The following is a 576,110-nucleotide window of genomic DNA, read 5'->3' as shown; positions in this document are numbered from 1 at the left end:
AAGAAAATTCTCCCTCTCTCTTTCTCTTTATTTAATCATCTATTGGCAAGAATTTTCAGATGTGTGATGAACACTCAAAGCCTGAGTCAAAGATTAGAAAAGGTGGGTCCAAAGAGAGTTGTCTGGCTTGAAATGAGCTGCACTTACTGCGATCTGTGCTCACAGCAAAGGTATTCTGCAAAGAAACAGAGCTGAAGGACTGTTCCTCTTGTACCAAAGTATCAAATGACACTTTTCAGGGCATTGCTGCTGTGCTGCATTCTGTAAAGAAACTAGATCAGAAATAGAGATGACACAGCTCAAAAAGGTAACTTGTCGTTCCCTCCACACAGTCAATAGATTCAGAGCAGGAATAATGCCAGATTAAAGCAAAGCAAATACTTGCAGTACAATATTTTATTCACCAGAAAATTCCTCACCTTTTTTATAGATCATTTTGGCTGATACAGCAATTCTTTCGCTACAAAGTTTTATTTGAGTGTTTTCAGAAGCACTACTCAATATGAGCTCAGGAGGACAGGAGACTTTCTTAAAAAAAAACAAAAAAACAAAAAAACAGATACGAACAGAGAATTCCTTTTTCTGTACATTTCCTAGATCTTTGTAGATTTTTTGTCTGATATGGGAGGATAAACAGATGGATTTCTAAATGACAGAAATATCCTCAACACAAAATCTCAGACCCCAGAGCTTTGCATACAACTCCTTCCTTTTTCAGCTCATTGGCCATAACCCTTAATGCACAACCCTGAAACACTGCAGGGAATTTAGATCTGAATTTTAAATGAAAGGAAGGTCCATCTGTTGAATATAGGCTTTTATTTACCAAAAGAACCCAAACTCAAACTCGTTGTGTTGAACTTTGGCCATATATTCAACAAGATATGATTTCAAATGCAAGTAGGCATGGCTTCTTAATAAAAAAATAATAATAAAAAAAATCCATATCTTTCTACCTCTTAAACAGAATTTCTTTGTTTTTCTAGGGTTTGTCCTCTTTCCTGCTCAAAGAGCAGGCATTTAGCTGATAAATGAAAGACTTCTTCTGGGTACAGTTCATCTTGGAAACCCTCACGCTATTAACAATTCTAATTAGAGTTTGAAAGGGAATCCAAAATGTTCTAGGAATTAATTTTTTAATTCCTAGAAAATAAATTTCCTAGGCTTAAGCCTTTCAGGAGTGTTAAGTTCTTTAGACTGAGCAGGGTCTGTCCAGTTTGCCTACTTGGAGATATACATTCACACTTCACCAGAGGAAAGCCAAACTAGAATTCAGGAGGACTCAACAGAAAATCCCACACACTGAGCTATCTTTATAAATACCTAAGGCACTAATTTGTAGTTTACCCCAGAATACAAACAGGGGAATGCATTGATTTATCCATAGATGGTTATGGGAAAAATACTTTTCCACAGTTCTGATTACTTTGAGATAATATAGATTAATCCTAGCTTCTACAAAGCCGGTTTCACTGTCAGAGACTGTCAATAAAGTAGCTAAGATTAAGGGCCTTGCTCTGGATTTTAGCAGCACTTTAAAACAACAAGCATAAATGCTTCACTAATATTTAAGATGGGATTCATTGATGTGGCCATGCTATTTAATACCCATAACCCGTAACCATCTTTTAAAAAATACCCATAATAAGCTTACTAGCTGCAGAGGATCCTGTACAACCCCATAAAGAACCCTAACATGAAAACTCAATCAGAAGAAGCTAGTTTCTGTTCATTCATGGTGTTATTTCATGACGAAGATGGTCAACTATTTAAACAATCTATGTACAGCCTTTTTTATTTTTTTTTAATATATATTTTTTTAATTTGCCTTCAAGGAGTAGAGCATAAAAACTGGCACTTGGTTTGGTGTCTTTCAATATGATTGAAATATTGAGCTCCTCAATGCTCATACTTACGTCTGTTTTTACACTTTTATTGTCAGTTACAGTCATTGAAACAATGCAGGTTTTGAAAAGTGCTGTGGAAAGTAGTAGATGGCAGAGCAGCCACATCCGTAGCTTGCTGCACAAATGCAGTATCTATTATTATCTATTAATATAGTCCATTTAAACTAAACCATTGAATAAATCAATATATTATATAATAAAATGGATAATATAATTATCTATTAAATACTGCATCAAGTAAGGAATCTACATCTTTACCATATTGGTGTTACTGTTGCAGTTTGATCTTTCTGGTAAAGAAGGAGGAATTGCATCTTTCCTGAGACAAAGAGCCCACCTATATGGAGAAGCCACCATAGGAAGCTCTGTTGTTTTGGACATGGAAAGAAAAAACAGCCTGCAGTACCTGAGTCAGCAAGACTTAGCAGAGACAAGGATTGGAAACTTGCAAAAATTTTTGAGATTTTAGCCGAGAATTTCTGTGCAAATTTCTTCTTGGGTTTTAATTTCCGAGACTTTCATTCTGAAGTGCTGTGTACCTGGCTTCCAGGCAAAACAAATAAAGCCAAAGAGCTGACCAGAACTATACCCTGAAAATAATCTGTTCATGAAAGCTGTCCTGGACTATTGAATTCAGCAAGCTCTGTGATAGTAATTGTAAGATTTCACAGTTATACTAAAAACAGCTGAAAACCCTTCAGTTATGTGTTGATAGCCAACAAAAGCTCTTTGATGTAAACCACTGGATTAAAACTGTTTGCCCTCACTATTTTGTGTTGTGAATCCCAAGCACAAATACAGGCTGGGTGGAGAATGGATTGAAGGCAGTGCTGAGGAGAAGGACCTGGGGGTGTTGGTCAACGAGAAGCTCAACATGAGCCAGCAATGTGCACTTGCAGCCCAGAAAGCCAACCATGTCCTGGGCTGCATCAAAAGCAGCGCGGCAGGATGAGGGAGGGGATTGTCCCCCTCTGTTCTACTTATATTGCATTTTTTTTCTACATCATCATGCCCTCACCGAGTCCTTTTACAATTCTATCATTATATTCATTTACGCAGGTGATGCAGAGCACAGTGCAAAGTTCACGTAGCTGTCAAAATCCTGACTCTGGTATTTACTGACTTTCATGCTTCTTCTAGACAATGCTACAATTACCTTAATGTCATTTTTGTCACTTAATACTGTTGCTAACCCTCATAATTGTTAAGGGACTGCACAGTGCAATTTAGCATAATTAAGACAATTATAGTTAAGCACCATGCACCAACAGTTGGTAGCCAAAGCTTTTGCCCAGTGTAAGGAAAACCAAAGGCTCCATCTACTGCAGTACAGTCCTCAGGCACCCCCAAGATTTTGGTTGGAGGTTATCAGAAAGGTGCTCATGGGGAAGACTCCTGCTTTGTCAGGGTACAGCAGATCTTCTTTTTGCCAAGTGGATGCTGTTGTTGAAGGAAGAGCAGGAATTGAGCCTATTTCCATCACCCCATTGGTAAGCACTTGAGAACTTGACCTCCAAGGCTGTTATCTGAACCGGGCTTGAGATTTCACCAATGGAATATACTTAACACTTTTCCTCCACATTTTACATCCATCTGAAATGTATTTAGCTAACTTTAGAGGTACCTTGCATGTAAAACCTTGAACCACAATTGTAAACTCTCCAGTTTCCCTTATTCATACAATATTTGATTTGGATGACATGTTTTTTACAATATTTATTTTCTGGCCCATTTTGAGACTCTTATGTTAATGCCACAAGAACTTCAGTCTCCTGTATAATATTTCAGACATGGAGAAAAAAAAAATGAAGTGAAAAAAAAAAAAAAAAAAAAAGGAAAAACCAACCGTCTGCATCCACTTAAACTACATTACAATAAAGCTCAGTAAAGATCTGATCAGCAGGTTTTTTTAGCCTGCTCCGATTTAATATGAAAGAAATTAGTGGAAAACCTAAAGGCTGAAAGGAAATTTTTTGCCACTGTTCAAAACAGGACATGAAACCTTTAACATAATATTTACACACATTATGTTAAATACTTTCTGCAAAGTTAAAATTTAGCACTGCTGGCTTCAGACAGACTGGGAAAGACATTTGTTTACACTTGATAAATCTGATTTTGAGAAGAAAAAGTTTTATTCTTTCTGTTCTTTCTGTGTATGCGCTAGCACTGACAGAACGATTGTGATTTAAAAGTATGTAAATATGTCCATTAAAGACTTCTAAACACTTACAAGACAAGAAACAATTTGTATTACACTGGGTAGTGTTTTCTTCTTGGCCTTCACAGCTCTTATGATTTATTATCTCTGCTGGCCCACAAAGCTTTTGAGATTCTGAACGCATCACAGCATGACCCGAGTGTAGCCTTTTTCATGATCGTTGCTTATAGACTTGTTCACATAGTTTCCAACAAAATATTTTATTACTTGGGGAGCAAGGTGTTTGCCAAGAAATACTAAATGGTCAGAAGTGACATTTTCACCAGAAAGAATTGACCATTTTGACCTAGGGAAGATTCAGGGTGCAGGATATAGTTTCATTTCAAAATCAGAATGAGATTTTTTTCTGGAGAGCAATCCATGCTCATTCACCAAGATTTGGAAGACAGAAGACCAGTCTTCTGCTCAGTCTGACCCAGAACAAGGACGTGGCATTATAATCCCAGAACTCTAAACTCTGAAAGTATGAAAGGCCAGTATGATTTCAGCTTCATGAAGCATGAGGACATTTTGAAAAATTAAGAGGTCTTCTCTAAAATAAGAAAACAGCTTCCCAGTGAGCTGTAATTAAATTTGTGCCCAATCCCATAAACGCACACTGTTTATTAAGGATGTTACTAAGTTGTGCCATCGCTCCCAGGCAGAGGTGAGAAAGAAGTCTTAACTCACCATCTAGTTCTTTCATCTGAGATTTATCATCTAGCCAGCTGACTCTGACCATTAGCACATCAAAGATCTCAAAACCTCCCTCATGAAAAAGCAAAATGTTTTTAAGAGCCTGGTATTTCAAAGATCATATATTTGTAGATTTTAAGATCTTATGGAAACTTTGCAGTCACCTTCTCTGACATCTGCAGACCATAGCCCAGAGGAGACTGCCCAGCAATTCCTAAATCAGTTCCAATAAATTGTGGTTGACTCAGGGCATCTTTCTCGGAAAGACATTCATTCTGATTTAAAGACTATAAGCAATAGAGAATCCACCACATTCCTTGGCAAGCTAAGGCAAGTAAAAAAAAAAGAAAAAAAAAAAAATCACCAGCAGAAATGGGACTTTTGGCTGGACTCACATTTAACCTGTATCTTAAATATTCACAAAAGATCAAATCATTATATATTCACAAAGCTCACTTACACCTCCCCAAAATCATAAACACCTAATGATAAGTCACACAAGAAATTAAGTGAAGTATTCCTAGTTTTAAAAGATTTTTTTTTCAAGTCAGAGTTCAGTGCACAAATATCCCCACAGGGAGCAGGAGACTTTTCATCCAAGTCACATTCATTTATTCTTTTTGGAGGCTAAAATCTAAAGTTCAGAGGTAGCCTCTATTTAAAATACAAGAGCAAATCATGGCATAAAAAGTCTGCTCCTTTAGCCTTGCCACTCATGTAGGTCTTCTCCTGATGCCAGTAAGAGTGAGTTGTGAGTTACAGTGACTCCATGAGTCAGAAATTGCTTGTATGGCAGGCCTTTCAACCGAAAACAGAAGATATTTTATCTTACCATGGCCCCAGTTTTGGCCAATTGCTTTGCTATACTGACAGGCAAAGCAGAAGTCCTCAGTTAGCCCTGTGAAAAGCAGACAGCCAAAACATAAACAAAGTTTCTGTTTATTCTGAAGTCAGAAAATAATTCCAAGAGAACAATAAATGTGAGATCACATGTACTATTTACTTATCCTAAAGAACACTGTTATTCCCAAATCAGGCTAGGTACTTCTCACTTCTGGTCAATTCCTTTCACAAATGCATCTCATCAGCTTCAGCTAATACATCATTGAAGCTTGACAATAATCACTGACTTTCTTTCTAAAGATAATCCATGTTTAAAGGCTCTGTTATATAATATGTAATAAGCCAAGAATATCTTGCAACACTTGGAAAGGTAGGGTAGTAATGTTCTGCCAGATTTCTCTCAGCATTTAAACACCATTTTTTACATGCCAAAAGTTCCTTCAATTACTAATGACTTGTGAGTTTTAAGATGCGTAATTTATATCTGAGAACAATTAGGGAAGGCAGATTAGAAAAACTTGTCTGTGTTTTGGGACATATTACCACGAGAAACGTCACTGAATGAAAAAAAAAAAAAAAAAAAAAAAAAAAGGATTGAAATTCAAACATGTTTCCCTGGGGAAAAAGGTCGGTGTCAAACCAGAGCCAGTTTTCTTCTGAAGAAAATTCTGGAGGAGAAAGAAAGATGTTTCAGAGCCATCTCCCGAACGGATGGGTGAGTGAGTGCTTGCGGTCTTGAAGAAGCAAGACCGCAATTAGTCTTGAAAAGACAAATGTGAGCGCAAAGAAAGGGTTTATGGTTTGGTGGAACAGAACATCCCAGACACAGGGAAAAGACATAAAGCTGAAAATATGGAAGAAAAAATAAATGGAAGGAGATCTAAAATGTTCATTGGAGAAAGAAGGGGAGTTTAGAGTCTCAAGCAGGATATTAAATGTGGAACCAGAGCATCACTGAGCTGGAGTCAAAACATTGTCTTCCATTGTTCACAAGCTGAGCAAATATAGCCTGCTTAGACCGAGCGAGTAGAGAACAAGAGTCGAGAAAAGAGATTCATCAAGAGGAGGCCTGCCAGGTCAAAGCAGAAAAAATATCTGCTGTAGTGACAAAGGGCCTGTTTGGGGCCAGTAGTCAGGCATAGCCGGGAGTTGCTGTTGCAGCCACAGCCCAGGTTGGGCCGAGCCCAAAGACACAGCACAGAGGGCAGTGTGCATGCTGACAAGCAGGTCAGCAGCAAGGACTTGGCTGGGGGACTAGAGCAAGCACTGGCCTGGTGGGGAGTCACATTACATCATTTCTGCAAAATCTCTGGGTGCAAAGGACGAACATTCATCCATCCAGACCTTCAGGTCATCACATGGGTGGGAACTTCAGTAGAATTCCTCCTTCTATTAGAAAAGTATCCATTAATTAGTTCTTAGTTTTGCCCTCACCTCACAAACACAGCCATTTTCACTAAAGCAAAGATATGACTCCAAATTTCTAAATTCTTCCAAGTGTGCATTTAATAACACTGCTGTTCACTCATTGCCTAGACAAACTGTTTTAACACCTTCCTCTACTACATATTTAATTTACACATCCAGAACAGAACAAAACTTTTAACTACAGAGGGGGAAAGACATGCAAAGGTCAGTCCATCAAATCTGACTCTGTGGTATAATTCTTCCATAAACAATGTTCTTCCATTAAACAATGCAGAACTGATTTCCAAAAGCTCAGTGTAGCCAAACCAAACAAAACCAAACCAAACCAAAAACAAACAAACAAACTACAACACACACACACACAAAACCACACAACAGATGCAAGATGCATATGAGCTTATAACCTATAAAACGTGCCTGTCACCATTCTGATCAATTAAATAAGCTTTGCCATTCTGGACTGATTATAATGACAAGCCTGAATATGCTTCATAAACACAAATATATATAGCTTTTTGACTAGCTAATAATTTATTACCACTATCTCAGTACCTCAGAATGGGAAAATTAGGTTTATTAAGCATTAGGCATTATTAGCCACCCAATAAGCCTGGAAGAATTATTGGGACAGAGCCCAGATACCTTATTTTTCTACTACAAGATCCACAGCTACAAAGAGAAGTGTCTTTGGTACATGGGCATTTCCAAATCCATCTGAAGTCAACTCATTTATATGGCATGGCTTATCTATGAATTAAGTTGTTTTTGGTGTTTTGCTGGGAACTGAACACATATTGCAAACACTGCTCATGGTTCACTTGACCTGTATGTCTGTGCAAGTGACAGAAGGAAACAGTGGCAGGGAGAAAACAACAGGAAGAGCACCTATAAAATAAAAACACCAAGAAGGGGCAGAAATACTTGAGAAGAAACATGGCATTGTGCACATGAACTCTGACTGCTGATTCATTGCTTCAGGTCTCTGTGAAGAGACCATAAGTAAAGATGGTTGCATTCAAGAAATACCTGTAGCCAATTTCTCCTTCCAGTGAAAACAATCTTGCACACCAAGAATTCTGGCTACAGGGAAGGCAAATGCTAGTATCAGCAGAGAAATCAAGTATCCCAGGGGAGAAAGGCCGAGCTGATATCTGTAATCAAACTGGAACAAATAATGAAGGTACTCACAGAACTCAGCAAATGCCAAAAAATAATTAAAACAAGATCTATACAATTACTGGAGCTCTCTAAAAAGGAACCAAGTCAAAATTCTGTAGCTTCCCAGAAAAGACAGCAACATGACCAGGACTTTGGGGGCAGCATGAAGTGTGTCTGAGCAGACTGAAAAACCCTGTTAGAGCAAATAAAGTTTGGACTGACATGAAAAAGAATTCCTCTAACAATTCCTCTAGCACAGTATACTTTTTTTTTTTTTTTAACAAAATCCAATATTATAAATTTAAGAGAAAGCTGTAAAAAAAAAAAAAAAAAAAAAAAAAAAGAAGCCCTGTAAAGTGAGATGTCTTCCCCTTCTCTGCTGTCATAGATCATAGATTCTGGTTCTCAGGTTTTCAGGTTTTTAGGGATTTCCAGATTGCACATTATAATGGATTAATATAATGATGACCAATAGGATATGATGGATCACAAATATTCCCATAAAAAAGGGGACGTTGTTTTCAACTGGAATTTACTAATACAATGCAACTGAAACAAGGACTCAAAGAGCTGAAAAAAAAAGGGGGGGGGGGTGAGAGGGGAGAAAAACAAGCTTGAAAAATAAAGCAGATGTAGGCAAAAGACTTCCACTAAAAGAGTACTGGTGGTTCTTTCTCCTTCAGCTTCTATTTGGGAATATCAAATAGAAGAGAAGGTATGTGTCAGGTAAAGATTTTGTGAAAGCATCTCAGTTAATCTGAAATTCCAGAAGACTTGTTGGGGGTTTTATGTGCCAGTTCAGATAGATTATCCTGAGCATCTCACTTTGAATGTCATACACAACACAAGCACTGTAAAGGCGGTGTGTTTATTTAGACTGTTCATCTAAATCTGTTTGAGATCTGCCACTGGTCTGAACTAGCCAGACAACAGGTTAGAGCTGGATGGAAAAGGAGAGGGAAAATGACCTTAAGTAATAGGCAAAAAGCCCAAGCTGACTCTCAGCTTACATGAGTTTGGATTCACAGAAAGGCTTATGAGGCGTAAAAGACTAACGTGCTCATAACTCAGATATACCTCTTAAATCAGATAAGAAAGGCCCAGGATGCCTCAAGGCAAGGAATAAGATGCTGTGGTGCTCCAGCTTTCCGGTCAACAGACCCTCTGCAGAAGAAGGGCCCACTGTAGTGAGGATGCTGGAAGCTGGTGTCTCTGAGCCCTGATGGACTGCTCTGTCCCTGGCATGTCTGAAGCAAGAGGACTCTAACTTGGCTCATGGCATTTCTGAGCTAACAGGGAAACAATGAAACTCAATTTGTTTGAGAGAGAGAGAAGGAGAGAGGAGGAAAGTTGGCAAAAACACAAAATTTGGGAAACGGACCAGATAGAAGTTATTGTTATGAAATTTCTTTGTTTTGTGGCCAATACTGTTATATATTTCCAGCTGGCCAGACAAAGCATCATGTGTCTTCAGTGTCTTCTCTTTTACCCAAGAAGCTGGACAGAGGAAAACGAAACCTGAGGAAGAAGCTGAGTTGAACAAGCAGCAGTGACCAGTTCAGCACGGAGCACGGAAACCTTATCCTGGGGAACCTCACAGGATTCCTGTTCTTGTTTAGAAATGTAAGACACCCTATCTGTTGTATTGTGTTGGTCTTAAAAGTGGAAAATGCCCCCAAACAAGGGGAAAATGTACCAGAAGAAGACCTGCAGCAATTTGAAGTGACAGCATTTTACCCCAGGAATGAGCTTGTCCCATCTGGGAGGTATTGGATGATTTAGCCTGCCACTGTCAGCCTTCTACTTTAAACCCAAATAATAACATGGAGTATTTAAAAACCTTTGAGCAGAATTTGCTCTTTTCACTGCTGTTCTCTGATGAAAAAGCGAGTGGGCTGTCAATAACAGACTGAGCACAAAGAAACATGAGTCAGTTAAAAAAGATACTTGTTATGAAACCCAGTGGGAGGGAGAAATCTCCTCTTACAGAAAGAAAACGGAGGCTCTCGAGCAGAGTCAGCTCTCCAAACACTTTCTGACGTGCAGTTTTCTGTGGATTTTTTGGCTTATACAGGGCTTTGACTTTACATATAAATTGTGGAGAAAATGTTATACAGACCTTGGCACTGCCAAGAGCTCCTTTCAGGTAAAGTAATAAGCTCTCCTCGGGAAATTTATTTACCCTGCAGTAAATCAAATTCTACTCCAAGCCCTTTCTGTTCGTATATTAACACTGTCCTCATGCTGTAAGCAGTAGCATGTGTGCTCCCTGAAAGAAATTCAGAAACGCAGGTACACTAATGGTGGAGATGCCCCCTGAGCCTTTTAAACTTTGAATTGAGAGTGCTTTGCTGGTTTATTAGATTTTGTAAATCTGGAAATCCCACACTTGCCTCTATACCAACAATCTGATCGTGTATTAGTAAGGTTCAATAGCAGTTCATCTGGTTACGTGCATCAAACCTCCCAAAAAGGACTGGGAACAGCATATTCCATTCCTTTGAATAGAAAAGCACTCCAAAAAGAGAGTAAAATATATCAGGGCACTTTCCACAGTGCAGTGTAAACTCATGCCCTTCATAAATTCTCATATGTGGTTCTTTAAAAGAAACACAGAAGTCTGGATCTTATATGAACCTTCTACATAGCAAAACAGAAAAAAAAAAAGCTCATTTCTGCTGAAGAAGGTATTTTTATTTTATAAGAAGTTTCCCTCACATTCAAACAGAGAACTTTTAGAAGAGGTATTTTGCCTGGTGTCGGCAGAGCTATGAGGAAGAACAGGCCGAATAAAGTGTGGAAGGTGGCTCTGAATGCAGTAGGATAACCCAAAAATATGTCACAGGACTACTTCAGGCTTCTTCTACCAGAACCTGAGATTATCATTTCAGAGACCAAAATCGTTTCAACTTGAAAAAAATTACATCCATGAATGACCTGGAGTCTAGCCCAGACAGCAGATTTTGCAGGAACAACAGAGATCTTTTAGAGACACATGGAAAGACTGTTCCCACATGTTGAAAAGGTAATTAGGCAAGGGAAACAAACAAACAACAACAACAACAACAAAAAGTTTGAATGAGATTTGGCCAGATGAGTGGGAGCTACAATGGCCTCATAGGAAAAAATTAAAATATTAAAAAGCAAACCCCATTAAAGATAATCAAATCTCTAAATTACAGTGGAAGTGTGCTGTGGTATTGAGATGAACAGCCAGGAGCAGCAGTGCCAGTCTACAAGGGCTGGAAATGCCCAGCCACAGAAAGCACTGAAGGCCGTAGGTACAGAAAGCCTTTGCAACACACCTGGAGAGAAGGCAAGGAGATATTCTGGGAGAGGACTGGTCTGGAAAGGAACTGAACTGTAAGCAAGGGAGCAGACTCCAGTTTTATTACTGCTGCATCCAGAATAATGCTTTCTGAAAAATAAATACTTGACTGAAATGTGCTTCTCCTAAGGAGAATCAGCTTCCTGGACCCCACTTGGGCTAGCTGTATAGACCAGAATGCAGTGACATTTATTGGAATTAGTTGTACCTGAAGGCTACAACAGCTGCCAGCACCACACAGGCTACACAGACTAAGGAAAATTACACTTGGTGCCCAAAAGAGTCTATAAGATTAACAGGAATTAGAGATTTGTAGAAAAAGATTCACAGGACTGAGTTAAGACCATATACAGAAAGGTCAGCAAAACCAGAATCCTGCTCTCAGCCCAGTGCTTGGTTCAATTCTGCCTCTCCAAGCTTTCTCAAGAGCATATTTCCAAATCCACACCAATGAAAATCTGTGGCTCACTGTTTAAGGTAAACATGCTGTTTGCAGAAGCCTTTGCATTTCACACATTAGATTGAGTGTAAAAGGATCATCACCGAGAAACTCATAAACACAAGCGCATTTGGAACACAGCTCTGTAATCACTCATGTTTCACTCTTTATATTGCTTCATTAGAGACTCATGCTTAACTGTTCCATTTCAAAAAATGACGAAATCAAGCCTTCATGATGGGAAATTTGCACCGAAATGCAGTCTGAGTTCCTGAACCATGTCTCTAAGCTGAAGACAATTTGATAGATGGTGCACTGACCACACAGGCAGGTTCAAAAGAAATCAGTTCAGAGTTCTGGAGAATTTTGAAAGTATTTTTGATCAATGGTGTTTGGAAGTCTCAAGAACATTAATTCCATAGCCAGTTTGCCAAAATGTCTACCTTAGACACAATTTATGAGCGTACATGTCAAGATATATTTAGAATCCTTTGAGACTTCCAAGTACATGAACAACACACGTATCATTACTACCTTTTTTTAACTAGCATCATATAAATCAAGTGAGAGAGCCAGGCTTTCTCAACTAAGGAAAACCACTGAACTTAAAATAACAAAGGTAGTACTTATTTATTAATGTACAATGTCCAAAATTCCTATTAAATTCTGTCAAGAACAGTTTAATGCAGCTCACTCTCAGGAATTGAAATTAACACATGCTTACTTAGAGGTTAAATCCAGCACTTTGCTATATCTGTATTTTTCATTTATAAACTGAAGGTTAGGAAGTCCGTGGCTTCTAAACTGAAAAGGTGTGAAAATACCAAAGAAAAAATAAATGGAAACACCATCTGAATTTGCCTATTGTCTTTTCACTCAGATATTTATAAAGTGCTCCGTGTCAAGGTACCATAAGGTGTTAATTTATAAAGTATTTAAGGCTGGTAATAAATCAGAGCCTTTTCTTCATGCTTTCTGAGATGGCAATTGTGAATCAGAAGGTTTTGGAGTTTCTTGACAGCCAGTTAATGCTTTTTGATGGGGAGTGTTGTCAGTAGTCTAAAATATTACTCATTCTGGATGGTGAATAATGGTAACTGAGGACTCAGCAATGAAAGATTAGCATTACCATTTTCTTCATTTCTCTCACCGAAAAGATTGGCAGTAATACAAAAAGTCAGAAGGATCATGAGATAGCACTTTTGTATTCTGTATGAAAATCAAGATCAAGTGAGCTTTTGCCCTGCTGGTTGTTAGGAGATTTCTGGCCTCCCTGAGTACTCCTTAGGACATTTGTGTTATGCTTTTGTCAAAGGCTTGGGACAAGCAGTGGTATTGTAAGGTAGCTATTTTGATTGTATTCCTCAGCATGCTGAGACCATCTAGAATGGACACAAACTATGATAGGGTTGGCATCTTTTTCTTTTTTCTTTTCTTTTTTTTTTTTTTTTCACAAATACCTTATAGAGTTGCCAGGAGTTTTTCTGCACCAATTATGACTTAGAGAGGGGGAGTAATCTTGACTGTTGCTGTTCCTTGGATAGTCACCCAACCAACACAACTGTTACCCAAGAGTTTTTATAAGAACAACATGAAAGGGCTTGTCATTTCCTTGTCTGATTATAATACCCTGAATGATAAGGACCAGTGTGTAGCTCTATAAAACCCTAACTTCATTCAAATTGGTTTCCTTGAGACTGACTCACTGTCATTTCTCTAAACTGTTGCAGCTGAATCCTGGTGCAATTCTTCATAACAATAACTGCATTTGCTTTTGCTGTCAAGAAGACTCATTTGAACTTTTTTTTTTGAACACACGCATATTACCCTTGGCAAGATGCAAAAGTCAATTTTCTTGAATAAAATTGTTCTTAAGTGCTCTCACTCTAGTTCTTTCACTCTTAAAGGGCAGTTTAATATAACTTTTTCCTGGACAGTGAAAAAAACTACTGTGAATATGTATCCTGGGTGTTAATAACAAGTTTAGAGAGCGTTTTTCAGAAAACAAACAAACAAATCTAAAAATCTACTCAATCTACATACCAAATTATTTAAGTAAGCATTGTTATTGAATGCAGCATGGACAGAAAGGAAGACTAACAAGATGGTATTATTTTATATAATTGATGATATTATTTGGAGCAGGGCACCCAAAATAGACCTGGTAAAAGCAGAGCCATAGCTCTGCCTTCTTTCGAACCAGTAGCTGGTCACACTGAGAACATTTTGGTCACCATAGCAGACCTCAGAGAGATGCAGGAGATATCCTGTCATGCAATGTAGTTCTGATATGACAGTATGTCCGTTAATGAGCATCGATTGTTCCTGGTGATCTCCTTTGTTTTGGTACAACAGCCTTTGGCTTTCCCAGGGGTTTATCTGCTTCTGGTACTTAACAGGGAGACCACTATTTCCAAGCCTTCAGGTGCAACTCCATCCACATCAAACAATTCTATAACAAAGAATCCTTTCCTGCTTACTACATCCCATGTAGTTTCTTGAGCATCTATTTCAAGTGGAAAATTCTGAAGTTTTGTTCTCTTTCCCAGATGCTTTTTTGAACTCTCACCTCTCAAATGTCTGCACTCCACCTTCTGTCTTTCGTTCAACCTCTCATACACTCCTTGGCATTCAGATCTCTTACTCTTCTCATTTTCTACATTGCTCAATGTCTCAAACCCTTATTTAAGCATGAAAATCTCATTCCAATCATTACACAGTTGTGGTGGATCAATTCGAAAAGACCAAAGGCACTGGATGTTTGTCAGCAGAGGAAAGACGTGAGCAAACGGGCAGCACAGCAAACCTTTGTACTGTCTACAGCACACAGAAGAGATGCATTGCAGATGCCCAAGTAAGAGAAAAATATTGGTAATAATGACATTGCACCTTCTATGAAGGCCATAAAGGGTCTTTGTACAATGTACAGTATGAATAATGTTAACCTCCTTTGCTAAATTACTTCTGCACAGTTTTAAACTGACTCTTGCTTTAGCACTTCTTCCATATTTAGTATCACAATGGGTTTGCAAAACTTGAAGCTTCACATTCAAATGGGGCCCCTGGGGTCTGTGATATCTCAGAACAAGAATTCAAGCATGAGAAAACACCATGAGCAAGACCTTTCTGCTCCCCCAAAATCATTGACCTATCAGGTATGGCATATTTAGTGGCATATTTACTTTTGCTGTAAACTTTACATGAAGTCTTAGAACAGTCTGGACTTTGAAGGACCTCTTAGGAAAAAGAGACAGTTCTAAAAGTGTCACCTTGTACGTGTCAAATGATGCAAAGCCTGTATGGCTTTATTGCCATATGTATGGGCCTGTTAGGGCTTTATTGAGAGAGAGAAAAAGAGAAAGAAAAATTTGATAAAGGAGGAGATTACACATGACTTTTGAGTTTGCAAAATAAATTTGATTTGGCAAGCTGGAGCAGCAGAGCTCGTGCTCTCTGAATTGGAGGTTAGTTTCAGTTAATGGAAAATTTTAGTTCTGAAAGAACAAAAAATATGTTAATACACTGTAAGTCAGTAAAGACATCTCACAGCTGAGAACTGGCAACAGGCAAAGTCATTCCCCTCTAAAATGTTACCTGAGGGAATTTAAAATAATTTTAAATTTTATACCGCTATGACTTTATTTCATCTTAAAAGAAAGAGAAATTACATCCATATATAAATGTTTCTTCTCCTGTGTTGAAGTGATTATATATATTTTTTTTCCTAGAAATACTGCATAGAAAATGATAACTCTCTGCAAAGAGACACTAAGGTTTGACCATCACTGAACAAATCATTCTAAAGAAAGTTTACAGCTTTCCCCCAAAGATTTAAGGGCTGTCAGGAAAACTCAAATGGAAAGCAAGGCGGTGGTAAGAATTTTTCACTTAAGTTTCCTACCAGGTTGTCTTCCAATGGGCACAGGCACTTAGTTCTCTGCAAGGGAGGGCTTTGCTTGGAGCTGATCATTGTGAAATACTCCAGAGGTGCATGGCAGTTCCTGTCTCCTCTCACTGGCTTTATGGTCATGTCATCAATGGTGCTAGAGATTTTCCAGGCCATGCAGAAGGACATGCCTTGGCTCACCAGCGCATATATTCCAGTTGCATTTCGGTTGGCCATTTCCATGACAGTCAATATTCACACTTCCAAAGAGAAGCAAGAACATTGGGGCTAGGCCAGGATAACCTATAAGAAGTACAGAATAGTGGATTATTCCCTTCTCCAAAGGTGGAGAATAATACAAGAAAGGTGATGATCAGCCACCGTCTTCAGCTTTGGTCCTGTGTCTTCTAAAGAAATAGAAGGAGCTGGAATATGATTTGGAGACCTCATGTTTTCAAGGAGGGGGGAAAGGAAGAGCCACAACATGGCAGACTGCTGTGTGGATCTCCTTGGAGTAATAAATGTTTTTCACATGGATTCCAGGGCTACTGCAGTGACAGCCATGTCTGTGGCCTCTCCCGTGACTGACCAAGAAGGTGGAAGGTCTGTAGAGTCCCCTTGGATTCTCTGCTCCTGTTTCTCCCTGTGCACTTTTCCCACATTGTAGAAGGCTGCAGCTCTCCATCTGATGTAAAGACATAACAAGTCTGCTGGCTGCTCTGAGGAGACTTCCTCAACAGCCTTCTCCCTAAAGCTATCAACCAGCATCCAGATAGCAGAGTAGTTTTCACATTCCTGTGGGGCTCACAGTGATTTCACTGTTCTTATCCACTGCAAATCACACTTTGATCCATAAAGGCTTGTCTGTCTTGTCTATCTTTTAGGAACATTGCTCTGAAAGTAATTATGGTTATGTTTGCAAAGAAGCAGCCACAGGTGTTGCTGCTGGGAATGAGTGAATCCTCTGTTAAAAGTTTTAATAGAAACTAATACTAAGAAATGCTTACATTAAAGTTCAACATTAAACATAGTACAGGAGGTAGAAAGACCAATTAAACACACTGAAAAGTGAAGGGAAATGTGGGGGTGGAAGAAAAGTGGAGATATTTTGCTGTTCCCTGACTGTTGCCCTTGAGAAAGTCATTCCATCCGGAATTTCACCAATGCCATATCCTTTGTAAGGTCTCAAAACCAACATTTAAATATATTTTTAAGGATAACCATGTCTGAAAGTTAAAGCCCTTTGGGACAGAATAAAAGAAGGACTTCAAAGTAACAAAACGCTAAATCTGGCAATTTGTTTTTAATGGAAGTAAAAACCTGCACAGTTTTATATTTTAAAGTGCAATAAGAGAGAAAATGTCACAAGTAGAGTTCAATTTCTACCCGTGGAATTGTGCCCCGATTTAACAAATTCCAGCTTAAATGCTTCCACCACAACTGAAAAATGTTTTATTGACCTCAAGCTCATTGTACAGCAGAGGCCCAACAGTATTGCTAGGACTGGGATCAAAGAATCATATTTTCAGAACAGCAGACTAGCTTGATGTGCACAATATCCAGCTGGCTAATGGTTTGTAATCCAGCAAGTGCTAGAACCCCCCCTTTTTTTTTTTTTTTTTTTTTTTTTTTTTTTTTTTTTTGTGGGCTTTTGTTCAGGATGGGCTTCTCCATGTTGCATCAGAATGTATTTTGTTTTCAGAGAAATGTCTGGTCCCTCCTCCATTACAGAGCATTGCTGCACATGGACCTGATTTGCCTTAAATCAGACTTCAGCCATACAGGATAACCAGCCTGAACGCTGGCATTCAGCTACACTTACCAGAGTGACCTCTGCTGTTATGGCTTTCCTTTAGTCATGAAAAAGTCACTGCTTTTCTGTGTATTAAACTGCATGAAATCAGTGGATTTATTATTATTATTATTATTATTGCTAGTTAAATCATGAACAAAATCTATTCTACCCACATAGTTAAAAATAAGTATCTTTTTTTTTTTTTTTTTTTTTTTGGTTATTATTATTTTCTTACGAGTTCAGCTTTCATGTAACTGAGTACCTGGTTTTAATACTCTGGACATGGGACAGAATTCTGAATGCTGCCACCAAACTGATGCATGTCCCAAGACATTTGTCAAGATCTGCCTCAAAAGGTAAAACTGATGCAGTAAATATCATTGTCTATGTGCTGGGTTATTTTCAGATTTGCACAGTGGGAAACTGCTGTCTTGGATAATACAATGTCTGCAAGTTATTAAATTTTGACCATTGAACCTACTGGTACTTAACAGGGATGTTAAGATTAATGTTTATGATGTGTTTTGGAGATGAAAGCCACATCAAAATGTGATTTATGATTTGGCTGCTCAGCCAGCAGGGCTAAATGGTGGGAGCAGCCTGAAACTGCAGTCAGGGCAAAGACTAATCGGCTTCGCCCAGCCCCTGGCACTGGGTCTCCTTAGTGTGAAATTGTAGAGTAGTGGGGGGACCTAGCCAGGATGAAGGATACTGAGCTGTTTGTTTCCAGACTGGCTTATCTGGCTAAAATATATACACACATATATATACATGTATATATATATATATATATATATATATCTTATATCAGCTAAAATGCAGTGTTCAGGCAAAGATAGCACATTTTGCAAGGACAAAAGCACAGTTCAGAGTCCCTGCCTGAGTACCCGAGGAGACCAGATATTGTCAAATCACTTTGTACAGATCAGGTGGACTAAAGGGGTATTGAAACTCAAATGTGGATAATGGAAACCCCATTAATGAACACTGGGGCTTCACAGACCAATTCAGAATACAACCACTGATCATTTAGAAACCCAGAAGACTGACATACAGAGTAAGGAACTGCCTAGAGCAGTTCCTTAGGAGGTGTTAAATACATACACATGTGTTTGAACTCCTCTCCCTATGAGTTGAGTCTGGGTGATCTCTTCTGACTTAGGAGTCAACCAACTCTGGGTAAGCACTAAAATGAGTATCTCTAAGAAAAAAACTCAGCAGTCCGCCCATGGCAGAGGTTATGTTTTATTTTATGAAATTTATTTTTTTCACCAAAATTCTTAGCTCTTCTCCAGAGTTGTCAAGATACAGACTAGCCTGGCTGACAGAGAAAAAGAGATCATGGATTCTCTGTTCTGTTGAACCTGTGTTGCAATAGAGCAAGAGTTATATGGTCAAGAAGTAAGGTCTGCAGTCAAATCTTCCCTGTGCCATTGGAGTGCCCTTGTCTGTACACTACTGACCACCTTCTCTACTTCTTCTCTTACATTTTTCAACCCATTAATAGCTTTGGCCAAACCATCCACTTGACATATGACTTATTAGCTGCAGAAGACTAAAGCTGTTCAGACTAAAGCCAAGACAACAAAACTGACTGAATGGCCCAATACTGTTGCGTTAACGTAATCCTAACAATTCAACGCACTTCGAAAACAAACAGCAAAATAAATTTTGCTGTCATCTAGTTTCTTTTGTCTAGATCTCCTGAAGTCATGAGGCAAAAGATCCATCTATACAGTCTTCCTGCTCAGGAAACAGCTCATTAAGTCTTTAATTGAAGAGAGAACTCTCTTTTATTTTTATTGGAGAAAGGAGCAGAGGAAGGACCAGGCATATTCCCATATGTTATTTACAAATACCCCCATTTTTTTTGGTGCTCATAACAATTAGCATTTCTGTGCCAGAGACAATTTACTAGTCTCTGTCTGTGCTGAGTTTGGCTGTGTCTCAGCTGCAGGCAGGGTGAGCTCTGCAGCATTTTGCCATGCTGGGTTGCCTAATTATCCATATTACCCTCATCTGGAAACCAGGGCAGATGGTCAGACAAGTGTGCACCCATGTCTCTTCCTAATGCATAGTTAGGATGTAATAAGTGCAGCCCAAGACCCGGCAGCTGGGAAAGGTTCCCACATTTTGGGTGTATCCATTCAATTTCTGGAGGATTTTGGTGAGAAGTTTGGCATAAACTAAATAAGCACAACATAGCAACGCTACACTCATGATTGATGTAGAGTATGACGCCTCTCAAGATGTTTCCCTCTTTTCTGCAGTGTCCCAGATATCTTAGCCAAGCAGATGTTCACCATTATTTTGAGCCATGGAAAAATGTAGGATTCACACTAAAAGAAAAAACACAGAACGTGGAAGACATCTGAGCTATTCTCTGTTTGCTTTGTCTTATAAGTCATTGGGAATTTGTGTGCGGTGATTTTTTGTTTTGTTTTGTTTCTTTCTGAGTCAGAGCTGGAATGTGGACACATTCTGGTGGGACCTCACTGTTCAGCACCTTCAACCACTCGGGTAGGTGAGGCCTGCATCCTTCTCTCACTTTCTTGTTTGTATGTAAAAAAGCAACACATTTTTGTGAAGCATTCAGAGGAAGAAATAAGAGATCTTTTTGATAATATCCCACTCAGATTCTTGCTTTAGCATGTTCCTGTGCCCAGTGTCTGTAGGAGGAAAAACCTAACAGCCCTCAAGATGGCATGGCTGCCAGCTCCATTGTCTTTCTGGGGATAATGTTTCTCCTGTAATTATAACCCAAGTTCACTTTCAGCCATGAATCTTTCAATTTCTGTGAAATTTCAGGACTTGTTTCTACCTTGTATAAAATACACTCCTTGAAGTTTTCCATGAAAACTGCTGGTGATAAAAATCCCCTATTGTCTGTTGTTGGCACAGAAGAAAGGCTGCTGGAACATGGCATGTAGCCATTCACTCCCACCTTTCCTTCCCAACATTGTCCATTATTAGCAGAGTCATCACTGACCCAAATAAATGCATTGTTCCTTGAGGCAGCGAGAATAATTTTATTCTGAACTGATAAAGCTTCTCCCTGACTATTTACCACTTGGACGCCGTTACAGAAAGATGGTCCCCATCTGACTTGGCAGTTCTTATTGGAATAACCCCAGATCTTCTCTATACTCCAAGCAATTTGACCCATTTCTTTCTCTTCAGCAGCACATTTACCCATGAAGCACCAAAGAACAGAAAGCTTACCAGAGAAGGAAAGTCCAAACAACTCTCCAAGGGCTCGCCATTCTTCCACCTCATCAGGAGCTGTAGTATTTAGATAGGGTAAGATTTATTCAGCAACTAGCTAGCCTGTTTACAGTACATTTCAAAGCAAACACAGCTGCTGGAAATGCTGCCATTTCAGATTCTCGTGTGAAAGGCAGTGCTTATTGCACGTGGCTCCTCCTTCCAGTTCAAGCCAAGCCAAGCACTGCTGCTCAGCCTGTGCTGCTCTTCTACAGGATCAGGTAAAGACAAGATCAAGTACTCATTGGCTTGGCTGCCCATCAGCTTTCCCCTGGGACCAAGGGATGCTGCGATTGCTGAGGAGAAGCCAGCTCTGTGGCACTGCCAATGTCTGGCTCCTTCCAGCTTTGCCAGGCCTGTGAATGCTGCTGCTTGGTACATTTTGTGCAGCTTCAGGAAACGGCAGTTCTGCTGAAGGTCAGGCTTTGTGAAACAGACACTTTTCTTTTCCCTTTTCTGGGGATTTTTTTTTTTCACTCCCTCCTCACCCCACACTTACCCTGGGCCTCATCCAAGAACAACCCTCGTGCCATTCTCTCCCACCAAAGGCACAAAGAACTTCTTTTACCGACCCACTGGCTATTCAGGATACAAAGAAGTTAAACTAACAATGTGGTAGTGCAACAGCCCATTGAAGGCAGGTCTGGATGAGTCACAGAAATACAGTGTAGGAAGGGATTTAAGAGGCCACCTTCCCCTCTCCCCCAAGGCAGCAATAAGTATTTTCTCCTACACCATTTTCCAGTGTCTCTGCTATTTCTGTTCCTTTGGAGTACAGCAAGGTCTGGGTTTCTTCCCTGGAATGATAACTATTGCCAGGATTTATCACTCCTTGGAACAAGTTTGCCCAGTCCTTGTGCTTATTAAAAGAATATACCACCTTTAGCTGTGGAGTTTAAGCTGAGAAAAAAAAAATGCTATCAGAAAAATAGCATTTTAAGTACACATTTAATCTTTTCTTTTTGGACAGAGGTGAATAATCTGCTCTGAAAGTATTTCTGTTTATAAGACGTTGGTTGCCTACCAGATGTGCTCAGGGCAGAGAGAGTGAATGCTAAATGTTCTGTGCTGTTAGTGGCATCATTTCCAGTTACCTGCTGTGGTATGCAGAGATTTAGAAAGAAAGTTTGAAAATCTAGAAAGAAATCTGGAATTAGTGCATTCAAGTCCTTAAAAAATGTGAATGATAGTACCACACTTAGGTTTGTACTCAGCCATGGTTGGAAGTGGCATCACCTCAGCATTACTGCCCTGACAACACCCATCAGAGATTTCTGCCCCTGCAGCCAGTTGTAAAAGAGATGTCCACCTGGTAATCCTAATTTTGTAAGGGAATTTGTCCTTCACTGAGTCCAGTCACCTTTTGTCACAGATCCAAATCATGCATATTATCCTCTTCTGCCACTCGTGCCCCATTTGCACTGTCTTCACCTTTTATCTATTTTATTCCAACTAGAGCACTGTTCTCATTGCTCTACTGAGTAGGAAAGGTCTTCTACCATCTTTTGGACTAAATATGAGTATAGAACATAACACCAGCCCTTCACACATCTCAGAGGATCTACAGCTTCTGCAGCTCCTAAGGTCACAGTGAATAAACAGCCCCAGGAGTGTGGCATCCCAGATGTGTGGGTACGACAGTCTCTGGTGATATGGTAGGACCAGAACCATGGTCCCCACTAGTGTGAGAGCTCACAGGTTTTGAAGGAAATCTCTGCTGGGTGCAGGTGCTGCAGAAGTGCCTAATGGTAATGCTCTTTCACTCCTACAACACGTGCACAATGCCCAGGAAGCTCTGCTCTTTATGGGAAGGTGAAGCACTACCATGGGTAGCAACCTACAAGAACACACAGCACACATAAAAATGCCAAAAGCTGTTTGTGTCCTGCATCTGAGAACACAGAGACCACTGGGGACCTACAAGGAGTTTTCTTTCATGTGGTACCACCTGGTATCACACGGAGGCTAGCTGAGGGAAGGGTTTCCTTGCTAATGGAGAAATAACATTTCAAAAAAGAGACTGTAAAATTAAAGCCTACTACTGATCTGAGGGAGTTTTAGGTTTGCAGCTGTGCAGTTCTTGTTCTGCATCCACCCACAGGCACCGATCACAGCCCATGGGTTCCTCAGCTGTTCCTACAGCACTTGACATTGTCCAGGATAAGCCCAACACAGTCCCTTGCTATGTGCAACCCTGTTACTCACCAGTGAGACACGGCTAAATAAAAGGGCACCTACTGTATTCTGTCTCTCTGCCAATACCATTAAAAAATATCACTACCGTTATTTTCAATGGGATCAAAATGATTTTCACATCAAGGTCTCGGGAACAAAGGAAGCTTGTCATCTACAGGGTAAATATTAACCACCTTTTGACTATTAGCAACCTAATTAAATGCTTATATGGAATACTTCCTGTGTATGTAAAACCAGGACATTAATTCTGTTGGGTATAATCTGTGGGTACTGTAATTACTGTAAAAGAAGACAAAAGGGAAAGCCAAAACTAACAAGCAAACAAACAAAAACCACCAAAGCAACCAGCCCTTTCATATTTTCATTTTAAAGATGTAATTTTGATGCTGAAAAAATTAAAGAAGCAGAATGGGCTTAGTTCAGCCTAAAAAGTTTCATAACATTAGGTGCAGATCATTGTTGGCTGATAGCAGTAAAATTATTACAGTGTTTTTAATGATTTTCTTTAGGGAGGGGGCTTAAAGCAAAAACTGGTTTGCCTTTTTTTTCTTACTTTTTTCTTTTTTTAATCATAGTCATTATTCTAAACATTTGTGGAATTGACCTGGAAAAGCTTCAGCCATGGCTTATTTCAAGCAGAAACTGAACTGAAAAATGTGTTGGTTCCTCTCTCTGGGCTTTGCTAAGTTATTTTGTAATAAAGCTGCATGGAAGCAAAAGCACTGAACTTCAGCTTTCTGGAGGAGCTTGGAAATGCTAGGCATGCTTCTGCACAAATCAGAGCAAACTCCCAAATTTTTTAAGATTATCACAAATACAGATTTTCTAGTTCACCAAAATATTTCAATTTTAAAATAAAATCATTTGATTTTAATTTTTAGAGGCCACTTGTATGCAAGTTAAAAAAATACAAAAAATATATCAAAAGAAAAAGTCAGTAGGTTCCATTTCCAATTTTCCAAATCAAATGTTTTAATTCTTTTGTAATATTTCAATAATTTTCTTCTGATATGCAAGTAACTGACCATCCTTTTAGAAATGTGTTCATTTTGAGACCTATCTTAGCCAAGTTTTATCTCATGCAAATTTCTCTGACCAAATCTTTTATAACAAAAGCTAAGTTAATTATGCACATGTAAATTGTTTTCCATAGAAAATGCTTTCTTATTTTTTATGAATGCTGAAGAGTTGTGTGAGTAATTAACAACACAGATGAAGATCCATTTTGATTAGATATGGCATTAGATGCACTGAATTAGCCTCAGGAAGTTAACAGGACCAACAGGACAGAAGTTAACAGGACTCTTTTCCAACATAAAACTAGCACGTGCCAACTACTTTATCGAGCTGGAACATAAGACTGCAGACACATAAGATCTGATCTCAGCTCCCACCCCTGCCATAAATGTGACAGGTGACTTTTTGGACATATGTGTGTTACAAATGTGCACAGCCTGTCAGAACAAACCAAGCTTAAATGCATGAATAATAACAAAAATATGAATTCATCAGTGTTCTTCTGAGAAGGGCTTTGAGCATACCTACAATGCAAGCAGCTCACTGCAGAGTATAACCTCCAATTCAGTATTCACGTATGAGGAACACTAACAGCCTGAATGAGTTTTATGTTTGTTAAAGCTGCTTACTGACCTGGTAATCAAAAGAGAATATTATCCAGGAAATCGTAGACCCAAATAATGATGCTTTTCTCAGTATCTCTCAGTCCAGAATATTTTTTCTTTTTTACAATAAGCTCCTGATTCTAACTTGCAATAAAAACATCTGCAAGCTTCCAGTGGGTTTAGTCAGCTCAGACTGATACAACAAAAGCAGGGGAAGTGAAATCCTGGCATGATCTACATAAGACTCCTTTTAATATACGTTTTCCATACACAGGCTTATATTACAGAACAGCTAATCAATGGAAACATTGTGCTGGCATCTGTGGGTAAAATCTAGACCTTGATGTTGACACCTTTCAAATATTTATAGTGGTTATTGTATCAACGCCTTAGTGATCTTGCAGCCAAGTTACACACACGTGTCCACGTTTTCATAAAGCAGTCTCTAACAGACAGCGTCTTTTTTCTGCGGACTGAAGCATGGATCAGATTTATAAAACTAATATATTTCTGCAAGTGTTCACTTCAATTACATAATTGATAGGCATGAAAAAGATGGATATGCACTATATTTGGTGCGTGATATTTGGTTGTCAGTGTTGAAAGCATGGGTCCTGATTCCACATAAATATATCCAATGGCAACGAGAGGACTTTTAGGATGGCTGAGGTCTTAGTCCTCTCTAAGTGTTCTCCCTCACGTGAAATACATCAGAGCAAACATAGGCTGTGTCTAGAGCACAGAGCAACCCCTCTAAGGTAGCAATATTCTGGGAAATCTCTCCATGGTGACAACATGGCTTGTCCTTATCTAGGCTTAGTTTAATTTTTCCTCCCTAAAAATGTGTCTGGCTGCAATTTGACTATGCCTCTGTCCATAAGAACAGAGGACCATTGGTCTCAGTTCTTTCTCTGTGTTCTCTCTCTATTATTACATATGGACTGAAACTGAGTCATCTCTTGACCTTTTTATTCAGACTTCTTCCTAAGAACTTGCTTCATAAATCTCTCATTACACATTATTTTATTTGGCCATGAAGTAAATTTTGATGCAATGAAATCTTTTTTTTTTTCCCTGACCTCTGTCCTGTCTGATAACTTCTTTACTAAAGTTCAGATGCCAGAAACAGACAGAGTATTCCAATATCTGCCTTATTAAAGCTTTTTATGGAGGTAAAGTCACTCAATCACACTGCTCCTCTGATTGCCCAGAAGAACCTTGGAGTTTACACGCCTCTTACAGTGGTGCACAGAAGAAATGCCTTTCATCTTGACATGCACTTAGTAGGGATAAAATTTTACACAGGACAGTCTGTCTCCATGTGTAGTGTTATAGAGATACCATGCCATGAGAAATTATTAGAAGCAGCATTCTTAATAGCTTGTAGTTGTAGTTAAATCATTGGTGATGTCTCAGTGACACTGTGAGTAAAGGCTTGTCAGTGTTTCCATTATATTTGTCTGTGTTTCGGAATGTTTCAGATTACATTAAGAAGAAAAATGCAGCATTTTGTTTGCCAGACAGGATGTAAATGGCTTTGCAATTTTCAGTAATGTTCTAACCCATACTGAGTGTAAGAAGAAGCATAATGTTCCCACACATGGGGTTAGCGTACTGTGATGAGGACAGTTTTATGGCCTTCTTTATTTCTTTGAAATGTGATGAGAAAGAATGAGGATTTTATTTCTGTTATTTAAATGTTGCTTGATCAGCAGTCTGACTCCTGTGTTTGTGCACATCTCCTGGGAATCACAGAGGACTCCAGCAGGCAGGTGCCCAGCTCTTCAGGAAAACATTAGCATACAAAATATTTAACAATGGCACATTTTCTCCCAACTGTTTGTCAGACATTTGAATAAAACGTTTGATTATACCACAAGCTGCCAAAATGTCATTTAAATAAATTGCTTGGGGAGAAGAAGAGTGGAAAGATGCAAGTCATAAACGTACCTAAACTGTTGAAGGAAAAGAATGTGACAATCTTCTTTTTTTTTTTTAATTTTTTTTTTTTTTCATTGCTGTAACAAAGAACAGTGTTCCATGCTTTTTTCTCCAATTCTACTAGATTTAGATGGAAGAAAAAATGTCTTCTACGGCTAGAGAGTTAATTTGTAAGCTTTTATAGGTACAAAGCTGTACCTTTTTTCTTTATGTCCTTACCACATGCTGTGACTTAGTTTGCTATTTTTCGATTAGTTCATGTATGTGTCTGTATGTATAAAAGAGCAATATTATATGAGGTATACTGCCACATTTTAGGCACATTTTCAGTATTAGATTCACAGAAATTCAGAGCACAGAGCTACAAACAGTTCTTGATGGTTGGAGAACTGCGAAAATGTGCCTTAGAGAGAAATTTCAGGCATTTGCTCTTCTAAAGCGCTCAAAAACATCAAGCGGAGATATGATTTCAGTGTCAAAAAGACTATACTTTTTCTTCAAAGACAGTATATATCAGATATCAAAAGATTTCTTAAAATAGCACAAAAAAGACTGAATTAAAGACAAAGACATCCTAATGAGAAGTATGGCACGACTGTCTAGCAGAGTGGGAAAGTTTGAGGAAAAAAGTTGCCAAAGGAAACGGTGGGTTCCCATCTCCTGAAGTGTCTGTCAGATGCTGATGGCCTCATACAAACAATTCTACACACAGCATTTGGCTGTGTGTAGAAGTTAGTGGCTCAGTCATATCAAAGTGCAGAGGAGGAACAATAACTTCTTGCCTTAAAATATGCAACAGCAAGGCTGATTAATCAGTCTCTCCTCTCTGCCCTCCTTTCACAGCTTTCCCCAAATGCCCCATGAAATGAACGATGCTGTTTACCGCCCTCTGTGCTGATATCTATTATTAATTTATTTTTATTATGCCGTTGGCCACAAATTGCTTCCAGCTAAGGGCCCTTGTTTTGACACCCTGGAGCAAAAACCCCTTCAACCGTGGTATTTCTCATTGGACATAATGGGACTTCACAGAGATTCAGGATCTCTGAGAAGCAAAATCCAGGCAGACATGAGTGTTTAGGAAAGCAAGCAAACAGAAAGAGGAGTATAATCATCATGCACATTTACACTCTTATAATACACTTCCATAAACACAGTTAATGGAAGAATTTGCATCCTGTGTTCTTTAACCCTAAGGACTATTTGCTGTAATTTAATGGAACCCGCTTCCCTGCCGCATGCAGAACAGGGGAACTCCAAACCCTCTCTGATTCTGTTTGTTTTCAGCATCGTCTGCTTCACAATATCAGTTGTAACCTAGGAGGCGCAGGCACAAAACCCTTTGTGTGGGATTTTCAGAAGCCTCTGTTCTGAACTCTGCGGCTACTGAAGTCAGCAGAAGTTTTACAGGAACTGAGCTAAAAATCCTGTTATTCACATCTACCATAAAACAGACCCTAATCGGAGCATACCTTCCAATAACTTGTCTAAGCTACCGAGCTTAGGATCAGAAGTGGCAGCCTGCTACAGCAAACTGGTTAATATTTGCCAGAGCTTGGCTTTGTGGATAGTCATATATTGTTATTGTAGACTTTCATTTCTGGTTTTCATTTTCAGCATTTTCCCTCTTTCAAATCTGTTACCTTTTATTGCCTCTATTTTGAGATTTTAGTATTTTGGATATTCTGAAGCATATTTTTAGGATATTATTCAACTCTGTTAAGTAGATACATGTTTCCAACTATGTTTAACAGTGAAGTGCTGCATTTTTTTATTCTGTTCTGATAGTACAATCTATAAAGGTTTGGCTTTCTAAGCAATATGCTTCATTTAAAACTTTTTTAACACATAGTGAAATAAAAGTAAAACTACATATGTGTCATTAAAATAAACAAAGCAGAAAGAAAGAAAGAAAGAAAGAAAGAAAGAAAGAAAGAAAGAAAGAAAGAAAGAAACAGAGAAATGATAAGTTGCCTTTCTCAGTGAGAAAACCATATATATATTATTATGTCTTCTTTCCAATGATGATTTTTAAAGGAAATTCCCTTGACTGACACTAAAAATGAAGTTTTAATACAATTTTTTCTCTTGTCCTGTGTCATCAGTTTTTGTTTGTTTGTTTGTTTTATCTTACTTTTCATTTATTTATGATGGCCCCAAATCTTTCATTTGCCATTGTTACTCCAGGATGCATGAGAACTTTGTGATGAATTTCTGAGTTTGTAGAGGACTTTTGTGGGTCACAGACTGCCTCAGGCTGATGGGACGGAGGGTCTGGAAGTGTCATCATTGATGCTCTCACTGTGAGTCTATTCCAGTGCTGAAGCCTCTGGAAAAAAAGTAGTTTAGACATATCAAACAAGGTGGTCATGATGGGTCCTTCCAAGTTTAATTTCAGCAATGCTCAGTATGTCACAACAACCTATAAATGCTTTTCTGAGGGAAAATGTGGGGATTTTACTTTGACATTTTTGTACAGCCAACGCTATTTTCAACTACCTTTAGCACCTTTATGTTTTCAGCATTTGAAGAGAAAGATATTAAGCCTACTGTGTGTAACTTCTCATCCTACTGAGAAGTCTGTTAGTCACTTTATGGAAATACCTAGTGTACTAGAGCACTGTCTGCAGGATAAAGCAAGCTATTTACATCCAGATGCAGGGAAAAAAAAAAAAAAAAAGATCAGTCCTATTTTGTTGAGAACTGTCTTCATGGAGATGCTCAGAAGCTGCCCACCCCCTCTCATAGCCAACATGGAGATGGACACTTCCAAAAGAATACAACCCCTCAAAAGTTTTGAATCACGTGTCTCTGCATGGTGTAGAGAAGATGCCCAAGGCAAGGGCAAGGTGCCTCTGGAAAGCCAGGTAGGATAAATCCGAGCTAAAATGTGTGAAGCAAGATCCAGGTGCCCAGTGATGCTCCATGTCAGACACGGGGCAGCACTCTGGGAAGGCGATCAGCTTCTCTCAGCAATGTGCTTGAGTTTGAATTCAAGTTCTCCATGAGCTCCTGTGGACAGGTTTGTAAAAAGGGAAAGGGTCATATCTCACTCAGCATGACAAATGCATTCTCAGAAAGCACCTGCCTTTGGAAAATTGATGAATTCCTGCAGGTCTCTCAAGGTAGGAGCTACTAAAGATGACACATGAGAAGTAAAAATAAGATGGGAGGGCACCCTGTGAAACCCCATTAACAGCTCCCTTACAAGCTTCTGCTGTGCTGGTCTCAACCCACGGAAGAGAGATTTTCCGATGATATGAATCACAATGACACAACAAACAAATTAAATCAGCAAAGTCCCGTTTCATTTGCAGGGCTCAGTTTTCATTATTTCCCATTGCAAAGGAAGCGCAAGACTAAAACATCTGGTCCTGTCGATGGGCTTCCAGCCAAAGCTTCAACGTCTGCCACTGAGCTGAAACAACAGCAGCCTAATCTCAGTATTGTCTTTAGCTTTTTCAAATGCCCATCCTCCACAACGAGACAGTGGAAAGAAATCTTCCCTCGGTGTTTTATTTCAGACGTAGCACATTAAGCTGCAACCACACACCGGCAAAAGACCCTTTCCTTCCAAAATCCTGCCACTTCCTAAGTGCAATAAAGTTTCAGACAAGGGGGCTCGTTGGGGCTGAGCAGCTCATTTTTCTCAGAAGATATTTTTTACCAAGGTCAGTTTAGCAGGAAGTGGTACCTTGTTTCTGAACAGCTGGGAAATGCTCCCAGGGAATGTGGGAGAGCAGCAAGAAGCACAGAGGTCTCAGCAAAAATGAAGGAGTTTTATGTCTGATAGCTAGATAAGATCCAGGCAGAAATACAATTCAGACCAGATCTGAACAGGATTCTGACACTTGAGTAACTACACAGTGCCTGAACCCAGGTAGCCTCGTAAATATATACGACTTTACACTTCTGCAGTGTCCCACATGTCACTAGTGTGTATTGTAATTGACTTCAGCACGTCTAAGACCAGTAGTCCATAGTGTAAAGTTAGGAGATGAAAAAGCTGGATGGTGCCCTGAAAAAAAAATACCCAGGCTCTTTTTTTTAACAACAATATCCAAAAAAGCTGTAAAAGCTTCCTGTTCCTAGCTAAGTGACTTCTGACTATTTCAGGAGAGGAGAAAATTTTCACAAGAGGCAGATTACCTGTGTATATCGAGTCACCTCTAGTAACTTCTCCTAGAGCCTGTATCAGATGCAGGATACTTTCTAATACCAATATCTATGTTTCCAGATGATAACAATGTCTGAAACAGTGTCTGTTCATTGAGAAAGATCAATAAAATATTGCCTTGCAAAGATGGAGAGAATGAGGTGAGCTGATGTGATTGGTCCTGAGCCCTGCTTGTGGCCTTAGCAGCAGCCACCAGATATTGCCAGAAAACACACGTCAGAGCTCCCTTGGCTATTTGGGCTGAAATCTCTGCAGTTAATTTTGTAGAGAGCACAAGGTGATCAAAAGCAACACGTAGCAGTGAGAAATGACTTTTCCCTTTAAAAAATAAAAATAAAAAAATACCAGGTAACCGTAATTTAAGCTCCGGTGGCAATTACCTTTCTGTGCCCTCTGAGCGTTACTGCAGCCAAGAAGGAAATTTGTTTTGTTGCTGAGAGGATGAGTGACATCCTGGTTTCAGCACTCTCTTTCAAACAGCTATTACTGCTCCGGATGCTGGGAAATAGTTCTTAAGGTAAATGTGCCACAGCACCTGTGGAAATCTCACCCTTTCTGTATACACAAGCAAGATGTTTTTGGGCAGACACGTGAAAATATGCTACTTCCCCTTTCCTTTCTTCCCCCTCAGTGGGCAAATGAAGCTGAACACCTCCACAGACTCAACTTAGCTCATCTTAAAGCAGGAGAATTCCAGACAACTCATTCCATTTTTATTTCCTCCTCTCTCCCTCTCTCTTTATTGCTCACAGAATAGGAAATACACCAAATAGGCCAAAAACACATTAGGAGCCTCTTTGTTTGTCTTTGGACAACAATACTTAATAAGTTAAGCTTAGCCTATAGAAAAGTGGTCCCAGACGGCCATGTCTGTTCTAAATAAGCCACTTTTACGAGGCCAGGATGTCTAAAAGAAACACACTTCATAAAAGGGGAAAATGTGCAAGCCAGAAAAAGTCCAGAAAAAGAAAATCTCTCTTACAAAACTACTAGTGTTCAGGCTCTGTGTAAACACGACTATCAAAGACATACTTGGGTTTTGTTGGGATTTTTTTTTTTCATGTCTAGAAAGGCAATATTTTATTCAGATATTTATACATATGTTTCCATTCTTCCAAAAAGGAAAAACCTCAAAGGTTCCCTTCATTGGATGTGGAAACATACTTGATAAAGAGATGTTTGAGATCCTTAGCAGTGGGATATGCACTTACTATTAATAAATTAGCTTACTAAAATTGTATCATTTTTTTTCCAGAGAGAAAGGTCTCAAGGGTGTACTTATTAGTTTCCTGCTTCCAAGGGGGGAACACATCCCCATTAATCTATGCAGACCTCCAACCTAGATCTCATGGATTTATAACATGGAGATTTAATCTGTTTTCCCTGCCCTTTGGCTTTTAGAGACTTCCCAGTCTATTCTGAAACTGTCATTTAAAAAGCAAGCAAACAGATAAACTGTAAAGGTTTGTTGGCAACAGTGGATAGTGCACTCAATGAAGCACAAATAGGCAAAAAAAACATATTAATTTGTTTCAAATCTTACTTAAAGTAACCGTGAGCAACAGAACTACCGGTGTCTGCTTTCCCTTAAGTTTGAGTCTTGGAGTTATTTTCTCAAGAGCTGAAATAAGATGAAGTCTCACCGGTGCTTATTCATTAGTTTTTCCCCATAATATGTACGTAAAACCTGTTATCTAGAATGAGATAGTTCAGGCTCATGTTGCACTCTGTTCCTCTGTTGCATCTTGTACATGGACATGATTTGCATGACACGGGGAATTTTGTTTCTATTCTTTCTAGTTCTAGTCTGGTCTAGCTTGAGTCTAGCCTAAAGATTGAACAGTCTGAAATGACCACACTCTCAGAGAGCCCTTGATGATCCCTAAACTCTTGTTTCTTCACTAAAATAAAAGAAAAGGAGAGTATATTATTGTCCATTGACAGAATGACCAGAGATTGCACAAATTCCTTTTATTTTGATCAGGAATACCATTTCTAGGGGGAAAAGAAAGGTTCGGGTTTCTTAAATGTATGGTTCACAAATTGCCCCAGCTTATCTATAATATAACGTTCCTCAACTCTATTCATTCTCCTAATCAGCAAAGGTGAACCTCATGCTTATTCATCACAAAATGCCTGAAGTTTAGATAAGCTGATTTAACAAGCATTTGATTATTCAGAGCTTATCAACAGACTCAGGTGTTGCCAACCTGTGTTGCAGCTTCTAATTTTTAGGCATCATGTGCTTAGGTGCCATGGATTTCCCATATCACGTAAAAGGAAAATTAGGTACTTAGGGACAGACTTCACAGAAGCCAACAAGCTGAGAAGCCAACAAGACATCTGAATGAGCCATCAAAAATACTAAAAGAAGGACAAGGCTTCATCATCTTTCAAAAGGTAGATGTCTCTCTCTCTATTTGTTCTATAAACCCTCTTCTATAATGAAGTAGTGAACTCAGGCCAGCTCTCTGAAGCGTGTCAAGAGAGAGAGGGGCCAGGCAAAAATATCACAGCTATGTTTTTTCTCAAGATGGACTATTTCAGTTTTTGGCTGTGAAGTTGTGTTTAGGTATAGAGCTACTGTACACTTAAAAAGCTACCAGGAACAAGGAGCAAAACAAAGCTTTCCATTCTGAAAGGAATTCTTCTGTTTAGTCTGGAGCTAACTTTGTTTTAGCAGGGGTACAGCAGAAATAGTGTTGGTTTCTTTTCCATGACAAAATTAATATGCTTTCATTTCAGGTCAAACTGGGACAATTTTCCTTTTTAATTTCCACTTCAGGCAGCAAATTGAAAAATCAATTCTCATCATATGTCTAATTGTGCTGTCTCTGTTCTTTTATCCAGCACTCCAGAACACCGCACAAAATCTGGGGTATAGAAGTAGAAACCAGACAGTGGAAAATCTGCTACCTAATAGCTTATGTTGAGAGGACTAGTGCTAGGATGCAAAGCTTAACTGAGCCTTGCACATCCTGCCATGTGCTGGGACATGAGCTGCCCTTGTTCCACCACAGCTCTCAGCAAAGACTATTGCCAGAGGAGCCTCGTGAGATCACAGACCCCTGATTTCCACATGCTACTCCCTGCACAGCAGTGCAGAGATTTTTTTTTTTTTCCGAAGGGTGAGAATGTACTGAAGACCCCTCCTGCAATAAATCCACTGTTCCGTGCCTTGTTTCCAACATGTCTAGAGGCATGGTCTCACTTTTGTTTCCAATGTTTCAGAGGTCTCTGAGTAAAATCATCAGGTGAGGCTACAAAGTGAGGGCACTATTGATACAACACAATTATGATGGAGAGATACTGGGCAAATAGACTTAAACACCAGGATATGACAAATGTTGAGTGCGCAAATCACCTGGTCAGATTATTTCACCATGTTATGTTGAGTGTAATTATCAATTAAATGCTGGATCATTGATTGCCAAGCAGTGTTTAGCTTCATATCTTCTTGAGGTATCTCTTTTCATGAGAGCATTTGAACGTTTTCAGTTGGCAGCAGAAACAAGACAGTTGCATTAAGTTAAAACCTCAGATTAAATCTGGTCTCCGGGGCAAAGGCAGAGTGATTAGTACTTCTGTTTATAAGCAGAGTTGCTCTAATCTTTTCCTTATAAATTTCCTCCTCCATCTGTTATCCATCAGGGAAGTGAAGTTTTAAGAAATACTGCAGATGGCTTTGAGGCACTCTACTTCTTTCACTAAGCAATGTTTTGGCCTGCAAGATGTGTATCTTGGAGATGGAACGTAATTTGCAGAAATTACACCTTTTCTAACCTCTCCTGTTTTCCACCCAAGAACCTGTGCTGAAGTCCTGTGCAAGGCATTTTTCACTGCCTCTTCTCTGTAGAAAATGGGCTCCATTGTGTTGAAAGATGCAATGTGCAGTACCTGTGCCAAAGGATTAAACTTTCATCATCTGGGTTTGATACTTAGATTCATGAGAGGAAATGAGTGCTAAGCATCTACTGCATGCCAGGATATATTGAAAGATCCCTTTAGCAGTCCATGCCAGTATTTTAAAACAGGGCACGTTAGGGTCTCTTGCACTATAGAATATCTTCTTAGAGCAAAGGTTCCTCGACACTCTTGCCTTTTTAGAGAAATTCAGCAATTCTCTGCAATTAAACAAAATAGCAGTGGAAAGGAGAAAGAAGAAAAACAATCAAGGGAAGAGAGACAATGAGGTGATAAAAAGCAAAACAACAAGAATGCATTTGCAATGCATTTTGTCACTAAGAAAGGACAGGGTAGCTTTGGGCTGCCCACACATGCACATGCAACACAGATATCAGATCACAAACAGAACCATAAATAGTACCAGAAAATTATTCAACTGAGAGTTCTGGGGCAAGAAACTGGACTGAAAAAAGCCAATGGTCTTTTGACATTGACTTTGGTGAACTTCAAACCAGAGTTCACAAAACCTTAGGGTTAAGGTTTGTTACAGTTAATTCCAGTCTTGGAAAAAAATCCAGACTAAACCAGGTACTGTTTCCTTTATCACACATCTTCCCACGGTATGTTTCTTTACTCATTTCCCAGATTTTGGGCAAAGTCCTATAAAATCCATTAAATTCTGTGCCCTTTGATAAAGAGCTATGCAATCAGACTCAGACTCTAGCAGAGAGGAGCCTGTAGGACTAAGGTGATGGGTGTTGTGATGTCCGGGAAAATAACAAGCAATTCAAATACACTGAGGCAAAAAGCACCCAAAAAACTCATAAACACCTCAAGGAAGAGATCCTGATGATCTGCTGCAATAAACAGACACTAATCCAACAGTTTTTCAAGGTGACCCGTGCATTGTGCAAATATTTTTCAGAGTTGTGTTTTTTCTGTGCTCTGCACCCTGTCAAAATAAAGCCAAGTACTTGTTTTCATCATCATCATCAAAAAAAAACAAAACAAAAACAAAAACAAACAAACCAAACCAAACCAAAACAAAACAAACTTCTGGGGCATACCCTGAGAGGTTAGTTACTGCTTGCTTCTCTCTGTCACAGATTGTCATGACACTGTACATGTGTGATGTGGTCAGACTCTTCTTTATTAAACTTAAACCATTCAGTTGAAAACAAATCTCTGAAACATGTAACTTATACACAATTTTGTATTTTCCGTGTTACATATAAGCCCAATAAAATAAAAGGTTCTTTTATTACACATCTATTTTTAGAAGCCTACTGTGTAATTGAATCTGGTTTGCAGAGAACAGGCATTTTCTCAGAAAGGATTCATATACAAATTTTGCTTTAAGTATTCTGTTGCTTGGAGAAAAGAAAAACGTTTTTGTGATTAAGACATGGAACTAAGTACAGGGAAGCCAGGCAAAGTTCTTGCTCCTGTCCTAATTTTTCTAAGCCACTCTAGGCAAATCTTGTCACTCCTCTCTGTTTCAGTTCTGAATTTGTAGGATGAAGACTACAGTCATTCCTTGCTTCTCTTGAGTGTGCCTGTGCATATAAAAATGTATTAAAGCTTTTGTTTAGACAAAGAAAACACTCATTTTTTATTTGTGGAGGCCTCAGTAAAATGGAGTTATCTTGGCTAGGCTGCTAAGTGTCTCTACAATGCAAATATAAATTACACATATGAGCCATTAGCACTCCAATTTTTCATAAAGTGAGATTCATTTCACCAGCTAAAAGCTGGAAGTCTAATCTAAGCTGGCCATCTAGACTCCAGTGATACGCAACGGAGACAGGCATCTCCAGAGGGTAATTTTTCCCACTGACAGTAGACACCTGGCACTCCACTCCACCACCAAAACATCGGCATTTGCGTCACTTGAGATGCTCTTGCACTGCCCAGCTGGTCTCCAGCTGCCACCCCAGAAAGGCACAGGCCTCCAGGACGTCCCTTGTCTCCTTCACCAGTCCTATGTGGTCGTCTCAGCTCTGCAAAAGCTCCTTCACTGAAGTAACCAAATAATTTCACCAGGCTGGGATTCAGTTCATGGATTAAGACACCTAACTTAGGTGTTTAATGTAGGCATCCATGTGTGAATCAACATCTCAGGCCAGGCAGAGCTGCTGCTGGCACAGCCGAAAGGGCACAGCAAGTGATTCAGCTCCCCTGGCGCAGATGCCTACATCTGCTAGCTGAATAGACTCTGTAAACTCCTCCAGCTACAGAGACCTAAGATCATCTAATATTTTGGATTCAAAAGACTTTTTGCCCCTTTTTCATCAGAGAAGAGTTTACTTAAGAAATTAAATTATTTATTTAAGAAATTATGGGCAGTCATTGGCAAGCAAGCTTTTTTTTTTTCTTTTTTTCTCTATTAAACAATGAGCTAACGCAGAAAAATGACATAATTCCTAATGTGTAAAACTTTTAACACAAAGAATATACAGAGCAAACAGATACCTAACAATTACAGAAAAATGCTAGAAACACCACTGGTTTTTTGAGTAAGAGAAAAGAAGCCCTTAGTGATAATTCCTCATAACAGAAACATCTGTCTCACTGGTATTCAGGAATTAAATTCATATTCCTCTTTCAAACTTGTACTTATTTGGTAACATGGCAACCTTAATGGAAAATAGCATTTATATGTCTGGCAATTTAGCTATGATGTTAATGATAGTGAATGGGACGGGGAGAGGGTTGAAACAGAAGAAGCAGCATCTGACAAGTTTTAAGAAGCACGATATAAAAGGCAGCCTCCGAAGCCATCTGCCAAAGTGTCGAGGTGATGGATTTTTAAATGTAAATAGATTTTTTTACACTCCATTTAGACTATAGAGCATGTGAGAGCAATACTGCAGGCACAAAAAACAGAGACAACTGAAACACATATCACCCTCTGTCACCAACCTCGCTATATTTGCTCATTTATTTATGTGTAAACAGGCTGAAGGCACCATCAGATGAGCACCAACCTTGCAGAAACCATCCTGAATGTGACCCATTTTCACTGGATAGTCTTAAGATACCTTGATGGAAATTTACCTCCTGAAGTAGCACTGACCAAAACTCTTATAGAGGATCTAGTGGGGTTTTCCATATCTGTTTGAAGGAAATCTTTCTATTATGTTTCTCCCACATCAGCTTAAGATCACATGTAGCGTTCAAGGAAGTTTTTCTGAGCTCTTTGTTAAAAGGTGGGTCCAAGGTCAAAGCCTGAAGAGCAGGATACAGCTGTTCCCAACCCTGTGTGATGACCTTGGCCTCATTTACCCTCTCCCTTTTAGTGAAATGCATTTTTGTGTTTCTGTTCAGAAAGGTATTTAACTGTGCCTTGTCATGGTAAGTGAGTAGGTGAGTGAACACGAGTCTCAAATTACAGGCAAAGGTAATTTTACAGGTAAATTACAGCAAAAGGTAATTGTAAAGTGTTTCAAAGAGCAAAAAGAAAGCTTTCTATTTTGAGGTAATTCACTAACCTGACTTCAGCTTTCCATTGTATTATGATGAAGAGCCGAACAAATTCTCATTCTTATATCACTTTCTTTGTGAAGAAAACCACAACTTCTTTGATATCTGTTCAGTGGAAGAATTCACTTGTGATACTGGAATTTGAGGAAGAAAAAATCTATAAAGTCTACCACTATTTGTACAGATACAGCTTGAACTTGGAGTGTGAACGGGCAAGTTATGAAGCAATGTTCACTGCGATACAGGCCTCTGGTGAAATTCACAGTGCAAAGCAAAGTGCATCATCAAAATACTGTAACCTACTGATAACCCAGGTTGTTCACAATTCTCTCTCTTGGTGTGTTCAGCCCAGAGCAGAGCAGGCCAAGGGGAGGCCTCATGGCGTCCTGCAGAAGGGGAGCAGAGGGGCAGGCGCTGAGCTCTGCTCTCTGGGGACAGTGACAGGACCCGAGGGAATGGCATGGAGCTGGGACAGGGGAGGGTAAGGCTGGGTGCTAGGGAAATGTTCTGCACCCAGAGGTGGTCAGGCACTGGGACAGGCTCCCCAGGGCAGTGGTCATGGCACTGAGCCTGCCAGAGTTCAAGAAGTGTGTGGACAACGCTCTTAGACATATGGTCTGATTGTTGGGCAGTCTTGTGTGGTGCCAGGAGTTGGACTTAATGATCCTTGTGGGTCCCTTTCAACTCAGAATATTTTGTGATTCTATCATTCTATGATTCACCAGTGTGAATCACCTGAGACTTCTCTGACACCTGTTGTGCTGTGTCCGCCATAATATTGCTGACTTTTGGTCTTCAGCAATGTAATGGTAGCAATGGACAGCTCAGGAAAGGCACCAAAACCTACCAAGAAAGTGGAGTAGTAAGGCTGTAAACTCCTTCGGACATCCAGCCTATCGTAGCGACATTTCTAGGACACCTGAGCTAGTCTAAAGCCACCCTATGTGCATATACTTGTGTCTTGATGAAGGCAGTTCAAAAAAACTGCTGTTTTGTAGTGAATCCCCAGAGACTTGAATTCATGATTTTCACCCACTGCAGAAATGCAAATTATTAAAGGCCACTCCATAACAATTAAAGGTGCTGATGATTCAAAGACCAGCCTTGAATGAAATGAGACATGCCCTGCCCTCCCCATTCCTGTGGATTTTGAATAACTCTGCCATTTTAGTTAACTGGGGCTACTTCTACCAGCCAAAACAAATACTGCATTCAAAAAACCTGGTCTTGACTATCAGTGTTACGTTTTCCCCTTCTGGTAGATAAGTAGAAGTAGGAAAACAGATTGTGGCTTCTGCATCCCCTGGTCCCCCCACACAATGGGAATGTGATTACAGCCCTACCATGCCCTCGAGGGCAGTATAAAAAGCCTCTTTTTACTTTGTCTTACAGGGTAGGACATCATTACTCTGTGAAATATAATAGCTCAACACTTACACCTGAAACACAATCTAATCCTTTCTCTTCATTCTTGCTGGAGCTACCACGGCTCCCCTGTTCCATTATGTAGGATATTACTTTCCCTGTCTGAGAGCAGGAGAGAAGACATCAGCTGTTATCTTTCAGCTGATAAAGATCTTCATTCACGCCTGACGGATTGCAATTTAAGAAAGAAAGAAAAAAAACATCCTCCCTTGGGCTCTGTGAATGGCAGTGCAATAACATAGTGTTAATAGCTCCCAGTCTAGATAACGCCATTACTTCTGACAGTAGGAAACTGGGTTTGATAGTTGCTGAGATGTTTTGATCACCTGTCAGAGAAACATTATGTCTAAGTTTTGCTTCAGTAAAAATATGTCATTAGCATTTGCACCACGTTCCTTGCCTAGCTTAAGAGCTGGCACCCTGTACAAGCACAGGCTTTGGGCATAAATCCACATTGTAAAGATGAAGGGCTATGGACCCTGAAGAAATCCCACTATATTTAACAGTGATTCCCAAGATATTTTTTTCCTCTTCTTGCTCCAGAACTTCTCTTGGAAAATCTTTTGCATGTGAGGCTGCTGTGTCTTATTTCCCCTCATGTTGTTGCAGTTAAGAGCATTTGTTCAAGACCTTTTTAGACCTAACCCCAAAATTGACAGCCTTATTTGAGGGGGAAGAAAAATCCCAGAGGAACTATGGTAAAAGTTAAGTCTACAAATCTGTACTTGAGGACTATTGATATTTTAGGAGTTAAGAATTTTCAGAGTCTCTGATTCAATGATTCTAAGCTGTAAGAACTTGAATTGTATCCTATCTGTCACAGCAAGGGATCTAAGGCATTCTTCCATCCTCCTCAACCCTGAACTACTTAGCTCTAAGCTTCCCATCAAGAGCAGTGTCCTGAGGTTGTGGGAAGTTGAGGAAATTGTGGATATTGACAGATGTGCCTATTAAAACCATCTCAGATGTGATAGAATTGACTGTTTCTGTAGAAAAATCATCCTGGACAAATATTTTGTATATTGTGATCTGGATTTCTGTGTGCTTTATTAGTTGCAAATAAAGCACAAAGTTTATCTTGTATAATCAGATAGTTTGGAGGATGAGATGGGGCTTTGGAGACCTCACCTTGACCTCCAACCACCATCAGAAGGTCCAAAACCAGACCACCTCCTGACCAGCAACCTTTTAGCAGTGCTTTATAAATACTCAGCCATAACACATCACTTCCAAGTATAATCACAAATGTCAAAAGAGTTTGGATTTAACACCAGAAGGAGAGGAGGAACATCACAGGGACATCTTCTGTGAGTGTTGCCCATTCCCACTATGAAAAAATGAGCTTCACCCACAAAGATTTATTCAGCTGCAGTGGAGCCAAAGGGCATGCACAGATGTTTATGAGCCACAGGAAGCCAAGCTAAGCCTTTTTTGTAAAGCTATAATACATTTGCAAGCTGCAGTACCAGACAGGACTCCTGGTTCCATTCTTAGAGGTACAGCTGAGCAATATCAGGCCCCCGGCTGTTGCTGTCACCAAGGATGATGCTTCATGCCAGCAGACCCTTTGCTGAGGGTGTGTTGGGTGCCACCATGAGATCTGTGTGGGTGACACTACCAGCTGAGCAACCCTGTGTTCTCCTGTTCTGATGCTGGACACAAGGCACATCCACTTCTCTTGTTGAGCTGCCTGGATAAAAGTACCCTGAGAGTTTGGGTTTGCTGTCACCGCAGCACTCTGCAAAGCTGGTGGCACCCATGAGGGCTGCAGCAGTTGTGGTAGTGCCACTTCACAGTCCACATTTGAGAGCAGTTTTAAAAGCAAGCAAAATAAAGATGCTCTGTCCCAATGCAGAAGGATGGAACAGGCAGATTTAGTGCAAACAAGCCGAGGGCTGAGCTTTGTTCACTTTGCCTGTCATGGATCTATTTGTGCATGCATATGTGCAAACCAGTACAGACAGGTATGCTCATGTATATCTTCTCATGCTCTGTGGACACTGTCATGCACAAGGATAAACCATTGTACAGTAAATCAGAGCTGGCATGTGACTCTCAGCTGCATCAGAAACAGCAGCCTGTACTGTTTACAGCTCCTCTACCCACGAGAGGGAGCTGGCAATCCTCTGGCCAACTTTGACAGCCACAAGGCTGCTAACAGAGGCTCGAGTCTGGCTTTTTTTCCCCCCTAATTCAGAAATATCTGACACATTTTTCATAAAGCTGGGGAAGAGCAGACAATGTGAGGCAGGTGAAAGAAAAACAGTTAGGAAAGAAACTATAATTGAATTTTTACACATGATCTGGAGTTTGAAAATAAGCTTCTTATTCTTGTTTTGACTTATTATAAATTTTAGTTTTTGCCCAGTTCCTTGAGTTCCTAGACCATTCTGATTTTGCAGGGTGACTCTGGATCAAAGTCTTGCATTAATTTCAACCCACTGCATGGACAGTATTTAAAGACAGTTAGCATCCTGTAGTAATCTGTGCTTCAGCCTGACTCCAAGAAATAGCACAAACTGCAGCTGGTAACACATAAGCCATGCTGTAGCTGCTGTTGCCATGCAGGAGCCCCAGCAAAGACAGACATGAAAAACAGAGCCCTTTACTTAAGCCTGGAAGCACATGTGTCTGTTAATGGGGATGAAATCAGATAAAACTCAACCCATGGCTCACTAAGTCCAGCACTATGTGCCACAGGGGACATAGCTCTGACAGTCAGGAGCAAGCTGGTAGCCGTCTGGGCTGCTCTGGCCCCATCTCTGAAGATGCACTCAAAGGCAAGGATAAACTCAAGCTGAAATGCAAGCACTAGGTAAATGGTCAGTGTTCCTTCTCCCTGGGCTGAAAGAGCATCATTTCAATCCATTTACAGGGCTCTGCATCACCCTGGGACTCCTCTAAACCATGATATTGCACAGCAGTTTGTTTCAGGGTGAAATTTACTGTGCAAAACAGAAGCTGGTGATGTTCAGAGCAGTGTCCTGCAGAATGTGTACACACCTTGCCCACCAGCGTGCTTCCTGCAGATAAGATACATTGCCTCGCTCCCCTTCCCCACTGTCTTCCTCTATGCTGATACTCTTCACACCAGTTTTCAGTCCAAGGAACAGTACTGCACAATCCGAGTTAGGAAAATGATGAAAGGACTGAGCAAACCCTACCAGCAGAGCAGCTTGCTGCAACCCATGTCCTCATGGAGATGCAACTGCTAGAACAGGGTTAGGAAATCATGTGCTAGGACTAGGAATCAGGAGTGAAAAATGCTTAAAAAAACAAACAAACTAACAAACAAACAAACAAACAAAAAAACACCAGAGAGATCTGAAAAGGCTCAAGAAGCATCGGCATAGCAAGAGTGATGTGGAAATATCCCACAGGTGGAAGATTTCTGCTCTTTGTGCCTGTACCTGTTTCCTTTTTGTAGATACACAAAGCCTTTCACAAGGTTGATTGCCCCCATGCCATTCAGTAGTAGTTTGGCCACTGGAACATGGAAAAAAGCTTTTATCCATTTCTTTCTCAAGCAAAATCCCCAGAGCTGCTGGGGCTGAGAGAGGCAAACAGCATCAGCCTTTAAACACAAAATATACTCAATTTTGAGATGAGAAGGGCATCTGGTGATATTTTTGTACAAAAGGATACACTCTCACCAGTTCTGCATATAGACATCAATCAAAATAAAAAGAGAATAACCCCAAATAAAAATTTTGTCCTTATAAGACTTGACGAATGGTAGAACACAGTAAAGCATATTTCCACTGCATATGCTCCCTTGACCTGTCATGAATCATTGTAACAGAAAAGGTATTGTAGTTGTGGCAGCAGTGTAGCAGATTGCCATTTAAATTCCCCAGTAGACAAATAACTCTGTGATTTAGTGCTCCCCTAGCAGCAGACCACTGTAAATAACACCTAAAATGCTCAGGAACTCCCATGATGTCTCTCTTAGGCCCTACACCAGAGCTTGCTGAAGTCAGGAGGGTTTCCTCATCGATTCATCCAGGCTTTGATTCAGGTCTTTCAAACAGATGTTCATCACAGTAAATCTGCTGGTATCAGTGGAAGTGTTTGGGGGTAAATCTGCTGTATAAAAATAAATAAATAATTGTATCAGGGCTTTTATTTACTCTGTACTTTGCAAGGAAACAGTGGACTACAACTGAATTATTCTAAGATATGCTTTATTTTCAAAGCCATACCAGAGCCTAATTTAAATGGTGTTTTCTGACACATTTCTGGTAATTGCTGAGGCTGTATTACCATTCAGGTGAGGCTGGAAATCCAGTGAGAGCAGCATGCAGAAATTAGTTCCTCTGTTCCCAATCCATCAGGTAGGCATTTTCAACTCAGGGACACTAGTCCCATCTCTTCCTTCCTCGTTTATTTTGGAGACCAAATAAATAGCTACTACCCAGAGGAGAGAGCCTACAGGCTTTGGAAATGAAAATGGTCCCCGCGAGGGCCTTCACAGTCAAAACCAAGTCTACTGCAGACTGAAATATGAAATGTAATCTGAAAACTGTCTTTACCCCTGAGGCAAAAGGCCTATATTTCATGAAAAGAAATTTTATTTTCACTGTGAAAGCAAGTTACAGATGGGAGCACATTCACACAAATGTGTTTATTCAATGAAATCTTCACTCACAGTAAGGTGTATTTTCCACTTTCAGCCAAGCATAGCAGTAGCAGAGCAGAGCCAAAGCACTCTGAATTGTCTTGCAAACAGTTATGACTTTGTCAAGGAGCTTATATTAATGAAATTCCAGTATTCCAGTAAAGCTAGGGAGTTTTCTACATTTAACAAAGCTGTTTTGCCTGTTCCCTCATTATTTAGGGATTTCTGAGCATTTCTGCTTATTCTTAAGTTGTAAAATATCTCTTTCAGGTAACTAGCTCAACTAAATTTTATTTTATTTTTTTTTCCTGAGTGCTTATTTTGTGCTTGTTCTTTAGTGTGTCTGCTGGGGCCACTGAGACCTCTCACATCAATTTCAAATGAATTCCCATTGATTTAACTACTCCTCCAAGTGTTTACTCAACAAGATAATAACTATCTTGCCAAAAAATTGTCTGAGCAACATTTACAGTCAAGGCACAAGGGAAAACAAAACCATTGCTTGTTAAAAAGTCTTCCCAGATTCTACCCTCTCACCTGTCCCTCTATATATGTCTTTTCCTGCCTTGGGAATGTGGGAAATACCAAAGCTGAATTACAGCACTTCTATAGCAATCTATGTAGGGAGCTCTGCTTGGAGCTGCTTCCTTGGAAGCTGAACAAAAAGAATAAAATACTTGAATGTAGTCAGAGCACTCTAAAAAGGGGTGACCTGTATTAGCCTACAGATCAAGCTGAAATTGCAGGACATACTGTGAGTTCTCATTTTGATGAAATCCCAGATGGTTTTCAAAAAAAAAGACAGTGTTTATGTAGAATTTACAGAGTGTTTGAATGTTTCAGCTGGAGGGGAATCATCTCCATTGCTCTAAGAGCACTGTATTCATTTTCATACAGTAAGTTGGAAAATAATCTTCTTCACAACCAGAAAATTGTTGCTTGTCTCTGTCTGGTTATGAGAATAGTTTGTCAGCACGTCTATAACAAGGTTGCACGATGAATCATGGACAAAATATAAAGGGTCTCTTAAATCCCAACAAACAGGATAAAACTTAATTGCTACTTTTATGAACTGACCAACAGACAGTTTATATCCCCAAAATACTCAATATGGCACAAAGATATTGACAAACGAGATTTTACCAATTACGATAAATTCTACCTAACCAGTAGTTGTGGTTTAAAACTCAACATTGCAAATAAAATTTGAGTATTTTATCTTGGTTATTTTAGCAAGCCAGGCACAAATCCAGAATCAATAGAAAAGTTTGCATCCCCAAGAGCAAAAGGATGTGGATAATTAAAAGTCATCGAGGTCTTCCCCTGGCACCAGCTGCCCAGGAAATAACAGTGACACAGAAGTGGATATGAAGCATATTGAGTGGCTTCCAGCCATGGACCAAAACACAGAGATAACACCACTTACCCTCCTGTTAAAGCAGTGTGGGATCAAGGTGGAGACAACTTGAACTCATAGACCTTGGCAAGAGCTTGAAACCACTGTGGTTTCAAGCAACAGTGTACGTTAAGGAGAAGTTGATGGGCCCCTCACTCCCTTCACTGCAGAGTTTGCAGTTTCCACAGGTTACAGAGTGGCTTAGTGAACCAGATTCCATTTGTGAGAGACAACATCAAAGTCTGTGGTCTAGATCAACTCAGATGTCCTGGTACACCTACCCTCCTGGTGTTAAGGTCCCAGAGTCTATCCTCTGGGTATTGTTTCATCCCACATGCCTAATGGGGACATTCTGTTCAAGAGACCAGACTACATCTTAAGTGGAAAAATAAAACAAAACAAAACAAAATAGTGGATGTGAGGACCTCTGCAGCAACCCATTGGAGATACTTATCCAGTCCATTTGTGCCAAGCTGTTTGAGACAGCCTTGTAGAAGCTCAGTTAAGAGTTTTGACCCTTTACAGTCAGTTACAGACACTGTTATGAGCAAGCCTTAGGTCTGTCTCTCTCCTTAGCAGTTTCTACTGTTAGAGGTTGTCTTTTGGTTATATTTCTGACTGCTGTGAATCTGGTTCTTAGGTGCCTACAGGTCCACATGCATCACTTAAGAGAATCCACCCAGACAGGCCAGGAGTCTGACCTCCCTAAAGCAACAAAAGCATCTGCTTTCAATATTAAAAACTATACTTACGCTATTTATAGCATAACATAAATATAGCGTACATATTCTTTAATATGCTATTTAAAATTAACACCTTATTGGGGTGCTATAAAGTAACGTTAACTTTCTGTGGATCTAACACACCACCCATGCCACCGCGTTGCTCTTTGTAGGTGAATGTAGTGATGGCACAGGGTGGCCGGACACTTTGGTTGTGTGCATGCATCCAGGTCACAATCATTAGCTATTAACTGGTTACTTTCCAGGGCACTATTTGTTTAAGTCCCAGCTTTAGAAAAGTCTAACTGATGGGGGAAGGCTAGGCCTGGGACAGTGCAATGAGAAAGGAAATGTAAAAGCAAATTTTCCTGGGGAGGAATAGCATGGGGCTTAGGTGATGTTATTTGAATTGGCTTTTTTCTTTAACAAATAAGCCTCAAAGGGAATGCCTTTCAGCTTTCTAATGAATGCTCAATTGGCTTCAAACTACAAGGGATCCCACCCAACCCTGGTCTATTTGCACTGTTTTCTGATGGCATACATGCTTTTTGTATTTTTGTATTTCTGTATGCTGGCCGTATAACCCACCTTTGAAACATCATAACTTCTATAATTTCTTTTTATTTTTAGCCTGACCTAGCTTGCTTTTAAAACCAGATGTGTCTTTTCACCAGAGGTGAGGCTTTTCAGCCAGGCAACATTATGTAAACATGTATTGTAACATCCCCAAACCTGCAATGAGTCAACAAAAGATCAAACAGACCAAAGCACTTTCATGGTAGCCATCAAAGTCACTCAGACTTTCGCAGCAAAAACTGCCAGCTTGCATCTTTTTTTTTTTTTTTCCAAAAGCAAAGATAAGGCTATTTATCTTTCTTTCAGTTACAAATAAACAAGGAAAAGAAGTACAGTAGTTTAAAATGATATCTTAATCAGCTCTCTTCATCTAGGAGTTTATATTTCAAGCCTTTACCTGCATTTCAGACTGAAGTCAAAACGTCAAACTTTCCTCCTTTATCTTCTCAACTCAACTCAAGAGAAGATACGTATCTTACAAAATGAAAGAAATGTTTTCCTTGAAACGTTTCAATAGGCCTTGATTTTGTAAAACAAGCCACTTCCCTGGCAGGTGCTTTGGTTTGGGGCAATTAAAGTAATTGCCACAAAAGGAATGACAAATGTTACAGTTGCTGGAGAAAGAGGAGAAGGAGCAAGTGAGTTGTGTGGAAGTGCACAGTGTGTCTGGGCAGGAGATGAGGTGTTTTGTTTGTTTGTTTGTTTGATTGATTGATTGATATTGACTTATTTAAAGTACTTTTTAATTATTTAATCTATTTTGGTCCTAAGCATATATCTCTTAGCTGTGTTCTCCTAAATCACCTCTAATAACTGGATCAATTGTAGGTGTGCAGAGAAGAACTAAAAGTGCAGTCAGAGCAGTAGAAAACAAGGTTGCTGAGGAAAGAGTGCAGAAATAGGGTTTGTTTGGTCTTTTACACAAGAAAAAAGAAATGAGGCAGTGTAGACTTACAAAGTAGTTGCTGAAGAGAAAAGGACAAACATCTTTTGTGGTCCATTGGTGATACAAGTACTTGGCTTCAACATACCTAAGAACTTTAGTTTTGATATTGAGGAGGCTTTCTGTTGGAATGATCAACTTTGTGCTAAAAAATCTTGTCTGGGAATCTGTGAAACCTCCACCACTGGAGGATTTCTTAAACATTTGAAGCAGGAACAGCTTGAGTGTCCAATTGATCCTGCCTTAGAGGAATGGACTGTATGATAAAACACTCTGAGATCTCCTCCAACACTATTTCTCAAGATCTTATTTTATTTCCTCAAAAAGCTTTGGATTAAGACAGGATTCATGGATCAGAATTTGAATTGATTCAAAGTTTGGGGTTGTTCATTCCTTAGCCAAAATTTGGGTCTGCACTGCTTCCTCTCTTCTCATCTACCCTCTCAGCTCATGCAGTATACAGTGAAATATGAAATCCAAGTAAGGTGCCAGCATCTGGAGCACACGAGACTCCTCTCTGGCAGCTATTCCCTTCCTACTAACACCATGTTCTTGCAGAGGTTTTTCACCTGCTACTCTCTAATCCCACTTATGCTTAACCTGAACACTGCCTTCCATCGCTCTTCTCTGTTCAAGTAGTACTTCAGGGACAAGAACCGAGTATCTCAATGTATGAGTACAACAGCTAACCCATTTTGGATACTATGCCTTGAAATGATGTCACGGACAGACTTAAACAGATGTGGGTTTGCGAGCTAATGGGGAGTGATTCTCTGTGTTGCAAAAAGTCACTGGGCCACCAGACATCTGTATTTTCCAACACACTTCTGATTGTTCCACCCAGAATGCATGGCCTTTGAGGACTTTAATGTGTTTCTTCAGCATTTCTAGCCATTTCATAGCTTGAACACGAATGGAGGTCTGGTCAGAGCTGTTGCCCTGGAGAACAAGGCCAAAGGTTGAGGAGAAGAGGAGACAGCCTGCTCGGGTGCTGCCCTGGGCCCACAGCTGATCCACCCACTTGCAGGAAGTAAATCTGAAATATTTTTATCTTTAATGCCAAGAAATTAAAATCTGATTATAGCCACCTAAGGAGTAAAGCTTTCTCACTTACCTTCTCTGTTCTCCATCTGGACCGTCTTCCCCAGCTCCTCCTGTAACACCTGGAGGTTGCTGTCCTTTTTTCCTGTTCATGCTGGGGTCTCCATACATCCAGACAGCCCTGGTAGACCTTCTCTGCTCCCCTTCTGCACACCAACAAAACCAAGCCTTGAGCAGAAAGGAATGGCTGTCTTGTGTCTCCTTGTTGGTAAGGTTGCCTGCAAAATTAAGGAGGAGGGGAGGGAGGAACAGTTCACTACTGTAAATGGCTTCTTTCTCCTCCTGCTTAACACCTCTGACTATATTTATTTTATTTTATTTTATTTTATTTTATTTTATTTTATTTTAATTTTATTTTATTTTATTTTATTTTTGTAAGTTCACATTTAAATTACTTGCTTCTCTACAGAGAACTTCACTCATGCCAGGATCGGTGCCATCCTCCTGGATGTGGAGGTGCTCAGAAGTCACACAACAAAGCCTAGTGCCTGTCCCGTGGAGAAGGGGCAGGAATTAATCATTCTGCATGCATGTAATTGTGGCATCTGGGTGTAAATCCACTGACATCTTTGAAATTTGATCTGAGATTATTTTGGATTCCTACATTTCAGTTTCAAAACTATGTCACAGGCTCCCACTCTGTGCTCTCCTCCCACAAGGAGTGTTCCCCACAGCAGGACTTTGCAGATCACTCCATTGCAGGTACATTTTTTTCTCAACTATCCTGCAGGAAATAAAATGCAATGCTGCATTTTATGTAAAATAAATGATAAACTCAACAAGAACATTTAGCAAGGCCCACCATAGTCACACCATACAGGGACACTAGAAGCTTGAAGGGCTTTGTGTACTTGCACAGGTGATCAGGTTTGTTCTGATCCTGCTGGAGCTGCAACTTTGGGCTCCTGCTGGGGCTGCTTCTGCTTTGGGCTCCTGCCGGGGCTGTAACTTTGGAGGACAAACCTAAGGTCACTTAGAGCTGCAGTTTTCTGTAATCCTCAGGATCTTAACTACTGTTAACATGGAAACTACTCAAGTGCTGCTGCTCCCCTCCCCATCACCCACCCCCGCTCCACCCCCCCGTCTTTGCTATGTGCATTTGGATGCTTCAATTTTACCACTTCCTTACAAATTCCTCTCTTTCCACTCCTTTCTTCCTGGTCCAGTTTGCTATTCCTTTCACCTTCCCATGTTTCACTTCTCTGTTGTTTCTGTATCTAAAATATCCCACCAGTGGATCTGCTTACATCTCTACTTCACTTTAAGTCTCTGCTAACACGTTATTCCTTTCAAAGCGTCTCCACAAAGAGAAACTAATAACGGTCCAAAAGTGCACCACAAAGTCGTTCACCTTGCAGCAGCTTTTGTGCATTCTCTCCTCTTTGAGTTCAGCCCTTCACAGCGTGGGCTGCCTTCCCCCTCTGCCAGTCCTGCCCAATGCCAAAAAAAAATGCACAAATAATTAGGGGAAGCGATTTGGTCTGGAGAATGGGGTATTCACCTTGCTCTGTTTTCAGCCCTGCCATTAAGATGCTAAATGACCTTGAATAACTTTTTTAACCTTGTCTGTACCAATCTGTCTCATCCTCTGACTTTTCTCAACAAAACACGTAAGCTCCTAGGATCCTGCTATGTGCTGTTAAAGCCTTTCAACAAAAGGGCCTTATCCCCTGCAAATACCCACATCTAACCTAGTCACTTTAGTTTCCTAGGTAGACAGAGGGGCACAAAGGGTAGATTTTGCTTAAGATTCATCTAAGCAACTGCAGACCTGACCTTCAGAATGAAATTAATTGGACCATTAGAATGCTTGCATGTTGAAATTGGTCCCCTAAATATTAGCCCATTGTAATTCCTTGGTTAATTTAGCTGAAATATCCAAATTATTTTGGTAGATAGCAATTTTTACTAAATAAACTCTTCATTTTAAGAGACATAGAAAGATCACCTCTTTTTCATACAATAAGTATGACCCAGCAGAGCTTTTTAAGAAGTTCCTTTGTAAGAAGATTCTTGAACTTTTCCTTTCTGAGGAAGTTTTATCATGTTTCATGCTCCTGAAGAGCTATAGCAGTGAGTGGGGTCTGCAGGCATGTAGGTACTAAGAAGCCAGCACACTGGACCCACATCAGGGATACCATGTTGGTTGCATGGAAACAGAAAGCACAGAGCTCCTGTACAGCTTGAGAACTGCATCAGTACCTAAACATAGGTGTAACACCATGAAAATACCATGTGAGAAGTGCATCCTTTCTACCTTAAATGAGAACACAGAATTTCCATGAAATGGCATGTGATGAGGAGCTCATGGGAAGGAATATTCTGTTTTTCTACCCAAAGGAAGGAGTTTTGAGAAGAACAGGCCTTTTGCAAGGCAACGAGATGGAAAAGTCATGTCACTCTACAAATATGCAGAAATGGAAGAGCTGAATAACTGACTAGCATGAACATTACACCTATCACTGCTAATCAATGTCACCTCATACAGCTGAAATGGTGCTAGAGTATTGGAGTGTCTTTGAATAAGACTAAATAACAGAATGAACTTTTTGGAAGAAAAAAAAAAAAAGGTTTTGCCAAAACCTATTACATATATGCTACAAAGGGGTGTCTGTGAGCAACTGGGAGGGAAACAATAACAATAAACTGGAGGAATAGCTTTCATAGGATAATAAATGAATTGCAAATAGCACACATGTCAGAAACTAACTCAAAAACAGAAAACTGTTCCAAAACAGAAATAAAATGAGATTGTGACTGGGACATTGGGACAAACAGCCTCTTCATCCTTGGAAAAGGAGAGTCTCTTTCCTGAGTAAAGGATTAATTAAAAAATATATATATATATTCATATATTATATATTATATATATATATATTTATATATATATATCTTTGGAGTTCAAATCCCTTTTTACAAGCCAAAGAAAGAAAGAAAGAAAGAAAGTTAGTTTATGCTCATTTAACTACTCCAAAATCCCAAGCACCTAGAGAGGTTACTAGAGCCCCATAGACTAAGGGGTTACCTGGCCTGCAATGCTCTGATATGGAGACCTTCTTACAGCACCCCCAAATCCGAGTTAGTCATAACCAGGAGAATGGATTTAGTCCTAGAAGAAAACTTTCCCAAGGAAGAAATTTTAGGGAATTCATTCAGCTTATTGGCCACAGAGTTATTGAAAATGCCTCTGCCAGCAGTATGAGGCTGGAGAAGTCATTGTGGAGAATGGAAAATAGACATGGATGCAGATCCTGTGAAGGAGACAGAGTTAGTGCTTTTGTGTGAGTCTCTTCCTCCCAGTGCTCCTCAGGAAGGGCTGGTAAAATGTGAAAGCTTGATTATTTCAGCCTGTGCAAGTTTGATACTCCAGAGAAATATTGGTGTGGCTTGTAATTGTGAAAACTGGAATTTGCTCGGACAGAACATTATTTAGTTTGAATCCGCCCCTGTATTCAGCAGCTGGAGATGTAAAGAAGTTGAGATACAACTAAACAACTAAACTAGTCGACTGCAAAGAAAACTTTATCCATCCCCACATCCCTCCAGTCCTGTGTCACTGCATTAACCTGTAGATCACTGCTAAGGAAAAGGGGAATTGCCTGTTTTTAATAATTCTGCTGAGAGCACTGCAGTGAAGCTATGTAATGAGAACACCTGGTAACTGAGGACGAAGTGAAGTCTAAAAATCTCATTTTGAATGGGCCATCAGCCCAAATACCATTTTCATTTATTATCAGGCTGGATGGGACTTTAGCCGGCCCTGGAAAAGAAAATTGTATCTTAAAAAGAGCCCCTTGAGCCATCCTGATCAAGACACAGAGCCATCATAGTAATGTAATGAAAAACATAGAATCTTCTTTCCCACTTCTTTCCAGGAAGTATGTCTGATGTTTCAAGCTCTGTCTCTTTGGTCATAACATCGTGCAAGAGGATAGAAAACTAAGGCTTTGTGCAGCTGCACCCCAGGAGCAGCCCCAGATGAATCCAAGCAGTGATTCTCCAGTCTTCCTTGAGGTACAGCGGGGATAACCTGCATCTTCAGAGGGTTGCATTGGCATATCCTTGACGAGGATCAGCAACAGTCTTAGAATTGCTTAAGAGTCCTGCTACTTATGGCAAAGCCTTTTAAAACTAAATAGGGTTAAAAAGAAGAAACATTCCTTACAAATTAGCAAAACAACACAACCTCATAGAGAGTGGGAGCCTTTCTAGAGGAAGCCTAAAATTTGGTGTCGAAGACATAATTCGCTATTAAACCCAGAAGGATTTAACTGCTGGCTATAATGTAATCAGGTTGCCCTGCTTGGGTTAGTAGATAAAGTTCTGCTGCAAGGCCAGTGCTTGCAGTTGACGGCTGTAAGATTACTGCTTATTTCCTTCCTTTTGGACAAAGAGCATTTCTGATGTGGTGAGTGAAGGAGAGGGATGCCTGAGAAACACAAGCAAGAGGGTAGCTTTTCAGTGAAGATCCATTTAGACAATTTGGTATCTATTACATGCTAAAGTCAGACAGTGTCTGCATGCAAATGTATGGAAGTAGTGGAGGGGAGCCTCACAGAGTGAGAGGTCCTCTTTCATCATTAGCATTTGCAAAGTAAGTGGCATAAATTCAGCATCTGATGACTGGAAACACACGGGACATGCCCTGCATGTCACCAAGCTCTCAGACCTCTGTGCTAGCACCATCTGCTGCTATCATGTTCAGGTGCTCTGCTCACCAAGCTGAGCTTAAGGATTTATTACCATTGTGGAAAGGGTCTGCAATCTCACATCAGTAGGACACGGCTGTCTGCTGCTGCACACAAGGGAAACTTTTGTCCATTAATTCTTTGTCCTTTTTGGAAAATGGCTGGGCTTAGGGGGAGGTCATAAGGATGTTCTCAGATGCCTTAAGTTCTTTGTCATGCTGTCTATGGCTGGAAAGCAAGGAAAACAGAAGGAGGGTGCAACCAAGGAAATGACCGTGCATGGTAAGGGACAGAGGGCATATTCCAGAGAGAGGAGCCAGTTGTCCTTGCCTTCAGACGATGCCAGGAAAACAAGCCACAGAGCGCTCACAGAGCACGACAGGAGCAATTGTCTATATAAAACCAATTCTGCCATGCTCCTTGAGCATTTTATGTGCGAGTGTACCCAGAGAAGGGACAGGAAGAGAGAGGAAGGCAGTGGATGGCTTTACACCAGGGCAGGGGCTGTTAAGCCACCTCCAGATGGCACCGGCTCCATGTGATGCTTTATCTGTCTCGCAAAGAAAGCGGATCTGTCACTCAACTCATTTAGGCAGGGTTTCTTTTCACTTTTCTGGAAGTGTTTGACTGTACCTGGCTGTTTTCTTACTGTTACCCATGAGATAAAGATTTTTATCAGTTGCAGTGGAATAGCCAGAACTCCTTTATTTCGTTTCTGTTGAAACAGGAGGCCAGTGATGATGGGAAGAGCTGGCAGCCTGTGCAGGCTGACATGAGAAATAGTTTGCTGAGCCCTGCCGTTGAGATAAGGACAAAGGGCCAGGACCAGCTCTGGGGGAAGCGTGAGTTGCTTGCACAAGGGCCCGCAGCGCAGCGAGAGATGGAACAGCAGAGGGATCAAGGTGGGAAGATATTTCTGAAGTAGAGATTGTGGAAATAGCATCTAAAAGACAAAGCAGATACGGCAGGGAGTGTAAGTGACAGCACCTTCTGGCTTACAAGATTTTGCATAGAAAGGAAGGAAGAGAGAGAAAATCTGCAGGAGAAAACCAAGTGGGCAAAATCTTCCCACCACTCTCATGTAGCCATATTATCACTCTGGAAAAAATAAAATAAAAAATAAAAATAAATAAAATTGGGTGCAGTTTTAAAACAGGCAATCATTTGCCTGAAATTACACAGAAGAGCTGTACTTACTTTCCCTGCTGAAGTACTTTCTTTGGCTTGATGTGTCAGTAAGCAGTCAGGACAAGACTGCTCAGAAGAACAGTAGGAAGCTTTGCAATGTGTGATTACAGAAAGGAGTTAGCAGGGACATCCAAATGTCTTTGGTGACAGACCTAATATTAATTCCTTTCAGCCTAGCAGATAGAATTGGAATACACTGTTAGTAAGCATTACACGCCACACCATAATTACAGTATATCCCTCTTACAGTACTGACCTACAATAAATATTGCTGTAACGCAGCAGCCCCTGCCTGGCCTTCTCGTGCACAACTACATGAGACAATATGCTTCCCACAAGCCTTCTGACATGCCAGACAAATGGTTTTTCCAGAGAAAAGACAGAAAAGGAAATTCGATGAAGGCTGGGGCAGGAGAGGCAAGAGGAAGGAAAGGGAATGGGGAGTGAGAAAATGGCAAGCAGACAGGCATTGGCTGTACAGAGATTAGCAGGGCTTTTTTTGCAGCACATGGTAGCGTTTGGCCACTTGAGGGGCCAGCACAGGGTTCTCCCACAGCCACCATCACTGCTGCATGTGGTCATAAATCTCCCTCCTTGGAGGTATTTAGAAGTCCTTGGGACATGGTCCTGGGCAACCTGCTTTAGGTGGCCCTGTTCAAGCAGGGGGTTGGACTTGATGGCCTCCACAGACCTCTTCCCACCTCAGCTATCCTGTGATTTTGTGATAACAGCAGCAGATGAACAAGATAAGGAACTGGTATTACTGTGTTTACAGGATGATTTCCAACTAAACTGCAAGAGTAGATTTTTATTTTATTTTATTTTTACATCTCAAAATATTCCTTGAAAGCAGTTCCTCAGCAGGAGCTGAAGGAAAATAAATTGGTTATGGTTTAACGGACTAGTCCCAGAGAGCCTTTCATAAAATAATTATAATAAATGAGAAATGTTGTAAGAATGGCTAAAATGGGAATTTACACAAGGTATGGTGCTTTTTATTTGCATATGGCCTCAATGATTATGTGCAAGATTTGGCCCTCCCCATAATAAATGCCACATTATGGTTAGAGAAATATGATGCCTTTGTTTTGGCAGAAAATAAATCTCTTAAGGTAATCAAAAATCTAAGTAACCTATTCTAAAAATATCCTCTCCAATACTGCCCGTGCCAGACAAAACAGGAGAAAATATTTGCCTTTGACAGGGATATTGATCTATAAAATGTTTCTTTTTTCCTCTTTCCTTTGCCCGCTTGGTTTTCTTCCAAGTTCCCCTCTCCTGGGGCTTTCAATGGAGCAAGGGGTACTTAGGGGAAGGAACATCTTGAAACGTGACTTTGCCAGCTACCCCCTGATTTTTATTCACACTGAGGCCCTGTGCACTGTTCTGGCAATTCAGAAAGGGATTGCTTTCATTTTTAGCTCTCTAGACTCTCCCCAGCATGTATAAGGACCTTTATATGAACAAGGACTTAATACACACATTATTGCAAAGTTGCTTTGGATGCCCTCTCCCCTGTGTAGAAATAAATGGAAGTGAACCTGGAAAAAATGTTTCACTTCCTATGAAAGTCAATCCACCTAGAAAGGAATCCTCATAAAGAGCAACACTGCTGCAGGCAGGGATTTCTCTGAATAAAGTAAGTGTCTAGGTGCTCAGGAGGTGGATTTCCTATTCATCGGTGTACACTAGTGGCTTTATAATGCTACGGTGACGCAAAGCACCTACACTAGCCTAAAAATACAACACTAGGATCACTAAAACAGCAGCACAAAGCAGCTGGGCTAGACCAGTGTGTCTGACACTTGCTATACTGAATGTGGAAGTTAATTTAGAGAATCTGTGACCTTACACTGGCTACCACTCACCTCTCACATGTCTTCAAGTTGGGGTGAGAAGAAATTGCACCACTAAACTCCTTCAAAACCATGATATTATTTCATGCCTACTTTTCGTCAAAGGTCAAGCAGTGTAAAAATAATGTTGAGAGTTTCTGGCTGAACACATGATTACAAAACATGAGATTTGGGGTGGAGAGAGGTTGTTGTTTAGCAGAAATAACAAATCGCTGGGGGGATGGCATTTCCAAACAACAAATACTCCACCTGTTGCTTTTACCTGGCACCTTCTCACACCAGAAGAGTGATGAATTGAAGCTTTTATACAGTTAACTGCTGTTCCCAAGGCTCTATTTCCTCATTAGCAAGTGTTTTTCTTTCAGGCAGAATACGGTGCTTTGTTGTGTGTGTTTGGCTAGCCATGGTTATGCCTGGTCAAAGGAAGGTGGAGACACAACTCGTCCCTCATGTGAGTATCTTTTAACAGCTCTCAAAGGCTGCTAGTGGGCAACTGTCCCTTCTGCTCCCACACAGGCTGGTCTTCAGGCTGGTCTGCCCAGGCTGATTTCCTGAGACAAACCATCATAACCTCCTGTTAAGCATAAGCAGACATTTTTTGAGGGACAAAAACTGATAGGAAAGAGTTTAAATATTGAATTCACTTGCACAGACTTATAATTTCTCTGTCTGTAAGGATGAACAACACAGAGGCTTACTCTGAACTCAATCAATCATTCCAAAGCACAGTCAATAAAACCAGTGTATAATAGCTGCTGCTAACCACAACCATGTATCAAATCAACCATCATGGTTTCTAGGAAAGAGGATGTAAGGAAATCTTACGGTTATTGGACCATTCTTTTTCCTGGAATACTATACTTCTAAAATAGCAGCTTAACAAAACACCACCAAGATCAAGGAATATTTGCTGTCAAAGACCAAAGGAAGCACTGGGTTCATAAACTGAGGGGCCTTTGAAAGCCTGAAGGAGCACTGAAAATAGCCTTTCAGCTTCTCTTTCGCTCCTTTCTGGTCTCTTTTTTAGCTGCAGTTATTTGTAGCTATTTGCAGATATAAATCCTTCTTTTGAATGCATTCTCCTAACTCTCAATTCATACTTTCATGTAGAATAGACTTAATATTTGTTCAAGACCCATGACATAAGCTGGCATTCTGAAATTTGAACATATATACCCATATCTTTGTGCACACATGTAAGTACACGGAGGGTAGCCAGCTGCTCTGCTAGCAGTTCCAGGCTAAGGATTTCAGCCTTAGTATTCAAATAAGTCCTTCAGGTCTTCAAATTCTGTGACAAGGCTTACATTTTCCAGAAAACTTAGAGAAATGCTACCATGTGCCAGGGTCTTCCTTCCCTGCAGCCCTCAGAGATGACAGATAAGCTCCCCAGTTGTTAGTACTTTCATATTTTTTGGAGCCAGGAAAATATTAAGGCAATCATATCTCATCTATAACCTGTTATGACATTCTGGACAATTCTTCTTGGTTTTTATCCATTCCATAATTTTCATGACAGTTTAATGAAAAGATGAGTTATCTGCACCCTATAACCTGTCATCCCAACACAAGACCAAGCCAGGGATCCAGGACCACACTGCTACCAGTCAGCTGGAGTCGCAGCATTCAGAACTGTGATGATTTACTTTTTTACTGTGATACATTGAGTAAAACAAGCACTTCTATCTCCTCCTTGAAATCTGGAAGCAGTCTAAGCTGATGACAACACATCAGCCTAATTGTTGTCATTGGCATTTAGTGGACTGTTGCACACTGTGACAGCACCAGCTGCCAAACAGCCTTGAAATGTAGGACCCAGCCCCAGCTGGTCACACCTAGACCTGAGATCACTGATTATCTGAATCTTGCTGAGTTCCCACGATGCTTTGACAAGAAAAGAAATATTAGAAATTCTTCATGTGATGAAAATGGGAAGCCATCATGGCTGCTCATGAAAACTACTCATGAAAAAAAGATCTGGGAACTCATTAATAAAAAATTGTTATGTGATTATATATTGTCAATAACAACACTCAAACATGTTTCCTTCCTGGGAAAAAACCCTGTGTGCCTTAGCTTTGTGCAGCATACATCCAGTAAGCCACTTAAATTTCTTTGAAGAAGTAAAAGGAAATAATATCCCTCCTGAGAAGAGCATGAGATCTTTCCTTGAGACACCATCGTTATTCCCTAAACTGTGTGTGCAAGTCAAATAACTTGCCACTTCCATTGCAAAGGCAGGAAAGGATGGGATGAAAGAATCACTCACTGCAGGGAAACAAGAACTTTTGCACAACTTGGTTGAGTTCCCTCTTTCACTGCCTTCCCCTGCCAGATCCTCTTAAGAGAGAAAAAATAATAATGTCGTGAGACGGTCTATTACTGGCAGTTCATTACACTAATTTGAATGGGAATCTCGCTTTCAGTTTAAAACTGGAGATGTTTTTGCCATTCATGAATGATATTGTATTCGTTATGAAAACACCATGCTGTGGGAACATGTCATTTCAGTAACAACCCACCTTTCAACTACACCATTGGTCCCTTTCCAATAATAATTAGAATCATTCTCTAATTTTGTTTTAAAATACAGGAAATGTTCTCAGAGTATGCAGAAGCTCCCTCATGCTGTGCCACTCTCAACTTCATGCTAAATGTTAGAAGCAAGATGGTTCAGACAGTACAGTGGGACAGAACTGTAATGGAGGGTGATCTTCATGTCTCCAGAATCAGCACCAATAAACCAGTGATTCTCATTAGATGTTGTGTTAGTTTCTACTTTTATTGCTGTGGCAATGTAGCAATGTTTCTCTATAAATTTGAAGAAACATAACTGTGTTTAAAACTCTTCTTCCAGTAATTTACCGGTTTATAATAGTTTGTAATTCGTAATTGTAAAATCATACATTTTTTCCCCCCTGGAGATACTAGTGTCATGTACATATACACACAGAAGCGCATACTGTTGCATGATTTGTCTTTGAATGGAAATTTCCCATAAATATAAAGTAAACCATTCCACACAAGTGAATACAGTACAAGCACAATTACATCAATGTGTTTCTTACATATTTTGGCAAATTACTAGGATCTGGTTATCAAATTTATGATGTTCTGCTCCTGTAATAAATAATCTGTGAACCCATTAAAGCTGTGTTTCTCATATGTCATTAACTACGATAGACCAAGCACATGTGGAAGCATAATCTCCTTCCTAAAGCCAGATACCATATATCAAACTTAGGATTTTCTATGTGGCCTTTTGTAGTATTCTTGGAACCCAGGGAATTCAAATGTTTGCTATATATTTGAGACCTATAAAAGACTGGGTTCATTTCTCCAAATACCAAATAAGTTTTCCCCTCAAAAGATTCAACTTCGTCATTCAGTCTGCTGCCATCACATCCAAACCTTAATCTGCTAATTACAAGCAAAAAATAAACTCTCCGTTTTTAACTTGCAAGAAATTACATCTAGACAAAACATTTCCTGCTAATAACAGAAGTTCTGACAACTTAAACTCAGAAATATTGGACTAGTTTTACTCTCCTCTTCCCTTACACTTACCTATTTTTACAGCCACTAGCAGATAGTTTTATTGTCTTAGCACCCTACAGAAATTAATCTCCAGCCAATCCTAAACCTTCTGGCACCAGAATAATTCTGTCCTCTCCATTAAAAAATAAAACCACCTTGAGATTGAAAAACACAATGGATGGACACGTTAAATGATTTACTCGTGGTTGCACTGGAGCACTGCGATCAAAGCATCTTGCACAAGTGCCAGTGCAGCACCGAAAACCACCCCTCCTTTAAGTAATAAATACTAATGCTTTTGCAAATACTAGTGAATTCGACCTGAAAACAATGGTGCTCTTCCTGCCAGCAGCACCACCTCCCGCTGCAAAGGCAGCAAATTGCAGTTTGAATAAAAGCTGGTCAGCACTGTATTACTGCTCAGCAGTAAAAGTTGCATTCAGCCTTCCAAATATACGTCTCTTCCTCTCGCCCACATTCAGTTCAGAATTTTCATTTGTGAGAGCTGTTCTGTTTCTGACAAAGCTCAGAGAAGAAACGTTAGTGATATTACAGCCATCCAGCATAATGTTTAGTAAATAATTCTTTGTTGCATCCCTCCAACTGTTTTCTTCAGAGGGAAACAAACATTCTTACAAATACAACAGATGACATATGAAATGATAAAAGTGCCTATTGGGCAAATGAAAGATCTCCTTTATTCTCCAAAACATGAAGCTTTACAAGTTTAATGTGGAGCGCTGTACTATGCCAGATACGTTTGGAAACCATCCCAACTATCACTTTGAAATCCTGCCTATTTAAAAGTTTTGGCAACTTTAATCACAGGCACAAAAGCTTCAGCAAAATTGCTGTTTTAATGAGGCCAGTTCTGCCAGGAAGTGACAAAGCAACCAATGCCATCTGTTTGCATCTACCCACATTTACTCTATTAATATGAGCCAAACTTAGAGTTGTAAGTATTGTTTTACTGGTATCATTATCTGGCCTAAAAATAAGCTATTGGTCTTATTCATTTCTGAAGTAACTCTACTGAAATCAGCACTGTTACACCAGATATAAGTTTGACCCAATGCTTTTTTGGCCAGAAAAGAAAATTGGAAAAATTCAGCTCCATATGTTATGAATGCAAGCAAACCTTGGCTAAACAGATGAGTGTGTTTTTTTTTTTCATATATGCATTACAAGCTGAGAACTAACTACCCTTGTGGGTCACGGTGACTGTATCCTGAATCTCTGTGGAGTTAAAATGCTTGGAATAAATATAAGTTAAAAATATGTTTCTATGTTACTGTGCTACTATTGAGTTTCTATTCAATGATCCAACATGCAGTAGCCAAATAAATCCATCTGGCTTCTTTTCTACGCAAGCCTTAGGTCCCTCAAGATATTTTTCTGCATATTTTCCATAGTTATAAAACTTTTGGACATGCATTGATAAAACATGAATATGGGCATTTGTGGGTTCCTTATACTTCAATTGAAGACTTAAAACCACAAATTGATTTGACACTCCAAAGAAGCACACTGCTGAGAAATGTCTGCTCACATTTCATGATGTCTCTGTCTACACATTAAGAATGGAGTAACTGCGGTTGAGCGTAAACTGCAGGAACCTGGAGCACTTCTTCATCTGTAATTCTGAGTACGAGCTCCAGCTACAGCCCAGCTTCCATATAGGGTGTACAAGAAGTATAAATCTCCACTGCCCACCTCCTTATCCCTCCCTCCCCCATGTTTGCCCTCTTTTTCCTAACCTCTGGGAAGAAGACCCTGGCACATGGATTGAAAGTAAGCCAAAGCCAGATCCAGCGAGATCCCTGTTGTGCTTGTGTGAGACAGCACTTGTCCTGCAGTCTAAGGTAGTTTAGAATGCTTCAAAACAACTTGCAGAAGATATAAGGCAAACAGCTGTGCCAGCCTATGTCAAGTTGGTGAATATTGCATATGTTAAGCAACAGAGTGGTCCCATTCACAATGCTGCTTGTCAGCGCCAGCTTCCAAATGAGGAGATAACTGAAAGAGAAAGATTCATTTAAAGAATGATGATCTGTCTGGAAAAAAATGGTGAAGGTTTTCAGGTAGGGATGATGTGAGCTTTTGAGGAACACAGACCATTATATTCCTTGGTTGGCTGCACAGCCATCTTTCCTGATGGAATATTTAGGCCTAGACACAGGAATTTATATCAAAGGGAGATGGACAGGCAATGTCTAAATGTTGTTAAACAAGTGCTAACATAAAATAGATATAATCAAAGCAAAAAAAGAGGAACTGTAAGCTTTTCCATACCTTTAGAATCTGAAACAGGCCATTTCAAGCGGATGGAGAAGGAAATTCTCCTGGTTTCCCACTTGCTTCCCACATTTATGAATTAGCTGTGTGCAATCACTACTCTCCAGCTCTATTAAATGTAGTTTAATACAAGAGGTTAGTTTCATTGTCTGACATTCTCTTGCAACAGGGATAATTTTTCTCTGGTCCTTGGGCCTTCATGACTTTATTTCATATTCGTTAAAAAAAAGAAAACTGCTTATGATCATCTATATCCTCTTGGTTAATGGCACAATTTATTTTGTTTTGGGCAGCTTATGTTATGATCTCTGAGATTATATTGGATTTAGGGATTTCAGTCCAGTCTTTAGTGGCTCATATATATCACAAATCTAATGCATATCACAGGACACGGGCTAAAAAAAAGTGTGTAACATGGCGTTTCTGTAAAAGCCCAGAGTGCTGGACCACACTGGCAGGATAATCTGTCATCACTAAGAATTATTATATTCATAAGTCTATACCACACAAACAGAATCCTCTGACCTAAATGAAATTACTCTGGTTTCACAGCAGTACCACTTAGATTGCATTACAGTCCTTTATCTGTGGCTGTCCTCTGGCTATAAATGACGGGATACTCTGGTGCCTTATGTAGCTATACTGCCCATTTACTTTCCACATTAGAACAACAGGCATAAAGAACTTTGTTTTGTAAAGATCTGCTGCAGCTTGATTGAGCCCTTCAGCCTCCTCTTTGGCAAATACTCTATTCTGGTTTTGATCCAAAGTTTTGAATGTATCAGATTTTTTTTTGAACACCGTTCCTTTTATCTTGCATGCCAATTCTTAATCATGAGGATGTAACTAGGCTATGACACGAACAAACATTTCCAGCATTTTCTGCCCCTTTAATGCCAAAGTTCACAGTGGTTTATGGATTTTAACTTACTCTCCACACTTGACGTTGTATTTAAGATATCATCATGTAACATTCTGACTTTGAAGACTGTTATAGGGTTTAATGTTGGTTTCTCTTAAACACAATGAATCACAGTTCTCAAAGGTTACCTCAAGCATCATTTAGGGATGACCCCAAGAGAATATACCCCATGGCACTCCTGGAGAGAAGTGCCAAGGCTGCTGTGTCTGCTCCAGCTCTGCCCGTGGCTCCTGCACCAGCCACAGGGGAAAAACGGTGCAGGCTTAGAGTAACCTTGAAAGAACAATTCTTCCTAACCCACGAAGCCAAGGCATTGGATTAAGCTCTGAAAAAGACGCATTGCAAATAACTTCGGAGAATTAGATGTAACTTTAGTTCCATATTATTTTGTCAGTGCAAGAAGTGAAGACACAAAAAGGGACTTCAAACTAGGACCCACTTAATTCTAAAACAGCTGCTAAATAGCATCTGATATTTGATTTCTGAAGCTATCCCCAGCCCCATGGCCCTGTTAAGCAAGTGCCACAGCGTGACCACCTCTCCAGCACCGTCTCCTCGGTGCAGAGCTGGAAGGCCGCAGCGGTGAACCCGCGACACGCTGCAGGCCATGCTCCAGCTGTCTTCCAACAAACCAAACCACGGCAGCTCCAGAAGTTCACAGTAGCAGCACTAATTTCTACCAGCTGAGGACTTTGAGCTGTTATCTCTTGTTTAGACTTCAGAACAGACCTCCGGGCTGTGCCGCCTGAGACTCCCGTAAACAGAGCGGCCGCGCAGCCGCTTCTGACACCGCTGAGAAGTTTCACGGTTTCCCAACGAGCCCCGGGTTTTCGCATGGTTTGCTTGGCCCTGGAGAGCACGGTGTGGCTCGTACTGTGATAGCGTGCTGCTCTGGTGACAAAGTGACATTTAATGCCTGGATCATTGCTGCTGCGGGTGCGGGGAATGGAACACCTACCACATGGGCACTGCTGAAACGAAGCCGGCCCCGTGTGCCAGCTTTGCGAAAAAGAGCACTTTGTTTCTGCTTAGCCTTGGCAAGCTTTTAACCCTGGCTAATTTAACATTAAAGCTACACTAGCTGTCTCAGATCCATATTGTTAAAGCCAGCTGGATATGCCAAAAACTACAAAGAGAGCGAGCGTTTTGCCTAAACAAATAATACTGACTGTCACTTTGTATCAGGACTTAATCCTGTTAATGAGCCACAGGTGGGGCAATTTCCCTGATTGAATGCATTTTTCAGAGACCATTACCATTCACTGTGCTGCTTGCTGATAGCCATACGGTATGTACTGTAATCCTGACATCGCTCTTAGTCAGCAGTTCATTATTTAGAGTGCCTTTTACCTTCGCGTCCAGTCAGCCCTGTTATCTCTAGCCCAGCCACCAGGAAATGCTGCTCCAGTTTATTGTGAGCAGTATTCAGATTTGCAGATTTGTATTTCTCATTGTCTAAAGCATCTGTGGGAGATTTCAGATGGCTTCACAGTGGGTCTACTCTGCAGTGCTGAATGTGGGAAATTTCACAGGATTAAATTAGCAGCAATGAAGACGAGATAAATTCTTTGGTTACTCTACTTCAGGTCCTAAACTCTCATTTTGTGCTACACCGAAACAGGAACATGTACTGGAGAAGTTTAACAACTGATTAGATGTGAAAGTCTGTGCTGAAATGCTATTTATGTTAGTAGTAAAATAATTCAGTTCATTTGTTAATTTTTCAAGTATATTGCTTTAATTCTTGTAAAATCCCAGTGTGTTTTCATGGATGTAGAAGAAATGAGAGAAAGTTTTCATTGCTTCTGAAACCAAATGGCTGAATTCATATTTCTATATATACAGAAATTCTTTAATATTTGTTTGGATGTTGCTGGAAGGAAAATCCCATACAACCAAGTGAACAGACATCCTCTCTGTCTCAGAAAAGCTCTCTCCCACAGCCCCATGGAAAATGGGCAAAAAGCTGGTATTTACCCTGCTTAGGTGCAGCAGGCTGGTGAGCTAGTCCTTTGGCCAACCTTTTTCTTTTTTGCATGACATCCTGACTGTCTTAGCTACACTTGCTCTTCCAAGAAGAAAAAGATGGGAGAGGAGCAGCCAGGATACCTGTTTCACTGTCCGGTGAATAAGAATACACTACTTCAGGTAAAACGTTTTGGGTTAATGATTTTCCTTTTTTGCTTCACAAGTGGAAAATATGAATAGCCCACATATTTTTCAGTGAAAATCAGCTGCCTTGGAAAGCTTCATTCTTTTCACTGAAAGCCAGCTCTGCTGCTGAAAACCAGTGAAATCAGAATCAGTACAGGGATGGGACCTGCAGCCTGAACTTCCCTAGGCTGTGTTGCAGATCACCACTGCAAATGATTTTTTGTTTTTAATTTTGCTGCTCCTTTTTAAACTAAATGCAAGCCAAAAATGGCTATTTTGGGTTAAATGAATGAGCACGTCTTTGAGTACAGGAACTAATAACAGGCTGGCCTCCATCAGACGGTTATCTCATGCTTTGTTTGTTTTTACCTGAATTAGATTAGTGCTGCAGTGTGATTTCACCCTTATTAGACACCAGAAAGGCTACACAATGTAGCACTGAGCTCAAGGAAAAGTTCAGACAGAGTTCAGAGCTAATTAGACATCCCAGGCTCCTCACAGCAAGGAAACCTCAAGGTGGAGTGGATTTGTGTGTGCCTGATATGACTGAACTGCACAGGCACGGATTTTTACTGTCACAAGCCCATGGGGCTTCTGTGGTACCCAAACACTACTGCTGGCCTTCGCTCAGTGGCGAAAAAATAAGAGCTCTCTCTGCCCTAACAGTTTGCATGAAATGGTTACTGGAAAATCACTGAGAACTCTGTTAAAAGTATCAGTTACCTGTAACGTAATAATTTGTGACAGAACACCAAAACTGGGCACAACCAGGACCCCAAGAAAGGATGCACAGAGGTGCTACCACTTTGTATAACTTTTTATTTTTGACTTTTCTAAATCATTTCTAATGTTACTGTGGATTGTGATTTTTGTGTTTGTTTTTTGTTTGTTTGTCTGTTTGTTTTTCTTGATTTTTAGGCTAAATAATCAGCCCCAGATTTTGAAGATATATTTTGTATTACCAAAACAATAATATCAGAGTTACGGAAAAGAAATCAGATGCAACCCCTACCAGTCCTTAAGTAAATGTTTGTATTTGTTGTCCTCCCAGTTATGAGAATCTGGGTGCCAGAAGGTTGTCTATTTATGAAATACCTGCCAAAACATGTGCATGTATCTCTGCAGTACGAGGAGGTTGGCTGCTCTATTTTAAAAATGATCCCTGGCAGCAAATAGTTATATTTCAGGCACCTCTGCCCCAAAAGCTTCACAAAGAATAGAACTGTGCAGGTGGCCAGCCTCACGTATCACTCTTGTCCCACTCGGTTGCACTTGTCTGCTGATGGTTTTTGCTGGAGCAAATTCACCACTGGATGCTGGGCCCCTCCATGGCAAAATCTGGCCTGTGCCCCTTGAATTGGCTTTAGCTGAGCAATGTTAATACAGTGTTTCAGGATCTGCTTATTATTGCTTAAAGGAAAAGGTAAGACGTTGTATTCCTTAAATAGTCACAATTTTCACTGCCTTGGGGTATAGAGAATGTGGATTAAATAGCACGCAAAATGGGGGAAAATACATGGTACAGCAGTATCTCATTAAAAGGGATCTGTGCAGTAATATGACATTATACGTAGTGTATCCGATCCGCTCGATACTGATGAATGGTAATTCAGGTAAAACAAAACATTGATTAGCGTACTATGACAAAGCTGTAAAGCTTTCTGCATAAAATTCAGTTTTTTTACTCTTGAGCTAATTAATTTTTTTGAAACAGGCTGCATTTGTAAATTTTGGAAACTAAATGAAGCACGGCAGGGATTCCAGTTTATTGCCTAACAAAAACTATTACTCTTTTAACAGTTCTGACAAGCACAATTGAGTCTTACAAGATCTATTCCTTTCTCTCCAGCCCTGTTTTCCCCCTCAAACACTCTGTTGCCATATTAACAATCAATTTAGAAGCTTTGCAGTTACCTCAACAGCACATTGTAGGGAGTTGATTTTCTGATTTCTCTCTCTCTCAATTTATTCTCAAGAAAACTATGTATGATTTAACTTCTGTAAATGACACAAAAGCTTTCAATTTGTGTGTACATTATACAGCACAGATATCTGTGTGTACATTATTACAGCACAGATATCTGTGATGTTCATTTTATAGCTTAGAATCACAGAATCATTAAGGTTGGAAAATAACTCCAAGATCATCTGCTCCAACCATCTCCCTACCACCAATATCACACTAAGTATGTCCCTAAGCACCACATCCAACTTTTCCTTAAACAGCACCAGGGATGGTGACTCTGCCACCCCCCTGGGCAACCCATTCCAATGCTTGACTACTCTTTCTGAGAATAAATTTCCAAATTTCCAACCTAAGCCTCCCCTGATGCAACTTGAGGCCATTCCCTCTTGTCCTAAAAGCTTCCATCTTTAGTGGTAGTATTTGTAGCTCCATCATCAAAACTTGAGAATAGTTTTAACAGAATAATAGTTTAAAACAAAGATTGTCCCCAGTAAAGAGTGCTCAAGTTGTAGCTCATTAAATTTCTTGCACATATGAAAAATATTTATGAAGTCCTCCCTTGATCTAAATGACCAAGCTAGAATGCATGGAGTAGATTTCCCTGCCAAAGTGGGGGAAATAATTCCCCCCAGCAATTTATAATAGGCTGCAGGAAAGTCACATTCACTACTACGGGATCAGGAGTGCAAGGCACTGCCATACAAGGACCCCAGAGATGTTTCAACACACTGGCATGTAAGTAAGACTTTGAACTTCCTATTCCTGTGTCTTGTCTGGTGTGCAAAAAGGCTTCAGGAGACTGACGCCTTTGCATTATTAGCTGGCTGTGATTTATGGTGTGAAGGAGAGTGGCTGCGGCTGGGGTGCAGCTTGCTCAGTTTCCTGATTGGAGCTGAACTGGATATATGCATCAACTTCCCTCTAAATCTGTAACTACATCATCATATTTACAAAAGAAAGTGAAGATACAGACCTACCATGTCCACATGTATCCATGACAGGGTACCAGTTGTTGAGCCTCTGCATCTGCACAGACATCTCTGCCTGAACTGTGTACCGCAAAATGGGAATCGGTGGGCTCTTTGACAAAGAAACTACTTTTTTTAGGGAGACAGCATTGTACTACGCATATTGTATGTGTCACAGATTGTGAGAATACCGGCTAGCTTAAAGGAAAAACCCTTACTAGATGTAAAAGCTGCTTTACATTTCATTCACACATTTTCCACAAGAACTATTGAAAACCCTGACAAAGTGATATATGAGCAAATAAAATGTGAGTTTACAGCATACAGACTCACACTGTTTCTGGTACATTTTTTCTCAAAACTAACTGTGCCAACTGTTTCTCTTACAATTTTTCTCAAAACCCACTGTGCCAACCAAATGTCATTGATATGTGACTTTCCATACCGATATATAGTATTGCAAGTTTTCAAAATACTAGACTAAGGCTGTTAAGCACATTGCTTTAAACTTGCACAAAAAAACAGGGGATATGAAGGAAGCAGACAATTGGCAGAACTGGCCTTTCCACCACATATGTCAGTAAGACCTATAGCTTGGGAAAATGATGCTTGCTGGAGTATAGCACTAATGTATTTACCATATGCTGTGCTAGAAGCTTTTTACATTCATTCTAATAATCTGCAAACTTGGTAATTCACACACACAAGCTGGAGCTCTTTTTTTTTTTTTTTTTTTATGTTTCAGTAAAGATTTACTGTATGGTCTTGTAGCATTACAAGGCTGTGTTGGTTTTATCCAGCACACTGTATAGACTCTGCTGGTATGCTGTGAAATGCTGTCAGAAATAACAATAACTGTACAATTCCTCTACTTAATGAGTGTTACTGGCCTTGCTTCTTATCCCTTAAACTATTTATTCCTTAGTTAGTAAAGCTGCATAATTTGTAAAAGTCCTGCTAGTTATTCCTATGAACTACAGAGATATTCATAGAAGGGGAAATAAATACATAGAGGGTTGGAAATGCTCATTTCATACCTCAGATTGAACAAAAGAGGAAAGATAACCCAAGTCTGGGTATCTGTTCCTAAAGGTATGATACCAAACAACAAAACAGCAGAAGTGTCAACAAGGGGCATTCAACCAGTTCTCCTTTAGGACTTCCATAGTATGTCCTTGTTTTAAACACTTCCCAGGACCAGTCAACCACAAATGGGTAACAACGGAAAGGAGAAAGTGCACAAACATCTGAGTATGCACAGGGAGAAAAGCTGTGTGAGAATTAGGTTTTTTGCAACCTAGAATTAGGTTGTTTGCAGTGAAAGCATAACCCAACGCTCCGGGCTGCTCTCCTTCCACCTCCCTTTATCTCCCTCCTAGACTGCTACTTCTCTTCTTCACCACCCCCAATTTACAAAGCTCACATATTACAGACAGCCACGGGCACAACAGCTAACCCATGCAGAGCTGAACCCCTCCTGGGTCAGATCCTGTTTGCAAATATAGGTCAAAAACCTAATTGAGACTGGACCGTGTAATCCCAAATGGCCCATCTGTTCCTTACTCCCATTTCACAAAGCCTTGCTTGTCATCACCCTCTGTGACTCCCAGAGCTCTGGCCTGCCTATTTGAAAATCGGTTGTGCTCAGAGAAGCTGGAGATGGCTGAAATGTTTTTTCACCATATTCTGCACAGCCAAGTGCATAAAGACACATGTACTCAGACCATCTCCAAAATCAGCTTCTGTTTGGCTCAACACTGAGCTGGGCAAGGACGTCAAACGTGGCTAAAACGTGTGCTTGGTTAAGGCAGGGGCCAGAAAAAGCCTTTAGGAATGTCTAGTGGGACTGATTTTCCTTTTTCTCTTTTTGTGTTGTTTCCTCCTGGTTCCTTAACACCCTGACAGACAGCCCTTGATCTTGCTGTAGAGGCTGGCCTGATAGGAAACGTGTTGTACACCTTTTCTTTTAAAGGTTCTGTGTTGGTAAGCAGAAAATAGCGTTTTCATGGCGTGATTCTCTAGAGTGCCAAAATTAAAGTGGATTCTCTTGGCATTGTTAGTCTTCTGCAGATATATAGATATATATACTTTTTTCTTTTCTGTTTTTCTTTTTTATGCAGACCTTCACAGCACTGTTGATTGAATGTCCAGGTTCACAGTATTTTAGGGTGGACTGGGATATAGAAGAGACTCCTTCTAGGCTTTGCTGGTTTCTAAATAGCTCTAGGGCAGCAAGGTCGGGGGCTGCTGCTTACTATAGGTAGGGCTATTAGGAACCTTTTCCATACCCTGTGTGGAATAAGAAAGTGACCCTGTTTTCAGATGTAGAATAGAGACAGTTTTCTTATTTTGCTGGTGGTAAAGTGTGAATAATGTCGTAACACATCCTATTTGCTGACTCCTAACCCTGAAAAGCCTGTAACACATATGATCATGTCCCTCCTCACCTTGTCCCAAGGAAGTTACTTCCCTATCTCTTCCAAGCAGCTGGCACTCCCATCCCTGGCACTACTATGAGACCAGGCCAAATGCTTACTGTCTCTTCAAGGGACAAAGTATCCTGGCTGTAGACATAACTGGGGGAAAAGCTGACCAGAGCTCATGGGGCACACCAGCCAAGGAGCTTTGAGGCAGGAAATCATTAACCTTCTCCATGAAGGCATTCAACTGGCCAATCCTTTTGTTATGAAGGGCACAGCACTGGTGCATGTTGTTGCAACTCAGGCAGTTTTCCTCGCAAAGTGTTGTTGCAGTCAAGGATGCTAGTGCTTCATGTAATTTAGGGACTGGATAGTGATAAAGCTTGCTGGAACTAATGGGATAACCAACAATCCTGAAGGTGTAATGTGGAAGAATCCCAAAAGCACAAAGCACACACATGAGAAGTAACCTTCTTCAGAAGGATGCTTCTATCCTCACAGAAGAGACTTGTAGAAAGAGTCTGACACAATACATGTAGCACATCTGACCGTCAGAAGCAGCACATGCTCCCAAGAGGCGCATAAAACCAATCTGCAGACTTAAGTATATCAGCACTTTTGACACAGAGATCACAGAAGGAGAGAATTACCAAATGCCCTTTCCTCAGGTCATGAGCAGGTTAAATTCTAGAAGAAAAATAGGACTATCATGGATAAGCCAAAAGTGCTGCATCTTGATCAGTTACAGCATTCTTTCCTGACTGGCAGAACATGAAAGTTCAAAAATAAGAGGTAGCAATTTCGCATTTTAATTGGCACAATTGTAGAAAATGCTACTTGGCAAGTATCAGGTATTATGTCTAACAGACTAAGCATTTGTCTACCACAGACTTCCTTTGTATTACAAAGCAATAAATAGACATGATGTTACCTTAAATGGTATAAATGTCACCTTGTGGAAAAGATAAGTGATGGCTGAAATGAAGTTGAACTTGGCAAAGATAATGCAAACAAGAGGATACCCTAAGCATCACCGATGACTCCACTGCATGAATAGCATGATTCTGACTTGTAATAAAATCTCGTGCTATTGTTCATATGTGCATAAAATGCCCTTGCAGTGAAATATATACACTCACATGTTCTGTCCCACAAAATTGTGCAAAAGAGAAATTAGTGCCATCCATAGGTTAAAGCCAGAAAGTTCTGCAGACAGAACTCATGCCTCACTCAGTCTCTGTGTTTTTCAAACAGAACTTTGTGTTTTTCAAAGCTATGCACCACAGCATTACCACTGGCATCTTTCCTCTGAGGTCTTGAATACCCACTGTGAAGGTGCAGTGACCCTATCCCAAGACTAGCACATAGCCAAAGTACTCTGTTGCATTTCCCAGTACCAAGTCTAACTAATTTCTTCCTTCAGACCACTCATGCTAATTCCACCAGCATGACTAATCTCAGCTTCCATTATTATTACCTTTCATGTATTTGTGGAATAGTGTATCTAAATTACTGTAATAACTTTCAGTGTAGTTCATTCAAGTCCCTCTCTTCTGTTTCATCTTCAGATACTTTTCTGGTATTTTATCTCAAGACTCATACATCTCTTTGTCTCCTTTCTTTTCATTATATGTATCATTTCTATTTAAATCCCGAATTGTTAAGGCCAAAGCAGTACAGGTTTTACGCCATTTACCCAAGAGTGGTGACTACATAAATTTGTTTAGAGGTAGGTTAGCACCCTCTGGTGTATCATTAGTGTACTGCAAATTTTCTTTAAGATTAAAGAAAGCTAAATTATCACCAAAGCGAGAAAAAATCACTGAAGAGGGATGCCTAAGAGATGAATACAGAGAAAATGCTGAACTAAGTATTTTTCAACTATTTTTTGTGTGCATGCAAATAGTAAAGGCATTGAACTTGGCAAAGAGATTATTGACGGCTTTTTTTTTCCTTTTTTTTTTTTTTCTAGAAATTATTTTGTATGATATGAAAATCACTTAGATATAAGTTTCATAATTTTCACACCATAAAGTCATTAATTTGTGGACTTGAATTTTCATTTTACCTGAAATGACATGCAGGAGTGTCACTCAGAGGCATTTCTGTTCAATATGTACAGATTTTATGTGACTTATTTTTGACTCAAATGATATTCTGTTTTCTCATCAAAATACATTTCAAAGCTGCAAAATCTCCAAAGATGAGTGGTATGTTGTTTTTTTGTTTGTTTGATTGTTTTGTTTTGTTTTTCCTTCAGGATTGAACTGTGGCTTCAAATAGATTAGGTAGTGCCTATTAAGTAGAAGACATTATCAGATACTAGGAAGTAGTTCAAAGCAGAAGAAAATTTATATACTCATTTTTATATCATATATCTTTGATGAGATGTTCCAAGTCCTCTTCTCAACCTACAGACACAAAACATGCTCTACCTAAGCAAAGCTTTTACCACAGAAAAGAAGTGGTGAAGATTACAAGAGTCATCAAGATCATTACTGAACTGTGTGCAAATCCTTCTGGTTAGCAGCAATATGGAAATCATTCTGCTCTGTGGGTGTACTTATGTTTGTGGTGTACTTTATGTTTGACAGCACGCATTTTTTATTATCATTAATTTTGTCAAACTACTGTCTCTGAAAGCATATATGATTCTTTCCTATATGATTCTTTCCAGTGACTCTTCAGTCAAGTCTTATTTATAAAGACAACTTTGTAACTTTATCAACTTCAAATTCTGTCTTCCTTTACAACCATACAAATTACAGCAAACAAACAAAGAAACAAACAAAAACTTCTGTCTTTGGGTGAACTAGCATTCTGCTTCAGCAAAACAAACAAAAAAAACCACCTTTATAAACCACTTTCTATTTTAACCTTTATTTTAGGTCAAGCAAAACATTTTAACCCAAAAGAAGTTGTATCATTTACTTAGTGGACTTGATCTCAAAAAACAGCTTGTAGCTTAACTATTTTTAAAATAGACCGGGAAAAGTTAGGGCCAAAACAAAACAAAGGTGCTCATTTGATTAGTCATTCATACCAAAATTTTGCCAGATATACACAGTAATGATGGGAATTTCAATGGAAGTTATTCTCAAAAGAAAAAGGAGGCATTCTGGCACCCTCGGTTCAGAGCATCAAGTTGCTATTCTTGTGTGTAAGTAAAGGCAGTCACTGGCACAATACATCTGTTCATACCAGTTCCCCCATTTCATTGCATTTTGGGAAGATGTTATTGCTACCTAACTCAAATGGTAAACTGCTTGGAGTGTGGCATAGTGTTTTGAGCTTGGCAGAGCCTGCTAGGAGGTAATATCCCTCAACCATACACTATTAATCAGTGCAAACTGGTGATGTGTTGAATAAGAACACAAATTTGGATTTCTGGAATCAAATGTTCATAAATTATTATTTTTTTTTCAGGAGTTGGGCATATATATACAAGCACAACTACTTAAAAACAGTGTTCTGCTGCAGTTCACTGCATTCACAGCAAGATGTATTCATTAAATATAAAAGCAAAAAATTGTCTTAACACAGTTAATAAAGGCTGTTTATTTTTACAATATATTTTAAACCAAAATTTCTTTAAAAAGCCAGAGCTTTTTGTACTCTTGCTTAATGCTACTGTAGATGGTAATCAGCAAGACCAGCAATGTTTTAAATACATTATTCAAACTGGATAGTTAGCTCTTTTATGTCAGTTTTATATTTTATAGAAATTACAAATACTTTGATATCCAGTGACTGTATACAGTTTTTCCAGATGCTTATCAAACAAAACAAATCGCAGATGTTTGCTTATCTTTCTGATGTATGTCCTCCAAAATTAGCTGATCCTATAATAAAAATACAAATAGAAATATTTTTAATAAGTTTAAAGGAAAACTTTATTCATGTAAATTATTTTGGGAACTTAGTCAAGGAAAGGGGAAAGTAAAAAATAGCAAAATTTAAAAATACAAAACATACATTTTCATGAGAACTTTTATACAGCTTTTTATGAATCTAAATATGCTCCTTTTTATGTAAATAATATAACCAGATTTCTCCTTTTGTAGAAGAATATGCTACACAAGCAAATGTCCAAAGTAAATATTATTGTTCTGCATCTGAACCACAATTAGCTAGTAAACATATAACTCAAAGAAGACCAATACTAAAGTTCCATATAGCTGCTTTTATTCTAAAAATGTAAACTACATTTATTAATGTAGTTTTATACTCCATTATTTACAGAACCTATCAGGCTCATGCATTATTTCAGATGCAGTATTCCAGATTTAAACAATTACGAGGTAAACTTTCACTGTCTATGGGTATTCATAATTTGAATATGAGTGAATTTCTTGAAACATTGTTATTTTGGTTTCGTGATATTTCCTTATATCTACAGAACAGCTTGTCTATGCACTCAAAATTGCTTGGCATGTGTTATTCCTGGAATAGAAAGGTCACGTTTACAAATTTAGACTAAAAAATTCTTTACAGAAGAATTAATGTGAATAAGTTTTCACTTGTTATGTAAACTTTGCAATACAAATAATTGATCTGCCCAAATTAATCTTCTACACACACATCTCTTAAGCCGGTATCTATGTAACTACTTTTGCTAGCTTTGTGCTGCAACAATTATTACCCTAGAGTAATTCATTTTTTACAGTAACATTCAGATATTGATTCCCATTGACGATCTGTTTTGCTGTGACTACGGAGTCACTGCACTTCTACCACTAATGCTTTTCTTTTTTCTGCTCTTTACTTGAGACTTGCTGCAAGATTAGATTTTCCAAATAATTTAGAAATTGTATTTTTATAGAAAATAATTAAGGAAATCATCAAATTTAAACCTCTTAAAATAGTATTGAGGTATGAAGCAAGAACATATTTTCACAGCAGATACTCTATTTTAACAAAGGGCTAAGGCTGATCATAAATATAAATTTTCTTCATATTTTGCCGATAGCCTACTTCCAATTTTCGAATATAATTTTAGTCTTGCGTAATTTATTTCTTATTTACTGTTATCCCACCGTATTTATTACTAAAGTACTTATTTACTGTTCTCCAGGAAATCAGTAATAAACATACGTTATGCTGATATTTTTCAGGAAAAACTGTTAAATGTTGTTATATGATAAAATATACTTGCCTAAGTGTTGTCTTTGTAGAATTCCAGAGATGGTGATAGGATGTCTTGTTACAGATGATTGTGGGGAAGGTGATGTAAGTGGATACAATGGAGGCGTTCTGAAATCAGAAGCAGTCCATGATCCCCTTCTACTGCATTGTGATCCAGATGGTGATATAAGCGAATATCCATTATGTGGTAGGCTTACAGGTGTGGATCTATCAATGAAATTAATTCATGGATAAGATTTGATGTTCCTTTCTCAGAACAACAGACATCAAAACCTTTTAATTTCATATTGCTAACATTTTAATTAAAAATACCATACTTTCTTGTGTTCTATAGATTCCTTATCTGATTTTTAGTTATATAGTTTATATAACTAAATACATATATATATATAGTATGGTTATATATATATACTTATTGTAAGTAGCAGGACAAAACAAGAATCAGTGATGGAAAAGAAGAAATATTATGTTATATAAATATTAAATTTATGCTAGAGAATTATACTGGGATTAATAACTATAGACTACAATAGTACTTTTTACTGACTGAAAACCATTTTAAGTTGTTGTGTTTTGTTTTTTTTTTTTGATGGTAACAATACTTACAAACAGATATTTTCAATATTTAGATGCAAAACTTGAAAAATTGTGACACACAGCATAAGGATGTTCAAGTTCTTCAGAGAACAGCTGTTATGTAGATACCATGCTGTCATTTTTGACTTTCAGAAGAGTTACAGAGAAGCTGTTCCACTTCCTTAGTATAAAATTACTGCTCTTTGTATAGAACTATCATGACTGAGTATGTCCACAGTTACAAAAACAGATTACCTCTGCACATTTTTAAGAAAGTAATTTCAAAATATAACCTTCCAACAATAAACAAATTCATATAGGTGACAGCTAACTTGCACAGTAACATTTCTTCAGACATAGAATATAGCCTTTAAATGTGCAGATTCATAAAGACCAGGCAAGAGTCCAAATTCAGTATCTCATGAGAGACTATAACATCTTTAAAAGGTTTTTAATTACCTTGTAGATCCTGCTTTATTTTGACTTGATGTTATTCCAGATGACTGAGAACTTCTGTAGGATACACTACCTGTCAGAATTACATTTTTGAAAACAGGACCAAAATTAATTACATACTTTATTTAAGAGATCACTTTGGAAAAAAAAAGGATTAATATCTGGCACAAATTCATGATCAGTTTATTCAAGAATGAAAAAGGGTGCAAAAATACAACAGAAAATGAAAGATAAGGAATTGGTTGACTAAATGAAGTCAACATGTCACTTCAGAAATGATCAAAATAGCCCTAAAAATAATTCCGTTTTGGAAGGGATGTAGCACAAACAAGGCATTACTGACGCATGCTTTGTCTTCTTGCTGGAAGAAGCTCCAGCAGAAGTGAAAACTATCAGAACTACTCAGCAGCACTCCAGTGATGGTAAAGGTGAAAAACTGTCTTTAGTCTCAATAGATTAATTCCTACATAGAATTTAGCTATCACAAAGATATCATATTGCACCATTCCTTAAAATCTTTTCCAAGTTTAACACAGGTATGTTGGTTTCCTTACCCTACTCTCACTGATTAGATTAATACAATAGTTTTGAAGTATTTCAATTCCTCAGCTATTGTTTTTGCCCCATTAATCTCCTATAAAGAAATCTTCCTTACTTTACCATTGCATCATTGTTTCTACTTGCCCTTACCTTTGCAAGTATGCTTCGATTCATGAAGTTTATCCACTGAAAAACTTTCCGGGTTGATTCTGAAATGTGCTGAGCACATAACTGTCTTATAATTTTACTATCTAATTAAATATCTATTTATATTTAGACACACATGCAAAAATTATGTAGACTCTGAATATCTTGTTAATTAATAAATTAGTAATTTAATAGGCAAACATGCATTTAGGAAGGATCTGAACATATAAATGAGATGCAATATAGAAAAAGTCATTTTCACTCCTTCATTACAATTATATTACAACTGCATTGCAATTTTAATTATTATCCTTGTTTCAGGTCTTTTATACCATGAGAAAATATGAGTGCAAGAAGTTCCGTATGTGGCTCTTAACTACTGGAGCCAGCTGTAAGAGTGCCTAGAATACTACAGAAGCACACTGAATGTAAAACTGAGAATAGGAGGGACACATAAATGGTAGACCTGCAAAGCACTAGAAATTCAGGGAAACTCCTCACAAATAAACAATGCCCAAAGAAATTGCACTACTTTCAATAGGCTGCCATTCATGTCTTATTTACCCAAGAGCTGCCCAAGTGTTACCCAAGATCTTCAACAGACAAGGAACAAAAGGCAGTACAGGCAGATAAAACGTCTTCCACCCTAATATAGTGATATCATGCCTAAAAAATAAATCACCTCACCTGAAGAAATTCTACTGTAATTCAAATTAATTTCCTTACTTTTGTTACAAGATATTTTTCTAGTTTCCTAGAAAATTTAGTTTCCTCTCTTTTCCTCAAGAGATTTTTAACATGATTTTATGGACAATATTAACCTCTGGTAACTATAAACCGGTATAATCACGAAGGCTAGTGGAGGGCCAACACATACTGCAAGCATGTATGTTCTCTTCAACCATACACAACAAAGTATTTTCTTTGCAAATGTTGACTATGGTTGCTCAGCAAATATCATTTTGGTTACCAGAAATTATTCACAGAACTGGGTAGGCAAGTATGGGGAAGACTTACTTCTTTCTTCATTTTTAACTATTTCCCATCTGCTTGATTGATGTCTATATGGTAAATTCTTTACACCTCAATATAATTCAAGTTTGCTCAATAAATTGCTAATGTATGGATTTTAATTTTTTAGTCTTCTTAAAGAAATACAATTTTTTCCAGTTACAAACTTTAGTCTTACATACCCATACGTCCATCTTGAGGAGGAGTTATTAGTGATAATCTTATTGGACCAGTCCCTGTCTCAGGCTAAATGAATAGTATAGCATTAATTATAGCGTACATTGATTATTAAGGTATTTTAAGCAACAGCTGTACAGTTTTCAGGACTATAAACTTGAAGATTTTTGTCATTCTCTACAACCAGGTTTGTTCATGGCACTAAAATGCCATGAAATAAAACCTCAGAATTAAGTTACTGTAATAAATTATAAGTAATTAAGATAGTAATACACTTGTTAATGCCCCTGTGCAAAGCCTGCTGCATGATCACCTGGTCAAGCAATGAACAAAATGTTTATGAAAGGTTAAAAAAAAATGACTGTCATAGTACACGCCTGAAAAACACTTTTATCCATCATAAATGGAATTTCGGGAATGCTTGGAAAGCCAGAGTGCCAAGCGTGCCAAGTGATTCACCACTTTAACTTCAGATACTTCAAATGGGAGCATCTACATCTAATCTGATCACCTTAAATGCATTTTATAGTCAAGGAGAGAACAACGAATGAATATACTTTAAAATGAGATAAGTAATTATAGTATATAATATATAATATATAATTATATAAATATAGTTATAAGGATCATAATAATTCATAGGTTACACCTAAATTCATAGTTATAATTGATATAACTTATCCATAGGTTATAAATCAAATCCTGGGATGCTAGCTTAGATTTCCACTGGAGCCATCTACATGAGGTCTGGTCTTACAAACATTCCCAGTCTTTAACATATTATAAATTGAATTTAATCCCAAATCTATTTCATCGAATCATAAAATTATTTGGGTTGGAAGAGACCTTAAAGACCATGAAATTCCAACCCCTCTGTCATAGGCAGGGACACATTCCACTAGACCCAGTTTATCTATTAGTAACATTTCTCTTGAAAACAGTTACAACACTTTTATAATGAAAGTGAGGTTTCAAGAATTTGTCATTTAATTTACCAACAGACCTTTAAAACTGTATAAGCTGTCTGGACATAGTCCTGGACAGCTGGGTCTAGGTGGCTCTGCTTGAGCATGGGGGTTGGACAAGATAACCTCAAGAGGTCCTTTACAACCTCAACTATTCTGTGATTCTGTGATATGGCACGTGGAGAATAGAATTCTAGAAAATGGTGTTTTTTTCTATTTTGTTCCATTCTGGGGGTTATTTGACTTCTATTAAACATCAACCATAATTGAAATTAGCATGGACATAAGAATTGGTTTGAATTGGAGGTAGAGGGGAAATGGTGGTCTTCTTTTACAGTATTAAAAGGATTGGAGAAACCAAAACCATGTAAATACATATTTAATACATACATATATACAAAAAAACCCTTACCTTCCTCATTGGTGAAGGTAAAGGATCAATCTCCATTGGCTCCATTCTTACAATAAAGGTCAAAATAAGTATGACATTGTAATTAAAAATAACAAATTCTTTATAACGACTAACATTGTGTTATATTGTTATGTTATATTTGACTAATAATACAAGAACATAGTATCTAACACATAACACACATAAGTATATAGGACATGTTCCAAAACCCTCTATGGGTAAGAAAAATACATTATTTGATTCTTTGAGCTTTGATTTAGACATTTACAAAAAACTTTTTTTTTATGATTAACATTATTCTTATATTTAAATCTACATATAAATATATAAGTATATAAATATTTGTCACTTGTCTACACAATATGGGCATTCTATTTTTTTAAAATTAATTAGTCACAGCAAAAGAAGTCTTGTAGCTTGAGCAAGCTGCATATTTAATTTATTTAACATTTTACGAGCGTTGAATGTCTTAATGGAGGTCATCCCATCTAACTTTAGACAGCTACATTGTAAACATAGCTGTCTGTACAAGCCATTTAGATTTCCCCTACAGTTAACGGGAAGAGTTACTCACCAATCAATCTATCTATCCAGAAAATCTTTAAAATAAGGTGCATCATGTCTCAGATTTTTTTTCTAGAGAGTACCAAGGCAATCTATACAACTAGCTGTTATGCACACTAGAGTAGATATCCCCACTTCTTTTATGCTGACAGAGTTTACAGAAACAAACAAACAAAAAATCATTTTAAACTCACTATAAAAGAAGTGGCTTTGTGTATAAGGTGTTAGTGTGTTGTCATTGTTAAGATTTTCATTGAAAATCAATGGATTTCCACCTACGTTTCAGAAGTTGAAGGATGACTAGGTTGAAGAGAACATGAAGAGTAGCCATTCGGTCTTCTTGAAGGAACTAAAGTTATTAATAAATTTAATATTAGAACATTGCTATATCCAATGATACGTATTCCATAGTTAGTATCTTAAAACAGCATTTCTTACTGGAAAGTGGGTTTCTACTTGTACTGGAAAATGGCAGTGGAGTAGTTTGTTGAGGAGTTTTCATACTAAAAGTGAAAGGAAAAAAAAACGGATGTGAATTGAAAGCTCTTTTGGTTAATTCATTTTTCTAACTGGTCAATATCCAACTGGTCAATATCTAACTGGTACTTTATCCATTAATAGGTACATAGTAGCATAACACTCTTTGCCATGAAGCAAAATAAGCAATACATTTGAGAAGCTATTAAATTAATCTTCTCTGTGTTATAATGTCTGTATCAGTCACTGCATGCCCAACAATATCACTTTTAGATGACATGGCTTTTCATGGAACAAGACTGTATGGAACAACATGGCGATTTTATGGAACAACAGACACTAAAACATAACTATTTACTACAGTTGTGATAAAAATCTTTACCTTGATGTATATATATTCCCATCTTTTAAAAATCTAGTTTTCAAAGGGAATGTTGGCACATTTATGCTATTCACCAACAGCTATGTAAAATGGAGATTTTCTCAATAACCATAAATAAGAAGAACCTGCCTACTGGCTATGCACGGAGAACCCCTAGGTCACACTGTCTTGATAGAATTTTGTGAAAATCTGAAATTCAGTAAGAATTCTGTTGTTGATATAACCAAGGTGCTGTTTATGTGAGATGCAAACAATGAAAAGGAGACAGTAGATAGAATCATATTTAGACTATGAAAATCCACCATATACCTAGTTACTTTGAACTGTGCTTCTCTCAGTTATATTACACCAAAGCACCATAAGAGAGCATAATGCAGTACTATTTGCATGTCATAGTCAAAAGAAAGCCTAAGAAAGAAAAAATATTTTGCAATTAAATTGCTGGTTTTGTGAACTGTCTTGTCAAGGAGATCTCAGGATCCTTATTCACTGGTATACATAAAAGTGACATTATGGAGAGGGGCTCCTCTGAAGAAGATGGATCTACAGGGAGTACAACATTGTAACTAAACACCAAGAACTCTAAAGCAAACCAAGCCTGTCAAGTACTTTTCCAGTAGTTTTTGAAGTTTTTTTAAAGTAACTACTGATTTGAAAGGATTCCTTCCTGACAGGCTTGATTAATGTGAAGAAAATGAACCTGATGACAGAAATCATTGCTCATTCACCTCTGCAAAAATATTATTCTTCTATTTATACAACATGATATATAAGAGAAAGGCAAACAAAGCAATTTTTTATCGTTTAACAATGAAATCTACTGTAGTCTGATTAAAAAGAATATTTGTCATTTACTTTCACTGCATTAAACCTCTTACCATTGTATCTGATGCATTTGTTGTGTTGCTTTCCTGAGAGATTCCTCCAGCTTTATTCTCTGTGACATAAAGATTTAAACAAGCTCTCTTTGTATGATATACAACTTCATTTTCATAAAACCAGCATTCTAAAGTGTTGAAAGGTTGTATTTTATTGCTTTTAATCCTAGGTATAATTGCTATTCCAGACTTATTAGGTACAATGGGGTAAGATTGGAGCTGTTATATGGATATATTACCCAGCCAGTCTGAAAACGATAAGCTGCTTTTTAGCAGCTACAGACTTAGTTTGATTATCTTTTCTTAAGAAGTGTAATACTGGATAAATTAATACCAAGAAAAATGCTTAAAATAGTTTGCTTCTATTTTTCTTTCTCTCTTCCATATCTGATATGCTATGCTCACTAAGCCACTTTCAATAATTTACTAGCAGTCCTGGCTAACCAGGGAGGTCCCAGTTGACTGTAGGTTGACAAACATGACTCCAATCTGCAAGAGGGGCAGGAAGGAGGATCCAGAGAATTACAGGCCTGTCAGTCTGACCTTGGTCCCACAGCAGATGATGGAGCAGATCATCTTGTGTGCCATATGATGGCACATAAAAGTGATCAGAAGCAGCCAGCATGTGTTTATGAAAGGCAGGTCATTCCTGACTAACCAGATCTATGACAAGATGGCCTGCTTAGTATCACAGAATCACAGAATCACAGAATTTCTAGGTTGGAAGAGACCTCAAGATCATCGAGTCCAACCTCTAACCTAACACTAACAGTCCCCACTAAACCATATCCCTAAGCTCTACATCTAAACGTCTTTTGAAGACTTCCAGGGATGGTGACTCCACCACCTCCCTGGGCAGCCCGTTCCAGTGCCTCACAACCCTTTCAGTAAAGAAATTCTTCCTAACATCTAACCTAAAACTCCCCTGGCGTAACTTTAGCCCATTCCCCCTCGTCCTGTCACCAGGCACATGGGAGAACAGGCCAACCCCCACCTCTCTACAGCCTCCTTTAATGTACTTATACATAGCAATAAGGTCACCCCTGAGCCTCCTCTTCTCTAGGCTGAACAAGCCCAGCTCCTTCAGCCGCTCCTCATAGGACTTGCTCTCCAGGCCCCTCACCAGCTTCGTCGCCCTTCTTTGGACCCGCTCAAGCACCTCGATGTCCTTCTTGTAGCGAGGGGCCCAAAACTGAACACAGTACTCGAGGTGCGGCCTCACCAGAGCCGAGTACAGGGGGACGATCACCTCCCTAGCCCTGCTGGTCACAGTGTTTCTGATACAAGCCAGGATGCCGTTGGCCTTCTTGGCCACCTGAGCACACTGCTGGCTCATATTCAGCCGACTGTCCACCATCACTCCCAGGTCCTTCTCTGCCTGGCAGCTCTCCAACCATTCCTCTCCCAGCCTGTAGTTCTGCTTGGGGTTATTGCGCCCCAGGTGCAGGACCCGGCACTTGGCCTTGTTGAACTTCATACAGTTGACCTCAGCCCATCGGTGCAGCCTATCCAGATCCTCCTGCAGAGCCTTCCTACCCTCGAGCAGATCGACACACGCACCTAGCTTGGTGTCATCTGCGAACTTACTGAGGGTGCACTCAATGCCGTCATCCAGATCATTGATGAAGATGTTAAAGAGGACCGGCCCCAGCACCGAGCCCTGGGGGACGCCACTAGTGACTGGCCTCCAACTGGACTTGGCTCCATTTACCACAACTCTTTGGGCCCGGCTATCCAGCCAGTTTCTAACCCAACGAAGTGTGCGCCAGTCCAAGCCAAGAGCAGCCAGTTTCTTGAGGAGAATGCTGTGGGAGACGGTGTCAAAAGCCTTGCTGAAGTCAAGGTAGACCACATCCACAGCCTTTCCCTCGTCCACCCAGCGCGTCACTTTGTCGTAGAAGGAGATCAGGTTCGTCAAGCAGGACCTGCCTTCCATAAACCCATGCTGGCTGGGCCTGATTGCCTGCTTGCCCTTCAAGTGCCGCATGATGACTCCCAAGAGGATCTGCTCCATGAGCTTCCCTGGTACTGAGGTCAAACTGACCGGCCTGTAGTTCCCCGGGTCTGCCCTCCGGCCCTTCTTGTAGATGGGCGTCACATTTGCTAGTCGCCAGTCAGCTGGGACCTCCCCCGATAGCCAGGACTGCTGATAAATGATGGATAGGGGCTTGGCCAGCTCCTCTGAATAGTAGAGGAGGTAAAGGCTGCAGATGTTGTTTACTGCAATTATAGTAAAACATATGACACTGCTTCCTACAGTATTCTTCTGGTGAATGTGGCTGCTCAGAGCTTGGACAAGTATACAGTTGACCGGGGGAAGAACTGACTGGATGGCCGGGCCAAAGAGTCACGGTGAATGGAGCTCAACTCAGTTGGTGACCGTGGGTACCAGTGGCATTCCCCAGGGCTCATTCTTGGGGTCAGTTTTGTTTAACATTTTTATCAATGATCTGGATGAGAGAATTGAGTGCAACCTCCAAGTGTGCACATGGTACCAAGGTAAGCAGGAGTGTTGATCTGCCTGAGGATAAAAAAGCTGCAAACAATGCTAAACAATCTTAGAAACATCAAAGATACATAAGTTTTAGTGCATTTTGTACTATCATCTGGAAAATATACTAATAACATTATTTCTAAAACACCAAATACTGTAATGTCCATATTTCCCGTTACAGATCCAAAATGTATTCAGTTCTTGGCAGTATCTATTTGTAGTAAGATTATGTGAAGAGTATTTCCTATTATTTTATAAACACAGCCAAAAAATAATTCAATTAAAGAATGTTACCAGCTTGGAAAATTAAAGAGTCCAAAGAATATCAGGCTAACTCCCTAGTATGTGTATTTTTTTACAGTTATGCATTACATGATCATACACAATTTTTATGCAGGATGGAAAAATTTATTCAATAGCCTCCATACTGCATTTGCATTTTATCCTCAATTTCCTGTGTGACTTCAGATCTCTGCTACTTCACACTATTATATTTTGATTTGAAGACAAGTTATACATTTTCTTGTTAACTTTTCATGCCTTCACAATATTTTTTTTAAATTCTTTTAAAATATTTCCTTCTTTATAAGATCACACTGTTTGTGGGAGATATTATGTGCTTTTGCAGGTGTGAAACTGCACAACAGATCAAAGACAAAAATCTAACACATGTAGGATAAGTTTGGTTTGTATATATATATTCTTTTTTCTAATGAAAGTTAGGTTTGATTAAGAGAATGACCAGTACAGATGTCAGGAAGAATGTACTTTACGATACCAGTCTCTAGGACTGCATCATTTCAATAACAAAATGCCTTAAAGAAGGTGAACAGCTATGTGCTTTTTAGTATTTCTCAGTTCTTACAGAACATGGGGGCTAGTCTTGTCAGGAATACAGACATCAAGTATCCACACCACATGCCATCATCTGCACCCCAGTATTTCTGAAACTCACAGAAACAGCAACAAAGCTTTTATCAAGGTCATCAGAGCTGTTGGCTGACAGTGAAAATAATGACAGACTAGAAATAAGGAAAGGAACCACAAACAAGATAGGCAAGCATGAGAACCCCCTTTTGTGAATTGCCTTATGCAGTACTCTGCCTTTCCCAGAGGCTAAGGCCCACGGAGAGGGGGTGGCAGGAAGAATCACTTGTGTCAAAGGGGAGACTTCTGCTTCCTTAGTTTCCCAGGAGTCATTGCCATTTACCAGACTGTTAATGCTGTAAATCATTCTTGCTCCATCCTTTTCCCACTCACCTCATCTCAAAGCCAGTGTCAGGAAGCCTCAATGGTTATAAACCTGAGTGTGAGCATCTATTCCCACTCTGCCATCCCAAATGCCTCTGCCTGATGTGATCTACCCTTCTCTAGCCACTTCAGACTCCCCATCAGTAGCCTTGAAAGAGGGAGCATTGCTAACTGAAACTCACAGAAAGGGGATGGGTATATGATCACAAAAGGAAATTCTTCAACCCTTGCTCACCTCACCCTCACTGTCAAACCATTTCTCCACCAAAACAGCCTCACCAATACTAGCCATTGCTTCAGATAGAATGTTTAAGACAATCAGCCTCTTCTCACCCAGAAACGATGAAAGTAGTTTTAAAATAATAAAATGAAAAGGAAAAACAAGAAAAGCACCTCAAACAGTGTGCCATTGAAATAAAAACCAGCCAAACTTTCAGCTCTCTCTACCCTGGCACCTGAACATCTTCTCTAGGTCAAGCAATCTTCTTTGGTGCTTTACAACCACTGGTGAATGAGTATCTTAACAGCAATTAACTGAGAAAGTAATCATCAAAAAGCATTAAAAAATCTTCAAAAATTCCTTGGAGATATCATTTTAATTTATGCACAGTTTTAATTTATGCACAAATCTAGTAAGAGCTTTATTTTATTTTGTCTGTAGGTCTGAGCTTTACCGTCTGGAGTCAGTGTAATAGGTTATAGGGGACCATAAACTCAGGATTCCTCCATAACCTGTCATTGAAAACAGGACTGGATCTTGAAAGAACCACCCACTCCACAGTACACCAGGACTGATCTCAAAACAAAATCATGAAACAAGGGGAGAATGGACCACATAGCACTTAAGTTTACAAGCTCTTCTGTCCATGGGAATCATATCATCTGCTCTTCTCACACACAAAATGGCCAGTTGTCCAGCTATGAGTTTGCCTCTATCATTTCATACTTAGGGTCCCTACTGATGTGTACTATGTATGCACCAGTACTATCAAATAGCTTTTAGTAAGATAGCTGGCCATGCTTAGAAATAAATGAAACAGCCACCTATTTTCATAAATATTTGGAATTTGCTGAAAAATTAAAAAAAAAAAAAAATTGGATTTCTTTCCAACCTGCAAAGCAAGAGACGTAGACACAAATTCAGTACCTGTTCCTGAGGCTGATAAATTCTATTTCTCTCTCCATTAAACTACCCTTGACTCAGGGTCTTTAATCTCCTTTCATACTGTTCAAGCTTTTCATTTAGTTTGTCAGCCCTAGACTTCTTTTTCTTTAGGCTTATCATCTTTGTACCAATCTCTCCCTGTCTCTTTCACTTTCTCCTCCATACATTGAGTTAGTTTCTTCCTTCCTGATCTTTTGACTCCTCATTTATTTCAGTCACCCAACTAGCAGCCATGTATTTAAACTATTATTAACAAAGTTCTCACATATTTTAAACAATTAAAAACTGATATTTATAATGACAGAAAGGTGACAACCCTGATAAATAATTATAAGTATTCCAATAAACGATAAATGTATTTTCTAAAACTTAACAAAAGTAATAAGGCAAACATAGCCAACAAAAAAATAAAATATAAAAATTAGTTTTACCTTTTTTCTGTGGTATGCTAATAAATGTTCACGATTTTTTTCTTGAAATTCTGAAATCTAAAAGTAAAATGGTTAGTTATATAGTTATGGAGAGCTTTATCTAATTACATTCATGTAAATCAAACAAAACTAACAAGTAGTTGAGAAGAACTACTTCACAGCACACATTTTTCTATACTTCAATAAGTATTTAACATTTCCTTTATATAACTCTTTAAATCATCTTCCAAAAAAGCATTCCAAGTCTAAGTTATTATCACTGACACGGAAAGTCTTATAAATATTAATTAATTTAGTATAACCTACTGGTAGATTTATTTCACTGAATTTGTATTTTAACACTGTTCAATATTAAGGTAAAGAAATTGGAAAGGCAGTTTACCTGAAGCGTTTCTTAGTCACTAATGTTAAGGAAATACACAAAATTAATGGCAACATAAAAAGTAATGTATCTTTCTGGCAATTATAACTTGCCTTGTAAAAATATCTTGTTAATTAAAAAACTAATTGTTAGACGCACTGTCTGATGGTGTGTAAGCACTTCTTGTTGTATCCAAATGAGGATCATAAACTATGACAGGTTAAAAGTTAAAAGAAAAAAGGTAAGCAAGACAAGAGTTTGATGAACAAGTTACAATAGGCAGAAACTTACTAATAAATCTTTCTTCTGACCTCTTAGGAGTAAGAAAAATGCCAGAAAATTTGTAGGTCCAAAGACAACCAAAACTAAATACTCGGAGAAGATAAACTTACAGTGGAATAGCTAACTGAAATGGTTACTTCTGGTTCACTGTAGAAGAGTCTGGGAGATTTCCATTCAATACTCATCAAAAGATCAGAAGTGTCTTCAGAAGAAATGATAGAAGAAACAGCCAAAAAGGAACAATAAGAATTCCCAACATCCTGTCGTTCCAAAATTCCTAATTCCTAGAAGCTAATAAATAGGCAAGTAAAACACCGGTTTAACACAGCTGAAGGAGATCATCAGAGAATTTCCACAAATACCCAGACTGGGATCTGTGCTGTTCAGCATGTTTATACATGACCTCCAGAAGAAGGTGACTAGCAAAGCTATTATTAATATTATAATAGCAAAGTTTGCTGATGATATTACGTTAATCATGTTAATGAAATTAAGTTCATGCAGTAAAGAAATTCAGAGCAATTTTATGAGACTGAATGGCTGAGTGACTGCAGTTCAGTCTAGATAGTGTGAAGTGATATACAGAGCAGAAAAAAAATATCTACATTTATTCATAAAGTAATGGTCTGTGTGCTGGCCCCTACCAGCTAGAAATGGGTCCTTGGGTATATAAAAGAACGATCTCTGAAAATATCAGTTCAGTGCTCAGTATCTGTCAAAAAAGCAAACCAGATCTTAGGAGTGGTTAAAAAAGGAATAGAATAGACAACACCATTATTTCACTGTAAATATGTGTGATGACACTGTATTCTGAGTCTTCTTAACACCTCAGAAAATATATGGTACATCTGGAAACAGTTCAGATTAATCAGAGGTATTTAATAGCATCATTACAAAGAATGACTGCATGGATTATGAGTTTTCATGTCTGCAAAAGAGACAGCTGAAGAAGGGATGTGTTAGCAGTCTAAAACGAATGAACAGCACAGATAGAGTACATATGAATAGTTGCTTTTTCCTCTTCCATGGGATGCAAGAAATCAAACAAAACTAACAAGTAGCGAGCTAAAACCTGAAAAAATGAAATATCGTCACAAAGTGTAACCTGTGAACCTCCTTTCCATATTAGGTGATAAATATTCAGAAAACAGCTTGACTATCAAATGGAGAAAAATATCCATCAAAAGCTTCTGAATGCAATGGCATCACCCTACCTTGACAAATCCCTTTGCCACAAACAGTTAAACAGTAGGATCCTGTTCTGAAGACTTATCACTGCATGACAGTCTTGCTCTCATATGCTTTCTTAAGCACCAGCTGCTGTGATAAAAATACTCTTAGATAAACCTTTGTCCTAATGCAGAACAAGCTTTTTCTTAAAGTCCTTTAATGCTGGTGGAAGTTCTGGTCATTTCTTAATGTTTTCCAGATTTTACAGGTTTTCCCTGTTTCCTAAAGGTTAACTCAAGCTACAGAAAACCTTAGACTTTTGGTATCATGTCCTACTTTTTCTTTCTCTGGCACATTACAGAAATTTATATTCAGGTGTGATTGGCGAGATAGCTGTCTGAATTTGTTCAGTTTGCATAATAACTGCTCATCTTTGTAAATGTTGCTAAAAAGTGTGTGTCTGAAAGGATCCAGGAAGGCATCTCATTTACCTTTGTGTCAGCTATGGATCTTCAGAAGATGATTGCTGAGGAAAGGGACCATGCTCAACTTTGAAGTCAGAATAGAGCAAATATGAACCCTACAGTCACTATTGCCAATGAGGAGATTCTTAAGATGAAGGGAAGAGGTGATCTTTGTTAATTTTCTACTGGATCAGCAAGCTCATCACAAGATCAATCAAGCACCAGCACAAAGGAGGTGAAAACAAATGGAAGCTGCAGGTCAGCTGAGGAAGGATGTACTACTTACAGTTCAGCCTAGAGTGGTTGAGGCTGCCACTGAAATGTTCAATAAGAGGGACAAGGATGAGAAGCAGTCTCAAAGCCAAGCTGAAGAGACAGAGAAAATGAGTATACAGTGGGAGTTTCTATGTATTTGTTTAACCCAGAGAATTACTAAAGTTCATGGACTGGAAACTAAGAATGAAAGGAATCTGTCCAGAGTTTAATGAAGGCAGGGAGAAAATTTACCTTGAAATCTTTTATTGTAGATCAGGGTTTGTTTTCACATTTTGGGAACTCTATTTTCATTATTTTTAATAAAACCTAGCTCTTGAGATCAGGAATCTGTTTACTCTCTATTTCCTTTTTTTTTTTTTTTTTTTTTGAGAGAGAGAGAAAAAAAAGGGGGGAAAGGGGAAAAAAAAGTGTGTGGGGGGAGCATACATCTTAGGGCTTTAGCCAGTTCAGGTTTTCACTGTGTAACTTTTCATTGCCATAATTACTGTACATTATTTGGGCCTGTTTAAGATTCTGGCAGATCTAATTTTTCATTTCACGGCATTGAAAGTGATTCTACATCACTGAAATAACCAGAACTAGTGGTCCTCAGAGAGAGCTTGAAAACATAAGCAGAGAACATGATGAATAATTTATGCTTCCAAAGAAGTTTGAAACTGTGAAATTAAAGAAGCGAAGACAGTAACAATCATACATTCATTTTCAAACATTCATTCACATGTTCTTCCCCACTTACATAAAAATCAGGAAAAGTTTCTGATTATTTTATATAGTAAAAATGTTTTAAGAGTGATTCACCTGTGTTATTTCTTTTGAATATTTCTTGCATAATGTATCTATTCCCATGAACAGTGACTGAATATCAGGACTTGTCTAGCAGGAAAAGAAAGTATACCAAGGTTAGTACTTTTTTTTTGCAAGCTATATTAAACAAAGCATTTTGTGAAGTGTTCCTTAAATTGAATGATGTACATGAATCAAAAATTGACAGATCAGGAGTAGGACAATATGGAAACTAAAAACAGTTCAGTTTTATTTCCTGTATTAAATATCTGGAAAGCTTTGTGCTTTTGTTTAACTATATTAGACACAAATACTTTTATTGTTAGAAAGACAGTAACAATTTGCAGAAGACATTCAAGATGTTGTGCTGCCCTGGAGGAAACACTGCCTTCACACCAACAGCCAGGTTCCTGCAGCCCCTTTCTGGGCTTTTTGGCTCTCTCCATCGCCAGCTACATACCTTACCATTGGTATATTGTAATAAATATATATTTTTTATTTGTGCCAAGAGAGAAATGCTACAAAATGCAAAGTGAGTTTGAAATTGATAGTGACATTTGGACATCCATTCACATCTGTAAAACAATGTAGTTAGTTAAATGTTGCTTTAACCCAGAATAGGTCTGACTCAACGTAGTCATAAGAAAAAACAAACAAATTACTCCCTTAACATATTTATGCTGGTTATAGTAATAAGTTAAAATGTTACAGAGTGATAATCAGTGATCACATTTCAATATTCTTCATGGGAGAACTTTATTAGATTTCTACTGTAACAAAATGAGGAAAATGAGGAATCTAAAAAGGCAAAAACAATCCCAACATACTTAGATGATGAGGCAGGACTGTACAAGAAAATAGACACCCTTCATGTAAGGAACAACCTTTCAAAAGCCAATAAAAAAATAGAACCGAAACTGTTGCAGGCAAAATGCAATTTAATTCTAGAAGTTCTAAAGAATCCTAGAAAGATTAAAAATTTGAAAAATGAAAGAAAGGTGAAGTAAAGAAGAAGCTGACTACCTATGAAGGAAACTGCAGTTCTTCTAAGCTACCAAGAAATCAGAAAGATAAGCTCTAGTATTTAAATAAATAAATAAATAAATTACATTGAAATTAAAAAGAATTAGGATTTGCCCTATTTAGAAACAAAAAATGTAGAGAGACAATACTTTTATTTACTCTAGAAGTAGTATAATACTGGTGTAAAGTCAAATAACCATGGCTATGTAACAGCTTCATTTCCCAAACCTATTTTTAATGTGTACTTTTATTCTATAATTTTGATAACAAAAGTTGATTCTCACATATATCAAAAATAATTATGTGAGGGGCTAAATTAATAACCCACATTTGCAGCAGATTTATATCTTTTGTTCCTCACATTTTGATATCAGCTACTTCTATGTCATGTACGGCAATGAAGCTGAGCAGCAACGGCACACACTGTCGGGTACTCTAGCACTGTATGTGTGGCTGCCAAATGCCCTCCTGCTTACTGTTGAGCTGATCTTTCATTTCTCTCACCATGAGAACTAGACCTTCCTTGCTTTGCCCAGCTACCAATTTTCATAGGACTCACGGGATAAATTTAATTGTATTTGAAACGTCCTCTGCTCTTTGAATTTAGTTGACATTAGCCAAAGCTGCCAAAAGTTTCCAGAAGGGTGAACTGGCTGGCTAAGAGAAAAGCAGACAGACCAATAGCGCACTCTAAACTATCTATGGCATAAGAGTAAAGAGAATACAAGACAAAATTTTAGCGTCTTTAAAATGTGCTCATAGGAGACAGCTCTAGAAAGTTATTCAGAGTCCTAACAAAGCAACGACCTTGGTTTTGAGTCCCTATTAGATCCTGAAGGAAATAAAAACCCAGTGAGCTTCATTGCTGATTTATAAACTCTTTAAAATAAAGGATGGTAGAAAACTGTTTAGATTTTATTTGCATGGAGGAGTAGCAGATGTTAACATGATATTCTGAAATAATGAGCAGTGAGATTCTGATTTATCAGAACTCTGAACCATCCTCTGGGAAACAGCAAGTGGGGACCATGAAATAAAGAAGGAAAATATAAAGGTGATGCATTAACGTAAAGATGAGAATATTTAATGTGTAGATGTTGATTACCCCAATATACAATTTAATAAGGAGTTGTAACACATTTGCAGGACCTCCTACTCATTGAGAATTCTGCCATAGCATTAAGCTCATAAAGGTTACCAGGTATATTTCCACTCAGGTTCCTGAATTATAGAGCCATATGACTTTTTTTCTATGCATCTTTAATTAACATTCCAATCATTTTATCTGTTCTTAATCAAGGCTAAGTAATCATCATTAATGTCTTTTTTAAAGAATATGATAATTTGCTTCCTTCCAGCCCTCCAGAGCAATGGCAGGTTCTAATAAAACATCTAATCTTTTTGTTAGTATCACAACCATTGCAATTTTAAATTCCTTCAGTATTTTTGAACTAAATTATCAAGCTTTCTTAATATGTTGCAATTTAAGACTGATCTAACCTAGAAGTTAGCTTTGTTTTGAGCAAGGGGCTAGACAAGACAACCCCCAGAGGCTCCTGACAACCTAAATTCTGTTTCTGTCAACCCTGTGACTGAAATTGATAATGAAACTTACACTGGAGTAGGTTGATACTGAAAGATAATTAAAATGCCTCCTTTAGAGGTTCTATGAAGGTTTTTTCATTTGTTTTATTTGATTGCAGTGTTCATTGTTCCTTTTTATTACATTAGCATTTTACTGTTTTGCTGTAATGTTTTACTTCTATATAGAATTGTCTTCTTCACCATCTCAGTTCTGAAAGATTGTGTTTACAGATGTGAAATACAGTGTAACAGTATTTTAATTTTCTTTATGTACAGCATGTAGATGTAGTCTATATATTTACATGTACACCAACTCAGTTTTGAACACAACTAAAGGAATCATGCCCTTCTCTAAGGTCACCTCTTCAGGAATAGTCCCGAATTATCCTCCAGTTCATATGCATGATTGCCTTACAGCCTTGTACGTTTTAGGTGTACTGAATGCTCTGAGTACTTCTCTTCTACCCTTGTACAGATGACTTGTCTCTTAGGCAGGTGTCAGTTTAGGAAAATATAACTGTTTTCAAAGCCCACATATGGAATCAGATAAGGAGAAGATGGTTCCTGGGAGAAATTAGAAAATTAAATCTTTCTAATGATTTCTTAAGAAAGACAACTAAAAGGTATTCGTTCTCTAGTAAATAACAAGAATTTCTATAAATACCACAGATCATCTCTCAATTACATGGCCATGAGGAAAACAAGGAAAAGAGAAAATTTAGAAAAAAGCCCAACACACGTGAAAACATTGATGGGCCCCCATGCAGATGTTTGCTTCAGTCCATTACATTACAGTCCTTTTTCTCTGATGTACAAACAACATTTTCCACATTTTGACAGTAGTTACTCATGTTACACAAAAGCCATTATATTCTTGAAAAGGTCAGAGTGATTTACTGACCAACAGAGTAAGAGGGTGTAAAGAGAGTGTAAGCTTTCCTTTGAAAACCTGTAAAGCTAAAAACTATAATGAAAAGTATCTAAGTCTACCGAACTATCATCAATAAATTCCAGTCACAGTCGGCAAACAAATGGGAAGTATTTTGTAATGCAAATAATTTAGCTGTTAAGCAAACCACAGATTAATATAACACAATAGTACTAAAGCTTCATTTACCTCTTTTGAAAGGAATATTGTACGACAAGCAGTTCTGCAGATCAAACACTCATCTTTTTTGCCTGTAAGGTAAAGACACAGTTAAAATGTACATCAATCAGAATAGCTATTGAATACATTTTTAATAGAATATGATGCCTAGAATTTGAAACCTTTGTTTGGAGCTTACTGAAGGAATATGAAGGTGATATAAGAAATGCAAATAAACATGAATAAAGAATTTGATTCTACAACAACTAGTGCACAGTTGCACAGGAAAAATGTGTGTGAATGTCATCTGGTCTTAATCCTGCAAATAAGTATTCATGTAAATGATTTAATGAATATCATTAGTGTCACTGAGTGCAGGTGACTCTTAGTTCCTTTGATTTAAATAGGACTACTTGCCTGGTTTAATTAAATGCATGCTTAAGAGCACTAATGAGTTAGAGCCAACCAGATATATGACTTTTTAGTTTGGGACTGTCTTGCTCTCTCGACAAAATATATGAAACTTTAACTTCAAAGAATTAATAATCTTACCTTGTGATTTTTTCCAGTGAAAAATTAATCACCTCACTTTTTAAAACTTCATCATTTTTAAAATCTCTTTGATTATTTGCAAATATATTAGCAACTATGTCTCGTAAATGCATATGGCTGAAATAAATCTGATAATTTTATTATATGCTCTCTTTCTAAGAGTTTTAAAGATCAATGTTCATAAACATCTTTAAAGAGGAAATATATTTCATTATCATTATTATTGAGTTTACAGAAAAAAATAGTTTCTTGGGGACTTTTTTTGCTAAAGGATATTAACAACCAAAAGGAAAACAGTGGTTCATGCTCTAGTAGTCTACAGATTGCATTTAGAGGTGGCTTTTTATGATCCTCTTTCGTCTATAGCAGAAGTGCAAAACCTTTTAGTCAAAAGATTTGTTTTTAATTCTGAAATAACAGAGGTATCACTTTTTCAGTGTGCAGTTACCAAAAGCAGGGCATTTAACATGATCTCAAAGGGAAAAGCATGAATGCTTGCCTGCTATTTTTTTTTTCTTTTGAAAAGGAACTGCTGTATTCCCCTATGTTTTTTCCACATATTTGCATGTAAGAAAATCACAGAAGTCCCGGAATATGGCTCAGGTATTGCATAAAACACATAAAAGCATCAAAACATCGCATAAAATCCTTCTAACACCAGATTTTCTCTGGTGTTTCAGTAGCAATACTGATATTTAAAATGTCTTCAGACTAGTAGCAAAATCTGTCCTCAAAATATAAATCCTATGTTTTGCAAATTGCTCGTTCACTTTTTTTATTTTGTTTTTACAATGCAGATGTCAATCATAAGCATCAGGACTCAACTTTTATAAAGCTTCCAGTTTTCAGCATCCAAGGTTTGTTCTCAAGATCAGGCTGCTCCAGCCATATTCATCTGGAAGCATTCACAGGTTGCTCATACTACTTAAAAGAAGAACAATTGAAAAGGTTTATCCATAACATTAGGTCAACAAAACGAAAGGCCTTTCTTTTTTTCCATAGTGAGTTGGAAGTGCTAATGGCCAAGGCGTGCCAGCGCTGCCTGAGGAGCCGAAGCAGGGCGCCCCGCCTGTGGCAGCCATTACCTTTCTGGAAGCAGAGCTCACAGATAACATGGCCGCAGCTGGTGAAGAGGAACCTTGGGGTGGCCTTGCGGGGCTCGCAGAAGCAGGCGTTGCAAAAGACTCGGACGGCCATGCAGCAGAGGGGCAGGAGGGGCTGGTCGGGAGCGGGTGGCTGAAGCAGACGCTGTCCCTTCTTGTCGCCCTGGGTCGAGGCCTATGGGCCTGCCTCTGCCGCGTCCCTTCCGGCTTGAGGCGCCGCAGGGCCCTGAGGTGAGGGGTGGCAGCACCCCTTCCACACCCAGCGTGGGACCTGGAGGAGGCACGATTTGACCCTCACTCCAAAAAAAAACACCAGGATTTTTGTGACCTTTTGCTACCAAACTGGAGAGGGTGCCCGTGCAGGGGATCCACTCTGTGAGGTTTCCTTCTCTTCCCCACACAGGTGCCCAAACTGCGCCAAGCACCAGGGCTGCTGGTGGCGCTTCGCCATGAGGCGGTTGTGTAACAGGCACTGCCGCTGGGACATGTGGAAAACAGTGATGTTTCTTTCCTCTTTTCTTCTTTTTTCCCTCTTTTCCTGATTTGGAAAAGTTATTAATGTAACGGAGGTTTGCTGTTGCTTCTTTTGGTGGAGAACAGAGGGCAAATAGAAGCATTTGGATTTTCATTTTTTTCAGATAACAAGGATTGCAAATTTCCCTTGAAAATTTAAGGGAAAATTCCCCTACTGACCTACTTAAGATAGCTCTTAGCATGACAGAGCTGCAGACTGCATTGGAGGAGCCTCTGATTTTAAACTTGAAGAAGACTACTGCCCCCAAAATGCTTCCCAAAAGAGCTCTGTTTCAACTTTTATGTTTGTATTGGGTCTAATTGTATTGGGTAGATCTAATTAAAAAATCTCGAAGGAGACCGAAAACATTTCACCAAATCAGAGATATTTAATAATAACAATTCTAGATAAAGAATAAAGCACTATCAAGGTATATTCAAGGCTCAACGTTGCAGTGCTGGTTTGAGTTTATACCTAATTAATTCTGAGGTATAATCAGCTCCTTTATAATTTCTGACATGGTGCTTGCCCATGGTTTAAAATCTTAAGTGCATCTTAAGTGAGATGATTTAAGTTTATAATTGGGATATAGTTAGGAACCTTATACTAGGTATCAGCTAGGTTGGACCAAAATGTCATAGCAATAATAGCAAACTTTCTTCTCGGACTTAGCGTACCATATGGTTTAACTTGTCTTTCCTTCTTTCCCACCACTAAAGATTTTATTACAATATATATTTTAAGAGAGTGTTCTATAAAAATGAATTTAATAACACTTATTTAGTGGTCATTTCAACTCACTGTCATTTCTCAAGTCTGAGAATTTTAAATATAAGACACACCCCAGTGAATAGCTTTACAAGATTTTCTTTTGATTGATTTGGTCCATGGAGTATTGCTTTTTGTCTCTACTTTTGTCAACTGTAGGGATTCTCACATACTCACAACTGTATTCACATTTCCGTACTGTAAAAATAAATGTAGTTAAAGGACAATGTCATTTCATTGCTAATGAAAACAAAAGGTGAGGAAAAAAAAAAAAAAAAAAGGCATTTCCTTTAAAACAATAATTTCTCCAGACATATTTCAGTTTGCACTATCTTTTAGACCAGCGAAGGGTCTGGAAAGACAAATAGGAAGACAAAATGCAGTAAAGGGCAATCACAGTGCTCTCTGGAAGACCTTTTTCAAGAATTTCTGTTTATGTGTTAACCAAGTTGTTAGATGGATCATTTTATAATAACCTTCACCTCATTCTTGCACTGCTGCTGCTTTGTCACGCTAATTATCTGAATTTTTAAACGCTTTTTTTTTTACTTGTAACTGCATGACGCTGTAGCTCCTTAGCTAGTTGTACATAAACTAGCTAAATTAAGACATAAAAATATATTCAACCAAGCTGCAATGTGACACGGAAATACATAATTAAGACAAAAACTGCTAAGTTCCTGAGACAGTCATGTTACAGTTACTGAATAATTAAAATAAAAATAATTCTCCAACATAGAATGAGACTGCAGAATTTAGTATATGTACAACTTAAACATAGTATACAGGAACAAATTCAGTGTTTACCATGAAAGCTCTAATTTGGTCTGTGTTGGCATTCTTCATAAAGATTATAATTTATATAAACAACTGCAAAAGGTCAGATCCCAACTCTATAGCTTAATGTTTAGGGCTTATCTGGGAACAAAGAGTAACTAAAATTCCAAATTGTTTGTCTGGGTCTCCGTCTCTTCCATGGTAATTGTTGCATCTTCTGATCATAACAGTAAATATAGGCTCCACTGTCATGTAAAACTTTGAATATTTTAAAAGAAAATAGTCACAATTATATTAGAAGAAAACTTAGTGTGCATACAGTGCAATATGCAACTCTCACCAAATTAAGTGCCACAGGGGATATAGTTTTTTCTCTATCTGAATTTTTTTTCTCTATCTGAAATTTTTTTACTATCTGAATCCCACTCAGGCTGAAACACTGACCTGTTCAAGCTAGTACAGAAAAAGATTACAAAGCAAGTAGAAAACTTTAAAACATTAGGATTTTATTTTAAAGATTTCTATTTTAAATTTAACAATCCTGAGTTAAAGTTAATTGCTGCCTTAGTCATTGAGTCTTCTAGATTTAGCTTTACATCTACAGAGAAAAAGAAACTAATAAAAGATGGAATTCAACGATTAAAATTTAAGGAGAGGCCAGAGACTGAAACCAGAGTTAGAGTGACAAATAGAGTAGAAAATGAGAGAAGCTTGAGAGTTTTATACAACATATTTTCTCATAGGTACAGGGTTTCTTTGAATTTTATATATTAGATAATGAGGAAATTTCCAATCTGTGCATTTACTTCATAAGACTTAAACAAGCTTCTTAGCTATAAAGAAATCTTTGAGAGATTTGATTTGCCAGATTCCAATGGAGATAAGGATAAATGTTTGTGCCACAGCCCACCACAAAATATTGCTGTTGGTCTGTTCACTTATATTCCGAAATTTTTCTTCACGTTCCTGAAGAAAAAAAAAAATAATAAAAAAAAAAGATAAAGAAAAAGCATATTTAGTACTTACCAGCATCTGCATGTTTCGTGCTGCTATCGTGTTAACTAGACATGCATCCCTCTTCTGCATGGTAGTAAGCAAGCACTTTTCTCATATTGATAAAAATGAAAGTTTGTTCTTCCATAAGGAGGAATTTACAAACCAAAACAGAGAAGCAGACAAATTGCTGTCCGGAAGCAGAAATGCAAGCAAGTTTCCCTTGTTGCCAAATATATATATATATTGGCAACAAATATATATATATTAAATATATCCCACTAGTACATGCTTAAGACTTTTCAGGCTTACAGTCACTTGCACATTGCAGTCAAGAACCTTTTGGCAGCCAAATGTCATTTTCTAGGGAACTAGCAGATAGATTTCAAACACAGTCTGAGTGCCTGTGTATGTGTAAAAAAGTGAAGACAATGGGTTTACTCTTGTTTGAAGGAGGGCTTTATTTCTAAGTGCATGAGGATATATAAATACACACTCAGTCATTTCCTTATGCACTCCAGTAAAATTTGTGCACACAGACCAGCATGGAAACAACAACTGGCAACATCACCAGCAATGGTACCTGCCACCTGCTCCACTGCTGTTATTGGCTCTGGCCAAGAAAACTATATTTGGAAATTCCAGCTTTAAAATAACACCTGTTGCTATAACCATGAGTTCATGGTAATTACTTTTTATGTTGTTTCCTTTTACAGCTTAAAAATATTTTGTAAGGTAACGTGGGCTGTTTTGGTTAAATACTAATAGCTTTTTATTAGTTAGTTAAAAATAATACTGCAATTAAATAATAAACCTCAGATTACTTTATAAATCAATAAGCCTCTGTACTTTTTTTTTTTCTATTAGGGAACATACATACTCTTTCATAGTTTTGTTCTTTGGAAACGTGTTGAATTTGCTCCATTAGATGTTCTAGTCTAAAGTTAACTTCATTCACTTTGTCTTTGGCTTGAATAACTGTTTCATCCAGAAAATGTTCTCCAACTCTAATGTCCAAATGGATACGCTGAGAACAGAAAAAATATTCTTATTACTGTGTCTTCTGTTTCCAAAATTCCTTACAAAAAAAAAAAAAAAAAAAAAAAAAAAAATCAGATCATTTCCCTTAAGCTCATTACAGAAAAAGAGCTTTAAATGCTTTTGTAAATCATTCCTAAAGTTAGAACCAGATAGAATATTTGAAGTGTTTCTTAATTTCATTTTAAAATTAATTATACAAATTTAAAAACTTCACTAACTTTAAGGCATTGTTTTATACTAGTGTTTTTTTAACTACCGTGAAAATGTTTTACTGTTCTCTGCCCAAATTGGTTATAAAAAAAGAGCACTATTAGAACTGCTTGTTATATTTCACATTCCATCCTAACATTGCAGAAATAACATTCTTCAATGAAGAATGCAGGAAGCTGCAGGAACCTTTTAATAGATGTGCTTGTAGGTATTCCACTTACAGTTAGGAATAGAAAACGAAGGAGACCAGCCAAATTATTATTTGCAGTTTATCATTGGTGTTAAAGCAGAACAGTCCATAAAGTATCTTCTTTGTTTCTCCACACATGGTATATCAGGTATGAAATAGTTCCCAATATCCTATAAGCAACTGATATTGCTATAGCAGAAGTGACCCAAACCCTCCAGGTGACAGTCCCATAGAAATAAAAGAGGTGAATACAACCTGCAGCATCATGAAACTTAGGCATAAATTGAAAATTTTGCAAAAACTAAAAGGAGAAAGTTACCCCAGAAGCCAATTTGTACCTAAGAGAAAATAAATTGTAGTCTAGCAGATAATCTACAGAAATCATAGATTTTGATACTACACAATAGAAGTTTGGTGTATTCAGATGTCAACCACAAATGGCAACCACATCTCCTTTCAGGTCTCTTAGAGTTAGCTAACTGAACATCCAGAAATCCCTCTCACAACGTTATAGGAGCCTGTGAGTAAAGTTTGGTTTGAAACAGTTCAGATAACCACCTGGTTCTTATAGAAGGCTACATCAAGACTACTTCAGTTAGCTAAAGAATGTTTTTCCTTTTCTAATGTTAAATCCTGCAGTATAGATATAAAGAATAATATTTTCCTTTTTTATTTTTATATTCTTAAGACAAACTCTTTTTAATGTTCATGCTATTAATCTTCTCCTTCCCTGCACCTGTTCACTTTTTAAAGAGGAAGGCCAGAACTGTATACGGTGCATGTATCATATAAAATGATATTAGTTCATCTCCATTTATACCAGATCAAAATCTCCTCCTGTATCCCCAGAATCATACTGATGGTCCGTAGTTAACTCTGAGCAACCAATACTTTACCTCCCTTATCCTGTCTAGTTGATGAGCTCCACACTATATTATTATTATTATTATTATTATTATTATTATTATTATTATTATTATTATTATTATTATTATTATTACTGGATGCTAAGTGATTTTGCAAAGTATATGATTAAATTTCCACTTATTTCCATTAAAAAGTTAATAATAACACCTAATTATTCCAGTGTAACTCTTCTTCTTCAGTAATGTTAACATCTCTTGGTTCTGTGTCATCTACATGTTTCTAAAGCAAACATCTAGGATAAAATTTGTCCTGTCTAGCTTAACACATTTACACATTTACAAAATGTTTATATTATCTAACAGTTTTTTGCAACCAACAGTTAAAAAAAAAACAACGCTAAAGAGCTGTCAAACTACCTTTTGAGAATAGGTATATAGATAAATTTTTCAACAGTGTTTATGAAATGGCTTGCCAAAATAGATTAGAGTCACGATAATGATGATAACTCCGATCAGATCAGATTTAACTACTAGAGAACTCTGATCAAATAACTCTGATGCCCCTCTTTTCAAAATCTGCATGAAGAAAATTTTTATTGGTTGTAGACAATATTGAGAATGGTAATATGTTCTTAATATGAATATCTTGCAAACATTTGTATGCTAAATTTTCTGAAAGACCTAGATCTAAGGTATTGAAGCCATGCAATACTATTACGATGTCACTGTTTTGTGACAGCATTTGTGGTAGTCAGTCTCACATACCTATCTTTCTGAACCAAACAGATGTTCTTATTGATCAGAACTATTTCACACTCTAAGCACCATGCAAACATTAAATCAATCTGTAGTTAAGTCTTGCCTCTTGAATCTTAACTTGTTACATAGCAGAACAGTCTTTTTATCTCTTCATCTTCATAAGTTTATATTTATCATCTTTAATCACTAGGAAATGTTGCATTTTCTGCTAGAAGTTAAATTTCTAATATATTTTGTAAACTCTGTAGTGTTTATACAATTAATACTATTACAACAAAGAATATTTAAGAAATACACCTACCAGTTTACTTCCTGCAAATGCCACAAGTCTCGTGGAGTTAGACTGTAAACAGATAATATGCTCCCCAGATAGATAGGATGTAAAAGAAAATGTTGCTTTTGGCCCATACAGTTTTGACAATATTACCTGCAATTTAGATGTGTTATATGTTGGATATATACATTAAAGATATTGATAAAATAATCAAATGCAGTACTGTGAATTGGATGTAAACAGTAATAAATTAACCTCCTGAAAACATTAAATTTTTCTGAATTTCAGAAGAGATTTAGAGAATGACAAACAATTTTATCTCACAGTAAACATTGAAATGCTGTGAATTTCTGCAAAGTACAAAATCCAATGGCCTCTAAAGCATTAAAAGTTTGAAAGCTAAGACCTTGTCTAGGCACAGAATAAGTTGGTCTTTGTTGAAAAAGCTCAGGACCTCATGCTGCAGTTGCTATGCCTGCCTAATGGCTGCATGCAGCCTCACAGTATCTAGTCTTTTGCATTTTGTTTTATCATTAGCCTTCCTTTCTGCTGCTCAAATACTTTCTGAACCATTTTGCTTTATTAGCGAATTTTCATTGTTTTTAAATATAATATGTTTTCTCAGTTGTGGCTTACTAGTCTTAATGGCATAGTTTCCCAATTCCAGTAATAATGCAAACATTGTTCACACAAATAATTATCAAACATTCCATTTCTATTTATTTTCAAGCATGCCATTTCTATTTATTTTGATATCAACCACAAGGTGCTTATACATTTCAACAAGAAAATACTGAATTAGCAGATTAGTAGATTGATTGCAGTTTCATTTTCTCCCCAAAAGCATCAATATATTTAGAGTTTAGACTGCCAGTGTTGAAAGTCAATACATAAATTGTACAGAAATATTCATAAAGAGTATTTACCTCATCAGAAGGAGTTCTAACAGTCACAAACATCCCCAAACCAGGAGCAGATTCAAGAAAAACTTGTTTATGTATATCCCATCTCTGTACTTTGTAATTCCCTGAATAAAAACATAGATAAAAATCTGATAAATAAAACATAGTTTAATATTAAAGGTCCTTATTTTTTTCTTTCCACAAAAATATAAATGTTTTAAAATAAAACAATATATGTATTTCATTATGTATAATTTAAATTACTCAGAAGGCATTTTATAACAGTGTGAAATGCAATGAATTTTTACTACACTAGAATACTACAAAAATGATTGATTAACAAGTAATACTTTTTGATTACTCCTAATGTTCTTGCAAGATAAGCATCCAGAGGGCATGCTGAGACCACCAAAAGAGTAAGTGTTCAAATTAAGAGTAAGTGTTCAAATTAAGTAAGGGTAAGTATTCAAATTACATTTTTTGGATTCTTTCATATTTATCACATTACTAGTAAAAAAGATGATTATATATTATATATATTTATGATATCCCTGATGGGATGGAACTTTAGTACATCTTGAATTGCTTCTTTCCAGATCACTGTTAATCAAAATATTGTGGTATGAATGAGTCATAATATATAGAAGCACATGTTGAAACAGCAATCCCACTGCTGTAGAATTAGAAGACAATATTTTTCTTTGTTCAGAGAGTTAAGCACTCTGGAAACTTTTTTTTTTTTTTTTTTTTTTTGTGTAATGCAATCACGGAATATGTGAATACAAGATGGCTAGTCACTGCTGCAGGGACTTATTTGCGGTGTGCCCTCTTTTTTATCAACATGGTCTTACCATATTCATCAATCACAGATTTTCCTGTTAAATTACAAGCTATCTTTACGATTGCATAAGAGGTATATAAGATATATATAAGATTGCATCTTTATATAGCAATGACAGGTACCTACCAGTTACCAACGTGTCACTGGGAACGTCTTCAATTATACATTTCTCTTCTCTTTCTGCACTATGAAAATACAAAGCAATCGAAGATGAAATCCAAAAGTTCATAAGAAATCCTATTAATTGGCTTTTCATTATTTTTATGTATCCTAGTAGTACTGCTTTTTGAAAATAACTATTTACAAATGTATGTAGTCCTGTGGTTGTTCCTTGTTTGCTGCTTATCAGTGTGGTTTTGAGAGAGGAAAAAAACTGTGAGAAAAGGCAGCTGGTGGTTACACATTTATAAATAACTACAGTATGTTCTGTAGAATGAGATAACAAGGAAAAGATAACTTGTAAAATCTTTCTTCTTTCCCAGCATCTAGATTAAAATTTCATTTTATACATAGAGTAGTATGAAACTAGAAATTACTTCTCAGGTACTTGAGAATGGTGCTCTAGATCACTGTAAGCAACCACATTGGCTATCTCTTTCCATAACCTACCTGCTAAAATTTCCACTTACATTGAACTTAATATCTTATATTTCCTATTTATCCAGGGTGATTATGGGTGATAAAGCTTCACTCCTCTGTTGTGACAGTTAAAAGAAATCTTGTAATTTGCAACCTAAATCATTGGACATAGGCATATGCCTGTACAGAAACCATAGGGACTACATAAAAAGGCTGAAAGAAATATGAAGAAATTAAAGAGGGAGGGGGGAGAAACCGATCTGAAACACTAACCTAAATACCTAACATTTCAGGTAGGTAACTCATAATGAGTCATTTCATATTTGCAAAAGAAGCACTGCTTTGTGTTTATTGCAATTCGCTGCACCTGCTATCTATGAAGCTGCCTCAATAAAAAACATCTTTTTCTAGCACTGATCAAGGGTCAAAACCAGCTGGGCCACCCAGCTGGGAAGCAGATGCCTTGCAGAAAAGGACCTGGGTGTCCTAGAAGGCTAACGGTATCAGGGGCTGCATTAGGCAACTTGTTGCTTCAGGAGAGGTAGTCCTTCCCCTCTGTTCAGTACTGTTGAGTCCACACTTGGCATACTGTGTCCAGTTCTGGGCTCCCAGTACCAGAAAGGCATGGAGCCCCTGGAGAGTCCCTTCCCTCCAAGAAAGGGCCACAAAGATGATGAAGGGACTGGAGCACCTCTTCTACAAAGAGAGGCTGAGAGACCTGGGACTGCTCACCCTAGAGAAGGACTGGGGTGAATTTATCAAAGTCTATAAATACCTGAAGGAAAGGTGCAGAGGATGGAGTCAGGCTGTTTTCATGGTGCCCAGTCAAGAGGCACAATGGGCACAAAGTGAAACACAAGGGTTCCATCAGCACATCAGGAAACATTGCTTTACTGTGTGTGTAACAGAGCACAGGCACATGTTGTCCAGAGAGGCTGTGGAGTCTTCTTCCTTGAAGACCTGCAAAAGCCACCTGGATATGGCCCTGGGCAACCTGTTGGGGTGTTGGACCAGTGACCTACAGAGGTCCCTTCGGACCTAAACCAGTCAGTCATTCTGTGTGATTTTGTGGTTATCAGTTCAGTATATTTTATAGCATGAAGGATCTTCACAGAAGTTCTGGCACAAGTATTAGTTCACCTCTGGCAAAATACTATGTCCCTGGACTGATAAAGAGACTGTCAAAAAAGAGAAGCCTCATTTCCTTAAACATTAATGCTTTTTCTTTCACTCCATATGGTTAAGGTTGGAAGGATACAAATCACATCTCATGGCCATTGAAGCCTGAAGAGTCTCAAGGGTGATATTAGGACTCCATTACTACTTTAGCATTTATCCATCAGATCTAATTTTAGATTACTCAGAATCTCATTTCATAATTGGACTCTTAGTCTTCCAGCACAGGGAGATCTTGACTGACATTCACCTGTATAAATTCTCATGCCTTTCCATATCTGCAAGAAGTATATGTTTGGCTGCAAACCATGAACTACTTGAGGAACCACCCTTTCAGCTTTTTATTTATTTCTTCAGGTCTCCAAAAAAGCATGTTCCAATGACAGAAGACAAGCAAGATGTAGAAGGGGATGTCACTTTATTCTTCACTATGTCCAGGCACAGCTGGGACAGACACATTACTTCTATATTTCTGTCTAGCAAATACTAAGATAGTAGGGCTGCTGGATTTCAAACAAACAAAAATAAATCAGTCTCCAAGCGATCAGGATGCCATGCAACATACGGAGAGCATTTTGTCTCAGGCATTCAGAGTACCTGTAATTTATCACGGACCAAACTTCTACATATTACATTCCGTTAAGCAGGATTTAGCTGATTTCAGAATTGCTGCTTCAGGTGTTAGACTTATTTTCTGAGCATATTATATATTATCATGGAATAGTCTATATTACCTTTATTATATTGTATCAGGTCTGATATTTCCACAGTATTTCAATTACCTGGGACTGAGAGTATCCTGAACTGGTTTTGTCTTTGATTCCAGCAAGTACTCTCAGAACTTTTGCTCACACACCAGTTATATCCTGCTGGGTACAGTTCTAACTCTATGATCAGAAAGGCTGGCGTGCAGATTCCCTCCTGTTCTAGAAATTAGGTACACATTAGTTTCAGTTATCATGCTTACGTTAGGCAGTGTGGGTATTGAAACTTGGATATTGGAGCTAGGTATTCAATGAACCCAAGACTGTCTCTCTCCAGAATGATCTTTAATAGAGGACCCTGTGCCATTTTGACATTCATCTGCAACATTTCTCAGCAGGCTTTGTGGATGCAGTTTGTTCAGTTAGCTCACTCATCCCCTCTGATACATTCCCCCCTCCATCTCCTCAACAGTAGGAAGATATATGTACATGGCAAACTTCAACAGGGCTTCAAACTGCAGTTAATTAGTCTGTTTGACACATACACACACACACACACACACACACACACACACCAATCCCTCTGGACTATCTGGTAGTACTAAATATCTGCCCTCTCCTTTAGTCCACCTAACATTTATACCATGGTACCTAGGAGAACTTTTCAGTACCATGGATCACATCAATCTCTCTTGTACCCTCACTTATCTACAAAACTACCCTAATATTTCCCAGTCAGTCAGCTCCAAAGTGCTACTCTAGATGTATGCAGAGAAGCAACATCCCATAAAAAAGTATAAATGTAGACACAGCTTCAGCTGACATTCCTACTTACTGGTAGGAAGAGCTTTCATGTGTTCACAGCTAACTGTTCTTAAATTCCTTAAAGTCCTGGATAAGTTGTTCTCAGTAACGGGTTACCATATTCCACTAAGGGAATTGAATTTGGCATTCATGATTTTTGTAGGACCATGGTTTAAGTCAGTTGTTTTGCTGCTACGCTTACCTTTAGCTTACCTTTAGCTGTGTCTTTCTTTGCTGCAAAAATGACCATCCTGACATGAAAACTGATTATTCCTGCATAATATTCTCGTTGAAAATAAAATGTATTTCTAAATCCATTCTGTTTCCTTCCAAAGTGTTTTATGACATTAGTTTAACCCAGAAATTAATTTATATATTTCTTTCCCTAAATTCCATGTATTTGGTACCGTAGTATCTTGGCTGCCAGCCATCTGTAACAATAGATGTGAGGGAAGAGTAAGGAAGAACTGATCTGTCAGATCTGTCTGTCAGACAGAACTTTCTTTGCTGTCCCAGAACTGTCAAGACAAATCCAAGACTGTGCTGAAAGTAGAAGTTATAAAGGCCTACCCATAGCCAAACATGGATCACATACCTCATTAATCAGTTTAATAAAGGTATATTATGAGAAATGTGCTCCATCATCAGAATGTGCTTCACTAGAACTCACTGTACCCACAGTTTTGCCAAGAAATGTCTGTCCCTGGTATTTGCAAAGTGAATATCTGAAACTATACTTTTGGCCTTCTCCAAATACTACAGTACCACAGGGGCATCCAGACAGGATTACATATTTACCAGTGACTTCTGAAGTCACTTCTTACATTAAAAAAGCTTATCCACATAACTAAACGGATAGGAAACTTTTGTTTGAAGGAACCTGCAATGAATATTCATATCTAAACATTAAATTAGAAAGTTATTTATCACTAACTGGACTTTACTGAAATGTGTTGACCTTTTACACATTCACTTCCCTTTCAACTCCATCTTCTCCTCGGGAAACATTTGGCTTCAGGAATATGAGGGACTCTGCTTTCAAATCATATCCTATAGGGCTAACATCCTACATTTGAGTCATATAGACGATTACAGGTGCAGTTATTTTTCTGTTGGGCTTAGTCATTCAGTTATTCTGAAAATGTGAACAAGCAAAACTTCATTGTTTAGGGAAGGTCTTGGAAGGTTCTTTCAAGGATACCTTGCACTTCAGCAAATCTTTGTGGAATTGTTTTCACTAATTCATAATTTAGAGTTGCATCTGAATTCTGCCCAAAACCCTTTTTGAGTTTAGTCCTATGAGCAGCTGATGAATCAATTTGAATTTAGTTTCAGTCCTCAGAGAGCATTTAAGTATATGCAGTAATAAGTTTAAAAGAAAAGAAAGCATTAAGTGAGGAAAAAATAATATAAAAAGGAGACAGAAAAAAAATGGAAAAGGTGTAGAAATTGACTAAACACAAAACATGGAAATAATATTGTAATAACACTATTTCTATTACAGAATGGACACGGGAACATCAAGAAAAGAAAGTATAATAAAAAGAATACTGAAATAATTTTGAAAAACATGCAACAGGGGGAATCTGAAGAATGTAAGATGTAGAAATTCCTATACTTAGCTCTAACAACTGTGCATTCATCAGTATCACAAGACCAACTTAGTTTAGCCTGATAAAGTTTCACGTTTCTTTGGGTCTTTGCAAGATTTATCTCCTGTAAAAATATAGAGAGAACTTTCCATGTGTTTCTACTCTACAGAGAATACAGTGTGTTCCTTTAAGTACGTAATAAAGATTGCAATATTTGATATATTCCAAAATGAACCTACACATATGCAACCCAACGTCTCCTGTTGAATATCTTTCCTTTGTGTTTGTAGAATTGCAGTGTGCTGTAAAAGTTTTCTGAGTTGATTATAAATATTGCCTACTGAACAGTCTTAATACAAAATTCTTTTCCAGTTAGTAGCCACAACTCTTTAAAAGCCACATGTTACATTCATTTTATAACAGTTATTTGAGCATTAAAACTTGCCATCTGGAGCAGTTTCTGACATACTGTGTTTTGTTAGATTTGTGTATACCTCAGTCTTAGATAATATTAAAACGTCATTAAGTTTTCTCTGTGCAAAGGCTAGGATGACCCAAATAACAGAAAATGCATTTAAAGGAACATGAAGACATTTACTGCACATATAAAGAGAATTATATAATTTATGTTATGGTCAACAGTGATAACTTTTTAACAGTTATTTTTCAGACAACTCTCTCATGGGCGACGCTCACCAACTATCAGTCAGGTCTTAAATCTCAGTTAACATTTTTAATTAAGTTCAGGACTTTTGTACTAGTATCCAAACTTCTGGGATTTTTTTAATAATTTTATTGTTAAGTGTCCTCATGATATGTATTCTTCTCATGTTTGAGAGGAGAAAAAAAAAGACATTTTCATGTATTCATAAGTCTCAAGACAAGTTTACTCAGTCATATTATTCATTTAGCCATACTGCAAACATCTGGTCACTCTGATTTATGTAAATAGTTTCTGAAGAAAGGCAAGTAAAACATGTTTAGAAAGACGACAAAAATGCCAATAAATTATAATAAACATAATTTAGAGAAAAAAAATTAATTTCTAGGTATAAATAGTTGTAAATCAACAAATTACATCATTTAAGAATGTTACCAGTTTAGATTTTGTGATAGAAAGATTTTTACATGTATGAAGCGTAATCTTTCCAAATGTCTTCTTTTCTGCCACTAGAGGGTACTCCAAGAACTTACAGTATATTTATAACAAAGATTTATTTGGGTTTTCTGGTCTGTAAATGGTCAAGAACTGTTGTCATACTAAACCTTAAAAATTTAACCCCCAAAGAAACTTGATATTAAACAACAACTTTCAAAACCAGTCTAATATCTTTTCCGCAAAATAGTGCAGCATACCTGAATTATAAGGAACATTGAATGACATGTATTTTAGATTTAGTTAAACTTATCCTACTTTTAAATTATCTAAATTGTTATCTTTTATTTATTTCAGACACAATTATCTGGTTCGCATCCTGTTTCTTCATCCAGATTTGGACAAGGAGTCCCATTATTGGCAGGGTGAAGAAGTACAAAACGAGTTCTGATCTTGGTCCCTGGTTTTCTGCAAGGACCTCTACAGAGACCCCAGGAAGACCATTGGGAAACCTCACAGTCCAGTGGTGTTTCTGCAATATACACAATAAAAAGGTAACTACATAAATTTGTGCTAAAGGCAAATATATAGTTGGCAAAGCATTAAGGAATGATGATCAAGTAGTGTCCTTTCTTATACAAAAATACATCTGATATTAATAAAATCCATATGTCATCTTATAAATGAAAAGTCTGCTTTCAGCTCCTAAACCCAGGGACATTGGTACTATTATTGTTGCAGTCTAAAGACTGTCTGAGGTACTACATCAGTAGTGCAGCAGATTATTTATTGTATTGAAAAGATTTTAAAGTAATTGCATTCAAAAGATTACATTCCTAAAAACATGTACTGTCAATTTTATAACTCATTTGCCATTGCATAGCTTACTAAAAACGCTAGGATTAAAGGTTTTATCTGGTTTATTTATGTATACATGTATTTCTTTGGCAATGTATATTGTTCCTGTAGTTGTTCATATCAAATTCCATTGAACTCTAATTCCAATTTGCTTCAGAAGTAACAAAAGTCACACTTTCTAATCAGTAAATCTTCTCAATATTTTTTGGTATGTAAGCTACAATTCCCTTTACCAATAAAGATATTCTGTAAATACAAGCCTTCTAATACTAAATGTGTTTTCAATACAGTTTTAATTTAATTTAATACTGGAACTAAATAAATCAGAAATTCTAAAGTACTTTTCATATTGCGTACTTTCATTGAAGCTATCTGTCTTAAAAATATAGGTGCTTATTCATTAACCGGTTAAATAAAAATATTGCTTGTCACAGGAAATTGCATTAAATCTGTGTATTACAGCAGTTGTGGATAAAATAGCTGTGCACAAGACCACCTTCACGATTTACTGTATCAAATGTGTGACTTCTGGTATAAATTTCTGGCATTACAATGGAACCCAGTACTTCTGAACCCAATACCCATGCTTCTAGCAGGAACAAGTGACACGGTTTGATCTCTGATGATTAAATTTGTCCTTTTGCTTCAGGAATATATTTTTGAATAGACTGGTTTACTGGTTAATATACTATAAATTAAATCCTACATCCTCATTTTATTTTTTTTTAAATACTGTACTTTAAATGAATTGTTTTAGATTTAAATGCTAAAAAGGGCCAAATGTTCCTTTCAAATGTTGTGGGAAAGACATGACTGAAAATGTGATTTGAAGCGCTCACTTTGAATATGTCTTGTTTACTAATAGTAATACATTTAAGCATAAGTTGATGGAGACACTTATTGAAGTATAATTCATGTGTGGAGAATTAGCTTTATTTTTGTGATTATAAGGTGACTTTAGGACAAAGCTAGAGGCATTCAATCTTTAAAATTATTCTGGAGAAGCTCTTCTTGGAACATAGCAGATATTCTAGAAATACATTGGGGATGTAGCACATTGCTGCCCTTTTAATGGTATTTGGGATGTCAGTCTTCTTATTCTTAACCATTCCTCTTACAATTTATTAAAAATCACTAGAAGGCTATAAAGAGAATACCTAAGGTAGACACTAACTGGTATCTTTCCCTTGGAACAGATATAGTATTTTTTTTGTTTTGGAGATTAGAAAATAACCCTTCAGACTGACTTGAGTCAGATATTTAAACGTCACCTCTACCTAAATGAGTTTTTGGGGTAAATTTTTAAGAAAAGAAAAAAGAAAGAACAGTGTTTTTGTTGTCAGGATGTCTGCTGCTATCACAAATATCTCCAAGCCAATTGAATTATTTCAATTCTTATTTCACATAGCTACTAAGCCCTCTGACCCAGAGACAACAGTACTAGTTCTTTTTTTCCATCATCATGCAAGAATTTAAGCGGGAGTACTTACTTCAAAGTTGCAAAGAATTTGTGAAACTTTGTCTCTGATCAAATATTGTTTATTGCTCATAAAATGCACTGACCTATAGTGATACTAAGGCTTGAGTAACCCTCACTGTGGATACAACCCAACCCTTTGAACTACAGCTCAAATATGAAATCCATTCCTTATTTTTTCAGGGATTCTCTTTTATGTCAACTGGCTTGTTTTATTTCCCATATGTAAGTCTGGAAACTATTGCAATGCAGATAGAATATTCTGCCTAATCACCTATTTCATCCACATCCCCTGCCAGATTTCCACATATTTTCTGAATGAATAGAAATAACAGAATTGAGCATATCAAAGTGCCAATCACTTACCTGAGATGGTGTCTAATATTTCATTACTTTTAGCTGGCTGATTAAGATGAGGTATAGGAAGACCCAGCTGGTTTTTCTTTAATTTCACCATTGTTACTTGAGCAATAGGCGGCAAAATTTTGAGTTTGGGATAATAAAATGAATTTGCTGGGTGACTTGGGGAGGAACAAGTGATCTGTGAAATAAACAGGAAACCTTAAAGAAACTACATCATACTAGTAAGAAATAACTGGAAAATCATGTTTACACATCATGTTGATTCTTTTTGGCAAGCAAATTGCATTAAAATGGTTTCTTTGAATCCCAGTTCTCCAGACTACTGCCGGTAGTCCCAGACTTTTTGCCCAAAATGCTTTGGGATTGGGCACAATGAATTGTGCCATCCTTGGATGGAGGACTAGAACGGGAGGTACTGAAAACAGAGATATGTTTGGAATGGTTTGATGGGAAGCAGTGGATATTATTACAAGACAAAATACAAGATTATTAAATAGTAGTATTAGGTATGCTGTAGCAGCTGTTATGTGGGTATAGGAGGCCAGATGGATTGTTTTCTAGTTTCTCTGTTCTTTTTCTCACTGCTCATTAGAACAGCATTTGGCTTTAGAAGAACTGACCTTAAGGAAAGGACTGACTGAATGTTTATAGTATTCAAAACCTTTGAGTCAAGATGCTCTGTTTCCCACCACCCATAAATGACAAAAGCAAAAAGCAAGAAAAAAAAAAAGACTGGAAGTGGGGTCACTGCAGTAGCAATGAAGAATGTCTCTGCTTTCCATTAGCTCCTTTCCCTCAAATGTAGCAGTTTCAGGTTTCAGCAATACTTTCTACTGAAAACTCCTCCCCAAATCACTTACAATTCTCAACTTAGAACTGTCCTGTTTAGACACTTTTAGTCATGCCAAGCCTTTTTGGAATCTTTTTATTTTCCTATCTTTAAGAATTATTAAAAACCATGTTAAAATGCTCATATTTTACATAAATAACTTTACATGTAAGCCAAATAACAAGGTGTAGAAAATGAACAAGATCAGTAGGGTTATCAGCTATTAATAAATCCATGTAGAGAGAGCATTAGCACTCTCAAATACAGAAATCAACTTCACAAGAGAATCCATTGACTAATTAAATGATAGTTATCCTTTAAAGGGAGGACTCAAAATAGTACAGTATACTAAACTATGTATATACACCTACCTCTGTAACTGTATCCTGTGGAATAGTGGCAAAATTTGGGGAGGAAAATGTGAAACCACTGTCTGTTCCAGCATCATATGGAAATAGATCTACTGATACTTCTTCCACCCAGTGGTCTCCTTCACAGAGATTTAGGCTGTCAATACCCACGAACCAGTCGGGGCTTGGCACAATTCGTACAACGAATGAAACCTAATGAAACAAAACAACCCATCAGGATTGCATCACTTATATTCCAGTCCCTGTTATTGTAATTGCAACTTAACATTTTTGAAGGAAATGGTCTTTTATACACCTCTGCTTTATAGAACCCATACAGTGCTCCCTGCAATTAGACATGCTCTTATAGTAACATTTTTGCATTATCTTATTCTTACCAATGAGAACTCAAACATTTCGTTTTATGTAACCATTAAAAAAACTTTAAATATTAGTATGTGCATATGTACTTACTAAGGGATGTCTTGAACGCACTTCTAATTCAGTGGAAGTTTGTCCTGTACCACTGGAAATGGCAGGAGCAGAGAAGATTCCATGTACACTCTGAATTTTCTCTCCAGCTTCTTCTATTTCTTTCATTAATACCCATGCTTCACCCTTTTCAGCAAAATCACGTACACCATTGCTGGCATATTCATTTTTTTTCCACATGCTGTAGTCAGAACTATGAGTAACACCTATTTGAGTGAATACATTGCATGACATAAAAGTCTGTTTTAGATTGCCCCTATTTCTTCAGTTTCTCTGTTTTATTTCTGAGGTTAAAAAAAGAAAAATTGTGTATAAAAATGAGTGAACACTAAAACATTTGACTTATCACTGTTTATTTCAGCTGTAACCAATTGAAAACAGAAGTCAATTGAAAACAGTTGTAGATTTTTGAAAGCACTGTGGATACTTCAATTTCTGCATTTCATTCTTAATAACTTTGGCTCTTTTCTTTCTTTTAACATTAGTTATATTAAAATTTACTATTGAGAGGAAAAAATAAATAAATAAAAATCACAGTGGTCAAGAGATTTATCTGATCTTAAAACTATACATACTTCACTTACCTAGCATTGATGACCACTGTGCTGGGGGCCTATAAAGTGGATACTGCTTAGGGAAAGCAGTCTGGCTCCATTTCCCTGTGAAGATTATGCTGTACTTTGCAAGTTCCTCTGCTGTGCAAATAGAATCATCACGCACAGGCAGGCTGCTGGCATAACCTAGAATTGTTACAAGCAATGTCCAGATAATTTTGCTGGAGCAGTAGACAAACATCAAGTTTTCCATTCCCTTCCACGTGAAAAGGAAAAAAAAAAAAAAAGTCAGACGTATTAGTCACTCTAAACTCAAAACTGAAAAGAGTTACCTAATAAAATGTAACAGAGCATAAGATATAACAAAAAGAAAACATATATCCCAAACACTAAAATTGTTATGCTTCTAAGAACATTATTATAATGCTTTTGGATTTGATATTTCCAGGCTATATACTACAAATCCGTAATTCTACCTGGGACAAGTGTTTCTAATGAAAATAAAAATATCTTAACCTCGTTCATAGTACTACCTCAGAAAAATCTGTTTCTGATTTTCTTCTGAAATCTTATTAGAGTCACATCTTGAATTAATTAGAGTAGCAACTGTTTCTGTGGAAAACATTAGTGGTATATTTATTCTTCTAAAGATTAAATTGCAGGTTACTTTGCCAAAAGAAATGATTTATTTTAAATTTGTGTCCTACAAAGACTGTTTTATGGCATAACATTTAAAATCAAATACATTTCAAATATATATAAATTACTTTGCTGTCATAACTTGTGCATTAAAAAATACATCGCAATTGCTTCAGATTGTTAAAGCTACAGAGTTATTAAAAACCAATATTTTTTAAAAGTTGCTGTCATAAGCTGTGCAAATTTTGTTTTAAAATTAATATGATAATTGCATCAGGCTGTTGAACTCAAGCAATTGTTTAAAATAACAGCCTTAAAAATTTACTTTTAAATGCTTTTTTCCTTTGAGAGAACTATGCAAACATAACTAAAACACTAATAATATATTATTTTGTAAAAAGAGCAGTGAATACTCACTAAATATTTCCTCTGGAGCACTGGTAGGGGGAGAGCACCTGCTTTTGCTGGCAGCTGAGTTGGTCTGCAAGAGAAGACAGTAGGAGTCTTGCTATTTATGCCTGAAGAGGGTCCCTTTGGTCCAACAATTATTGTAATCTTTAGACTTTCCAGGTTTGCAAAAAGCATGCCATCTTCTTACTTGCAATCTTTTTGGATGGACTATCAGAGGTTTCCTGTGTGTCAGCTGGTTCAGGTTCCTATCAGAAGCTTGTAATGCCGAATAGACGAAATGCTTTTAAAAAAATACCTTGGATTCTTACTAATAGTTCGGGTTTTCTGGTGACTTTACAGTTCTCTGTTCTTATTAATGCCTCTAAGCTATACAAATGAACTGATTCCAATGCTGGAATAGTTCTAGTGAATACACTTTAAATGAGAAGCATGTTTTCTTGTAAGTTTTATTGTCTGACAGATGCTCCTTCCAAACATTTACAGAGAGCTTGCTCACTCTCACACACCATATGTATGTGTTCAAATAAAAGGGGTGAGGCAGCTAAAAAAGTCAAGAGGAAAAAAAAGTTGCATTTCATAATTGCACATACTCACACAGACTGTCTCCTGCAAATATGAATTAATTTAAAGTAGTACAGTGTATATTTTTGTGTTCTACGGTACCGTATGCTGGATGATGAAAGGGCTCTGTAACATTGTGGTTTCTTTGGAAAGAGTGGTTTTGGGAAGCTCTGAAATTTTTCTTAGCTGTCTTCAGAGTAAAAACCCCCAAATAAAAATCTCATTATTAAAGTTAAATCATACATCTTCTGTAACACAGTACATATACTTAACTCACTAAAATTATTTAAATTGTCTATGAAGAATTATGCTTAATACAGTGACCCAATTAAGAAATAATATTTAATATTTATTTTAAATCATTTTCCCTACAACCTTTTTAAAACGCCTGTAGGAAAAATAAGGGCTTTGTGCCATGCTTATAAGGTTAACAAATGCTACTGTGGCTGATCAGCAGAGGAAGTTCAAAAGTTTACAATGAACCATGAAGAAAGTCTTGCACAGAGTCTTCTTTTGAAATTGAGAGGAATGTCACTGAAGTACTTCCACAGATATCTAATAAGATGGTACAGCATATGGAAAAAAAAATGTTATTTTTCAGATGAGAATCCCAGGCCATCATAGCTTACGTGACATAAGCTATTGTCCACCAGGAGGGTGTTACCAACAAAGTAGTTTGAGCCTTGTGGCACTTTAAACGGAAATTTCTCCTTCCCTTCTGCCTCCTACCCATGGTAAATCAGCAAGAAAAGCCAAGATACAAATAAGTTGTGATGTCTAAAATGACGTTCATTTCCCTATTGTCCTGGCAAAATGGAATCTATTGAAAGTTTCAATATACATGGATTGAGCACCCGTAATCAACAATTCATGTATGTCTGGATAGATTTTGGGAACACTGTAGCAGATTAACTATTTAGACATGGTTGTACCCTCTATTTCCAAGGTTTCTTCCTCTGTCCTGTATTCTTCCCAGTGAAAACATCCATGTTTCCCATAATTTACTTCTGTTCCAGGAGCCAGATTCCCCTAAGAAAATGGGCAAAGAGACTCTGTGGATATTTTTACACCATTTTTTTGAGTGTTTGTTGTAGGATGTTACGTGAATTACATCCACCTCACACCCTCCTATGCACAGAATTCCAGATCCACAGGTTCCTTAGAGAATAGTCTACATACATCAGAAGTGGGTGATGTCTCCAGCTCATGCAGCCTTCTAGAGGCTATAAAAAAATTCCCATAAGTATTAGAATATGTTGCAGATAGAACTGTTAATATAAAATTGTGTACTACTATCTTTAAACTTCAGTTGGTTCTGTGGTTATCTTTATCATCAAATTACTGATCCAGCTAAATTCACATATTGAAACATGCTGTGACACTTCCAGGAGAACACTTAAACTGAGTACATAGCAATTAATTCTGCATCCAACACAGAATTATTTAGGAGATCAGACTCTTCCTCTCAAATAGAAATTACTGCCAAAAGGCACATCACCAGACTAGACCATTCTAGTTCCGTGACTACATGTTATGAATGGCTCCAGGAATAGGACAATACATGCAGGCAGAATAATTTGGCTCAGATATTATAAGGAAAACTTACTAAATGATGAAAGACTTAATCTTCGGAAGTCATGAACTTGGAAAGTCATTTGAGGTTTCTAAGTATGGATTACACAAAGAAATATCAAAAACGAGAAAAGTTTAGTTGATTCTCTCTTAGAATAGTACCTCATGAGGCTTTGTACTGAGCATCTGAGATGTCTTCCAGATTTACAATTTTGGGTAATCAGTTAATCCTTCTTCTAGAGTACCATTACTCCCATTTTTTGAGGTTATCAGACTCTTCAACTTAAATATACAGTTAATGGAAAACAACTGAGCCTAGATATTTTACTTTTCTACCTTACTACTTTGCTAATTAGGGACTTTGAAGTTTGAAAAACTGGAGAAGGATTCTTTCCTCAAAGTATGCAGGTAGATGGAAACTGGATTATAGTCCTTAGGCTCGCTCTCAGATCCTGGTCCAGAACGGAAATTTGCTTTGTTAACATTCCTACAGCGGACCATTCCTTATTTACAATAAGTGCTCTGCACTTATAGAGTTCTATAGAGGAATAGAGTTCTCAGGAGGAATAAAATCTTCAGAACCTACAAACTTATTCTTGTCTTTTTTGGTTTACACAGTGAAATTGTTGTACAAAATACAGCAAATTTAGATGTTATTTAATTATCTTCCCTTCCCCCTCTCATCACCTGCCACTCTCATCGCTGAAGGAGGGGAAAAAAGAAAAAGACACCTAATAATGTCAGAAAATACTGACTCCCAATCTTATTTCTTTTAATGGAAACCCTGCTAAGCATAATCAGTCTCTGACATTGTGAAGGACAGAATATCAAATTTAGTATCTCATAGTTGGGGAAAAAAAAAAAAAAGAAAAAAAAAAGAAAAAAAGAAAACTTTCCCCCCAAAAACAAACAGATTTCCACTCAATGAATTACATTCATGGCTGGGAAGCCACAGATGCCAAATTTCTGTGGGCCAGTAGTTGGAGAAAAAAATTGCTGTGGCATCAGAATCTTTGCTTGCATTCCTTCTTTGGTGTGCATGTCCCATTAAAAACAGATGAAAACTCAAGAAAAACTGGGGGGAAAAACTTCCATTTAGAAACCATTTTGCATATATATAGAATTGGATTTTTTTTTTCTTTCACAGCAATATATACATATTTTTTAAAGTCTGTGTGTTTTTTTTACACCTATTTTCCATCCATGTGCATACCTCTATGGTCCCTGAATGCTTAAGGCAGACAAAGCTTATTTTACTTAAACATCAGTGCTGAACTGCTCCTTGTATTTAATTTTGTTTGTGTCTGTGTGCAACTCTTGCTGTTTCTTGTCAATAAGAAAACAGTCTTACAGTTTCTGCAGGCTTTACTAAGATTCAGAGGGTGAAAGATTGAAAGTATAAAACAAAAATGTTGTGTGTGTGCTTTTTAAATAATGGTCATAACTGTTTCTAGAGTGTCCTGTATTTTTGGTAATCTAAAATAACAAAACAAGGAAAAAAAAAGCTCTGCTTAAAGATAGAGCAGTACATTTAGTATCATGTTGATTCTTGCATCATTTACACTATATGAAAACATTTATATGAACATGTTTAGGCTATTACACAGGAATATAGTGCATTAAAAGGGTGTAAATTCCATTTTGATTAGCCACAGAATAATTTAGTGCTTTCGCTGGTACGCAATGAGATTGGCATGATTAGTTAAGACTTTTCAATTAACCTGTAAGGTTAAGAAAAAGAAGATTGGACTAAAATGACTAATCTGAAGTTAGCTCGCCCACCTTTATTCAGAACAGAAGCTCCAGAAATTTTGTTTCTCTATTCCTAAAATATTATCTTACATTAAAACCTTACTAAAAAAAAATCCATTTTGCTGGTAAGTAGTACAACTTTGATATGTGAAGGCTGTTTAATATGCTTCTGAATAGCTAGCATCTCTTTGTGTACCAAGAAAAACATAACATTGTATTACTTAAGAAGGATTAAACACCCATACTTTCTCTCCTGCAGTTACCATGGATACATATTATGGGCACTCAAAAATGCCAAAAGGTTTATGTTCAGTCAAAACCCTCTAAATTGTAAAATCTGAATATCAGAGTGGTAAGCAGCAGAATATTGTACCATGAAAATGTTATGGTGTCAATTTGGAAGACTTTATAAAATACAATGCAGAGCATTCCTAATACTGGATGTTGCAATGGTAGTTAAGGCAACTTTGAATTTCAACTTATCTTTTGGGATAGGGATTTAGTTTGCAGACTAAGGCATGTAAAATATGCGTATGCATATGATCTTGATATGTGAATTACCACTTTGTATAATGGAGGTATAATCATTATAGTCACTATAATCTAGAAAACTGTTCAGCTCACCCTTTAATTCATACCTGTATTTGACCAAATGAATAGCCAATGAGTAGCTCTCTTGTCTCCACTAACTGTATTATTAGGCTCTCTGTTGGCCAGACACCTAGCCCACATAAGTAACTGATTCAGGTATCTTTATCTGTTACTGAATCTAAAACCAGGTGCACTTCATTAAATGTTCCCACTGATGTCTATAATCAAGGTTCAACCCTCTGGTAGTTCAACCTGCTGCACCCTGTATTTTAAGTTTACAGATCCCCATTTCAAGGGTGTTGGGTTTTGTTTTTTTGTTGCTTCTTGGTTTGCTTTGTTTTTTAATTAAGGGCTCATTGAGAATTCAGACCAAGATAAGGAAAAATTCCAGCTTTATTGACCATGGTGACACTGCTCAGTAAGAAACAGCTCCAGCATTCATCTATCATCTATATTTAAGTCACTTTTAGTACTGAAAAGCCTAATTTGCCTTTTTTCCATCCTCCAAAATTCTACAGATCTGGGCAGAAAAACAGCTTCTTTGACCTGTTCATCAGGCTGGTATTCTGAGCTGTGGGATGAGGGCCAGCTTTCAGAGCCCTGTGCTAATCTGCAGAGTGCCTGCAGCAGCAGCATTAGCTGATTGGACTGTCCAGTATACATGACTTAGCAGAACTCTGAAACAAGCTGAATATTTAGAAGACGCTAACCTTGTAGATCTGACTCAGACACTTGTGGGAATCCCTGCTTTTAAATTTACTTTTGATATTTGCAAGAAAACCTCTAAGTCAAACAAAAAATTCCTTTGAAGAGAATCTAATATACAGCGTACTACAGCTTCATTGCAGTACCAGACAGGTTATTTTTGTGGTATTGTGCAAACACACACAATATAAAAGTGTCTTAATATATTACTTCATTCCATTATTCATTTTTTACATTGGGTGTACAGCCTGTACGATACGTGTTGACTTTCTAAAACCAGCTTGATGCTTCTTTTGCCCTGTAGAAATGCCATGTTTCTCTGGCAGCACTGTAGAAGACCACCAAATTAAATTTTGGAAGTAGTCACTATCAAGGCAACTCTTCACCATCAGTTGTGTCGATTCCTCTTGTGTTTTTGTTGATGTTGTTTGTTTGTTTGACTGTTTGTTTTTAAAGGCCTTAAATATACTAATATACTTCAATGATACCTGTGGAGTTTTAAGAGTTGCATTTTTAAGTCATGTGAATAATATTAAAAATGAATTGGTTTTTCATGAAATGTCGTTCATATATCAGATTCTGCACATAACTCATTCAGTAAAAGGTCCATTATTTGTGACCATCACAACAGTCAACCAGTGGAACAGTTGGCCAAGAGATGCAGTGCAGTCTGCCTCCTTGGAAGTTTTAGGATGAGACCGGATAAACACTAAGTAATCTGATCTGAGCTCAAAGCTGACCCTGCTTTGAGTTGGAGGTTGCACTAAAGACCTCATGAGGTCCCTTATAACTTCAAGTATCCTATGGTCCTATGATATTGTTTCTGATCTTATTCCAGCACTTCAGGCACAACACTTTCACTTATCTAATACTTTCATAGGTTCTCTACACATCTGTGGCTTCTTTCATATGTAATACTGGGTATGTAATAGCAAAAGAAAGGCTTGTAAAGGAGGGTGACCTAGGGCTGATTTCAGTGGAAGACAGAATACGTCTGTGGCATTTGATGGAATACAATGCAGAATTCCTTGATTTAGCACCAACCGATCTCTGTCTGAAACAAGAGAAAGGTAAATGCGCAGGTGATCATGAAGGTAATTCATTGACTGAGAGACAGGATCTATTAGTTCAGAAACAGTTCCATGCTAACACAGTCTTATTTTGAGTTCTGAGAAAAGCTCTATGCAGCTATCTCTGCACATTGATCAATGACAGTAACTTACATAGAAATGTTCATCTGCTTGTTCAGAATCTCTGCATGGAACACAAATAACACTGCAGAGTACTAAAAGCATGCCCACTGAGTTTATTATAGGAAACCTCACATATTTTGTAATCCCTCACAGAATAAGCAATATTGCAAAGCATTTTTTACAGCATTTTATAAACACGTTATGAAGTCAACCCCTATCAACTGGATTCTCTTAATTAACAACACTACCAACATTTTGTTGAAGGAGTCAAATACATCCTCATTTAAAACATTTGCAATTGTGAATTTATAATAAAGGCATGATGCTGCATATATAAATAATTGTTTTATAACTTGTTTATAAATATGACCAAATGTACGGGAAGAAGCTTTCAACAAAACTAACAGCTTTGACAGCAGAAAAAAATATAGATTTTAAGGCATATATAAGAGCACAAAAAACCTTAAGGGTAGTAAAGGACAGCACAAACAAAACTATTGTGTAGACTTTTGTTTCTGACCACAGGCTAGACTCCTTGTCCAAAACAAGGATCTTGCTATTATCCAGAAATAATGAATTAAATAAACGGCTCTATTCACTCTTTGATTCTCAGCAAAAGTAAGGGAAACATGAAAACTAAGATTTATTTATTTTTCTAAATGATTATTTCAGCCAGTATTGTGGAAAGTGAAATTCATTTTTTAGAAAGTTTATTATTTTGAAATTGAAGAAAACTACTCTTTATATAATGGGTTATATAATTCCTTGTAATTTTTACTGCAATTTCAGACCCCTGCATTATTAATAATCATAAGTGCCTGAATGTGAATTTTATTTATCAGTTATTACAATGAAAAAGTGACCTCAACAAAGATAATGTAAGTTTTCTCCATTATATTCTGCATTAACTACAAATAAAGGATAAATTGATATCAATTTATATTTTGGGAAGCTGTGCTGCTCATTTACTTCTTTTACTTCTAAAACTAAATCAGTGTAAAGTATTGTTCTAGGAAGCACTGTATTGCTAGAAATGCTTGAATGGATTTTTAATTCTAAAGCACTGGTATAAATATGAATAAGTATCAACAGAAATACCCTATGATTATGCCAGCATGAATATAATAAGAATCTGACCTATTATTTTAAAATATGTAAAACTCATATTGTAATTTCTTTTGTCAATAGAAAAGCCATTGGCCAGACAACATTTTAATTAACCACCCTGAATTCTGTTTGTGGATTCCATTAAGAAAGGATATTATTCTTCACTTCTTGTCCTAACCTGTTCTTCAAAGCTACAACGCAGTTTACTGAATATATTGTCACTTACAGGTACTGGGAAACTGTCCTAGCAGCTGTCTGGATGTCATTTTTATAATTATGAATTGAATGCATTATTAGAAGCAAATATATATATATATTACATGAAAGTGCTACAGGTTAATAAAACTGAGAGGTAAATAAGCGTAGAACTGGGTAAAGACTTCGGTGATAATTTACATTCTTCCCTTTCTCACCTTTAGTTTGCTATATGGACAGTAATTGACCTATATGACCATAATAATATGACGCATTCCTAGCTGTCTCTAAAATTACTATAATAGAAAAAGGCAAACCAGTTAAAATTGGAAATTTAAAAGTGTTGATAATGAATGCTCAGAAAAGCAGTGCAAACTGAACACTAATCTTGGATGTATATAGAAGGTAAAATCATGTTCTTTAGTGATTGTTTTGACTCAGCAAACCTATGTGGTAAGTACAAGAATGTATTCCTAAATTTTTAATGGACAATACTTAATATTTAATGAATCTATTTAATCAAAAATATTTAATCAATTTATTTCATGGAATCCTAGAAACACAAGTTGGAAGGGACCGCTGGCTGTCTTTTGTCCAACCTCTTACTCAAAGCTGGGCTGTACCCAGCTAGGTCAAGCCAGTTTTGTCTGTCTGAGTCTTTAAAGGACCAAGGGTGAAAATTTCCACCACCTGGCTAACCAGCTGTAATGTTGTTCCTTATGAAGCAGTTCTTTCTCCTGAGCAATCTGAATTTCCCAAGGTACAACCTGTGGCCATTGTCCCTTACTACCTCATCTGGCATTATCAGTAAGAATTTGGGCATTGTTTTTCTTTGATGGGAAGAACCCTTCAAATTTTTGTAGGCTACAAGATTGCCCTTAACTTCCTCTTCACTAGACTAAACAAGCTCGGTTTAGTCTGAGCTCACTCAGCTCTCCTCATACATCGTGTAGTCTGACTTGTCTTGATAGGCCTCTGTTAGACCCTTTCATGTCTCTCAGCATCCTTCTTGATTTGGGAATCTCAGAACTGAATACAGTAATCTGTGTGACCTTCCAATGTTTAGTACAGCATGTAACAACATCCCTCAGTCTGCTGGCCTTGCAAGTCCTGTTGTAGCCCAGTGTGCATTTTGCTTTATTCATGATGAGAAAGAGCTGCTTGCTCTCATTCAGCTTGGGGTCCAAAATAATACCCAGGTTCTTTTCAACAGTGCTTCCATTCAGCCTGTTGGTTCCCATCCTGAGCTGATGCACAAGTTATTTTGCCCCAGGGGCAGAACTGTGGACTCCTTGTTGAACTTTTTGATGTTGATCTTCTCAAGATTATGAAGGTCTACCTGGAGAGCAGATTTGCTGTTTGTCTTGCCAGTTACCCCACTGATTTAGTATTGTCATCAAATTTGCCAAAAATACACTGTTTCCTCAAATACTGTGTGTTTATAGTATTCTGTAGTATGATATAAAGAAAAAGAATTTTACCTTTTTCCAGATGTGGATCCTCTGCCTTTTTCAGAAGTTCTAAAGTCTTTCTCTAGGACTTTTCCTTTTAACAAGCTTTCAGTAGTCACTACCAATACTCTGTTTAACACCTTTCTTTCATGCTTGTATCTCCTACTTTTCATGTTCAATGTTTCAGAAGCTACATCAGCATTTGCCTTCCCTGCTGTTCTAATTCAGACACAGATGTCTTTATCTTAATAGTGATTTTGACAGTTCTCTTGGCTAAGTTACTTTTGGCAAATTAGATTGTGTAAGCAGCCTTTCTCTTTTACTACTTGTGAATAAAAATAGTCAGAGATACTGAGATGCCGACAGTGAAAGATTTTACAGAAGCATATATCTGCCAAATTTTGGATCATCCCCAGTGACAGTATCAATATTTTCCCTTTAATTGTTATTCTAGTGTTATAAAAACTGATATAAATACATACAGTCATGTCCTTGAAACTGCAGGTGAGAGGATGTTTTCTTATTCTTAGCATAAGCTACCTTTGCAATGCTTACAATGGTGACAGTATTGCCTGACCTGCCTTTTCCCCACCAAAATAAAATAAAATAAATTTGTATTTCTGAAGACAACAGTTCATAAAATCTATGGTGAATTACATAGTCATTTATGAAGATAAGTCTAGACATATTACACACAAACCCCAAACCATTATCACAGAAATTGCATAATTTCACAGTATCGAATTATTTACACGCTTTCTTTGTTGGATCTTTCAAAAAAGTCCTATCAAATATGTCAAATCAGACAATAAGTATTATAATTTTTGCTAACCATTACTTTCTAACACCAATCCCTTGTCATCTCATCTAGCTGCTGTAATACAACAGATAGTAACAAGCAAAGTATGGTGCAACTTTAATTCTTTTATAAGAATTGTACAGTTTGAATGTAGGTTGTAGTGCTTCTACAAAGGCTGTGACATCTAGATTCAGTTCATGTTCAGTAACACTGTCAGTTATCCCAAAACACAAAGGGACGGGTTTAAAAAAGAAAGGTTGTGTATAATGCTTTATGCACAGTTCACAGATCAATGCTTTTTTGTTGATAATTTCATCCAGTAACTTTGGCATTCATTTTACTGGACCATGCGTATTGTCTGAGGATGCAGGACAGCAGAGAAGTTGGCCAATCTATGGGGGCTCATAAATCCTTGAATTTGTAATGTCAAACCACAGATTTTATAAATTAATTATCTGATAAACAGAATGTAAAAAACACTTTGTGGTGTGGATTATAAGATAGCTGCTTTTTTGGAGAACTTAAATGTTTGATTTTAGCATCTACAGATGGAAAAACATGCAAAGACTGAAGAAGAAAGAAAACAGTATTAGAGTATGCTCTTAGATTTCTTGTACTAACCAGAGCCTAGCTGTCATCACAGATTAGATCAACTTCAAGATTTTGAACAGCAAGCTTATTTTTCCATGGTATCTAGTCCATTATAGTAGCTATTCGTCTCCTGCTACCAGCAGGCCTGGCCAAATAAATTACCCCAGGGATAATTTACTAATATTTCTATAGTCTTTTCCAAATAAGGAAGAGGGGGCCTCCATCTCAGAAAGCTTATATCTAAACATTTGCGTTTATGAGGTTATGTTGTGATTCTGAGGAAGTCTGAGCCTTGAGGTAGTACTAACCAATCTTATCTGCAGAGTGAGCATGCCCTAAGACACTAAAGTGGTTCTAATCTTTGTGTTTTCTTTGAGCACAGACAACCCCTTAAAACCAAGCAAATGCAGATCAAGTCTGCAGATGATGCAGACTAAATAAAAGTTTTGAAAACAAGCCTTCCCCCTGTTTTCTATTTCCTTTCAGAACGAGTCTCTCCTTCCAGATGCTCTGGAGTCCAGCAATTCGCGCTGCCTTCATGGGTTGCAGCAGCCTTCACACAGTCTCCCTCTGGGTCTCTAGGAATGTATCCTCTCCTTGACCTCTGAGGCTTGGCTGTAGATCTGCTCCTTTGCTACAAGCAAGCCATGTGCTTTCTCAGGAGCCTTCCAGTCTGCATGCAGACACTGTAATCTCCTCGCCCATCCCCTGTCCACCTGACCCAGGCTACCACAGCCAGGAAAAAGCAAGAGGCAGCCCTTCTCACTGCTGCTCTGTCACACCCTTTGAAAATAAAGCAGAAAATGGAGGCTAAACAGTGAACAAAACACCATCTTGGCATCTGTCATGAAGATAAGTGGCAGAAATAGGAGGTACTCTGCAGTCCCTGCAAGGGTTTTCCCAGCTTCTGGATTCAGAAGTGCACCCTGGCCATTTGCCTACCTCAATAAGACCTGGGTGAGGCCTCGACTCATCAGCTCTCCTTACGCCCTGGTTTCTGGGGAGAGAAGATCCAGATACATGAGCCAGAATGGTTCAGGTGTATGCTCATATTGCTGAGTCTGGATTACAATAGCATAGTCCAGAATGAGGGCAATATGCATATATTTATATCAGGCAGAATACAGAAAAGAGTTAATGGGTAGATGTTACAAAGATAATTAAAATGTGTCCACCTCTTTGTCTCACCCCTGCAGTAACTCTCAAAAACATTAAATAATTATCTGCTCAGCTTCTACTAGTGCTAACTGTTGTCATGGCATCTGAGTGTCTCCTAATATTTAAAAACAAAAACAAACAAACAAACAAAAAACCACTGTGCAGATATATTTGTGCAGATGAAAAACAAAGCATAATATCAGAAAGTTTCTACTGCAGGAATAATCAGTGAAACAGAAGTCTGCTACAGAATGTAGATTTTTGTAGGAAGGTGACATACTGTGAATTGAAGTTCTCACCTGAAGCAAGGACAGCCTCTGGGATTTACCCCTGCTGGATATTAGGAGAGAAAATAGACAAGAATTAAATAAACCCCTTTGGAAATGTGAATGCGAATGCAAAAAAACACCATGAGGGTGGTTTTTTTGAACTCTTCAGCAGGATTCTTTGGCTACATCAGATTTCAAAAACTGTTCATCAATTAGGGTAATATGTATAATGCTAATAGTGTAACTGGAAATAAGTTATAAGCACAATATTAAGAAGTACAATAATACTAAAAGGATGGCTGAGGATACTACGTGTATAGTACCGAGAGAAAAGGGTCATATAGTTTTTAAAAATCTATCACCTTTGTTTTATCCATCAGACAAAGAGCCTCTGAAGAGACACATCACAAAACCTTCAGACAGTAACATCTGGAAAATCTCTAGAAGTAGCTTGCTTTTCTAGAGTGATACAAGACTGCCTTGAGTTATCCATAGTATTTTATACAAGTCATCAAGACTGTAAATTTACACTCAGAGACAAAGATAGAGAAAGGATGTGAATTAAGACAGATTTTCACCAAGGAACTTGGCAAAAAAAAATAAAAAGAAATTCTGGAAACCCAATATAATTACCTCATAACTGAGGTCCTAGGGGAAAAAAATAAAATAAATCCAGATACATAGAAGTAGTTTTGATCTAAAATCCATGCAGATTTTTCTTTTTGAGGTACTAACCTCTGACCCTATTCAATTCATTCACTTGTTTTCAGTATCTGTTGTTTATATCCTGTGTGGTTTTTTTTTCACTCTGATGTAATATTTCAGGGTATGAAAAGGCTTTTAGAGGAATGATGTACCTTCTCTTATTTCCAGCATTCTTTCACTGATCTCTCTTGAGTAATGCTCAAGTGTATTTATTTCTTCAGTGTAACCAAAACATGAGAAAAAAAAAAAGGGAGGAAATCTAGACAGCATAGAAAATCTCAGACATACCTGGATGTCACATGGACAGGTGTTTTCTTATATGTACAATGATAAAAGAAGTTATTTTCATATTTTGAAAAAAAAAAAAAAAATGGAACATTTAGGTTAGGAATATCAGTTCACAGAGCGCCTCTCAAATGTTCATCATATAGAGAGAAAGAGAATATGTAAGAGTGAAAAAATAATTAATTTAAAAGAATGAAACAGTAGCTAGTGGATTTAGCAAATCCAGGGGATTTTTACCTGTCTGATCATATTTGTTCTTTAAATTTTTTCTCTCTTTTAATTTCCTTTATTAGATGAAAGTGCATTTTATGTCATAAAAGCCTTTCATTTTTTGTCTATATACTTAGATATATTAAAATAAGATATTTCTTCTTTCATTTTCTCATCAGGTGGAAAATTTATGAAAATGAGAAAGTAGTTCAGTGGATGGAAAATTAGTATTTTCTCTCATAAACTTGGCCAAGAAAGATTTGGAATATTTACTAAAAAACTCCCAGAATGCAGCACTATTTCAAAGTTGGACTGGAGCTGAGTATTTGTTTTCTTATTTGGCTAACATTCCATAAATCAAGTATACCCCTTCTCAAGTTAGTTTTAACTGTTTCTACCCAGCTTTTCAGTGAGCTACTACAAAACAATCTCACCATACCTTTTAGATGACCAAACACACTTGCTAATACAAGCTTTTCAGGTCAGGACATCAATATTCTCCAGCTTTGCAGAGAGAAATTCAATTACTTAATATCATTGTTAGGTGGCTTTGGTTCTAATAATCACAGAGAAAGTGTATGTCAATATTTTACCTTGGGTGTAATCTTCTGAAGCAAATTTTCTGATCATTCCCATTCACCATGCTTTCATTCATACTATGGACTAGTCTTGGAGCCCCATGCAAACTGAATTTTGGAATGGAAGTAATCAGAAGGTGAGCTTTGGGAAGCATTCAGTCCACAGGATAAGACTAAAACTAGCCCAGAATTAAAGCCCCCTAAAACATGTGAATGCTAGACCCTTAGTACTGACTATTTCATTTTATTAATCTACTTCTATTGGTCTCTGCTACTTGCCAATGTGGACATAATTTCCAACTGAACTTAGACCTCACAAGATGCAGAACCTAATTCTAAAGCACTTTAGGCACTAAAAAAGTCTTAAAAATAAATATAGGAGTTAAGGATGTGATCTTATTTGGGACAAGAAAATGTCATTAATTGGTTATCTGCATCTTTAAACGCTTAATCATCTTTTGAAATCCAAACCTCACATTTCTGTGCTGCATTTCCAATTTCTTAAAATGGGGATAAGTAATATTACTGAGTTTGACAGAATCTGATGAGATTAAATATATTAAAAACTGAGCTGCTCAAATCGTTGAATAAGAGGGTTGTATAAGTCTGTAACACAGATTGCTTTCATATCACAGATCAAGGTTAAACAAAGGCTAAAGCTCTGCATGCATGATTTGCAAATGCAGTTATGCTAATAGCATGATGATCTTAATTAGATGATCAGCTGCATATCTGACTTTTGATAATAAGTCCTAATGTGACTTGCTAATCAATGTCAGATATGGGAATAGAATGTAGAATTTCTGACTTGTGAATCCATGCACTAATTGCTAAACCAGACTGCCTCCCTAATGTTATCCTTCACTTCAAAATGTTTTATCTTCTGCTTGTACTCATGTGTTATTTGAACAGCTCTTTGTACATTCAGACTGTTAAGACCAGAAGAATCCACTGCAATTATTTTATCCGACTTCTAAATAACATGGACCAAAGAATTTCTTTCTATCTCATATTGGGACATTGCTTTTTTTTTTTTTTTACTTTTTTTTTTCTTTTTACTATAAATTAGTGTTGTCAGTCTTAATTTTTGATTGTGCTAAAGAATATTTTTTTCAAAGGCATCCAATTTTGATTTCAAGATTCTAAATTATGATCAATTTGTCACTTTCTATGAGAACTGTCAATTATTAATTACCCTCAATGTAGTGAGATGCTCAAAAATAAGGTCAAGTTCATCCTGCTCTTAAAAGTTGCATTTAATTGCAAGTTTAAATATTTCTGGCTTCTGCTTGCAGCCATAGTTATGTCTTGCCTTTAACTGCTAGATGAAAGATTTCTATGTATCAGATCACAGAGTGCTGTATAAAGAGGACTATGAAAGAAAATTAATCACTATAATCACATTGCTTAATCCACTGTGGGAAGTAGCTCAGATAGCTAAAAAAGAACCACAGTAGAATATAATTATTTTAGCTTCAGTTGCCTTTTTTTTTTTCTTAGCCAAATAGTCATATAGACAAATTTTAAAAAGAAACTATTACAATAAATAAATAAATAAATAAATAAATGTATTTTTAAGTGAAACTGAAAGATTCAGCTGTATTCATTGTGCTCTCAAATGGACGATCCTTGGATTCTATACCTGAAGAGCAGGGGAGGAAAAAAAGAAAACAAACCGTTTTTTTCTTCCTGAAAGCCCAGGGTGTAGTTGTCAGCTGTTCCATTGGGTTTTGTCAACACATCAGAAAATCATCTTAGCAACTGGGATTCCCATTAATTAGCTCATTGGAATAAATACAGCTGTCAAAGAAAAATAGGGTATTGTGGAATTTCCACACACAATAAATCATTACCCCTCCAATGGACAAATGTTAGAATTAATCAAACTGAAGAAATACATGAAGCTGACATGACAGGAAAATAACAAATGTTATGATAACGCACTGAAGCTAAGCTTTCTTTGTATAAAATTATTAAATGAAATGTAGCAAAATTTTATACCAACGTGTTGGATGTGTATAAAATTGCTACCAGTTTAAAAAATCATATAAAACCAAAGAGTAAAAACTTAACGTACAGAAAAAATGGAAGAAGGTATTTTTTCTTCTGAATGCAGAATGCCACATACAATGGTATATGTACAATAGTTTATACAATAACAACAACAAAATATATGAAAAAGCTGTTATACCTGTATTTAACTTCATTTCTACCAACTGAAATGTTAATAGATTCTGGCCTAATTGTTACATGATGTGTTATTCTTCATCTTATGCACAAATTTACTGAAGGGAGGGGGAAATCAGCAAGATGTTTCTCATTTAAAAAGTGCATATTTGCTGCTGCAGCTGCAGCTTTGGCTTCATTTCATAGTTTGAGCTCTCAAAGGGCATAGAAAGGAACAGTAACAGCCACTATGGCCCCAAACTTATCACCTCCTAAATAGAAAATGGAAAATTTAGACAGGAAGAGAATTAAACATGTTTTCTCCACTAGTAAAGAACTTTCAGAAGAGAAAACGTATGCTTTAAGTTACATAGTTAAGCCATTGTTAATGGACCAAATTCAACAAAAGAAAAAACCAACAAACTTCACTAATTTTGAAAATGTTCAGTTTTCTCTTTCTCCTGTTGTACTGTGCTTTTCTGACCAGTCTTCTTTTCACTGAGAAAGCTCGAATGAGTCTGTCATACAGAATTACAAGCAGAATTTCAGCTCCCACTGAGAAAAAACTCAGCCATTTAATTCTTTTGAAAATATACGCATCTATACCAACAGATTCCGTTTGTATAACAGCAATATCCACACTATAAATTATGGAATAATATCAGAACATTCATTTTCCATGACCTTTCAACTCCTCACCTCTGCTCTGATCATGAATCCATTCCTCCTGGGATTAATGGAACAGCATCAGTCAGAAATCCACCAAAAGTGGGAGTTCAATGAGACTGAACAAAAAGTTGATTTGAAAAGTGCAAATAACTGAGAAAAAAAAAAAAAAAAAAAAAAAAAAAAAAAAAAAAAAAAAAAAAAAAAAAAAAAAAAAACTTTAGGGAAGTTCTGAAAATAAGTGGAGGGAAAGTTTCTGCCTTTCTTTTCTCAAATGCAAGATTCCCTTTGTAGCATTTTTTCCTAATTAAAACACATGAAAGAAAATAAATTTTAAAAGCTTGTCAAAACAAAATACTACAAACACTGGGGTGGAAAATGGAAAAGAATGAACTGCAGATAAACAGCCTTAATCACAGCTCTTAACTGTATACTGGCACGTGTTCAGTGTTACAAGGTTAGTTTACCAATTTGAATGGAATGCGATGAAATCACATATTAAATAATAAATAAAGAACTAGAAAAATAAATTCATAAGACTTAGGAAAAAAATAATAAATAATAAATAATAAAAGGTCAAGAAGTTTTATTTAGGTAGACTAAAATCACAGTTTTTCCTATGTTAAAATATCTTGTAATTCCACTGATTAATATTCTAGGGAAGAAACATCTCTGTCAAAGTTTCATTATGCTATACTGTGAAAACATCCACATGTATCTTACTAAGTTTGCAGTCCACCTTCAGCCAAACCAGAGAAGATCTGAGTTATGTTCCTAATATTTACAAGGTTAGAAATAAAGCATATTTTAAAATGTGTATGTCTGCACACATGAAATGAGATGGCTAATTTTAAAATGCTACCTTCTAGAAAATCCTTCCAGGGGCAAAAACATTTCTGTAGGAATTAAACAGAATGATTTCATATATAATTAAAACTCTGAAATAATTGCTTATTTACCAAATTTGACCTTGGTACTTAGTGGTAACAAAAGATGTAATATCTCCTTTGTCCATCCATTATAAACACACATCAAACATTACGGAGGGAGCATCTGGTTTTAAGAGGCACTTACTTTGGAATGACAGACTCAGACATGTAATGAACTGAAGTGATACATTTTCATTTCTATTACTGGCCTTCACAATTATCATCAGTATCTCTATAGTGTGGTTTTCCTATTCTGCCAAACAAACCATATTTCTGTTAATTATATGGCTAAATTAGTCATTCCAAACTTAATACCTCCTAAAGCCATCAGCAGATGTTCCCTTTATAATCGTTGATGTCATTCTGTAAATGATTGAAAAGGAGACGTTAAATGGAGTGCTATGAGTAAATGCTAACTTTGGCCTTCCTCTTATCTAACTTTAGCTGTCTAACAGCGTAGCATCTGGCCTGCCTCAGTCAAACTGACTGTCTCCATAGACAGTGGTACTTCCAAAAGTACAAAGAACCTCATCCTATTAAAAAAAGAAAAAAAAAAAAAAAGAAACTCATCCTATTAAAAAAAAAAAAAATCCTAAAAATACATAGAAGAAACTCTAAGCTGCCTACAGAGGCAGCCTGATTGTTGAGTCTAGGCTAAGCTGCTACATTTGAAACAGCAAACAGATGAGATTGATGTTGTCCTTTACTTAAATATGGTAGCAAGCTGCAAGATTCAGATCTTAGCTTCTGCTGGTCTTGTGTTATGTTTCATTGAGATCAGAAACTTGTCCACTGTTGTCAGGAGAAAAAGGATATGAAAAGAATGTTGCTGTCATCTACTTCCACAGAATGGCCTCCCAGTCAAGTACCACAGTCACATGAAGTCAGGGAGAAATATTCTCTGGCTGATGACAATTATTTTAAAGTCAAAATCAACCACAATAAAGTAATCTTGCTTATGAGATCAATATGAATATTTAATGCAATACATTTAAATCATGGGGGGCACAGATAGACCAGAAAGGCAATAGAAAGAAAACGGATTTTGCTGGCCTTTCAGTTGCATCTTTAAGTATATCGTGTTTCTTTTTCTATTTACTTCCTTGCTGCTCTATCAATCTGTACCACAATTTACTATGGAATGAATCTGCAGGAGAAAAAAAAAATTACTGTTTTCCCTCTAAATAGCTATCAGCATGTCCTTTCTCTATAAATCCTAGTGAGATCCCTGGTGGTGGCATAACTGTTAACAAATACAGAAAGTGATATGGAATAGCTCCATTTCCCCAGCATATTAAAACTACAGTTGTCAGCATTTAATGTCTCTGATATCCTTAACCCCCTACAAGTTGTAGAATTAGCTAAAGCTTTGCCTCCAGGTATCCCATCAGGATGCTCCAATACAGAGATTTACATTCAGTGTAACTCTCTAGGAGTAAAATATCTTTTTTGACATACTTAATGCGTCATAATAACTGCAAATTTATTGTATCAGGCATTAACCATTTTCTCCTTCATACATGCCTGGAGCAAGGAGGCAACATCACTATTACCATAAGTATGCAACACTGAATGAACAAATATGTAGAAGCCTTACTGCATGCTTCAATCATTTACATTATTTTTAAATGATATAATTTTAAAATATGTTCTTTTTAGAGTCATAAATGAGAATGGAACAGATGGTTAGAACTTAATTTAGAGTAATTTGTCTATTAAAATACACTGCATTGCCAGTGAGTCTTCATTATAACAGTAACTCATTACAAGGGAGTTGTAATTTATTGGGTAGACTGCAAGGTATTGGACCTTTAGGAAAAGTTTACAATCTTAGAGGACTCACTAGGAGAAGTGAATGCAGATGAGTATTTTAATATAAGATTTTTGAGTGGAAAAAAAAAAAAAAAAGAAGGAAGGAAGGAAGGAAGGAAGGAAGGAAGGAAGGAAAGGAAGGAAGGAAGGAAGGAAGGAAGGAAGGAAGGAAGGAAGGAAGAAAAAGAGAGAGAGAAAGAGAGAGAGAGAGAGAGAGAGAGAGAGAGAGAGAAAGAAAGAAAGAAAGAAAGAAAGAAAGAAAGAAAGAAAAAGAAAGAAAGAAAGAAAGAAAGAAAGAAAGAAAGAAAGAAAGAAAGAAAGAAAGAAAGAAAGAAAGAAAGAAAGAAAGAAAGAAAGAAAGAAAGAAAGAAAGAAAGAAAGAAAGAAAGAAAGAAAGAAAGAAAGAAAGAAAGAAAGAAAGAAAGAAAGAAAGAAAGAAAGAAAGAAAGAAAGAAAGAAAGAAAGAAAGAAAGAAGGATTTGAGCTAAGATTCTAGATAAGATTCTTGAGCTAAGGTCCTTTCAGACTTCCCATCATTCCTAGACAAAAAAAATATTCACATAAAAAACAACAACAAAACTTTCTTTATATAGTTTTATCAATGAATCTCTTAGTTTACACTGACTTTAGCTATTTGTCATGTACAAAATTACTCTTTCTCATTACAGCAACAAATACATTTGTATAAGTAATTACTTAGAAGTATTTTGAATAAGAAGATGATACATATTGGAATTCATTGATGTATTGTTCTCTGTGTTAGAAGTTTATTTTAAAGTTGTTGTGTTGTGTTTTGTTGTTGTTGTTGTTGTTTTTAATGCAAAATCTCAATAACACTTTGAATGTTTTCAGTCTATGCTTGCATCAATTTTATGTTAATTATCTATCTTCAGGGGAAAGGAATGAGCAACAAAGAACACATGGGATATAATAATTTAGGCTAATCCAAGCTAAAGATTATATAAGGGACTTTTAAGGGACATAGAATATAGAAAGCATATGTTTCTTTTAGAGAAGTGCTGATATAGTCAAACTAACATCAAGTGAAATAAATGTTTTGTGTTTTCATATACCTTCCACATGTCTAAATTATTTTTTTTTATTCCAGAAAGAAGATTCTTGTGTAATTGTGATGAGAATACTGAAAATTTTTCTTTAATATATAGCAGTTATTCAAAAAATTGTCAGTAAACAGTTACGAACAAAATGATGAATAATAATACTAAAGCAATTATGAAACATGCATTACCTAACTTTATACATATTCATATAAATATATGTATGTATATATGTATGCATCTGTATAACTCCTTTTTTGGAAATGCAGTGTTCATGTTGGTTGTGGACTAGCAGCAATAAGAGAACACTGGCAAAATATTAAAAAACTGCACTATTATGAAAATCTTGTAAATATTTAATTGTGATGAAACATTAGAATAACTGATGTGGAATGGTGCTAGGGCCACAAGACAAGTTCACAGCCCACCCACAAGTCTGAGGAGATGCAAAACCATAACTCTCAATTCTGAATGAAGACCATAATCCTACGTTCCTGGCTAGTTTGGTATTCTCCATCTGTCTTGTTAATACATGCTACTCCATGAAACAACGCAAGAGTCAATGGGACTAAAACAAGTATGGTTATATATATACTGGTTAGTGAATAATACTGATGCACCATAATATCTGCAAATTTAATGTATCAAGTATTAGCCATCTTCTCCTTCATACGTGCCTGGAGCAAGGAGGAAACAGAAACTTGGGACAGAAGAGTCCTGAACTCTGGTCTGCTCCCAACATCACTTAAGCATTTTTTCCACAGCTGTATAATGCCTTAGAAACATTCACATCTCCAAAGGCAATTTCTGATTGAGATATTTTAGAACTACGCTACTGATGAAGACCTGCTGTGAGAGGTCTAATTTTCTACTCTTATATGAATGTGTTTTATTTGATGTAAACAAGATATTCTGCTTTCCAAAATGACTGCATAAATTAAAGCTTTGCTCTGTTTAGAACACATGCAAATATGACTGGCAATATGGGAGGAAAAAAAAAAAAAAAGAGAGAGAGAGAGAGAGAGAGAAGAAGAAGAAAAGAAATAAAAATCCATCCTACAAGGCTAGGTTTGTTTTAAAACAAGACACTAACTAAACTTTACATAATACTAGTTTCAGCTGATAACAAGAGCCTCATCTTCTGGATTGTATAAAACCAGACAAAGCATTAGAGAATGGAATGAACAAGATAACATTCTATGATTTCGCCTTCTCAGATTGCTCTGAAGCTTGCCAAATATGCATCTTCCCAAGCCTGTGCCAAAACCTGAATAAGTGTCTAATGTTCCTCATGGCTTACATCTCATTTACAAACCATATTTTATAAATATTAGTAGATATGTTTTATCTTTTGACAAATATCCAACCAATTACCAAAGTGTAAGACATAAGTGATGACATTTGGTACTACAATAAGAGAAATCATTTGCAAATTTTGTATGTAGTATTGACTCTTAATTTCTAAGCAGAAATGAGCAAATAAAAACATGCAAACCCCAGACACTAGAACTTGATTAACTATGAAAAATAGTCAATTTCTGACTGTTAGGAATAAAATTTCAAGTCATTCCTTGATATGTGCAAACTGTTTTAAGATAAGACCTAACTTTTGAAAACGTATGAAAATTAAGAGTCAGAAATCTACTCATATATCCCATTTTGGAGTTAACTCCTAGCTGCTCACCAAAGCACTCTGACTTTTGAGAGATGCAGCAGTTGTTTCCTATTTTTCTGTTGGACATATAAAAGCAAATATCCCTCACAATGAAATTATATTTCTCCCTGTTGATTACAAAGGGAGTTTAGAGTGAGTAGCTAAAGCTTTACTATCTAACTTCTGAGCTTCTACATTTCTGTGAAAGTAATTCCATCCAAGACTTTTTTTTTTTTTTAATTTGATTATGTTATGTCTTCCTTGCAGTATGTCTACATGCTATCTTTAAATGACCCATTTTGTTGTGGCATTAAGTCTGATGTAAGCTAATTCCCTCTACCAGGAATTGTCATGCTAGTTCTGTCACTTGCACACAGGACTCTGACTTCCTGCATGGTGATGCCTGTATGTGTTCCATGCATATATATGTGTGTGTGTGTGTATATGTTTAAATATATATATTCTGGTATCACATATGCTTCTACAGATACTCAAGGGCTAAATTCAAGTAACAAGTAATCTTGCAATAAGCTGAAGTGTTCAATTTGCATAGCAGACAATAAGCCCTAGCTGTAGCAATCCTTATATTCTCCAAGATTTCACCTATAAAAATCCTTTTTATGCTATCAATATCAAGGTGGGACACAGATTTTGTCTAATAGTCTCACCAGGTATCATTGCATTGTGGTAATTAATGCATCTTCTTTCTTGAGAAAATTCTTCTACGTCAAAGATCATTTGGATGAATTTTCTACATTTCAATTGAGTACTTTCAATGATCTATTTAGTTCCTGTGTTTTACCACATCAGAGTTCACTTTCTAGAAGAAGGTTCTCTATTTAAGGAGAAACAATCGGCATAAAGGTTATTAGACTACTTCCAGAAAAAATAAAACTATTATCGATAACATTCAATAGGTTTCATGAAAAATATATTCTGTGAAACAAACCCAATATCATTCTAAATCTGGTCAAAAATTAAATTGTCAAAAATATCTCGTCAAAAATTAAACTGTGTTAATTTTGAATGCATTTAGACTTATTTCAGATATACACCTGTCTTCAATTAGTGTCTTCGAGGCACACTGAGATCCTCAGATGAGAAAGATTATTTCATAAGCACAAAAATACTTTGACACTATATCAGAATTTGCAGAATTCCCAAAAGAAAACTATAATTCTCTGGCAGCCAAAAATATGTTGTTGGATTTATTACACTGTCTGCAATGAAAGTCTTGGCAGTGTGGCTTTAGGGAGGGGTTCAAGAATGGCCTTCATTTGCCCTGATGCTGAACCCAACCACTGGAAGTCTACAGGGCTACGCATATTCATGCTGAATGCCAGGATCCACACTCTGCAAGGGTAACCCCCTGGACAAGGTGGACTTAGAATCAAAAAATAACTTCAGGATGAACAATGAAAGGATTAGTACCAGTCATTAATGCTAAAAAAAGTAATGCTATGAATGCACATAAAACCAAAGCTATTTGTTTACCCATTAAATATTCCTCCCCTAAAAACATAGCATCTTATGTATTCCTGTTTTCCAAAGGTATCTAGAAATAAATCCAAATACAGACAGATTCTGAAGGATGGAAATGGAAATTCTTCTTGTTTGGCTTCCCTGGAAGATTCAGTGTGTCAGGGTTATTAATTATGGAGTGCTCAGCACCTTTCCAATGGATATTGGAAAGGCAGGGCTTCGTTTAGTTCCAGGTTTACAAGTAAATGTAAACGAAGTGCTCTGTTCTTTCTTCTAAAGAGTATACAGAGTAACAATAATACAGAACAGTATGTTTTCTGTAAGCAATAATAGATTTTTATAAGTTAATGGAAGTTCACTTTTCTGGATCTTACTGGTTAAAATGGTGGCTCTGGAGGATTTAATGAAACGTTGTGTGTAAATATTCAGAAAAGTTTTATAAACAGGAAACTTTTCACTTAGCCAAAGCAGAGATTTTTTTATATTATTATTTGAATAATGAATATACAATATGATCTACTTTCAAAATCTCTTTGAAAATGGTCAGGCTAACATCTCATAGTAATCATTTGAATGTATGACCAAAAAAGCACTTAGTTATTCAAGTATTACTTTCCCAGTGCTAAGCAATTCCAAAGTTACATTTTTCTTATCAATCTGCTCTACAGTTCATATCTTAAAACATTCAGCTTACTAAAGCTTTCCTTTACAGAGACAGACATCAAGATTCATAGCAGCATATAATTGTGTAATGCAAAGGTGAATGTTTGTTTGGTCTACAGCTTAAATTAACAACTCCACCTCAGATTTTAGTTATGATATAATGGCTGTCAGGGTGCAGCAGGGGCTAGAAGTCTCTACAGGCTGGATGTCGAGAGAAATGGGGGCTCTTCGTGGGGGACCCCAGTACACAACACATGTCATTGACAGAGAGCAGGGAAGACTTGGGGTGACAGCTGGAGCATCTCCTAGCCCACCGCACTGGGACAGAGATAAAGCCAGGCCAGGCAAAACATCAGGTCCTTCCCAGCTCAGTGGTATCCATAGTGGGGAGGTCAAGGGCTTTCGCAGCCCAGCATCATACAACATCACTGGGGCAGGGACTGATGGCCCTTGGTTGAGCTGAAATGGGGTTCTGGGCCCGTGGACAGGACATGGGAGGGAATCCTAGGTGAGGTTACTCAGAGCCATTAACACCTACCAGTGCCCACAGGGCACTGACAATGTAGATCAATAGAGAGAAAGAGCGAGAGAGCGAGAAAGAAAGCGAGAGAGTGAGAGAGCAAGAAAGAAAGAGAGAGAGAAAGGAAGAAAGGAAGAAAGGAAGAAAGGAAGAAAGGAAGAAAGGAAGAAAGGAAGAAAGGAAGAAAGGAAGAAAGGAAGAAAGGAAGAAAGGAAGAAAGGAAGAAAGGAAGAAAGGAAGAAAGGAAGAAAGGAAGAAAGGAAGAAAGGAAGAAAGGAAGAAAGGAAGAAAGGAAGAAAGAAAGAAAGAAAGAAAGAAAGAAAGAAAGAAAGAAAGAAAGAAAGAAAGAAAGAAAGAAAGAAAGAAAGAAAGAAAGAAAGAAAGAAAGAAAGAAAGAAAGAAAGAAAGAAAGAAAGAAAGAAAGAAAGAGAAAGAGGGAGAGTAATGCAGTAGAAGAATGAAAAAAGCATAATGCTGCTAGCAAGAGAAAGGCTCCAAGTACTGGAAGAAAGTTTTCTTTTTTCTTAAGATCCTTTGTATTCTTTTTTCCAAGCCAGAGGTATAATTTGAAGTTCTAAGCACAAGACTGTGAGACAAAACTTTGAGCTGAGCACCAGTATCATTACTTGCACAAATCTCTTCAAATAAAGCTTTCTATCCTCTGTGTGCTCAAAAATTTGTATAGTTTATTAATGAACTTATTTACATTGAAGAGATTAATTGCTTCTGCTCCAGGATTTGTAAGTAATATATCAGTCATTTGAAATGAGACTCAGCACCCATTAACTATGTCCAGTGACCTGAAAATATATTTTCCCCACAGCTCTTGATAAAGTCTTCAGGCATCAACACTACACTTCTTATGACAAATGATGTTTCTCTGTAACATCCATCACTCTAAAACACTTTATAATGCCCTATATCATCCCTGAAGAATGAGGATAGTATAGAAAACCAATACAAAAGTATACAAATTCTCAAACTACATAACATCTTCAATGACTGTGCCCAGTACACCAACCATACAAATTACTGTCAAGGATGATATGCAATATCAAATCAAACTATTTTGATTTATATACTCATACCAGGCAAATAATTTCCGAAGATCAAGATTTTTGCTTGTTTTGAGGAAATTCATTTGAGTGAAGACCTTATTTTAAAGTCTTACTCATTCCCCTGAAGAAGAAAAGCTGCAGTCATGCTTCATTCAAATGAATGAAGTATGTCATGCACAGTCATGCATAGGTAATTAACTCTTAAAAGCTTCTAGAGAAAAATAAATAAATAAATAAATAAATAAATAAATAAATAAATAAATAAATAAATAAAATGAAAAAGAAATTACAATGAATTTTCCTCTCCTGTGCAGGTCAAGTGTCAGAAAATGAATTGAAACATTTCTTAGCATCTCTTCTGCACATAGTTTAGTACTTTCATAACAATGCTAGCTGGCCGAGTCATAACTGGAAGGAAGAACCTGGTAAAGGGGATTATTTTGGTTAAGAAACTTGCACATCCCATCAGTGTAAGATACATGGTCTGACTCACGTACCTTTGTGAAGCGACAGCAGTATTTACACAAGGTCAATGAGGACACCTAGCAGTTTCTTTTTTATTTTCAAGCTTTTTTTGTTTTCTTTCCCCACCCCACTCCACCCACCCCTCCCACCCACCCCCAAGGACCAGTGACATCTTCTAGACATTTCCGTGTCTAGTAGAATTTAGTAGAATTCCAGCTACCTTCTGCTGAAGTGCTCAAAATCTGAGCGAGCTGAAATGTCTCTGCACCTGCCTGTCATCTCTAGTGTGGTGAGACTGATGGCCTAAACATGTTCTGATTCATCAGGTAACCCTGACAACATATGTAACATGGACAAAGGATGGCAAGCCTCTGGAGGGTAAAGTATTTCTTTGAGATGTGCTTAAAAAGTATCAGATCAAACAGAGCATCAACTGCTCTGCTACTAGTGCTAAGTCAAAGACTAACATGATGCTTAATTATTTATTTATCAGGTGAGAAACAACTCCTGAGTAACTACAATATCATCTTAAGGACATTAAAGAGCTCCCAGGAAGAAGAAGCAGATTCCTGATTCCCTGAAGACAAATGAACATATGGACGCTGGAGCGTATTTTTAAGTGAAGGTAAGATGCAGGAAAGTCAGATTATAGCTTAGAAGGCTGTGGGGAGGAGGAGCATCTTCACACAACTGCAAGCAGACCCACACTGCTCAAAGGTGATGGAAAGATTTTCCAAGAAACACAAAATAGTTTGGAATATATAGTATTCACCTCATATTTATCTAACTTTTGGATACCATGTATTCTCCCAGAGTATCCATCAAGTCCTCTAAACAGAGTGGGAGGGTAAGTAATGCCCATGACTAGAAACCCCAAGAATCATCTGGTACATAACTGAATGAATCCTTACCATAGCAAAAAGAGTGGAAACATTCCAGGTCTTATTCTGCTTCAGGTTATTTTTAAGAAATATTAATATTAAAAAGACAGAAGCTGTACAGTCTCCTTAAATTTACATCAGAAGAAAAGGGATCCAAAAACTCTAAATATCTTCAGCTGCAAGGTAGGTTATTCTGCACCTGTCATAGTTAAAGTGACAGAGTGCCCAATACTCCCCAAGTTTAAAAAAAAAAAAAAAAACAAAACTTTCTTAATACATAAACTTGCAAGAGACAAACTTCAGCACTGGGATTAATGAAATCTTTGCTTGCAAAAAGTAGTTGTATGAGCAAAGTACTCTTAAAAAAAAAAAGTCATCTGTGCAAATGTAAGAGTTGGCTGAAGAGCAGTTCTTGAGTTGGTAGAAGAAGAAGATGAAGAGCTGGTAGAAGAGTAGTTCTTCAGAAATAAAGTTTAGGAGTTATTACAGACTACAAATCATACTGGAGCCAATAACATGCAATTGCAAAAATAAACTAAAAATCATGTTAGAACACATAAAGAGACATAATTATATATTTAACTTATGCCCTACCACACTGTGAAAAGGAATCAGCTGGTATACTATGTCCCATTTTAGACACATTAGCTCACAAAAGACATAGATTGGCAAGACTGCATGGTTAGGTGCATGCTGATGTCCCACTACTTCTAATTCCTGAAATAGCTCTTTGGCCTTTGTTTGACTGTACAGAGCTACACAGATAAGTTCCTAGGGATTTAATGCCCTGAAGTAAAGAAGACATATTTAATATATTACATGTTCTAATTGTCTTCTCACCACAGTTATCTATAATGGACTTAAGGGAACAGAAACTCAACATAATATTTTCCTTAATAGCTTTCAGCAGTTCTTGAGTTGCAAGTTATCTGTCCGCACAGCTCATCAAAATATTTGTCCTGCAGATACGAACATACCCTTGACAGCACATTGCCATTTGCTCTTCTCATAGAATTGGTGATTTTTCCTCTGTACCTTGCAATACTAACAGTTCATGAACAGCATCCAGAGCTACACTAAGCTTGCCAAAAAATTATTCATGAAAAGATCATCATAACAACATATCCAATTCAAGTATTTCTAAACCTCTTGCTTAGCTAGGTCTCAAGGTCAAGAAACAAACATTCAAGTTCACAAAAAGTCTGGGCAGAAGAGCACTGAGGGACTGAAGGTCAGCGAGTGCTTATCTCTTGTGAGGCATAAGCCAAAGAGCCACAAGTCTCTCTATTCAGATTCAATTCCTTCTTTCTTGGATTCTTATAATCAAGCTCAAGCCTATCTTTTTTACATCCCCAGATACAGTATTCTTGCCCATTGGCAAATTTCAGACATTATCTCAGCTTTTCAGATGACATTTCCACAGATTATTATGCTGCAAAGCCTTCAACTTCTAGTGTTCATGGTCTCTCATGTGGATATCATCCAACAGTTAATCCCTTCTTACAGCCTCTGAGGAATTGGAAGTATCAATAGAATAGCCTGGAGCAGGTTCTGGAAAATTTCTCAAGTCCCTGAAAATATGGCTCACAAAAAAAATAAAAAATAAAAATAAAAAAACTTCCCCCACCCCATCAGCAGTTCTTCCTGACATAATAACGATATTTACTTCTGCAAAGGGAAATAAAAAAAAATAAAATACAATACAAAATTAAACTTATGTACTACAGTCTGATGAATACCCAAAAATAAATGATAATAATAATAATAAAAAGACTAATGATTGAAAACCTAGGTAAATAAATGTTTTATTTACAATAGGGTCAATAGGGTTAGATCTTTAGCTATTAATCCATATTAATCCAGTCACATAAACATTGACTTCCAACTGCCTCCTGCAGACTAAGACTTCTTCAAGTATATCCAGGCTTCTTTAATTTCCTTTTAAATACTGCTTTCTTTGTGATTTTTTTGCAAATGTTTGATAAATTGCTGGGACTAGAGCTTACAGGAATGTAGAAGAAGCAAAGCATATTGACACCACGTATAATTAAACATCTCAATTCTCCCAACCTGACGTCTTTAAAAGGTTTCATGTTACAGTTTATGTCTTCAAAATGGTGTTGACCAAGTAACTCATACATATATACCTGCTATATTTCTCCTGCATGAAGCCAAGTGATGCCCAAGACTCCTTCTGGTAATTTCTCAAGCCCTCTGGCTGACTGCCCCTGTTCTGCTGTGGATTTCAGTCTTTTAGAGACCTTATCAAGTACTGATGACATTATCTCATGATGCATTACATTCTCCATGCCCAGGCAGGTTTCTTTAGTGGCTTTTTTTGAGTAACTTCTTTTCTAAACTCATTGCACAGAAGTTTTCACAGCATGTATGACAACTGCTCAGATATAATCATTGGTGCTTTTTTAAAGTCTTTTTTTCTAATGATATAATACTCAAATTATACAATTATTCCAGATAAATTTTCTGAACATATTAGTTATCTACTAGCAACAGCTCTGGCCTGCTAGTTTTAGATGAGAATTTTTCCTAATTTACCTTTGAAAATTATACTTTCACTCTAAACATTCTACAGGATAGTAGTTTTATAGGATTATATCATAGTAATGATTTCTTTTTTTCTTTATATTATCTGGGGTTTGAGCCTTTGAGAGAGAGCATCATCTTCTTCACTCACAGGTCTGAGCTAAATCCAGGAAATTATTGGTCATCCCTATAAACCACCAGATTCTATTTGTATTTATTTGTCCACTGATTTTCTTAGTAGCTTATAGGTTGGTTCCCTTAGAATTCAATGTATGTTAGCTGTAAGGGATTTCAGCCACCTCTTTGTAAGCTTTCAAATGTTATGCTTTTGCTGACTTAAATGTTGATGACTTAGTGTGGTGTGGCATTGTGCTACAGTCTACATTACTTCTCAGCTGCAGCTGCACATTTCAGCATTCTGCCATAAGACATAACATTGAAAAGTGAATATTTTCATCCTAGGTACATTGAAGAATATGTCTTTAGTCACTGGAAGAGACTAGTAATTCTCCATTAAGTGATCTTTTGGCATCACAAACTCTCAAATTGCTTGAAAGTTTTCTCATGAGTTCTAGACAGCTGCATTGAAAATTTCCAGGGTTGAAATTATGCCTTTTTTTTGCAGCCATCTAAGTCCATCTTTATTTGCTACAGAAACATTAAAGACATTCTGTGTTCTTGTAGTTTTACAGACTGTGTGAGAATCTATTTCTAGCTTCATCTTACTTCTAGCTGTACCATTTCCTTGGTTTCCTTCTCTGTTGGTTCATGGGCTTTTTACCAAGAGTTTCTATTTGTCCACTGGCTCCTGAATGAGTTTATTGTAGATGAACTACACTTGGCCTCACTTCTCCAGTCTAATGGTGCTGTTTACTGGTGTTCTTGGCATTAGATTGCACCTGGCTCCATAAACCAGTGGCAATTGAATTTAGACATTGGTCTAACAGCATAGTTGCAAACACAGAAATGGAATCATTGGCATTCTTCTGGAAAACTTCATCCACAGTGTCTCTCAGTGTTCTAAAGTTACGTTGCAGTTATCCTTCTTTTTACTAGAAATTTTTATGGCCTTGGTGATTATTACTTTTTTTTTTCTTCTTGAGATAACATGACTTTAAAGGATAAAGTGATTATTTTTCCCACACATTGTTCTTTACTGCCTAAAAATTGAACATTTTTCTCTTTTCCTTTCTCCACATTGTTTTACATATAATATGCGCTATGTAAAATATCTCTGTATTTCAGGTCTTTTGTTTCCCTTCTTGATTCTCTTGGTTTCAACCCTTGTATCCTGAATTTATTAACCATGTAATCGTGCAGGTATTAATCACGAATTTTGTATTAATTCATTAGCTTGACCCTTTACTGGTCCTTTGGTATTGGCTATTGTGTAATCTGGAATGACATATTTTATGTACAATCCTATCTCTGGTGAAGTATGCTTAATATTTTAAAAGTTACAGGTGGATATTGGATTTCTCAGCAATTACAAATCCTTTTTTAGCTTCTTGGTTATGCCCTTTAAATATGTATGACTGCAGATCCAGCTCCAATAAGGATAAAGGACCTTACTGGCACTTGGGAACTTTACTTGCCACAATAGTAGTTGCATAATGCTGTACCAACAGGTCATTAGACCACTGGGAACATAGGTTCCCCTATGCTGCAGAGGCAGCTTCCATCCACACCTGGCATCACACTTGGAAGTTCACTGTGATTCGGACGTGGAGTAGGTATGGAGAATTCCTTAGAATACAATACAGATTTATCTATCCTGTCTGAAATTGAAGATCCATTTAAATATCTTTCCTAGCACTTTATATATTGTTCTAGATATGCCTGACTTAGCTTTTTCATATTTTTCTTCATTTTCTTGCTTTTATCCCTCATTTTGTTTGTACAGGCACCAGACCTGCTTCCCCATTGCTTTCATGCTTTTGGAAGTAAGATTTTATCTGGAACTCCATCATTTCCTGTGATCTGAGACTTTCTATGATACCTCGTAGCTTTGTTTGCAGTGCCAATTTTTTGTTTGTTTGTTTACCACATTTTTGTACTTGATGATGCCTTTGCTAGACTGAGCACATTCACAGTGCTTCATTTACTGCTTGCAAGCTAATGACATAAAAATATATCCTTGTATAACTAAAAATAAGCTTTCTCTTCTCCAGGCTAACAACTTCAATTTTCTCAGTGCATCTTCACAGAAGAGGTGCTCCAGCCCTCTCATTACCCTCATGGCCCTCCTCTGGACTTGCCCCAATAGGTCTGTGTCCTTCTTACATTGGAGACCCCAGAACTGAACATAATTAAGGACTGAAATCCTGTAAAATCCCTATTTACCATGGCCTTCAATATCAGAGCTTTCTTCTTTCCGTTCTTTCAGACTAGTAACAACTAGTCTGATCCTCTGAATGCTTACCATTCCCTTTTACACCTCCTTTCAATATAAACCATTGGTCAGTAACACTTTTATCATTCTTTTGGATTTTTTTTGCAAGAAAGCGTAGATTTGTTGAAAATGGAGTTTTGTTGGCAATGTAAAATTTTAATGAATGAACTTCTTTTAAAAGCAGTTTTTGGTGTCCAGAATGAAATTTGTAGTAGGCAGAAGTGTTGTCAGAGGAGTTATTTCCCCTGTGAGACATTCAGTCCAAGCTTACATGATTCCAGCTGGGGGCTTGAACCAAAAGCCAGCATGTGATATAGCACAAGAATTTAAGAAGAAAAAAAAAATAAAAGAAAAATAATAATAATAATAATAAAAAAACAATTGCCTGAATTGTTCCATTTTGCTATCATTCCATTTTGGAACACAGAAGTGTCTAGATCTGTCACCAGCAGTGATTCTGGTAAGGAAAATTAGCACTAGAAGTCTCCAACACATGTGAAATACAACATAAATAGCAGAAGGCAGCCAATTTCACAACTAGCTGAGATACTGAAATATCTAAATCATGCCATTATCTTTAGTGCATTAAGATTACTAAAATATGTTTGAAGTTTCATTTTTAACTCTGTTTCTTTTTTTATCATAAACTTTTTTAATGATTAAAAATTTTATATATCAGTAAAGCTGGCTCTTTCTGATCTTGTATGTATTAGGCTTTTCTTTTTTTTTTTAAGCAAGGCACTTTTTAGGGACAAGTTAGTACTCCACTCGTGTACTGTTCTGTATTCAATACAATGTTCAATACTAAAAGGAAAGTTGACCCATTTCTTTGTACAAAAACTTCTAGGTTTGGTGATGGTCATTTCCACTTGGGAACATTTCCAGTAATGTTACTAGTAACATTAGTCACAGGCTCCTTAGCAGGCAGTAACATAGGAGACCTTATTTATACATTGTCCAAAAAAAAGACACATTTATATGGAAAAAGAGGAAAGGTATCGTAAAATAGTTCTCTCATTTCCCCAACAGGAAAAATCTTTACCGAGGTCTGAGCTTTCTTTGATTATGTCTGTTCTATCCTTTCCTCTGCTCAAAAAATATTTGAGTAAGATCAGTAGGCTCAAGGAAGTTTATTCAACATTACTGACTGGATAATAATGGAAAAAGGTTTCAAGCTATACTATGAATAGAACGAATCACAGAATTCTAGTATTTCAGGATGGAAAGGACTTCTTAATTCATGTGCTCCATTCTTTTGATCAAGAGACAACTCTGTAAAACAAGATCAAATTCTTGGATATTATATTGAACTGTTTAAACTGTAGTACCTTCAAAAACTTTTCTCATGACTGATATCAAAGAACCAAAGATAGATAGGTATATTTAACATTATCTTCTACAGGCTTCTTTTAAGTCAAAAGTAAAAGGAAGTCTTACTATCAAAGATGACATTTATGCTACATAAAAATCATAAATTTATGCTAAATAAAAATCAGAATACTTCTGCTACTAAGAGAAATGAGACATTTGTTTATCTACACAATCCTTTTGCTATGTAAGTGCAAAAATACAAAGCAATGAAAAAGTTTATGAGTAAAACATTAAAGCAAAGCATGTCTTTCTATTTAATTTTTTTTTGGTAGAACTGAAGAGAAAGGTCTCAAACCCTTGTGTTTTCAGTTCTGTTAAGCAGATGTGTTCACTCATGATCTCCCACTTCAAAGGTTTTTCTTACAATATTTATTTATATAAATTACTGAAAGTTTTCTAAGTACCTTGTACTTAGAGCTACTGCAAAATACATTTTTAAACTTCATAGGAAAGATGAGATGAATCATTTTCATTTTTGCTTGTTCCAAAATATGTCATAATGACTTTAACAGTGCAAGAATCTCTGGATTACCTCTGGCAGGGAAAGGGAATGGAGAAGGGAAGAGAAGATGCTGTTGTGTTTTGTTTTGTTTTGTGTTTTTTGTTTTTTTTTTTTCTCTGTATTAACATCAGTGGAATCATCTGGAGTTCATCAAGTATAGGTCTGTTTCTAGTATTAGATTTTGAAACATGCTTTATATACGGTATAGGGATACTAAATTAGAGCTTTTTTGTCTTTTTTTTTTTTTTCAGCTCTACCTCATTAACTAAATAAAATAGACTCCTAAAATGGTCACTTTATTATTTTTTGTTTCACCTATAACTCTCTTGTCCATATGATTTATCCATCCACAGATTCTTTCTTATGGCACTTGTCAGCATCAGTAGGAAACAGAATTTCATATTTCTTGATAGAGTACTTGCAAAGAAATGGGGCGATATCATCTGTTGACATTTGTCAGTACAAAATGTTTGCTTCATAAAGTCACTCTGTTGCTCATATGAATCAGCTGATTCAAGAGAAATGCTAATATAAATGTTTTGAACTTAACTGCAGCCCATTATGTACAAAATTAAAATAAACTTTTAGTGGGACATAGCTAGTACAGGGAAACAGAATTATTAAATATTCCTTTAATCAGTTTGTTCTGTTTAAATTGTTTTCTTGGAAAAATATCCTACTTGAACTGAAGATTTTCAAGGTTTTCTTGAAATCCTGCAAAATTCACAGTTACTGAAAGAAATCAGATACTTTGCAGTTGTATTGAGGGCCTCTCCACGCTACTGACACAGTAACATGGATCATTCTGAAGCTACGCTTTCTGAAGCTACACTCCTGTCTGCATCCCACAAATCTGGCCCAAATTCTGATTTAGAGAAAGCAGTAAAAACAAAGCAGAATCCTTACTCTCCACCACTCTATGAGGTTTGGAAGCATTTTTTGCTCCATTTCCCAACTGTCAATACCCAATTCTCCCACCGGTTTCTTTCAGCACAATGGCCAGGTGATGTATTGAGAAAGTGTTTTATTACCTTCTCCAAATAAAAACATGAAGAATATGTCCAAGAAAACTCTTCTCTGTAGGTCCTGAAGAACTTCTATTAGATGACCATGAACTATACTAAATTTTCCTGCCTTGAGCATTTGGAAAGGAAAAAATCCTATTTGGCTGCCATCATCAATTTAACTTTCAAGAGCCAGAGCTCACAGAATAGCTGAGGCTGGAGGGGGCTTCTGGAGATCATCTAGTCCAACTTTTCTGCTCAAAGCAGCATCAGCTAGAACAGGTTGCTTGTGGACATGCCCAGTGTGATCTTGAATTTCTCAAAGGTTGAGACTCCGCAGCCTCTCTGTGTTCAACCACTCTCACAAGAAAAGAGGTTTCTTTCATATGTATAAACAGAATTTTCTGTATTTCCATTTGTGCCCATTGCCTCTTTTTCTTTCAGCTGATATTACAAAAAACAGTCAGGTTCCATCTTCATTATATCTTCCCATTCATACAAATTGATTGGATTCCCCTACGCTTTCTCTTATCCAGGGTAAACAGAACTAGCCTTCTCAACCTCTCCTCATGTGTCAGTACTTCTGTCCCTACTTATCTTTCTTGACCTTTACTGGACTCCATTATGTCCATCTCTCTCTGGAATACTGTAGACCAGAGAAATGGACCTCGCACTTCAGATGTGCTGAGCACAGGAAGAGGCTCACTTCCCTCAATCTCCTGGCAACATTCTTCCTAATGCAGCTCTTAGGTTCCTTTCTGCAAATCTGCTTCCCAGATTAATTAGCCATATAGACACACTTGAAACAGTCAGGGTATCCCTAGCAGGGTCATTGGTGCCCATGAGGAAGAGCAGCAGAGGATAATAATCCAAGAGTCATTCAACCCTTGTCAGCCTCTCTACAATGTCTCAGATCTCAACTCCTGACAACCAGCAACCCTCCCTAGACAGCTGATCTGGTTGTCAGATGGGGCCACCATCTCCCAAAGGAGTTGCCTACTGATAATGCTGCCTCCTCCTGGTGATCCTGCATGGCTCAGGCTCAGCAGACTTGGGTGGTTTGTTGGACAGAGCCCCCAGCCATTTGAAAAAAAGGGTACTAACATATTCTGTAGTTGCAGATGTGCAACTGGAGCAGGAATCCTCCTCCTGATGCCAGAAGTTGTCAACTTCCAGCCTTCACCACCATTTCCCAACCTGATAAACACAGATTCTGCCTGTCCCTCTTCCATTGCAATTGGGGGATCAGGCTCTCGTCTTTGCACCATCTCAGTGAAGAACTGATTAATCCCTTTCTCATCATCTCTGATAATGAGCAGTCTGATGACCTCCTCTCATGGCTGTTTTACTTGGTTACAACTACTTGACCAGTGCACAGCTCCTGCAGGCAAGGAGACCATCTCCCCCTATCTCAGGAAGACTGGAGTGTGTGATTTATGCCTCTTACATCTCACTTGAGGGTGTATAACAAGTCAAGACAAACAACTCCTGCAGAACACAAATCTGATGATTATGTTGCACACCACTTAATGGTAACAGGATCTCCATGGTGTTGCAATTTCAAATGCATGTGCTCACTCACAAGACTAAACTGGTATTAAACTCAGATTACCTAACTAGCAACAGCCTGTACACATCTCCCCCAGTCACAAGCAGGCATCCCATGACCTAGTAAAAATACCTTTGATTTTCATTTTTTCAAATCAGCTGCCTTGATTGCCTGCAGACGTCCTCACAGATGTAGCTGTTGTCTTCTCTGACCTCTGTTTATAGACTCTAGGCACCATGAATGTGAGCATCTTAGCTGTTGTTTCATATAACTTTATTGCATCCACATTCTCTTTATTTTTGTCTCATTGATCCCTGATCACATTTCTAACCCTGATTGAAATAACTTTTTTCTTCTTTACTTCTGCTAACCAAAACTGTCAGTTCAATGGGTTTGAGGTGAGACTTTCTTCCCTGTCTTTAACCCTGTCAAGTGTTTTTAAGATATTGCTTGTGAGAAGGATAGAACAGTGTATGAAATGCATCTGTTCTCCATCCTTTGCACTTGGACTTAAAGTTTTGAGTGTAATCTCATATTTTGTTGGTTATAAAAAACCCATTGTAATGTTGCTAACCTCTGGCACTCAAAAACTGAATAAGCCAGTCCCACATTAAAGCTTAAAACCATTAAATCTAAAAATATATGCATGGGGACATTTTATTTCCTGGGTTGAAGCCTTTAGGGCATATTGAGGTCAAATTTTCAAACTTTTTCTGCAAACAGGAAGACTATAAATATAGCTCTTTTAACAAAAGTTTATCTATAACCTTCCTTTAAAGAGCATGGACAATGGGAATCATACTAGTGTCTGTGTAACAGTAAGAGTTGACAATATTGCCATTTTCTTGATAGGGCAAACTATTTTTTGATGAGCTGATTTTTTCCAAGCCATGATTTGCAGATAATGCTGAACCAGGCTTTATTTATTACAAATCTGTTGGACATTAGGTCATGTTCCAGAGATGGGGAAATAGACCCACTGACAGAATTTACTTCAGACAGAGGATAAATTAAAAGAAATACACATTATGGTGGTAGGGATTTTTATCTATGCAGATGAGGTACAACAGCACAATGATTCAGTGGCACAGAAGCTGAGACAGAGAAGACTGTTGGAGAACTAATAGGGAAAAAGAAAAGCTGGAACACAAGCTAACATGAAGTGGTGGAATATAGTTCATTTTAGAAGGTATAACTAGCTAAATATTGGGACTACGTTTCCTTTCCCACCATCTCAAACTATAACCATCATCATCTGTTAGCATAATTGGATAGTCAGGTTACATACTTAGATGTTTTCAGCAGTTTTGTTGTCTTAAGTAGAGGTTTCATGTGCTACATGGCCTTGCTGCACTTGAATGATGATTAACCAAATGGCTGCCATCCAATCAACAAATGGAAAATATTATGATTCCCTTGGGTTGTATACATACACATAATGATAGCTATGTTGCTTCTGTAAGGCCAGTCTCTTGAGCCACGGCAAGATCTTTTATAAAGTGGGAATAGAGTAAATATGGTGCAAGAAATCTGTTCCCCATTTTATTTCAGGAAATATGGAACCTCACCTGAAAATTCTGGATTCTGTATATAGCACTAGATGCTGACTGGAGAAATATCCAGGCACTAAAGGAGAAGGAGAGGAGCGCATCATCAGAAAAATAAAATAAAATAAAATAAAATATAAAATAAAATAAAATAAAATAAAATAAAATAAAATAAAATAAAATAAATAATAATAATAATTGAAAAATTTTCACATGTTCTTCAAGGACAACAGGGCAAATAGCTACAGATAATTCTGTGGATACACCTATTAATCTTATTAAATAGTTCTTACGTATCTGAGAACCTAATGGAGTAAAAGGATAGAAAAGGAAAAAATGAGCTTTTTAATTCAGTATAAATACTGGAGAAATAATGGAACTTTCCATTCACAGCTTTCCAACTGAGGACTGAAAAGGCACACTTCTGCTATCAATATTCTGAACATGCAGTGAATGTTACTCTATCTTTACCTGATCTAAATGAAGAAAATAGGTAACAAAAAAGTAGGGTCTTCAATACAAAGAATCAAACATATGATAAAGATTCAGACCTGTAGAGAGCAGCTGCAACGTGTTCAGTCTTTCTGGATGCTGTGGATCTAATCTGAGCAAATACATACCTTAATTACAGGAAATAAAATACTATTGGACATCTCCATTCCTCTCAACTGATACTTCGATTGCAATTATTTTTTAGGGGGTATCCTGCCTATGCTGCTTCTCTTAAATAACATCTAGCTCCGAGAATCACCAGGTATAAAGGAAAAAATATTCTATTTGAGCTACAGCCACAAAATGATTTACGAGCTGCAATAATGAAGCATCATAAATCTAATTTTTTGTCCAAGCCACATTCACAACCCTGTATTAGGTGACCAGATTCTCAAAATGATGCCAGGGAAGTATTAGACATCTCAGAATGAGATTCAAAACAGTCTAGAGGGAACCATCTAGAACTAAGCATAGAGGGATAGCTAAGCACATCTCAAGTCTTGTCCCTCTTTTAGGCCTTCAGAAAGGTACACCCTGAGCTCAAGGGTTATTTCCTGAACGTAGCTGCTGCCACTTCTCCTTCAAACTAACAAACAAATCTAAAAGCCACAGAAGCAGAATTATTCTTTTCTTTTCATGTTCGACAGGAACAGATGAGCCTGTCGAACTTCTGTCCGCCTCTCTGTAACCCCCAGGACAAATTTGATTAGTCTCCTCTATAAGCATAAAGAGATGGGCTGAATTCTCTTCTCTGTCTGAGGACACTTAAAACTATATCGTACTGCTTCTTTGGAAGGTATCTTCAGCACAAAGTGGGTATGAGTTACTTAGATCTCCATGAGATGAAAATGCTCTATTGCACAAAAATACAAATTAAAAAAATAATAATAAAAAAAATGCATTGGACCAGCAAAATTAAAAAAAAAAATAAGAGTGATTCTTTATCCTAATGTTCAGGGCTGTCACAGGAAGGGAATATTGTCAGGTTCCAGTTTCAGTCTCCATGTCAAAGCCTGTTTCTTCAGGTTTCATCCAGTGTATGCTTTGGGTAAAAAACAATTGAATTGCCATTATTTTTGCCATATACACAAAGGATCTACTCAGCCTTCTTCTTTCTTTTCTTTTCTTTTCTTTTCTTTTCTTTTCTTTTCTTTTCTTTTCTTTTCTTTTCTTTTCTTTTCTTTTCTTTTCTTTTCTTTTCTTTTCTTTTCTTTTCTTTTCTTTTCTTTTCTTTTCTCTTCTCTTCTCTTCTCTTCTCTTCTCTTCTCTTCTCTTCTCTTCTCTTCTCTTCTCTTCTCTTCTCTTCTCTTCTCTTCTCTTCTCTTCTCTTCTCTTCTCTTTTTTCTCCATATAAAGATACAAAATTATAACTATACATGTACATCACTTTCTTGTAGAAACAGTATGGAAAAAAACATGCAATTCATCTACATCTAACTCACTCTTACTATCAGTAAGCCAATACTTGATAACAGGCAATAAAAATATCCATTAACAACTGACAGAATAGTTCAGTTCCTAGAATGAAGAACCCACCCTGGCCACACAATGTTTAAAGAGTCTGCTCCCTTCTTTTTTAACCATCTCTTTGTAATACATACCATGCAGTCATACAACACAAAATTAGGCTGAAAAACAGTGGTTAAAAATAAAGAATTCACAAAACACTAAAACTCAAGCACACATATTAACCTAACTAAGTGGTTTTATCTTCCTTTTTCTTCCATTATTTAAGGATATTTTCATAAATATAACAGCATCATAAGAATCTAGAGATATATTTTCTTTTATTTCTAATTCATATGAACATAAAAAAATAAATCTAAGAATAACAACAACAACTGTTAGGTTGGTTGTTTTTTTTTCAGACCCAATAAAATCTTGAATTAACTGATTAAAGCTGGAACCAGACATTCTGACCTCAGAATAATTAAAACACCCTGCAAGTTATACAGTGAATGACTGCTGGCTCTAGGTTGTGATTGTTAAACATATTCTGTTCTTTCCATAAAAACATAACTTAATTTTCTGTATATGGTTTCAATTTGTTCAACAGTCTGTATAAATTACCAGTATTACATTTCATTTTTCCTGGGGAAAATATGGTTGAATTTCACGTCAAGAAAACTTGACTATTTTTATTCTTTTCAATTCTTTACCCCACCCTGCTCACTGAAGCTGCAGTTTTTCCTTTTGTATTTCCAAGTCAATGCCATCCAAATACAGGCTTCTCTTTGTTGCCTTTTTTATGTGTAGCAGTGTCTCCTAGGAGCAGTAATAACCCTCGTTAGCCCTTGCACAACCTCTCATCAAAAGGAGCAAATTATTTAGGCTTATATTTCTTGGCTCTCACTCTCTTCTTCATAAAATATCAGAATATCTCAAAGATCAGGAGATGAGCAGGTCTTCTCATATCCAAATCTCCTCATTCAGCAGGATGCTGGGAATTCTGGCCCCCAAAACTCTTGAGTAAGCCCATTGATAGGAAAGAGAGTCCTGAGGTGCTGAAAGTTAAATATGTGCTTACGTGCTTTTCTGGATACTGGCTGGAACATTCAGCACTATAAGATCTGGATAATACCCTATATTTCTTACACCTAGAAAAAATGGCTTAATGGCTTCATGTAACAACACGAGGATCAAAAATTCCAAGTGGAAATGCATGGAGAAGAAAATACATGTATGATCAGTATTTTACAGAAAAGTTAATAATTAAAAAAAAATGCTATATTATCCTAAGTAGTTAAGGATAGGTCTAAATCAGAAGCTTCTAATAATTTCAGGGCACATAGAGCTAGAATTTCAGTTTAAACTGTATTAGAAATTAATGCTGACTCCAAAGTTTTGGTAATAAAAGTTCATGAAGTGAGAGGTTTAGTTTGGAAATATTTCCACATTACACTCTTTCATTAAATAAATAAACACCTTTGATTTAAACCTCTTGCCTAGAGTCAGTCTTCTAACTGTTCATTTTCACAGAATTTGATGTAAAGTGTCAGCCTGTGGTCAGCAGATATATTAAAGACAAGGTGCTGAAGGTACAGATGCAAAGCTATTAGACCATTAACCATCAGTTAAAAAATAATAATGCTTGGGATCTGTGTTAAAGGATTGTCTCCAGCATGACAACAGAAACTTTATTCTGTTAACTCTGGTATCAGCTATCTGAGTGGCACATCATGTCTTTGACCCAGTTTGCTGCTTTGTAAGAGAGGTATAGCAGTGCTGATACCCATCTCAATTCAGCATGGGATTTCAGGGCAAAATCACTATAAAAAGGGGACAGGCGGGAGAAGGAACAAGGTTTCCCGTAAACAAACTTAATTACCTGAGAAATATGGCAAGAAAACTCTGGCGCACAAGGGAACAGCATCTAGAGACCTGCTCCTGCCAACACAGACGACCTGCTTTTCTACTTCCTTATGTTTTATAATGTCACGCTTATGTGAAAAAATTGGAAATTGTTTTACTCATGCCGGTAGCATTTTGCACTCACTGTTCACAGATGCAAATGATGTCTCACGGTTGAATAGAGAACGAGGTGTGCATTGTTGGGCTTGGGCTTCTGCTTTGAAAAACACAGTGTTTGAAAATTTCCCCATTTCATGGAGGTCAATGCAATAACTAAATGTCTGTGTTCTCAATCCCTTTTGCATAGGTAGTAGGTACTTGCATGAGAGTGAAATAATTCTTATCTGAACTGATTTACTTCTACTAAGTCAGCCCCTCAGGTACCTTGACAAAATATTAGTTCTGCATTAACCAGCTTCTGCCTCTGGACAGTAGTTCAGAAAGCAGAGAGCATTATTACAGCACAGGGAAACATTACGAATTAATGGAGATTCTTTACCCATAAATTAAATATAATGAACCAATTCCATCCCTAAAGTAAACCCTTGAATACTAGGATTAATCTGACCATGTGTTTATTTCTTGAGGAATCAAGTTAATAAGAAGAATAAAATAACAGGAGGATAATACCATGCTTGATGTCAATTATGTTTCAGTTTTGCATAACACTTTCCACTGTCTGTAGCAGTTTACTTTTGAGAAATTATTACCCCAGCAACTCTGCCAGGGCTGAGCAGAGCACAGATTATGTGCTAGGGATGCATGAATTAGACCTGCCTAAAGGCTATTTAGATTTCTGTACCTGTAGTGCTATTCTCGCATGTACTGAAATTGACTTCAGGGACTGCACAGGAAATGCTCAAGGTTTTAGGAGGATGCACTTTGTGTCCTAGTCACAAATGGCCTTGTGCTGTTGTTGCTGATGATCCTGTGCTTTCACCACATAACTGTCCCCTTTTAGATAGTGTCTATAGCCCTCAGCTGTATGCTGCAGAAGAGACCTATGTGAAATCAGCTCTGTGCTGATTACTGCAATTTTTTTTTACACAAATTGCATAGAGAAGATGTCAGACATTTTCCAATTCAGTGTATAACTTGTCAACATACAGATCATGTACAGGACTTTGTAAACACAGAAAGCAACTGTTGTTCAAATCTGATTGCTAATGACTTTCCCATCTGTTGGCTGTAAGTCAAGGGCAGTTTGAACAGCACTTAGCACAATGTGTAGAGAGCACAAACACCACCCATAAACTGTCTCTGGTAACTTATCAAGCAGCTTATCCAGATATGCAGCTGTTTCAGAAACCCACATTCAGTAAATGATTGATTATATTGCTTGTAGCTTTCTCTGTATATAAAAGTCTACTGGTGTGAGTCTTAAGGAAGCTTACAGGCATGAGCACTCAAGGACTGCACACAGTTTTCACGTCTCCCAGTTACTGTGGTTTATTTGTGAAACTCCCACAGCGAGTTCTTGTAACTGACAGCTGATGAAAACCGTGGATTATCGAATACTGAGCAAAAGATTGCACAAGTCAAGGAAAATGTCACAGAGCTCAAGCCTCTGAAACACTCCCCACTCTTGCATCCCTCTAGAAAAATGTATGTTTAACTATAAAAAGCCTGAGAAGTGCCACTGACGACTTCCTGCACTCATAAAATTTGTTGCAGGATGGAGTGAACTGACAAAGTTCAATGTCATCACAGGAAGCCAGAAGCATTTACTGGCTTGGAGATTACTGAAAATCCTTAACCGAGTTCCAGATGATCTGTTGGTGAAGTTTTCTTTGCTTCCGTATCTATAAATACAACGTTTTGTGAACTGTCTGCTATGCAAAGCAGATACACATTTTCTCCTCATTTTTTTTCTTCCAAAAGCAGCAGACATCCTACAAGACATTTCAATTCTGTAGCTCTGCATGAAACTCCCACCTCCCATACAACAAACAGCAGGCCCGGAAACATTTGTTTTATTTTTAAGAGAGATTGTGCTATTTTTTCTAATGAGATTAACTTTTGCAATAAAGGAAACAGGAAGCGGGTGAGCAAATGGGTCAGAAAGGTAAAAGTCATGCATGTTTGTTTTTAGTCCATGTTGTGAAACTGTTCCCATCTCCTCCAAACTCCCAAAAATCAACTGTCAACAAATTGCACAACAGTGCTTGTTTTGAACTGGAAGCGTATCTCTCAGATGAGCAGAGAAAGATAACAGAAGATATAAAACTAACCAAGAAAAACAGAAAATGGAGTGATATATGTCTGAGTAACCACAACTGAAGTTTTCATCCAGTGTTCATGAAGCTAGTGCTCAAGTGGCAGAGGGAAAGGAATGCGAAGACATTTTCCATTTCACACAGGATATCTGAGTGTAAGCTAAGAAAAAATCAGGACTGTTTTAATAAACAGGGGTCTTTTAAGTCAGCTTTATAAAACACTGAATCTATTCAGAAAATAGATATGTAAACTTTGTGTTCAGAACAATTAGTCATGGGTGAAAAAAAGAAAAATACCCCTCCTAAAAATAAAAAATAAAAAAAAAAAATCACTTTACTAGAAAAATCAGAAGAAAAATATAAATATTCCAATGTGCAAAAGAAGGGTGAGTTCAGAACAAAGTTTGTATACTTTATTCCAAAATCTTTGGCTATCTCCACCCATATACTAATGTGCTTTCCAGGTAAAATATATCTGCACAACAATACCTCTAATAGACTTCATGGAGCCAGCTCTGTTCCCTGCACTCCATTCCCTGTCACAGGCACCAATAAAATCAGAAGTCTATAAATACAGCCAGAAAATCAACTTTTCTGCCTTCTGATGTCCAGCCAGATTAAGAGAAATAAAAGAGGATATTTTGTTTATTTGTTTACTTTCAATTTAAGCTAAGTTATGCTTATTTTAAGATAAGTTCTTTGGATCCTTTCAAGGATCCCGTCATTAGACAGGGTGAAACAATGTTAGGAGAGCATTAAAGACAACATGACCCCCCAAAACGGCACTGCAATGTCCATTTGCTGGTCCCACCACTTCTGACTTGTTGCCAGAAGCAGCTACAGTAGGCTGACATCTCATCTCACATAGCCACGTCCCCCCACACACAACCTTTCTTCCCCATAGTGAAGCTTTCATTCAAAATGAACTATTTGTTTGCCTTTAGTTAGAAAACAGGCATCTTTCTTTGCCCTCCCAGTCTTCCAAAGGTGGGCTGATTACCATAGTTTCTCAACATAAATTGATCAAAATCAGAGAAGGACAACTGGGGGGTTCCCCCCCCCCCCAGACTGTTTTGAAGCAAATAAAGGTATTTACACCTTTCTTTTTAACTGCACAGCAGCATGTGTAAAGGCAGCTTCAAAGATAAATTTCTCCAATATCTATATAGTATATGCATTTTTATGTACCTTCATACATTTTATGCATTTATATATTGCAAAAGTGTCCTCAGAGCCCACTTTGAAAGAGTCCAACTAGTGCACCAAGGAAATAAAATTCAGGTGCTCTGTGATTAAAGACGCTCTCACTCGTACCTGCTCTGTCCTTACCAGTGCTATATCCTTTGCAGAAATGACACTGGGAAGACCAGGAGCCCAGGCTGTCCAGAAGGACAATGGGTACATCCACACCAACATGATACAGCGTTCTGCAAGAGCAGTTACGCCACATCTCACTACCTCCACCTAACCCTGTCCTCAACACCATCCAGCCCACCTCTGCACTCCTCTGTCCTCCCACCACACCCTTCTGAACCTCACCTGTGGTGTCCAAACAGCTCTAAGCTCACCCACAAATCTCTCATTACTCCCAGGACAAATAAAAGAAGATACAGTGTAGAAGTTCTTGCCATTTTTAGTGTCACTTTTGAAAATTCTAGCTGCATAAAAGTTTTCAGCAAAGAAAACTTTTATCACCTTGATAAATGTTGCTGAAGAAAAAAATGGTATGTAAAACAAAAGCTAAATTTGTATGCATAATATTGTTAGGTTATACTTAATTTCCTCTCCATTTCTGACCCCTGTAAGAAACATGCAAGTCCTTTTGCAATTTTTGATCTCTTTTCTTCTGTTCCAAAAACTTAGATGAAAAATTAGCAAAATTTGTAAATTTTACAGCTTACTGTAAGTAAGTGTGACAATGGCAATAGATGGATCAGAGAGATGCAAATCTGATTTCTGCAGAACACAGCTCTAAGAGTAGAGATTTAAAACCATATAATCAGTGCAATAGCAGTAGTCTTTTGAAATCTCAGATGTAATACAAGTTCATGGCAAGCAGCTAAGGTTCATATGATCTCCTAGCCTTTGAATGATTTTATTTTGCTAGGCTTTTGAAAAGCTTCAATTCATAGCTGGCTCCACAGCCTGTTTTTGTTGTTGATGCTGTTTTTTTGTGTGTGTTTTCTTTTTTCTTGTGTGTGTGTGTGTTTGTTTGCTTGCTTTTGGTAAGAGTATCCCATCGAGAGCTCTTTGCACATTTTATTGAAGGGTATTTTATGTACATCATCTCATGGAAAAGCTCTGTTGAATATTTGTAAACCATTCTTGAGAAGAATCTCTTTTGCCCTGAGGACACATCACTGGAGTCAGGAGAAAGAGCTCCAGAATTACAGCTACATCCAAAGTCCCACACACTGCATTCTCCTATGGGGTCCACATTACAAAAACCACAGAGCAGTCATTCACTGCTATGTTTTTGATTATATATTTTTTTATTTTATTTTGTGGTTTTCTTGTAGCTTTTACTTCTGTGACATAACTTTTTCTTTTTGTTTTACATTAAAAGCTCAGGGCAGAAAGAGAAGCAGACCAGATCTGCCAGAAATGTTGGGAAAGATTTTTCAGATTAAGACAGGAGTTTGCAACCTCTTTTCTGTACAGTTCCTAACAACGAAGCATAATACTCTGCCTTCCTCACAGATTTTATGTCACATCTCTTTGGACTGTACAGCTCCTAGCACAACCAATTCTAATAGCATTACAAATCAAATGATGTGTTAGGACTGATTATGTGATGCCTGAAACAAATGCTTTTAGAACTGTTATGTTAAATTTAACTTATAAAGTAACGTGGAACAAAAATTCCTACTTGTGAATTTTGCATTACTAGATTTTTGCTGTTCAGAGAAGAGAAAATTCAGCATAGATAGCATAGTAAGTGTTTCACAACATCTACCCAGAAAGCTACTTCTGCACATACTCTTTTACCTGCAGCCTTGCTGACAAAGGAGTTTGTTAGACACGTTTGATTCACGTGTAATGAAAGCCTGAATAGCTGTGGTCGCAAGGAAATTTTAAAAGTCTGTAAATACCAAGTGTGGTTCCCATCACACATAAAAGAAAATAAGCTGAGCTCTATCTGGAAAATATCCTTCTCACTGTGCTTGAAAAAGGAACATCATGTCATAGTGATTCACTGCTACATGCTGATTTCAAGTGAATGCATTGAGAGTACAGATGCAAAATCATACAATCTACTTACCATACCATTGAAAAGGTGAAGGGCAGGCTATGCTTTTAGGGCCCACATACATTGCCCCAGGATCTACCAAGGGCGTTTCTATCCACACGCTGACTGCATGCCTTCCATTGCACTTAGTGTGAGGCCCAGCGTGTCCCCCAGCTATTTCATCATATCTGCCATTACTAAGCTCTCCAAGCCAACAAACTAAGGTTTTTTTTTTCCTACTCTTTGTGATACAACATGAACTTTCCTTGTTTGGTTTATGTTCCAAGAGACAAATGATGGGGAAAACATTTCTGAAACTCTTTCATTTGTCAATGACAAATGCAGAGATTTATATGAAACACCAACAAAATGGAAATACTGACTGATCTTCAGTTCAGATGAAAAGTGCTACCTAGGTGAAAAGTGTCATTGTTATGAATCAACTGCACGCACGTCACAGGCATAACAAAGTAATGTTTATTGCTGGTAACCTTTGTAGTAATCATAGTTTCCAGGAGGACTCTTTAATTTATGATCAAACTCTACGGGTGAGATTTCAAGAACTGCAGAAGTAAATTTGGTGCCAGCTCACATGGAAAATTGCCGAGAAATGGGTGCTTAACTCCCACAGGGCCTTTGAAAAAAGGCACATCTTGCATTAATTGGAAGTGGGGAGGAAACAGAAATTCAATACAGTATCACAAGAGCATGAGAAAGAAAATGCCATATTGAGCAACTTTGAAGGAGAAGTTCTGTGTTAGTGAAGGACAAATTACTGCAGAATCATGTTATTTACTGGCATTGTACTTTACTTCACCGCCAGGAGACAGCAAAAATTAAAAAAGATATCTTGCAATGTCTCAGATCCTTCCTTTTTAGTTCTCCAGAGCCCTCAGTGGCAAACCCCATTCAACCACAATCCTATCTCCAGCATTATTCAACATCTGTAGAGAGTAAAGAGAAGAGGCAGATAGATTCCCTGGGGATGGGACCAGAACAGCAATGCATGCTTGTGTTAGGGTTTCTCTCTGTCTCACATCCCAGTATCACTACTTAAATTGTGCAGTAAATACCTGGAGGGAAAGCAGCTAAAATGACTGACTGTAGAAAAGATCAAGGTGATGTTGATATGAATTCATATAACATCTTTCAAAAACCCTAATACATTCCACAGCATCACCTAATGTTTAAGCTTCCATCCTCAGGTTGCTTCACTTCAGTCCTAGAGGTCTTCTGTGCTCCTCATGCTTCTGGAAGTTCATGTCAGGACAGCATAAAGAAAACATATATTTGCATCCAAAATGGGACTGAATATTGTGCAAGAGCCCACATAATGACTCATGCTTAGTCAGGGACACTTTTTTTTTATGCCTCCATAGGATTCCCTATCATAGATCTGTTCCTGAAACCTGGTTTGTTTGCTTGTTTTGTTTGTTTATTTTTGTTTATATAAATGAATAAATATATATATAAACAGTCATCTAGACAGTTAGCAACAGAAGCCATTGCAAATGCCACTTGAGGCTTTCATCCTCTGCACTTGCTCCCTGCACTGCACCAAATAGACTGAACATTGTTTGACACTCAAAGTACTCCCAGGATTTCACCCTAATCAGCAGCTCCTTCCCTCCCCATTAAAGGCTGCCCAAAGATACCTACTTTTCTGTGGAAGCACTGGTAAATGCAGGCACTGCTTCCTAGGGAGGGATGGAAACTGTTCAGAGGCTGCACACAGCTGGGAACTTTCCCCAAAAAGAAGCCAAGCTCCAACACATCTACTAAATAAGCAACCACATTTTGTCAAGTGGATGAGGTGTACAGGGGGAGAATTACAGCTCCATCTAGTTTTGAATACATAGTGGGTCAGATACTACAATGAAATGTATTGGATGTATTTGATCCAATATCTTGGATGCCCAAATAAGCAGGCACTGGGGCAAATAAATCATCCATTTTCTCATTCCCCTCACTGAACTCTGCACGAATGGGAATAAACAACAGTAGCCATAAGCCATGGATAAGGGTCTGCACTTAGACCATGCTTGTTAGTCAAGAGTTCGGCTATGACAATGAGCTACAGGCTCCGCACTTCCGAGGAGGATGAAGAACATGAAATACAGTGAAGGTAAGTCCTACAGTAGAAATTCAGAGAATACCACAACATTATATACAGTTTGAACTGCTTTTACTAATTTACACAAGGTTTGTAACAAAATACATAATGAGATCTTGTTCTGCATCCATAAGTTACAAAACATGAATTTATCATTAAAAAAAAAAAAAAAAAAAAAAAAAAAAAAACTTTTCTTATGATTCAGTTTTCTCAACTTGCTGAGTTATTTAACTCCAAATTAAATTTGTTGTTGGGCAGTGGGCTAACAAGGATTGTGGCTGCTTATGTCAGGAAACAGCTGGCTGCAAGACAAAGTATTTCATGGGAACTGTTGTAACTCAGCCGGTGCCAACCCCCACAGTTATTCATGACCTTCTGCCTGCACACAGCTCTTCAGAAATATCTAGCACATACTACAGCTTGGCACTAGAAGAGCTGAAAAACCTGACGATGACCAATGGGCTTCTCTGAGTCTGTTTTTGTTTTAGTATTTCTTCCATCTTGTGATCATTTGGTTTCTCCTGCTTTAAGTTATTCTTGGTGAAGTCCCAGATTTTCTCCTTACTAGGAGCCTGTGGTGGAAGTGGTCTGGTGCCACAGATGTGTAGCACCTTCTTAGACTAACAGACTGCAATTAAAAGAGAAAAATATTGGTAATTATACAGCCTTGATCCTAGAATTTTAATTAGGGTAAAAGGATCCTTCTATTGCTGAAATTCAAGGAACAGGTAAATATAAATTGCTTGGCAACTGGGCTCCATTTTGTTTCAAGAAAAAATGCTTGGTTAAGTTGAAGACAGGTACTACTCAAAAAGTTAACCTCCCTTCCAAATTCAGTAATTAGGTTTTGACCCAAGCGTTGGGAAGGTGGCAGAGGTGCAACACGATGATGAAAGGGTGGCAGCACTGCAAAACCAGGGAGCTGGCTTTGCTGTAACAACAGCATGATTTCCATTCTTCATCCATGCTGCACTGATGTAATGACATTGGTGGAAAATGCTAAGTTTGACCTTGCTCAGAGCATATGAAATCCCAGTGCTCATGGGCTTCTGCAGCCTATGAAAAGGGGAATGTTCAGGCTTACAAGGAGACTGTAACCATGCCGGAAACCCCAGATGGCCTCATTTAGATAAGGACAACTTTCAGCTGGAAAATAAACCCTGTGTATATGAACCTTGAGCATTTGAGAATTATCCTCCACATAGACAATCTGGGGCCCCAAAGAGATCCCCAATATTTGCAATATGATAGAGGTCTCAAGAAAGATCTATGATGTAAGAAAACTGGTCTGTGAAATAGCAGTGGAAAAAATAAAGCTAAGATTTTTTTTTTTCAGTAGGAATATTGGGAGTCTCCAGAAACCTCAAACCACTGTCTGTTTTATTTTAGCTGTATCTACTGATGTATATTGACTGTAGGGAACAATTTATAAGCACTTTCCAAAAATTTAAGTGTCCATAGATTTACGCAGAGTATACCAACATTCTGTAGTAAGTAAAGATTGGCAGTTATTGAAGTTTGAAAGACTAGATCAAGGATATGAGATTCAACATTTGCAATAATCTGACTGGGGCATTAAAAAAAATGTTTATTTTGCAAATAGTTCTTATTTCTAGAGCCAAAAATGATTGTAAAAGGATTAGATTAGTAACCAGGAGTCCAAACAAGCTTATTCAGCTTATTTTACTGCTTGTGTTGATGACACTTTCTTTTGTCTTCATCCAGTATTGGGAAGCGCTTTATCATCTTCTGGTTTGGAAAAAGACCCAAGCAGCTAATGTAAAAAAAATATATTCTTCAGTAACTGCTGCATGATTAATTTTCCACCCCATGAAATCACTGTGAGCTTGAAAGCACCCTAGAGCTTTATTTGCTACTTTATAGTCATCAAGGATCATAAAGCATCTTCTTCCTTCCGCACCGCTAGCACTTCAGAGAGCCAGTATGGTTGAGTGGAATGAGCAAAGGGTTGAAAACCAGGAAATTTTGATTATAAACCTAAAACAGTTTTTGACTTGCCTTTGGCCTTAGTTAAATAATGCTGGACTCAGTTCTCTGAAGCAATAGAGTCCTCTGTTCCAGCTAAAGGCATTGCAGGCTCCAGCCCGCTTGACACCCAGATCCTGATACCTGCATTATAAAATGGGGATAATAGTACCAATGTTTTTTTTCATCAGAAACTTTGGGGTTCATTAGTGAAGAGGAGTACATAACAGGAAAGTATTCTAATTAAGGTTTATAAATCATTTTCAGAAGACGAATTACTCATTAAAGTTGTTCCACATCATTCCACCTAGATAAGCACATGCAGGAAATCCTGCACATTACCTTTCCCTGTTACTATACCAAAAGCTGGCTTGGGGGCTTCTCCATTTTCCACATCATTAGGACAGTCCAATCCCAACAGCAGCAAATGAAAATACTGATGTGGTATGGTCTGGTGGTACTTAGAGTTACCCAAGCCCCCCAAAACAGCATCAGCCCTGATCTCTGTAACAGTTTATAGGATTACCCCAAAACAGGTCAGCTCTTCCATCAATCTGAAGTTCTTTATCTCCTGCGGGGTGAAGGGAAATGGAAGCGTGATACATGGAACGGAAGGATGCCCCGGGCCATATTCTCCCCTGAAACAGAGAGGGACAGAGCAGGTTAAGTAGGACCATGCACAGTATTACTGGCACCATGGAAATAAGCCGGAGAAAAGAATATGCATCCAGATTACATTGCCATGATGGTACTACCCTTGAGTGACCTCCAGGGATGATCCTTAAAGATAAGGTCCTACCAGTTCCCAGTGGGGAAACTGAAGTGCAGGAAAGTCAGGGATAATAATATAAGGGTTATACAATACATATACATGTATGTGTTATGCAATACATATGCAATATATGTAACAACACATCCACCATTTGGTGGAACCTGCAAATTTCACATGGACTTAAAGATCTGCAAGGGCTGGTGCAGGACAATGGATTTGCTCCCTTCTGCCGCTGTGGACAGCCACAAAGAATTCAGCAGAATACTCAGAGAAACAAGAGTTAGGCAAGAATTTCAATATGAATTCCCAATATTGACCTGTGTCATTTCACCCCCAGTTGCGCTAGAAAGAAATACACAAATACATTGAGGACATGACCTTCAGCATTACTTTTCAGAAAATGTGTTTCTCCTTAACATCTTCTAGTTCTGCATCCACAAACTAATTATTCTTCGGACATTCTGCCAGGTGAAAAAAATAATACAGATAATTATTATAATGTTTTTCAGGGTGCTTTTGCTTAAAAAAAAAAAAAAAAAAAAAAAGTCATATGAAGTTAAGGTTCATCTGCATCTTCTTAAAATGCCATTAAACACAATTTTTCCCCATTTATTTTTACTCACATAATTTTTCCCATCTTATCCTTCCAGCTCCTTGCTTCTCTGCATGAGTCTTCTAGATGCCAGCGAAGATCTTTTTGGCTGTGTGACTTTCAGTAAAAATGCAAAATAAAAAACAGCAGAGTATGGACTATAAAACACAATTTTAGCAATGAAAATTTCTGAGATACATTTCTGCCAATGTACTTTCATATCAAAAAAATATTTAAGTGTGTTAAATGTAGCATTAATCTTCATTTCACATTTTGGACCCATCTCCCTTATGGCCTATAGTTGCATAGTTCCCTGCTATACAAAACCATCCCTTCAATTTACTTTTTGTTCACTTTGCTCAGTTTCTGCAGTGATGAATTTAACACTCAGTACCATTTTCTTCATGCCTCTTGTTGTTCTCTTAAGGATGTCAATGCAAGCCACAACCTGTGAGTGTTTATGTTCAGTGTCACCCAGACACTGCCAGCTGAAGACAGCATTGCACCATTTAACTAGATTAATTTTCTTGAGATGGACCTTGCTACTAGTCTCTTTTCCAGCTGGACAGGATAATCAGGTTGTCTCAGCCCAGCCAACAAAGAGTTTAATCCTCAAGCCCTCGATCTTCCATAAATCTGTCTACAGAGAGCCACTGCTAGAAATTCTTTGTCGTTTATGTCATATCTTGTAAAATCTGTTGAGCCTACTTCGAGCATGTGTCTGTTTTGACTTTTCCTGAAGAACAGCCTCTCTCTGGAGGGAAAGTCTGAACTGTAGCATTTATCTTTCCGTGCATTCAGATAGGCAGTTGTGAAAGTCTCTTTCTCATGGGGATATTTTCCAGTGAGTCATATCTGCTCTCTCTGGATTGACAAGTTTTGACAGCAAAGTATTAATGCTATCTTGCAATATTAGTCAGCTGGACTCTGACAGAGAGCTGAATAAAAGACAGGCCTTCATCCTGACATCCATTCCCAAGCAAGGTCCCCATTAAAGAAAAACAGGTTCTTTCCCTGAGTGATCAACAGGGATGAAGAAGAGTGGGCAGAATGTATTTCAGTGCATAGGAACTAGCAGCTAACCCCACAAAGCTTCTCCATAAAATAGCCTTAAAAACTATTTGTTGAAACAGCACAAATGCATTCTTTTTGATAATCCTGAGCATTCAAAATTCACTAATTCATTCTGCTTCATGAGCAGGGGCAGTTCACAAAAAAAAAAAAAAAAAAAAAAAAAAAAGGCAAAAAAAAATCAAAAAAACCCTTTTCCTAATCTTTGTCTTTACAGCACAACCTGGACAAATGGAACAGCTGAGCCAAAAACTATAAAAGCAGAACTTCCTTCAAAGTGAAAATTGAAGAGGAAAAAACCAAGAAATTTTCTTAATTGCAAATTGCAAATCCCAATTTTCAGAGATTTCAGATTCCCACCTGGAAGTGTGGCATGGAAGTCCTTCCTTTGCACAGTTATCAGCCAACACTTCTACCTCACATACTCCCACTGTTCCCTTTGCTTCTGCACATGGACTCTTCTACATCTTTTAACATGTTTACCCTTGCAGCATTCTTCTCTGCTTCTCCATAGATTTTCCTCATTTTGCAAACAGACAACTGAGGCAGAGAGAAATCAAAGGTTTGCGGCGGGGGGGGGTGGGGGGGGTAGGTGGTGAACTGCATAATACTGAAGCATTGTTACTGGATTCTTTAGATGTGCCTGGATTCACCGTAGATGCATGGAGCTGGGTGCAGAGTTGTTTTTAAAAGCACCCTGCATGCCTGCTGCATCATGAAGTGCCTAACAACTCTCCCAAACAGCTCTGAATGATTTCTGTCAGCTTAGTGAAGTGAACAGTGTTACAGCAAGAAATCCTAAGTCTCATACTGGCACTGTCTGCCCTTCATCTTCTTTCTTTCTTTCCTTTTTTTTTCTCTCTCTCTTTTTCTCTCTCATTGACCTCAAATTATTGTAGATACTCCAAGTAAAACAGAACCATATCTTTTGCTGGATGAGGAGCAAAAGAATGGAAATTTTCTCAACATTGTCTGAAACAGCTCACAGTTGAGATTCATGGAAGTTGAAATCAGTCAAATTCAGACCTTTTTTTTTTTTTTTAACAGCAAAGATGATTAATCATTGGCACAGCCTAAAGATGTCTGCAAGATTTTCCAGCACTAGCAACATATAAATCAACATTGGATGGCTTTCAGAAAGAGATGCTGACGTTCAAGTAAAAATGAATCCAGGGAAGACCTGTGACCCGTGTTACGTGGAATCAGATGGTCAATGGTCACAGTAGTCTTTTGCAGCACTGCAATCTATTAATTAGATCTTCTGCTCCCTTCTCAGGGATCACTCTTTCAATCCCACTCCAACTTGATTCATAGAGCAACTGCTTAGCATCAGAGGTAATTTATACTTGAGTTCCCATAGATTCTTCTTCTCAGACACCCAGCAGGAGGCAGGTCTATTAAAAATGCCATATAACCCCTGCAAGGCTGGTTTAGCTGCTCCCATTTCTCATGCACGGGACACATGCTCATCAGATGGCAGCACAACTTCTGGAAGGAAAACCCAAATCCTAGAGTAACAAGGACAGTCTTGGAAAATCCTTGTGACTACTGGGGCATCGCCCACATTGTGGAGCACATTTGCAGTCATAATGACCACCAAATGTGGCTGAAGCCCATTCCCATGCTCAAATTAATCTTCAGCCTATAAATCTCAGAAGTATGCACTGTTTCAACTATGAAGTGCTCCAAGTGCCCTTGAAGAAATGAGTAATTTAGTCATAGAGCCTACACAGATTATGCACAGATCAATCCACCAGTAGACATATAAAGTTTGACTCTTCCTAAGCACAGTACAGTTATTTTCAAGACATGCTATAAGCAGCCTGGCACTAATATGCATAAGAAACACTTCAGCCCAGTATATCTGAATGTGATCATCCATTCTTCACTTAAAAGACAAGACCTTTGCATAATTTCCACTAGCTGTTCTCAGTAATCACAAATCTATTCTCTCTGGGGTTTTGCAAGAGACTGAGACATGATTGTTCTTACAAAAATGTTTTTCTTCCAATCAAATTTAAAATGGCTCAAGACTATTTATCTTGTTTATTGTCCCAATATGCAGTATTTTCATTTACCAATACCACCATGGAAAGTATAAATTTGAGAAAACTTTTCCACTTGGTTATACCCAGCTACCAATTCTTCCTAAAGTGCCTCTACACTTCATTATAGAGGTAACTAAAGGACAATGCAGAATCACCTAAACTTTCTCTATACTAATTTTCTTAGACCCTACTAGCAACCTAGGGCAGCAGCGCGGATGTCAGCGCACACAATTTTTTTCTGTATTGTGACTATAATATAAGAACACATAAGTCACCATTCAGCACATGCCAAGATAAGGCTAAGATGGTTATTTGACATACATTACACAGTCCCTGGGACAAGCAAATGGTTTAAATTATTTGGGGTTTTGGCAAATAAGTCATTAAAGAGACAGTAGGGATTGCTAATATTACATTTATTTACAGGAATAATTTTTGCAAGTGATGAATTAATAATGCACTTTGTCTTATGACCTCAAAAATGCACCTTGTTACAGTAAGGGAGATTTTATTGGTGACCAGACCTACAGCAGATCATTAGGCCACAATATAAATTAAAAGCTTCTCCCTGTACAAAAAATATTGGACACTATTTTAAATAATGTTCCTGCACTACTGTTGGCTGCTGGGCATCAGTGGGTCGTGCTAAGTGCTGCCAGGTCAAGTCCCTTCTGCAGGGCAAGATTAATTTACTTTGTTCAGCATACCTAGTGTGAATGCTCATATCAAAGCCAGTCACCGTCAGTTTCTTTTAGGTCACTACACAGTTTTAAAACGAAGTTCAGTTGCCTGACTTTAGTAGTATACTGCAGGGTGAGATGAATCACAACCTGAAAGTGCCCGTTTCTTCCCCCTGGCTATAAAAAAAGCTTTGACAGTTGGCTCAGCTGTGAACATCTGCACTGCAAAGCTTTTCTGCTGATCAGAAGAGCGCCAGCCTCTGTGGCTGTTAGGATGTATGGTGGCAGCTATCTCCACAATTCCCATTTTAATCGTTTGAGAGGACATATGCCAAAATATCATTGAATAGTATTAATAAAATTATGTAGGCAGCTACTGTCAGCCACATAACAGATGTTTAAGTGCTGTTCAAATGCCTTGGCTTTCCGAAGGATGTAGCTGTAGGTGGTCCAGAAGAAAATGAAGCCCTTTTTTTTGTGCAGATACCTATTTCCATGCATAAGTGTAAGACAAACACTGGCTTAAACACTGAGCTTGGAAGAATGACCAATCCTAGAGAAGATCTGTGAAGAATTATCTTCACAGAAATGTAGATTGAACACTGGGTACCATTATTAAAATAAGTAACTTTTAAAAATTTGATTAAATAAGATTGTAAAAGAGGTATCTCCTTCTCACTGATGTGAATAATTGTTTTGTCAATTGATTACTATGATACCAGTTACTGTGGACAAGAGGAATATAAGAAATTTGCCTTTGATTTTTTATGCCATGTAAATTACTTTGAAAAGTTTCTGCAGTGCATTTTGTTAAGTCATTAAAACTGCTGCTCTTTTGCACAGGTAGGAAACTGAAGCATTCCAGTGTTCTTTTTACTGAGCAGTTATCTTTTTGCCATGTTTCCGGGACTTGCATTTACTTCAATATAACAATCCACTATGACAAACTGTTTTCCCAGCTTATAAAACTACCATTCTTTGAAGCTGATGGCAGCTGTTTTGTAGCTGTCATACCATATAATATGGGTAAGGTCACTCCCTGTAGCGAGCTAAATTACAGAATTTGGTCTAGTGCCAAATTCTAAAAGCAGAGATACCACATTATTGTGAACTGTGGTGTCCAGAGTTTAATGTACTTCTTATTAAAATCAATGGAAAGTTTGTTTCAATGGGGATTGGATCGAGTCCTAATTACATGTCGACAAATGCTTGTCGTATGCCAATTCCAGTGTTAGAACTGCTGTTGATTAGATGTCCTTATAAAGTACTATTCAGTCCTGTGGCCAGTAAAACAATTAATTTCTATTGTCAAAATTAAATTTATTTAAACCTAATTTTACTATTGAACACCAGATAATTCACCCTGGTATTTAATTAGATAGCAGTCTTGCTTCCAGTTCTAGCAGCACAATTTGCTACTTGCTGTGAGAGTGCAAAATTACATGTACAGCTTTTGCATTGACAACTGCTTAGTGACCAGTACCTATCAGATGGCTTTGCAAACACAGCAAGACTACAGCAATCCCACTTAGAGTTCTGTCAATTCAAGCACAAGATATTTTGCCTTTTTTCTATATTATATTTCTTCCTTTTTCAATTATAGTGAAGGTTTTTAAAAATCTTAAAGTGGACTGCACAGGCACATTAAGCTGGATTCGCCTCTTACTAAAACAAGCATCAGGCTTCCTGCTGATTTTTAGGTAAGATAGATGAAGACATCAAGGCCACAAGCACCAAAAAGAGGAAAATCAAAGTTTTTAAAACATTACAAATCTGTGTTTGATGTCACTGGGGAATTTGTTCACTTCTTAAGAAATCGTTTTTTTTTGTTGTTGTTGTTATTTCAGTTTCTACTATGAGACTGGTCCCATGTGCAAATGTGTGTGTGTGCACACGTGTGTTGTATGTTTCACAGTGATTTTTCTTACATCTGTTTTTTGATGGTTGATCTTTTTAATTTTATTTTATTTTTCCAACAAAACATTGTTCTCTCTCTTTCATTTTTGTCTCTGCATTTAATTTGTCTTCTGGGTTGGGGGCCACTGCTGGCTGAAGATCTATCCTTCTTGTAACTGAGACACAGCTATTTCTGTTTCTTAGCTCCTGCTGTGCCAGAGGATTTATTTGTGTGTGGCTATTTGTTTCTGGGCATTGGATTAGACTACTGAAGGAACGGTTTGGGAGGTAAGGAATGCTGGGAACAGCTTTGTGTTCGCTCTGCTGAGCTCTAGTGCCTGGCTTCCAAAGTCCTCGTTCTACCTAGCTCTCAGATTTTCCAAATCTAGCTGTCAATGACATAGGACACCGCTATTTTATGAGAAGTCCTTGCTCTGCCCAGTTCTTGGTAATCTTTCAGACACTTCCTCTTGTGCGTCTGCCTCAATGCTACACTGAGCAAAGGGTGAAAGGTGTCTTCTGCAAAATTCGCTGATTTATTTCTAGTGTGTGAGGGCAGAATGGTCTTATAATGAACAACTCTATGAGTCTTAGCAAGCTCTTTGCTTTGTGTACACACACTCACAAGGGTCTTCAGCTGCTATAAACTCAAATGGTGCCAGAAAATGAATGGGGTTGTGAGTATTTGCACCAGGCAATGATCTGCCTCAAGTTGCTTCCAAGTATATGACAAAGAATTATGTTCATTGACAGTACAATGTATTCAAACTGAAATGGGTAGGCTTTCACTGAAAATAATAAAAAGTCAGGCCACAAATTAAGACTATTTGATGTGAAAAGCAGTCAGAAAAACTTCAAAAGCTGCTGCTTGGGACTATAAAATTATTTCACTATCCATACTGTCTGGAGGAAATAATAAGGTGTGAATTAAACTACCATAATAGACCACAAAGTGGGCCCAGCAAGAATAAAACTTGTGAGTATTGTAATGAACAATAATATATGCAAATTAAACATTCAGCCTCTCTCTGGCACAATAACTAAACATCATATGCCCACAGCCCCTGGAGGTAGGTAGTCCCTCTGAAAAGAAAGTAGATGAATAACACCTTCATGAAATAAAGACTGGTGGCACCATGACGTAGACTATATTCAGCAGAGAATTTCAGTGCTCTGGCACTCTTGGTAACGGAAACTAGAGTGTTGTTCCAAATGCTTAATAAAACCAGCTAGTATGATCAAGTGTAAAATCTAATGCCTACTTTCTACAGTTTTAAATCTTCTCTATTTGGAAAATGAACAGTATGATCTAGCAACATTTTTTCCTTCTTAAGGACAATGATCCTATGTCACTAGTGTTATATGAATACACTTCATATTACATAGTTTTGGCGTGTGTGTGTTTTTCTTTGGTTTTTGTTTTTCTTTCTTTTGTTTTTCCCCCAAAGAAAATTAACATTTGGATAGTTTTTTTGATGGTATTATCAACAGCGTTGCAAATGTATCAAGAGAACTGGAGTAAAGAATGACTATAAGATAAGGCATGCATAGCGTAGAAACTAAATTAAACAAAGCAGAAAAGATTACATATGGTTCTAAGTAATGTTATTCTTCTTCTTAATCCTCAAATAGAGTCACTAAATTACACTTCCAGATTTAGTTATGATATTTACAAATGACTTAACTGTACATTTAAAGAGGGGAAACTGGCTACAAATGGGGGCAAGCTCATAATTTAAGGTCACGGTGGTGCCAGCACAGAGCAAATGCTTATTACAGGGGTATTTTTGGTCATGGGGAATTCTCTTTCCCTAAGAACAAATCCCAGAAAAACATATTTTTATTACATCTTCCAAATCTGGCATTCAGACTTTATGTAAATATACAAGACAGAGGATCTTTCTTTTTAAAACGCTAGGAACTGAAGAGACAGCTGAAATTTGCTGGAGAATATTTCTTTTAAAATCATTTGTATGAGTAACCCAAAATCTAAAATATATTTTTTAAAAAATATGTAAAAAAAAAAAAAAAAAGAACAGAAAAGCATTGTATGAAATACATGTCATCTTACTGGAGGCTATATAAAATCACATCTCTCTTCCTCTCCTAAACAAGTATAAAAACAAAAACAAACAAACAAAAAAAAAGTTCAAAACAAGGTTACCGGTTTTGTTTCCTTATAACTGAAAACAGAAGGTGCATTTTTTTAAGGCTGTATCATTTCTGAGTTCCTTTGACCAATTACTCTCAGAAATGCTTTCTCATCTTTTTATATTCACTGTTCTTTAGCTTTTTTTTTTTTTTTTTCCCTCTAGAGTACCTTTCATCTAACATCTGTCTCCTTTTTCTTGGTAGACAACCTCAGTGCAAACCCAGACCTTGGAAGAAATGTAAAGAAATAGAGTCCCAAAAAACTCAGATGTAGTGCTATGACTTACAGAAAATTAAACAGAGTTAATTTTGGCAGGAGCTAAATAAAGGCTATGTCATACAGTGAGCTGAGTTGAGCAACACTCATGATGATTTCAGAGAGCAACTGAGTCCTGATAACTCAGGTTAGTTTAAAGCAGACTTTATTGTAGCAAAAAAAATGTGAGTAAAGAAAGAAAAAGGGCAGCAGCAACTGTTGCTGGTGCTGTTAGACTCTGCCAGTATGAATTACTGTGATTTGAAGTTACCCAGTTTTCAGGGATCGCTCCACAACATAAACTTTGCTGAAGGGGGGTTGGCTATCACCATCCACAGGAAATTATGTTCTTATAATAATATACCCACACATTATGGCACCTGAAATCATACCCAAACACATCCTTGCAGTTCGGTTTTTAGGATTTTTAAGGTTTTTAAGACTTCATACATGTCAGTAAGGGCATTCTTATATATCATCTTGCATTCATTCCCCCCTTTGGGGAAAAAAAGAAAAAAGAGAAAAAAAAAAAAAGAAGTGTCTTGTGCTTCTGATTCATTTTTCATGATTCTTATCATCAGGCAGCTTAAAGGCAAAAAAGTTTCATCCCAATGAAGAAACAGTGAAATACTTAAGGATAAAGTTGGAAACAAGTCCCATGGAGAACACAGAAAACAGTCTCCTCCCCTGTCATTAGGATTTCCCCCGGCACCCAGCTGTGCAAGCTGCAAGCACACTTCAGCAAAAGCTCACTTCCTGAGTGTTGCTTTCCAGTCTCATCCTCCAAAACTACCTCAGTATGCTCAGCCTGTCTCAGAAACCCTGCTCTGAACCTCCTCCCTCCTCCTTTTCCAGAATGAAAAAAAAAAAAAAAAAAAAGACAAACAAACCTCTCTTCTCCCTCCTTGTCTTTTCACTCAGAACAACACACTACCACCTTTTTTTTCCTTTTTTTTTTTTTTTTAAGCTATTAATCTATCAGCTATGCTTGTGATGATCCCCTGGTCTCACCTCCTGCACCTATACACAAAACCCAACCATTCTAAACATAATCCTCCACTATGCATGGATTTTGGGTGACACCACCTTAATTATATTCCTTTTTTCATTCCTTTTAGAATTTATAGAAACTTCTGCAAATTACACTTTTGAAAATGCCATAATATCTTCCAAAATCTCATAGCATGAGTATTCCTCACTTTCTTTCACTTGCTTCTGGGCCTCCCATAAAAGACAGCTCATGACAGATCAATGGCAGAGATCTGGCACTTGTCTGTAATGTTTTCACAGCTCTCCCTCCAGGCTGGGTTACTGCTGGTTGCTCACACCTCGCCCAGATCTGCAGGTTGGGATGAGAGGTCAGAGCATTTCTTGCCTCCCACCCCTGTTTCTGCTACCAAAGTGAGAAACACAGTGCCCCAGCTACCACACCACAGTTCGTGGCTCTCTGAGTGCTGCAGACTTTTACCACCAGGCCAACAGATAAAGGTTTTAGCAGGTAGGCAAACATTCTGCTTTAATGCCCCAAATCTAATAAACAGAAGCTTTTTTTCTCTCTGTTCCACAGAAGATGCTATTCTCGTTCAGCTAATTACAACATAATGAAATCAGAAACAGAGGGATGAAAAGCTTCCCCTGGTGTTTAGGGCTGACCTCAAAATCACCTTCAAGCCCAGATCTCCCAAATATTTATTAAATAACCCCACAGTCTGCCCAGACACCCTCACCAGCCACAACAGCAGCTTGGCTGAATGTTATGAGGGCGTAAGGAGGAGCCCTCTCCACCCCTTTCTGGGTCTGGAGCATCGCCTGCCCCATAGCAATCATGAGGTCCCCCATTCTTTACTTTTGAATCCTTCCCCTCCCTTCCCTACGACACATAAAAAGAGGAGAGACCCTGTGTACAGTGCAATCACTAGAAGAGATCTGAAAAAGACGTTTCACAGCTAAGAACAATATTTGTTCAAAATTGTGCTGCATAGCACAACACAGCAGAGGGAGGGATAGTTAATTCATGTTTCAGGCTGGTTGAGGGTGTAGAACTAGCACTAAAAATCATTCTGAAAAATGGGTGAGATAAAAAGTTATAACAGTGGGTTCCCCCATGCTACCGTTTTAGACTGAAGATGTGGAGGTCTGGGATTCTCCTTAGTTAACATATTCGTATTTATTGAAAAAATGAGTCACTAAATAAACTACGCCAACCAAAAGCCGAGGTGTTTCTGGAATTGCATCATTTCTATGAAGAAGCTCACAGCCTCAAAGTAGAAACCTAAAAGGCCACTCTCCAGGTCTGTGTGCACATTTCAGTTTCTGGTGGCTTTGCTCAGGAGGAAATTTCTCTATTCATGACCTTCTGACTCCCAACCAGAAGTGATTCACTGAGCTCATTGCATTACAGGGCTGCTGCTTAGAGCAAAGAACTGAGGCTTGAGGTCTTTCCCAGAGACATCGCATGACCCTGGGCAATTCCCTTCAAGACTATTTGAAGATCTGATATTTAACAGCAACGTCCACATTTAATAAACTCAATAAGACCCTTTTATGCTAGCAGCTGGTGGTCATCCCAACCTTCCAATGAGAATCTGAAGACCTTTTTAATGAAGCGTGTTGGAGACACAAGCCTGATTAAGCTTAAAAATAAATAAATAAATAAATAAATAAATATAAAAAATAATTTAAAAAGCACACCTAGTGAGGTGCCTATATAACTTTTCAAGTGTCCAAATTCAGAATTTTGAGTTGTTTGGTTTTTTTTTTCTTACTGTTCTGCTGTTTAATTCCATAACATGGTAAAATTACATTTACCCATCAGACGCAACTTTTTATGGTTGACTTCATTATTTGGAAACATCTAAAAGTTTCAGCTGAAAAGTCCCACCTGGGCTTGCAGCTCTGTATTAATTACAGCTATTAAAACACATATTTTACTTATGAATTTCAGAGTGTAGTGTTTTCTACAAACAGCTTTCACAAGCCACTAGCAGTCACAGTGAACTATGCAGGAAGAAGAAATAGAAATTGTATGAATGATGGGGGAAAGAGAGGTTGAAAAGAGAGGTTTAAGAAGGGAATTCATATTGCTGAAAAACAAACCTATGCAGAAACCTCACAGAAACCTTAACAATTTAGTCTCAGTTAGACAATCCTCAGCATACCTATCATGTAGGTAGAAAAAGCTGACCTACCTCCTATGGTCCTCACACCATTTTATAGTCTGTATTTTATAATAATTACTTTAATTAGGAAGCACACTGAATGTAGGCAATGATTCAGCAGCACAGTTCCTTAGCTATTAGTTCCTGAGCTGCTTAGTTTTATAAACAGGGAAGTTACAATATCTTCAAGATTATGAGTCCCACTTCTACGCCAACATTCCTGCTGCTATCACTTTTTAAGGATGCTCATGGCAAAGCTAATACAAACTGAAATGAAATTACAGACTACCAGAAGAAAAAAAAAAAAAAGAAATGCACACGTCACTTTTGAGGAAACTACAGCAATCAAAGTCATGTCATGGATGGTTGCAACCCAGAAAGAGTTTCACTCTAAATAATATACTTAATGCATTTCAATCTCTTAATTTCTGTTAATTCACACTGGAATTTTTTCCTCCTCTCACATCTTATTATGTGTCTGATTACATTTGGGAGGTTCTTTGCCTCAATTTATCATACCAAAAATTTGTGTCAACAACTTGCTATGCTGTTTCTACCCATGAAATAGCTCCATGTCTTTTGTTTGTTTGTTTGTTTTTGTCTCAGCAAATGTCCTGTAAAATCCTGCACACAGTTAGAAAGTAACACAAAATCCAATGAGAGAAGATCCATATTACTCTAACAGTAGTTATATTACATTCATGCTAAACCAGTTTTCCTTATTTTCCCTTTTTTTTGTGTTTAATGCTAGTGTTCTGAACTGCACTGTCAACAAAGTACATCTTTTCCAATGAGAAAAAATATTAATTTTCATGTGACCAAAACTAATGAATATTTACACAAACAGTTTTTAGAACTTGGTTCCTTCTCCTTGATGTAACCTTGAGTCTGAATTTCCATGGTTTATATTATTCAGTTTGGTTATAGCATCCCTGTAATTTCTTTCCTGTTTAGTACTTTACATATGCTTTCAGAATTAATCCCATCTTAGAAAAGTTTTTTGTCTTAGAAAATGCGTAAATAAATCACTGTATTCTTAGATAATGGAAATTGTCAGTGATTAAATTCAATTTGATAGGGTATGTGTGAAATTTCTCTGACTAGTTATCAACAGTATCTTGATTTTAGGTTTGGCTTCATCTTTATATCTCCTATATTTACAGCTGCCTGTACTTTCCTTCTGCAGTTCTCCACATTTCATTTTGCAGATTGTTTTCTGCAGGCTCATGAATATATGGGTATTTGGCAGTGATTTTATAACCTATAATCAGAACTGAAAATTATAGTGATCCCATTTGTGTTATTATAGCTTAAGAATGTGTCAGACTTTCCATTTTAAACTTTTTTACTGTAAAGAATCTACAACTGGTCTTTCTCCACTGCCAAATATTTCTGCAAAATTTTCAATAAGAATAAATGTTATTTATGAATTTGAAACTTTTTTCAGGACTTCTGGCAGTGAGTGTGAGGAGATAGCTTCTACTGAAATTCAAAGAAAAAAAATATCTAATTTCCTGCCTCTTTATTCAGCGACCATATTTTAGCCAAAGAAAGTTAGATGGGTCTCTTTTTAAGGACCTGTAGCATTAATGCAGTAGTGGACAGAGGGATTACTTGAGAATGACTGGAATTATTTCCTTCCACTGGAAACATAATACGCTCCTTCAACATAGTGCCAAGATTTTTCTGCCAGAGGAACAAGAGAACGGATAAGAGCATCAGCCCCAGCTCTCAGCTGCAATCTCAGATCATGAACTGCATATTCTTATTTATTTTTAAACATACATCCAAAATATTTCAGGTCTCTGATAAGACCTTCACATACCCCAAATCATCCTCTAGGTAGGGAGACAGCAGACTTAAAACTCAGGAGAAGGTGATGGGAGTGGAGACCTGAAATGAAATCAAGATGAGACGGGAGTAGAGACCTGAAATGAAATCAAGATGAGACTGGACAGGAGAAACTCTTGCACCAGCTGATCCCCTGATGTTTTCCACTAATCTGACCTCAAGCTAGGATCATCTCTCCATGGCCCATTACAATATCTCTTAAATGCTGCAGGCAACGTCCTACCTTCTCTTCTCTTTTTGACTTCAGCAGGGGGGGAAAATGTACAAACATTGCAAAATTTGGCCCTCCAATTTCTTAAACCTATCGGAGAAATGACAGATGGTGCACAAATATCCATTCCAGTCAACTGGGTGACCACTTGCACCTCTCACCTCATCACTTGCATTTTAGCTCTTCTTAACTTTCCAGACCTTTGTTCTGCTTGAGGTAGCAAACTCTTAATTTCCTTTACGTTTCAGATGCTTTTTCTACCACCAGCTCCTGTGGGACCTCGGACAAACAGCATAACACATTTTTCCAGGGAAAATCTCCAGAACTGTGAGACAGGTCAATGTATTCTGGGTTGGTGAGCTCATCCCTGAACACTTTGATCCTGACCAAATCTAGGCTCCTGCTGAGCAGTGGCTTTGAGGATATCAGAGGTGGATCTCAAACATGGAGAGACAACTGGCTGTCAAAAACCTTTGCTGTGTCTTCACTATCCCTATTTACAAATGGGAGATTGAGACAATTTTACTGTAAGACCTCCAAAGCTATGCAAAATGATTTAAGTACTGTAGAAAGAGAGATTTCCAGCTTCATTCTGGTGATGCAGACCTCTTAGATCTATAAACAAATCAGGACTCTTGTGAGAATAGTCCTGGTTCTGAGGTTTTCTGTACTTTCATTTCCACTAATGTATGGAAATCCTACAAAACAGGATTTTGTCTCCTGGTATTTGGACATGTCCGGTTTGAGTCCTGAGTGAGTGAGATTTCTTGCTGAGCTGGGTTTTTTGGCAGTTAATTTGCATAAAATGTTGAGGATTAGAAAAACTCAGCTCTTGACCTTCTTAGCTCATGTATTTTATATGTTTTTAAAAGGAAATTGCAATTATGAAGGTTATGAGATGTCATATGCCAGTTTTTCACTACAAGCTATGTCCTGCAGTCAGTATTTCCATTCACTCTCATTGACCATAATCAAAGGCAATGAGCAGAAACGCTGGAAGCGTAGTCTCACCTTATGTGGATCTTCTCCAAACCTCAATATGGCATTTCTGACGTGAACACATATGGAACATCTATTGCCTTTGAACTAAAACCAACAGTGAGAGGTTCTTCAGAAATGCAGACGTCAAAGCTGCCAGCAATGTGAATGAGAGTTGGAGGTAGATTGAGAAAACTTTGTCACTGCTTTCCCCTATGTTCCCGGGTGATTCCCTGGCTGTTGAGTTACACCCTCAGTGCCAAAGGTGGGTGGCAGAGATTAGAAGCAACCTTAAATATTTACATAGAAATTTTTGGACAAAACAAAACAAAACAAAAACTGTCCCAAGGGGCACTGCCCTGCAAATCTTATTTCATACAGTCCTTCTGATGTCATTGGGTGAGCTCAAGTTGCCAAACACTCATCCATACAGATAAAGGGCTGGCTCTGGATGTTCAACAGGAGGTAAGCAACTCTTCAGGCAAAGAAACAGGCTCAGTGGTGGACTGGCACCACAACACGTGTTGCTGAAAGCTAGCTGGCAAAAAGAGCCATGGAGAAACTTGCCTGAGGTTGGGAAAGAAGTCTCTATCCCAACAAAGTCAGCCGGGGCTCCCTGAGTTCTCAGTGTATTGCATTCATTCAGTGAGCTGAACACCTTGAGCCCAGCACACAGACACGATGGCTCGACATTGACAGCATTATTTTCCCTCCCCGGGCAAAGAACATACTCCTGAATAAAGCCTTGTAGTCACAGGAGTCACTTTTGCCTGCAAACTTTACATTGGAAACCCTTGTGAATGTGACCCAATCTAAATAGAGGGAGCTCATAAGCTTTTGGGGATAGCATATTCCATATTCCATATTTTCCCTGCAGTTTATTGGCAAATTAATTCTAATGCATTCAAATTACATCATGAAGTGTAATGTAGAAATATTTCATGAAGGTTACCTTAATAGAGTGTGAAAGCCTGATGAACAGTAATTCAGAGGGAACTGCTTGGCCCATCTCCTATTTACTTGGAAATATTACTGCCTTAAAAAAAAAAAAAAAAAAAAAAATCAAAAAATTATATATTACTTGTTTTTATAGCTCAAAAATCTTTAATGTGAAGATTTTTATGACTCCCTTACAATACACATCGATTTAAAAAATGTTTTAAACTAAAACAGATCATTTACTGCCAACTGTGCTTTGGGCATATCATTGATTAGTCCAAGTGTGATAAAACAACCTTGTTTTTATTCATACTTTAAGAGAATAATAAAACCTGCATACTTGGAAATACTGAAGCAATATCTTGGCCCAGAGCTATTTAAGTATGAATTATTCACGTCTAGTTTATTTTTTTCTTTTAAATTCATGAATCCCAGAATGGTTTTGTAAAGTGTATCAGTGAAACCATGTTTCTAATTATTAGGGGGGGGGGGGGGGGAGGAGAGGGAGGGCAGGAGAAGCAGAATGCATCATATATGTAAAGGGGTCATTTTCTATTTGTCTTCTTTTGCAAGCCACTGTGAATCTCTTTGGAAATTAGTTATTCAAAATTTGCACTATATTTTAACTTGTGGCCCATTGAGGGAGAAGACAGATGCAGTTCCTTTGTTCAAATATTTTTTTGCAAACAAACTTATTTTTACATCCTGTAACACTAGAACTGCCAAAATATACCCATTTAGGGACTGCACAGACAATTAACTGGGAGCCCTTTGCCCAGAACTGGTTTTTGCATCTTCAGCAGAAAAGGTTCATGTAACGGTGATAGGGTGTCTATCTGGATATTACACTCCTGTGAGCAGGACTTTTTCCTCCACTACTGCAAAATGTCATCGACAGAAATATCTTTTTTTAAAGTGAAGAAACCAAAACATTAATCCTACTTTTGCAATCCTTCCATCCTGTGTAACCTAACAATGCTTTCTGTGTACACCATGGTCTGAACAGAGACAGTGGAAAGAATGAGACCAAGATAATTCTTTAACTTGTTCCACCACTGAATTTCTGTAGGACCTCAGCAAATCACTTCACCTCAGTGCACCTCCAGTTCCCTCCACATACACAAGGCTTTGCTTCATTTGTAGCATGAACTCTTCAAGGACAGACAACAATTTTTGACATATTTTTTTAGTACTCACTGTAACCCTGTATTTGGTAAACACCAAATTAATACCGATTTTTTTCTTATACAGTCATAGAATTATGTGTTTTGGAAGAGACCCTACAGGTCATTTAGCCCAACCACCAGTTCAGAGTAGGTCCCAATAAATCAGCCTACAGAGGGACTTGAGTTTTGTGTATCTCCACAGATGGAGTTTAAAAAACCCCACTGAGTCCCAGATCCAGAGCAATTAACCTCCTGGGGAAAATTCTTCTCCTTGTATCTAATCAGAATTTCCTGTTTTAACTTTTGTCATTTGTCTCAGACCTCCAAGAAGACTCTGGCTTTGTCCTCTCTATATTCTTAATGTTACTGGACACAGCACCCTTTGCCTTTTCTGTTTCTACTTGTACTTCATGTTCTTCTGTTCTCTTACTATCCCAGGGACTCCCCACTCACTCTGTTAATGTCATTGCCTTTCTCATGTTGGGAAACCCAAAAATGAACACAATATTCAAGATTTGACATTAAAAATAAATCAATGGTCTCAAAATCTCCTAAAGTTTTACTTGTAGGTTTTCCTCTCCTTAAGGGTATTTGTCATAAGTAGCCCCTACCTCAGTACAAATGCTGTAACAGTATGCCAAGAATGATGCTGTGCATATGTGTCTACCATACCCATAAATAAACTCCTAAGAATACAGCAACTCCTCAACAGTAAGATAGATGAAACATAATAATTAAGGCTTTTTGGGAGAAGGGAAAAGCTGCAGGTATCAAACAATGGTTTTATATGCAGCTTCTTGTTTCTGCCAACTTGAAAAAAACATCTCTAGACAGCCATAGCAGATAAAATGCTCCTGAAGGCTGGTAACCCAAAATTAAGGGGAGTTGACAGATACTCAGAAAAGAAATATTTTTTCTTTAACCACAGAGTGCTATCATGTGCCATCCAGACTTACAAATAATAACAGTTCAGACAAAAATATAACATGGAATGGCACTAGCAGACTGTGTGGAGCCACAAAGGGATCTATGCTGAGATTTGCAACACTTAGACTTCTCCCTAGGACTTATAAATTTATTTAAATGTTTCTCACTGAACACACCTAGGATTTAAGTCTTAAGATTTAAGGTTTAAGAAAACTATCGAGCAACTCAGCACTGAACTTGCAGCCAAAAGATCTGCAAAGTAGGCAATCCCTTAACTTCACTTCAGGGCCACATGTGGTAGTACTCTGCAGATGTATGTGCCACACTAGGCTTTGCACAATATTAACCTGGGGGAATGGTGCCATTTCCCACTTTTACTCAACAGTCAGGTGGGTTAGAGGACTTGTCTGAACTGGAGGGAGTCCAGATTTAAGGTAAGCACTTTTCACTGCATGGCTGTCTTTGTAAATTAAGACAAATCTTTTGTGCATGGCCACATGTAAATGTTTAGAGGTCTGTGATATTTTCTGAATGAAAGTTGGGTACTGCAGAATTACCAAGTGAGAGCAAATTGGGTCTTTAAGAGTAGAAGGGATTAGAAGCTTTGGAGCATAAATTCTCTTGTGAATCTAGTACCAGGTGCTAATATTTAGGTAAACATTACCATCCTGAATACAGAAATGAGATATTAAAAATATAAAATATAAAAAATAATTTAAAAAAAATAGTTTGAAATATTCCTAGCTCCTGGTTCAACTCACCAAAATCTATCAACCAAAAATTCTACATAGGTATAGCCCCACCCCCAGTGATGGGACTTCTCTGCAGTTAAAGTTAAACCATACCATGTGTGTGAATATTTGCACTAGGGGAGTCAAAAAAACAGAGGTATTTTCACCTTATAGATATTTTCCTAGTTTTATTTAGCTTATGAAACATTAATTGCTGGAATCAGAAAGCAAAATTATTTTAAACTGATGGACATGATGAAAAGCAATGCCTTTGTGTATTAGCCTGATATGTCTGTTGGAGAGCAATTTGACATCAACAGCAACTTCATACGTTTAGTAAAGTTTGCACAGCCAATTTTCAGTTTATAAAGCGTGGCATTGTTCTGGAGTATACCCTGACGTGGAAGGGTATTATGAAGAATGCACAAGGTAGTACTGACTTTATGAAGTCCACTTTGAAGACAAGTATCAAATTAAAAATAAAAAGTGAGCACAGTCTTTGATATGTGACTTGGAAACTCATGCCGATTTGCTCCCTGAAAGCAGCCATTTCAATGATGCCATGGGGTTTCACTCAAATCACAAGACTTGAGCCTATTTTACTAGATCGTGAGATTATTTTAATAATAAGGTGTTCAGAACACTAAGCAAATTCTAATTCCATCAGAAAACAATTAAAGAAACTGGAAAATGGCATGACAGGTAAGTTCAGATACAAAATACTAGAGAAATTTCATCCACATAGTCATGTGCACTCACTCAGTACAGATCTTTGCATAATAAGCTGTAGGATATGAACCAGCTAGAAAAAAGAAAAAAGTGGAAAAACTGTTCTGTGAGTTTCTCCTGCAGACCTCCCTCCTCTGACACAAATGATAAATTTCTCTTGAAAACCAGCCACTCATTATGGGAAAACTGATTATTTGCAGAAGGAAGGTTAATATGGCACAGCAGAGGAAACCTATCCCAGGTGTAAGCACTGATTAGATTAAAGCCATGGAACTTCTAGGTCTTCCTCTTATTCCTAAATTTAATTCTTTATAACAACACAAGTTCATATGGACAGGAGAAGCAGAACAGAGAAAAACAGGGTGTGTGAAGATCCCACCTTATATCAGCCAAGATCCTCCCAGTTGCTCCCAGAGGTGGTAAGAGGTAGGTCTTTAAAACCTAGAGAATGAAGAATTGAACTTGGGTGTTTCACTTCCCAGTCAAGTTCTCTTGACCCCAAGCTGTCATGTAATACTAGAAAAAAAAAAAAAAAAAAAAAAAAAAAAAAAAAAAAAGCTTCTGAATGAACACGTTTTAAAGCTAAGTATTCTGATGTTTGAATGCCAATTTATCTTTGTAAGAACTGAGCCTATTGTTGAGATGGGCATCTTGTAAGAAGCATTCCCGGTGAGACAAGTAACAACCACAAAAGAACTGAAATATCCAAAAATCTTAGACAATCAGTCTATCTTCAGGTCCTGGAGAACGCAAGAAGACAACTTCACTGCAGCCATAAACAAGGCATCTGGAGAGGTGAGATTCAAGGTGTGACCTTTCTCTGAGCATTTGTTCTCAACTCTCAGCTTGCCTTGTCAGCTTTTGCTGGGGCCACTATGGGGTATCCAAATCCCCACAGATTGCTACTCTAAAGGGAAATGAAATAGCTGAACATGACTTCTGCTGTCCATGGGCAAGGAGGCTGAGTACTTAAGAGTGACCTCTCATGCTTAAATGTTAGACATATACATTTCTTCCTAATGCTTTGAACTCTTTTGGTCAGTAGTGCCTGATTCTCATGTCTTCACACACACTGGTTCTGAATGGTTGTGCTCTAATTTTCAAACTAGGCAAAATTCCCTGTATCAAAAAGAAACCCTGCTTAATGAAGGGCTACAGAGCTTTTATAAAAGTCAAGTGAATAAGACTAGTTATTGGCTCTTCCTCCTCACACCCTCATGATCTGTTATGCAAATCAAAGTTTAAGTTTTTGACTTTCCTCAAAAACATTATAAATGCTTTTATATCTCATTGTAAATAGTATTTATATTGGTTTTGTCTTACACTGCAGATAGAGAATGAAACTTCCTTTTTTTTTTTTTTTTTTTTTTCCAATTTCTCAATGCATGGATTGCTTGCATAATATAGAAAACAGCTGTTTTATTAAAAAACAGGCACACAAAAATTAACAGCTCTAAACATCGTATGGATTTTTTTCCTTCTTATCAAGCTATTGATTAGATTAACATAATTCACTTTTGAGAAGAGGACAACTTACCATTTGGATCCATATTTTGATTAATTATTCCATAAAACCTCTTAGTTTATAAATTGGTCGTTTCAGAATTCTAGTTTTAATGATCTGGCACTGAAAAACTTAGCAGGTTTTGGGTTACTCTGTTGTGGACACTGGAAAGGATCATTTTGTTTTCAATTTTAAAATGATTAAAGTATAGCATTACAATGTAGACAACACTGTCTTTCTACCTACCAAATCTATGAGCTAAGATGATTGATTTTATCAAGTGTAAATCGGTATGAAATTGATTTAATGACCTGGCAAATTCTGTCATTCAGCTGGAGAGGGAAAAAAATGTGCAACGTTTCAACAGCTGCTTCATTGTTTGTCCATTACTTAACAAATAAAATACAGCAGTTTGTGTATGACAAGGCAATGTACAGATATTGTTTTAGAGCATCATTATGAGTCTGGTAAATAGGTTTAGACTAGGAATATAAAAACAAACTGTAATTTTCTGTAGTGGTGTTTAAAGGGCTTATGATTGGCAGCATAACTGATTATATTGACCAAAAGAGCTGTGGACATCTGGCTTTCTAGACCTACAGATGAAAGACCATATGTTATAAAAAAAAAAAAAAAAAAAATACAGTGTGAGAGGGGAAGAAAATGGTAGTAGGCTCAATACATGAACAGGGGTCAAAGCTAGCAGCAATCCAGTCTTGTCAACCACTGTTACTCCAACAAGGGGTGAATTCTATAGGGCTGTTGGGCAACGGAGAAATGTTGTTGACTTGTTGACAAACACACAGTTGGGCTAACAACTGAATACCTCTGAAAGTCTCAGGGATCTCTTTGCTTCACTTTCCCTAATGATGATACAAATAACAGACTACATTAGAAATGCCTGCAGTTTACCCAAAACATCTCATGTCTGTTCCATCAGCTGTTTCACCAAGCTTCAACTGTGTATAGTGTAACTGCTTAAGATCAAATTAGGGCATACTATAATTTTCAACATATATCCCAGTTTTCCCATGCTTACAGTTCTGGAAACAATGCATCTATTCAAATTCATTGCATGTGAATTACGAAGGGACTGAAGGGCTCCATTCACTCATAATTTAATGTTTGATGCCCTCTTTTCAAATTCTTGTGTCAAAGTTAGGGTCACAAGTTTAAAATGAGTTGCTTGTGCTGTTCCCTATTAGAGTTCACAAAAAGATACATTAATTTTATAGGCTTAGCTTCTGGTATGAGCTATTAAAACAGCAATGCCTTTACTGGTTTAGGGAAAAAAATGTTATTCCTAAAGGTAAAATAGGACATGATGTTACTTTACATATCACCAAGTGCTACATACTGGCATATCTTTCACTTTTGTCTTTTTGATAAATGAAAAAGTGCGTATTGTAAACAGCGTAAGAAAGCTCTGTTTGAGAAATGAGGGGGAACAGATTAGAGATATTTACTCTTCTCGAAGTCAGTGTAATACATTTCAGAAAGTAAATAAACAAAATTCACACCAAGTTGGCTGGCATTTTGAAAGGTGCTAACTCAGCATACTACTGCAAGTTTCTGCTGAATTGAGCACTTTTTATTCTTGAAACAAACATCTGTGATTCAGTGTGATAGATTTTAATATAGTTAGACAATACAAGTAGATGTGTTTTAGAGAAAAACATCAGTATGAGTGAATGGTTCTTGCAAGCTCCACAATACCAACTTATAAATTATATTGAATAATAGATTTCACTGCAGATTGCTCCTATCTACTAAGAATCTTTTGTATTATTGAGTGAAGTCAACAGAGCAGATAAAAGGGTATTTTTCACCAAAACATGATTTCAACTGTTTTAAATCAGAATTTTATGTAGTATACTAAACTACAGCATTTGTATATGTCAGTGCTTTCAGGTGACTTAATGCAGTGATATAAAAAGTGCCAAAGCGCACTAAAAATTGCAGAATTCACTTCTAATATTGTTTATTTTCATATTCTCACTAGGTTAACTTACTTAAATCAATTCTAAACAAGAGCAAAAAGGAGAAAAAAAAAAAAGTAAACTCATTCCAGGAATAGGAAGAGAATGTTCTCCCTCATCTCCCAAGACAATAAGCAAATATGACCCCAAGTATGAAGCAGCTTCATTTTTTACTTGGATCTTTAAAACCAAAGGCCAGCTATAAATATTTTCTTAATCAATCTAAAATCCCAAACACCAGCTAGGCATGGCCTATTCCATTTCTTCCCACAGCTTTCATTAAGGTTTTTACACAATACAGCCTCCAAATGAGCCAACTGCTTTGATTTCAAGGAGCACAGGCTGTAAACAGTGTACAGTTACTCTTTGCAAACCCACCTCTAGCATCCTCAAGGAAGCGTGAAAGTTCTCTAGATACTTGCAAAAGACAATTGCACAACACTTTATGTTCAGTAATAATTTTGTTATTGGGTTCAGATGATAAAGTGGATACAGATGTTCATTATCAAGACAAGCATTTGTAAACAAGGAAGGAATCCAAGAAGCTGCTAACGACTGAAAAGTCCAAGGCTGACCATCATATTTTGCCGAGTCACAGATGTCTATCTTTAAACCTAAAAAATAAATCTGCCCTCTCTACAATCAATAGGAGTACAAACTGGATTTTTGTCATCATACCCACCCTTAAAGCATAAAGGCCATTTTACACATGGCATATTTAAACCTCATTGGCCTAAATGTGCGGAAAAGCCTGCCAATTTCCAGCTGACCAGGACTTGCTCCTGCAAATCTTTCCCTGTGGTCTCCCTGCCACACCTTTCCCCCAGAAGCTCCACTGGCTGTGAGGTAGAGACTCGTAGCCTGGTTTTGCTGATCTTAATTCTGGTGACAATAGGTAATAAAACAGACCCCTCCTGGGGCCTTTTCCAGGGGTATTTTCTCTCCCAGTTTCCCAATGAAGGAGAAAAACACAAAGAAGATCAACTGCAGGGAGTCTCAGCTTCTGCTCATCAGGTCAAACATCCCAGACTCTATCCTCATCCTCTGGAGGGAATCATTCACATGCAGATTAACCAAAAGGATTATCACACAACTGGATTATCCACACAGACAGGACAGCTCAGTCAAGTAGTAAAACGACACCTTTATGTGTTTCCTGCCTTTTAACCTCTAGGTTTCTGGACTCCTGGTACTCATCCCTTTAAGCACCACCATATTTCAGGAGCTGCTGAATACACAATGGAAGAAGATTCGTCGGTGGCTGATCTGGCATGTCTGAGTCATTTCTCATCAGCCACAAGATGTCAGTGTTGCTGAATGTTATTATTCTCACCTGCAAAGAAGCATCTCTATATGTTGCTCAAGGTGGCTGTCGACATTAGGCTTTGCGCAGCAAGCTTAACAAAATAACTGAGAAATAACACACGGTCAAGGAAAATAAAAAGCTGCATAACAAAATGAAGTGTATTATTAATGAACTGTAAGAAGTAAAACTTGAAGTACGTGGGTATTGCTGCCACCTTCTAAAGTGAAAATCCCTGTATCTTTTCACAAGTCCCAAAGCAGCTCATGAAAATGTTGAGCTTGGCAGATGGCTCTTGCATAACGACATCACTTTGAATGGAGCAACTGGAGATGACACCAGAGCTGTTTCATCAGGAAGAAATTAGTCCATCCAACCAGAAATGAGGCTGTCCAGGAACTCTGGCTCTACCAACTCTCACTAAATATGATAAATGAAATCAAAGAACGTGCTAATGGACTGTCTTCCCTTTTTTATTCCTAGTATATCAGGCTTTGGCAGAAAGCTCTGCCCATGTAGGTCCACCGTGGAGTCCTTTCTGTGTCCAGACTTATTTCTTCTCAGTATCACTTCCCCAGTTGTATCAGTACATGTTTTTGCAAGGTCAAACTACAAATCAGATGATTGGACTATGTGGTTTTAAAACACTCTTTCCTTTTCCCAAGCCTTACTAAAAGTCCAAGGTCAGGCAGAGGGGGAACTTCTGAAGTGATATTGTTGTGGACTTGGAGTATTGTGAAACTGCACCTCGGATTTCCTCTGCAGACTGAATGACCTGCCTGTTGATTATTTTTCTGCTTCCTTCTTGGTTGCAGGAGATTTGCTTCACCAGCCACTGACTTGACTTCCACTTCTAAGTATAGCAAAGCACTGGTACTATTAGCATGAGAATTCCTGTTTACATTATTTGCTTCCATTCATGTCCTCTGAGCTTGTTTACTTTCAAAACCACAGGAAGCAGGAATTTGGTGGGAGTAGAGACAAAACTGTTTAGCATGGAAAAAAATAATTTAAAAAAAAAATGAATAGAGATGGATGAATTTATACACACATGTAGTTATAAAAATATACAATGGAAACATGGTTATTTGGGTTGGGAAGTTAAGTAGACAGTTCAATACATTTCATCCATCTATAACTTCATTTAGAAAATATGAATATGTTTCCTAATGTCAAATCCAAGTAGTTCCATTAAAGGAGATATATTGAAGGGAGGGAAATATTTTTACATGATTCTTGCAACCTTCCATACCCCTCCATTTTTCCACAAAACACAATGCATTCTTTGAAAAATGCTACAAAGCAACAACAATAAACTTCAGGGAAAGTCCTTCCTGCTTCCAAATTTTCCACTTGTGCTGAACTTCTAAACTAAGAAAATCCATTCCCCATTTAGCAAAAATTGTTCTCAGTAAAGGCAACTTCTGATGGGTCCTCCCTGTTCCATTAAGCAGTCTGTTTGTAGCAAAATCCTATTTTTAACTCTGCCTCATCTTTGCATTATGTTGAAAGCACCATCTTCTCTGCCTGGGCTGAGGTTCTGTTTGCTGGCCTCATCCTGCCTCCCCTGCTAGCACCAGCAGGCCCAGGCATGCCAATATTCACAGGTCTGCAGTAGTTGGCATGCCCAGGCACTGTGCACACGCGCAGGCTGACTCCGCACTGCGTGCACAGTGACCATTTGTCTGAGCTTTCCAGCTGCCTGGAAATCTGGTAGATTAATGCCCAAAGTGGTAGAGTTGGCAGGAGCACAGTGGAGAGATTCTCAGAAAAGCCTGACAGTTTCTGTTGAAGTAGCTAGCCTCAATAAAAAGTTGCATTTTCCAGGGTCGTCTCAGGATGAGGATGACTTTGATTTTTTAATATTTTTTTTCCTGGGGTCCCACTCAGTTAAGGATATTTTCACACAAATTCTAAAATTTCCAAGCTATTTACCAAAACTACATAGGCTTGCTGAGCAAACTACAAACCCTTGGGGAGACGGATGTTAGTTTTTAATACAATTCCTGGAAAAAATTAAAGAGGTGACTGAAGCAGGGTTATTCGATCCAACTCATACGTATACAGTGGGCTAACTTAGCTAAACAAATTATTGTGCTTCAAATAACTAGAGCAGTCTAAGAGGTAAAGGTTGGGACGTAATGGGAAAAGATTTCATCAGCCCAAAATTAATAGAGACAGGGATGGAAATACAAGACTTAAAAACCAGAGAGCAAGAGGAGTATCTAATTTCAGGTACTCCAGTGTAAGGGTGAAACAGCTTCATTTATGTGCTTTCTGGCTGAAGTGAGCTCTGGCACCAGAGCCCTGCCCTAAGGGTATGGCTTTTTCACCTGCTTTTTTGCCTTCCACCCCCCTGACTAGTCAGGGATTTTACTGGTGGGAGGTAGGATGAGGAACAGTCCTATGGCATTTTTTAGATATTTTTTTTTTTTTTGAGTGGGGACTCAGGGAAAGAAAAATGCAGTTCTTATTTTAAATTATAAAAGGGCAAACTTCAACTGTATTGCTTAATTTAGTTTCACATGCAATAACCTTTCAAATGGTGCTTGAAAGTCAAGTCAAATTTCAATATAAATGATATTGCCAGGTTAACAGTAACGTATGAGACACTGCCCTTTATGTTTCGCTATCATCCCTTTGAATGTGTTGAACAGTAATTTTAATAGAATCATAAAAATCTTCAATTTCCTCTGTAGATTTAACCAGTGCCAAGAGCAGTAAAAGAGTTATGTTTCTGTCTCATATGTAAAGTTTGTGACTATTTCAACATCTCAGTTTTTGCAGGTCTTGTGTACGTAAATGCTAAGCCTGTTAAGCCTTTGCTTAGAAATCCCTTCACAATAAGAACAGCTCAAATTGTTTTGTCCTTACTTGTTTCTTCAAACGAAGATGTTAGAATTGGAAGCTACAAGTGAAAAACAACAGGGAGGTACGGAAATATCCTGACGCCAATGTGCTTCATAATTTGACTTCTGTGAATATTCAGTGCTGCAAATTAAACAAGGACACTGGAAACTTATTTAAATATGTATCAGATGCTGACACACGGTTAGGTTTTAATGTGAGAAATTTAAAACCCTCAAAGTAATTTCTTGAGAAACATTTAAATGACAGAAAACTGTGGGGAGAGCAACGATGCAACCTCGGCTTAAATTACAGCCTTTCAACACAGGGCTGCAAGGAGGGGAAATGTGTCATCACAAGAGCCACAGGGGCAAAGGGAGTGGAGGAAAACCAGGAGAAGTGAGAGAACAACTTTGGTGTCCCCAGACCTCTACTGTGTGCAGCCACCCTGCCCTGGTACAAATGGCTGTGATGGGAATCAAGAAGGATGGGAAATCCAGCTGTTTAGGCTGGGAGCTGGGGATGCAGAGGTTTCGTTGCCAGATGGATACCAAGATGGGTCAGATGCTACCCCCCAGAACTTCTCATGCCCCAGATTGTCAGCTCCAGAAGTACCCATGGGTTTTCTGTAGCCAAGCTCATTCATGTTTTCTTTGCCTGGTTTGAAAGAGGAATTGCTCATTCTGACCAAGTGCCTTCAGAAGTGACGAATGCTGCACAAAGGAATATAGATTTCCATTTTTTAATTATTCCATGTTCAGGTTGTGGTCAAGATGTGACTATTCAGACTGGGATGGTTTGATTAGCACTTCATAATCACCTAATTTTATTTATTTATTTATTTTATCCATTATATTCATGGGGAAGTACTTCCAGTAAAATTGGCTCTGCTGTTTCTTAGGAGGAGATTGAGGTCAAATATTGTTCTGGCCATGTGAAAAGACAAAGTGAAATATTCCAGCCAGCCCCAAAGCTTCTGATGTTTGAAATATGTCAGGAGCATCATTTCAGGGGTAGGACAAGCATTTTTTCTGCTTTTATGAATATGTCCCCAAACTTGGCCAAAACAGACACTTCGTCTTATATAGTTTCAGTCAACTTGCTAAGGATTAAAAGTGCAACTTCCAAAAACTGTGGGAATGTAACTCCAGTCCCAGTATGCAGGAGCAGAAATGGAGTTTCTTGGGCTTTTTTCTGGCACATATTGGGAGCTGCCCTGAAGAAAAAAGTGGATTTATTGGGCATTAAGCTATAGGTTGCATGTTTTCTGGGGCAAGTCTTTCACAGATGACCATTGGAAAGTCATCTTATTTTTTTCACATGCCTTATTTCTGACACCAGTTGTATGATTCCCATGAATCTTTGCTATGAACACATAAAGCACCATAAAATACTAAAGGCTCTGAAATAAAGGGTCATCTTCTTCTTATCTTGGTGCCTTTTTGACACAGAAGTGTCTGGCTCCATTCAGTATCTGTACAATAGATCTAATAACGCCTCTTTACAAGGCCATTGTGGACAGAAATTGAGTAGTTTGGGAAAATTGTTAAGATACTATAACAATGAAAAGGACAAAAGGAAGCCTAGGATGAATCTAATAATCCCATATTAGTTACTAAACAAAGCCAGAAGCCATACTTAATAATGGAACAGAAATACCTGTGTTCACGTCATTTGAGAGCTCAGCATGAAGCAAAAGAATCAGTATCAAACTGGGACTTCAAGAAAACCTTTAATTATAGTACTTACTAACTTCAGGTACTTGATTTACCCTTAACCTTCACACAGTGTGGGATTTTTTTTGTGTGTGTTCTCATATATTAGCTATGTAACACACCCTCTACAAATTTACAACATTCTGATCTAAACCAGATTGAAAATTTGGAAAAGATTGATTAATTACATGCCAAACTATTAACTTATTTTCTAATTATGGACAGATATTTTAATTTCTTAAGGATTCCCTTTATTGTTTTGCAAGGTAAGCAAAGATTTTGCACAGTTGTATATGCTTACATTAACATCAGCTGCATCTAACCTTGCCCTCGGTTTGTTATTTTTAGTGGAAAATGTTCTGAAAATTTACCATTTAAGCATCAGTCATTCCATGAGAGTAACCCACAAAAACAATCTGGATCATCCTTTTTGCAGAAGGCCGCATGTATAATGTCAGTAGGACACACTGCTACGAGCCCAGAAAATGCTTAAGTGTGTTTCTGAATTGGGGCCTGGTTAAGGCATCAGTTATGGTTATTTGCAAGTCACATTTCAATATCCAGCTTTTCAGGCTGTGTGTTTTTGTAGTTGCAACTTTCCACCTCCCCCGCACTGATTTAAGTGATGTTATTCTTGGCTAATAGTAATTGTGAGAAAATTGAATTCCATCTGTTTCCACCAAAAGCAGAAAATAGAATGTGAGAATCAATAGAAGACTGCACTTGTTATACACATTTGTCACAATCAGTGGCTTTGCTAAGGAAACATGTCCACAGGTATGATTTGCAAAATAAATAGCAAGTCCCGGCATCTGATCACCAGCTGGCTTATTTAAAAGCCACTTCTGACAGCTATGGATCATGAACTTTCAGATATTGCATGACCCTTCCGGACCCGTTCAAGGGGAAAGATGTCTTTCACTGGACAGATGAGAATTTTAATTCAAATATAGATCTGGCTGTGCATGCATCATCAACGTTTTGGCTTTGCATTCGGCAGTTTCTCAATCCTACATGACCAATTTCTCATGTTCATGCTGATTACTCCATATCCTTTGTAATTTCATAAATAGTTATTGTGCATCATCAGAGATTTCTATATGACTAATATCAGCATCATTTCTTTTTTTTTTTTTTTTTTTTTTCTCTGTTAATGTTGTCAGAATTGAAACCTCTGTAGCTCCTCTTGGCTGAGCTGTCTTATTCATGGTCATGACCAAACCATAGAGAGGCAAACCCACAACACTTTAATAAGTCCTAGCAAGCCTATGCTCATGTGCAGGCACAGCACCACTCATTCTTCAAATCCGTATTCCATCCACATGGTAGGACATACCAGTGTCTTATCTGCATGTTTTCATTGCAAACATAAGCTGGGTGGATCACTGCAAGAGTACTTCAGCAAGAACTGCTGGATTCCTTGTATTGTGTTTAAGGTTTACTTTACCTCGGTTTGCCTAATCCTGTTACAGTCTCTGTGTAATATGACATATTTTGCAAATGGTGCTGTGACACAGCCAGTGCTGCCTTGATGTTTCTTGACAGCGTCAACACAACCCAGTTTAGTACTCAAGAGGGCAGTGCACCCTCTGCAGCCTGAGAGATAGATAAAACCCATCCCTGGGCTGCAGCAAGGTGGGACCTATCCAACCATCAGGCGAGTTGCTCTGCAGCTTGGGATCTCCTCAGCATGCTACAAACCTCACCTTCAGGTTGGTGGTACAGGGCAAAGCTGGGCTCACCTGCCCCCACTGCCACCAAGAGGAGGACTGAGGCCACCCCAGTCGTTTCAGCCAAGAATTCCTCCCAGGAACAACAGGCATAGCTCATTAATTTAAAAGGTGGTTTGGGGGTTCCTCGCTCCTTATGAGACTTGCAATCAGGTAACTAAAATGGTTTTCAATAAAATGTGAATGCTCAACTATAGAAGCTCAAATACCTTTAAAGTTAATGCCTGTCGTTTGCCAAAATACATAGGAAAAAAAGGTATATTAGATTGCTGCACAGCAACAGTAAAAAGCAAAGTCATTAAAAAGGAGCATTGTTGGATGTATAATGCCATTACATTAGTTAACAATATGCCTTCATCTGGAAGTCTGTTTGCCATACCTGTGATTGAATTTTAGCAAGATGTACATGCAATAAAACTTGGAAAGTCCAAAGTGGTTAATTACAATGTTCAGCAGCCTGAAAAGACTCCCATAGGCAGAGGGATTTAAGGGAGTATAGCAGCCTTCAATTTAGAGGCAAGCAAGTAAAAGGTGACAGAACAGAGGTGTGCAACATAAAGAAAATCTTGAGAAAATTAAGGTAAAATCAGGTGTTCAGTATTCTTAAAAGTTTCCCTATGGGTCAACGCAGTTGTAAAAATTCTTAAATGAGTCAAAAAAAAAAAAAATCTACAGTGCCTAACTGCTATGAAAACGTTAGAGGAAACAAGGAGTCAACAGCTTTAAAAGAGGGCAGACATTTAAATTTATATCTGCAATTATCCTCACTGAAATAACACATAGGAGATTGATTTGTGGCTGGGTGCAGAGTGAACGCTGGTTGCTGAAGATCCTACAGTATTCAAGGTGCTGTCTCGCCAGTGCTTTGTGCAAGAGGACGGTCCCTTCCCTAGCCCTGCTGGCCATGCTATTTCTGATGCAGACCAGGATGCCATTGGCCTGAAACCTAAAAAACTGCTTTGGCAGGTGCACCATTCCTAGCTAGGCAACGCAGTGGGACATGAAACCTTTGCCTGCCTGCCCAGAACAGGGAAAGGAGTCTGGCCTTTCATTTCCAGCTAGGCATTTTATCAACTGAGCACTCAGAAAATATCCATAATATAGTGAAAGTGATGAGACATGACAGTTAAATGTGTCTTTCCTACTAGAAGCTCCATATCATACACTTTTATCATATCAGTTGGCAGTAAGATAAAGTTCTTACACTGTCCTGTGCTGTCTACTAGGAAAATAATAAGCCATAGCTCCATAGTACAGCAAGTGCTGTATGTAAACAAGATTTTTCCAAGTCTTCCTTTTCAAAATTCATGGGGTTTTCAAATGTTTACACTTCCTAGTGCCTTTCCAGCAGGAAATGGCCAGCTTATGAATGGGGACAGCATGTGGCTCCAGTCAGATTGAAAGTAATGGGAAATGGAAGACACTGGACAGGGGAAAAGTTCATGAGTTAGGTGCCAGTAATTGGATACTTCTAAGTTTGTTTGGGTTTCTTTTCTTTGAAGAAAAAAAGAAACAGTTAAATAAATCATATCTGGAAGGAAAATTAAGCTCTTTGGGGCTAAAAGCATGAGACAACTGAAAAGCCAAGATCTGAAGTTAAAATCTGTGGCAGACCCATATCCTGTATTAATCAAGCAGATAGATGGGGAGAGATGTACCGTACTGACCAGATGATAATCTGCTTCCTGTCTGCAGAGGCAAGATGTCCTGAGCACATGTACTCTAGCACAGTCTGAACCCTAAAACAAACCCCACAAAAATTATAATCAACATCTAGCTTGACAACAACAACTAAATCCAGGACATCTTAAGCTGATCATATGAGCCCTTACCCTTTACAGAAAGGTAAATGTCATAACAGGGCTGAAATGAAGAAATACCATCTGCATATTAGGCACAGAAGGGAAACTTAATACAGATACTTATATAGCTCTGTGTTTGCACTCAGATGCTGATGAATTATGCCCAAAATGTTATAGGACCAAGAACAGATAAGTTTGAAAGGGCTAACAGCTTTTCAGATGAGATTACACTGCCTGCCGTTTACCCACATACACGTTTTTCCTTTAAATAATTACCGCATGTTCATATTAGCACAGGTTTTTAAATTAGAAAAGATAGAAAGTCCCTGGTTTTAGAGGTTTGCTTTTGATTACTTTCTGAGTTTTCAAACTTTCAGACATACTCAGGTCTGATTTCCAGGTCATGTCTCATAACTGGATGGAGCAGAAGCCAATCTGATTTTTAAAAACCAACACTCACTTCCAGGACCTAACGTGTCCAGAATGGTCATTAAATAATACAAGATTCACTACTATCTACTACATTACTTTCTTAGCAAGACTTCGTTAGATGAAGTTATTTTAATAACTTTGATGTTGTCAAACATGGCTCTCAGTGCAAGTTGCTGGAGACATGCTCTGTGTGAACAAACATACACCCCTACTTGTTATAGGGACTCTGCCAAACATTTCCCCACAAAACCAAACCATTTCACCTACCAAGAACGTAGCAAAGCTGTGTCTTCTGTGTTCTTTCTGTGCCACTATATAAATGAATAAATATATGTATCTACCTGTCTATCAAGAGATTAAATGATCTATATACGACTAAACGATGTATGATTTAATCATGTTAAAAATACTCCAAAAATGGAGGTGTGCTGGTTCATAATGTAGTCCAATTTTATTCCATCTCTCCACAACCCCATAAAGATGAGCATTGACTTGGCACCCATGACAGCTCTGCTCCAGTCTCTCAAGCTGAATTAATTAAAAAGTTGCGCTCCAGAAATTTTAATGATAAAAATATTATCACCACGACAAGCGGCACAGTGGGATGGCTGATGGACCATACTGCTACATTAAACATGACCAGAATAGATGTAGAAAAAATGATCGAAAAGGGTGAATATTCCAAACCGCTATGGAAAAGGCTGTTGATGTACAAAGGTGAGGGTTTGGCACTCAGCACCTTTTGAAAGCTTCATCTGACAGCTTGCACTCTCAAACCGTTTTCAGCGGTGCTGCCCACGATGTCACGAGCTGAACAGACTTGGTGTGATGTGAATCTTCCCTCACAAGAAGCCCCGCTTGCTCTGGGAAAGCACCTCTCAAAGCACACTCTGCTGCTTCTCTCCTCTTCAGCAAATGTAATGGAAACAAATCACAAAGCTAACACTTGAAATACTGAATTTCAGATGTATGTAAACACAACAGCAGCAACATTCAGCTCATCTCTGAAGGTTTGTGTTGCACTGTGTGGGTGAGTGTCCTGAGCAAAGCATCTCTCTCTTTGAGTAATTTGTGAACAAAACTGGTTCCAGCTTGTTCTTGCAAGAGCATCTTAGCACACAGCTTTGCCACAAAACAATATTTCCCGTACTGTTATATTTATCAACTGTGCAATCTGCAGGAATCCCTGAATTTCAAGGGGAAAATGTGACAGATAGTTTGTTACATGCAAGTTACTAGAAGAGGTAAATGATTTTTTTTTTACTACTCCTCCCCGATTAATGCAGCTGAACACACAAATCACTAAGTTCACTGGACGTCTGGAAAAACTCACAGTTCCAGAGTTAATCATTAATATCGTGGGGTTACAAGGAGGTATTTTTAAGATTGCCACAGCATGTGGGAAATTCCCATGTGCATTCCCTGCAGGTTTTCAAGAAATAGCCTTTTCTGTTTGGCTTACATGCTTTTGTAATTGTTTACATAAATTGAATATGAAGTATCAAGGTCAGATATTTTCCAGAAAGCCAAGGAAAACAATTTGCCATTCTGTTGTTTGAGAAAACACCAGAACAATTCCAGTATTAGCCAGTTTCCTTTTCTTCCTCTTGCTTCATGTGTTGTTGCACTATGCTTACTTAAAAGAATGTGCAATCTGTTGGATGCAGAAATCCCAAACTGAGAGAGGTAGCAACAAGTTTAACCTCACATATTCAAAGCAAGGATATTTGCCTTCATTTTATTTTCTAGATACCCAGCATAAGCTGCAGTGTCAGCCCAGTTCCCAGCAAAAGCTCTGGGAACCTAAAAAGTTATATGCATGCTACTGAAGTCAATTAAAATTGTTTGTTTTGAAGAGAGCTCCATCGTTACTGCTGGAAAGGATAGCCAGCAACAACCTCCACACAAAAGGAATCACATCATGTATTAGTCACCCCTTCTCTCAACCATTTTCTTAAGGACTGCTCAGGATCTTCACCTCGGCTGTCTTGGTAAGACAAGTTGGGAGGCCTATCTTTTTTGACCAGTTTCTTAAAAGAAACATAAATTTGTTAATTTATCCTTTCTTCATATTTCTCTTTGGCAATATTGCCCTTTTTTCCTTTTTCCTTTTTTCTTTTTTCTTTTTCTTTTTTTTTTTTTTCTAAAATTAATAAACAAAGGATTGTGTTCTTAACAAGACAAACCTTTATCTACTGATATGTTTTCCCCCCACCCGGATGATGAGGTTTGGGCCGCCTAACCCCAAAGGCTTTAGAAGTTTTATTGAGAGGTATGTAACTAGAAAAGCCATCTTAGTCCTTCAGATTCTGCAGGAAGAGAAACACATTTCTATCCTAACCCATGCATGTGCTAGAAACCTACTATGAGACACCATGGCATTAACCCCTAGAGGGTATTTTGCCACCAATATCAGAGGAGGTTTCAAAGCTAAGGTAACATAATAGGAGCCAAATATGTCAGGATTTCTTCCAGGAGGAGAGAATCCTGTTGACCAACCCCCATAAGACATACAACACTTTTTTTTTTTAGGGCTGTTAGCTGAAGCTTTCATCATAGCTGGCTCTCCTGACCTGATCTCATGCTCAGAGGCTCGCACCGGAAAGTCACATCTGCAGATGCGCTGCTTGAGAAATTTCAGCTGACATGGACAGTTGGAGGCCAACACAGAACATTATAAATATTTCTAGCCACAATGTATTTTTAACATCTACCTTTCACCTCCTCTTTTCTTTATTTAAAATTTAGCACTCCTTGGGCTACTGGAGTTTGGCAACGCTGTCCATACTCTAGTCCGTACTGCTTTATTCAAACATCAGATTGGATCCAAGGCAGGGCATTTATGAAAGAATGTTTTAACAAAGGCTCCTGAAACTCTTTGCTGCCATGGGTAACACACCCCTTGCAAAACAAATACAAACAAATTCAAGGATGAGAAAACAGCCACCGAAACTGAGGCAGCCTAACTTGTAAAGCCAATGCTTTCAGGAGGGACACAGACCAGTTAGTCTGAGTACAGAGGAAAACGATGAAAACGGGGGAAGTTTTAAACCCCATATACTATAAGGAAAGATTAAAAGGATGGGAGTTGTTTAGTCTAGGAAAGAGAAAGCTGAGAGGAATCATGATAGCAGTCTCCAAACAGATAGACTTGTAGCTGTAGAATAAAGGAAATAACCATCCCATTTGCTCCCTGAGAGCCTGGCAAGAAGCAGCAGTGTCACACTAGCAGTGAGGGGGATACAAGTAAGGCAGTAGGAAAGACGTTTCTAATGGTAGGCAGAGATAAGCCCTGAAAGCATTTCCTAGGGAGGTTGTAGGACCTCTGTCAGCGGAGGTTTTAGAAAACATGTGAGGCAAACATATGTCAGGAGTGGTTAGCATGAAGCCGGTCCCATCCGGGTGAGGAGATGGACTGGGTGACCTCCTGAGAGCTCTCCCAGCCCTGTTTTCAATTATTCTGTTCTTCCTTTCTTAAGATGTGTGGAGCAGTGTGTAATTGCTTGTCACAATCCATTTATAAAAAGCAATTGTCTTACAAAACTCCAATAGGTTACCGCGAGATGGCACGTTAGAAGCAAATGCTGAATCTTACCTTATTTCTTTACATGGCTGTCTTGACACCACCAACTCCGTTGTCCACTCCTGTTTTTCCTCTGGCTGTCACATGTTGGCTCCAATATTTTTAAAAGCGTACTTGGAAACTCTGGTAAAAAAAAATCAGCCTCTGTCTCAATGAATAATTAAAAACAAAATTTCAGATGTATTTAGAAATAGAAAACAGGGGTAACTAATGCCGTAATTGATGGTAAGACATTAAGAAGAAAAGGCACACAGATTAGATATATCCTCCAGTCATGTACTGCTCTCTAAGATAAGCAAATACACAAATGAATTCAGCAATTTGGTTTTGATGAGCCAACAAACATCTCTGGAAAGAATATACATTTACTGCTCATGCATATGCCCCTTGCAGCATTTTCAATAATTCAGGTCCAAAACTGCTGAGGTATTTTTAAGTTTTTAGCTTTATGCCATTGGGAACCAGGTAGATAAGCATCACTGAAGAGCTGATCCTAGATTTATACATCAAATGTTATCCTGAAGAGCCTTTCCAAGTTTGAATGGCCATGGCAGGGTCCATCTAAGGACTCTGAGTTTTGTTTGCCCACAGCTGCCATCACAAAGACTTGCGAGCATGCTTTACCTAACAGCAAACAAATTCACCCCACAGCACAGCATTTCATGCAAGCCTAGAGCACTTGGTAAAAAGTCAGAAAACCACAACAAAAACATTTTAGAATGTTTTTCATTACTTCCTCCCACCTAAAAATGTTCCTTTGTTTTTGAGGCTGTGATCTTTTCAGAAACATGCACAGTCTGAAGTCTTTCTTCAGAAAAGGTCCTACAGGTCCACATCTTTAGTTATATTTTTTTAAACCTCACCTCCCTCATTTTTCAGGAATTCAGCTAGCAATTCAAGAAGTTTATTTTTAAGTCAATAAGGTATTGTACATAGTCCACTAAAACCAGCTGAGACATCTGTGCTGTTTTTTTTTTTTTTTTACTGCCTGAATAATGTCCTTTCTTCTTTTTCCCTTTTATCCCTTTTATCCTTTTTTTCCTTTTTTTCCCTTTTTCTTTTTCTTTCTCTTTTTCTTTTTCTTTTTCCTTTTCTTGTTCCTTTTTTCCTTTTTTCCTTTTTTTCTTTTTTCCTTTCTCCAGGGTTTTGATGCTTCAAAACTCTATATAAATTTCTTGCAATTGTTTGGACATGTGATGAGTCCAGCAGACACTGTGCTCTCATTTACAATCTTTTGAAGATCAAAGAATCATTTCTAACCTTTGAAGCTCACCACTTTAAAATCTACCTTCCAAATTACTGGAAGAGTTTCTTCAACATCTGGGTTTCCTATGCTACCTTTATAAGCATCTATCCCTGACCCACATGAGCCCCATTCTTTAGTCTTGCCATCAGTAAAAAGCATCTGATGTCTGCCAGCAGTTTGTTGGCAATGTGGTGCCTCTCTCTGCTTTGTAATAAAAATCATCCCCCTGGATGCATATAAGGCAAAAGCAGGAAGGGGAGAAGGATTTTGACAGGGTGTAGCACAGTCTTCAACATTTTTCTGTATGCCTTTGTGCTTTCAAACATCCACCAGAAGAGAACTTTGAATGGTACAGCAGAGATTTCTGGAGAAGTTCATTTTCATTTCAGGAAGATGGAGATAAACAAGATGGAAATGTAGTTTTCCACACTTATTTTCCACTCACTATCAACTCCAAATGGAAATATTTTCTGAAGTTCTGTCTCAGACACACTGCAGGGCAACTGATCCTTTAGTGTGTTTCTGACCCAACACACCATAGTGTAACTTTTAGCCTCAGCAGGATTTTGCACAGTGACACAGGCTCACATTTAGTCATCTATAACTTTAGGAGGTAGCCTGTGAAGCTGTGTGTGTTTTTGCTGTTTTAAGTGGACTGCTATTTAAACATTTTTGTAAAAAAAAATAAAATAAAAAAATAATAAATCACATTATCAAAATAATGATGGGAATATTTTAAACCAATGAAAGGATATGCTCTGATGGTAAGTCATCAGCTCTAGAGTCGAAAGTGCTACTATCCAATTAATCTTAATTACAAGTAATAATTTCTTTCTCCTTGGAATGTAGAATTTCAATTCACTGTAAATTCAAAGAAATTTAACAATATGCCTGACAACAGGAACAAGAGAAGAACCATGTCTGTTTAGACAATATAAAGCAGCACTTGCTAACAACAGTGGTTTGTGACTGACTGAACAACTGGGAAAACTCAGCAGGGCTGCTTTTTTAAGGGAAAGACAGATATGCATAAATTCATTTGGGCATGACAAGCCAATAGTGAATGCAACAGCAACACAATTATCTGCCTTCAAAAGACAACATGGAAGATGTGTTTCTTTATTCATGTGATTCCATTAAAAATAAATAAACAAAGTGAAACAGGCACATGGGCTGTAGTGTTAGCCCACTGAGAAGTGTTCACTTCTAGAGAGACCTTCTGCAAGGGCAGGAGTCCCTCAGCTCAGCTGCAGAGGACACAGCCCCACTGCTGGGAGAAGCTCTTCCTCGGAATAATTAGACAACAAAACCAACTGTGAAAAGCTTTGGGAGTCTGAGTCCCCCATCCCCATCCTTCACAGTAAATAAAGGGTAAGTGATCGCCTTCGAATAAAAACAACCTTCCCCTCCACATCAGAGGATGGCAAAGGGAATTGCAGAAGCCTCAGAATTCTTACAGCTCTCATGGCACAGTACTGCGGCAACGCGAGCCTGGAGGATTACAAGAGGGTAATTACTCTCCGCAATAGTTTCTCTTTGTATTGCTTTGCTCTAAGGATTCTGTACGGATTGCTCTCCTCCCAGTTCCCAGAGCAAATTACCTCCCGCAGCCTGTGAGCTGTTTCATAAGGCAGTTTTGGGATAACCTGGTACAAAGCAACACAACACTGCGGTCCTCAAGGAGCCCAGGGACGCGCTACCTGCAACGTGTAGAAATCTTCACATTCATGTTGTCATAAAGTTTTCACAATTCATAAACCGAGAATAGACTTTAAAAAAAATGTGGAAAGAAATGCTTTATCATTTCTTCTTAGTCAGGGAGAGAGGAAAGGGTTCTTCATTTCCCTGATGACACATCAAGGATCCCTGCTTTTCCTTCACTTCAGCCCTGCTCTCCACCCACATCCCTATCTTGCATGGAACCAAGCTGACATTTCTACCAAGACCACAGATATGACGTCAAGCACAGCAAGCAGAATCACAGACTGTTATGGAACCAGATTTTGCAATGATTCTTGCTCCAGCTCCTGCCTTGAAATTAAAGCCTCATGTGTCAGATTCGTACTGTTGCAGCCAGGAGCCCTCTCCTACTCCAGCCTAGTTTCTTCTGCTCCAAAATGACACCATGGCTTGTTGCCATCAAGGACATGGTTCTCTACCGCAGTAAATCTGAATGCTGGAAAGGAACGTTGGAGTTTTTTTTTCCTTATCCCCAGTGAATACCATCCATAATTCAGGAGGTTCTTCCCACAGATTTTTCTGGAAATATGGCAGAGTTATAGATTTCCTCTATTTCCTGTAGTGTTTGTTTCCTGTGATGACTTTCAAAGCACATTCAGAAAATAGAGTTGGCTGTATATTTTACTGTCTAAAACATGGAATATTCTTGTGTTTGGGGATGAGAGAAAAGGGTTTTTTTGAGGCAGGTTTCACCCTAAGCAATGCCAATGTTTGAAAAAAAATAAATTGTGCTGTCCACAGTATTTGAGATTAATTAGCTATATTTTCTCAGACTTTTCCCTTAGATTAATAAACTGCTTTGAGGAAAGGGCACAGAGGTGCTCATATCACCTCTTTTCATTCATTTAAACATACTTGATGTTTAGACAAGATGAAAGTACAAGGATGTTTTAACTGCAGGCTTAGTCTGAGCTCCTACCCAAGTGCTGTTCCTACTCTTATTCTCTCCCATTTGACACAGAACATCTTGCATCCAGTCCTGCTGTGTCTTCAGTCCCTCCTATCTTCGTTACTGGTGTGAGATGTATCCCGGGTTCTGTGGAACATGAGTTGGAAACCAGGGCTGGGCAAAAACTGCTGACCTAGACAACCCTCCATTTTATTTTATTTTTTAAAAGCACAGTCCATGAATGCCAAAATGTTGAAACTTGGAAATGGCTAGAAAACTGAAAACACGCAAAGATCAGACTGGTCAGTCACAGTACTTCATCTCCATGTTTTTGAAAATTTTAAATAAAATACCAACTTTTTTTTTTTTCTTTTTTTTTTTTTTTCTTTATTTCTTTCCACAAGGCATTTGGCTATTTCAAAATACCAATTCTGAAATGTCAGAGTCTTTCAATCTAACCAATTTGCAAAGCTTAGCCTTTTCTGCCAATACTTCCCACTACAAATAATTGGCATTTTCTGATGAAATAATATTTAGGTCACAAATGAACAGAGAAACAAAATGCATTTCTGATGAGTTCCGATAACCTTGCAGAACACACTGCAGTGTGGATGTGAGCTACGTCACTCAAGTGCAAAAGTTTCCTTGTTTCCTTCCCACAGCTTCCCAAATGACAAACATCAAATGGCTGGCTGTCCTTCCGGTGGCTGGGAAAGCTAGCAGATGACTTTGGTGTCCTTGCACCCCTGGTGAGATCAAATAAACCACTCAGTAAAATAACCAGGCTGGTTATGTTTCAATTTTCTCTTTCTCAAAATATGGAACATATAAAAAGCTGTTGTTCAAGATGGTGGCTTGAGAGGTCAAGTGAATTTTTTTTTATGACAATTTGGATAATTTTTTGAAAGACATAGGCACTGATAGATATTAGTCTTGGGTATTTAAATTCTCTTCCCTTTGGAAGACCAGATTTTCTTAAAAATAGTTTCTTCCAAAAAAACAAGCTTTCTTGTACACCCTTATGCATGCTCCCCTCACCCTAACCCAGAGCTCTCTGGCAGCTCCAGCCTCCCAGTCAATAGCATGTGGCTGAGCATGTTTCTGTTTTGGAGGGAGAGACATCCTCCCTGGCTGCTGCCAAAACTAAAAGCAGTTCCCAATCCTGATTCAGGTTCTTGGAAGAGTGCATTGTTCCCATTTGCAGCTAATTGTCAGGTTATAAATTCACGATGGAAACTGATTCTACAATCATATGAGAGGCACAGATGCACATCTGCAGCAGGCCCATCTACATGGCAAAAGCGCTGCCCTGACTCCAGGCTAACAGACAGGAGCTGACATCCTGAAACCCTTCTTGTAAATGTTAACAGTGTAGGATAATACCTTAATCTGTGTGGCAAACAGCTCAGACGTACTCAGATCCTCTCCCCAGGAGAGGATGCTCTACTGTGCACACAGAGAATAGATGGTGCCTGTGCTCTCTCTGTGCTCTCTGCACCTCCACCTTAAGCCCACGTGTGTGTGTTTATCTTCAGGCATAAAGATTTGTTAAATGCTTTCATTGGCTTGCACTGGGAGGTAGATGGCAGGATTAATAGCTGTTCTTCAAAGCTATAAACCGCATGGTGTTTTCTCAGACTTTGAGTCATGAGTTACTACTGTAATTAAATCCAGAAGGAGAGACCGTAATAACATTCTGACTTGATTTCCAGTGGCAGAGCATTGATTAAGAGAGCTACATAATAAATGAGAGGCATTTCAGAATCACACTGTTGATGTTATCTGTAATTTTTTTATAATTAGAAAAGCCTAAAGAAAATTGTATATTATAATTACATGCATTATTAATCCTACTCTGTTATAATATGAATTCTTCTATGATTACAGGTTGCAGCAAGCTTTTTGTAATTTTTTTTGAGAGGTCCAGTGATTTGGTTTACAAAAGCCCTTGTAAACAACAGATAAATTGGACTGTATTATTTCAAACTAACGCAAAACCAGAGAAAGTTCAAGTTGATGACTTGAAAATCACAAAAGGAACAAATAGTTTAGGGGTAATCATTTTCATGTTTAAAATCTGTGGCACAATGAAAAGAGCATTCATATAGCTATCTTTTATGCAGTCCTTCTCGCAGAAGTCTTAAATAATTGAATGTGAAATGTGGTAAGCAGGATATTTAATGATTAAAACCTAACAATTTATTCTTCGTTCAGCTCCTTTTGAAAAGTGGCCCAAGCTCAAAGTTTGCTTCTTGAATAAAATTGTATTCTAGTATCTTATATGAAAATCTAGTGCACAATATATATTTTCTTCTACTCTGTTCACTTAAATAAAAATAAAATTAGCAGAAGATACATGGATATTCTTAATTTACTGAGAAAATTGTCTGCAACATTCACAAAGCTTTTCCAGAGAAAGCAGAAACTCTCTAAAGTCAGGCCAGTTAGGACAGCCTCTTGGTCATACTTATAACCAGTTACTCTTAAAAGTAGTTACACTGGATTCAGAGGAATTGAGTTCTCTGAGTAACTGGATGGTTTACCATTTGGACCAAAGGTTATTTTCTTCAGGTCTAATTTAATACTAACTTATTTTGTTTGATGTAACAGATGAGACCCGGGCACTCATTCTTTCTGCAATTTTTCCTGCCAAAATTTTAGAGATACAGCTGAAGGTCCATTTTTGGTCACACCAAAGGCATTGTAACATGAAAATTAACTGTTGATGAATAGTTATGTTGCTCCTTTATTCTTCTCTCTCAATTCACGGTTACAGGTAACCAATAGGACAAATGGTGAGGGGCACTGAAAGCCCGTCAAGCACTTGAGGGTTAGCATGGCATCTCAAAAGCTTCATGCACTCACAACAGACAGCAGGTAGCTCTTGTACAGTACTTGAGAAGAATTGTTTGATGGAGACCTGGGTGAACTTGTCAGTATCTGCTGATGTCTGATTCGCATTTTAACTAATTTGGTGGACAAACTCAGTATCCAAATGAAACAAGAAAACTTTTACCAAATAGTAAAGCCAAAGCAAAACATAGTTATCACCCTCACGAAGACAGACATAAGAGGAGCCACTTGTAGTTAACCACAGACCTTCTCTGAAACATCAGTGATGAGAATATGAAGCTGCCAAAGCACGGAAGTGGGAAAGTACAAGCACAAAACTGGCTATTCTCTCATTTCTGACCCCACAATGACAGCAATCACCCAACCTCAGCGAGAATGGCCATTGTGCAGAAAGGACCCCAAGATCACTTCTTCCCAGAACTGAAATCCATGTGCCAAGACCACCAACATCACGGGACCACCCAACACCAGCCTTTGCCAGCCAGAACCATACAACTCCCATTTGGCTTGTGGAAATAAGGTTACATTAATGCCTGGTAAAGACTATTTGGAGAATTGTTAAAAGGAGGGTCTGAACATGTTCCAGTCAGTGAATGTTGATTCTGGCAGGCGCAAACTGAGTCATGCCTGGTCCCACACTGAGCTGCTGCACTGCAGATTGGGGCTCACTCCAGATGGTTACAGATGCTTCTGAATGGGGACCAGCTGGTTAATGTTTTCTTGCCTTGGTTACGTGCAGATAAAACCATTTGCATCATGGTTACTTTTGACGGAAAATGGTGTTGCTTAATTCACTTTAGGCTCAATAAAGGGCGTTTTTTAGCTTGAGAAAAAAAGGGTTATTCTGGCAGGTTATAGAATTGTTTTGCAGGTCTGCCTGTGATTTAAATGCTTGATCCAGTCTTGACTTAACTCTCTTCAGACAGCTGAAAATGCCTCAAGTGGTGCTGTCACATTAAATGCATTGGTTGTCTTGTTCACTTCTTAGCTGCATTTTGCCATAACACGCACTGACTGACAACCAGCTTTGATTCCAAGACTTCTGGAGAGACTCCAACCTAGAAGAGTATTAGTCACCATCTGAATTTTGTCTTCATTGGTTTTTCATGGTATTTGGTGATGTTTACCTTGAAGAAGAACAGATTCTTCTAGCCTGAATTTTGTAGACAAGAGATTTTTTTTTTTTTTTCTTATTTCTGATAACTAAAGGTGATGAAGAAGCAAAATGAAAATGAAATCTTGATCCCAACTGCCCAGGATTCTAAAACAACAGAGGTTCACCTAGCTGGAAAAAAAAAAAAAAAAAAAAAACACTGATTAGACAGGAAAGTGCTATTGTATCTGATCTTACCTTTAAAGTTTCCATTACACATATAATTCCCAGAATATATTTGACTTTTATGTTTATTGTAAAGAAAAATGTCTTCAGTTTTTCCCTCTGTTTTGGGAAGAATTTACTTTTGTCTAACATGCCAGATCCCACTGTATCAAACCTTCCTGTATACAGAATTCCCCATCCAAGGACTTTGAAGTATGGAGTTCTTTATGGGTTAACTGGGGTAACCCAATTCACCAGATTTAAATGTCAACTAATGGTCAAACAGATTTTTTTTTCTTAATACATAGATTTTCCTAACACTACTATTGCAAAATTATTTTTTTTAATACACCATTTAAAATGTTAAATATGTTTTCTTTGCTCATCCACAAACATATCAGGTATCTCATGCCCTAAGAATATCTTACTCACTTTTGACAATGAAGTCAAGACACAAAACATCAAGAGTGTAGATGTTTATTTTTTTTGTGAGATTCATCCTCGTTGAAACTGAATTTCCATATTTGAATATTGAAGCTTATAAAAACAAGCTTGTTATGAGCATAATAACACATAGATCGTTTCAATAGGAAGAAATGATTTCTTGTGGAGTATTATCATTAACTACAGTATAAAAATAACCACAGATTACCTTATCTATGTTGGGAAATGTGTTTTACTAGCATCCAAAGTATGGAACTGTTATATAAGTTATGTACATTTTCTTCTTCCACTAACTGGCTTCTCTGCCATAAAAAGAGTCTCTGACTGCTAAAGTAAATTGACTCCATGTGCCAACACCCCCACAAAATTACTGAATCTACTAGTAGATGCACTGCTTCTTTATGGAAATCCATATCACTTACTGCTCTGGGAATAAGTCTGATGGGGCGATTCAGGACCATCTTATATAGCACACAAGCAATTATTGCTGGAACAAGAACTCATTTTATACAAAGCTGTATTTATCCTTAGTTTGAAATGACACTGTTCCAAATTATCCAAGTGACTCTATAGAGACTATGTTCAGGCAGTTAACTCATTAACATTGCAATCTCCAGATGGGCAAAGACAAATCACATGGATTTATACGTTTAATGAATAGCCAAATACTGCAGGTCCTTTAAAATTTTATCTAAATATCTTCTAACATAGCTAAGAGGTCACTGTGATCTATTTTAGTGTACTTACAAAATCTATACTACATTTGAAAGCAGCCCATGGGTTGGTTTATCTTTAAAGGTGCTGTAATACTTAGTCCACATTACTTGCCAAATTATGGCAAAAGCTGATATTCATGGACTTTGAATAAACTCTACTTCCTGTTTATAGTTCAGATGTGGCTAATAATCAAGTCTGACAGATAGAGCTGTGACGCTGACTATGCAACTCTCTGTAAGAGGAGTCTGAAAAGTCTTTAGTTCTAAACTATTCCAAATCCTAGGAAAAAGGTGAATATAGAATTTGACCGAGCACTGTTGTAGCCTTTTTTCTATTAAAAAAAAATAATAAAGTAAAATATAAATATATATATATATTGAAGATAAAAAAGAATATGAATGTAGGGACCACTTACAAATGTTGGAACTTTCATTCCTTGGAAGACCAGAGCATGGTACAGACCTTCTATCTAGAGAGCTTCCCAGTTACTGCAACAAATACTTACACCAACAAAGCATTACCATGCAGGAAGGAACTGTGCCTGTTAGCAGACTGCTGTATCATGCAGGGCCACCACTAGTTAATCTGTTTTCTCAGCTGATGTCCTATTGTCTTAGTTAAGCCTTTTTCCAAAAGAAAGCACACAGAATTTAGCCCATCATTTGCTATAGTAGTATACGATTCTCCAGCATTGGTACAGTCTGTAAACATCCCCAGGAGAATGCAACATAGCAAGATTCACTACTCAAAAGCTGAAGACAAGTAAAATCAAAATGATCATCATTATTAGAAACATGTGTCCTCAAACAGCTGGAACAAGTTTCCCAGTTGTGTGGTGAATCATGCCTCCTCTAAGACAGACCCTTGTCAGAAATCAAACAGAAGTCATGGAGAAAGGAGTCATTCTGTGATGGTTGATGGCCAGGGCTGTGTTTTTTTTTTATAATTGGATTATATGTCTTGGTCCAAAACTCCATGATTCTAAATCTTTTCAAGTATCATGATTTTGATTAATTCATCCCTCTCCTCACTTTATGACACTTTTCTGCAATTTGCAGGGCTCTTGCCTTTTATCTCTCCTAAGAGAAGTCTGCTGTTTCAGAGAGAGAAATGTGCAAGGTAATTTGCTCGTGTGTTATTAAAGCCTCTCTGCTTGTAGATGGATGCATGCTCATATGTTGCCATGTTAACAGGAGTTATATGAAACATGGCCTCATTACTCATTAGAAGCTCCTGGAATAAAGCGATTATTTCAGCTACACAATACCAATTTTTTGGGATCACTGTACATCCCATCTGCATTGCTTTCTGACAGTCCTATTGTGAGTGGGAAGATCAGAGAGAAAGAAAAGGGAAACTAGCGCCTTGTTTAACTTTCAGCCTGATGCCAACACTCTTCTTACTGCAAGACAGAATAATCAAGGACCCAAAGTAAATTAATTCTCTATTCAAACATTCCTATCAGAAATTATGTATGGCAGAGTTCCCTGAAAATCATCAGCATATGGAGAATTTCTTCGGAGATTTACATCTCCCCAGGCTCTCTAGGATAAAGACAACATATTTAGAGAAGAGAATAGCAAGCAGAAGAGTTAGAGCAATGGCATCATGTTGCCTTAACTGAATGCATACTATCCAAATCATGGCATCTTTGATCAGCTGGAGCCAAGACATCCTATAACTGGGTCTGACAAGTGCCCTCCTCCTGCTCACCTCCGGTATTTAATTGCACATTAAGTGAACAGAAATAAACCAACTGAATTTTGCAAAGCACTATCCTCTCAGGAAGAAGATAATGGGATGGCCAGAAGAAATTTCTCCCAGTAAGTCACTTACATCTCTGATTTGCACAGAGAGCCATCAAACAATAACCCTGGCAGGAATCAAAGATGCCTTTCCTCGAAGGTGGTATGGGTTTATGTCATTCTGACAGATGTTTGTCCAATCTGTTCCTAAAAACCCTACAGTCATGGGAACTTAACAGCCCCTCCGAACAATCTATTCCAGTGCATTATTGTCCTTACCCTTCGAGAGGTTTTCATAATGCCTAGTTTAAATTCCTCTTATGTTAATTTAAACCCATCGCTGTTTGTCCTAACCACCACAAACACAGGAAACTTTTTCCGCCTCTTTGAAATGGCTTTTTACATACTCAAAGGCCTTGCTTCACCCTTTCTTTTCTGCTAGTGCATAACCCCAGGTCCTTCTATTTTTACTCATGGATCCAATAAAAGTAAAAATAAAAATAAATTAAAAAATCCACAACCTTTATCAGAAGAGGATAATGAACTCTGTCCTGGCCATCCACAACTCTCGTAAAAGCTCACTGATCAAACCTGGCCATTGTATTCCCATGCTGAGCAGAGCAGAGAGCACTCCTGTCTGAACCTGATAGTGGGATGTTTGTCTTTCTCACAACAGCATGCCGTTGCCTACTTGCAGCTAATTTTTTTGTCCTTTATAACACGAAGATACTTCTCTGGAGAAATATTTTCTAGTCAGTTGTTTCCCAGCCTATTTACATAGCAAAGAGTTTCTGCCTAAGAATACTTTTTGCTTATCCCTTGATGAATTTAACCCCTTTTTTTCTGACATTTCTTCAATTTATCATACAAATTTAACCCCTCTTGCCAATATGCTTGCAGTGCTTCTCAGAAATAGGTCTGCTGCAAAGTTACCAAGTAAAAACTTTCAGCTGAATGTCCTTTGTGATTGATGAAGCACTGACCAGAGCAGACTTCAGGATAGACAACATGGGAATCCTGTTTGGTACTTCCTTCTACTTTGACAACGAGCTACTCTTTTTATGGTAACCAAACAGGTTTCACACCCATATTATAGAAGATTCCTCCAATGCATGTATTCTTAGGTTTGCTTAAGAAAATGTCCTGCCCTGATGAAATCCTAAAGTCAAGATTTGTGACATTTGTTCCTCCCCAACCTAATCCACAGTGGTTTGTTTTGCAGTAAAGGAAATTAGAATAACTTAATTTTGACAGACCTATATTGACTGCTACTCATCTTCCAATTATTTTTATCCAGTTACAGACAACTTGTTTTGGTTGATTATTTTTTTCCTCTCAAAACTGTTGTTAATCTAACTGGACTATAATTCCCAAGATACCCTGGGAAAAAATATATTTTTTCTCTTCTGGTGTTCTTCAAGCTTCTTGTAATTATCTGCAGACAGCTTTCATTCTCCATTGAGTAGCAGGGCAATCCTCGCTTTGATCTTCCTCATTCTATTAATGATTCTTACAGAATTATTTCTGGTTATCTTTGAGGTCTCATTTTGTGCCTCAGCCTTTCTGGTTTTATCCCTGAATGCTTGTGCTGTCCTTTCAGATTTATTCTTAGAAATCTGACCCCTTCTTTTTTTCTGTGTGTTTGTCTAGTGTTCAAACTACCAAAAAAAAAAAAAATCTTCATGATTTACCCAGCTTGGCACCTACCAAATTTTCTAATCTTGCATTAGGACAGTTTGTATTGTGCCCTTAGCTTACTCTGAGGAACTGACAACTATATTTTATGCCCTTAGCCTTACCTGGAAAATCTCATTTACAAAACTTGAGCTTATTGACATCTGTCTTCTTGAAGCCCACTGCTTTTAACCTGATTTCTCCCACCTTCACCTTCTGAAATGGAATTCCTGAAGCAATTTTTCTAAACTTTTTGAAATCATCCAGTAATTATAATGGCCATTCATCTTTTGAGTAATAGTAAAGTTGAACAAAATGTAGCACTTCAGCTGCTGAGTAGGAAAACCGTAGTTAGAAGGGGATAATTTAAGAGAATCTACCAGCACATGCTTGTGTAGTGTCCAAGCAATCCATACCTTCCAAGAGTCTAGGAGTTTGTTTCTACTCAAAATAGTGACAAATTTACTGATCCTCAGTTCTGTGAGCCATGTTCTCTCAACCATACAGTTCTGTTCCTATGATTGCCTTCAGAAATCAAAATAATAATCATGTAGCCAACATGGAAAGCAAGAGCATGATGCCTTTCCTGGAGCAGTGGCAGACATATTTCAATACTTTTGGTACCTGTTCTCACTGATAAATTTCTTTTTTTCTGTGGACTAGGGATGAGTTTTTCACTTGAACTTCTTTACACTCATTATACAATAAAGCATTTCTCTGTGCCCCTACACAGAAATGGAGTATATATGGATCTCTTCCAAGGTCCCATTCAGGAGTAGTCAAAAAAATAAAAATAAATGTTAAGCACTTTCTTGGAGACTCATATGGGCCATTTAACCCCAAAAGATAGAACTTCAGAATACACAGTATGGCAAACTGTCCAAATAAGTCTTTGACTCCCAAGAATTTAACCACCACCCAGAAGTAGATACACAACTGACTGTGTTTTTGGAACAGCATCCCCCATGCTTAGAATAACCCAGCAAGTCTTCTGCTACAGAAATCAGCACTGACACCAACCCCTTCTTCTGTACTACTTCAGACCAGCCTGCCCTTCCTGTACCTAAACAGCTCCTCACTGAGGTTTCATTCCTAGTAAGAAAAAAAAAAAAAAAAAACAGATGTAAAACCAAGAAAGAGCAATTCTCTAGCTGTTTGCACATCCCACACCACCTGTGCGATTGACCCCGTTGAATATTGACCCCATTGAATAGAATAGAACAGAACAGAACAGAGCAGAACAGAATAGTTCAGCTGGAAGGGTCAGCTGGAAGTTCAGCACAAAGTTCATTGAGTCCAAGTGCCTGAACACTCTGGGGCTAACCAAAAGATAAGGCACATTATTGAGGGCATCATCCGAAAGCTTCTTGAGCACTGACAGGCAGGGGCATCAGCCACCTTTCCAGGAACCTGTGTCTGACCGCCCTCACAGCAAGGCTTTTTTTTTCTTCCTGACACTGTGGAGAGAGAAACAAGCCCCCATTCAGCTGGTGGGAAGGGCCCTGTCTTTTGGAGGCCACTGAGGAACTGAGCATGACGTGCAGCAGCTGGTGCCCACAGAGGTCTCATCTGCCAGCAAAGCCAACTGCAGCACACAGCGTGCTCCAACAACACACTGCTCACACACAGAGACATTTCTTTGGGTGCCCTCAGTACATGAATGCCCATTTCAGGTCTTTCCCTTGTAACATGTAAGGCTTGTGACATTTGAGAAAAAAATAAAATAAAATATAGAGATGGTGTGTTTCAGATGCCCATAAAATAGTAAAAATAATTAAGATGGTAAGAACCTAACAGTGTTAGGCTTTCTCTTCAATATGCCTATAAACATATTGAGAAAAAAAAAAAATCTTCTTTTTTTTGATTTGTTTGTCTAGTCAGACATTTTACTCTCTGGCCTGCGGAAACACAGGCAACAGCTGCCCTTTTGGCTGGACAGATGAGCCCCAAAACGTTGTAGGCACACCAATGGCCAGTTATTTCTGGGCACAGGTCCAGGGGCTGATCTCAGCCTCCAGCCTTCCACGGGGCTCAGGAGCAGCCCCTGTAGGAAACTGGAAGCTTTTTTTCCTCTCCTTTTGCGGTGATTATCAGCAAGAGCCACTCTCGAAATGCATCTCTCTCAATATTTGAAGAGGCAGCAAGAATACCCTCAACAGAAAATCCCCACATCTGAAAGATCCTGTAGCTGGAAGCCAGCCAGGGCTTGCTGGCCTGTGGACCAGATTGTGAGACTCAGCTTTGCAGCCAAGAATTTTTTCTCTGCTGGACCAGAGAAATGCAGGAGTCTGTTTCCAAGCAGCAGCAAGCAGAAAAAATGTGCAGGGGGTGAGATGAGTCAGGACAGTCCACTGTAGGCAAATGTAAGCTGATATATTGCATCTCTATCCCCCAAGTGCTGTGTGGTCCAGCAGTTTTGGTGTGACCGTAGTCGTTTCCTAGGAAGGGAATGATAACCAACAGCAGATGTGGAAGGCAAAAGACCTGAGCCCTTCAAGAAGGCAGAGCTGCCTGTAGTGACCATGGGAGAATATCAAGGGAAGAATTGGGTTAAATTCCTCTCCCCCCTTCCCAACATACAGCTGAATCCACTCCCTCTGGCCCAGGTCCTACAACCCAAACAGTCTTCTCTTCAGCAAAATCCAGCCAGGAGAGATGGTGAATCCCTTTGCTCAATCATCTCTGATTCAAGTAATCATTAGAGACTTGGATATAAACCATAAATTAATCTGAGATAGCTCAGCTCCCATCTTCCACAAGCTGTAGAATATTTGTTCTGTTAAAACCCTGAAAAACTGCTTAAGTGGAAATCAGTTGAAACAAACTTTCCCTATCCCACCCCCTCTTTTATGCACCTGTTGTCAGCACAATGATGTGTAATGCAGGGGGATTAGGCCTCGCAGGCATCTGTTGCAGAAGGCATGTTGAGTAACTGCCTGTCTGCAGCCTGCACATTCACTCCGGCCAGCTGTGGACCAGGCAGGATCAGTGCGCAGGCTTGGGGATCGCTGCTCCATGAAAATTTAGACTTGTTCTTTTCATTGCAGCTTGCTCCCAAGAGCTGCTCTCGTTCTAACCAGGGAATGGGGAGATCAGCGCATTGATGGGGAGATTTAAGTACCTGGTTAAAAAACAGGAGTACGAAGGAAGGGTGATGGATGAGGACAATGGCACATTTAGAGGAAGATCGGGTTTACGAAAGCCTCTGGGTCTGCCACCTGGCACCTTTGTCTCTGCACCAAAGATGGATACAAACATGTTGTTCTGCTTTAGAGGAGACCAGATTCATGCCCAGATTTTCCTGCTGTCCTGTATTCTTAGAAAAGGTCAAAACTGCTCTTCCTGATGGTCCATACTGGCCTCAGCTGCTCAAGCTTTCCTTTAATATTTGCTACTTATTTTGGACACATTGTAGGGGTTAATAGCAGGGGAAACTGGGTTTCCTTTGCTTTCCATAAGAGCATCTCCCACAGTTTACTGGGCCAGGCCAGAAGTTTTTACTATTAATTAAATAAGTTTCATCATGGCTTTAAGGGAATTGCTTGACCAGATTTGCAGGTACCACACTGTGTACCTGCAGTCTTGACTCAGTTACTGAATTGACTGCACTCTGCTCTGAAAACTTTCCATCCATTTCAGTAACAAAATCAAATAATATACAGCAGAGTCTATAAAGCACAAGGGCATGAGAATTCAGCCTTCAGAGCCCTGCTGCTCCCAGTGGGCCTCTGAGCTGGGTAGGCTTTAATCAATGACACATGCCACTTGTGCAAAAGACAGCCTAAAGGCACACTGGGGTGAATTGGAGAGACAGTTTCAACCCTCTCCCGATTTTCCTGCTTTCATGAGTTTAAATCTGATCTTTAACATTATTTGAAAACATTTTCTGCGGTTTGGTTAGATACTGAGAAAATAAGTCAATAGCTGGTCTAACATCTGCTGGTCTCCAGCCAGTAAGCAGTGAAGTCCTGAGTCCATGGCAGAACTAAAACTATCTGCAAATCTTAAAACCTCTCCAAGACTGAAATTTAGCACACTCTTCCACATGTACCAATCTGCTAATGTCCCTATACTTGCCAATATTTTCAAATACCACCTTCTACAGCTTGAAATAATATATACATACATGCTTTTGTTCTAAAATCACATCCAACAGCCTGTGGTTGGATAGTTGAAATCTTCTCTTCCATTTGTCAAGTCTGCATTAATTTGCAGGGGAGGCATGATTCAATCTGAACCTTATTGATAAAACCAACTAATGGCTGGAATTTACATAGAAATAATACAGGCATCAAAAGCTATCCAGGAGTTTGAAGCATCAGAAATAATCACAGTGCATTGAATAAGATCATATGAATAATTCAAGAGCTTCAACATCACTGTTTTGGATTCCTATAAGATCACTGTTCTTTTTTTTTTTTTTTTTTTTCCAGAATTGTAAGCTTTAAAACAGGGGTAAAAATCACATCAAGCTATGTACATTTATTTAGCTCATTTAGCAAGAACGTTTCCTTCCCTGTAGCTCCCCGTGAGCAATAAGAGTAAATGTAGGTGTGTCAGAACAAAACCCGGTGCTATTTTAAAGTTTTCCAAAATATCTGCTAACAACAACAAAGCAGCAAAAGTTCTCATGAGAAATACAAAATAGGCATCAGCTTAATTTTATTTTTACATTTTAAATTTTAATATTTTGTCCTAAATATTTCAGTCCTGCTGTACCATTAACTGCTGCTGTTAGTGTGGGACATGGGCAGAGTGCTGGGCTAGCCCAGGACACCCTCTGGCCACTATAAATACCCGCTTTCAAAAAATCTCAGCAATTCCTTCTCAAATGTGTGGGAGCCGTGCCAAAATCCTTATTGCTCCGATTGTGCTGGGGGCTCTGCAACGCCCCGCGGTCGCAAGCTGCTGCTTGGTCGTGCCCTCGCCGTGGCCCTGTTGCGTGTGGGCATTGTTCTCCCACCTGTATCTCCTCGTGGCTCTATCAGCCCTTCCTATCAGTATGCCAGGGCCCATTCCTCAGCCCTTCAGCTTGGCTCAGTTGCTCTATCCTCAGTATTTCGGCCCCCCCTTTTTTTTTTTTTTTAATACCCAGCACGTCGCCTTATCGCTTGCTTTCAGAGCAATGCATGGAAAGGGTGGCCCAGATAGCTGTCCTTGGAGAGGGGTAGAGGGCAGGTCCAGGTTTCAGCCTGTCTCTAAATGTATTTATTATAACAGATACAGCAGGATCTTGTTTGAATAGACAATAGACAGGAAATTAACAGTTAAGGCTGAAACTCTAGTCCTTCATTCCTGTGATTAAGAGAAAACAGATACCATGCTGAAAGAGAAAGACAATTTCAGCTTTCATGTAGCACTGTCCTTCAAACCGTGCTCCATGTCAGGCTTGCAACATTATTTCTGTGCAGAATTTAGCCATTAATTTCCTTCATTTAAAGTAAAAAAACATTCACAGAAGATTATAAAACGCTCTGTATTCCCGAACAGACAGATCATAATGGCTCATCCTGAATATGCCATTCTGTCCCTCCACACAGATATTAAATGGCTGAGATAAATCGTGGCTTAGGGGTTTACAGAGGCATCATGTCAGTGATAGCAATGGATTACAAACTTCCTCCTTTAGACAGCAAACACCCAATTACCAGCATCATCTTCCTTCATGCTTTCTGTAGTGAAGGAGGGGTTGGCACCCGTAATTTTTCATTTCTCAGTAGATGGAGGCTGATAATGTAATGCCTGTTGCAACCGAACCCATTGACATCCAAAGTCATTCATAAACAAAATGCCACATTGTACAACCCGTGGGGACGTTATGGTGAGAGCAAGGAGCCTGCTCTATCTTTTCATTTCTCTCCATCCCTGTATAGTGTGGGTGTGCAAGGGGGAAATGCGAACACTGAACATGTTTTTGCCATCAGCAAACACGTTTGACACACAACATGTGACAAAAACACGATCTTCTACACAGCACATTCAATAATCTGCTCTGACCTCATAGCTGACCCTGTTTTGAGAAGGAGGTTGGACTAGAGACCTCCTGAGGCCCCTTCCAACCTGAATTATGCTATAAAATGGAAGGGAATGACTTATGTCGGGCAGCTGAAATCAGCTGGGTCTTTAATGTTTGTTCTCTCCATACATCAGGTAAATAGAGAGTTCAGGAAAGGTGATTATACTGAGCAATAACAATTAAATGCTAATTACTAAATGAGAAATTAAAGGGTTGCCAAAAATCTCTGTGAGCCTGGGGTTGCCTTTTGGCCACATACAACAGCAGGGGTCTTTGAACAGTGAGCCTGGAGAACGGGCTTTTTCCAGGATACTGAAAGGCAATCCATGCCTTACACCCAGAGACACTTGTTGCATCCTGCACCTTCTGCCAGAGCCAAGCTCAGCAGCTCCTTGACCACTTCTCTTTCAGGGAAGGGTGCTAGAGGACCCAAATCTTTACTTCCTTATGTGTGTTTTAACCCAGATGCCTTATACTAAGTAGCAACACCCTGGATCCTACCATCAACCTGTCCAAGAGCTCCAAGAACGGGAGAAGTCTCTTAACTGAACTGTGACAAGCTCTTCTTTGCTGGGTGACATGCTTTTCAGTTCAAGCTTAAAAATATTCTTTAGAAGCTCACTAGCAATAAAACACAAGAGAGTTAGCTGGAAACAATAATTAAGCATAAATGATTAAAAAAAGATTGATCCCACTTGCAAGCATTTAAAGATGCCAGCTGCTAAATTACAACATTGGCACAGACCTGGGTGCGTGTGCCCATTTTAAACAGTGTGAGATGAGATCTGCGCGGAGAGCAAGCTGCCTTGAGCTGGACCACGTCCTGTGAGCGGATCAGCGTGCTCCAACCATCAGTGATCAGAAGAACCTGGAAACAAAATCCCCATGACTTCAGGGGGGGTCCAGGATGAGACAAGTGTATTTCAGCATGGCCTGTTCAATGGGATCATGACTTAAAATGGCCTAGTGAGGCGAGATGTGCCAGCATTTTCCAGCAATTTTCAAGTTTCTGCTTGGTGAAAGGCACACAAAGCTTAGAAAGAAGAAACACCTCTCCATTCCCAGGGGCAAGATAGGGTAAATGGCATCTGGAAGAAGCTGGCTGGCAGGTCAGAACATCTTTAATACCGCAGTTCAGACCGACGTCCACCAGGCACAAAGATATACTCCTAGTAAACACCATGCACAACTCCAGCAGCAAGCAAACTACTTCTCCCAGCAGTTCCCTTGCCCCATTTTTCACTGCCCAGAAGTCTTCATTTCATTATGAATTATAGCACAGGCACACATTTCTCAGGAACAAACATAGGATATGTGTGGAGGCTGATTTGGGCCCTTACTCCACACACTCCATTTGCAGGCTGAATCATCCTGGCATGAACAAGGGGATTAGGAGCTGTACAGGGCCTCGTACAAGGGGGCTGCACATTCAGTTAGGGCTCAAGGCATGCACTGTTTAATGACTGAGGACATAGCATGAGTTTTCCTCACACCCCTGCTGCCAGCTGGGAACAGAGGAATGAGTGGCATGTATGGCCCATCCTCAGGAATCTATCTCTGGTCCCCTTCGTGATCACTCCTGCTTGCAGGCATCATGTGCGTCTCCTGCTTTTGTTAGTCATTTCATTTGCAGGCAAGGGATCACGTCTGCTGCTCCCTTAATTATGGAAAAGTTGTCTGCGCACAATTTAAACAAGCCCCCGTTCTGCTCTTTATCAATATTGAACACGCTTCCTGCCTCCTCGATGCTCCAGCTTGCCGCCACACATTTGTTCGTAGCCGCAGGCTATGTCAGCGAGACTTTGATAGAGCAACAAAAGAGCTCCTTGTTCAAACAAACAGCACTAGTGAATCGACCCGAGTGTTGCAAACTCTGTCAGGATTGCGGAAGAGTGGCACTGCACCGGCTCATGGCTGGGAATGGCATTTTCCAGTGCATACAGTGAATATTGTTAGAGCACCTGCACCTCCCCTGGGAGGTGCTGCTGGTGCTACCATGCAGCCTGGGCTCTCAGCTGTGTGATCAGTGAGCATCCAGGCACATGTCCCCGCACTTCAGGAGGCTGAGATGCTGCTCTGATGGATGCACTACAGATGTGCAAGAAGGGAAAAATCTCCCCCACGATGGAGGGACACACGCCACGTTCCTTGAAGGCCCTGCACTCTGCACAGGGAACTCAAGCTGTGATGAGGCATCTAAACGAGGCATGTGGTGCTCTCTGGTGTGATTACCTCCGGGAAGCATTCACAGCCCTACAGGACAAGGCAGTCGCAGTGAGGACAGACAGCCCAGGAAGGAAGCGGTGTGTTTGCCAGACGTTCCTTCTGATCTTCTCCAGCCCTGTGGGGACCCCCCAGCAGTGACCAGCAAGAAGCTCAGAGAGCACCAAGCTAGCTGGTTAGCAAGTAGTGACAGATGGTGTCCAGGGATACTTTCTGCTCACAGATGATGTATGCTCCTCTAAAACTCTGTAGGTTGGCAGCAAGAAGTTTTCCTCCTGACCTTGTCCTTGCAGCTCTGGTGGGAGCAATGCAGAAATAGTGGGACGGCCGGGGGGGTTGTGCCTGATCCAGGAGCAGGCAAACCTGATACACCACATCTTCCACTCCTCCACACCAAATGCATGACCTGCATGCCTAGCCCAGGTGGCTACAGCTAAAAATGGCATCGCAGCAGTCACAGAGGAAACAAAGCTCCAGTTAACCTTTCTTTCCAGTTAACAGCTTTCTTCAAAGATTTGTGTTGTTTTCTTATTTTACTTCTCTCCGATTAAAGGAACATTTACAAACACAAACGCTGCACCAGCACTATTATGCACGCCGAGAAACCCGGTATTTATTCCGTGAGTTGTTCCATCACAGAGGCAAAATCAGGCTTTACTGATTGCAAAATGCCAGAAAACTTTAATGAATCAGTTTTGTTATACAGGATAAATGACATTGAATCTATCACACCATAAGTGAGGGCTTAACTTCCATTTGCATAATGATTAAAGCAAACTTGCAAATCATATTTTATGCATGTAATAACTATCTGTAGCTTTTATGCGAGGGTTGACTTATTTCTGATGGCTTTAGTGCCAGCTTTTCAAGTGATTGGTGATTTTGGACGCTTCTGGTTTGAGCTGTCCAGCCTGACCTAATCTTAAAAAAGCTTTGGAGGTCAGCACTCTCTGAAATTGAAACTTCTCTGAAGGTATCCTCCTGTGCATGCAGAAAATCACTACTTGCTTTCTCAAACCCCAGCTGCCACTACTCAGTCTCATGACCGTATATGAGCAAGAATCAAGGAAATAGATCTGTGGGCCACAAAAATGCTAGCAGGGTGTGACTGTTCCACCACATGAACAATACTAGGGTGTATAACTCAATATACAGAAGGAAAATGACACTAACCAGGACAATCCAAACAAATGTCACATCCCAAACAAGTGCTGGCACTTCAATTTTTGCTTACATCATTGGGGCTTGCTGCCAGGTAAACTCCAAACATTAGGGCCTGAATGTAATTCAGAGCAAAGGTCCATCCAGAGTCTTGTGACTTGCACAGGGAAGGAGAGGATGTAACTCTTGGCCAAACTCCCTAGCTTCTTGGAAACAGAGTTTAGCAACAGCTCAAGCAGGGGGTTGAATCTGGACCCCTGTGATGTTTGGGTGTCTCCATGATCTGGCCTCCTGACAATTTCTTGAAGCCTTTTTTGAATCCACCTTTGGATCCACCACAGCCCATGCCAACTCAGCTATTTCTGGGGAAAAAAAGTACTTCGATCAGATTGTTTTGGTGCTATGAGATTTTCATGCTTTGTGTGAAATCCCAGTGAGTCAAGATACTTATGCTCAGCTGAGAAAACCCTAAAAGAAGACCGACTCTAAAGGCCCTCAATCTTCTGTAGCTTTTCCCTCTCTTTGGACCTTTCCCAGTTCTACCTTGTGCTCCCGAGAGAGTGTGGCTGGATCTTTAGGAAGCATTAAAGCTGAGAGCATGATATGGCTTTATAGAATAACAAAAGGAGGCTCATTTCACCTTGCTTAGAGGCATTCAGTTGCACTTGCAGGTACTTTCACACCAAGTGCATGAGGCCAGAGATAAGTCTGCAGATATGAAAGCTACGTGGACTTTCTGAAACTATGGCTCCAGATCTCTGTTGCACCTAGAAGTATAGTGCCAGGGCCCAAGAGGGAGACAATCCTAAAATTAAAAAAATAAATAAATTAAAAAGCATACTCAGTACATCAGCACACGTGTGCTGCCCACTGCCCCTTCTGGCTCTTACTGCAGTTCAATACCTCCAGCACCACACTTTGGGAACAAGCTTTGGAGCTCTCTGTTGGTGGAGATGCCACGATGTGTCTGGAGCACGTGAATGAAACCTCGTGTCCAGCAAAGACAGACCACAGATGATATGCACTCCTGCTTCCCCTCCGGAGCTTGAACCGAGGTGGCCTTTTGGCTCAGTTTTGAGCTTTTACAATATGACTGATCCGAGCACTTAATTCAGAGCTCCCTCCCTGCACTCTGCTTGGCTTCGATACAAGTCAAAGCCACAAAGCGCAGCTTTAATTTATACCACAAGAATAACAAGCTCAGTTGTTCCACTGACAGAGGAACACGCATCTCAGAAACGTCTTTCACCAGCATCTCCCTTTTTCCTGCAGCTAGCCTGACTGCTGCCAAGATGATTCACTGGCCAAGAGTGTCCCTTCTTGCTCCACAGCAGGCCCCCAACTCCTTTCTGGCACTGCAAGTCCAGCAGAAAAGCCCAGAGAGAGCCACCAAAGCACAACAGACAGCACAGTTACCTTGTCCTGCTTCCCACCAGACACACATCCTCCCTTCACAGGGGTAAAGGGAAGAAGGGGGTGGATTTCCCCTGGTCTAAGTTGACTCGACACAGGTAATGCAAGTGCAGGGGCCTGCTGGCAGCTTGCTCTTTCAGAATGACTGGGTCTGGTCGGAAAAAATGACCATGTGAGAAATGAGTCGTCAGAGCCATTTTCCTCCGGATCAGGTGATAGGAAACCCATGTACACGGGTGCCAGCAGCTCAGCCACAGTGCTGGGTCCCCGTATGCTTGCAGCTGGGGCGGGCACTGCAGATGTGCCCATGGGCAGAGGGCTACAAGAAGCCCTACACCACGTACCGATGGGAGCACAGCAAATGTTGGGTGCACACAGCCTCACCTCCACAAGCACAAGGAGCCAAATAGGTATATAGAACAACACAGTCATGGAAAGTTGTGTAAGTAACCATATGAATATGCAGGAAGCCTATAAATTCTTCTCAGCAGTGCCTTGGCAGGCCACTTGTGTGCACTCATGCTTGCGGATTTCTCGTGCGGGAAAGGTGAGGCAGAGAGCAGTGTTTTATGAGCTGCAGATAAGGACTTGACTGGATGGTTTATTGATGGAAACTTGGTAAGTCAGAATGAATGGCAGCACTGAAAAGATGGTCCCACCTCCAAAGAGTGAACAGGAAAGAGTGTTGAGCTGCCTTTGTAATCATAGGGCTTTTATTTCTAGTTGCAGTTAGGCATCACCTTGTGTCTCAGCTATGGAGAAATTAGGATTGATACAATAAAATATCCTTTCCCATGTGGAATTTTCAAGAGCCCATAAGACATTTTATTGCTCAGATAACAGCTAACGTTTCCAGAGGTATTTAAGTCAGGTAGGAATGCTTTCCTCTTCAGACAGATATGACTTGGATCCCAATTTGCAGGGCATTTAGGCAGTTCACTTCTGGTAAGGCACTCAACTTTCACCGTTAGAGAAACCTAATAAAATTGGATGATCAAATAGGAAAAAGACATCAAGAATCTGTCTGTACCTAGGTTTTGGGAGTCTCAAGCACCGTGCTCTTCAACTTCAAAAGAGCTCTGAAAAGCCAAAACTGATTTCCAAAACTGGAGCCACAAGCCATCACCATGCGATACAGACAGACCTTTCCACTTCCACCATGGCAGCCAGGAGTTTTTAACAGCCTCTCAGGACTAACATCTCAGTGCCCTCAAACCCAGCGATGGTACTTCAAGCTGGGCTGTGGGAACACAGGATTTACCTTTTGGTTTATTTGGCGCTATCAGCAGTACCGGGACCCTCAGCTGTATGCTTCCTTTTCGTGCCTTTGCACCCAAATGCGTTTTAATTACACAGCTAAGAATTGAGCAGATTCCCCTGATGTTTAAACACCTTCGTTTTGCATTATTTATCCATGAAAAAGGGAAAAAAAATAAGTCTTTGAGCAGCGGTCTTCCCTTTTCTTGGGATATCTGAAGATATTTTTTCCACAGGAGAGCAGCTTCTTTCAAAGACCACCTGGACAGTGACCTTTTGGCACAAAAGTTTGCATTGGAACATGTGGCTGAGCTTTATCTTGGCATGTTGGGGAGGTCAGCGGAGGTTGCTCCCAAACCAGGTCACCACTGCCGCACACCTGCCAGCCAGCTGGAGCTGCTCCGCACAGCTCGGGCTGCAGGAGGGACTACCCCATGCACAAGGAGCCTCTGCAGACAATTTACAAAATCCCAAAGCATTTTTACCTCCCATTCCCACCTAACACAGCTCCCAAACACCTGTCCAATTTAACTAACCGCTCTGAAATTTAGGCGTGGAGTTTAGTTGGATGGGAACTTGGACCGTAGACATCAATAGCACGAAGGGCAGATTTTAGGGTTTAGGGTTTCTGAATCAGCCTAGAAGTGCATGGAAATGCTAGAGTGTTTCATTACTCCTATAACTCCCAGTCAGCAGAGAGGACTGCGGCTGTATGAAATACTGACAGCTCTCTGAAATGATATATCCCTGCAGCACCAGCACTGCTCAGCAAAGTGGAACATCAGCCCCACCGATGAATCTTCTAAAATGGCCATCAGATGATTCATGCAAGTTTCTTCCTTGGGGAATCAACAGATGGGGTGGATGAAAGTAATAAAGGCGAGAAAAGCCCCAGCAGACACATTTTCTATAAAGCCTCACAAACACAACCTAGCCCTCACAGACTGTGACAATGCACCTGCCAATGCAACGCTCTCCTGCCATCCCCTGGGGCCCAATATAGATCATGGTCGAATATGCTATGTGCACTGAGTGAGGTCAGATGGTCCTGGGGCCCTGGTGATGCTGATGACTTGAGAAAACAGAATTCACATTTCTACTTAGCAACAGATGTTCTAGATGACCCTGCAATAAGTCATTTATAGTCACTGGGGGAGCAGCAATTCTCTGACTCCCAAAGGAGCCGTAGGACCAGCAGTTATGTTGTACAGCCACTTTGGGTCCATCTCTAAGATTAAGCAGCACCTAAGACCACAGACAGGCTACCTGAAGCACAGGGTACTCTGTGCCTCTATAGTAGCCTTCAGACATGTGTCTCTTTTGAAGAGATATCCCATAGTATCCCTGCTCACTGTGCATTTAAGAAGGAGCCATTGCTGAGTTTTGATCCTATGGGACACAAAGCAGCCAACATGCACCAGGCCCTTGCTCCTGACTGTTTTTCCGTAAGTAGATAGACATTTGGGCAACATGAAGAGACAGTCTGGACCCAAGCTTCTGACCTCTACTGTCTACAGCTCCTGAGCATCAGTTCTGACCTGTATTTAAAAGAGCAATTAGCTATAGCCTCTGGAGTTAATGGCCATAAAAGCACTTAAGCTTAGACAGACAGCACAGTTTTTCCCACTTAAAGGCAGCTTATTTTACCAGCTATCTGCATACTGGATTTACCTCAATTAGAGGCACTAAAAAGAAATACAGAAAAAAACACCTAGGTTTCACCATCTGGAAGCACCACTATCAAGACCAGTAAAGTAAAAGACATAAAAAGAATAAAGCACCAGTGGGAATGCAGCACATGTATCAGTGCTTTTTGCTTGCCTAATGTAAAACACAGCATTATGCACTATACAAACTTTACTAATCACTCAAGGCTGCTCTCAGACATAGGCAGGTGACCCTGTTCCAAGAACAGGCTGCCAAGGCTCTGCCACCTTCATTAACATTTCTGATGTGGTGGCATGGAGGAGAGACAGTGGAAGTATTGTCTCCTATCCTGCTGGTCTTCCTGGCCCAGCAGAGAAGCCAAGGATGGGTCTTTCCTCCTGGTACTGCTCAGTGAAGAGATTTTGAAACTGTGATCATCTGGAACTTACCCCTTAAGCAGATTTTCACTAAGTTCAGAGGATCAAATCCATAACACGTTCTTCAGCCAAGTTAAGTGCCCCACAAGTACTGGTGTGTGATTCCAGATGGAAACAGAATTGAGGACTCCACTGAGTAGGAATAAGTGTCCAACTGTGCTTTTCTGTGCCATGAAAAATCTAGAGAAAAGCCAAAGTGGATGGATTCCAAAATATTTTAAACAGGCAAACTCTTCAGTCCAGACAGCTGAGAAAGCCATTGAGACATGATCAGAGCACGAATGACAACCTGTAAAGTGGTTATCAACACACCTTGGAGTCTGTGACAACTTGATTAAGTGGTGGTAATAACTGCTTTATGAGAGGGAAAAAAAAAAAAAAAAAAAAAAAGCAAGAAAGTGTTACAAAATTTTTAACTTTACTGAGCAATTTTGGGGTGGCGAATTTAAAAGATCTGTTTCATCCTTTTCTGATTAGCTATAGCTGAGGTAAGAAGCCATGGAACAGAGCGGCTTCACCTCACCAGAAATCAACATCTGGCCAAAACATCTGGCCATCTGGTGTCTGGCCAAACAGGTAGGTACAGGATGAAGGGCTTGAGATGCTGTGCTTTGGTCTCCATTGATCATAAAGGGAGTTTAGATGGCTGGGAGCTATTGCAGAGGTGAGCAACTTCAGACTATGGCAGAAGACGTAGGACGTACGTAGAGTCAAAGATATTACGGCTGCAACCTTTGCAATACTGTTTTAGTGTATTAGATCAGTTTAATATTACATGAAGACAGCAAGGAAGAGAAGCTTGTGTCATGGTTAGCAAAAGGATTTGCAGATTTGAGTCATTCCTTCAATAAAAAGAAGCCTCTCCATCCTGCAGGAGTGTCTGGTTTCTTTAAGTTTTCATTTAAACTACTACAGAAGGCCAATGTCAATGTCAATGTTCTTCCCGCCCCTCTGTCTTGCACAAAACTATGTCTATGAAGTTTTGAGATCTTTTCCATGCTTGATTCAATTTGTTTCCCCTTGAACTGTCAGGGTAACACAGTATGTCCTTGCCTTGTTGGACCACCTCCCTGGATGAAAGATGTCTCTCCTCACGCATAACAGGATGAAGTTATCCTCCAGCAGGGAGGAATCTGTCAGTGCTGCACAGTCCACACAGAGACACCTGGAGATGTGAAGCACCTCAGCTGCATCTTGCATGAGATTCTCCTGCAGCCTACATGAGTTGTACGAGACAAAAACTCAACACCACTCACCACCAGGACTCAAAGACACCAGGGGAGGTGCTATAACTCTGGGTGTTGGCTATAACTATGTCATACCTGAAAAATCTATTCAGCTTGGCTTTAAAGACATTGAAAATTACACAACTTCCTGATGCAGCTTCCATCTTTTGTGCTGAAACAGAAGTCCAGCCACCTTAAACATTAAGAAACAAATTATGCCTTTGCAGGTGCACCTCTCAACTGTTCCCCTCCATGGCCTTCCCCTCCACTTTTCAGGTTTGAAAGCCTCCTGTGAAATTCCAACCTTACTAGTGCATAAGCAGATTGTTGTATTTAGGAAATGTCAGCCCTTCCTTGCTTCTCCCTTCCAATGGGAAGAACTAGGATTGCCCTTTTTTTCCTCCAAAACCCCTGCTGTGATGCAAAGCACAAGCACTAAACCCTCAGGTGTTTTTATCAGCAACTACTCAATTAAAAGAGAATGCTTTCCCCATGTCTGCCATTCACACAGGTAGCAGAGAGCTCCTGGGAGCTCTGTAATAGAGAAGTAAGGAAAAAACAGTGGGAAGAAATGTTTGTAGGACTGTCCACGCATTGTCGGCATATCCCGTTTATAGGTAACATTAACCCACAGCTTACAGAAGCCAAATGAAGCACAACAGCCTAAACTAGAGGCAGCCTCCCCTGAAAAAGTTTGGATTCATTTTTTAAAAGAGGTTTTTATTATTATTCTGGCAGATCCAAACCACAGTGAAAGGTTTTGTTTCAACTTTACCAATCAAAGCTGAATTATTTTTTTTTTTGCAGAAACTGCATTTTCCATCAAAAACATTTTCAATTGACCCTTTCTGATCAAACCGAATTGGTTTTAAGACTGTTTTTAATGTTCCCTGTCAGTATCAGGGTTGGTTTCTATTTATTTTACTTTCTGTCTAAGAAGATATAAAATCTGGTGCAGTTTGAAACTTCAGTAGTATTTTTATTGAATACTGAAATTATAGATCTGCCAGAAACCAAATTGTTTAAACAAACTTTCCAAGGCCTCTCTGAATGTATCTCCAGAGGTGGATTGAGATGTCAGGCAAACAAAAGCTACTTGATTTTTTGATTCAGGAGTGACTTTTTATTCATATAAACTTAACGTAGCCCAGACAAGCTCAATAAGCATGTAAACCATGTAACAGTTTAGATATTCAGTTTAATAATCTAGTGGGTGTTATCTGTGTTATCTGGAAGAGCAAAATTGTATACGCTAGGAATGTGGAAAACCAAAGCCCCCTGCTCTTCTCTTGTTCTTTTTGGACAGTCTGCAATTAGGAAGGTTAGAAAAAGATCACAGTGTAAAATCATATTCTTTCTTCTGATGTTGTTTATACCATTATATGTGGTTTCAAATGTGACAACACATTTGAATAAATGCATATGTAACATGTTCGATTTGACTTTTCTAGTTGCTGTTGTACTCTGCTGTTAGATTAAAACCTAAATGTTAAATGTTCAGGCAGGCCTAACAGTAACACATATTTGTATTTTGGGTCTTGGTTTTCACATTACAGGGACTGATTAGACTACTCCTGTTGCACCTGACCAAAACTTGAGCAAAGTCCCTCTGTAAGGCTGAGGTCGCTGAGCAAGTCCCATCTCAGAGGAGGACTGCTGGACCAGGCTTGCACACTAAAGAGATGCATGTTAAAAATAACCCCTCCAAAATTATTTTTTTAAGGAATTTTTACCCTGAATCACTTCATTTGCAGGGTAGCACCACCAACAGCTGTCTTGGCACAAAGTAAAGAGCAGAGAAAGTGACTGGAGGGAAGAAGATGTTTCTAAAACCAGCTTTGCCATCCAAGCCAGCACACCACAAACGCCCTCCTTTACTCTCCAGGTGGTTTACGAGCCTCAGCTGACCTCAGGTCCCTACTCGAGACATGATTCATAAGTGATTTGCAGTATAACGCAGGGCATGAGGTTAATTAAAAACACTGGCAAGCCAGAGCAGTTGGTTTAAGTCAGTGCTGATGTGATAACAGCACTGACCCCTGCTTGCTTTCCTTGACCACCACTGCCCCTCCAAAACACATCCCTCCTGAAAACAGACTCCTGCCATTTCTGTGGCCACTGTGCCACATCCAATAAGGTAGAAAACCATTTCTGTTCTCCACCTCCCATCCAAGATGCTCAGAAGGGACTTTCCAAAGGACTGTGTGCCCTGTTGACATGTTTACCTTTGCCCTTTGTGGTCTGCATACCTTCCCGGTACCACCTACCAGTGCACAACGATAAACAGCTATTCACTACCCCACTTCCTGCATAGTTTTTTGTTGTTGTTGTTGTTAGAGAGACTTTTACAGTGTTATCAGGTTCAAACAACGTTGTGCAACAGCGTTTATGGGTGTGTGACCCCACCGTGGCTCTTCCCAGGCTGGTGCTGGGCACATCCAAGCTGCACCAGGACCCTGGTGCTCTGCAGCCCTTGTGCGTGCTGGTGGGTGCTTTCCACAGCCTGGGGCACCCATTGCACCTCTCTGCCATGAGCAGTGGCTGTCCTTTGCTACACGAGGCAGACAAACCCAAAACCCTGCTGCCCCAAAGCAGCTTCAACCTCACAGAGAAGCAGTTTTTTCCCTGAAATCCTTTGGGTTGCCTGGCCCTGGCTCCTCGCACAGCGCTTCCAGCAGCACCACAGTGCCTACACACAGGTCAGAGGGGTTTTATTATTTTATTCTTTCCATCCAAACCCGAAAGCAGCTGGACGATTGACTGCAGCAGCCTCAGCCCGCCCACGCTCCACATGGCCAATCTGTTGTCACATGCCAGGCCCCTTCCAGCTCCTTCTGCAGAGAGGCGCCGGGACCAGAGCCAGGAAAGTCCCCTCAGCAGTGTCCCAAGCGAGGAAGCATTCAGGGTTTGCAGCAAAAGCCCTCTGCAGCAGGTGGATTCAGCAGCGAGCAAGTTCCCTAGTGCAAAGCTCTTATCTCAGAAGCGGAGCACTGAGTATACAACATAAATCAGCTTTCTGAGCGTTTCTCTCTCATCCTTTTCTCAACCCCTGCTGGAGAGGCACAAAACCCTCGTGTTTCACAGCACCAGAGCTGCTGATTCACAGCAGAAACAAGCAATGACCCAGCTGCTCGTCCACCTCTCTGGAACCACCTGTCATCACCCTCTGCAGAAGTCCAGAGCTGGGGGCACCTCCGACAACGCTGCTTTAATGGAGTGAAGAAAAGTCCAGCCCAACCCATGCCCCACTACAATGTGACAGTGGGAGGAAGGATTTTTGCCTCGGCACCTGAGAAATTCGGTGCGGCTGCTGGGGGATGTGCAGAGCATCACAAGCCAGCCTGCCGCCAGAGCAAAGTCGCAGCGTTTTACCCTGGCAGTGAACTTCTTCTCTCATTTCCATTTTCATTGGAATATCAATTTGCATTTATTAAAAAAGCCCTTACCCTCCTCTCCAGAAAAATAAAAAAAAAAAATAAAAAAAAAAAATCCTGATCTAAAGAAAGAGATTGGTTTACATAAAATCCTATTAGTTTAGCTGATTGCTTCCAAAACATTTCTGAGAAAGCCTCCCATTACCACACAAATGGTGCTGGGCCTTTTTGCAGGCTAACTGCTAGATAGCGTAATGATTTGGGCAAATATTCATCAAGACAGCTGCTTATGTGAGAGCGGATGTGAAACTGCCGCACATCCTTTAAGAAAAGCGCAAGAAACAGCAGATCTCAAAGACAGCAGCTCCAACAGCAGCAGCCCTTGCCTTGCACCCCCGTGCCAGCACCCTAAATGCATGGGGTGCACACATAGGGCAGCCTGTGGGGTTGTGGAAAAGGAGGAAGGGGGCCAAGATGGGAGGATCTGGCAGAGGAGATGGTGGTGGGCAGCCTGGTGATGTGAGAAAAAATGGGAGTGAGGAGCTCGTTTTGGTGGCTGGGCCTTTGGGAGGCAGGAGAGCCTCTGGGTTTGTACATGGGGAGCTCACAGCTGGGGGCCTTGAGGGGTCTGCAGGTGCTTTGCCTGTCGATTTATGGGGTACGCACAGTCCTCTGCAGTCCTGTGGGTGCTGCCTGCCCCCTTCCTGCAAGCACAGCAGATTTTTTTAAACACTCCCCAGGCATGCTTTGGCGAATCAGTCGACCATGAATAAGGCGAGGATCCAGATCAAAAGCACCATCATAAGTTTGGAGGGGCTGATTTCAATCCTGAAGGTCCCAAAATCTGGGAAAAGAATCTGCACAGAACTTTTTTTTTTAATTTTGTTATTGTTGGTGGTGGTTTCTTTATGTGTTTTTTGTTGTTGTTGTTGTTGTTTGTTTGTTTGTTTTGTTTTGTTTTAACAATCAAGTCATTGCCATCACCCTTCAAGAGAATGAACATCTCATTAATCTCAGTCACTGGGTACAATGGGATGCAGGAACAAACTCTGCAACCAATATAATGTAGAAAGCCATAATCAGCCTCAGTGGCCTTAAAAAAACTTAAAGAGGGAAGGAGGATGGAAAGAATTTGAACACTAAGAATGCAGAAAAAGTGAGAATTTAAACATTCAGCAGCTACTGCCTGTGACATTTACATATAATTTCCTATTCTGATAAGCCAAAATAGGAAGAAAATACAGAAGAGCTGCTGCACAAAGGAAACATCATCAGCCATTGCTGAAAATAAAATAAAACACCAAATCCCTGGGAGCTTTCATCAAGGGAGAGATTCAATGGGAAGCATGAGTCCTGTGGCTGTGCCACGACTTCCCTGCGAGCAGTCAGGCAACCGTGGGCTCTGGAGGAGCTGAATTCTCCTGTTTGGGTCTGACCTGGGGCTCCTCACTCCCAGCCTTTTTTAAGAGGTTTGGGATCCAAATGCATTCCAGTAAACTTTTCCTTAAAAAAAAATCCTCAATTTTCCAGACTTACCACATAATTTGGGGTTATTAAATGAGGCTTACTGGTGGTCAGATGGCACAAGAGCACATCAGGTGCCATCCTGCTTTTTTGGTTGAGGTGATGCAAGGAGGTGACACAAGGAGGCACCAAGGGACCATCCAACACAACCAGCTGACCTGACACCATCAGTGCTGGTCTTCAACTGGCAGATACCTCAGAACATCTCCTCTGCCTGCCTGCTCTCAGCCGGGCTTTCTCTGAGCCTGGACATGTGAGCAAGGGGCAGCAGAAGGCGGAGAAAAAACTTCCTCCCTCCCTGCACTTCAAACCCCTGCCCAGGATTTTCCAGCTGCAGCCTGTCCCTGACACCTGGAGAAAAGCAGAAGGGAGCCAAAGGGAAAAACAAAGGAGCCCTCTCCAAATACATCGGGCCAGTTGTGTGCTGGGATGAGAGGGAAAACCCTTGCTGGCTCGAGCCCCCTTCCCATCTGCTCCACGGAGGGGACTGGCCGAGGCAGCAGAGCATGAGATTTGATTACAATTATTGTCTTAACGCAGAGCTGAAATTGTTCCGAGCATGCAGAGCTTATGGGAGTAGGCAAGCATCCAAAATAACCTTTGGGCTGGAAACTCCCTGACAAAGGGACGGCACAAAGCGACAGACATCAAAAAGTCCTCCCGCGTCCACATCCCGTCGAGTGGGGTTGTCCCTGCCGGTCTGTGACCTCCTCCATGCAGCTCCTGCCTTCTCACCAGCCTTGGCAGACACTCTGCTTGCAAGGAGGGAAAAACCACATTTATGGCTGAGGGACCATGGACTAGCTCAGCCCGATTAAAGCAAAGCCAGTGGCTGCCGGGCTGGGCTTCTCTCTGCAGTCAGTTCTGAGCTGGTGCAAAATGGGTTCAACTGCAGCACTCAAGTGTACAGCCCGGCTCTGTAAAGGGGTTTAGATGCCTAAGCAGCAGTTAGGCAGTCTGGTGGAGTCCCACACAGCTCCTGGGGTCAGCACAAGTTTCTTTACAGAGACAAAAACAGCTTGATTTGAATGCACATTGCTGCAAACTCCTACAGGGCTCTTTGCGCTGAACAGCACCTGCAGCTGAGGGGGTGAGAAGCCAGATGCATGGGGGCGCACCACCTTCTCTGGCCACTCCTTTTTCCCCTTAAACTCCAGAAACTGGAAGTATTTACTACCCCCTTGCCTCTCATTAAATAAACCCAACTTCCTGGAGGCCGTGCAAAGCTTTTAGTAGTTAGCAGTGCACGGTGAATTAGGAATAACAGGTTTGCTGGCTGGAACCTACCCCGCTGTACATCCTTGGCAAGCCCATGCACGAGCCGGATGGGTTTTGTCTCCGAGGAGGTTGCCAGTAGCACAGCAGGACTTGGGGAGCGCTGGGGGGGCTTACACCATAATCAGCCAGTGTGCACACAGCTTAGGGGGCTGGCTGTTGGCATGCATGAAGCGGGATTTGATTTCTCCCCCGAGTCTCGCTAATACCCAGATACTGCGAAGGAATCTAAACTGCTTACGCTATTCCAGGTGGGCAAAGCGCTGTGTAGGGTAAGAGCCCACATAAAGTCAATCCAGGAGAATTAACTGTTTCTTCTGGCTGTTATATCCCGCCTAATTCTAAATCCTCCAGGAGTTATTTTGCCACAACATCTGTACAACGAGCTATAAAATTCCTACTGCACTGACTTGGCCATGGGTACCCCCGTGAAGGAAATCTACTTAAAGCACCCTTCAGAGCAATTCAGCATTGGAAAGGACAAGGATAAGCTGCAAGCAGGTCGCACTGGTACTGCTCTGAGTTTTGAATGAAAGTCCCTCTCAGCGCCTTCATGCTAAAGGCTTATTTTTGTGAATCTCGAGGAAGGCACAGCCATATTCCCTCTTTAAGCTCTCTCCTTCTGAACCACATTTTCTCCTGGTACTCAGAAGAACAAATGACAGTAAGACGCATGAAACCTCCGTGACCTTGCCAAGCATGAACCAGCCTCCCTGCTGGGAAAGGTTCTAGGAAAGGAAATCTGGGACAATGGAAGCAGGTGCTGCCAATATTCAGTTCTAATATTTCTGTCAAGTGCAACATGTTTTTGTTAGTTTTACCACTGCGTCAGACCTGTGAGCCCTGCCCACTGTGCCCAAGCTCTTCTCGGAGCAATCCCACACCGTGCCAATCTGCTTAACCCCCATTTTATTGTATATCTCTACAACTCTAAGCGGTCAGAGAAAGCCCTGTCTATCAGCTATAAATACTCAAAATCTCAAAGATATTTTTATATGTTTCAGGACTTTATAATTCTGTTTATGCAAGTACCAGGCCAGATTTCCTCATTTTGTAGGCATAAGAAAATATTTTTTGCTTGGTTCAATAAAACCATTTGTATTCATCTCTACTGATTCCACTATTGTTTTCCCTTGCTCAGCAAGATGTATATTACAGTCTGTTTAATTGTGTGTTTGATCTTTACTACTTAACCAGATCTATTTATCATTACAATGCATCAGTACATTATAAAGCTTTCAGGCACATTTATCAGCATAACAAAGCTCCCACTACATAAGAGTCCTCCAGGGAAATAAAGCAACAACGGCAAATACTTTAATGCAATTCACTTAACAGTACAAATATTTGTAATTACAAAAATCTTTAAGTGTGCTTCTTCCATAAATGGCACATTTTTCTTAAAATTGCTTTCATAATGTGGTAGTGCCTCCCATTTATGCAGTTTATAGTTTTCTGACATTGCAGAAAGCAAGGCCAAGTTAGCTGGTTTGTTGTATTTTCCCTTTTGCTAATGTGAAGGCAGAACTCGCATTTGCTGAAGTGCTATTGAGAATTTGGTTACACCTAATAAAATGGGACCATTTAAAAAACACTAGTGTGTGATTAATAACTGCTATAAATACATTACAGTGTGAATGCAATGTTACAGATTGCTGCAAGCCACGTGTGAACTAAGTCTAAAACAATCAATTAACCATTAATTGTGATGTCTGTTAATCATTGATTAACCTGTTATAAATAACAAATACATTGCCCTTGCTGTAAAATGGGACCACCAGGCTATATTGCAAGGCTATTCATGTTTTTCACGCCTATCAAAGAAAAATGCTAGTTGTCAATCTGTTGTAATTTTGGTACCATTTTTATATATTTAACATTCTTGGTCAGCATGTTGTTACTTCAGTGGTAGGTAATATTTTTGCTTTTGTCTCATAGCAAGTGATTGCAAATTGAAGGACATCCCAGGAAGCTATCTTTTACAGCTGAAAATTGTCATGCCACAAGGAAGGCCTGGGGATATTTGTTTTATCTTATCACACAGTGAGTTATTTTACAATTGTCTATTGTCAGGGTAGGGGCCAGAAGCATTTTTCAGGCCTCCAGCTAGCCTTCCAACTGCAGTGAAGTCTCCAGGCAGTGGCAACAGGACACTCACCTTCCCCAGACCCACCACACAGTCAAAACAGACAGAATTCCTCTAGGCCACAAGAACTAAAAATTAAATTATGAATACAAATATTAGACCACCAGCACTAACATTCTGAAGTTAAGTACTCAAAAGGTAGCAAAATCCAGACTGCAGATATTTTGTGAAACCTCAGCATGGCCACATGAACATGAACACTCTGATCCTGAAATGCCAAGCATCGTGCTCTATTTTCCATAGCATTATATGCTATATAATATATATATAATATACGTATATAGTGCACATAATATATATTATATACAGATATTGTATAGTGTATATTATTGTACATAGTACATCTATAGTGTTGATATGTACACTGTACAATATATACAATATATACATTATATAATATATATAGAATATACATATATACACTATTATATAGTGTATATAATATATGTATATATTATACATATATTATACATATATAGTGTATATAATATATATATATATATTATATATATATTGGTCTTCCATTCAGAAGACCAGTGCTCCATTAATAAAAGACTGGTTAAAAATCTGCATTGTGCGCTGTTTCTGTTTGGATCTGATGCTATTGTGTGGTGTATAACCATTGTTACTGCACCTAATTTTAACACGTAGACATTCTTTAACATCCAGTCTGCAAAACACAGGGAGAAGCAGAAGAAATCTACTTCTGCCCATGTTTCTCATTGTTCCAGAATGGGAAATTCCCACTGCATTCTAAAACATGGTATTTCGGATCAGTGTTTTGGAATAAAACAGATTTTCTCCTCTTGAAGGACGAGGGAGAGGGAGGGAAATGCTACTGATGGCTGCTGCAGGACCAGGATGTGCAGCTGATGAGTTTCATGTCCCAACAACTCTGAGGAAGAGGCACAACCACCCCAGCTGAGGTTAGCAGAGCAGTGAGGTGCCCGGCCATAAGCAGTACTGTGAGGGAACAGGATGAGGAGGTCAGGGCAGGCCTGGACGCATGAAAGCTCTCTGAACGGAGACAGCCAAAGCAGTGCTGTCGCCACAGAGAGGAAGAGAGGGAACTAGAAACTTCCCTGCAAGGGCCCCTGAAGCTACTGAGAAAAGAAGAAACCAGCCCCTCATGGAAAGCTGTAACTTGAGACATCTCCAGGCAGCGAAAGCAGCAGGATGTATTCCACAAAATCTCAGAGTGTCAGGACAACAAACAGCATAACCCGCGCACTGGCTTTGAAAAACATCTAGGGGGTCTCTGCTGCCCTTCTGGTTTTTCACCTGCCTTCACACTTGTGCCTGGAAAATATTTGGAGTGGGGACTACTCCCAAATATTTATTTACGTATTTCTATATACAAAAATGTGTTTCTAGAGCCTCTCTCCCAAACAGGTGCGAAGTCTTCGAGCCTTCTGTGACTCAAAAAGGGAAACAGCACCCGGACTCCAGTTACTGGGCCAGCCGACACTGCTTTCACCCCCTGTCCCTCCTGGCTGTTCACTCCATTATCCTCTTCATACTCCTTGCCACCTAGCGGCATGCCTGGCCTGCTTCTAGTCCTGTGAGAAAGGGAGCAAGGAGGCAGCAGCACTGGCACTATGGATCCTGAATGTAGCGGGAAACTGAGTGGAAAAACCCGCATGGGGCAGCCCAGGGCCAGGGTGCAGGCCTGATGTGACCCATGGAGTAGTGAAGGGGCCTGGAGGCAGGAAGGAGGGCAAATGGCGGTGGTGGGCTGGGAACAAGTGCAGGGCATAGGCCTCACCGCAGCCAAAGGTGTGGGTTGGTAGGGCATGGGGGCCCACACAAGTTAGATGGGACTGTGCCATATCACACTGGATTCTCCCCTCACATTTAACATATTTAACTTAGAGCAAGGCCCAGAGCACAACTGCTCTCTCCCAATGCATTCATCCAGGTGGAGGCAGCAGCAGGCAAGCTTTTGCTCCCTGGGCTGAGCAGACACAGCATGTCCAGAGCCCTGGGACAAATACAATCAAAAATACATTTTAAAACTTAATGTATCATTTAGAGATGTCCTAACAGAAACAGCAGGGCTGCTGACTGAGAGCAGAGTGGCCCAGAGTTGCTTTCAACCTGTTTTTCAAAGACAGCACCAGCTGTCAGAGAAGTTTCACCTTCCCTTCTGGGGTCAAATTTTCTGTGGGGTATAGGTGTCTGGAGACAGAGGGGATAAGAAGCAATACACACAGGTACTTCTTCTGGATAACATTTCATTCCTACAGTGTACATTTCGTAAGCAATGAAGTCACTTTGAAGCTAGAAAATAAGATTCATTGCCATGAGAAGCTTATACCATACACACTTGGATCTGTAGAGACTGCCACTGGTTTATTCTATTTTATCTTTGAGCACTTAATCGAGATGATTGTATGTGTGAAGAGCTATTCCTCCTCAGCTTTCACTTAGGTCACCAAAGAGAAGCAGAAGAGGAAGCACAGAGAGGTAACTAGATATAAAAGCAGTCACCATCTGATGGCTAGTCAATGGCCTTTTCTGAGGGGAACAGGCAGCACCTGCTTAGATCTGAACTCACAGCTGTCTTCACAAACTACTGCAAATCCCTGGTAGCTCTACTGCCAGTTAATCACAGATGAAAACTAAAATGCACCGGGAATTGCATCAACACCAGAGACCTTGTACAACTTCCAGCAGCACTGGACATACTGCATGAACAGAGTTCTCCAAATGGTGAGGTTTGGTCCCAGAGCCTGTGGCATCACGAAACACGTACACCAGTGACATGCTTTGTTCCTGTGTGCATGTGAAAATCCAAGTGGGAGAAATGTGGCGATCCAAGAAGTACCAATCTAATATTGGTCTTAAATAAAAATCCCTTAGGATTTTATTTTTCTGTAAAATGGGATCAGATCTCATCTACTAGTTACGTGATGCAAAATCATGTCTTCATACTTAGAACTTACAGAGTTAGAAAATAAGCATTGAGTCACAGTGGAGATTTTTCATCTCTTACCTGTGCTTCTCAGAATAAAAGGCTGTATCCTGTGCTTACAATGGCTGGTCTGTGGAAGGAAAAAAAAAAAAAAAAAAAGTTATTCAGAAAATGAATTCTTGGAAATCTCAACAAACCGTTTCAAAGGACAGGCTTTCAACTTCTTTCTTGGAATGGAAACTGATGGCCTTGTAGCTAATTACAAATGGCTATCATTTAGACGTAAAAATAAATGTATCACCATAACTTCTTCATAACATGATAAAAACATTTCACATACGTTAGACCTTTAAAAACATGAGAAAGCAAAGTGATGGCAAACCCATACTAAAAAGAACTTGGAAGTACCCTGACAGTTTTAGTATAAAAAACACTGATAAAGATAATGGCAAAATTCTTTCTGGAAAACACCAAGAGCAGATTCTCTTTCTATTGTGGTTTAAGCGTGGTAAAATGCAGCACGGACTGAACTTGACACCAGGGCTCCACATTCTACTGAACAACAAAGGGAATTTAATGGGATTTACTGTGATGCTTTTAAGGGTGCTGAAGAGCCAGCGCTGCTGCTTGCTCCATTCCTGGAGATGGGAACATGCTGCAGAGCTGGCAGCTGTGTTGGAGGCAACTGGCTTGAGAATTTAATAAATTGCATCGGGTGGGACTTTCTGAAAACTGCTGGAGGGATCTGGAAACACAAGTCTGAGATGTCCGGTCCTCATCTATTTTTAGGTGTTGATTTGCTGCCCTAACTCCTAGGGTTCGACCAGGGAAGACCAGCTCCATAAGCTTTTCCCAAGCCATACAAGGACTCTGCTTTCACTGAACCTACAAAGAAATAACACTTCTGCTGTCATAATTGTCTGCTTCTACTACATCATATTTAATACATAAAAAGGCTTCTTGTGGCAATTTAATAATTATGTTTCTTTTTTATTACTTGAAATCTTTGCAACTAAAACCATATTCATTTAAATGTGTTAAAACAATAACAACAAAACTTCCTTACTTTATTTCTTGAGCAGACAGCCAATGCGTCCAACTGGCAACCGCTTGTCCTTTTTAGGCAGCATATGAAAGAAGGGGATAGAGATGTAGTTAAAGACTGTGCAAGTAACAAATGTCTTCAATGGATTGGCATGCTCAGAGAGCGATCTACATCATCTTGGAAATATATCAAATGCCTCTAATTGTCCCAAAGCCATATTTCAGCCTGTTTATGGTGGCTTCGACACAGTGTCACAACACCCCTAAAACAAACAAAGCTCCATCAAGAAAACACTCTGTTATAACTCTCAGCAGAAATGTAAAGGCAAAGAAAAATGCTAAGACTGGGCTTGAAGAGCCACAAGTGTCTCTGTTGAAAAGAAAATGGAAATCCCAGATGAGGAACTGCATAACAAAATACCAACTGAGTGATCCTAGGGTCAGAAGGGGATGGAAAAGATAAAATATTGGGTGTAGTGAGGGATTGTGCATAGAGGTCAGCCAAGGAGAGCTACAAAATGACTGGTCTGTATTGAGCTGGAACTCCCAGGCAAAGAGAAAAAGTAGAACTGAACAAATGACTTTTTTTTTTTTTTTTTTTCTTTCCTAAAAAAGGGAAGAATTCCAAAAGTAACATTCTGGGTCCCTGAACATGAGCGGGATGCATTCTGCAAGAGGCAAACACACAAACAGATGCAGATGATGGGATGAAAGCAAGGATGATCTACGATAGCAGGACTACTTCAAGCACTTGAGCACAACTTGGAGCTTCCATGACTGTTGAGGTAGGTGCTCAGCCCTACCGCGGCAAATACAGTCTGAGGACTGGGAAGATGATGAATCAAGTTCTTCGAGCACCTGTAACTTTGCAGGAAAAGAGATTACCAAGGAAATTGGAAAGTCAACAGAGGCAAGAAGACAATAGCTTAAGGTCTCAGAGAAGATTGAAAATCCTATAATTTCATCTGCAGAAGATAACCATTTTCAACCAAGAACTATGCCATTCTAAAGGACAAAAATAGAGGGCCACAAAGGAAAGGATGTGCAATATTGTGTATCTGGTAATGACAGAAACTGGAAAAGAAAACAGATGAATAATACAGCTTGGTCTTCCTGGAAGATGTGTCACTGACCTCAGTATAAAGGAGAACCGGCTAAAATGAAACCTCCTTGCTAAATACAGGTCAGCCTACATGACCTCATGTTCAACATGAGACAATAACTGGAATTTTGAGCTAGGGAAAGCCAAATTAAATAACACAGTTTAAAATTATAGTGAGGGTTATTTTGCATTTAAACAAACTACCAAAGGAAACAGAAAAAATAAAAATTAAAATTAAAATTAAAAAAAAAAAACACTTGACATTTTGATATATAGAAATCTTTCTGAAATATTTACTTAAGCCAAAACAAGATATCAGGTTTAATGAAGAAGTATATGACACTTAAAGACTTTACAAAGTAGTCAGACAAAATGATCTAATAATATTCTCTCCTCTCTTCCCTTAAAACCAATGACTGTTCTCCCTCTCCTTTTTTTTCTCTTTTTTTTTTTTTTTCTTTTTCCTCTCCAATCTACAAAAGGTAGAAAAGTTAGAGTGAACTGAATGACTAAAGGAAACACTGGCAGTACTGCCTTACTTCAGGCAGAACAAGTGACATTATCAAAGTGTCCACTGAAATCAAACAAGGGAAGAAAGCTCTTTGGTCTGACACAAGGAGCAAGTGGGTAACAGCCAGATAACAGCAGTCCCACTCATTGGAAAGCCAGCCTTCATCTTCTGAGGTGGGAGGCTGCACAAGAAAATAATAGAGGATTTTTCTCTAAAAAATAAATACCAAATTAAAGTAGACTGAAGGAAAAAACCTTGAGGCCTGTTATAAAGGAAGTCGAAGTGTTTTACCCTGAATGGAAAAAGCCTTTACTTGATATGACCTTTAAATGATATTCTCACATTTTGGATGAAAAAACAGTTAATTAATAAAAAACGAGCAAACAACAAACTGAAGGAACTTCAGGACTGACTCTAATTAGAGATCTTTCCCAGAGCCTCCCTGCTGATAGACACCTTTTCCTAATCCCCATTTATGCCTGTCTGTTCATGTCAGCATTTCTTAAGCATTTCTTCTTCCTCCTCAGCATCAACTTACTATTTATAATTTTTTTTTTTCCCCAAGTCAGCCTTTGCTTTAAGCTAAAAGCCAAGTTACTCCCGTTCCTCTCACCCAACAAGCCCCCCAGACCAGTCATTTTGAGTCTGTCTTTGCTGTTACTTCAGCTAGAGCTCATCCTTTGGAAGATGCGTGAGCAAAACTACGTATCAAATGCTCCAGGTCCTGTGCAGCATCACTGATTCATTCCTATCCCTACCAAAAATACTTGGTCTGACACGTCTTGTGATCCCACTGCTTTTTTTTCCACAGCTGCCCCACGGTGGCAATGAATCAGTCCTACCATGGGCATTCGCTTCTGACTCCTGACAAATCTTTGCTTTTACTTACAGCTACGTGACCCCATGTTTGCACAACTGGTAACCATCCTTTGCTACCAGCCCGTTCCTCGATACCATCCAGCTCTTGTGCAGCCTCCAGAGCCTCCTCTGTACCTCCTTGAGCCATCAGCACTTCCAGTCTGCTCGGCCTACTTCTTAGCCACGATCCTTAATTCAGGTAACAATAACAAAAACCAGAACCTGTCTGATTACTTCCCCTGTCACCAGTCCCAGGTCACTTGGCATTGCCACTTGGTATTTCCCCACTACCTTCTGCACGAACTTTATTTAGCACATACTTTAGCAGATGGAGGAAATGGAATCACATTTCCACAAACCAGCAAAATCAGTTGTAAAAGACGTTAAGGTTAGTCCGGAAAAACAACCTTTGTTTATTACGGTACACTTTTCCAATTAGTCATTTACTCCAAACCTTTTATATTTTGAAATCCGGTATTTGCCCTAAAGCTTTTCAGGTAGTAACCCAGAAGTCAGTACACGTGGGTCATGTCATTGCCTGGATGACTTCTCTCTTCTGCTCCAACAGAAGAAGGAAACTGGATTACTCTGCAGCACTAAAACTGACCAATATATCTCAAGTCCCAGCATAAAAGCAATGATCATGCATCACCACAGTGGCAAATCCCTATTATACCCATCAGTGCGGGATTTCAGGCTCAAATCCTGAATAAAAGCTTTGCCTGAGCAAGCACAGATGATGGCCTGAACACGTGCAAGGACAGCAAGCTTCAGAGCTACTTGCTGTAAATACAGGTGTCTTCATCTTTTTTCCATTTATTGATTCACTGGAAACAAAGCTTACTTACATTCGCTGTGTCAAAACTGGTGCATGAGAAGGAAAAAAAAACCTCTTGGTTTTTCTCTAGAAATCTGCTTCCTTTGCTAGCAAGACTGTCAGCAATTCTCAGCAGCCAGATGTTAAATGTTTGTTTTACAAATGTTAAAGGAGCTTCTTCAGCCCTACAAGGAATCATCTTAAAACGTGAATTACCAGTGAAATATGAAAATCCACTTCAAGTGCAGGAGATTGCATTTGATTTTTTTTTCACCAATGTTTTGGCCACAAAGCCGACTAGAAGCCTCTCTGCTGGGATAACCTGCAGCTTACAGCTGTTTTCTGATATGTTTCTGGAACGATTTTGCTATCAAATAAATCATACTAGAGGACGTTTTTGTCTGTAGAAGGAAAAAACCTTCCACTCCTCCATGGAGACAAAATTTTGCTTTATGTATTCCTTGGGAACAGACACACAATTATCAGCCTTCCTTGGTTTGCAGCCTCCTGGCATTTTCCTAACAGAAGTGGAGGTGGGAATGGGAGACAGGAACTTTCCATGGATCCCATAAGAATTATTCAACAACACCCAGAGGCAGGCAGTTACTAGTTCAGATTAATGGTGAGCACACAGGTAAGAGACAACCTACCAGGTTTACCTCCAGGTTGACCTCCCCATTCTCTATCTCCTTCATGCAGCAGCAAAACTTGCTCGTTATACTGTGCAGGGATGAAAGGACATCCTCAAAGGAGTGCAGTAATGCCAGAACAGCTTCCAGCTGAAAACCTACCATAAGAACACTTCTGCCTGTGAAACAATACAGCAAATCCAACCACGTCCTGCTGCACGCTTCCACCATCACAAAAGCAAATAAAACAATGGACACTTCTCACGTTGGACTTCGGCAAAAGACGTTTATTATTATTATTATTGTCGTGTTGCTGTTGTACCTGCTCTGCTCTGCCCACAGTGGTAGCATAAATGCTGTTACCATATTGTAGCTGACGATGCCGGTGTACAAATCAAAATCCATCTTAATTTCAAACTCCATTAGAAACACAGGAAAAAAAGATCAACATTTACGAAATGTAAAGGGAAAAATGGTATGGAAAGAATTTTTTTTTTATTATTTTTCAAGCTTCCAAGACGGTATTACAAACAACAGAGAGCAAAGTAAAGCTAGAAATGAAATACTTGACAGCATCTGTTTAAAAATTACAGCTAAGAAACCTAATAAAAGTTGAATAAACAGTTACTAGAAATAAAAATTTTTACACATATGATATTTGTCTGGGATTTTTATTTCTTTAAAATAATTCATACAAATGGTTACAGTCACAAACATGATTTTAACCAAAAATATTGCTAGCCTACCACATTACCAGGAAGGAATCAATGTAGGCAATGAAATGCTGCTACTTTTCAGTAGTCTAGTGCCTTTTTCGCATACCACCAATAATATATACTTTAACTGGTGACAAAAAGCACAATGCTCGTTTATACAAAACCTTTTTTTTCCTCAAAATCTCTTTGCAAGGTTGTCTTCATTTTGAAATAAGGGAATTCATGCCAAAATTAGGAGAAACGGTTTTTCTTTTGTTTACTAAATTATTCTAAAAAATAAGACAAGCAGGTAGAAAAAACAATGCACTGTGTGGCGTAGAAAGAAAAATGGGAAAAATTCATTGTCCTGAGAAGTTTGCCAACTGCCTCATTTTTGGGCATGTTTTAAAATATAAAAGAAAAGATTTTTAATCTCAAAATTGGTTTGTTGAATGCCTCCCTTATGTTTTTCCTTGTTGACAGCTAAGCAAACAAACCCTTTTTAATGTTCTAAAAACTGTACACAGACAAGTACATTCATGATATAATTAACTACTAACTTCTCTTGCTTAACAAAGAACCCATAGGACACAGAAACAGTGAATCAGTCCACTGGACAGGGACAAACTACAATTTATACGGAGGAAAAAATGCTTCCAAATCTTCTTTTTGTCTCCCACCTTTTCCTTTTATACTGTATATTGGACCAGTTTCTAAAACAATAATCGTCTCCTCCTGTAAGTTCATGGTTTTGCCTTTAATCAAAATCCAGGGTTTTGTGTTTGTTTTTTTTTTTTTTTTCCACACGTTGAAGTTGAAATCTCTGATGTTGGGAATGCTGTTTTCGTAGGCTACAATTGGTCGCTCGGGTGGTCTCTATCAGCTTCTGGTTTGACAGTTTGGCCGGGGGAAGGAGCATGGGGCGGGTGGGCTACAGCAGGGAGGCCGTGTGATAAAGACATGGGGTTGGGGACTATTCCTTCTACTGCCGTAGGTATGCCAGTTGGAGCCACGCTTACAACACCTGGGGGATACCTGCTGAGAGAAGAAGAGGAGAACACATGTTAAAACCCAGAGATGGCTGACAGGAAAGCCCACCTTGCCTCCTCCCAAAGGTACAGAGATGTTTATTTTATTTTCAGCCCAGTGAGACATACAGTTGGTTAAGCTCACGATGATACACCATATGTGGATGCTGTCAAATAAAGCAAAACATGCTGTGTTTCGCCCAAATGAGAAATAAAGACTTGCTAGGATTTGCTTTGGTTTGGTTTTTTTTGTTTTGTTTTGTTTTTTTCCAGTTTGAGATTTAATAGCAAGATTGACAGCATGGCAATGGAAACAACTGCTCGTCTCAAAGCAACTTGGGCTAGGTCTGCACGATATGTATGTCCTCTGGGACTGTTCCACAAGTTGACCTTTCGAATTTTTTTTTAAATTTTGACATTTCACTGTTGTGGTTTGAAAACTATTTCTTTAGACTAATCTTGCAATCAGAGCTTTCTGACAGCCCCCTAAAAGAGGGATTACACTCACACTCTTAAGAGGACAAATTCACACCTATTACACCCAAGAATTATTATTTTTTTAAGCTCCAAACTTGCCACAGTAGTTGTCTGAAAGAGAACCAGTGCTAGTTATATAAAGAGCAAATTGCTTTAGGCAGACTGCAAGAAAGAGAGATGCAAACACAGAACAGTGTGGAAGGTTTTCAACATTTCTTACTCTTTCTGGATGAACACCACAGTCCCTTTATAAATTTAATTTTAGGAATTTTAGCAATTTAATAAACAAAACACCCTCTGATTTAGCTTGATTTTATGATGGCTCTGATACTATCAAGATAAAAGAAAAATCTTTCCAATCTAATGTTTCAGTCCCCATGTTCAAATGGAATTGATAAACACTTGTATCTCATGGTGCCTATACACAAAAAGAACAGCTATAAACAAGTGACTTTTACAAAAATGTTTTCTCTTTAGCCAAGTACCTTGATCCCAGCTTGCTGGCCCACGCTGGCCACTTACACCGCCCCTTTGGTCCCATTCCCCCTCATTCCATCAAACATCTGCACTTACCCCTTCTTCTCTTCTGCTGTGTTCTGCTTACTCAAGCTCCCTAGTGAGAGTGCTACCCATACTGAAAGCCTGAACACACAATCCTGCCACTTATTCATTGTGGCATTTGTTGGCCTAGTGTTTATTTAAAATTAAATGGAAGAAAAAGCACATGTAATCTAGGCAAGCTTTTTCAAATACCATGTTGTTCTGCAGGTGATCTTCCTCTCCTCTGAGTTCTGTACTGAATCCCTCGGGGAATTTCACCCCATTTCAGTAACATCTTTCCTGAAGTAATGCATGTTTGTACTGCTCACCCCGAGTTCCCTCAAACCGATAGAAAATGAGCGCAGAACTTACGTAGAACAGCCAGGAAACTCTGAGGAAAAGCAGGATGAAAGCCCATTTATTTGTTCTTTTTTCCACCACCGAAACATCACGGGACCTGCTTTTTGCAGACTGTGCCAGAGGGGCTCAGCGTGGCTATATGATGGCACAGTGACAACAAGGACACTGCAGGCCACTCATCCTGGGAAAGATTCCTATAGACCCTAGTGCTGGCTGTTACCTGGGATGGATAACCAGGATGTGAAGGACCACACCACCTGTAGGCTGGAGAACTTTGTTCCCACTTGTACACGTATTTGCAGGGCTTCCTGTGCTAATTCCTTCTCCAGAGAGGTTTCTTAGAATTAATTTGCAGTTGCTAATGGAATTAGTTGCTTGTTTCAGTACTTCAATTTGAATCTTATTAATCAAATTTGCTCCAATTCCTATGAAAACTGTCTGACTGGGTATTGTTTTATTTATTCAAATTTAATTTTCAAACAGCTTATCTGTTACTTTAGGTGCTTTGTAAAAATCACAACAAGAAATGACAAGAATTCCTGTTTATAAGCCCAACACAGCAACCATTTCCAACACAGACCCTCCCTTTTTCAAAGTCATATTCCCTGAGCATACACACGCAGAACAGGGACAGATCAGGGCAAATTCTCCAACGGTGTTTGCCTCAGGAAGAAAAGTCAGAGCTTCCCCTCCTGGAAGTGGACAGAACTAGATGAGAAGCACTAGCAGTTATCTTACGGGCACGGTAAGCAGTCCAGACCACACATCTGTTATTCTGCACTTCAGATATTCTTTCTGTACATAAAAATGATCCCCATGGACACTGTGTTGTAACAACTGGGATTCTACCTGTCAGCACCTCTCCTCAGAAGCAAGCTTGCACTTCATAGAGTTGCTCCTAATCCTCCTCCTCTGGCAGCAGTAAGTCAAAACGTTTTCCAGGTAAAATATACACCGAGTTAAATTTTTGCAAAAGCAGGAGAGGTCAGTTACATCTCATCTGCTACTTCGTACTCTCCCTTCTCCTTTCCCATGTGGTCTTTATGCAAAAAATTACAATAGTCCTCTTAATTGGAACAAAAATACAACTTTAATTTCCATGTTAATCTCCAGTATTTTTTTATATTACAGAAGCACCTTTCACTACATCAAGCACTGTAAAAAAAAGATGAATCTGTCCCAAAAGCACTTAAAATTCAAGTGCCCAGGGCCAGGCTGAGAGGCGCTGGGCACAACCTGGAGCCCAGGAGCTCCCTCTGAGCACAAGGCAGCCCTGCTGGGCTGGCCAGGGATGGAGCCTGGCAGGGGCTGCCCAGAGCCTGGGGGGCTCCTCCTGGGGGACTCCAGGAGCTTCCTGGACCTGGGGCTGTGCCCCCAGGTCAGGGTGACCCTGCTGGGGCAGGGCTCGGAGCAGAAGGCCCCAGAGGTCCCTGGCAGCCTCAGGCACTCTGCGGTTCTGTTAAGCACTACTGTATGTTACATTACATGCAGAGTCTGAAAATAACCAGTGAAATACCTTGGTGTGAAAAAACTCCTGGATGGTTACCATTATCTAACTACTCTCATCCAAGTACCTCTTAAGGACTGGGATATTCTCATCTCCTACCTGTTAGAAAGCAGAAAGATATGTCAAGATGTCTATAAATTGTACAACTACTGTTTACTGGCTGTGGTATTTCATTTCTCCTATAACCTGCTCTCTCTGTGACACAGAAAATGGCAGGGTATTATTTAGCAGGCAGCTCAGTAGCAAATTCACAGTAATAACACAAAAGCAGGGTATATTATGCTGCTTCACCAAGACTATTACAAATATTTCCTTCTCGGGAATATTGTTAATCTGCACTGATGGGATAGGTCCTGTGAGCCTAACCCTTTGTGTTGATGGGGTGTCTTGCCTTTTGCCTAGCAAATGGTTTTGTTTTCCACAAAAAACGAAGATATTCAGAATATCTAGATTATATTCTGCTGATGAATGCTCAATGTTCTTTGCTAGCGATAATATCTGGTAATTTAAGAGCGCTCTCCTTTATCAAAATTCAAGTAAATGATATATCCCAAATTAAATAGCCTTGTTAGTTTTAGTTCACTGAAAGAGCTATTTGCATTTTTTAACATATAAATTATTATCCCAGGTCTTATCTTCTAATGCAATTACATGACTGTGATACAGTTATTAGCACATCTGAATCACACTGCCTGTGAAAGCCTCCACAACTCAGCTAGTTGAGCATAATCTTGCATTGCAAAGGGAAGACAGGAAAATTTGTTTCAAACAACCAGTTCAAATTCTGTATTTAATACAGCTAGGAATTAAGCACCAGCAAACACTGCTACTGAAACCTATCTCTTCATAAAGCTTGAGCTTCAAGTTCCATGTATTTCATACTGCACAAATAACAACTGCTTTAGCCCACATTCAAAGACCACTCTATCAGCCCTCCAAAAAGAAGCTTTTAGTGTTTCTTGTATTACTCTTATGTTTCCCTCAAAATTGCCAAAGTGAGTTCTCTTTTGGATTTGAAAACAAATGTGAATTCGTATTTAACTTCTGATTTATTTTATTCTTGGAAAAAACTGACCGAAACAATGTCTACAAAAGGCATTTATTTCTGTTCTTATCCTGCTTAAATTAAATACATATGGTCTTTACCTTGTAAATTGTGAACTCCCCAGATGTTCCTAAGTTAAAAATCCATTTCTAACTGTGAAGCCTGCCTCTGCTGGGCTTGTGACTCCCCTCAGAAGGGAACAAGCAACTGCATTTTATTTGGGCACACAACCCTGCGCTCAACTGCCACGACATAGTTGGAGTTATTACCCCCAGTTCAGGAACACCTGCCAATATCCTCAGCTGCATTCAGATATGCCCTGAGTAGTTCAAATTGAAGTCACTGAAACTAAATGCTGTGTGGAAGAGAATACGTACACTTGAACTTTTCACTTCAGCAAATAAAAATAGCCTTCTTCAGATATTTAGGGCTACGGGTGCTTTTCTCAAAAAGAAGTATCTTGACGTGCACTGAGGTATGTATATGTTGATCAAATCAAGGTTATTTTTTTCCTTCGGTGAGCTTACAGCTACTGCTGAGGAGATTAAGGCAGAGGGTGGTGATGCTCCCTCTGTCATCTCTCCATCACTTTCTGAAGAGATTGCTAGAACTCCTTGGGACTTAAGAGCTTTGCCACACTTCTTCGCACTGCATGGTTGGGTTCTCATACAGCGTTAACACAAAAAGAATTCCTACACCCAATAAAACTAAGGATAGTCCTCCTGAAGAAGGACAATGATAAGAAAGATGTATGAAGAGTAAGAGCAGAAAGATTAGAAGAAAGAGGTTAAAAAAAAAAAGTACTGAACTGCCCCTTCCCCTCAAGTCAATGTCTTTCAGCAGCTGTTTGTAGTTTTCTCAGTCACCTTCATCCTACTTATGAGTAAATACCATACTTGAAGACAAAAAAATTGCAGAGTTTTTTATTAATAAAAATTGCGTGAAGCTCAGTACTAGGAAAATGTGCTGCTAGGACAGCTGCTAGGGCTAAAGGAATAGAGAAAGACTACCAAGCAAAGTAAACTAAGGAACATACATACTCAATGTGGAAAAAATTACCCCTTCCTACTAATTATTAAAAGCTGCTTTCACACTTGATTGAGAATGCATCGATTAAAACCCTCAAATGCTTGTAAAGAACATCTCAAAAATAAAATGCAAAATTTAGAAAACACTACTTGAAACATATTTTCATAAACACCACAGGCTATTCCACTGTATTCATTAACTGAATTATTTGTTCCCTCGTGTCTGGAGGCCACAAACACACAGCAATACTTTATTATTGAAAGTCTTTCTTTAACCTACCACTTTATCGTTACCCTCAGAAAAAAAGAACAAAAACTTCCACTGCACTCACTTGAGATGACCAGAATTGTTTCAGTGGAACATATAGAAGACCGTGTATTGTTCAGATATTACTAACCACAAAAAAAAAAAAAAAAGATAAGAAAAGGAAACATACTTATGCACTGCATGACTGATTTCAGTAACTAGCAAAACGAGATTATCTTCCTGAATGCAACAATTACGAAAACAATACAGTTGAAGCCTGATCCAAAGACACTTCATTTATTAATAAGAAAGTCATTTCTTTATTCCAGAATACTTACCTTTGAATTAGGCAAGTATTTCTTTTACACCTGCAGCGTGCTTACCTGTATGCAGCACCATTAAGCTCTGGATGAACAACTCCGGGATCCATGCTGGCCCAATGTGTAGCTGCAGTCAAGTGATCTTTGTTAACACAGTTTTTCAGACTGTCTGGAATACGACCTAGGATGAAGCAAGGGAAAACAAACAAACAAAAATTACATTTAAATCATGTTATATACTCTCAATTTATCCAGATTAAAAACAGAGTTACAAACATTTGTGTATTTAAAATACATAAAAACACATTAAGAGATCATTTTTGATCCTCACTGCTCTCCTTTTGCTTCGGACTTAGTTGTTAATGTGCTTTTTATTTCTCTCTCTCTCTTTAATATATCCTGTTCTTTATATACATGGTCTCAATAAAACAATAACCACTAAGATTCATACTTCCCAAGAACCTAAAATTTGAACATACAGCATGGCTGTATATATAATATAATACAATTTTATTATTACATGCAATATACAGATACAATCCAGATTTTCTTCATGGCAACAGGAGTACTTCCACATATTTCAACAGACGATCATTTGGAGCCTGTGTTTTTTTCTGACATCTGTTTTAATGTATCCCTTCTGAAGTATAATCTTGCTGTGGATTTGCGCACACAGAGGCAGAAAGAGTAAAGCTGAAGACAACCACTGCTTCTGCAAGAGTACTCAAGGAATACTATCACGACTTAACCATGCTCCACCATTTAAGAATTCTTTTTTTTTGGTCAAAGACTTACTACTCTTTGCTTGCTCTTTCTATCCATCAGCCTGGCCATGATGGGGCTGCAAAAAAAGACCTTTCACAGAATTTAGTTTATCTAGCGAACACTATCAAATAGTTCTGCCTCCATGACCTGCACTTATACTACTAAAACTTCCCGTATCTCCCATGCACAACCCAAAAGGGCTTCTTAGTCCAGTACTAGACAAGGTAAGGTAAATGTCCCATTACGAGTGTATTTCTACCATTTCCCTGATTAGAAATCATTTTCTAATGTTAGCTGAAATATATAACCACCTTATCTTCTACCAAAATTACCCATAAATTTAAGCAGTATCTTTTTCTGATGTTTACCCTTCTCAGGAATTTCTTGGCTGCAGCCATCTCTTCCTCCCCATCCCTCTCAGCCTTTATTTGCTGTAAGGCATGCTCTACTAGTCTCCCCTTGCAAAATATTATTTATTTTAATCTTATGTTGTAACAGTATTTTCACTTGCCATGCTTGCCCTCTTATTTCTTCCATTATTGTTTTCAGCAATCCTCCTTATTTACTATTTTCATATTCAAGGATATTGGACCTTTGCTTATTGTTTTTACTTTATACAGCAGCACATCATTGACTTTTTTGGAACAGCAGAACAAGTTAGCATTTTTGTCTTCAGCATGCATTGATTTATTGTACACCTTTTTCCAATTAGTTTCTCTCTCAACACCCTTTCTCCTCTTTGTTCCCCTGTGGCGTTCACATATTCAGCTTCATCCCACACTTCCTGTACCTTTCCTACATTTGTTTCACTGCAATTCATTGTCTTTCTCACCTCCCTAATGTTGGCCTTAGTTTGATCCTGCTACAAGCCATGTGCAAACACTGAAGCGATGACAGCTTCAATACAAATCAATGATTTAGATCGCTGATAGCACAATCTCAGACTTTAAGAAAATACAGGCCTGTCTTCCCAGGAACATACATTTGGGCTATTGCACAATATTTAACCTAAAACTAGCTCTGTATAGCTGGCTCCTGTTTTCAGATCTTAGCCCATTAATGCTTATTTGCACATCAATCATCCCCCACTGTAGCTATGGTATGCTGGTTTGTGCAATCTCTCCCAGAGCTATTTGGACACTTGTAATAGTTATACAACAGCTTCATGAATGTACTGTTCGAGTTCTTCTGGAGGATAGGCACAAAGACTAATTCCAGGAAAAGGATGGTCAGCCTCTTCAGGTTACCTCTCAAATAAAGAGAAATAAGCCTGCAAAGAGCAATTCGGATCAGGAGCTTTAGAGGTGCCCTTGATCACCATCCAGAGAATCCTCTTCTTTCTGCCCAGGCTATAAATGAAACCGAATTGTCTAGCCTCTCTCTAGGCATAAGATCCAGGACAAGCTACTGCTAGTGCTTTTTGTACAGCAGAGCAATGTGTTGGCACTGCACCACTCTCAAGGTGACACAGACAGCCCTTCATGTCTGTAGAGCATTCAGCCTATATTGCCAAGGGGAAAACAGCAAAGTCCTACTAAAGAGAGAACATTAGTGCTTAATGAATCATTTTCCAGCATGAAAATACTCCCTTTTATTTTAGGCTAACAAGGGATTCAAACCAAAGCCAAATGGCTCACTCTTCTCATTTTATTTATTAGCAGTGCATGTTCAAGACATAACTGTTTTTTTCTTATGTGAACAGTTTACAATTACATGGTAGTTATACAACAAACAGATTTTGTCCTTTAAAATGCCAGCCCTCCTTAGCAATGCTTTTAAAAAAAGGAACATCTAAAAAAAAAAAGAGTACCTACCAACAAATACTGAAAACTTTGTTTTGATATTAAGACTGAATTGTGATACAAGTCTTGCTTGGAGCAGCATGGAACTCTACGTGCTTTATCTTAAAGTATTACAACCTTAAAGACACTGAAATTCCAGACTGTCCTCTAAGACAAATTTAGATGAAATTTGGAAAATACAGAGAAAAGAATAATGGAAAAGAAACTGCTCATGCCAAGTTTGAGGGGACATCTATGAAAACCTATGGAAGATGCCAGTAATATCTGGTTGACTTGCAGTAAAATCCATCACATGGCTAGTATTTACAGGCAACAAAAATAAAAAGGGGGTTTTTCACAGTTAAGCACATTTCTGTTATACGGAAAAAAAATACTTCTTCTGCACTTCCTGCCTTTTCTTTGTAATTGTAATAAATCATCCAAATTTATCTGTTCCAGTGCTGACAACAAACCTTGTATTTGCTGGTTTCTATGTCCCAAATACTAAAAGCATAAACAAAACCCGAGTATGGTTCTTTTCAGCATCTTTCATGACTAAAGAATGAAAATGTCTGTTAAGACAACATACACAGTAAAGGAGATAATGAGGTGAGTTAGTACCTGTGATCGCCCTCCGGATCTCTCGTGCTGCTTCCTCCCGCATCTCAATTGAGGCTTGTTCACTATACCACGCTGCATGTGGGGTACAGATCAGGTTTGGTGCATCCTTCAATGGGCCCTGACTAAAGCTAAATGAAAATTTAAAACAAGATCAAATGACAAAAAAATATTCGGGGTGTAGGGGAAAAAAAGGGGTGCAGGGGGAAATCCAGAGGGATTTGTATATACATTCAGGTTAATTTCTACAGCAGAAAAGAACTGCATTTGTATTCCTTGTTGGGTTTACTTTAAATTCCATCAATTAATTTAATACACTATTCATAGTATAAATAAAGAGCAATCACCTTGCATTGACTTAAAGGGTAGAACCTAGGTAAAGTAGCACTAGCAGCAATATCAGCTTCTGTCCAATGCGCTTATTGCTAACTACAGCCACTGCCATTCCAGTACTCGTGCAGAAATGCATGAAGCAAGACCCAAATCAATTCAGGATGCCACTCTGTTTGTCCATCCATCAGTTTTACTTTTATTGCACTAACTTTGCTACCTCAAAGGTCTGACAGTTAGTCATTAAAAAATACATCTAACAATTATTTGCATGTTTATACAAGCTTATCAATCAGCATCCTCAACTTCTTGATAATTCATTTATTTGTTCTGTTATTTTAAACTATTTTTTCTTTCCTGTTCTGTATAGAAACTCCGAAGAAAGAAGGAAATTTACATGATGGATTGATTTCCAGGGAAAGCAATGAATAAGGTGCTATCACAAAATCAGAATAAAAAAACTGAAAATAGCGGAAACTTGTTCCTCCTACCTATTTTCAGTTTTAATAATTTTACAGTCAGCTGCAACAACTGTAGAACAAGTATTTTAAGACAAAAGTGTATATTCAAAGTTGGTAGGAATTCATAAAATTATAGATTACATTCGGAGTTTAATAAACATCAGAATATTTGGCAAAACTCTTGAATAAAGAGGTGCATGCTGCGCTCAGATAGACATGCAGCACTGAAGCCAAAGGAAATTGTGGCTGTAATCCTGCAACTGAATCTCTGCAGATGGCATCTCCATGCAGTAAATGGGGCTTCCTACAGGTGCAAAGGTCTGCTTGTGCAGATCTGAGATCTGAATTGTGAAGAATGTATATCTCAGAAAGGCTCTTGAGCTGTTAGACTCCAGCTTTGCACAGCACTACTGCATTGTAATGACCACATTTAGAAGTACATGAATGCAGGGTATGCATAAATAAAATTAAATATTTGTGATGTGGCATTGTGTCTCAGCAGATAACAAAATTCTATCTATAAGGACACTGTTGCTATTTTTGTTAGTGTTCTATTCTCTTGCAAGCTGATTCAAGAGAGACTGTCCTCTCTCCAGTCTTCACAACCTGCCCTCGGGTCTTGAATCTGTTCCTCTTCAAAAACCTACATGGATGGTTTCTGTTAAAATTAACATTTCTCCCTGCCCAGACTCAGCATCCGAAAAAGGCTTGCCACATACAAGCACTATAAGCTAGTGGAGTCTGTTCTCATAATTCAGAAGTCAGGCTCAAAATTCCAGGACATATAAACAAGGCTTGTTGCTGTTTAGCAGTGCTGGTATCAGAATACCAATGCCACTTTGGGAGTGGTACATTTCTGCCCAAAACACTGGACACGCTCAGTGTCATTCAGAAAAGTAAGGCCAGTGCTACCAGCTCTGCTAATGACAGCAGTTACTGCTCTCCTGACAAAGAGAAAGGGTAAAAGAAAACCAGGCCTGAACTCTCACCACCTTTCTTTACTTTTTTTTTTTTTTTTTTTTTTTTTTTTTTTTTTTTTTTGCAACCTGGTATGTTTATGGCCTTCCCGAAGAGGGAATCTGGACAGAAATTATGCTTTTTCCTCCAGAAAGGTGTCATAAAGTACTTGTTTCTCACACCAAAGCTCAACCCTTTGCCTTCTGAAAGCCTGTTCAGACATCATCATTAGTTACCTCTGGAGTTTCGTCAATGACAAAGGAACACTTCCTCTCAAAGCCAGGACACAAAGCCGTGCCCAGCACTAGAACTTGTGTCCCCGATACTTCTACTGAATAAACCCATTGCATTTTTATTTTATTTTTAAAAAGGCATTAATCTTGGGTGTCATTTTTTCACTTCTGACAATATACACAAGCTCCATCTACTTTTGCATTAGTCCAGTGCTGCACAGATTCATGTTGCTTTACTAAGGAGTATTTAGCTACCAAATGAAGGGAAAACTCATTTACTTGTTGCTGTTGATCGTATCATGCACTACGACTTAAAAATAAGAAAGTGAACAAAATAAAAAGAAAAGAAAAGGAAAAGCACCTGAATGGTTCTGACTCATGTACATCTAAGGCTGCCCCTCGTATCCTTCCTTCCTTCAGGGCCTGTGCAAGTGCTTTTTCGTCTACTAACCCACCTCGAGCTGTGTTGACCAGGAAAGCCCCTTGTCTCATCTAGGGAAAGTTAAAAACAAGAATGATGAAATAAAAATAAATGAAATAAAATCGTTGTGGCATTATTTTTTTTTACTCAAAAGAAGCATCCAATACAACAAAGGCTATTCAGCTGATTTACCCTGTAACAGTTGTCTTCCCTTTCCATTGGAAAGTACCACACAATGTGATGCTTCTAACATAAAATGCTATTTCACAGCATTTAATAACCTTGTTTCTTTTAAGTAGTGTCTTTTTATAGAAGCGTTGTTTCATATATTGTGCAGTAACATGATCAAAAGATACAACTGTGCATATGAAACGGACAGATCATTTTATGCCTTTTTATTCCACTGTGAAATTGCATGAGACAGAAACTACAGAACATTCTTAAACAAATTCATATTTTGTGGTTTTAAACTTTCACACAAATAAAAGCCTGTACGAATTTTTCAGAAAAATCAACGCTTTTGGATTTTCAAACACTTTTCCCTTTAGTTGCCAAAACACAGTAGACCTATGTTTTATTTATTGTTGTGACTTCAGCTTCCTCCTCCCCATAAGACTTTTGAAATAAAGGTCTAAAGGATTCTTACGTTATACAGTTAAAAGGCATGAAAATGAATTTGGTTGAGAATGCTGTGTGCCCAGGAGAGAAGCTGTGTTGTGCATTGTGCAGATTAGCATTGTAGATGACACTGTGTGGGGAGAACTACAAGAATTTATACCACAATATATCCACAACATGAAAACAAAGTGGAAGTTTAAATAAGAGAGATGGTACAGAAAAAAAAGAAATCCTACATCTTGCTTCCAGCCACCCTAATGCTTCATCTTTTAGCAGTCATCTCATACACAGCTTCTGATCTCAGAAACATTTAAATATACGAAGGTAAGCGTATGAAGAGCAGGAACCATGATGAAGGTGAATGATAAAAATCCCATTTTTGAACTGACTCCACCTCTCACCGTAAGAAGAAAACTCCAACATTTTGACACCACATCAACTACTTAAAGCCTACACAGCAAACTGAAGCTTATGTAAATGGCTCCTTTCTCTGAAAGGGATTCAAAATGCCAAATTCATGAACAACAAGGAGGCTTGGATGAAAGTCAGCTACAAGAATTTTTTTTACATGAGCTCATTGGATATATTAAACAATTAACATGCATGTGCTTGCAGTGAAGTTTGAAGAAAAAAAAGAAAACATATTTTACTGGCCAACTCACTAGCTTTCATCTGTCCCTGCCTCTCCCCATTTGCAGAGACTTGGGCTTACAGGAGAACATTTATTGGTCTGTATAGCAAAACCAAAGTCCATTTACAGTGGAATTAAGGGATACTTCAGTTTTATGCAATCAGCTTGGGAATCTGAGCTGTGAGGAAATGGTGGCATGACCTTAAGTTGGTCTTGCAACAATAAGGCGTTCCTGATGGAGCCATCACTGCATCTCCACTCAGTAAGAAAGCTGTGAGAACTAGATTAAATCTAGCACAGGAGGGCTCACCCAAGTAGCAATCACACCTGCTACACAGACATGGCACGTAGGCTTGTGGGAGCTTGTACTGACTTCCTATTTCTGTGTTCTTGGAAATGGAAGGGTGATTTTGAGGTTTAAGTATAGCCTAGTGCATTCATACGTGCTTTGAAGAACTTGAAAATTTTCATCAGTGAGCCCTGTTAAAATCTTCTGTCCATCCATAAGAACCTTAAGTTTTCGGGATTATTTACAAAACTCTAAAGCTAGTACTAAGGCAAGCCCAAATCAAACAGAACATGGACACACAAATGCATTCTAGTGGGAATGAACTACGTGACTCACAACAAACCAGAAGGGTGGATGCAGCTGGAGGTGACCCTTTACAATGGGTAGAAGCTTGAAAGAGAATGTCACAGCCAGAACTGCTGACAGCTGTTAGTATTCACCTGCATTAAACCTGCAGAGCTGCTTTAAAAACGTATTGTGTTTAATTGCAGCATCATCTTCTCCAATTTGTAGAACTGAAATGAGCTCAGTTTCTCTTAAGAGCATTTGATTACCATGGGTTCAAAAACACAAGCTTGAAACACTTCTCTGAGCTGCGCTGGGACTACAAGGTTAGGCAGAACATTCACTAATTAAAGGGAAAGGCCACTGAAAGAGAAGACTGGCACCAAATTTTCGAAGACATTTTAAGGCTATGTGATTTCTGATTCTGAACAAAATTCAGGGTGGGTCTTTAGGGAAATGAGTTTGCCTGGTCTAGTGGAAGGTGTCCCTGCCCAAGGCAGGGGGGTTGGAATTAATGATCTTTAAAGTCTTTTCCAACCCAAACTATTCTGTAAGATACACCATGCTTCTCCACACTTTGTTTAAAACCTGGTTATTATGTGAACATGCAATACTGGGTAAAAGTGGCATGCGATGTGCTCTAAAAATTTCAGAGCAACTCCAGCATCTGGCAGCCTCAAAAAGCTGTTCTGCTCTTTTCAATAGATATTCAGAAGATCTGGTCTACACAAACCAAGCAATCAAGAATGATCTGAGGCAGTCAGATTTTCTGGTTTTCAGAGCTGGGTAACATTCACATCAGCTGTTACGAAACAGAGTGCTTCATCCAAACTTCTATCCAAAGCAAAAACTAACACTTTAACCTAAGCTTCTAAATAAAGGACAAGAAGTAGCAAGATAAATGCTTACGATATCCTTCCCAGTACAGGTTTTATTATATGCATTTCATTTCAGATGGTATCACTCACTTTTAACCTCTTCTTCTGTTTGCTTCTCTGATTAATGCACTAAGCACTCTCCAGAGCTGATCCCATTTATCCACCTCTGCCTAAAAACTTGCTGTGATAAACTGGCCCAAGTTTCACAGCCCACGACAGTGACTGCTGCTAAGCCTCTAAATGGTGCCGCTGAATTCAGTGCAGTTCTGTTTGGGTTCAGATGTCTGGCCATCTAACCATATAAAAAATATACAGCGTAATGTATCAGCGGAGAAGAAAGAGAATCTTCAGGGCAGGGCGACAGAGCTCAGTTGTCTGAGTGATCTGCATTTTAAATTTACGACTTGTTGAAGTTTTAAATCCCAAGCCCTGATTTTACATTGGGATGGGTCTGCAATGTCCCTGAACTCTCAAATCAAGATACGTGATAATGTACTGAATGTGTAACACATTCAGTAACTGTTTCAGTTCTAAAGTTCAAGAGCAGTGGGTTCAAACTACTTCTCAGAAACCAAGCAATGATTTTACTGCAAAGGAGTGCAACTGTTACTGTAACCAATACATGGATATACTACATGTATAATGAACATAAAAATAAAAAATTAGTTACTGTATCATTAGAATTTCTTTCCTGCACACTATCTACACCTTTAGATCTATGTTTTATTTCCTACTGTTACCTATGCTGAGGTTGGAGTTGGAACCTGGAGATTTAACAAAAAGCTTACTGTTGAATTAGCCTGCAGTGGAGCAGTTTCTACACGCCTACATTCTGAAGTGATTTTAATATTACCTAAAGCTTTAGGGAGAGTTTGGGACTAATTCAAACAGGATTAATTTTCCCAAATAATGCGATGCTGGAAAAGTGATCGACCCGGGAAGCACTCTGCAAGCCTCGGCACTGAGCACAGGGGGGCGGCATTTAGTCACAATCCCTCCTTTCTGCCTGACCATCCCAGCCGAGGGAGTGAAAGGCAGAATTGCTACCTGCAAGTCAAGGTAAGGGAGGTAGCTACCAGAAGACAGAGGAAAAAAGTGCATAAACACAACTTCATTAAATCCGAGCAACATGGAGAAGAGCACGTTATTTCCACGAGCGCAATGTTACTGAGGAAAACAGACAAGAAAAGCAACAATACATAAGGCACCAGCTATCTCCCAGTCAGTTATAAACCTGCTTAATCTCAACGTAGGAAAAGGGAAATTGCTTTCAAATGAGAATCTGCACGTTTACATAAAGCAACTCTGTACAGTGTCAGCCATCGGCACCTGTGCGGAGGGCACGCACAGCGATTATTACCTGCTTTATAGTGAAGTCGTTAATAAGGTGATGATTGTGTTCGTTCAAGTTGCAGTGCAGGGTAACACAGTCACTGTGGAACAGCAGGTCCTGCAAAGTGCTCACCCGCTGCAGTCCCAGAGCACGCTCCATGCCATCTGAGAGGTATGGGTCATAAAAAATCACACTGAAGCCAAAGGCTTTGGCACGTAGTGCTACTGCTTGCCCAACACGCCCTGCAACAAGAAAAGATGGAATGAGAACAGATGTGAAGCAGCTGGTGTAAAGCACCCTCCTCCTTCCCACTGCGAACGCTTCCATCGAGTGATACCATTTTGTACAGCAACTGGAAGGGGATAACACAGAGGCGTCTCCCATCCCACTCGAAATCCTCGTTGAGATGAGTAACGTTACATCGGGACTGCTTCACGCAGCCTTGCTCCAAACAAAGCAGGTCTGTACCTTTTGCAACCGGGGATGTGAAGTGCCAGAAGATGCCACGTAATCTGCACTAATCTGTGTAATACAAGGGCCTGCCTGCTGGGCCTGTTTATGGTAAAACACTACTGCTTGCGAACACATCCTGCCAAGGACTTATTCTTACCCATGTCGGACCAGCTGGCTTTAATAAAAAGCTATAAAATTAATCCTCAAAAATGGATGCAATAAAAGATAATTTGTTTAATCTGAAGCTGAGTGATTCTCAGCACATAGGATCTCCTTTCTGCACTAGCATTTTCTTTCATTTTGAGTAACATCCTTTCAGCACTAAAATGCCTGTAAGGATCCTGTCATTTGAAGCTTTTAAAAATTCTGTACCCATTTCCTTGAATCATAAATAAATACAGTCCATCACAAGGCACCTAGTTAAGAAGAGTGCAGTACCATTCATCATTCACAATGCCCTTAGCTTTTCCCTGTTCATCTTTCCTTACTGTCGTATTATTTTAGAGAGCTCGTGTTCAAAATTGCTTTTTGGGCATGACTCCATGGGGATGTGTATCAGGAGGTGTGTATTTCCCTTTGAAACACTACCAGTAAAACACAGAAAAGGAGCAAGTATATTCATTGAATAAGGATATTTTGAAGAACGAGGATAAAAACTCTTCAGTTTAGACGACTACACGCAGTAGGGTATTACAAATATTAGATAAAGACATTTCAAGAGTATCAGCCACTAGATAGACCATAATAACCACGTCTCATTTGAAAAAAAAGAAAGTCAACGAGTTTTCTTTTGTAACATCTGAGCTTGCTCTAAAAAAGAACCGAATTAACAGAGGGAAATCCTGTATCTTTCCAATTGTGCTTGAAGGGATTTCCCTCTGCTTTTCAGTTTCTCTTTCAATAAACTTAAGAAGCCACAGGAAGAAAGGGTTTTTGTTGATCATTTAACCTGAACTCAGTTGTTCTGCAGTGCTTAGGAACAGATGTGCTTGGAATATTAAACAGCGTGTCAATCTGATGGGGGCTGTCTGCTTTTCTTTGGGGACACCAACTTAAAAAGCTCTTCAAGATATTTTATTTCAGTACCCGCGTACATGTTATTTGTTTGTTTTTCAAGCTGTTTTTAAAAAACATTAGTAAGACTATTTTCAGCACAAACACTATTATTTTCAGATTTTGGCATGTTCACAGCTCAGGAAATCAGTCACACAACTGTAAACAATCTTTTTTTTTTTTTTTTTTTTTTTTTTTTTAAGAAAAAAAGCTAGCAGATCGCTTTTACTCTAGCTCCATTCATTTTCACATGCGACGTTCTGTCATCTGTTCTTTTTCGCACTCTTTACAACATCAATACCTGAGGGGATTCACGGCAGAGAAATCTCTTACAACAGCTTCTCCATTTAAAACTACACTTTCCATTCATTGCAGCCTGGCCAATATACTAAAAACACTCTTAAATGTGCTCAGTTTCCTTTTGAATCACTCAGGAATCACATAGCGAGCATCGTCATATTACAAATACTTTATGAGATAAAATCCTCCATAAATGACAATTCATATTTAGCCACAGTCCTTACACAAACAGACAGCAGGACATTTGTAAACTGCCAATTCCTTTTAAACTGCAGCCAACTGCACACCTCTGAGTTTTTTTCCTGCTCTGAAAGACTTTTATTACATGCGACTCTTCTGGGCACAAGGGGTGGCTAAAAACCTTCCTGAGCACTGCAAGAAGAGAGCAGTTCAAAAAGCGTCCACCTTCAAGGCAACTTTACCTTAGGAGCATATATAACTGCTATGAATATTCATGAGACTTGGGTGCTTCCGAGGAGAGGTAAATTCAGAAATACAAAATATTAAATGAACTTCTTGGTCTGTGATACAGGAAGGATGCACAAAATGCACTCTCCATACAGTTGCAGGAATGCAAAAACGACCCAAGCCTATTTCAGACATAACGAGATTTATATAAGGCTCTTGCAAAGCCCATTCTTCACTCCAGTCAAACCAGCAGCATGAAGAGAGACACACCAGAAACTCCTGGGTCTCCTGGTAGTCAGACTCAGCAACTTCCCCCCAGTGTCCTAGTTTGCAGGGCCTCTGATCCTGACCTCGACTCGAACCTGGTCCAAGCACAACAATATAGGAGCTGCAGTCGTCAATGATCTCCACCCAGCCCCTGGGCAAAGAGCCTGCCTCTATTCTGGTATTACAGTTTTATTAAATGCCCTCAGTACCGTGGAAATGTTGATGAGGTGCCTGTAGACTTCCATGGAAATAAGAAGTGCTCACACTTAGCAGCTCTTTGCAACAGCTGTGGGGAATCTGGGCAATTTTTAATCCCTCCTGGAGATCTCTGATACATGGTTTGCTTTGTGGAGCGTGCCTTTTTGTTGGATCTCCTGGTGAGCACATCAGATGAGCTCGTAGGACTGCTAGGGGTGCCACATTTATTGCATGGCAATGCCACCCAGCTCAAAGCTCACTGTCTGACGTGCTGATCGGTGCCTTGGCCAGCGTCTAGTCAGGATGTGGAACCAGTGAGACAACACAGCAGGTGAGGAAAGACAAACTGAGTGATGAATGCTGATTATGATGCACTGTCAAATTGATCTGGAAGAATTTCACCTCTTCTGAGTGAGGAAATGCATTAGCTATTAGTCACCAGCATTTGTAACTGGGAAGGAAGAGGAAGGGAGTGTGATTTCACAGCCTTCGCTGCTGCAAAATCATCCTTACAGCAGAACCAGCTCCAGCTATCAACTCATCCAAGTACTTACATGCTGCTGCTCATAAATATTGTTTTAAAAAAATCTAAAAAACACACAACAAAAATACCTACAACCTATCTGCCTAGATAAAAGGTGAAGAGGTAGCATTTTTTTCAGCACAGGGCTTCCTATCCAAGCTTGCAAAGCTTGTGACGCATCGCTTGAAATATAGGGCACTGGGTAGTAATAAAGACTAAAAGTGACAAAGACAGCTGTTTGATGATGTGATATTATTATTTATGTTAGGCTTACAGAATCACACACTTCAGAAGGACAGAAAGAAACACAGGCTCTGCCCTGAGGAACCCAGAGGCTAACCAAACAACGGAACAATGACGGATGGTATCCAACAAGCACATGAAGGGGGCATTATGTAGTTGAGTCTTTGCTTATCTCCAGTACAAGCAGAGGATGAGAGATGGGGTTAACTTTAAAGGAGGAGCACTGAGTAATGGGATTAAGCAGGATAGACCAAGTGTCAAAGCAGGAATATGCATGAGAGGAGGCAAAGAAAAGAGAGTGGGTGATGGAAAGAAAAAGGCAAGTGAGTCATGAAGCTTGGCTAGACCAGTGGATAAGGAAGTGAGTAGTTGGAGCTTTGGAGCGAATGACGTAGTCGTTCCCTAGCACAGAGATAGGCAAGAGCTGGGATGCTTATCTTTGGCTAAAAATAAAAATAAAAACTACAAAAAATGCCCAGGAACAGATGTGAAGGTCTGGACTGAGGTGCTGCAGCAGCAAAATGATGCAATTTATGCAACCCATTGCCGAAGAGACGACAAGTTTAAGACAAGAGCACAAAATAGCTGGGGCTGAGATAAGGGATGATCTCAGAAGTGTGTAAACACAAAAGGACACTACACAAAGCTGGAGGAAAGCAGCAGGACTTAGGAACAAAAGATGAGAACAGTTTTGTATGTGCTACATTCACTTCATAGCCTCTTACTGGTTCAGCTGCTCTGATGCTGACACATCCTAATAAGACAATTACAAATTGAGGCAAAACTAAATATGTGGGAAGAGGCCACTAGTAGAGAAACATAACCTAAGGGCAACAGTCTGTTGAACATGGCTGTAAATACACATTTTAGATTAAAACTAGAGATAGCTACCCTCTTGTAGTGATCTGGAACAGGGAAGGGAGTATGTCAAAGTCTAAGCATCTCAAGTGCCCAAATGCTAAACCTAGCATAGCTGTGTTTCCACGTCTTCTAAGACTGCTTCTAAGACTTCTTCATAAATACCCATCTATATTGGAGTTTGTTAGAACAGGAGCTCAGTCACAACGCTGGGCATATTCACATACATGTGCAAAACCAAGCAGTGGATATGTTCAAAACTTTAAAATACTCACTTTAAAAGCTGTGAACATTCCATTGTAGGAAAAGAAATAGGAACAATCAAAGACTGCAGAAAATTGCTGGTTAATAACTGCAACAGAAGTGTACCTTTAAAATCAGAATTTACCAGCCTTTTACTATGCCACGCACACAAAAGGCATCTTTAAAAAAAAACAAACACCAACAAACAGAAACAAAACAAAAGCAATAAAAAACCCTTAGCACCTCATGCAGCATTACATACATACTGGCAATCTGATTATCCAAATTGTTTCTCTATACTTTCCAGTCATTCGCAACAAAAACAGCACACAGAAAACTCATTTAAGAAATTCAGTAATAAATGAAGGCTTTTTTCTCAGCTCAGCCTGGAATTAAAGCGTAACACAATAAACACAATGCCAACAGGACAGATGTCTCCAGCAAATTAGCACATAGCATGTAAGCGAAGACTTAAGGTTCAAAAACTTGATGCATATTTCCATTTTTAAAACACGGCAGGTGATTTGTCTATTATTTATGTACAGATGCTGTGACTGTGAGTGCAATAATCATGTTTAAATGAGGTGCATTAATACACGGGTATAGATTTGAGCAAGCAACTTCATGACTATCTCCTTGAAAGTCACATTTTAAAGGCTGTTCTTTAAGTGTGAAGACGCTTTCTATTGCCTTGTGCACTCGTTCAAATGAGTGGTACGTAACGCCAAGCATTTTTGGATTCCAAAAAGTAAGAGTTCATGGCTTGAAATATCTGACAGCAATGTGTAACTGGAACAGTCATTAAAGTATGATGCCCTGTTGTCAAAATCGTATTATTAATTCCTGCAGATGAATACCACAGCAATCACATCCACAGTCCATCAGATCTTTGATAAGACAAGCACATGACTGAATAATTTTTATATAGAAACTGACTTGCTTGTTTTTCTTCTCTGCGTCTGCAACAGACAGCAATTAATTCGTCTCAAGCAAGCTTGTCCATCTGTTAGATGCCGAAACACATTTAGGGACATTCAGAGAGGTAAGTAGGTGATTTTATTAGGTCTGGAAGCATTTCAAACTTTCTTGCATTTATTTTTCCTCTCATTTGAGCTGAAATACAGATTCAAATGCAGCCCAACCAAATGCAAGAAGTAACTGCTCTGCAGACTGTTCCTGCAGCAAGCACTTTTCAGACATATTAAAAACAGCAAAAGGAAAACAGCACAAACAGAACCAGATATGACAACAAACGATGAATAGAACAAATACAGGTGACAATGGGTTGGTGTAGCAGGATCCTTGTTCTGGAAAAGGGAAGCGATGGAGTCTTACAAGCAGCGTGCCTGACACCAGCAAAAAGATGTCCAGAAGCTCAAAGAACTGAGGAATATCAACAGCAAAAATTGCAAAAATAGTTGTCTGAGGGAAATGATGATGCCTACAGGGAAAACATTTGAGATATATAAACACCAGGAACGAAGTGGTATTATACAGAATGCTTGGCATGGAAAGGAGTGAACTAGTGTTGTTTTAACAGCTCAAATCCTCGTAATTTTTTTAAAGCAATAGGAGGCGAGGAGCATTAAACCACCTCACCAGCCAACATACCTAATCCAATAATGCCCAAGGTCTCCCCTCTGATCCTGGCAGCTCCGGAAGCCACTTCCCGAATCTGTTCGACGCTTTGTACTCTCGTGCCTTCTCGCAGAGCCTGGTGAAGCCAGGTGGTTCGTCTGTACAGGTTCAGAATGTGGCACATGGTAGAATCCGCCGTCTCTTCTACTGAGGCAGCTGGCACATTACACACTGCAATCCCTGCAAAGAATGGGTGGAAAGGATACCAGGTTGCCAAGTAATTCTCACTTCTTCCTATTTGATGGCCGTTCAGGAGCATGATGTTTACATTTACAGGTATTTCTATACCAAATTTCTGACTGCAATCCCTGACACAATACATGACAAACCAGTTCATAAAGACTTGCAAAGGTTTTGTTCTGATTTTTTTTTTAAAACTTTTGTTTTTCCAAACTAAGGCAAACAGACTACTGAAACCACAGAAGTATACGAGATGTCAGGCAGCTTAATAACCAAGCTGATGTCTTAGTAAGCATTTTACATGCACACTGGGCTACGTGCTTTGAATAGCAGAAGGAAATATGCCTTTCTCTCAGCACAAAGCCAGTAAGGTTGAAGATCATTGTTTACATTTCATTGTATGAGTTACTTTCCACTACCGAGCATATACCCTCCCAAAAGCTACCTATACATTATAAAAAAGATTGATTTAAAATGAAAGCAACTCTTACAAACCTTCACAGGATAACTATTATTTCCAGTACATATATGGGTAGTAACAACACAGGGAGGAACGATCTGTTTCTTGTTGCACATGGGTTTGTGCAGTTGCTACAAACAGAATCCAAGTCCTTCCCTGGTCCTTCAAATTAAAGAGAGAACCCTCTAAATATCAATACAGAAATACAAAATCTGCTTCTGCGTGGTATGGAAAGGTAATGCAAAAATACAGCTATTAGGATACGGACTCAACGGCTGAAAAAGGTGCAAGACCAAGGAGCAAAAAGACCATTACAGATTTCCACAGACAGCTGTGGGAGGTGGACTGATCCAAGACTCACGAAATTCCATTTTTTACTTCAAAAAACAGCTCAGGCAGCCAGCAAATGTAATTGCGTGTCAGTCACCCCATTCTGTTTCTCTCGGATAAGCGTGTACTTCCAGAACACATACTGCAGTGAAGCAAAATGTTTCCTTGAAAAAAGTTTGTGTCCTTTCTATTTACTACATTCTCCCTGTAATCATCAGCTCCTGCTAATTTTTCACTCCCAATCCTGCTGACTGAGATCACAAACAGTGTACAGTGTAATTTCACGGTGGAGAAAAAAAGTGTTTTGAATACTAAAAAAACACCCTAATACTGTTTTCACTGTCTAGTTGTTTGAGTTTTACATAAGTAAGTATTCAGTGGGTCCTCAGCTAACACTAGTATGTCTTGTGAAGCAAGGAAGAAAACCCAACATGCTCTTCCATGAGAGTAATAACAATAATCTGACAAATAATAAGCTTATACCGAATTTATCTGTGTTTTCCATTCAAATGCCTTCCTTCTTTCTACAGCCAACAGAAGGAAGCTGCAGAACTATTTTTCTTGTCTCTGCTGAGTCACTGCTCTGTAGACTTACACGAAGATAAAACAGCATCATTTGCTGGATTATTAATCTTGGCAGCCTGCTAACATCAATGGCAGTGTGAAACTCACGGTATTTTAAAAATGAAAAAAAGAGCACGAATGGGACAAAAAGTACTAGACTGAAACATAAAATCCCTTCAAGTGCATCACATTAAACAGCTGCATTTGTTTATTCAGAAGGTCTTTTTCATGGAGCAAAAACGCGAGTTTTAGATGGCAAAACGAATAAAATAAGCATGTATCCTAATGGCTGGCATCAACAAAAAATGGTTTAAAAGGACTTTAAGTTATATTACATATGTGGGAAGCTAAGGAATTCAACTCGCCTTACACCTTCCTTCCTATAAAAGGTTTTCCCTTTTAGGGAAAAGGGTGAGGCAATTTCTTTCATAAGTTGTAGAAATTTCTTATTCTCTATTTTCCACCACCTTTAAAACCAGCTGATTTCAAAAAGGCAAGAGCATCGTAAACCACAACAAGCAGCTGTACAGAGGCAATGATATGAAGAGAAGAGACATTTCACATAGGAAAAGATAACGTACTCTTCTCATTTCTCGTATCTAACTGCTTCAGTGCTCCTTTCCCACTCCCCACTGCTTTCAGTAATCTTGTGCACAAGTTCAATGCTGAAAAACTCAGGAGTTCACTGGTTGTTACCCTTCACTTGCATTCAGTTACAATTACAGCTCATATGTATTTTCTACTCAACAATTAATAAACTGAAGAAAAAAAAGACCAGATCATCTAGCTTTTATTCAAGAAACATCTGTTTGCATCCATTTCAAGAAGAGTAAAAGCACTAACATGAAAATAATACTTAATGGGAAAAACTGGTAACAACTTCACCAGCAAGCTCCCTGAAAATTACTCCAAAAGTTACTATGGAATTTCAGGAAAATGTCATACTTTAGGGTCTAACTCTGTCCTGTATTTCAAGACTGAATCAAAGCCTTTTTCAAAGAGCAATTAACTCTCAGGTTACCTCCTTGAGATGCACATTCAAGGAATGGAAAGAGATTTGTCCCAGTAGCAATGCATTAGTATCTAATTCCAACCATTTGGCCCTAACTACTAGGAGAGACTTCACATTGTAAGCCTTCCAGCATTTACTGGCTTTTGAAAGAGTGGACAATTGTATTTTGTAAATACTGAAATGCACAAATGGGATGGGTCCTAACTGTGTAACTCAGTCTAATCACAATGTGATTCAATGAAGGATTGATTAGGCATGTGGCGTTTACCATGCCACGGGAATGAGAATGTCCCTAGTCTGCTATACTGTGGCTTCAATCACAGAATCATTAAGGTTGGAAAAGACCTCCAAGATCATCTGGTCCAACCATCCCCCTACCACCAATGTCACCACCAAACCATGTCCCCAGGCACCAGGCCCAACCTTTCCTTGAACACCCTCAGGGACAGTGACGCCACCACCTCCCTGGGCAACCCGTCCCAACGCCTGACTGCTCCTTCTGATAGAAATGTCTCCTAATTTCCAACCTGAACCTCTCCTGGCACAACTTGAGGCCATTCCCTCAGTCCTATCACTGGTTATCTGTGAGAAGAGGCCGACCCCCAGCTCCTCACAGCTTCCTTTCAGGTAAATGTGGAGAGCAATGAGGTCTCCCCTGAGCCTCACATTTGAGTTGTAAGCTCAGGTTACCATCCAGCACAAATAGCCAACAAACCTGCAAAGATTTTCCTCTCATCAGGGATTCTCTACAGAAATCACCCTCATGATGGCTCTGGGGTTTTGGGAGCTATACCTAGGTTTTGGGGCTTTGGATCCAGGATTTTACTCCAGGGCAGTCCCTAGATGCATAACATGGTTTCTGGGGCTCACAACTCAGGCACCAAACTTTGGCACTACTTGAGTAAGTAGGAACGCAACCTTGTGCATGCCTTCAGATCTACCTGTTCTTTATAGAAACTCAAGAAAATGTTCTTAGCCTCTGCCTGTTGTGCAAACTACACAGTCACTGGGGATTATTATACTTTCTTTTACTGATAAGCAGAGCCACATTACACCTCCTCACTCTATCAGTGGGGCTATTAGTAGGACTAAGCACTGTCACACTTATTTAAGTGTTTCCAAGATCTTCATAATGGAAAACACATTTATTATTGAAACATGTTAGATTAGGTATTAGGAAGAAAGTCTTTACTCTGAGGGTGATGAGGCACTTAACAGAGAAGCTGTGGATGCCCCATCCCTGGAGGTGCTCAAGGCCAGCCTGGATGGGGCTTTGGGCAGCCTGGGCAGGTGGGAGGTGTCCCTTCCCATGGCAGGGGGCTGGAATTAGATGCTCTTAAATATTCCTTTCAACCCAAACCATTCTGTGATTCTATAATACTTGATAATTTCAACCTAATTAGAAAAGGAACAAAAAAAATGTATACATTGATATCCAGTGGTACAGTTTTACCTGTAGATTATAGATAATAGATGGGTTATCCTGAAGTAAGCAAAGTATAAATCAGACTTTTTTTTTTTTTAAGCAGTGAAACACTAAGCAATATCTCTTCATAGTTCCAGTATCTAAATTTATTCTGAAGCTGTAACAACTGATTCTCCTATAAAATCGATATTTCTACTTTATGGAGTGCTTTAGTACTAAATCTCATGCATCATAAATAAGTCCCAGACAGTTGATAATGATCTCATTTTTTATTCAAACAGTAGTAGTTTTCCATGCTGATGGAATTATATTTTGTGATTGGATTACAGTAGGCAGTAGTTAAAATACACAACTGGGGTAAAAAAAGAAAGAAAGAAAAATTATGGCCTTACTCCCTGGATTTATCTTGAACAGGCAGATTGTCATCCTGTCACAAAGCTATTAATATTATCACTCAATTAACTAATGCTAATATCTCCATAATGATTTTTAAACACTTTGATGAGAAAATTATACAGCTTACATACTATGTTAGTATAAATTATACAGAAAACATTAATGCAAAGACTTAGATGCTATCGAATTTCTGGAGGCAAGTATAAGATGTAAAACAATGTCTTTAATAGTCATACCTAAATCTCCAGCAGATTTGATGTCAATATTATCAAAACCGCTGCCAATTCGGACAATTATTCGAAGTGCTTTAAATTTCTCCAGGTCTTCTCGTGTTAAAGTGATAGTGTGATACATCAGTGCACCCACTGCTTCATTTAGTACCTACAAGTAAAATGGAAGAAAAAAAATACTTATTTTTTTTTTCTTTCATAGGATCTCAGCCTAATCAAGTATACAAATTTTCAGGGATAAAGGACTGTAAAAGCATTGAATCCAGGTCTTTTGTTTTAAAGGTTATTTGCCCAAGTATGTTCCAGCCTCTTGTTAGACTTTTTTCCCCATCTGATATGTCTGTCCCAGCATGATGAGACCAGTTTTAGGAAGAGCTAAGTGATCTGTATGTGTTCTTATTAAGAAGGGAAGATCTCATTTCACAGGAGATACTTTGCAATATTGGACCCTAAACACAAGAATTACCAGACTGCATCTGTACATGCATCCTGAAAACACATGGGAGCAAGCACTCGATTTAAACAGCAAGCATTTTTATGCTTCAGCAGCTGACATTCAGTTTTGAATGGAGTAACAGAGCAATCTCTTCCCCACACACACAGTGGTACAGGCATTCACTGCACTATTAAACCACTTGATACCTGAATAGAAAACATTCAGTAATCATTACAAAACCCTTGGACAACAGAGACTGAAATTTGTCAATTTATACAAAAAGTGTCTGTCCCGCAGTTTACTGATGCTGCAACACTCTGAGCTCTCATACATGGAAAACTGAAGTCACAGAAATTGGTATAAATAAGATTATCCACAAAAACTAACACCTCTACGAAGTAAGAAATTGTACCAAGACAAAAACATTGCAAAGGAAAAAACTTGTGAGCAAAAATAAACTGACAGGATCATAAAGGTTTGAATATCTTTCAAATAATGTGAAAGCACATCCAACCTATTCAAGAAAGATTAAAATGAGGGGGTGTGAAGGGGAAGAAAGGTTAGCACACAAGGCCCAGGAGTTTTCAAATTCCGCTAACAAACAAGCCAGGAAACTGCATGTCACATAGCTGATAGGAGTTTATTGCTCAGAAAGCAGAACACATTTTCCTCTGTATGCAAACTGGACTGTTTCACTTCTTCAAAACACTTCTTGGTTTCCACCTTCAGTGTGTTACCTAATAACCTAAAAGTTCTACAAGATATAGAACACGCTCAAATCATTTCAACTTCTAAGCTACTGCAATGACTTCATGTCGTTCCTATCGAGGACCTTATGTGAACATTTTGTGGAGGCTCTACATTTCTTATTCGATACACTTTTGGGCTTGGTGCATGCACAGATTCTATCAGCTGGGCTACTTATGAGCATTTTCCAGTGTAAGGAAAAAAATGTACCATTAATCAACATAAATCATTTCAAAAAACCCTACTATGGCAAAACATGATCTCACAAAAAGCATTACAACTCCCTGCTGGAAACCCAAGATCCGAAGCAACAATTTAAAAAAATTAAGATACACAAAATGTTTTAGAAGCAAATGTAAACAAAATCCATGAAAATGAAAGAAAACTGCTCCTTATGAATATCTCATAAACTAATCTATGGTATTTCAACAGGTGCCCCCAGATTGGTAACCCCAGCTCTAAGTCAGATAAAGACCAGGATTCCTTTGAGCAGAATTTGGATTTACTTGCAAGACGAAGAACTACAAGAAAATTAGAAATGACACAGCCTTGAAGTATGTGGCTACAACATAATTCAAAGAACAGCTGTAGGCTCTGATGCTACAAACAATTATATGCACACAAAACTCCTTGATTTTAATGGTACAAACAAGTCCTTTGGAGATTACAGCTAGCAGCCACTAATCAGCAAGACTGCACTCATCAGAAGGCATTTACTTGAGCTGCTACAGACAGGTTAAGAACACAGTTTATTGGGTTTGCTTCCACAGTGGCATTGTTGCTGGTGGGGACTTCCCACGGCACCAAGCCCATGTGCCTGGTGAGGTCTGCACCTGAAACAGTCCTTGTAACTTGACTAAATGCCCACCTAAAATGCCTCTAGGTAGGTTTTTTTTTGTGTGTGTTTTTTTTTTTTTTTTTGGTCCCATTAATCCCTACAAGAAGATTGTTCTAAAATCCCCCTGTTCCAACAACACAGAGTTTTCTTCTTGTTTCCAGCCCCAATTTATTCACAGCCCAGCTTGCATCCATTTGTTCTGGTGCCAGCGCTGGCCATTTGCTCCAACCGTACTTTGTCTCCTTGGTGTTTACAGTCCAAATTTTATTTATAGGCAACGATGATATCCCCTGTCACAATCTGGCTGCACTTCGCAAGCCTAGTCCTTCCAGGCTTTTCTAGGACGACATCTCTCTACCCCTTGGCTGGTCTAACACTTCTTCGCTGTGCTCATACAAGCCTGAACTCAACTCCCCTGGGGTGACCAGAGCTGCAGGCACCGTGCTATTTGAGGTCTCTCTCTGTACTCTGTTACACCAACACCAGTACTGTCAGCAACCCGATGGTTACTGGAGAGCTCTCCTAATGAAGTCTCGCCTGACCCGTGTTTCCGCATGGCCAGCGGCGCGCTGACAGCCGATCCCTTGACTAAAGCACACAGCGGAATCCTTCCCTTCCTAATGCATGTCTTATTTCACACTCCCAAGCTTCTAGCAGGGCTTCCTTCTCCAAGTCACAACCCCAAGTTTTATCCTGTTGCCTTCAGGTACCTCTCGCTCCCTGTGATACCCTCCTGGCCCTCTCCAGTTAGCCACGTTCCCCATTCTGCCTCATCACCACATCCTCTCCTTCCCAGGCTGTAACCCAGGAGAAAACACTCTTTGCTCGTATGAAACCTGAAGTAGTTTACAGCTTCTGACAGCCCACCGAAAGTCTTCTGTGGCAGGCAGACCCTTCCTTCCCTGCTGCCCACCCCAAAAAGACCAACGGGGCCTGTGTTTGTGTGCACAGAGCTGCGGCTACTCTGCGAGCCACGTGAAGTAGGGGCTAAAAGACAGCTGAATTGGCTGAGGCCTTTGTGCTTTAAAATCAGTGTTTCAGCTGGGAATTTCACTTCATAATCTGACATTTTATTAACTCAGCCAGACAAGACTGTAATTTGGTCTCTAAGATCTCCGGCCTGGTCTCATTACACTCTATTGTGGGGCCCGTTCAGGTTATGGCTTGGCACTGGACGGAGACTGAAAAATATTTGGAAGTTTGGGAATGTGTTCAGTGAAAGGAAGAATATTTTTCAGCTATGGCTTAATGCTGACACTAGCCATTTCCACACTCGTTTACCCACCAGATGAGATATGTAACAAACAGATGCACATGACAGATCTTTCAGGATTTTCTTCATAGTGTTTGAACTTCTAGGATTATGGACCAGTTAGCAAGGAAATGCACTGCCAAAATGTAGTCTCTTGGTATTGTGCATTATCTTGCATCAATTTATTATGCTACTGCTTTTTGCAGCTGGTCATGTGATAAAAGTACAATAAAAAGGCAAAAAATAGAAAATCTGAAGTTGACTTAAAAAACAGAAAATCTGAAGATGACTTAATAACGCCACTCACAGATTTTAAAAAAGTAGAGTTTCTGTACTTTGCTATTATTTTTATAAAATATATACTCAGCCATTACACAGTAAATGCACATAAGGAAGTCTAAAAAGCTTGCCAGAGTGGAAACAAAACTTGAACTAAATCTGAGTGTAACACAGGAAACTGAAATCCAACATAAATGTAAGCAGTTCTGGCAATCTTTAGGAAACAACTGCACATAGGAGTCATTTAGTGATCACTTATAAAAGTACACCCAGGGGCAAATGCATAAGAGGTGCTGGGATTTTGTGTGCTTTTTCATAGTTCCCCATAATAAACTCAATCGATGCAACATTCACCAAATTCTAGTACAATGATTTTATTACTAAAATATCAACTCCTGTCAATCTGAGCGAGATACAGATTTAACAAGCAAGCAATTTCAGGTATGTGGCAGTCAGATAACACTCTTTCAAGATCCCCTGGATGGAAAGGAAACAGGCAAAATTTGATAGAGAAGATAGAGAACAAGCAGAGGGAGCTGCGTACCTTCAGCAGCCACTCCTGCTTTCATCTGACTACAGCTGTGCTTTTCGGGAAGAAAGGATCTGAGATAAAAGTTGAAACACAGGACATGAGTTGGCTTCCTTCTGTTACCAAATGATTAGGTAGCCCATCTGCATAATTTTTATGCCTTCAGTTACTGACTTACTTCCAGGTGAAGCTACAGCTTGTTGAAAGCCTTTTTCATACCCTCTTCAACGAGCTGACATCGTTTCCAATCAGAACTGTTCAGACAGGTCTTTCTGCTGTTCTTCAACCTCAAAATGACTACTTTGCTTTCACAGCGTGCCAGGTCTCCAAGGCTCTTAGAGAACTGATGACACTGTAGCAGGAGACATTTCTATTTCAAAGAGCTTAACAGATCTTGAGCAGCGAATATTGAATGTTGAAATCCTTTTAAAACATTTTCCTATTTGTTTTTTCTTATTTCACCACCATGTTCTTTTAGCCATCCTGCCAAATGCCACACCGTCACCGTTACAGCATACATGCCTCATGATTTGGAGAAGAACTTAGGATCCTGAGTATGTTACAAAAGCATAAATATAGCATGTTAACAATGGAACAGAAGGTTTTTTCTTCTTCAGTCATCTAAACATACCCTGCTAGTTTTCACTTTGAAAGACTGATCTCAAAGGCTCGCAGATCAATCCAGAGCACGAAAACGTAACACAGTACATAAAATACTAAGCTACTTCAACACAGAGACAGAATACATTTATAAAATACACACAAAATGACAATATAGACTTATTTTTTTTTTAAACCAGCCTCTTGGAAGTCATCACTAGAAAGTGATCTATTTCATCTGGCTCTAGAGACACACGGTACTGCATTTCTTGGGCTTGGATTTTGCTGTGTCATCGCCAGTTAAATGTTCTAGTGTCACCAACAGACCTGAGGTATTTTGCACATCCACATAGACTTTACTTAATTTGAGTAGAACTTGTATTATCTGACTTGCAAAAAAGCAGCAATATGTCAAATTTGTGATCGATACTTGGTAACACAGAGGAAGGCTGCAGCAGGCTTGCAGCTGCTCGCAAAGTCTCACCAGAACAGTGTGAAGGATCCATTGCAAGCGAACACAGTTAAAACTAAAAATAAAACCCAGCATGCTCAACCAGTATTTAGTTTGTTGGTGCAAATGCAAGATTACAGCTTCAATGCTGAACAAACAAGAACCTGGAAAGATCATCTTATTTGACCATTAATAAAACAGGAACAAATCAAAGACTCATGTGAATGACAGCAGCACGCTTGATTTGTTTGCATCAGTTTCAAAACATTTCTTCCATTATGAAAGCTCTTCAGCTCTTCTTTGAAGCAGCCTTAGATAATAATTGTAATGACTGGAAATGCTTCTACAGGTAATTCCTAGGTACACAAGTGATTGAAAACTCGTCCTACACCACTGAACAGGAAGTTCAGCTTTTAAACATTTATATTTAAAGTAAAGATACGGAAACACAGTATCCCTGTGAAGGTGATTTCATTATGTGCTTTTAACAGGAGTCCAGAGATTTGATGCATTTTAACTTAAGCACTTGTAAGGCTGGAATATAGATTTATCATCCAGGCTGTATTCCCACTTCCCACTGAGAACCCTGGTCCTCCGATTTTTGAGTAGCTGGGCATCTGCACGAAGCAGTAAACCCAGTCAGAAACACCGCCCACCCCACCCTCCATCCTCCAATTTCTCCTTCCAAATGATTTGAGAAAACATGTAGGAAACCACATATTCACACAAAAAAAACACAGAACAAGAAAACACACACGGATTCACATAAATTGACTTTCCAGCATATGCATTTTGGTTTAAAACCATTCCTAGTCAGCTGTGCTTCCTATCTTTTGAAGTTTGCAGGGATAGCTATTTTCCCTCTGCGTACCTTAGACTTGTATTACCAGATCTTGCATATTATTTTTATGTTTAGCTCTATGTAGCTGGAAAGTGTACTCTCTTTATATATATATATATATATATATCTATACACACACATGTATATATATACTCTCTTTATATATATATAAAGGAACAAGACTGCAGGAAGGAGAAGCGCTGGCTGGGGAAGCTGCCAGGGAGGGAGGAAGAGCAGCAAATCGCGAATGGTGCTCAGAGGGAGAAGGACTGTGGGGATAGAAAAGGGGGATAGAACAGGGCAAGGGACAGAAAAAAAAGCAAGTCAATCTGGAATGAGGAAGGAAGCAACCTAATTTTTATTTCGTTGATCAACTCCTACATTTTTGGTGGAACAAACTAAACCCCCGCGTACGTTTGCAGACAGTTTCTGAGAAGGCAGATTTATATACGATTGTGAAAGAGAAAACAAGTTTAACAGGTAACTGTTATTGATATTAATATGATCCCTATTTAAAAAATAAACGGAACACAAAAATCTTAAAGTGGATTTTTACCCCAAATGACTAAGTTAACTCCCCTGATAGGATGCAGATAACCCAGTTCCCACTTCCCACCACTCCCCATGATGCAGTCTCACAAGCATAATGCTCAACTTCACAGAGCCATAAATATTATTTATAATAAAAAGAACCTAGAAGGCAAAGTTTAAATGCATACTGTGTCCTCTCAGATGCAAATATCTATGACAGTCCTGAAAACAAACCGCTTTCTCTACTGCAGAGGGACTGAGGGGGTGTCAGTGAAACCTTATAAAAGAAGATTTCTGAAGAACTGCAATAAATGTCCTCAAGTACAAAGTCATTTCAGTACTTTGGGTCACTCTCAGTAAATGCCAGTATTCACTTAAGCACTGGCAGCCTTTTCAAAGGAATGAAACAGCCTCACCATCCAACTTCCCTTCCAAAACAGCAGCGAATACTTTGACCTGCGATGAAGCAGAGTCCTAATACATGTTATTATTTATTGGTGACCTTAAGCAAGTTACTTATTTTCCATACTTTAATTTCCTCAGCCATAAAAAGAGAATGACGAATAAACTCTTTGACATAAGGAAATCACTCCAGAACTGAAAGTGAGGCATTACCCGATCTGATGAAAACTTTCCTTAACTAGCACACATACTAAGGTGTAACAGCATTTGCTAATGTCCTGCTTTTCACCCATACCAGTGGCATTCAAATCCTAATTTCTTTTCCTGCTCACTGCATGTGTTAAGACCTCTCAGCCTCCCTGCTTCTCTGAAAAAATGTAATCTCTGTGGTTTGTTGGTATCTGGGTATCTGTCTCAAGGAACTACTACACGACCCTCTTTTTTTTTTTTCCTCTTTATTTCCTTTATTGTCTAGCCATCTTAAAACAGAAATGTAAACTATCATCTTGTCCCTGAAACCCTCTCACGACCAGCAAAAATCCCTCTTGTTTTCCAAAATGTTTACTGCCCAGTTGCTGACCCCTCGCTTCCCTATGATCAGACATCACCACGCAAGCCGAGTTAATGCCAGATCTAGGCAAATTAACAGCTGTTATCTAAAATCTGCATCTTAATTAACTAGGCAATGCCATTTAGAACAGCCAGGAATATGCATTACAAATCTACAAACATTTTAGACGTTGCTTTAAACATGCAACTTCTAATCTTAAACCTTTTTCTGAAGATTTATTAAAATTCCATTTCCAAATAAGGTATTCAACAAGCAGGACAAAAATAAAGATATTCTCTCCTGTACCTCAAATACGGTTTGGAAACAGTCATTTTTTCACTGCAAGTGAACAGTGGAAGTAAAAAGTGAATGCTTTTTTCGCATGGAAGTAAGCAGTGCTCAGCACTTCATTAAATTGATCTACGTTATATTACTTTAACAATATGAAAATGGATTAGGGTTTGTGATTTTTGCTGCAGAAACCTATCACCTGGCAAACACTTTGTAAACTCAAAACATTTTTGGACTTCATCACCCTTTTGACTTGCGAAAAGCTCTATTATGACAACATACTGGTTGCTAGTGAAAACACATTTTCCAGATAAATGACTGAGTTCACGAAGAATGAATTGGTTTGATGTGATAAGAAGAAAAGGAAGCAAACTTAAGTATATGAGCTGAATACACTCTTGTGAAGATCAACAACAGATTACCTGTTACTCATCAAGTTTCAGTTACTTTAAATACTTTTCCAAAGCTACATTTTGCGATGCACGTGCTGACTTTCAGTCTCAAGATCTGAAAAATTCATTTGCTACACACCACTGATAAGAGAAAATATTTAGTGTTTCTAAGGAAAGGCATTCATGTCACTCAAGAATTCCCCAGCCTTGCTGCATCAGAAAAAAAAACATGTTGATTTCAGTAAACAAAGCACAAGACCATACAGATGGTGCAGCTGTCAGCATTCACCTGAAGAGCAGACTGCTCTTACCTATTAAGGGAGTGAAACAGCGTTTATATTGCTTGTTCTCCACCCACTATTTAGTCCTTGTCACTAGAATCTAGCTATTTCATGTATCACATGTCTGACAATGGCATGAGGCAGAGAACAGTAAGACAAAAACAACTTAAACATGATGAAAAATAGACGAGACAGAAATAAAGCTTTATGTTACGTTTTAATTCTGAATACATAAAAATGAGAAAAAAATGGTTGGGTTAAGTAGTTCTTTAAACGAAGAACAGTATTATACTTAGATTATTGTTACTGGTTTTGACCCTTACAAATTAACTCTTTTTTACAAAAAATAGCATGTCAAATTACTTATGAATACAGAGAAGTTTTTACTTTTTTGCATTTGTTCTCTCATTACTTCCAGGTTCTCTTTCACTGCCACAATAGTGAATAGTCCCGGTCACATGCACAGCGAAAACACTGGTCTCCTTCAAGAGATGGTAAAAACCAGGTTGAAATTTGCATTCTGTTTCAGTAAAATCTTACTCTTTCAAAACTGAATGTCACAAACTAAACAGACTTTGAGATTATTCTATCCCCAACTGCCAACTATAAATATGGCTTTCTATATGACTGTGCAAGTGCATTAAAGAAGTCATGAACTGTAATTTTTCCAACTCTGATTCTAGCCTACAATTCAAGAATAACCTGAGAAGTCTTAACTATGCTGTGAGAAACAACTAATGAACTGAAAAGAAGGTGTTTGGAATGCAGATTTCCTGGTAGGAACATTTTTTTTTTTCTTTTCCACTCTCCTATTCGCATTAGAATTATTTCATATCTAAAAAGTAGCTGAACAAAACAAGTTAGTGACATTCAGTCAGTACTGATGATGCCAAAAGCAACTTCAAAGATCATTCTTGACTAATGTTCTATAGGGGAACAGCATATTCCTATATGGGGAGAGAGGTGAAGGTTAGACAGGAAATCTGTCTGCAGACAGCCACCGAGGAACTACAAGCAGGGCTTCAGGAGAGGGGATTCATCTCTTACGTTTGCCTGAAACATGAGAATCAGCTGTTCTAGCTTGCTGTATCATACAGAATAAAAACCTCTTCAATCTTCTCTTTCAGTGTTGGGGGGGAAAAAAAAAAAAAAAAAAGGAAAAATACAATGGTAGCTCCTAAAAATTTTCAAAGCTTTAACAATGATTTTTTAAATTTTTGTTTTACTGTATAACAATATTTTTCTTAGATAATTACAAGCTGAATAGTTTGTTGGTGAGTTCTCACCAAGAGGATGCTGACGTGAAAGGAACTACAGAAAAAAAGTTTATTCACCTAATGCCAGATGGGAAATTATTGTATCGGTATTATTTGCAAGTGGCTGGCTTTGTAAGAAAGTCAAAGAAAAGATCAAGTCTCCCATTATATACAGACACCAGGCTCTAAAATGTTTAAACAGTGCTACGTAAGAAAATGAAAAGCAAATAAGCAATTACAAGTTAGTGAAAAGGTTCTGAAAACCTGTAACAAGCCTGAGGATTACCATAATTAGCATAGAACGAGTCCAACGATGTATTTGTAGAGAAGCAGGAATATCGGTGCACCTCAGTTCAGCTGACAGAATTCCTTCACAGCTGAAGCGCACTCAGCAGTACACACAAACCACAGGCACTGTTCACAGAAGTGGATTTAGACACTCACCCAACAAGCCTTTAAGTTAATACTTTGATTGTACTTGTCTATCATGGATCTTCACTGGAGAGGAGGAAAATAAATTCCCCTGGAAGAGACCCCTGATTGCCCTCCTCTGCTGTCATATTTATTACAATTTTTTACCTCCACAGAAGCTGGTTTCATCCTTCATCAGGTGAAGGAATACTTGACATTTGAGGCTTACTCTGCCAGCCAACAATAACTTCATCAAATTAATTCTACCTCTGCAGAAATATGGATGTGAAAAGGCTCTATTGCTGCCTGGAGAGCAGCAAAGATTTGGGGTAGATGCTAGGCCTTCATGCTGAAAGAAGTCTCTGAAGAGAAAATTCAGGCCTATGTGCCAGCTGGCATCCTTGGCTATCATCACAAAAAATGGGCATCCCTCTAAGAAAACGAGAAAACCTTTGACAATATTAAGAACAACTGGTTATTTTACACCTGCCCAAATCATAGGTAAGGTGCAAACTTTTGGGATAACACACAGAATGCATTTTTTAATTTCATTTTCTAAATACATTTTTTGTCAGCGTTTGTTCCAAAACTCTTTTCCAGCGTCAATCTGCAGCGCATGCAGCCTTCTAACCCAATCTGCACAATTCCTTGGCTAAGCAGAGAAGTTTGGCTGTGAGAAGAACTTCCAATCTGACACTAATATTTGGCTTTCCAGTTGAAAGCTTAGCAACAGTGTTTCCAAGAAGCATTTCAAAATATCATGTAATAATATAATTTTCCCTGATTTAACTCTCTCCATGAATCTAATTCAGCTGGTAAGCATGTGGACAACATCCAGCCAAAGATATGCTGCACAGAAACATACTTCAACGGATACATTTGTCTTTGTTCATCGTTTATTACCTTAATGATCTGGTGGTCATTTCTAATCAACAATTAACCAAACTGCAGTGCCTAACGCATTTTCATAGCTAACACCGGATCTATTCATTATTTTAGAAAAAGAAGGTATTTTAATAATTATTAAATTACATCTTTGTAATATTACCTTTTCGTGAATTTCTTGTGTAGACTGAGCATCACAAAATGCCACCGTGGCTACATCCTTCAGAATAGGCATTTCTACTGTACAATCCCTGCCATCCAGCAATGCTACCAAAGGGCGTGGGTGCATGGGCCCATTCATGATCGGAGGTCGAATGCCTATGAAGAAACAGAGAAGATGAGTTATTCAAGGGATGTAAATATAACAAAAATACATTATAGCTAGCCTCTTTATTCTGATGGCAGAAAAAGACTTAGAACGAATAAAAACAGCAACAAATTTATGGTAAACAAACACAGACCCCTAAAGAAAATGCAGTGAAGGCTCAGGAGGCTGAACAACAGAAGATGGTCAAAAATGTTAAGGGAATAGCATAGTTTTTTAAACAGACACCCTCATTGCACTATTAAGAAGTGTCTGTGCAATCTTATCCAAGATTCATATTTTGATTGGATTCCACACCTTTGTGAGCTCTAGACAGAGTGAGAACGATCTTGTCCAGGCTTGTAAGAACGTCGCTGATGGAATACCATACGCAATTCAGTAAGGAGTTGAGTATTCAATTTACATATATCACTATGATCTGCTGACACTAAAATTTAACTGAAAAAACCTACAGCAGCAAAAATGTGTATTTACTGAGGATCCACTGTCCAAGTACACAGGCTTAGTGCTAATCTACGTAGGCCTGCTTAAACTCATAAGTTTTACACAATGATTCTGTAAGATTCAAATTAATGCATCATACTTAATCCACAACTGAAAGCTCTCTGACAAAATGTGAGCAAAACGCCCATCCTTAAACCAGCATTGCACTTGGAACATTGTAGAGTGACAAATAAACACGTTAAACGTGTGGGGGAGAGAAAAATCAGTTCAAAGTGCAGCCTTAATTTATATCCTCTTTATGGCGTCTTAAAATGAAAAGTAATCCTTACAGCAGGATATTCAGAGAGCATCTTTTTACTGTATAGATGCTATAAATATACAAAAGTACTCAAGGGAATAATATTAAACCATTACATTTACACAAAAGTAGTTAAGCGTGGGTGGAAAAAAGGGACTTCCTGAAGAGATAAAGAAAAATGAAAACAAGAATACAGTACATGATTTTTAGTCTTTCAAAACAAGTAGTTTTAAACACTGCAGAGTGAAGCAGGCTAGATATTTCTTGTATGCAAATGTCAACAACATACATTTGCTGCAGTGTGAATTTTTAAATTTTGCTTATTGCTTGGCAATACGAATTAGCCCAATATGAATGCAGAAGGACTGAGGTTCCCCAGCTACCTCCTATTAGAAATCCCTGCATCTGAAGCCTCAGACTGCATCACAAAGCAAGCCCTGAAAGACTCATCTGCATTGTAAGTGGATGGAAAATTAGTAGAGTCCCAGTTCTGCATACAAGATACCCAGTGAAGGAAAACAGCTGTTGGGAAAAGGGATTTTCACAAGTCAACAGAAGTAGTACATTACTTCCCTGCTGGGGCCAAGCCCAAATCTAGTGCTGAAGGAGCTGCACCAAGGAGATCATTACCTTCAGCCTCAATTACCTGTCTAGCCTGCACCCATAAATTTCTTGTGTGCCCCTACCCAATGCAGTAAGGCTCGGGCTAGGGCTTCCTGACATCTGGCATTTAAGTTCTTTACCTCTTCAAATGGTTTTTAGACTTGAAGACAGCTCAACAAGGGTCACTGGAATTTTTCCTACGTGCATGCACTTGCAGCTAGTGCCCTACCTGGGAAACTTATAAAAAAGGCAGCTGGCTTTAATTTAACTGTAACTGCATAATACTTAATTGCTTATTCAGCAGCAAAAGGATCTTTCAGACTGAAGGCAGACAGACAACAGATCCTCACCAATCCTTCTGCATTTGATCACTGAACTACATTTGGTTCTTTTTCATTCTAGTCTTAATGTCTTTCAACAACTGATTATGCCAACAGGAGTGCACCTGCAGCATTCTCACCATAGCAGACAGGCATTCAGATGTGAAAGTATTCACCAGCAAAGTTTTCCATGGGTACAACACTCATGGCAAATATTCTGCGTTACAAATCCATCGATTCTAGTGCACAGAAAAATCTCACCAATTATTTCTAAACCAGCACTTCCAACCACCAAAATGAAATGGGATCATTTTTAATATCATTTTCAGAAATCCTGCATCTTGCTAACTTACTGCTTGTTGTTACGCATCTGAACCAGAAGTGGCCACATAACCTTCATACAGTCGTTTTTAATAAACTAACCACACACTAATAATGTGGCACAGGACAAACACAGCACGAATACACAATGCAAATGCTACATAGTTATCCCAAGAATAATTACTATCTTTTAATGGGAACTTAATTATAAAACCCCGTATTAAATTTACTTTGAAACACCCTAAAGTAAAGCATGTTACAGACTTGTTCATGTTTCTTTCAAAATAGTGTATGTAATAGCATTAATAAAATGCAATTATGTTTTGAAACATAAATGTAAAAATGACATTGCAAGCCCTGTTCATATTGAATATAATAACTGTGCTTGTTTTACAAGCGAGGTGTTATGGTCAGCTTCTTAACTGTCAGTCCGGCAAAGCCAGGATTTCAATGACAAGTCTGAATCCAAGCTCAAGTAAATAAGAGAAAACGTATAGAACTTTGATCCTAAAGCTGTTGAAGATGGAGGAAGAACATGACATAGTTCATTTCCCCCAGAGCTACAGCAGAAGCATCTCTGTCAACAGAGGAGTGCACACAGTCCAAAGAGATAACAAGATTAAAAGCTGTCCCCTTCAAGAATCACTCTTCCATCTATCTAGAACTCTCTCAGAAAAATACAGTACCACAGAACAAACACAGCTCTTTAAAAGTAACAATTCCTCTAAAATACATAAAGGTGCGGTCTCTTTTTCCCTTAGGCCAGTGTAACCCATTTGAACCAAGGGACTCTTGTCTGATGTTGGTGCTAAGTAGCATGCCAGACCAAGCCCCAAAATATAAGAACTGAAGTCAGAAAAACAAGTGGGAGGGTAACCCTCCCCAGGAGTATCTCAGGCTTGTTAACAGAGTCCCCAGAACTCAAATATACCCAGTGACCTTGACCACAAAAACCCCACAAACCTTTGCTTGCCAAAATCCTCTCTGAACTTCAGCATGGACTTCCTGTTGCACAATCTTTCTGCCTAAATACCGTATCACTAAATCGCAGACAATAACTCAACACTTCAGTAAGCTTACAGTAACTTAATCACAGTGGCAGTCACTATTTAAAGTTTACATTTGCAAAGACACAGTTTCGCTATGAATCAGAACCGTTTGAACGAAAAACTACTTCTTTCACCATTTAGATATGTTCGGCCTGGTTCTTATCTAGAAATGTCACACTGCACCCCGTGCTTGGTTTTGCAGCAGACCCTTGGTGTGGCAGGATAAAGCAATGTGTATTTAACAGCAGTATTTTCCATTCCTGCATTAACAGTAAATCATGCAGCTCAGTGCCAGAGAGGAGTATGACTGTAAACTGGTCAAAAGCAACATTCAGAACCACAAGCACAAAACTCATTTTTTTTTTTAAATAAATAAATAAATAAATTTCACTTAGTTGGCTTATTTAAGTATGGTAGCATTTTATATAACACAGACAATAACAAGCATACCATCCACCCCCACATCCTAGAACCTTTGTTAAGGGAAAACAATCTCAGTTTATCCTAACTTGAGACTTTCAGGAACCCCTACCAACCTGACATTTCTTAATCTGAGCTTGATTTCCAGGGTCATGAATTCGATTTCTCAATGCTTTACAATCTTCAGTATTCTGAGGCAAAATAGCAGCCTGTCATTCGATCCTCATTTCCATGTCTTTAACTTTTCTTGCAGCCTCCTGTAATCTTGAACCAAAGCTTTTAAACTTCTTATCCACTGCAACCTCTGTAGCCTGGATCGTGTTCAAATTTTTACTAAAAAATTAAACACAAACAATACATTAAAACAACATTAAGGGTCTGACTTGTGCTCACAGAAGCCAGGAAACTCAAAGTCAAAGCTTCTCACTGCATCTGCACCCTTCCCCATTTGGCTGCTGGTTTTCCACCACACCTGCTGTGCTGCCACCGGCCATTAACATACCAGGGACTGTTAGGACACACACAGCACCAGAGCAGGACAAGCAGGTGCATTGTAAAGAGACGTACCTGGACCAGTCGGCACCACTCATGCGGCAAAGCTTTTGCCTAGGTGAGCAGGGATGCGAGGAGAGCATGTGATCTCCCGTAGCACCGTGCTGAGAGCCAAGCACCGGAGCGACTACCGAGGATGGAGTGAGAAGCCTTTACTCTGAACGTGGTGGTTGGCTGGGTAGAAGTCAGGCCCTTAAGGTTATCTAAATGTATTTAAGGAAAGCAAAGGCTACCCTCAAAGGGTTATCCCCAAAGGTTAGCCTTAAGGTATGCTCAATCCAGCTATGAGTGGGTTTGGGTTTTTTTCTCCTCACTATGGAAATAATCTGGTGGTGAAGCTCTTGCCCCAGTAGCAGCTCCCGTGTCAGTGACTGCTGGAATTTTTCTAAAATAATACCACGTGTAGGGTGCATGCAGACAGAGCAGTCACAGCGTGGTGCACAGCTGTTATGGACGGACGGCAGAAGTGCCTTTTGAGAGCTACAATTTGGACTAGCTGCTCTACGAAACAGCATCTAAACCCTTTTCTGGTCCAGTCTTTACGAAAAAAGCTTGAAAAATTCAAACAGCAGCTTTCAACCGTGTGCTCGATCGATCAGAGGTCAGCCCAGCGCTCGCAAACCAGAGGATCGGCGAACTTATCCCTCAGCTCTTGTAACCAAAACCTGAGGGGGAGGCTCGCCAACTACCGCCTCCACACCTCTGCCTGTGTGGTGACTTACGAATTATCAGCCCAGCCTTAGCCCTAAATGTCATTTTTTTGTTGTTAAATACTTGAAAGAAAACAAAGACCTACCCAAGCGTGGTGGTTTCCTCCCCCTCCTGAGGCCTACCTGCCCCTCCTGAAACAAAGGCGCACCTCAGCGCGCCGAGCTGCCAGGGCACAGCGGCTTTGGACGCCACTGGAGGGTAGGAGAGCTCGCCCTGACATATTCTGGGCCCTTTTAGCTTGTTTTAAGCCTTTCCCAAAACAGCCATTTATGTCAGGGGCCGACAGTAATTAAAGTGATCAGGCCGCACAACAGAGATCTCAAAGCAGTCTGTCAGCGTTCGCTGACATGAGAAAACATACCAAACACAACAAGATAAGCTATTAAGAGTAAAGAGGATTAGCAATGTCATTTTCACATTTTTCTGCTGCTGATTAACATGACATCATTAGGACCACGACTGTCTCTCACATAAGGCATACACGTTATAAGTAAAGGACATTGTCAGGTTTGTAGGCCCAAAGTTTGACCTACCTTTCATTTTCTTAAATCTGTTTGCAAAGTCCATGTAATTCTTTAAATGTGTTGTTCTTTTTTCAAAACAAATGCTTCAATTCTTTTTTCTGAAAAATACATCAATGCCAAAAAGCACAACACTTATCAGTAACCCTATAATGACAAACCAATAGTACATGAAATGGAGGACAGCAGCCTTGGGAAGGGGACTTTACATTTTCACGTTTCTGAGGATCCTCACAAGTGCAAGGATTAAATAAGCAGGAAAACTCCCTTGACAATGTCCTTTTCAAAGATTTTTCCCTACAAAACTTCCCTTACACACAGTAAAAACATCAAAGGGATTTCGGTTTTTAAACAAAATGCGAACTGCTGAAAAATCTGATCTATATTTACAAAAACAAGACCCTAAAATGACAGGTTGGACATTCAACTAATTTACAATCTTGCACACGTAACACAAGACTAATCCCCTCTGGCATTTACCTTCGCTTTATATTCTTACCTAGGCTGTAAATGTAGTCAGAGCTGTCACTTATTTACCAGAAGTCCTCCAAAAAAATACCATGTTTTTTAAAAATAAATGTTAATATTAATTCCATAAAGAACAAGTTGTCAAAACAAACAAAAAATATCCCTCTCAGAACATGAACACAGAAGCTGTTATGAATTAGATTTGCCAAAATGCACTATTAAAATTCCCAGAAACGCCATACTTAAAAAGCATATGTTATGGCTCCTGACACGTAATGCATTTTTAAATTTTGGACTTTGTTTTGGTAGGCTCATTCCTGTGTGTGCTGTGACCTCAGGTGACATTTAGATTCGAGGTAGAACAAAACTAAAAAGCAATCAAGTAGAAATAAACTTTGAAATGAAATGCAGGTGCACGGATCAGTGAAATAGATGCAAGAGGGGAGGGGAAAAAAAAGTGTTTACCAGCATGTAAATATGCTGAATATGCAAAACAAATGTCCCGATTCCACCAGAATCAGATCCAGCATCTTTTGGCATTGCCTTCAGCAAAAGCAGGTTGTCATCTCCCATGACTTGGGATGTGGGATTAAGACTTTGGGTATGGGGTAAATAAGGAACAGCACCAACAAGCAGAGCATACAAAAAAGTGGTAGCTAGCCTTGCAAGCCTCAATTTCTTAATAGATGACTTTTCGTCTTTTCTCATTAAAGGTTTCTAACTATGCTTCTTAAGATTGTGGGAACCTGCTGTAAATCTTATTAATGGGAACAATCCCAAGCTGATTTTCAAAGGAACAAGATTTGGACTTTGTAGTATACATGTAAGAGAAAACTAAGCATTAGCTTCACTTAAAGCACATGTGCAGTCTCTGCTTAAGTCTACAGGGCTTGGAAGTAAATGCTAAGCACCCTGAAAAAGTACAGATGATGAATATTATGGCACTCTGTGCTTTTTTATTTACCTAAACCCAGTAAAAACAAGCCATCTTCCTTCTTTTCTTTTTAATTTGCAAGAGACCAAGAAAAATAGAAGTGGTTTCCGGCGCTGTGCTGACCCAATGATGTGCACAGCAGTCACACCCACGTATATCCTCTTGCTAATTGCAAAGACTGAAATACACCCAGCCGCTCTCTGGGACACTCGCTGCTCTTTCCCTTACACAAAATACATAAGCAACAGCACTGCTATCTCTAATTACCACCCTCGTCCACAGACTTCCACGGTAGAGACTTATGAATGCATCACATCATTATTTTACCACTTGTGAGGAATCAGCATGGGTATCCCAAGAAGATTTCTACAGCATCCAGTACAAACCCCTAAGCAGAGAATATTTCCATGCCACCAGCTTATTTGATCTTCCCTTTTAATATTATCTGAAGAAAATAAGCCAGTGATTTCTGTTTATAAAATGTCACATTTCCCTGCTGTTCCTGGAACCTGGAGTCATGATTTCTCATTACTCCTCCACAGTGACACAAAAAAATAAATGTGTCATTCTCAGATATTAGGCTGATAACTTTGTGGATGAGCATTTCTGTTGTGTCTTTTTTATTAGTGTTCCCTAACCTGTCTTTATTAAACACCTAGTAATTCTACTCTTATTTGTCGGATACCTGGCAGCATGTACATGAAATCCTAAATGCTTGTCAGGGTACATACACACATGTCCCACATGACAGATTTTGAAAGCCAGTGATCAGAAATAAAGTTCTGTTAAGGGGAAATAAAATCATCTGGCATCACTTTCTACTAATTACACATGTACTTCAAACATCCAGGTGAAAACTGGAAGTATTGCACATCTGTCAAAAAATTACTCAACGTATTCAGGAGCAGGCTGTAATGATATGCCTAATCTTCACCAATACTTTTCAAAAGAGGAACAAAACCAATATGAATCACACCTATTTAATGTCAAACGAACAAGCAATAATAACATAATGAGTTGCTGTAAAATGTTTTAATTGTCTAACAAGGTTTAAAAAGCAAAAGCAAATGACAATATTCAGTAACTACTACATCAAGTACTAAAATAAGAAAGCACAAGTGTCAGCAATAAAACACACAGAAGAAAGAACATCGCAGAAGCCCCATTTTCAAGTAACAGATGCATGAAAGCAAGCCCCAGAGAAAGGCAAAAACATTTTAAAGGACAGTTGAAAGGTCTGCTTCAAGTATTTTTAGCTGCAGTAAGTAACAAGAAAAGGAAGAAGGACGGGAAAAAAAAAAATCAGCGATGGTGGAACTGCCCTGAGTACACTCCCATCAGTCCCAGCTGCAGAGAGCTCCTGGCTACGGCTGCCAAATTTGTTCCTGTAACTCCAGTTTTGAGATGGCTGCGAAGTGCCCCTGCCTGCAGGCTGTGCCTGAGGCCAAAGCTATTTGGGAACCAGCAGAAGCCCCCTGTGACATGCACAAGGTGGGAATCGGCACACTTCAGCCCTCACTTTTGCCCACACCAGGTTCCAGGCATTGATTTCCCCTTACTGGCGAGGCCAAATCCCCAAAATAGAGAAGCGAATGCATGAATCAAGCCTGCACTGGAGGCATCGCTGCAGCACACCTGGGCACAGAGCTGCTGCCACCTTGGAGCGGCCACCAAAGAGGCTGGGGGGAGCAGCCACCCACCCTCATACACCCAAGCTTTTAGTTTAAAATACAATGGAACTTACATTTCAGCCCATAAACTTTATAGGTTGGTGGGTGTGACTTGAAAAAAAAAAAAAAAAAAAAAGGCAAGAGAACTCCTGCTGACAGGAACTGGAAAAACAATCTGTTTCAACTATTGTAATAGGAGCAGCATGATTAACTCCCCGAGCCATTCCAGTAACAATACGGACCATGCCAAGACTTACTGAAACACTTTCCACAGAAGGACGCAGTCCTGGAGATTTTGAGGACAATGCATCGGATACAGAGCACAAGCCCGGAGGGGCTGGCACAACGGGGCTGCATGGCCACGTGAAGCGCGATCCATCAGCAGCCCTTAGCCTAGCTCCTTCACCCATGTGTTCAATATAAAGGGAGCAATGCTTTTATTTCTTACTTTGTCATCTTATCAGGATCAGCATCGTGGCCATGAATTGCATAAAAGCTGAGCAGCCACATAACGTTAATTTACAACGTAATACACTCAAGGAGCTGCTCTTGATTCGCCTGTAAAATATTATGTATTTGAACTAGGAAGAAATATAAAAGACTTTTTTCCCCCTCTCCTCCTAAAATGTTGCTCTTACAGTAAGCTGTATTATTACAGCAGGTTTGGATTTGTTTTAAACCACCACCTGAGCTGTAAGTATGCTTGGGGAAAAAAAATACCATCTAGTAGCGCTATCAATACAGCTGCTTTCGGAGCATTAATTTCACATGATGTTTGAGCGGCGCTGCCAATAATGTACTACAAAATACGACAGACTATGTTCAGAAGTTATAATGGCGACTCTTTGTGCTTTTCTCTTATTTTAGATGTTGCACAGGATGCTGTCTCCGAGAAAGAAACCCAATAACCCAAGCAAAGCCAACATCAAAGGCTTCCTTTATTCCGATCCCAAACACTGTAAGCAATTTCTCTAACAGCACACCTGTACTTTGACCAAGAACGTTAAACTATTACCCGGGGCACTCCTTATTTTCCTTATCAAAAAGGATGAAGATAAGCAAGTGTGGGGCCTTGGATAATCAAATTAGTTTCACAAGGTTTAATTTTTTGAGATCAGCGCAACACATTCCACTGATACTAAAAATAACAGTACTGAAGTATTCTGCCTCTGGAGCACAGTTCTCCATTTACTTTGTAAGGTTTTTTTATTTGTATTGTTAGGAAAGCATCTAATGCTCTTCACTTTCAGCTGAAAATCATGGTGCTATTATTGTTAGCTATCTCAGAGTGACAAAAACACTACAATTCTCTTGGGTAGGGATGCAAAGAGGGGAGGGGAGCTAGGAACTTTCCTTAAGATTTACAGCTAAAATTCTCCAAAGCCTGCGCTATACATACGTACATATATTTAAGACCAGTGTAATTAAAAATGGGGAATTCAACACAGCATTATGGTTTCTGGTAAATGAGGCTAACACGCTCTTTCCTCAGTTACACTCCCTTGTGTTTTCCTGAAAGCCAAAGCAACCCTGACAAACACTCAACCAGTGCAAAGGGCTCCTTAAAGCTCTTCTTAATTTCTCCCCCTTTTTGGTTCCTCCCACAGCCACTGACCTCTGCCATTCTCCATCGATATTAAGCAAATGGCTGATGAGGGCTGCAAGCTGGAGAGCCCTTCTATCGTTAAAATGGGAAAAGGAGAAGGTCTACAGCATGATGAAACCAAAGTCTTGCACCTACCTCCCATCCAGGGTACGCGGGACCCTAACCCATTATAACCAAACTGACCTTGAATACAGCGGATTTTCTAAAAAAGATGTTCATTTTGAAGGTAAGCAAACAGGATGTATGAAAATGACAAGCTCCCTGAGAACGGGCCAGTAACAACAGCCAAAGTGCCAAATAAAACAGGCAGTTTAAGGCAAAGGCTGGGTTTATATTATCGTGTTACATTTAATCATAATATAATAAAAGCACATGATGTAAGAGAGCTGTTCTACTGAGCTTTTCTTCAAGTAGATTTTGAGTTTCAATTACAAAGGCTTTGGTCCCAATATCACAGTTAAAGCTGTACTGAAAAACACAGTTAAAACTGGGACTTATTCCCATGACTTGATGAGACAAGCAAAATATTTCTTCCCACACATACCACATACTAAAGGGGTTTATAGAAGGTTTTTGAACGCTTTAAGTTATTTCCACTGATCTGGTGAGAAGTCAGAAGTGTTTAAAAATGACCCGTATTTGCATTTTTTCACTAGGCTTTATAACATTTATTTTAGTCTCTGTAGTTTAACCATTTTCAACTTGAAAAGGGTTCATTCACAGGCATAAAAATGCTTTGTCTGCAGATAAAGGCTTCAAATTATCAATTTTTCAGGGCACAAATCATGTCCCATCTCTCTAAATTGCATAAAGCCTTAATCAGTGCTAAAACAGCGGCTCCAAGAAAGTGTTATAAAAGGAATTATCGATTTTATTAAGAGTCACAAGATCTTAAGGCATAAGGGTACCCTTCGTTCGTCACACAGGCAAGATTTCTAAACAGGTCATCTTTCCTACCGTGCATTCTTGGTGTGATCTAGCACTGTATTTTGGAAACGAGTTCACAATTACCTTTCCTAGCAAACAGCGTCAAGATGTCAGTTTGCAGTTTTATTCTTGCCTTCTCCATCTATGCCTGATCTTAAAAAAATCAACTTGTGATAGCGCCCGTGTCCCCCAGCCTGCAGGCAGAGACATTTAGGAAGCCTGCCCACGGCGCACATGTGCGTCACCCAAATGTCATCTCCCCCTCTCACTCCGACAGCCTCAGAGTTGTGCAGCACGGCAGTTTGTGAGAAATGGACAGTTACCAAAAGGGACCACAGCGACTTCCTTTCAAAACAAAAGAGAGAGTGACAACAGATCGAGAAGCAAGCTAAGTGGAGACTAGACCAATGTATTAGACTCGAGGAAGAATTTCCAAAATCAGGCAGCCTGTTCTGTGCCATTTCTATGTACTCTGAAAGCAAAAACAGGAGGAATGTCAGCAGCACGGCAAACAGTGCCGTGCTGGACAGCTTGCATGGGCATCACGTTTCTAAAAGCACTCCAGCACAGGAAATGCTCAAATCACTTTGAATTTTATCATCCAAAGACAAAGGATCACCAACTTCACGCAAATACCTAAGTCTATTTTGAAACTGCTTCTGGTGCTTGAAAAATGAACGCAGCAAAGATGCTGGAAATCAAAGTCTAACTGCTTCCTGCTGCCTGTAATTCCTGAAAAAAACAGAAGGAAATTATAACTTTTTGCTTGCCAGCTGCAAAATAGTTATCTGATAACCCCAGAAATCAAGAGCTTGAGACTATTTTCTAAAATGTGGCTAGAAAACACAAATCCTTGTTCCTGAGACTAAGAAACAACAGCAGAACAGGCAGGTCTTCGCAAGAGACCAATTTTTCCTTATTTTCTGGATGTAAAGCAAACCAAATTAGAGCAGGTGTATCACTGCAAAAGTACCAAAATGAGAAGTTACTACTTCTGCTCCCTATCTTTGGTTACTGCCACTTTTTATTTTTGTTTTTATTTGTGTTTATTAGGTACTTTGATAGCATACTTGCTATTTCACCAGAGTGAATTCAGAGGAAATTTCAACTCTCATGGTATTTTCCTCAGAGACTTTATTCCAAAAGATCAATCTTTTCTTTCCTTCTGTCCCTTCTGGGTCAGGACTGTCATCCCGGTTAGGAAGAAGGGAAATGAGTGCTGAGAATAGCAGATGAAATCTGGAAAATAACTTGCAGTGAAAAGCCAACATCCACAGGCACCCCGGACAAGGATCATTTATCAGGTCTGAACCTCACAGCACATAAAATATATGGTAGCTACAAGGGGTGGACGAGCTGGTGCTGCTCGGAGAGCTAAATGCTTTAAGAGGCAACTCCACCTGTATGCACTTGCAATTAGTTTTTGGAAAAATAATTAATTAGCATCATTATTTCTTACACAGGTTACATCACTGTAATATCTTGTAAAATGTGTCCCTCTGGAGCTTTTCTGAGCTGCTACTCCGAGTAAGAGTACCAATGCCATTCGGGCTTCCTAGAAGTATTTTCATCAGGAATTTGCTTGCCAACAACTCCTGAATGTTAGTGACTGTGAAATTACCTGGCATGCAAGTTGCAACATAGCAACTTGTTAACAAAATGCCATGAAACCCCCTTAATGCATTATTCCCTCGCAGACAACCGACTTTGGAGTAGGCATCGTACAAAGTTAGAAGACAAGGATCTCCCAGCAGCCAAATGGCTCGTACGATGAATGGAAATACTGAAAACTGCACAGCTAATGAAAGACAAAGTCATTTTTTCCTCAAAGAATACAAACCTTTTTCCGGTTACAGTTTGACACCTATGTTTTGACACCTTTCTTTCCATACTTGCTCTGTAAGTATTTCCCCAAACACCTAGATAAAATACTCAAATTAAGCCGGCCTATTTATTTTTTAATGCCTGTTAATCAAACAAGAGCTGCGGTAACAACTTATGTCAGAAATGCTTAAGGGACAACACAGTCAGTATTTTAATTCTCTGGGAGGTCTGTGAAACACCTACAGAAGCCTATGGGAGTGTTCCCCAGCAGAAGGGGAACTGATTTCAATGAGGACAGCATCCAACCTGTCCATAAACAAACACAGACAAACCTTCTCTTCCCACTGTTGTATAAAGCTGGGATCAAGCGACAGCAAGCGTACTCGATGTACTAGCTCTGTCCTGAAATCTGGGGGCATCTAACCCCAAACCGCACAACTGGCAGCTGCTACGTGAGCTTACGTCTTCTGTCGGGCAGAACCAAGAGCTTGGAGAGCTGCAGGAGAACAACCAAGGACAAAGGAACAAGGACAGCCGCTTGGACAAACAACTGAGAACACAGAAAGAAGCTAAGCCGAGTACTGAAAAAAATGAGTTGCAGAGAGAAAATAGGTGATCAGTCAAACCCAGAAGAAAAAAAAAAAAAAAAGTATTTCTGCATGGCAATTAAGCCGATGAATGGCGTATTTCTTCCCCACTGTGGTTCTCTCTGCTGCCTTTCCCGGATCAGGAGTGCCATCAGGCTCTTCAGGGGAGGACAGGAACCAAAAAAGAGCAGTTTACAACAGCCGGGGAAGAAGGACATCCTGTCTCCAGTCACTCTGACAAGTACACCGAGATGCTGAGAGGGTGGGACACGTTTATTTTTTGCTCTTAACAAGATCTATTTGTTTATCAGAGAGAATGGAGTAGAAGGGGGGTGGGAAAGCGGGGAGAGAAATGGGTTTATTCTGTGCCTGTGATGAGATGCTGTCACACAGGAAGCGGCACAGCCTAACTTCTTTCACAGCTGCATCGGGGTTAGTGAAAATCTCATCTGTAAACTGCCAAGAGCGAGACAGAAAGCCCTCACCTCCTGTACTGAAGTCTTTCTGTAAAGAAAACAGTATGCGAAACAGTTAAGAGCATTATCGATTGAATTTGTTTGTTCTGCATGCTCCCTATGAAACAGTTACCGAAACAAAGCGTTGGAAGTTTGGAACGGGATGAAGAAGTAAGAGCCAAAGTAAATTAATTCAAATCTTATTTTTATTCCACATATCCAATCTGTATAAGCTCTTCAGACAACGGTCTTAGCCATTAGAAATTAAAATGAGGTTCAACCTGATCCTAAAGAAGTTGAAAGCTACTACCCTGAGAGCAGACAATCTGCACCTGCTTATAATATGTCTTAAATGAGGTATTTAGTTACCTATACTTAAAATAGTACCTAATCCAACAGTTTCAGATTTCTGTAAATGTGAACACACGCCGATAGTCCAGCTATTCTTCATTATGGAGATGTGTGACAGTGCAACTTGCTTTTCCCCAAGCAGCAGGCACTGAAGCCTCCCGTCACCACTGCAGCTGTGAGCAGAGAAGAGCCTACAAACTCACTTCTGCCCATACTGAGGTATTCCAGAAACCGCAAACCCCACTAACTCAAGTCACAGAACAGCAAAAAGTATTCCTCCATTTTCTTCACTACTGATCAAAGCAAACCGCTAACTTCTCTTCAAGCGAAACTCAGCAAACCCCTCTAAGAAAACAGGGCTCTTCAGAAATCAAAAGAGGAAGAGTAATGAAAGTAAGGTTCATGAAAAAAAAAGACTTTGAGTTTGTGAAAAGTGTTATAAGCTTTCTGGTTTTAAAGTACGATTTGGTGTTAGTCTTTGCTTCACTGTACTGTCAAGCTATCTATATAGAAATTATTTTTATACCAAGTATTGCCGTGTTAATATGGTGTACGTGAAGCAGCAGAGTACTTTGTTTTTTTCCACTTTAAAAAAAGTACATTTTTCCCCTTAAGACAGAAAGAAAGATAATTTATGTTGCGTCGGAAAGCATGCAAGTATTAATGATGGGGAATGATGAAGAACATAAATGGTTTCCATTTTCACATTCAAAAACAAGTACCTGCAAATTAATGCTAAAAGCAACTGGCCTATAAAGCAGCCATGTTTCCATGCCAACTGATCACAGAAATACATATAATTCAACAAAAAAAAAAATGAATAACCTACAAAACAAGAAAATAAAAAGAAAGCAGAAGTGCTGGAAATCAAGATCCTGACCATACCCAACTATTTTACAAGAATAGCAAGGAACACAACAAAGGATGCAATTTAAGACATGAATGGTATACAGCTAATGGCACTTCATCATTACAATACTTCTAAAAGCTGTCATTCTCTAGTCAACAAGAAAAACAGGATACAGAACACCTCTATTAAGAAGGAGGGAACACTCGCACAATAGTAGCAATTCTTACGGAGGTTTCACAGTTGGTAGACATGAAAGCGCAAGTTACTATTCAGTGCACATCTTTCATTAGGATTTTATTTTTTGTCTTCGTCTAAGGTCTCGCTTTTTGTTCCCTATTCACACCGAGTTGCACTGGGGTTCTGCAATCAGGCAGCAGAGCTGCTTGCAGGGTAAGGCAGCCCACTGCTCGAGGGTTAGCTGCAAAACCGAGGGCACTGGGAACGGGCAGATACTCATCTGCACCCCAGCCGCTCACACACTGATGTGAACACACATATCTGACGTAATTAATACGTTTTACGTGTATGGAGGAGTTTGGCTTCTGAGATGATAAAAGGATGCTACCACTTTGTGCTACAGCAAAAAAAAAAAAAGTTTGAAGTTTGTGCTGAAAATTAGGGAACACGTAGTCCACACATACATATACGTGTGTTTGTGGAATAACCAGGCTTACTTTATGCAAGAAGGCAAGGAAATGTTAAATAGAAAAGAATGCTATATATCTAAATATAGCCAGTTCCAAGATACTCGCATTTATGTCCAATAAAACCAGCAGTTCAAGTATTTGTTCTTTACAATGTAGAGAGAAAAATAATCTCCTGCTAACAGGTCCATAAAACCTGTGCTCTAAATGAATACAAATTGAAGACAGGACAATAGATTTCTGTTTCCTAATACGCCTGTATTTTAACCAAGTAAGCAACAGTGCTTTTCTTCCTACTTAGTTTCTGAAGACATATTAAGAGGCATTAGAGGTTTAAAACTGATGAAAAATTGTGGTCACAGATCTGAGAGTTGGAAATCCCACCGGGAATACATCTTAGTGCACTTGTATTGTACTGTTTTGCTGTATTTTGAATAAGAGAACAGAAGGTTACAAGTGCTCATACTGATCCCAGTGATTCCATAATTATGTGACCGTACGGACGACACGACAACGGGTCTACACACTGCATGGAAAAATGGAAAATCTACATATAATGAACTTTACAGTCATTTACTAGCTTCAGTGAACATAGGGACCTTGGGGACATCAGTGAATGAAGGGGAATAATTACATGGCCTTGTCGCAACCTATCCAGAAAGCACAGAAGATCGAGTTTCACCGGTGACTTTCTTCTTTTGTCAATTCAGAACTCAGCAAAAACTGAACTTTTAGATGTGACACTCACTTGCTACCCTTTTAAACAAGCATCAGTAATAAAAAACCTTCAATTTTCTAGGAAAATAGCCTTTCAAAGGCAAAAAGGCATTATTGTAGAAAAGGATCAAGCTGAAAAGATCTTAAATTACTAAGATGATTTCTAATAAGAACGTTTATACGACAGCCCAAGAAAGCTATAGACATTTAGCAGCTCCAAAATTCTCCACGTTTCTGATTCCCTTTCCCCAAACTGTCCCTAGATGGCCACAGCTAACCCACCCAGCCTAACTACAGTTTTTGCAGTAGCTCAAAAATAATCATTCAGCTGGGTGGAAAGGCCGCTATTCCTGCACAGCTCTTCAGGAGTACGCTATTACTTTGAGGCACTGCTATTTAGGAATCAAAAAGAAAATTGCACAAATACTTAAAGCATTGAATATTCTTAGTAGATCAAACTACGTATGCAAAGTTACGCACTTTGCAGTATTTTTTGCAGTACATAAACTGCTTAGCGACTCTGGAAGTTCAAAGATGTGAATTCTGACAAGCAAAAAATGTATTTATAAAATCTGATGAGGCTTTAAGATTATAAAAGTTACCAACGCTCGAAGCAGTAGCAGTGACTGCAAGCTGGGAGCCAGCCAGAGCTGCCAGCTGCACGCCCAGCTCCTCGCCAGTTCCTTCTCAAGGACCAGGGGTGCCCAAAGCTGAGCAAGAGGAAAGGGCAGATCTGCTTCTCAGCCACTGTCAGAAAGACACCACTGCTGTACAGGCGCCTCTCTACTGAGCTTCTGAAAGCTTCTGAAAGTTAGTTTTGTACTCACTGCCTCGTTTCACTACCACGTATGAGGTCATCTCTGGATTACGCTGATTTTTCATACAGCGCTGCCTCGGGCAATATCCCAAATGGTAACAGAACAGGACGCCACAGAGCCACGGCATGACCGAGGCTGGCAGGGGCCTCTGGGGCCTTCTGCTCCGAGCCCTGCCCCAGCAGGGCCACACCAAGCAGGGGGCCCTGCCCCACGTCCAGGCAGCTCCTGGAGATCCCCAAGAAGCCCCCCCAAGGCTGTGCCAGGCTCTGGGTTTAGGGACACTGGTGGGACCCCCCCCCAATCTCCTTTCCCCAGCCCTCGGCCTCTCCTCACAGCAGAGGCGCCCCAGGCCCTGCAGCAGCTCGGGGGCCTCCGCCGGGCTCTCCTCAGCAGCTCCCTGTTAAATAACATATTATTTAAATATAAACAGGAAAACAATAATGACATGAAATCGTCAACAAAGCAACAACCGCGAGGGCAAACGGCAAGGCTTCCACGCTCAGCAATAGCCGTGCCACAGCCTTGGCCGGCCCAGTGTTTATCCTGCAAGAACGCTGCCCTGAACTTGCCCATTAGCCCACAGAGAAAAAAAAAAAAAAAGGTATTGTGGGAATGTTAACTTTCACCTGGCTGCCTTCCAGCTGCTGGCAGGAAAAAAAAACTCCCTTTTTTCAAATTTTAGCCAACTGAAGGATACTCCGCATTTTTCACATTTCCCAATGACTCCCAGCTATGTATAAACACAGGCATTGAACGAAATCCATGTAAAATGGGTGCAAAAACGCGACCGGCTACCCTGTGGAAGAATGAATTGAGGGGTCTCCCGTCCAAACCAAACAGTCAGACTCGTATTTCACAAAGCACGACAGCTTTCAAAAAAGCCAGCGCATTTCTAGAATAGCAGAAATGTTTGCCATGCCCGTAAGAGCACTTACTGGATGAGGCGAGCAGGAACTGGAACAGAGCTGTGCTGATCCCAGCAGCACGGAGCCGTGATGCAGACCTGAATGAAGTGATGGTGATGCTGTTTGAGTGACGAAGATGCTGTTTGAAGCCAGTATTCTGTCGTGTAATTAATGAGGGGGCTGCTTATCTCATTTCTGGATGGGCCCCCGTGACTGAAACCGCAGCACAGCTAAGAGCCTGGCACAGCAACAGGGCAGGCTGGGGGAAGACCCCAAAACACGACTTGCGAAAATCCCCTTTCTGTGTCAAACAGCAGGCAGTTCTCTCGCTCTTTTCCATCTGGCACTTCAAGGAGCTGTCTTTACTCAGCAGTCGTCTTGAAGTTTTTAATAGTCACACAACGTGCAAACTCCAACTGAAAGAAATTATCCCTTACTTCTTCTCTTCCAAAGTTCAACTGTTAAGTAAAAATAGCTCGCAGTCATGTCTCTGCTCCAAACCTTCGTATCCCTGCAGGGTTGGGAGTACTGGGTGCTAGCACAAGTGTTTCAGGGCACAGCATAGCTGCAGCCTCAGCACTCAGCAGTGTTTTGCTGCTTTCTTTGCATGCGTGTCCTGTCAAGCTAATTGGCAAAATACAGCTTCCCAATTCAAATATAGATGATGGTTTGGGTACGGGGCTTTTTTTGTTTGTTTGTTTGGTTTTCTTTATTTGAAGAGAAAGAGCTTTCGTAGCGGAAAGTACTTTTTTAATTTGAAAAAGCGAGGCTTTCAATCACAGCAGCTTGTTTTGTACAGAGCTGTGTTCTGTCAAGCCACGGGCTGTCTCTTCCTACATGTACGTGCATTTACTTCAACTCAGGCCACAACTGAAAACACACTGCTTCACCTCCCAAACCCTTTACCTGTAAGTAAGCAAAACACAACATCTACCAAGCACCGACTCAGAGCAGCATTAAGAAGAGAATCGTACTCGAATTTGGTGTTTTCACCAGATCCCAGAGTGCTTTCACAAGTAAGGTCACCAGTTATCTGCATGTAATGCACAGCAGGCTACTCACAAGTGAGAGAAGAGCACCAACACCAGCACGCTTGCTGGCCCTGCTGCCTCTGCTCCCCTCTCTACCAGTCCTCCAGTCAGTAATTTGACCGAATTTCCCCTAAAGTCAACAAGTTCACACTTCATCTTATTCACTACTCACCCAAGATTTTGAGCAATGTTCAACTGCTAAAACTAAAGAGGAAAAAATGAAGTTAAGGAGTTGGAGAAGGCAATTCAGTTCCCATATCGGTTATTAATTTCCTAATATAGGTGCTTCAACTAAGTTCCCTATGTGAAGAGGTACAAATCCCCCCAGGAGCTGTACTCACACTACAGCACGCTCGGACATCAGACCACGAATGCCCAATATACATGTAAGTCATTGCAGAGTACCACCTTCTGATTTAGCCTCCCCGATTCCTCAGCATCCTAATGCAAATGTGAAAGAGTTCAAACAGGCAGGCACTAGCTTAACTAACTTGATTTAAAATTGCACTTAATTAAATGTGAGCAGTTTCCCAGGTATCATAAGGCGTATTCATGGACTGCTTCTTTCACTATGCATTTTTGTGATCAAAGAACCCTTAGATATGACAGGAGGTTATTTACTATTTATAAAAATAATCCCTGTTTAATGTTCTGTTTGAATTAGTCTTCTAATATGAAAACTAATCTTTACTAATTCTCTTTGAAAGTCTGAGAGAGAATTAGATGATTTCTGAGGCCCTTTTTATTCCTGCACAAAAAACACCCTCATTTCAATAGCTGCTAGAATTGCACACTTTGAAAACTTCATCATTTCTATACGATAGTATCCCTAAGACAGGCAAAAAAAAAAACTTAATTTTCTGTTTCTTTTTTTTTCTTTGATTTTATGGTTGTAAGAAAATATTTTCCTTTTAGAACATGAGCACTAATTTTGTCAACAGATCGTTTTCTTGAGCTACAAAGCTCAAAAAGATCACCAAAAAAAAATTAACAGGCTGACAAACAAGTCCAGAGCAACGATCCTAGAAAAGTCATCAAAACAAAGGCAAAATAAAGCAATAGTACACACAGTACTTTAGTTTCTAACATACCAACTCAGTAAAATATGCTGTATTGTAAAATTTATTTATTCACTGAACTAGGAAAAAAAGATTCATGGTCTTGAAGAGCTCTCATAATCATAATTCTTTCATTTGAGAGACAGAACTTGTTCTTCAGCTGCAAGTACTGAGCCAAAGCAATCTCTGGACAACATATAGGGTTATCCTGCAGTAACTTTGGCTCGTTGTATAGGATGCAGCCAGGAGCCTATGGATTTGCAAGCCCCTTCCAGTTCCCCCTTTGATACCAGTTGGAAGTGGAATGACTCCACATCCTGCAGGATCAGAAATCACATTCTGCGAGGAGAGGAAAAGTTGCGCCTGCAACTTTCTGTTCTCCGGATCCCCACTTAAAATCCTCTCTTATTGCTTGCTCTAAGGAGCTCTTTCTCGCTGCTGAATACATAATGCTAGATTTAAATTTTAGATGGCTGCAGGGTGGTCATGAGATAAATACCAAGTGTATTTGTATGCCTCTGTATTTACAGTAAGGAAAGTCATCTGGATTCAAGGATTCAAAACATGAACAAAGACATGGTAAGAGAAAGCCTTGAACAGAGGACTGCCAAATACAAACAACATACACAACTAAACCCGAAAGGCAATAACGCATTGTGAAACCCTTTCAAAACCATACAATACTATGGGAATTAAGTAAACTTAAAACTCCCCTGCAATACTCTCGTCATAGCTAATTTGTGATTTCCTGTACTCTCAGTACTAAGAGCACAATGGAGCCTCTATTGTGAGCCTCCTCCCACAAGCTTTTAAAAAATGCAAGACATTCTTTTTATCTAGACTGGCGTGGCTAAAATACATCCAGCTCCACGCAGATAAAAAAGTTATTTTCTTAGATGTTGCATTTGCTTGCAAAAAAAATAAATAAATAGAAGTCTGCTGCCTCGCTGAGCTGAGGGTGAAGATCACAAAGGAGCAGGGCTTTGGTAGCTACGCTGCTGCCCACCAGACTCCACCATGGCAGATGCAAGAGGCTGCTTTAGTTTTAGGATAAGAAGAGAAGGTCCCACACGAAGAACTGTCTGGAAACTCGACACAATTCATACAGGCAGTGAGGACTCACAGGAGCTGAAAACAAATCAAGCGAAGTTTGACAGAGCCAGTGAGTGAAGTGACTGCAGTATTAACCACAGATCTTGACTGAGGGTGAAGGCAGTTAAGTCTTTTTGGTGCAAATTACTGGAGATAATGGAAATACATGTAGATGCTACTTTTTTCATCTTCAAGCATCCCAAAAGTTCATGTAAACAAGCCTTAATGAACAAGCCCTTCCACGCCAAAACCCTGCAGCAGAAGTGAAAGACAGAAAGCTTGGCACAAGGCAGTGAAAAAAAAAAAAAAGAAAAAAAAAAAAAAGGAGCTCCGCTAGCAGAGGTCTGCTTTTAGCACGCAGGAGAGAACTCGGCGAGGATGTAAAAATCAAACCTAAAATGCTGCGGAGGCTCTGGGCAGCACCTCCAAGCTCTTTCTCACCCCAGAAACTGTACATTATGAGGACGTGGCTAGCCAGTTCCAGGCAGCATGGGAACTCACCCATACAGCACAATTACCGAAGATCCCTTCTCTCAGTAATGCTGATTATACCAACGGGAAAATCAACAGCATGAGAAAGGCTGTGATACACATTAATACTATTCAGCGAAGCACCAGACACGCATTAAGATGGTTGGTAGACCACAAATGTGAAAACGCTCATTACCCGGTTGAAAATAAACAGCTTAACATATCTGCTACAACACATTAAAGAGAAAAAAATATTTAAATATCAGTTTAAGAGTTTGGAGCCTGGCTTGTGGTTATCTCTGCTAAACACTTTTGTGTCCTGCATGACTCTGCAAAGAGTAAAGCTACGTACTCAGCAAGAGACAAGCTGGCTGCAACCATCTAATGAAATTTGACTCATCTGGGAATTCCGACCAAGGGCTCTGCACCAGTTTCTGCTAAGCCACGCGTTTTCTGTAGGAGACTGAGAACGCCGGGCTGCAAATATGGGAGAAAGAGCAGTCATTCTGGATGGTTTGGCTGAAAAATCAGCGCCTCGGTCTGTGAATTCGTATCTGGGTAAAACTCCTGCAGCAGCCAAGAGAAACTTTCTGTTTCTATAAGTTAAAGGCAGTGGGAAGGGAGGGAGTAGGGAGGACAGCCCCCAGCAGCACCTCTGTCGGGGTACATGGATGAGAAGAGCTGGGGGCAGCACTCCAAACCCACAAGCCCCGCTGTGGATCAGCACACTGCTGCCTGCAGCTCCCTTTGGGCTGGATTACCCAACTTCTGACTCAGCCAGGGGCTACGAGGGCAGTCTGCAGAGCAAAAATGTGCACGCAGTGGAAGATGATGACAATACCCTGCAGTGCTGCTCCTCTCCTTGCTGCCTTCTGACTGCCAAGCACACCAGCCAGGTGGGATACAGAAGAACATCTTTCCTTGGTGCAGGCTCCTGCCTCAGGAAAGGAACGCAGGTCAACAGGAACACAGCAGGGAGAGCCTTGGAGAGTCGGATTTGCCATTCCTGCTGTCATCAGAAAGCAGCCGCGAGCTAATCACTACTGATAGCATTTTGGAGGGTAAGAGTGAGGCACAAGCCCTCACGTGGCAGCAGCAACAGCCACCAGCCCAGCTTCTCAGGGCTCTGACACGAACAGAACAGAAAGCAGAACCCTCATCTGCCCTAAACCAGCACCCCTCTCGCCTATGGTTATGCTCGGCTCTGACCACCCGAAGCAGATGGGGGCCCACAACCTTTTTGCAACCTTTTCTGCAGCGTTCAGGCCCACACGTAGCACGCCAGGCTGTCCCCGCGTGGTTTCCCAGCCACAGACACTTCTCATTTCTGCAGGTCACGTCCCAGCTGAGCACTGAAGGTGGCAAAAGCCACGCTTGCTTTAAAGGCAGAGAAATGGTTACGTGTGGATTAACGGCAGGGACCCGACAGATCCTGCTGGGTGCGCCTCGCACTGCTCCTATCATGGGGTGTGCACGGCAAGGCCAGATGCAAGCTGAGAAACAACACTGGGGCTGCTCAGGATGTGTTGATGCACATCCAGAAATGAGGAACTGGGACTGCAGGAGCCTGGAACTGCGGCTCAAGCCCAGTAAGGAGCTCGTCTGCTTCCTTCCTCGCGGTGGGCTGGCATCAGAAACGCCCTGAAGGGATTGAAGGGAGAGGAGGGGGAACTGAGCTCAGGCACAGGGGGCCACAAGGGCCGCGCTCCTTCCATCCCAGCCCTCTGTAACTTTGCTGGTGCTGACACAACTCGCAGACAGTGACTTGGGCACAAGTAAGGGATGTCATGTTTTAATACCGAATGCCTTCACATGGGATGGAAATGAGAGCTTTCTACTAAAAAGCCTCGATTCTACAACCACTCCGAACGACTGCCCCCTGCCCTACCATCTGCTCCTTCTGCTGTCTGTAGAGAAGCCCCGCGGGCCGGCTGCACTGCCAGGTACACGGCAAGGAAATCCCTCCAGAGCCCCCTGAGAACAGGAGGAAAAGATGAAAGTACAGAGATGAGCAATGATCGTCCGAAATGAACACCAAGATGAAACCCACGGCAGCATTAGGAGCGTTTAGTTCAAAGAAGAGAAAAAAATAATAACAATCAAACAATGTCAATTTTCAATTAGGCTGATTAGACACAAACTGGATAATTAGCAAATGGAATAGTAATACAGGAAGCGTAATACGTTTGAGATGAAATGAAAATATTTCACAGAAGTTAATTTATAATCATCTCCCTCAAAAATTAAATTCTTGCTCTACTACAGCAAACATAAGTATGTTCTGTTTTGCACATCAAAAAATAATTAACCTATCCATCTACCACACAGATGTTCCTTCTGGGTGATTTCCTTTTATCGGGCGTTCAGTCATGCCGCGAGGGGTTTGCTCCCTGTCCTTGCTGAGGACTGTCTCAAACTCCTGGAGGAACCCGGCAGCTCTCTGGTCAGCTTCAAAAGCAAAGTTTTTGGGGGTCATTCCAAGCAGCAAACCGAAGCAAACTCGGATGCTCTCACGTTCCCGAAGCGCTGCTGAGCACGTTAATCACTGGGGAAGATGGGCTGAGGATTACCGGGCGCTGGAAGAGATCCGATGGGGACTGCAGCTCAGAGATCCCAGCACGCCCACCATGAGCAGGGGCTGCTGCGCTCCCCTACTCCTCCCGGAGAAACAGAGGGAGGGAGCAGCGGGTTACGGTTCTGGAAATGGGAAGTTTACATTTCTCTCTAATCAATGTTTGCTGTCTTTTCCTCCTAATCAATACAAAGGTTCAAATGAAGCGTCATCTTTGCTCCTATGGCAGCGGGGGAGAAAGAAATCCAAAAACACAGCTGGGAGCTTCCATCTCCCGAGGCTGTAAATCCCTTTCCACGCTGTCTGGGAGTGAAGGAGTGTGAAGCACAGGGACTAAGGCTAAAGGGCCGTGTAGTACAACTCATATCCTCACCTTAAATTTTAGGACACGTATTAAACGTGTAACTCCATCTCCGCTCCCTCACTAAATAAATAATTACGGGGCCAGAAGGTTAGGGAGCCTCAGCTGAGGCTGCTATGCTGCTACGCTGCCAACTGCTCGGGGATTTGAAAGCTTGACACATGCTGGAGAGTATCACCTCATCAGTGCTCCCAGCTGGCCTGGGAGGCAAAAACCTGACTCTCGTGCTCTTAAACGCGGGTCTCCAGCACACACACGAGCCGCCAGCCTCCCCTGATACTTTGGAGAAACGCAGAGATGAGAAATTCACCGCGGGTAGGGGAAGACAAAATGGCAACGAGCGATTGTGGCCCCGAATATTTGCATGGCTTTGAGTGTTGTGTTTCACGTCAGCAAATTACAGATCGCGTTGCTTCCCAGGCCTCTTCGCTCAAGACATTTAAATCCGTGCCTTTCCAGACACTTAGCGCTGTTCAAACTATTTTCTGGCAAAATAAGTCATTTATTTATTTATTTTCCCCAATTTCATGCCATTTACGTCAACAGATACCTTGGAGGGAACATGGGTTTTGTCCCCAGAAGGGACCAGCCACCAAACCGGGGTCGATGTTCTTCCTTTGATGAAGAGGGATTGACTTCACCCTTCCCAACGCTGGTGAGCGTGCTCCTGTATCTGCTCGATAACACCTCCCCGGTCTCCAGCCTGGCCCTAATCTCTCGGATCACACTTTTGGCTAAGCGCTGTGACCGCTCTGTTTACATTGTAAATAAAACTATAACTCTCCGGACCAGGGAGATTAGTAAATTGAGGCATCGCACGTTTTTAACAAAGAGCAGATGCCATTTATCTTTACGATACAGGAGGACGAGTCAAGAGCTAACCAAACTGACAACCGTCGGGACACTTGTCATTTGTTTTGCCACGCTATCAGGAGCTCGGCGGTATGATAAAGCATCATCCACCCCATGCACAGTATTTACGAGGACGAGCTTTTTACAAGGAGTTCATCGTGCGCTCGGGAGCTGCGCACTCTAACTACACACGACAACGCCGAGCTGAAAAATTCACAAGGGTGGTTGGAGCAGCTTCGTATCCAACAGCGCTTTCATCGACTACAGCGATTTGGGGGACTGGGACGACTTGGATCGCCGAGCTGGCCATAAAATACCGCATCGCTTGATGGAGAAACGCGGACTCTGCACTGGGGGCGGGGGCTGCTCCCAGCAGGACGGCGAAGACGCCACGCGCGCTGCTCCCATTTATGCCCAAACACACACACACAAACTCCCCTCGCCTTGCTGACATTATTTCACATCTCTGACCAAAGCGAGGGAAGGTTCAGCCCTCCAGCTGGCCTCTCCTGCCCCATCGAGGCATCGCAGCCACCTCACAACCACCTATTTCTCTCTCATTCACACTGGAAAACTGTCGGGGGGGGGGCTGTTTGCTTCATTTGGCTTTGAAATACACCGGAGAATTGCACGTGGGCAAAGTATTTGGTTACCAGCTCTCTCCCCAAATGCTTGACACGATAATAAACCAAAGAGGGTATTATTCGCCAAACGCCACGGCACTCAAACAGTGAAATCTGGCTGCCTTTGGGGGAGGAGGGGGGTCAATAAAGAGCGGCAGCACAAAATATACTAAAGTTAGCACTTTGGGCTGCTAATTTTACATGCCTGCTTGACTACCACACAGCTAAAAATAGATAAAACAGATATGAATATAGAACAAAGAGATGCGCTGGACAATTATCTCCCTCCTAGCATGGTCTACTTGATAATGAGCTTTTTAACCTTCTTTATTTACAAAGACAAGAAAAAAAAAATTAAAGCGCTGATTAATGAGCTTTCGACCCACGGCAGAAATTATTTACATACGAATTTTATTTTTCTTTGTGCTTTCTCGTTCCCTTCCTACGAGGACACAATGAGGAGATTCAAAACATTTTAATGGGGCGTCAGGCTCCTTGCCATGGGGCTGGAATGCTAAATAAGACTATTTACATCTCCTAAGACCCCGGAGAAGGAAATCGGCGCGATGCACTCAAAACGCACGCGTACACCGCAAATATCAGAGCTGATTTTAATTCACCGGGTAAAAAGTACACACTCACTCGGGTTTATTAGGCCTCATTATTTTCAGCGGGGCTACAGGGATGATTATCTCGAGCCGCTCCGCCGTGGCCTAAAAGCAAACATTTCTTCCCGATAAGGACAGCAGTTATTAAAATATAGCATGACGTCCAATTGTTTAATTTAGGTTACAACAGGTGAAATTTTGAAAACCACCGCTGATAACCAGTTTTTTTTCTACAGTTACCCTGTCCTGCTCGGTGCCGTCGGTCAGAAGCTGACTTTTGAATTTACTGTTTAAGAGGGAAACAAAGCAGCAGAGCAGAGGGAAGGGTGCCTGCACGGTAAACAAGCCCGCTCTCCGCTTCATAGCCTTCCCCCGGCATCATTTGCTTACAAAACGGTAATGTTTATAAACAGGCTCGACATTGTCTTAGGTCTGCAAGAAGGAACAAAAAAATAAAAAAAATCCCCCAGGAGTTCACACAATAAGGCACGGCCACCCCGTGCAGGGGCGTAGCTCCAACCTTGTCACCCCAAAACCCAGCAGCCAGCCGCAAGATGCCTTCGGTAGCGCCTCAACAGCGACAAAAAATAAATAAAAAATACAAAAAGGGGAGAGGAAAAGGGAGGAGAAGAGACGCCCAGCGCCCGGAGGACAGCCTTACCTCTGGGCCACGCAACCCGCCTGCGGATTTCGGGCGACCGTGGCAGCGGGCAGGCCTCGAGCACTTTTTTTTTTTTTATTATTTTTTTTTTCCAGGGGAAAAACGCCGCTCGGAAACTTCCTGTTTTGGGAAAGGGCCGCAGGGACGGGCGAGCACCAGGTCGGCGGAAAGCGGGGTGGTTCAGCCCGCTGCTGCTTTTATTTTTTTAATTTTTTTTTTTAATTTTCCAAAGGATGAGTTCGAGCGGCGGGCAAGTTGTGAACCTTCTGTCTCTGCCCCCCAAACCCGGTTATAATTTGAGAGGGGGGGAGATTAAGAAGGAAGGTAACGTTGGGAAGATAGGAAGATAAAGTTAGAAAGGTGAAATTTAAAAAAATAATAAATGTAAAAAGATAGGAGGATGAAGTTAAAGAGAGGAGAAGGTGAAACGGATGAGAAGATGGAGTTAAGAGGATAAAAAGGTGAAATGAAAAGGATGAAAAGATGAAAAGGATGAAAAGATTAAATTAAAAAGGATAAAAACATGAAATGAAAGGGTAAAAACATGAAATTAAAAGGGTAAAAACATGAAATTGAGAAGATAATAAAAATGAAAATAAAAAATAACTAAAATCAAGAAAGCTAAGGATCAAAAATAAAAACTGATATTTAAAAAAATGAATTAAGGAATAAAATTGAAGTTAAAAAAGGAACCGACTCCTGTGTTACCGCCGCCCCCCACCGCGGCCAGGCAAAGTTCCCAGCGGTGCTGCAGCCGCCGGGCCAGCCCCGCTCCCCGCACACCCCCCGCTCCCGCTCCCAATCCCGATCCCGATCCCGATCCCGATCCCGATCCCAATCCCAATCCGGATCCCGGCAGGCCGGGACGAGGCGAGGCGAGGCGAGCTCCTTACCCAGCGGCAAGCCCTTGTTCAGCAAGTGCGAACTTCCCATTGAAGCGCTGCGCCCGGGCGGGCGGCGGCGGCAGCAGCGGGGCGGAGGAGGAGGAGGAGGAGATGGAGGAAGAGGAGGGGAAGGAAGAAGCCGCGGGGGGGGCACGGCCGGGCCGGAGCCGGTGCCGGGGCTGGGGCTGGGCCGGGGGCAGGCGGGCGCCGCCGCGGCATATGGCGGCCGCTGCCTGGGCGCCCCTCGGCTCCGCCGCCTCGGCGCGCGCGCGCCCGCCCGCGCCCGCGCGCACCACCCGCCCTCCCCCCCCCGCGCCCGCCGCGCGCACGCGCACGGGTTCACCGCCTCCGAGCCGGCGGAGGCTGGAGGCTGGGTGGCTCCACGCCGCCGCCGCCGCCTCGATTTGGTGGTGCACAGAGGGTGGAAGGGATGGGGAGTGAGTGGGGCGGGCAGAGAGGGTGGTGGAGGGAAGCTCTCAGCGCTGGTGGGGTTTGGGAACTTCTGTGGTGGTGGTGGGGGATTGGTGCTGGTGTTCGGCGTTAGTACTGCCTCCAGTATCAACACTGAGTGCAATGTTAACACTAATAATTAACATTATTAGCATTGCATCCAATGTTAACACTGTTCAATGTTACCACAGCATTCAACCTTAACACTGCCTTCAATACTAACACTGTATCCAACGTTAACACTGCATTCAATATTAACTGTGTTAATGCTCACTGCGACCCCCCAGATTCCCAAAACATCAGAGGTTGGACTCGATGATCTTGAGGTCTCTTCCAACCTAGAAATTCTGTGATTCTGTGATTCTTCTCTCATTTTGTTATTTTTTCCTGTGTTTCTTACCCCCTCACGAGTGATTACAGACCACACACAACCCGCTTGTCCTGCCAGCCCCGCACCGCCTCACCCACTGCCTGCTCACCCCACACAGGGCCATAGCACAAACCCAAGTGATAACAGTTCCTTTTTTTTTTCACACAGTACTGGGGGAAAATTGTAAATGGACATAAAACAAAACAAAACACTTGACATGGTGCACACTTAAGGAGATGGCGGGTGCTGCCTATAAGCATTGAGGCGCTGGAGGAAAGGACCTGGACGCTCCTGGGTCTGCTGGTTAACCTCAGCAACAGATGTGCCCTTCCCCAGCCCTGTGGAAGTCAGAAACCCAGCACCTTGCTCCTGTCACCTGAAGCAGGATGGGGATAGAGTCTGGGGTCAGGGCACGAAGTCAGTAGGGATGCCTGGCCCACCCATATACAAACACACCACGCTCACTGCAGGCTTGTGGCTCATGTCACTGGCTGCACAACCCGTGTGCTGCAGCATGGCAGCACCCCAGCTCTCTCTCAGAGCCAAGAGAACTTAAAACAGAGTTTTTTGCCTCATTTTGGTCTTTAAGGGCAGACCCGGGGCTCCCCATACACTCATCTCACCCCCTAAGGCGCCTCACAACAAACAGGGCTCCCCTGCAATGTAACCTCATGAGTCACCCTATTCATTTCAGGAGCGTATTATTAGCTATTAATTATTATTGACGGCTCATTTTAGGAAACTATTAGTAATTACTATTAATAACGGTTATTTATGGATCGTTCGGGAAAACATTAATAATTATTACTAATTTTCCTTGATCGGTCGTTTGATGAAATTACTATTAATATTATTGATGGATCGCTCGATTGAATTATTATTAATAATTATTAATATTAATCGCCGGTGGTTCACTTCGGGAACTTCTTGCTCTCGGTTACCACCGCTGATGGCGGCGGGCCCCGCCCCGCCCCGCCCCGCTCGCCACAGGGACCCGCGAGCCGCCAAAACGGCGGCGGCGGCGGCCGCCAACCAAAGAGTGCGCGGCGCCGCCCGCCTCGGGCGGGCTGGGCCCGGGGGGGGGGGGCTGGTTTTGGGGACCCCCCCTCTGTAAACTAAACCTCTTTTTTTTAGGAAACCCTGCTTTTAGCCTACAGATGGCCCTCGGCGAGCCAAGCTGGGCTTCCCCTTTCGTCCTCCGCGTTACCCAGCGGGATGGGGAGGCGGCTCCCCTCCCAGGACGTGGTGGTGCAGCCCCTGACTGGCCTCCATCTCCTCACACCTCAGCACGGGCACCGACAAAAATCCCCTAAAACAGCCGCCAGTTCCTACACATCCCTAGGACAGCAGCTAGCCGAGTGCCTCATGTGGGGCTGACGTGAATAAATTGGGCTCTAATCACTTTAAAGTGGCTAACCGCTTTATTTATTTCTTATAGGTGTTAGCAAATAGGGAAATGTCTACGTATCAAAGCTCTGGGGAGAAAATGGGGATTTATTTATATATATATATGTATTTTTTCTTCATTGCCATGTGGCAAAGTATCAGCAGGAGCAGGCATTAGGGATAGAGCGCGCTCAGACGGCGAGCACGGTGTCTGCGAACAGCAATATGGACATGGAAGCATCTCGGGGGAAAAAAAAATAAATTAATAGCGAAAATGAAAATTCTGAAAGGAAATCTGAGCTTTTTTTTAATATAGAAACGTAAACAGACCCAGGCAATGAGACCATTTCCTCGGTGGGGTTAGGCGACTGGGCAAATGTTTAGTTCTGAAGTGGAGCTGCTGCTCCGAGGAGGGAGGGGAGTGTGGTACAAAATATTATGACAAGGGGAGTGCTCCAAGTGAGGATAAGTTGGCATGATGAACAGATGGAGTATTCAATAACAGGAGGTTATTAATACTGCAGTTTGGTATTCTCTACGCTACTTCATGAAGGGACTCATATGCTTGCTCTTTTTCTTTTCTGATTGTATGCAGGCTTAACAAATACGCAGGCTGTAGGTAATGACGTGCCTACTCCCCTCCCTGGGCGCGCACGCATCACAAATTCATGGTTCCTGGGAAAACACCAAGGGCTGGACCCTCGGCTGATTGTAACCGGCCAACTGGGTTTCTTTCAATAGCAGCAAGCTGATTTGCACCTGCTAAAGGAGAGAGGTTATCTGACCCTGTCTCCCAAGTCGCAAGGTCTCTCCACCCTGCTCTCTGACAGCTGCCACAAGGCACCTGCTCTAGGGAGGGAGCCGGGAAGACTCTCAGGGTGGAAAAGAAAACAAAATAACTGAGGAGGGAATGAAGTTTAACTGCAGAACACAATGCGATGCTGTTTCTGTGCAAGAAAATCAAGCTTGCTTTCACCCAGAGTTCGGGGCTTTCTTTTCCTTCTCCCCTATGTGGCTTTGAGTGGCCTAGTTTTAGACTGGGTGTGAGAAAATCCAGGAGCAGACCAGCTGACTGCAGCCAGGCCTTCAGCTACCCCCATTCATTTCATTTCCTATGTCTTCAAGATCGCCTCTGGGTCACAAAACATTCAGTCCTCTTCACATCTCTTAGGCTATGATTTGTGCAGCTACAATATAAGGAAATATTCCCCGGAATGTAACAATTCCAAACCTTTTATCACCTTTTGGCACTGATGTCACTATAACATAAAAAAAAAAAAAAAAAAAACACACACACAAAAAAAACACAGTAACATTACGCTGCTGAGTCTTCTCTGTTTTGCACCAAGAATTATGACATTTTTCAAAGCCCCCAAACTGTTTCCTGCCTTCTGAAGAGTCAGCTGGAGGCACACGTGCTGAAGAGTAAATACATTGCTTTAAGTGTATCTGTTAACAGCCATATGTATAATTTAAGTACAAGTTTTATTCCCCTCAGAATCTCTAATCAGGAGGGCATGACCTTGGGCTTTCACAAATTAGATACATTAGGGTAGGATATCTCTAGCAGATGTGACTTTGAAGATACTGAAAGAGGAAGTTTTACTGTTGTATCATCTAAGCACGAGCCAAGATACTTGCCAAATTCTTTTTAAAGTGAATAATGTGATTTGACAGTATTCCTACATCTAGATACTGTGATTGTGTACTTACAAATTTTCCTTATTTTGCCATAGGTGTGTGTGCTGGCTCGTTCATGCGTGTTTCTCCCTCATTATCAAACATGCAGCATTCATAGGAACGCCTGTTTTAACAGTTTGTAAAGCCATCATTTCAAACCTTTGTGCACTTTTTAATCAAAATCTAAGATTCTGTTTCAAAGGAATATCTTAGCTTTTGTCAATAGTAAATCTCGCAGATGCTATTAGGAGATCCTGAAAGGGATTTATGTCAGAAGAAAAGAATGGCTGAATAAAGCAGGCTCAACATTTCAACTTTATCCTAAAAATAGATCTTGAAAATGTGTAATCAAAATAAGTCAATGCAATTTATTTCAAATCTGGAAAGAAGACTTTGGATTTAAATATTTCCTTCTTTCACTGTGATCCTGAAAAGCATTTGCTAATAAAAACACACACATACAGATCAGTCTACTTTCATTTTGCAACTGCATATTATAATTAGAGCTTTTTTTTTTTTTTTTTTAATGTATTACTTCCTCTGTGTAACTCCCCCACTGTAGGAAGTTAATGCTTTCTGGTAGATGTGAAAGAGAAAGGCCATTTTGGAGAACCATTTTCAGCAGGTTCTGAGGGGAAAATGGAAAAAAGAGTAATTGACAAAAGGGAGACATTTAATCTTTAAGAAATGGTGGTCATCGCAAGCATGAAATAAAATAGAGGACCTTCATTCACTGTAGAAAAGAAGGTTTACCAAAGGATCAAAGCAGTAGATTAAAGTTCCACTTAATGAACAAGAAGTTCAGCTGTGTCAAACATTCAAAGTCATTTCTGAAATGCCAAACGCGCACCGCTCCTTTCTCAAAATGGAATGGCTACACTAGCTCTATACTGGAAATAACAGCCACACAAAAGTGAAAAAGCTCGCAGTGTGCTGAATGAAAGGAAGAATAAATTCCCTTCAAACCAGTGAACACAAAAAAACCTCTCTCCTCTGATGTTATCTGTATTAAGTGACTAAGGGATTTTCTTCTTGATCTCACCCTCTTCATATAAGTGCTGAAACCACAAGAACCAGGGTGGAATTAAATCCTCTGCATTTTCTGGTTATCATGAAATAAGAAGTATCATTTTCCATCTAGTCAAGAGGAGTTAACAGAGCGTTTCCAGGAAGGTCTGCGTTCTGGCTGAAGAGAAAAAGAAGATAGAGATGAACAGCAGAAGAAACCTATCGAGAACCATTAGTGGATGTCAGCCATTGTCCATCTGTTCACAGTGGAAGCAGTCCAGACCTGAAGGAACAACTGCAACCTGCCCCATATGGCTCGCTCCCTTCTGCGCTGCCAGGGCTGCTTTGGGGATTTGACATTGTACGAGGTAAAGGAGAAGCAGCACAATCTGTGTTCCCAGGAACGAAGAGCCAATTAACATGAAAGAACAAACAGTGTTTGTAACCCAGGGGGAGGCTTTCTCCTTCTCACCTGTCTGAAATCTTGGAGCCTGTTCAAATTGTGTAAGTTGTAGAGACGCTGTGCTGAGGCTCCTTGTCCCAGGGAAGTCCTTAAAAAGCTAACTATGGCTACTAGCAAAATCCTGCAGGCTACCGAGAGCCCCTCAATCAGCGAGTGAGAGCACTAATCCAGCTGTCTCCAAAGGTGTTCCAACAGGCGTTTGGGAAGAATATATTATATGAAAAGTGCCATTAAAAATTTTAATACAACGTCCTTTCAACATAATGAATGAGAATAACAACATTCTGCATTTACTTGTACAGAACTGGGTTGTAGCAAGCGACAGTTGAGCAGTAATTTGCTTCTTAAGTTTTAAATCAGTGGGCCTGGTCATGAAGCAAGGTGTTATTTTCTGTACGATGAAGGGCAGCAGGCTCAGACTCACACAGGGCAGTTCCGACATCTGAGTTCCTCTTCCTAATGAAAAATAGATCCTCTTTGTGATGCTGCACTCCATACGCCAAGACGCAGCAAGTGAAGTGGCAGACAGACATACATATCAAAGCCAACTGCGGGGATCAAAAACCTGCAAGTTTGTCATACATTCAATAACCTGCTTGGTCATAGTCCTTTCAAAGGTAATATGGAGAATAATTAACTCTCCAGTGGCCAAGCAGCACCAGCAGACGTCCTGAATGAACTTCTTGTCAGGGTACGTCTTCATTTTTGTTTCAGTCTTTGCTATAGCCACGAAACTCAGTGGATGTAGAAATTCAAATTCAGAAGGACAAGGACATGCCAATGCCACTGCCACTTCCAGAAGACAGCAGAGAGATGCTCAGGAGTTTCATCTCTCTCTGCTCTAGCTCTGAAGCCACGAGCAGTTAACTAATGTTACTCCAAACCCGAGGCAGTTTTCTGCTCAGAAGTGGGATTTACTATTTTGGGCCTGGCACGAGGCTAAAGCAGCAGTACTTGGCACCTTTAAAAATGCTGTGCACTCCTACCTGCTTGCACTGGCAGTAAGGTAATGGTCCCTGTGCTCTAATGGGATTTTCACTCTGGTAGGCTCTGCTGTCTCCTTAGTTCCCTCACAACACACTTAAGACCTTATTTTTGTAGAAGTTAAACAACTAGGAATCAGAAAAAAAAGCTGTAGTTGGAGCAGAGATCATTTTAAAGTTGCTAAACAATTACAGTCACACTTACAAACCCATTCATTAAGTGGTGTAGAGAATATCATACTTCCGTGTTTGAAACATAACAGAAAACCGAGGAATCCACCAAAAACTATTAAAAAGCGTATGAAATCAAAATAACATCTCACTAAGTTTTCATCTGAAGACTTGTCTCCCAAACTAACGAAGAGGATAACGCATCTGATAAACTAGGAAGGATGCTAAAGGATGCAAAAGCCAAAACTGTGTTAAATAAAGTGGCTTTGTTGCCACGGGCCGTGAACACAACCACACACGAGGATTGCAGACGTCTGTGACATTGAAGTGAACCCTTTTGCTTTGTCAAATTCACTTGGGATGACTACAAGTTATCAGTCTTGAATTTCATCCTCTTCCCAACTGAACACTGCCAGCTTTGTGCCCGTATGAAATACTGCACTGCCAGCACTCCGCTGTCACCCACCACTCAGATAAGAGATGGTTCATTAGTGAGCAAAAAGTGACCTCTAGTGAAGCATCGCTCCAGAGCCTGAAACACGCCGCAGCTCCCAGCAGCGCCTTCCCTTCCTCTGGCTGATCATGTCCATAAGCAATTAAAATCTGATAATACCACAATGCAAATGGTCAGCATTTTTGCACAGACATCTTCAGTATTTGCACGTTGAGCAGCAGCTGTAACCAGCAGCAGAAAACCCTTGGCTTGCCAAAAAAAATGAAAAAATTTCTTTGAATGTAACAAAATCTACCCACGGATAACTATTAAAGAATTGAATGGGCTATGATGAAAAGTGTAAGCTCTAACTGGATCACATTTGACTCGCTTTAATTTCATTTTAAAAGTAGTATATCCAGCAATTTGTACTAAAATTAGAAAAACATCCTATTAAATAGGTAAAAGACAGTAGCAATCTCCACAAACAGCCCTTTGTGCTCCAAGAAACCAGAAAAATTTGAATGGAGCAAACAGCAGCAAGTAAGAGACAGGCAGTGAAAATCAATTCCATAGTTACAACTATGGAACAATATAGGGGCAAGGCAATCCGTAACAGGGAACGGCTGATGGTTTTGGAACAGTAAAAAGAAACTAGCAAGATTTCATAAGAAAAATGCATACCCCATTGGCCATAGAAACACATTTTATATGTGGTGTGTCTCCATACATCTAGCAGCAAACTAATATTTTTATACCCCTCCTAACGTGTATAGTTACCTAACAAAGATTTTTATTTGAACGTACACATTTTTCTCTTTTACTAAACCTAAATACTGATTCTTGTGCAATTTTTTTTTTCACTTTCCCGTGCTCAAGATTTAAATCTCAACATCTGACAAGTAAGCTGCAAGAAATCCTTATCACTATGCGAGGCTTGAGATACGACTCGAATCCTAAAAGACATCAGTTGAGGTGGCAATTTACACAGTAATAAGGTAACCACGTACTTTGAAAAAGCTCCCTTTGTATTGCTGAATAATGCAAAGAGAGAAAATGCCTGTTTTCCTAACAAAAACATGACTTGATCACGCCACTTGTATTTGTATAATACACAACTTTAGCGTACGAGTTGATTCAGGGAGGTGATAATCGGTATCAACAGATTTAGCGCTATTTGAGTTTGCATTTATTGCCAAATACTGTGACTTACAGGCTAAGGCAGCGCTTCAGCACCACACATGATGGTATTACGTTAAGATCTATGGGTAAACTTGCCAAAAGCCTTCCCCCGTTACAAGAAGAAAATGCTGTAGAGGGACACAGCTCATGAAAGCGTTTGCCAACCCCTTGTCTTGGGAGTGGTTCGGCTCTTCCACGCCGCCAAAGGGTGCCTGACAGCTCTTGTGTCCGATTTGTACCACAGCCCATCACAGCTGTGGTCCTACAAGGGTGTTTTTGGGAGCTCCACCACCCCACGGCGACTGCTATGGATTATGAAGCTGGTTACTGTCGGGCCAGGCAGGTGCAGGAAGGCTGCCATGCGGACACACTGGCAGCGCTCACGACTCATGATGACCCTAAAAAGCCCTCAAAGAGTTCATCCTGCCCTACAAACAGAAGGCATTAAAATAAAGACAAGAACTTCCTATGGTAGTTTTACAAGGTAAGCCTCCGACAACAGAGGGCTACGCAGAACGGCACTGGGAACATTATGTCAGCTTCAGTTAATGCCGCGTTGCTTATCTCACTCTTTTCAGTTTTTTTATTTCTTTTGTCGAGACAATTATTCAGCCTCTTAACGTATTCTGTCTTCTTTTTTATGAAGCAAGGTATCTAATATTCCTTTTGTGTAACGAATTATTACTTCTCACTACGCTGACATGCCACGTGAACCTACGGGTCACAAGAAACACATTTAGCAATTAAAAATCGGCAACACCGATGCAATCAAAAAAACACAAGATTTTGCTTCATCATGTAAGTCTAGGAAACATCTTATGACATATAAATACTCAAGCTACTTTTCCCTTGCTCCAATTTCCCATGTTTTACTTGGGTCCTATCTATCCCTATGACCTATGAAGAGGCACTGATCTTAGAATCAGCTTTTATTAATATGCATTATTTTATGCATCTGAAGGAGTGATCACAGTACAGGCCTGTACATCACTGTGGGAAGAGGAAAGTTCAGCAGACGTAGACAAAAAGGGAAATACTACCACGTCTTTGCAAACAGATTGGGTTCTTAATTGAAATGATTTGATATGCCTTATGAGCAGTGCAAGACATAGCACAGATGCAGAAGTCACCTTGGAAAAATGTACTTTAAGTTAACTACTGGAGGCCAGAGAGAACTGAGCTGCAATAATAAATAAACGTCTATAGATAACGTATAAATAATTAATCAAATTTTCCTGAAGGACCTGGAAACAAATGGGAATACTTTGTGTATGGCTGTACTGTGCTGATCTCTAAGTAACGTGGCTTCTGAGACCCATGACCCAGAAAGGTTAAAGTTGGTGTCTTTCCCAGAGGCTGCACCTACGTGATTAACATTACAGAGGCACCCACATCAGAGAACTATCACAAGAGAGGAATGAACATAATTCATGTAGATAACAAATAGTCTAATGAAAAAAAAATAAAATGAAACAACCCACACTACCTTGGTTCAATTAGAGTGCTTTGAATGCTTTCCCTTTCAAGCACCGCAACTGTAAATTCAACACAGTATCAAGTGCTGAGCAGAAAAGGAGGAGTTTTTGTTTGCTGAGGTCTTACAATCGCAACCAGAGTTGTGTTCTCCGTCTATTCCTGGATCGCTCCTAACAAGAGATTTCCAATTGTCCTAAAATCTATGGATGTTTTGAGATGTAGACAGATGTCTGCGAGGCCACGGGCTGAGGTCATCAAACTCATCTCATTTGTGACCTAAGCCTAGTCTCTTGGCGGTCTTAAATAAAAAAAGGGGGGTGGGGAGAAGAGAGGGGAAAGACAGAGAGACACCAATGAAATTGTTTGCTAATTTACCTAGAAAACTGTTCTCGTTAATTTTTAATCTAATAAAACACTCACATTTTTGTAGCATACACATCCAACATGATGCATATTGAGTAGAAATACATCTGGCCATCTATCATTACTGCTCCTCGCAGTGCAATTATTCTTTCTGGCACTATTAGAAGTCAACTGTCTATTATTTCCTGAACATCCAACCAAAGTTTTCAAGAACTCATCTTTAAATCTCATTTCAGAGACAGTTTCACTGTACTAAATGGGCGAAATGGCTTAAATTTATATATATTTTACATAAATCTTTATCACTGAACAGTTCAGTTTCTCAGCTCTTTAACCATCCAAGGAAAAAAGTGGCACGCTGACGCCGACATCATTGCTACTGCTGAAGGGGAGATAAAATTGGGTCTCTCAAAGCTGGAGGCAAAATACTACAATGGATAACAAATATTCCTTGTGTATACATCACTGGCATGGCTGCCTCTGTTGGGCGCTGAGTGTATGTTGAGGGGCACAGAATGGATTCAGAAGAGATTTTTTTTGTTTGAATCAATTCATGTGCATACGCAGAGCTCAAACAAGCTTGTTTTACAATCACTGCTACCTGCTCGCTGACCCCAGAGGTGCCTCCCTGCTTAAAAAAGCCATCAAACCCCCAAAACACTACCAAGTATGCAAATATATATATATATATATATATATGTATGTATATTAATTGCACGACAATTTCCATTAAAAAAGGCAAAGATACAGTGACAGTAAATTTTCTGGATTTTTTTCCCCTTTGGTGGCTTCAGGGCAGTCTGAATTTTTACATATAACCCATTGTTATGATCACCACTGTTACCGTTCTGCTCTTAGAGAAAAGAAAAAAAAAAAAAGAGAGAGAAAAGGAGAAAAAGGTTTTGTACAGGAGCATTAAGAGTTCCACTTGCCCTGTGGCAAATGGGGAAAATATGTCAATGTGAATTATTGTACTGTCTCCACGGATCAAGATTTCTCTTAGTGCTTTCAAAATTCCACTAACAGAAACAATTGCTAAGAGCATTTGCTACTTAGCCTGCTATGCTGGAATTGAATAAGACTGTAGGATCAACTAATGCTAAAATATTATCTTTTATATTGATTTTCTCCCCCTACATTAACTGAGGAAAGAAACAGCTAAATAATTTTAGCCAGAAAGAACGACATCACTCTCACAAGGACATTCAAAGAACGTAAATAATCAGGATAATTACAAAAACAGAATTTTGAGCAGCTCACACTACCGAGTATATAAGAACATCACAGTATAATTTTACCTCTTCCTGATCCAAACAAGTTGTACTACATATTCCCCTCGGTACACACGGAGTTACGCTGCAGAACGCAATATGTCTTTTCTCCAGGAACCAGGAACACCCACACAGATGCATTAGAAAGAATAATTCTAATTTTGTGCGGCTCCGCATGCACGTTCATGTTCGAGCCAAACGCTAATAGAGACCCCATGTTCACTTCCTCTACTAGAATGCTACTCCATGAGTATTTGTTAAAGGCTGGTTTGTATCTCTTTTGTAGTAGCAGATTATGCTCTCAATAAAGTAGGACTGTAGAAACTGATGGGCCATTGTACAAACATCTATTTCCAAACTAGATCTGGCAAATGTAAGCACAGAATGAGTGACTGGTGAAATCCGGACACTGCAAACATGCACATCACTGATTATTTATACCAAATAGCAAATCCTTCTCATTAGTAATCATCTTGATTTTTACTCCTCACCAGAATTCATAAACACCCAACACCTAAGGTAACCATGAAGGCATGAGGTATTAGAGCTTTGCAGGATGTCCGAGTTAGCACTACACGGTGTTCTGGCCAAAAAATGAGTGCTATACAACACTGATAAAAACAAACACATATTAAAAGGATTAGGAGTCAGTTAGCTGACAGACCCTAGGACATATTTGTCAATTAAGAGCTCTCTGAATAGAGATGTTTCTAATGGGTATCTGTCATCATCTTCACGAACAATGCAGACATGGAAAATCTTGGCCAAAATGACTGTGAACATCACAAAAACAGTAATAGTTGTCTGTAAAAAATAATAGCAACAGTCCAATCACACAGGCATTTTGGAACACGGATAAAGGAGGATCACACCAACAAAACGTGCTTTGATAAAACCAAAATTGAAAGCTTTGCCGTTAGAAAAGACTTCTGTCACACTGACAGAGTAGGGGACTGGAGCCCAAAAAGCGGCGATTCTGGGTGTGCTGCTCAACTCCAAGTTGCACACCAAGAGAGGAGGAGATCACGTTTCCCTTGAAATAGTTAAATGCAAGTGTGGGGGAAAATTTTGCCACTGTGGATGGGATTACTGAGAAAAACAGTTAAACACTGCTGCCAGCTCTGGCATCTGTGGTTTGTATGCTGGAAAGGGTGCAAAAATAGAAGTCAATACTGGAGAAGAATGTCTTAAAGAACACACTGTATTCAGATTACCGAGAAAAAACTGAAAGATACATGACTACCTTTGTAGAAAGAAATACCAGGCACCAAAAGACTGTATTTTATAGGTTGCTGAGGGTTTTTTGTTTGTTTTGGTGGGTGTTACTGACTACACTACCAAGGGTTATGTTGGTGTCTTCACCTGCTCGTGAGTACTTCAAAGGCGTTCAAGAAAGATCAACATCAGCCCCGTAAAATCTTGGGGGCTGAGCTATATCAGGTGATAGATGCGATACAAAGGAGTTCAAGGTAACCTAGAAATTCCCTTCCAGCTCTGTGCCCTGCAGAGCTGCAGCTCCAAAAACTCACCACTAACTGTTGGCTATTGCTCCGCTCCCGGCAGGCACAAAGAGAACGGATAATCTCAGTCTTTCATTGGGCGTCACCTATCGATATAAATCTTACCCCGCTCCTGACGTCTATTAATAAGAAGCAATTATTACTGAGAAGTTCTGATGAAGAGGGATGTCTATACTACAGAGCATCGTGAAAGAAATAAACTTGAGAAGAGAGCCCACAGTGGCCCCTCTGAGAGCACCAGAGCCCGTAGATCACCAGATTTCAACTGGAATTCTGCAAGAAGTCCCATGCAGAACCCACACCGCTGAACTCAATGACTTTTATCTAGAAATTAATAACAAGTTGGCTTTATTGTCATTACATAACTCAAAGACTTGGGCTCTTATGCTGCCCAGTGCACAGCAACAGGGATGTTTGGAGCCCAGCAATGAACGAACTGTGCCAGGTCAGCCACGCTTGAAGCACGGGTCTGCAATGACCTCAAGTTCATACTACCCAGGGCACGTCGCTGGCAGAGGTGTTTCCAGTGACAGATGATGAGATGGCAATGTGTACTGCTTACATACCAATGCTTCATGCCGTCCTGCTTGGGTTTAGCTCAGTTAGCACTTCCTTAAGCACCTCCTCTATCATGCACAGCAAGACTATTCTTGTATCTGACAAGTAGAACTGGATGCTGCCCATCAATTTTTGGTATTTAAGTCGCTGACATCTCAATTGATGACACAGCACAGTCCTTTCTGTTCGGTTTGCAAAATCATTGCGTAAGATGGAGCCTAGAGGAAATCTGTTGGCAAGTGCTTTTGTAAGGGTACCGAGGAGTCTCGTAACTGGGAGAAATTAGGTGGATTAAGGCACAAGCCAGGATTCAGGAAAAGTACAATCAATTCCTGACTTTGTCACCAGCCTCCCATCACCCTTGTCATCCTAATTCACTTCCCTTCTATGTATCCAGGTTCTTCACCTTTAAAATATGTATAGTATTCACTTATTAAACACTCAAGTTTGCTGTGAGAGCTAATCCATAAAATATTTAGACCTCCCATTACAACTGAGGAGTCACCCTCGGTAGGTACATCAAATGAGACCAAGGACAGGTATACATTCAGCCCTGGTATAGACATTAGTCGTGTCAGCAATACGTCACTGTCCCAGTTTCAAAAGGGTGCATAAAACTTAAGAATGTGTTACCCTTAAAGAAAAATCTTAAAGCACGACCTGTAAGAAGTCAGCTATATAGCCTGCAGCTCACACTTCTGCTCTGTCGCATGCACCAAGGTCTCCCAACATCCAATTAACTGAAGTTCCTACTGCCAGCAACAAACTACAATAGACATTTGCAGGCCTGTAAAATTATATTTGTGTTATTGAAACTACTGTGTTTGGGAAATATCACCTAGAGCAGCCTCAAACAGAATCATGTGCGTACTTTGATTTACTTCTTGGTATTGCCTAGTAGTGCTGAGTGTTTTAATGTTACATGAAAAGTGAAGTTAAGGAGAGAGGAGTGGTCCTTTGTAAGGTCCAGACAAGAAAATCCTGGCAGGTCCAGGTTAGGAAAAAGCTTACTGTCATTCTAACACAAAAAAAAGCCATTTGGGAAACAAAACCATAAAAATGATGACAGAATCCTGTTGGGTAAACCCTTGAAAGATCACCAAAACAGTCACAAATTAGTCATTCAGAGACACAAATATGAAAAGTAGAAATTAAGACCAATAAAAATCATATTCATCTGTCAACGAAACATTTCCACAACCAAAGAAGTTGTTGTTGTTGGAATCAGAAAGGACTGCCAATGCCAGTCTGGTTTATACATTTATTTTCTTAGTGATAGGTATATCTGTGTTGCATAAAAGAATTAGGGTGTGTAAGACAGGATTGCTTTCACAAGATGCAAACAACTGGCTTCCTCAGCTCCTCGCTGTTAGCAGCCTGTGCAACCCCACTCCTATCACAACAGCGCTCCTTAATACCTCGTGGCAGCTCCTCTATCTACCTGGATTCTCATCCTAAATTTTGGCTTCATCCAGCGGAGAGGTGCATGAGTTTCTGCTCAAGTTGCTGATGTCCCATTACCCGGCCTCATGTGCACGGATCCTGGCACTCCAGTCCTGGCTCCCCATTACACCCCCAGCACTGACGCTAATTGCAAAACAGCTTCTTGGAGAACAAAATCTTTTTCTGGAACCCATGAAGACAATGCACGCATAATGAGAACGGTAGGAATTATGGCACATGAAGTAAGTGTGAAATATGCATTGCTCCACAGTTTACACAATCAAATAAGCCTGAAAACAGCATTTTTCTGTACTTAATTTTCCAAATAAATTGGAATATTTCTTTTCTTTACGGACCAAGCCTTGATGTTATTGAAATCAATGACAGTTTGCCATTAAAGTGAAAGAGACCCCAACGTGCTAAGACTGAAGTTTCAAGTTAAACTTGTAACTCATTACTGCACAAAATAACAATTAATGCAAGCTAATTTCTGCTTCCCAGAGCTCTAAATTATGAACATGAAACAAAGATCACTGTTATTCAGACAGTAGTTTTCAGGTGGTTACAATGAAAGACCAGAGGGATTCAATTAAGCATTTAATAAACTGTAGAGGACAGCACAGTTCAGTGTGCCAAAATAAACTTCAGCTCACAGCTGTATTAGAAACGTGAAAGATTTTCAGTAAAATAAATCCATATTTAATTAGCATGCTTGCTATAGCTGAAGAAATAACATATGCCATCACAAAATAAATGTTTAAATCGGGACTGTACACTACCTTGGACGTTGCTTGTTTTATGTTTAACCATACCCAGAGCTTTTCCTGATTTTTAGAAAAACACGGATAGTAAAAGCCATCTTTTACTACCCTGTCTCCAGGTACACCACCCAACCCACTGCAGTTAGCCATAGGCAAGATGATAAGAAAACCAAACACCAGCTAAACAGGTATTTGTGGGATGAGAAGCCGCAGGAGCAGAAGGGCATCTGCATGAACACCCCATGGGGCAGCATACAAAGTTGAAGGGGCAATTTTTGCACCTGAGGAACCCTTTCCAGGATGCCCTCTGAGCTCGAGCTGTTGACCTGCCCACTGATTTACCTCCTGCCTTCGTCCCAGCTTTTCGCAAGGGTTAGCTAAGCAGGATCTTCCCTGAGCATTAAAAGGGCTTCCAAGAGGACAGCATTAGTAAGTTTATTGGGGGTGTAAAATCTTCACTGGCTTTGTCCTGAACTCCTTACTCTCCTTTAGCATAGGCAGAGTTGACGCTAACACCTTCTCAGCGAAGACCCAAGCGCGTATGATTCAGTAATACAGCCAAACTTGGAAATCTGAAGTTATTGGCTATAGTCAAAAGCTACAGAACCAACCTCATATTGTTGGATGCCTTCATCTGCTGATGCCAGGTGAACAGGATCTTCTAATTCAATCAAGCCCTGCAACCCTCCACTTGCTGCCAGCCTCAGGGTAGAGCACACCCCACTGAGCCCCATCACAGACAAGTTCCAGGTCCTTAACGCTGCTCTCGTGCTGGCAGGAACCTCTTCTTGCCCTTGACATCCCTTTCAAGTCTCAACTTGAGCTTGTATTTTCCTCACACCATCCCTGCGTGCCAGGGCAGGATTTCCAAATTCCTCCTTTGCAGCCTCTCCCTTCTTCCACCCATACATTGCCCTTTTGCACCGGCGCAGCTCAGCCCCTGCTGATACATCTGCTCGTCCTCCCCAGCCATCCTCCAGGAGGTTGCTGTCCCCAGGGTGCTGCCAGCTCCTTGGGACACCAATACAGCCTCCCGTGGGACCCCACCCACCTACCAGCCTCCCAAATCTTTGCCCTCTTGCCCCAAATTTCATTGCTACCTCCCCATTACATCCTCCCATTTCCAAGCTCACCGGAGGCTGCAGGATGACTCCTTCGCAGTTCCAATTTACATGAATTGTTTCCCGAGCAATGCAGCCTCATCGCTTGCTTCCATGTTTCATTCAGGAAAAAGTTTTTTTTTTTCTTTTTAAACAAAACCTAACATAAGAAACATTACGATCTATTATAGGACTTAGATGACAGCTTAGTAGCATCTAAAGCCCGACTGGGAGTGAAACTACAGCTCATATGACGAGCACGGCTTCTACAATTTAATTCAACCATTACCTAAGCCTCTCCTTCAGTTCTCATCTGTACAAAACAATACGAGCAATGGTATGACTGTTCAGAAAGAAATATCCATTTAGTTATTTTTAGGTGAAGAAAATGCAACTTGAGCAATTAAAAAAAAATAGCCGATACCCCAATTACCCACTTCTGGCGGCCACACAAGTATCATCCCTTGGTATCGTCTGTAAACGTGGTTATAGACCAAGTTATATAAATGGCATTTTAGTAGTAGATACACGAGCACAGCTAAGTAAATACATCACACTTAAAATTCAACGATGGAACCTTTTTCTTTCTTGCATTCATCACTACTGAAAAGAGAGCACAGGGTTGTGTTTTTTTGTGTGTTTTGCTTTGTTTTTTATATAAATAGTAACCCGCCTTCAGGTGATCTAAGTGCAAACCTCATAATTTAAATATGCCTCAATCTGCTAAATGTTCCTATCAAAGGAAGATAATTTGAAACTCCAGCAAGTATAACTGATGACAAACTGATTTTTGTTTTACTACAGAGTTTGCTTGGGTTAAATAAAATTCTAATAGCTTTCATATTTTATTTAATAGCAAATAAACGACACTAGAGATGAAAAATGTGGCCAGATTATCAAATATTTGTTCATAAATAATACATGGAAATACTACTATACTGATGACAGTTATTAAATTGATGGCCTTTTCATTCCTAATCACTAATTTCAGATCATTTTTTAAAAGTACATTTCATGTAAGTGTTTTTGATGCTCATTACCTCAAACCACCCGGACCAAATCACGGGAGTGATTTTCTGGCATAAATCACTGAATTGAGTGGGGGGGGGGGGAACAAATGGCAACATGCCAAGGCACTTTTGAACCTGAAATCAGCATACCTGCAGCTTTAACAACGTTGACTTATTCCGATTTCTCTCTGTGCGAAGACATCGCAAGTGGCACGGTGATGTAGGAGCTTGCACAGCCTGCTTTGAGACAGAATTTTTGCGGCTGCTTTGAGACAGAATTTGCTCCTGGGGGTAGCCTCTGGCAGCCTGCACTCACCCTCAAATCCTCCCCGGTATTTCCTATGGCATCGGCAATACATAGGCTAGGGGCAGGTTTGGGTTTTTTAGCACACACCTGGCTATAGCAATGAGTGGATTTCAAACTGGCACTACACTATCTGAAATAATTCTTTTTCAGCTACTAGAAAAAAAAAAATCAAGTCAATTTTCGATAGAAATAAAGGTTTTAGTGAAAACCTTTTCATATGGTGTTGAAATACTACTAAATTAAACACACAGTGTGTGCTCCTCTTGACTTCAATGTTTAATATGGCCTAACTGCAAATTTTGGCAATTCTGTGCAACAGTACAGAGTGGGAAAATAAAAATGTCTTGTTGAAAGTAACATTTCTACATCCTATTTCTGACAGAGGTAGATGCAAGAGATGTGTTGGATCCTAACGATGTTACTGAGCTGACTCCATTTGGGTTGTTCTCCTGCATTACCAAACTGAAAGACAAAATCTGAAAATTCTGCTGACAGCTTCTCGTAACACAGATTTATGTTTTCTACTTATTCTGCAATTTGATCACAATTGGAAAAAAAAAGGAAAACAACTGTGTTTATTTACAAAACAAATTCATGATTTACAATCAGACATGGCAGTACCTCAGAAGACATGCACAGATTTCCCTGTACTCACCATCACAATGAACAAAACGCCCCAGTCCTATCTCAAAAACAACCTTCAAGCTTTGGAGTCTATCCTAAAGATAACTAAATCTGGTTGGTTTGGTTGGAAAAAAATAAAGTTGACCAGAAAAGGACCAAGCCCCAGAGCTCGGGACCATGCTTTCTTCCCACGTCTCTTCTCTATCACAGAATCACACAATGGTAGGGATTGGAAGGGACCTTGAAAGATCATCTGGTCCAATCCCCATGCTGGAGCAAGAACACCTAGATCAGGTCACACAGGAACATGACCAGGAGGCACTATAGTGCTCCCAGCCAGCATGGAGAAGCTGCCAGCCCCCCAAAAACCACCTCCTCGGGACGTGCCGTGTTACGTACCACCACCGTTCAGCCTGCGTAACCGAAGTTGGCATCTCCTGGAAAACAACCACCTACGTTTCCATCCTCCTGTTTATAATACACACTTGGCAATGGGACTTTTAGTAATTTCTGCCTTAACATCACAAATATTTTGACACCAAGGGTTGCAAAGATGAACAGATTTCACGTCAGCGCAGACCGGTATGAAAACAATATACCCTGAGGTTATCGAATTTACTTGAATTATCTGTCTGCTTCTCAAGGAGGAAATCTCTCCCTGTGAATAGCCAGTTCATGTTCCAGCCAAAGGGAAGGGTAATACAGCTGTGTCATTTGATTAAAGAAAATCTCCAGGAAGTAAATATTTGCTCTCTGCTGAGTACCTGGCAGGTTTGCAGCTAAAAGGGGAATTAAAGTGGGAGTGAGCTACGTAGAAGGTATAACCAGGAATGGAACAATTACTTACATAGTGAATTATTACTACAATACGGCATAAGGCACAGAATGACATAGAATATAGCGTTCCCAAAAGCAAGGGCACAAGAAGAGGACCCCTAAAGGCTTTATAATCTAAGAATAACGGAAAAGAAAGCCCCAAAGCGTTCCTCATGCTGCAGGTATGAAATAAACATAGAACAGCAAGGGCCAAGTGGTATCTCAAAAATCTCTCCTGGGAAGAGGCAGCTCCCCTGTAAAATAAAAGCCCTACTGAAAATAAAATACTGGACTGGAAGACAACATGCCACATCCAGTACCTAAGTCCATACAGCAGATGAAGGGAAATAGAGGGCTACAAAAAAATATATATATATATGCGTATATTTGTGCATGTGATGCATTGAAAACCAAAATGGGTGTTTGGGTAACAAAACACCAATTCAACGGATGCAGATTGGCCATCTCCTGAAATGTTTAAATAGGAGTTTATCATTCTTGTATGAGACAGAAGCATTACGTTTTAATTGCAAGCCTTTATAGCCATGTAACAAAATACTTCTAATAACTGAAAGCACAAATGTGATGATTAAAATATAGTCAATCTTACTAAGTCGTGCTCTAGTCAAATGCAGGGAAGTAATTCTTTTGCTAAATTATTTACTAAAGACATTTGCAAGAGGCGATGTGCCTGTAATCGCCACTTCAATCTTCGTTTCCTTCCTCGGCTTAACCAAGGGAAGATCAAGAAGCTGAGCTGACAGCGCACACAAAAGGAAGAAAACAGTGTTTGCAAAACAAATACCACATTTCTGCCTCCCCAAGTCTTACTGATGATTAGCGCTGTGTCATTTGAAGAAATACAATTCAACAGATCTTTCAACACATTTCTTATTAGCTTCTGCTGTAAGAAGCGGAATATGCTCCGTAACAAAGGGGTTTTGGTGCAGAACTACTTGTGCTGATGCAATGCAAAACCTAGGTGAAAAATCAAAATGCAAATAATCTGTCAAAAGATACAAAGAAATATTTTAATACATATGTAAAACATTCAAAGCCTGGATCTTTCCAGGCCAGAATGCCAGTTTTTCCCAGACCGGAGAGCATGAGAAGCATGCAAGGCACAAAAATATTATTTCCATTTGCAACGCCGGCACGCAGTAAGACTGAGGAACACTGAGTGATACTTAAATGGTAGAGTTAAACTGGAAGCAGCACATACAGATGTCTGGAAGCAGGACATACAGATGTCAGTACTTTTTCCTAGAAAGGAATGAGAATTGGAGAACTCCACACTACACACCTTACCCAAAGCCACCAGATGTCTACCTGTTTCACCTGATGATGTCTTTAATGCTACTTGTACTAGTTACAGTTTTCTTTCTTCTAATGGCCTACATGGTCCATCAATTAAAAGAAAAAAAATCAAGAAACAGTACAAAAAGGATTTCAAGAAAAGTAGCACTTGGCATCAGAGAGAAAATTTACTGTGCTAAATGAAAAAGATGAAGGTCAGAAAATTAAAAAAAGAATAGAAACAGATGGGAGAAACAGCATCAACAGAATGTGAATAACTTAGGTATTTTAAAATACTTATTAGAAATTAAAAAATAAATATTGAATATGTATGTGATTAAATTATAAAAAAATGGAGGTTTTCCATGTTATATACAAAAATAAAATACAGTCACTGCGGTTTGTACATATTCCAAACTTCTGACTAATTTGACACAACGTATCTTTATGTGAAAAAAAAAAATAAGTCCAATGATGAAAAGACAATCCCGGTTTCTTTGCCAGATGGAAGAGTTCTAGAGGTGCAGAGTGGTTTTGCCGTGAATTTTTGTTTCTTGCATCTGCAAGAGGTAGGAGAAGCAAAACTCAGTGTGAGTTGTGAGGCTCCCCAACCATCACGTCCCCACCAGAGCTGCCCAACTGGGAGCACCGAGCTCAGCGACGAGACCAGACTTGAGTTGGCTTTGCCCAGAGTACAGAAACCAAATACTTGGCCATCAAATCATGGAAGACCCGTAAACCCTTCAGAGAGCAACCAGCGAATAATTTGGCCCATCGCTTTCCACATCTGTTCCGGGGGCTTTCCAAGCAGCGGCAGCCCTCTGAAAGCCGCTGGCCCTGCAGGGCATCCCATCCTCACTGTGCCCAGCCCTCCAAATAGAAATGTGGCAAGGCAGCATTTTCAAATGGTCCTTTCCATGAAAGCACAGTTATTCAGGTGCTTTGTGGGCCCTTTCCCACGAACAGGGTTGTTAGGCTTCTTTGCCACAGCACAAGCAGGTCTGGGGAGGGAGAGCTGGTTGTTCTTCCAGACACCCCTTCATTTTCCTTTGTTTCTTTTTTTCCCCCCCCCCCTGTATTTCAGTACTGACCAAGCAGCTGGAATCATCTTTCTTTCTGTTGCGAGAACAAAAGAAAGACTGGAAATTGGCACTTTAGGTACTGTCTGATGCAAGTGGAATAAACAAAATCCATTTAGTTTTTCTTTGTTGAGTTCAGCAACTGCAAGAAACCAGATGACCTTCAGGACGAATCCCAAGGTGTACTTACAAATAACAAGTTTCTGCAGGTTTTTGTTTCACTTGTGCAGTTGCCACCCTCTCTGTACTATCTGTAACACGAAGGCTTTCTTCTGACCAGCTGAGTCTAACACAGGGGACAGACTGTTCTTTTTGAAGGGTGATGACAAACAATTTGGACATCCTGGCAAATGAGATAAATGTCCTGGCACTCCTGCTTTATTTGATGTAGGGGAAAATACGGTAAAAACAAATTATTGCTGCTATTCCTCTTTTATCCTCTTTTATTTTAATTTTCTTGGTAAGAAGGAATTCCCTTAAAAGTTGATGCTATCCTATTTTATTCATTTAATATGAAAAACAGCTAATTTATATGCTACAGCCACTATAACCATGCACAAAGACATTAACTGTATTTGCAAACAAATTCATTATCATTACTCGTAAGTCCTGGTGTAGGTTCTGTTTAGAGTGATGTAACATTACTAGGTAGTTCATCCCAAACCAGCTTTACACCTTTTACATTTTTATACTAGTTTTACCTAAGTTTTACAGAATGTTTTTGTACCAGTAACAGTACAGTTACAAGATTTACAACTGTACAACCATAAATAACTGTCAATATTGTCTTAAAAGAAGAAATGTTGTATATAAAATAATAAAATATATTTGAGAAGTCACATTACTAATTCAGTGATTTCTTGCAGCGAATGTATGCAAAACTCAACCATTAGATTGCTAGAAGAGAAAAAACTACCAGTGAACTACAGACTTGCATGCAGTTGGAAAGGCAGCGAAGCTGAGTAGGCTCCATCTGAGATGCATCATTTTTACATTTCCCAAATACTTCACGTCTCATATGCACACAAATGGGGTGGGTCCATTTTTGAGCCTGAGCTCATCCAATAAAAACGTGTGTTTGCAGGTTTTTGGAAGACTGACACACACGTAAATATATACATACAAAACACACTATTTCTACATTTAAGACACCTGAAGCTCCCACATATAGTGGAAGGCACTTTTATTGCAACTGATGCCAAAATTAACTTGGAAGCCCTCGTTTATTGCTGGAAAATCAACCAGATGAGCAATAGGACATCTTAAAACATTTCCAAGCAACCTATTGTTATCCTTTTATTCCAGTAACATTGTGAAGGCGCCAGATGAAATCACGGCCCCATGGTGTGAGCTCCGCACGAGGACTCGAGATGAGGCAGATAAGGCAGACGGAGGAGGCCCGGGTGGCTGACGGGACTTTGCTGACCTCACTGAATTCATCACCAGCCAGCTGTGCGATATGAAGTCAGGCAGTTTCCTACACCAGCCTGGTTAGGAACCTGAGCCCTTGGCCGGTACCCATGGATGGCCCTACCTGGTATCCCCTGGGAGCACAGAATTCCTCCTCCTTCGCTGCTGCTTCCACAAATATAAACAGCGTGAAGAAAAATTTGATCTCAGTAAAAGGCAAGAGGTTCCCTTTACGTAAAATGAAAGGACCCAAACATCCGACTTATGATTTTAGAAACCAATAACAAGACTATTTTTCTTTTTTTTTTTTCTTTGTGCCTTTCCCCACGCATCTGTAAACCAAATAGCAATACCCTTTCTCTTGCATTTCTTACCCGTAGCCCTTTAATCACCTCTGGCACCACTTGCACAATAATCGACAGAGGCCATTGCAATGTCATTGTCAACCACACCAGGTGGAGACAAAACAGTGCAATGAAAAAACTTCAAAGTTCTCCCATTTCAGGCAGTTTTGATTTATTTTCCTGAGAGTTAGTTCTAGATAGCCCTTTTACAAACCACAGCAACCTCGGTGCTGGTTGTGGCACTGATGTTCCCAATGCCAGCTTGAGAAGGGGAGGCTATGGAAGAGCAATTGTGCAAGAAGCCCGTTGAGTTGGGTTGCAAGGGATGCGCATCTCAGGTACGTGACCAAAAACCACTGCAGAAATTCAGCCTCACTCCTGCAGTTGGCAAACAGAAAGTGTAATATGCTGCCCTCTGTTAGTTTCTAAGCCTGTGTATATCTGGGGAGGGAGAAAGTGCAAAATTAAGTTGCTAAAATATAATTTACATCAGTAAAAAAGAGAAACAGGAGAAATAATGCCCTTTGTTTTACTAAACATGAATTTATCAGGAGCCTGACCAAAGCAAAGAGAAACGGATGGCAGCATGTAACGATGCACATTAAAGATTTAGGAAGCGTCTTTTATGCACAAACTCCATCAAAACCCGACCCCAAGATGTCAGTGCCACTGCCTACTTAGCGCCGTAACAACAAAGAGCAGCGGAGCTACGCCTCAGAAGCCCAAAGCTTCTGGTTCCCCTTTGGTAATTTGTGAGAGCACACTTCAGCTGATGGAAACCGATAATGGCTCTGCCGAGCTGCATTAGGAAGCCCTAAGTACATCAGCCCCTCCTATAGCCGAGGAGCAAACAAGAACACATTACGCTTCCAGCTCCAAATGAAGAAAATCTTCCTGACTTCAAGTATGGTAAAAATATCGCCACGTACCGTCATTTTTTTTTCCTTGCCTTCAATTAATTTTCTTTCTGTCATATCCAGATAAATGCTGGCAATCTTTGCTGCTCAAGTCTATAAGCTGTTTTTCACTTCTGGTATTACAAAGTCTATATAATGTGTGAGAAAGAATATGATTTAAGGGTGGTGTAATACTTTAAAAATGTATTAATATATAATAACTTCTCCTATTTAATCCAAGACATTTTTTAAATTAAAGATACATCAAATAAAAATCTCCGGGACTCTTGTCCAAAACGACTCAAGCCACACAATAAATCCATTCTAAACCTATCTTTGTTGTTGACAGACTGATGAAATGACTCTGTCACATGCATATAGAGTTGTACATTTCAGCCTTTCAAGGAACAAACATGTTGAAAATGAACTTCCTACGTAATTTTGAGAAACTGCAGCTCTGCACATCTAAATGGCAAATGTAACTAAATACATGAAAATTAAGCTTATTAAGTATCAAGTGATTAAGTGCAGAAATTAAAGTTGTGAAAGCATCTAAGGGGAAGATAAATTATTTGTTAAAAGCCCAACGGCATAACTGCATACTCCAAAATGTTTTGCACTTGTGCTTCTTGTCCTGCATTGAACACTTTTCTCCTGGGAATCCTCGCTCCCTACAGGTGTCTGACACCTACACTCCCTACAAACACAAGAACTGCTGTCCTGGCTCAAACCACAGATGCTGCTGGCTCACCATCCTGTCTTTGGCCGTGGTCAAAAAGCTCTGAGCATCCACAATGCTTTTCTAATCGTGCAGTAATTCACTGCTTGGGGCTGTCCAAAGCAGAGCCAGCAGAGTTTACTGATGGCAGCGGAGATCATTTCTGCTCATCCAGCTCGTGCAAGAGCAGCCCGGAGCTCCATGTCCCCTCCGAGTTGGATCTGCCTTGACTTCAAGCCCTGCCGTAGATCTTCTGTCACCATTTACACTCTGTTTTCTGAGGCAAAAGAAGAAAGGGGAGGAAGCCAAGCTCTCCTATTACCAAATAATACTGCAAAAGCACCAGGAGGAAAAGCAGGGTGCATTTACTGCAGTTAGACCCTATAAAGTTAGCCAGATTCTTCAAGCAGTGCACTTTTTAAGTGCACTATTTAAGTGAGGATAAATTATCTTGGACTAGCAAGAAGTGGTTAGTGCTGAAAATATGTATAGTTAGGCCAGAAATTTAGAAAAATAAAAAGTTTAAGCTTTATCTGGGAATCTGGAGGACAGACTGGGAGGTGCTTTAATTGCACAGATGGAGCACATTTGAGGCCAAGAAATCAAGTTACAACTCATTTTAAAAGTTGAATTATTTGCCTCTTACAAGCCTTCCACAAGAGTCTGTATTTTTTTTTTTCTTTTTATTATTACCCATGTGAACAAGAGGTTAAATAATGGCGAAATTAATTGAGCTTAAAACAATTTTCTGGAGCAGAACTGTAAGCAGATAAAAATCATATAACCCAAAAGGCTGACTTTAATAATTTTCTGCTCTTGAGCTTAAAACAGGGAAAGAACCACAGCACAAGACAACAATCTCTCTACCTGGCAGTAACACGCCTATAAAAACAAAGACTGCTCTCTTCCAACATTTTCTGGCTCTGTCACAGTACGCAAAGAGAAAGAAGGTCTGCCTGAAGATGTCTGCGTAGATTGCATGGTTTCTTATTTGACTTACTGAGTATTCAAAAAGATTTAACACGTCACAACAGCTGGAGGTAAGGATGGTTGAAAGGTGGTTTTTAACACTGAGAGAGGTTTTTGTTCATTTTGACCTGAGCCCGTTCATCTTGTAGGGCCTCGCCTCCTCGCCCTGCAACCCCAGAGCCAAGAGGGCATTAGGGGAAGGCTGCCCACCTCCGAGAAGGATCAGCGCAGGATGGAAAAACCCTAAAAATGCAGTGTTCATGTGACAGGCTGTTTCAGAGCAAGACTTTTAAGATCCAAGTTGGTTCAAAGGAAATGTTTCAGAGGTTGAAGTTCTGAGATGATGCAGTCCATCACCTACAGATGCACTCCCGGCACCTACACATCTGGCGTTTGAGGACACGTCCCTGGGGATTCCTTTTAGTGCCATGTACCTGATATCCGAGAGCTCGTCCAGTCCCTATTTCAGTCCATCAGCTGGGCATGATCTGCCTTTTCAACCTCCCACAGCAGCGAGATGTGGAGGTCTACCACATGCTGCATAACTCATTCATTTCATCTGTTTTAAGCTGATCTCCCACCAGATCCATTAAATTGCCCCCTGCTTTTAACGCCGAAGGATTTGATGGAGCAAGAGCCCTGCCCAGCGGTGTATTCACTGAGGCTTGTAAAGGGTCTCCATAAAAATGGCAGATTAAAAGTCAGCATTTGGGGCTGAGAAATTAAGGCTTTTAAGAGGGGCTGCTGCACACGTGGGACTCGCAAAGCCACACACCCCAAACTCAGCACGGCTTTTATTAAACAGAAAGGATCCATCCCCGGAGAACCTCTCCGTATTTTTTCCAAGTAAAACTTTGCCCTTTGATTCAACGACAATTCAAAATAACAACACATTTTTCCTAGCCAAGTGTGGGAAGCGTGTCTGCGTGCATCGCTTTCCCCCAAGTATTTGCTGGTACACTACTCCTCGAAATGCTCTTTATAGGGAACACAGCTCAGATATTTTCATACCCGCTAGCGATGGATAACTGTGGAAATGCACATAAATTTAACAAGAGTACAGCACAGTTTGCTATTTTTAAAGTTGGAATATTTTATGCTGGGGTCTTTTACCACATTAAAACACAATGAAAGCTCAGCAGCTAATTATCTGAGAGGTAACAAAACTTTTAAACTACACACAGATGTTGAGCCGTACTAAAAGGACAATTATTTTGCCAAAATCACTGCCAAATTAAAGTTCCTATTTGGAAACTTTCACACCCTTGTGTTTGGTGCAGCTGCAGCTGTTTAATTGCACATAAATTTTGTTTGCCCCTTTCCGATTGTTATTCAAATGACATTAAAGTGCAATTACAGCAGAACGACAATAACTAGTCCGTTAAAAGTTCAAGTTGTAGAAGATCTGTTTTAATTTAAATTCAATAAAGTATTAGAATGGTAAAAATAAATGCATCTCTGTGTGTGCACATAAACACTCTTTTTCTTTACGCACATGTCTGTGGGGATGCAGTACACACGTCAACCCTACAGGCATCAGGTGTGATTTTCAGCCACGGTCACTAATTGTGAGCACAGAGGCTGGTGCTCATCTACAGATGGGCTCGCTGTGTTAGGCTATCTGCAGAGAGAAATGGGCATTTTGGGGGAGAAACTCACTTGATGAGAGACCTCCAGGCTGAATGAGACGAAGGGACACTTCCACTTCACTCCACTTCCACTGATGATCGGGATGAGTGCATCAAACATACCCCTTGTAGGCACTGAGAGGTGGCCAGATCCCTCCCAAGCAAGGGTGAGCCCAAGTCTGCAAGGGTCTGATCTCAGCAGGTGTGTCCCTGATGGAGATGCTCAGCTCACAAACCTGACGACCCAGCATTTCATCTGGCTGATTTTCCAAACCTTCAGATGACAAATCTACAGACTTCCTAACTGTAGTTTGTGTTGTCCACCCAGACACTCCTAATGGAGTTGATGACCTCTTATACAAAAAGCCCTCCTAAAATTCATCCATGGCTATAACTCTAGAGAATATATATCAGTACGGCTGAACCAGAACCACCAGGAACACTGGTAGGCATAGGATCGATCACGCTCTAAAGCGTTCTCCTTGTCAAACCCAGCAGATAGAACGGCACTCTGTACCATAAACCTAATGGATTTATGAGATTTTCAGCTATGCACTGACATTGCTACAAAAATTTCCAACCCTGAGACACCAATGCATTCATTTTCACTGTACAAATGTTTGTTGTGTATTGTCCTCCAGCCTTAATGAGTGGAAACGAAGTACTCATTTATCGCAGCAATGGTTCATGTCTTCATGACAATGTTGTTTTAAAGACATGACAATGTTGTTCTATTACATAAAAATATAAAATCCAGATAAATACGTATATACAGTCTGTTTAGGGGACAAACTATGCTTTTTGAGGGATAACAGTTTTACACCATTTATATTAAAACAAGAAGAAGACTTAACTATGTATTTCTCTGCACCACCATCTTAAACTGAAAATCATTATTTAAGGAACCAAAGGGTAATTATTTAAATATCTGACAAACACAAGCTTCCTATAAGTATTTTAATCAATGAAAACATCAACTGCTTATTTAACTAGAAAAACAACCCTAACATTTGTTTTTAAGTAATATCTGAATTGGAAAAAAATAGCTTTTTTTTTTGTATTAAGAAACTGACACTTTCCTATAAAGAAAAAAGTCTAACTTTTCACTAATCAACCACCTCTTCTTCCAGTCTTCCACCTCTCATGTCCTTCCTGCCCAAAAACAAAATTGACAGCCAAATAAAAAAAAAAAAAAAAGATGAAGGAAGGGCAATTTATAAACTACATCCTTAAAATGATGATTAATCACATACATATGGCTGAAAGCTCCACATTTAGGTATACCAAACTGAACACCTCCATCTCCAACTTCTTAAATCACTGTCTCCACTACTTATGTTGAACCCTATGTTGAGAGATTTCTTTTTTCTTCTTCTGGCTTCGTGGAAATCAGTCCCTCAGCAGCACCCTTACAAGCTCCACTCCCTGTGCTCTTGTCGACTTTCCCAGCTCACACTGCGTTGAATTATTGTTATGAAGTTGAAACCATTTTTTCAGAGAGCATAAATTAGGCAGCATTCCAGTCCCTGAACTATACGCTGAAGCCTGCAGATACCAAATCATTAAAATTCTGAAGACTCAGTAAAAACAGAATTGTAAGATTTATCAGCTGAAAATTGGCCCATCTAGCCCACATCCTGGCTCTGGAAGCTGTCCGAGCACCTGATGTCTGAAAAGCAAGTTTTTGCAAGTCAGGACAAAATATATTTATTTCTGCCTCACATTGTCAGTCCTCCTCATACCAAGAAACCTGAGGGGTTTAGCTAAAATTTGCATGCACTGCTGAATTATTCAGTTATTTAGTGGACATCCCTGACGTGGTTACACTTTGAGTCCAGTCCCTTCCAAGACTTTGCATCACAGCTTTTAATGGTAGGAGCAAGTAACCAGCTCAAATTTTTCTGTCCCTTAGTAAATAAGCATTTATACCAACCCACATTTGGATCTTTTTTTTTTTCCAGACACTACAGAATCTACCGTGACCAGGGCTGCTGATGGTATTTGGTGCCGTGCTGCTGACAGATGAATTGGCAGATACCTGCATTTTAGAGTTGTCCTTTAGGAGAAACAACAGGAAGCTCTGCTTCCTACAGGCAGAGCAGATATGGGAACAGGCGTTCAGGAGATCAAGTATCACTTTTAAGTCCCGTGTTTCATTTAAAAACAACTACAACCACCACCAGCCCCATGTCTTAGAATACTACTTGATCATGCACCAGCTGGTATTTTCCCCAGGCAGACAATAAAGGCTGTAAAGGGGACGGACATTACATCCCAAAAGCACTTCTTGCACATTTAGGAAGCTAAAAATGATCTCATTTCTTCTTGTGAATGAGTGCTGAACGTGGATTTGGAAGGGCAGAAGAAAAATATTCAGCAACAGAAGAGAATATCCCATTTCTATCAGCTCTAGGAATCTTGTCTGTGGCCCTGAGATGATGCTGGATGAAGAGCTGGTAAAAACAAGGGAAAATTTTCTTTTCTTGTGCAAATCTGCCTTTTTGGATATTCTCTAAATAAAGAATTGACCCAACATCTAAATCTAAATTGCTCTCTCTTTTGAGATTCCAGAAACGGGGAAGATACACCAGGAGGGATTTTTCTTTTTTCAGTTTTGTTTTGTTGTTGTTGTTAGCATGTTGTTTGTGTTGTTGGGTGTGTATTTTGAAGTGCCAGCCCTAAACAAGTCGATTCTCTTGTGGCAAGCACATCCCTCAAAGAACAAAGCAAGCATCTTTTTTTTTTTTTTTTAAATATATTATTATGACCCAGAAGATTCTTTTGTGATTACCAAATTAAACAGATCTTCGTCTGCTGTTTCCTGCCTCTACTTCAGAGCTTGAGGAGCTAATTGTATTGCTTCCCTTCCCTTGTAAATCAAAAATGTCAGATTTTAACATCTTTACAAGCAAATACATCTTTGCATTTAGCAGCATTGGTCCAGGAAAATGAATCTTATTTTACTAATGAAGCATGGTAATTAAAAACTTTGACTCATGAGCTAGCTTCAAAGTCTGTCCATGAAGATAAAAGTAGGGACTGTACAATACGTGAAAGCCTGATTTCTTGAGAACCTTGACCTTGTTCACCAAGAGCTACAGCAGCTCTGGAGAGAGCAGTGGTCATCGGGTACTGACAGAGGAATGCACCCAGCTAGAGAGAGGAAGAGAATTTATGGGCTGTTGGTACCACAGATGAGATCCTACATCTCCACAAGGAAGCAGGAGAAAAAGGCTGAAACTCCTTTCCATGAACACCAAAATGTGTGCTGAAACCTTGGCTGCAGAGATGCTCCTTTCCTCTTCCCACCGGTGCCACCAGGTTAAAATAAATAAATGAAATGTTTTGAAGCACTCGAGAAATAAGAGTGGAAGAACTTCCTTTGCTGGGAAGGAGGAAGAAATGCTGAAGTTTTACAACTGTTACAGGATCTGAAAAATGAAGACCCGTCTCTCTCCACCAGAACTAATTTTCTCCTCACTTCCCTCGTTTGTCCAGGGTTATGACAGAGGTGACTTCTAAATGGCAATGTCCCTTACATAATGACCTAGTAAGTATCTCATATACCCAAGCATTACAGGGAAAACAAGGAAAATAATATGGAGCCAGAAATTATGAAAAAAAGTACTTTGATGAATCTCTTTGATGAATACTTTGATAGGCATCTCTCAGAAATTACTCACAACATTTATGTGCAAAAACTGCGGAGTTTCAGAAGTTTGCATGCAGCAAGCTCTTATGTTACATCCATCCCCCAGAAGAGCTATGTGAAGGATGGATGCTTTGGCCTTAGATTCAGGGCGTCTGAAGGATGGGAGATTAAAGGAGACTCAAAATACAGCAGGGGCTACAGAGGTTATGGACGGTGAAAATAACACCAACATCCAGCAGAAGAGCACATCCCACATGAGGGCTCAGTTGCACAGAGCAGCTTTCAGCTGCAGCATGCAAGCACACCACCCCCTAGGAACAGCAAGTTCATTTTACAGAGAGCATTTATTTTACAATTAAATAAATGAGTTTGGGGAAATGCTGAAAAGCAAACAGAACGGCCATTCAAAAACTTTTCGATCAATGAACCATTCTTCATACGTCTGTTGCCTTCCACTGAAAAATTCTCCTGAAATTAAAGCCTGAGCAACTGAGGCAGGTTTGGATAACTGATGGCTCAGACCCCCAGGATTTCTTCAGAAAACCTCACCCCAACACCAAAAAAAACACAACTGAGCCTTTGTGTGCCTCATGACATATAAAAAAACACACTTTCTGCTACAACAGGCTCAGCTAACATTTGCATTTGTTTCCAGTCCATTTTATCATGCTCTTTGCCACACTATTTGAAGGAGAATGATACATAACATTTTTCACAAACTGTCATACCCTCGCAGATCAGTGGGTTAATGTATCCACCTTTCACCTTTGGAAACCTCAGTTCAACAGCCTGAATTACTTTGGTAATAAACGCAGCATTGTCTTCCTTCGGTACAGACCTGTGTTTGAAGAACTGTAACAAAATATTTTTATAACCTTGTGGAAAAGATAAGAAGTTGGCAATTCTCTTTTATGCCACAGATTTCCCCTGTAATCTCAGGAAAGCTAATTAAACCCAGCCTTTGAAAATAAGTATCTAACACTCCCTGGTTTTACTAAAGACTGGTTTAAATAAAATGAGTTTCTTTAGTAAACTAATATGTGATATTAAATACATACAAATTATTTCCATAAATAGGCTCTCAGGAGGTAAAATATAGGCCAATAATAATGAAATGTATAGCTACCTAAGGTTAGAGCTTAAAAAAAAAATAGGTTTCCTTCAGGAAAAGGGAGAAAAAAAATGTGAAAAATCCTTTCTGCAAACTTTGAGCTACGAAACAGTTTTTAAATTCCAGTAATAAAGTTGTGAAAGATAGATGAGTTGCAGACAGAGAGGAATTGCAGAAGAGGTGGTAAGGAGCCCTGCAGCAGCTGTACCTGGTCATCATTCTGCTCATGGACATTTTATCACCGTGGGTTTTAATGTTACATTCACTATGCATACCGCAGAGCTCAGTGGTCAATGTAATCTTTATAACGAGTGTGTTTAAGGGATTTATAATGTCAAAACATCTATCCTTCCTAAAAAAAAGTGGATAGATTTTTAACTTAATATTGATGTTTTTAAGACCTCAGAGCCCTGGGCAGGATATAGGGTTCCTTAAAAGAAAGGCAAAGGCTTCTAAAACCAAACACACCACAAACGCGCACACAAACAGATAATTTCCTACTTTCATACGACTAAACAGCACGTTAATTCTTTTGCTGTAAAAGAGATTATAAACAACAACAACAACAAAATTCTATTGATTTTAATGGTGCTGTCACTGTAGCAGAATAATACTTCCCCAGCATTGCTCTGCATTACTGCTTCACCCTCTGACGACAGATGAAAAGTACTGAATCTTAGCCAAAAGCTGAATACGCCATTATCTCTTTTTGCACAGCTGCACGGACATGCCCTAATACAGTGATGCTTTTTGCTATTTTGTTTAGGACTAAAAAAAAAACACCATATAAATACATATCCTAAAGGCAAAGCCAACCTGAAACTTTGCTCAAAGAAGCATGAAAGTACAATTCCTTTGCAAAATGTATGACTACTTTATAATGTCACATTACCATACTTACAGTTAGCAATGGATGGCTGACCCCTGAAATGCTGTTTGTTTTTATTCTCCATTTGTGCCAGCCACTTCAGCGAATTCCAGAAATGGGATAAATACATGAAGGTTTATATTAACTCCATCCAAGTTACAATGTCATTCATACACTTCTGGGGTAGAGGCACATAAGCCTGAGTCTAGTTTCAACCTCTGCTCACACTTACTTTGTATAAGCCCTTTTAAAAGCAGATCATGCTCTCCTTTAAGCCAGATGGGTGTCCAGACCCACTGTGTCCATCACAGCCATCACTCATGGTCAGAAGCATTCCAATTTCAAGCCTAAAAGTAGTAATTGTCAGTTTGCGTCAACTTATATTTTGGACCAGTGAGTGCTGGCATTCAGATAAAATGACTCCTCTCATTCACCACTTCTTCAGCTCTCCGATACTCCTATGGGCAGCAAACATATATGTGTGGTCTCAGCCCACAGTTTGCTATGCTACGCGCTGCCTCTGACCTTGTCAGGACACTCATGTTCATGGTCTCCTCAATCATATTAATACATCTTCTGTGCTCGATCCCAGTATAGAGTCTTCACTTGCAAATGATGACAAGAGTAACAGTCTCTCAGAAAAGACAAAAGGCTCATTCAGTACCGTTACTATTTCCCTCTCTCTCGTGCAAGTTTCTTACACGGTGCATCATACTTGACCTTCTTCATGAATGTATTTCACTAGGGGCTAGTAGTTAACCTGCAATCATCCGATGCAAACAGCATTTTCTTCTTCCTTTGGCATTTCAAAAAACGGAATAATATTGACTTCAGAAGCTTATAGATAAAATATATATATATATATATCCATTTTATTAGTAGTCTCTTGGTGCATTATCCTTGCACTTCATGGCATGAAATTTCATACTGCTCATATTATAGCCATCTCCACAAACGTCCTCCTCCCAGCAGAGGACATATTGATAATTCTATATATTGATAATTCTGTCCTAATTCCCATTCTCAGCATATTTCATTAGAACAATCCTCCTGCATGATCACTAATAGAAATATTAAATACAATACCTCCCAAGACCAGTTCTAAGACCACACATCACAAACAATCCCCTCTCTGCCTGACTTTTCTTTACATGAAGCCCTCCGTCATATTCTGCATTCTGTAAGTAATTCTCATCTTCTCCAGTTTCACCAATTCCCTGAAGCCATGCTCATTACTGAGTACAAGGCTGAGGTTACTAACTGGCTGAGTACAAGTATCAGTTACTTAGTTTTAGTAAACTTTCTTTTGAGAAAAGAAAGGGATAACCTGGGTATAACCAATTACATTTAATCTTTTACCTTTACCCAGAATTAAGGCAGTCCCACTTCTACTTTCCTCATTTTATTTCCGTAGCTGAATAACCTCTAGCTATAATTTAATTTTTCTTTGCAAGAGTAAGCCAGCTTGACTTCCAGTTATTCTCTCTCCATCACTCCACCTCTACGACATCACTTCTTTTCTTGCTCATTGTTTCCAAAATACTTATGTTTTTCTTGGAGGCCACTGCTTATTCCTACTATCCTTCTAGAGACTGCTTTCCACCTCTGTCAGGCCAGCACACCTCCAACTCCACTGTGGTCTAGGATGACATGAACAACCTTTGTAATTCTGACCTCCAGATAATTCCAACCCTCCAAATTCAAGTCTTCCAACACCTGAGCCCAAATGGCATCACTAAGTTGCTTCCTTAAACTTTCAGAGATTTCCTATTTGAAACTGCTACCCCATCCTCAGGACCAGCAACGGCAGAGCATCCATGCCTACATGCACAGCAAGAGCACAACACGGTGCAGACAGCCATCGGCATGGCCAGAAATCTCCCCTCCCTCAGTACGGGGGCCCATAACACCATTAAGCACTTTCAGCCTTCAGCTCGCAGCTGCTTGCCCCAAAATTCTCCAAAAGACAACATATAGCCGATGAAGCCTCATGACCTGCTGCTCTCGCTGTGCAGCTGTGTTAGTAACCACCTTCTGCAGAAATAGAAGGCAGTACATTTTTCACTCAGGGTTTGACACAGTCAGAAGTTAACACCTTTTTCAGCTGTTATTTCCTCACATCGGTTTTATTGCTGGTATCAGTATGAGGTCTACCAGCAACGATGACACAAACTGCCTTCTGCTCCCTGTAAAAAGTAACTAAATCAGTCTGCTTCATCTGTAAAAGCAGGTGTTCACAGTTACCTCTTTAGCTCACAGGGTACTGCTAAATGCCATACAAATATTACATAGTGATATCAGAAAGAAATGCAAGCATTGTGGGAGATCCTCATATGAATCATGGAATATCCTGAGTTGGAAGGAACCCACAAGGATCGTTGAGTCCTGCTCCTGGCACCACACTGGACCACCCAACAATCAGCCCATCTGTCTGAGAACACTGTCCAAATGTTTCTTCAACTTTGGCAGGCTCAGTGCTGTGACCACTTTCCTGAGGATATCCCCAACCACCTCTGGGTGCAGAACCTTTCCCTAACCCCCAGCCTGACCCTCCCCGTCCCAGCTCCATGCCATTCCCTCGGGTCCTGTCGCTGTCCCCAGAGAGCAGAGCTCAGCGCCTGCCCCTCTGCTCCCCTCATGAGGGAGCTGCAGGCCGCCATGAGGCCTCCCCTCAGCCTGCTCTGCTCTGGGCTGAAGGGACCTCAGCCACTCCTCACAAGTCTTGCCCTTTAGATCCTTCACCATCTTTGTACCCTTCCTTTGGGCACTCTCTAATGGTTTTATGTCCTTATATTGCATTCCCCAAAACTGCACCCAATGCTTGAGGTGAGGCTGCCCCAGCGCAGAGCAGAGCAGGACAGTGCCTTTCCTCGCCCAGCGAGCCATGCTGAGCCTGATGCACCACAGGGTACAGTTGGTCCTCCCGGCTGCCAGGGCACGCTGCTGGCTTATATTCAGCTTGTTGTTGACTAAAACCTCAGACTCCTTTCTGCTGGGCTGCTCTGCAGCCTCTTGTCCCCCAGTCTGCATGTACAGCCAGGGTTGCCCCATCCCAGGTACAGAATCTTGCTCTTAAACTTCAAACAGTTGCTCATTGCCCAGCCCTCTAATTTGTGAAGATTTCTCTGCAAGGCCTTTCCGCCCCTAAGGAAGCCAACAGCTCCTCTTAAGTTAGTATATGTACTGATTAAGTCTGCAAATGAGATGAGCCCTGCATCCAGATCATTTACAAAAACACTGAAGAGAACTGGCTCTAAAATGGAGGCCATGGGGAGCCCCACTAGTGACTGGCCACCAGCCTGATGTAACCCCATTTACTGTAACTCTTCAAGCCTGACCTGTCAGCCAATACTTCACTCATCACATCATGTGTATGTCTAGCTCTATGCTGGACATTTTGTCAGGTAGGACAGAATAAGTAGCATGCGACCATTATTATAAATTACAAAGGAGCAGCCACCATGTCTTACCAAAGAGAATGCAACAAGATGTTTACTGGGAAGGTGGGATGCCCTCATCCTTATGCACCGGGATTTTGCACCTCTGTAGCACTGCTGCTGTCATAGAGGACTGCTGCTGCACTCTGCTAAGACAGCAAAATATATTTTTCACAAAACCCAAGTGTAACTTGAGAAATTATTTTTTTTATTTTAGATAGGGAGGGAGACTGCTGCATTGGTATCAAGTGATGCACACAACTCAATTCCATGTGAAAAGGAAACAAAGTTCAAAGAGAAATTAGTAGAAATATAAATAGAAATAATAGCTCCTCCGTGCTACCATTCCAAATCCCAAGGCACCGCTGGAAACAGCCTCGTGACCATCAAGCAACAACAGCAGGGTATTTTTTTAAAGAGCCCACAGCTCATGGTATTTCCCAGATCCATTTCTGAAGGCAACAAGGAAGAAAGGGGGAAAAAAAAAAAGTCTGGCTTTACCACGATTCCTTCCTCATGTACTGCAATAGTATCCATGAACAAGGAGGAGTGATTTGGAGCTCAACTTAGGAGCTTGTGTGGACCCTACAGCTGCAAGTCTTCTTGCAGCACACGTATATATAAATAAATAAAGTCTAAAGATGCTGTGCTGAATTCATCAATGGCGGCATCTGCAGGACACGATTCACACTCCAGATTATCTGAGAGCCAAACTCTTCCAGAAGAGAGAACTGAATCTGTTCTCTCCCAAGAGCACTTTTCTCTCCAGAAGTGGACTGGCAAGAAATCCAGTCTGTCTGTGTAAAGAACTGCAATCAGCCTGTTTTGTCAGGGTGAAGTGGCAGAAAGCTAGAGCAAGTCAGGCACGCCACTACAAGGAGGAACGGGAGTTAGATTTGAGAGATGGAGAAACATAGGACTGGTCAAATATCAAGCAAAAAAGACTGAAATCACATCCCCTCCCCAAGCTCAGCATGAGTGGCTTCTGTACACGTTTATCCAACTATTTATCACGCTCTTTTGCTCCATCTGCTGGCTCTGCAACAGCAGTCAATGTATTCTACAGCGAACATAATCACAACAGTACTAAAAATGCAGATAAAAATAATAAAAATATTTATCCATGTCTACCTCATGAACTTTTATCCATGTATTGTCTTTGTATTTACAGATGGATATCTAGGTGTTGAGTCTTCTACTTAGTGAGTTTATTTTAGGTTTTTGGATCATTTCTCCCCTACATACAGTAAGCCTAAAAGCCTATTTTGTCACTTACAAGTTCAAGATACAGGAAAATCTTATTACAAGTATGAAGAGTTTTCAGAATTCAAATTACTTTTATTTCTTAATAGTATGATGAAATATGAGAAACAGGAGTTCCTTACACCTTACAAATCTTACTAAATCTGTATACAAATAAATTATCTGTGTATAGACTTATGTGGATACAGGCCCTGAGTTAATAAATCAAACTCTAATAGGGAAAAGGATCTTTTTCAAAACATTTTTCCTACTCCCCAGAGGGAATTATATTTCATCACAGAGTCAAAAATTTGGACTGGATGGGATGTAAAGAGCACTGTAATCCACCCACCAGCTACAGCAGCATCATAGGTACCCTTTCAAAAAACTTCTAGATGCTACCCACTCTTAAACATCTTCCACAGCAGTGCCAGCGTTGAAACAACTCAATCATTTTAGAGCTGTCACTCAATACAATGGTCCACGCTTAAAGGATAAGGTATGATGTGCACATGCACTGCATCGTTGTGCTTTCAGCAAAAGGAGAAGTATGTGGTCAGCACAGTAAGGGAATGATGTACAGCCCTGGTGAACAGGGATATGGATACAGCCTTGCCACAGAGAGCCTCTGACACAGGTTCAAGTAGGTTAAGATGCACCGTGGAAAGGTCTGCATTGTTTAAATACAACTCACTTCGGAGAAAAGGAAGGAATAAATCCACTGCCGTGCTGATAAATTTCTGGCACTTCCAAGTTAAACACATCCATAGTTAGAAACTAGGGAGATTTTAACCTCTGAGTGAAGTACTACAGCTGAATTCTGCAACTGTTGAAAGCTTTTATATAAATCTGCCTAGACAAATGTTGGTACAGGTTGAAAATTCATGTGCATGAGAGTGAGAATTTTCCAGTTATGCTCAGATTTTCTTCTTCATAGTAAGCAGAAAGAAAAAAAAATACGAAAAAAGTGCACAAAGCCAGTTTAAAATCCATTTTGCAATAGGATCTTAACTATGACAGTGAAAGTTTTGTGGTATCATGCTCAATTATTCCCAATCTAGTTCTCCTTGAAATTTTGCACCTGTGGAATACATCACTCCAAGCCTGCTCTGGTCAGATATTCTTCCTTTGGTATCTGACCCTCCCAGAGCCAAGGGGCTGAGTTACTCCTTACTTTGATTTGACACGGTGCTATCATTTGTAACAGTTTTATATTCAACTACTGCAGAAGGAGGAAGGTCTCAAGTCAGTGTTCAGACCACAAGAGCTGATGCCTTTCTCAGTGGCAATGGTACTCTCGCAGTGTGACAGGAGCAGTTCACGGTAAGGAAGCTGCCAAACAATATATAAAGAACAGAAATAACATTGTTTATTTTTTTCCAAAAGAAAATAAACATTCAGTATTTTTAAAAAACACTATTAAACGTTGTAAGCTTTAAGTCTGTAAGTATGTATACACACCATATATCTACCTATATGGCAGGTAAATAACAACAGTAGATGATATCAAAATTGTGTATCTCTTGTCAGTTTAGTGTGATTTCTAAATGGGCAAAAACCCTTTAACACTATTTTTTAAAAGCCGCTGCAGAGAAAAACATTACCTGACCTTAATACAATTTTCTTCCGCATTTTTTTTAATATAATGTGCCTAATGTTACACTTTGACGGCTCCCACATTATTTATTTTAGGTCAGGCAAGAACATTAAAAACAGAACAGTGTTCCAGAATGGAATATTGACTAACAGCCCAAATTGGGTTGTTTAGCGAGATAACAGAACAGGGATGCACCAGCACGACAGCAGAATTAGCTTCCCCATCTACCTCCTTCTGTTAAGAAAGAGAACAGGCTCAATCCAGCAGAGTGTTACGACAGCACCTCCTCACATAGCTACAGGTGCTCACAGCACTTGCTGTAAAATATGTAAAAATTAGAAAAAGCAAAGGGCATTTTCATCTTTCCTTTACAGTCACAGGCAGCAGAGGGTCTGGGCTCCTCCCAGCAATTCCATGTAGTGACAGTGAGCACGGGTGGGGAAAGCAGGACGCAAGCCTTAAAAATGTGTTTCAGAACCAAGTCCCACCCCAATCCTCACATTGCTTCATACCCATCCTCAGAAAAAGTTAACTGGTGCTTTTATTGTCTCATTCCCTTCAGGCCTAGTCCCAGATAATCAGAAAATGTTCACAGGACTCTTCACATCTTTTGAATAAAATACTCTATGAGCGCTGCTTGCTAATTATTCAGGGCTTTTATTTACACACATAGGTAAAACACTCCTCCAGAGTTTCAGGTTATGGTATTACAGGTGTCTGTCTTGAGAAGTCAGGGAGGCAGCAATTAGCTTAAATGAAGAGTAATGCATATAGAGTCTTTACTATTAATTAGTGGCAAGCCAGTTCTACAAATAAAGACTTTTCCCTGTTCCCTGCAAATACTTCCACGCTCATTTAAAACCAGAGCGCAACTGTGCAATGTGACCATCTTAAAGCAATAAGAATGAGGGAAGGAGCTTGCTTAGAATACAAAACAATTTGAAATTAATTTTTGCAGCACTGAAATCCAACGCTTATTTTGGGGGAAACAAAGTAAAGTCACGACGCACCAGTCCTCCTCCTGGGCTCCAGTACTAATTGCTTGTGACTTCGCGAGACACCAGAAATGGCAGAATACCACAGATTCTTTTCCCAGTGGAAATCATGAGAAAAACAGCATTTATTCTGACCACAACAATAAATGCTTTTAAACACACAAAGTCGTCAAAAGACTTTCTAAGCAACCCAGAAGAAATCACTTCAGACAGGATTACTACTTTATATGTATACCCAGAGCCCTGCGGGCGTGCTCGAGACGTATTTGTTAATTCTGCGCTAGTCTGCTTTGACTTTACCACAGGGCTTTTGAAAACATTTTTTAAAAAATGTTGAAAACACAAAGCTTAAAGAAAACTCAAATTGCCTCATTCTGTAAATATCCTGTATTAGAAGTTGGGGGCGCTTCAAGTTCCTGCCTTTTGGTTGGCAACGACCAATCTGAACAGTTTTTCTCCTTTTTTTCTGATCCACCATTTCTCTTTGAACAGTTGACTGGAGAAGACTCACCTATAAAAATGGAAAATCCCTGTAACTGCACACAATTCCACATATGCATAAAGCTGTTCTTACGACCAAGATCAAATACACGTGTTGCGTTTAGAAAAGCAGGCTCTTACTGATTTATGAAAATCAGCATGGACAGTACATCCAGAGAAACCCAACACAACAGACTGTATTTTCCACTACAAAGCCCAACCCTTTTCTCTTCATGTCTGCAACGTCTGGTGTACAGGAGAAAAGCAGCTGTCCATATTTATGGATACACGGCTCACACTGGCACCACGCCGATCCTGCCCCGGCTCTTAACCCTCCCCAGAGCCCTGGTGTTGGATTTTAGCATAAACAAGTTCTCTTGTCCTAGAAAACTCAAAACAACCTTCGTCTGGAGTCAGTCTAACCCACAAAAATACTAATTTTCTCATGTGTTCATGGAGCTGTACCCGTGAAGAGCCCACGGACTCTGTGGGTGACGCCATCCATTGCTGGGCTGACTGGTGGCCACAAGTCCAAGACCTCGTTCCCAAGCATCAGCAACTACTTCTCAAGACTTAGACAACTATTAAAATTATCCATTAAAATCAGGATTGACTCCTTCAGGGGGTGTAGAGACAGGACAAGGGATAATGGCTTTAAACTAAAAGAATGGGAATTTAGATTAGATTAAGGAAGAAATTCTTTATTCTGAGGGTGGTGAGGCACTGAACAGGCTGCCCAGAGGAGCTGTGGGTGTCCCATCCCTGGAGGTGCTCAAGGCCAGGCTGGATGGGGCTTTGGGCAGCCTTATCTAGAAGGAGGTGTCCCTGCCCATGGCAGGGGGCTGGAACTGGGTGATCTTTCAGGTCCCTTCCAACCCAAACTGTTCTGTGACTCTGTGACTTCAAAGGACAGAAATGCATTCATCCATCCACATTTAAACACAGTTCAGTTTTTTGTATTTATCCATGTGCCAAGGTTATGACTGAAGTGCCTCTCCAGTCCCATGCGGAAGTAATGCTTGAAGTCACTTAAGGTGAACTTCTGAAAAGTTCTTATCACTAAGCTACGCTGATAGCTTTTCTATAAGATGAAAGGATCCTGGGCAGGTACTCAGGGAAGGTTTCTCAGGTCTAGCTGCACAGCTCAAGGCTGTGAATGTCACCTTACAAAGCCAGCAAAAACTCCTCCTCCAGCACCGAGACACACCGTACAGGAGTGTGGTCACTTTTAAGAAAATTGCTTCATATCCTTCAAAATAATGCCTCTGTCCTTCAACAGTGACAGCTGTTTGGGCTTGAAAGCAAGGTAATCCATCCTCCGAAATATCAGACACTTCCATGTTCTCACACAAACAGGAGAGACACCAGAATTATCTAAATGATTTTTAAAGAAGTGGCCCAGAGGTACACTTCGGTGCTATGAAAATACTGCTCCTTTCCCAGCCTGAAATGCTGTTTAATTGAGTTAATAAGCAGTCTACTTCAAGTCATTTTAAAGCAAAATATTTTTTTTGTACTCTTCAGGATATTCAGGTTTTCTAATGAACAGCATTTTAACTCAGTGTTTTCATATTCCAATGCCTTCTCTCTTGATTCACAGCACAGCACAGACATCCCACCATGCCGCTCCATATGACCACGCACATACCTGTTATTCCCAATACAGCAAAGTAACAAGGCTCTGCTCGCATTTCCGTTTTAAATGGCTCATTCAGGATACCCTGTATTAGTTCATTTTGACTTCAGAAGGAAAACAGCTAATTCAGGACACACTGCAGAACATCATCACAGCATTAGGGACACCAATTCTATCTTAAATATTCACAACATTCACATTCTGACTTACATACAGAGAGATATACTTATTCTAACAACCCAGAATTTTCAGAAATTTCAGAAATTCCACAGGAAAACATACTCCTAATTTTCACTCACACCCAGTTGGTTTATCCACAATAACCCACACACAACAAAATATACTTACACTCTATGCAAATGAGAAGCTAGAGTGGGCAATGAAGCTTAAGCGACCCCTAAACACCCAGCGATGAACCATGCGGTGATTTAAACACCAGCAGCAGTGGAAATACAAAGGTAAATGAATGGGCTCCCTTTTGCAAATTGAACTCATTACGAAACCTTTGCTACAGAACAACTTGACTGTAGCCTACCTGGCCATATCTCATACCTCTGCACAAGCGTAAATGGGAAAGATAAATCCCGGTGTATGTGGAATAATTCCCTGATTATTTATGAGAATGTGCTTCTCCCTGTACAAATGTGTTAGATCCCTATTACGTTCATTCCTATTAGGTAAAACTAATTTATTTGGTGTAAGCCAAATGGAAAAAAACGAGACCATTTTAAAATTGCCTAAGGTCACTTCATGGGCAAAACAATGTATTTAAACTGAAGACATGACAACATGCTTAATATGACTACATAGAAATTGCTTCCTTGATGACAATACATTAAAATCCTCATTGAATATTCATAGAATTTCTGACAAGATTGAGTGACACGTAATCCCAGCCTCGGCAAGCTCTGCCTCGATTGTCAAACTGCACGAGGAGAGATGCGCCAGCCGGGTCATCTTTGTTCCTTCCAAGGCCAGAAACAGCTGCACAAAACATCCTGGTGCCCAGTTTTTAATGTCATGTCAGGCTGACACGACCAGAACAGGAGGAAATCAGACATACAGAGCTCCCTCTGCACCCGAGGCCCAGGGTGAGGATGAGCCTTTATCCCAAATGTAAAAGAAGTGAGCAGAACAGCTGAAATTTCCTTGTTGTGTGGCAACAGAAAATGAGGCAAACGGCAAAGAAAAAACCCTTCCAGTGACTTTCACTGACTAAGTTATGACCTATGCATGATAAATAGGTAAGCAGAGTTTAAATGATGTGAAATATGTCAATTCAGAATGCATTAGGATGCCATTAACAGACAGTAGCTTAGACATCGGGAAAATATTAAGATGGATAGATCACTTAGCAACAATGGGACAAAGGCGGTTTTAATAAAGGCAATGCAAGACAATGTGATACTGACACAACCAACGATCTGGAGTGCGAGAACGTGATAAAGAACATTATCTTTGAGACTTACAAGGGTAGAATTGAAAAACATTCAAGCCACTCTTGTTTATTAATCAAGCAAGAAATTTAACTGCCAGATCCCATACCCGTAACAGAACGAGAATGTGATTAATACTGCATTGCAATCCCATAACAACTCTGCTTCATAATTTCCTAACAGAGGAAGTGCTACACAACACGTTCTTTACATCATCACTGCCGTATCAGATGATGTTTTTAACACCCACGAGTATCCCGGCGAAGATTTTGGACGACCTAAGGCCACAGCAGCGAAGCACCCATTCACACCACGACAGCTCCCTGCGACCTGTGTGGGACCACGCAGCACCCCCAGAGCAGCCTCAAGGAAATAAATGCAACAAACTTGGGAAACTGCACCACAACTCAGGGATCTGGCAGAAGGTGATGAACAATGAACTATATGCAGCTGTTTTACAGGGAAGCTCTGAAGAAATGCATTTTCCTTTGTTTTTTAAGCTTGGAAACAAATGAGATTTTAAAATAATTGTGTGGCATGGGGGAGGGCAAGGAAAATACACGTGTATAACATTGCACGATAAAAAAAGAGCAGTAACATTGAAATCATTCACTTTATCTTGTTAGTTTCTCATAAGGCTGGTATCTTTGCCACACAGGTACATGTGAAACGTGCAAAATCCTCATTTCTATCATCATCCCAGATAGCTACTACCCATCACTTCTACCGAGCACACGGACATGACGTGCAGAAGCCAAGGGTCCAGGTTTCTCACCCTGCCATCAGCCAGGTGATGGCAGTATGCACGGGAGGCACTAAAAATCTTCATTTGCCAAACCCTCGGCTACAGGTGGCAAGCAGAGCCCCAACACAGCAGCGTTTTTATTTCTTTATTTTTAAATAAACCACTTACATGACAACTCTAAGTGCAAACACGCGGCAGCACAGGCAGTGACAGCACCACGCTGCTCCAGGCGTGCACCTTGTGCAGACGAGATTTGCTTTCATGTGCGCTGCTGCTGTGCAATCCTGCTCAGCGCCTCACATCCCCCAAATAAATAACGAGGTGTTTTAAGGAAATAGCTTTGTGATAAAGGTAAGGAAGTGACTATCGTTCTCCTACAGAACGGACAGCCTCCTTCTAATATCATATTGCTCGCATCCACGCCTCAGTTCCCACAGACTGCATCCTCCTGGCGGGGGCCATATACTGCACTCCTAACCACACTACTTGGGGTCAAAGTGGAAGAGCCCGCCCAGTTCTGCCATCCGCCGCTGTTCCTCTTGGACTTTGGAAGCAGAAGTGGCTCATCAGCTTTAGGAAATGCTAGATTTTGAAGTGCAAGAGAAAGTGGTTTTCAACAAAACGATAACCTCACCTAGGATATGCTGCTTGAACAAGCACTGCGCATGAGAGATGGAGGCCCCTGAGCTGCCGCAGGGCCTGGGGCACCTCTGCTGTGAGGAGAGGCAGTCGAGGGGGTCCCACCAATGTCCCTAAACTCAGAGCCCTGACAGGGGCTGCCCAGAGCGTGGGGGGGCTCCTTGGGGATCTCCTGGAGCCGCCTGGATGTGGGGCTGGGCCCCCTGCTCGGGGTGGCCCTGCTGGGGCAGGGCTCGGAGCAGAAGGCCCCAGAGGCCCCTGCCAGCCTCGGCCATGCTGTGGCTCTTAATCCAGTGCCCTGTGCTCCTCCTACCTGTGGCTTGTCCCCTCGGGCATCCAAATGAGGCGACAGGCGGCTCCACCTTGGCCCTGAAGCCAGCACTTTGGAAAACCTAAGGAAAATCAGCCCAATCGCGTTTTCAAGTTATTTTCACGCAGCCCAGATAAAATGCAATGCTCCAACTGAAGCTGTGCTTAGAGAACTACAAGTGACTCAACTGAAAAGAAAATTACATTTGGTTTGTTTTGCAGAACTTGATTACAAAATAAATAAAAAGGAGAATTGTCAGTATCTTTGGACAACTGGCTTGATCACATTTTAAGTTCTAAACAGCTTCTGTATGTTATTTCACAGAACATAAAGCCACCTGCAACATTTATGCCTCATGCTTCTTGAAGTTATTTTTTGTTCGTTTGTTCAAACCTTCGTTTCTCTCTCTCTCTCTTTTTTTTTTTAATGCAGACAGCACCAAAGATTAAAGCAGCCTTGTGAAAAAGGTACCGAAAGTAGGAAATAAACCCAAGGAAGCTTTGCAGCAGTGAGGAAATGAAAACCAGCTAATCACAAGAGCTTCAGTGATGCCTCCTGCAGCACACACTGGTGGGGTCCGATGTATTTTTCTAATAATAATTATTAGAAAACTGATTTTCTTGTAATTATATACAAGGTCTGAATCATCTTTACAGAGGCAACAAGATAAACTGGAATTTTTTTCAAGTTTATCAATTGCACGCCCCAAAAAGCAATTTATGAAATGGAAACGCTACCTAACAATGTAATTTCACATGAAGATCAATTCCACCTCATTTCACACGTGTAATATTTTTAGCAGTACTTTTCTTTTTTGCCTCCACTAGATTTTAACACAGTATATTTACTTCTACAGAAGCACTAACTAGGTCATGTTAACGTTCTAGTTAATGTAGCATTAGATGCCACAAGTTTTTATCAGCTTCATTTCTCAGCCTTAATTTCACTTTCACGCTCAGGTCTGGTACTTACTGAGCACGCCGTTCGGCTGCCTTAGCCAAGTTTGCTCTTTACACGACGCGAAAGCTTATTCACAGTAATCACCTGAAGCCAATGGCAACATCTGTGACAAATGCTCTCTTTTTAGAACGTCATTTGGATTTTTTTTTCCTCTGCAAACGTTCCTCTCCCCCCTCCTGCACGCTCCACCGACAGCTCAGCATCCCTGGCACGGGCTGGCTGTTGGTTTCGCAGGAAGATGCTTCTGCAGAGAAGGCGCGCCATATGCGTGCTCATCAGTATTAGCTTCAGGGCTCGCTCAGTAAAAGGTTTTTGATGTACGCCGTCATATATTTGATGCATAACAAGAAGTTAAACAAGTTGGGAATTTATATTATCCAACGAAGATAGAAAAAAAAGAAAAAAAGCACTGTTAGGTGCGGAAAGGCATCAAAAAAGAGCAAGTCACGCTGAAGCTGAGGTTTCCAAGGCAGCAGCATCTAATGCCGGCCCTGTGCTCCTGCAGCCAAGTGCTGTTACTTACCAGGGGCTGTAATTGCAGCAGCAACACCGCAGCCCCAAGGGGACAGGCACGCCGCAGCGGGTTTGCCACCCCCAGAAAGTTCTCTGCTGGCCTGGGGCCCTCCCTCAAATGGCAGGGCTGGCAGCGAGGCCTGGCACGGGCAGGTCCAAGGTACCTCAGATTTCCTTTCAGAGCTCCCATGTAAGAAGGAACCTCGGTTTCTGTCACTAAAATCACCTTTCAGCAGGGACAATGACCAGGCCGATGTCGTACTACGCTGCCAGGCGGCTGCAGTCAAGGGGGGTCCCGAATTACCCCGAGTAAACTGATCGGTGCCTGCACAGGTTCTGGCACAGCACCAAAATGTCGAGAAGCTTTTCCTATCGAAAACTTCATAAATAAAATCACAGAAATTCTCAAAGCTCTTCCAAGCTCCCTCTGAAAGCACATAAAACCCCATTCATCACCGCACACTCCGAAAGCACCGATGCTGAACCAGGCAAAGTCTCCAACTACATTTTAAAAAGCCAAGAGTAACTCGATTCAGTTGTTGCACAAGCTTCATGATGTTTATCCAGCTGCAGGGCAATCAGGATTGTTTTTTTTTTTTTGTTATTTTTTTTTACACATGTGGATTTTTCGTAACTGTGTTTGTTAATTGTTTGGGAGAACAACACAACGCAGCAGCTGCCGAACTCGCTGCACATCCCCGAATTTGTCACCCCGCCCTTCATCCGAAGCTGCTGCTTTGATTCTGGCAAACCCATCCATTGAAGAAAAACACAAAAACAAATTTTAAAAAAACACCACACAGATCTCAGCAGGTAACACACAATAGTCATCTGTGTCACACAAGGAACGCACGTCCATCAGCCTTCACGCTCCAGCAGCTGTATTATTACCAAGCCATTATTCAACAGCTATTTCTGATTTATCTGTTACGTTGTATTTGCAGCCTAAGAAACACATCTGATAGGAGCGGGGGCAAGGAAATGACTTTTTTTGTTTGTTTTTATTTACAAAAAAAATAGTATTTGGAAATCCACAATTCAAAGCATCAATACTTGCAACTTCAGCTGCTGCATTTCCCGTGCAAATTCCTGGTGAATTTTTCCACTGAATTTTCAGTAACAGAAAACATAGACAAAGATGGGATTTAAAAATTAAATCCCTGGAAGAAAGAGAAGGATATAACCAAACAAGCAGGGTTTCTGACTATAGCAAACTGTAACTGCTCTGTTGAACAATTCCCCCCTCTGTAAATGCCAATGGATCCATCTCAAATGAGCAGGGACCACTCACTCTAACAACACAGCCTTCCACCTGCCCCTTCTTCTTACACAGCTGGAATCTGCAAATGCCCCTCGAAGCCTCCTGAATCACTGATCTGTATCGTGGCCATTCACTTTTGCAAAGTCCCACTAACTGATAAACCAACCTTCACGTTTTCATTGGGAAAAAGCAATGCCTTAGCACAGATGGCGCTACCAAAGAAGTTTAGCAACCAAGGAAGAGCAATGACCATTTCTGCCCTCGTTTCCTTGAGCAGCAGAAAGAAGCGATTCACCTCCAAAAGACACTAAGCCAGAAGTAGCTACTAAACATAATGACAACCTTCTCACCTTTCCCAAGGAAAGACACAGAAGCAAAAACAACCTTTCTTTTCACACTGGCTTTCTAAATCATGGACATGGAAGTATTTTCACCCATCCCACAAAATTTCATCAACTTCTTCCAGTTGCCAGCTACCTGCCTTGCTCGACATTCCTATTTCAGTACGAAGTGTTTTCGGAGACATTACCATCGCTGCAAGTATCCGCATCCTATATTTAATTACTTTCCAAGAAGAAGAAACTGAAATAAACTGAATGAATTTAAATTCATTACCAATTAAGTGTAATTTAATTCATGATTCTTTCAACTTTCTCATGAGAATTGCGAGCTGCAGGAGAAACGCGTACCTGCCTGACGGAGCTTGATTTAATGCCTCCGGTCCCTCAGGAAATCACACACAAGCTATATATAGCTATCAGAAACCTCTTGGCCCCGAAAAAAAGATAAATATAGATGTTAAGAACAACATCTGCATGCGTTTCTAAAAAAGTAGCAGCACGCTGGTGTTCAAGAACGTAATTAACCCCCCAAAATTAAGACCCAGGCTGTTCATCAGCGAGGCTGCAGCACGCTTCCAGCTCATGCTTGAGCTGGGAGCTTCAACTCACCAGTATAAGGATGCCATAAGCAGCTAATAAACCCGACTAGATCCCGATTAACCAGATTTTGTAGGTTTTAGGTGTCAAAAAGCCTTAAGTTGCATGTATGTATGTCAGCCTTTCCTGATTTCCATCCCCAAGAGCAACCTAGCGAGTCCCCGTGCCCCAAGGGAGTGCTCAGCATCCCGTGGCCCCATGGCATCAGGCTGCTCCCTCCTGCATTTTCCCTGCAAACTGACCCCATTTCCCCTCAAACAGGGGCCCAAGAAACCAACAGGCTCCAGCACTCATCTCCACGTGGATGCTCCTCGGCTCCCAGACTGCTCCCGCTCCACTATGCCAGGCCTTTCATTCCCCTGTACGTAATTAAAGTAAAATTCCTGCCTTGTTCATGCAGATGTGTTTGTCAGTAAACAGCCCTCTGCAGGAGTTTTCTGTTTCATCCAGGATAAAATCCAACCTCCGAAAATGAAACAGCAAACCACTAAACCATGGGAACACACCCGCTGAAGGTGCTTTACACCGAGCACAACAATTCTGCACGGATTACACCTCTATTTCCACTGCAAACTGAGAACACCCTGTAACTGCCAAACATCACCGATGCTGGAAAACCACACGCTGTGGAAAACAAGGATAACAAGAACTTATCCCACACAAGTTGACAGATACACCGGTAATTCTCTTGGCACCGCTGAACGTTTATTCCCAAGCCCTGCTGGCTTCTGCCATGAGATGCTCAGCAACCTTTCCCGCCGTCATCCCCTGCTCTGTGAGTCGCCTGATTACCTGGAGTTAAAATTTAACTTTTATTTTTCATTTCGCAACATGCAGCAAAAATGAAAATAAGTCACCTCGGTGCTTTGCTGCCGACCAACGCAGGGCAATAACACGGTGTTGACCCACGCTCTCAAGGCGCTACCCATAATCATATATAATGTGCCATGGCCAAATTAGCTAGAAACACACAGGACAGGCAAACACACGTGGGAAAACAGGAATGCCCAAGGAAAACAGGAATGCCGAAGCACACAGTGCTCATCGGAGACACCTGGAAAAAAGGTGCCAGCGCAGCACAAGGCATGGGAGCCGTGGAGGAGCGTTCCCACGTGCCCAGCATCACCCACCCTTGGCAGGAGCCTGCTCCTCATGTCCGATGGCAGACAGAGCAGGAAGCAGAGCTGAGGAAAAGCCAATTTCCTTCACCTCTTTTCCTATGGCATCCTTCTGAGGCATCTGATTTCTACCGGCTGGGGCTGCAGGGATTAAAGGGGTACACTGGGAGCTGGTTAGCAGTGACAGGGCATGCACATCTCGGTGGATTTCAAGTGAAAGCAGCAGGTAAGGGTATGAAGAATATGGTCAGGAATTAAACCAATCTGACAGCAAAAAAAGTAACTTCAGAAGTAAGAGGGTAAGTGAAATTCTAAAGATTAAAAAAACCTCTTACACAAAGTAGTTTTTGTTCTTTTTTCAAGCAAAGTACACCTTCCCCTAACCCACCTTTATTCTCAGCACAGGAGAGACTCCATGTGTGCAAATGTCAGGCTTAAGACAAATATTCCTAAAATACAGAAAAGAGTTATGGTACCACAAGCAGTCCCTTACAAAGCACAAGGGCATCAGACTGCTCCCACCGGCATCTGGAACTGCTCCACGGAGCCCGGGGGCTTCTCGCTCTGCTGCTATCGCCTCCCCGCTCCGCTCTAATATTTCAGCAGAAAAACTGTGAAGTTGGGAAAACTTGCCAATACACAGCTATAAACTCTAAAGTAAAGCAGATTTTTCTTATTTTCTGAGTCTTTACTCCTTTAAATCAGATGACTGATTGCATGATTATTCCTTTAAATTACATGACTAAGGATGAGAGTACTTCTAACAATAACGAAAACAAAATCCCTAATACTTCAGATTCAGGTAACGAAAACTCCCACCTTGAAAACCTGCTATCACACAACTTTATTACGAGTCATAAATAAAGTAATAAAAACACTGATTAATGAAGTTTATCTTCCTAAGCAAACAACAATCAACGCAGCAATTCAGCTGCAGAGACTGTTTTACTTGCAATAATTCATGCTCAGGGGCCGAGCAATTTCTTATTTCCTGTACTAAAATGGCTATAGGTGTGTGTCTGTGTGGATATATATATATATATAACCACAGATATATACGTGTGTGCATGTGTATTATGATTACATTATATGTATTATAACACATAGTCACCTCGCAGGGTATTCATCGTGCTGTGGAGGTCTCCAGCTAGACAAAACTCCGCATTCAGACTTTCCCCAAGATGTTTTGGCAAATATCTAAGAAAAACCTTCACCAGTCCCTGGACTTGCCTTGCTCTAAGCTACCCTACAGCATTTGTGAGGTCCTCACCAGCCAGACCTGCCTGTGATCCCAGAGCCCCTGGATTCACCAGTTCAAGCTTCCACATTGAACGGGTGAAAATTCAGACAAAATTGCAAATTAAAACAGCTCTCCAATACTGGAGAGAAACAAGCTAAGTCCAAAACCTTATTAAAATACATTTTACGTCCATTCCATGGACTCTAGCAATCCATAGACATACCTGCCGTTCGTAAAACTGTAGAATAACCAACTCTAAGAAGCCATCTACAATACGCAATGGGGCATAAATTTCAGGAAGTCCTTAAAATATCTTAGCAGAGTATTCAAGGATCTCTTGTTTTAGGGAAGTGTTTAAGAGTCTCTTGTCCATTTGCTTGCCAAAGACTGCTTTAACTTCATAACACGTAGAATATAAAAAAAAAAAAAATGTATTTGGAAGGCTCTCACTTTGAATTCATGGCAGGAATTGGCTTTACAGAATAACATTTCTATTACCAGACGCTTTATTTGAAATCCATGCAGTCATGAAGTATTTACTGCCACAGCATACGTGGCATAAGCGCACATTTCCAAATATAATCCCCCATCTGATATATAATTAATCTTGTATAAATTCTGTGAGAGCTGCGGCAACACCACTCAACACCCGCATTTCCAATCAAATCAAGCCCTGCACAATCGCCTTGATATTGCCCCGTGATCACCGCCGCCTCGCTCTCGACAGAGTGCTGAACGAGTTAACCCGAGCTAAAATCCAACAGAGACCTGTGGTGGTGAACTCAGCAGAACGAGCTGGTCCGTCTGTCCTGCACCTTCTCCCTACGGACAGCGGAGGAGGTATGAACACCAAGTTTTCACATTTCAAATGAATTCTCTTTTCTTCTAAAGGAACAACCTGCAAACGAACGGCACTCCAACAAGCAGAGGCTGCCAGGCTGAACTAAGATGTGGAGGTCCAGGCATCTCCCAGCACAAACAGAAATTGCAGGAGAAAAGAAAACAAAGAGAGAAGTGCGTGGTAACACGAGGGGTGAAGGAAACATCCTCACAAGGAGGCTCAAATCACACATTTTTAAGGCCCACCCCTGAAGCATACACCTAAGCGCTTGTCCTAAGGAATAAACCATTTATTTCCTCGTGTGACTGCCTACTTTTTAGCAACACAGCTCCTCTATCTCGTGTTTATTAACAGCATCGCTCCAGCTATGCAGAACTTTAGTTGAACTCTGCAGCTTGCCTCCTGAAAACTGCCCCACGCTATACATGGCCTCACTTTCTTTGCAACCACAAGGGATTAATTGCATTTATATATATATACTTATTTACTTATTTTAATGGAAAACAAAGTGCTTGCAGCAAGTATTTTTCTTAGAGTTTGGCCACTTCTTGGTCCTGATAACCAGGGCAAGAGGCAGGTAAAAGTTTAAAACCCTTGGGGAACAAACAGAAAATTGTTCCCCAAGTTCTCCCAGCCCCAAACCCTGAGGTAGCGGGGAATTCCTTTTGGGTCTGGGAGAGAAGTAGAGAGAAACTGACAGATATCAACTCCAAAAATATCCCATAAAAGCAGAACTGTGTTTCATAGAAAGGAACCAGGAGAAGGAAAGCCTGACTGTTGGTTCAGAATTTCTTTATCATAGCTGGAAATTTTTACCCTAACTTTTTTTTTTTTTTTTAAAAAAAAAAAAAAAAAAAGAGCTAGAGTGTGATCAGGTTTGATGATGCTAGTGAAAAGGACGGGCTCTACTGAATATAAAATTTATGAACATCCAGAATCACTGGTGTAGATCTGTTTGAAAAGGGCTGGGGGAAAGAACCCTACAGCAGTGCTGCTGGCCTGGGCTGGGAGGAGGACGGGGTCTGCTCAAGCCCCTCAGGACACGAAGACTCAGCGACCTGCACCATCACGGACCATGCAAATTTACTCCATCACTTCCATAAAATGGAAGAACAGATAACTGAATTGAAGCATCATTTAGCCAACTTACAGATGTCATTACGATCTGTTATTCTGTTCAGTAGCAGAAAAGCCAAATATTGCCTCAGAAACCCTAATATGAACTCTGATTGAACAGAGAGAGCACAGCGGTGACAAAGGGACTGCTCAGGGCATGGCAGCGAACACAAACCTAAAGCAGCACCTCCTTCCCAGCCTCACCTTCAGGACAGATACGTAGGTGTGAAACATGGAACATCACCCCTTGATGTGAATGCTAACACAGTCATCGCTTTATCGGATTTCCAGAGGGGTTTTTTTTTGGTCAACTCAAGAGATTTGGGCCAGAAATGCAGCTTTCAAGCAAAATAGAATAGAGAATGGTTAAATAAATTATTAAAAATTGCAAATAAATTAATAAATAAAACAAAAGAGGAAGGGGCTGGCACCTCAGGGTCCCTGTATCCACAGCAGGAGCTCCATGGGCTGCTGGCCCACAAAACGCACGCAACCGGCCCAGGATCTTCCAAAGCTGACGTCTCACCCTGATTTATTAATTACACTTCCCGCAGTCTGTACTTAATTAGGTTTTATGAGCGGGAGGCTCAATTAGATGAGTAAGGCTGCCATACAACAACACCCTCCTCGCGTGGATTCTAGCGCAATGAATCAGAACAGAAATGCGTGGCGATGAGGCGCTCAGCTCCACTGAAGGACTAACACCTCCAGCCGGGGGGGTGCAAACCCCCCCAAAAAAGCCACAAAGCAGCAAGGCAAAGAGATGCATAAGACAGAGAGTCAACAAGAAAATCCCTTTTTTTTTTTTCCAATCTTCCTTTGCGTCAAGTTGAATGCTTTGAAAATGAATTTTCTGGAGTTTACATTTGTGTTTAAGTAGCTTACATTTAATGAATTTTACATTTACATTCAAGGGTCTACCTAAATTCAGATTTTTCTCTTTTCTGAGCAAAAGTGTCCCAGCTGCGTGGCTCCTAGGTGCCCGTTTTATGCTGCACCTGCCGTGTTGCTGTCACCGTGCTCACTTTGCCTGGTCTAAGTTTAAGAAAATAAAGTAATTTAGAAGTAGAATGCTCAAAAATACTTAGTATTTACTTTACAATGGCATCAAAAAGCAGCAAAACAAACACCATGCATTGATTCCCTTTCCTGGGAACTCAGGCAAGGAGAACAGGACCTGCAAAACAGCGTTTTTTTCCCCAAAAGGGACAGAGCAGTACTATAAAGGGTGGTGGCATTTATCGTGGCACAGCCAGAGGTTGGCACCCACCTGCCCCAACCTGGACCTCAGGCAGCAGCAGGAAGCTCCGTTTGTTTTAAGAGAAAAAAAGCCCAATTCACATATTTTTTTGGTCTGATCTACAATCAGCCACTGGCAGCTGAAGACATCTCCTGACTCGGGGATCCCTTGCAGCAGCTCCAGCTCGCAGCCGGACACAAACCCAGTGCCACGAGGCACAACACCCTTTGCTCACCAAGCACTGAATTCCTCCTGGAAAAAAAAAAAAAATCTGCAAAATAAAATAAATCCATTATGCAAAGGAAGCACCCACACCTGATAGGCATTGCCTTCCCCCAATATGGGCATGCACCCGGGGGGCCAGGGCCCCCTGTCACCCCCCAGGGGACCCCGAAGCCACCCGCAGCCGTGGGGAACAGATGGGCCACGCGTGCTGCCGCGGGGCCCCGGCGGTGCCAACCACATCCCCATTGCCATGGCAACCCCGGCGCTGCCTCCTCCCTCACGACACGGCGGAATAGCTCTCCCGAGGTATTTTAGGAAATCTATAAAAAGAGAAAATTGCGTTGCTTGCTTCCCAGCTACTCCGAACGCACCTCCGCAAGGTACCGCCGGGGAAGCGGTGGATGCTGTTTGCTTGCACAAAGCTGAAACCACGTCTCAGCACCTTCCACAAAGACATCCAACAACTGCTGGGCACCCATCACCCCTCCAAAACCCACCTGCAAACTTTCCAGCACTCCCACTGAAACCCTTACGCTGACTTTCTCACGTGTCTGCATTTTGGTTTCTTGATTATTTTTTTTTCCTAATTAGCCTGAAGCTAACTAAAAGCAGCCCGGTTCTTTTTGGAAGGTGCTGTGAGCGCATCCAGAGGTGACACCTACCTGCCAGGCTGCCGGCGCTTGCTGTAGTGCTACCACATCTCCCAGGCGAGTTCCTTTCCCTTTGCAAAAAGATGCTGAAAAACAGGCAGGGAGTAAGGGTGCTCCGAAATGAAACCCAGCTCCCCAGTGAGAGGGAGGGAGCGGAAACCAACCCCGGCTTCCTTTAAGGATATCCCCAAGCTTTGAAACAGAAATAAACGCTGCCTTCTCAAAATCCTGCTCTCTTTAAGTGCCTGTTTCCTCCTAATTGAAATTAATTGGCTTTTCATTCTCATTAGGAGATTCCAAGTCTATTTTTGGAGAGGTGCGCAGCGATACACACAACACAGACATTAAGTCTGCAATATATATTATTTACAAAAGGACGGAGCTCTGAATACAAACCACTGATTAAATACCATCCACATTTAGTGAAACCCTTGCAGACCACATAAGAAGCTAGGAACCACACTTGATTTGTACAGCTTTACCCCCAAACACCAGCAACACCATCCAAAGCCACTCCAGCTGTTTCACGTGCACTCGAACAATTTTTGCAGCTCTCATTTCTGCTGCACCCCTGAAGGGCTCCGTGCACACTGTACATGTTGCTTCGGTGGGCAGACATCTCCCATTCAGAATCAACTTAAAGACAATATTAACGCACGCACACACAGGCCTGGCTTGCACATTTTCCATGGCACTTGATGGTGTTAAATCATCGATCGAATTCACCCAATTAAGCCAGGCGATCCAGAGCCTTCTGTGCCTCCGACTTACTCTTCTCAGTAATCACTGCTCCTTCCATCTTTGTCTCATCTACAAACATTATCCGTGATGTTTTTACAGCTTCTGCTGCGCCACGGATAAAAATGTCAACAAGGATTAGGACCAAAAATGATTCTCTACAGGACTGTGGCACAAACTGCCCGTTTTTAATCCACTTAATCTTTAAAGTATGCGTTTTGCGCCGTTCTCGTTTTCTAATTAAAACGTAGCGTGGTAGCAAGTCAAATGTCTGAGAGAAACCTGGATTGTTAAATCAACACTATTATCCTCATTAAAAGTAATCCTACAGAAAGACCCTGCAGTTGGGTAATTTACGTCCTATAAATCTGGGCAGATCACCGTTCATTTCAGCAGCTTCAACCTGCGCCGTTGTTTTGTTACACGTGGCAAGTCAACCAGCAGCAAAGGCAACAAGAAGCGGCGAGCAGCAGGAAGCAACTTACAGACTGTCTGGGAGAAGATGCTCAAGAATGATTTACAGGCCTGAAAACCTTGTCATCCAAAGGTCCCCCACGGCTTTCTGAAGCCAAACCTGAGATTTTAAATGGGGTACTACTAAAAACAGGGGTCTGCCTTGCTGCTGGAGCTTCGTTTTAAGGAGATGCACTTTCCTTCCTCCTTCAGCTCTTCCTTTTTCACAGAATCACAAAATCACCTAGGTTGGAAGAGACATCCAAGATCACCTAGTCCAACCTCCTAACCTCTTTGTGTTGAGACCAAAACTCAACTTTCTATTTCCATTTTTCTTCAGCCAACCCTGCAACGTGGCACGTTCCAGCATCATCCCCGGTCCCTTCTTCACTCGCAGGCTGAGGGCAGCACCAGGACCAGCCCTGTGCCCCTCTGATGCCCATATCCATCCAACCCATGTCACAAACCAGGGAGAGTCTTCACCTGCTGCCTTTTGGCCTCTAAGTCCCTCTGAGCCCCCGATGCTAATTAGAAAAGAGCCCCGGACTCAGCCTTGGATGAGGAAGGCGCAGACAGACACACAAAGCTGCAGTGCCATAAAGCTGCTGGTACATCAGCAAAGTTGTTTTGTCATTATAATGCACTGTGTAAATCGAAAGCATAATTAGTAGGGACAGGCGTGTTAATTTTGGTTCCTTTCAAAACCTGGAGGCAAGGGGAGGAGAAGGGGGAATGACAATATTTGGTAATAGGAAAAAAGAAAAAAAAACAGTTGCAAATGAGACATTTTTCAACCCCTTTAACTAGTTTTAGTAGCAACTGAGAATAAAAATAAACTTATAAACACTTTAGTGTCCTTTGGAGTGCTCAATTTAAACAGTGTATTAAATCTAAATCGTATGTAACGTCATAACAATGCTCTTTTTGCCCTCGACATGAATTAAGAATATTAAATATGTATGTGAAATACTAGCCTGTGCTGGAATGTCTCCAGAATGAACTTTATAATATGTTCTTAAGTTATTTTTCTTTTCTTTTTTTTCTTTATTTTTTTCCTTTAAGTCACAGATATTCAAAACTAGGTCAAGCTTACAACACCCAGCAGAAGTCAAAGGATCTGCAATTTATTGGATTAATCTTTTTTTTAAAATAGCTTCCTACAAAATTTACCAGAAGACGATTTTCCACTTCCTTCATGAAAAGGACAAACACAGCTTCAGATTTCTCTGCCACCCTGGAAACAGGCAAGCATGACAAGAAAGTAGCAACTAAAACACAGCTTTCTTCCTAGCCCTGCTCGACTTTGCAATTACAGCTACTATCACCTAAATTCACCTAACCCCCCTCTCCTCTAGAAGCCAACCCACTGTACAAAACATACAGGATTTATAAGAAATTAAAAAGAAGCCAGACATCTAATTTTTAGGAATAAACACGTTAAAAAAAAAAATAAATAACGATGCCTCTTTGGTTGGCTACACGTACGACTAAGTGGGACATGCACATCAACTCTGAATTGTGAGCAACTGCTTCTTCATTTGCATTTTATCACCTTCTCAATTCTAACAGATGTCAAAGTCAACTTCTCCTCCTTTTTTCTTAATAGCAGAATTATCTTTGAAAATTAAGGGGATGAGGTACCACCCTCATCAACATTTGGGTAATGTTCATCAGCATCCTTGCAGAAATCTGCTTGCTGCTCGATATGACTCGCAAATTCCTTATGTCATTTTTTTTTTTGGTGGAAAAGTGATTTACTTAACTAAAACCACATTTAGCAAGACGAACTCTAAACAAGTGTGAATTTAAATTTCCAATTCCATCCCTCTGAAAAAAAAAAAAAAAAAAAAAAACATTACTACAGCCAGATCAAAGGCATCAAGTCGGCTGGATTGCTGCAATGTGTGTAAAACCTGGGCTCCGACTGCCCTGGCTGTGTGAGTGAAGAGGTGGGATGCTTAACAGAGGGAAAGACAGCACCAAGAAGAAGCAAAAATTTGACAAGGAGACCTGAAATCCACCAAAAAAACAACTCCAATCGGTTGTTCTCTCCTCTTACAGCCTACAGGAATTAAATTGAAAAGTGGCGTTTTCTAAGGGACCAGCAAGCTGGAGCTACTACAGGAGCGTGAAGGGTTCGTAATGGGCCAGGTGGGAAGAAAAGCGGATTTTCCAGATGTACGTGGTCATTTGTACAGAGAATGTCTTCAGCCGCAAAGTACCTGAAGACCTCGGTCTGATCCCTTTGGATTCAACGAGCCCCAGTCCCCTCCCGGCCACCCCCCAAAACGCCTTGGCTGTAGGCACCACCTGGTGCCAGAGCCCTTCCATGAAAGCCACGAGATCACAAAATCATTAAGAAATGGAAAAGACCCCCCCAAAAATCATCTGGTCCAACCATCCCCTTCCCATCAATATTGTGCCGCGAAGCCAGGCCAAAGGGTGGCTAAACAAAGGGAGAGATTTCCTCTTGGGAAGACACCAAAGCCAGGGAAAACTGACTTCTCAAAGTATTTCTAATGATGTGTAGATATTTATTTTTCTCATTTATCAGTGAACACATCTTGGCATGATGAATGCACGAGACCAAGCGCATTTGTTGTGTTTATTTAGCTGACTTAATAGGGATACACACACACAAACCCTGTTTAAATTAGGAAGACATGCAGTCAAACTAAAAGGGAACAGTGTGTAAGACTTAGGACGTTGTTGCTATCCCCCCCTTTCTTGTAGGGGGTTTCCTGTCTCAGGAAAAAAAAAGTAGTAAGCAAGCCCATACTTTATTGATTACAATACGCAGCTGACAAACCAGAGCGAATTCCCGAAGGATTTCTACAACCCCCCGGACTGCTACGAGCAGCTGCGTTGAACTGATACTCCCTGTCCCTACAAAATGCCTGAAAAGATCACTTTGCAGTTACTCACCACTCCGAACTTCCTCAAGCTACAGAAACCCAGGCCAGTTGTTGTTTATCGATACCCGACTCAGCATATAAACCAAAAAAATTGAGATATTTCCTGGCAACTGCCCCCATGCCAAATTTCCAAGCCCATGTTTAGCAGCTACACGGCGAGCTATTTATTGCAACCTACCCTGAGTTGCTCGCCTGTTGATTCAATATCTGCTTCCCTTACTCTGCTGAACGTTTACATAAGATGATTGCTTTTAATCTTAATGTATTTGTTTTAGACATGCCCTGACAACCACTTAGAAAAGTGGCATTTTCCTGACCAAATGCATCATTTGCCTTCCACCGCTAAGTTGTGGGTCTTTGTAACCGAAATAGAAAAGCTGGAACAGGCCTTGGGAAGTCTTCCTTTGCTCTGAAATCCTACGAAGAGCAGGTATGGCCAACTTGAGATTGCTGTGATGCAAAATTAAAAGTGACACGATGTTCAGAAGCAAGCACTCCTAGCAGGAATACAATATTGGGGCAAATGGATCGCAAGAGAAAAAATAAAGGATGGGATTCCCAAATTCATTTCTAATTCAAAGCACTAAAAACCACTTTATACTGAGAAAAACTTTGTCTTTCCGGAGTAATGACAGGACTTTTCATGGTAGGGGGAACGAAAGGGAAGCAAAACCCAAAAGCTGTCCTGACTTGTTAGCACTGAACTCCTTTAAGAAATAAATTTCAACTCTTTTATTGTTACATCAAGTTCTATTTGTGGCCTGGAGGAGAGGAAACAAAGAAAAAAGAAAATAACCACAATCGTTCTCAAAGCAAGAATCCATTAAGGGCCTGAGAACATAATGGATAAATCCCTTTTAAGGGCCAGACTTTGATTTCCAGGCCCATAACCCAATTTCCACTACTTCCACTTGACAAACTGTGGTCAGCACTAAACCCTTCCTCATCCAAAACATCTGCAGGAGCCTCATCCTCCTCAAACCCTCCATGTCCTTTCCCAGCATCAACCACATCTGGGTTTTTAAGCCTTCACCTTCATGAGGCAACTCCTTCCCATTTACATTTTCTTTCCCTCTCCCTCCTTCCCATCCTGGGGACAAGCCCTCCACCTCCTCACACCTAAACCAATGTTCAGATCCTGATATCCAGATTTTTTTTCTCTCCTGGATCCAAGCAAACCACACCACCTTCATGCTGACAGCTCAAATTCTGAGTTTCTCCAGGATGAAATTAATTTTCAGCTTTGTGGAGGCACGGCACGTGTGCTCAGTAAGACCAGAGCAGAACCGTGACTTCGCCCTCCATCCTTCCCCGAGACTTCACTGGGCTTAAATTATTTGTCTCCCGCTCTTCTTAGGCCTTTTGGGCTCAATGTGAGTTGTGCCACTTGTATCTTGCAAATTAAAAAAAAAAACTGATGGGGAACACAATTCTTCCTTGTGACCTTTAAGTCATCTCCTTCATGTTTTCCAAACAGCCCTGATGACAACCATGCTCCCCATCAAGCCTTAGCAAAATACTGCCACTCTGCTTTTTTCTTCCCTTGTTCTTTTCATCATCCATCTCTTTAAGCCCCCACATATACTGTTTGTTCAGCGACTCAGGCACAACTCAGTTTTTCACCCCACTACACGTACAAGATGTAATTACAGCTGCTCACCTACATTTTCTACCAGCTAAGGATACGCCGCACCTTTTGCCAGCTTGCTGTGTTCACCTTCAAGCTTTCTGGCTTTTATAGACAGCATTATTCCGAAGTATGTAATCTTTTTTTTCCCCTTTAAAAAAAAAAAATCCCACTGCAATGCCTCTTTGTTATAATACCACAAATCACTATTATTAGTCAACAGCATAAATGCCCACCAAGTGACAAATGCAGCTCTGTTTTGTCACTGAAAAACCATTTGCTTCAGAGTGGTTTGCTTCTCCTAGCCTATTTCGTCTGCGAGTTGAAATACAGAGTGACCTCCCCATATGGCACTTCCAACATATGGAAAAGGAAATAGAGATACACAAATGTTTTGTATGAACCAGGGCGAGAAATGGCAAAGCGTCCTTCAGCTTCGATTTATCTCCTTTGTGCCGGTACCGTAATTTAGAAAAATTAAAATGTTCCGAAGTTTTCTAGACAACTGACCTTTCTGAAACACTTTTTCAGAATGTTTTTTGACAAAACCGCCTATGTAGGTCTGTGGTAGTAAGAACTGCTTTTGTGGAGGAAAATACCAGCTCCTGATGCTTATCAGACAACCAAACATGCCCGTGTGGGCATGCACACGCTCGTTCCCAGAACAGACCGGCTGATGACAGAGCTAATGCCTTCAGAGAAATTCATGTTTTCCTTAAAAACCCTTCAGAACATTCTTGTTTAAAGAAAAAAAAAAAAAAACAATGCCTAAGTATTTCAAATCATGTGAGTAATGATATCAAGTCATTTAACCAACGCACAGCATGACACGGGCATAGGCACAGAAGAATTATCTTTTATTTTCCAGGAAAAAAGGATAGGTTTGGTACCATAAAGCTAGATCCATATGGGGAACTATCACGTCCTAAAAATCTAAAAAAAAAACAGACTTGATCTAAAAAAAGCACAAAACAAAACAAAACCACCCTCAGACTGTTCCACCTGATCCTCTGCAGCTGAGTGCAAGAGACGCGCGCAGCCTGCTCCTGCTCAAAATGGCAGCGCCCACAGGCAGGTCTGCACATCTCCACGCGTTCATCTCCTGGAGGCTCACAAAATAACAGTGTCTTTCCGAGGTGTCGGGCTCCCACTCGAAGCCAGGGAATGGCCATCCCATATACAGCCTTCTTCTGTAGGTGCCAAGTCCCAGGCACGAAGCCTGTAGCATGCTCAGCAGCCTCTGCAAGGTGCCCGGTGGAGCCATCAGCACAGAACCAGGCAGAAATGGACGTGTTGGAGGAATTTAAGGAGCTCCTGTGCAGACATTTCCTTTTCAGCAATGTAAAAGCATCTCTAGCAGCACCTTCTCTAGCTGTGGGGAAGGAAAAAACTAAAGGGCACTGGTGGCACTGCAAGCGGATGATGTTGGTGTACAACGGAGGCAGCGATGCCACTTGGAGGATTAATCCATCCATCTCCTCCTGGCCCAGGGAAGATATCTGTGGCTTCAGGAGTGCCCAAAATCCCAGGCCAGCCCCATGCATGAGGCAGTATTGCTGCTCCACCAGGACCTCATTGCTCCACCAGGAGAGGAGCCCAAAAAACACACAAAACATAGGCTCTGCAGAAAGCTCATCTGGACACCGCAGGCAGTGTTACTCCATCTTCTGTTTAAGCACTGTCTCTGTATGGTTTATAACCCAATTTTTTGGATATGGATCTTCCTGTTAATAAGTTCCTCCGCAGAGTACCACCTCCTTCTCCTTGATAGATGTGAAAACTGAGCTCATTTTAGGCAGAGAGGCACCGATTGCTGGCCTGGCAACATATTCATCCCATTCCATGCAAGCCTCCCTGCTGCTACACGAGCACCAACGAGCACTGCAGGTTAATAAAAACTGGAGGAACACGTGGACCAGAAGAAAGCACCCTTACTAATAAGCTCAGCACCTTTGACATAAAACAAACAGTGAGAAAAAGTAATAAAATCACGTCCCATTCCCTACTGTCACTGGGCAGGGTACTGCCGTAGTTGTTTTCCCACTACCCTGCTCAAAGGGTTGATCCATCCTACTCCCACAAAGACACTGACGGACTGTCCTGTACTAAATTCGGGAAGTCTGGATGCACTGCACGTCACCATCTGCTCTGTTTCCACTTTAATTCAGCTCCCACCTGGCTGGCATGGCCTGGGGTCCTGTGGCAGGAGAGAGCTGGGCACTGCAACCTGGGGCTCAGCTGGGAGCTTCCAGTTGAGAGGCTGCCAACATTTTCTTGAATCCATCCTTATTACCATCGCCCTCACCCCCAGCTAATGTGAAATTACCACTAATTATGCCCTTTTGCCTGACCCATTTATCTAGAAATAGCAGTAACTGGGATGGTCTGAAAACAGGGAGGGGAAAAAGAGGAGGGAAGCCGCATGTTCTGCCTCCTGGACAACTCCTCGTACAAAAGCCAACTCTGTTCTGATCCTCTCCACTATTTTTCTCTTTCTTTCCTCGCTTCTTCAACTTCTCTTCTGTATCTTCCTTTTGTTTCTCTCTGCAAGAAGAGGAATCAGGTTAGGAAAAGGGCAAGACGGGGAATGGCGATCTAAATTGCTTCACATCTTCAAAACCGTGGAGATAAAATGACGGGGCGTGGGAAGGGGATGGAGCCCTGAGGCTTGTCTTTTTCCAAAGATGACTTTCTTTTTCCTTTTGGTTTATGACCGGAGGAGACATGACAGAGTAAGAACTGCTGGAGGATTTGGAAAATACTGAGAAAGGAGAGACACGCAACTACGATTATTTGGAGAATAAGAAGCAAATGCTAAAGAAAAATAAACCCATAAAATATAACTATGGTTTCTTTCCAGAGGGAAGAAGCTTTATTCAGTCTGAATCAAATCTGTTTATTTTTTCCCCACATTAATTTCAAGTGTGGATTTCAAATAAAATTCACAAATATACACGTCAAACGCAGCAGTGCTCACCCAGCTTAGACACATAAAAACACTTTTTTTTTTTCTTCCAAGAGGAAAGACATTCAGTTCTCTTTCCTGAAGGATGCCAAGGAATCAAAGCAGTAACAGCATGACCCCAGCACTGTAGCTAACAACGTTAAAATGTTCTCGCTCGCCAACGGAGGCACGACGAGGAGCTTTTTTCTTACACCGATTCTGAAATGACAATTAGCCAGGCTAAAAACGATTCCAGCATCTGCACTGTTGGCTGGACACGGTTCAATTCTGGTTCAGAAAAAAAGGACCTCGATAATAAAAATATAGGAGGTGCAACTTCTAACGTGAACGTGCCCAGGAGCTGAAGCACCCGCTTCTGTCCTTGCAGCGTTTGAGCCATTTTCCAGGTATCCAAGCAGAAGGCGCCGTGCTAGGAGCTGCCAACAGAGATCCTCGTTTCTGTCTGCAAAAGGGCTAGCGAGTCCTTGCCTCATCCCTCTTGCAGAAAAACAACAGCAGAATTAGGGCTGTTAAGCTATCAATGCTGAATGCAAGTACAGAAAGCGAGTATTTATTCGTTTGCAAAGGTAATAGCATTCATGCAAAAAAAAAAATAGCACAAAGACCTGGTTATTTTCTCCACCAACCAAACACATCAGTGAGAACGTTTTGTCTGCTTTCAGCTCATTTAAACCAGAGGTATCCTTCACCAAGATAAAGCGTTCAGGAGGAATAGGGTTTGTACTTCATTAGTGACAGCTCCAGAAAGACAGGAAATAACAAGAAACAACTCCTATTTCTGCCTCCTGCCAGGGCTGTCGGGATATTTTAAAATGGCTTTCTAAAATAAACCAACTGTGTTTTTTCCTGCACAGATTTGCCATCAAGGAACCAAACCTTATCCTTATAAGGTTACAGAAGTGCCCCAAAGTAGTACAAAATCAAGTCTATTTTATTCATCAGGAAACACAGACACTGTGAGTGGGTATTTTGGAAAGGACAAAGAAGTTCAACGTCAGTCTCTCCAGAACCAGCAGTGGTCAGATGGTTATGAAAACTGTCTTCTCCATCATCGTCCTCTTGCCCTTCACCCAAAATTTTCAATTAATCCTTTCAGTCCAGTAAGAGCACCACCTTTTAGAGCTACAAAGCTAAAGCTGAGGCTTTGTATCTACACGCAGTATTCACGCTTTGCACATTCAGATGTTTGTATTCACAGACGTGCTCCTTCAAAGAATTCAAACTGCTAAGGCAAGGCAGAAATTACTTGAACAACTTGGGCTATTCGCACCAATACTGAATTCGTAGCAGTCCTACAAAATACTAAACAGTAACAACCACCGCAGAAAGAGCTCTCAAAAAAAATTGAATCTAAAATGGTCTACAAGAACTGAAAATCATGTCTGTGCTAAAGTAACGCAGAAAATCAAACCAGCTGAAAACAAAATCAATGTTAGGATTAATGTTGCAGCTCTCTCTAAAGGAGGACAAAACGTAGCAAAAAGCTGGGGAAGTTGGGGTTTCTATTTAATCCCATTTTCGCTTTGGCCCTCCTACCAGTTAAAAAGCCCCATGAGAAGCCAACCTCTATGAGATTGAGCTAGAGCCCCCCTTTACCCAAGTTAAGTGCAACGCAAAATGCCTCTCATTTCCTTTTACTTATTTTAAATCACTCTAACAAAGGGACAGGAGAAACTTAAAACAGTATTTCTAAAACACAAAGAAGCAGGAGACACGGATAGGGTTGATGTTACAGGCACGCTGCATTTCTGCAGCACTCCAAGGCTGTGTAAGTAAACTTTAAAGGACTATTGAGACAAGAAGTTATTTTCCTCCTCCTTTCATTACCCAACACTGCAAGCAGAGCCGTATATAAGATTTAACTGTGCCACGTACAAAAGCAGCGGCACACCAGTGAGCACTTCATTAATTAAAAGCCAGAAAAGGAAGTTTGCTAAACGAAGCAAATGTTCTTATCACTCCTATCTATATTCATTAAAACTGACAGGAAACCAAATATCACCATCTGTCTACTTGCAATAAAGGCACTAAAAACAGCTCCAGGGTAGGAGAATAATATAAAGTATCAAACTGCAGTTTTTCAAGTTTCAGTTTTAAATGGACACGAGCGAAACTGATGTCAGATGGGGGGGAATAAAGGATGGCAAGGAACGGCACTAGGGCTGGGAGAGGAACGGCACATTTGGGAACATAAAGCGAGGCTCCTTTGAAATCTCCCAAGACAATGAACCCAAAGTTTGTTCCGTATCGAGCGCTCGGATCAACAGCTCAGCAAAAAGACAAACATCGTGGTGGCAGCTCCTTCGCCTCTTCACACAGAGCCGCCAAGAAAAACAGTCGGAAAATTACGTTCCGCTCCCGAAACTGCAAAGTTTCCGCTGGTTTAATGCTCAAGCGAGTCCCAGGAAACACTCGGGTTGGTTTGTTCTGTGCTGACACCCTGTGTTTGTATTTACAGAAGAACAACTTAAAGATTATTCCTGTATTCAGATTATGCTTGCAAGTCAGCGACTTGGACAGAAAAAGCAGGATAAGGTCTGACGAAGGAAAGAGCAGCAGAGCTACTGACTTAGACATGGAAAAAAGCTACTACGGCTCCCAGCAGCAGTTGCAGAGGTGAACTGAAGGTCGCTGATTTAAGGCAGTTTGCAGCAGTTCCGCGATTCCTCCTACCTTCTAGCAACTGCACCGCCTTGCACTACAGGAAAAGGAAAAAAAAAGCAAATAGAAGGTAGTAAAATATTTAATGTCAGAAATGAACTACTGCTAGCATTTTAAGGAGTTGAGCCTCCTGCACACCATAGCTGTGTGCTGCTAATTCCGCACAATGCCCCGTCGGCATTTCGCATGGCAATGAGAAGTGCTTCCAGCTCCTTTCGGTGCTGCATAAAATGTTAGCTCTACACTTCACCGTTTTAAACCCAAATAAGGTTAAAGTAATTTAAAGGCCGTGATAAACCAAGAAGAAAATTCATTGTTGAATCTGCCACTCGGCTTCCAAGCCCCTGCTGTGCCGAGGTGCTGGAGCACATATGGTGCAGAGCAGATTTCTGCAGTACCTACAGGAAGTACAAATGGGGTTAGGAGAGGAGGAGCAATGGAGTTAAAAGACCAAATCGAATGCTTATTGATTTTTTTTTTACTCTTATGTTCCTCCAGACCGGTACTATTTAAATTTTTATTTTTTTTAGTAGCTTAATTTTCTTTCCTGAGAACAATAATTCATGCATATAAAAAGGCTCTCATTAATATTCTACGAGGATGCTTTTTTAGACTCAATACAATTACAACAGAGCAATTACAATCCTTCTATTAATACTCCAACAATACTAACAGATCCATTAACTGCTCGGCATAAGAATGAGAGACATTAAAGAAACAAAAGCATACCACTACTTCTGTTTACTAAAGAAACCACAACAAAATTACACAAGGTAATAAAGTCTCCGTGTAAAAAGTTACTGTAAACCAGAGCACAAATACGCCGACAGCTTCCTCTTTGATTTTGAGGAATCCTCTTTACAAAGTCACGTGAATCCACGAGGATATGGGAATAGCAAAATTCCTTAACTGAAGGTTGAAATTCAAGGGGCAATTCTCTTTTTTTTTTTTTTTTTTTTTAAATAAATATGATATAGAGACACAATACTTCCATTATCTGTCCATTCCCAGGAATTCATTTGGATGCTTAAAAATGGTTTCAGAAAACTTGTAGGCAAATGTCAAGATATGCATCAGAAAAGACAAAACCATCCATAAAAATGTCCTCGGTGGTGTTTAAAAACACATCCTCCAGACCGAAACTGAAGGATGCTTCTTTTTCTTAAGGGGTTGTATTATTTCTCCTTAAGATATGGGGAAAAAAAGCAAAATGTTGACATATTGATTTTTTAAGCCTTTTGATAAAAGGCTACACAGCAAGAGTAACGAACGTTTATATGCCAGATTATTGTATTTTGGACATTTTGATTTTATATACACATCGTTAGAGCATGTGTTTTTCTCATTTGATTAGAAACTACCTAAGTTCCATTTATTTTATTTACCAAAAGGATGAGTAAATAGATTCAGGTTCTTTGGGCACAGAGATAATCAACAAAAAGGCAAACTTCTTTCAGAGGAACAGCGAGCATGATGTGGTTTGGTGCCTGCCCTGTCCCATGGTACCACAGCCCGTAGCACAGCAGCGATGCCTCCAAGCAGGGACAGGAGGACAGGGCCAGCAGAACAGCACTTTTACACCCAAATTCATCCACAGCCGCTGTACCAACACCATGAGCTGGTGCAGGCCACAGCCCCTTGCAGGTTTATATAGGAAATGTTTGAGAAAACCAGCATGGGACTCCCAGGTCCCCACAATATAGATATACATCAAAATGTCAATTTATTAATGACAGTTTGTTGGTTTTGTTGTTTTCTCTTGTGCCTACCTTGCCTACGAGCTGGAACAATTCCTGTGCCTGGTGTACACCTACCAATGCAGCTACTCTTTCTATAAGGCCACCACAAAGCACCCGTTTCTCTCCGCTTGGACCAAAACACCTTGCTCACAGCATTTTGTCCCCTCGGTTTAAATTCAGGATGGCTTTTGCCCTTTTGTACTCAAAATGCATCATCTTCTCTTCCTCCTGAGCCACGCAGCAGAGCCCAGATTTGTCAGCTTTGACACAGTTCGCAACGTGACCGACTTCACTGAGCAATCGCTGCAACACCTCCTCATCAATACTATTCTTGAATCCACTTCAGACAGTCAATAACAGCTTCCCTTCTACCTCTGTAAAGCTAAAAATCTGCTTTTAAGAAGCAAATGCTGAAGCAACAACACCCCAGCCACAACGCCTCCGTGCCTGGCACCCGCACGCTGGTCGTGCTTCCCACCCCACAGCATTCAAGCACCGACCCAGGGACAAATCCATCCCAGATGCACCTTTTAAGCCACGCCAAGACAAAATAATGTGTTCACCTTGCTCTAGGTACTCTCAAGTCGCTGTTTATGTGGCTTTACCAGCAGGGACTGCAGCAGGTTGAGGCAGGTTTGCCATAAACCAGCAGGGCACTAAAAATAAACCATGCGTGGCTTGGAGTCTGGGGGAAGCACGGCAGTGCTACAAGTGATTCAGGCTGCAGAAAATACTCTCTGCACACACACACAGCGCTTCTTGTTCATTAATTTGCGGGGACAGATGTTCGCAGGCCTAGGATCTGCTTCCAGATAACGAAGCCCACAGCCAGGGTAAGCTCAGCTCCGTGTGTTTAGGGTCTCACACTTCATTCTCCTGCCCTCCACCATCGTTCTTCCCTCTGAGCAGGCTCAAGCCATTTCTCCACATCCACCCTATACCCACATTTCCCCAAAACCTCTCAACGTCCATATTTCCCCATATAAAAAGGGACACAGGTGACAGAGGACAAGGCAGCAGAGCAAGGTGGCAGAAGCCCTCACCTCCCAGGATACAACCCAACCTTCTTCTGCCATTTCGTGATGCTGTGTTGGAATTATATCCCCTTTCTCCCCTTTTTTTCTGCTCTATTCCCATTATTTCTCTCTACTTTACATACTACCCGCTACTTTTCATGTTTTTATCCTCCTACTGCTATCACGGTCCTTAAGGGAAAGATAAGGCCATTAAGTACCGCACAACTGTCACTTGGGCATTATGGATTAGGAAGCCGATTCTGATAATCCTGAAACCGCCATAAAACTGGTAAACTAGGAGATTTTGCTTTTTTATCGCTGCATTTTCTCTGTTCTTGTACGCTCCCCCAGCTATCTGCCGCTGGTCACTATCAGAGACAGGATATTGAATTAGATACACTCGATCTGAATCGGCACGGCTGCTCTTGCAGATTTATTGCTAAAAACAAGCCTTTCTGCCCCACCTGAGGATAGCAGCAAGGAACGGAGCTACAGAGGCTTTCTTTATGCTGCCCATAGCGATGTTGGGTGGAAGTTCCCCATTTCATCACCTACATTCGTCAGGCTGCTCTGCGGAGTTAATCCTGGTGACAGTCAGCACACATGCAAAGCACTCAGCTATTTTCTTTGACGGAGGCAGGAAATACTAAATATAAGGAGTTCAACACAAAATCTTGCTCCCCTGCAGAGAAATACGGGCGAAAATTCTTTGAATACGACTTGGTTAAGAGCACCGTCCTCGTTAGCATAACAAAGAGAAATTATTTGTACAAAACCACCCCCCCCTTAAGGTACTCTGTGTTGTTTTCCCAGAGACACGGAGAAAGGCTGGGGTTGTGGTTTGTTGATGTTTTAGGAAAAAACATGAAAGCTTGCTTCGCCGCTCCTCTGGCTGCTGGAAGTCCCAACTTCAAAGACCAGAGGTAGTGGAAAGCTGCTGTTATTTGACTCACTAAATCTGGAGTTTCCTTAAGAAGAAAGATTCCAAGGAATTAGCAAGAAGTTTCCTCAACAGCAAAAGCCCAAGTCCCAGTGGCCAAACCGTTGAGCCACGCATCTGTCCTTCCACGCCAGGTCCAAGCAGACCTCCATCCGCTCCTCCCAGCCTTACCTCGAGCAAGAGGAGAGCACGCACAGGGGCAGCATCCCAAGGACACGACTCCACAAAAGGAGCCCTGACACACGTGGCAGCACGCCCAGAAGCTGGCTCCAACGCTTGGTTTTTATTAAGAAGCGCCCAGGCTGCTGCGCTCTGGCACGAGGTACTTGGGATTTCTACCACAGTAATTCAATAATCGCTTTTATTTCTCTGTATCAGAAAATCAACGCAGATTCCCGAGATAGGCTGCTTGGATTTACGGTCTTTTGGAAGAATTTAGTAAGCAAGCAAGAAAAAAAAGAAAATCACTTGAAAAATACAAATGAATTGCCTGGGTTCAAGATGTGTAGTAAATACTTCTGAAAGCAATGTTCTCATCTGGGAGTATCGCAGCAGCTGTTTATCGGGAGCCACCCCAATACTTAATCCAGCTCCCAGCCAGATTCACTCTTTGCCATTGGAAATGAGCTTTTTTCCACAGAAAGCAATGGGATGGAGCAGAACCACTGAGAACAAGCAGTTAACCGAAGGGAAAAAAGAAAAAACCATAAAGCACAACAAAATGAAACCATGTCTGGCCCTAAAGACTTAGACGAACAGGTGTACGTGGGGGTGGGAGAGAGGTGGGAGGAGAAAAATAAAGAAAAAACCTTTAAACAAAGCCCCCACTGCCGTTCTGGTCACCGGAGTACGCACAAAACAAGCCAAACATTTCCGAACAGTTCAGCACATCACAGAAGGGTTTTGGGGTTTTCTTTGAGAGGATGCATGATTATTGATCTTGGGTTTCAAAGCACGGGACCAATGTATCACGGGGGTTATTCTATTTCAAGGCACGATGAGTAAGAACGAAAACAGGAAGGTAGCGAGCTGCAATTAGAAAATGGATCAAACAGCAATTCAACGTTCAGAATCCTTACACCATTTCGAAATACTAATACAGGATTAAAAATCCAGCTGAGCTACCTGTACAGCAAATTAAGGTAGCCTGAACTACATTGAATTGTCCAGAGGCAGCTTTCCATTTTTTATGCACCGAGTCAGGGTACCTGTGGATGTACTCTGGTATTTTCACCTTAAAGACACAACCGCAAACCACAAGGTAGTTAAAAAAAACTCAAACCTCTGTTTCTTCATGGGTGAAAATCAGCTCTGTGTCCACCACCACCACCAAAGGGAAGCACGGGGCTGGTCGGCCACCCCCAAGAACCCATTCCTCTTTGCTCCTAATTTCACGAGCATTCAATTTTGGCAGAAACCTGAAGCATACAGGGGTCCCACGTGCAGGAGAAAACAGCGGATGGTGTGGCAGACCAAGAAGGCACAGCAAATCCCTCTGCCACCCCAAAAAGATGAAGTAGGGGAAGCAACTACGCCGCAGTCACACTGCCCTGGCCTGCTCAGCACAGCTCCGGCCCCATACAGCCCCAAAGCAGGCACACACAAATGTCATCTTAGGGTGCTCACCTTCCCTTTCATCTTCCCAGCTGCACCAACGTGAGAATTCATCAGAGAAATTCTGCAAACTCTGGTCTCAGCCTCTTTCCGGACTAAAGAAAATCTCAGGTTTTTTGCATTATTTTTTCCCCCCCAAAACAAAGAAAGCAAGAAACACCAATTTGTCAAGAGTAAAGACGATTTAAGAAGGTTTTGTTTACCCAACTGTTTGGCTGAACAATAAATGAATGAAAAGCTTCAAGAAGTCCTTATGACTCTGCAGTACTTCTGCTGTCGATGCAGACCAGTTAAGTGTTCTCTGGTTTTATTCCTGGCTTTACCCCTAAAGCAGCGGCAAAGATTATCAGCCCGTTTGTACTTGATGCAGAGATTGCTGCTGTTTATTCATGAAAACCTTTATAAGTATTTCTGCAGCTCTAAAATGACAACAACCTCAGAGTCATGTGCCAGCAATACCCCTACCCATCCCCTTCGTTCCCATGTGTCCTGTGACTAAACTACAACTGTTTTTTTTTTCTTGTTAAATACAGTTATGCAGCTTTCTTCCTGTAATATCAAATGTCGTAACTACTCAGAAGGTTTTATTTCCCAAATTTTCAGTATTCCACAGCAAAATACTAACTTACATGCTGCAAGTCCTGCCAGGAATGTCTTTTGTTCACCGCTTCAACGTTAATGATAAATTTTGAACGTTAACAGTACAAAGTGTGATTTAAATCAAAGCCTAAATCATAAATGTAAAAGTAATTTAAATGAGGGAACTGGAAGCAGCGATTTAAATAATTTCATTTTGCAAATACAGTTCTCCTAAAGAACTATTTGCTTTCACTGGTTGTTAGTTCTTGCTGAGTAGGTAAATAAGCTACATGCATCTATTTAAGTGATTATGAAGCTTAATGTACTCCAGTTCTTTTATTTTTACATTTTATTAAGTAGACAATTTACTTGGCAATTCTTTTAACCGTGATTCTTAAGTGCTTCAGAAATTGACTAAGTCTTAAAGCACCTTTTATTATGGTGCTCAGTCCCATTTTCCAGAGGGCTAGCCTGAAGAAGCCATAATTAACCAGTTTTGACTCCTTCCTTCGGCAGATTAAGCGAGCTCCGGGGTACCAGGATTGCTCCCCAGTGACCACAAGGACCTGTTGCACAGAACTGCTCCTGTCCCAGCAATTACAGCCATCTGCAGGCATCGGTGAGACCATCGTCAGCAAAGCAGCCTGCCTGCCAGGAAGCACCAGAACAAGGAGCTCTTGCTAAGTGCTTTTATCTAGCAGCATTTAGAGTTATTTCGACTTATTTAGCATCATTTGCACTTCACCTGCCACAACCCTGAAGTAAAGGTGAGGCACACAACCGCTGGCTGCTACCCGTCACGTAACACAGCTCGCTTTGCAATGGCCCCGATTATTCTGCCAGGAATAACCACGGTGAAAACAGCAGTGAGCACCTAGATCAATTAAATCCCAGCAAAAGGAAAGGAGCTATCCTAAGATATTCAAGGTTCAAAACAAAGACTTTCCACATCAGTTCACTGTATTTGTATCTGGCTAACATTGCTGCACCAGCACTAGAGCAGCCAACAGGCACCGTGCTGCAACCCATGGAACAAAATGATCAATTTTGTATGTTTATTTAATAAAAAGGGCTTTAAAAATACTCGTGTTCCTCTAAACACTCGAGCATCCACCAGTACAGCTACCTTTATATCTCTCCTCCTTCTGTGTCTATACTACGCCGTGCTCTAAGCGAATCAACAGTCACCCAAAACTTCCCAAGTTGCACAACATCACCTCTGCTTTAAGTACTCATTTCTTAATAATGTGCATGAAAACCTGCAGCAGGTTGTGCCACCAGTGCTTACCGTGAACGCCTCCGAACGACTTCCAGGAACATAATATTGCACAGCCAGATGTGCCAGCTCGAGCCCTCCTGCATTACACGGTTGCTGCCCTCGTGCCAGGTCTAAAAAGCTTCCAAGTCAAGACAGGAGGCATATGAGGAGTGGGAGGAGAGGTACAGAATGATTTTTAAGGCTTTTCATCATCTCTCCCCATTGTGCCAGTTTGTTCTTCATTATTATTTATAGCTACTTGTGCCCCAAGTCGACCCACGATGCAAAATCCCATTTCCCAAAAAGCACCCACTGCTCCTTCCCCCGGGCTGCTCCTGGCCGAGGGAGAACCCGAAACACCGCGGTCCTTCAAAAGCCAAGTGTGAAAGGCACCTCAACGTCACCGAGCGAGGTGATGACTTAAAGTCATGCCACGTTAACGACCAGCTCTGAGCCTCGCGGGCTGGGATGAGAGGCAGGATACCGAGGGCTGGAGGAAAATCAAGCAGTAGGAGGCACGGTGCTACGTGATGAGACCAATTGGGTGCGTGACACCATGTAAAATGCCAACTCCAATGACCCATCTGGGTCCTCACCACGCTCTGGAGGGAGAGGAGTGGTTATGGGGCACAGCAGCCGTGGGTCACAGAGCTCTCTAGCAGCAATTTTTCCTCCCAAAACTGGAAGAAAGTTTGATACTGAATTAAACAACCCGTGCCAACCCGCGGTTGCGGCCCCGGCTCCCATCTGCCTGGCAAGCGGAGCAGGCTCCGACAGAGCAGCAGCCCCAAAAGGCAGATGTTATGGAAATTTATATTTCATAAACACAGTTAATTGTGACAAGAGGACTATAAAAATCCTTGTACTGCTTAAATTATTTCTCCACTTAGAGCAACTCTGCCACCCGAAAATATTGTGCGTGGCGCTGTGTACTGAACCGGCAGCGCTGGTGGTAACGTTAGGGCTGCATTAAACACCAGAAACAAAAATCCCAGATCTTTAACAACGATGAATTAATTTTTCTACACGCCATCTAAATGGCCATTTAAAACCAAATGACATGCAATTGTTATTGCACGTTTTCCTATCTAACGCTGCATGTATTTAAATATGAAAATTGTTCTTCTGAAGCAAACATTGCTGCTGTCAATGAAAACTGCTACTGCAAATCACATCCGCGCTAGGCAGGCGTCACCACCTTGAAGAATTCAACAATCCCTCAAGCTTTGCTAGGAAACTCTTCTCTCTCCATCCAAAATCAGAAAGGAAAAAAAAAAAAAAAAACATCAACAACCGAACACCTACTAACGCGGAGATCCTGCAAACATGCAGGCACACGGGCAGGCAAAAAAGTAGGGAATTCAGAGGCTGCTTTTGAATAAATGTACACATTTACTGATGCATACAGATCCTCCAGTAAGCTGTATAATAGATTTGCATCCTGACAAATCTCCTGGCATACAATGGAGTTATTAACCAACTTATATAATTAAGGGAGGAAAAAAGTAATTGAGAAAATATGACTTTCCTAGCCGTTTGTGTTTGTTTAGCAAAACGCTTTTTAAGATTTTTTCCTGCATTTTTATTTTGACAAGACTTTTTCTACGCGTAATAATGTACATCTCTATTAGGGAATAGCTGACACGCTTACGTTCACTGATGCAAGTGTAAAAGTTAAAAACAAGGTCTTGTTCGGCTCAGTGGGACCTCTAGCTCTGTGTGTGATACGTGGTTTGGAAACCTGCCCCCTGTGAAAGGGAGGGGAAAGACTTCAGCTGCTCCTTCTCACCTGTAGATGGGCAGCTGGGTGAGAAAGGGAGGATTTCAGCTCTGCAGTGCGCACATCATCCTTCCCTTCTCTGCTGCCAGTACAAGCAGCAATGCCTGATCGCCCGCCTGCAGCTTGTTTGCACGCTCCAAGGCATCAAAATTTTCTATTTCCCCTCCAGAGCCCTCCGAGCAGGTACCAGCCAGGCTCAGAATTATTTTTGCTGCTTCCTCAGGATGCTCTGAAGTTTACATAAAATGTGAAAACAGCGTATGTCACTGAGTCAGGAAATCAAAATAGGAGAGGATGTGCCTAGCTCTGAATAATACTTACTCAACTGCAGCTGGGTTCATTTTAAAAGTACATAACGCTTATATAAATAAACAGTAGTTGGTGATTCAAAGATTACTCGAAAAATAAATAGTATTTGGTGATTCAGAGATTACTCGATGCATAGCTACCTGCATTTCTCATGCTCGAGCACTCACCATCACTGGGCACAACCTGCAGCTAAACCAAAGCCCAGCTCCCTGCACGGGTGGCTGTGCCGATGACGAGTGACTTCAGAAAGTGGCCACCAAACTGCAGCCGTGCTTCTTTTTTGAGGAGCTGGTGGGAACGGCACCGCCACCAATCCCACCGACCCCATCCATCACTTCCACAGCTCCTGGAGAGGTTTTGGGGCCAAGCAACAGGCCTGGCTCTGCGAGCATCCCTCTGCCTCTACAAGGGGTTAGCAGCACTGCCCAACACTGCTGGTTCTAACCCAAATTTCGGTATGGGGCTCCATAAAGGTTCACCAGCAGCTTGATTCGAGGGAAACCCTCGAGCAATGGGGCAGAGCAGGCATCGGCATCTCCAAATCCCACCGAAACAACCACCCAAAAACACCCCCGGCTGGGGCACCGCCACGCATCGTGCCGCCCAGCATACTCACAGAGCGTGTCCAAGGGCACATCTCCACCAAAAACAACTTATTATTATTATTATTTTATTATTTATTCTCCCCTCCATGGAAACCCATAGGTAACTCAGAACCGAAAATAACAGGCGGGGGTTGAATCGGAGGAAACCCTCTGGATATAGGGGCTGTTTGCCGGAACGAACGCCTCGGGAAGAGGAAGAGGAGGAGATGCTGGGGAGGAAAACCAGAGCCAAGGCTGCCCCGGGAGGGCGCAGCTCGGGGACCCCCCCCCCAGGACCGAGCCCGCTGCTCCGCGGGGGCTCCGCGCAAAACTTCTGCTGCGCCCGCGCATCACCCCCCCCCCCGCGCATCCTGACCCCCAAATTAAAAATAATAATAATAATAAATAAATAAAAAGCAGTCACGACCGAACGACGAAGCCAAACCTCGGCGCTGCGCTCCCTCACCGCCTGCTGGCCGCAGGGGCCGGCCGCCCCCCCGCCCCCCCACCACCCACCCCCGCGCAGGCTGCGCGGCCACCCCGCCCTGCGCGCAGGCTTGGGCGGGGGGTGGGGGCGAACGCAGCGAGCGAGTAAAAGAGAAAAAATAAAATAAGAAAACGAGACGAAAACGGGCAAAACGATTAGGAGGCTCAACGTACCGAAACCGGGAAGAAAAAAACAATGAACGCGACGCGGGCGGGGGGCCCCGCGCACCCACCTTGCATCCCCGCCGCCGGCTCCGCCGCGCTCGGCCTCGGCTGCTGAAAATAGGGGGCAGGAGGCGGCGGCCAATCAGAGCCCGCGGCTCCCCCCGCCCAGCCAATGGCGGCCGCCCGCCCGCCGGGCCCCAGCCAACCAGGGCGCAGCCCCGGCCGGCGGCCGCCAGGGGGAGGGGCGCGGCTACGCCGGGTGCGGGGGGGGGGGGGGGGAGAGGCGGGGGCGGGGCGGGTGCTGCCCGCCTGCGGGCACGGCCTCGCCCTGCTCGCCTCCCCTTTTACCCCTCTTTCACCCCATTTCTCCTCTTCCCAACCCTATTTTTCTACCCCCGTTTTCCTTTTTCCTCCCTCCTTCTCCCCCATTTCCTCCCCTCTCTTCCTTTTATCCCCTTTTCCTTCTTTTCCCCATTTCTCCTCCCTTTTCTCCCCCTTTTCCTTCTTTCCATTTGCCCTTTTCCTTTCCTTCCCCCTTTTTTCCCCTTTCCCTTCCTTCCCTTATTTTTCCCCTTTTCCCTTCTTCCCCCCATTTTTCCTCTATTTTCCCCCCTTCCTTACTTCCCCCATTTTTCCTTCATTTTGCCCCTCTCTTCCTGCCTTCCCCCATTTCCCTATTTCACCCCCCTTTTCCTTCCCCTATTTTTCACCTTTTCTTCCTCATTTCCCCCCATTTTCCTTTTCCCATCTCTCCCCATCTCCCTTTTCCTTTCCCCACTTTTTCCCCTTTTCCCCCTTCCTCCCATTTTTCCCCTTTTTCTTGATCTGTCTCCCCCATTCCCCCCCCCCTTATTTTCAATCAGAAAGCAGGATGGGTGCCTTCTGATTGCCACCTGCCCCTCAGAGTCCAGTGAACATTTTGTGAGTGCCAGAAGGCAGCAGGATGAATATATATATATATATATTATATATACACATATATATATTTATAAAAAAAATGAAGTTAAATTATAAAAATATTTTTATCATTCAACAACATTCAGAAAACTCAACAGTACAGGGGACAACGAAGAGCTCAAAACTTCCTTTTGTGTTTTTCTCTCCCCCCCAAAGCCTAATGACAACAGTACTTGGTAATCTCGGAGCGAACCAAGACGGGGACCCCTTGCTGGTGCCGTGCTCCTCACCTCATCCCCTGTGTCTAAAACAATTAAACCCTATCTCTAAAGACTCTTGCCTCAACACGCCACAATATTAATTTGCCCTGTGCTTTGCTAATGCAGGATAATACACGCCATGAGGCGATAGAACCGATACCAACATGAGTCCTGGTGCTAATTTATGACAGAAAGCTTTTCTTTAAGCAGACCAAGACAGACTTCTTCCTCAGGTGCCCCACGAGCCAAGGAGTCGGTGGTGCTACGAACTGCTGACAGGCAACCAATAACTGTGACAAATTATACATTCGTGGCATCTGCAACAATCGATAAAGTGACTCACCAAATTAATAAAATATAGATCACAAAGCATACATTTATATTAAAGAATAATTTTGTGATAACCAAGTAATGCGGACGCTTCCAAGCATAAGATTAAATTACATGCTGAGCAAATCTGGCATTTTGTGATAAACTGCAAAAATAGCCTTTGCAACAGCAACTGAGGAAGAACATTGCTGACATCGTCTATAAACATGTTTTATAAAGCATAACCGAAAGTAACAAAAAAAAGTCATTGAAGTGGTGGTTAAAAAATTCACAACCATATCCACAATAATTACTTGGGAGACTTCTTGCTTTGTAATTTATTCCTTCAAAAACGTCGCTCATTTTGGAGTTAAAAAAAAAAAAAAGTTTCCCCTACATTGGACTTCAGCAGCCATATTTATTGGGAAGGACAAAGATCTCCAGCACCTTTATGGTGAGGGGGAATTGATGGAAGCAGACAAAGCACGTCCCTGGACAGGTGGATGTGGTCTCCCTGAACACGCTGAGGTGCCCTCGGCCTACCCAAAGCATTTCCCTCAGCTTCGGGATGACACAAGGCAGCATCCCGCTGGCCTCCACGAAGGCCCAAACCCACACACATGGTTAAGGGTCTTCCTACAAGATGCTCTGCTGCTGAGAAACACCTCAAGAGCTTTTATAACCCCACATAAACATGACAGAAAAGGAAAAGCATTGATCTTACAGCAGGCCTTCCTGTGAGGAACACCACGCTGAGCATATCCTCAGCCTCCACCACCCTGCCTAACTCACTCCAAGGGAGCTTTGAAACACGTCCTAAGTACTTAAAACACTGAGATTGTGATTATTAAAGTTTACAGTTAATAGTTCCTGAAACTCTTCAGCGCTTGTTCTCTGTTCACTAATTACGCTGGCATTAGAGAGCTGTCTTAAAACGGGCTTTAATCCTCTGCATCACCAAACGCATGGAGCTCTCACACAATCTTTAAGTGATTAGAGTCCTGATAGGTCTTCCAAATATTTCTTTTACAGCAAAACATTTATAATTTCCTGGATCTGCACTTTCACAGTTACACTGCTCCAGAACTGTATCAAGCCTGAGGGGTATTTTACATGCACAATGTTTGTCTTCTTTCTAAACTTCCCCGGATTTCCTCACTAAACACAGGACACAAGGTCTTTCCCTTCCTTCTTGCTAACTAATAAATAATGGAGGCCTAATTCTGAGATGCTGTCATGAAACAAAAAATAAATAAATAAAAATCAATTAGAGCCTAAGTGATATAAAACATTTGTTTATACTACCCCATTATGAATTGAATTCCTGTTTTAAACAAATGACATTTAATAATACATTAAACACGTGAACAGGAACATATTTGAAGTTATAATTCCATCAGCTCTTTCTCATGACATTCGTTTTCTCCAAGGCCATATCCACATTTCAGTTTAATCCTTTATAGAATATTGCTGAGATAATAAACAAATATGGGACCTTAAAAAATGGCTTCCCTCTTGGATAAGCTGCTGTCTTCCCTAACTACGGCAACTTAGATCACATTATTCTCTGGCATATTATTAGCAACTTTTTTTTTTTCAAAATGTTCTTTTCTTCAGAACATAGTATCTCTATCTGGAAAACGTAACCAATTATTCCTTCCTTCACAGGACCATTTATTTCAAGATTTTACAAATTCTCTGCACATTTTCGTTTTCCTAAGAAAATACCCACACTGCTATGAATCTTCTCAGCCACCGAAACGCCACTACACATAGCAGTAACGCATATTTTAGAGAGGCAGCAAACAGGACAAGTTTCAGAACTACACCCACCACCCTCGAGATAAGATGAGGCGAGAGCACTTTTCCTTGCCATAAATTACCACTGCCTCCTATCAGCAATTATTTAACTTCTAAAATAGATGCAACGCAGACAAATTATGAACTATAATTATGCAGATTTATCCATGATATCGAGACTGCACACATGCATATATGTATATCCTAGTCTACTCTAAAATGCAACCGTATGCATAATGTTAAGAACTATCACCAACTTATCTCCCAGAACGACAATGTTTCTATCCTAAATAACTTGAAAGCTATTCCAGAGAGCAAAAATGCCCACTACTGCTCTTTATCCCTCTGGTACCAGTCACTTGATCCCATTGTATTTTCTTTCCCAAAACCTTCCACCTTTGCATATCACAGTGCAGAAACCAAAGTTCAGAGGAGTCAGAAGGAGCACCAGCCGAGCTCCCAAGGGACAAAAACCAAACCAAACCATTACCGAGTGCAACACTGAAGCCCCATCAGGTCCAGACAAACATTCTTAAATATACCCAAAGGCTGGAAGTATTAGGAGCATCGTGCACAGTTGGCCTGTTCATGGCTGTTGCTAGACACAGGACACTGGGCTTGACAACACTTATGGCCTGATCCAGCTCAATAATCTTTTCATGAAGTACTTCAAGCCCAAGTCACCACGTACTTTTCTTGAAGTCACTCGATGAAACGATGAAAATTAGGCTATTCCTGCACCATTCTGACTCAACACAAACCTCTGCCATGTTCTGAAAAGACACTTTGGTCTTGGTAGGACCACATTTCTCCCAACGAAGCCACGTTTCTGCTCAATCTCTCCCACACTGAGAAGTGCTGCCTCTCCAACAGCTCTTCTTCATGCATCCCGTTGTTCAGATATCCATCTTAGATCCAGGATAACACTGCAGATCTTTAAGAAAACCACTGCTTCCAGGTCACTGTTACCTCCCACATGTTTTGAGAAGCCCTGCTCCTACCTGCACAGCCTCACATTTCCCCAGAGCTGGCACCAGTGCTTGCTGGGCTAGGGAAGGGCAGCTGCATGCAGGGGTCTGGAGCAACCTATATGCTCAGGGATTCAATATTTCTTTCATTCGCTTCCTAAAACATCAAATTTACAGCATTCATTATGCAGTGAACATTACGTAAAAATGAACTTGGGTGACTTTTTAACCTAAGCATTTCTTGCCATTCTTCCTTGTGCTCCTATAGGGCTTAAATATGCCAGATTCCCTCACATCTGGGTTCTCCATAGAAACTTAATAAAAAGATGGCAACTTAATGCAGTTGTCTTTTTCCATGCTGGCTTTCAATGGTGATAGAATATATTGCTAAAATAAAAAGCCTTGATACTTTCTGATTTAAAGCACAAGACAAATGCTATTTTTAAAGTCAAAACCTGTTAGAATGATGGGGATGGGGTTGGAGTTTTGGTTTCTTTTTGGAAGAGTGAAGATTATTTTCTTCTCTACTTATAGCAAAAATTCTGAATATTGTACATGCACATTCACATCGTTTTGCAAAACTGTCAACACCAGATATGTGCTTCCTACTTTGAACTATCTCCTTGTGTTGCAACCTTCATCTAAATTTGAAAATATTTTGGTAAACATAACTGATGTTTCATGGGTGCAATTTTGAGAGCATAAGGAATTTAAGAAAACAGTTGATGCTGTACTAAAATCTAAAATAGTCTTTCAAGAAAATCATCAGCTCTCTCAGATCAGCAAGCTAATAAGATAACCATCTAGAAACGGGGATCTGTAGTCCCTCTACTTCCTCCTAAATTTTCCTCCCCATAGAATTGTTTTGGAGCTATTGAGCTCCTTCTGAAGAATATTTGTACCTTCTGTTGCGGTGAAATATTTAATACATTAGTTAAATAAAAGATAGTTTTTCTTCTCTTAACACGTTTATCCAAGTACTTGTATCACAATGTTTACCAGAATGGGCTTTTACTCCAAGTGCAGATTGCTGCAGATAGGTAACAGTAATAAACATCCAAACTGTTCCCAGATAAAGAAAATAGCATGAATAGAGCACTAAAAGTGCTACTAGCACAACATCTATCTTAGAAGCACAGGGCTAAGAAGGATTTTGCTTAGCATGTTAAAGGGAATACACAAACTAAGTCATCAACTTGAGCTTGCAGTCAAGGAAACCCTTTGCCACCCCTCTCACTGGAATGGTGCTGTGGAATTTGGGCACTCTGGCAATCAGGAAATCTCCTCTAGGACTCAGCCTCAGTTAATTCAGCGTTCATTGCACTGGCTTTCTTTCTGTGGCCACTGGATTTCAGTTCTTCCCCTATTACTCCATACTGCGTCTCACTAAAGATGAATACTTAAAACTCCTCACTTCTCCCTTTTACCTGATAGTCTCTTCACCTCCTCCAAACTGTTCAAAAAAAAAAAAAAAAGCATTGTACTCACACTGATAAAGCAGAAAATTCTTTTCACTTGTTTTTATGCATACCACAGGGGTTGCTAATGCACATCCTGTGATCATCCAATACTGTTTATCTATAATGAGGATCTTGTTCTAAGTTCCCATTTTACAAAACTCTCCCATTACTCACTTAGAAGATATGACCTTCGATTTTGCATTTTGATTTCACTTCTATTAGCCCAGTTTTCAATGTCATCTCAGTTATTTCTGTACAATATCCTGATTCTCTTCTATATTTAGGATGCCTTCCAATTTTGTCTTTAGCACAACCCCTCTACTGATGCCAGGTGATCCACATTAAATAAGTCAAGCTCAATGCTGGTAACCTCTCTGGCATACCACACCTTTTAGAAAAAGGTTATTTCATCTCAAGAAACACCTGCCAGTGATTTATGCAGGTGAAAGTACTAATTATTTAGCTCTTTGGTCTAGCTGCAACCTCTTTGCTGCTTCTTTAGGGTGAAGGTTAAGATATACAGAATGAAATCGTGCCCATGGTTTCTTGCACAAAGACAGAGTCTGGCCCCTGAAACATCACAGAGCATTATTCAACAGGTGATAGAGAACTGTTCTCTGGCTCCAGGTCTTCAACACCACTAGGCAAACCCTGAGGAATCAGACTCCTTGGCTGGAGTCACACACATGCTTTGTGGATGCTTTAGCACCAACCTTCAAGAAGGCAAAAACCAAACCTTAGCTTGGTTCCTCACTTCTTGAGTGCTTCTGGTAGCTCATAAGGTAGAGGTCTGTAATTCTCAGCAGCAAACACTGTTTTTTAGGAGTCTCAAATTAATTTGCAGTAAGCTTCTTAGTATTCCATAAAACACGCACCACTTGCAAGTGCTGAGGGCTGAGATGAAGCTTTTTTTTTTTTTGAGCCAGGTAATGTCTGGATTTCAAGGCAGTGGTTGTTTGTAAGTGGAGAACTGCCTGGGGAAGGTGCGAGAGGCTGCCCCGCACGCAGCTTGCCTGCCTTCGGTGTACCGGAGCCTTCAGAACCCCTAAGAAATGGTTCTGCCAAAAATATAAAATAAAATTAAGTAGATTAACCATGTTCAGAAGCACTGCCAACACCGAGGCGTCAAACCAGAGCGTTTGCCCGTACCTGTCTCCCTATCCCCAGAATGATCAAACAACGTCTTTAAAGCGGCCCAAGACCGCCTGCGAGGCGTCGGAGGCGAGAGGAGCAGAGCCAGGAGGCACGGCACGCTGCAGCCACCGCCTCTGCCGGGAGCATCCTCAGGGTGAGGCGTCCGGAGCCCAGCCGTGCTTATCGCCAAGAGGACGGGATTCCTCTGCAGAGAGACGGCAGCAGCTTGAGGACCAGCGCCGAGGCGTGTTCGGCAGAACGCTGTCTTTTAATTACACAATTACGCCGGGCTCAAAGACGCAGCGCTGAAGTTGGGCAGGCACTTGGTGTTACACAACCCTTGCTCCTGGCACACAACCTGCTTCAGCGGTTAAATGCTGAAGCCACATGCGTGCAAGATGATTTTTCTGAAACGCTTACAACAGTAACAGTCATAGTTATGAACTTCAGTTAGTTTTGTGCTCATTAAATCACAGCTGTTTCCCCTTGATGTAGTATTAGATCAGACATCACTAAAACTGCCTTTGTGTGTGTGTATATATACACAAATACACTTTTCCCTTTGTTCTGCAAAACAATCTCTTAGTAGAAAAGTGCTCATATTAAAGCTAGTAGAATTAAATGTCAATTAACAGTTAATAATAGTCTTAAGATAACGTTTCAGTTCTATCATAATGCCATAATAAACTAACTGCAGAATTGACATTGTTTGGTTTCAGCTATTGTTTTCCCTTGGAAAGAAACTACCAGGTTGATTAAAAATCCTCAATGATCTTCAGCATTAACAGCTCAAATGGAAATGCTTAACTTCACTGTTTGCTCACAAGGAGGTCAACACACCTCATTTCACTTGCCTACCTGCTCATCGCAGCTCTGCAAACAGGAGAAAGGGTTTACATATATAATATTATACATATACAATTAATATATTAATAATGGATGTAATTAAAGTTATTAGCGCACTCCTTTAACTGAAGCAGACGTACTCTGTCCTTCCCTCCAGTCCTTCATAAGCTCTTTGGAAGAAAGATAACGTGGAACCGAGCACACTGCAAGCAGCACAAACCACAGGAAATGCTCTGTGTGGCACAGCCTTCTATTTAGTCTATCCAGAGTAACAATATTGTTCAATTTGGATAATATAAACCCATTTTTCAATTAAATGTTTTTGAAACTGTCTGAAATACAGAAAACAATCCATTTATTGAAGTCATGAAACTAGGTGAGATAAGCAATAATTAACGTCCTTCACTGTCTTCTACACTGACACTCTCACTAGAGCAAGACTTCTCCATGCAGTCCATCTTTTAACATGCAAAGGAACAGAACGGTTTTGATGGGTAAATCAGAAACAACAGCTTCAGTTTTATTTTTAAGATCACCCATTCCTATGTTCCTTTTTGGAAGCCTTCGGAGGCTTCAGAAGCTCTAAAAATGGTTCTGCCAAAAAAATAGAGGCTTGATCGTTTTTAGAAGCACTGACAATACTAATGCTTCAAACCAGGCTGTCTGCCTGTACCTGATGTTCCTTTCTATGAACACAAGACCTCTGTACTTCTACAAAAAGCAGCAACAGATACGGTAATGAAGACTGAACTCTACGATACTCTGAAGCATCTAATTTCAGTTCTTTTGACGTACATCTACATTGCATTTTACCCACATACCTCATGGCTAGGTTCATTTCTACATAAATTTACTTAGTAAATATAGCTTGTAGGAGCATTTAACAATGTACCACGTCAAGCAACTTCCACATGCTAGGCTAGAAGCATTTCAGTATGTTAGGAAAAGGACATGAAGCTCAACAACTAGCTGCATGCATCTTTTTCCACCATTAACCTAATAAGAAGGTTCCAGATGGAAGTAGGCTGGGCTAAAAACATCCTCTGGCATATTCTGCAGTATGACACGTACGGTCCAGATCACTTGACATAGCAGGAGCACACATCCTCAATTCCTTCTCCAACAAAACAATACCACCGCAAACAGCTGCTTACAAAGTACCCAGTGCATTATTTACAGAAAAATAATACTGTTACAGCATCTGGAGTGACTCTCAGTAAACCCGTGTGAATTTTTCAACATGCGGCCTCTATGTTGCCCCACTGTCAGCGTTCAATGCCCTCTTTTAACCTATCCGCCAAAACACACAACATATTTCAGATGACAAAAAAATAAATTCAAGAAGTGCTTTAACTTAATTTCAGCTTTAAATAGTTGTAGGGTAGTGACAAAATGCTAGAGATTTCCAGTTTTACAGGAATGTATTTCCAATCTCTTCGGTAAGGTGACATCTCTGTACATACCACAGGACAAACGGGCTCCAAAGGCACCTTTGCAAGATCCATCTGTGTGTTTCTCCCACCACTCCTGACGGCTCCTCAACCAGCAGAATAAACATGCGAGTGACAGATGAGCAGCTTTCAGCATGTCCCAAGGACTCACAAAAATCTAACCATTGTAAGTGCTATGAACAAGGTTATTTTTATTTAAACATAGAAGAAAAACTCCTTTGAGCTTTGAAGAAAAAAAAAAAAAAAGTAAAATAGGAAGACGTTTAAGAAGGCAGAAAAGAGCACTGGAGCTGTCCTTGTCATGGACAAAGCTACACTCTTGACAAGAGTTGAAAAGCAACAGCCACTCAAGAAGAAACTAGTATCGACTTGTTTGAACTAGAAACTCCCTATACAAGCTAAGCAAATAATGTTATCCTTTCAATAACCCCACCACTTGAAACTGAAATAACCAAGCAAACAAACATGTTCAACAATATTTTGTCCTTCTGTAGTATCTCTCATCTGGGCCACAGAATTTTCTGCTTAACACAAGGATGTGTCAATTTTTATACCATGAAGAATCTGGAAGAAAGATTTGAGTCCCATGAGAGCCTCCGTATTACTTGACTCATTCTCCATGCATGCAAACTTCATAGGGTATAATTAACCAAATATCCTAAACAGGCATTTAAACAGGTATTTAGCCACATTAAGTGTCAAGTACTTTAGAAAAAGAAAGCAGGAGTCCTTAAAACAACTCGGATTTAACAGTAAGACCCGCACAACACTGTGGAGGTAAAATAAATGAAAAGCAGCAGGATGATGGTGCAAAAATAGTAATTCATCTTCATCGAAAGTACTGCAAAAAAGTCTTTGCAGACATCCGTAGAGTACCAAGCCCTACAAGAGCGATGTCCAGAGCACCTGGTTAGGAAATCCAGTCTCAACTCTTTGAAATCCAGCACCATTTAACATACTTCCTGCTATAAACACTTCTAAGGTACACAAGGAAAAGCCGTGTTGATATAAGTGATTATAGGACAGTATTAAAATAGAAAAATGTTTTTACTTTTATTACGAAACTCTGCTCTGTAATTATGTTACGCCTAAATAATTTCTAAACTATGCCTAGAAAGACTGGCCTTAACTCTTTATTATTTTTAATAAGTACAATGGATAGGGGAGAAGAGAAAAATTAGTCACAGCAAAATAATATTCCAGACATGAAATACTGTTACGAGAACATCATCTGAATGTCATTTGATTATATAACATTTGATAAATCAAAGCCAAGAGGCACTAAAAAATGTTCGAAGCTAAGCTATCCCCCTCACTTTTCTTCAAACTATTTTTAATCAGGTTCTCTTTCTAAAATTGCTCAGTTATTCCATTTGCTGAGAACAGTATATTCTGAATCTGAAGCACCCCACCCAACCCGCCTCCATCCACTGAAGAAGAAATCCCATCACCAAAGTCGTAAAGTGGTTATTTAAAAGTGACCATTTGAAAAGACCAAATTTTCCTTTAATCCACTAGACTTTTGGGGGGTATGAGGATTTTTTTTTTTATTGTAAAAGTAGATTGAAAAATATTTCTGACACCTTCTTAAAGAAGTGGCCAAACTGACATTCAACTTCCAAGCAAGAGAAGGATCTAACCAGAAGGATCCACCACAGGCAAAGCCCAGGACAAAGCTTCAGGGTGCAAGGAAAGGGGCAAAGAACCTGTAAAGCTCAGAAAAACTGACCCCTCACAACTTTTTTTTTTAACAGTTCTTCCTAATTTCTCCCCATTAGCTACAATTTAGGACTGCTAATGCACATTTTTGTACAATAAATGTTTGATTTTCTTTTATTTTTTTCCAACTAAGTTTAGAGCGTATTATAGTCTAGCTCTTAAAAAAGAACTGTATCTCAAAAGAGAATAAGAACACATAGCCTGTATTTAAGAAATGCTTATAGTCCCAAAAATATATGGAAACCAACTTGCTATGACTCACTGCCATCTAGTCATAAAAAAAAATGAAGAGGCTGAATTACCTGTCAAAAAAAAAGAAGCTTAAAGATTAAAAAAAAATGGCAAAAAATTTGATGGTCCTACTGTGGCTCAAGAGCAGAAACAGACTCATATGTAACAGGCTTGTAAAGTAACCTCTTACTTACAGAAAACCACAAAATGGTAGCAAAGTAGAAGTAAACAGAACGCATTAAATTAATGCTCTTTCAGGGTTCTCAATATTTCCTGCTTGTTCAAGCCTGGAACAAAAATAAGTGTATGTCTATATGGAATCTAGCACTTCAGGCTTGAGAGGAGATGGGATTGAGAAAGATGTGTAACTGAACAAGCCCTTTGGAAGTCAACTTAGTCTCAACTGCTTTAAGGTTACCAACACTCCAGACAACCAAAACCCATAGTTATGAGGGGCATGAAATACTACACCTGTGGAAAATATTCTTTGCATTGCTTTCTTGTGCTTCTCCAAACCTTTATTCATTTACTCTGGATTTGAGGAGATACATTTCTTTTGCTATTAGCCAACCAACCTGTATGAAAACTGCAGAATTTGAGGCACTGAATACACAAATCTGCTATTGAGTAGATTTGATAGGAAAACGTACAAAGTTCAAGGATTATATGGATGACTGAAGTTGAATATTGACTATTTTCTTCACCAATGTCAGTAGAGGATCACTACCAGAATCCATAAAACCCACTATATAGAAAGGGAAACCACGTAAGGTCCTCAATTTCATTACATACTCTGGGCATCACAGAGACTACTTTCTCCTTGAGATGAGATCTGAAGAAGTCTCCTGAAGAACAAAGACACTGCAGTTAGGAAAATGGATTTACGGCGCCAGTCCTGAAGACCTGCACAGTATTACCCCATGGAGTTATCTTATCCTGTAGACATTCCAGCAATGTAGTCTCATTCAAAGAAGACAAGCACCCATTAACCTTGAAGTTTATGAGTATTTTTAAGCTTGTACTTATCTTATTTGAAGGAATTAAAAAAATCACTTAGTATACTAACCTACAGAAACCAGTCTAAGAATTGAGCTGCACGATAGGCTGAACGAATCATTATTAACATAAAGTCTTGTTGTTAGCACCAGATAAACGCACAGCTCCCATCTATGACCTCCAGAAACAGTAAAGGGCAGCTGAAACATCAAAACTTACCCTGCACATCTCCAACACAATGGGGTGCACAGCACAGATAAAGACGCACACAGCACTCTCACCTCAGATATGCAACCTAAGACAAGCTGTATTGTCTCCAGCTGGAAGTATTTTAAAGGTTTATCAACTTTTGTCACCTCCAAAGCCTTGCAAAAAGTCATCATCTGGAGCTCGGAAAAATGTTATCATTTTCTTCAATACATTTAATACATAACAGGCCCATATGATTTATATCTATTGGCAGATTTTAGTTTATTTGAAATGTTAATTGGTAATTAGTGAAAACAGCCTTTGTTTTAAACAGTAAAATTATAGATGTGCAATTTTTTCTTCTAATTATATTACTTCCTCTAGATTGTTATACAGTACACATTTGTTATGTCACTCACACAACAGTGGGTTTGCTGTTTCCAGAAAAACAAAACTGGATCTTCTTTCACTTCACAGCACTACACCAAAAAAGTGCATGCAAGGAAAAAACTACAACCAGTTTTTAGTATAAAGATATATTTGTTCTCAAGCTCTTTTTCTTTTTCTTTTTTTTTTTTTTATTAATGGCTAACTGACAATAAGTTCGCACTTTTTTTTTTTTTTTTTTACTGATATTCATTGCACATGACAAGCATCGTGCAGCGAAGCACATATGTAATAAGGTTTATTATTTCTATTTTCATGCTACTCCTTGCCAAAAAGGCACAGTGAAACCCATCTGTTGTATTTCCTGGCTGAAGTTAGACAAGAAAAGAAAACTCCGCACAGGGCTATCACTGCAAGTGATATTGATTAAAGCACAGTTTGGAGATAGGATCCAAAGTGCTTACTCAGAGCAGGCATTCTGCCTCACTGGTATATCCAGATGAAAATAAGGAGGAAAAGCAAATATAGCACATGGGAAATTATCACCAAGAGACATGCAGTCCTGGAATCTGGTCAGGCAGATCCCTGGATGCAAGGGCTTAAGCAGAGGTTGAAGCTTTTTTTCTTTTTTCTCATCACTGTTTTTCACTTTGTGCCACTTTATAACTGAAGCATTCACCTAAAAAAAAAATAAAGTATCTTTGCTGTGCCTTTTTTGTACCTTGAGATGCAAAAGCTCTGACAGGGCATACAGACTGCATCTGTTTACTTCCTTAAGGAAGATGGATGATCTTTTTTCCTCCTCCACACATGGTATGTCTTTACAATGTTTCAACCGTACCAACATCCTCGCCTACAACATAAATGTTCTTCCTTTTATCTGTCAAGCAACATAATTAATTCCATGTTACCTTATTACATGGAGGTCCATAAGCAATCAGGATATTGGTAAAATCAGTTGGGATGATGCTAATGGATTCTGATATAAGGAAGAAGGGCCACCAAACGTCAGAATTAAAGGGAAACAAAAATCTGCAAGGCTTATTTTGAAGGGAAAAGGTGTGTAGGCAGAAGACCAAGAATGGTTGCATGTTAACAACAAGGGGAAAGTACAGATTTCTGAATTGGAAACAGTTTAGTATTTAAGAAAGCACTTATGAAACTGAAAAGGTGTATAAACCCCAGCCGAAACATGCAACAGTCAACCACAAAAAGACGACAGAGCTCCAAATACAGCACAGAATAATTGTAGGCAGTACCATCGCAACACACAGGGGTTTCAATTAAAACATAAAGCAATGTGACCTCTTAAATTTGTAAAGGTAATGCCAGATCTCAGGCAGTTATTTGCAGCGCAGATGCAAATGCCAACACGATTGCAAAACCTAGGATTAGGCACAAACACACAAAATATTTTCTCCTCCCTGATCCCCCCCTTTCAAAAAGTAAGCCTGCTTGTATTGCTTTTAGGGAGTGTCAGAAAGTAATGTTCTCAACGTTAACATTAAAAACAGCACAGTCAGGAGCCTCAGATACACTTGGGCTCCTTAATGCACACTGATGCAGGAATAAGAGTTAGCTTTTTCCATGAAGATGCAGTAACATAGCCATTAGGGTAACTTCCAAGAAAAAACTGCTCTCCTGTAATAAGTTCAGGTTCAAAGTTGAATTGAACAAAGACACTCTAAGCTCAGATCCTCATTAGCACTTACAGCACCTAAATTAAGTACCCAGATCAAGGTAGAAGTTCCTTTTATATGTGACTGGAAAGGACAGAAATATCCAAACCTTATCGTCTCCAGTAAAATCCTCATAACTTCATGGACCTTTCTTCCTCCACTGATTAGCAAGGTAGCTTACCTTGGCTTGCCACATCACGACTAAATTCAAGAACAATAAGAGAAGAGTTCGTACAGCAAACAGCCAATCTCCACAGAATTTGTCAAACCTTCTCCTTGGGGATCAAAAGGTGTTTCATGGCTGCTAAACCTGTGTCCTCACTGAGACTGCCTGCAGCGTTCATTAACTGCTATCAATGGTAGTAAAAATGGCAATGCAGGTTTGGTAATAAAGACATTAAATGGCATTCCATCTAAAAAGACAATTTTGTATTGGTATTAATTATATTTCAACAGTGTGAGATGGATAATATTACAATAAACCCAAAAAGTTACCCTTTCAGCTGGACACGAGGTTCTTTCATGTAGGCATGTTTGTTTTGATTTGACTCAAGTTCAACAAATAGCTTCCTTTTATCGTGTAGATGTCTGGGGGGAAGGCCAAGGAAAACAGCCATACCAGCTTCATTCTACACATCTCTCTGCAACTCTATTACTTCTTGGACTGACATTAAAGGCTCAGGCAGAAATGCCTGAGTTTACCGGATATTTCCCCATTCTTCCCTCTGCTTTATCAGCGCAATAGAAAGATGTTCTTCCAAAAACAATTAACACAATACCATTATCATGCAGCCTATAGATGGTTCATGCAGAGTTTACATGTTTAACATAAAGAGTGCTTGGCATAGAGTGGGAATTGAGACCATCCACAGAGACAAATTCACAAGCTTTTGTAGATGCCTCTTAGTCAATATTTTTCTCACAGTCCTTGTTTTAGGGTATGATCCTCAGTTCAGTTCAATTTATAACTTTTTTTTCCCCACTAGATAGGTAAATCTCACCTTAATTAAACCATGCTTCCCTTATTATCCAAACCTATGGCTGTTTGGGAAGATCACTTTCATGAAGCATTGGATGCAGTCCAAACTGAGGTATTAATTCTAGGTACTAACTCTCAAGCATGTTAGAAATCTTAGAGAACTCAAGTAAAGTGGTTCTTGTAACTGTATTACTAAAGCAATAAAACAAATATAGTATTTTACTACTTGTTTAGTAATAGCACTTGACAGCCATACAGCTTTCTAACAGTAAACTAAAATCTGCTTATATTTTTATTACTCCTGCTTCAAAAAAAAAAGCAGTAAAAGACATTACTGATAAAATTCTTGTAAGAAGTAGTAGTCATAAGTTCCATCACTTTATTGGCACAGTTTATAACAGCTGTTATATTCAGACACTTGACATATTTAAAAGGACGATCACCTGCACAAACAAAAAGAATTTGTTGGTTAAGATTTTTTTTTTTAATTACCGTGAACTAAGCCGGCAGAAGTTTAGCAGTGATTTCCATTTGAAAACTCCCAAGTAAAAAAAATCTGTCCTTTATGCATGATAAAATCTAGTGACACAGCAAAAAATTGCTACTGCAGTGTCCTCAAGGTATGCCCTTCGTAGAGTCCTGCACCGCTTGCTCAGATGTGCTGCAATAATCCATTAAGTGAAAATCATTTACATGCACAAAAACAGCTCAACTGCTGAATCATGAAAGAAGTATATAATAATTATGGTTTATAGCTTTTTAGCTCACTGATGGTATTATTTTCTTTCAGATTTTCTCTGTAAATATGTTTCAATTATTCCTTAATAGATACAGTTACTCAGACAAATTATTAAGTACTGAACAGTATTATTCTGTAATCATTCAGAGGTGTTGGCTGTTTTTAAACTGACTTTTCACCTTGCTGTAAAACCAATGTCTCAGACCTCATAATAAAAATATTATCATTTCACAGCTAAGGAAACAAATACAGTGGTAAATTGCTTCCACCAGGACTGTAAACACAGCTGGCTAAGCCTCGTTCAGATCTCACGTATCTTTAACCACACACCACATCGTTTCAAGAGATCTGATCAGAGATTTGTTTCATCCATCATTCACGTGCTGTGGATAACCAGAGGGACATGATACAGAGAGGAACGTTTTGTTATTTTTGTTTGCTTTTAGGTATCCTGCCGCTCTTTTTTTTTTTTTTTTTAAACGCTTCAGCAATTCTGAGTTAGACAAAAACGAAAAACAGAAGTGGGCTCTAAAGTTAGCATTTCTTTCAACTCCCATAAAGCACATATCTGAGGTCACGAAAAGCAGTGTTATTTATTGCACTGAAAGACCTAACAAAACAGTATTAGAAATGCACAGCAGCACGTACCTGAGGTCCTAGGCACTCGCGTGCTGGGTTGGTGGAGCGATGCACAGCAAGTGGGCAGTTTCCTTTCATTTTTGACCCTAGTGGTGTCATGGGGAAAGCCTCTAAGAATGGGGAAAAGACCCTACACCGTTCTACCAGAGTTTGTGGAAGAAAAAGAGAAGCCTTCTACAACAAAGGGTGCACCAACAGCTTCTAACAGGTTGAGACCAAAGACCCATTTTGCTCAGCAGCACTTCTTCCTGATTCAGGAAAAAAATAAAAAAGTGATTCAGGACTAAAAAAAAAAAAAAAAAGTGAGACAAAGAACACGGGAAAAGGGCAAGACGAGTAATTTGTCTCCAGAACGTCCTCCTGCCTCCAGCAACGCGTGACTCAGGAAGGCCATGAATCAGAAGTGCCTTAACAAACCCTGTGGATTGCTCTTCCACAAACGCACCTCCTCACTTCTTCAGCCCTTGTGCAACCTCAATAAGCTACTACATCCTGCAGCAAGGAGTTTCATAACTTGGGTGATGTGTGAAGAAAGGTTTTCTACACCTACACGCAGCAGTTGCGCTGGATGCCCGCTGGTTATGGGGCTGGCAGCGGAAACAGATTTGCAAAGGTAACAGGCTCAGGGTGTAGGACACATCTGTGGGAAGCAGGAGCACTACTTTATAACCCAGGGCTGGGAAGAGTATTTTAACTGCTACACTTCCATTAAAGTAGGTCAAAATCTTCCTGCTTATTCCCAGAAAGGGACTTGGTGTTCTGACTATCAATAGCGGAGAGTGCAATGCTGAGTCAGGTCCTTTTCCAAGCGCAGCTCATCAGGACTTTTTCCAATGAGAAGCACTACTGCTCCCTACCCCCTCTTGCCAGTTGGATCCACATACAGTCAAAGGAGAAAAGCACAAACTCCGAGCAATTCCTGCTTTGCCCCCTGTAAGCACCTACTCTCAACTACGCCAGTGCTCCTCACCAGCCTCTCTGCTCCGGACAGGATGCCAGACAGCTCAGACTCCTGAAACTGACATTTTCACAAGAAATTAGCAAAACAAACAAAAAAAATCCAGAGTGTATATTAATTCTGCTACTACTACTCATCTTCAAACCACACGGCTTTAATTTCTTATTTCCCTCACAGGAAACTGAAGAGGCCAAAATACAGATAGGTAGAGAGTTTCATTTATAAGATCAATAATCAATATACTGCCAGCAATTTGTGATTTAATTAAAACATCATGCACATTGCTATATCCCTAAAACATGACTTTTTTCTTATTCTGAAACAATTAAAAAAAAAAGCGCAAAGAAAATAAAATAGCCAGAGAAAATATCAGAAAAATAGAGAACTTCCTAACTACCTGATTTACCTGACAGCTAGCCATATGCTTCTGTCCCACAAAACATTTAAAGGACTTTTTGGATACCATGATGTTGGTACAAATATCTTATTAAAAAAAAAAATCTGTAACTCTAGTACACACATTTTCCACTATAACTTCTGAACTGTCTAATGCTGAATTTGGTGAATGACATCCTGGGCTTGTCACGCAGTCCTGAATATTTTTCCACTTTATTTTGAACCAGTTTAAGGCTTTTGGAGAAGCACTGTCATGCTGTTAGGGAGAAAAAGAAAATGAAAAAGAATAGACAAAGAAAAAAAGAAAAAGGGGGAGAAAGAGAAAAGGTTATAAAAACAACTGTGAAGGTTAACATGCAAGCTTCACAGGAACTTAATGTTGAAAACATCCCCTTCAGCCTACACTTCAATCATATTTTCTGCCATTTAACATGCTAATCTTAAGCATTAATGGAACATCTTCAAATGGGTTCTGCATCTTAAAATAACTTTACTAACTGCTGAAACCACAAGGCTAGATACATTTTTGTCTTGGTAGCAGCTCTGCTGATTCTCTGCTTGCTGATAACATCATATGATCAATCTGATTCTTAAATAAACTGAGCATAATAAGGAAGCTGTAAGCTTACTGTTACCTTCTGAAGAGAACAGAAAAAAAACTTGCAGGAGGTACAGTAAAGTTAGATGAGTGTCACTGGTTTGGGCTAAATATTAAAAACATTCCTTAATACTTTAATATTTGGGGGCAACATATTAGAAAACACAATTAGGAACATGGGCAAGGACTGGCAACAGATGGAGCAGGTGCAGGTGAACACCAAGCCCGTGCTTGAAAGTAGCTGGTACAAAGTCTTGGCTTCAGGTGTCACAAGGGACAAAATATTGACAATAACGCCAGCATTTCTCATTATCTGGACAGTCACCGTGAATGAGCATTTTTCTCTTTTTTGAAACTTAACTCTCTTCCTTTCACTTGTACTTTTATATCAAATGCTTTTTATTGTCTTGCGCCACAATCCTTTAATGCTAATGGAAGCACATAATGTAATTGCAATTTAAGTGATAAAAAGGATATGTCATTAATAGAAAACAGAAAACATTACGCACATTTCAGTAGATTTAACAGTGTAGACTGGCTTGGGATGGGTAGGCAAAGATTTTACAGCCAACCTATACTATGGGTTATAGTATTAATGTGATAACTTGAACTTTTATTTATCATTTTAGCTCACCCTCCACCCCATCTGTGTTCTCCCTTTCGTAATCACAGAATGTTTGCATGTAATTACCTCTAGGTTTCCAGTTCAAAATATTTTGGTTAAAATCTGAAGTTTTAGCAGTTTCTTGAACTTAAACCATCTTAGTCCAATTTGAGTTTTCATATAATAAAGTAGCTCAACTAACCTGAGTATGAGTGTGTGGATGTTCTACAAAACATTAAAACTGTGTCTACTTATTACCTGCTTATCTACAGATCATGGACATTCCACATCTATTACTTCATAAAGTGTTGCCTTTTACAAGGTCATTTAGATTTATAAAAGAGGTGGTACCTGTAAACTGAGAAACTAAGTCAGGATCTGTCCCATGCTTCAACAACATTTGAAAATTTCTGAAAGAAAAAGGCCTTCTCATCCTACAAAAGTAAAGGGCAGCTACTTGGCAGCCTTACAAATCAACTGCTACAAATAAATCAGCCTCCTATTAGACAGGATATAAATGTAGTTCAGTTTTAACATCAAATTCTAGTCAAGAAGACAATTTTTTTCAAGAGAAAACATAGCTCTATTTGCCTATAAGGAAATGTTGATAAACCTTTCATTTCTCTACTTCTTGGAAGAAGATCTGACCTACGGAAATGTTGTGAACAGAAGATGAATTTCAGGAGCCAGAGTGCAAACTTGTACAAAAGAAGCTCTGCAGTACTCAGGATGAAGGAAGAACGTAGAAGGGGAAAAGGTACGAACCTCACCCCAGCCAGAAAATTGCACAAAATGACAGAAATGTGAATAGAAGCAACTTTTGTAGCAAATCAATGTGCACAGTAAACCAAAGAATAAGGAGACACATGGCAGGAGTAGCACACCTATGAGTTTAAACAAGCTTTTTAAATGAAATACCTCAGATTTTGATACCAAGTATGTGGTTATATTTCAAGTGATCCATGTTGTACATGTTTCCTGCATACTCATATACTTTGAATGAGTTCTGAAGGAAGTTTAACGTTATCAATAATAGCTACTCCAAAATTTAAGAGTCTTCTCTTGTCTGTGCTGAGCTCAATCATCACAGTTGATATAAAATATTTTCTGTTGAATCGAATATTCATAAATTATTTGCATAGAATGAGGCTAAGTACTTCAAAAAATGAACTCTACCTTCCTAGCTGAAAATTTTCTGTCAAATTTTATCAACACAAAAGGATAAACTTGCCTATAAATCGTTTAAAAGAGCTTTTAAAACCACATGCGATACATGGCTTTGATCGGGAACAGTCCAACAACATTCATCCAGCAAATATGTTTTCCAATGAAATGCTTACATCGAGTCAAGGAGGTACAAGTCAATCACGCTGCTGGAGTGCCTCGTGAATCTGGGAAGACCAAAGTTTCTATCTGACAAACGTTTGGCACAACCCGTAGAGCTGACATGGAAATCCCATATGTATTTCTTATGTAAAGGGAGTAATCCACAACTTGGGGGCGGGAGTGCTTCCATGTGGAAATCAGAAGTAGAGACTGAAATCTGCTGTTAGAAAGCATATGCCTGTAGCATGGGTTTCCTCAAGTTAATCATTTACAGACAGAACAAGAGATGGAGCAATCTACCATATCTGACACACAAGCCTCCAGACTTGCTAGCTTTTGGAAACATAAGCCAATGTCAGTAGAGCTGTTGTGTTTTTTTTCAGAACACTGTTTAACATTCTCCCAGCTAAATCATGTCAATATCACTCTCTGCAAAAAGCTTCAAGTCTTCTAAAAGAACTGAGAACTCAGTAAACAGTTATTTTTTTTTTTTTTTTTTTTTTTTTTAACTGTGTGGAAAACTATGCTTTTAGAAACATATTTGCAAAGGCTTCCATTTCATAACAGACTAATGCAATAAGAAATCAGAGCAAATGAAACTGGAGTTGAATAGGAAATTAAAAATTAACATTTAATGTTAATTGATTTCCAGTGGAAATGCACTTGCATATCAACAACAAAATGAATACATCCCGAAGAACACCGTTAGAAAAAGTAAAAAACCAAGGAGTAACACAGAAGTGATTTCCTCATCAGAGAAGAAGGAAAAAATGATAAAAAGGAGACTCAGAATTGCAGGGGAAAAAAAAAAAAAAAGAAAAACAAAAAGAGAGGCAGTTAAAAAAAGGTCAATTGACCATAGGAGCACAGTCCTATCTTTCATTATCACCAGATGCACTGTGGTTATGGCCTTGGTATACCAAGGCCTTTAAGGAGTTGCTCTAAAGTTTCTTTCACCAACTGATACTATTCCAGGATGCAACCATGCATTTGTTCATCAGTGTACTCACAAGAAACCTATGAAACAACCGCTGATTTATAGTAACAGATTAAAAAAAAAAAAAAGAAAAAATTCTTTGTTTGATGTTTTCAGCTCTGAGTGAATTTCCTTTTACCTTCATGCATTAACATCCTGGACAAGGGGCAAAGCTCATCCCATCTTACAACATTTTGAGAAGTTTCAAACTAACTCTAGAAAATTAAATAGGAAAAGATTTTCTGAACTTAAGGATTTTACTATAATGCATTTCAGAATGCCAGTTTACGATTATGGCCCACGAGAACTTCAAAACAATCCGGTGTCTATTTCAAAAATGCTGTCGTTTAATTTTATTAAGATTCAACTAACATGTAAGGGAAATATGAAGAAAATGTGTGGGTCTGGAGGTATAATGTGCTGGTTTTACAAATATTTTATTGTGCCCTATAAGACTGGAGGAAAGGAGTATGGGACAAGAATAGCCCAGTGATTATAGCCTCATCTTGTAGAAAAGATAGAGGCTACAGTTTTAAGACTATGGCTACAAAATTTTGCACAGAAAAAAAGAACAGGAAACATGGAAGAGAAGCTTGAATTTCCCTTCATGAGTTAGAGCCCTCATAACTGAGCTCAGTTTTCCCTTCTTTTTCTGGCACAATGGATCAATCTTACAGTACCTGGAACACGAATAGCAGTAAATCACTAGCCCAAAAAAGAAAGGGCAATAAACTTCCCTAAAACAAAAATAATCATCTTCATATTGATGATCTAGAACTCAGTTTCCCCATTTCTGGGCTCCTACCTGAAAAGCAAGCCACTGTTAAATGCAGTGCCACTTTCCAGAATGAATTTAAAGACTCTCAGATGCAGGGAGGGAACGAGACTTGAGTCCAGAGACGGAAGGTGCTTCCTTGGCCAGGTGTCACTTTCTAGCCTATGTATTTAGTATCTGACCTCCTTTTAGACAGATTTTCAAAGAAAACCAGGCTTATGAAACGGTGTTTGTCCATCTACCTGCCAGGCCCTCCTTAATTAAGTCCTTAACTCAATAGCCAATTTCACCTGAAAGCCGCCAGTAGTCTGGAGGAGAATTAAGCTCCTGAGAGTTTCATTAAGGTATTAAAAAAGAAAAAGGCATCCAGATGAGAATTAAGACTCAAATTAGAGGCCCCACTTTGTGAAAGGCTGTAGCAGATCAGCAGTAATCCCTTCTGTGACACCAGCCTGTCCCCAGACACGCGCTGACTCACCGGCACGCCGGCACCTGAGGCGCGGGCAATCGTTGCTTGATTTGAGAGATGCTTGGACATGGCCCTGCACGACTTTCTGGAGTTAAGCACCATCGTGTCTGCTCTTTCTCCGCAAAACTGGCTGTGTGTGATCACAAAGCCTACCTGATTTACATCTGTCTCCTCTGACAGATCCTCTGTCGGAGGATCCTGCCTTGTCTTAAGCGCCCAGCACATGCTAAACTGCTCAAACCTGCAAGAGGAGAGAGAAATTAAGGTAAAGTACAAAGAGGCTTCCAGGTGCTTATGATTTTGGATTGGTTTTGAAGTCCCAAGACACCTACCTTCCCGTACCTCCCAACTTTGGGTGCCTGCCTCCTTCTGCTGGTGGGGGCAGAAGCACGTTCCTAGGCTGCAAATCACCACCCGCAGGTGGAAGTCACGCTCCCAGCCCAACATATCGAGCATGTTTTATTGGTAAGAAATCAATAGTTTGCATTGTCATAATCAAATGTAGAATGGCATCGTATTTTTCCCAGGGGAAAAAATAAAATAAAGAAACCTGTAAATCATCCTTACTGGCCTTCCGCAGTGAGTTATACACCCATTCCTCAATCTGTTATAAAATCAAATTTCAATATTAACGAACAAAGCCGCTCGCATTGCACAACATGTAATTAAAATTCCTACTACTTCTTTCTAAGCTCCTTCTATTCATTGCCCCACCAAATTATTAAAACAAAGCAGTTACTATGGCAACTAATTCATTCTCTGCATTATTATATTGTTTCTAAACATGGGAGTCTGGTCGTTCCGACTTACGTGCCCTAAATTCCAGTTTGAAATTCGGAACTTTTGTCTCGGCAGAAAAGCCTTTCACAAGCTATGCATTCATGCAGATAAGGATAAGCTAGAGCGCAGCTGCTTTTGTTTATTGCCAGCAGAAATCACTGTTACTAAATTATTTGAGTTCGGTAAATCAGTGATGCCTCCGTGCAAGCGCGGAGGAGCAGTGGGGGAACGAGCACAGGAGTTTGTGGAGCACTGCACAAACACGGCCATCTGCGGGTTAGGTAAACCAGCAACAACAAATGACTGGCAGATGTTGTAAAAACTGAACAACACCTGCCCAAGTGGTGTTTGATACCCAGAAAACTGATTTGGTCTTAAAAAAAGGAAGGAATGGCAAGAAACACGTACGGATAAAATTACCTGGGAAAAAGTTTTCCTAGCACTTAAAACTATTCCTTTAAATGTGCACACCTTGACAAAAAGGAACATTTATCATACACTTAATTAACACTCATTATTCTTAATTATCTATTAACAGAAGTCTTAGCATGTTTGTATTTGAGTGCCATCTGGTACACAAGGAAACTTTCTAAATATACAGGCAGGATCAAAAGAACATGAAGTCTCTTCTCATCACCTCTTGCTGTCCTTCCTCCATTGTCTATAATTTTTATTGGTTATTTAAGTGTGTCTCCAGTTAATTGGTAGAATGAGAAGTTAGAAAATTCACTGCACAGGATGCTAGTTTGAAAAAACAAGCATTAGGGAAAAAGGAAACATAAGTAATTTTGAGCAACTTCTGGCTGGGGTGAAAAAAAAAAACACCACCATTTCTTCTCAAGGTCACATGCAATTTAAGTTTTATTCTCACAGGCAGGGACAGAGGAAGGAACTCCCAATTCAACGTGTCTGAGCAGGGTAACAAACCACTGCACAGCTCTGGATCTCCAGAGGTACCCATGGGTGCCCGCGTAGCTGCTCCCAAGGCAGGGCATTTTCAGTTGGCAAAGCCTCGGACTTCAAATGGATTCCAAGAGCATTACAGCCTGCCGTTATTTATATCCCAGCAACTATGAAAGCGTCCGGCAGACTGTTCTCTGTAGGATAAGGAAAAAAGAGAAAAGACACAGAAGCATAGAGGCATCTTTTCTTTGCTAAGTTATCTGATTTTGGTAGAGCTGAAAGATAAAACAGAGGTCTCTGGGCTCCAAACGACCTGCCCATCATATCACCATGACTTTTCTATGGAGAAGAGAGATATCCCTTAGATCCCACTCCCCTGGCAAAGCCTCCCTGCACATTTCCTCCTGCTTAAGGCACCTTTTGACGTCAGTACCGACTTCGTGGCCCAAGGAAGCAGCATCAGATGCCTCCATCATGAGGAGACCATCCCCACTTTTTATGTTCTCATTCCCAGTTGCACAATCACACTCCCACCCTGACTGCACCGAGGGCAAAAACAAAATAAAATCCTTTTTTGCATCTCAGACTGCATTTCCCTAAGGATGGGAACTGCCTCTATGCAGGCTGAACATGTCTGCTTTAATTAGATGACTATTTAAATTTTTCAACATGTTTACCTAGACACTTAATCTTTGTACAGTTGTCTCATTCAGCTTTCCAGAGCAGAGTGTAAAGCAATGTATAAAATTTAAGGCTTCTAAAGCATCTTCCCTGACCCCAGGCAGAACCAAGTATACATTACCACCAAGCACTTACACCTCTAAAGCTCCTCAAAGTTGTGCCAGGCGCTCATCTGCAGTGCATGCAAGGTAAATCTCAAGCCCAAAAAGCTTTTTAAATTATCTGAAGATTACTCAGGAATTAGGCAACTAGGTGTGGTTAAATAGTATATTCTAATTCAAACACATATGATATTAAAAATACGATTATAGTCCTGTAAACATAGCCATATGTTTCAAGCTGTATTCCATTTACCATATTTAAACAAAATTGGCTTTGCTACTTCTATGTTTAAATAACAATATTTTGACTTCACCATACCAGTAAACAGCAGTGCTCTGGATACATCATAACTGAATAAAACTGCTGCCACAAGCAAGCAGGATTATGTTTCTCAATGAAAATAAAATTATACTGGTAAAATATGTAACGCTGGGCACCACAAAAGCACAGATTTGCTGTAAAACATTCAGCATTAAACCAGTGACCTGAATGTTTCAGCAAAATTTTCGAAAGCTCATTGAGATTCTTTCCTCTGAAGTTTCCCCCTCCTCCCGGTTTTCCTGTTAAAATAATGCTTTTCATTAGCAGCTACTGTTCAGCATCATTTAGGGCAGAATGGGCTTTTAAGCTAATTTTCTTTTCATACAGCTCGCATTGTTACCAGTAACACCTCTGTAACATCGCAGGAGCTTAAGTGCATGCAGATTCCTAAGGTGTTTTCGGTGGCACAGAATGAAGACTCGAGTCACTACAGCAGGTTACAGCAGCAATCCAAAAGAATGCCAAGAACACCTTCCAAAGCAAATACTGAGTATCAAGAATAAAAAAAATAAAATAATAAAAAAGTGAACCTGTCCATAAGCAGTTAAACCATATAGCTGTCACAAGATAAAGGATGGGGGTAAAGATACCCCAAATACACAGAAAACTTGCCTTAGCCTGTGGGAAGTGGCAAACAAGCTCGTTACATGACTACTCATGGTAGCATCATTTTCCATTTGGTCTTACAAGGTCAACTTCTCTCAGCCTGCAGAATCCCCTCCTGTTCTTTGAAGACAACTCTTATATAATAAATATTTTACTTCTCTGTATTTCAAGCTCCTAAAACTATTTTCCAAGTTCGCACATGCAAAACACAGAAAAATAGTGTTGAATTGTTAACAAACACCCTTGCATGCAGCATAAGAACATACACATTTTTCCTTTAAGACACTTAAATCTGAATAACTTGGGTTATTCATAGAATATTCCGCTTGAGTTATTCATAGAAAACTCTGCTTGCTTAAACACTTTCATTAGTTACAGTCGAAAGGTTTGATGGCTGTTCCTGCAGAAAGATTATGCCAGCTTTTACTACCTGATTCCTAATTTAATTTCTACTGGATTGCTAGGGAGAAAAGGAATTTTCTCCAATTCAAAGTCCTTCTTTGTTTGCTGAAGGCACTTAAGGTCTCAAAACCACATTTTTTGGTGAAGGTTAATTGGCACTTTATGACAGAGCAACTTTCACTTTGGAAACAACAAACAATAAAATATTAGGAATCTTTTAGCTCCCTCTGCTGCCCTAATCCTTCTATAAACCTTCTTCTAAAGTCGGGGGGGAGAACACACACACAACAAGCAACAAAGCATCCCATTCTTCTCTTTTTAAGAAACACTTGTTATATTTAGTACACCTAGCACTCAGATCAGTATGCGTAAAGAAAAACCTATGGAGCATCATGAGATTTACAATTGTCTGCAGATTTTATTATTTCCTTTCTCTGATTTCTCTGATATCTGCAGCAAGACAACTATGAACGTCTTGAAATTTGGATGTCAGTTAAGATTTATCGCTAGTTTCCCAAAGAATTAACATCTGCAGTACCCACTTTACACAAGGAGCTTAAGAGTACTCACCGCCTTGGAGTATTTATTCCTCTCTCCTTTTATTTACAGATGAAGATCAGCAGTACACGCCAGCTTTGGTAAAAATTCCTTCTAGTACAGGGAAAGCCCAAGCGCTGCCGAAGTAGGCCATCTCTCTCGTTAATATGCAGAAAGCTCGTCTTAACTGCCTAATTTCACAACTGCAATGGGTAAAATCACAGTTTACGCAAGCCAGCCAGGCTCCAGCCCTGGTCAGGAAATAACACTTGGTATTTGTCAATCTGGTATTTTCGAGTGGTAAGAAGCCAGGCTCTCTGCTGCAGGCACAAGAAAAATCCAGAGGCAGAACACTTTTTTTTGTTGTTTATTAAACTTTCACTCTGCACTTCAAGATCTCTTCATAAATTTGGAAAGAAGAAAACCTCGTTCAATTCATACCTGCTTTTTTCTTTGTATTCCTGCTGGAGCCACCAATACACCACATCAACTATGAAATGAAGATTCATCTTATTAGATCTCATGCTATACACAGCATCACAGCCAGAAAATGAAGCTTTCAAAACACGGGTGTTGTCTTATTGGGAAAGAAAGGGAAGTTCTGTAAGAAAAGACTATATCCTTGAAAAGAAACTATTCCTTTATCATACACATTTACTGGCCTTTAAAGAGCTTAACTTGGTTACCTGCCAATAATCATACTTTCCCCAAGAAAGGCTGCCCTTCACAACAGCAAAAGATGAGAGATTTTATCTGAAATTTCAGAAACACGTCCCTTTATTCACTTTCTTTTCCAATTTACGATCCTGTTCAACTCTTCACCTTCTCTTAGGTAACAAAGCAATGCTGTTAAAATTACTAAAACATGTTTTGAGCTTTCTTCTGGGCACTTTTAGAAAGGAAGAGGCACCCTGTGCATAAGGAACAAACTTAAGATGTATACCAATAACTCATCAAAAGGCAGAAGAGTTGTTAGCATTGTTGAGAAGCACTCAGGTATGCAAAGATGTTTGTTTTTTTTCCTTTCCTCAAAAGCAGAACTATAAAAATATACCACACCTGTGTGGGGGCATACAGGGAGCCTTGTTGAACTTTCACAGCCTACAAGTCTTTCCTAGAAACACCACATACAAGGTGTTGTGCAAAGAATTTTTTTTGTTTCAAGGTGTCAAACGGGAAAAAAAAAATCATTGTGTTACATTTCCAGTATTGTATTGTAGTTGTCTAATCACTAACATCTGTGTAATCAAGCAAGAAGAAATAGGAGTACTGTGTGCAGTTCTGGGCACCACAGTATAAAAAGGACATGAAACTGTTGGAGAGTGTCCAGAGGAGGGCTACGAAGATGGTGAAAGGCCTGGAGGGGAAGACGTACGAGGAACGGCTGAGGGCACTGGGCCTGTTCAGCCTGGAGAAGAGGAGGCTGAGGGGAGACCTCATCGCAGTCTACAACTTCCTCGTAAGGGGGTGTCGAGAGGCAGGAGACCTTTTCTCCATTAACACCAGCGACAGGACCCGCGGGAATGGAGTTAAGCTGAGGCAGGGGAAGTTTAGGCTGGACATCAGGAAGGGGTTCTTCACAGAGAGGGTGGTTGCACACTGGAACAGGCTCCCCAGGGAAGTGGTCAATGCACCGAGCCTGACTGAATTTAAGAAGAGATTGGACTGTGCACTTAGTCACATGGTCTGAACTTGGGTAGACCTGTGCGGTGTCAAGAGTTGGACTTGATGATCCTTAAGGGTCCCTTCCAACTCAGGATATTCTATGATTCTATGATTCTACATATGTGTATATATATATATATATATACACATATATACACACACACGCACCCTTCCACCTCCCAGTTCCACTGACATCTTTGCTTCCTAAAGCTCAGGAGCCCATGACAAGCAGTGGCTGGCCGAGCAATGCCCATAATCTATTTATACAGTGGAATGCATTTAGAGAAAACTCACTGTACTGTGTTCACCAAGCCTGTTCACAGACAATTGAGACGAAGCACGATTTTCCTCACACTGCAGCCACCTTCTATCGCCTTCCTGCTGCATCTATTAGCTCCAGCAAACTCGACACCGCTTGCCAGGTCAGACATCCCCAAGGTAACTTCCAAGCAACGGTCAGTAAGACATACACACATTTAATTAAAGATTTCTCGAATATAAGCAAATACACAGCATTGTTTACAAGATTTGTTGCAATATGAAGCACAATAATACCTTAATTAGAGATAACGACTTTTCAAAATGCCAAAAACATTTAGAATTTTTCAAATTACCCAGAAAATGAACACATTTTATTTTTGCACTGTGACACTTCCAACTGTTCTGCCAAATGTATACTACTATAATTATGCTTTGCAATCACCAGCTTCACCGGAGAGGGGGACAAAGAACAATATAATCAGTAACTAATAACTATATATAATCAGTAACTAATAACTAACATCTTTCACATGTCTTGGTACTATTTTTCTTCAAGGGAAGAAGTCTAAACGTTATTTTATAAATCATGAGCAAGTTTAATATTAGCATCAGACTGCCTAGAATCATGTCATTGTGCCAAAGTAGACTTCACAGCTACCGGTGGAAGCTAAAACCCAAAATTTACTATCTGGCTTTTTCAAGGGACAATCTTCAACTGCCATCATTAAGGAAATGCCAGTTTATAGAACTATGTAAATTAGGATGATAAAGCACATTTTAATACTGCTCTTTTGAGATGATACATGCAAGAACATAACATGGCAGACCATTGAAATGTGAACAGAAATATAATTGAAAACAGCTTCAGGATTAAAAGCAAATATTCAATTTCATATTTAAGAAGCCACTGAAGGGAATCATAGGTACCTCCGAGACAAAATTACTTACTCAACTACATTAAAAGAGAACTAATTGCTCCCAAAGTAATAGAATCAGGTTTTTTGTCCATTGAGTATTAACTGAAATTTAGTAGTAGTACTACAGCACTGTCGTTAACTCAACATAATAGTAAACCCAGTGATGCCTGTTCAATTTGTTGCTTAATTTGCATGATTAGTTACTATAAGCAAGTGTGCAAATTGCCTGAAGGCACAGGCAAGCAGTCCAACTTGCGGAACACTCTGCACGCACAGACACCTAACTTACACGAGCATTTGTGGCAACCCATTAACGCCATGGGAAAAGAGGTGCGCAGCCCTGTGCACATGTGCATAACGTGAACATTCAGTTTTGTGAATCGGATCCACAACATTCAATTCTTGGAACCCAAATTTCAGCTCACTATCATTCCCTTTAAACAGGGAGACAGACTAACAAAAGGGTGCACGTCACAACAACAACAACACTTGCATCTCTTTATAGGTATAACATGTGAATGTCTGCTCATCACAGGCTATCCTAAACAATACTTGAAAAACATTTATACATCAATAATTAGTAAATCACTGCTACCTGTTTTTTGTGGAACTTGCAATAAAATCATGTCTTAAAATAATTGTTTTCTGAGGGAAAAGGTTGAGAAGAAAGCTGTACCGGATCTGATGAACAGAAAAGCTGTCAGAGAAGATAAGGCACCTTTAATAGCTATACAGCTCATTAAGTTTCCTGAGCTTTGAAAAACGTTATGCATATTCCTACAGTATAAAATACGTAGGTTGTTCTCTCACAGACATACCTTCTATAACACAACTCGTGTATTTGATTTTTAAACCTCAACAGTACCACATGGACAGAAAAGCCCTTTAAAAAACACAGAAAGCTCCTAGTTTTTTATCCCACCTTACGCAGCAGCAGGGATAGTGATTTAAAAACCTCAGCCAGAGGTATGTTTACAAACCTCTAAGAGCATTTGGAATTTGAGCACAGACACTCAAGAGCAGAATACAGCTCTGACATTTTACAAGCCAAATTGCATTCCTGTAACCATAAAACTTTACGCATTTATCCATATCCATTTTTTCACCCCCCTTCTCCTCTTGTTCATCTTCTGTGTGCTCTTCCCACTGTTTTTCCAACACGTCGATTTGTCTAGCACATGGTAAATGGGATTAAGAAGTCAAAGTGGCTAAAAAAACTTTTTTCCTGCTTTATTTTTCAACTGGATCAATTCCCTACACTGCATGGCTGCACAAACAGATTTCACTGGTAAGATGCAGTGAATTGTGCAAGGCTGGGAAAAAACAAACCAGACAAAAGGCTCTGATTAAACAGTGGCACTAAATGTGAACACGCAGCCTGAGGGAAGCCACTGCTATTTTAAACAGTCACAGGGCCTAATGGTCTGTCACCTCTGTCCCTGATAACATTCCTTGCCATATCATCACAGACTATTTTCTCCTAAGTTGTCCAATTGATGAATACAGTAAAAAAGAGGCTGAAATACCCCAAAGTGGGTTGAGATCCAATGACACCTAAAGGGACAGGTTTCTCCCTCCTCCCTTTTTTTTGACTCCTCATAATTTGCCAACTCAATTAAACCAGGCAAAATAAAACAATTTTCTATTGTGGGGTCAGATACAGAGGCTAGGAATAGAGAAGAACAAACAGCACCATGCACCGCACCAGTACACCCCTGGGTCATTTCCAGTTGATCCTAACTGCAGAGTTGGTGGAAAAGGAGGCCATCCTTCCCAATTCCCCATCCTCAGCAGCCAGCTCCCCATCTCTTTTTGAATGGATTGGTCTTCAGTGAGCAGATTCAACTGACCACTTGGCCAACTAATCGAGGTGTGACATGAGAACAGCTTGAATCAAGCAGGCAGGGGTGTGCCTGCCCACTCTTTGTAGAGGTTTACAGGCAGATTAATGTAACCCAAGTGTGAAATTGTACCCTCTGATACCTTCATGAAATGTCCTTCCCTGGCTATGTCAGGGGAACCGTCCCTGTGCCCCTCATTGCTCTAACTGTGCCCTTCAATGCAGCTGTTGTGCCAGCTGAACAGTGACCTGGACCGAGGAAATTACCTAAATAGAAAACACGCCAACAAAAAAGTTTATTTTTAGTATGAGTCATCTTCCCAATCCAGCTCATTATATGGTTATACTCCTATTGGCACAAAGAAAGGGAAGAAAAATGAGGACAGAATGGAGCTGCCAGGGACTGCTTACACCAACACAGCTGCTAGAGAAATGTCTCACGACTAATGCCTAGAGAAGCAAGTGCTTCAAATAGAGTTTACTGCTTCAGTATTAGACATGATGCAAAGACCACACGTCCACAAGTCTGCACACTTCCTCCAGTTATAGCAAAATAGGTCTAATAAAAAAAATAACGATCCCCTTTTAAGGAGAAACTCACATTTAATATAAAAATTCATTTAGCCACATTTGTGTATATTCTTCAAAATAACACAACTTATCCCTCAACCTGTTTTCACACCAAATCTAAAAGAAAACAAAGAATACCAGGAATATACAACTCAAACATTTGTGACTCAAGCTAAAATGACTGACCCAAGCAATTCCATTCCTTTCGTGAGAATTTGGGCTAATTTTTTTTTAATATTCAAGTCCAGGGGTCTCCTGGGATATTTTTTTCTTTTTGATTTCCTATTTCCTTCCTCAGATCAGATACAGGCTCTTAATCTATATAAAACACATCTGTAGAGAAAGACCCTAGAGAGGACTGTGTGGTCTTCCTACCCTTTTAGAGTTATTTTATACAAAACCACAACCTTTCACAACATTTTGGCAGAATGCCGTAAAAATACTAAGTTGAAAGCAAACGTAACTGTACAATTTTACAGAGTTCATGCACTAGTTGTTTTTATTCGTCTAGACCTGTTTTCATCCAAAACCGGCATTTGCACACAGTCAATATAATCCCAACAGAAACTGCAACTCAATTAGAAATCCAGCAAACGACCCAAGTTCCAATCTCCAGCAACGTCTTTAATCCATGATAACGCAGTGAAAACCAGGAATTTAAATATCTAACCTTCAAATATGCGATCCAGACGTTGTCGCTTCACTTTGTGTTTGTCCATTAGAGACATAAGCGTGGAAGCTCAAAGAACGTCTCCGCACAGTTTGATGGTGGACTTCTCCAGCCAGCCACAAGTCAGAAATGTTTACTGCCTTTTATAAGCTTCGTTTCACCTGTGAATAGAAAGACAGATTCTTAAAGACATCGATTTTTTTACCCTTTTCCAAAAATAGTAGCGTGTAGATAAAAAAAATAAGAAAAAACATCCAAAATTCTTCATCACATTGGGTAATGTGGTATTTCATGACATGCATGCAGATGGACGTGCACACCAGTGCCCACAGACAACTGGGTTTTCTGCCAGTCACCCCATCAGTTACCTGTGTGTACCTTGGTAGCCAAAGACCCCCCAAAATGACCAAAAGGTGACCACCTGAACAACAAGCTTTGAGACATCACTCACTTTCACATCATATCGCAGAAGTTGAGGAAATGCCCCTCTCAGGCCTAACTGGTCAGCTTTGGAGGGAGCACGTCGCCGTTTGGGGCTGGGAAGTTCAGGGAAACAATTTGAGGCGCAAGTAAATGAAATGCATCGCGGTGACAACACGGACTGCCAACATCTATATCAAGCAAATGGCATTTAAAACAGCTTTATGCATGACTAGGCAAGCTCTTTGGCAGCAAATACAGCTAAGCACTTTTCAGATGCCGTGTAGATGGGCAAGGCAGCGTAAGGGTATTGCAGCAAGCAGCCTGCGTTTTCAGCTGAGAAGCAGGAAAGGGAGATGGGGGGAAGAGAAGAAACATCCCTTGACACAAATCTAGTTGAAATGGAAGGTTGTAAAACACATGTGAGCAAGTGAACGGGGTAAAGCTAAGTATATGGCTCCTGTAAAAAGCATAATTGGAGCAGCGCTTTTGTCCCCCTTTAAGTACTTCAATAGACTCTGCGAACCCAGCCCAGAGAACGCTGTGTTACAGGCACAGTGAGCATTAAAACGAGCTGAATAATCAACTTCCCCGTTTCCTTTTATTCCTGCCCAAGAGCTTTCATCATCAATGGAGAACATTAAATGGCCTTACAAGTGATTGAACCTAGAAATCTGCTCGTTTCTTTCTAGATGCTATATTTTTCTAAAAACAAACATATGCACACTTCATCAACATATTATGAAGACTCGTGCACTCCAAGTGAAGTGATAAAGAAAAACATTTTGAATATCAAGAACTGCACATTTGCATTAAAATAGGTATCTTTTCCAGCAGTACCCTGCTTGGTGCATTTGGGTTTTTAACAAAGCTCCTCTGTGTTTATTTTCATTTAAAAACAGAGGCGGTGTGCAATATTCATTACGTTTTTACCACGTTATTCAACCTCATCCCCCTATTCACTTTCCCTCCACCTTTTTCTTTTATCCTCAAATTCAAGATTCTTCTGCTGCTTTGCATAACGTCTGATTCCCACTGAACATAACACCACCATGACAGAAGAATAAATTGATAAAGAATGCTGAAGCCCAGTTTTTCTCTTTAAAAAACAAGCACAAAGAAGATTGCTATTTTGAACTTCTTCTATTCCATTTCCCAACATTGATTATTCTTGCAAAACACAACATTCTTCAATATTGAATGTGGCTCTGGTATAAGATTACACAGGCATTACACCAACTGCATTAAAAAATGTTTAAAGCTAGCCATAGCCACCTGCCTTTCTCTTAAGCCAACAACACCCCAAATTTCTGTCAATCCTAAACTAGTGTTTAATTTCTTTTCACCTGTTTTACAACCTACTTCCTTCCAAAAAAAAAAAAAAAAGAGGATAAGAAACAAACTGAACATTTTCAATGCTAATCTTCGTTTAAATTTTTATAGCTTATTTAATTTCCTGTCTTGTAGAAACATACATGCCTGCTGTCCTCCTTGTGCTGTTTTGTTTATTCATTCAGCAAAAGATTTTTCCACTGTACTCATTCTACGTACAAAGCTGGATGACAGCTGTAAAAAACAGACCATCTGTAACTATTGACCTGCTGCTGAAAGTGTCACCAGATGTTTTCAAACCATCTACAGTAGCTTCAAAACGTAACACATAAATCAAGTAGTTTTGTTTTAAACTTTGTTTATTTTTTTAATCCATAGCAAGATGTCATACTTCACAAAAAACATTTCTGAGCAAAAATTAAATTAACATATTAACATAGTTCTAAATTTAACCCTCATACAATTTCATTATACTTTATGTTCTAACACAAAGAGAAGATGATGATATGGGAAGCATTTCCCAGCAAAACAAAAGCCTTATAATTACGGGAGCATTAGTTACTGCAATTAGTAAGCCACAACATGAATAATTGTATTTGAGAAATTCGCTAAAAACACAAGCAGGCTGCCTAATGAATTAAAAATAAGAACACAAAAATACCAAACAGTATTTAAGAGCAGACTTCTATAGTTCAATATTTTAAGATAAATTGAGAATCTAAATGAATTAGGGATCTATACTGCCTACCACGTCAAGCATTAGCTACAAAGCCATCTGAGATACCATCAAGATACAGAACCCTGTGCATGCAGCCCAACTTGAGAGTAAAAATATTCCCTCAAACAGAGCATTAGAGTTTTTTCTTTCAGTTAAACAGCTGATTCCAGGGTTTGAGAATATTTTTAAGAGAAAACATCTCTGGCTATTGCAACCTGGAGCACTGAGCTCTTTTTTGAGAAAGGATGAGCTTTACTTCGAGACATCACGATAAAAGGAAAAACAATCTCCAACATTTTCATAGCAGAGTGAGCAAATCCTAAACCAGAGGTGTAAAGTAAGTAAAGCAACTTGGACTTCAGCTTTCAAACCAGGTAATGGTGGTAACGGAGGAAAGGCCAAACAAACTGCAAGTGAGGAGATCTGAAGGCAGGCCCAGTCAAAGCCTGCATGCTCTCTTCTACACAAAGATGATGAAAAGTAAGAAAACTAAGAAATTATTGTTTTAAATAAACCATTTTGCTAAATACATGATTACTTGTGGCTTGAGGTGAGCTCCAAATGGCTAGAGAAGAGCTCTCATCAAACACCAGAGGTTGCAGTGGAGAACAATTTCCTTTGCTTGTCTCACAGGAGAAATTTAACAGAAATGTGATCTGTTTACTTAAATTTGAACAGTTGGTGAAAGCCTACCAAAAATTGGGACCCGTATCACACAAACTCCAATGAACCCCCTCACAAGATTCAGAATATAAACTCTTTTGAGCACGGACTTTCACCTGTACAGCGAGGCCAGGCAGAAGGCCCACCTTTTCCTCACTGCCAGCTTCCTTTACATGAATGGATCTGCAGACTAACCCAAACACAATGACAAAGCATACGAAAACCATGACAGAAATTAAACTCCCAGAACAGACTGATAGATCATTAAGAGACAGAATAAAATCATGAAGCTTTGTGTTACCCTTGGGACTCTCAATCTTCATTTAACTTAACCATTCTCGTGTACAGTCTTTGGTTTGAAACTACATTAAGTTACTGAAGTATTCTTTCTACTATCAACTTCCTACTATCAACTTTCAAAAGGTACGAAATAAGGTTATTCCAAGAAAACAGGTAGGTTTATATTGAACATTCAAATGCCACTACATTTTGATGACTTCATAAATTAAGTTTGCAAGCCAACCCAAGCAGACTCCTGCTTTGCTTCTCTTTCCCTCCCATCCAGATCAGTAAGATCTCTATATTCCATGACACGTAAAGGTCTTTTAGTGGCCATTTTGTACAGCCCTAAAACTAAAAAGTGAATATAATGAGAACATTGTTCCTTTTGATGTAGTATTTCAATCATCCGAAAGCACCAAACTTGTAAAAATTTCAACCACAAGTCCATTTTAGGGACTTCACTCTTCTCAGAGCATGAAGCAGTCTTGCTGCAAACCTAACTCAATGTACCACCCACAAATAACTATTACTCCATCTACAGCATTTTTTTTCCTAAATTATTTATTGATGGCCCTCAGCAATTTCAGGTTTTCCTCTCTTTGGGGAAAAAGACAGGATGGGACATATGCTGAAGACAACTTAGAATGTGAGGAAGCTATTAATGGGAAATGGAAGTCCATCTGTATTTCCAAATATTACTCTAGTACAAAAACAACATCTCCTGTTTAGCGAATGAGATGCTGGTATGTTTATAAACAGCATAAAGTAAAAAGAACATTGTACTGAAAACCATTCTTGCAAAAGATTTGAATTACATTTAAAAAAATTAGTATGGTCCAATGACCAGAAGATTCATTGCCATAAAAGTATTAAATCAGACTTTCTGTGCAGAAATGGAAGTTATTCCATCTTGTCATACAAAAATGAATATGTTTGCCTGTCAGACAATTTATCTTGCCATTAAGTGTGGCTAAGCCACTTTGCCTTACCATTAGATGTCAGTGCAGTCTAAGAGAAGCTGTGCAGGGTGCTTCAAGATCAATAAATTAGTCACAAGAGTGAAGAGGTCACTGAAGAAGAGGCCAAAGTGTTAGACACTATTCAGAAAAGGCTGAAAACCTCAAACATTATAATGCCATTACTTAAATCTAAGATATGGCTATCTCAAAAAAAAGATGGAGAACTAGGAAAAAAGTGCCAGTACAGGCAGTAAGTATGGTCAAAAGCATGGGATGGTTTGTTTAAAAGGAGAAAAGGAAAACCACTAACTGAAGAAAAGCATGAAAGAGTCATGACTCTGTGGAATATGACAACCACGTATAAAATATGCACCATGTCTCAATTCTATGTCTAGGGAGCACACAATGAAATAGTAAGCTATCATATAAAAAAATCTCATGGAATACACAAATTGTAAAATCCAGTGTCGCCAGGTATCACGGATGCCAACACTTTAAGTGGTTCTTAAAAGGAATTAGACATATTTATGGAAAAGCCATCAGCGGCCGCAAGTAATGGTGGCTAAAATGCAAACCCAGGTCAGAAATCCATAAGCAAATAAATTACAAAAGAAAAATATCAGTGCATCCTTGCTTTGTTCTCATACTGTGCTGTCTGCTCAGCTCAGCATCCAACGGATGCTGTGAAGGGAGATGCTTCATGAAGAGCAAAAGCAGAACATGCAAAAAAGCAATGCTTTCCTCTAGCATCCACTTGTGGCCACCGCTGGAGATGGCAAACAGGACAGACAAACCTCAAGTCTCTTCCAACCCATGGGCACACCTTAGAGTCTTAGGAAACGCAGAAATATACTAATAAAATGGATTGATCCATATGCAAGAAGTGAGGTCCGCAGCTCCCACACACAGAAAAAAAAGGAAGGACAAAATGAAGCTGAATTAAGTTGGTGCTATTCTGGCTAAAAGATGCGGCTGAAATCATCAAAACACCACTCTCTCCAATACAGAAAATTACGATGACTAAAAAATTGCCGGTGGTGTAGACGCACCACAGTACATGGCAAACTATTCCAACTCTGTGACCATTGTGACCAGTTGCTCTTGTTGAATGGTGAACTCGTGTGTTCTCCACGCCGGTGCCTCGGAAGGACCACCATGGCATCCCTTCGTCTGCCTGAAGATGAGAACAAGCCCCTTGATACTCTCCTAGTAGGCCATGCTTCTAATACTCGGGTACACCCTGGGACTCACCTAAGGAGGAAGAACTTTGGAAGATTTGGTTCAGCAATTTATTCATCATGAATGCAAACAAAGCTGCTATTGCTTAGGATGGAGTTCTCCACCCTACGGGCATGGCTGACTCTCTCATTCAGTATTTATGACCTCAAATTTGAAAACACCATTTCATGGAGTACAACTTATCAAAGCACTCTTGATTGGTCTGCAGCACTTCCACCTCTTTCCTTTCTTTTATTTGTTCATCAGTTTTGACTATGTTCGTCAGTGAAGGCTTTTTTCCTGTTGATAAAAACGTTCAAAATAAGGCCAAGAACACTGCTTGTCAGCATCCCTTTAAAAAACAAAGTTTACCTTTATGCGGTCTGTTATTCAGTTTTAAAAAATAGTGGATAACTTTTTTTCCACTATTCTGTGTTTTTAGTCAAATCACTTGAGCACCAAATAAAATGCGTTCCAAAATGCAGTGTAATATTTGATAACGGTAAGCCAAAGTTATGGCACAAGATGATAAAAAGCCCTTTTTGAAAAAAGAATATGGTGAAAACAGCATTACAGATTGATAGTAATACTGTCATTAAAAGCTTTTTATGAGATATTTATCTTCACCATAAGTTTTTTTTTTTCTCCAAAGCTTTTTTTTTTCCCCTCAGTAACATCCTCTCTCAATTATAGGTCTGTCTGCAAGCCAAAAATTACTCGCTACTGAAAACATATTACTGCAGATGTGTATGGCTGCAGACAGATGGGAAACATCTCTGCTAACCCAGATTTCCAGGTCACGAACAGAACCTCATCCAGACGCTCAAACTGCCATTAAAAATTACTAAAGAATGCCTACCTGAGACACCTACAATTCAAGCAAAATTTAAAAGACGTCATTAGTTTTGGAAAACCATTGCTCCTTGGAACTTGAGCAGTATCACAGCTACGGTTCACATCAGCTGGGGCCAGTAAAACCTTCATTTCAGGTACACAGCACAAGCTTCGGAAAGAAAGGCTTTCTTAAAAGCTCCAGTCTAACTCATACACAGATTTAAGGGAAATTATGAGACTGGGATGGATTTCCTCAAATTATGAATCTGATTCAGTTGTGTTGGATTCCTAACAGAACTCCTAACACATGCATTCCTCATTTCACCCACTGCTGGCTCTGTTTGCGAAGCAGCATCACACACACATCCCGGCACACACTGACACAAATTGTTTTACCAAGTACTTTAAAACTCCCAGATGAAAACCGTTTAAAAAAATGTCGAATTAGTGGGTTGTTAGAGCAGCGTTGAAGTAACCGCTTCTCTATTTTTTCCACGTCTGAAATGAAAGAAAATGACACTGAAAGAAGATCAATCTCTACTCAATTTTTCTGAGCAGGCTGAATTGCTGAGAGTCCCTCCCTTTTGTAGAGTTTGATGAAAGTGCTGGACAGGAGCTGCGTGAAAGAGCTAAATAAAATCACTGCAATTGTGCAAGACGGCAGCAGGGAAAGCGAACTGCCTCCACAGAAAATAAAATACACAGTTTCTGTGATTTGAATAAGAAATTCAAAATTAAAGATATTTCATATTTTAATGTACCTGAGAAAGAATAACAGGACACAAAGAATTAGTCCTGGCTTATGACAATAAAAAGGCTAATGTCTCAGTTAATGAATTCTCTGGGAAAGGAAACAATTACTGGCGCATTTCATGAATCTCCATTGCTAGAAAGGATTTGAACCAGCAGGGAGAAAAGATTACTTTTAACCTTTTATTGATTTATCACCCCTTTGTTTTTTCCTCCCAGACAGACACAAACCCACAGCACAACTTCAGGCATGTGGACTCTGCGCGTGTTCCACACGTGAAACTGGATCACGCATCTATCTGGAGCAACCCATGGGTATCCAAAGACCAGTGCCTAACAAATTAAAATAACATGTTTTAACGATTAAAATGCTGATTTAAATAACATGTTTGCTCAGTGGAAAAGGAATTGAGTGCTGAAAAGAAAGGAGCTGCTGTATGCAAGTGGGTAGGAAATCCTGCCAAAAGACATTCAGGTTAGAAAGTTAGCTAAGGCTGTGCACATTTAGAAAAAGAACTGTGGGACCTCATTTGTTTTTCCTCTCCCCTCCAAAAAGGCTGGCATGGTGCATTTGTGCAGACAAACATCCAGGTGTGTGCATGCCTCTGTAAAAAAGCACGTTAAGTATGGGGAAACATTTTGAGGTAGCTTCCTTCTCTTTCCACTCTAACAGTAGAGTACTCGTGTAGTATTTAAATACTGCTATTACACCTCAGCTCCCCAAAATTGCTTTTCATACCTAATCACTGTTTCAGTAAAATAATTGTATTCCTATTTGCTAAATACAATTTTTACACAGCACAGGCCACATTCGTAGTTTGCACATATTACTGGGGCAATTACTGCGGCAATAACATCCCATCAGTATCACCACAGCAGGTTTTTTACACTGCTTTCAAACCTTGTAATACAAACTTTTTTATATACGAGATTTTAGCTTTCTGTAGTTTCAAAATGCACAGTTCTGTTGCACTGTATTAGAAACACCTGACATCCTCCATGCAATTTTCAGACAGGTGAGTATAAATCCATCTTGTACATAATTTACATTTGTTTCATTTAATAACAATCCAAACACTGGACCATTGCCTTCTCCCAGTTTAACAAGAGAAGACATTTGCTAGCCCCTAAAAATAACATAATGGTAAATATCACATGCATTTACTCTGCATCTCCCAGGGCTTGACAATAACTTGCTCAATACAGTTTATTTTATCACAAATAACGTTCAGTAATAGCTTTTCTACAGTTCTTCAATACTTCTGGTATCAGTAGAATTACACACCTGGTACATATATCTTTTAGAAGCCTGTGGCGTCCAAAATATTATTTCTTTAATGAGCAGTTATAGGTAAATTAAGAATATAAAATTCAAGGTTAACACTTGATATTAGAAAAATATTTTCTCTCCTTACTAAGGAATAAAAGCATGCTCATAGGGCAAAAGACCAAACACCTGACAACTTCCATTTTACTTAAAATATTAAGTTTTTAAGTTTATTTACTTAAAGTAAAAAGAGCAATACTCAATCTTTGTCAAACTCCACACCTTTACCTACACTCCTGTAAAGCGCATCCATATTTTATAGATCCAAATCAGTTTGCAAGTGGTGAAAATCTTGCTATTAATCACAGCTATGAGAAAGAAACTATCAGTACCTCTACCTGAGGAAACAGAAACAAAACCAAATGAGCTCTAGACAAGCATCATTACCAGACTACTTCCTCATCATGGAGCCCTGGTTATCCAGGCACCACCGCCTGGCTCCCTGCCATCACAACTTTCATACCTGACTCCAGAAATTGTTTAATTGCTAATTCTTTTGCGCATGTTTTGGTGTCAATCTACATCTCCTGATATGACATTTCATTAAAAAAATTTCCAGCCAACTACGCTCCCATCTCAATCACAGTCATACAGAGCATTTTCACACCTTGTGAAATTCCATAAGCAATCTCCCATCGCAATTACAGGAATTGCTTATGTAGAAGATTAATGCCAGTGGCTGTGACCTGGTATCCTTTAATGCAATTAAGTGGGGGGGAACAAAAAATTAAAAGTACAAGTAGATAGCCTCATGCACCTGAGACTGACAGCCAATGGTATGTGATGCTAATACGTTGTAATCAACACTAGCATACACTGCTCGTTTTGCAAACTGATTAATTATGTTTTGTCTATGGTCTACATTTAAGCTCACCTGTTCTTTTATTCCACATCAGGAAGGCAGAGGAGCAAACCAGTCACTACAGCCTGCTTCACTAAGAAGTCTTTAAAATTTCCTTCCCAGAGAAATAAAGGAGGCATAGTTTTTAAATTCCCTCCTCTGTTCACATACACTTGCAAGATACAGTCCCTCTAAAGAAAAAGGACTTAAAAACTTAGGAATTGTGCTATTTATCTCTACATTCAAAAGTCATATTCAAGAGATCTCAAATGCCACAGAGCAGCAGCTTGCTTGGCTTCAGGACTGACCTCAATGCAAAGCTGCTTTACCTTTACTGTAAAGCAATTCTGAAGTCAGCAGAAGGGGACAAACAGGAGATTAAGTTTTCAAACACTATATTTGTTAGAAAGGCATTAATCTCAGAAGGCTTCTTCACGCTCACGTCGGGATCCAAGATTCCTACGCAATGCAAACCAAAACCCTAGCTTACTAAATTACTCCAAATGAACAAACTACTGTGCTTGATTCTATAAAGGTTTCAGTGCAACTACACCCACCATAGTATCTCAGTGTATTTCTGTAATACATCTGATGTAACTATACATTTTCACTATATATTGTCTCTCCTATCCTGAAACGTTTAGTTGCTTTGAGATTATATACAGTTTGTATCTTGTTATAGAAGAAAAATTAAACAAAAAGTGCACTTGGCAGCTGGTCTGGAAAGTGATAAAACCATAGCGGCGTTTAACACAGGTTCATTTCAGTTCCACACCATGCTAAGAAAAAAAAATCCAACCCTTATTAACTTGCAGGATATTTCTTCTTAATTAGAATGTTCCTGTTATTGAAGAGGGGAGTTTTATCCAGAAGACTCAGCCTATCTTGAGTTCAGAACATTTTACATCTCGAAGGCAAGGCCAAAATCCAGAATCTAACATTCGCTAATGTAGGAACAAGAGAGTTTAGCAAAGACATAAAGAGACTGAAAGCTAGACACAGGCAAAACAGTTTGCATTTCTCAAGAAGCATGTTCCTTAATCCTGCATTAAACCCTGGATGTGAAAAACAAGAAGACCAACTACTCCCAAAACACCTCTCAGAAGCAGTGTTCTGACAGTCAGATCTGCAAGGATCGTTGTGCAAAACATGGCTCTTCCACACTTGCTTTCCTTGTTTCAAACCTAGTCCTTTAGTCAAATACTGCTTATTTCTACCTGCCTTCTTTTGTAGTGATTAGCATGACAAGCAGCTTGACACTCAAAATGCTTTTGAAAGGGAAAAAAATAATGCCTTTTTAATCAAGAGGTTAATGAAATTAATGCAAACTGTAGACAATAAGAAAAAGTCAATGAAAAAAGCGATTTCTTGCTTATTTTGTGGATTTGAGAACTCTTTAGTTTGCAATCGCGTGGTTGAAGTCAGCATTGGGATCCTATATAAGAGGCCCAGTCAGAAACAAACCTATTCTTTTTTTTTTTGTTGACTTCAAAATACTTCCAAAGCATGTGTATGTATCGGCCACAAAAAGAAATCTGAAAGGGATGCTTTTCAGGCATAATTGCTGTGTTTTAACTCAATGTTTGACGTAATGCAGTAAAATCTTTCAACAAGACAGATTTCTATTATGGTATTGTACAGCATTTAATAAGATGCCTCCAGAAGTCAAATTCAGTAAAAGAAGGAAGACCAGGAGAGAGCATTTGTAACTGTTAAGTGTGTCTTAGGACATACACTTCATCCTTTCCTATTCGACATCCCAAAAGCATTTAACCCTGGCAAGACAAGACTGTACTAACAGAAGTGCTAACAGGTGATTAGGAATGTGATTAACTATACAAATGACAGTGAAAATTAAAGCAGAAACCCTGTTACTGTGAGCTTTTTGGGAAGAGTCCACACACCATTGACTTCATGGCATATAAAATGCCGGAGATAAGTCCTGCACAGTCACCTATCACAAGGCTCCATGAGCCACTGAGGACTGACACTGTGTCCTCAGAAACTAGACATGAGGAACTGCTCTGTATATAAAACTAATTTTGATTAAAATTATTACATAACAGCATACAACAGAGAGAAAAGTCAATGACCAAACAAGTTTGAAATCACCTTTTTCCTTCAACCATACCCTTCTCTCTATAACCTTCCCAGGTATCTATATTTATTCAGCCAACTTGTTTTTGTAACTTTTTCTTGACAGTAAATAGCAGGTAGAAAACTATTTACATTACAGAAGGGAGGAGATAAGAAGCTGGATGAAAAAAATCAGGAGCTGCAACATTCATCTCCAGTCCGGAGCATGAAAGGCTGCACTGCTGGTACCACGTGGTACCATGCCCTGCAACGCTTCTGACATGTTCTGCCAGCAAACAGCAACCCCAGCTTCTCTTTGGTCATTAAATTAATGATTTCCTAGAGTTTGGAGCTGGGTTTCCCAATATTGCTGTCCTTTCTTTGCCCTGCTACAGCTTCCACTCCAGGATGACGCCTGAACTCATCACAGGCTGTTGCTTACTCCTTGCTCCTCCATGGCTTTTAGTGGCAGCAGTGTTCAAGCAGAGATCCTACACCCAACAGACCTGTGCTATCAACTCAGTCGTCTCTAAGGAAAGTCAATACACCAACATTTCTTCATGTTTATCACAAGTGGCAAGAACCCAGCGAAACTCTGGTTCTCGGCCACCGGACCAGACATGAAGAGCACTGGAAGAGGCACCTACAGCTGAAGGGAGGTTACAGCAACATCACTAAACCACACCTGAGTACAGTCAGAACTGCAGCAACATGAGAAAGTCCTTTAAGAGATCTCCCGAGTCAAAAAAGAACTTCAAATAAAACAAAAACACCAGAACAGAGGATGAGTCTTCAAAGCTGTTCACTGAAATACTTTATTTACCTGCTAAAAGCTAGAAGACATGAAGAAAGCATCAGTAAGTCCTACACTATTAAGAGTAGCACTACCACCACCACCTGAATTCTCTTCATCTCCTATCGGAGAGGCCCGGTACATTTTTTAAGTCTTCGATACAGAAACATTGGGCAGATTTGCCTCACTAGCTTTCTCATCATCTTATTTGCTGCAATTAAGAGGTCGGCACCGTTCTTAGCAATAAGCAACAGGCAAAAGGTTCACAAATGTGTTCAGCTACAGCTCTGCTTTCCAGTTAGCTGAGCTGCTGAAAGATGATGCACGTCCAGTGTTGCCTCCCCAGAAGAAATACTGTGCTGTTTGTTCTAATATTTCCTACCAGACTCAGTTTGCACAATTGTTGAACGCTGTTTTACCGTTACTTCCATGCAATTTTCTAAAATAGCATATAATTTCATAGAAAAAAAAAATGTAATTTCATCATTTCTCATCGTGGACATTGCTCATTTCAAATCCATTTTCCAGTATAACTGCTCGCGTGCCTCTGCCACAGTGTTTCGATCACTTACCATTTCTCATTGCATGCAACAACAAAATAAGGAGTCAATAAAATAAGTATTTTGTTTTTAAAGCCCTCTTAAAACAAATATACCAAAAAGCAAAGGTCTAAAACGTGACTGTATGATTCTCCTACATGAAGAATCAGCAATGTAGAGGATGTTTTATGGTCTGGTTATAAACACCATCAATTCTATCTTTTAATTTATTATTCATAAAGGAATTCTAAACTAGATAAAACTATTTTCAACTAAATAGTTAAGAAATCTCTATATCCACATGCGTGGGAACTAGCACACGGCTTCCCATTAACAATAGGCAGATGTTAACCTTGCTTTGCCTGCTGGTGTTATTTCTCCAGGAATAGTTCAAAGACTGCCCACGAAAGATAAGGACCCTGCAGCAACCTTTTCCTGAATAGTTTCGATATAATTGAGGAAGAGATCACGCTATACATAATTAGATACAAAAGCGTGAATGTCTTTCACTTGAATAAATAAAATCAGGAGCTCAACACTCCAAGATAAATGTATCTGCAATTGTATTACAGTTCGAAAACAAATGAAGAACTGTGCTCTGAAAAATTAAGTCTTAAAATAGACCAAAAGTACAACGTGCACTTTTTCCTCTCACAATGTTACATATCTGGATTGAGATTCTTAGCTTTTCTGTGTTAAGATCTAGATGAGAATCATCTATATAAAGGGAGTAGAAAATGTTCAATTTCAAATGATCTGACTATTCTACAACAGATGGCCTAAAATATAAGTGATTCAGTTGTTGCTGGCATTTGGTCAGTTCTTCACTTGTTAATAAAAGACCTTGATTTTGAACTATTATTTCCCCTAGGAAAATATACTCCCATCAGGAAAAATAAAAATAGAAAATGTATGGCCAAAAATTTTATAAAGCTGGTTGCCCGTTTGTGCAGGAATTTCCATTCCAGATTATGAATAAAATTCCAGGTTGAAAAAATCTCTGCTCCCACATGTTTTTGCAAGATCTGGGTCACATCTTTTGTAAATACTGGCAGCATGCAAGGAATGCAGCTGCCTTGTGGAGTTTAAGAAGCTCAGATCTAGGTTTTTCTTACAGAGAAACTCCCTGGATTTGGAAAGCAAGTGAAAGGTGGGGTGGCAGAACAACGGCTCCTCTGGCTTTGCAGAAGAGACATCCATCATCTGCCTTTCCCCCAGCACAGATAGGGGGTTCTTAGACTAATTCAGCTTTTTTTTTTTTTTTTAATAAAAAATGTACCTGCAAGTACTCGTGTTGGTTGACACCTGTATGATCGAGTCCTTAAAGACTCCGAATCTTAGAGTCTTCAACTGTAAGATACAATTCCCTTTATTAATAGATGTAAAGTTTAAACAGGTACAAGCTTTCAAGCATTGCTACAGAGCAACAGGTTTCACAGTACTGAGGAAACATCACTAAAATACTACAGAGCACAGCTTTGCTTTTAAATATCAGGGATATCTGATTTCTGTAAGGGACACATGACAACCTCAACCTTTTACACTGAGCCCGTAGAAGTATTCTACTTCATTTACAAATTAGGCACTTTACATAAAATATTTTTATTGTTAAGCACAGAGTCAACATTTTAAAATGTGTCTTTTTAGAATAAAACCATATTGACACATCTCATTACCAGATTGACACATTCCATTTCATTTAGTGGGTGACACTGGTAGTAGGGTGATGGTTGGACCAGATGATCTTGGAGGTCTTTTCCAACCCTAATGATTCTGTGATTCATCCCAATCTCTATCTATGTAGAGGTAGTTATCCAACATACACTATTGGTGCAGTTCTACAAGTTATGTCGCTCAGACTTGGTAACGAAGAAGATTGCCATGTCTTCACTTTCAGTCCGATGTTAGGCTGCCACCCCTAACAGGCTCTTTTTGCCCGGGTGCTCTAAGCTGGAGAAGTACACAGCTGAAACAACGGGTTCAGAGAGAAGCAAAGCCATTATATTCTGCAAGCTAGTCACTCGTTTACTTCCAGTTTTATCTGTCACTGATTAAAACACTCAAATTTGAGAATGTAGAAGCAAATAACGGAAAATTAAGAATCAATTAAAGGTCCTATAACCCTGAAATCAAACAGATGTCCAGAGATCTGGCGTGCAGTTTTTGGTCACAGGAGTTAGGATACCTTTGACCACGTATCCTAAGGACTCAAGTAACCATGGCATAAATTAATAGCGGTGAGTCTATAAAGGTTGAATTGATACTGACATCTTGGATATTATTACAGTAAATGACAGATTAATGGACAAAGGCACGAGATCCCAAAAGTCATCCTAGAGATTTAATTACTAAGAAGTAACCAATAATCATATTAATTAGCACAGTTAAAAACCCCATAGAGCAGTAAATGATTTCAAAGGAAATTTTGGCTATAACAATGACAAGTTAAGTAATAACCTCCACTGATGCCAGCACAGAATAAGTGATTTAATGATCCCCATAGAAAGTTTTATTTTACTTAGATCAATATCTGACCCCTATTATACACTAAAAGCCATGCCTAAAACCAATTATAAGAACTATTGTTGGTATCTCGATTATAAAGAAACTTCCTTCTAGATCGTCATGCTATCAAAAAGAAATAGATAATGTTCAAATAAATGCACCTTTTCAGCCTCTCAAGAGCAACTATTGATATTTTAGCATTTCATAAAAAATTAACCGTAAGCCTTCGGTTGACTAACTTACTGGATGAGTTAAAGAAAAAGAATTTTGCAGCAGTATTTCCTTCCATATGCAACATTTTATTGTTACTGCTATTGATGTTCACTTAGCTGTAACTCTTATACCATCTGTGAAAGTTAAGGAAAATGCTGCAAACTTAAAGTTTTACATCATCAGAAGCATATTTTCAAAAAAAATAATCCCTTTCAAATGATTGACATCAAAAACAACAAATCCTGCTATGCAAAACAAAGGGGATCATAATGAAAGAAAACTTTAAACTATTTTTGTAACCTGTTCTACACTTTTATAAATTTCAAGTAATAATACTCTTTGTACCAGAGCTTTACAGAAACAGAAGTTACTATCTGAAGATAACAGAAGGATGGAACTATAATTTTCTCTCACAAGTAAAAAACAATGCCCACCTGCCAAATTCCATCACGTTGAAACAGTATATTACTTTTTGGTATCATATTTGCCAATAAAACTGTAAAATGTATGCAATAAAGCTAATAGATACATCGAAGTGGGAAAAAAAAGGTTAACATTTAATGGAGTTATAAAATATTCCTATTCCACTCTTGCAAACTGACTTTGCTCAGATCACATCCTATTTGTGCACACCTCCTGCTTGGGGTTGACACCAGGCACTATGAAGGAAAACGGTCATGTCAATCAAACTCCACTAAATAAAATTTGAACTGTCAAAGTATGACCTGAATAATAGAATTTTTAGATAAATATTTAGTAGTAATAGAAATAAAGAGATTCTCAACTACCTTATCTTACCCTATGTTTGCCATGGTCCAAAAGCACGCTAAATACATTTATTACCCCTCAGCTGTCAACTTTTTCTTCTAAAGTAACCTGCTTATGTATATGAGCATATGGGGTATAAATCCTCACATAGCTTCATTATGAACTGTTTAGTGGGTTTATGCAGTAAGCAATTGTAAGAGAATTTACTGGTTATTTAAATTTAGATGCATTCCAGCTTTGACATAATAACTTGTTGATTGATGTATTCATTCACACAAGTGTTTCAACATTTATTCCTGCTACTCAAAAATGGGACAGAAACCACAACATTTCTGAACAAAAGCTAAAAACTTACACATCTCCTTGTCTCCTTCTTATGTCAATGTTTAATTTGTACTGCTCAGAGTACCGCTTTCCTTCCACAAGCAATTCCCTTAAAAGCTTAATTTTTCAACCAAGTCTGTTTTCAGGAACAGAAATATAGCTTCCAGAAATGATTTAAGGAACAGCTACTAATCTCTTTAGTACTAGGCAGTGTAGTTATAAACAAAGACATAAACCTGTAAATACATCTGGACTGCCACTATGGAAATATGTGAACTGAGGTACTGCACAGCTTAATTGAAAGGCTTAAATAATGAATATGGGATTAGCAGGGAAGTTCTCCAGTCTCACTGCAAAGTAGAAATTTAAAAACAAATGCAAATTTGTAACGAATTTCAGAAAAGGGCTTTCCTTCAATAATGTCACTAACATCTTTCAAGTTTTTAAATGGTCATGAGTGAAATAAAGAATCCATATAAAACATAACTACACAAAAATCCTGTGTTCTTAAGTGTGCAGCAATTAATCTGGACAGTCCTCAATCTAATGCTATTTTATTTTGAACCTTTATAATCATTAGGATAATGAAATAGAAAAGTTAAAGATAAATTTCTACAGCTGACCTATTATCCTCTACTTTCACCTATGAGGATGAGAAATCTAGACCAGCTGTATCATAGGGAGTGGTAGCTTCTGCACTTGGCTGTCCATCAAACTTTAAAAAAAAACTTTATGGTCCTTAAAAAAACTTTTTGTTTCAAGTTTCTAAGACTGTGCATGTTCCTGTTGCTGGTTTTGGAAATGACTTTTCAAAGCCTCTTATATAAAAATCTAATGTATTAATCACTCAGCAAAAGTGATTAAGAAAGCTTATAGCTAAAGGCAACTTTTAACATTGGTAACCTGAAACTAGCAAGAGCAAAGAATCAGGACAAACATGATTTTAGAAAAAAGAAAATAAGGGAAAAATTAAAGGGGATAGTGAATATTGGTCATTACTGAATATTGCAATTTAAAGCACAGGAGGCTTTTTTACACTGAAAGTGTAAATTTACTCTGAAAACGTATGCTTAAAACAAAGATCTGTGTAATGGATTTGAACTTATCATACCTGCTGCTTATTCTGGAAGCTAAATTAGACTGAACAATTCACGATTCCAAAATAACTTGCAACATCGGCTACAAGGTTACAATGAGTTTGGCATTCGCTTAATTCATCTGCTTCAACTTCTGTACTAAAGAAATAAAAGTTCATACAGAGGTTCCTTGCTCTAAAAACAGCAATAAAGAAAAAACATGGATTAGATTCTAAGTACATAGATCAGAAAGTAAAAAAGGATTTGCTGCAGTTTCCGACCAGCAATTTCCCTCCCCATATAAATATTTTTAATTCTCACACATATAACAACACAAGGAAGAAGTGTCTCTCATTGATTTAAAACCTAAAATGAACTTGGCAATCCCTGTGAGCATTTGAAGCAGCCTTACTACAATCCTCACCATGAAGATCACACCTGAAAGAACAGAAGCAAGGCGGTGGCGTTGCTCTCGGGCTGTGCCAGTGCCAACCAGGGATGGGCTGTGAAGGAACTGGGAGGTAAGAATGAGGCAGAACAGCCCAAACACACCACACACGCTTCTTTCCAACAAGAAAGGGCCACACTTTGATCCATTAAGCAGTTGCCCATTTATTACTACAGGGAAGCCCAAGGACTGCAGGTTGACCAGCAGGACGGCTAGAGCCCAGGCCAGACGGGCAAAACTTCTCACGACCTGCCCTTCGCTCAGCTAACCTCAGGAAACGTGCTGAGCATCCCCTCGGCATTTGGATGAGCACCATGGAAACTCTTGAGTAACCTTGCTCTTATATACTGAAGTGACCTACTTACCTACCCCAAGTGAACTACTTGCTCTGCTGTCTTCCAGGGAGGCATGAAACAGTTCCACAATTCTCTCTTTCTGCAGCGATATTTCCATGGTCTTCCTATCTCAGATGCTATTACACAGCTCCAACCATAATCTGAGTTTGTGCTACACCTCTGGAAATGTCTCCATGAAAGTAAAAATCATCCCCATCACGGAGCACTTCGTATTTCAGAGCTCTGTTAGTTGGTTGCTCCCACGGATTTACCCCTTTACACCTTTGAGGAGGTCAATTTGTTTTCTTCTGAAAATAACTATGTCTTAGTTATTCTTAGATGCTCGAACAATCAAGATATTAGAAGCAGAGTATGGGCATATATGCATTATGTATACATATATGTAATATGTATTTTCCTGAAATACAGGAAAAAGCAGACAGCACGACAACATTTTTATGTGCATTTACCCACTTATCACCCATAAGACAAATTTATTTTCAATATTGTTTTTCTGCATATACATTCAGATATTTTGTTGAATAAATATTAACTGTAAGAAATAGGAAGTCTGTAAGCATTGGCGTCATCACTGCTGGACTAACAGAGACCCAGAGTCTATACCTGAGACTGCTGAAAAAAGCAGGCTTAGAAAACATACAGGGATAACCAGAAGAAAACATACAGGGATAACCAGAAGATTAAACAATCCTCCAAACAGAAAACAGCTCAATCTGACTACCCAGCCAAAAATAAGTTTACAGTTTGACTTCCTCATCGTCAGCTTGAGCTTCTCCTAAGTGTTTGTGACAGATTCCCTCCCAGCAGCTGCCATGGTAAGGATAAGCACGCCTTACAGACCTCATCGCAGTCTTTGCAAGATGTTAACGAACCACTAAGATCTGCCAGCTTCTAGGACCACAATGCACAGACATATGACATGTTTCTCACAAACACAAAAATGTTTTTAGCAGGTAAGAGATTTTATAAGAAAACTCAAGTAAAACAGTTTCTTGGGGAATGCGGGTAATGTCTCTTGTCAAGCTGATGCCAAAAAATAAAGGAATTTCTTGATGCCAGTTATCCTATAAGCCTTACCAGAGGACAGTTCAGGTTCCTTGGTATGCTCCTAGCAAGCCAGGCAAGGATTAGAGCTGCTTTAGAAACAGGGAGTGAAGTCAAGGGTGGGCAGGTGCAGTCCCTCCTGTGCAAGGGCAATGCTTGAGGGGAGGCACTAAAATCTGCATGAAACCTCAACGAGTAAGATCCCAGAGAAAAGCAACTTCAGTCATTTGTGAAAATGAGCCCTCAGAGCAATTCCTTCTCTTCCACTAGCAGCGAGGCAGACTTACATTGTAGTATGCTCAGTACGGTGGATTTTCAGGTGATACCCCATTTATTGCACAAGCTTATAAATGAGTGCTATAGCAAGTTTTCTTTTCACGTAGAGGCAAATTGCCATTCAAATATTAGTCTGATAAAACTCAAATGGCCAACAAGGGAAACAATGGGCAAGTCATGAGAAAACTTGGAGACTGCCAATTTAAAACATTTACTGTTTCTGCACTTAATGCTACTTTGCCCTCCTGGTCTAAAATTTGTGTATGGGGAAAAAAAAAGGAATAAAAAAAGGGTTTTTACTCAACATTGGTATTCTTACTGTTCCAAAGGTATGAATTCTATCTTCAAGATACAATAGATGCTGTCTTCCCTTCTACTGTGGGCCATACTAACTCAGCTGTCTTCTACTGGCAAACATGCCATAGACATGTGCCTGCTAATGCATTTCTAGGGCATTTTTTTTCCAGAAAAATAGAAATGCATTTGTAACTTCTTAACGTTTTCTCCCTTTCAGAAAAAGTTATAACAAAGATTAAAATGAAGTTTGGTTTATCTTCCGTCCCATGCATCCCATTTCTCTCAGCTACAAACAACTGAAAACGCCAGTTCCAACTCTGCAGCACACACTGTGCAGCTGTATATTCCTTCATTACTTCTCATCATGAGCTAGAGAGTAATCATGCTGAATGCTGTTCATAACTGCATTATGCTCCAAAAACGTCTGCAGTACTTCCTTTTTGGCAAGTCAACTATTTCTGCATAGACAGATGTGTTATTCCTAATATAAAAAAGCAAACACACCCCACCCAACTCCAGCTTTAATGCTTCCTGATTCAAGCCTTTCTGGTATTTTGTTGCATGTCCACCTTGTCCAAATTACGTGCTTCAAGAAAACGAAAGCATTGCAAAGCCAGTCTAAAACAGGGCTTATAAAGGTGATATCAAACATCTGCAATCAGTTCAATCAACTCCAATTAAATTACTTCGTAAGCACAGATTACGCCTATGAGGAAACGTTCCAGATTTCATTCATTACACTTGTCTGGGGAGAATGACACATTAAAGTATTCAGGACTCTTGTAGAGCAGTAGAATCAGGAGCAACCCCACAACGGCTGATGTCTGATGATAGCTGCGTATTGCTGATAAAACCTTAACACACCCATAGTGTCATTTTCTTGCAAACAACCTGATGAACAAGCACAGAACAACCCAGCTCCAGAGATCTGTAGCTGCATACGATAGCCTACTATCAATGGGAAGGTTTGACTGAGCTGCATGTTTCTGTTCCAGGAATCAGCTCTGTAATGTTTGTTAGATTCACTGCAAATATATCATCCCTATCTTCATTCCAACACACCATAAATGAAATTGTTCACTTTAATAGAAAAAAATTACCATTTTAGACACCCTTTGCATTCAGAAACGCCACCCAAGATGACTTCAGACTTGCTCCTACTGCACAACCCAGAGACATGATAGGGCCCTTAAGTCACCTTAATGGAGGACTTGTCCCTGGGGTGTCTTTTGGGAGAGATTCCTTTTCATTGGCTCCAATAGGCAACGGGTCATAAGCAGAAGCAACAAACATGCTATATAAATCCAGAATCTATGTACTGCACTATTAGAGAAAACGCTAAGCATTGCAGCACCAAAACATAACACAGTATTAAATACAGCATAAGACAACACATATCTCTGTACCTTACCTTTATTATATATTTTAAGAATGTTTTAAGACAGTGGATTACACTATTTCATTTCCAGCATAGGGCTCTGGAGGTGACACATTAGAGTTATACCTTATTTCATCTCCACTTTACAATGTTCTCACACATATTTCATATGCAGTTTATTACAACTTAATTTAAATGACTGTTAAGTAACTGTTAATCCATCCACTGTAGTTCCTCAACCCACTGTATACTTTTAAACTGCATTCAAGAACTACAATACTCACATCTAAGTTATTTTCCTGTGTACATACCAAAAACACAGGCTTGGAAGACAGACAGTACACATCATCGCTACATATAAACAGCAAGTTGTTAAAATATGGTATTTGTAGTGAATACAAGATTCAGTTTTCAGTGTGAAGAACAGAAGTCAATGTTGAAATGGATATTCAGTGGAGGGTCTTTAAGTGGAAAGGATTAACACACCCACAGAAAATTCTGCCTGTGATAGGAGGTAAAAACCGTAAGTCCACCAAATTAGGTGTTCAGTCTTGTCAAAGGAAGTGAGACTTTGCCTAAAATCCGGCCGATTATAAAAATCCCTGCTCAGTATTACATATGAGGAGCATACCTGTCTTCTACAAACTCTCTTTGTCCAGGAAGAGCCAAAGTGGGGTGAAGCACTCAAGCACAGGGATGGATGGATGAAACCATCTTCAAATACAACTGGGGCAACCCAGTATGGAAGGTCACTGAGAACAGCATGTGTGAACGCTCCTAACGTGTTAGTACTAAACCTCTGCAGTTTTTGAGCAAACTCAACAAGAACATTAAATGTATATTCAAACACTGGCTTTTCCTACATTCAGTACGTAACAGAAGCCTCAGGATTGAGAAATCCAAGTCTGTACCGAAAAATACAAAGAATGAATGCAAACAACATTTTCTGATGCTGTAGCACCAGCTTCTTACAATGTGAACTGAGAAAAAATAGGAAAAAAACAAGCAAAACTTATCCTGCTCCTGGGCTGTTGTCTTCTCCAATATTAAATTGTGTCATCACGGAGCAGTACAGCTTTAATTGAGTCTAAAATAACAGGCACAGATTAATACGACACAGCAGCTTTTACCAGTAAAGGCTGAAACTGGAAATTCAAGAGACGGATATAACCACAAGGGCATCTACTGCAGCATCCAGGAGGACATCACACTTAATACTGTGCTTGAGCATTTTGCACAGTTCAAAGAACCGAGCTTACTCACCACAGTTCATTTGCCCTCCGCTGATCGTGAAGCTCGCTCCTAACTTATAGCCAGCATTTCAGCAACAAATACATGCATTATAAAAACTTCAGATCCTTCTCCATATTTAGCTTCTTAGGGCATTTCTGGTAGATAGGAACACCAAGGCAAACAGCAAAATAAAAGCTTTTTTTTTTAAAAAAAAAATATAGGTAAGTCAGTAAATTTAATTGACTTGGTATCAGCGATACCTCACCTTTAAGGCAGAAAAAACACCCAACTAAAATGAACCATGCAAGAGCTGACAAAAAGCAAATGCCTGCCTTTCAATTGAAGCTCTTAGGAATATCCAGCTTCTTCCCCATGCCTGTGTAGGGAATAACATCCTGACTGCTTTTGTTAGCCACAGCTATATCTCACTTTTTTAAAGTATTCATACACTAATCAAAACCCCTTAACTGGGAAAACGCAGCCATTTATCCGAACTTTAACACTGGGCTCCCATATATCTGAGTCAATTGATTCCTTCCCTGGTTATAGAGCTAAAAAATAAACTGTTTTATGAACATCCTGCAGTTCCTCTGAGAACAGCTGTTACTGTAAACATGTTTCGCTGGAGGCAAACTCTGTTCTTTCTCTTTTCATAGAATTCCTGCTTTCCTTTAATTTTCAAGGTTGCTTTAATAGGAATATGACAGTCGACTGCCAAGCTAGACAGTGCTGTATTTTTACAGGCTTTTTCCCCCCCCACACACACACAGTAATACATATTTTATACATCCAAATCTTTCAAACCCTGAGAATGTGAAAAGTTTGAGTCAATTCTTTGTTTTACCAGGGAAGTGGTGGTGGTTTGTTTTTCTCCTGGAGGAGCTTTCACAAACCATCACAAGCTCCAGCGCTGCAGTACTGAAGTTGCTCAGCACTAAATATTAACACGCAGCTTTCTGCGTAAGAGTTTGATTTTGTATCTAAGTTCTGCTTAATTCACTTACAGCTCAGTTTGGTTAAGCATCTCATTTCATTACAAAAAAAAAAAAAAAAAAAAACCTTTACGTGATTTTCCTACAATCCCTTACAAAATGCCAGCAAAAAAAGCAAAGCCTCCTTGCATTGAAGGCAAACTAGTGTAGGAAGGGATCAGACAGCACTGAGATCATGCAAGCACACTGATTATTTTAATGTTTTTTAACAGATCAGTCATTTCATGTTCAAGTATAAGGAGTCCCAGCAAGACATGGGGGACAAGACAGCATGCATTCACCAAGGACACATCCAGGAAGGAGCACCCGGCTGTAACCAGGCACAGTGCTCAGCCCAAAGAGATGACATCCATGGGTTGGTTGGGGGAAAGCAGTGAGCTAGGTGACCCCAGGTGTTCCTACCACCTCTGATACTGCTCAACACTTCTACTGGTAAGCTGGAGGACAAGGATTGCACACCCAACAAATGCAGGGACAATATCAAGCTTAAAAAGGAGGAGATGGATATGCCACGTGTTAAGAGTTTCAGCGCAAAGGACCTTGATAACCCCAAGGACTAGGCAAAGAAAAACCCTCAGGAGGTATCCAGAGGAGACAAAACTCCACAGCTGTGGCAGGAGGACTCAGTAAAACCGCAGCCCTGCTGGAAAGGCCCTGGGAATTACTGCTGTGGGTGCAAGGTGAATGTGAGCCAGCTAGAAGTCATGGTGGAGCCCAACTCTTCCCGGCAACACCAGACAGGACAAGAGGTTTAAAGGAAGCATTGTCCCTTTGGAGTTTCAGTACTGCCATTAGGTCAAGCATCTTCTCCAGTAAGTTGGTAGTGCGAGAGTGGAATGGGTTACCTGAAAGTCTTACCTTCAATTTACTGATTTGTGGCAAAACAAAGTATCTTGGTCTTGACAACAAACCTTGGCTGCTGTTTTTTTGATTTATTATTTTTTTCTTGTTGTTAAGCTGAATGAAGGCACAGATGTGAGGTAGGAATGACAAAATCAAGTCTTGATCACAGCAGACATCATCATGTTTATGACTTGGGTTTGTAACCTTGGAGCCAGTTTTAGTTTCAGGCCTCTCCAAACGCTCAAATTCAAGCCAGGTCTAAACACTGCTAACTCAAAGGGTTGTAATTCTTATGCAAATAAAATGCTAGTCTAGAGTGTTACTAATAGACACCATTTCATTGCATGTGGATTTTTTTTTTCCTAATCTGAGAATAAAAATCTTCCCTTCATATAGCCTTCAGCACACTCCTGTGAGGTTTATCTGGTTTACCTTTGGAATTCCATCCCTTCCCCTGCCTGCCATCACTTCTCCATTTACATTATTCACAACCTAGTGGATTGTATTTTGAAGACTTGCATTGCATAGTCCGATGACAACCTCTGCCTCTCATTCAATAATGAGATATTAATTTATGATTCCCAAAACCTATGAAGCCAGACTCCAAACACACCTGCGGCATTTTCAAGCAAGCACCTCCGAGCTTTCTGCTGTGAGATGCTGGGAAGATCTCCCACATAAACATCTCTAAAGTCACTGACCTGAGGTGGTTCCATAACCTGGTACCGCCCCAAGCAAAATCTTGAGTACCTGAATGCCTGAGGCTAGTGAACATCCGCAAAGACCCACTATTAAACTAGATTCCTTACCAAATGAAACACCAGCATTAAAAAAAAAAAAATTTAGTACCCTCCACATTTTAGATACAGCATCCCCAAATGCCAAACTTCAGCTGAAGGATTAAAATAACCATTCCTCTCCTACCAAAAGGATGTTTTGGGCAAAACAAGTCTGGAATAGGGCACTTTCCACCCATCTGGTTATACCCAAGCCATGGTACAGATAGGAACTCAGAGCTGAAAGGAGGGGAAAGAAGGTAGAAGCGACTACTCTGTAAGAAACAGGCCACCCAACTGAGATGGAGACCTCAGCTTTGCTATCTGCACTTGAAATCGCTTCATTGTTTTGCAGAAAGCAGCCAGAATATTTAAAAATAAGCAGATTTGACAGTTGAACTTCCAAAGCAGGTTATAGATGAGCATACAGCCAAACGTAAGGAGGCAGCGTTCGTTTCCCTATTCCACGACGTGCAGACAGTTACTGTAAAGCTAGCGTTCTCGGTGCCTTCTTCTCAGGCTGCAGAGCTATTTCTCAAACAAGTAGCCCGCTGAACGAGTCACCAAATACATGTTGACACCTGCTAGAAACGGTAACCAACTGCTCAGAGCAGGCTGCAGGAAGAGCAGGGCAGCTCTCTGGCTGCTCCACGCGGAGCAGCTGTAAGCTCCTTGTCTCACTTGGCAAGGGGAGCACCGGAGAAACTTCCCAAGTCTTTGGGCTTGTTTATGATGAGACGTTAATTTATATCATTCCTGATTACATCCATGCAAATAGTTCTGATCTATAAATAAAACTCCCCATCGAAGCATGAGAAACTAATTCAAAACAAGACATTCTTATTCTGGAATGTGAGCAGCTGGGCACTAAATAATTGGAATTGTTAGCCAAGGACTGCTATCTCAAAGTATTCCCCACGTAAACAGGAGTTTTGTTATTCTCTACCACTCTCCTCTATTATTCTCTATTCTACTTGTACTGACTGTGAAATCCTAACTCCTCGATAGCATTACAGAAGAGTTAAAGTAGAGGACCCTGTTTCTCTCAGCAGGGGAGCCACATCAGCATCCCATCCTCCCCCAAATGATTCATCTGTTATCAAAGCAGGGATCAGAGCATAAAGCAATCCAGTTTCATCCCACAAAACATTATAGAATAATCATATGACTATAAAGATCTTGAAAAAGCCAACTCTTCGAAGTGCCCAGCAGTGACCCTTGAAGCACTTTTTCCTATTTTCTCTCTCAGCAAATCTTCTGATGTGCTTTATACCTAGCTTATAATCACACTTTAATTTTCATTCCATTCCTGAAACTCATCCATCTGTTATGCCTTGATTGCTGGATCAGTCTCTGTTATGCTGTCCAAAAAAAGTTTGACAGCGTACACGTCTCAAACAAAGTACAATTTCTCCGGTGAATCGAGTAAAAATTACATTTAACCTCTCTGTATTTTCAAACATGCTCCTAGTGCCCAGATATCTGGGCCCTGAAAACAGATTTCCTTTGTCTTCAGAAGATTTTGAAAACCAGCATTAAGAAGTGGTATTTGTTTCCTCTGGCTGTAATCCCCTCTTTACTACTGGCTCCAGTTACAGTAGTTACACACTACACAAAGTCAAGAGCTCAAATGTGATTTTCTTTACACTCGCTGTTTGCCATAGATAATGTGTTTAATTAATCCTCAGCAAGAAGTTACTATTATTTTTTTCTTTTAATTGTTTGATCAACAGATTTTCAGCTGGTCAAAAAGGTTCTAGGTTTTGGGGGAATAAAAAGCATTTTAAGGTTGCTTTTCCAAACAGCAGCTGGATTGGTAGCTTCCTGAAAACTAGCCCTTGGTCAGGGAACAGGCAGCCAGCAGTTGTTAAAGTGTCTGGTAAGCAGCAATAGCTCTGAATCCCTCTGCCTTTCAAATCAGTGCAAATCCAAACCAAAAAGCTTGCACCCCAGCCTGGTCATGAGATGGACGCAGCCCTTGCAGTTAAAGCCAAGAGCTTTGCCCAAGGTAAGCCACCCAAGAACAAAAAAGAGGTAAAAGGGCTGGGTTTCAGAGCATGACAAACTGAAATTACACTGAGGAGATTGGCTAGAAAAATAAAACAGAGCACAAAAGTGTGGCTTTACTCTTTTGCCTTAGTTACACATTTCTTTATCAAGTACAAAATTCTGCAACAACTTCTTAAACACATTTTCCTAAATTGTCAAGAGAGACCTCCCTGTTAACAAAACTTGTTTGAAATCACTTTTAAGAAAATGATTCTACGAGCAGTGGTCATTATTTCCATTCAGATTTGATACTGATAAGACTTGTAAAAACTCCCATTTCCTTAATACATAAAGCTAAATGATTAAGATTTTTTTTTAAGAACAAACACTTAAGACTTACTGGTCGGCCAAACAGCCAGTAGTGTTTTACACAGCTTATATTAAAATGCAAGTTTAAACTTCTTGATTAATAAAAATAAGATGGTATAAATACAGCAAATCCCCTTCCAATGCTTCTGTTCTTAGTGTGTCTTTCATTTACATTTCATTGCACAGAAAACTTACTTGACACAATTTCATCAGCTTTAAAGAACAAGATTAATGGTGCAAAAACAGGCATGCCACGGTTAGGAAACACTAAAATTACACAGTAACATTGTCTGCATTTTTCTAAATGCAAAGCATTACAGGAGAAATTACCTTTACAAATATTTTGTTTCCCCTACCTTAGTCAGCAAGAACTTGTTTATCTTATACCAATTCTTGCTCTAAAGAAAGTAATTCCTGATGTGCTTTTCTCTGGCACTTTCACTATAATACCTGACATCTCACACATTCATTTATTATCATAAAACACTTATGGAAGAAAGGGTATTTCCAATCTGTAAAATAAGGAAGTTAAAGCACAGGAACAAAGTTATTACACAGCTATTACGAGTCTCCTAGACCTGACTTCTCAAAGGATGTGATATTAAGAGGCAATCACAGCAAGTATTTCAAATATTCAAGCCCTGTGTAAAGTACATTTCCCAAGGTACAGACACAGTCACTAAGTCAACCAACAGCTTTCACTGCCGCTGAAATAAGTCATTCCTCTCCCTTTAATTCCTCCATGCAAGAGATTCCACCCTGTACTTGTATAGTTTGGTATTTAACTATTGGGCACATCAATACAATGCAAAAAAATAAAGAAAAAGGAACACCACCCTGGGATAGCAAAAGAAGTTATCGGCTTCTCTGTATCAGCTTCTGCTGACTTAGTGAGCCAAAGCCACGTGTCAAGCAGTCTGGCAAGCAGAAGAGAAGGAAAGGGAAGAAGCAGAGGAAGAAAAGTAATCCATCTCCTGGAGGGGAACGGGATTCCCTGCTCGGAGGGGAGCTCCTGCATGAATCTCCCCTAGCTGCAGGACTGGCTGCCTCGCAAACCTGACTGTAGTGGCTCAAGAACAGGCTGCCAAAGCTGGCAGCTCTCCCAGGAGAGCCCAGTAGAAATCCTTCTAGTATCACATCAGGAGAAAGAAGAAGAATCCATCTTGTTTTCCCAGTAAGCAGACTTCTTGAATTTAATTCCGATACCCACCATTGCTGCATCCCATGGGAAGGGATCTATCCAGGATAAGAACCAACTACTTTGAAAGCCACACACATTCCAGTTTCTGCAATGCCAAGTAAAGGAACTCGTAGGCAATTACCTCTTTTACCATAGTTTTGGACTGACCCTTCCACACGTCCGACTGCTGGACTTCAACACACGGGCTGCACGGAAAACAAGCACGAACAAGAAGCGACACATCCCGCACACTGAGTAAGGCAGAAATCCTGCTGACAACGGAATATACAAGCAAGTAATAAAAGATGTCATCATAGTGAAGCTCAGATCTAATTTATTTTATCTGAATTCCAACATTTACTAAGTTCTGAGGGAGTTGTGGACACTTAATAATGTATTTTGATATGCAGTGTGCCTACTCTTTCAGCCCCCAGGCCCATGTTTAAAAGCAAACCGAAGGAATACTCCATGTGACAGAACTTATATTAATGAGAACCCCAAATTCCCAATTTGCTGAAGGAGCTATGGCACAAGGACACTGACAGCTTCAGACCGAGGCTACGAAACAAACAGCTCTGAGTTGTCTCTGGGCAGCAAGAGGCGGCCGCCAGGCTGGGCTCCACAAACCTGCTGATGCAAGGGCTCTTAGGAATGCATGGTGGAACACAACACTGTAATGGTTTTTATTTTATTTTATTTTTTAAATAACAAAACACCACCTTTTAAGCACGGTTTACTTCACTGGTAAAGTTTATACAGCTGAAAGGCATCAGACTTGGGCAGAGGGTAATGGAGGAAGGAACAGCAACTTGTCTTTCCGCACGTGAAACTGCAGAATGGTGTTTCATTAGTCCTGCCCCACTGGGTTTCTTTTCCCCTGGTCTGGATTCAACATGCAACCCCTGCATTGGGAATGGCAACAGTCAAGCATCTGGAAGATTTAATAGTCCAAACATTTATTTCTTATTTTCAACTCCTTTGTTCTTATTTTGACAGCAGTGTTACTCTTAATGGACTACAGCTCCACAGCCAGAAGCTACTTACTGCCTTACTGACATCTGTATTTGCATGCAGTGATTTCTTGCAGGTTTGGATCAAAATTGCTGTCTGGGGCAAATTCCAGTGAACTATCAACTAAAAATAATTCCAGAAGCAATCCTCCCGAATTTCTGCCAAACACTGACAAGTCTGAAAAAGGAGGAGAGTTGTTCAGTCATTCCTCAGTTATAGATGTGCTTCTGAATATCCACAAATATATTTAAGGCTATTTTGGGCCCTACCCATTATTCCTTACCAAGGTTTAAATTCCACACACCCATGCTTCACAAATGCTGGGTCACTAAAATCACTAGTTTTATGTTTAAATAGCTGCAGAATCAAAACACAGTTCATCTCTTCCTTAACCCCTCTGGGAATGGAGAAAATATCGTCTCCAGAGAATTCCTGAAAATATTGTAGACATATTCCTAATTCTACAAACACATTCATTTTAATAACCATTTTAAAGGCTTTTTTCCTCCATTTTTCCTTTTATTTCTTTATTCACAGCATCCCATACTACTATCAAATTAACATTTGGCTAAAAGGTTTAAGATAGAGTTGCTACTCATGTAAATGGCTGGTATCAACAACACTTAGGGGATTTTAACAACCAAGTTTCAAAAATTACTTTGTAAATCAAATTAAGTCTTTTTCATTTAGTTGTTTTTAACAGATAAATTCCTGATCAAGCTGTATCACCAGAAGAAATATTATATTGGTTTGAAACACCAGAAAATTCTTGCAGTCTGCTGTTTCCATCCTTGGTTCAACCCTTGGTATGGTAAGTCAGGTCAATTCCTACACTGATGTCTGGCAATAAGGAAACAGTATTCAAGTCTATACAATTCTTGAAAGTTTATTAATACATTACTTTCTTTAGTTACAAAAACAAGCAAGCAATTAGTAATCTACATGCCATATATATTGAAACGCACAACTTACTAGCCAGCTTTTTACATAATATCCAAAAGCTTTTCACTTACTTCAGGTACCTCCAGAAAGCACCAAGTGTACTGCAGAGTTTCACAAGTTCATTTACTCCTCTTTTTGGTCTTAACTCTGCTACGTTCACATTAACCATCTCTTTCAGTCACCAATGAAAGATCAAGTCTCATTTCTACACACCTCCTACAATCACATTTCATAAAAGACTAAAATATTCTCAAATACCTATCAGGCAGTTTCATACTATTTCCTAAAATCCTTTTAGCAAAACAAACAAAAAACACACAATCCCCATATAAAAAAATACAACCATTCCAAGTATCTGAGTGACAACAAAAGTGCAAAACAAATGAAAGCACTCATATTCCTCCATTCCCCTCCTCTTTAATAACTTATAAACTTCAGTGTTGAATACTTATTTACTCCAAATGCCTTACCCGAAAAAAAATCCGATATACCATTTAAACTACTCTTCGTTTATTACAAAATGAGAATGTTTATTAAAATATATGTTCAAACTTGAATTTAAAGCACTTGGGAATTAGACAAACGTTAATCACAGAAAGGAAAACTTAATAAATATTTCTGAGACTCAGCATACTTCTTCCTGCAATTTCCCTGTAGCTGTGTACATGCTGAAAATGAGGAACAAGGAATGCAAATTTATGAGTAATTCTAGTAATACAATGAGATACTCATTATTTTAAATTGTACCATGCAAGAACATTTACAAAACACTCTGCAAATTCTCTTTTCCAGCCTCTCCAGAGTCTAGGAGTGAAACAATATAAGCTATAATTTAAGGTTTAGTTACCACATATATATTCTTGGTTCATTTTTAATATACTAAGAGGTTTGACTGCACCATAAAAAGTAACAAAAAAGACAAAAAGTGCAGGAGGTGCACAACCTACAAATTACTTTGGTTAAATTTGTTTTGTATCAATTTTTCATGAGTGAGATCTCAAGAACTGTTCTGACAGCCCAGCATGATTTACTAGGGCTCAAACTGCTGCAAAAGTAGCAATGGCTACAGCACAAAAAGTTTGACACACCATTTGTTTGTGTATTATTTACCTCCTTTATTTTCCTGTTCATGTTAATGAACTTCACAACTTTGCAATGGCAACACAGATTTTGTATGGATCAAGCTGAAAGGAACGCAAGACATCATGTAGTGGACTTAAGGGGAAATTGATTTTCAATCAACAGTATGAAGTAGATCCATCCACAGAAGAGTCTATAAAAATGAGCAAGGTCAAAAAGGAGACAGTCCTCAACAAAACACAAGGTGAAAAGCTCAGATCCATTTCTGAAGGCGGCACATAGTAATGTACTGCTTGAACAGAGAGATGAAAACCCACACAGTATCAGTAGGGATGTTCTGCTGATTTATCTGTAACATTTCTTGGTTAAGTGGGTCCACCTGCTTGGGTATCTAGAAACGGGCTTTCTGCTACAGAAATTTCAAAGTAAGAGGGGAAGAAAAGCTCTCAGAAGCTTTAGTAGCTTCTGCTGCATAAATTCAGTTTGACTAATTTAGGAGAACCAAACGAATCCCAGCCCCGGCCATGCTAACATAGCACATTCCGCGTAGCCTTGCTTTCGATTTCAGAACCACATGAAGCACTGCCATGTTTCCATGGGCTATTCTGGCACCAGAAAGCAGACAATTCTACAAATGATACAACAGGAAGTTTTGGAGAATTAACCTTGAGACAGGCAGACAAAAAGAATCCATTTTTGGAGTTCAAAGATTTTTTCATTCCTATGGTAAAATTCAAGAACTCAGCTTCTCATCAGCCATTGAAAACAGTCTTCAGGAAATAGCTTTATTAAGCCTTTGGATTAATGAACAGCTCAAATTGCAGTCTAAACAACACTAAAATATTCCCACATCAGAAGTCTGTTTGTTTTTTTTTTTTAAATAACAACTGAATGCAGACACTTTTGAAGAAAACCCGTTGTAAAAAAAAAAAGAGGATTTTAAGAACAAATCTGTAGTAGATAGAGCCTTAAAAAACAGTCACTGCTGGGTGCAAGCTTTAATTACAAGTTCATTTAACCAATTTCAACAGACTGTTCCTGTAGGTGGGTGTCTCAAAATACAACTTAATTGGATCTGAAGAAACACTCGCCCTTAGGCCACAAAGAATAGAAGTTACTGTTTCTCCAAGGTAACACTGGCTTGTCCATCGAGACACCTTGAGATAGCCCAAATCAATTCCTTCCATCCTAGAACAGCCACCAGAATTGTCCTCACGGATGAGCAAACAAATAATCATCAAGTTTGAGGGCAGAGGTTTCAGGTGGGCCAGTAAATACAGTCAGTTCTCCTCAAGCATCTCATCTGGTTCACTGCTGGGGTTTAAGACAGTGCTGAGACAACTCAAATATTTTCTCATTAAATTTCTCATTTTCGGGGGAAACAAAAAAATAAAATTGAAATTGAAATATATAAAGCCAAACTAAAAAGCACAAAAAGCTTCCAGAAGTGCTTCCAAGGGAAGGGTGCGAGCCGAGCAGGGCCTAGGCCACGCACCTCAGTTCCCACCCGCCTGCCTGAGACTTGGTCAAAATTAAGACGTGCAGCCTAACGAGGATATATTCAACCGTTGAGCTTTTATTACATAACAGTAGGTCAACAGCTTTGGACATGAACAAAAAAATCTTTAAAAACTCTACTTTCAGAGAAAACATCTTCATTCATGTGGAAGCATGAACATAATGAACACCCAAATGCTTCAGCGATATAGTCATGGACAAACTCACGAGGGCTGAATAAGCATTTACACAAATGCACTTGGAGAGGTTGTAAAATAGCAGGCCACACCAAATTAAAAAAAAAATCACAGGAAGAAAAAACGCTCCAGAGCTGGCTCTCCTACCTTTAAGGCCGAACTGCGGAATAGGAAAAGCTGGCGCAATCTGAAGAGATTTTTCAAAAGCGACGAAAAACAAAACTCCGATCAGACCAGCCCATTGACTGGTGCTCCTAAACAGCTGCATACTAATGGCCTTGCATACATTAGGAAGTATTAAAGAAGACTTGGAAATGAACAGACGACTTGAATGCTGGTGAACTGATACAACATAGTACTAACATACTGGAAAATAGTTAAACGGGCTAATTGGTGCTGGTAGTTAGCTGTCCAAGAATACACATGCCCAAAATAAATTAAATAAAATGTTGACTAGAAGTTATATCTCCTTATAAACCACAATAAAAAAGTGAGAAGTACAGAATATTTTCATGCTTGTCCTATTCGATTCTTAGGCTCGTGCAGAAAGAAACTGGAAGAGAGCTCAAAAGGTCATCTGGCCTGTTTCTTTCCCAAGCCCAGATCAGCTACACTTCTGTCATTCCTGACACAAGTTGTCCAAACTGCAGCTTAAAGTCTCAGATAACAGAAACTGTGTGGGATTGCCAGGCAGCTGATCCCAGAGTTTCTGTATCAGTATGCTACTTAAAAAAAATTACACACACACCTGCTGGTTTGATTTTAGTAAAGCTCAACCTGACTCCTTCTCCTGCTGTGACTGAAGTCCATTATTTCTTGTATGCTCCTCCATGACCTTATGGAAACTTCTTGCATGCCTAAAAGCAGTTTTATCTGCCCTTCATAACCTTCTCTTCAGATTCAACTCTAATTAGTCTTCTTATTTCCCCCTCTGAGTCAAGTCTTCCTACGCTTAGGTCTATATGACAATTTAATGTACCTCGTATCTTACTGCTTGCAATGAAACTGGAAGTCCAGAGAGCAACAGAGTACTGCAAAACAAGCAAACAAAAAGACTGGGAAGAACACAGAAACAGCCGCTCTCCAAACAAACATTTTCAAAAGCAGGATGTCAGAGATTAAAGGGTTTCTTTGGTCTCGATATTTTAGCCAACCTCAACAGCACTACAGATGAAAAAATGCATCGTGATTTTATCTGTGACTGCCACTGATAAAGTCATTAGCAGAGTGACAAGCCAGATGCTTTTTCCTCATAAAACTGGCAAGCATCCTCTTACCTTCATTGCTCACCTTCCCTTATCCTAAAGGACTGATATGATTGGAAAACAAATAACTATAAACACTGTCAGAAAGGACTAAGCCCACGGACTGCTTCAATTCCACAAGTATGGTGTGGAGCTCAGACTTCCTTCTCACTAGCCATATCAACATCACTTCACAGAGACACTTCTTCATTTAAAGGTTGATTTACTTCTGTCTTAATATTAAGCATGCTATATTACAAAAATACCTGTCCCAAAAGAAAGCCAAAAGAGACTGCTATTTTTCAAGATAATTCTTCCAGAAATCCATGCTACAGAAACAGAAAAAGGCACCAAGTTTCTTTAAAGCAGGACTGAAAACTTTCTTTTTTGTAGCTGGTTTTCAAACTTCAGCTCATCAAAACCGAAAAACTGGTCTGTAAGTGACAGGTCTAATTATTGCCTGCTCTAGCTGAAGGACTATTTGTCCAGCCAGACTTACTTTAAAAGTTTAGTTTGCTTTAACCTCTGTTGTCTTCTTGAAGGTTTTCAGCCCTATACTTTTGGACACTTACAAAGAACACACATGAGAAGCCAATGTGCACACGTTAGTTCAATTGTTGAAAAAACAACACAGCCCTCTTCTTGTAAAATGAAACTGAGAAGGAACCCTAAAGGCATTGTTGTAACTTCATCGCAGTGATCTTGGCCATACCATGACTTAACATCCCTGAGATTATCCCCTGCTGATTTCAGTGGAAGTATGAGGAAGACAGAGTGCTCAGCTCCAGTAGGAATGAGCCATTCCAGTGCCAGCAATGCTTTAATCCCAAACAGATGTTAACTATGCTTCATATTGCTTGACAGTGTTCTACTGTGCTGCAAAACTTGCTGAAATGCAGGGCAGACACGGCAGTTATTCTTTTTCTTTTCAGGTCTACACCATCATTGTAGTTCACTGACTAGAATCCAAATCCATAAAGACCACACAGAAACACCATATAATGTGACTGCCAAATTAATCTGTGACTTGATCAACATCAGCTAGGGCAAGAGTTTTATGTGACAATTGGAATCCAGAACACAAACTTCAATGTCATCTGTAAATCATACATTTTCATATTGCTAACATGAAGTAGGGAGATCTGTACCTTATAAAGGCGCAACCACTTCACCCAGGAGCTCCAAGCCATTTTCACAACATCAGATTATCATTTTAACACAAACTTCTGGGGCATCTCAGGGTTTGTCTATTCTTTTTTCAGTGACCAAATAAGAAACTAAAGATCTCCAGCATCTGTACCTCACCAAATAAAAGCATATTCTCCACAACTGTACAAAACACAAAAGCATACATATATCTAGAGTGTTACATTGCTCAGAATTGATCATCTTTAATTTGATGTGGAATCAGATCTAAAAATCAGTGCTTGTTTCAATGATATAAAATTAAGCATGAACCTCATCCTTCAAAATTTGCAAGTCACACAGACCAAATTCCCTTTCTCCTCCTCCCGTTTGAGAGCTTACTCAAGCACTTAAAGCAGAAAGTTGCCTTGGTTAGTAATAATTTCATGGCATACCACTTAACACAACCCACATGGATGCAATGACCCACCACGGAGATGGTCTATACTTGAAATGTAGAAAATTCGTAGCTGTCAGCATCCCATTTTAAGTTGCTCTGCTTTTACATCTGAAGTGTATTACAGCTTTATTTTAACTGCACATCCTAAGTTCAGTCTCTTTTATTCTTCCCTAAACTAAGACTAAGTATTTTTTTTAATTTCAGGTCAACTTATTTGTTCTTTAACAATATATTGAGAGCTATTCACAACATTCTGTAATAAACACTACTACTAATGCTTTAATACATTATTGATCTTGTAACACATACACCTTCAAGCAAGCTATATAATCAAGTCTTTATAAAACCATGCTTAGAAAGCACAAATAAGCAAATGCAAATGATTAATAGATTTTAAATTTAGCTCTTTGCAACAGTAAATCCCCAGAAAGAAATACAGTCAATGGGAATCATACCCAGTTTGAAAAACAGCAGCCAGAAAATGAGGTGACACTTTCACACTCCTTTCTTGCTCCATGATCTTGCTCTATCCTATCCTTCCCTGATAAGGGACCTCCAAATATCAAAGAACCATCACTAATTAGAGAGAGGTAATGCAATGAATGAATGGGGAAGATGTGTTGCACCAATTCACTCTTCAAATGCATTTCCAGGGCCACACCATAAATTTGCTGCTCTTTGTAAACAGGTCTTAAACCATAGCAAGCAATCCATCCAAACAGCACATGGATGGAGAAGACACTGAAAAGTTGAGCTGGAGAGAGAGACCACTAAAAGTAGGTGGTAAAAAGGTGAGTTTTTTTTCGTCTCTAGAGAGGAATGAGCACATGGCTCATCAGGGAACTACCCTACACAACTTACAGTAGCACCCTTCTTGTTCTGAAGGTGCATAAAGTCACTGAAACATTCTTCTCAAGCCTCTCTCAGGGAGACATCCACAAAACTGAGCCTTCCTTCCTACTAATATTGACAAAAAAAGCAAGGTCGATATTTTTAAGAACACAGCCTTTCATCATCTTACTTGCACGCTCTCATTTAGTCCAGGAGAGTAACTACTGATCAGCTCAGCACAACCACTGCACGTTGGTTGTGCTTCCAGGCAAGCCCCACTGCAGTTCCTCTGCATCGCACGTAAGGCTGGCAGACACCCCTCTATTAATGCCTGGTTACTTTACTTCTGCTGTAATCCATCTTCTGCTCCCAGATCATGTATCTTTTTATTTTTACGATTGATACAACACCCAGTAGAAAAGAAAATGAGTTTATGATACACCATAACCACGTTAAATATAAATTCTGCATTGATTAATCCCTGATTAATCACACATGGGATTTAGCACATCTGACAACAGCAAACTCTCAGGACCCTTTTTGGCTTGTACCAGGATGTCTGAAAACTCAAACAATGAAAGCTTTTGGCCTGTCAATTCAAATTCCAGGCTCTTGTTGGATCTGGGTTTTGCAGTTGGCAGTATGACAAATTCTTTTCCCACACAAGAACTCTAGCAGAAACTCCCCGGTACGCACTTGGCATAACCTTCCTAATTACACTGCAGTCGAGGCTGACGAGGGAAGCCTTCATCAGAAAGCCTGCTCTGGAATATGCGACTGCCAATTGCCATGACATGTCTTTCTTTGATTTAAAGTAAAATACATTTAGTTGAATGTAAGGTTATTTCGGTAGCAAGAGTAAAGAGGGACAGGATGTTTGCTTATTCTGCTGACAGGCTGCACCCATAAAGGGTAATGAATACACCAGACTTTGAGAAAGAAAATATAGCTTGAAACCACCTTCTGATACATCACGTATTTGCTTATCCCCCATACATTACCTATTTTGTATATATACCAGCTTCATTACTCCGAGTAGTTTAAGAAAATAATTGTATTCTTCCCTAGAATATTAGCATACACATAACAATCTCTTCACCACCACATAGTGGCAATTAATACTACAATATTTTTCCTTCATTTAAAATGTAAACTGATTTTTATTTAATCTTGAGTTTGTCTTATGCAGAGATACATCTCCAGATGTTGAAAAGCTGGCAATAAGTGAGTGCTGTATTATTATCTGGTGTGGTATGCTACTGTTTTTACGAGACCTATTTTTATTGTCAGCCTTGACGTCAGTGTGAACACCGATTTCAAAGAATGTTCAATCAGGCTGCAAACTGTAAAACTTCCACAGCAGTGAAACTAAACAATGCAGCCATTAGTATAAGGAAAAGTGTCAGACATTATATTTGGACACAGATTATTTTGACAAGTAACTGGGCATAGCAGTATTTCAAAATCAGGATTTTACCACGATCCCAGACTGATGAAATATAAAACATCTTTGCCATCAAAGTACAACAAGTCTAAGACAAAACTCTACAAACAGCCCTCAAAGATATCTTATTAAAATTATCTGACCCTTAATATACTTCTTGTTTATATCGTTCCTTTCATTTCAAGGCTCTAAAGCACACGCTATGATTGCTCGTAACAAGAAAGCTAATTCAAGAGAAAAACAGATTTGCTACATCAGACACATTCCTTACTCCGTGCTAACTTCTCAAGCTGGTAGGACATTAATATTTGCACTGCATGTTTTTAACTACTTCGCAGTTAATAGTCCGCTTTGGATGTTTTCAATCAAATATTCAGTGGTTGCTATTTGCAACGATAACAACTGTCATTTCTATGTCAGCATTGGGAAATAGTGTACTAGCAAAAAAAGACTTCTATATTCACAATAAATAACTGTGGTCTCAAAAAAGCCTTCATAACTTTAACTACATTTTGGTTTTGTGGACTTCAAGACATAAACACACTAAATAACTTCTTTTAGAACTACATAGATTCCATTATTACCATCTACGACTGCTTTTATACCAGTTACCACTTTATGAAAGCATGCTGAAGTTATGGTGGGCACATACTTAGAAATTAATGTTTGTACCTCTAAGAAGTGCCCTGTGATCCATTAACAAAGATAACACAATAGAATGGCTTGGGGTTGAAGGGACCTTAAAGCCCTTCCAGTTCCAAACGCCTGCCATGGGCAGGGAAGATGACAAATGGTAAAACATCTTGGTAATTAAATTTCATCATTTGGCGTTGAACTTAAGACAACGCTTTTCAGTATACAAAATTATTCCAGTCTGAACACTGAAGTTAAGAATCCACACACAAAAACCCTTCCTTTTTATAAAACAAAACTATCAGAAGTATCGTGAAGGAGCAGTACTCTAACTTCAAGGAATGGTTGAAAAAGTTGGCATTAAACAAGTTACTGTTCCACGTCCAGATCACTTCTTCTCGTACATTTACATCCTATTACAAAGGTCCTGAGACACTGCCAGAATTCACAGCAAATAACATTATGGAAATGGTTAGCACAGCGAAGTGGCTTCCTGAGGAAGACACCAGTCCAGCTCTTCCCATCACTCCTAACGCATGCAGCAGAAAGACACGGTGTGGTGCCCCACACACTTCAACCTTAGCTTTCCACATGCCAGAATACGCTATTGCCGCTTCTTAAAAGACTAAAAAGATTTTGGACCCCCTTATCCATACAATTGGAGTATCTCCAGCTGAAGATACTCAAATAATCTGATTCATCATTGTGAAAATGGAAAAACACCTACAAAATCTAAACTGGGAGAGAAAGCGCCTGGCAAAAAGTCATCTCATAAGACAGCAGTGAACACAAACACCGAGGAACTTGCAAGACTACTTACAGTATTCATTAAAGGTGCTGCTCATACGCTGCTAGGGTCAACTTAGCATTTTATTTTATATTCCCCTCCAGCCAAACAACTCCAGCCTGCTAACAGACTGTATGTTTCTCTCAAGATGGATCTAGGCAATCACACCCTATTATTAAGCACTTGAAGATTAAACTGCTGGACCTTTCTGTACCTTCTTCTGACATCACCTCATCTAGAAACACATCCAAAGGAACAGAAAATCCTATTGGCATTTCTGGGAAGCGTGTGACTAGCAGACAAAACTATCACCAGTGGGCTCTAAATCAGAAAGAAAAAAAACAGTACTGAAAGACAAAACACTATCAAAGAACCATAAAAGCTGAAAAAATAATGAGGAACAAAGGGAAAATCTGTAGTAAAAACCATAATAAAACAGCTGAAAATCAAATGCAAACATCCAAAACCTAGAATGACATTAAAGATTGATTTAAATATCTGCCATACCCATCTTTGTATCTATTAATTTTGTTGTACAGTGCTAATTAGATACTTGAAACTATCTGTTCTTACAGCCCATGCATACTTCCTGTCTCCAGGCAATTATCCTGCCACCCCCAAGCCTCAATGGGAGCATGCAATCTTCTCCTTTAGCTGGGCAAACAGATTCTAGAGTTGAAACGCCTAGATTTAGTTAAGTCTCTCCAAAATAAACATCAATAAGGTCCAGAAACCTTGATCTACAATCAGAATATAAGTGTGTTTTGATACAGTGACATCAGAATCAGGGAAGTTAGATTTGGAGTTGCTCCTACAGCAATGAATGTCACCATGGTTTTGACATCTTCACCAGTACAACAATTTAGGGCTGAAAGTAGTACGGTTTATCTTAAATAGATTAAAGGATTTCATCTGCATAACTTGCAATGACTCTCCCCAAACCTTACTTTCTTCAAGCTGCCTTCCCAGGAGGTAGGAATCTGCAGAACCAGTTTCCTGTCCTGCCATTATTGAGGAGAATGGGAAGTGTTTTTTATTATTATTATTTTAAAAAGAGAATCTTTCCCAGATATCCTAAAAGCAAACAAGATCTTTAATTTCTTTGCCAGGATTTTGGGCAAAGACATCAACCCCTGTGCAACAGCGTGAGTGTAACAGATTGATCTGACTGCTTTTCGTGGCTGAAATTCCACTGGTCACCTTCTCTCAACTCACACTGAAGGATATCACGGCTTTTGTTTTCCATATCTGTTTCTACCAGAGGGCCTGGAGAATGATATACTAACAGCATCAGACCATATTCGCATCACTTACACTGAAAAGACAGAATGACTGTGACACAGATATCACTCCCTCACAGCAGCAATGGAGGGTAAAAGAGTGGATATTCAAAAAAAAGATAATATGCTTAAAAGTACTTAGAGTAATATATTAATTTATTATCAACTTCTACCTCTACTTTTCTGTCACACTGCAGCATAAACAAGGTACAGAAGAAGAAGAGGATATACCCACACGTTTGACAGTTGAAAAGATGTAAGAAAATGTCATGCCATGTTCTTCTTGGAGGAATATCGGGAAGCAAAGCGGGAAAAAGAAGAAAGATCGGGACAGCTCTACCCAAAAAAAAGGGCATGCAAAAGCTTTCAGACTGCCATTCCTTCTTTACAAAATACAGGGCAGATGCTCCAACCTGTACAGGCACTACCACTTCACACCAACCTCACTGGTTAACTTCCCTCACAAAACCCATCGTGGTTACCTGAGAAATGCAGAGAAACGCATTAACAAAGCAAAAGTTAGAATGATTTCCACACACAAAAAAAAAAACAAACACCTAATCTGTATTATTTGAAGATGAAACTGTCACATAGCTGAGGCTCTAAGATTTACCAAGCTAACAAATGTCCTAATCTACCAGATAGAGCACGCACTCAGTTTCCCAAAGCTGAAAGAATCCCTTCTTCCTACACATGCTTCTTCCTCAGAAAGATAAACAGAAGCTGTTTGGATACAAAAACTTTTATTTATCCTATTATGTATGTGTTAAGACATATTCCAGGCACCGCGTAGACAGAAAATACCGTTGTATAAACAATTTCACAAACTAAGCCATATTGGCTTGTTCTCCAAATGAAGAAAAAACATTCCTGTCAAATGGAAAACTGTTTGAGAAATTTGTTTAAGATTCTGAAGTGTTTTCAGAACAAAATCTTGCTCTTTAAAATATCCTTTTATTTTGTTGTTTGAAGTGTCTGGGGCTATTTCAACTACACCAAAAGCAGAGAGCAGCAAGCGATCATTTTCAGCAGTGAAATACCAACTCTGAGAGCTACCAAAGGTGAAGATACCACCAGATCATTTCAGGGGAGAAACACTTGAAGGAAACTATTGAATTTTGAAATGCAATTTGTATTTCCAACTACGCTTTCTTAAATTTTATCATCGAAATTTAATATTTACCTGCTGTTCTCAGGCAAGGTACTCTTCTCAGGCTGATAATATATCAGTCCTTGGCAAATCACCAATGCAAACTGTGAGGAATAACCTGTACAAGCTGGCAGTTCACTCTAACCCCTTCCAAACTTCCCTTCACACTCTTAGAGCACTAAGCTGTTCCACACACCCCACACAGCACCTGAAACCAATTTACAGAGCTTTAGATGAAGTGCAAATGGAGTGAGAACCATCTCTCAAAGACCTCTGCACAGCTAAGAGTTTGCATTGCACTGGAGAATTTCCATGGCCACACTCGAGGAGAACAACATAAATACTGTAAAATTTCATCCTGAAAACCCTTCTTCACTTCTGTAGACCCAAAGACTTCAGTGAAATTATTCAGCTGTTGGAGGCCAAGCACAAACATAGCCGTTTGAGCTGGAATTCTCAATCTTGCTTTGTTCATTTTTGCAATCTACAAATGCAACTGAGAAGGCCACAAATTCTCCCATGCTCATGTAAATAGTTTTACTGGGAAGCAGAGAGTTCCCTTTTCCCCCCCCTCAACATCCTAAAATGCTGCTACACTACACTGCTGGCTGAGTCCCAACAGAACAGCTGAGCAAGCCAACTAGCATGTCTCGTCCTAAACTTTGACAGAGATTGATATTGGGTATTGACAGACTATCAAAATACTAACCTGATATTCAGCTACCAAGAAAACTTCAAAATTAGCAACAGTCTTCTGGAAATACCTCAACAGCTCTGTCCTCGTCTAGTTTTTTTGTCTGGAAACACTTTATTATTAATATCACTAATGATTTATTTAAGTGCTTAATGATTTTTGTTGCAGATATAAAAGCATTACAGGAGCATCCACCATCCATTGGTGATGTGTGGCCCTCTAAAACAAAATATGGCTTGTCTCAAAACTTCAGTGGATGTTCAAGTACTTTAAGATGGAATTGCCTCATAAGCCTTCTAAAGATAAAGGTAAATTGACTTAACCTGATAGGAAAGCAAGGGAGACAGTACTTTTACTGATTTCACTGCTGTCCTACCCCACCCATTAGGGTTTACAGCATCCTGTACCTGAAAAATCAAGTCTCTCTCTTCAATTTGGTACATCCTAACTGAGAAAAATGATAAAGCAATTTGAAAATACGTTCAACAGTGAAATTGTCTTGTATCAATGGCTATATCTGATTTTTGTTCCAGTGTATGGAAGCTTTCTGTTTCAATATAAAATAACAGTCTTTATATAAATGAAAAATCTCATCTGAAATAATAATTGTTATTAATGTAATAACAAAGTACAAGTCCATTCAAGTGTCAACTCCAACGAAAGAAAAAAGCAAAATATTGTCTACAGGGAAAAGAAAAAGATTTCTATTACTATCTCCCTATTAAGGCATAATATAAATAGTGGGGTTTTAATACTTTTCAATAAATGACAATTTAAAAACAAAAATCAATACATTCTGAGTTGTCATTTCTATTGTGAAAGAGATTTGCAAGGAATGTGAGTTAACCAGAGGTTGGGCCTATTACTTCTCAGTGTGCCTGAAGTCCAGAAACATCCACTCCCTTTTCAGGTTGAACACACACTGTTGTATTGTCATAGTGAATGTACCCCCCAAACCCCCAAAACTCCCCCAAACAGCTATTTGGTAGCACACGCTGACAACAGTTGAGAAGGGAAAGTGCAGGACTACGACCCACAAAAGGCTAAAAGAGTTTCCTAGCAAATCTACAAATACCCTAAAAGTTTTAACATCCAGTGTATAAACTGTGCTGAACTCCTAGTTCCCCTGTGGCTTTCTCCTAAGGGATCATAGAATCATAGAATAGAATCATAGAATATCCTGAGTTGGAAGGGACCCTTAAGGATCATCAAGTCCAATGTTTGTTGCTTTTTTTTTTTAACCATTGTGTTAGTTGGGAGGAAAAATTCAAAACTTTAAAGTATTTTAATAAAGATGTTTCTACTACATTGCCTAAAACCTGCTAAGTTTTAATCTCTATTACTAGAAAGCTGAACATAGCTCTTATCTCCAAGATATCTCTGCACTGTAATAGTACATGCACTTACAGTGTGAGAAATGGTCCCTCTGTACTCAAAATTAACCCTGACCTCTCACAGCTCTGTTTCCAAAACATACCAAATAGCTATTTCCTAATTAGTAACCCTGGTGGCTCTCTCAGACCATACGACTTGTACCAGCACGGCAATACTTCCCATATCCCTGAGCTGATCAGCACAACCTCAAGTTCCTTCCTGAAAAGCCCAGGGTAACACCGCACCTCTCAACTCAAGGAAAACCAGGAACAAGGTCAAAGTCCCTCTGGCTACAGTTCAAACACCCCCCATATTTACTAGCTAAAATATTAAGCTAGTTTTATTTTCCACTCCATATTACCACCTATTTTGAAGTGCTTCATTAAAAAAAAAAAAGCAAAATACACATGACATGCATGTTGAAAAATAGCAATGCCATGCAGTCCAAATAATCAATATTGCTTTATTCTGCAGGAGCCTAAAATGAGTTAATTCAGAATATCAGACTTCACCTGATTTCTTGCTGTCACTTGGTATAATGCAAAGATCCACGCTTGGGTTTTGTTTATTTGTTTTTGTTGGAGTGGGAGGATTATTTTCACATGCAGAGGATTGATTTCATTCCTGTACGTGTGAGCTGCTGTAGATATTCCCAAGCAGAAAGACTCCTTTCTAGAATTATCATCAATATATATTACAAGAGAGTGTTTACTTCCATCCTGCCTCTGTTCTAAAAGCCTCCTCTGTGCTAATTCCCAGAGCAAGGCTACAGGTCTCCTGCTCAAAATTTCCCTTTAGATTCTCTAATCCTTTTCTCCTTAATCTCCATTATACGAAAAGAAATCCACATATGCATGGGCTGTGAGAAGCTAAGTAACTTTACCTCTCACCATAGTTACCACATCTGATTTAACCACTGGGTCCGGACATTGAATCATTGTCCTTTAAGATTAAAGATTTTATTTGTGTATGCCTCGATATGTTCAACAAGCATAAAATCCTGAAAACAGACTGATTTTAATATCATTAGTAGACAATTACGTTTCAATTTATGCGACAGTAAGAGAAGAAACCATCCACCCCTGCTATTTCTGTACCCTGTGTGTTGTTTTCCAGGATCTCAGAAGCTAAAATGTTTAAACGTGTTACTATGACTGTTATTAAAAAGATTTGCTGTCTAATTCAATTCCTGGAATGATTCTGAAACAATTTTACATTCAGGTTTTCATTAGCGTGCTCAACTGTTCTATTAGACTTTTTTTTTGTTTCTCATGGTAACCAATTTTATTTGACTTCACAGAAGCTGTTCAAATATTTAGAGGCACTCTGCGATGGCAGGAGTTTATCTAGGAGCATACATGTTGTGTCACAGATATTCCTTTCCTTGTTCTTACTCGCCTTCCCCCTCAGCCTCCCCCCCCCCAAAAAAAAAAAAAAACAGTAGCAAACAAATGAGATCTGGACCAGCCACACTGCACCGGGGACGTGCTCACTTCAGCTGTTTATGCGAAAATTCAAGTTACAATGGGCACATTTGGAAATTACGAGCTCGCTAGTTAAAGCAGATGCTTTCTTACGTTCCTTCATATGCACGGTATCCCTCTGCCAGTATCGGCAAGCGCAAGAACTAAAGTATAAACATCTGCACCACCTCGCTGTTTTGTTAACATTCTTTCACACATTTCCCTTGCTAACTCCGAAAAGGCTCAACGGTGTAAAAACGGGGAAAATGGGAAACATCTGGGCGATAGCTACGGCGAAGGGAATGAAACATGAATAAACAAAAACATGGCGAAAGTGGCCTGGGGTTGTTACACTGTCAGATCATTTTTCCAAGCCCAACATCAAGGCTTTTGTTACAACCAAAGCGGTCATTTGCATGGAGAACCAACAGGGTTTCTTCTTCTTCAGCGTTTCCCCGCTCGCAACACACACTCGCTCTCGCCGGCACACACACACACACAGAGGCAAATCTTCTCTCTGGCAAACCACCCCCGCCGCTAAACACACACGTATCGAAGCCACAGATCGCCAGCACCGCTCCGCACGCCGAATACTTGGCGACTAAGGCGTAATTTCGGTATAAAAATAACAGACAAACCTTTGGAGCGCTGCCCCAGCCGGAGTTCCTCTCCCTCTCTCCCTCTGCTCTGCTGCTACTGACAAGATCAGGCTGAGATGAACAAGTCCATGCTCCTCCAGCCCCGCTCCTCGGCGCTGCCCACCCGCTCCGGGCTTTAAATAATAGCAAACTTTCCCAAAGTTAAAAATGCACCCAGACGAAGGAAGGCGAAGCACAAGGCCAGGGGAGCAGGCGGCGCTGCCCGGGCACTTGCTGCGGCAGCACCGAGGGCACCGCTCTGGAGTTGGGGCTGTGTCAGCGCTTTCTTTCTAAGCCCCCCCATTTTTCAGCGGGCTGCGACTCAAAGTGAAAAGAAATCCCTCCCGGCTTAAAAAATAATAATAAAAAAAGCTTACAGGTGCCCCCCCACCCCATGGGATTTCATTTTAAACCACCCATTTAGACCAGTCCGAGAGTTGCTGCGCTCTGGCAGTGCAGCACGTCCCACATGCTGCTGGGGGGGGGGAGGGTGAGGGGGTGTAATGCAAACAGAGCCCTATTTAAAATAAAAATTCTTGAGAAATTGATGTGTATTGTGTATTTTGACCCCCCTTTATTTTATTAATTTGTGGAAGCAAACTAACAATGAGGCTGCTTTGCGTGATGCCTCAGAGAGGCAGGCACCGCGCGGCCCGGGGCGGCCCAGGGCCTGCTCACGCCGCTGACTCGGCCCAGGCCAGGCCTGTGCTGAGTGCCCGGCCCCAGCTCCTGAGGGCAATGAGGTCCCGTCCTGGGACCCCACTGCTGAGCCCATAGCCAGGTAGCTCTCACAAGTGTCCTTATAATCATTCTGACTCAAGAAAACTACCCGCAGTCGCCCCCAGTTAGTGCTTGATGTTGGTGTTCAAGCGGTGCCACAGCAGCACCACCTCTCCCAGTCATCACCCACTGGTGCAACTGGAGTGGGGTGTGCTAGCCATGGCTTTATTTGGGGTCTGCTGGGGTTTTACACCATAGGGGTGTAAAATTTCCTGTCAGGTACAGACATAAAACCACCTTCTCCCGCCTGTTTACACAACCCAGACACACTTCTCAGTTACAAGCTCAACAGGTACAATACCAAAACAAGAACTCTACAGCCATATTAGTAATTTCATTTAAAGTCAAGATGTGCATTTAATGTAAAAGTGTTTAACATGCTATGTCTGCTGGGCAAGAAACCGAAGTCCAAGTTTTGCCCCTTGTGACTGAGAAGTATCTGAAGCAACAGGCAGCTCATATGGTCCTGACGAAACCCAGCACATCAACACTTGTTCATCGAAAGGAGTCTCCCTGTTCTCTGTGAATTTCTGATGCCGCAGTTCTGTTTCACATCTATTCTATAAAATCAAACAATATCCATTTACACGGAGCAATCCCTTTAAAATGCTTTGTTGCTGTGAGTAACTCAGTAAAGCATCAATTTTCCCAGTAGGGTTTGTCTTAAAATACTCGAGGCAAACATTTCCCAAATCCTCATTCATCTCCTAAAAATTTTAACACTTCCCAAATATTTAAAGGTATCTGAGATTAGTATAGGTCACCTCACATTCCTGCCTTGCTAACACAAATTAGCTGCTATGTATATTTTGAAGATAAGCTACCCTGATATTAACACCTTATAAACAATACTGCGTACAGTAGATGCAATTTAAAAAAACAACACATTTCTTCCATCTTCAAACGAAAAAAACAGACATGAAAAGCAAGGTCTTCAATATATCATAACTCACCAGAAGAATACAGTGAAGACTTCTACATAACACAGACAGTCCCATCACCACCCATCCAACCAGGGGAAGATAGCTCTTCCATGCCTGTGGGGCAACACATGCTCCTACCCAGCCCAGCACAACACAAATTCCTACCACTGGCTTACACCACCCTCATGTGCTACGATGAGAAGTGATGGAGGCACACATTCCTTTCTGCCACCCTGCTACAGGGGCTGTGATGTCCACAACAAGGAAAGACAGGCAAGTGGAGTAAATCTCGATCCATAGGAGTATTCACTCAGGTTTCCACTTTGCTCTACCAAATAACATATTAAATATTTAAAGTTTTGGAAAAAAAACATGTAATTTGAAAAAAAATGCTTAGCAGTAGACATCTATCTCTCACCATTAACCTGGAGCAAAGTGGAGAAAAAAAAAAACACAACTGGAAACACTGAAGATAACTTCACACACATAAGGCTCTCCTTAAAGTTTAGAGGATTCTGCACACACTGCTTAATTGTGACTAATCACTAATACACATTAATAAAATACTAAACGAGGACAAACATTAATAAGTCATGATTCAACTGGACAATGACAATAAATACAAAATGGAAGCTGATTTTGATTCTGTTTATACCACTAGGGGACATAGAAAAAAAATAAGTTATCTTACACAATTCTTTAGTAAATCCAAATTTCTCTTTCCTGTTTAAGAGTGAGCCAGTAGAATTTACAAGAACTGTAAAAGCAAAGTTGCATTGGTAATTAAACTAAATTAAATTAAACTTGGGCTTTATAACTTCGTAAGGTAGGTTAAGCAAAAGACATTTATTAACCTAATATGAAAGAACAAAGTACAACCTCCGTATATGAATAACCATACCCCTGAATAACAATAACCATAAATATTTTGCTCAATTCAGCAGAAACCTACAGATTTTAACAAGTTCAAAAGATCAGTGTAGTTTTCATCTCCACATTTAGCAGGCCAGCATTCCTATTACAAATCAACAGCTACAACCTGAAATTGAAAACATGCCAGCAATATGAATAGGTTGTATCAATATTTGCACACGGAGCCTAGAACATAAATTAGCTGACACTCAACAATTAAAGCTTCCTCTCTGAAGTTGCAATATTTAAAGGTTAAAGATTAGACATGCTCCCTCTTGTGTTAAACTAAGAATACATGGCATACATGCTGTTTTCTCTGACATGATGGTTGCTTGGCCATCTGTTCCAGTAAGCCCCGTACCTTTGGTTACTAACATCTGACAAACCATCGCCAATAATTTTCTGGTGTTAAGACAGGTACAGTCCGAGCACATAACCTATATCCACAAAATACCTGTGTTACACCACAATAGTTACTTTAATATCAAAAAGGACTGCTAACATTTTACTTCTCAAAAACCTGTGTAAATAAGATTTTTGGACAAATATATGAACAAATCAGTGAACCACACAAAAGTCACACTCAAGTCACACTCCTTCAGTCCCTGCATGTGCCCTAGAAGAGTTCAATGCTAGTTCAAGCTGTTCAGTAACATCAACTGCAAGAAGCATCAGACAGCAGATTCCCCCGTAAATATTAGCCTACAGAATATGTAAAGCAGACAGGAACAACAGGAAGAATGCACAGTGCTCCGTAATTAAGTCTGTAAATACAGCAACAACAGAGAGAAGTTTCCCGTCCTCCCCTCCACAAGCCCAGGTGAACCATTCCCTGCACAGAGCCTTCGTGGAGGCAAAATCCTCCTTACACAAATCCTCTTGCAGAATCCAGCCCCCAGATCGTGCCTAGACATGAACGTTAATCCCAGGTGTAAGTAAGGCAAACGCTTTTACTGATACACCTTTTCAACCAAGACTTCACACCTGGTGCGGGCTTGGCAAATTACGTTTAGGCATTAGTTTGCTGATTACAGGCAGCGTGAGCCTGAAGGCCAGCTGAGAGTAAACACAAACACTTCGCAGGAAAAAACTGAAGAGCTCTAACACCCAGCTCTATGGCTGCACACTCTTTCTTTTATTTACCACCAGCCCTTTGTGTGGGATAGATGTGCTCGGTGCAATCAGGCCTATGGTAATAGGCAACGTTACCCAATACCCTAGAAAAGCAACCTGTACTAAAAACAACTTGCTTTTCAGATTGTAGAAGGGTGCCTTATCTTCCTAGATACACTTGTGCTCGCTTTCCTAGCTTCCTGCAGCCTGGAAACCCCATCACCAGAAACTTCGGAGAGTGCAGAACCGCAGTGACTGCACCTGCAGCCAGCTCGGGGGGCTCGTTAGGACCCCAAACCGCAAAAGGACACGACCTGAAACATCTCTGCTGGGCGCAGCAAAGAGCCGAAGCGAGCACTTAGTGCTTCCCGTGCAGTTTGCCACAAGCAACTTCACTTTTTTAATTATTATTATTTTTCCTCGTGTGAGCAGCTCCCCATGGGACACTGAGAGCACACTGCCACGCGATTCCTCTACAACACCACGCGTTACACCAACCACGGGGACTCCAGAGGGGCATTACTCCTCCTTTACACCAACCCCAGGTACTCAGGGAGTGCTCTACTCCTCCTTTACACCAACCACTGATACTCATAGGGTGCTTTACTCCCCCTTTACACCAAGCATGGGGACTCAGGTGGTGCTTTACTCCTCCTTTACACCAACCCCCAGTACTCATGGGGTGCTTTACTCCCCCTTTACACCAACCAGGGGCACTCCGTGTGCTTTACTCCCCCTTTACACCCACCATTGATACTCATAGGGTGCTTTACTCCCCCTTTACACCAACCCCCAGCACTCAGGGGGTGCTTTACTCCCGCTTTACACCAACCAGGGGCACTCCGGGTGTTTTACTCCCCGGACGCCCCACAGGATCGGGCCCCTTTCACCCTGCGGGCACGCTCGGGGGGCTCTGTGGGGTCTCGAGCAGCTCGGGGAAGGGGAGAAGCCCTGCGGGGAGAGGGAGCCGAGGGGAAGGGGACTCACGCTATTTAAACCTCCGCCGCCTCACCGCCTCTCACCCGCTCCCTCCTCCCCGCGGGACCAGGGGCGGCCCCCTCCCTCCATCCCCTCCCATATACACGCCGCCGCCCGCCGCCCCGCCCTCTCGCCTCAACCGCGCCGCCCCATTCGCTCAGGCGCCTGCCCGTCAGAAGGACGGAGTCACGCCATTGGTCGGACGGCCCGTCTGTCAAGGGCTCCGCCCCGCTTCGCCCCGCCCCTCCCCTTCCCGGACACCTCATGGGGGTGTCCAAACGGCCGTTTCAAGTCACCAGGAAAATTTACTTTTAGGCCCCGCCCACCCCGCTCCACGGCTTATTCTGATTGGGCGGCGAGTGCGCACCGCTCGTTGCGATTGGGCAGCGCGCTGTCCGTCACCCCGAAAAACCCCGCCCATCCTAGTGCCGTAACCCTCATCTCCGACATTTGATTTGTCCGCGTTTCCGCGAGGCCCCGCCCCCTCCCACCGCGCCACCCAACCAGCCGCGCTTTCACATCCCGGGAGGCGGCGCCAACGCGCCCCTGAGAGCCCCGCCCCCACTGGCTCTCCCCACCCCGCCTCCTCTCTCCCCCCCTCCTCCCCGTGGAGCGTACCACCTCCATGGCGGGTGGAGGGGGGAGACGGGGGGGGGGGAACGGCATTGGTTCGTCCCTCCCGCGCGGGAGGGGGCCGCTGTTACCCGGCATGCGCCGCGCGGCGGGGGGAGGCGGGCGGGAGGAGGAGGAGGCGGCTGAGGGGGGGGCGGCTGCTGCCTGCTCCAAGATGGCGGTGCAGGAATCAGCTGCTCAGCTCTCAATGACTTTGAAGGTGCAGGAGTACCCCACTCTCAAGGTGGGTGGCTGGCCTTCCCCCCCCCCCCTTTTATTTCTTTATTTCCTCCTCCTTTCCCTTCGTTAACACGGTAGAAGGCGAAGCTCGCCCGGCTGTGAGCGGCGGTGAGGAGGAGGCGGAGGTGCCCCCCCCCCCCCCCCCCTCAAACCCCCACATCTCCTCACAGAGGTTGGGAGGCTCCAACCTCAACCCCAGCCTCGCCCCCAGCCTCCTCCTTCGGCCTCCAGCTCGCTGCCACCGCCGCTTCTCCCCGTCCCCTCCCCCTGCGGCGGGGCTGAGGGACGTGCCCGGAATATTCAGCCCTCCCCGGCAGCTCCCAGGGGACGGGGGAGGTCCCTCGGTGTCCCCCCCCCACGTTGTCCCCATCCTCCTCCGTGCCCCCCCCCCCTCCTTGTCCCCATCCTCCCCCGCTGTCCCGTCCCCGTCCCCCCCCCGAGTGACAAAATGGGCGCCGGTTGGGGGCTGTGGGGGGAAAATTTGGGCGCTGTGGGGTCGTTTTAGGGGTTTAAGGGGGGTGCGGTTGGGTTGGGGAGGCTGCTGGGGATGGGGATGGATGGAGGGAGGGAGGGTGGGAGGGGGCGTGCTGCTGTGGGGTTGGGGTTGGGATTGGGGGGGGAAGATGGATCCTTCCTTGGCTCCCCGAAGGTGGGGATGAGCTGAAAGACAAAAAGGGACGGACGTGCTGCAGGCCTGGCGAGGCAGCTGAGCCCAGCGAGCGAGGATCTGAGAGCTCGGAGGGTGCCCTGAAGGGTGCTGAGCAACCTCCGAGGGCCGGTGGGTTCCCCTGGCTGCTCCCCCCCAGGTATTGTGAGGCGAAGGAAGGACTGGGTGCTGAGCGCTAAGGTCATCGCCTCCCAGAACTGTTGAAGTGGAAGGAAGATGCTCGTAGGAATCAATGGAAACCTTTGTTTGAAGTCTGGTGTCGGCTGTACCGGAGGTCTACCCAATTAATAGCTCCGGCTGTGGGAGGGAGCTAGGAGAAGGCTCTGTGCTGCAAAATGCTTATTTAAGCATCTCCCAGGTTGGCGTATCAACGTGTTTTCTTTTTTTTTTTTCTTCTTTCTTTTCCATGCATAGAAGGTGCTTTGCAGACTAAACTTTGTTATGCTGAGCTCATGCTGCACTTTCACACAGTAAGTGCTGTGTGCTTTCTGCAGTGTTTGTTTTGCAGGCTTTTTAGTCATGTTTTTCCTGTGCATGTCCTCGTTCTCCACCCTCCTGGCTTTCTACTTAGTTCCAAGAAGCAGGACAACGACAAAATCTCGATTCCCGTTTCCACGCACGAAGGCTTCTTTCTGTCATGATGATATTCTTTAAAGCTGACGCTGTCAGACTTAAAAATTTAAATTAGGTTTAGAGACCACTCTAGCACCTTCCATGGCCAGAACAATGTGAAGGCCTTTAAAGTTAAGACGATCATTTCATGGCCACATTTCAGATGTAGTCCAGTTGTTATCACAGCTTTTCTTGTTACATTCCTAAAAAATTGCTGGCAGTGAGGATCAGCGAGTTCTTGTTTTCTTGGTTATGACTTAAGATGAGTTGTCAAGGTGCCAGCCATTTAAAAGCTGGCTAATATTTTGGACTAATTCTTACGTTTCCCCAAGCATGCTTTCCCCCCGAAAAAAAATCTTAACAAAAATATACATCAGAGAATGGAATGTTGTTTGTAATGTTGGGAGGCTAAATAGTAGAAGGGTGAAACACCCTTGCACTGAAACTCTTCTATTTCCTAGGACAGCTGATGTTTGTTGATTCTTCCCAGCATCCATTCCACTTCTGGATTGTTTCTGTAGTCTTTAGTAGCATTTTTCATTGTTTTTAAAGAAATCTTCAAGAATAGTGTCTGCTGAAATCCCTTGAACGTGTCCTCTTAAGTGTTGTTAACTGTGAGTCATGTATCAAAGCGTTTTAGTGGTGGAGGTGAAAAAGCAGCAAGGAGAAATGAGCGTTAAAGGCTGAAGTCTACTGAAGTACGTTGATCCCAAATTCCATTTTGTTCGGTAGGAGGTAGGTGCCTAAAAGTTTCTGTAGGACCGAGCCTCTATGAATTTTTATTTTCAGTTACGTGAAATGAATACGGATCTTTTTTTTTTTTAATTACGGTCACCAACACAGTGGCTCAGATATTTTTCTTGGAGCTTTGGAGGCTGGTGATTTTCCCTGATGTAAGTGAAATATGAAAGATTGTAGACTTGTATTTATATCTTTCCTGTTTCCTCCCTCTAGCTTCCTCATGCCAGCATCGCTAGATGATGGTTGTGTAATAGCTCTGCATTTACAGTACGTTCTCCAGAGTGCCTTTCATGTGAAAGAGTGCTTAAAACTGCAAAGGGAAATCCCTTTGCCATAGCTAAATTGTGGTTGCTGCAGAAGTGGAAATGCTTCAGCTGTTCTTCAGCGGTTCAGCTCAGGAGAAGTAAATTGACTTCTTCAGATGAATCCAGGCAAGCTATTTAACTGTACAAAATAATGTTTGAATATTTCCCCCACGTCTCTCCTCCCTTGTCAAGGACAAGGAGGTTGCCAGCTATTCTTCCTTCAAAGTGCTGTGGCACTGGGAGGGGGAGCCTGCTCCTAGAGAGCTGTGCTGGCCGCCTCTGAGAGGATATAACGTGAAAGCTGGCAATTTAAAAAAGGAATGAATGCAAACACTGTTACCGTAGTTCTTTGCTGGAACACTAATAACCAAGTGATGACAGGAAACCAGATAATGCCCCCGTATCCTTAACAAGTGTGAATAATTGTTAAACCAAACCAGCAAATGGAGTGCAGTAAGACCCCAAAAGTGCACTATGGAAGACCTGAAAGAAAAAGATGATCACGTGTCTTTTTTTTTTTTTTAATCTGGGCTGTTCGTTGGCAGCAGTTTAGGGTTAGCTGTGCTTCAAGAAAAAGACAGATCAAAATGAGAGCTGTGGAAGCGCAGAATGCTTGAGCATCATCTCAGTGCAGCTGATGGGGTTCTTTTGTTGGCAGCTGTGGCAGGGGAATTCTGGCAGCAGACTTAATCAGATGTGAATTTCTCCTGGAAATACCAGGTTTACCTGATCGCTAAATAGGGGGACAGATAGCAGAACAGCATTACGAAGCACATGCTGTTTCTGTCCCGAGTTCTCAGACTTGCAGAGTAACTGTGGTTGGAAAGGGTCTTAGGAGAGGTGACTCCAGCATCCTCTGCATGTGGCAGGCTCAGCTGGAACGGGTCACTCGGGACCGTGTCCAGTGTGGCCTTGGATATCTCCAAGGTGGATACTGCAGCTTCTTTGGGCAAACCTGTTCCAGCATTTGACCCTGTTATGGATTAAAACCAAAAACCTTTGTTCGCATGGAATCTTTCTGTATTTCAGTTTGTGCCCGTTACCTCTTGTCCTTTTGCTGCTCACTGCTGAGAGTAGTCAGGCTCTGCCTTCTTTCCCCATCAGGTATTTATACACACAGATAAGATTCCCCACTGAGCCTTTTCTTCTCAAGGCTAAACAACCTCTTAGCGATCTCAGTGGGCGGTTGCTGTGCTCCCTGCAGCGTGTCCATGTCTGTGCTGGAGGCCCAGAACCGGGCATGGCACTCAGGAGGAGTTGCACTTGTGCTGAGCAGAGGGGAAGGCTCACCTTCCTCGACAGCCTGCTGGCCACGGTCTGCCTAACACAACCTGGGTGCTCTTGCTGCAAGGATTCACTGCTGTCCCATGGTCAACTTGCCCCCCAGGACCCCCAGGTTCTGTTCTGCCAAGCTGCTTTCCAACCTGTTTAACCAACATGTGGTTGTTCCTTCCCAAAGTGCAGGATTTGGCATTTCCCTCAAGCTCATGATGTTCTTGTTTGCTCAATTCCCCCAGGACCTGTTGAGGTCCCTCTGAATGGCAGCACGACCATCTAACCTATTAACTTCTTCAAGTTTTGTATTTTGAAGGTGTGCTCAGAACCATCGTCTAGGTCTATAGTGAAGATTGGCAAGCTGTTTGGGTCAACCTCTTTTCCTGCTGGAGCAGAGAAGGTGCAAGATTCCTTTTTGAGTAATCAGTTGTGCTACATTTTTCCCTGCCTTCAGCAGCTTGACTGGAATTTGTTGTTTTTTAAGCTTGGCTTTGTGCTTTGACAGAAGTATTCAACAGCTCATAATAACGAAGCTTTAAACGCACAACAGCAGAAGCTGTTCAGTGAGAGTGGTATAGGTGGAACAAGAGGACAGAAGCAATACAACTCCAACACCCAGTGCCCTTTTAATATAGCGGGGCATAAAAAAGTGAATACTTGTCAGGTGGGAGGCTGAAGCTGGCTGTAGCACTAAGTCACCTCTGTACTAGCTCGGCGTGAACGCTCGTATCTCACACTGAATCAGTCTTCAGGCTGGGTGCTCTGACTCACGTAGCGTGCCTTAGACGTCCATACCAAGCATTAATATGTTGCTGAATAATGCACTTCCTGTTTCAACACACCAGGAGCATGCCAGCAAACAAGCGTGACATCTTCTGTGTGCTGTTCTCCTGCACTTGGCTCCACGTGCCTCTGGTCGATGGGAAGTCTGAAACTCTGGGACTTCAGGGGAAGTTCAGCATCGGAAGGCAGCTGAAGTAGGAGTTGGCTCCTGTGGGAATTGGTCTCTTTTCTACCCCTGCCCTCAGCTTATAAACTACATTTGCAAGTGATTAGTGAAGGAAAAAAACTGTATAAAAGGCAGTAGCAGTCAAGGCCATCAGCTAGGAGTGTTGCTTGATTTTTTTTCCTGGAGGCACAATAGTGTGCTGATAATACTTCAAGGAAAATCCTCACAAACATTTTGCAGAAGGCCTCCTGTTAGTATCGTCAATGTGAATTCTAATCTGATTCACAGTTCACAGTTGCCACGTACTTGATTTGTAGTGTTTTCACAGGACAGTGCCCTATGATCTTACGAGTTTTGTTTGTGTAAGTTGTAGATGCAGAAATAATGTCTGCATGGTAGCTAACATGTTGGGGTCTTCAAATGTTGATGTAAAGCAAGAATATCTGTGAAATCCGTGGGTCTTTGAGCAGTGAACGCTTTCAGACGCTGGAAAACAGTAGTAAAGATGAGCTAGCAAATGTTTGAAGCTGTCGTAGTAAGAGGAAAATGTACGGTGGTAGGAGTGGAGCTCTTATGGGATGTCACAGACCACCCAGTGCCATCAGTCTGTGAACTTAAGAAGCTGCCATCACGGTGTGCTTGGCCTCCCATAGTTTACTTCCACGTAGCACAACTTCAGGCTGTATTTCCTGACACAAAATGTGAAATCTGCTGTATTGATGCTTACCTAATCCAATCTGATTTACGTTATTGTTCGTTTAAATAAAGCAGGGCTAGATTGTCAGGTTATCTTTATGATGGTACCCAATAACTTAACCGATTCATTCTGCTCTTGATCTACTTCAGTTTTGGTTTCGAGCCTTCTGTGGATTGCCTTGGGTTGTACGCTGCAACGAGAACTAAAGTAATACAGATAACCTATGGAGAAGAACTTTGGTCGCTCATATTTCCTGATACAGATCTACTGAACCAATAATCCTTAATTATGGGTTAGGTGCAGTGCTGTCACTTCAGCTGGAACCAGTTATTTTGGGAGCAATCGGAGCAGAAATAGGATCCCTAGCCTCAAGGCTCCAGCCAGTAGCACGGTGGTGCGTGCACATAGGAGGACGGCAACAACTGCTTTCATTTAAAGAGGTGATACTGTGATTGAAACAAAGGAATATTTGGAGAATGAAGGATCTAAACGAGGTGTGAGGCCAAGGTGGTGGCTGTCAACATGTGTCATGACAGTGACCGGTCTGTGATGCCCTTAGTGTGGCTCTGAAATGGCCGTCAACCTGCTCACGTGAGGATGTGAGCCACTTTTGTATGCCCACATAGAGGCTTTGTAAAACACTTGGCTAAGTTGCTGGAAGCTTAAACTGCTTTAAAAAATTAATACTTTTTTAAAAAATCCAAGTGATCTACAACTGCATTTAGGCTTATGCAATTATTTTTTCTGTTTTGATCTGTCTCTTCAAGGATTCATATTCATGCTTGTACCTAATTAAACCTAAATCTAACCATTATTCTAAGCCTCTCCTTTTGGATATACACTACTTCTCCTTTCTTTTAATTTTCTCTTCCTTTTCCAATTTTGCCTAGAACAAGGAAAAAAATATTACTACAAGGGACTGAGAAGAGCTGTGAATCAGAAGAATTCATTATGTGAATAAGTGATGATATAATTTACATTTTGGATGAGTTCAGTGAGAAATAGTGATGCCATCTCAGCTCTGAAATAATCCAAGAGTTAGAGGAAGAAATGTAAACGTTCAGGATTTCAGTAATTCTGCATAGAAGTACTGATTTGTTGTTGGCTTGTGGAGTAAATTGTAACAGTTTATTGTAGTGTCATTTTTCATCTGGCATCATTTGTAATAGTTGTCCTGGACTTTTTCTGTTGATGGTAAGCATGGTGACCTACTTGGGTCTCAACAATGCAACTTAATGCTCAAAGGTGTTTTCTTGCTCAGTTTACCTTTTCTTACGATGCCATCTATATTCAAACTATTTAGGAGATGTTTCTTTATTTCTATATTCTCATACTTCCTCTTCCCCTTGCATAAAGTAGGACTAAGTTCTCTTTGCTTCTGTGGTTTGTTTGTTTTTGTGGTTTGAGAGCTTCATCACTCTTCCTTTCTCTTCCGTACCTATCTATGGCTAAGCTTAATGTCGTATAAGGGCACAATACATAGTATTGGAAAAAGCTTTTTCATACCTCAGAAAGGCTTCTATTGGATTAACTTGGAAATGTGTAGATTTGTACAACTCTCTGATGCTTTGCAGGCCTCGTGAGCTAAGACAAGTGAGAGGAAGCACATCATTTTTCCTCTCCCTTGAAAGGAGAGCACAGTTCTGTAATGGTTTCCCCCACCTAATCTAATAGGACTCTTATTTTCTTTTTCTTAAATATTTTTCTTCCTGCTCCCACTAATTAACTGACTTCATGTACCTGATAAAAATTAAAAATCCATTTTGAATTCCCTCATGCCCAAGACTGGGTTCACTCGAAAAGATATGCAATGTAGATATTTGTCTTTAAACAGCTGGACACTTCACGGCAAGGAGTTATATCTACATTCAGCTCTGAGACTGTAATGGTAAGGAGGGATGATTCATACAGATTTCTATAAAGTCAAAATTTATAGTTAGCAGTTCCCTGCCTGTGAGTGGGTACAGTGGTCAAGTTGCACCTGATTAACTTCTTTCCACCAAATCCAGGGGAAAATTGGATGTTCTTTTACAAAACTTTAGACCTATGTAAATTATATTTGTCTATACTCTTTTTTGATTACTTTTTTTTTGAAGTATCACTCTTGCTCTGTAATTTCCAATAGGTGAATGGTAGCTATACAAAGTGTTTTTTTTTTTTTTTGTTTGTTTTGTTTTTCTGCGATTTAAGTAGTTTCCTATATGCAATCACTGTGGAATAGAAATGTTTTTTAATGTTGTGGTCAGATATAGGTTGGTTGAGCTTTACTTTCCACTTTTATTTGGAGCTCTTCAGGCTTGAATGTGCATAAGTGAAGAAGGAATCTTGTTCGTATTGTGGGGTGGGACCAGATCAGTTTGGGAACTGGTATGCCAAAGGGCTGGTGTAAGGCTTAAGACTTGTGGGATGATAAAGACTCATTTTTGCTCTAACTTAAGTTTTTAACAAAACATTAGCTGTGAAAGAAACATGTGCAATTTAATCTTTCAGTATTAATGTAGGCCAGCTGGGAAAACTTGCGGGCAACATCAGGCTGGTATTTGACATTTCATGCTTTGGTTCAACATCCTACATTCTAAAGGAACAGAAATGCAAGATGTACCAGTTTCTGTAAATAAGCTCATTTCCCCTGGGGAGAATCCTTTCTTCGCATGTCCATAGTTTTCTGGAAATTTTGGAAATTTTTCTTCTGGAAATTGTGGTAAATGCTGGTAAATACACTTTGTCTTGAAGTAGTCTGAAGATTATTTTTTTAGGATAGCTACGAAGGAAGAAATAGAAACATTTGTTTGAAGCTGCTGCTGCCTTAAGTAAAATTCTGGTGAGGTGCTCAGCACATGTAATTGATTTTCCTTTACAACCAATGGTTTATTGATGCACATACACTATCCTGCCTAATCAAATATGTAATGAAGTACATTATTTAATAGGGCTTCCCAAGGAGAGTCGGGCCATCCAGAGACACTGGACTTCAATGATTTTATTTATTTATTATTTTTTTTAAAGGGAGGGAGGGCAATGATATGTGGTTAATCTGTTAGTATTACTGATTGCTTTTTGGAATTACCCCTTACCAGGAACTCTTGAAGGAGAGAAGAGGGAAGTTCTTATGTGGGTAGGTAAGTGGGGGAAAGATAAGAGCTTAAAGATCAAGGTTCTCTATCCAGTCTCTGTATGGAAGAAGGTTAACGTGAGCAGTCGGCAAGGGTCTCTGCCAGTGCTGCTGATACTCAGCTTTTTGACCAGCTAGGAGGAGTGAATGAGTACTGCGATGATCTTGTTTCCTTGATGATACTGAAGTAATGAATGTATTACAGACTTAGCTCAAGTGTGAAGCACTGTGAAGACCAACAAGAGATTTAAGGGGCATTAAAATCGTAGATGAAATTCAGTGTAGGTAAGTGTAGTGTAGTGCAGTGCAGTTGTTCGTGATTGTGGAAGGAAAGAGTCCTGGTCTCATGTGTGAAATACCTGACTGAAGTGACCGTTATCCTTAGGGAAATCTTGGGGTTACAGTGAACGCTTTCTGGGAACACTCAGGGTAATACTGATAAAGAGACAAGTGTTGCGAAAGGGAAGAATGGAGGCCCTCATTGTGTAGCAGTAAAAATACAGTTTCATCTTCTCCTGAGTTAGCCTGGTTTTCTCCCCTGTCTCATCTTGAAAAAGTGCTGGAAAATGTCCACAGAAGGCCAAGGGTGATTAGAGATACAGAATGGCTGTATTCAAAGAATGAAGGGCCTCTTCAATCTCAAACGACAATATGTGAGGTGAGGAGACAGTGAAAGCTCATTTTTTCTTCCAAAACAAGAATAAAAGGGTTTCAAATGAGCCTAGCAGATGACAAGTCAAAACCCAGAAGTGTTTCTTCACACAGTGCAAGCGGCTGTGAAATGCCTCACCACAGGACATTGGATTGCTCAAGTTCTGCAGGTCAACAACAACCAGCGGGCTTTGTGAGAAATGTTTTTGCTATAAAAATTCGACCTTCTGCTCAGGTAGTTCCAATAAACTGTTTGGGAGTAGTAACGTTATGTTCTTGCCTCTTCAAGTGCCGTGCCCCTTCTGAATGCTGTGGCAGAGGGACTTCTGGTCTTACCTGGTGTGGCTGCTCATATCTTTATGTGCCAGTTGTCAGCTGTGCCTCCTTCCTCCTTGCTCTGTAACTCTGAGAAAAGTCTGGCCAGCTCTTATCTGTGCCCTTCACCTTTAGGTAGCAGAGGGCTGCTATCAGGTTGGGCCTCTCCCAGCTCCCTGTAGCCTTCTGTTCTGCAGGTGAAACATGGCTGCCCCTCTCAGCCCCTTTGGATGTTGTGTCCACCATCTTGGTGGCCTTCTTCCAGGCTCGTCTCCTCTGCGTGGAGTGGGGAAGGGCCTGAAAACCAGGTGTAATGTTCCCAGTGAGTCTGCCTCAGTAGTGAGCGTAGGGAATAATTACTTCTCTCAAGCTACTACCTCACTCATGGAGCCCTGTATTTGGTTAGCATTTGCCACAAGTCTGGTGCTCACTCCTCTCCAACTTGGGGTCCAGTAGCGTCTCTACGTCTTTTTCTGCAGAGGTGGTGTTAGCCAGTTGTTCTGCAGCCAGGGCCAGTGTCTGGAGTTGCCTTGTGTCAGGTGCAGGGCTGTGGTTTCTGCCTGGGTTGAATTTCATGAAGTCTTTGGTGCATTTCTCCAGCTTGTCAGGCTTATTCTCAGTGGCAGCTCCACCATCCAGCGTTATCAAGCACTTTGAGTTTGTTGTCCTCTGAGCTTGCTGACCCAAACCAGGCAAACCATTTTCCTCATGGCAAATCCAACCTGGCTATTTCCAGAGTACATTTGTTAGCTTGGAAGTGGCTTCTGTTGGAGTCTTTTTTCATAAATTTCCCAGGAGTTGAGTTGAGAAAGACCAGCTTGTAGTTTCCTGCATCTTCCAGCTCTCACTTCTGGCAATAAGTGAGGCAGTAAGCTTGTCCCTTCTGGTCGTTGAGGACTCTGTGTTCATGGTGATCTTTCAGAGATGACAGCAGCTTTGCAGTCATCTCCTGCTGTCTTTAAGACTCCTGTGAATAGCACCTCTTCCCCAGACTCAGTTGCTTGGTGCAGGAGCTTGGGAAAAGCCCTTGCAAGTCAAGACAAAGAAGGCATTTAGTGCTGAGGCTTTCTGTTACCCTTTGTTGCTAGGTCACACATCCAGTTCTGTAGACTTCATCTTCCTTATGCTGCTGATGTGTCTATAAAGCTTGTGTCATTACAACTGCTTATGAGTTAGAGCTCTGGTTGAATAAAATCGGTGTATGTGTTGGCCGTGCGGGCGGTGAGTGCTGGATTTCCAGCTGTGACTCAGCACGCTTTGTCCATTGCGGCAGGATGAGTTAACACCTCAGCAAAGGTCTGGCCACGATTCATCTTGCTCTTTCTCACACGTGGTTGAAGGGTTCTGTGCTTGGGAGAAAGTAGGTTTGGAAACCCCAGTGCTTAAGGAATGAAGAGTGACTGTATGTCATGGAAGGTGATGGTTTGTGTTAGGGCTAAAACATCGTGGTGGTCTCAAGATGTCCTTAAGCTGCTTAGTGGAAATCAAGGTGCTAAAAGCAGCAGAAGTTCAGTCTGGTGCTCTGATTCCCACCAGCGTTCAATGCCTTTGAGGCACTGGAGTTTTGTGGGCTTTGATCAGTGTAGTTAAGGAACTTGGGGAGGGGGATTTGCATTTTACTCTCCCTTTCTGTAATGTTAATGACTAAAGATGGTACCACCTCATGGCATGGTTTTTGAAGCCAATTTTCCCTGAGCCTGTAGAGAAGTTTGGGTTGAGGTAACAATATTTAGGGGCAGCCCATTTCTATATTTTCATTTTATGGGTGGGGTACTAAAGGTGTGTGTGTAGATGTATTTAGAAAATTTTGAGAAAAGTGGAAAATCTCGTTAATTAAACACAATTAATGCAAAATCAAATGTGGGATGTGCATTGTGTGATGCTGTGTAGAGAATTGCCTGTTTCAACTTCATATTTCTGTACTGATTCTTTTTATAGTCTGATAATAGCTACTTGGGAAATATACACTGTTTGCTAACCATCAGGATGGAATCTATGCAAGCATTTAATACTGTTTTTTCCAGTTTTTGTATGTATTTAGAAGAAGTCAAGGAAATAGTCTCATTTAGTAAACGAATGGCTTACTGCAAGATATATTTTGATGGAAATGTATTCTGTAGATAAAATACTTTAAATATCATGAAGCTAGATTTGAAGTGGCTTATAAAAAATATTATCTACAATTGCACAACTTGAACAGTTTTAGCCACTGGTCCTTCATAATTTTGGAACTAGTCTTACTGGCTTTCACGGGCTGGAAGGGGACCACGTTTGGGCTGAAGGCTGGGCAGTTCACGTCACAGCTGGGTTCCTAAGTCTAAGCTTAAAAACTGCTACTGTCATTCTTAGCTCTGCTGTTTTCCATTCCTTCCTCTCAACTTGACAACCCAGATGTAAGTCTCAAGGCTGCTTTTAGACCCAGAAGAATCATCTCCTAATTCTTACCTTGATTTAGAGGTGGTTGTGCTGTCCCAGACAGAACATGCTCCACCAAAGTTTTCTGGCTTAGTAAAACCACAGTGAAGAAATTAAATGAAGAAAACACTTGGATCAGATCGTTCAGTTGTGGTTATCTCTTTATTGGTAGTTAGCACCTAGAAACAGTCATGCACAACACTTGTGGAAGTCTCCAGCCAGGCAAATTTTCACTGAAACTTGAGAAGAAAAACTCTGATCTTGGAAAAAAAAAAAACCTTTCCCTGTTGTATTTTCACCCTTGTGTAGGCTGTTCTGACTTAAATCTTCAGAGCAATCGGCCTGAAGTTGTACCCAGTTCAGTGCATGCTTCAGCTGGTGTGTTTGCAGCTGTGGAAGTTGAAGAAAAGATGCAGACTTGATTTAGTGACACTGAGTTCAAATGTGCTGCCTGCTAATACTTTGCATCTGTCCCTCGTATCCTCCTGTGCACTTGTGGTGCAAGGCAGCTGTGAGGTGGGTTTTTCTGGCTTTAGTGACTGGGACAAACTGGCATTGAGCTTCTCCAAAATACTTTCTGGTCAGTTCTTGCAGCTTTATTTCAATGCGTTTAAAGTTCAGTAGAATTTTTCTTTTTTTAAAAAAAAAATTCTTTAAAGGAAGCTGAGTTCTGTGAACTGGTCTTGGTGAGAGGATAAGCATTTAATCCAGGCTTGGTAACAGTATGGTACTTGCAGTAAAAATGTAAAGTCTCTACCAGGCTTGTGGCAGCTGATAAGCAAAATTTGCAGTTGTCATGCTCCAGAAAGTGTCCGCTTTTTTTTTTTTTTATAAAAGAATAATCTTCTCATAACTACATTTTTCCACAAACATCTCGTTACTTTTTCCTTCTGCTTACTTTGATCGTTTGAATAAAAAGTGCAGTTATTGGTACAGAGCCCGTAACATTTTGAAGAGGCCCGTGGTAGAGCACACTGGAGCTGGGCGCTGGGATCCCTTCCAGGCTGCAGGAGCTGAGCAAGAAACAGAACCGAGGGGTCAAGATGTAGAGCCTAGACAAGTCCTCTGTAAGGAGCTGAGCGTTGCAACTTCTACATTTTGGCATTTTTAGAATAAAAACTGTCTATAAAGTCTGCTGTTTACAGATATTGTCTAAACACTGCAAGCTCTATAGTAAGAAACAAGTGCCCAAGTGAGCTATGAAAACCTTTGGTAAAGAACATTTACTACCAGCTTATCAGTTGTGCAAATTTCCTTTTACTCTTAAAGTCATTCCCCTTGATACGTTACGTGGAATTGTTTGGCAATAAATTTGTTTTTACTTGTAGAGGATATAGTAGAACACTTCAAATCCCAGTCTCTTCCACGTAAGATATTAAATCTTGGGGGTTAGAGGGGAAGTGGCTAAAACAAGCTGAAAAAACCTTTTGTACCAAGACACAATATGAACGGTGTATGAGGATGCCAGCTGAAATTGAAAGTCCAGTTGTTCTAAATGTCATAGGACCAGGGACTGTGCCAGAAACCTACATGCAATGGAGACAGGGCATGGGAAACGGGAAGTGTTACTGCTCTTGCGTGCCGATAAGAAACTAAGGAAAAGGAAGATGAAGGGTAAGGCTTTCAAACTGGCTAGGTCTGTGTCCAGTTCAATTGCTTGTTGAGAATTTAAAAAAAAAAAAAAACAAAAAAAAAAAAAACACTTCGGTAGTCGAGGAAAAGTGCCTCAAATCAGTAGTAACTTCTGGAGGTGCTGAGTGAAGCTGCTTTTTGGTGTGATGCAGAAAGCTGGTTAGCAAAGAACTTGCAGAAATTAAGCCCAATAAATGCAGGTAACTGAAGAAAATGTATTTTTCATTGAATAGTAAGAAAATGCCAAAAAAAAAAAAAAAAAAGGCCAAGTTGTCTTCATGCTGTCTGGCATCAAGTTGTGGAGTTTAAAACAAGCTTTCACACTCAAAAACATGAAATAAATTCAAAATAATGTGCCCCTATGCTTCAGCTGCTATCTGTGGAGGAGCTCCGAAACTTCTAATATTTGTGTGTGTGTGGAAAGGGAGAAGGAAAACAAGGGCTAAAAGTGGAATAAAAGGTGGTTATATAGGTGAGCAGCATTAACAAGCCCATCATGGTGTTTTATTTTGTGGCTTCAAAATAAAGGGGAGGGATTGTGGTGCTGGGGTTTCAGAGGAGCTTATATAAGGCAAATTACTGCTTTATCTTGATGCTTCCTGTGGTAAAGATTTTCTATCTTTTTGTTCAGGTCTTAAGTGTGAGATGGAAAAAAAAAAAAACAGTAAATAGATCATTTCAGTCTTTTTAGAGAAGGGGGAGCCCTTTCATATCTCACCAGGATATCGTTAATACTCCTGCAAATCAGAACAACACGTTGTAGGACATGTGGTGTAATGCAAGCAAGTACCATGGCTCATCTTCATCATGCTGAACCTAAACCCTTCCTCAGCACATTTCTGATGGTGAATTGCAATGGTTATGTAGGATCCTGTCTAATAGAGCCTGGAAAGAGAGTGGAGCCTGGGGACATCTCTTGCATGCAGCTAGTTAGAAGGAAGAAAATGGAGGCAAACTTGATACAAGTGATTAGCAAGGATAAACTTGTAAGATTTGTAATCAAACATATACCCGGTACATACCAACCACAACGCTGAGGTGCATTTCCTGCTTGACCCTCACTCTCTAATCTGGTCGTTCGCTAAATTATGCCTCTGATCAATGGAAAAGCAATCAAGCCTATAGTAACTACCTGAAAGAACTTCTCCTGGGCTTTTTTTTTTTTTCAAGATAAGATGGAGATGAATTATGCATGGGGTGCCGGAATGTTTAATTCTGAAACTCCCGTTGCCGTTGGAGCTCTGCAGTTACAGAGCTTCGTGTCTCAGGTCCTGGTGCTGTCATGGAAGCGACGTGCTGGGAGCAGCTGAACGCTTGCTGTAAGCTCTGTCCAAATCTTTCATACCCTAAAATTTGACCAGGCTGTAGGCTACTCCTGCATGTGTCTGTAACGGCCATCAGTAGCAGTGGTATGGCTGCTTCGTAAAAGTGTAGGACAAATAAAGGATGGGGGACTGCCAAGAGCAGTTTGTCTCTAAGCCAAGGATGGAGTTTTAAGGGGATTTATCAAACTTAGTCAGACAGCGTGGGCTTTCTCACCGAGAGGAAACTTGCCTGAAATGCCTCCTACCAATAGAGTAATACAAGAATTAATATTAAAAGTAGTACTTTGTGAAAAGAAACAACTAGGATACCTATTACATTTCCTGAGTTACTATTGCCATACTATGTATAACTTTTTCAGAAGCCAACATGCTTTTTTTATACATAATTTGTATTTGTTTTCCCAAACCTTCAGGAAAGAAAGTTACACTTCAAAATCATGTTTTGAAGGGTGAACTCTTGTAGTTTGATTGTAGCTTTCCTTTAAATACATGTTTGCCTTTGCTTTCTGTTCTCCTGATCTGTTTTTATCAGTGCTTGCTGAAGTCAAGGCAGGATAGGTGAAATTGGTATCAGAAAAGAATCTACAAGCTTTTATTTCCTGTCACTGTTCTTCATAATCTTTGAAGTGCCTTTGAATCTTTGAAGTCTCCTTGCTGAGAGAGCTTAAATAAGGGCTTTGATATGGGAACTCAAGTTCAGCTCGTGACCTCCAGTGTCCTGGAACCTAGGTGTTTTTCTAAAAGCATCAAATAAAACCATCCGCTTCTCTAAACTCGAGAAGACCTTTCCTTTAATACAGAAATTCTAATGACGTGGTTTTGCTCCTTCAGGTGCCATATGAAACGCTGAACAAACGGTTTCGAGCCGCCCAGAAAAACATCGATCGAGAGACAAGTCACGTTACGATGGTGGTGGCAGAGCTGGAGAAGACGCTGAGCAGTTGTCCTGCCGTAGACTCAGTTGTTAGTCTCCTGGATGGAGTAGTTGAAAAACTCAGTGTCCTGAAACGAAAGGTAAGTGGTCTTTTACCTCATTATTGTTTTGTCTAGTTAATAGAAGTGTTTTTCTGCAGTGCTGTTTGCTTAGATTCTCTTTTCAAGGTATAGGTATTAATGGCAGTGTAAACAAAGGCCTTAAAATGCAAGGCAGAACATCAGAACGTGCTGAATCTTGCTTCGCCCTGCTTATGAAATGTCTTAAGTGTTCATGACTGAATAAGAGGAAAAAAAAAAAACAACCCTGAGAGGTAAAATTGATGTGTTTGCAGTCCTGAAAATGAATTTCTCTCTCCCCAGAAAAGAAATGGCAGCAAAATAAATAGATATATATCAATTCCTGCTCATTTAATGGGAATGTTTGTGTGGTTGCTTTAGTTCCTTGCTTGAGGAGAACAACGTAGAAGATAAGTCTGGAAAACATGTAAACCTCAGTGGAGATAATTGTATTTGATGCTGTGCGTTCTCTGTGCAAAAAAGTGCAAGTTGTTCTGGATTTGTTACTTGAGCACTTCTTGTAGACAGTTAACTTGCAAATTGGAAGGTTCCTAGGTAATATTAAAAGCATTTCAAATTTTAGCAAGGTTTCAAATTTTAGCAAATTTAATGAGTGGTTAAGCTTGGAACGCTTGTCTGAAATGCATCTGAGCTTCCATGTCTTTAAAGCATCTTTCTAAGAATGAGTTAAAAATGAAATATAGTATAGGGCATCCCTATTTTTGATGGGAATACTATTCATGCTGAGATTCATCAGAAAACTTACTTGAAATAAATCTTGCAGAAGAATGAAAATAGCTCTCTTGCCAGGCGCTCGAGTAGTGCTTCTCCAAAAATAAATAGACAAAACAAGTGGTAGCAGAGGCATTTCATTAAAACTTAAATGAAATAACCAACAGATATAAATCTTGAGACTATTAAGTGAAGCGTCAAAATACCTTGGAGGTTTGTGACATAAAAACGCTGTCATGTATGTTGATTTGGGGGTTTTCTGCTTGAACAGGTTACTTAGGCACTGAAAACCTGGTCTGCGAAAGACTTCATAAATCTAATCGCTGTTTTCATCTTTGGGTTGTGAGACTCAGAACTGTTTTTTTCCCACTTGTCTGTTACTTACAAAAAGAAATTACTGCTGTTTCTGAGGTGTTAGATTTTACTTGTAGGTGTATAGTAATGATGTGGAGGAGTAAGTTATTTACTTGTTAAATCTTTGCTGACTGCAGGGGTGTGTCTGAAGACATTGTTGGATGTTTTGGGTGTAAGGCCTCATTTTAGTGTAATTGCTCATTTGTTTTTGACTGTCTGAAAGACTGTGGGGAATCTCGTATCTTCTCAGAAAGGACAATGGGCAAAAAATAAATAAATCTGTTTAACAGTAAAAAAAAATCTGAAATACAAAGGTCTTGCCTCTGCTCCAGATTTTTCACTGTCTTCTCTGTAATCTGTCCAGAGCAAAATCATTGTTTTCTTTAGTGTCTGGGCCCAAGTGGGATTTGTTTCCTCCTGTGTTTAGGCAGGGATCTGAGGAACTGCTGAGATGACTGCAGTAGACACAGATGAGCCCTTTATTTAACACCTTACTCTCCCTTAGAGCTTTTCAGCACAGCAGGTTTCTTGGGTTCTGCAAATGATCCTGAGGAAACCTAAGCCTTTGTGTTTTCCCTTCTGTACCCTTTTTAATAGGCTTGTTCCCTCAAGTTCTATTAATGTCCGGCAGGGCAATTCCACATAGACTTGCTGCAGAGGATTTTGAAGAGGATCTGTACCCTTTCTGAGTGCATTAAAGGGACAAAGAGGGGAGGAATATAAATACAGGTAGAAAACCATATAAAGAGAACCCTTTGGAATGAGAAGGGGTTCAGCCTTTGTGCTTGGTTGCCTTGAATTCTCCTTTTTGTGTTCAGAATAATTCTTGTGGTTGTCTTCACATCTGATAACGCCGCAGAGATAAAAGTGAGAGTGTGTTTTGGCCCGAGTTAGTGTTTGCTTGCTGAGAAGGAAAAGACTCGGTTTATAGCTTAAACAAAATACTGATCTCCAAACCATATGTTACAAAATAAAGCTAAATTTAGTAATAAAAATAACTCAGCCTACAGAAATGTATATGAATTACAGTAAAACATCTTGTACAGCGATTAGGGGGTTAGATGTTGAATTTTATGTGACGGGCCAGATCAGAGGCAGGCTTAATGGGGGCAAATGCTTGGCAGGATTTTCTTTTACAGGTTTTTATTTCAGCTCGCTTTTCAAATATTAACTCTTCCATAAGAAGTCTGTAAATGAAAGTACATGGTAAAAACAATTAGAACCAGCCTGTACTTCTGGGGCTGCAGGTGTTATCCAAGGATGATGCCGTAGCCTGAATAGCTTGAGTACTGAGAAGGGAGCCACGCCAGCATGGAGTGCAGTGTGGGCTGCCAAAATACCCACTTTTTTTAGTCTGCCTAATTGACAAACCTACCTCTTTTCCATCATCGTAGCCACGCAGGTACTCAAACACAAGTTTAAAGTTGCCGTGAGTCAGGTAACCCAACGTGAAGCTGCACTGCTGGTGATCTATCACAGATGGGAAAGGCAGTAAGCCTTTATCTTCTGGTGTGCTTTTACCTTAGAGGCATAGAAGTACTGCGAGCGTGCTTGCCTTGTGTTGTCAGACATGGCTCCCAGCTCTCACGTGCTGTGTATGGAGTCAGCTAGCTTTAAATTACAAATATGGCTGTAATGAAATTGCCTGGTAGAATTTGCAGCATAACTAATCAACCATGTAACTTTAACCTTAAAGGAGAACAAGTATGACCACAGTTGTTTTTTTTTCCTTAATCAAACAAAGTTATGGGAATATTGTTGGATGCGTTTTGCACTAGGCATGCCAATATGTAGATTTTAAATAAAAAAGTTAGAAGAATAGGTGCCTTCCAACTGAAACTATTCTCAATAAATAGAGTCCAACTGTTTTTCCTCCAGATAAATTTATTTTTCCAAAGCAAGTAACAGCAGATCCATGTTCCAGAGTGGTAGAGGTAAGTAAAACAGTACAGGTTTAACAAAGCTGATTAGAAAAATTACTCGAAGACCTTTGAATTAAAGGTGCTAAAAGGCCAAATCTTTATATAATTTTCATTATTATAGGGACTGATTTAAATGGCTCCAGTGCATTAGAAGTAATGTGGTTTACTGTGCGTCACTCCCCAGCAGAACTAATTCAGTAGGACAGCTGCTTGAGGAAGAAGCCATGCATAGGTTAGAGGTGGAAATTCATGAGTTCCAGTTGTTTGGACAAGACGACGGTGAACCTCAATGGATGTCTTTGCAGGGCATTCCAGCAGTTTCTGCTGTAGTTGGCGTCTTGCCTTTTTCAGGCCAGCTGAATGTTAATCAGAAAAAAACATTGGTTAGAAGTGCATATGCTCATAAGTAATTGTGTTATGCTAAAACTGCTGGTTATTAATATGCAAGAGTGTCTCAAAACTGGGCCAGTCATGCTGAAACCTCATTTTAGCATGGGAACTGTCTTTCTAAATGACAAACACTGTTGGTAGTAACTGTGTAGTACATAAAGAATGCTTTCAAATAACCCCTATTGATTTTTTTTTTTTATTTAAAAGCAAATGAAAAAAATATCTCTGATTTATTCCTGTTTAATTATTTCTTTTTAGGCAGTTGAGTCAATCCAGGCCGAAGATGAGAGTGCAAAACTCTGCAAACGTAGGATTGAGCATCTGAAAGAACATAGTAGTGACCAGCCAGCAGCTGCAAACATGTGGAAGAAGAAACGTATGGATCGTATGATGGTGGAACATCTTTTACGCTGTGGCTACTACAACACAGCTGTAAAGCTAGCAAGACAAAGTGGTATTGAGGTTGGTAGCAATGTGCACTAACTTAAGAAAAACAAAATGGTAGTGAAGGTGAAACTAGCTAATAGAAACCAGCTACTTTAGTTCTCTAGCAGCTTTTTTATATATAAGAATGCCTTTATCATTAATGTTGGTCTGTTTAGGCCTGCGTGTGTTCTTCTTCACATAAATTGTGAACTTTTGTGTTTAATAAGCCAAAATTGAAGCCATAATTTCTAGTCACAGATTAAATGCTTCTAGACAAACTCCTTGCCCTTTAAAAACTTAAAATTCTTCTCAAATGTCACGGTGAATTTCTTGTTCAAGTCCTTTAGGCTGCTGACTAAGCAGTTGGTGGAGCTTCCCATCTGTCTAGCTACATTCGGATGACTTGTGTAGGTGAGCAGATTGAGTGGGATGACATATGCTGGTTGGAGGAACAACTGTTTTATTGTATCATCCTACTATTTAATACATTGAGAGGAAAGCTGACTTACACTTTGGAAAATAAATCTTGATATAACTTGGATTTATTAGTAGCCAGTATGTCTTACATCTATGCTGTTTAGTTTATTTCAGCATCTAGAATTTTGTGGTTATCATTTCCCTTTTCATTTAGTAGCTAGTTGGTGCTGCTTTTATCCCATAAATGTCTCTGCAGTATTTGAAATATGTTGTTCGATAATAGTTTGGAGAATGTTTGCCTTGATGTAGCTTCTTCATGCAGTGATGAATCCATGCTGTTGTCTTCTGACAGCCACAATGATGTTAAAACTGTTGTGTTGTTGCTTTTTAACAACTTATTGTTTAGTTAGAGACATTTTAATTTTTTAGGTAGCATTCGCTATTTGATCCTTAGTGATTCCTGCAGCTTAAGTTCTTTTGATGCTCCTGATTCCAGAAGGTGTGCACCTCATCTGGTTAAAATCCAGCTTCTGTGGTGATAGAGTTGCAATAGTGGGTATTTTGAGTTCTGTACCTTGCCTTTCTTAGGTGACATAGCTGAACACCTCACCTAGCTCAGAGAAACTTGAAGAGATTGTAGTTCCTGGTGTCAAATTACAGTGTAAGGATCTGTTCTTTGTCTTATACAAAGACCATTATCTGTTGCACGTTCCTCTTGTTCCTTGGCTGCCTCACCGGTCTGATTGTGTTCAAACTGCAGTGATGTTGGTAAATTTCGATTAGGAAGCATCAGGTAGATGTTGAGCACAAGGAAGAGGGGGAAAAAATGGATTACAGACTGTTGGTAGGAAATAATCTTGCTTGTACTCATTGAAGAGTTTGCTGTGCCTCACTAAAGATAACCCACGTATGTGAATCAATAAAACAGGGCGAGACAGTTATTCAGGGATCCTGTAATTGCAGAGGAATGGTCAGCAGCTCTTTCGCTTTTGGTAGATGTCTCCCTCTGTTTGGAACAGGAGCTCCTCTCCTGCTGAATCATCATGCTGTCATACTTACTAGTTGTGCTGAAAAAGCACCATGGAAATATTTTTCCACTTTTACTGTAAGTTCTATTATGCCTAACTAAGTAGTGCTCAGCTCAGGTTTAGATATGCACGTGGAAGCCCATTGTGATACACTACAAGACCGTGGTACAAAGCCGTGCACTTGTGGAGCCTTGTAACTTCTTACTCTGCTGAATAGGAGCTCTTGTTTTTGTTTTGAATGCATTAAATAAGCTTATTTAACTTCTGCCTCCAAGCTGAAGTATTTATATTTGCATAACATCAAAGTACAAAACAATTCAGTTACACATGTTGAATGCAGTGAGATCGTATTTCTTCCAGCTTGCTAAAACCAGGTGTTTTAGGCAACATTTGAGTTTACTTTTTGGCTAACTGAGGATAGGCTTCCCTCAGTCTTAACTTTGCACTCACTCTTTCTTACTGTAGGGTGATGTACAGCAGTAGGATTTGCAGCAGTAGGGTAATGAGACCTGATGGTTGCACAGAATTTGTGGTGTTATGGGTTTAGTTACAGACAACTTCCCTGTTCTTTGTTCCTCCCTTGCTGAAGGATATGAGCATTGAATCGTTCTCTGATGCTTAATAATGCAGCTCTGCTGTGGAGATTACAAAATATCATGGTATTTTTCCTTCATCCAAAGTAATCTCTTTCTGTTTACTGTAGTCTTAACTGTAATTTTGATAAATGTCTCTACCACTGCAGGCTTCAGGAGTGCATTTCTGTGTAGTGAATCTGGTTACGTCTGTTACCTGATTTTTTTTGATATATCAAGACAATCTTGTTTCCACTGAGTAGGTTCTGTATCCTAACCAGGAGCTTGGATAAGGGACCACAAAATCCACATAATTAAGAGCAACTTTTTGTTTGTTTTTGAAAGTTCAGCTTTGTGCTTGACTTTTTTTTGCACATTCTGAGAAGCAGCACTTCAGTTTCCTCAAATCCTGAACTGTTAGAAGGGTAGGTCCTTTTAGCAAAATAGCTAGGATCAAAGGGTTGTGGAGAAGGAGTGGGGGGAGGAACAAACCTCTTGTTTTTGTGGAAGGGGGGAAAAAAGTCCAGCTGGAGGCCAGTCGTGAGTGTTGTAGCCCAGTCACTACTTGATCCAGTCCTGTTCAACATCATTGTTAATGACCTAGGTGATGGAAGAGTCTCCTCAGAAAGTCCCACAGGTGATAAAAACCAGGGTGTGTGACTGATACAGCAGAGGGTTGTGGTGCCCTCAGAGGCACCTCAGATGGCTGGAGAAAAAAGCAAATGGGAGCCTCATGAAGTTCAGCAAAGGAAAGCAAGAGTCCTGCTCCAAGGGAAGAATAACTGTGCACCAGAACATGCTGAGGGCTGACCGACTGGAAGGCAGCTTCCCAAAAAAGGAAGGAAAAGAGAGGTGAGGCTGGTGGACAAGTGAATATAACCAAGCCATGCACCCTTGTGGCAAAGGAGAGTCAAGAGCACTTGGGTTGCATTGGGATGAGCATTGTCAGCAGGTGTGCAGGGTGGTGCTCCATCCTCTCTAACACCAGTTAGACCCAGTTGGTGTCCTGCATCTAGTTCTGGGCTCCCCAGCAGATGTGCCAGGGTGTGGAGTCTCTCTGTCCTTGGAGATGTTCAAAACCAGACTGGCTTGGGCATAGTCCTGAGTAATTCCTTCTGGTCAGCCCTACTTTGAGCAAAGGAATTGGACAGAACTTGCACAAGTTCCAACCGTGGCCATTCTGGGATTGTTTCTGTGATTGCAGGCCAAATAGCTGAAAACATTGCCACTGATTTGAAAGGCTGAAGGAAAGAACTTCCCCCTTTCAGTTGCAGCTCGTGCATCCTACATTAAGCAGCATCTCTCAGTAGCTGTTAAACCAGTCTCGGGAGCAAGTCTCAGCCTGCGTGACTTAAGTTCCTTGCATGGCTTCTGAATGCTAAGAGACCTGCAGAGCTACCAGGGTACTTCATGGGTGGAAACAGTTCAGAAGTTATTCTGCCTCAGTGGCCAATAGCAAACTGTAAAATCAGTCGTATATTTACCAATAAATAGCAACAGACAGTTTGCGTGGAGATTTGCTGTGCACCAGAGTGTCCAGTATTAATAATTATTGATGGGCCAAGGCAAATTTTGGTCTGCTTTCCAAATTAAGTATCTTAATAAGAATGATACTCTTGAATTCTTGTCATGGAAGATAAGCACTGAAGAGTTGTGGTTATAAACTAAGAAGCAAACAGCTATGAAAAGGAGTGCTCAGTGAAAATTTTAAGGAAGTGTAAATGCCAACATCAACTAGTTCCAGGTAGAAATAAGTTTTGGTGTGCAGCATATATAAAGTATAATGTTATATGTTAGTACAGAAATAAGCTGCTAACATGCATAGTGTGAGTTATGTCTTTAAGGAACAGTAACGCTGCTTGGGAAAGTAAACCAAAATCTGAGAATCAAAATAAGAGAGCTGACAGTCAAGGACAGAAATGTCACGCTTGTGCCAAAGTAAATACTGGGGGGAAGGGATTCTAGTGCAGGTTTTTTCTTGATGTCTTCTGGCTCACTAATGATGTGAAAAATGGTTTGGTTTGAAGATACAAACTAGATGTTAAGGGTGGTTTTTTAGTGCATATAAATGAAGCTCATCAGTATCAGCTTGTTACACTTTATAATGATCTTATTTTGACTCTATTGTGACCTTGCGGTGCAACACCAATATAAAAAATGCGTATTTTCATTTGCAGATTCATATGTTCAGCTAGCTGGTTGTCTATTAACTTACTTTGCTATTCCATGTTCTGCTACATTAAATGCTATCATATTTCTGTGCCATTATTCAGTAGGCAAATCTAGTGTTAGAAATGTGGTGTCCCAGTAGGAAGTTGGTTGCTGTTTGTAGGGTAAGCTTTATGGTTAAGTTAGGTATGTAACCTTTTGCTTTGTGTTCTTTGGGGTGGTTGTCTTTTTAAATGGGTGCTGTTCTAATAGGGTAGGGGAAAAAAGTCATCCTTATGTTCACTGCTTATGTAATAACAGTAGTGATTTTGCCAATACCTTTGAAAACAAACCTAGATTGTGAAGCTACCAGTCTCTTATCATGTGCTATAAATCTTTCTGTCTTTGCTTAGTTTATTATACTAGAAAAAATGTCCTTGCCTTAACACACATATTATGGAAGTTTTATAGTCACATTTTATTTTTTGTCACTTTTTTTTTTTTCTGTGAAAGTGTAAATTTAAACCAAACATCTGTGTTAGGTCAGGGAGCAAACGATTCAAAAATCTTCAAGCCAATGGATGGACAAGCTGCTGTACCCCAGAGTGTGTGTCTTGCGGGAGCAGTGACACTGCAAAGTTGCATGTTTAAGAGAGCACTTAATTTGAAATAACTTCTTTAATGGCTTAAAACTATTTAACATGACCTTGCTTTATAGTTTCTACAAGCCAATCAGTTTTGCACTTTGGTGGTCTTAAATCAGTAGTGAAGTAGGTGCGTGATCCTTCAAAAACACTTGACTGCCCATTTGCATTAATACCACAGGGTGCTTTTTGCTTTTGAGAATTATTGGAAAAAAAGCTGAGTATGTCACTGACTTCAAAAGTTTTATGACTGTCATAAATGTTGGCCTGTATTAGAAAGGCTTCTTGATGTTTAAAGTAGTGTTAAACTAATTAACAACAGGAGATGCCAATTTTCTTGAAGTGGAGATTCAGATCTTCACTGTCTCTTTTTGTCAGTGTGTTCCTTCTCCTGCAGAACTTACACATTTTTGGTCACTGTTATCTCCCATAGAATATCAAAGCAGAGCAGATATTGTGAAAGCCATTCTGAAAACACGTTATCTTTCAAACTGGTTTAGCAAATATTTTTTTAAATTAGATTTTGATAAGCATAAATGACAGCACTCACTGTATCAAAAAGCTGATTATCCTCTGTTTTTCCCTCTCTTCATTGTAGTCCAGTTTTTCCTCCTTTCTGTGCATAGGTACAGCTTTGCTTTTAATTATTTAGAAACAAATTTGAATGGATTGACCAATTCCGAATATTTGGAAAGATGCCTGCAGCAAACTCAGGTGTTCCATCATGTAATTTGGTTAAGGCAAGTCACGAAAGCTTATTTTGATGTCCTTTGGAATAAGAGAAATTTGTATTTTCCAAGTCAAGTTGCATGGCTCTTGTACCTGATCTCTCCACGAAGTATCCCACATCACTGTTCCATTCCCCCACCCCAAAGCTAAGGACTTTCTCCTCACTTTATTTTTAAAAAAATTCCTCAAAACTGTGAAATTGTCTTCTAAAGCCTCAACTGGAGATCTGCTAAATGATTTGTGTGTGTTACTCAGCTTCAGCATCAGGTTTTGCTCCGGCTTATGAAATCAACCTTTCCTTGAGTAACTTGATCTTCCTACTGCTGAGTTAAAAAAAACAAAACGAAAGCAAACACGTACAATGCCATGCACTTCTTTTAATAAGAAAGTATAATACTCACTCAAAAGTGAATGCTCTCCAACAATAATTTTCTGGTCGAAGTGTGATAGGTGCTCAGGTTTGTTTAGGGCTTTGAAGCTTGCCTCCTGGTTGTTGACAAAGAGCAGATGGTGTTGAACTTAGAGCTTTCAGAGTTTTTAAAGGAAGTTTCGTATTTAAGAAACCAATTGCCTGCACCTCTGGTCTGACAGTTGCATATTTGACCATGCATAGCCGGGGTTCTTGTTCACAAGCAGGATAAAGGTGTTCTGTGGGCAGCGAACTGCAGGCAGATGTGCACACCAGGAGCAGTGTGCAGGTAACCTGTCTGTTCTGCTGGAGGCTGATCTCTGCTCCCTTGGGCCTCCCTGCACTGCTAAAGCTGCCTTCCACTTCCTGAATGAGGAAAACAGAGCGTTGCCATAGACTGATAGTATGTATGCAGGTAAGAAGAAAATGCTGTTTGATACAGCTGTGTTTCTACCAGTCTTCACCCCAAAAGCCTGAAATGGCTGTTCCCATTTAATTTAGACGGTTAGGTAATGTAAGAGTGAAATTCAAGTCAGAAATGGTCACAAGTAAGCAACATAATACAGTTCAAAAATATTGGATCAGTAAACTTTCTACTGGAGTCGGATGGATATCAGTAATAATGATGTGATTTCTATCTATTTCCCACTGCAGCAGCGTTTAGGAATACCAAAGTTTGAGTGGAGGAGGCCCTATGATGTTGAAGTTAAAAGTTGATATGGCTGCACCCTTAGAAATCTGTAGGGTACGTAGTTCAGGAATGGCTTGTAGGCAAACTCATGAGCATGTATTAATTCATCAAAACAAGTTTATATGCATAACGCTTCCATTTTAAATAGGTAAATAAAACTCAGCATAATACTTGCACATAATATTTGCTTCACTGTCATGCAGAACATAGACAACCTGAATTTCTAAATGCAGAATGGCAAAAGCCATTAAACGGCTTTGTCTGAAGCCAGTTATTGTGTTCCTCTCCTACAGCTCCACACTAGGGAGGTATGAGGCTGCTACCTGGTAAAGAGTTGCTGAACTGGCCAGGATGTTACCTTAAACTACTAGGCTATGAGCAACTCAAAAGCTCCTTTAAATGTTTTTAGTGTAGGCATGGCAACTTTCAGCAGATTGATATAATGAGTGTTTGGGTGTGTTCATCTGAATTTCAAAGTGCTGTAGTTCCTGCACAGCCTTACATCTGCTGTTTGTCTCAAGCATCTGTGGGAATTAGAATTATGTAAATGTGAAAGAGGCGAGATTGATCCAAAATAACAAACTTTCGCATTACAAATCGTTTGACACTTCAAAGCCAGCAATGTGAAGGATGCTGTGATGTTGTATCTGTTTTTTTTTAGTGATCTTTTAGACAAAATGGGTTAGTTAATTGTAAATATATCTAGCAGCTAAGTACAAAATACTTAGTCTGAGAGGCTAGCACAATGTAGTGTCATTCAAGATTTTGAATTGAAATTTTATCAAGTTCTCAAATGGAGATTGTCTGGGTACATTAGACTTTTCTCATCGTACATTCTTCCTGCCAGACATTTCCTTAAAAATGTAGATGTTACTCTACATGTCACGCTTTCTCCTATTACTGTTCCAGTGACAGGAGTTCATTATTTGTCAGAAAATGCATAGCTGCTGGTACAGACTGATCCTGCTTGGACGAGAGCTGCAGGGCTCATGCTCTCCTGGCAGAGGATTAGCCTTCTTTCCTCTACCACAAGAGCCTACTACAGAAAACAGTCAAAGTAAAGCTGTGACCAGAGGCTTTTTTCCTGCCCACTGATGCACCTTGAAAGCTCTGGAGGCTTTGTTGCAAGTACCCTGGTGTAGACACTTGTTACTGCGTGCTGCTGGGTAAAGTGCAGCTGTTTGCTGAGCTGCAGAAGTTGCTGAGACAGGAGTACAGGATGCAAAAATAGTAGGCAGATAAAACACTTCTTATTTGGCCCTGCAGCAGTCAATACCAGAATGTGTACATTTTGGTGACTACATTGTAGTAAAGCTGTTGGAAAATTTGGAGGGAGACGATTGGAAAATGTGAGGTGCAGGTCTGGGTGGGACTGGCTTGTTGAGAGAATTTCTGGGTACAGGAGCCAAAAGTCATAATCCACAGGGCTTCTTAATCTAGTGAAAAAATGCTTGGGAAAAAAAAAAAAAAACAGTACGTGGAATCAGAAAGTCAAAAAAAAAAATCAAACTTGAAATAAGACATAAGGTTGGAACAGGGTTTAATTCTTAGAACCACTTGCCAGAAGAAGTAGCAGCATCTCTTCATGCCAAAGACTGATAATCAGTCGGGGTAAGTTACTGGGGCCTGTCAAAAATAACCAGGTAAGATTCAGAGCTCTGTGCTACACAAAGGTCACAGAAGATGCTCTCCTGTGAAGGCTTGGCTATGTACAGCAAGGAGAACCGTGTTTACTTTGCAGACAAACTTTTCTGGCTTGTCTGAGTCTGTGGTTTGGCCGTCGCCTTGCTTCTTTCAAACAACTAGTTCTGCAGCTGGCTTTCGAGTGGGACATTCCATCAATTACTGTGTTTATTTTTTCTGTAGTGATGTTAATGTGTAGCATTATAACACTTAATAGTAGCTTAATGAACTTCAGACAGTGTTATTTTATGAGCAGAGAGTAAGGAGGCCTCTTAATGTTAATTTGCCTCGTTTTTAAATGAACTTCATTAACTGTGATGTTGCTGTTTTGTTCCCACCTACAGCATGGTTTATTATTTTTCTCCCTTCTATCTCAGTGTCATTTTTACATAGTCTGAATGTACTTTGAAGGTTCAGTTCTTGTAACCAGCAGGGTTTTACTGCGGATGAGAGAACAGGGACAAAGGAATGGAGACCATAATCAATTCACGTTACTGCCATCACAGCCTATTGTGCTGTCCCACTTTATCCCTGAAATTCACTTTTTCTTTCCACACACGTTTCCAAGTAGGCAGTGTCACTGTGGCCTGTTCTAGTCTCCCTCCTTCTGATGGCTGACATGGTTTTCACTGATTCCCTGTTGCAGAAATACACTAACCTTCCCCAGGTATTTTTTTAGCCTGCCTTTGTAGCTGTTTGCATCTGCCTTCTTCCCAAATTGTGCAACAGCAATCGTGGCATCTAGGTAATCCCTGGACTTGTTCTGTACTCATCACAGAGGAAAATCTTACAAATTAGTGTGCAAATCTGGAAGACTAATGCAACCATTTTGTTTGTAACTGTTCATGATTTGACTTCTATCTGTTTCATAGCTAACTGCATCCGAAATGCTAAGGGAGGTTAGGTTGCAAGCTGGGGCTTTGTAGTTCGGTGTGTGAGCAGTCACGGAAAGATTAACGCAGCTTTTTGAAAGTTGTTGTTTTAGAGTGATCCAAGTGTTTAATGTATTTCATATACAAATATTTTAAATGAATGTTTACTGTACTACTGCATGCTTAAGTGCATCAGCAAAAAATTAATATGAGAATGGTGCTCTTATGCATGTAGTATCTGTAGTCAATCTTATTAACGCTTGGCATCAAGCCCCTGATAGCTTGAGGCATCCTGGCCTGTTTTCAACTTTGCATTGATGCTAGCAAGCAATTAAAAAAGCAATTTGCATGTTCAAAAAATGTATAAACATTATCATATGATATTATGATTCACCTGTCTTATACAAATAGCCTATTTAAGAATTGTTGTTGGCTTTTTTACGCTAAGTGAAACTTCCTTTCTACAAAATGATACCTTTTTCTACCAGAATCAAGTCTTTTTTTTCAAGCTTGTCATAAGCCTAACTCTTTAGGTGAATTATCTTATTTTGAGAGTTTGTAGGGCGATATGAGAACATAAAGTATTGTTTATTATATTAGTACTTTCTATTTGGTTTTGAGCCTTGTGAAATGACCATAGTTCATATGTTTTTCTCTTCTTTTTTTAATCCAAAACCTATAAATGTTCATGTGAATTATACGGGACTTTATCACACATTTTTCCTGACAGCTTTCTGGACTTGTGGCTGGAGATAGCATAAAATAAATGACTTCAACTCATGCATGGAGTGGAGGCCAGTGGAGATAAATAACTGTTGACCTGAGTGCTCCAAATCTTAAAATGTGTTAAATAAACTAAAACCCTCATATAAACATTACAGAGCCTTTGAGCAAAAGCTGTATTGCTACCATAGAAATGTTCTTTTTTAAATCTGGTTTTGGCGTAAGAACAGCTGCAAAATTGATGTTTTGAGATACTTGGTGCTGAAATGTATGAGTCGTTTTCCTGGCAAACTTGAAGCTGTGCATCGAGATCTGAAACTATTGAAGAGTTTGGTTTTTATACTTGGGAATGAGTTTATCAAAACAGTCTTACATATTGGACAGAAAACCATTGCTGCCTTCTCAAAAAAAATAGTAGGGAAGTTCAGAATTTTACTTGCTATGAAACAAACGTTGCTATCTTTTAGTTATGACTGTGGAACTAATGTATCACTTGTAATTTAATCATAAAGCTTTAATGTGCTCAGTGTGTGGTTACAATGTAAAGATGCTTCACTTTTATGAGGATAAAAAAATACCCATTCTAAAAAATGGATGAGGATTTCTGCATCTGTGCTGATCTTTAAATAGAAAGTCAGAGCTTTGCATTGCCATGTTTGAGGAGGTCACTTTTGTGTCAATAAAAACAAAACTCTTGGATGGAGTGATTGCTGTTGAACTTTGACTACTGAGATGCAGTTAGTTCATAGTAAGGTGAATAAAGTTTGCTTAAGGTCTTCTGGAGTTGAGGAATTTTGCTCAAATACTAGAGCATGTTGTTAGCTGTTGCACAAGTCCTGCAGAAGAGGAGCAGGTTTGATAGGCTTTTGTTATTTTTAGCACGACTGCTTTTTTGTATGTTCTTAATTCCTCTAAGTATGTGTAACTACTGTTTTATTTCCAATTTACTACTTAATTCTAATTCAGTATAGATTAACGTTACAAATCTTCTTTAGGTTTAAATAAAAAGTAGTCCACGCTTGAATATGTGGTTACTAGTTTCTCACTTGGTTCACAACTTTGTTACAGACATATAACTAGCTGGTTTTAATTTCAAATTTACGTGAAGTGAAAATAGCCAGCGGTTAGAAACAAATTATCCTACTACCTTTTATATGCACCGTTTCACTTCACAGCTATTATTCTTATAATGTTCACTGTATTTTTGTGAACCACTTTTGTGTACAGCCATGTGAATTCATGAAAGCGAGCCCACTTTCATGTGCCACTTAGTTTTGAGGCCTGAAACTGGTGTTGAAATTGGTGATTATTTTCCATCCCAAGGCAGTTACTCAATGACTTCTTGAACTCGTGGAGCCTGGCTTCCTGCAGGTTTGTCCTCCAGCTGATGTAAGCTCAATTCTAAACACCCCCTCCGTGGAAAAAAGCTTCAGTAGATGCTTCCAGTGGTGGCCGTTTGATATCCAGTAACTTCTGAGTGTTTGCTGCAGGCTGTCCCTTCTGTAAGGGTAGGTGCTGGAGCCTCCTGAAAATAGGGCGCTGCTCAGCAGAGAAACCAGGAGTGAGAAGCTCAGAGCTGAACCCCGACCATCTCCTACTTGCGGTGATCGGAGCCCAAGATGTACTCAAAGAAGGGGACGTGCACATACATGCTTGGGATGTTCTTACAAAGGAAAAGAAAACAGAAATGCAGCGTAGGGCTGTAGCTTTTATGTTGGCCAGGGGTATAGGCAGTAATAATCAGAGTAAAGGACTCCTCGTTCTTCATAATGTTTTATACCTTAATTATTGGAGTTCTGTGCGGAATCATAGGGCTGGTAGCCTCCCTCCCTGTAGGCACTTGCAACTTAAAAAGCAGCGATGTTTTAAAAGCTATATGTATGTAAATGGAGCAGAGCACAGGAGGATGGGTGGATGTATTCATCTGTACACCATGTGGGACTCAAGGAGTTCTCCAAAGAGTGTGGTACTGACCGGCGTGGAAGAGCTGTGCTGTTTCTGATGAAGCCAAATGCTCTCGGTACCCATTTCTTCCATTTCCTTAGTCCAAGCTAATGAAATACACTGGAGAAGCATGAAGAGTAGGCACAACCACAACAGGGAATTGTGATCAGATTAAAAATACAAAAAAAGAAAGCAAAACTCAAAAACATGGGTCACAAGAGCTTGTGCAGGTTTTTTCGAAGGTTTATTGCGCGATTGTATCTTATTATTCCCTTCTATCAATCTGCATGATTAAGGCTTAACTACTTGTTATCAACTGCATGAGCTGTTTCTTTCCCTGCAGATGGACTTCTTAATGCCTTTTTGAGATTGTTCCCTAACTTTCTATTTAGTCAGCAGAGAAGAAAAATCTGTTTATTGGTGCAATTTAAATGTGATTGTAGTTCTGAAAGGAAATCTTTTAATTAAAAATGTTCTCCTCTGTTTTCTGGATACATACTGTCTATTTAATGGAGATGACTGCCAAGCTTTGACTTCTTCTGGCAAACACAAGTCTAATTAGCATTTCTGTACCAAATAGAACCTTTTTATTTTGAATTTGCAACAGGAATGTAGGAATTCTTCTTGCTTGCAAGGGATTTTTTTCTGCCTCAGCAGCAACTACGGTCTTTTCTGCTCCTAGCTGAGGATTGCCATACTAACACCTCATTGATAAATGCATTCAGTTGGGATTCTCTCACTAGCTCGTTGACTTAAAATGCTGCCCATATGCTTATTTAAAAAAAAAATAAAACTGTTTTTTGATGAAGCTTAAGCTAGGGAAAGCTAACAGATCAGTTAGTTATTAACAAACTGGTGATTTATTGTCTGCATAGCATATCCAGGTCTTTTTTTTCAAGAAGTAGATGAAAATGTTTTTGTTTTAATTTGGTGTAAAAACCAATGCTGCTCATTAAGGGGATGCATACAGCACAAATAATTGTGGGGAGACGGATGAAGATGTTATTTTTAACTTGCGTCATCTTTCCATTCTGAGCTGTACAGAAAAATATGTAGACAAGATAATAAATGTGGTGGCATCAGATACCAAATTACTTATACAGATGAGTTACATAGGCAAGAGGTTTTTAGGTGGTCATATTATCAGGCACAGGAAAACAATGCACTTTTTTAACCTGAGAATATAACTGGAAGTGCTTCAAACTATCAAAAAAAAATTATATTTTTTATGGAGTCAACTACCATTCTTCGAGTTGATTTGAGATTTTTGATTTAAAATAAAGTTAAGGGGGTAGGAGGGCTCAGTATTTGTCTAATTGTAATTTAATTCTGTAAACTTGCAACTAGTTGGGGTCTGACCTCAGTGTGCCTAACCTGGGTCTGATAGCACTGGAGCTGTGTGATACCCTTTCATCTTCTTATGACGTAGCACTGTGGTCGTATATTTTGTAAAATGTAGTTGCGTGTAAACTACCCTTAATATTTTGAAGTTTAAAGGCATATGAGAGAAAGCTTTAGGAAAAGTCTATACTTAACCACTTAGGTCATGATTCAGAAGTACACGGAGTATGTCTACACTTCTGTAAATGAGCATTCTGACAAACCTAGTGCAGTCTGGTGTGATTTCCTAACAATAGGGGTTATTTAAAAGGAAAAAATTGGCTAATGAAATCCAAAATGTGAATGTGATACGTCTGATGCTAGTTCTGTTTTTTTTATCTTTGACATGGGAAAGTCTTAGACTAAGTATTTTCAGCTGTCCTAGCAGCTGGAAATGCCACCTATTTGAGTGGTTTAGTTCACTGCAGCTCCTACAACATTTGTTACTTAGAATTTCAGTGGTATAATTTTCTTCACTTTGCTGTGAAGTCTACATGAAAATGAACTTATTCAAAATTGAAGTGTGTGCTAATCAAATATTTTAGTACTGGATTACTGTTTGTGTATTGAATTATGGTATCCCACAGTGTATTTTCTGCAGCAAAGTCTGAACTGTCACAGCATGATGTGTTTGTGCAGCTTGGAAATAACTTCTGGCTGTGCCAATTCAGAATGGGCCTCGTTCACATCATTTGGATACATCCATCTAAGTCTTTTCTTAAAAAAAAAAAAAAAAAAAAAAATAGTGTGGGGGGGAAGTCTTTGATAACACGGGAGATCTGTACTTTTTTAGGGAAGTATTGTCCTAAAAAAGAGGTCTCTAGAACTGTGTCTTTTGTATCTCTGTCTTTTGGTTCTGTTGCATGGACTGCTGTGTAAAGTGTCAGCACAATTTAACAAGCCCTACTTTCCTTTTGCTTTGCTTTTGAAGGACTTAGTAAATATTGAGATGTTTTTGACTGCTAAAGAAGTGGAAGAGTCATTGGAAAGACAAGAGACTATGACTTGCTTGGCTTGGTGTCACGATAACAAATCCAGGCTCAGGAAAATGAAGGTATGAAAATGTAGTGTTGTTAATGTTTTGCTTAAGTAGTGGTTTTCTAAACTACTTGGATATTTGATGCGGTCAATTTGGTTTAAATTATAGGTCTTGAATGAGGCCTTGTATAAAAGTAAGGACAGTAAGTACAAAATCCATCTTTTAAGGTGTAGGTTACTGGCGCTGAACTAGCTCACTTGAATGCCAAACCTGAATGCAAATGTGCTTAGTGTCTTGATGCATGTGAGCCTGTGTGTGTATAGCTCTTCTTGCATCCTGCTGAGAATATAGTTCCTAGTTTATATATGAAGGTATTTTAAGAGTGAGATGAATTGGTAAACATATGTCCTGAAGCTTATCACTGAAAGAAATTTAATACAGATTGGTCTTAGTATTTTTGAAATGTATATGTTAAAAATAAAAAAAAAACAACATGCACACAACACCTTGTGTAAAGAAATAACCTTCTGTGTGAAACTGTTGAAGTTTCTTGCAAAAATAGAAGTCTAATCAAGGAATAAGTACACTAAGTTGTCTGCCGTTGAATACTGTGACCTGAACATGCTGTATTCATGCAGTAGGTTTAAATTTCCTTATCCCTTAAATTCTACATTTTACAATATCCTGTAATCATTTATAGGGCTTGCAGAAATCTGTTTTTTAACTATATTAACCAAAACCCCTGCCTCCTTCAGAGATTTCTTTTTTTAAAACTAAGCACTTTCTGTAACCAAAAATGTTTAAGTGCAGTTAAAGGTAAGCAAAGGGTGACGTTCTGTGTCACTCAGGGGTGCCAAGATGAGAACGAACTGAAGATGGGACGCAAAAATAAAATAGCCAGTGATTACTCTAAAGAAAATGATGATCTTGTTATGGAAACCATTAAAGGAAAACCAGAATTGGTATGTAAACACTATTGCATAGTTATACTGCTGGGGAAAAAATAAAATAAATTATAATCTTAATATGATAAGCAATATAAGAAATAAAAAATCTCAATGTGCTATTTTTTCATCACCAATCTTCAACAAACAAGGAGCGAAAAATTTTCCCCATCCCTCTTCTTGGAAAAAAAAAATAATATATATTTCTGCAAGCCCTACTCTTAGATATTTAAAAATCTAAGGCTGTAAGAGATCAGAGTTGGAAGAAAAGAAGTCCCCATGCTTCTTTCTGAAACACAGACATTTCTTGTTTCTGGTTGCTTAGCTACTTATCAGTGTTAATGTTCTAAAACCCAAGCCACCATCTAAACATGAGCAAAATCAAAAAATCAAACGATGTTGGCCTGGGAAAGCACATAGTCCTGTAGTCTTTACAGATGTGAGCCATCTAAACTCTTGTGAATAGCTGCTATAGAATTGTTTCAAGGTATGAAAAGCTGAAATATGTGCATCATCTTCACTGTTCAGGATGTTTTTCTTTCAGTTACACTTGTCTACAGAATTGATAAAGCCATTGACTTGTGGCTTACTTGAAGATTTATTAAAAAAAAAAAAAGACTGAAGACTGTTTCTTGGGCTTTGGGTTTCTTGCTGCTGAAATATTTTAATGAAATACTAAGCCCTATTATTTGGTATTAAAACCATTTAAAAATTTGATTAATTTTATTAATAGAAACAAACTTAGCTAAAATTCTAAATGAGGCTTTTGTGTGGATCTCAACAAAAGGGAATTTTAACGTAATTTTGTTTGAAAATTCCAAATAAAGGAGAGAAGAAATATTTATTCTCTGCTAAATGTAGGTACAAGTACAGAAAAATGTGTAGATGGAAAATAATTCTTCTGTTGCTTAAACAGCTATATTTTATCGAGTAACAAAATGCATCACTTACATTCTAATGTCTACATTTCTAATCTTAAAATAAATGGCTGAAATATGTGCATTAGTCACCCCGGGCTGTTAGCTGATACAAATTTGGAGTTGCTCAAATTCCTCGTGAAGTCACTGAGGAATTTTGATATTATTGTACTGATGGACAATAAACAGAAGGCAACTATTCAGTACAAGCATGGGGGAAGAGAAAATACATTTGGCAAATGGGACAGGGTAACTCAAGGAATAAAGTTATTTTTTAAGGTTCAAAGGACTTTGGGGTTTTGGTTGTAAGGTAATGAAACAGTTGACTGTGTCCCTATGAAGAAGCATAGTGACTTGTTCTTTTAAGGGGGGGCGGGTGGGGAGAATCTGTTTAATTCCATATATTCAAAGTTTTTTATAGATTTTGTGAACTGGTGATGGAATTTGATTTAAAGGGACACTGTCAACTTCATTAGGCTTCAGTTTTTACCCTTTTCCCAAAACAGGTAAATGGCACTTGGTTTTCTTGTTTGAGATTTGTCTTCAGCATGGCTTTTAGATGTTTGACAGCAGCAGCAGGATAAAAGTTTGAAGAAAGGGAGGGGGAGAGATGACTGCAGTAAGCTAAACTCTGTGCTGCTTTTTGGTAATAGAAGAGGTTCAAAGACTCTGCAGTCTTCTGGGCAGACCTCTCTTGTTTAAATTATCACATAGCCCCAGACTTCTGCTCAATCTGCTACTTTAAACTGTAAGATAGTACTAAGAAACCTGTTATTCTCACTTGCATCCCAGATAACGATGGTTTCAGTCATTAGGAAGAAGTTTATCCTTACTAAGTACTGAAATTTCGAAGGAAGCAGAAGGAGGTTTGTTTGCTTTTGGGGAATTCCGTGCTGATGTCTTGTTCGCAAATCAGCGTTTCAACTGTTTTCATGAATACCTAAAAGCAAGGAAACAAGGTTGCATGTTATTAACACTTTTTGTTGTGCACACATAGTATTTAACCTACTGTGCAGTGCAGTTGTGGCACCATCTAAGACCCTGTCTTGTCTTTAATCTCAGAGTTGTCTGGAGTTCAGCCTAAGGATTCAGGAGTTCATTGAACTCATTCGACAGAACAAGAGACTGGATGCTGTGAGGTATGAAATTAGGATGCTTACCGAACAGATTTCTTAATAAGATGGTATAAGATGCTATAATGCTTCATTAGTAACATGTGATTATTACTGCAATACCCAGAAGCCCCACTGCTGCAAAGGATCTTGCTAGCACTGTTGTGATCAGGTTTTGCATTTAAGTTGGGGTGGAAATATTTGAAGGTGCATCTGGAACAACACCGTACCTTTTTAACAACTTACTGTTGTCATTTAAACTCTGCATCTTTTTTACTCCTCAATTAAGGGCTAGGAAGCTATCTGTTTATAAAGCAACTGTGTATTCTGGTGACGTGTAATGAACATATTTACCTTAAACTCATTTTCAAGAGGTACAGCTAGCATCTTATAGGAATTCATTGCAATTTTATCATAAAAATACTAAAATTTTAGCATAAAATTTTATCATAAAAATACTAAGTTTAGTGAAATGTCTGTCTTATACTTAACGTTTCATACAACTCTGTACTGTTATGTGAGGATAACAAGCTATGTTACCCTCTCCCATTCCCTTCCCTTAGTCCTGAATAAAGGAACAAACTCACTGTCCTTTTTCTTTTGAACTTGTTCAGTGTTAGGACTTTGAGAACAAGACAGCACTGCCCAAGGTGGTGTGAATGAGTCAGAGAACAAGTTAGACCAAATCACGAGCTGACTTCAACCATTAAGGTGATCTTTGGCAATTTATGCTTTTTATTGCTAAACCCTAACAATCAGGACCACTAACACCCCAGGATAATGCAGGAAACCAGTTCTGCTGAAATGAGTGGAAGTTTGGTAGTGGGACTATAAAATGTGTTGATAATTCTTAAAAGCAGATCTTGCCAGCACCATAAAGTATGCTGCAGGTGGCAGAGCTGCTGGAGCTTAGACACGGAGAAAGGGGAAAGGAAGTCACAGCAAGTTCTGGTTTGTAAGACCTTTTAAGCCTGGGGTGAGATGACGAGTTTTAATGGCCAGACTTGATGCTTCTTTAATGCATCATGATGATAACGCCGTACCTGAACATTTCCATGAAGTTTGATGTTAAGGCAGTTGCAAGTCTTCCTGCCTTTAAAGCTGTACTAGAAATGGAAACCAGCAGGAGGTTTGTATTTTGTGGAAAAGCTCCTTTTTGGTCAGAGGAGTGCAGAGCTATAGGAAACACAAAGTATCATAACATAACCAAAGACTGAAAGTGTTCTAGCTCAGTTGTCTGCTTTAGATGGAGAAATTCTTCTTCAGGGTGAATGTGATGACTTCTTTTCAATAAAATGGGCGAGAGAGTCTTAGATTAAAAACAAAAAAAGGAAAACGCTGTACAACGTTGTTGAGAGGTCAGTATAATGCTAACACCTCCACCAAAATGACTTGCTTTTTATTTTTAGGGGTTATTACGAACTGTTACTTCTAATTTTGTTCATACCTCGTGTTTGCTTTGAGCTACCTCACATCATTACTACTTTGCCCTACTTGCAACTAAACAATAATTGTTTAGGTCACACCCAAATGTGCAATCTGATAAAACTGCAGCTAATTTTAGCATGCTAATAATTTGGAGGGAAGGATCTACATACTGTCACTTGGAGGTGTGCACGTACCCTTTGATAGAGCTTTCAATCCTAACGAATTAAGTCAGGTACAGATGAAAAGGGTGAGAGATTCAACTGCTTGGTCTGTTTTCTGAAGCCCATTGTGCTCTTTATCCAATGAATACTGTGCCTCTGTGCCTTCAGCTTTACTCTCTTTTTGCCTCTCTGCCAAATGTGCAGTCATGCATCTTAACAATAAATAGTCCATGCTCTAAAAACTATTTTCTTTGAGCTGCAACTTCCTTATGTAGCTTGGAAACCAGAGTTGAAATAAGGAGATGGGCTGAGAATTAGGACAAAGAATTAAGGTCATTCCGTGTTATGTTTTTTACTGAAAATTTGTTTCCTTCTGTTTCTTTTTCCTTATAGAAGTAGTAAAAATTTGCAAGTTGTCACCCTCAGCATTTCAGGACCCAGTGCTCTTGGCATGGGATAATTTGTACTAACATAGGCTTTTATTGTTTTATGGCTCCTCCTTTTTACCTTTGGGGCTTTGTTTCCAAATGTATATTAAAACATATCTAGGTCCTCTGAAATTTAAAACTTACAGGTCCTATTTACATTGCAAATAAGCTTCCATATGCTGTGTCGGTAGGGGTAAAGCACGTGTATTCCATATACCTGTTGGAGTTCAGGGTCACCATGTATTTTTTACTTGGCAGTTAGAATTCACCAGCAGTAATAATGCTGCTTTAACTTTTTAGCAGCTCCTTTTAAATTTATGAGAAGTTGAAGGCCTTCTCAGTTGACTCTCTAATGGGATAAGTTTTGATAATTTTATGCTTTGAGTTCAACTTCTCAATGCTGTCCTTTTCAAGAATGTGGCTGAAAAATGTTAGCTTTTGCCATTACATTCTACTTTGCCTCGAAATAAATGTCTAATGAGTAAGGCACTATGTATTTTAGAAAGGGGTAGCATAAATCTTACTGCTTATAGCAAACTGTTGCAACTGGTGTTTTTATTAGCTTGCTTCTGTTAAGTGCCTGCAGCGGGATTCTTTCAGTATTGTGTCCGAGGTGCAATAAATAGGTCAGGCATCCATTAGAAAGCAGAGAAAGAGGCTGTTTACCAAGTAGTTTCCTGTATGAGTGGAACTCGGGAGAGCTGACATTTTGTTGAAACGCAGCTGGTGTTTAAATAAGTTTGAAAGCTTTGCTTACTGCCTGCTGAGAACCTCTAAAGTGGCATCCTGCTTTTAGGATAAAATGGATGTGAGCCTTAAAAATATATGTTTTATATAATAAGTGTTTGAATTTCAGTAGCTTTTTAGAATATATCTACAAACTGACCTTGCTCTAAGGTAGCTTAGCAGAGTGGTCTTGAGAGAGTTTGTTTTGAGAATGTACAAAAACTGCTACTTTAATACAAAGAGTAAATCACTCCTGCTTAAGTACGTCACAAAGTTCTTCTTAGCCTCCTATGATCAGCCTTTAACTCCTGCAGTCTGTCCAGGTGTTTGGAAAGCTCGTACCTATTTGGTAGCAGCTGATGGCTGATGATGCTAATTGCACGCTTTCAGGGCTCTCACTAACCTCAGTTGGGAAAATCTGAGAGCATTCGGCTACTTTGCTTTCATGGGAGGCTAGAGATGCACGTTTTTAGCCAAGGCTTAATGAAACATCCTGCATGCTTTTTCTTAGGACATAAAGGAGAAAAGTAGTAAAAGGGGGAAAAAAAAAGTTGGTGATGTACAGAGAAAGAGAAAATGACCACAGTCCATTAAATTTCAGTGTACTTACCTCCTGCAAGAGTGTATGTACACAGCCTGTTCCTTCATCTCCATCTCCTTGAAGGAAGTGGGGATGGGGTTTGAACAGTAGCATAAAAATAATTACCAATTAAAAATACTTTTGAGTGCTTGGATTATAGATTTTGCTAGGAGTCACAATGGTCTCTGATATAAGGGCATTCAGACACGGGTCAAAAAGACTGAGCAGGAAGAACAAGTCCTTTCTTGATAACCTCCTATGTTTGTGTTCAGTTATTGATTCTTCCTGATAAATACGTTAGTTCAAGTATTGGGCATCTAGAGATGCATACTCCATAGCTTAAAAGCTTTTTAAAAATCATCGTACCCTTACTAGACAGACTGTAAGTCTTAGCCTTCGTAAATACCCTTTCAGTTTTGGATTTGTCAAGTACACAGTTAGCTGCTCCTCCAGCCCAAGGAGGTGTCGCAATTTCAAACAAACAGAAGCTGACTTTGTCTCTGTAGAGTTTTTAGAATCACTTGGGGATTTGAGGAAAGGAAAAAACTTCCTGCCTATTGCTTTGATCTATCACAAGACTTCGGTTAGTGGTTTCAACGATGGTCCACTGATAATCATTTTTAAAAAAAATGTAGTCCACTGCTATAGCTATACTGACTAATATGTGCTAGTGGTGCTAAAATCATTGTAAATAAGTACTCTGAGGTTCATACACACCTCCAAGAGCATGACGTTTGCATAAAGACAGGGAAAAAAGTGTTGCGAATTAACAAACTTGCTTCTCTTTCTAAAGGATTGTCTTCACTTTTACTTCTGTTTGCTGGCAGTCAGAGGATAAAGTCAGTCCAGACATGAGCATGTCACGCCTTATGGGAAGACTTCCTTGTTTTCTTAAGGGGCAGAGACAGCAGGGAAAGTCAGGAGGTGAAAACTAACAGAAGGTCACTTTAGAAAACGTAATTCCTTCTGGCTGAACCCCAGAAGGCCTCCACACCGCAATTTGTTCACTATTTTTCAAGTAATTGCAGTGCTGGATTGCTGAGCACTTCTCACTTGAAAGGCTAGCACCCATGTAGTGGGGTTTTTATTTACACAGCAAAATACCTATTCTATCTCTTCTTGAACACGTGTGTTGTGTGGCTGGTATTTGCATGTTGCAGCTCAGAGCCCTCCTGGAAGGGGGATGTGAGAGCAAATTGTCAAGGCCTGACAGGGAGAAGGATACACAGTGATAACGAGGATGGTGCAAAGCTGAAGTACCGCTTCTGTTTTAACATCACGCAACACAAGTGCACAGTGATCATTTTAAAATTATTTTTCTTTTCCCTTGTGAGTGTGCACACAGAAATTTAGTTTAACTGGTAGGTCTGAATTTTTGCTTTCCCTAAGCTTTCTTTTAAAGGGCTCTTGCTTTCATCTGCAGGGCTGCACAAACGCTTTAGGTCTCTTCCAGCATGTTCACCCTGCCTCGGCTCTACTCTCAAGCCACAAATTTTGTACTTCTGCTCTCACACCAGTAATCACCTGGGGAGCAATATTTACATTCCTGAATTGCTCACCCAAAATAGGAAGCTGAGTGGAAACAGTCTGTCCTGCATAACTTCCCCTGCTTCCTGCCTTGGGTGGGAGAGGAAGTAGGAGCTCTGAAACGCTGCTGAAGAGCCTGTTCTGGTATTGGTGACCCAGTCACAGCGAGTGGAAGACAGCTTTATAAGTTCTATCTAGATCTTTCTTTTTCTGAACTCAGCCCATGAATTGGACAATTAAGGAACACCATATGCTTCTAAAACAATTTGTACTTTTCTAAAAGATCTTAAGAGATTTTTTAACAAGTTTAAAAGGAACAAACACTCACTAGAGTGCTTCAGAGATGACTTTGTGGCTTCCCTGTAATACAAACTCGGGAGAAATACAGCACAGAGAAGACTTTGCTGCACTTAAGCAATGCCAGAAATCCAATACAGAGCTGATTCTGTACTCAGGCTACTCTGCAATGTTTTCAGTGCTGTGCAGACAGGCTTTTGGCAGAAAAGCTGAACTAATCATCCAGTTTAAAGGCTGGGGGGTTCTCCCGCAGACTTAAACTCCAGCTTGAGAGTTGATGATGTTGAGAAGATGGCATAGGGAAGTTTCATACAGCATTTTGAAGTATTCAGATAGCCTTACCTGATAATTCCCTAGTTTCTTGGTAGTATTTTGTGGAATACCTTAATTTCTTTTTGCTTTAAAGATATCGATAGTAATTCTGCCACTACCTTCAAATATCCAAGTTTTCAGTCTTGTGCGTCTCTTAAGAACAAGTTCACACTGATTATAGGTTATGCTTGTATTTCCCTGGCAAAAAGTAAGAAGCTGCTACTAAAAAGCTTTTTTTTTTGTTGCATTACCCTACAATTTCTAGTGGTCTGTACAGAAAGTGACACTGCCTTCTAGCCTGTACCAAAAAATCACTTACTCAAAAGCAAGCATTCTCCCAAATGTCAAGATAAACAAGATAAAATCAGAAGTGAAGAATTTTTAATGGTTTGTAATACCTGGTTATCAGGCCACATTCCTTTTTGCAAGTGTTTGCAAAAGGAGTGTGATGCATTGAGCTTGCATAAATGGAGACATTTCTTCTAATGGTCACAGACACGTCATTCTGGGTGTCGGTGAGGTTAGACTTCATGCTACAGTAGGAAGTTCTGGTTTCTAAAAAACTACAGCATGAAATTGCTAATGTTTAAAGTCATTCTTGCATTCCCATTTGTAGGATGTTTTTAAAGCCCTTAAGTGCACCACCTTTTTGATTTTGTGTATTGGGAATAGAATCTCGAGTTTTTCTCTGAACTCTAACGTAGCTATATTAATTTACTTGATTTAGAAGCAAATGTATCTAAAAGGTCTAAATTCTGTATTTCAGACATGCAAGGAAGCATTTCAGTCAGGCTGAGGGAAGCCAGCTGGATGAGGTTCGACAAGTGATGGGAATGTTGGCCTTTCCTTCAGACACTCATATCTCCCCCTATAAGGTAATATTATGCTTGAAATTCACTGATACAGCAGAATAAGAAAACATACTTGTAATTCTTTCCTCACAGGAGAATGCAGTGATAATCTGTAGATAAAATAGTTTTTTTAGTTCTTCTTTCTAAAATCTATCTTTATAGTCCTTAATTTTAATACCAATCCTTGCCTTTATGTTAATACAGATAGTAATAACTCAATGTTGGCACTAAAGATTTGGGAGCGGAAGCATGACATGCAAATATATAGCAAGAGACAGAAGATGGGGAAGTAAAAGGAAAAAAAGAAAAAAGATATCAGGCTGTAGCATTAATACACTAGCAGTAGTTCTTTATTGTACTCAAATTAATGTTCTTGTGGTTGGGATGAAGAAGGATCATTTGGATGATCTGAAAAGAGTATTTCTAATGCTTAAGGGGGTTCATTTATTTGAGCTATACAAATTAATATAGGTATTAGTGATAATAACTACATCTAAATTTGAATTAAATGAAATTCATAGGCAGTTACTGTTCTTACAGATGGCAAGTTTATTCTGTGCTCATGTGCTAATTCTCTTCAATTTCTTCTAATGTCATACTGGAGGCAGAAAGTAGACAAGAGTAGAGCTGGCAAAGCAAGACAAGAATCCTGTGAAATGCCATGCCAATATCTGGCAATGTCAATATATAAGCATGGTTTTTAAACAATTGATGCTGAAATCAATTGTTTAAAAACAAACAGAATTAATGTCAATTGCTTTGCTGATCCTGGAGTCCCAGAAGGACCCTGGTATTTTGTATTCTACGTAGGATACAAGAACATAGATGGTGTAAAAGACTAGATGTAAGACTGCTTTTATTGCTTTGCTAGTTAAAGAAATAAGCAGGAAATAACCAGCACTTGAAGCACAATAGAGGATTTTAGATAGAATGTTGCAGTGAGAGAGAGCAAGGAAAAAAGCTAGGATTGTTTCACATACAAGCATCCTATTGGAACAAGTTCCCTATTCTTTATGAATCTGATGTAAAAAACCTAGTTTATGTAAGTTATGGTTTTGGTCCTCGAATAATTACCTGGATAAAACAGAATTGGTCTAAACTTGTTTGGAGATGCTTTTAGCATGTTGACTGCGAGTTGTGTGCGTAAATGGCTCCTTAAAATAGCTTTAAGTAGAATTACCTCTAAATCAATGAAAAGACATCTCTAACGAATTGATTTTTGTTAACTCAGGGGAAGAAGGTTCTTTACAACCAATTAAATGAACTTTCTCCGGCTTGTTGTCCTGTCTTTTAGTACTTGAGGAGAACTTGTAGAAAGATAGACATTTTAGTGTTGTGGAAAAACAAGCTCGTTTCTTTTGATATTTTGTGACCACGCTTGTGTAGCTCTGGCTAGAATTATTCCGTCTGGGCATTCAGTAACTGTTTTTGTGTTCAGTCACCTAGGCTCTCAGTCAGAGGATTTTCTTGATCATTTGTGGTACTTTTGCTCTTAATTAGGGATCTAATTTAGACTCTTCTCAGAAATTGCCTTAAGGTCAGAACAAAAGCTAGAACTCTGGGAACATTCCGGTCCTAGATGGGGCATTTGATAGAGCAAACAGTTATGCAGTGTGGTGGCAGAAATAATGCTTTTTGCTTTACTAAATGCTTACACATTTCTTGCCTTAACTCTTGCCTACATCTGTATGAGTTCTCAGCCTCAATTTTCCTTGTAGATTTGTAGCATTTAGAGTCAGGCAAATACTTCTTTTCGGATTCTACAGGATTCTTTCCTTCCCCATGCATTTACATCTGAATGTTTTTCTGCTGCTTCCTCGTGTCATGTCACCTCTTTCTTTGTGCTGTTTTTTTTGTTTGTTTTTTTTTTTTTCCACTGTAGACCTGCAGTTGGTCCAGCTGTTTCTACTGTGAGACGTTTTCCTTTTATCTCTCATCTACTATTCCTGGTGGTTCTGCATCTTCGGTGTAGTTCCACTCTCCAAATGCTTGTCAGAAAATCAAACCAGGACTGGTTTGAGCTGCATCTGTTCTCTACCTTTTTTAAAACTGGGAACATCTTTAGATAAAAATAAAGCGCCAAAAATGTCAACTTTGCAGATTCTGTCTCCAGTCCAATAGTCATTTTTGCCTTTGTTCATGGAGACAAAATTTCATTCTGCATTAACACTTATGACTTATGTGTAAACCAGTTCTCCACACTATTCAGGTAGCTCTGTTGTTAGTTACAGAAGGCAAGGTGAAATTTCTGCACTTAGGTCATTCCAAATCCACTCTAGCACTTCTATAAAAGTTGGCCTTTTGCAGTTCTGCAACATATTTCCTAAGTTTCTTTCAAATGTAGTTATTTTAACATGTAACTTTAAAATAATGATGAAAGACTTGCTGTCCTGGTTTCAGTTAGAACAGAATTAATTTTCTTCCTAGTAGCTGGTGGAATGCTGTGTTTTGGCTTAGGATGAGAAGAGTGCTGATAACACCCCGATGCTTTAATTGTTGCAGAGCAGTGCTTATGCTAAGCCAAGGACATCTCAGCCTTTTGCTCTGTCCTGCCAACGGGCAGGCTGGGGGTGCAGTAGGAGCTGGGAGGGGACAGACCCAGGACAGGTGACCCAAACTAGCCAAAGGGGTATTCCATACCATCTGACGTCATGCTAAACAATATATAGGGGTGGCTAGCCGGGGGGAGGGGGCCGGACTGCTCGGGGTTAGGCTGGGCATCGGTCAGCGGGTGGTGAGCAATTGCATTGTGCATCACTTGTTTGTACATATTATTATTACTTTCCTATTATCACCATTGTATCATTATTATTATTATTGTTATTATTATTTTGTTATTATTATTTTCCTGTCTTATTAAACTGTCTTTATCTCAACTCACGGGCTTCACTTTCCATTTCTCTCCCCCGTCCCAGAGAGGGAGAGAGGGTGAGCGAACGGCTGCGTGGTGTTTAGCTGCCGGCCGGGTTAAACCACGACACTTGCTCATAAAATACTTTTAAATATCTATATGTCTCAGGCCAGTCTGATCTTTCTGGGGTGGGGGAATTCAAGAGTACGGGTTACAAGAGAAGGCGGTGCTGGAGTCCATCCTTCTTCATTCCCCCTTCTTGCATGAGCAGCAATTTGAGGAAGTAGAGAGGGCTGAGGTGGTACAGAGTGAAGCGTGAAGACTGATGTCTGCATCACAGTAATGTCACTGCCTAATTACTTTTGGTATATCATGTTTTGAATTTGCTGCTGCTGCTACCTCTGTCTGTCCTTAAGTCTTTAAATAACTTTCTTTAAAAACATGCTTAATGAACTAAAAATATTGTTTCTTCTAGCTGCCTCCAAGTATAGAATGTGCAGTTGATAATATTCAGCTTCTTTCTAAATTTCTAAGAGTGGTCAGCACTGCCATTTCTCATAACAAATAACACAGGTTATGGATACAAAGGAGGAAAGAACAAGGTCTTTACCTGTATATGTGAAATATCACAAGTATATCTTCAGTCTTCGCTTCCTACGTTTCACAGCGTTATTTTTAGGGTTCAAAATATTCTTCTGTGGGCTTGTGGGCTTAGTTCTTTTTTTTTTTTTTTTTTTTTTATATGGAAGCTACATTAACTACTGTTCCCTGTTCTTTAGGGTAATTCTCAGCATTACAGTACATACTAATTCTGTCCTTAAATGCATAGCATCCTCTAAGCTGGAGTTGTGCCAGCTCTTCGATTTAAAGCCCTTCTTCCCCTCAGAAATGATATGAAATTCTGTAAATACATATATATATAATATATATTAGAGAGAGAGAGAGAGAGGTTACATCAGAAAGAGGTATCAGTAGAATTAGCCTGAGTTGAGGTTAAAAATAAAAAAGCTTCTAATTATTCAACAGATGTTTGCCCAGTGTGATGTTGGTTCAGAGGCTGTAGAGCAAACACCCACATGCTAATGTTGCTTCATAGGTAGACTGGCATTCTAGAAAGGAAAAAAAATAAAGCTTTACCGGGATTTACATACATTAATTAGAGCATTGGGTAGATGGGGAAGTGGGGACATAACACTTAAATCTGCAGTTAGATCACTTTTGATAGAGCAGAGAGCATAGGTACAGAACGCTTATCGCAGAGTCACTTAATTAGAACACAGTTGTGTTTGCTGTAAAAGCTAACGCATTTTCTTTAAGCTAAGATCTGATGGCATTAGAAGCTCGTGTGCACAAGTATAATGGAAAGTAAGTTTGGAGGTGGGATATCGGTCCTCTATTTTATGTAATAATTGATCTAAATTTCTAAAAGTTAGTGTTAAAAGGGCCTTCCTTAACAAGTACCCTCATGCTGTGCATTAACGTGTATATGTCTAGTTTGTAATGGATTCAGTCCAGTGAGTGCTGTACGATTTACCCCTCCCAGACTCCCTTCCAGGACAACTAAATTAAAAACAACTTATAGCTGTGGTGTTTTTTTTTAACAGGATCTCTTGGACCCTGCTCGATGGAGAATGCTGATCCAGCAGTTTAGATATGATAACTACAGACTACATCAGCTGGGAAACAATTCTGTTTTTACTATAACACTCCAGGCAGGCCTTTCAGCTATAAAAACACCGTATCCTTTAATGCATGTACTGCCAGCAAGCACAAGAGTGTTTTTTCTTCTACGAATGCTTTTCAGAGAACTCAAAGAGGAAATCCGGCATTTAAATACTTTTATTCATGAGTTTAAGTGAAGTATGAATTGGCTTCTATTAAATTAAGGACAGATTGTAATAAATGGCATTACAGTAAAAGAAAGGGGACAGTAGGAGTGGAGGGAAAAAAATAAGGTGCAGTCTATGCTGTTTTCATACTAGGCCATCTTTCCATCTGTCCTTAGGTAACACACTTGCAAAAGTTGGTGAGCCGGTGAGCAGGACTATGATTTTTATTTTTTTTAATACTTACAAATTTATTCTGTTTGGTTTTGACATGAATATTCAAATATATCCTGCATCCTTGGAAACTTAGGTTTCCTACACACTGTGGTGTATTAGAGAAGTAACGATGCTATGGACATGCTTTAGAGTGGAAACTTCACCTGTGGAATGTGGCTGGTACTTTTTGCTCACTCTTACTCATTTTTGAAACCAAGCATTTGACTTTTAGATGTATATATTGAACTTGAATAGTTAAGTACATTCTATAACCTATGCTATATTGCACAATTTACTGCTTTTCTAATGTATTTTGTGAAACTAATTCATGTTGCATTCTTTGGTTGTACCTTAACTTGCTGTTAAATAGACAGTGTTATAAAGAGGACGGGAGTTCAAAAAACCCAGACTGCCCTGTGTGTAGCAAATCCCTGAACAAGCTGGCTCAGCCTCTGCCTATGGCACATTGTGCCAACTCCCGACTAGTCTGCAAGATTTCGGGGGATGTAATGAATGAAAATAATCCTCCTATGATGTTACCAAATGGATATGTCTATGGATACAATGTAAGTGTTGAAATCAATGACTTTCTGAAGTCTAAAATAGCAGTGGTCACAGAAACTTCCTAATAAAAATAAGCTTTTAAAGTTTGTTAGGCAGACAGAAGCATCATCTCTATTAGCAGAACATATGTAGCTTTTAACAGTAAATTTTAAGGGACTATATGTGATAAAATTGTTTTTTAAAGAAACTAATGTGTGATTGAATGCAGGAGTTAATAGCATGAAATCAAATGGCAATGGAAATTTTCTTCTTTGGAGGGTGTTAATACAGAGTAACTTCTGTGGACAAAGATGTTTTGACCTCAGGGTATAACTTTAAAAAAAAAAATGTTATTTACTAAACTGTTAAGTAATGTTTTGAGTTACTAATGTTTTGGTTTTCTGTTGTGAATTTTACCTTTTGATTTCACTCTTTTCTAGTCTCTGCTTTCTATTCGTCAAGATGACAAAGTAATTTGCCCAAGAACCAAAGAAGTCTTCAACTTCTCACAAGCTGAGAAAGTCTACATCATGTAGGTCCGTAAAACACACGCTGAAGTGCCGCTGGAATTTTGACACAGTGTATATTGGCATACCCTGTAAAGGGGGGGGCCTTAATGTGTGGCAAAGAAGCAAAACCTGCCACCTTGGCGGTCAGACCTGTCGGTGGCATTATTGTTTCTTGCGACCAAAGATCAATGAGCAACAATAAACACTCGTTTAAAAAAAAAAAAAAAGAGAGAGAGGAATTATGACTTAAGTTTGTACTTGAATAAAAACAAAAACAAATTTTGATTGTTAAGGTTTTGTAACATAAGGTGAAAAATTGGACTCTTCTCAAAAGTACTTTCATCTTCTAAAGGATAACTTTCTTTAAAGATGGACACTTGCACTGGGGGAAAAGTTGCAACAGATTTGAAACTAAATCCATTTTTCTTCCCTCTTCTTCACAATTGTCCAAGACCCTTTTGTTATGAAAGATTTCAGTACCACAAATATGTTCTCCTTTAAGCTCCTCTTTGCCTTCTTTATGATCCTCTCGTGAAGTAATCATGAACATGAATAATCATGAACATGAATCATGTAACTTATTTCCATGGGAAGGTATTGATGTCATTGACACAAGACTGGCTTCTCTGGAGGATCAACTAGGGACTGGTTTGAAGGAGTATGAAGTCTTTTTCCAAACCCAAATATTCTAAGGAGGTTGCATAAGTATCAAGAGGAACCGAGAACATTTCAGGCAAAATCCAATGCTTGTTTAAATGTTCTTTTTCCAGTCTACCATAGTGTTAAAGTCCTTCTAAAGTTATTAGTTATGTGCATAGGGTTCAATATGAAATCATTAGTGCTACTGCCTTATTTCTTGCTTTGAGAATGTACTCACATGAAAATGAGCTGGTATTCTTAAGTGTTGGGCGAAGTTTTCTGAAGATGCCTTGCAGGATGATTACATAATTTTAGGGTCTAAATAGTATTCATTACTGAAACTAATAGTTCAATTTTACTGACTACAGAACACATCCTTATGACTTTTGAAAAGAATTAAACCATTGTAGTTTAAACAAAACCATATTGTAGAGGTTTGTATTTAGCGCTTATTTTTGCATGTTGATGTTGATTAGCTAATAAAAGATTGTAAATGTAAAACATGTTAATAAAAATTGTTTTCCATTCCTTGATTATATAAAATAAGAAAGTTGCTTTGTATTTCAACATAAAATCTTTATAAGGGTCTCAAAAGGAGTACAACTGCCACGTGTCTTTCACTGTTCCGCAAGATAAATTATAAATAAGAGCACCTCAGTCAAATATCTGGTTTTGGTTTAAATTTCTCGTGAACTGTACACCATAGTCTACATTCCTGTCAATTCTGTCACTTCCTACAAGATTCCTTAATGTCCTGGAGATCTTCTGTTAAAATGATTTTGTAGGGGATGCTAGATCTGAGGATTTGATACATCACTGAGAGCTTTAAAGAAAGCTACAAGTAATACTGGACAGACCACAGTTTTACTTATAGATTACAAATACATAAACAGTTTGTACATATCTGCTACTCTCAATCTGTAAATACCTGCAGTGAGGTACATCTTCAAAGGTTCCCTTCTCAATAAGCATACATTATTGATGCTTCTGAACTGGTATATCTGGATCACTGCAGAGCTGTCAGTTTGGCAGAGACCAGTTTTTCTTGCACTTGTTGCTGGAAGTGTCTTGTTTCCCTCTTCGTTTTCGGAAGTGGCAGGTACAGGTGACTCCTGCTTTGTTTTTCTTAGATGGAGACAGATGATGGGAGCTTGCATCAGTAACTGGAGTAATTGGCTATCAGTTAAGCACTAACTGATTTCTTCCTTCCTGTTGATGCAAGAGCAGAAGCATCATCAACTCAAATGTGCCCCGGGGAGCAGCATTGCCAAAATCCAAATGGAGCAGCATCCATTTTTCCCTTGGTTGACTCTGCACAGCATCACAGCAGGAGAAGGGCAAGGAGAACTGTTGAGAGTGGCAACCTCACTTCTCCCTATGTTACCGAAAAGCATAGAAGCCCAAAGGAGCAGGGAGGAAGGGGGTTGTTTTATTTTTATTTTTTAGTAAGTCCTGGGGAAATGCATATGGTAACTGCCTAACAATTGTAGGGCATGGAAATTGTTGTTTTTGCTTCTGTAAGTACTAGTTAGAACTGTGGTTTCCTCAGAAATCCACACTCCTGAAAAATGACTTCAGGAAGTGAAGCGAGGAGAGCTTCTGTCCTGTAATAGGAGGGCCTCTGCTTACAGAAAATATCATCTCAGCAGGCCAGGTGCCGCCTGAGGTCTGTGTCCCTGGTGGTGTTTTAGAAAGAAGGCGCTCCAGAAGGAGCTGTTTCTTAGCTGTGATTGCTTGCATCAGGAATCTGCAGTCAAACCACCTGCTTTGACTGCAACAAGCCCAGTTTGTTCCAGGCAGTTGCAGCCTCCTGGCTGACCCCTGTGGATGGGGTCCAGTAAATGCACTGTAGGCTGGCTTTCATTCTCTGGCTTCCTCCAGCACGGCTCCAGAAGCCTTCCAGCTTTATAGGGGTCAGAAATGGCTGCAGGGGAGGATTGCTGGGCTGCAGCCTGGATTTTTGGTTTGTATTCCCCAACTGCTCTCTGCAGCCTGAAGCTTAGAGTCCAGCAGAGGTGTTAGTTCAGAGCTCTTATCTCTGGTGCCTTCAAGCATTAAACCAAGAGCAGTACGTGATTCACAGCAAGTATAAGCTTGTTGCCTGTAAACACTATTTTAATAACTTCATACTCTGCTTTCCTTTTCTGCATCTTGTTTTTTTTGTGCCTCAACAGAGGGGATGTCCTGTGTATACTCGGATTTCATAATCTTTCTGGCTGTAAGTATAGTTTGGGTATGTTCTGTCAACATCCTGGGTCAACATAGCAATGGTTCCTGCTTCTGTGTACAGTGGGAAGAGGGTTTTGGAAGTACCATTTGTATAACACTGAAAGCAGGGCACAGTTACAGAGATGTTTTCCTCGACAAATGAACGGTTGGGTAAAAGTTTGCAAAATCTATCTTATTCTAGCAGTATCTTGCAGAGCACTAACATAAATTTTATGGTGAGGAGTCAGTCATAGGACTTGAACTTGACTGTCAGCATACATGGAAGCTCCACAAATATTGTCACATCCTGCTGTCTGCAAACTGGATCTGTTCTGCCAATTGTATGTCTTGTGTCACCAGCAGTGCCTGCATTTTACATCAGTCAAAACATGGCCATCAGCTACTTTAGACGACATTCGCAGTCTTTTATGGATGACCTGCATCATCTAAATGCCTGGCAGTATGCTGAGGCAGAAGACCTAAGACAATTCATTTGTTTCCTTAAGGGAAGAAGTTACTGCCTGTGTGATGAAGGGCGTCCTTTTGAAATGGAAGAGGTTAATTAGTAAAGTGAATGCTATCTTCTCTCAGGATCTAGCTGAGCTGGAAATGAGCTCTATCCTTTATGACACTGGAAAGTGCTGTGACCTTTTCTCAGTCTTGCCAGCCTTTGTGAGACTTGAGGCTCTGGGTTTTAGTTATGGTGCTCAGGTTTGAGTGGCAACAGTTTGTCCCAGATGTGGTCAGAACAGATAGTTATGCAGAAGTTGAGAATTGCCTGAACCTTTTCTGTTTCTTGCGGACCAAATCACTTGTCAGAGCTGAAGGTTCTTGAGTATTGCAAAAGGGGAGAGAGGTGGTGATGCTGTTTGTCACACCAGGTGCCTTGACCCATGGGTTTCTTCAAGATGTTTGAGCTGGAAGTGTTCCATTACCCGTCAGGGTACAGAAGGTTCAAGACACTAAGATGGCAACGCTTGCTGTGATGACAAAAAATGAAACTGATGCTGTGTTCAGGCAAAACAATTTGCAGGAAGTATTATAGACTGATGGGCTGGTATGTGTTTTTGTTTTTATTTTTTAATTTATTTTTAATACTCTAAGCATATCCATTCCTGTTCTATTAGTAAGATTATTTTGGGGAGGGGGAAGAGGATTGATTTGGGAGAGAAATAATTAAAAAGTTATGGGACAGTTGGTAATCTGACAAAAGAAAGCCTTTTTAACATTCCTAAAAGACCATTTTGGAGAGGGGAAAAAAAAAAAATATATGGCTTTTTTCTCCTTTCCTGTGTCAGGTAGCCTGGGCAGAGTATGTTGGGAGAGTTAGACCAAGCTCTTCATCAAGGCAGGTTTTGGGACCCATGACTGCATTGTGGTGTGCATTTGTCTTCTGTAGCACCACAGGTCACTTTTTTAAGAACATCAGTAGCTGTAAGCCATAGCTGTAGTCAGTTCTCTGCTGTTTTTTCATGCTCTGTAATTTGTCAGATTCTGCTCAGCACATTGCTTCTTCATGCTCTGTCCTGAAGTATGCAAAGTAATTCATGCTCTGTTCCAGAGGCAGGCTGATTGCCCTTTCTGCTATCCCTGCTTTAATCTTGCACTCCTTAGGCCGGAGTTCTTGATTGCATTCTCCAACGTACTCCACTTGAGGGCCATTTTTCCTGGTTTACCTGGCTCTGAACAGTTGCTCTTTTGTGGCATGACTTTCCAGCATTTGGTACAAATGATCTGCATCTTTAAAGGCAAAACCAGGTATTAGTGACAATATGCTGCTCCAGCTGTCTCGCTCCACGCTTTCTGAACTAGCACACCAAATAAGTACAGATCCACAGGACTCCTGATAAAATCTGAGCTTTATCTGATCCTTGGATCAAGTAAGCTGCGAGTCATTTCTTCTGGTTATTGAATGCTGCAGGAACAGTTTGTTTTTATTTGATGACAAGAGGCATCTGCAGGTACAATGCTGAACGGGATCTCCCTGCCCTTTTGTTTTTTAAAGACTCGTCTTCAGGTTGGTTGTGCAGTATTTCTAACTCCCAGCCAGGCTGGAAGGCAGCATTTTTTGTAAAGAGTTGGCCCTGATAGCTAAGCTTGCCTGGGAAAGGAATGCAGCTCAACTTTGTTTGCTTTAGGAAAAGTACAAGGATGGGCAGAGATGGACAGCAGGATCTGTTCTTAGCTCTTCACTAACACATCTCATGGCTGGGTAGGCTCTGTAAGCAGAAGAAAATCCTGCTGGCAAATAGTCAGGGAAAGACAACTTGCACTCATGCCCAGCGAGAGGGAGCAGGCAGCTGTAGGGCCCCAATGTTTTTGGATGTGAGGACAGGAGTGGTTTTTGGCACGATAGCTATAGAGCCAACAGAAAGTAGTTCTCAATTACAGCTGACTTTTGTACTAGGTTCAACACGTATCTGAGCTACTCACTGAAAAAAACTCAAGGTCTAATCCTGACTTTAGTCTGAACTCAAGTTTTAAGAGTCCATAAAAGGACGTTCTTAATTTCAATGAAATTTTCTTACCTTGTTGCTAACTAGCAATGATAATTTCACTAAGGAGCTTGTGGATTTGAGTAAGATATTTCAAACTCCACCACAAATTTCTATTTGACCATGCTAAAATCGCCAGAGATCTGTATCTTAAGCCAGAGAAAACCAGCAGCAGGAGTGTTAGTACCACAAAAAGACCATTAGGAAATAGCAGACCAAGAAATCTAAAAGGCTGATGAAGAAGAGCAGCTTTTTGTTTTGACTTACTGAAAATGAGAACAGGATGTCAAGGTGGAGCTAAGGATGGCTAAAAGCCAGTTACCTGTCACAGAGGCTAAAATAACTGCAACATTTTTTTTGAAAGTGCAAGTAAGACCGAAAACATTAATGTGAAACTGCTGCATAGCTGCATCATAGAGAACCAGACTGAACTACAAAACTGCACCCAGCACCTCGCTTCTTGCTTCTGATAAAGGTGATGATCAGCGTTGGTGGATGGGGTGGAGAGGGAGATACACCACTAAAAACTGAAATAATTTAGCAATGTGGAAGTGGGGAAAACAAAATGTGTGCAAATTGTAGAAAACAAGTAATTTCTCTGCTGGAGCTCTTAATTGCTTAGTTTTAATGGGAAGAAGCTGTTAGAGTATCCAGCCTGGGTACGGTATCACCTGCACAGAGAGCAGCTACTGGAGTAGATCCATCTTCAAGGGAAGGAAGAAAATAAGTAACCTAGAGCTGCCCAGGTATTCTCAAAATATGCTGCACTTAAGAACTGGGAGTGAAGGGGAGATGTTTGCTGAGGATTTGTTATGCCATACAGCTGTGATGGTCGCTGGTGCTAGGATCAGTCTTCTCAAATAAAATACAGATGTAATGCAGCATTTCATGTGATGGCATTGGCTAATAGCTGGAGAAGATGGGAATTAGAAATTGCATGAGGATCTGGCTCAGAGATGATAAAAAGCAGTGTGAAGGGCAAAGTAACTGATGGGGTTCCTGGGACGTCTGTCATGGAGCTGATATGTCTTTGTCATTATCAATGCTGCACAAAAAGCGGGAATGTGCTTGTAACAGAAATAACCTCAGTCAGGAGGATGCTAGAATATTACCTGGGAAGTACAACAGATAAACTGGAGGAGTGGGATAACACAGAGATGAGGTGGTTTTAGCACTGGAGTTCATTCAGCTTTGATTGGGACATCACATGAAAGAGTCTTCATTAAATATTGCGATCGTGATTTGATCATGATTTTTTTGGAGGTTTTGAGCCTCCAGTGTATTGTATCTTTGAAACAGAAATGCAAACCCAAAAGGATGGTATGAATGGCTCTCTTACACCAAAGCTGAAGCAGAGGGAGATTGCTATGGCGGTCAGTGGGGTGAACCAAAAATCCCTTCCTGGCCCAGCTGGCTCTGCATAAGACATTTCCTTTACTCCCAAATTCCTGTGGAAAACCAAGGCTGGTTAAGTGGGTGATAACACCCAAGGGTGTACTACAGCTGGATTTGTTCCTTGGACCCTGTTTCCTATCTCAGGAGATGAACATTTATGTTGTATGTTCCTCAAGGCAATAGTTCTATCTACCCTGCAGAGGAGCAGTTTTTCCCAGGGAGCTCCCCCTGAGTTCCCAGCCAGGAACTTTTCCTGATGGAGCCAGAAGGAAGAATGAGAGAAAGATGATAAAAGCCTATTCAATTCAGGACAAAAAGATCGTTAACTAACTTAAATATTTTGTTCCCCACCCATGGACATTAAGCAGGATCGTATAGACAAATCCCCAAAGGAAATAAACAGATAATAAAATCAGCAGACAATTTCCTTTTCCTCCTTTGCAAACCACAGCAAGACAAATTGCTCAGAAGAGGCAAGACCAGAGATGTGAGCAGTTCTTCAGGGTGCCTGTGTGTGCCCCATGTGGAGACGTCTCCTCTGTTTAAAGCAGCAGTTTTAGGGACTAGAACAATAGAAATACTTTGCTAAAAACTGGAGGGGTGGGGAATTAGTTTTAGGAAGGCTCAAGTCACCCTGGATGTAATCTGATACTATTATATAAAGCGTGTTTTGTAGCTCTGATCCAATTAATCTGATGGGTGGCTTCTAATCTCCTATAGCACTTTGGAAGAAGCTGGGAGTCTATAAGTGGGTCTTGCCCTCAGAGCATTTGCAATCTAACATCTTCTGGGTACGGAGGTGCTTCGAGCAGCTACACAGCTCTCCTGGGTGCACGTGAACTGAGCCACATCCAGCTCCAAGAGCCATGGCCCTGGTACAGGCTGAATGCTCTCAAGGCACAACCTCATCTAGTTGGGTGGTCACACAGTGAAGAATAGAAGGGAATTGGTGTTGCTGAGGCAGTTTTTTGTTTGTTTGTTTGTTTTTAGGAACAATTTGTCAATATTGGTCTCAGGTACACATACGTTGATGATCCAGACTTTGTGATACCTGTTTACTTTGAATTTCACTGTCATACCCCTTGCAAAGCTCTAGCTTTAATGATGTACTTCCCACTTCTAAAAACAGTGAATAAATAGGATGATATTTTTGTATGACAGCAAATTATTCAGTTTAGTAAGCATAGAAAAACAAACAAACAAACAAAACAACACTGCAGGCACAGCTGAAACATTTCTAAATAAATTTTGCCTGTTCAGTGAGTACCAGACCTTCTTTGACATAACACCTATCACGTCTTTGCTTTTATAATAATTGGGAAGAATGTCATCTGCCCTGTTAGACAGATTATCCTGCCTTTGGCTACAATGTATTACCTACCTCTGTGTTTAGAGCCCTGCACTTGTGGGTAAAATGAAGAATTCTTCACTGAAGTAAGATTAGCAGTTGCTGGTTCCAGAAATACCTGTCTTATTCTAAACCAATTAACAAAGGATAACAACTGGTTTCTTTGCATCAGGGAACCATAAATAACATAGCCTGGGATCTCCACGTTTGAAGATGTGAGACGCTGGATGAAATGCTGAATCTGAATGCAGGGTTTGCCTCCATTGCTTCCCCCCAGCAGTCTCTTTCCAGGAATAGCATAAAAACAGTGCTGGTACCCTTTTTGTGTTCTTGGTTGAAAATGTTACGACTTTCGGATCAACAAACTTAATCTTGTATCTTCAGGCACTTACTTAAAAATTGTTGTTGCAAAATAATTCCTTCACCTAGGATCTGATGAGCTTAAAATGAATCATTATTTTTGTGATTTCCCACCATAAGAAAAAACAAAGCATCAGAATTGTTAGAACACAGATTGTACCTGGTTACACAATGAAAGTAGTTGAACAGAGCTGTGGACTCCTCTCAAAAGTCTCACACTAAATGTTAAACTAAAATTTCTAGGCTAAGGCTTAGAATAGTAGTTCATTGCTTTTTTGAATATTATAAAAGAGGCTTTGTGCAAATCCCACTAAGTGTACCAGTATAGATGCACTTTGTTAAAATCCAAAAGATTAAAAATGCAACCTCACAACTTCATCTGCTCCAACCACTCCTCCCTGCAAACACTTTGAGGAGCTTCTCTTATGGCTTCCAGCCATTAAAGGGACCTTCCTGCCACCCTCATATGTCCTCACGTAATTGTGTTTTGAAATTGAGAACATTCTCTGAAACATTGCATTTAACTCGAGAACTCTTCAAAGTGTCGTAATACCCTTTTAAAAAGAAATATATGTATATATGTTTGCAAAATACTCTCTCTCTATCCTGTCCTCTCTTCAGGAGGAGACCTGAACCATTGGAGTAGCCAAGGCTCCTGCTTTAAGATTTACTGTGTAACGAAGTCACCAGCTTTTCCTAGTCCTGCCTCCCCTGTTTTGTGGACAAATAATCTCCATAACTCATTGCCTTACAAAAGAGCCAGGAGCTATGTATCTACAGCCTCCTGATTTCAGATGACCAATCTCAAACTTTTTATAATCCAGAGCTGTGTTCAGTTAGAGCACATCTGTCAGAAAAACATCATCAAGAGAGCAAGAATGCGTTTTCTCACTGGTAAAATATGTGCCTTGTTTCCAGTTTGAATTCATCGTTTGTTTGTTGTGTTTGTCAGTGCTTTATTGAAGCTTCTTTCATATAATACATCTTTCCCTGAAGATCCCTTTATTTTTTTGAAAAATTACCTCTGTTTCTTAGAGAATCATAACTGATTTAAATCTTTAAAGACATTTCATTAGCTATTTCTTTTCTGGATTTATCAGCATTTCCATTATTTGTTCCAGCAAGGCCATGGACTCTGGCAACTTGTAACACTACAGATAGGGCTAGAATATCCTGTAAGAACTGGAGTTGCTTTAACCCACCTGTGCCCATGCAGATTTTTAAAACTCAGTGGTGATTTCAGTTCAACACCGGTGCCCTTTCAAGAAAGAGCCACTATTCTGCCAGGTCCTCTTCTGTTTATTATTCTTTAACGCAAAAGAAAGAAAAGTTAAGTTTCCTCATCAGCTTTTTGGTGAGCTTTTTTTTTTTTTTTTTTTTTTTTTTTTTTTTTTTTTTTTTAAGTCTAAATACCTTCTGTGCTGTTGTTATTGGCTTAAGGGTTTTTGTATTATTGTTGCTTTCCCTCCCCCCCCCCCCCCCCCTTTTCATATAAAAGGCAAAATGTGCCACTATAAATTTTTAATACCTCTATGTTTTTCCAAAATTTTTTCTACATCCATTGCTGTCTATAAGCACAGGGACAGCGATGAGTAGTTCTTTTTGGGAAATGCCTCCACATCTGGCTACTTCTAAGAAAGAAGCGTTCTCTTTTGGTCATTAAAAGTAGTTTCCGTGATGTGATACTCAGGACTGTGTTTTTCAAATAAAATTCTACAGATTTTATTGCAAGTCTCTGATCAATCACATTAAGGACTGATCTAGTCAAAGACTAATTCCTGGCCTGAAAACTGTGTAGCCTTACAGAGGGATGGACGGTGCAACAGGAGAATGTGTTGCGAGTGGCGTCCATAAGCAACGTTTACATACGTATATATGTTTGTGTATATATGGATATATATTTGTAATATGCTAAATATATATCTGTGTCATGTGCATATATGTATTTATGTGTGCATATACATGTGTTTTAGAATGGTAATTTCCACCTTTGTTGCTGAAAGCTCCTGGGCACCCAGCTACGCCCGCAGGTCACCCTAAGGCTTCGTCTCTGGGACGCCAAGCCTGTTGCCACAAGCCGATGCTCCGAGCCTGTAGGTTCAAACCCTGCAAAACAAAATTAAAACACACGAGCGTGAAAATGATCTGTAGGAACGGCAGCGGCAGCGTCCCGGGCGGTCAGGCTATCGCCTTGGGCGGGATTGCTCTGAGGCGGCGCTCGCCTCACGACCAGGCCCCAGGCCGGCCTCCGGCCCTGCCGCGGCTTTCCCTGCACCGCCACCTGCCGGCCCCGGCCCCGAAACGCCGCCGAAATTTAATTTCAATTAAACCCTATGCAATCGGACACTAAAGACATATAGTTTCAACCCCCCTGCCATGGGCAGGGACGCCTCCCACCAGATCAGGCTGCTCAAAGCCCCACCAGCCTGGCCTTAAACGCCTCAAGGAATGGGGCAGCCACTGCTCCTCTGGGCAGCCTGTTCAGCGCCTCACCGCCCTCAGAGTGAAGAATTGCTTCCTAATACCTTATCTAAACCTCCCCTCTTTTAGTTTAAGGCTGTTGCACCTCGTCCTATCAAGCATTATGCATGCCTTTGCCAAAGGGCAAAGAAGTCAAGGGCTTTATAAAGTTCATTTTGACTCTTATCTGTAAACATGAAGCCCTTTATACTTCCTGTAGTTTTGTGTGCTTAAACAATCACAACTTTTTTTTTCTTTCGTAGCTGAGGAAGTTGTGGTTCTCAGTGGTTGTGCCTCTTTCATGGCCATGTAGGAAAGTGGTGACAGAATACTTTCTACGATTTAAGAGGAGAGAATACTGTCACAGCCATCCAGCTCACTGCTGTCGGCAGTGCTCTCCTGCCTGCACTGTCCCTATAAGTGTATCTTGTCCATACGAAATTACTGAGTGCCAGGTTTGCATTTAGCTTAAAAAAAAAAATATATAGAAAAATAAAAAATGTTTCCCAGAAGTCAAGTTCCATGACCTGGGGCAGTGCCGAGCCCTGCCAGCAGCTGATGAATGACTGTTCCAGAGCAGCCCTGTGTGTATCCATAGATCACAGATCCACACAGACTGTTGGAAAAAAAAAAGCCTCTCACCTTAGCTACGTGTTACTGATGTGTCGATAACTGATAAATTTTTATGCAGGAAATTATTAGAGCAGCAAAAATTTTGGTCGTTGTTGTACAGTCTCTCTTGGAAATGTTGACCTTCTTAATAGGAAGTCAAGAAAACTTTGCATATATTTTACCCAGGTGTATTCAACACAACTGCTTTTTCATTATTTTATATCAATTCTACTGTTAAGACTTGCACAGTGACGAAAAGTAGCAATGAATCATTTTAGAGGCCTTTTAACACTTGCATGAAACAAGCTGAAACACGGGGCTGTGAGAGTGATGCTGCTGAGGGACGTGTGACTGGAGGTGCTGCAAGTCAGGGAACGGGGCCAGCACTCCAAACTCTGTGCTCAGCTTTTCTGGAAGGCTTTTTGTCAGCTTAGTCTTTGTATATGTAGACTGCATCTACCATTCTTGTTCTGCATTGTGTTGAGGTTCAATTGCCTGAAAGTTTGTGAAACAGTTTAGGAGTCTCAGTAGAGCACAGTGTAAAAGAACAGCTCTATGTTGGTCAGTGGCACTGTCACGATGCACTTGCTGCAAAAAAATAAGGGTGCAAATACAAGAAAACATGAATAAATACCATTTTGCATTTTGTTGCCACTTAAATATCTAGCCACAGAAGTGTAAAACATCTCTTTAAAAGCATCAATATAAATCACAGAATCACAGAATAGTTCGGGCTGGAAGGGACCTCAAAGATCATCCAAATCCTCTAAAGGATTGGCTCCAGACATTTCACAAGTCTTGCTGCCTTCTTCTTTTCACGATACTTCCATCTTCCGTTTAATTATACTTCGGTATTTCCTTCTCTCCCTAACTGTGGTCTTTGCACTCTATTTTTGTCCCAACCACCTCGTAATCTTAAACCAGGGACTTTCCTTCTGTCTGCAAAAGCTGACTTGTATAAATAATCTCTTCATAAAGACAAAGTGTTCTTTTATCACAGCAGTGAAAGAAATTCACTTGTTTTGATCCATGTGGCTTTCTTGGTCGCTATTCATAAAAGATGATGGAAATGCAAAAAAAACCTGAAGGCTGACAGCGTGCCTCCATGGGACAGTTGCCTGGTGACTGAGGACTGGCTCCTGTGAGCGAATGATCGTGGCATCACTGGGTTGTAACTACCTGGAGTGAGAACAGGACGGAGAAATCTGAAACTGAAAACCACCGATCAGCCAGTGCTTGTGCAATGCTGTTCCTGTTGGCTGGTGGAGATGACAACAGCTTCACATCAGGAATGGACTTCGTCCTGGTAAAACAGAGCCACTTAAGATTTAGACTCCACTCCATGTCCCCCCGATGCTCTACGGCTTTCTCTGTGAAAGTGCCGCTCTCTTGCTGGTTGTTGAGTTGAGATACAGAGAGTTGAGATGACTAAACAAGACATTTCATTTCTAAATGGGTGGTTTCCTTAAGTGACTGGTGTAGACACATTCATATGGCTGAAAGGAGTCGATTTCCTCCTTAGGCCTAATCTAGAGGTGTTGTGTATGAAACCTTGCTAAACTGTGATAAGCATATCACACAGGGGCATCATTCCTCACAGCTGTACTATTTATAAATCCTCCCCTTTTAACTAGAGGCCTTTAGCAGTTTCAGAGCAGTTCTCCACTTTTCTGTATCCTTAGGAAAGGAAGAAAAAAATAATACCTTTTTGTATCTGGAGCCACAACTACGCACAGCTGCTCATTTGGAAAGCCCAGCTACAGCAACTGTGGTTCTTCTGCAGGTGATGGCTTTCTGAGGGTGGGATGGCTCAGATGTCAGGCAAAAAGAGCTTCCAAAATGCACTATCAAGGACTCGATGTGACACCCAAACCAGTATCTTTAGGTTGTTTAAGAAATGTCTGCTAACATCATATATTTGAAAGCAGTCCCATCTGTATACATGTGGCATTTCTGTCACTGTGCAATTTAGCAGCAGGGGATCTTCAAGCAGAATTTGGGCTGTATTTCCTCTTTTGTTCTCTCTCCTACATAGTAACAAGCTTCAAAGTCCTCCTTTTCTGAGCCACCCAATCTGAGTCCTGCCTTAAAGGCTGGTATCCACACCCCCAAAACAAACAAAGACACCTGCTTGCAAGGTTGGGTTGCTCTTCTTTGGGTGCATTCTCACAGAAATATTAACTTGTGCTGTTGACCTGTCTAACCTGGAAGAATGCCAGCTGGTTTGGGACTCATTATTTGCCTTTCTCTTTAGGTTTTGGTTAGATTTTTCCATGGAAGAAATAGCAATTTGTTGTTACTGGCGTGGAGTTTTCAGGAAATGCTGTAGGATCATTTTAAAACCTATTCTAGATGCAAGTACAAGCTAAGCATAGGTAGGTGCTCCTTGATTTGCGATGGTTCTCCTGCAGCTATTCCTGCTCCATCCAACTTACAAATGGTTATTTAATTCATGATCTAGGCCATATGGAGCAGGTTCATTCATCTCCGCCTATGACAGAATTATAAAATGTTACAATAGGCCGAAGTGTTGTCACAGTATTTCACACAGTTACAGGAGGTCGCCAAGTATTGTTGGCCTCGTGTTATTGATGGTTTAATGAATAGAGCATTTTTTCCTTGAGAACATCTGTTTAAATATAGTCCTTACCCCTTAGGAGCTTGTTCAGGGCTCTCAAATAACTGTCATCCTTTTGCTTGAGTCAAACTAGCGGTTAAGCATCTATTCTTCTCACACAGAAGGTCAGTATTTTCTTTGCAAACCAACTGGCACAAACTCTGTGACAACTTAATATCAGTGTTTATCATGTTTCTGCATCTTCAGGCCTGAAACCAAAGTTATTTTAACTCCAGATTGTTTGTAGAAAAGCTTTTTTTTTTTTTTTTTTTTTTTTTTTTTTGCCTAAGTTCCATTTTGGCAGAAGAATAAACCCTCCTTTTTAATTTCATATCATTAAGCTGAAGACAGCTATTTTAAGAGTTCAGTGGGGTTTCTTTCTGCCTGACATGCTCTGTTATTGCACAGCTGAAAACAATCCCAGGCAAAGAATCATCTAATAACATGGTGGAACTGTCTTCTACCTGGATCTTTCTTTTTTAAAAAGAATACCTGAAAATTGAATGTTACGTGAAAGTTTGAAACAATCCTTCCTAGAGCCATCATCTTGACATTTTAAATCTGGGACAGAACAGCTGGCTCTGCTTTAATGTAAGAACCTTCAGACACAAATAAGTGGTTTCAATGGATAAAATTCTGTTTGGCACTATATTTTGTCTATGTATTTAGCCAAAGATACTGGACTTGCAGAGCCAACAACCTGTCGTGATGCATGTGACGTGAAGCAGCAGACTCAGGCTTTGCTGAAATCAGGTGTAAACTGGTAGTAAGTCTCAGTGCTGAGGCTCAGAGGGGCAGCAGCTGCTCTTAGCTCCTGCCTCTGCACCCCACAGTGTCCTGCGTTCCCCTGCACCACCCTGAGCAGGGGAAAATCAAAGCAAGTGCAGAGTGGTTGGGACTTCTGCAGCAAAATGAATTCTGCAGTGGTCCAGCTCTCTTCAGTCTTTTATCAGACTGGTCCAGATGAAGGAAGCATGGAAATATTTGAATGGTGGATATTTACCATGTTCATTGAAAAGTAGATGGGAAAAGAAACTCAGCAACTCGAGCAAACACAATTTTATGTAATTGCCTGCGATCAAATAAATAAATAAATAAGCAAACAGCTTAGCTGTCGCTGGGATTTGCCTAAGGGACCACCATGAATGAGTTACACAACTCAGCATTCATTCATCAAGCGATTCTTTGCAAAAACCATATGGCTCCTTGCAGGGATTTCTTAAACATTATGCATGGATATGAAATGGTGACTTTGTAGATGTTAAGTACCTTGCTTGAGGCTCCTTTTGAAATACTGTTTCTAAACATTAAAGCAATGTTATTGTTGCAAGCAATAACCTAATAGGAAGCAGTTGTTTAGGCACTTTCAATCAAATTAAGAAACAAAATAGAAAAATAAGAAATATTGAAAGAGTAAACTGATCTAAACTTTGAAGATTAGTTGTGCCATCGTATGTGCTTTTCACACTGAAATGTAGGACATCCATTTTACTAGATGGAAGGCAACAAGGAAGGAAAAACATTATTTAAAAGTAAAATGCTATTAGTTTCATATATCAAGTCAAAAATAACAGAACCGCCGCAAAATGTATGTATGATTTCACTGTAGTAAATGTGTTTGAAAATATGAGTTCACTACTTGTACAAAGTGATCAATGATGTCTTTCCTATCCCAGAAGCCAGCTCGGAGAGCTGCAATACGAATTTCAACACACGCCTTAGTTGTGGATGAAGGGAAACACCCTTCAAACACCTGACAACATTTTCAAACGGGAATACCCATTTTAAATGCCTCCCTTCTCCAAGATGCTCAAAGTGAGCACCTGCAAGGGCTTGGTCCTTCCCGGTGTTTGGTCAGCACTTTCAGAAACGGGGGCCTGCAGAACATTTCCAGTGTGGCACCCAAAACTGAAAGGAGGACAAGTGCTGCCAGGAGCGAACCCAGGAGAGCCCCATGACCTCCAGTAACTGAGCCACGCTCGTGTGGCTGCTGGAGGGGGACACCAGAACAGGGCATCAACCCTATCACCCCTCCTCCTGCGTCTAATTTGACTCATTTCAGACTATTTTGTAACCTCTCGCTATTTGGCTCCTCCTGGCTTGTACTGAGTGTGTTCAATGCGTCATAAAAGTGTATTTTACCTCAGTTCAACCAGCCCCCTACTGCAGCAACTACGCTTACTACAGTCATTTCATGTGGTGCGATGCTAAGACTCCAGCCCAAACACCCCCAGCTCCCTCAGTCGCTCCTCACAGGACTTGTGCTCCAAGCCCTTCACCAGCTTTGTAGCCCTGATGTGGATTTTTGATCAATTCTGTGGAAACTTTGTAATTTATCCATCCACCCCCCAAAAAAATATTCAGTCGCGGTCCCTTTAAGGACCTCCCCCTCCCTCTCCTCCACCCAGCGTGACGTCACGCGCGCTGCCACCCCGTCAGCAGGGGTAGGCTCCGTGAAGAAGGAGCGCGGGCTGTACCACCCGCCGCGTTCCGGGGGGGTGGGTGCGTGAGGAAGGCACCACCCGGCGCGTTCCCCGGGGGGGGGGCGGGTTGTGAGGGGCTCTGACAGGAGCCGGGGGGCCGCGGGCGATGGCGCAGCGCCTGGCCGAGCTGGTGGAGGAGCTCACCACAGCCGGGGAGCCGCAGCTGGAGCCGGGCAGGCTGAAGGAGCTGAAGAAAATCTGCAAGTAGGAGCCGGCCTGGAAAATTAACCCCAAAAAGGCCTTTTTTGACCGAAACCCAGCAATTTATGTGGTAAATTTTGCCGCTTTTCCCCTCTTTTCAGGTCTTCGGATGACCACATCGGCCATGCCTACCACCTGCTGCTGACCAGGCTGAGGGAGCCGCACGCCCAGGTGCGCCTGTCGGCCTTCCAGGCGCTGCGGGAGCTCTTCGCCAGGTCCCACCGGTTCCGCACGCTGCTCATCGCCGACTTCCAGGAGTTCCTGGAGCTGGTGGTGGGCACCGAGCACCGGCAGCCCCTGCCGCCGCCCGCCGAGGTGGCACAGAAGCTGAGGAAGGCTGCCCTGCACTGCGTGCAGGACTGGCACGACAAGTACGGCGAGGCCTACAAGAAGCTGGCGCTGGGGTACCACTATCTGAGGCAGAACAAGAAGGTAACGCGGCGGCTTCGCCTGTGGGTGTGCTTAGGTGGTGAGTTGCTAGGTGTTTCGAGAGAGAGAATCAATAAATTGGGAAGGAAACCCTCTGGGAGCCAAGTGCTGTCTGTAGGAGGCATCCCAAATTACCCAGTCTTCATTAGACTTGTGGTGACTTACCCTCACATGAAGCAAAAACTCTCTTCTACATCTCCGCAAATTAAAGCTAGCAAATGCCTACCCCTTCGCATGAAGTGTTTTCTGAAGGCTTTTCAGAAAATGAGGTGCTATTTAGAGAAATGTAATGTCTTTGAGTTGTTACAGGTTGCCTAAAAAATCCGTGGATGCCCCACCCCTGGAGGTGTTCAAGGGCAGGCTGGATGGGGTGCTGAGCAACCTGATGCAGTGGGTGGCATCCCTGCCCATGGGAGAGGGTTGGAACTAGGTGATATTTAAGGTCCCTTCCAACCCGAGCCATTCTATACTTCTTTCCTATAACCTGCTAGCAAGATGAATGCTAGGTAGAGGAAATGTTACACAGTTCACCATCAGCACTGACATCATGTTCAGTGCTGACCAGAAACTGAACTAAGCTTTCTGGCACTACTCTCAAGGCAGATGCCCTTTTATTGAGACCCATACAGCATCCTGACTGAAGGCATTGGTTTTCCAGCATTCCTTTCCCTTTTACTTTTTTTAAAAGCTTCTCAGTTGAATATCCTATGTATGTAACTTACAGCTCAGTCACTACATTTGCCCAGATGTGTTATTAAGTATATTAAGTAATGGCCAGCTACTGGAGTTGAAGCGAAGGGCCGTCTGTCTCTGACCTCAGTTACAGAATGACAGATATACAGGGGTAAGGTACCTTTGTGGAAAGGGCTGAACTACATAAACAGGGAGGAAGAACTTTAAATAAAGTGATTAAAAACAAACTAGGACAAAACATAAAGGACACATCTACACTGGAATAGATTACCCATTGGGAGATATTCTTGTACATCTTGTGTTATGGCAAAAAGGCTTTAAAAATCCTTGCCTTGAAATTAGAGCTGGACTCAACCAACTCTTTCTCGGTGTGCATAAGTGTTGCTCACCAGTAGGCCTCCAGCCACTGATTACCACCTGAAGCCACAAAGTCCAGCCTGTTCAGAACGGAAAGGATACTTACAGCTTCATCTGACAATAAGCAGCTATTAAGTTGTCATGTGAAAGCTTAAAATATCCTTACTTCTGTCCTGAGCTGTCCTATTCCGGCTTTTTTCACAGCACAACAAAGTGTAGGTACCAGCCCTCCTCAAACACAGTGCTGGTGTGTGTAACACCAGCAGTTTAATTAAAAAGGAACTTCTCACGTAAACACTTCTAACTCTCCCTTCTAGGTTTCATATTATTGTATTTTGGTCATTCTTCTGCTTTTGTATCTATTCTAAGATGCAAGCAATGGAAATTGGGAACACTTTTTTAACATTCATGCTATCTACAATGATAACACCAGAGTTTCAGGAAGTGTATTCATTTTATTTCTTCAGAAAGATGGGTGCTGTGTGTTCTTAACAGATAAAGAAAACTTTGTGATAAGCAATGTGTCTGCTGTTCTGTTTCCATATTAAGCTAATAACTTACTTGTATTTATTGTTTGCTTTTTTTTTTCTCTGTATAATTTTTGGCATCTGATCACAAAGGGTATTTGAATCCTCCCTTACTGCTTTATTGAATAAAGGAAAAAAATAATAAAGTGATGAAGGGAAATGCAGGACTGAGGCAGCGATCTCTGACATATAACATAGATTTCCCCGACTGGATACTCAAGCATACACAGTAAGTCAAGCATCCAGTAAGCTGTACTATTTTTTAGGGCAGCTGAATTTGAGTAGGAATGCTGGTTTCAATGGAAACAATCTAGTTTCTCAACTCTTGTACCAGTTAATACCAGTCAACTGGCCTAGCCAGCCTTTTCCCAGCTTAATACTTGAACTGCAAGAGGCAACCAGGAGGCTTGAGGAGGCATTTGTTCTTTCTAGAAATCAGATACATCTGCTATTTTGTATTACGGGTTTGGCACGTTAGTATGGGGTGATTGGAGGACTGTTAGCTGTGCCTTTTTTTTTTTCAGTTTATCCTTACCAAAACCACCTTGTGAACAGTTGGTCAGAAGATGACATGTGCTGCCCTTTTATGGTGTAAACCCAGAGTGCTACCCACTGGTTTAACTGTAGCAGGTTGAAGCTATAGCTCTATACGTTTGAATTTGAGAACAAAACAGAGAACAGCTGTGAAGAGGTGAAAACAGTTCTTCCCTTTCCAAAGTTATGGATCAGTAGTAAAAGGCTTCACTGCATAGGCAGAATAACAACTCTAGTGTGTGTCCATGTTGTGTACATGAGATTAGGTGTGTCCTGACCAAGTCCCTAAGTTTGTACTGATACCAGGTAGTGAGTCCATGCGCACATCCATGTCAGGCCCTGAGTTATTCTGACCTCGTGAGGCTTCTGCAAAAGGCCAGGGTGCCTCTCTGTGGGCAGTTCCAAGCTGTGTATGTGCTGTGGACAGGGCTGGTGATAGAGATCTAGTATGTGAGATGTACTTTCTAGATGGCAAACTCTGATGATTTAACAGCTATGTGAGGAGCCTCTGACCAAGTACCACAGCATGAAACAGCACAGCAGAGCAGCCCATAGCTACCTTTTAGGACAGAGCAAGGGAAAGACTGGGCAGGTGGCTCTATAGTTATTCTGATAGAGGGAAGAAGCAGTGGTTTAGGAAGCTCTAGGGATCTCTGGTTTTCTACACAAGTCAAATCTGTATGCTTAGAAATGGTAGCTTTAGTTTCTGGGTTCTATATCTTTATTTTTTTTGTGGATGATGTTGATCTATGTAAATCCAGTGGTTCATCCATGGGCTGTTCTCTTTCTCCTGCTGCTATGTGGAGAAATACTCAAGCTTAGCAGAAAAATAAGATCCTGAAAAGTAAAAAGCTCACCACAGGAAGCCTCATGCTGCTATAGGTTGTGGAGCTTAGTTTTTTGTATCTTCTCTGTGCCTCCCCACTCTCCCAATAAAAAAGGGATTGGTAAGTGTGCCTGTCTGCCTAGAGAGGTGGAGAACTGTCATAGAATCATAGAATCATAGAATATCCTGAGTTGGAAGGGACCCTTAAGGATCATCAAGTCCAACTCTTGACACTGCACAGGTCTACCCAAAAGTTCAGACCACGTGACTAAGTGCACAGTCCAATCTCTTCTTAAATTCAGACAGGCTCGGTGCAGTGACCACTTCCCTGGGGAGCCTGTTCCAGTGTGCAACCACCCTCTCTGTGAAGAACCCCCTCTTGATGTCCCTGTCAGTTGCTGTGAAAGCTGAAGTATCTAGGACTAAACTGAAAGATATTTTCCAGTGTAGAGCAATCCCAGCATCATATGGGCCTCTACCCCATAATTTTACTGTTTTACTCTTGCGTGTCTTCAAAAGGTTGGTGCAGAATGTCAGTATCTGGGAACCATTACAGGATATTGACAAGCTTTCTCATCCAGCAATTACAATGGAAATGAATGTTCACTGGGTGCTTGTAGTACAGGAACCGTGCTGGAGAGGCTGTGGGCTTCATTAGCAGTAAAGTATGGGCTTGCCCGGCACTCAGTGTAACCTGTGGTGAAATTAATGGAAGTTATGTGGTAGCAATCAAATGGATATGCTGTGGTTTTCCTTTTCAAAAGGCTTTTCTTATCTAATATCACAATTCAGGATTCATTTCCTTGAAATAGAAGAGAAAAATATTTAATCTTCAAGCCCTATTAAGAACAAACTAAAAAAAAAAAAACCCTCTGCAAATATTGTAAGAAAGTGTTTTGAATCATTCAGATTTATATTTATTTTTTAGTCAGAAGGTAAAGTGAGACTAATTGGTATCTTTTCCCTCAGTCCACATATCCAACAAATGTAGTTGTAAAAGCCAAAATGTGATCTCTTTTAACATGTTTTAATATCATCTCTACTACTTTGCTTGCTTATAAGTTGTTTAGTAAGTGATATCTATGTGTGCTAGTAGTGCTTACAAGTTTTCCTAAATTTCCTTTCCTACAGGTAGAAATAGTGTGATGTTTTCATATAACTTGAATACTTACCCTGTGTAGTCCCTTCCAGCCCAACTCCCTAACCCCTGCCTCCAGTGCTGTGACAGAGGTCTCCCACAGCCTAGGTTATTTTTGCGGTTTAGATGTGGGACTAAACGCTTTGTTTTTCTACCTTATGATTCCTTTTTGAAAGCCATTGATTCTCCACAGTCCCTTATTAGTAGAAGCAAAACCTCCATTCAGAATTACTGTAGTTATTGATTCCAGGAGGAGAAGAGATAAAAGGAAGTGCTGCTGAGCTGCTGGCTGATTGCTGATGTTAGAGGATTTTTCAACACAGATAAGGATCTTAGGAAATGGATTTTCTATATATTTCTTCCAAGGAATGTTATACTTTTTTCTTCATTTCCTTAGGTGGATTTTCAAGATGTGCATGCCAGAACCGTGGCTGAAAGGCAGAGGGAAGAGGAGAAGCAGAAACGATTGGATAACATTTACAAAGAAAAAGCCAAAAGAGCTGAAAAAGAAATGGCAGGTAAAGTGCTTTGGTTCTTTCGGTGGCATTTGTATTTGTTTTTAAAGGAATCATTTGTAAGATTACGTAAAACACATTCCAACAGAATGGCTATCCAAATAATAGCTGACCACAGAGTGCAGGAATAGCACGTTTGTTAGTGCTTGACCCTCTGTCTCTCTTACTTAAAGAATATCATGGAATAAATAAAATAAAAAGAATAAAATGACAGTCCTTTAAGCCCAGGTTGAATTAAAAGATTTAAAAAAAAGGTGTGAAAAGGTGTGGTCTGTAATTCAGTAAAGTGTGAATGCATAATCCCAAGCAGGCACATCATATGGAGTTGGGCACAATGATCCTCATGTGTCCCTTCTAACTCCAGCTTCTGCGATTCCATGATACCACAAAGTGGTTTGGAGCTAGTGGCTCAATTCCTTTGTTTATGACTAGGTACAGGCTTCTCAACACCTTCCTGACTGATAACCTTAATTATGTTGTGTACACAGTCATTATGTGTGTTCCAGAAGGTTGAGCTCTGGTCTGCACAGAAATCTTGGATGCAGTGTAGGAAGTGTATGAAAAGTAGCATATTGCTGCTAAACAGTGCATCTAACTGGGAGCTGAATCTCTAAGCACTATGTGTACATCAACATATGTCTGCAGTATGGAAGAAGAACAGAGATAATGTATTAAATCGCAGTTAAATTGCTTCAGTTTCTGCAATATATGCATTTATGTCTGCATTTATCCTGCATGCCACAAGCATTTCCATGCATGAGAGTGCAATTTTCAAGAGATTTAACCTTCCTAAAATCAGTTTTATTGGTAGCATCTCTTTCAGCTGTAGCATATGTTCATGGGTGCACCCACAAACAACTGTAACACTCATGGCTGCACAAGGAGTACTCCCAAACTTCACTGAGAAATTTGTCTCTTATGAGTACTGTCTTTCTGCCTCAAATTTATGAAGGTATTTGAGTCATCTTTATTACACAATGGAATGTTAGGGAGGATAAGAAAGGAGGAACACTCCTAGAATTCTAGATTTCCTGCTTAAGAATAGTATTGTCACTTCTCTGTCACAAGGACAGTTTTTGCATGGGAAAGAGATACATGTGGATAAATTATGATGGATTACTAGATAAAGGATTACCTATTTGGCAGTGGTATTTGTTTTGTAGATCTGTCTCTGCTCTGGAGACATCAGCATTTCACGTTGTTTAACAGTGTTCTAAAACCATTGTCTCTTCATAGAAATGTCCCAAGAGATTGCTGAAACACTGACAGAGATGGAAAACTGTTTCCGGCTTCTGTTGCCAGATCCTTTTGAGTTCACTGTGAATGACACAACTCCAGAACCCCACAAAGAAATGACTGCTAATGAGGATAGTCCTGCACCCGCCCTGGCCTCCCAGACAGACGTTACCCAGTCATATGTTGGATTTGTGGATGATGAACAGCCATGCTGCAGCAAGGACATTCTTTCTGCTTCTCAGGGTGTTAGAACTGAGAAAAATGAAGACTTAGATGACAAACAGGAGACACCTGAACAAAAAGAATTAGATGGAGGCACATTCTTGGGAGATGAATCTGGTGCCCTTGCTTTCCACGATGATGATTACGAAACTTTTGTTAGGAACCATGGGCTTATTTCTCATAAATATACTCTAGACCTTGAAATCTCCACAGGTACCTGGAACAATTTTTCACAAATAGCTGGAAACAGTCTTTGTTTGATGTGTTCTGTAGTTGTTTTGGTTTTACTATGACTTAAGTGTTTGAGGTTCCTGAACACCATTTTGGTTTACTGTTCTTTTCCATTTCTGGGTCATCTAGCAACCATTCTTGGTTTTGGATGCTCATGTGGGATTTTCAGATTAATTAGCTTCTAAGATTGAACTTTCATACTAGTTGCTGAAAACATATTATGGTGCTTTGTAGTACCCATAATGAGTTCCCTGTATTTAAAAAAAATACAGTCTGTTTAACCTGTATTATTTTCTTTTCCATGTGCTACCCTATTCACTTCTTTCCTATAACCTGTGTATAAGCTACTTATTTAAAAAGCCTCAAATTGACTGTTTCTTAAGATTTTCTTTGTTACTGACAACTTGCAAGAAACAGTAAGAATTTTGCTTGGAAGAGTTAAGGGTTATGATTTTATCTTTTCTCTGTAACTTTGCTAATATGAGTTGCATCTAGAAAACTCAAGGTAGAAGGTGTTTTGGTAGTCCAAGAGAAATTTCTTACAAGTAGTGTCCTAATGAAATTTCAAGTGAAAATGAGACAGGTACCTACTTCTGTGCCTGCAGACAACAGAATTGGAAAGGTATCTGTGGGGCTTACAAGTGACTAAGAGGTGAAAAGTACCATCTGTACTTGGGTAGTGGCACACTTGGCTTCTTTGATGTTCAAGTGCCTTTTGCTATGGGGGACAGGGATCATTTCATATGGAATATGCAAAAACTGGTGCAATAAGTCCCAGTGCATTGATGGGAACATAGAACAAGGTGTGATGTAAATAGTAAGACTGCACTTGTCTTTGGTTTGTTTAGTTTGGTTTGTTTAGTGATTCCTTAGTTGTGATGGCTTAACAGCTCTCAACATTGCACTGAAAGCTTTTCATCTTTTCCTTTTGATTTGTTTCAATGCATAGAATAACAGTAGAATAATTAATATTGAATATCAAATATTTTAGAAAGGTTCATGTCTACTTCTACTTATTTTTAACTTCTCTAGTGAAGATACTATAAATGTCATGCTCTAACTCTTATTTTCCTATTTTGAACAGATTTAAAAGTGCATGAGAATGAAGACAATACTGCCGTAATAAACAATGTTGTGGATGCTCACAAACTCCTCAGAAATAAGTTCTTGCCTTCTGTGCAGTCCTGGATTCAGGTGGGATAAAGAGCTATTTCTTCACTTTCTATAAAAAGATGAAGTGGGCACTAAAGCTTGAGGGAGAGTGAGCAAAAAGGAATTTAATGTTGAAGAAACATTGGTGCAAATGGAAAAGAAGGTTGCTGGTTCAGTAGGGGTGGACAGAAGGAAACTATAGGAGCTATATAACTTGTTTCATGGCTCAGCTTTCAGCATTAGGTATGCTACCTACAGTCGCACTTAAGTTACAAAAAAAAAAAAAGACATCTCAGAAAATAACTTCTTTGCAAAATGTTAAAGAAAAACTCGGCATGTTTTTGTGAGACATGTCTGTATCAGAAAAATACGATGTCCTTTCTGTCAATTGATATTGCTCAGGAGCTTCGTTCATGGAATTTGGCCCCGTGAAGCGCATTCTCAGGAGGTGTTTGTAGCTTCTTTTCATTCTTTGTTTGTCTTTAGTAGTTGCTGTTAGCTTTATATTCTAGATGGGAAAAGCAGTGCACTCACTAATTGTCACTTGTAAGATAAAGGAATTTGTTTCATTAAAGATGGAAGAAAAACAAGTGTTTTTTGACTCAGATGTCTAGAAAAAAAAATAACAATGTAGATTTTTTTGCTTTGCAGTTATTTACCAGAGCAGGAATAAATGATGATCGTCTGAGATGTGCCATTGATCTGAAGAATAAACTGGAGACTGCTATGAAGAAATACAAGGAAATGAACATTTGCTTTAAAGAGAGAAAAGTGGTGAGTTTTCAAAAATTCTGTATTACTAGAGAGGACCATTAGTAACGTTTAGGTTGTATACAAAAAGTACACTTAAACTTCAGTGTGGCAAACTTTAAGCATTAAACACAAGTTTAATGGATTTACTTCTGAAGCGGGTTACAGCTTAATTTAAGGAAGTTGCACTGAACACCTGTTACGTTATGTCAGGGGACAGGTTATTAGACAAAACCATGTGAGACAGCACTGATTTTTTTGGACAGGGAAATGTTCCAGATTTTTTATACTTAGTTACTTCATGTGCAACTTTGTTACGTCCTCAGCTTCTTTTTCAGAGATGCATATTTCTCAGTAAATGCTGCATAATTCTTTCACAACATGCAAAACCATGCTAGTGTCTCCCAATTCAGGAAAATAGTGTCTCTGCTTTGTAGCATTTACTTACTACTGCAAGCAGGTAATACGACTGAGGACATCTTGAAAGAAGTAGTCGGTATATAACGCTTTGAAGTGTCAAAATATTACACAAAGATTAGCTCCCTATGACAGCTTTTTGTGAAACAGGTAAAACTCATGAATAAAGGGAGGCTGAAAGATGAAACGCTTTATTCAAATCCAAAAAGAAGTCTGTGGCTTGTTGGCGTATCTAAAGCAGCAGAGCTGCATAATGCTCGTTTCTGCTGGTTGCGATCAGACAGAGTTACTGTATAGTTTGACATGAAAATAAGTGGTTTGGGTCAGGTCCAGGGTAAAGTCTGGACTGTGAGAACCTTGATCCAGACATTACACCTTGGATTAAGCTGTGGTAGCCTGGTTTAGCCATGACTGAGTGTTGCAGACTTTGCTTTCCTTGTGCAAATGAAGCTTTATCAAGATTAATTTGGCTCATCATCTTAGTACCTACTGATGTACCACACCAGTCAAAAATGCCAACTATGAATAAAAAGTACTGTTAGACTGTCTTGTCAGAGGCTTTTTTTTCCCTCGGTGAAATATGTGTGCTACCTTTATGCAACCAGCTATGAAGGAATCCAGACATCTGCTGTCATTCCTGCCATTTGCTTGACAGGACTTCATTTGCTGTACCTCTGCATGGAATATTGGTTGCTATATTTCTTGCAAGATATAAAGGACATTCAAGCCTTGATTTTTGTGTGTGTGTGTGCGTGCATGCATGTGTATGTGTTTAAAGTGGTATTGTTACCACTTCTGGAGACTGATCACTGTTATGTGATCACTGTTAAGGGTGTAAGATAATAAATTACACAGTTCCAAAGGAAAAAAAAAAAGCCTAGTAATGCTTTCAAAGAATACATTCAAAATGAAGCAATACATACTGAGGTTTTAACTTATGCAATGAAAACTATATGTAATTGTTGTTCTTTTTTTTTCCAGTAGAAAATACCCAAATTTGGTTTTAGTGCTGAGTTACTTTAATTTATAACCTGACCATATGCAGCTCTGTGCTGCAGAAAGAGGCTGTTTAAAGTATCTTTTAATCATGTGTCAGACGACTTGGTTGAAAATTAAAAACGTGGTAAAATGAAAATCTGATAGAACAAAATAAACAACAGATTCTCTTAGACTGTGATTATTAGACCTCAATCTGTCAAATATTTAAGTCAGCATATGAAATGTTACATTCAGCTCCTCCTGAATTCAGTATTGCTGCCTTCATTATGTGCTGCTGCTTCTGTCTGTCTGTCCTTGTGCTACCAGTTCTTGCCAGGCCAAAGTTTTGCTGTCCTTTGTATATTTTGATCCAAGAGAAGAAGAACTAATAGTCCTTTGGAGTGCTGCCTCAGAGCCATTCTAGCCTGACGACAGACCTCATGCATTAGAGATGTCATTTGTTAGCACGTGGAATCAGTGGGTGCTGTCGACCTGCGTGTGTGTAGAGATGAGCACATCTAGAAATGAAGGGGAACATTTTGCAAACAGAGAGAGCAAATGAAGCCTCTGTGCACAGAGGGACCCCTGTAAATCGTCTGGTTTGTAGCTGGCCTGTGATAACTCTACATTTTGATGCGATAGCAGTTTTCCTGGCAACTAATGATCACAGTCAGAAGTGTGTATGTTGTCAGGTGGAGAGCATAAAGGTGAATCGTTTGTGTACTTGCTCATTTCTTGGAGTGTAATTATTGCACTGTACCACATGACCTTCAGGGAGAACGCGGTTTTATTTTATCAGCAAATATAAAATACAGCAATAGGGATTTGGAAACTTGGCTGGGGACCTGGGCTTGTCCAGTCTCCTCACTTTGTTTTTACTTTGTGCTCAGTCTCTGCCTTTCTCTGGTCTCTAACGCATTTTTCATCTCATTTTTTCTCTGTTTTCTTTCTGTTCTGTCCCCACTTGAGCTAGAATGTCTTCTCAGGGTTCTGTTTGGGTGTACGGGGAGGAAGGCTTTTCCCACCCTCAAACTAAGATCAAGAAAATTGGTGAATGGAAGGCTTTAGTGGGAGATTGCCTTTATCTTTACTGAAAATGTGAAGCCCCGCTGCTTTGCAAACTCCAGGAAAACTTTCTGTAGGTTTATGGAACTCTTGTTACACAAACTCACTTGAAGGAGAGCACAGAAGTTCATGCAGTGAAACACTTGGACTTGAAATGGATTATAGTGATGTGATATAACCACCTCTTTCTTTTTGCCTCCATGATAATGAAGTACTCAAACCACCAGAAAGCCTTAATGATAGGGAGAGCTGTCATTTCTGTGGAACATTTAGACCCTGCCAACCCAAGTAAATTATGACACCCTTCTGCTTGTACCTTTCAGGAGCTGTGGGAGGAGAGGGAAAAGACTGACAAAGGTTAGCCTTTGACTGTCTAGAACCAAATCCTTTGCAACAGCTTTTATAAATGTTAATACATCCCAGCTGCCCAAACCATGCATTCCTTCTGTTCCCTCAGCAGATCAGAAGTTATCAGCACTTTTCTGCCTGAGCTATTTCCCATAGGGATGGGAGATGGACAGACAGTGGCAGTCCTCATGTACTGGTCAAAGGCACATGAGTTTTTGTGCGCTTATACAAGTTCACCGTGGTGAAGTGTTTGTTTGGGGTGTAAATCAGGTGTTAGCTTCTGCTAGGAAATGTATTTTGGAATATAAACAAGAGTTTTGAAATCTGTTTTTTTCCCTGTGAATATGAGCTGTAGCTTGAGTCTGAGGGAAGAGTACAGACGCTGTGACAGGCTTTTATTTCAGGGTACCTGGATGCCTGGACATGTCCTTTCCTTTCTCTCAATGCCTGTTCAGGATAATCTCAGTGTCCAGTAGAGGGAGTGCATACTGCATGCTCGACGTTTTTCTCTATGCCACCTTTATCCAAAGCCAGCCATCGTTTCAGTCTGTGTTTCCAGGTAAACTTGGTACAACAGCAGTACACTAAAGACACGTTGCGTTAATTCTTGACTATTTAAATGATTTATTGTAGAAGAACAATTGTAATTATTGACTGAGATTGATGTTTTAATAGAAATTCCTATTTCCCAAGGTTTTTCTTTTGTAGGAAAAACTTGCATTTGGCTGGCATGCTCATTTAAAAATATTTTTCCTGGTTAAGAATAGTTTTATTTGGTAATGTCTTCCCCCTTTTCTTAAAATACTACATTTAAAATTCTTCTTTTTTAGTGTCTGATTTGCAGCTGATTAGATGCAAATGGTCTTACAATTTTAAAAGATATGTAGAACACAAATGTATACTGTATTTTAAATCATGCACACTACCTTTAATTTACATCATTTACGTAAAGGGTTACCCATTTGGATTAATAATTGAAGTTCTCACATTATAAATAGAAAAGCAGCTCATTGCCTATGTTTTGTACACCGAAAGTACATTTATCTCTTATGTAGTTACCTTTGGGAAGCAGTAAAAAATGTAATACTCAGGCTGACTAAAACATGACCAGGCAGAAGCTAGTAAGAAATATGATGTGAGAAACATCCTGCTTATTTGTCATTAGCAGAGTGATAATTTAACAGGTCTATTCTATTTTGCATTTTTAATTTCAAGTTATACTAACAGCCAGGAATATATATTTTTTCATTAACTGTCCTCATTACTTTTTGTTTCACCTTTCCTTATCGTCTGTCAAATCTAAGTGTGCACTTGGATCTTGATTTATACATGTACTTAATTTTATCCATGTGAAACATCTGGCTGGATTCAATAATGTCATTAATAATTAGATTTGGAGGAGGCTCTCTGCGTATGGTCCTGAACCTGATCTGAGCCCCAAACCCTGCTGCAATACAACTCAGATTTTTTTCTGGAAGAACAATGTCAGAAAAATGTTATAAATGATGTTTACAAATTAAATATTTGATGTTCATAATTTAGTCTTAAAATACTTCAATACGTAAGGAGATTGAAATTTTACTATGTAATAAATTAAGCCAAAAGCTCTACCAATTTCTTGGCTGCTAGACTGTTGCTGATTTTTTTTTCCCATATCTTTAACTGCAGCTTGGCATTTTATCAATGTTAATGAGTTATTTCTACCTAATCATTTTGTAGCTTTATAACCAGCTCTGCTTTAAGTCTCTCATTTAGTAAGGTGAGTGCCTGCTTTTTTTTTTTTCTCTTAAAAAAAAAAAAAGACACACGTGAGTCTTGGATCAAAAGCAAGGGCTGTATTGTTTTCTCTTTCTGCCTCATCCTTTAGCCATAGAGAATAAGGTCCGGCTGCCAGCTTTCTGCACTGTGTAACAGCTTCTTGTGCGCACATCCTCATTATTTTTTCCTTTTCTCTTTATTTTAGAGAAGTTGATTTTGAGGGGTAAGTCATTTTCCAGTGATCCCTCACCATGCCTTAATCTACATCTGCTAGAACATAGCCCAAGGAGCAAGAGACACCTTTGTAAGAGAAATCTTTTCCCCAGTTGATGCCTTTAAATTGCACACAAACAAAAACCCTGACAAAGTTGCGCTTTGAAAACCAGAAATGTTTAATGTCAAGGTTGAATAGTAAATTGACTGTAAGTTTTCTAAAGCTTCAGAGAAATTTTGCAATATTTAATAATTATATCAGCATCACCCCTAAAGAATACATAGTGTATACCTAAAGATTATTATATATCAGTATCACACCTGAATCAGTTTATATACATTTTAACATGGAATGTATTCAAAATAAATAAAGTTTAATAATATTTGTGTGATCAAAATAGTACCCCAGGCAACATTTAAATTTTTTTTTTTTGGTCTAGGTAATATTTGTCTAAAAAGCCAGGTCAACTGTAACTGTAAAAGTAAACACAAAATATGGGATAGACAGATGGAGTGTTTGCTTATAATTCCTCTTCTCCCCCATTTTCACCCTTGTAAAATAACTATTTATATATATATGAAACATCTTTTTAAATCCCTCTTTAGCTAAAAGGGCTTTTCATATTTTTCTAAGCCTTACTGGGAAATAAGACTGACATAAAACAAAACACAGTAAAATTAATTCTCAAAATATTACTTCCTCCTTCAAGTGTTTAATCAGCTAGTGTGATATTTTGCTTTGTTTTGATCTACTTTGTAGAACTGGATGTGGTGTATTTTATGCTTCACACTAGCTATGTATCCTGCTGCTGTTACGAAGTTATTAAAAATATCTTGTTATGCAGATCTAGTCATGAATTCTTAAAGTTGTCACTGTGACGACCTCTGATCCCTATCTGATTCGCAGGTCGCACAATGCAATTTGGAGCTCTTCTAATAGAGTGTAAAATAAAGTAGGATGTCTGTATCATCAAGTTAACCCTTATGTTAAGTGTTTAAGTTTTCCAGGCCGAAGGGTCATCTCCCTTGATTCATCTTTGAATGCCGAGCAATGTCTGTTCTGCAGGTAGTGGATATAAATTTGCTCCTTGCCTTTCATCCATTGTACCTTACAAGGAGAAATTGTACGTTGAGGTGAATAGAATGTACATGTGAAGTTCAGAAAAAGCACATAGCTAATTGTGTTTATTTAAAAAAAAAAAAAGAAAAAGGAAAAAAAAATCAGGTTTGGAACATTACCAAGTGTATTTATTACTGTAATTCATTTAAATTTAGTGCAGTAATATTTAAAGTAAATACGTTCACATCGATGACATCTTTGTGCCTAAAATCTGCCATCAGGGATATAAGTAAGATTATCTGTGTCTTGCACAGGTAGTTTGCTGACTTGCTGCCTGCAATAAATTAGGTTTATATAGCTGAGGCATATATTTGTCTGTTAAAAATGCAACATTTGGAATAACTTAACAAATGTGTAGTTCAGATTCATTCAAAAATGTGATTGTTGAAGTAAACTGCAGTTTAGTAACTGATTTTATGGTGTACGTGAGTTCAAACTATACAACATTGGGGGTGGATGCAGAGGTTTAGCAGCACAAGTTTGATCCCTCTGAGTGATGGGTGGTAATCTGTCAAATGCAGTGGTGAACTAGTGCATGAATGAGTGCTAATGGGAATCTTGTTATATCCCATTTATGATGAAAATCACATTTCTTAAAATTTCATAAAGATGATGACTAGTGATGAGTTTTTTTTTCTCTGTCTCTAAAGCTTGGCTGTAATCGTATATAGGCCTCTGAGCCACAAAGGAATTAAATAATTCAAAACACTACCTAACATATTTCAAGGGGGTCATAGAAATACTGTTCATCACCTCAAAAATAACTTGGACTAGCTGAAAAGCACTGGAAAACCTAAAGGCTTCTCTGTGGAGGGAAAAAGAAACAGGTATTTGGTTTCCATTGAAGTTATCAGACTGTAAAATAACTTTTTGGTTCAGGAATGGATATGGCCACTGCAGCCTTAACCAATGGCTTTGAACAATTTCAGCTTGGCCTGCATGCAGGGAACAGTCCAGAGAGAAAAATACCTGGTCAGGAAAGGAGGAGAAGGGAGAGGGAGCTGAAGCATATGGGCTGTTGAAGGTAACACTGGAACCGTGACAGTGGCTCAATGACAGCTGCTTTCTTACTTGGTGACAAAAATGAGGGTTTTCCTACTGCTTTTAGGAATGGAAACATCTCAGGATTACTGTTCTGGTATGTTCCTGTCTGAGCGTGGACTCTAAAGAGGATTTCCTGTCACTTGGCTTCTTCATTCTTTAGCTTTGCTGGCTTCATCACACCTCGGTCTTCAAACCTGCAAACCTTTCCCCTTATGTTAAGACAAATAAAAGATTGTGTAGGCATTTTACAGAATTTCTTTACTCATTATAACCCATGAGTTAAGAATAAACGAAGTTTGTTTTTTTTCCAGGTACAGGAGACATGAGCAATGCTATTTTGTGCTTGCCCCTTTTAAAATTATTTCACCTGTTCCATAATTCTGAAAACATTAAAAATGAAATTCTACCAGGTATTTCTTACTGTGTTATGCAGCTATCAAATCCACTTCTTAGCAGGTAGGGTTTTTTTTTGTGCAGGTTGCTGTTGTATTACTTGTGGGAACTGAACAGGGAAGCAGCTTATGTATTTTGGTTGTGGTTTTGGGGTTGGCTTAAAGTTGGTGAGCAGCAATCAGAAGGGGCAGTCCTGTCTCTGTTTCCTCCTATGGTGGTTCCCAGTGCCTCCCTTCCACCAGCACCAGAGCTTCTGTTGCTGTAGGGACCTGAACCTGCTGGAACCTAATCCAGAAAAAAAGATTTCTGTACAAGCAGTAAGCCCAGCAGTGGGGCTGTCTCTTTGAATAACTGAATACACTCAGGTAATACACATCTGATTATGAAATTCACTCTTTATTTAGTCAGAGGACTTGGAAATTGATGGAGTGAGATATGATTAGCTCATCTCCCAGTGTGAATAATAAACTGGATGAAAAAAAGCAGCAGAAAATACTGCACTGTTTTTATTTATATATAGATATATATGTATATAACTGTGCAATAAGATGTAGTGCCTGAGGTGTGTACAGTAACCATGTCTGACAGGTACGTTCCTGTACATCAAAAAGAGGTGTAAATTTTTTAAATAAGTATTACACGAAAACATTCAAGGGATTAATGCACTCTACAGTCACTTTTGATGCTGCATATTAAATATAGTTATCAAATGTAGGTGATCAGTAGAAAATTTTAGGAGACTTTTTTTACATTGGAGAGCTTGATTAGCTTTAATAATGAAAGGTAGCAGACTTCTCTTTTAGCTCTTGTGGAAAGGAAATGTGTTGTTAGACTTGAGGACCTTTGGTACCCCTGAATGTGTTATTTCTTCTGCGGAAAGCTGGGATTATGAAAGAGTTCTTTGCTTTTCTGATATACTTTCTTAAGGCTTAAGAATATTTGTGCAACTGGCTACTGCTGGTTTTGGTGGTTGATAGGAGCCCAAGCAGTGGGGCACAAAGTATTTCTGAGGATGTAGCTGAAGTAGTAATTGCTAAAGAAGTACTAAACCTGCTTTGCAATATCTTCATGAGGTAACGCTTTTAAATGCAACCATTTTCCAGAGTAACTTTATTGGTTGTTCTTTGTGAAACTATAAATGCACAGGCGTCTACTGGACATACTCATTTCTTCTGAACAAAGATTAATTTTAAACGATTGATTTCAAGAAAAAAACAAGGTTTGTAAAACCCTCGTGCCTTGAGACCTCCTGGTCTTTTCTGAGTCAAGTTTTGTTGCCCTGTATTAAAATCCTTCCAAAGCTTACTTACCTGTTCAGGTTCAGAGACACAGTAGCTCGTATGACAGAGTGGTACGGGTTTTGTGCAATGTGCCTCACTGTTGTTCTTCCAATGGATGTGTCCAAGCTCTGTTTACCACTGGACAGAAAGGAGAAGGCTTTGACACAAGTCCTGAGTTGACCTCAAGCTCGCATCTCTAGGACTGTGACAATAGGTGGATAGTTTTTTATTGCTAAAGGAATTTGCAGCAAAATATGCTGGTTATTAGCATTGTACTTACTCTCTCTTGTCCAGCTCAAGCCCTATTTCTGCTAACTTCTGAAAATGATGAAGTAGTGTGAAAAGTGCACTCCCTAATAGAAGTGAGATTGTCCCGGCAGCCTATGTGCTGCTGAGCAATTATAAATAGAATGAACAGTGATACTTTTACTCGTAAACGTAAAATAGGGTTTGCCTGGATCACATGTCTAATTTGTGGTCATCTAAGTTTGATTTTATGATCAAATTGTGGAGAAGAGAGGAGGGAATGTGCGTGGGAGGTCCTATAAATGTAGCTCATCTAGTAGTTTGTTTTGCTTGTATTGCATTGAGGAAAACTTGAGCACAGTTCTGAAATCTGTCAAGGTGCCAGAATTTATTTACTTCTCACCCTGTGTTGAATAATATAAAAGGAAAGAAAAGGAGGACCTTTGAAATCCTTCTCTGTAAGATACATTGTTTGACTATGCAGTTCCTATTACTGGTACTGAAGAAATTCTTTTTCCCCAGTCAGTGTGTGACTGCATAGAGCATTCCCAAATTTCACAGAAGATGACTGAACTGTGTTTAGTGTTGTGGCTGAATAAAAAATGTATTCACTTAAGGTTGCCCCTTTAGCTGGGTTCTATGGTGATAAATATCCTGGTTCCCTAACCAGAAATCTTCTGCCTCTAGAAAAATATTTAGTTGGCTTTGAGTAGGTGCACATGAGATATTGGCATGGTGGAATAATTTGCAAGATCTTCCAGTGAGGGTATTAGCATATAAATAGCAGATGCAATGACGACCATCACAGCTGAGTACATTTAATTTTTAGTTTATAAGATAGAATGGGTTTTTAAATGCATAGCCATCAAGCCTGGTGAAAGACAAATGAAGTTTAGAGTTCACTTGTCTGAGGATGCCTTACATCATTTTTTTTAAGAAAGGGAAACAGACGCATAAAACTGAACAAAAGTGATTTCTTGGGTGAAAAGTAATTGAGATTGCAAACCAAGTTAATTAGACCATGCAAAATTTATTTAATGGTCCCAGCTGTAGTTTGCAAGTGGTGTTTTAGTAAGTAGATATGACTTCTTCGTACGCTATCTTTTCTCTTCCTTCTTTTTCTGAAATAATTAGTGAACGCCGTATATCTAGTGCTATAAACTGATTGCATTGTATGTTTCAGTCATTTTATTGCTTGCTTTAATTATGATTGCAGAAGCTCAGGTTTTTAAATCCTCTTAACAGAATGTAGCAGTCAATTTGTATAAGACTGGGAAGAGGACCAAAGGCTTTCCTTTACATCTTTCTAAGTGTTGCATAGTGGGTGGAGGTTTATTTATTTATTTATTTATTTGTATTTATTACAAAATGGGATGGATGAGCAAGGCATTTAAACAGATCTGTGGTCGCACTGAGCTATGCTGACAGCTGGAGGCTCTTGGAGTGATGACTCCAAAGCAGAAGATACGATTGCATTTCTGCTGGCATGTCGTATCTGTTTTCAGTATTATTCTTTTTTAAGATGGAGATTGGGAAGGAAACATCTGTTGATTTTCAAGTTTTTTAATGACTTAGGGAGCAAATGGTTTGATAGCATTTGTCTAGCCAGAGAAGTCAGCACTATTTTAAGGTTTTAATGAAAGTCAGGAGAATTGAGGAGACATTATAATAACTGATTACAATAAAAACAATGCATGTGTGTTTTATGTATTTATTTTTCAGTATTCTCATCTGCAAATAAGTACAGACGCAAAATCTGGAACTTGTCTAGCTAAATCCTGTTTCCTTCGACAGTGAGATACCTAGTCAGGAATGTTACCACTTGACGAGAAAAAAAAAAAGTATATTTTTGTGGAAGCATGATTCATTTAGTTACAAGTGAATGTCACTGTTGTAGAGCAGATTAACAGTGAACCAGGAAACTTCCCCTTTCCATCAGACTTGATGAGCAGTGGTGGTACAGGTGTCTGGGGGCTCTGTCTGGTCTTCCATTGGATGACCATCTTCTAGTGGGAGAGAGAAAGTAGTTAATGTTTCTCTAAAACTGCCAAGCCGTTTTGGTGACTTCCCTTGTATCGATTGCAATTTACTAATTCTGCCACTAAAAATATGGTCTTAAATGTTTATTTCTTCTGAGTAACTGTTGATAGTTTTTTTTGTTTGTTTGTTTTTTTAATGATTAAAAAAGTTCACCTGTAGTGGAAAAGTAAATAACAGGTGGCTAAACTTTTATATGACATCTGTAGAGTTTGCTTTGGAACTTTCTTCATGTTTGAAAAGTGGAATTGGAAAAAACAACAACAACAGAACAAACAAACAAACAAAAAGCTTTTCTGTCTAATAACGTTGCCCATAAGCTCTCCTCCTTTCTGTGGAAAGGGAATGGAACAAAACAACATAAATTGGATGGCTCTTATAAAGTGTTTTATTTCACTGGAGTGAAATAAATTGAGATATAGCTAGCTACTGCTACTGTGCAACTTGAATTTCTACCAGTGGTGATCTTCATATTTGAGAGCAAGAAGATAACTTATTTATCTTGTTAAAGGTGTTATCAAAATAAAGATTTATGTCTATTTGAAGAAAAAAAAGGGGGCTTAATTCCCGATAGTTAGCTAAGCAGTTAATTTATTTTTTTTTACAGGAAATCTAAATTTAATAGAAGACCCCAGTGAAATTCAAGGGTGTGAACAATAAGCATAATATTTTATGAAAATGACCCCCATATTTAATATCTGGCATTATATGTTATGCATTGTAGCACCAAGTCCACATCTACCTTTTAGAAAATTAAAACACATAAATTCTGTTTAGTGTTTGATATGCAGTGCACTAGCTGAAAGCCATAATGCCCCTAAAACCTTGGGTTGCTTTTCACCTTTCATAAATTCCTGGGTAGATTCTATACAAAAAATAATTTTCAGCTCCGTGGCTCATTGTTATTCAAACTTGATTGATCGTCGTCATTTACTCAGTGAGGAAGTTAAGTGCTCCTGTCATTTCCGAAGAGTATAATTGGGACGTTTCACAGGTCAGCGGTAGTGACAGGTTTCCCTTTTGATTAGTGTTAGACTGATAACAAAAATTACAGTTTCCCATGATTAATGTTTTCTATACTACTTGAATGCACAGTTCATGGATTGTACCTAAACAAAGTGAATTTGCATCTGATTATGCCTTTTCTCCGTCAGCCTGGGCACGTGCTTTAAAGTTTCAGACTGTGCAGGTAATACAGTAAAGTTGCTGCTGCTTCAGTTTTCACGTTGAGGCCTGCTTAATTTTAGTATTTTGATATACAGAGAGCCATGTGCCTCCAGTGGCATGTGAAAAAAATGAAAGGAAATTTCAGCTAAAGATAATCATCTGGATTCTTCGTAGACTTCTCAGATTGTCGCGCACGTGAGTGCTTGTGTTATACCCATTGATACTTCAGGTATAATTTGAAGATTTAAGTTAAATAATCAGTCTGAACTGAGTTTTCTTACCAGTTTGACATTATTCCTCAATTCCTTAAACTTGTTGCTGTTTATTTGTGAACAGACTACTGAGTAAAAACTATAGAAATACGCTGATCTTACTTACCCTGTTTTATAATGTGAAAGTTAGTCTGCTTTCATGTTATGGAACAAAGCGGTAGACTAAGATCATCCATGGCAAGTTTTAGCTTGGTGTAGTCTTTTTTGGTAGCTAAATGAGAAATGGAGTATGGAAAGTATGACGTTGGCCTGCTCCTAGCTGGAGAAATAGGCATGTCTTATTTCGAAATGTAATTTGATTGCCCCTGACAGGTAAAAAGGGGATGACAACACCAGCAGAACTTTGAAATCAAAATATGAACAAAACTTCTCTTCAGTCTCTAGCCCTCTGCTATTACGCAGAATACAAAACTTTATGGTGTTTTTCTTTCTAAAAGCCGTCAGGAAGGTCTTCTAAAGGTTGCAGTTTAGCACAAATAGGCTTCTTTCACATCTAGCACCTTTGCAAGTTTTAGTGGTAGAGTATTTGACTTGTCATTAGAACTCTGTTTTGATTTCTGCTGTGGAGGTCAGGTTCGGCAGGCATCTCTCTTGGTTGGCCATGCCAGTTGGGGCCTGAAAGCAGGATACTTCCAAATGGGGTTATGCTAGGACTTTATTTTAAAATAAAAACTAATTACATATTCTCTTGCAAGGACGCACTAGTAAAACTACTCAGTTCTTCAAGAAAGTAAAAATATATATAGATATTTTTTTTAACTTGCAGCTACGGTTTTCCTAAAGTCATTTTTTAAACAAAGGGAAGAATCGTACTTTCAACTTGTGCCATCCTTTCAGTCTAAGTGTATATTAATATCAATTAACGTTGCTTATTAGAAATGAGTTTGAATTCAGCTTGCAAGTAATACTGACCAAAAAGAAATGCTGTTTTGTTATTTATTTTTAACTATGTTCAATATACCAAGATTGGTTCCTATATTTTTTTTTTGGCTTCAGAGTATATGTATGATTTAAAGGAACTCAGCTGTGCAGCTGTGACACACGATTAGAGTAGTGAAATAAATTGGGAAAATTCTGCTGCAGGCAAAACCTGCAGTATCCTCCCATGCTTGTACAATGAGCAGTTGATACAAATATCAACGTAAGTCAGGTGCAGCAGGAGAAGTAAAGACCATAGCTGAAAATACAAAAAATGATGCCATTCCTTATCTATTGCAGTGAAGTTGGGGGGGGGGGGGGGGGAATGTAATAGCTCTGTGGTAAGGTTGCTTTTAGTTGATATCCCCTTATTGTTTCATAGACTTATAAAAGTGCATGGAAAACATACAGGAATGTGCTAATCATGTTGTTGTTAAGAATTAAGTGATTCCTGAGATGGACAAACACAACAGAGCATAAACCTTTAGCACTGCTGCCTTTTAGAGTAGTAGGCATTTGCTGTTTTGTAGTTGTGATAGCACAGGCCATGTTTGGGTGGCACAGATTCTTGAAGTTTACGTGTACTATAGCGAAAAGAATTCACTTTCAGGTATGAAACCAGCTTAGAAAATAATGTAGAGGCTTGCTGGCATGTGTACAGTAGTGGCTGGCTGAAATGAAATATGAGAGGTCACTTAGGTTATTAATTGACCCCGTTAATTGGTAAGAACTCCGTTTTTATATTTCAGGTACTCATAGGGGTTCTGTTTTGGAGTGTGATATAGACGAAGTTCACAATCGAAAAATCCTGTTTTGCTGGCCTTGTAGGTAGTAATTTGTGCAGTCTGTTGGCATGAATGGTTAGGTTTTGATGAATTAGGGAAGAAATGAATATGTCAAAGTATTTTTAGTGCTGCTGGGAAGAAACACGGTGAAACGCTGTTGTATGCAGACAGATCTGAATAGTCTTTGATCTGAATATTTTTACTGAATAGTCTTACTTTGATCTGAATATTCCTACTTTAGCCTACTGGTCTATTTTTCCTGTCCTGTTTGCCTGCACTGCTTACGAGCCCTTTAGCTTTTCGATACTACCATGCCACAGACTATTTGGGTGCAGCTGAATGAGTAAAGTCAACCAAAGGAGAAGAGAGAAGGCTGTAATTTGCTCATTAAGTCAAAATCTTGACGTTATTTTAAGATTTTTTTGGTTTTATTTATAGCTTCATGCTTTCTCAGACTTAACCAGGAACATCTGTTGTAATCTTTAAAGAAGCCCTTAGGATAGAGGATGGCTTTAGAGATAAAATGTTAAGCAAAGTTCTAATCTTAGACGAAGATTAAATACATAATTAGGGAAATACTTTTGACACAGAGTGTGAGTAGAGCTATCACGATGTCTGTTAAATATTTGCAATGTGAAGAGAAATAATAAGCTGTCTTCACATTTAAAAAAAAAATCTGTAGATGAAAGCCTCAGATGATGATGACGATGATGACGAAGATGAATTTGTGGAGGTCCCTGAGAAGGAAGGTTATGAGCCCCACATTCCAGACCACCTGCGTAAGGAATATGGTGAGTTTGCCCAGCTGTGAAAAGCTTTATCCCTGCATGTTACTGCTGCACTAAAGTAAATAAACAGCCATTATGAAGTAATAAAGTGATCAGTGGTGTGGGTAATCTCTCTGGCTGCTATGAGGAAGTCATTACATAGATAGGGGAGCAGTGATTGGCTCTAGATAAACAAATACTTTCTAGGAGCAAGAGCAACTGAGACTAGAAGCTTATTTCATTCCATCATGTTCCACTGGAGTTTAGAGCCAGAAGCAGCACTGTGTGTGCTTTTAAGTGTGCTAAACGCAGGGAGCAAAGGGATTGCAAAGTGAAGCTATAAACAAGCCTGAATATTAGAAATATTTGTAACAGTCTGGTGAAATGGGGTAAAGTTTTGTCTCAATTAGTAGCATTAAAAGCAGTTGGAGATGTGCAGCTGCTTCCTCCCATGGGGTAGCCAACTTACAGCTCACAAAATAGGCTTTTTTTGTTGTTGGGTGTTGCTATCACAAGATAAGGAAAGGATCTCAACCTTCAAGTACAGAATTATAGCCACTGAGCACATACCAGATGACAAAATATAATCTTGGTCTTGTCTGCTTCCTTTAAATGAAGCAAGCCTTCTTTTAATGCAGTCTAAAGATTTCCTTTTTTTTTTTTTTTTATTTTTTAAACAAGTATACTTGTATTTCTGTGAAATTGAGAGGGGAGTTTCTGAAGAAAGTTCATCTCAAATAATTAAATCTCTGTGTGTTACTGCTTGTCCTTTGTCCATCTAGCTTATTAAGTGTCTGCAGCTTTGCAGCTCTGTATAGCATTGTATATTTTAAGAGTCAGAAGATTTCAGTTCAGAGGAGAGGAGAGGGTGGCTGCTATTACATAGAAGTTAAAAAATGGTAGACCTTGTAGTAAGTTCCTTGTGCCTACATTTCTCCACAGAGGTTTGTGTAAGGCTGCTGCTGTGTTGCCTTTTTTTATCCCATTCATCTTTATGTGTAACTTACCTGTGGTTTGCGTCATAACATTCAGGCTGTAGCTATTATCTCTATGAGCCAAATTCCTCTTTTTTTATAAAACAAAGAGGTGTGCCTGTGTAAACCCAAGATGATGCTGCTCAGGTGACCTTTTAACTGTCTTCTGCTATCAGTTTTGGCTACAGACAGTGAAAGATGTTTGGCGGTGATAACCTGTATTGGCTGGGGTCAGCTCAGGGACATCTCCTGATCTGCTGGGCCCTGCTAGGGCCTCAGTCTGCCTCAAACCATCTGGACTTAACCTGTGAGGACACCTTGGCACCCTTGGACATACTGCACTCCTGTTGGTTTTCCCCACCTGCAATGTCGTTTGGCTTGACTCTTAGCACACACATGGCTTGAAACAGTTGGAGGGCAGGTACTTTGTCCAGCCATAGGCTGGGGAAGGTGAAGTGCAACAGGGAGTATTGAGACAGTGATGAGGTTGGAAAGTGAAATGCGGATGGGGTGTGCTCATTAGTAATGAACACAGAACCGTGGTGAAAGGCTGAGGATACAAGGATACATGGCAACTGAGCAGCTTTTCTTCCTTTGTTCATGGAAAAAATGTTAGATTTTAATAAAATGGTAGAAGTATATGTTGGCTATCCCACCTGCCTCTGTCCTGCAATAAACCCTGAGTAAATTCTAATTATTGCTAATAATGGGACTTGCAAAAAAAAGAATATAATGGAAGAAAGGGAGAGCTGCCTTCTGGGTAGCTGTGAAACGTTTCTTACGCATACATAGCTAACAAGAGCAAAACAAAATGTTGGTGGTGATAGTAAATAAAGGAGCAAATGAGGTTGGTTATTAAGATAGCTATGGTCCTTAATAGTTCTGGGCACTGGAACCTGATTTTTGTGTCATTAACAGGGTACTGATGAGTCCCGACATGAAATTTCTCTTTATTACTTCTTAACTTCTACTGGAAGTGAAATGTGCTCTTCTCCTTCTCTCCGTTCCCTCTCCTGTCTTTCTCATGGACACACACTGAAAAAATAAAGTATCTTACCACCCTTTGTATGACACTAATACAACACTTAGCTGTTATTTTTAATCCTGATCATGGAAAAGGATAAAAGAGCAAGTCTACGATAACTTAGTCTGATCTACTGTACCAGTAGTACTCCGTCTATTCAAGGATATTTTAAAAATCTCTATGAAATGAATTAAGAAATTCTCATTTTGTTTTTAAACTCTTGCTGATAGGAACATGCCTTATAGTGAAGAAGCCAATCAAGAAATTACACCTCTCTCATTTTGTATGCATACATTTATGGGAGCTAATGGTCACACTTGGTTGGTCTTTATTTGATGTTTGTTAAAAACAGCATTTTGAATGAAATGAACTGTTCTTGATATTCCTGAAGGCATTCAGGTTTTCTTGCTGTCATTTAAAGTTACTACCTACACTCCCAGTTCAGGAAAGAGTATCTGTTCAGGCAGTCTTTTTATGCATGTCCTTTCTTCCATCTTTCCAAGAAAGCACTTAACTATCAGTTACTAGTTCAAAATCTGTTTGAGATGCCAGTATGTAAGTGTTGCATAAATCAACTGACTTCTTTGTAATTACTTCAGGTCTGCATGAGTAAAATCAGGAACAGTATTTGCTCTACTGGACTCACTTGTGTATATATTTTTAATGAGCAAAAGCAAAGTAAGCATCCCTTTGGCACATTTTTGTTTAGAAAGGTGAATTACCGTATTGCACGAGAATTTATTGATTTCAAAGTAGCATGTTACCATGGAGAGTTGGCTGTGTTAGATGGCCACCTCTCTAATTAAATATGGTTCTTTATTCCGTGTGCAAGAGCAGTTATCATAGCGGTGACTTTAGATTTATCTTAATGTAATCCTATTGGGTTTTTGCTGCATTTCATTAGTTCACGTTCAGTTCATGAGGAGGCCTAGCTAAGAAAACGAAAATCTGTGCAAGCAGAATATCTTAACTGCAACATTAAACCTTCCATGTAAAATATATTCTCAGTGCTGTGTAGTTGGTGTGAACAATTTAAAGCATTTTTTCTTGTGTTACTTCACCTGAACAAACGAGAAAAAGTGAACAACTTCTCAAATTAACTTTTTATACTAAGCAGGAAAAAAAAGATGTAAAACTTGACCATGGAACAGGATTGGAATGTGACATCTAGATTCTTGATATAAAAGTCAGTTACTGCCTTTCACTTCTCTTAGGAAAATGGAAGTATCCTACCAACAAGGTGCAACTTTTAAAGCTCAGATGCTGTTTCCAATTAACACATACATCCATTTTTGGTTCTTCTGAGATCTGAAAACTTAGTGAAAAGGAAAAGATAAAGATGGCAGGTTTTGTATGCATATGCATGAAGCCATGTACAAGTATAATAATAACTCTGTGTGTGCATGCATTTGTATGAAGCTGATAATGATTAACCCAAAATTGATGGTGATATTTAATATGTAAGATAAACTGAGCATGGGCACATTTTGGGTGGAGGGAGAATTAAACAAGTCAATTTGAATCTCCATGTGTAAGATGAAATGTAAATTTGTTAAAAGAATTTAGGTGATTAGATAACTGAAGTGTGAAGATATAACCCATTAGGGGTGTCATGCCAAATTAGCATTACCAGACTTTTAATGACCTCCCATTTGTATAATCCTTATTTACACTTGCACCTGATGTCTGCAACAGACGAGCCCAGCCGTCCTGTGGTACCACAGAGCCATCGTAAATGCAGTTCGTTGTTAAAGAGAGATGCTGGGCTGAAAAAGAAACGGCACTGTGAAGATAATTTTCATAGGATCACTCCAGTTCTTTCAGTGCTTTGCACCAATGTTGCTTATTTCTATTGAAGAGTAACCTCCCCTTGTACGGTCAGTATGCTAACTGCTTAAAAATTGAGGTGTTATTTATTTAAAAGCAAGCTTTGGGGAGAGAGGAGGTACTATTAAAGAACATAAAGCATTATTTCCACTTGAGATTTCCCACATTCCAGCCTTTGCTCATCAGCTGTCCGTTGCATTGGCTTAAAGCCTGAAGGGCAAGAATGAAACTGTGCCTTATGACATGGTTCTTGTGCCAAAGAGAGAATTTGGAGCTGACACCAGGAGAAGAGATTCCTTCCTGCCCTGACATTGCTGTAGCTGAGCTCTGAACAACGTGGGGAAGTGATCAGGTTTGAGAGAGGTGCTTTTCCAGGTGAAGACAGAGCAATCTCTGATCTAGTCCAAAGCACCTCCTCAAGCAGCTGCCCTCTTCTGCTGCTGGTGCCTTAGAGAGGGCCATGGAGTCTGGGGAGCTGTTCCACTCAGGGAATGTAGGGGCCTTTGTTACCTCTCCTGACACCGCTGATTGTATTGCATAGATCTCTGCTGCAGAGAGAGCTCAGGCACCTGTGTCTAATGGTTAAATGTGGGTGTTTGTCTAAAAGTCGAATCCCACTCTAATTAAGTAATATCAAGGTACTAATAGGTTTTCTTGTGACTCGTAATTCTTGCCTGGGTCTCAGTGCATGCATCCACAAATTTATTTATGTGATACCACTTTGAGGCACAGGGAAGTGGTATTGTCGTTTCACAAGTGGTGACATGGGCAAGCCATCTGATTTGGGAATATTATGGAAACAGTCAACTGGTTATAAAGTTTCAACCTTTACTCAGAATTACATGGGAAAGGACTGTTCAATCAAGAACATAAACTGTTATTTCAAATCTTGTTCATCAGATTATTTTTCTTGTATTTAAGCCTCATACTAAAATGTTTTTAGGTCCCTGATAAACACTTTTGTGGCTCACATTGTGTCTTAAAATCTGTTTGGGCTTTTTTCATATCAAGATCAATGCTGCAGTTCTAAAATCCCAGGGGTTAGTTCCATCCATTTCAGAAATTCTTCCCTCTTCGCATCACAGACCGATGTGCTTTTGTGGGTTAGATGTCCCCAAACTGCCTTTCCTAATCTGATGGTGTCCGGGTCATGTCTTTTTTGTGTGTTAAGTACCTTTCTTTTCTTGTATGAAATGTCATAGCAACACGGGAAAGAAGGCTTGTGTCCCAACTTAACAAATATATACACAAAACCAGACTATTTCCTTAGTAGAGAATTCACCACTTGTGTTTACAACGAGAGAACCTGGAATATTTCAGACTATACAAGGTATTCTAGCGCAGCTCTCTGAGCATTTTAGAAACATGGATAAACTCACAGTTGTAGCCACTCATCAAAGGAGTGGGATTTTTACAGCTTTGGCATTTTCTCTAACGATTAACAGCCTGTACTGGGAATAACAACAACAAAATATGTGTGTGTGTGTTTATATATAAATAAATAAATATATATATATATATATATATATATACACACACATACTGTATAGACTAACAGATTGCATTTCTACAGTCTGTTGATTTTCCAGTTAGGTATTTCTCTATCCCATGTTTTTTAATGGTATGCATGAAAATCTGGAAATCACAGGGAGAAAGCACAAACTCTATGCGATTTGTGTTGAGCACATCTCTAATTACAGCATCTAAACTTGTCTGAATACTTAGTGAAAGACTTGTTTTCCGTACTTACTAGTCTTTCAGGAAAATAAATAATAATTGTTTAGTTTTCTGTTATTAGGACTGATTATGGTTCCCTGGTGGTAGGCATATTTGCAAAACTTACTGAAATCATTTTGAAATGGCTTTTGAAATGGTTCATTTTACATCAAGCCTAGGCCTCCACAGGAGAGAGCTTGTTTTTCATGGTAAGACTTAACTCAAGGATGAGTCAGTGCAAGTAAGGGAACACTGATGTGGATTTGGTACAGCAGCTTTTGTTGCCAACAGGTTGCTGTGTTTCATACAAAACGAAAGGTGAGTTTATTCGGGGAGAGATGTATGTCTGAAGAGCAGCTTAGCAAGTTGTTTCCATCAGCTACAGGCCAAAAAATGTGCATCACTGAAACTAACCAAATGATTTTGTCCTACCTCAACTGTAATGAAATGTTTTTGATGGTGTTAGTATTTGGGAATGAAGTTGCTGAGGTGCTACTTGACTGTTGAATCACTAAGTAGACACACATGTGATGGATAAATGGAAATTAAAAATTACACTTAAGCTTTTCTTTAAATTAGAAGAAATGAAGCGATGGTTTCTCAGTTTTTCCAGGTTCTGCTGTAAAAGCCTAATGGCTTTTTAGTCTGGTTTGATTTGTCTGTTCTCCATACCTTGGGAACTTCCTGAGGGAATTCTTGCTACAGGTGAGTAACATGGAGAACAGTGCTGCATGGAGAAACAGCTTAGCAGGGACCAAGGGGAAGACAAACCAAAAGGCTTCAGTGTGTATGGAACACAGTTGTTTGGAACGGAATTTGAAACATGGAACCATGCTATCATTATTAATGCATTGTGTTCTTTCCTGTTAGGCTAAACAAGGACTTGTGGGTATTACTTGACTTTTTAATGGAAAAAACTCAAATCAGGCTTTGTAGGAGGAAGGACAAACAGAATTAGTTACCTTCAGCTTTTGGTAATCGTGAAATTTGGATCCCCTTTCCCAAATTCTAGAAAAAGCAGTTCACGTAGAGTTGTGTTTCTTTCCCTAGATGGGAGCCTGCTATTTAGAATAAGATTTATATTAATATTGCTAGAAGTGCTTTAATATAAATCAGAAGAAGTTGTTACATGATTGAAATAGCATGCATTGTTTTACCATAGATGTCTAGATAACAGATATCAGCACTGAAGTTAGGACCCTGGTCCTGATCTGCTATAATTGGATATGTGACATATAGTCTGAATGTTTCTTAGCATTTACAACATTAGAAGTATTTAATTACAATGTTACAGGTGAGATTACCTCATTATATTAATATTTTGAATATATCTGTATATAGACAAACATTCTATATAGCTACGCTTAGGACAACAATTGAGTAAAATTTTGATAATACAGTATTTGAAATGAAGATAATTGCATATTTATGGAAAAAACATTCCAATAAACTACTTCTACATCCATGTAGAAGTATCGATTGTAGATGTTTCTTCTGATGCATCCTAATCAGTAGATTCTGCAAGCCCTTCCTCACTTTCAAGCAAGGTCCTTCTATGTAAATAAGTTTCACAGGAAATCTGACAGGACACAGCATCCATGGGATGCCTTCTGAAGTTAGAAATTAATGACTGTACAGGATGCTGATTGTACTTCTGAGTTGTTTGTGATATTAGTGTACCTGGCAGGAACTGAGC

General features: G+C 39.8%; 6 protein-coding genes and 4 long non-coding RNA genes across 38 annotated transcripts in view; 4 read left to right on the top strand and 6 right to left on the bottom strand.

Annotated features, from left to right (window-relative positions):
• Positions 1-73,954: 73,954 nt before the first annotated feature.
• Positions 73,955-98,769, bottom strand: RNF212 (ring finger protein 212). The gene is made up of 12 exons (XM_072037862.1): positions 96,783-98,769; positions 95,176-95,237; positions 91,467-91,541; positions 88,116-88,172; positions 82,775-82,833; positions 81,476-81,540; positions 81,317-81,386; positions 80,474-80,519; positions 79,102-79,165; positions 77,225-77,294; positions 76,200-76,396; positions 73,955-74,886 (listed from the first exon to the last, which is right to left on the bottom strand). Exons 1-12 carry the CDS (start codon positions 96,892-96,894, stop codon positions 74,849-74,851), a joined length of 915 nt encoding a protein of 304 aa, XP_071893963.1. The 5' UTR covers positions 96,895-98,769; the 3' UTR covers positions 73,955-74,848.
• Positions 98,770-99,344: 575 nt separating this feature from the next.
• On the bottom strand, positions 99,345-110,366 carry LOC101804810 (transmembrane emp24 domain-containing protein 11). Of its 2 annotated transcripts, XM_005016219.6 has the most exons (5): positions 105,062-110,366; positions 104,119-104,219; positions 103,220-103,345; positions 100,733-100,879; positions 99,345-99,825 (listed from the first exon to the last, which is right to left on the bottom strand). In XM_005016219.6, exons 1-5 carry the CDS (start codon positions 105,189-105,191, stop codon positions 99,676-99,678), a joined length of 654 nt encoding a protein of 217 aa, XP_005016276.1. In that variant the 5' UTR covers positions 105,192-110,366; the 3' UTR covers positions 99,345-99,675. The 2 variants fall into 2 exon arrangements, with proteins under 2 accessions (XP_005016276.1, XP_012951785.1); XM_013096331.5 differs by lacking the exon at positions 103,220-103,345.
• A 287-nt stretch (positions 110,367-110,653) lies between these two features.
• Positions 110,654-133,465, bottom strand: SPON2 (spondin 2). Of its 6 annotated transcripts, none has more exons than XM_021269963.3 (8): positions 132,258-132,302; positions 128,834-128,867; positions 116,866-116,929; positions 115,840-116,065; positions 115,238-115,461; positions 114,785-114,976; positions 113,588-113,762; positions 110,654-111,418 (listed from the first exon to the last, which is right to left on the bottom strand). In XM_021269963.3, exons 4-8 carry the CDS (start codon positions 116,060-116,062, stop codon positions 111,240-111,242), a joined length of 993 nt encoding a protein of 330 aa, XP_021125638.1. In that variant the 5' UTR covers positions 116,063-116,065; positions 116,866-116,929; positions 128,834-128,867; positions 132,258-132,302; the 3' UTR covers positions 110,654-111,239. The 6 variants fall into 6 exon arrangements, with proteins under 6 accessions (XP_021125638.1, XP_038034279.1, XP_027311522.1 ...); XM_038178351.2 differs by having other exon boundaries at positions 128,834-128,864; positions 132,258-132,300; XM_027455721.2 differs by lacking the exons at positions 128,834-128,867; positions 132,258-132,302 and adding an exon at positions 133,447-133,465.
• Positions 111,312-176,680, top strand: LOC119716781 (uncharacterized). 2 transcript variants are annotated; one of them, XR_005265411.2, is made up of 3 exons: positions 111,312-111,440; positions 143,548-143,679; positions 175,495-176,680. It is a non-coding gene; the product is annotated as an uncharacterized lncRNA (long non-coding RNA). The 2 variants fall into 2 exon arrangements; XR_011809279.1 differs by having other exon boundaries at positions 171,714-176,680.
• LOC106015917 (uncharacterized) lies at positions 166,450-170,422 on the bottom strand. 2 transcript variants are annotated; one of them, XR_005265410.2, is made up of 4 exons: positions 169,627-170,422; positions 169,394-169,464; positions 168,758-168,869; positions 166,450-168,375 (listed from the first exon to the last, which is right to left on the bottom strand). It is a non-coding gene; the product is annotated as an uncharacterized lncRNA (long non-coding RNA). The 2 variants fall into 2 exon arrangements; XR_002400444.4 differs by having other exon boundaries at positions 168,758-169,464.
• Positions 176,681-182,679: 5,999 nt separating the features above from the next.
• LOC140002515 (uncharacterized) lies at positions 182,680-188,938 on the bottom strand. Its single transcript, XR_011809278.1, has 3 exons — positions 188,767-188,938; positions 184,848-184,931; positions 182,680-182,748 (listed from the first exon to the last, which is right to left on the bottom strand). It is a non-coding gene; the product is annotated as an uncharacterized lncRNA (long non-coding RNA).
• Positions 187,786-197,959, top strand: LOC106015916 (uncharacterized). Of its 2 annotated transcripts, XR_001188249.5 has the most exons (3): positions 187,805-188,813; positions 189,011-189,182; positions 191,894-197,959. It is a non-coding gene; the product is annotated as an uncharacterized lncRNA (long non-coding RNA). The 2 variants fall into 2 exon arrangements; XR_002400443.4 differs by lacking the exon at positions 189,011-189,182 and having other exon boundaries at positions 187,786-188,813.
• Positions 197,960-249,748: 51,789 nt separating this feature from the next.
• On the bottom strand, positions 249,749-478,922 carry CTBP1 (C-terminal binding protein 1). Of its 18 annotated transcripts, none has more exons than XM_072037860.1 (11): positions 478,835-478,899; positions 427,451-427,611; positions 291,980-292,196; positions 288,247-288,401; positions 277,118-277,262; positions 272,487-272,693; positions 266,357-266,571; positions 262,236-262,366; positions 259,897-260,018; positions 256,793-256,910; positions 249,749-251,215 (listed from the first exon to the last, which is right to left on the bottom strand). In XM_072037860.1, exons 3-11 carry the CDS (start codon positions 291,984-291,986, stop codon positions 251,029-251,031), a joined length of 1,287 nt encoding a protein of 428 aa, XP_071893961.1. In that variant the 5' UTR covers positions 291,987-292,196; positions 427,451-427,611; positions 478,835-478,899; the 3' UTR covers positions 249,749-251,028. The 18 variants fall into 18 exon arrangements, with proteins under 18 accessions (XP_071893961.1, XP_038033752.1, XP_071893957.1 ...); XM_038177824.2 differs by having other exon boundaries at positions 259,897-260,024; positions 478,835-478,883; XM_072037856.1 differs by lacking the exon at positions 478,835-478,899 and adding an exon at positions 474,120-474,236 and having other exon boundaries at positions 259,897-260,024.
• A 602-nt stretch (positions 478,923-479,524) lies between these two features.
• MAEA (macrophage erythroblast attacher, E3 ubiquitin ligase) lies at positions 479,525-529,809 on the top strand. 3 transcript variants are annotated; one of them, XM_027455709.3, is made up of 9 exons: positions 479,525-479,681; positions 495,205-495,387; positions 499,023-499,226; positions 513,362-513,484; positions 516,333-516,409; positions 522,608-522,716; positions 527,148-527,281; positions 527,956-528,151; positions 528,569-529,809. In XM_027455709.3, exons 1-9 carry the CDS (start codon positions 479,535-479,537, stop codon positions 528,662-528,664), a joined length of 1,269 nt encoding a protein of 422 aa, XP_027311510.1. In that variant the 5' UTR covers positions 479,525-479,534; the 3' UTR covers positions 528,665-529,809. The 3 variants fall into 3 exon arrangements, with proteins under 3 accessions (XP_027311510.1, XP_005016192.1, XP_071893952.1); XM_005016135.6 differs by lacking the exon at positions 479,525-479,681 and adding an exon at positions 480,550-480,702; XM_072037851.1 differs by lacking the exon at positions 479,525-479,681 and adding an exon at positions 494,345-494,367.
• Positions 529,810-545,209: 15,400 nt separating this feature from the next.
• UVSSA (UV stimulated scaffold protein A) overlaps positions 545,210-576,110 on the top strand; it is a 51,688-nt gene continuing 20,787 nt past the window's right edge. The window contains exons 1-7 of the mRNA XM_027455708.3: positions 545,210-545,458; positions 545,557-545,887; positions 550,357-550,477; positions 551,711-552,145; positions 553,248-553,357; positions 553,967-554,089; positions 568,789-568,897. Of these exons, the coding sequence (XP_027311509.3) occupies positions 545,361-545,458; positions 545,557-545,887; positions 550,357-550,477; positions 551,711-552,145; positions 553,248-553,357; positions 553,967-554,089; positions 568,789-568,897 (1,327 nt within the window). The 5' untranslated portion in view covers positions 545,210-545,360. The remainder of the gene's footprint in view (positions 545,459-545,556; positions 545,888-550,356; positions 550,478-551,710; positions 552,146-553,247; positions 553,358-553,966; positions 554,090-568,788; positions 568,898-576,110) is intronic.

The sequence above is a fragment of the Anas platyrhynchos genome, chromosome 4, assembly GCF_047663525.1.
Source record: "Anas platyrhynchos isolate ZD024472 breed Pekin duck chromosome 4, IASCAAS_PekinDuck_T2T, whole genome shotgun sequence".
Lineage (NCBI taxonomy): Eukaryota > Metazoa > Chordata > Aves > Anseriformes > Anatidae > Anas > Anas platyrhynchos.
The sequence above is the reverse complement of the archived record's forward strand: the minus strand, read 5'-3'. Positions and strand labels throughout refer to the sequence as shown.

What these genes read in the sequence shown, in the direction of transcription:
- RNF212 (XM_072037862.1), bottom strand. Translation starts at nt 96,894, where the DNA reads ATGGCCGTCCGAGTCTTTTGCAACGCCTGCTTCTGCGAGCCCCGCAAG. An exon ending in TGAGCTCTGCTTCCAGAAAG is followed by an intron (nt 95,238 to 96,782) that starts GTAATGGCTGCC and finishes TTTACCTTACAG; the next exon opens with GCAAAAAAGATGAGTGTTTG. An exon ending in TCCTCAAGATGGACGTATGG is followed by an intron (nt 77,295 to 79,101) that starts GTATGTAAGACT and finishes TAATTCTGACAG; the next exon opens with GTAGTGTATCCTACAGAAGT.
- LOC101804810 (XM_005016219.6), bottom strand. Translation starts at nt 105,191, where the DNA reads ATGAAAAGCCAATTAATAGGATTTCTTATGAACTTTTGGATTTCATCT. An exon ending in CAGTGACACGTTGGTAACTG is followed by an intron (nt 104,220 to 105,061) that starts GTAGGTACCTGT and finishes GTTTTTATTCAG; the next exon opens with GGAATTACAAAGTACAGAGA. An exon ending in TTAGAACTCCTTCTGATGAG is followed by an intron (nt 103,346 to 104,118) that starts GTAAATACTCTT and finishes TCTAAATTGCAG; the next exon opens with GTAATATTGTCAAAACTGTA.
- SPON2 (XM_005016119.6), bottom strand. Translation starts at nt 117,033, where the DNA reads ATGCTTTTTGCAAACCTGGAAAGTCTAAAGATTACAATAATTGTTGGA. An exon ending in TGCTCCAGAGGAAATATTTA is followed by an intron (nt 116,066 to 116,865) that starts GTGAGTATTCAC and finishes TTCACGTGGAAG; the next exon opens with GGAATGGAAAACTTGATGTT. An exon ending in AATATTAGACACCATCTCAG is followed by an intron (nt 111,419 to 113,587) that starts GTAAGTGATTGG and finishes TGTATATTGCAG; the next exon opens with AAACACCACTGGACTGTGAG.
- CTBP1 (XM_027455711.3), bottom strand. Translation starts at nt 427,508, where the DNA reads ATGTCTCTAATGGACAAACACAAAGTGAAGCGACAACGTCTGGATCGC. An exon ending in ACGACTTCACTATAAAGCAG is followed by an intron (nt 262,367 to 266,356) that starts GTAATAATCGCT and finishes AACTTTCCCTAG; the next exon opens with ATGAGACAAGGGGCTTTCCT. An exon ending in GATCCGGAGGGCGATCACAG is followed by an intron (nt 256,911 to 259,896) that starts GTACTAACTCAC and finishes GCTTCATCCTAG; the next exon opens with GTCGTATTCCAGACAGTCTG.
- MAEA (XM_027455709.3), top strand. Translation starts at nt 479,535, where the DNA reads ATGCGCCGCGCGGCGGGGGGAGGCGGGCGGGAGGAGGAGGAGGCGGCT. An exon ending in AGGAGTACCCCACTCTCAAG is followed by an intron (nt 479,682 to 495,204) that starts GTGGGTGGCTGG and finishes TTGCTCCTTCAG; the next exon opens with GTGCCATATGAAACGCTGAA. An exon ending in AAGAGACTGGATGCTGTGAG is followed by an intron (nt 516,410 to 522,607) that starts GTATGAAATTAG and finishes TCTGTATTTCAG; the next exon opens with ACATGCAAGGAAGCATTTCA.